The sequence below is a fragment of the Camellia sinensis genome, chromosome 6 (genome assembly GCF_055761805.1).
Source record: "Camellia sinensis isolate YWXY chromosome 6, ASM5576180v1, whole genome shotgun sequence".
Taxonomy (NCBI): domain Eukaryota; kingdom Viridiplantae; phylum Streptophyta; class Magnoliopsida; order Ericales; family Theaceae; genus Camellia; species Camellia sinensis.
In genome coordinates, this window is record NC_138966.1 from 179030587 (window position 1) to 179607302 (window position 576716).

Below are 576716 nucleotides of genomic sequence, written 5' to 3' on the forward strand. Positions count from 1 at the left end.
TGGGAAAAACTCTAGTAGTGTTATTGAATTAATTTGTATAAGTAATTCATGGAATTGGGAATTCATTGATTAAATAGCGTAATTGTGTAATTGGAATCATTTGTCTATTTAATTGTTGATATAGTTATTTTCAGTTTAGAAATAACTGTTTTGGGCTATCGGTGGAGGATAGTCGTGATTGTTGTAGACTTTGCATGTGGATTAGGAACAACTGAAACTAATCACTTTGGTTAAGTCATTGATTTTGACTATGGTATTGATACAGAAAATACGTGTATTGATTGAGCATTGCATTTGCATACATTGTTTTGTGTGTGGGAGGAGATAGGGGATATACTCCACGGTTTAGGGGAAGATAGGAGATGGACCTCTAAACCGGATTTTGTTTGGGAGGAGATAGGGGATGGACTCCATTAGCATCACTTTTATGTGTGCTTATTTATATAGAAGTGTTTTATTGATACAGCACTAAAATGTGTATCAATCTGGAAGTATGAAGTGTTTGATATGAGCTTGAGTCTCATTTGTTGTTGATATTGGAAGTAATGTGAATATGTTATATAGTTCACTGTTGTAAGGTTGGCCAGGTTCTGAGCCATATTGATAAATTGGAAAGTAAAACGTGTCTTAGACATTAGTGTCACGAGACTGTAAAATGATGTAATTGATTATCTTGGTTAACCATCTATTGAATGCTATTGCTTTATTCATTGCTTATATGTGGTTTAGTATATTTCTACTGGGCTGTGGCTCACCCTTTATGGGAACATCATTTTCAGGTTCAGGTGATAAACTACCTCCAAGGACTTAGCTTGGGAGGGTTTGGCTTCTGGTTTGAAGAAGACTACCTTTAGTTAATTGTCTTTATTTATTAGTACATGTAAACATTCAAGCCTAGGGCTTTTCTTGTTTTGAGTTAGAACTCATATTTTTGTATCCAAGTGTTGGCTTGGAAAGATGTAAGCCTGTAAGGCATTTTATTCAATGTTACATGTAATGCTTTATTTAGTAATACTCTGATGAATGAATTAACGTATTGTCTTCTTTAAGTAATGCTTGTCAATGATATATATAATGGGTTATTTTTGAGGGCGTTACATTTCTTGGGAGGTATTCTGTTAAGAACATAATTAGCAGACAATATTGCTTCCCCCCACAAGTTCTGTGGTAAGCCTCAACTTAGTAACATGGCATTTATCATTTCTTTTAGGGTTCTATTCTTTCTTTCAGCAATTCCATTTTGCTGTGGAGAATAAGGTGCTGTAGTTTGGTGAATAATGCCATGTTGTGTACAAAATTCATTTAGTGGTGCATCATATTCACCACCCCTATCACTTCTAACCATTTTAATGGTTTTACCAAGTTGATTTTCAACTTCTGTTTTGTAGACTTTAAACATTTTTAAGGCTTCATCTTTATTTCTAAGTAAATAAACATAACAATATCTTGTGCAATCATCGATAAATGTTATGAAATACTTTTTGCCTCCTCTAGTTTGAACAAATTTTAGATCACATACATCAGTATGAATTAATTCTAGAGGTTCGGTTTTACTTTTAACAGATTTAAATAGAGCCTTAGTTAGTTTCGCTTCTACACAAATTCCACATTTATGATTAGGATTAATTTCAAACTTTGGTATATAATCTAAACCAATTAATTTACGCAAAGCATCAAAATTCACATGTCCTAATCTATCATGCCATAAATTTAACTCAAGAATATAAGCAAAAGATGTGTTATTTTTATTCATAGCAACTTTCAGTACAACTGTCATTACATTCAATTTAAAGAGACCATCACTCATGTATCCCTTACCAACATACATACCAATCTTTGTTAATACAAATTTATCAGACTCAAAAAACAAGACTAAAACCATTTTTACTTAACAAAGAACCAGAAACTAAATTCTTCCGGATGTCAGGTACATGCAGTACGTTGTTGAGGGTCAGTTCTTTCCCTGATGTCATCTTCAAGATCACTTTCCCTTGTCTAGCCACAGTAGAAGTAAAATAATTTCCCATGAAAAGTTGTTCACCATTTGCAGCCTCATTGTAGGTAGTGAACATCTTCTTGTCCGCACAAATTTGACGAGTTGCTCCAGTGTCAACCCACCACTCCTTAGGATTTCCAACCAAATTAGCCTCAGATACCACAGCAGAGAGGTTGATGTCATTCACTCTGTCAGAGATGTAATCTAATTCAGTTACATTGGCTTGATTGGTGGTCTTCTTGCTTGTACTTCCATGATCCTTCTTAAGGCGGCGGCCGTCATAAGCTCTATGTCCAGTCTTGCCACAGTTATAGCATTTTCCTTTGAACTTCTTGTTGCTATCGCCTTGTTTAGGACCATCTCCAGTAAACTTCCTATTTATGTGGTTTATTAACTTGTTCAACCACATTAGCCTTGGACTCAATGGGATTTTTCCCATTCCTCTTTTCAGCCTTACGGTTATCTTCCTCAATTCTCAGTTTTACAATAAGTTCATCCATGGTCATCTCTTTGCGTTTATGTTTTAAATAATTTTTGAAATCTTTCCAAGCCGGTGGTAACTTTTCCACTAAAGCAGCGACTTGGAAAGACTCGCTTAGAGACATACCTTCAGAATGAATATCATGTAAAATTAATTGAAAACTTTGAACTTGAGAAATTACCATTTGGGAGTCTACCATAACGAAGTCCAGAAATTTACCGACAACAAATTTCTTCGTGCCGGCATCCTCTGTCTTGTATTTCTTCTCCAAAGAATCTCACAATTCTTTTGCTGACTTCAAAGGACTGTAAACATTATACAACATGTTGTCAAGGCCATTGAGGATGTAGTTTCTGCATAGGAAATCTGAATGTTTCCAAGCATCTACAGCGGCAACAACTTGCCGATCACTTTCACCCTCTTTAAGTGCTGGAACCTCTTTATGGAGAAACCGGGCCAAATTAAGAGTTTTAAGATAGAACAGCATCTTCTGCTGCCATCTCTTAAACTCAGTACCGTTAAATTTTTTTGATTTTTCTCCATGATTTATTGGTACATTAACATGGTTCTGGATAGGGACCGGTGTTGGTGTAACAATCGGAGTACCAGTTCCAGTTGTAGTTTCAGTAGCAGTAGCCATAATCTCTGATTAAAAAAATCAGAAAAAATTAAAACATAAATTAATTTTCTAATTACTAAAACCAGAAAATAAATTATAACACAAAATAATTTTATTTTCCTTGTTACTAAAACTAGAAAAATAAAATACCACAATAATTTTTTGTAACACAAATTAATATTCTGCAATTGTTAATGACACCAGTATATTACTACTAGTTGTCAAAGAAAAGAGACAGTATATTACTACTATCTGTCAAATAGCATAAATCACTATTTGGTTTTCTAACCAGAATATGTCTTTATGAAATCAGAAAATTAAATACAATGAAGATACCAAAAAATGGAATCTGTCTTAAGATTGTTGGACAATCTTCACTGTATTTAAATAGATTAAATTCTGTTGTATACTAAACAACAACAAGAATATAAAGAAAAAAAGGAAAGGGGAGAATTTGTTTGATTACAAAAATCAAACTAGAAATAAATAAATAAAAACAGATTTTATTTTGTTACAAAAACAAAATTAAAATTTGATTTAATAAACAAATAAAACAGAATAATATATTAAACAACTTACGTAATTAATTTCTTCTAATAAATATCTGATCAAATCCAGTGTTTGACATTGTGTCCTTAAGATAGATTCGTCCTCTCCTTGGTGCTTTCAGAATATGGACGTCTATCTCCCAGGATGAAATGATCAACTACAAAATAGCAGCACTACAAATTGTTTGCCTAACGAACACACTAAGTGTTTATACTATTTTTCACAAAAATTAAATACAGCAAAATGAAGAATAAATTTGCAGAGGTGAAGTACGAAATTTCTGAATGTGTTAAACATCAAATGAGGGTTGTCCTATTTATAGATGTAGTGGAGGCTGCAGGTTTTGAATTAAACAGGTGCAAACCTGTTTGAACAGGTATGAAACCTGTTTGGTTTTGAATTTAAACAGATTTGAATCTGTTGGGTTCAAAATTCCGAACCAGTTTATTTTCGGAATTAATTTGAATCCTGGATTTTATTTTACCAAAAAATAAAATTAAATTCAAATGTTTTTGGCCCAAAAAGATAGGTATTGGGCCGAACAAGCCCAACCCAACCACGCACCCACGCCCAGCCCAGCCGACCGAACGAACGGTGGCGGCACGCGCACGTGTGTGGTGATTTTTAGGTCCAATGGGTCTAGCTCATTTTGCCCATTACCTCCCTCTCTAAAACACTTGGGTACCCCTTGGGGCACACCCTAGTTCCAATCCCATGCCTTATAAACCCATTCAAAACTTCCCACCAAATCAATGTGGGACAAGCCTTATTCAAACCTTTAAGGATTTTCCACCAAAACTCCATTTCCATGGAGCATACTTTGGCTTCAATTTTCCATTCACTTGGTAATGGTTTTGAGCAACCAAATATACCACGTGAATCACAACGCGGCATAGAACGCGTTACCACTTTGACCCGCGAAAATCGATGCACGGGGCCCACCTAAAAAATAGACCAAACTTAGGGGGAAATATTCTATTATTAACCCAGAATTTCTAAACCATTTCCAATAGTTTAATGGCTGTTCCATTTGCAAGAAGCTCTGTTAAGCTGTCCATATGTCCTAATTGCTCTAGAAACGCCTCTAGTTTTGCACAACCAGTGAGATTTAGATGTTTAACACTTCAACTTGCAGATAATGCCTGAAAGATACATGAGGTTCATACAATCTTTCAAATTCAAGTGAACAAGTTTATCTAGAAGCCCAATTGATTCATGGAGCACCATTAAACCTGTACAACTTTCAAGCAGTAATTCCTCGAGCATTGGTAGTGCGCAGAAGATGGGGCTTTTTGTTAGGCATTTGGAATTACTGAGATTTAGAATTTTTAAGCTCTTGAAGTGCAATTAAACTAGAAAAATATACAAAATTATATATAAAAAAATTCCATCATGATCCACTACATAATTTATCCAAATCCCAAACAACAATGAATTTGCTAAGAATGTCATACCTTGCCATCTATCCAAAGTGTTTTAAATCTGCTGAACTGCATGTCTAAAACAAGAAGTTTCTTTGGATGAAAATTGGATGGTAAATACTCCAATGGGCAGTTATGCCAACAGAGCCACCTCAACTCTTCAAATAGATGGTCAAAATTTCCACAAGGTGCACATGATCTATTCGAAGCAGTCTTAACTTAGGCATCCCAGCAAATGCTTTATTACTCCATTGTATCTTCTTTAACATGGGTGGGATCAGGATCAAACCTTCGACTGCTTCCATTTCCTAAAATAGTAATATTTAATAACAAAATGGAAAATTAAAAGGAAGAAAGACTATAAACTAACCGAAATTAGCATTCCAAGCCTAAAACTTACCAACTCACCAGAAAGAACTAAGATTCGACTCTTACCTTGTTTTTTTCAAGTACGTAGTATACGTCTTTATGAAACCACAATCTACTGCCCTTTTCAGGCTCCTTGGGATATTTTTCGCGAATAATCTCCCTTCCAATATCCCTAAGTTGATCATGCATCATCAACCCATTGTTTGCACTGATTCTCAGTAAATATCTACTAATCAATCCACTAATTCCAATTTCTGCAAAGAAACCACAACCATTCAATATAGTAATGACATAGCCTCTGTCCATTCCAATGAAAAAGAATGCAATATCAAGGAAGATATCTTTTATGTTATCATCTAGTGCATCAAAACTTATCCTAAGTTTTTCCTGAATTTTCTCATGACGAATTTGTTATAACTTATCAAATGCACTTTTCCATTCTACCATGTTTCTTTCAGAAAAATAAGAACCCAAAACTTCAAGAGCTAGTGGCAGCCCACTAGTATAACTTACTATACCATTTGCAAGATCTGCATAATTTTCTAATGGATTGGTTTCACCAAAGGCATGCCAAGTGAAAAGCTGCAGAGACTCTTTGTGATTCAATTCCTCAGCCATGTATCTTTCATCAACTTTCAGTCCCTTGAACAAGTACTCATCTCTAGTTGTTATGATGATTCTACTTCCTGGACCAAACCAATCACGATTTCCTACCAAGGTATTTAATTGACTTAATTGATCCACATCATCAAGAACAATGAGAGCCCTTTTAGAGTGAAGCCTTTCTTTTATCAAATTCATTCCTCTATCAGCACTGTCAATCTTTAGATTCTTTATCCCTAATAATTCAAAGAGAAGTTGTTCTTGCAATTGACATAGACCATTGAATTGTCGTGCACATTCTCTAACATTTGCAAGAAAATAACTCCCTTCAAATTGGGGCAAATATGGTTGTACACAGCTTTTGCAATGGTCGTTTTGCCTATTCCACCCAAGTCGCATATCCCAATCATGCGAACATCATCTGATCAACGCTCAACAATGACTTTACTTGTTTAACACGAGAATCTATTCCAACTGGATGCACAACAACATTTAGGAATGTATGTTTCAGTTCACATAAAACCTCTTTAACAATTTTTCTGATGAACTTTGCTTCATGCCTGTCAATTTCGATCCAAATAAAAAGTGAAGCAAGTATACATTATGGAAATATGAGACCTTACAAACCCCACTCCCAGTATGAAGTTAAGAAATATAAAATTCAAAACATCTTGAAGTTATAAACTGAATTATTTATATTTAATATAGTGCAATGAAACAAATAAGTTGTATATGTATGCATATAGTCTAGTATACAAGTGTGTAGTATGCACTTTGGTAAAATTATTGACGAAAGGATTATAAGTCAGTTTTAATAAAAGATATACATGTATACGAATAAAAATTGATTTTTTTTAATCAAATCCATAAATAAAATTCTCAATAAATATTAAAATAGACAATTATAAAAACAACAAGGATCAACATGGTAGGATTTTCTAGTTAAAGATTAAAATTGATAGCAGCAGCATCAGCAAAATTGAAAGGATGTTAAAACATTACCCATCAGCAACATTTTGCAAATCCCGGCCTGAAAATTAGCAACTTCAGGGAGGGCAGCTCTCCTCACCTCCACCTTCTCCATCTCATCCGTAAAACGCTTTTCTTGTCTTCCAAATGCTTCTCCAAATTACCCTGTTTGTTTCCCTACATCAGATGGACAGACATCATAGAATATTGGGAGAACTAATTGTCCAAGTGTTTTCTTGCATTCAATGATCTTCATGAGCTCATCAAAGCACCATCTCGAAGAAGCATAGTTTCTTGAGAAAACAACGATAAAGATCCTTGATTCTTTGATTGATTTTAGCAGCTCCGAAGAAATTTCACGTCCTCTTGGAAGTTCATTATCATCCCTAAAGGTGTGAATTCCAACTAGAACCAAGGCCTTGTAGAGATGATCAGTAACTCTGAAACTCAAGAACACGTCATAGCTTCAACGAGGTTGTGTCGAATATGATGAAGAAGCAAAACAAGAAGAGACTTTTCTCTTTTTTGGGGCTGGAAAACAATGAGAATGATCTAAGGTTCTTTTAGAAGCCATGGATGATAAAATAAATTGTAGGCTGCAATACAGTGTGAGTGAATAGTGATTCGGCCATCTGATCAAAAATAAATAAATAGTGATTCAGCCAAAGGGAAGAAAGAGTTATTTGCAAATTGCAAGCTCCTCCATCTGATGGCTTTGGAGGGATTTGTGGAGTGGAGAGGCAACTGTTGGGTGTTTTGGAAGCAAGTGTGTGTTTAAACTACAAAGAAATCAATCTAAAAACACAAAAAATCAAAGCTAATTTTTCTTTGCAGAAAATAGAGAAGAAGAGGAGCAAAACAGGAGAGAAGAAGGGTCACAATTGAATAGTCCTTGAGCAGACTTTTCTATTGTCTTTCTAGCTTCCTTGTTTCTGAAATTATATCAACCAAGTACCAATAAAACATCTGGTCAAATTTCCTCCAAATACCAATTAGGATTGGGAGATATTGCTGCCCCTCAAGGCAGCAGGAACAGTTATGCCAACAAACGGCACAATTTTGATAATTTTTTTTTTCTTTACTTAGTCATACACCTACAAATCCTAGTAAGGCATCTCTTTGTTAATTACACACAAATATTAAAAAAAAATATTTACTCATAATTCTCAATATCAACAAGTGTTTCACAATTTACCCATTTACTAATATTAATATTATTTAATTACTTAATTCCAAATTTTCTAGATTTATTTTTAAAATTTTCCAACAGAGCCACCTTCAAATAGATGTTCAAATTTTCCACTAAGGTGCACATGATTTATTTGAAGCAGTCTTAGCTTATGCATCCCAACAAATGCTTTATTACTTCATTTTATCTTCTTTAACATGGGTAGGGTTAGGCTCACACCTTCGATTGCTTCTGTTCCCTAATATAGTAATATTTAAAAGCAAAATGGAAAATTAAAAGGAAGAAAGACTATTAAATAATTGAAATTAGCATTTCAAGCTAGAAACTTACTAACTCACTAGAAAGAATTAAGATTCGACTCTTACCTTGTTTTTTTTAAAGAACATAGCAAACATATTCATGAAACCACAATCCACTGCACTTTCCAAGCTCCTTTGGAAATTCTTCACGAATAATTTCCCTCCCCATATCCCAAAGTAGATCATGCATCGTCAGCTTATTTTGCACATTAATTCTTAGTAAACATCTACTAATCAAAACACTAATTCCAATTTCAGCGAAGAAACCACAACCATTCAATATAGTAATGACATAGTCTCTATCCATTCCAATGAAAAAGCATGCAATATCAAGGAGGATATCCTTCATGTTGTCATCATCTAGTGCATCAAAACTTATCCTATTTTTTTCCAGAATTTTCTCATGAGGAATTTGTTGTAATTTATCAAATGCACTTTTCCATTCCACCATGTCTCTTCCAAACAAATAAGAACCCAAAACTTCAAGAGCTAGTGGCAGGTTGGCAACCCACTAGCATAACTTACCATTTGCAAGATCTGCATAATTTTTTAATGGATTGGTTTTGCCAAAGGCATGCCAAGTGAAAAACTGTAGAGACTCTTTGTGATTCAATTCCTTAGCCATGTATCTGTCATCAACTTTCAATCCCTTCAACAAGTGATCATCTCTAGTTGTTATGATGATTCTACTTCCTGGACCAAACGAATCACGATTTCCTGCCAAGGTATTCAATTGACTTAATTAATCCACATCATCAAGAACAATGAGAACCTTTTTAGAATGGAGCCTTTCTTTCATCAAATTAATTCCTCTGTCAACATTGCCAATCTTTAGATTCTTTGTCCCTAATAATTCAAAACGAAGTTGTTCATGCAATTGAACTAGGCCATTGAGTTTGTTAGGATCAAACACACCCAGAAATATATCTCACACACACAGGGAACACAATATTTACGTGGTTCGGCCCAATGCCTACATCCACGGACAGAAATGAGAAGTTTTCACTAAAATGGAGCAAAATACAAAATACAGACGTGCAACAATAGTTGCAGAGGAGCATACTAAGCGCAGATGTACAATTGCAGACGTGCAACAGTGCAAGGGTACGCTAGAGTGTCGTACAGAAGCGCGAGAAGAGTGTGCAGCAGCGGGTTGTTGACAGTTCACAGGAACTTCCAGACAGAGAAATTGAGACAGGTAAAACGCAAGAGTGCGTGCCAAGGAGTGGCAAGTCTTATTTCTCTATGGTGGTTTCTTTAGTTCCATGGCAGCAGATGATAGAGTTGATGCAGATCTCTCAAGCAAGCTTGACGCAGGGAGACCAGAAGCCATGGGTGCGAGCACTATGCACGGAGTTGCATAGTGGTAACTTGTACAGACCGGTGGAAGTTGTCTTGACAGAAGGGCTAACTGTCAAACATCAGTACGGACAAGTGAGACAGAACCGAACATCAGGGATTGCAGCACAGACAACAAGCGTATGTGGAAACGCCAGGAGGTTGTTCAGAAGTGCAGAAGGGCAAAGGCTGATTGTTCAGAAATAAGCTCCGAGCAAGGAAACTTGAGGATGTTGATGTGTCAAACTCTGAAGTTTTCTAGTTGCTCCAGTGTTCATCATGCAAGGAGTTGCATGATAGTCAAGGGCATCCAAGCAGGGGGTGCAGGACATCCAATCAGGGGGTGTCGGATATCTTGGTTGCGCAAGTTCAAGCATAGCAGGTATAGACATCCGAGACAGAAGCATGGAAGAGATCTGTGAGAGATAGGAGCAGTGGCTCTCTCCAAATCAGAGAGTGGTGTGAGTTGAGTTGAGGATGTAGGATTCCCTCCTCCTCTTATATCTCTGGTGTATTATCTCTAGCTTCAGGGGGTGCAAGCATCTCAGTGAGGAGATGCAGACTATGCTGAAGACATCCGAGACAGAAAGTGTGGAAGAGATCTGTAGGAGATAGGAGCAGCGGTTCTCTCCAAATCAGAGAGTGGTGTGAGTTGAGTTGAGGATGTCGGATTCCCTCCTCCTCTTGTATCTCTGGTGTTTTATCTCTAGCTTCAGGGGATGCAGCGTCTCAGTGAAGAGATGCAGACTATGTTGAATTTGGGCGTGACAAGATTAGCAGCAGTGTGTGCAGTGGATCACCTCACATGGGTTGAGGGGGTGATTTGTTGAATTCACCCCATGTGAAGGAGGTGATGCTCTTCCATGGGAACACACCTTGGTCAACAATGGAAGGCCACCAACCATCTTGAAGAGTCAAGGATGGAGGCTGCCCAAAGGCTCTCCCACCTACTCCCTCACCTATAAATGGAGGTTGAGAGGAGAGAGCAAAATGTGAGCAAACCGTGAGACAACAAAGAGAGTGAGAGATGTGAGGCGGAGAGACCGTCTCCCTCGGTGTGAGCGAGGGAGACGGGTGAGTGGCTGAGTGAGGAGAGTGTGAGCTCCTCCTCTATTGTAATCTTTCTGTAATCTCCTCATTGGTATAGTGATAACCGGTTACTCTCCCGTGGACGTAGGCATTGGGCCGAACCACGTAAAATATTGTGTCTCCTTATGTGTGGGTGTGTTTTTCTGCTTGCAATGATTTCTATAAGGTCTTGGGCGGGATCCCAGATCCCAACAGAGTTGTCCTGCAACTTCTCTAACATTTGCAAGAAAATAACTTCCTTTAAATTGGAGGAAAATATGGTTATACACAGCTTTTGAAATGGTTATTTTGCTTATTCCACCCAAGCCATATATACCAATCATTCAAACATCATTTGATCTGATGATCAACATCAAATTTATGTTTTCAACATGAGAATCTATTCCAACTAGGATCACAGCAACATTTAGGAATATATGTTTCAGTTCACATAAAACCTTTTTAACAATTTTTCAGATGAACTTTGCTTCATGCTTGTCAATTTCAATCCAAATTAAAAGTAAACCATATTATGGAAATACAAAACCTTACAAACCCCACTCCAGAGTGAACTAACTATGACGAAACAAATAAGTTGTATATGCATAAAGTATAATATATGTGTGTAGTATGCTTTGGTACGTTCGCGTTATATTATATCAGGCCCTGAACATGATTGGAGGAGTAAACATTCCATATATGCATCAATCAAAGCATAGCACTCATTTCATTTTTTTAACTGTGACAGAGCTAAATTAAAAGCTATACATGTATAAGCATACAAATTGATTTTTTTTTATTATATTAAATCCATAAATAAAATTCTCAATAAATATTAAAATAGACAAATGCATTTTTTTTTAAATTGTAAAATCAACAAGGATCAACATGGTATTAAAAGGAAGTTCAGCACATATTATCCATTTTCAACATTTTGCAAATCCCAGCCTCATAAATTAGCAGCTTCAGAGAGGGTAGGTCTCCACCCCTCCCCCTTCTCCATCTCATCCACATTAAGCTTTTGTGTCTCGCAAATGCTTCTGAAAAACACACTGTTTGGTGCCGTACGTTGGATGGATCAACATCGTAGAAAATTGGTAGAATTAATTGCCCATTTGTTTTATTACATTCAATGATCTTCACAAGCTCATAAACGCACCATCTCGAAGAAACATAGTTTCTTGAGAAAACAACAATGGAGATCCACAATTCTTTGATTGATTTTAGCAGGGCCGAAGATATGCCATGTCCTCTTGGGAGTTCATCATCATCCCTGAAGTGTGAGTTCCACAGCTTGAACCAAAGCAGCATAGAGATGATCGGTAAAGTTTTTGTGGGTATCTTCACCTTTGAAACTCAAGAACATGTCATGGATCCAGCAAGGTTGTGCTGAAGATGATGAAGAAGCAGAGTCATCTTCGGATCTTTTAGCAGCCATGGATTAACTTAAGATTAGATATCAAAATCAATTGTAGGCAGGAGGGATTTGTGAGATTTATTACGAATTTTGTTTTAATTAACTGAGAGAGAAAAGTAAGAGAGAGGGTGAAGGAAACAGGAGAAAGTAGTGAGAGGGATAGTTTTGTATTAAAATTATGAGATTCCAATCACTTTTGTAATAAAGATTAACGTTTCCATGTCTAGTGTAATTTTAAATTTGTTACTGTTGAATTGTAATTAAAAGCCCCAAAATATCACAATCATAATATTTTCTTATTTTGTTTTAATGTTAGGGAAAGAAAAAAAAAAAACAAATGAGAACATTTAAGAGTAAGTGATAAAATTTAAAACTCGTAATTCCAAAACTCGTTATAAATATGTGAGAGTAGTTTGAATGGTAAGAGAATATATAAGGAGAACTTTTAACAAAATAAATATTAGAAGGGCCGAATTGTAAAACATTTATTGAAAAAAATAGAAGGGAAAGGGCTACAAAAGTTTAAGGGGTATATATGAAATATAAAAGGGAGAAAATGAAAAACTTCAACAAAATTGTTGGTAAAATTTTAATTTTCATTAACTTAAGGAGGTGTTTCTTACAATCCCAACATCAGAGCTTCTTGGAAGTTGGAACCCCAACTCAAATGGGATTATTATTGTTGCTTCTCGGAGGAATTCTTAAGTGTGATGTCACATAATATTTTTTGAAAAATGCTTGGGAGCACTAATTAGTGTTCCCACTAATTAGGTGGCAGTGAGTCCCGCCATTAATGATGTGATGTTTTGGCCTTGGAGTTGTATTTTTTTTTTTTTTTTTTACTTTTTTAATGCATTAGTACTATTAGTGATGATATTTTTAGTGGGATGAATCATTGTTGATATTTTTTTTACCAAACAAGTCGGGTTTGTATTCACGTTTTTAACTCCTTAACTCAAAATGACTCGACCTAACATGACATCATATCCAGCCTTGTGTTGATTGGTTGATTATCACATAATGAATGATGTTTGTAAAAAGTGAGATGTAAGACAGGGTGGTTTAGTAGTTTAATAGAAAAATATTTCATCAATTGTAATTCAATTGGGGGTGCTACATGTATTAATTAATGTACTAACACTAATTATGACATTATTATTGACCACACTCACATTACAAATACCAAAAACTTTTTAAATTATGCCACATCTTCAATTGGTACACTAGTTAGCGTACAAATTGGTACATATAGCATTATTCTAATTCAATTTCTTCTTTTTCGTTATTATTGCAATTAAAATAAATTTGGGTAAATTACACGTACCTCTCTTGAGATTTCTGACAATTACAGAGACTTCTCTTGAGATTTTGGAAATTACACTTACTTCTACAAATACATCCCTTCTAATAACTTTTTCCTTGATATCATTAATTTTTGTAATAAAATGTCAGAAATACCCTCCATTTGCTCTTTTCTTATCTCTTTTCCATCACTAACCATTACCTAAAGTGAAATTATTGTATTTTAAAAAAATTAATGATACAATTATATATTTTTATGATAATGTTATTCCTTTTTTATCAAAATATTTCTCAATAATTTAAAATATGATATAATCTATTATGATTGAGTAACATTTTGTTAAAAAAATAACAATATCATAAAAGTACATAACCATATAACAATTATTATAACAAACAATATCTAATAATAAATTATCATCGCACTATCAAAAAATTAGATTATATCATATTTCAAATTATTGAGCAACAGTTCAATATAAAAAGGTGTAATATTATCATAAAAATACATAAAAAATTAACATATTAATTTCACTTTAGAAATTGAACCACAAGCAGGAAGCAATGGATATGATGGCTGCAAACTAGAAGGAGGAATAATTAATGGTTGATGGACACTACTAAAAAAAATGACCTTTTGCTACCATATAATTTGCGACCACACGATTATCAGTCGCAAATAACCAATTTATTCTCTATTTTCTTTTCTTCTTTTTTTTTCCCTTTCTCTTTATATTTGCCATGGTACCTTCACAAATACTGACCGTTCTCTCTCTATCTCTCTCTCTCTCAATCTTGTGCTGTCTCCTTGATGTTCTTCTCAGATCAGCACCTCTGCTATGCAACACCCTTCATCCTCCTCGGTAAACACACATGTATATATATCTCTATATATTATGTATATGTGAATTTCAAAATTGAAATTGAATTTATTATGTTGAGGTCCAAGCAAGAATCGAAGTAACCGTTCTCAACTTCCTCAAGATCTTGAACTCTTCGACTCTGGCAATCTCATGTCTCTCTGGTTTGCAATTTTGCTTCAAATCTCTACTCTCAAAATGTGTGTGTGTGCATGTGTGTGTGTTTGTGTGTGTGTGTTGAGCATTGAATCACTGTTGATTTTAAGTAGATGAATTTGGGGATTTTTGAGTGTGTTACAAATTGATAGAAGATGGAGTAATAGCAAAGTGAGTTAGGGTTTGTTGATTGATGATTCGTGGAATTTTCTCTCACTTGTTTTGCACGAGGTCTTTGATGAGAGTTAACACTGCTCAATCCTTCATCAGAGGTAATAATAGGATCATCATCATCTCTCTTTCTCATTTGCCTTCTTAATCTTTTCTTTTTTTAAAAAAATTCCACTCACTAATATATAGATACAGATAATACAAACAAAGCCTCCCTTTTCTTCTCTCAAAAATGAGAATTTGTAATTTTTTACTCAGTCTAATTTGTAATTTTCATTTAATTTTATGTTCATTTAGTTCATTAATGCCTGAATCGTTCAATTTAATTTTGGCCATTCCATTTTTGTTTCTTTTCTTCAACTTAGTATAAATTAGGCCTCTGTGTGTGTTTGGTTATAATGAATTGTTTATTGTTTCTGTTGAATTAGTGCTTTGCTTTGTGTTTTGGATATCTAATTGTTAGAACCTACAAAGGTGTATGTGTGTAAATTAAATGTATAAATTAAATAAACAATAAAATAAAACAATTCAAAAAATAATTATATAAATTATTTCCCGAATTAAATGCTTATAGAAATTAATGTCGAGGTTTGTGTTGGACACAATCTCCTTAAAGTAGATTTCGCCCTCGCTCCGGTGCTTCAAGTTAAAATGGCGTCTACTTCCCAGGATGCAACGACTAACACTTGATTTTACAGCACTATAAAATCAAGTCTGGTGAACCAAAAAATGTTGTAACTTTTTCTCTTTATTTCCCTAAAAATAAATGCAGAAAAAAATGCAGAGAAACACAGAGAGGGAGGACGAATTTATGATAGAAAAATCTAATTGAAGAATGCTGGAATTGAAGGCTTTTTATAGAAGAAAAAATGGCTGTTTCGAACAGGTAGAAACCTATTCAGACAGATTGAATAGGCAGCAAACAGATTTGAATCTGTCCAAGCATATTTAGTTTGAAATGAACAGGTATGAACCTATTTTGAACCTTTCTTAACCTGTTCCATGAAGGGTAAAACAGTTTGGGACCTGTTTGGGTGAAGAAAAAAATTTTGGACCAATTTGTTTCGAATTTTGAAACCAAAATAAAAATAAAGAATAAATTACAAATGTTTTTGGCCCAAAAAGATAAGTATTGGGCCTGACAAGCCCAATCCAACCTCACACCACGCACCTGCGCCCAAGCCAAGGCCCAGCTCGCCCAGCACGCGCATGTGGTTTTAGTTTTGAGTCCAATGGTTCTAGCCTACTACACCTATAACCTCACCCTTCTACAAACTTGGGTACCCCTTGGGGCCCATCCCAAGTATTCAATGCTAAGGTTTATAAACCCAAACAATTCCTCAAGCCTTTCCAATGTGGGACAAGCACATTTCACAAATGTGTAGTAAACCCACCAAAATACATTTCCATGAACTCGAAAATGCGCGTTGAATTCTCATTCATCTAGAAATGGTTTTAACCAACCAAATACACAGTTTTATTCACTATGCGGCATTAAACATGAATCTAATAAAAAACGTTAAAAATAATGCTCGGGTCCCACCTTAATTAATGCTCAAAGTAAGCAAAAAATAAGGATTTTTCCAAAACTATTCCAAAGCCATTTTCTAACAATCCCCCACATGAATGGAATTCACGATAACGGACATGCAACAAGATGCAGACAAAGAAAGAGTACATTAAGAAGATGCACCTGTAGACACCCCATTTTTGACCGTCCTCAAGACTTGGACGTCATCGTTTGAACACTCGATGATCATCCATGCTCGTGTTCATTTTGAGTTCCCGAAGGTCTCGGTTGCGTGCCTTGCCTTAGGATCTCTCAACTTGTTTATTTTGTGCTTGGTTGTGGACCAAGGACTTGTGGTTTTGCTTCTGAGGGGGAGGGTGGCTTTTTGGCCATCCCTACAATCCATCGGCCAAGGCATGGTGCCATCGGCCTTGTCTTCTTGCCATCGGCCATAAGTGTTGGCCAATCGGCACTCGTTTTGGTCGATCTGCCATATTTTTGAGCTAAGACCTTTCCATCTGCTTTTTGCAAATACTTTGTGCCAGCTGTGACAGCTGGTGGGCACAATTGGCATCCTCCATACACGTGTATGGAGGGATTGCATTCAAGACTCAAGCTTGTTCAACAAGCTTGAGAATTGAAATTCTATAAGAAGGGAGGCCCTCTCCCTTTCAAGAGGTTCTGAGAATTTGATATACAAGTTCTATATCTCTCTCTATATATTTTACCTCTCTCTCTCCTTTTGCTCTTGTTTATGCCCGAAAGTATAAATCCTTCACACTATTGCACATAAACACCTACTAGAACACCATCCTTTGGTTGCTGAGGTCCTTAGGAGTTGGTTTTAGAGTTCTTGGAGTGGTTTAAGCTCCAAAAAGGTGCTGGAGTTGTGTTCTTGAAGGTGTTCTTCAAGGGTGAGTAAACTACATTTTAATCCCCCATTTTGGCTTAAGCTTTTAGACCTATTTGCATGCTGATTTAAGCTTAACTTTCTACTGTAAAAAGTTCTAATTTTTCATTCTTGTGATGATTGTTTAAGGTCACTTTTGTGTTGGGGGTAGTTTACCCCCTCTTAGGCCTTGTTTGGCCTTGTTTTGTGCCTTTCTTTTTGAGCTTTGGGACCACCTTGTTTTGACCTTCTCACCACTAAAATTTAGAGAATTTTTAGTGGTAGAAAGGTGGTTTTGGAGTCTTGAATAGGAGAGGGACACCCCGCTCTCCTTGTGTCTTGTATGCTAGTATAAATGGCTCACAATAGTAGTATGTTTGCGTAGCATGTTTTGGGCCCATTTCAGCAAGTATTTGGTGTTATTTTGTCATGCTATACCTCTGTCTAGGTTGGTTTAATAGTCTCTTGCATGCTCCATGCACTTGTCTTGCAATCCTCTCTATTGCCTTAACATGCATCATGTGTTTGGACCATCATTCTTGCATGTTTTGGTTCAACTCAAAGAAGCTTTTAGTCATGTTTTACCATGCTTGAGCTCTGTTTCATGTTGTTTTAGTCATGCATGCACTGTTTTGTATAGCCATGGTTCAATCTAGCTTGTTAGCTTTGAGTGTCCAAGTCATTCGTATGCATTGCTTAGACCATTTTCATGATTTGGCATCATTTCATATGTGATTTCAGTCCATGTAGTGTATCCATACACTTGCATTTGTCACCCTTTTGATGTTTTGGAGGTTTGGAGTTTTATATCTTAAGAATGGACCATTGTGCATGCCTCTATGCTTAGGCCTTTAGGATGCCATCTCAGTGGGTTTTTGGGCTTATTTTGACATGCCATAACTCTGATTTTTATTGGTTAAGTCATATCATGTTTGGTTGTAATAGGTGTAGTGTAATACCCCTTGTTAGCCTTGCATGCTTCATGCTTTTTGGACTTTTGTTCTAGCTTGTGTTGGCTAGGTTCGAGCATGCTTTTGGTCTTGTATTGACCTGCCTTGGGACTATTTTGGTTGCCCTTGGCCCTTTGGGGCTTTGTATGGCCATGGTGTAAATCCTTTTGTTAGCCTTGAGCTGTGAGCCTCATGTATGCTATGCTTGTGATTATGTGTTTGATTTGGCATCTTTCTTGACATCATTTCAGAGCATGTAGTATTGTCACTTGTCCACACTTTTCACTCTTTAAGTGCTCTTAAGAGTTGGTGTCTTCATGCCTTAATTCTTGGGCCAATTGGCATGCATGCTTATCTTACATTTCATGTCATCAATTCATCATTTTGGCCACTGATTTGGGCATGGCTGAGGTCTACCTATTTTGGTTTAAGTCCATCTTTGCATGTTGATGCATGCTTATCTGTCTTGCATGTTGTTGCATACTTGTTAGATTGCATGTTGTCACATGCTTATTGGTGGCATTATTGTTGCATGCTTATTACATTACATGTTTGCATGTTTAGGTTGCATTGCATTGTGTATGCTTGAGTCACATTGCATTTGGCATGCTTATGTTGTATTGCATAGCTTCTCCATGTGGCATGCATTGCATTGTGTTTGGTTTGGGGTGTCAAGCCACACACCAGGAACGAAGGACGTTTCATACTTGAAGTGATGAAACGTGCCTCAATCCTCGATCGCCGACACTCTTAATCCAACATGATAGAGTTTAAGGCATTATGTGTTTTGTGCATTTCATTCACATTGAATTGTGCAACTCGGCCTCTTTCGCCATCATGCATCGAAATGCGTGATTGATAGCTCGAGAGTCGAGCACTACACTCCTTTGAGTTTCAAACATGATAAAGGGTGTAGTCGCACAATATTTTCTTGCAAATGTATTGCCATGCCTCTGTTTGTACTCTGCTGCAGCAAAAAGAGCAGTCTGCAGAAAGAGATGGCCGATCGACTATCTAGTGTGACGATCGGCTAACAATGTTTGGCAGATATCCTCACAAGTGGTCGATGACACTTTTACTTTGGCCGATGGCCTCTCACATGTCCATGGGGTCGTTCAGAAGCATCACAGAGATTTTCACAGTTTTCAGTGGTGCAAAATAGTGCAAACAGAGGCAACATGAGGCATGGCAACAGATTTTTTAGCGAAGCCGACCGAGCATGCATATGTCCCTCTTCTCAAGGCTGCTTTAACTGTTTTGTAACTTAATTAATTTGTTTAAGTAGTTAAGAGTTTTGTAATAATTAATTAGCTTGTTAGTTAGTTAATTAGTTGGTTTGTATTATTCATTCGGACCCTCCATCGAGAGGGCGAATTTTGTAATAAGTGTGCGTGAGTGTATGAATGTCTTCCAACCCCACGTCTTTTTCCTTTTTACTTAACTGCTTACGATGGTTAGTTCTAGGTCATGTTTCAATTAGCATTCCTATGCTTGCATATTTATATTCATTTGTATTGCATGCACCGGGCTCGGCGTATCATACTAATAGCATTGTATTTCAACACCGATTTGAATACATGATTATCAAGTGTTGCATTTCATATGCCATCTTAGAATAGCCAAGCCTATTTCTAGTTGCATTTTGCATGTGTTGCATTAGCCATCTTAACATGAACTAGGATCATGCATTGATTACTAACTAGCAATTGTTTTGGCTCGGAGTACTAGGTAAGTGTTTATGCTTTAGCATCTTGCATGAGTGTGAGTGTTGCCATGATAGCATGCTTGCTATGAGGCTAACTGCTTATGTGTTCAACTGTCTGAATGCCTGTGGATGAAGGCTTCATTGCTTGAATTGGAACAATTCATCAAAATGTGCATTTTAAGGCCACTTGAGAGTAGCAAATCATGTTTTTCTAAGCCCACTTGAGGGTGGCAAATCCACGTCTTAGCCTACTTGCGGGTAGCACCTTCAAACCATTTTCAAACAAATATGAGATGTTTTGTTCCAACTTAGGCGATCTAGTCTATACTTGTATGCTGCGCACATCACATAGTAATTCTATCTAATAAACCGGAATAAGAACACATATGTTTTCAAAACAAAATATCATGCTTAGTAAAGGTCGATCCTTTGATCGGGCGAGCGAGGGTGCTCATTGCATGACCTTCCCCTCTCGTACCCAAGTTCTCGAGCCGAGGCAACTTTGGTGATGACGGACACGTGGCCTTAGACACGAGTCAGGGTTTCTTAAATTCCCCCAAAACAAAAATATTTAGGTGGTGACTCTGTATCTAGCAAAGCAGTCCAGGTTTGGCCCTTTTTTATTAAAATCAGTTTTCCAAAAACGATTTGCCGGATTTGGACTCTTTGGTAATTTATCGATCTTGCATTGCACTTTGCAAGATTAGATTCAGAACCGTGACATTGAGTCCAAACTATAGTAGCTAATGAACAAAATGATTTCGCGCCTTTGCGCGCAGAGCCGGAGAGTTCTCGGGCACGTCTACAACACCACATCGAGATAGGTAGCTTTTGGCTTTGAACCTTCTCTAGTGAAAGCCTATCGGACTTACTAGCTAACTAGTAGACGCGATGCCTTGAACTGTTTAGCTGTTTGTGTAAGCTAGGACAATAGACTACACATAGTGTAGTCGCAGACACAGTTTGGTTCTCACGGTTGTGTTCATTTTGGCCCTAAATAATGCCTGGTAATTTGTGAGTGCTCTGGAAAATTTAGCCTTCTCAATTCTCATAGAATCGGCCCAGTTCACACTCATATAGGTGATTTCTTATTAAGAGTATCCTACTATACCCCACTTGGATGTCCAAGCTATAAGAACCATTAAAAGCAAAGCTTATCCTACCAATGCTGTAGGTATCACTCTTCTTATCATAGAAATGGGTAGGAGTAAACCTCCTTAGTGGTACGTGAAATCATCCATAATTCGGTTGTTCCTTTGAACCTAGATCTTGGGATCTCCAGTCAACTACGTTGGGTTGCCATTATGGCAACTTTTAAGTAATAGGCTTTAATCCTATTCCCCTTGATAAATAGTACACTTTCTCTTTGGCTAGCCCTTTAGTCAATGGATCAGCAATATTCTCCTTTGACTTTACATATTATATGGAAATTATTCCATGTGAGAGCAAATGCCTAATGGTATTATGTCTTCAACGAATGTGTCGAGACTTACCGTTATACATATGATTTTGTGCCCGTTCTATTGCTGCTTCACTATCACAGTGAATGCATATAGCTGGCACAGGTTTAGGCCACATTGGAATGTCTTTTAAGAAATTACGAAGCCATTCTACTTCTTCTCCTGTTTTATCTAATGTGATAAATTCAAATTCCATTGTCGACCTTGCTATGCATGTCTGCTTGGAAGATTTCCAAGAGACTGCAGCACCTTCCAGGGTCAAGACGTATCCACTAGTGGATTTTGAGTCTTTAGTATCCGATATCCAATTTGCATCACTGTACCCCTCTAGTACTGTTGGATATTTGGTATTATGAAGGCCATAATTCTGGGTATGTCTTAGATACCTAAGTACCCTAATTATCGCTTTCTAATGATTGGACCCTAGATTACTTGTGTACTTACTCAATTTGCTTACAGCATAGGCTAAATCTGGCCTAGTGCAATTCATTAAGTACATCAAGCTTCCGATTATTCGAGAGTACTCTAATTGTGATCTGCTTACACCTGTATTTTTTGATAAATTAAGACTAATGTCAACAGGTGTTTTAGTAGGACGGTTGTCATGCTTTCCAAATTTCTTCAGAATCTTCTCAACATAGTAAGACTGAGATAAAGCATATCCTTCAGATGTTCTCGTAATTTTTATTCCTAGAATTACATCTGCTACTCCTAGATCTTTTATGTCAAACTTTTTGATCAACATTTTCTTTGTAGATTTGATCGTGTCATTATCGCTTCCAATAATGAGCATGTCATCCACATAAAGACAAACTATGGCATAACCTTTGTCTGTGCTTTTAACATAGACGCATTTGTTACATTCGTTTATCTTAAAACCATCCGAAAGCATAGCGGGATCAAATTTTTCATGCTATTGTTTCGGAGCTCATTTTAATCCATAAAGGGATTTGACAAGTTTACAAACCTTTTTCTCTTGGCCGGGAACTTGAAAACCTTCTGGTTGTTCCATATAGATTTCCTCATCTAACTCGCCATTCAAAAAAGCTTTTTTAACATCCATTTAATGTATTTCTAGATCATACAAAGTTGCAATCTCAATCAACATGCAAATAGATGTTATTCTTGTCACTGGTGAATAGGTGTCAAAATAATTAAGGCCTTCCTTCTGACTGTATCCTTTAACAACAAGCCTAGCATTGTATTTATCTATTAAGCCATATGCTTTCATTTTTCTCTTGAATATCCATTTACATCCAAGAGGTTTACATCTTGGTGGAAGATCCACCAGTTCCCAAGTATGATTTTGCAGTATTGATTCAATTTTCCTATTCACGGCCTCTCTCCACAATGGAGCTTCAGGACTTGACATTGCTTCCTTGAAGTTTTGAGGCTCATTTTCTAACAGATATGTTAGAAAATCTGGACCAAAAGATTTAGAGATCCTAGTCCTCTTGCTACGTCTAGGTTCATCTACTTCATTATCATTTTGGTCTTCACTACTACCCATAGCAGTATCAAAAGTTCTTTTATTTGAAATTTTATCTTCAATTTTCCTGCTAGGAAAAATGTGTTAAAAAAACGATACATTTCTTGACTCAATAATAGTGTTTACATGCATATCCGGATTTTTAGATCTATGAACTAAAAATCTATATACACTACTATCATTTGCATAACCAATGAACACACAATCAACGGTCTTTGGTCCTATCTTAGTCGTTTTGGGGCTAGGGACTGCAACCTTGGCCAAACACCCCTACACTTTGAGGTAATTATAAGTAGGTTGTCGACCTTTCCATAATTCATAAGGTGTTTGATTGAGTTTCTTGTGGGGTACCCTGTTAAAGATAATCAACATGGCATTCATCATCTCTTTAAAAGTTCGATTCTTTCTCTCAGCTACACCATTTGACTAAGGAGAATAGGGTACAGTGGTTTGGTGAATAATACCATGTTCAAAACAAAATTATTCAAATGGTGCATTATACTCACCACCTCTGTCACTTCTCACTATCTTAATAGTTTTGCCAAGTTGATTTTCAACTTCAAGTTTATATTGCCTAAAAGCTTCTACAGCTTCATCTTTACTTCTCAATAAGTAAACATAGCGATATCGAGTGCAATCATCAATAAAAGTAATAAAGTACTTCTTACCTCCTCTAGTTTGAACAAATTTTAAATCAAAGATATCTGTGTGAATTAAACTTAGAGGTTCAGTACTTCTTTCAACTTTATTAAATGATGCCTTAGTGAGTTTTGCCTCAACACAGATCTCACATTTATGATTATGATCAAATTTTAAATTTGGTAAACATTTTAAAGCAACAAGTCTACGCAAAGAATTAAAATTAACATGCCCTAATCTATCATGCCATAAAAAAGAAGACTTAGCAATATAAACAAAAGATGTTCTTATTATTAAAAACCAAATTAGGTACAACAGTTATTACATTAAGCTTAAAAAGCCCATCACTCATGTAACCTCGCCCCACATACATTCCACTCTTGGAGAGTACAACTTTATCAGATTCAAAGACTAATTTAAACCCATTCTTGATCAACAATGACCCAAAAATCAAATTCTTGCGAATTTCTGGCACATGGGGTACATTGTTAAAAGTGAGTTCTTTCCCCGAGGTCATTTTCAGCACAATCTTTCCTTATCCTTCTACAGTTGAAGTAGAGGAGTTTCCCATAAAAAATTATTCCCCACTTTCCACCACTTTATAGGTTGTGAACATCTTCTTATCTGTACAGATATGGCGGGTGTACGGCGGGTTGCTTCAGTATCCACCCACCATTTCTTGGGATTGCCCACCAAATTTGCTTCAGAGACTATTGCAGCAAGATTGATGCCAGCCACTCCATTGGAAAGATAAAAATCCTTGGCTATGTTGGCTTGTGCTGGCTTTTTTCTTGAACTTCCTCCGTCCTTGCGAACGTGACAATCCTTAACACAATGTCCATCTTTTCCTTACACAAAACATTTGCCTTTGAACCTCTTGTTGAACCCGTTGTTGATCCCTTTGTTGATCTTACTAGTGGATCCTTGTTTAGGACCATTGCCATTATGCTTCCGCTTCTTGTTGTTGAACTTTGACCTTTGTCCATGTTCCACAACATTTGCTTTAGCCTGCATGACATGGTTTCCTGACTTCTTGTCGGAACCACGGTTGTCTTCCTCAATTTGGAGCCGCACTATCAGTTCCTTCAATTTTATCTCTTTGCGCTTATGCTTCAGATAATTCTTGAATTCTTTCCAAGATGGTGGCAATTTTTCAATGATTGCCGCAACCTGAAAAGATTCACTGAGAACCATCCCTTCTGCATGTATGTCATGGAGATTTAATTGGAGATCTTGAACCTGGCTAATAACCGCCTTGGAATCCATCATTTTAAAATCCAGAAAACGGTCGACAACAAATTTCTTTGTACCGGCGTCCTCTGTCTTATACTTATGATCTAGAGATTCCCACAGTTTTTTAGCAGTGCTTTTAACACTATACACATTATACAATGCATTGTCCAACCCATTAAGGATATAGTTTCGATAAAGAAAATCACTATGTTTCGATGCATCGACTGCGACAACCACTTGCCGGTCAGTTTCTCCCTCGTTCAGTGCCGGTGACTTTTCATGAGTGAAGCGAGCCAAATTCAATGTGGTAAGATAAATCATTATATTTTGTTGCCATCTTTTAAAATCATTACCATTGAATTTTTCTAGCTTCTCCCTACGATTTACCGATACTGCCAGAGTCATCACTGGCACAACAAGTGTGGGGGTTTGAGTAATAACAGTCTAAGTACTATTAATTTCAGTTGTCATAATTCTGACAAAATAAAAATTGTACTAATCACAAATTTATACACAAAAAAAAAATTACACACAAAATAAACAGAATAATATTTTGTAATAAAATTCCAATGATAAACAGTATATTACTACTATGTTATCAAAGAAATCATTAAACAGTATATTACTACTATTTAAGAAATTAAATAGTATATTACTACCATTTAATTTCCCGAAACAAAATATTTGTTTGTTTATTGCAAAAATAAATAAAAATAACAATTCTACTTTAAGATTGTTAGAACCCACAAAAGTGTATGTGTGTAAATTAAATATATAAATTAAATAAACAATAAAATAAAATAATTCAAAAAATAATTATAGAAATTATTCCCCGAATTAAATGCTTACAGAAATTAATGTCGAGGCTTGTGTTGGACACAATCTCCTTAAAGTAGATTTCACCATCGCTCTGGTACTTCAAGTTAAAATGGCGTCTACTTCCCAGGATGCAACGACTAACACTTGATTTTACAGCACTATAAAATCAAGTCGGGTGAACCAAAAAATGTTGTAACTCTTTCTCTTTATTTCCCTATAAATAAATGTAGAAAAAATGCAGAGAAACACAGAGAGGGAGAACGAATTTTTGATAGAAAAATCTGATTGAAGAATGTTGGAATTGAAGGCTTTTTATAAAAGAAAAGATGGTTGTTCCGAACAGGTAGAAACCTATTCGGGCAGATTGAATAGGCAGCAAACAGATTTGAATCTGTCCAAACAAATTCAGTTTGAAATGAACTTATTTTGAACCTTCTCAACTTGTTTCGTGAAGGGTAAAATAGTTTGGGACCTGTTTGGTGAAGAAAAAAATTTTGGACCAATTTATTTTGAATTTTGAAACCAAAATAAAAAATAAAAAATAAATTACAAATGTTTTTGGCCTAAAAAGATAAGTATTGGGCCGGACAAGCCCAACCCAACCTCACACCACGCACCCGCACCCAAGCCCAGGCCAAGCTCGACCGGTGGTGGGCGTGTGGTTTTAGTTTTGGGTCCAATGGGTATAGCCCACTACACCCATAACCTCACCCTTCAACAAACTTGTGTACCCCTTGGGGCCCATCCCAAGTATCAAATGCTAAGGTCTATAAATCCAAACAATTCCTCAAGCCTTTCCAATGTGGGACAAGCACATTTCACAAATATGTTGTAAACCCACCAAAATACATTTCCACAAACCCGAAAATGCGCGTTGAATTCTCATTCATCTGGAAATGGTTTTGAGCAACCAATATACAGTTTTATTCACTACGCGGCATTAAACATGAATCTAATAAAAAAACGTTAAAAGTAACGCTCAGGTCCCACCTTAATTAATGTTCAAAGTTAGCAAAAAATAAGGATTTTTCCAAAACTATTCCAATGCCATTTTCCAACACTAATTAGGGTCTTTTATTTGTAATTTGAACATATTATAATTTTTTAAGTTCATGCTAGTGCACAATGAGAGCAACTTACATTCTTTTGAATGGGAAATAATATATCCTATAAAACATATAAAAAAAATAACTTCAAACCTTGACTTTGTTTGAATGAGAAATAATAATGTGTTATCTTTATCTGTTTTGATCTTTATAGTAAACTAAAAATCATTCAAAACATAATTTAGGAAGATGCATATACTGTAAATCTAATTGTGCCTTGTTAATGTTTTAGTTTTGAAAGTTTGTAAAATTAATCTAGACTTGATGGTTTTGTTCGGTTCTATACTATTGCGATCCATACTTAAGACTGCATTTCTTTGCTTGGTTACTGTAGACGTCCCCGAACGTCCCGGGAGGGAAATCCCGTTCTGTTCATATGGGCTCACTACAGTTCAGGACTCAAATGTCACGGTCCTGTATCTAATCTTGCAGAGTGCAATGCAAGACCGATGAATCATCAAAGAGTCCAAATCCGGCAAATCATTTTTAGAAACAGATTTTTTTTTAAAGAAGTGCCAAACATGGACTGCTTTGCCAGATACAGAGTCGCCACCTAAATATTTTATTTTGGGGAATTTAGGAAACCCTGACTTGTTTGCCTAAGGCCACGTGTCCGTTATCACCAAAGTTGTCTCGGCTCGGGAACTTAGGTACGATTGGGGAAGGTCACTTTGTGAGCACCCCCGCTCGTCCGATCAAAGATCGGTCTCTACTAACCATGATATCGAGTTTTGAAAACATTATGTGCTCTTATTCCGGTTATTAGCCTAGATTTACTACGTGATGCACACAGCATACAAGTATAGACTAGGTCGTCTAAGTTGCAACAAAACATCTCATGTTTATTTTTTAAAGCGGTTTGCTCCTCATAAGTAGGCTAAAATACAGATTTTGCCACCCTCAGGTGGGCTTGGAGAAAAGATGATTTTGCCACTCTCAAGTGGGCTTAAAACACACATTTCGATGAATTGTTCCAATTTAGATAATCCAACCTTCACCCACAGGTATTCAGGCAATTATATCACTTAAGCAGTTAGCCTCATAGTAAGCATGCTATTATGGCAATCACTCACACACATGCAAGGATGCTAAAGCAAAAACACTTACCGAGTACTCCGAGCCAAAGAAAGAAGCTGATTAGAAATCATGCATGAGTCCAAACTATGCTGAGATGCCTAATGCAACATATGCACAAATGCAGCTAAGAATAGGCTCGGCTAATCTAAGAATGGCATGTGTAGACGCGCCCGCGTGAGGGGCCCTCGCTACTACAGTTCGGACTCGATTTATGTCACGGTTCTTAATTTGAACCAAAGAGTCCAAATCCGGCAAATCGTTTTGAGAAACAGATTTTTGAAAAGAAGTGCCAAACATGGACTGCTTTGCCAGATACAGAGTCGCCACCTAAATATTTTTTATGGGGGAATTTAGGAAACCCTGACTCGGTGCCGAAGGCCACATGTCCGTCATCACCAGAGTTGCCTCGGCTCGGGAGCTAGGGTACGATTGGGGAAGGTCAGCTATGAGCACCCCCTCTCGCCCGATCCGAAGATCGGCCTCTACTAACCGTGATATCCGTTTTTGAAAACATTATGTGTTCTTGTTCCGGTTATTAGCCTAGAATTACTATGTTATGCGCACAGCAAACAAGTATAGACTAGATTGCCTAATTTGGAAACAAACATTGCATATCCGTTTGTTTTGGAAAAATGTTTTGGAATTTGCTATCCGCAAGTAGGCTAAAACACGGATTTCGACGAGTGTTTCCAACTCAGACAATCCAACCTTCACCCACAGGCATTCAAGCAGTTTATCACATAAGCATCTAGCCACATGGTAAGCATACTGTCATAATAGCATTCACACGCATGCGGTGTGCTAAAGCATAAAATACTTACATTGTACTTCGTGCCAAAACAATAAACTAGTTAGCTAACATGCATGGTCCTAGTTCATGTCGAATTGACTAATGCAACACATACAGGATGCAATTAGAGTGGGCTCGGCTAACCTAAACATGGCATGTGAAATGCAATCAGTTAATGCACGTATTTAATTTGGAATTGAAGTACAAATGCAGTTAGCATGATGTACCGAGCCTGGTGCATGCAAGACAAATGTATGGATGCACGCATGTGTAGCATAAGGTATGCTAAATTAAACATGTCCTATTACTAACCATCAAAGCAGGTAAGTAAAAGGGAGAAAGAAGTGGGGGTTGGGAAACATGCACACACTCACCCACACTTATTACAGATTCGCCCTCGCTCGGAGGGACCAAATAAATATTACAGATAATTAACCTACAAGCTAATTAATTATTACAAATCACCTAATTAATTAACAAATTAACTAAGCATAAGAAAAGCAATAATAGAGGCCTTGGGAAGAGGGTTCGATGCGCGCGTGCTCGGTCCTGCTCGAAAGTGCACTGCCATGCGTAAGCTGCCTCTGTTTTCCCTGCTATACTCCTCTGGAGGCTGCCAAAGTCTCAAGATTGCTTCCCTGGACATTGGGGGACACCACCGGCTGAGTAGAATGGCCACCGGCAGTGGTGTGTGATCATCGGCTGAGAATGCATCCATCGGCCATCGATGGGTTTCCGGTCGGCACTCCATGCAGTCGATCGGCAGAAAGTGCCTGCAGAACCTGTTTGACAGCAGCAGAGGGCAAGGCATAGCATGTCAATGCAATTCAAGCCATATATGCACCAATCATGTCCCTTATCCTGTTAGTGACTCAAAGGGACATGCTCCTTGGTTCTCGGACCATCAATCGCGCATTTCCATGCGTGATGGCCCAAGGGACCAAGTGTGCACATTTTGATGTCAAATGCAATGCAAACCAACAAACCAAAGCCCAATTCCTATCACTAGATCAAGGAACAAGACATGCATGCTAGATGTAATGCAACCTAGGCATGCAAGCTAAGGGTGCAACATGGGAATGCAAGATGTACATGCAAGCATGCAAACAACATGCAAGGTAAGCATGCAAGTAAGCAAAGGATGGACTTAAACATGATTTGGGCAGCTCTAATTAGGCCCAAAACAGTGGCCATAAGTGCTATGAAATGAAGACTAAACACACATACACACATACACATGTTAAAAGGCTAACACTCAAGCACAAAAGGGCGACTCTCAAGCACACTTGAAAGAGGCATAACATGGACTAATGGCATGCAAGGTAAGCATTGAAAATCATGTTACAAAAGGTGCTAAGCCAATTAAATAAGGTAAACAAGGCATGCAAACAAAGCCAAAAACCCAAGACAAGCCAAGAGGCTTAAACCAAGTCTAAATCAACCAAACCTCACAAGGCTAAGAGGACTTAAAATAGGTCTCAGACAGGCCTAAACAACACCCAAGGGACACCTAGATGGCATCTAAGTGGCTCAAACTCAAAAGCATGCACAATGACCAAAACATGGAGCATGCAAGACAAGCTTTCAAAGCTTCAAAGAGACATCCAAGGCAAGCATACAAGCATGTTAAAGGGACTGAAATAACATGGCAAATGGTCCCAACCCACTAAATTAAGGCAAGGATGCATGCTATACACTCACACACTTAAGGCCAACAAGCCAAAAATGCAAAGGGGCTATACAATGCATGCCATGGCCGACCCAAACAACTATGGACAGACCTCAAACATGGCAAAATAAGCATAAAAGCTTCACAAAGCTAGACCTAAAACATGCTCTAACAATGATTTACAACCTAAGGCATGTTAAGGCCTAAACATGGCATTACAAGGTAGGTATGCTAAACATGCATGGTGTACCAAAACCAACAAAAAACAGAGGCATATTATGACATAATAAGCACAAAAATCAACCTAGGCATGGTCAACAAGAAGCTTAGCTCGGTGCTCCCTCAAGAGGCCAAAAATGGTCCATTTCAAGGACAACAAGGAGAGGGGGTGGCCCTCTCCTCCCTAGGACCTCAAGGCACCATCCTCACCTCTGAAATCCCTCAAGATTTTAGTGGTGAGGAGGCCCAAATACCAAGGTCCCGGAGCTTACACAAAATAGCACAAAATGGAGCCTTACAAGGCTTAAGAGGGGTCAAACAACCTCAAACAACAAAACACCCTAAACAAACTATTTAGAGGGCCTAAAAATATAAATTTTTTATATTATACACCAAGCTCAAAAACAATTCTAAGATAGGCGAAAATAGAATGCAAAAATGAGGAATAAAGGAGTAAGATTGTTACCCTTGTTGACCCTCTTCAAAGATGAAGCTCCAGCTGGTTCTTCAAGCTCAAAACCACCCAAGAACCTCAAGAACAACCTCTTAGAACCTCAGTAGCCAAGGGAAGGTGTAACACTATGTGTTTGTGTGTAATAGTAAGACACAAACACACTTAAACACACACAAGAGGGAGATATAGAGATAGGATATGTATGAAACCCTAACCCTAGAACTCAAAACCCTAAAATGGCTGTCTAAAGTGTCTAATTCTCTAAAATGTCTAACCTAGAGCCAAGAGAGGAGGGCTCCTCTTATAGAGGAGCCAATCTTGTAAAGCTTACAAGGTAAGCTAACAAGGAAGCCATCCCTCCATACACATGTATAGAGGGGAACAAAATGCCATACAGCTGTTTTAAAATATATGAAAAAGCAGATGAACAGTAGTCGGCTGCTCAAAATTGCCATTTTGTCAAAATGGAGTGCCGACCGACAACAAAGAATGCCGACCGGCAATATACATTGCCGATGGCATCAAAACACCAGCCGGTGGCCTATGGCCATGGCCGGTGGTGTATGGGGATGCCTCACAAGGCATTCCCTACCCCCTCCAAGGCAAAGCACAAGTGCTTGGTGCAAAACCAGACACTAAACAATCGAGTTCGGAGATCCTGAGGCAAGGCACGTAGCCGAGACCTCCGGGAACTCCAAACGAACACAAACAAGGGTAATCACCAAGTGTTCCAATGGTGACGTCCAAGTCTTGAGGACGGTCAAAAATGGGGTGTCTACAGCATGCGAGATGCAACAGATAACATGTATTCAACTTGGAATTGAAATACAATGCAGTTAGTATGATGCGCTGAGCCCGGTGCTTGCAATACAGATGAATGGTGCACACATGCAAGCATAAGTATGCTAATTGAAACATGCCCTAATCTAACCATCATAAGTTGGTAAATAAAAGGGAGAAAGACGTGGGGTTGGAAGACATACATCACACACACGCACACTTATTACAATTGTGCCCTCGCTCAGAGGGTCCAAATAAATGATACAGTCCGAATAAATAATTAACTGCTCTAGCTAAGTAAATATTACAAAACCCTAATTAATCAACAAATTAACTAGGAAAGCAAATAAATTAGCATGCAAGCTAAATGGACCGCCTCAACTCTGTTCTGAATGATGAAAGATGCATGCATGCTCGAGCCGCCTCGTCGGGAAATTCCTCGCGATGCCCCGATTCGCCTCTGTTTGCAATTGATCCCAGAATGCTGTACAAAACTCCAAAAGGTTGTTGACTAGTTTTTGCGGTCGATTTTCGATTTGCTGCAACAGAGAGCAAGAACGGGGCATGGCAAAGTATTTTCACATATGTATGCACGACCACTCTCCCTGTCATTGCACAAGCTCTAAGGAGTGTAGACCTCGATCCTCGTGCCACCAATCACGCATCTCGATGCATGATGGCCGAGGAGTCGAATTGCATGACTCAATATGAAATGAATGCACATATAAACACAACAAGGCCTAAACTCCATCATGGGTAATCCGGAGTGTCAGCGACCGGGAATTGAGACACGTTTCATCACTTTGAGTATGAAATGTCCCTCGTTTCCCGTGTTTGGACTAACCCTACTCCAAACACAATGCAATGAGATGACATACACAATGCGGCTAACATGCAACCCTAAATGCAATGCAACCTAATCATGCTAGCATGCGAGGGATGATATGCACGCATGCAATTAGCATACGCAATGCTATGAACCTAGAATGGCATACTCAATACACATGAGCTATTGTAGACACCCCATTTTTGACCGTCCTCAAGACTTGGATGTCACAGTTTGAACACCCGGTGATTATCCATGTTTGTGTTCGTTTGGAGTTCCCGGAGGTCTCGGCTACGCGCCTTGCCTCAGGATCTCTGAACTTGACTGTTTAGTGTCTGGTTTTGCACCAAACACTTGTGTTTTGCCTTGGAGAGGCAGGGAATACCTTTTGAGGCATCCCCACACATCACCGGCCATGGCCAGAGGCCACCGGCTGGTGTTTTGATGCCATCAGCAATGTATATTGCCGGTCGACATTCTTTGTTGCCGGTCGGCACTCAATTTTGACAAAATGGAAATTTTGAACAGCCGACTACTGTTCATCTGCTTTTGCAGATATTTTAAGACAGCTGTATGTCATTTTGTTCCCCTCCATACACGTGTATGGAGGGATGGACTCCTTGTTAGCTTACCTTGTAAGCTTTACAAGATTGGCTCCTCTATAAGAGGAGCCCTCCTCTCTTGGCTCTAGGTTAGACACTTGAGAGAGAAAAACATTGTGAGAGCTCTGGTTTTAGGTTTAGGGTTTGATATATATTCTATCTCTATACCTCTCTCTCATTTAGCCTTAGTGTGTGTGTTTTGTCTTACTTTTGCTCACAAGCACCCACCATTACACCATCCCTTGGAGCTAAGACCTCTTGAGGGTTGTTTTTGAGGTTCTTGAGCTGTTTTGAGCTCAAAGAAGCTGCTGGAGCTTCATCTTTGAAAGAAGTCAACAAGGGTAAGAAACTAGTTCCTTTTTACCCCATTTTTGCATTCTATTTTTACCTATCTTGCAACTTTTTTTTGGCTTTGCATATAACATAAAAAAGTTCTGTTTTTAGGCCCTCTAAATAGTTTATTTAGGGTGTTTTGTAGTTTGAGGTTGTTTGACCCCTCCTAAGCCTTGTAAGGCTCCATTTTGTGCTATTTTGTGTAAGCTCCGAGACCTTGGTATTTGGGCCTCCTCACCACTGAAATCTTGAGGGATTTCAGAGGTGAGGATGGTGCCTTGAGGTCCCAAGAAGGAGAGGGCCACCCCCTCTCCTTGTTGTCCTTGAAAATGACCATTTTTGGCCTCTTGAGGGAGCACCTAGCTAGGCTTCTTGTTGACCATGCCTTGGCTGTTTTTTGTGCTTATTATGTCATAATATGCCTCTATTTTTTGTTGGTTTTGGTACACCATGCATGCTTAGCATACCTACCTTGTAATGCCACTTTGTTCCCTTAACATGCCTTAGGTTGTAAACCCTTGTTCTAGCATGTTTTAGGCTTAGCTCTGTGAAGCTTTTGTGCATATTTTGCCATGTTTAAGGTTTGTCATAGGTTGTTTGGGTCGGCTTTGGCATGCTTAGTATAGCCCCTTTGCATTCCGGCTTGTTGGCCTTAAGTGTGTGAATGTATAGCATGACATTCTTGCATTGATTTAGTGGTTTGGAACTATCCACCATGTCATTTCAGTCCCCTTCGCATGCTTGTATGCTTGCCTTGGATGTCTCTTTGATGCCTTATGAGCTTGTGTTATATGCTCCATGTTTTGGCCAATGTACATGCCTTTGAATTTGGGCCACATAGATGCCATCTAGGGGGTCCCCTTTGCATGGTCTAGGTCTGCCTTGGACCTGTTTTAAGCCCCCTAGGCCTTGTGAGGCTTGGTTGGCTTAGCCATGGTTCAAGTCCCTTTGACTTGCTTCAAGTACTTGGGCCATTTATTGCATGCTTAGCCTATCTTGTTTGCTTGGTTTAGCACCATATTCTTGCATAATTTTCAGAGCTTAATGCATGTCATTTATCCATGTTTGCATCCTCTTAAATGTGTTTGAGAATTGCTTTTAAATGCTTGAAGTATTGGACATCCTTTGCATGCATGTGTGTGTGTGTTTTAGTCCATCATTTTGGGCACTATGGCCACTGTTTTGGGCCTAATTAGAGCTGTTCAAATCATGTTTAAGTCCATTCCTTGCTTGCTTGCATGCTTACCTTGCATGTTGTTTGCATGCTCGCATATACATCTTGCATTTCCATGTTGCATCCTTAGCTTATATGCCTAGGTCGCATTGCATCTAGCATGCATGTCTTGTTCCTTGATCTAGTGATAGGAATTGGACTTTGGTTTGTTGGTTTGCATTGCATTTGACGTCAAAATGTGCACACTTGGTCCCTTGGGCCATCACGCATGAAATGCGCAATTGATGGTCCGAGAACCAAGGAGCATGTTCCTTTGAGTCATTAACATGATAAGGGACATGATTGGTGCATATATGGCTTGAATTGCATTGCCATGCTCTGCCTTGCCCTCTGTTGCTGTCAATTGCAGATTCTGCAGGAACTTTCTGCCGACCGGCAGTGCTAAGTGCCGACCGGCAAACTTTCTTTGGCCGATGGATTCATTCACAGCCGGTGATCACATGCCACTAACGGTGGCCATTCTATTCAGCCGGTGGTGTCTCCCAATGTCCAGGGAAGCAATCCTGAGACTTCGGCAGCCTTCAGAGGAGTATAGCAGGGAAAACAGAGGCAACCTATGCATGACAGTGCACTTCCGAGCAAGACCCGAGCACGCGTGCACCGAACTCTCTTCCCGAGGCGGTTTGCTGTTTTTCCTAGCTTAGTTAGTTTGTTAACTAATTAGGTGATTTGTAATAATTAATTAGCTAGGTTAGTTAATTCGTTATTTAATCTGTATTATTCTTTTGGTCCCTCCGAGTGAGGGTAAACTTGTAATAAGTGTGGGTGAGTGTGTGCATGTCTTCCAACCTCCACTTCTTTCTCCCTTTTACTTACCTGCTTTGATGGTTAGTAATAGGTCATGTTTAAATTAGCATACCTTATGCTATGCATGCGTGCATCCATTCATTCGTCTCGCATGCACCGGGCTCGGTACATCATGCTAACTGCATTTGTACTTCAATTCCAAATTGAATACGTGCATCAATTGATTGCATTTCACATGCCATGTTTAGGTTAGCCGAGCCTACTCTAATTGCATCCTGTATGTGTTGCATTAGACATCCAAACATGGACTTGGATCATGCATTGTTTACTGACGAGTTTATTGTTTTGGCGGGGAGTACGAAGTAAGTATTTTCATGTTTTAGCATATCGCATGTGTGTAAATGCTATCACGACAACATGTTTACCATGCGGCTAGATGCTTATGTGATAAACTGTTTGAATGCCTGTGGGTGAAGGTTGGATTGCCTGAGTTGGAAACACTCATTGAAATCCGTGTTTTTAACCTACTTGCGAGTAGCAAATTCCAAAACATTTTTCCAAGACAAACGGATATGCAATGCTTATTTCCAAATTAGGCAATCTAGTCTATACTTGTTTGCTATGCGCATAACATAGTAATTCTAGGCTAACAATTGGAATAAGAACACATAATGTTTTCAAAAACGGGTATCACGGTTAGTAGAGACCGATCTTCAGATCGGGCGAGAGGGGGTGCTCATAGCTGACCTTGCCCAATCGTACCCTAGCTCCCGAGCCGAGGCAACTCTGGTGATGACGGACATGTGGCCTTTGGCACCGAGTCAGGGTTTCCTAAATTCTCCCATTTTAAAATATTTAGGTGGCGACTCTGTATCTGGCAAAGCAGTCCATGTTTGGCACTTCTTTTCAAAAATCTGTTTTCTCAAAACGATTTGCCGGATTTGGACTCTTTGGTTCAAGATTAAGAACCGTGACACAAATCGAGTCCGAGCTGTAGCAGCGGGGCCCCCTTCGCGGGCGCGTGCTACAGTTTCTGGCGACTCTGCTGGGGATTTAGAGAGCTTGACTCGAACTCGTGATATCCTGTTTTGATTTCATTTATGTGTCTCTTTGCATTGCATGTGCATTGGTGCGCCTAGGACACCGTGTTTTCCATCTGCCATTCCTGAACGGTTTGCCGGAGGCTTGTCTTGTCAAGGCATGACCATAAGGCTGACCGGTTATGGGCTCTGACTGTATGGGAACACAAACCCCGATTTTACCGGGGCACCCTTTTCGACCATTCGACCTAGCGCATATTCGGATCTATAGTGACCATTCCAAGTTAGGACAGGTTGCTTACTCGATGTTAGGTTGTTTGAAAACTGCTGCGTGCATAGTGGAACCCTAGCTCCTGACAAAATAGGACAAGGAAATCCTACCCCAACATAGGGGTGTTTTGGCTCTCTTTACTTGCTATGTGCTTTTAGAGTGTATCTCTACAGGGAAAGTACATATCAGTCTGCAAGTTTGAGTATGAGACCTGAGGACATCAGTGTCAGTTATGAGAATCAGTTATCTGCGGGTATCAGGTTCAGTTTTGGGGACAGTGATTTCTGGGGAACAGTGATCAGTAGCAGAGTATAGTTATTCAGCTACACCCGTGTTTGATCTATTTGGGCTGAAATGCTGCTTGTTGTCTCTTTCAGGTTCGGACAGCTGGTACAGGATAGCTCGTGTTCCTCTTGCGGAGGCAGGACTTATGATGATGCAGAATTCAGAAGAGATCGTGGTTATGACAACTGCGTTAGAGCAAGGGATCACTCTGCAAGGTGAGACCAATATTGATATGCCACATCCACCCAGGTCGCCTGTTGCGCACCCGGTCTGGGCCCCCCAACTATACCAGGCTTGCGAGCCTACTACATTTGAACTAATGGGGATGATAGGTGATCTCCAGAGGTCTGTGGCGGATCTCGCCTACGGAATGTCAGCTTCACCTCCAGCCGCACCATATGCCGGGAGTTTTGTACCCCAGGAGCCCCCGCTGTTGGGGTGAATTGTGATCGAACTTAGCCAACCGAAGATGGCCGCCAGCTATGGCAATGACATGCCGACATCAACCCAAATCCTCGATCAAGCTGAGGCCAGAGGCAAGAACAAAATGAAGGCAGATGCCGACCCTAGTGAACAACTGTTGTGGGCAGTCGAGGCTTCGAAAGCCGCGGGGATGAACAAGCAACAGATATCCACAACTGTGGCAAGAGCTGTGGAGGATGCTTTCCCCACTCCACCTGAGGGGAGTTCGAGTCAGTCGGAAAATCGGGATAGGCCCCGTCATGCCAGAACAGTTTCTCCTATTCCCGCCCCTGCACCTGGGAAAGATTAAAAAGCCAAGGCAGCGCCTGCCGACCCTTTTGCTTGTGCGGCTAGTAAGAACACTCAGACTTCAAAGTACCTGCCCCGAGGGCGCAGGACCTTTCATGCTCTCTACATGCCTCTATCTAAGGCACTTTAGATCCTTGCCGAGAGGGGACACCTTAAACCCTTGGAGCCTCGGCCTCTCCCGAAGAATCTCCCTACTACGCATGATGCTGCTCAGTACTGCGCGTACCACCAGCAGACAGGCCATGCTACCGACAATTGTTTCCGCCTCCGTCATGAGGTGCAAGATTTGATTGACAACGAGGTTATCCTCCCGCCCACCTCAGCCAAGTCCGTTACCACCCAGTTATTGGATTTTGAGGACACAGATACTGCAAGTATGTAATCAGAAAGTGAACCACCTGCGGGCGGCATTCGTTATATTTTGGATGTGGCGTCTTGGCACGCATTTTTGAGCATCAGTGAAACCGAGTTTTATAAATTCTGGCTTGGGTATCGAGTCAGTCTTTTGTTTTGAGTCTGTCTCTTTGTCTCGAGTCAATCTTTTTTGCTTAAGGGTCTGTCTTGTTGTATCGAGTCAGTCCTCTTTTGTATAGAACACCAGGTGATTCCGGGGTTGTTACCCCGAACACCGTTTTGTCTTGTAATTACCCGTTTTTGTTTTTGAGTCTGTTTCTGCCTGGAGCCAGTTACACCAACAAATCTGAATGAAACAGCTGTGGTTATCTCATTTTCATGCTTGCTTCCAGTATAAGTTAGTTGTGCCAGAGGATTTGATTGGGCTGACAGTACATCTCGCCTGCTCTCCTGCGTGCCAAACTCATTGCATTAGCCTAAGTTTTTCAAAAAACCTTTTGAACACTGCGGTGATAAAAACGAAGAGGAAGGAATTCCTCGAGTTTTGCAAAACTTTGATCAAATTGAGAAAAGGAGAGGCATGCTAAGCCCTTAACGAATGAAATCATGCTTGTCGGCGTGAGTACTGAGAAGGACCCTAGCTTGATCCAGATTGGTCCCACACTATCTTCGGCACGAGCAATTTGTCGCTTTCTTAAAAACTTTCAAAAACAAATGTTTTACGCGGCCCTGCGAAGACCTGTGTGGGATCGCTCTTGAGATTGTGTAGCCTAGGATCGTTCTCAGCCTCAAGATTCGACCTGTTGTCTTGAACCTCGAACTCATTCGGAACATTCAACAGTCAACTGTCAGAGGAGGCCCGTGTGACCAGTTTTGAAGCAGCCCTCGAGCAAGAGGCACCGAAGGCAAGTCAAAAGGATTAGATCTCACCAAAAGAAGCTCGTGGAGCAACCATGATGGATTCTCCTACAAATCATTGCAACAGCCGTTCTCCAAATATAGAGAGGCTTCAACTTCAAAAACCATTTGGCATGGACTTGTTACACTTTTACCCTTTGAGAGGCTCGCTGGGCCGAAAATCCGGAAGGGCGACCCAAGCAAAAGTTAGAGCAAGAGAAAAATACAAAAAAAAAAAAACAAAAAGCAAAAAATACAAAAAAGAAAAGAAAAAAAAAGAAAGAAAAAAGAGAAAATGCAAAAAAAAAAAGAAAGAAAGAAAAGAAAAAGAAGTAAAGAAATGAACGAAAAAGGAATATGAAAAGAAGCTCGCAAGGTCGAAAACCCGCATCGGGCACCTTGGCAAAAGTTAAAGCCTGAAAAGTGAAGGTTAAAATACCCGAGTGTACCTTAACCAGAACTACGTGAGGCTTGATTCCCATGTTTGGGATACATAGGCAACTTCATTCTGAAGTCCAGCCCCCAACGCTTTCATAGCGTCTCAGTCCATACAATGGTTTCGATTTCATCCCAAAGTCTAGTCACCAACGCCTCCAAGGTGACTGTGTCCATATATTTGTTATAACCATCTTCGTCACCTCTGTGTCCAAGAGTTCGACCACCACCAATGAAGACTGTTTACGGACTGCTGCGGCCCCATCCAAACAAGGGGCAACTTTCCGTTGCCACGAGTCGTCGCAAGCCGCCATTCAAACCAGGGGCAACTTTCCGTTGCCATCCACCCCTTTCAATCCAGGGGCAATTTTCCATTGCCTCCGATCCGGGGTTGCGCATCTCAAAGAGTAAGTTCCATGCTCGTCGAGCATTGACTGTTTGCAAAATAGTTTTTGAAAATTTTTACTGAGGTTGACTATTTTCTCGAAAACTATTCCATTTTCCAAAACTGGACCATTTTCTTGGACCCAAAGAGGAAAATTTTCAGTGCTCATAGCCTGACTTGCATGGTTTCCAAATCAAAAATCGAACAAGTATGTTAATCTAACTCTCATTTTGATCAAAACTGTTTTAGTAGAAAGCAAAAGCAAAAAAATGGTCAAAGCAATAAGCTAGGGGCACAGTTGAGTCAGGTGTTCTGTCTTCCCCCCATCGTCAACATACTTACCAGGAGGGCACTGTAGACACCCCATTTTTGACCGACCTTGAGACTTAGACGTCACCAGTTGAGCACTTGGTGATATTGCGTAATGTGCTTGTTCAGAAGTTTCAGAGTCACGGCCGTGAGCCCTACCTCCGGACTTCCGAACCCTCTTCTGTGCCTTGTCTCGGTTTGCGAACCAAACTTGGTTTTCTCTGTTTCTTTTCCTAAGGGAAGGGAGAGGTCCCGTAGACCATCTCTCAATGTCCGTAGGCTACATTTGGTGGCCGTTGGCCATTTTTCCCATTTCGGAGTCCGGTTTCCGGTTTTCGGGGCCGTCAGGCCGTGTGCCTCGGTTCGGGACCGCTTAACCATCTCCTTTTGCTCCGGTTTTTGGCATACTTCCTATTTGCTCCCTTTTGAGGGACACTGGGGTCCCGAAAACCCACTTCGTGGCTGAACGCCATTTTCGGTGCTTAACAGCCCATTTTCGGGATCCCGAACTGCGTGTTTTGGCCCCCGAACATTCGTTTTGCATCGGTTTTTGCTCATTTTTGGCAGGTACCTCTGTTTCATCACTAGGAAGGTCATGGAAGGGTGGAAGGCTATTAATTGTTGCAGCAACCAGTTATCTCTCCTCCGGAGCCTCCCGGCGCCCGTTTTTCCAACTTCCGGGCTAATGTTGAACACCCTAGGGTTAGTGTTGCCAACTTTCAACCACATACCTGTGATCTACACACCTTGGAGAACCCAAAAAAGCCATGGCCGGCCACTAATTGTTCTTTCCATTTTTGCCCCTCCTCTTTGAGGCTAATGTTGAACACCCTAGGGTTAGTGTTGCCAACTTTCAACCACATACCTGTGATCTACACACCTTGGAGAACCCAAAAAAGTCATGGCCGGCCACTAATTGTTCAGGCCAATTTCTCACTTGGCCGGCCGGCTAGGGGGGGTGGCCGGCCGGCCACCTGCAGCAAAAGTACCTGGCCGGCCTGCTTCCTCACTGTGTGCACTTTACAGCTGTGTAGCCCTTTCCTCCAGATAATATCTGTATCCGGGGGATATTTTGTGGGGAAAGCTTGCCTCCTTTATGCCCCACCTTTACACCCTCCTTTTGGTCCTTATAACCAGCTGCCAACATGCATTATAGAGGTTAGAAAAATTCTCCTTCAAGCCTCCATACACAACTCCATCTCCATCCTTCTCAATTCTTTGAAAAACCTTAAGTCCTTAAGCACCATTCCTTCTACACCACCAAGCTCTACCACCACCACCTCATTTCCAGCAACAAGGAAGGTTTCTCAGAGGCAAAAGAAGCTGCAAATTGGTCCAAGAAGCAACAAAAGTCTTAGTCTTCAAGGGTGAGTAACCTTTTCTTCACTTTGACCCTTTTTCTTGATCCATTGGTAAGCCCCCTATGCTTTTTGTTTCAAGCTCCGGCCCCAACTGAGAAGGGCCCTCTTTTGATCTCATCTTCACTTTTCATTAAGAGCTCAACCCTGTTTGAGCCCTCCATGATACACTTGCTTCATTGATCCTCTTATATGTCATAATCTTGCATGCTATTTTTGGCCCATGAGCAATCTGTTTTTGAGCATGTTGTAAACTGATATAAGGCTTATTTTGAACCCCTCTTCAACATTGAAGAAGGGCTCAACATTGTTTAGTGCCTCCATGTGTCACTTGTAGTTATATCCCTTATTTGGCCCCATTTTTGCATAAATTGGCAGCCCTCTTTGCTTCTGTTTTTGGACCTTGGTCCGAACTAAAAGTGGCCTTATTTTGGCCTATACTTCATGTTTCATTAACATTTTTTTTCTGTTTGGTGATTATTTTGTATACTTCATGTTATAGCCATTTTTGAGCCTTATTTTGCATCACATTTCTATCATGTTTGTATACTGATTTTGAGGCTTCCATATACTGTAAATATTCATATTTTTGGTCCCTCATCAGTGTTGTAGAAGGAATTTTTTCAGTTTGGGTTTTGCTTATATCACTTGCTTCATTACCCCTCTTTTGGCCCCTATTCTTGCATGCCATTTTTGCCATACCTATGCTTGCTGTTTGGCCATGTTTATAACTGTGAAAATGCCTTTTTTGGGACTTTCTAGCTTCTGTCTTTGCATTGCATGTCCATATTGTGCATGTTTGGCATAGCTATAGGCCATTTCGGGTGCCTAAATTCGCATTTCGGGACAATTCCATGCATTTCGTGTCATTTCGCCTCATTTCGGAACTGTTTTCCCCCATATTTTAGTGCTGAAATTCCATTACCATGTTTGCATATCATTTCCCAAGCCATACCTCGCATTTTGTCATTGCCTCGATTTGCGTGCCCGTGTGCACGCATTTCGAGGCACTTCATTTTTATTCACCGGCATCCTATGTGAGTGTGGCTGAGGCTCACTCATGTTGGTATAAGCCAATATCATGTTTCCATGTCATTACATCACATTCCGTCATTGCCTCAATTTACGTGCCCGTGTGCACGCATTTCGAGGCACCTCATTTTCATCGCATTCCGTCATTGCCTCGGTTTGCGTGCCCGTGTGCACGCATTTTGAGACACCTCATTTTCATCGCATTCTGTCATTGCCTCGGTTTGCATGCCCGTGTGCACGCATTTCGAGGCACCTCATTTTCATAGCATTTTACCATCGCCTCGGTTTGCGTGCCCGTGTGCACGCATTTCGAGGCACCTCATTTTCATTGCGTATGCCATTGCCTCGGTTTGCGTGCCCACGTGCACGCACTTCGAGGCACCTCATTTTCATTGTGTATGCCATCGCCTCGGTTTGCGTGCCTGTGTGCACGCATTTCGAGGCATCTCATTTTTATCGTATTCTGCCATTTTCTCGATTTGCGTGCCCGTGTGCACGCATTTCGAGGCATCTCATTTTCATAGCATTATGCGTACTAGGTTGTATCTTAGATTGCATTCATGCATTTTCTCGGTTTGCGTGCCTGCGTGCACGCTTTTCGAGGTATTTCATTTCCATAACATTGAGTATGTTAGGATTATATCTTAGTTGCATTTCATGCATATCATGCATATTGCATCGTGTTCGGAATAGGAGTTAGCCCGGGCACGGGAAACGAGGTACATTTCGTACTCCGAGTGACGGAATGTGCCTCAATTCCCCAGTCGCCGACACTCCGGATTATCCATGATGGAGTTAGGTTTTAGCTGTAGTTTCATGTGCATTCATCCTATATTGAGTTGTGCATTTCAACTCCTCTGCCATCATGCCTCGGTATGCGTGATTGGTGGCACGAGGATCGAGACATGCATATATCTGTGCAAATACATTGCTATGCCCCTTTCCTGCTCTCTGTTGTAGCAAAATGAAGAATCAGCAACCTTTTGGGGCTTGGCACGCATTTCAAGAACAGGTGTAAACAGAGGCTAATTGGGGCATTCCGGTGGATTTCCGCGCAAGACAATCCGGACATGCATCATCCACCAGAAGCAAGGCAGTCCCTGGCTTGCATGCCAGTTTTATTTGCTTTCTTAGTTAATTCATTAATTAATTAGGATTTTGTAATATTTTGGACTGTAATATTCTTTTATTCGGGACTGTATTATTTATTCGGACCCTCCGAGTGAGGGCACAACTGTAATAAGTGTGCGTGAGTGTGATGTATGTCTTCCAACCCCACGTCTTTCTCCCTTTTATTTATCCGCTTATGATGGTTAGATTAGGGCATATTTAAATTAGCATACAGTATGACAGCATGTTTGCATTCATTCATCTGTATTGCATGCACCGGGCTCGGCGCATCATACTAACTGCATTGTACTTTCAATTTCAAAGTTGAATACATGATAGTTGTAACATTTCATATACCATCTTAGAATAGCCGAGCCTGCTATAATCGCATTTTGCATGTGTTGCATTAGGCATTTCTGTATAGTTAGGATCATGCATGATTTCTAATGTAGTTTCTATTTTGGCTTGGAGTACCCGGTAAGTTTTATGCTTTAGCATCCTTGCATGCGTGTGAGTGACTGCCATGAATAGCATGCTTACCATGAGGCTATGTGCTTACATGATATATCTGCTTGAATGCCTGTGGGTGAAGGTTGGGTTACTTAAATTGGAATAAATCATCAAATGTTTTAAAGCCTACCTGCGGGTAGCAAACCACTTTCAAAAGCAAGCATGAAATGTTTCGTTCCAATTCAGGCGACTCGGTCTATATTTACATGATGTGAGCATCACCTAGTAACCTAGGCTAATAACCGGAATAAGAACATACAATGTTTTCAAAAATTGATATCATGGTTAGTAGAGGCCGGTCTATGACCGGGCGAGCGGGGGTGCTCACGAAGTGACCTTCCCCAATCGTACCCAAGTTCCCGAGCCGAGGCAACTTTGGTGATGACGGACACGTGGCCTTTTGGCACCGAGTCAGGGTTTCCTAAATTTCCCAAAATAAAATATTTAGGTGGCGACTCTATATCTAGCAAGGCAGTCCATGTTTGGCACTACTTTTTCAAAAAATCAGTTTCTCAAAACGATTTGCCGGATTTGGACTCTTTGGTTCAGATTAGGAACCGTGACATTTAAGAGTCCGAGCTGTAGTGACCCCAAATGAACAGAACGGGACTTAACCCTCCTGAGACATTCGGGGACGTCTACAGGCACTCTACCCACTAGAAGAAATAGCTGTGAGCTAACGACGTCGGGCGTGAACCCGCAACTTCCTATTCATTCATTAATTACCCTGGGGAGGGATGAAAAATGAGAGAATAAAGAATAGAGAGGTGTAAGTTGATAGAAAATTGAGGAAAAGGGTTTTGAAAGAAAAACCGAGCCTGAGGGTCGAGTGATGTGAGAATCACAAATGAGAAAAGGATGGGAAATGATACCCAGAGAAACTGGCTCCTCGTGATCTGAGGTCCCCCATCTTCGTTAATGCGTCTGTATGTCGTGTCTTTTGTTTTGTTTGCCTCAATCTTTGTTTTGAGTCTTTCCAAGTGTTACTCAATGTGCTTAGGTCGTGTACCCTTTTGTTTGAGTCCTTCCCGCTGTGTTCAGTGGTAGGCTCGATACCCCGGTTTGAAAATCCATTTTATTTCGAAAATCGTTTATGCCCAGAGTGCTGTGTCATTCTCTACATCTGTGCGAAGTAAAAGAACAAAAAAATTGGGGCATCTGAGTGTGCTTCAACTTCAACTGGTCCCGTCTTTGTAGTCCGCCTTGTCAGATTGGGCTGTTTGTTCAGGATTTGTTGTGTGCAAAATGAACCAAATGTGGTGCCAAGTGTTGGGTTACGGGCTGTATGCAGATTAATCCCCAGTAGAGTAAGGGCTGTGTGTCCAGAATCAGGCAATGGGTTGCTTGGGTTATTTTTGCTTTTGGTTGTTTAGTTATCTGATTATTACAGTGCAAGTGTTCAGTTTTCAGACAACCAATCAATTTCATTTACATTGAGGTGTAACATCATGCAATGCAGTGAAATAAAGAAAAAAATGCGACGCTCTTTCAGATAAAAAGTTCGTTTCATTTCATCATCTTTTCAAGTACACAAGTTTTGGAAACAAAAATCTGCCTGCGGCAGTACAAAGTATCCTAACTACCAACAAAAGGAAAAAGTACAAGAAAGAAGAAAAACAACAAAAATCTGTATCCGTGTCAAGCGGCTCCGAGGGCTATCAGTCTGTCCTAGTCCTCTTCCTGGACGAAGGTCCAGGAGCATCGTCAACATCGTCATCAGGGCCCGAGCTAGAACCGCCTCCGGTCTCCTCCTCCGATGACTCCGCCTCCGACTCTGCCTCTGCCTCGGACTCGTCATCGTCATCATCATCATCATCATCATCATCAGGGGTCGGCGCCTGAGAACTACTCCCTACATGAGTACGCCTTCCCCTGGTACGGGGACGTGCAGTGTCTCCACGCCCTCCTCGAGCAGGAATAGAAGGCCCAGCTGAAGCACCGCCCACCGGGGGAATCTGGAAGGGAGGCTGAAAATCACAAAGGGCAAATACATCAGAATACTGTGAGCAGTGTATCAGTGCAGAATGCAGTATACAGTGTATGAATGCCATGGGCAGTTTATCAAGTACAGAACGCCGTGTATAAATACAGTGCATGCAGTGTATCAGATACTGTGAGACCAGTGTATCAGGTGTTGCGTCGTGCATCAGATAATGTGAAGCAGTGTATGAATGGTTTGAGACCATTGTCAGAAAAACATACCGGAATACTGTAGAGGGCCAGGAGGTCAAAGGTCCGCTGCAGCATCCCCATCATGGAGGCATTCAACTCCACGGACTGTCGGGTATACTCGGAGGACGCCTGCAAGAGTATAAGATACATCAGTATTCTGCAGAATATCAAATAAACTGAAATGAAATGCAGATGCAAGATGCAAAATGAAGTAATACATACCGGAGGCAAGTCGGGGATACCGGCTAACTCATGACCAGCTGGGGGAGGAGCAAAGGGGATCTGGTAGGTCGCCCCATCCTGCCCTCTATATGACAGTACAGTGGGCAAAGCAGGCCAACCGGTCCCCCGTCCCCCCTGAGCTCCGCTCCTGCCATGCACTCGGGCCCTCCTCGATGTGCTTGCTCCAGCCCCAGCTCCCGCTCCAGCTGTCGGCGCCGCTGGCCTCTCCCCCTCAGCTCGGCGACCACCGCTCAAGGGTCGCATAATATAGGTTCGGACGTACTCTGCGTAGTCGCCCTCGCCTCTATGATGCTCCTCACCACAGCCGACGGTGAAGTCCCTCATCTGCTGGAGAGAGAACCTCTCTGTATACCTCATATGCGTAGGAGGTGGACCCGGCACTATCTGCTCCGGTAAACCTAGGGTCTGACGCAAGAAGCGCTCGCCCAGGTACCAAGCCTGACAGACCGGGCCCTCCAACAGGATCAGGCAAGGGGCAGTCTCCTCCGCGCCCTCATAGTGATCCCTCACCACGGCCGGCAACGGAGCCCAGGGCTGCCAGGTGATCTGAAAATAATATGCAGTTTATTATCTACCGTTATTGAAAGTATACGGTGCGAAGCAAAGCAAATAATAATAAACTCTAAAGGTGAACATACCTCCGTTGTGGTGATGGTGTCGAAGTATCGGCGGAAGAAAATAAGAGACTCCCGTGGTCTCCGCACACATCGCACGTCGAAGCGATGAGAGAAGGGGATGCCAAGCGGGATCTCCTCATCGGGTACTGGGGCAAGCCTAGGAAAGTAGGCATACACCCACAACTACGAAACAGATATCAGTATGACTATCAGATAAGGCAGAATACAGAATAAAAGCACAAATAGCAGAACCGTGTGTTGTGCAGTGTACTGTGCGAAGTGTATAGTGTGTGCAGTATACAGTCAGTGTAAAGCAGAGTATATGTGTGCCGGGTGTGCAGTGTACAATCAGTGTGGGGCAGTGTACAGTATATGTGCAGTGTGCAGAATACAGAAAGCAGGAAGCAGAAATGTAAAATGGGAAGAGGACGTACCTCCCAGGCTCGCCAGTAGCCACCAAGGAGCTGTCCGCTGAGGCGGGAAGAAGAGCTCATATAACCGTACAAAGTGGCCAGAGCGGCGCCACCCCAAATCATAATGGCGGATCTGCCTGACGTCCACCAGTGCGCTCAACAAGCATAAGGGCACGGTGTTCGCCTGATCGGCGAAGAAAGTCATCCCAAAGAGGAACATGATGAAGCCCCGCGCGTACTGGTCCACCTCCTCCGGGGACATCTACGCCTCCTCTGCCAAGGCCGGCTGGACCCGAAAGTGGCTCTCAAACCACGAATACCTGACAAAACCCGCTCGAGCGAGGGAAGGCTAAGTACCAAGCAGGTACAGCTGGGCAGCGTCCCACTCGTCCATATCCGTGTCAAAGGGGATCGGATCACCCCCTACCCCAATGCCAGTAAGCATCGAGAAGTCATAAGGGGTCATCGTCATATCCCCTGCGACGGAGAAGTGGAAGGAGTCGGTGGTATCCCACCACCTCTCCGCCAGAGCAGCAAACAAGGGCCTGCAGGTAGTCAATCGAGAGAGCCCCCTGCAGAAGATGCCAAAGTCGGCCTCGTTGATGATGTCGCGAACCGCATCTGGCAGCTCGAGGTACCAGTCCCGAGCAACGGTGTTCCCATACCCGCAGATAGTATGGGAATCCCCCTGTAATCAAAAACAACAATTGCAAGGCAATATTCAAAATGCAATTCTAAGAAGCATACAATGAACTACAACGTGTGATGTGTCAGCATGTTTGGGTGGTTCAGGGTAGATGCAGCATGTGTGCAAGTTTTAACAGATTCAAACAAATACCGGGTGCTGGTGTGCTTACAGCGAAATACAACGTGTGATGTGTCAGCGTGTTTGGGTAGTTCAGTACAGTATAGCATGCATGCATATTTTCAGACTCAAGCAGATACCAGGCACCAGTGTGTATGCAGTAAAATACAGTGTGCGCCGTGTGTTTGGGTGATTTGAAGCCAGTGCAGTGTGTGTGCATGTGTCAGTTTCAAACAGATATCAGTTGCACGTATGTTTGCAATTAACTACAGTATACAGCATATCAGAACTAAGCAGTTAAAGAGCATAACCAGCTATGGCAGTTTTGCATCCTACATTGCAGAAAGTAAAGCAGAGAAGGAAAGTTACCTCGGAAGCGCCGAAGGATAGGTGGGAGGTAGGCTCGCGCAGTAGTAGCTCGCGTGGCACGTGCCTCTCGAAGCTCTGGAACTGGCGTAGTCCGTCGGGGATCATCTCATGAACTGCAGGCCTGCAGGTCTCCAGATCGAATGGCCGGATACGGAGTGGCAAGGGCTCGGCCCCAGGGTCCATCTCGTGCTCTAGAGGAGCCCCGCCCTGTGGAAGATCGTCCGCCATCTCAAAGAGAATGTGAAATGGCTGGAAGACGAAAAAACGGGCAAGAAGGCGAAAAGTCAACAAAAAGTCAAACCCCGAGAGGGTCGGAAAAGGTCGAAAAAGCCGGAGTGCGGAAAAGGCACGGGTATCGAGAAAAACTCGAGGGAAACAAGCCCCGAGTGGCAAAAATCAAGAAAGAAACACCGAAATGAAGTTTCGTTCGGTTGAAAATGTCCGAAACGTAAAGGATATCGCGAATCGAACGACGAAATGGGAGCTAGAATGCAAGAAAAGGAGAGAATCAAGGGAGGAAAACACTCTAAAGAGAGAGGGGGAGGATTTTCGACCAAGGAGGAGTAAGGAAAATAGGGTTAGAAACCCTATTTCAAATGACCTGTGCCGAAATGACAGTACTGCCCCGATACAGGAATTCTTTGCCGGTCGGCCACACTCTTTGCCGGTCGGCAAAATATTGTGCCGATGTAATTGTATGATGGCCGATGGACGGCCGGTGATGTATTTTGATGGCCGGTGGACATCCAGTGGTCTCCTACAGTGATTTTTGAGCCTCCTACACCCTTGTTTGAGTTATTTGTGGGGTTCAGGGCCTTCATTGCTCAAAATAGTGCAAAACAGTACATCCCCGACACTCAACCGGCCTCCGTTGTGACCTAGGGTCGTGTCTTTTGTGCGTGGGACTCGAATTCGTGCAAGGTGTATCCTTTCCGTATCCTTTTGGCTTTTATGAAACTCAAAAGTTGCCCCCATGTGCATCACATATCTATCGCACTGTCTTGTGCATTTCAAAATCGATCGCGCTGTTTAACGTATCGCACTGTCTTATGCATTTCAAAATCAATCGTGCTGTTTAGCGTATCGCACTGTCTTGTGCATTTCAAAATCAATCGCGCTATCTTGCGGATTGCACTGTCTTGTGCACTCGCGTTGTCTAAACGCATCGCGCGGTTTTGCACATCTCGTTGCATTTTGCATACATTCAATCAATTCATTGCTTGCGTAGGCCGCATAATTGTTCAATTTCATTACCTGCGTAGACCGCATGTTTTGCTTGCGTAGACCGCATAATTGTTCAATTTCATTACTTGCGTAGACCGCATGTTTTATTTGCGTAGACCGCATAATTGTTCAATTTCATTACTTGCGTAGACCGCATGTTTTATTTGCGTAGACCGCATAATTGTTCAATTCCATTACTTGCGTAGACCGCATGTTTTGCTTGCGTAGACCGCATAATTGTTCAATTCCATTACCTGCGTAGACCGTATGTTTTGCTTGCGTAGACCGTATAATTGTTCAATTTCATTACCTGCGTAGACCGCATGTTTTGCTTGCGTAGACCGCATGATTGTTCAATTTCATTACCTGCGTAGACCGCATGTTTTGTTTGCGTAGACCGCATGTTTGTTCAAATTTCATTACTTGCGTAGACCGCATTCTCTTGTTCAATTTCATTACTTGCGTGGACCGCATGTTTGTTCAAATTTCATTACTTGCGTAGACCGCATTCTCTTGTTCAATTTCATTACTTGCGTGGACCGCATGTTTTGCTTGCGTAGACCGCATATTTGTTCAAAATTCATTACCCGCGTAGACCGCATGTTTTTGCTTGCGTAGACCGCATGTTTGCAATTAATTCCATTACTTGCGTAGACCGCATGTTTTGCTTGCATAGACCGCATATCTGTAATCAATTCCATGACTTGCGTAGACTGCATGCTTATGTTCAATTTCATGGCTTGCGTAGACCGCATGCTTATGATCAATTTTGTTGCCTGCGTAGACCGCGTGCTCCACTTACATGTCTGTGCTTTCACAGCATCGTTATGCTTCCCGCTTGCTCTGCGTTGTCACACATTTTCAAATACATTGATATGCATTGCACCTGTTAAGTTTGTTTTCTTTTCAGGCACGATATTGTATGTACAGTTCATTTAAGGCTGGTGCAACCAGACGAGCCGCACAGGTATTACACGGTCTAGGAGACCCTAAATCCTCTGAAGGTGCAAGTCCTTCGGTGTTTGTCGTGCCCGAACGACTTTTGATAAGTTGCATCATACATGTATCTTAAAGCCGCGTGTTGTCGCGCATTTCATGCAACATGCATTTTATACATCATTTGCATTTCAAAAAAAAAAAAAAAAAACACATGCATTGTCATGCATCATCATAAATAGTTGCATTGTCATGCATCATTAGAACATAGCGCATATTGCATTGTAATTTGCATGCATTCATTGCATCGCCCCCGTTTATGGCTTGCGCTCTTCCATGTTGAGCTTGGTCTGGTATGTGCCCATACTTCTCGTGTCGAAGCATAGTTCGGTGGACCGTTCTATGTTAGACCTGGCTTGTATGCGTACATGCCTTGCCTAGGCAAGATTTGGTTTGGCCCGCAGGCCATATCCATTGTATCCATTTCCATTGCATATTTGTAGATATTGCATTGTAGCTTGCATGCATTCATTGCATCACCTTCCATCTATGGCTTGCGCCTTTCCATGATTGAGCTTGGTCTGGTATGTGCCCATACTTCTCGTGTCAAAGCATAGTTCAGTGGACCGTTCTATGTTAGCCGCGGCTTGTCTGAGTACATGCCTTTCCTAGGCAAGATTTGGTTTGGCCTGCGTGCCATATCCATTGCGTTATAGCTTGCATGCATTCACTACATCACCTCCGCCTATGGCTCGCGCCTTTCCATGTTGAGCTTGGTCTGGTATGTGCCCATACTTCTCGTGTCGAAACATAGTTCAGTGGACCATTCTATGTTAGACGCGGCTTGTACGCGTACATGCCTTGCCTAGGCAAGATTTGGTTTGGCCCGCGTGCCATATCCATTGCCATTTCCCCAGCATTATTTGTATATATTGCATTGTAGTATAATTTCTGCATCCAGCATTAGGATCGTAGCCCTTTCCCCAGTGGGTCGTTTCCCCACCTTTGTCAATCCCCCCAATACTTGTTCTTGCGTCCGTCTACATTACTCATAGTTCAGTAGACCGTTCTATGGTAGACGGACTTGTTACCTCCATCAATATATTTGACATAGGTGTGGTTTCGAACTGCTCATGATTGGATCATGATTCAATTGCTTTACATATAGTTTGCATTGTTTCAATTCCATTGCATCTTTATTTGCATTGTTTGTACATTGTTTTGTATATATTTTATATCATTTTGCATCCATTTTTGCATTGTCATGCATGTTGCTAACGATATCGTACCTGTTAAGTTTGCTTTCTTTTCAGGCACAATATTGTATGTACGGTTCATTTGAGGCTGGTGTAACTAGACGAGCCGCACAGGTATTGTATCCTCCGAGTGAGACGTATCGAGAATTGCATAATTCTCTTACATCCTTTCTACATTGTAGTGTAGTTTGGTGTATGCTAGCTTAAAACTGTCGCATGTTATGCTTCGTTACAGCTTTCTTTGCATGATCATAAGTTATGTCCGGCTCTGTGCATTGTCTTGCATTTTGCCCCTGCCATCGGGCGCATATCTTGTTTGTCTTTGCATGTTTGTCTAAGTCTTCGGCCTTGTCAAAAATGGGTCGTCTCTGGGCTTTGACATTCACTCCCGTCATTGTTATGACTTTCGAGTTCTGTCAAAGAAGGGCAACTGTAGACACCCCATTTTTGACCGTCCTCAAGACTTGGACGTCACCGTTTGAACATCCGGTGATTATCCATGTTTGTGTTCGTTTGGAGTTCCCGGAGGTCTCGGCTACGCGCCTTGCCTCAGGATCTCCGAACTCGACTGTTTAGTGTCTGGTTTTGCACCAAACACTTGTGTTTTGCCTTGGAGAGGCAGGGAATACCTTTTGAGGCATCCCCACACATCACCGGCCATGGCCAGAGGCCACCGGCTGGTGTTTTGATGCCATCGGCAATGTATATTGCCGGTCAGCATTCTTTGTTGCGGGTCGGCACTCAATTTTGACAAAATGACAATTTTGATCAGGCGACTACTGTTCATCTGCTTTTGCAGATATTTTAAGACAGCTGTATGTCATTTTGTTCCCCTCCATACATGTGCATGGAGGGATGGACTCCTTGTTAGCTTACCTTGTAAGCTTTACAAGATTGGCTCTTCTATAAAAGGATCCCTCCTCTCTTGGCTCTAGGTTAGACACTTGAGAGAGAAAAACATTATGAGAGCTCTGGTTTTAGGTTTAGGGTTTGATATATATTCTATCTCTATACCTCTCTCTCATTTAGCCTTAGTGTGTGTGTTTTGTCTTACTTTTGCTCACAAGCACCCACCATTACACCATCCTTTGGAGCTAAGACCTCTTGAGGGTTGTTTTTGAGGTTCTTGAGCTGTTTTGAGCTCAAAGAAGCTGCTGGAGCTTCATCTTTGAAAGAAGTCAACAAGGGTAAGAAACTAGTTCCTTTTTACCCCATTTTTGCATTCTATTTTTACCTATCTTGCAACTTTTTTTTGGCTTTGCATATAACATAAAAAAGTTCTGTTTTTAGGCCCTCTAAATAGTTTATTTAGGGTGTTTTGTTGTTTGAGGTTGTTTGACCCCTCCTAAGCCTTGTAAGGCTCCATTTTGTGCTATTTTGTATAAGTTTCGAGACCTTGGTGTTTGGGCCTCCTCACCACTGAAATCTTGAGGGATTTCAGAGGTGAGGATGGTGCCTTGAGGTCCCAAGAAGGAGAGGGCCACCCCCTCTCCTTGTTGTCCTTGAAAAGGACCATTTTTAGCCTCTTGAGGGAGCACCTAGCTAGGCTTCTTGTTGACCATGCCTTGGCTGTTTTTTGTGCTTATTATGTCATAATATGCCTCTGTTTTTTGTTGGTTTTGGTACACCATGCATGCTTAGCATACCTACCTTGTAATGCCACTTTGTTGCCTTAACATGCCTTAGTTTGTAAACCCTTGTTCTAGCATGTTTTAGGTTTAGCTTTGTGAAGCTTTTGTGCATATTTTGCCATGTTTAAGGTCTGTCCTAGGTTGTTTGGGTCAGCTTTGGCATGCTTAGTATAGCCCCTTTGCATTCCGGCTTGTTGGCCTTAAGTGTGTGAATGTATAGCATGACATTCTTGCATTAATTTAGTGGTTTGGAACTATCCACCATGTCATTTCAGTTCCCTTCGCATGCTTGTATGCTTGCCTTGGATGTCTCTTTGATGCCTTATGAGCTTGTGTTATATGCGCCATGTTTTGGCCATTGTACATGCCTTTGAATTTGGGCCACTTAGATGCCATCTAGGGGGTCCCCTTTGCATGGTCTAGGTCTGCCTTGGACCTGTTTTAAGCCCCCTAGGCCTTGTGAGGCTTGGTTGGCTTAGCCATGGTTCAAGTCCCTTTGACTTGCTTCAAGTACTTGGGCCATTTATTGCATGCTTAGCCTATCTTGTTTGCTTGGTTTAGCACCATATTCTTGCATAATTTTCAGAGCTTAATGCATGTCATTTATCCATGTTTGCATCCTCTTAAATGTGCTTGAGAATTGCTTGTAAATGCTTGAAGTATTGGACATCCTTTGCATGCATGTGTGTGTGTGTTTTAGTCCATCATTTTGGGCACTATGGCCACTGTTTTGGGCCTAATTAGAGCTGTCCAAATCATGTTTAAGTCCATTCCTTGCTTGCTTGCATGCTTACCTTGCATGTTGTTTGCATGCTCGCATGTACATCTTGCATTTCCATGTTGCATCCTTAGCTTGTATGCTTAGGTCGCATTACATCTAGCATGCATGTCTTGTTCCTTGATCTAGTGATAGGAATTGGACTTTGGTTTGTTGGTTTGCATTGCATTTGACATCAAAATGTGCACACTTGGTCCCTTGGGCCATCGCGCATGGAAATGCGCAATTGATGGTCCGAGAACCAAGGAGCATGTTCCTTTGAGTCATTAACATGATAAGGGACATGATTGGTGCATATATGGCTTGAATTGCATTGCCATGCTCTGCCTTGCCCTCTGTTGCTGTCAATTGCAGATTCTGCAGGAACTTTCTGCCGACCGGCAGTGCTAGGTGCCGACCGGCAAACTTTCTATGGCCGATGGATTCATTCACAGTCGGTGATCACATGCCACTGTCGGTGGCCATTCTATTCAGCCGGTGGTGTCTCCCAATGTCCAGGGAAGCCATCCTGAGACTTCGGCAGCCTTCAGAGGAGTATAGCAGGGAAAACAGAGGCAACCTATGCATGACAGTGCACTTCCGAGCAAGACCCGAGCACGCGTGCACCGAACTCTCTTCTCGAGGCGGTTTACTGTTTTTCCTAGCTTAGTTAGTTTGTTAACTAATTAGGTGATTTGTAATAATTAATTAGCTAGGTTAGTTAATTCGTTATTTAATCTGTATTATTCTTTTGGTCCCTCCGAGCGAGGGTAAACTTGTAATAAGTGTGGGTGAGTGTATGCATGTCTTCCAACCTCCACTTCTTTCTCCCTTTTACTTACCTGCTTTGATGGTTAGTAATAGGTCATGTTTAAATTAGCATACCTTATGCTATTCATGCGTGCATCCATTCATTCGTCTCGCATGCACCGGGCTCGGTACATCATGCTAACTGCATTTGTACTTCAATTCCAAATTGAATACGTGCATCAATTGATTGCATTTCACATGCCATGTTTAGGTTAGCCGAGCCTACTCTAATTGCATCCTGTATGTGTTGCATTAGACATCCAAATATGGACTTGGATCATGCATTGTTTACTGACGAGTTTATTGTTTTGGCGGGGAGTACGATGTAAGTATTTTCATGTTTTAGCATATCGCATGTGTGTAAATGCTATCACGACAACATGTTTACCATGAGGCTAGATGCCTATGTGATAAACTGTTTGAATGCCTGTGGGTGAAGGTTGGATTGCCTGAGTTGGAAACACTCGTTAAAATCCGTGTTTTTAACCTACTTGCGAGTAGCAAATTCCAAAACATTTTTTCAAGACAAACGGATATGCAATGCTTATTTCCAAATTAGGCAATCTAGTATATACTTGTTTGCTGTGCGCATAACATAATAAGAACACATAATGTTTTCAAAAACGGATATCACGGTTAGTAGAGGCCGATCTTCGGATCGGGCGAGAGGGGGTGCTCATAGCTGACCTTCCCCAATCGTACCCTAGCTCCCGAGCCGAGGCAACTCTGGTGATGACGGACATGTGGCCTTCGGCACCGAATCAGGGTTTCCTAAATTCTCCCATTTTAAAATATTTAGGTGGCGACTCTGTATTTGGCAAAGCAGTCCATGTTTGGCACTTCTTTTCAAAAATCTATTTTCTCAAAACGATTTGCCAGATTTGGACTCTTTGGTTCAAGATTAAAAACCGTGACACAAATTGAGTCCGAGCTGTAGCAGCGGGGCCCCCCTCGCGGGCGCGTGCTACAGCTATATGGCATACACAATGCACACATACGAAGATGGATATACACAAAAACGTAACCAAAGCATACACAATGCGATGGTCAAACGTGCAACAACATGAGCTAAACGGCATACACTATGCAAGATGGACTTAAACCAATATGAGTGGACCTCAGCCACAATCAAATCAGTGGCCATATGATGAAAATGAGACAACCGAAATACATGCAAACATGTACGAATGCAAAGAACTGATCCTATGGCACAACATGCAACTCTAACAAAGCATGGCAAAGGATGAAATATGGCATAGAATGGCACATGATCCAGCTCTGAATATGACGCACAATGGTCCCAAATCATGCAAACACTTCACACGATGCATGCTAGATAGCTCGAATACCGAAACTAGTGAAGTGCATTACACTAGAGGTACACAAAGCAATCCACAAATGGAAAAACCAACCCCAAATAGACCCTAGGTAGGTCCAAGATAGTGGGAAATTGGTCTAAAATGATGGCTCGGAATGCATTCAAATGAAGCTCATGCAATGGTTGGTAAATGAGACATACAAGTACAACTCTCAAATGCACTTAAAGAGTGAAAATCATGGGAATATGGCATACATATAAGCTCTGAAATATGATGTGCAATGGCCCCAAAACATGAAAACACCTCAGTATATGCATGCGATGGACCTCAAAACTCAAAGTTAAGCATGGATATTGAACTACAGGCATGCAAAACAAGCATCATTCGACCATGAGACCCAAAAACAGAGCTAAGGTAGTCCAAAACATGCACAAAATCAGTTTAAGGCAAGGCCAAAATATGCTAGGAAAGGCGGCCAAAACATCATGCAATACAAGCTAGTAAAGAGGGTTTACACTACAAGTATATAAGGTGATCAAGAGGCCACCAAACCAACAAAAGTCAGAGGTATGACATGCAAAATAAACCCAAAAACTCACTGGAACATGGTCTATGTATGCAAGAATGATAGGCTCATTTGATAGGCCGTGCAAGGGGTTGTTCTACACATACAAGATGGACATCCAATATGACAAAACCACCTCTGGACAGAGGTTATGAAGGCCCTAAAACTCACTGAAAAGGGCCTAAAATGAGGCTAGGAAACATGCAAGTAAAGGCTCCCTTGAAAGGCCATGAAGAGGGTTACTCTACACATGCAAGAGGGGCACCTAATATGGCAAAACCACCTTTGGACAGAGGTCATGCAGATCCTAAAACCTACCAAAAATGGCCTGAAACAAGCTCAAGAAGTGTGCAAACATGGGCTCCTTTGTTAGGCCAACAATGCTAGTAAACAAGACAAGGGGTGAGAGGGTCACCCCTCTCTGATTTTGGGGTTTAAAATAGTATGCTAGCCACTGAAAATCCACTGGATTTTAGTGGCTAGAAGGCCAAACAAAGCTCACTTCAAAGGCCTAGATGCATGGCTCAAAACAAGGTGAAAACAAGCATGCAAGGGGGTAGATGACCCCCAACAGAAAAATGACCTTAAACAAACTTCAAGAGGAGCTCAAAATAAGACTTTTTTCAGTTTATGACAAAGCTCGAAAATGCTTTCAAGTAAGGCTAAAATATGAAGCAAAATAAGGACCAAAAGAGGGAATAGGGTGTTACCCTTGAAGCTCAAGAAGACAGCCAACCTCTGGACCAAAAACACACCCTTTGACCTCTGAAAATGGCCTCCAAGAAGCTTAGACCAATGATGGAAGGGTTAGGCTATGGATTTGTATGCAAAAGGGTCAAGAACCACTCACTTTTTAAGGCTCAAAGTGTATGGATATATAGAGATATAAGTGTATGCCTTCACCAAAGTTCTGAACCTTTGCTAATGAGGGAGAACCCTCCTTTTGTAGAGAAGAGAGGCTAAAGCTTCTCTTAGAATCTTAGAACCTAGGTTAAACATTCTCCATACACGTGTATGGAGGATGCAGCAAATGCCTTCCAGCTGGCACAGCTGGAACACACTCACTGAGACAAACAAGGAGAGAGCAGGCCGACCAGTTCAAGTGGTCAGCCGTCCACTTGTCCTGGTCGGCCGACCAGGTCAAAAGGTCCAAGGTGGTTGGCCACCCCCTATGATGAAACCCCAGAAGTTAGCTTTCCAATGGCGCCAGCCTTGCATTAAAATTCCAACTGTGCAAAAAGTTATGCCTGTTTTGGTGAAGCCGCGTAGATTAGGTCCAACCGGATTGATGCCCTAATTCAACCAACCATATCTCCCCCATCCGGACTTGGCTTTAGGAGATTCTTGAGTGCAAAATGAAGTCCTGGAAGTCTTCTTTCCAATGGTGGTGGCCTCATAGCTTAAATCCAAGTGTATAGACAGATAAGCCTGATTTAGCGAGGACCGCTCGACTCTCTCTTAGCGATTTATGTCCACCTTCTTCAACTTGGTTTCTTCCCTATTCTCCAATTTTCCTCAACTCCAAACCACTAAGTAAGGTATTTTGAAAGATTTTTCAAAGATTTCATCTCTCTTTCATTCATTTTCACTTTGCCTTTGCTCGGTTTACCGAAAAGCGCAACATTTAACGACATGCGAGCGTCAGAACATCGTAGGAACTTTATTTTCAAAACATTTTGAAAGAGAGGGTTTCAAGGTCTAAAATATTTTGATCAAGATTGTTTTGGTCCAAAAGGGATATGAAGTTGAGGTTTGACTCTCTCCTTGCCGACGAAACTGAACCTTTCCCTTGCACATCTTTCTTCACCGAGTAAACCATCAGTAGTGCCCAAGTCTTAAGGGCGGTCAAAAATGGGGTGTCTACAGTTACCCATGTTGAAAAGTTTTTATGTTATTTTTCCCAATGGTGCATATAGTTGAGTGTTTTAGGGCCACTTTCATGGGTTTTAAATCACCCATAAAACTGCTATTGTCTATATAAAGTTTAATGAGATTTTCTTATGCAGAGAATGCCTTTCTTCTATGGCAAAACTTTTGTCTTGTTTGAACATTTGAACATGGCACCTATGTATAATGACATCCTATTCCTCCTAATGAGATTTCATTCTTGATTCTTCATTCTGCTGGTAGTTATGACAATCCTATCACCGAAATGAAATTTGTTTTGTCGCCGCTTCTCCATGTAGATGTATTAATTTGTATTAAATTTAATTGGTGGACATCTTATTTGGCCATAAAGTGAGACTATTATAGTGGATGTTACTAGACTTTTGTTGGCCACAGATTATTTTTATGTATTTCGTCAAACAATTAGAAATTAGAGCTGTAATACTTTTATCATCATTTTATACCATCATTGTCCAACTTGTTACTTCATTTCACTTCTTGATGCTATTAAGTTTCACTAAGTTTTGTGCTTATTTTGATTCTCTGTTTTTTCTCTTCTCTTTTTTACTAGAAAGGGAATGGAGTGATGAAAGCCTGCGGTATTCTTTTCAAATGGGTTTATCTATTTTCTTTCATAAACTTTGTTGCAAACACTTTTTGGGCTGATTTGACTTTTGTCTTTTAAAGGTCTCAAGGAACATTGATATAGTCTATGGAGGAGGTAAGGTAGGCCTCATGGGTTTGATTTCACAAGCTGTTATTGATGGTGGTTGGCATGTTATTGGGTGAGTCTTCTTTCACTTCCAATTCTTCAATTTGTGGCCTCACAATTTTCAAAAAAAAAAAAAAATTGATATAAACTTGTTCCTCCAATTACATTTGATTAACTTTTCCATATATGTTGATTGCAGTCCAACAACAGCACCAATTTCCATAATTTCTGTTGCATCAATTTTGTTTCTTTATGTTGCTTTCAATTTGGTGCAAATTTATCTTCAAGACTTTTGTGAGGTTTGGTCGGAAGTTGTCAAACTATGAAGAGAAAATCAAAAACTTCTTTGAAGAACATCTTCATATTGATGAAGAGATCCACTACTGTGTCGCAAGAAATGGTAAATTTAGTTGAGATTTGAATTGATTTTGTAATTTTTGTCTACCAAGTTGGGCCTTTTAATTTTTTACATTGCGGTGAAGGTTATTTTGATGTGAGGGATTGCAATGATACTTGGATCCATGTCTTGGTAAAGAAAGGTAGAATGGTTGTCCTGCCTGCTAGAATTTATCATCGGTGTACACTCGATTCCAACAATTATTTAAAGGTAATTTCATAACATATTGACAGCGATGTTGCTTGATCATACACGTACACACAAAGCAGTAGTCCCTTTTTGCCCTTGACCCTGTGTACCATAATCTTTATGGAAGAGCAAAAAATAAAGAATTTTTATAATAGTTTCTTGTAATTGTTGGATAGTCACTGAATTGCATGAATGATTCAGTCCCAAAATTATAGGATTAGAGCTTCTTGATTTCTATGCCAATACACCATAATTGAATACTTTCTAGCTACTGTAAAACTTTGTGAATCAACTGCATTCATGCTTTTTGCTTTTAAGTCATTGTTGCTGGACTTCTTTACATATCATCCCTACTAGCAAGTTATGAACTAAATGCCATTTGCAAAAGGCTACCCATGTTTAAAAAATGATTATTGTTATCAAGAAAAACATAAATTTGTTTTTGATGAAGAATTTAATTTTGTAGGCAACGACTTTTTATTGGTGATCCTAGTTGGACTCCTTTCCACCGTCCTCATGATCAGTTATCTACGAGGTTGGACTTGACTCTTCTTCTTTTTCATTTTTGGATAATTCTAAGATTTTGGAGCCTTCCTTTAATCTAAATAAGTTGGTTTGTTATTTGCAGAAAAGAGTATGTTGAGAACTTTGTGCAGAAGGAAGCTACCAATCATGCTGTTAATGCTGTTGTAGCTTGAAATATGGTTTTGCATTTAAAAGCTTGGAACTATTTTGTGGCTTCTTATTAAAAAGTGAAAAATAAAAAATAGAGAGAACTGTTGTGGTTCTATTAAACATAGATTTACCTATGGTTTGGTATCCTTGTGTGACTTGCTATCATAGAATAAGTTCGTGGAATGCAAGTTATAAACTTGATAGTCCTATATATGAAAGGCATATTATGTAAATCTTGTTACATGAGTTTTTAGAGGCAAGTGCTTGTATTATGGCTAATGAAAGGCATATTATGTAAATCTGGTTATATTTTCTAGATTTTTTAAAGAATTTTGTTAGGTGCTTGTACTTGTAAGAAATGATGTACGATGCTTATAATAAAAAATTATTTGCGACAACAAAAAATTCGTTGCTAAAAAACTATTATTGTACTATTTATAAAATGTCATTGTAAACTATTTGCGACGGTAGCAAGATTGTTGCCAAAAAACCTGTTAGTATTTTTTTCTTTGTTTTTTGTGACGGCAAAATAGCGGCCACTATAAATGGTTTAGGCAGTCGCAAATAATTTGTGACTGCTACTTTGCCGTCGCAAAAAGTGTTTGCCACCCTCACATTTGCGTCCCTCATTTGCGGTCACATAGGCCATCCCAAAAGGTCTTTTGCGACTGTATTTTTATTATTTGCGACGGCTTGTGACGGTCGCAAAAAGTACTTTTTCTAATAGTGTAGAGGAAAAGAGATTAAAAAAAAGAGTAAATAGAGGGTATTTTGGGCATTTCATTACAAAAATTAACGGTGTCTAAATAAAAGTTAACAAAAGGAGAGTATTTGTATATTGTCAACTAAAGTAAGAAAGATTAGTGTAATTTTTAAAACCTCACGAGGGGTCTATTTAATTGTTAAAAACCTTAGAGGAGGTAAGTGTAATTTACCCAATAACTTTTCACTAATTTATAATTATTTTTTCCTATGTACCAGTGTTACATATTTTCTTAAGATTTTTTTTTTTTTTTTTTTGATCGGCAAAGAAAAATTCCATTAAATATGAAATTTGAAGGTACAAGGAGATAAAACGCATTGAGAGAGATTCGAAGAGTAAAAATTCACTCTCCTACTACTGCTACTCCCGCTCTTACAACCAACCTCTTAGCCTGACGGTTTTAAATTTTAAAAAGCAACTAGAGAAAAAAAGAAAAGTGTAAAATAGAACACACTCTTGAGCCCCCACCTAACACACAGCTATACACCCCACATCTGACTAAGACACTTGATACACTCTTGAGCCACACGTTCTTACATCTTGCACCATTGTCGAACTGCCCCACGCCTGACTCTCTTGGGCACTCAACCTCCATAATTGCCGGACACACAGGCTCCATTGCCGTCGAGAACTACCCGTCTCGAACCACCATTGCCGGACACCCACGCCTTGCTCTCAAATGGGCTGCTGTAACTACGCCTTGCTCTCCACGCTTGAGTCTGTATCACTGCTGCCGGACACTCAGGTTGCTGCCGAGAACCACCTGTGACTTCAATACCTGCTGGTTTCTCCTTCTTGAGTCAACAAATTCCTTGCTCTCAACTTCGACCTTTGCCGGAACTGCTACCGGTGCCTCCTATTTTGCTGTTGCTGCCTCCTTCTTTGGTTCTTCTTCAGCAGCCACTGGTTCGGTTCTTTTTCACCACGCTTCTACCCTGAAAATCCAGTTTCCATCTTAAATTTCTCCCACGGTTTTCCTCTCCCAAACACCTCCCTCGGTTGATCCTCACCAACATGCTGAACAGACCCCTCTTTGTGGACCCGACTCCATTCTCCTCTTAACCGAACACAAGCTCCAACCACCATAGAGTTGAACAGAAATCACCCCTCAAACTCCCACTCACACGGAGCACTCGAATGAAGATCCTAAACAACTCTAGATCCTCCACCCCTCAAACTCCCGCTCACAGAGAAGTGCCCGAATGAAGTTCCTGAACCAACCCACCCATGGTCAACGCAACTCCCGTAAACTGAAATCCAAGGCCGAAACTGAACCCCATGGCCAAAGCACCACTACCACCGAACCTCTTCAATCCAAGAAAGAATCCACCAAACCCACCTAACAAAGCTATGAAAACAATCACCCAAAACAAAGAGCATCCTAAACAAATCTAGAGATTAGATCTGAAAATGACAAAAACGGAAAACAAATGGGGGCTCAAGATTATTAGGAGAAAAAAACACCAACACAAGAAGAAAAGCTAGGCCAACCAACCGCCATGGCCAAAGGCGACGGCTGGCTGGCCAGCGGTGAGGCCAGAGATGGAGGTTTTTTAGAGAGAGAATGTGGTAAGGCACATTTCAATTCTAAGTAAAAATCTAAAATGGAATTTACGTGTAAATCTTAATAGGTAGATTTATTATTCAATAGGCTTTGTGATAATTAACAGCGTTTTTTCATCAAATATTATTAAAAAAAAGTTACTAATTGTTAATTTTCAGTGACAATTTGAAAATTTTATCACAAAAAGTCATAAGTTTTAGCAACAAATTAAAAAAATATCACAAAAAAAGTCACTAATTTTAATTTTCAGTGACAGTTTAAAACATTCATCATAGAAAAATATCACTAATTGTAAGTTTAGTAACAATTTACAAAAATTGTGACAAAAGTCATTAATTGGCAATTTTTAGAGACATGCAAAAAATCGTCACAAACTATTATTTTTAGTAACGATTTTACTAGGACTAACTTTCAATAAGACTTAATAGGAATTAAATCCAACTATTAGAATCTATTGGTAATTTAAAACTACTTTTATAACTTTTTTTTTTTGGGGGGGGGGAAGAAATTAGAAACTTAGTTACCATGTCATGATAGGTTTTAAGAAAAAAAGCTATTCAGTGGGTTTGGTTTCAGTTTTCTGAATTCAGTTTTTTAAAAACTGGTTTTTTTATTTTTCGCGTTTTTTTGTTTTTAGTGAATATTTTTTCAATTTTAAGTAATTTTTTTTACTTTTTAGATACACTTTACTTAGACGTATCTAAATAGTAAAATATTTGTGAAAAAATATTTTAAAAAATTAATAAATACACAAAAATACGAAAATGTACTAAATTTTTGTTTTTTTTTTTTTTGTATTTTTTGGTATTTAGTGTATTTTTTAAAGATTTTTTTCACAAATAATGTACTTTTTAAGTGTGTTTATGTTAGGTGTGTATAAAAATTAAAAACAAATTGCTTAAAATATTAAAAAAATTCATTGAAAACATTAAAATACGAAAAATAAAAAAGTAGAATTATCTAAAAACTGTTTTCTGAAAACTACAAACATTAAACTAGAATTTTTTAAGTGTGTTTCGTATTTTTTGAATTATACTCTTCATTATTATTATTATTATTATTATTATTATTATTATTATTATTATTATTTTACTTATTTTTTTGTAACTTTCATCATTTTCGTACAAAATAAAATCAAGATTTAATTTTTTTTTTCCCCTCGCTTTGGGCTACTTTCATAAGATATATCTCTATATCTCCAATAGACTATTTAAATGATAGTTGTTGACTATTATAACTAGTATTATTATATTTCAATCGTTTCAATGGATTACTTATTACAATAGTTATTTTGATAAAAACTTTCAAGGCTAGTTACATTTGAAGTGCCTTGTGAGACCCTCTGTAAACAATTTGTGTGTATATCTAAGTAAAATAAAAAGTAGTGTTGGAAATAAAGATAAAAGAGAAATTAGATAAAGTAAAGGATTAAATTTTTTTATATTTTAATTAATAAAAAAAATGGAGGGTATGGTACCAAAAACAGCCATAAGACATATATTTCTTTTATTTTCTTTACTTCCACTTCAATTTTTTTACTAATTTAACTTTTCATTATTTATTCCTCTCTAATCCTATCTTGGAATGAATATAAAAAAAGAAGATGAGCCAACATAGGGGTTATATATAGTTGTTTCATCTTTTGTACTAGGGAAGGGTGAGTACTCAGGAGATTTTCCATTTACCCAATTCTGACTTGGTCCCTGCTAAATATGAAGGTCTGTAAGCAATTTCTTCTCTACATTTTCATCTCACATTATCCTTATTTGAATTTAAATTACTTTATTACGCATATGTATATATACGCAGGATTTATATTGAGGATTTGCGTAATGTAAGGGGACTAAAACTGTGAGAAGGTTCACTAGATTTGGTTAAAACTCTGCAATCAGAGGTGCAAGATGGTCGATTATTACTTACTGGAAAGCGGGTTTTAGAGGTGAGCTCCTATTACTAAAGTGACCTCTATTGTCTAACGCTATGATGCATAAATATGTTTGAAATTGGGATGAATTTGGCTATAATGAAACATTTCTATATTGTATGCCATATATATGCATTACATATGTTTTATCATTTCATGTCATTTTGTAGGTCTATCACATGACAATGTGGCTGTTTGTTATATTAGTTGGGGTTGTGATGAGTCTATCCTACGCGGGCATACAAACCATCAAGTATGTTAGCTTGGCTAGCTAACATGCTCAATGCCTTAACTTTTAGCCATGGCACCACAAGATGAGCCAACATAGGGCATCCCGAGGAGTGGCCAGAGCACCACTCAATTGTGTTGATTGTCCGAGGCATCCCTGCTCGACTAACTCTGCTCAGGGGCAACATGGCTCTGCATCTCATTTGGCTTGGCTGAGGGGTCCTTCACCAGACCATGACCCCACTATGTCTCGTCTTCTCTTTCTCCGTAAAGCTGTCTCCTACTGATCAAGACTTCTCCAATACCATCATCCAGTGATGACCTAGGTTGAGTGCTGGGCCTAGGAATCCTTGTCTGGGGGATCACTCTAGGTATGTGGGTTAGAGGCTAGAGTTAGGGATTCATTTTGGTGCCTTTCCATTCCCCTACCCTGATGGTGTCTGCACCTTGATCAGTCTGAGAGAGAGATGTGCTCTAATCAAGATTTGATATTTTGGAAATTGTATCATATGCAACACTGAAACCCCCCACAATGCCTACCATTGTTGCTCTTATGATACAAATCCCAAAGTACAATCTTAGGTAGTACAAGTGGATGGGATACCTCATTCTTGTCAAAACAAGGAGGGTTAGTTACCTCTCCAAGAGTGAGCTGGTCGCCATGGTTCGACCACCCTATATAAAAGGGTTCTATGCGGACGTTGAAGCATCCTCCATTATCAACCATCTTCTCCATCTCCGGTACACAGCAAGACCTCTCCACTGCCCTCTCTGTCTTTTAAGGCTTCTTGATCTCTCACCTCCTCACTCACTGGTGATTACCTTGATATCTCAGTACCCGTATTCTTCCCTGAAGGCCATCTGTAGGCCACCTGAACAAATACAACCCACAACATTATTGTTTATAAATGGGATGTTTGGGTTGGCAACAGGGGAAATGTTTGTGATAAGTTGGGATTTTAGTTTACCTGCTTTGTTTACATTCAAGGTGTATGACTGCATGTTTTGTTAATTCAAACTGTTTTTTTTTTTTTTTTTTTCGGGGTGTTTGATATGCGAAGACGCCGAACTAGTGAATACATGGATTGGTTTTTGTCAATTGTCCTCGTGCTATAGAACTAGAAGTAGCTGATGTTACTGAAATTTCTTACTAGAAACAGTGTATTTTTTAGCTTCTGTTTTTGTTTTTGTTTTTTTTTTTTTTTTTAAATTACATCGAAGCAGAAAACTTGTTTCAAGAAGCATGATATTGGAATCAGAGTACATCCATTTTTGTTTAACCTATGGTGGCAGCAATTCAAAGAATTTCCTTAGGCGGTATTTGAATAGCATTCATTTCAAGTGGGTTTAGAAATTACGTCAAATGATCCATATCCAATAGTGGTTAAGAATACATGCCCACAGCAACATATGTTCAGAAGCCTATGAACACTTCTTCAGACAAGTTTTAATTGATCAAATTTTCTGCTATTGAACTTTTAATATTTAGTCCATGTTGCCTATTGAGATTCAGGTACATGAAAGATCTTTTTCAAAAGATAGCTTAACGTGTTACTTCATAGACATGGCCAAATCTTAATTGAATTTTTTAGGATGCGATTTATGTCTAATATCCACGATGTTGCCTGTTCATCAGTTACACATGCTTTTGGGATAATTTGTGAGAAGTGCACTAAGTTGTCATGTTTTAGTGATACAAATTAATATCAAGAAACATGCATTTGCAAATGGAATTGCTGTTTAAGCTATGTACTGATCATTACCTAGCAACCAATTTGGTCCAAAATTGTTGGTAAAACATGCAGTTTTCTTGTACTTGTTTTAATTAGTCTCATGGTCTATCCTTGCAGCAACTGGCCTACATTTCCACAAATATTTATCAAGGGGGAGTTCATCAAAGGATCAGACATCATTCTTAACATGCACCAGATATTATCACATCAAAATTGCTCTTCTTCTTAAAACTGGGATTCATTGTTTTGATGGTTTGGTCTGTCATGTAAACTGGCGAGCTGAAGGAAATGCTTAAAGATATTGCTGCCAACCAGGAGAGATCAGAGTAATTTATGATTGTCGACCATGTATAGTATGAGTTTGGAGTTAGTCTTTTGATGTTCTAATTTCTTTTGAGCTAATATAAGCTTGTTAAATTTATGGCCTGTTAGCAGGAATCCGGATCCTCGGCCGCCCTACCCGGCAGCCCCCCAAAACGACGTCGTTTTGGGGGTTTTTTGGTTTTTTGGTTTTTTTTTTTTTCTTTTCTTCTTCTTCGTTCTTGCTTTCTCTCTCTTCGAACAGAAACCAGAGGGGAGGGGAGAGGGAGAAGAGGGAGGAAGGAGGAGGGAGGAGGCTGCGAGCTCACCATCGCAGCTCGTCGCCTCGCCGCCAGCCGTCGCAGCCGTCCGATCGTCGCCCGATCCAGCTCGTTGCAGCAGCTGCACCGCCGTCGCCTCCGCCTCCGGCCTCGCCTCCTCCTCCTCCCTCCTCCTTCCTCCCTCTTCCTCTCCTTCCTCCCTCTCTTCCTCTGCGTTTTTTTTTTTTTTTTGAAAATTTTCCCCCACAACGACGTCGTTTTGGGGGGCTGCCGGGTAGGGCGGCCGAGAATCTGAACTCCTATTAGCAGACCCTATTTTAGCGGGAAGCTCGTGCACTTAGTAGTTCGTTTTAAGTATGTTAAACTATGAATATTTGTTGATTTAATCCAACAATGGTTCGTGCGAGTATGGATTCCTCCATGAAAATTTACACTCAAAACTATATATGTTACTGCAGTCCACCCTTAACGAAACAACTCAAGCTTGTTCAATATTTAGCACAATGCAGAGTACAACAAAGAAAATTATGTCTCTCTCTCTCTCTCTCTCTCTCTCTCCAAATCTAGTAATACAAGAACACACTGCTGCTTCTTCAATTCAGAGGACTGCTAAAATTCTCTACTGGAAGAATCTATCTATCCACTAGTTGTCGCAATTTCAGGAGCACTGACATGCTCAACGATGACCACATGATGATAATGTCCCTTGCTGTGACCTCCACGTCCGCCATTGCAATGGTGCGTTTTGCCAGTGCTGCCACCACCATGACCATGATGCCTCGCACCATGGCTGTGACATCCTCCATGGTGACAACCACCATGGCCACCATGTCCGTGATGTTCACTGTGAACATGATGAATATGATGTCCCCAGCCATGACCGTGGTGTTGATAGATAAGATGTCCCCAGCCGTGACCAGATGTCCTCCACCATGACAGGCTGCACTGCTGTCGTGTTCGTTATGTCCACTGGGGCTGTGGTGTCCTAAGTTGTGATCACTGTGACCCAATGGATGATGATGTTCGCCACACCCAGACATCATTGTTGTTCAAGTGTTTGTCTAAATCTCTGAAGGTTGCTTGGTGAATGAATATTCTGTGAGGAGTGACAATGCAGGGAGCTTAAATAGTTACAGGCAAAATGGGATGAATGGTCGGTTATGCTTTTACTTGGAGACTTTTTTTTTTTCTTGGGGAAGAAGATAACGGAGGAAAGAGACTTGCCGATATGAACATGGGACTTTATTCATGTGTGTGTTGTCTTATTCGTGTTCTCCAAGAAATAATTATCAGATTGAATGGTGGTTGGGACTATCTCTCCTAACAGTTTTTTTCGTCAAATATGGATGATGAATGAATGATGGCCTAATTTTGTAGGAAGGATTCAGACTAGGTGTTTCGTGTGCTACATGCTAAGTCACGAACCTATTCAAATCTATAATCTACACAGAGTCTTAAAATGGATTAAAGAGATATGGGCAAATGAAGGAAAACTTACAGAATATTCTTATCCTTTAAACAAATAAAGAAAATATCACGATCACACCTTTTTTTTTTTTAGATAGTAGAAAAAACTGAACACAAAGAAAAGCAAACTAGCGAGCAACATCAATCAAAACCAGCGAGACCTCCTCCATCCACACTCTCTGGTGGTTCAAATCTCGAGCCATCCTAGCAAGTCCATGCGCCAACATATTACCCTGCCTCCTCACATGGATAGCTTGAAACTGCCGAAGCGATATACTGGCATCCACCACTTGTGATAGAATATGGCCATACTCCGATAATAATGGACTATATTTAAGGAATCCCCCTCTAGAATAATATCACAAAAACCCAGATCCCTCGCCAAAGCAATTGCCTTGGCTGCTGCAAATGCTTCGGCATAATTGGCATCCATCCAGAACGGAAGTTGCTCTGACATCGCAACCATCACTTCACCCATAGAATTTCAAATAACCACACCAACCCCGACAGTATGCAATTCTTTGAATCTTGCCCCATCGAACGTCTCTCTCCCGCTGCAATGCACCCTGAATTCTTTGCTGCACTTGACCAAAATCACTTACCAAGCAACAAACAATCCCAAACTTGACTCATCCCCATGGGTCATTACCTGTCAAAACCACTCTTTGAATTCCTGATTATGGGCCTATTGAATCAGATTCCTCAAAGGACTTGGCTCCTCACACCTGCATCGCCAAATCACAATAACAAAGACAATGCATCAACGATTCCCGATCTACACCACAGCCTAACCACGTCTCATCAATAGGAATTCTTCGACTTCGCAACAACGTTTCACTGGCTGAATATCATTACACGCCTTCCATACAAACACCTTAATTTTATTCGGAACTTTAAGCTGCCATACCTTCTTCCACAACTTGTCCCAACATGATCTACCAACAGAAGACTCCGACGATTGCGACCACACCTAATTTATGCAAAGGAAAATGTGTGATGAGATGACCCCATTAAAATTGATGTTTTAGTGACAATTTTGATGATCACCCTAGGTGATATGCAGACCAGTTTGGGGACTTGAATTTCTAATAAAAAAGTCATCATAAATTATCACACTTTCTTTATTTTTTATACGTCTTCTAAAAAAATAAAAAAAATCAACTAAAATAATCAATTCCCAAATGGAGTTGTAGAAAGCCGACTCAACCACCTCAAACCACAGTAGTTTTTCGTGGAGCCTCTGTCACACTGGATAATTAGATCGATCCCACACTTCTTCAGTTTGAAAGGTTGCGTCATAATGAAAGAAACCTCAAATTGCTCACCACCTTTAATTTGATACCCAAAATATTCTTCAATTTCTATATGGCTTATCCAAATATAATCTCCACAACTCCCAGGGATGCCGAAGAAGGTTGGGGTATAAGTCAAATCAACGCCATTAATTTTATCACTAATAATGGCGTATGGAAAATCATCTAATTCTATGGAGCATTCATCCCCAGCTGTACAATAAACAACCCCAAACTAAACCCTGCAACGAGGTCTTCCTCTGGCACCACTGGCATTTCTAAGGATATCGAAGAAGACCCTGTTATTTCATTGCTGAAGTAACCGTCAAAGTCACTACTGGGATAGAATAGGTTGCTGTTGGAAAAGATACTACTGTTGCGGTGGTGGTCGACACGTTGACACTGTCAAATGAATTTCTAATTAGTAGAGTGCTATGCGAACACAAAAAAATTACAATAAGTTTGCAGATACAAAATCAACTACAAAACCAATTACATAAAATATAGGTAGAATAATTTGAACGAAATTGTCTTTTGTGATAGGTCCCACTTTTTCCATTTAATATGTATGACGAAGATTGTTTTATGTGATTTGTTATATATTCCCGTAATCTTATTTGAAAAAACTATGCATCAAATTAATACAGTGGCAAGTATTGATTTTTATCATATAGAATTTAGTAGAAGAGAAATGTTATGTATCACACTTATATTTTTATCATCATTTTGTATTACTATCTATATGAATATTTATGATTGGCTCATCTGTTTTGAAATAATTATTAAGAAATTAATGAAAGTAGATAACATATTGCCGTGGAGAAATGCAATATATAATCATTATATGTCATCATTTTGTGTCCCCATCTACATGGATAACATGTGATATATAACCCTCTAATATATTGTCTTGTAGCTGGTAATAAAACAGTGAAAAAACAACTGATATATAACAATTCTATTTTTAAAATTGTTACTGCCACATTATTCAGGTCTAAAATTTTGAATAAATTTTTTTGTAAGATATTACTTTCCATTTCTAATATTTTGTATTGGAGAGAGCTCCTCTCCGATCCACAAAGTTGCCTACACAATGTTGTTTGCATCTGTGTGCTCACCACAGGTCCTATTTCAATAATCTAAATCATTCATTTTGCTGGGCACTTCATGTATTTCATCCACAAAAAAATTAAGTCGATCAAATAATCGTAACCTATTTAATTTATTGCATTGTCACCAAAAAAAATAGATGGTTTATTTTTAAAGACACAATTATCATATTTTTTTTAGTGACAAATGCGATAAATTGAATGGGTTATGATTATCGAATTGACTTAATTTTTTGTGTGGATGAAATACACGAAATGCTTGACACAATGAACAGTTCAAATCATCAAAATGAGGCCCGTGCATGACCCTATATTGCGCCATCTAGTCCATATTAGGGACAGAGCGAATCCTCCTCCTTTGGTATTAGATATGTCACAACTAAGATTCAGCACTTTGTAAAGAAAGCTATCTTCTTAGCACCTAAGAGTTATATCTTATACACTGAAGAAGGTAATATAATTAAGCACAAAGGTGCCTCCAGAGGTGATATCGAACAGTCTGCCTCTGACCGTACCACACCTTCTATTCAAGTACGCGGACGTCGAAAGAGGAATGTCTCAACCGGTACCGGTCACCCGCCTCTGTCTATGTTGCTGGTCTTTCAAAGTAATGAGGTATCTTCAGGGGACCAGAGACTAAATGACACAGGGAATCCTCCTTCTTTGGTATTAGATATGTCACAACTAAAATAAATTTGGTTTCATACATTTCACTGAATTTTCAAAGAGATTTTTTTTTTGCTAAATTGTTGCACTTGAGAGAGAGAGAGAGAGAAAGAGAGAGAGAGAGAGAGAGAGAGAGAGAGAGAGAGAGAGAGGTAGAGACCTGAGGGAGATTTGGTATATTGTTGAGCCTTTTGTTGAGTCTGTCCAAGGGAATGATTCGTGCACCTTGAAAACCAGGAAGTTCTTCCATTTGATTTTTACGATTTGAGAGTTTATGTTGAAATGGAGTGTTACCCAACCACATTTCTAGATTTGAGAGTTTATGCTCAAATGGATTGTTAGCCAACCACAGTTCTAGAGTCTTCAATTTTGATAGATCGGATATTTTTTCAAGTGATGCACAATCAGTAACATATACTTCCAATAAATTAAGAGGAAGATTTGAGATAGATTGAAGACTCGTGCAATAACTCAACCCAAGGACTTCTAGTTTGGATAGATGACTAAAGCCATATGGTAGGCTACGAAAATTGTTTCCCTCTAAATACAACACTCGCAATGACGATAAACTCTCAAGATTAACTGGAAAATCTCCTTCGGACAGATTGCGGTCACTGAGATCTAGCTTTGTTAAGTTACACAATCCTGAAATAGAGGATGGTAAAAATCTTATGGAATCGGGATTTTTTCGCAATAAAACCTGAAATGAAATGAGAGAAAGCCGTGATTTAGTTGTGAATTGCCTATTACATCCCTTCAACGATAAGCTCTTGAGATTCTTCAGTAGTCCAATAGAGAAAGGTAATTGTTTAATGGCTGTTCCATCTGTAAGAAGCTCTGTTAAGCTTTCCATATGTCCCAACCGCACTGGAAACTCCTCTAGTTTCGCACAACCAATGAGATTTAGATGTTTAACAGACTTTAACTTGCAGATACTGCTCGGAAGATACCTCAGGTTCAGGCAATCTTTCAAATTCAAGTAAACAAGTTTATCCAAAAGTCCAATTGATTCATGGAGCTCCATTAAACTTGTACAACTTTCAAGCAGTAATTCCTCGAGCATCGATAGTGCACAGAAGATGGGGCTTTTTGTTAGGCATTTAGAATTACTGAGATTTAGAATTTTCAAGCTCTTGAAGTGCTGTTGAAACCAAAATATATATATATAAGAAATTATATAATTTTTTTTTTCTTTCTTCATGATTCACTACTCATTTGATCCAAATTCCAAACAAGAATGAATTTGCTAAGAATGTCGTACCTTGCCATCTTTCCAAAGTGATTTAATTTTGCTGAACTGCATGTCTAAAATAACAAGTTTCTCTGGATGAAAATTGTATAGTAAATACTCCAATGGGCAGTAATGCCAACAAAGCCACCTTAGCTCTTCAAATAGATGTTCAAAATTTCCATTGAGGTGCATATTATTTATTTGAAGCAATCTTAACTTAGGCATCCCAACAAATGCTCTATTACTCCATTGTATCCTCTTTAACATGGGTAGGGTTAGGATCACACCTTCGACTGCTTCTGTTCCCTAATATTTAAAAACAAAATGAAAAATTAGAAGGAAGAATATTGGATATGTAAATAGTAGTATGTACAGATACCATGAACGTGTGTGTGTGTGTGTGTGTGTGTGTGAGAGAGAGAGAGAGAGTAAATAACTGAATTATTGTTCCAAGTTGAAAACTTACTCACTCACCAAAAGGAATTAAGATTAGACTCTTACCTTGTTTTTTTCAAGTACATAGCAAACATCTTCATGAAACCATAACCTACTGCGCTTTCCAATCTCCTTGGGAAATTCTTCACAAATAATTTCCCTCCTCATATCCCGAAGTAGATCATGCATCGTAAGCTCATTTTCTTCATTAATTCTCAGTAAACATCTACTAATCAAAACACTAATTTCAATTTCGGCATAGAAACCGCAGCCATTAAGTATAGTAATGACATAGTCTTTGTTTGTTCCAATGAAAAAGCATGCAATATCAAGGAAGATACCCTTCATTTTGTCATCATCTAGTGAATCAAAACTTATCCTAAGTTTTTTTCTGAATTTCGTTATGAGGAATTTGTTGCAATTTATCAAGTGCACTTATCCATTCTACCATGTTTCTTCCAGACAAATAAGAACCCAAAACTTCAAGAGCTAGTGGAAGTCCTCCAGCATAACGTACTATATCATTTGCAATATTTGTATAATTTTCTAATGGATTGGTTTTTCTGAGAGCATGCCAACTGAAAAGCTGCAGAGACTCTGTGTGATTTAATTCCTCAGCCATATATCTTTCACGAACTTTCAGTTCCATCAACAAGTGCTGATCTCTAGTTGTTATGATGATTCTACTTTGTGGACCAAACCAATCATGATTTCCTGCCAAGGAATTTAACTGACTTAATTGATCCAAATCATCAAGAACAATGAGAACCTTTTTAGAATGGAGCCTTTCTTTTATCAAGTTCATTCCTCTGTCAACACTGCCAATTTTTAGATTCTTTATCCCTAATAATTCAAAAAGAAGTTGTTCTTGCAATTGAACTAGGCCATTGAATTGTTCTGCAAATTCACTAACATTTGCAAGAAAACAACTCCCTTCAAATTGGAGGAAAATATGGTTATACACAGCTTTTGCAAGGGTTGTTTTGCCTATTCCACCCAAGCCATATATTCCAATCATGCGAATATCATCTGATCCAATGCTTAACATCAAATTTATGTGTTCAACACGAGAATCTATTCCAACTGGGTGCACAGCAACATTTAGGATTGCATATTTCAGTTTACATAAAACCTCTCTAACAATTTTTCGGATGAACTTTGCTTCATGCCTGTCAATTTTGATTCAAATAAAAAGTGAAGCAAGTATATATTCGTGTTATTAGAAAACACTAATACTCTAACAAATTACGTATTGATACGGACGTTCCAAAATATAGTACACTTTCGTTTCTAAAAAGTAAATTTACGCTGGATTTAGTTGGAGGATTTGGGAAAGGATTTGGAAATGAAAAGGGAAAACCTGTGTGAAATTTGGTGAAATGTAAGTATATTTTATTCACATTTCACATATCTTTTCTCTTTCCCTTTCCAAATCATCCAACCAACCACAACGTTAGTGATCCAAAATGATTTCAAAGTTTTTTCAAATATATTTCCTTAATGTTACCTTAGAAGGAAAAAAAAAATCAAATATAATGAACTAAAATCTAAGATTTGTTAAGTTTTGACAAGACAAAAACATCAAAAATAGGTCATAGTGCTCATAGAAATATTCTGTTACATGAAAAAAATAAATAAATAAAAATTACATTTTATTGAATGCTTAATAGTTAAAAAAAAAATTATTGTAGAAGTATGTTAAATTCTTAAATGTAATGTATACAAGTCTGCCCCAATCGTATCGTCTTTTAAATTGGTATATTACGTTCTCATTCCACGTACCTAAATAATAGACGTTCTATGTAATATAGGTATATATTACGGAAATACAAAACCTTACTAAACCGACTCCCAATATGCAGTTAAGAAATGTAAAATGCAAAACATCTTAAAGTTACAAAGTGAACTAACTATACTTAATAGTTAATATAGCGGTTTCAATGCATTTAAAATTGAGAATAAAATTTTAATATTATTGACAAATGAATCGTAAGTTTGTTTCAATAAAAAAATAGGCAATTTTTTTTTTATTTTTTATTTCTTCAAATTGTAAAAGCAATATGGTAGGATTTTCTAGATAAAGATGAAAATTGATAGCAGCAGAAGCAGCAAAATTAAAAGGATGTTGAACATTACCCATTGGCAGCTTCAGAGAGGGCAGCTCTCCACCCATCCACCTTCTCCATCTCATCCACATTACGCTTTTCGTGTCTTCCAAATGCTTCTCCAAAACACCCTGTTTGATGTCGTACGTCGGACGGATCAACATCGTAGAATATTGGGAGAAGTAATTGTCCTAGTGTTCTCTTGCATTCAATGATCTTCACGAGCTCATCAAGGCACCATCTCGAAGAAGCGTAGTTTCTGGAGAAAACAACCATGGAGATCCTCGATTCTTCGATTGATTTTAGCAACTCCGAAGAAATGACTTGTCCTCTTGGAAGTTCATCATCATCCCTGAAGGTGTGAATTCCAGCTTGAACCAAAGAGTGTAGAGATGATCGGTAAAGTTTTTGCGGGTATCTTCACCTCTGAAACTCAAGAACGCGTCATAGCTCCAGCGAGGTGGTGCTGAAGAAGATGATGAAGCAGAGTCATGTTGGGGTCTTTTAGCAGCCATGGATTAACAACCTAAGATTTGAGATCAAACGAATTGTAGGGAGGAATAGAGAAGTGAGAGAGTGACGAAGAAGCAGTTTTTTTTTTTTTTTTTTTTTTTTTTTGACTCTTTACGTAAAATGTGGGTTAATAAAAGGGAAAATCGGTCTAGGGTCCCTCTTCCACTTTTCGTAATGGAAGAGATCCACAAAATTATTTTTTGATGTCTAAGGTCCCTAAACATATATCAGATGAAAGTTTCACTGGCTCATCTCTTTCCACTCACTGAAAGACCTCTCGATCGTCTTCAACACTGGACAATTCGATTTACACAAACTCAATTTGACCGATTCAATGATCGGAAACTCCGAAACCAAACTTCAATTAGAAACCCTAGGTTTGTCCGGGATTCAACACTGCGATTACGGCCTCAGTTGGCTCTGGAGGAGTTGTAAACAGCTCAAGAAACTCCAATTGCGAAGCTGCTATGCAATCGGCGATGAATCATCACTCTCATCGTTCGTCGAATGCTTAATTGGTCTCCAAGAAGTGGAATTGTGGACATGTAGGGCGATAATCAACGAGGTTCCTCTTCCTCCTCCTCTTTCATACACTTTCTCATTCTAGGGTTTCAAGTTCTTGAACCCCTTCAATTTCATTTTAATTCATCATCCCCTGTTTTCCCTACTATTCCGTCAAGCTTTTACAGTCTATTTCATACACTTTCCCTACTCTTCTGTCCCTAATGCTTTAGATTTGCACCTTACAATGAACAAGTGTGATGATCAATCTGGGAAGCAAGATGCAAAAGAACAAGAAATGGAATGTCTGGTTGTAGGAGATGCAGCTGTTTCAGAGCCTGGGGAGACTAAGAGTTTTGGGGAGGAAAAAATTTCAACTTCTTCTATGTTTGAAACAGATGCTTTAGTTCCTGAAATTGAAAAGACTGAGAAGCAAGATGTAGAAGCACAAGCGAGCAATGATCTTATTTTGCAGGATGCTCTTTTGAAGCACTGGTGGACAGACATGGATGAAAGATTATGCATGGATGGAAGACTCTGGATGCTCTTTTGTATGTTTTATGGACAGAGAAAAAGTTCCTTTATCACATCATACATGGATGGAAGATTCTGCTTCTAGTGGACAGCCATCTACTTGTTGTGAACCAGAATTTCTCTGTGAAGTCCAGAGAAAATTCGATCAGAGAAATTCTCTGTGAAATGTGAAGTTCAGAGAAAATTGGACCAGAGAAAATCTCTGTAAACTAGAATTTCTCTGTGAAGTCCAGAGAAAATTCGTCTAGAGTCTCTAGATCGAATTTTCTCTGACTAGTTGAGTCTAACTGATTCAATTTCCCCTTCTACAGCTTGTATTATATCTGTCAACTACACAAATGATGTGTTCTTGTACATGTGTGCTTTTGGTATTGTTGTTGTTTCTTGGTAATAAAGTTTGTGCAGCATTTGTGCTGTTTAGTTACTGATATAGAGGTTGATGAAGATGTCGAACAAGAAGATAAACCTGGAGTTCAAAACCTCAGCATCTCTGTGTTCTACAAGAGGCAAAGTAGTCAAGTAAAAGTCTTTTTCATCTCATTATTGCTCCGAGCCTTCACTTCCAACTCGGCCGAATCCAGTGACCGTGACGATAATTCGGGCTTAAGCATTAGCGATTGTATGGAAAAGTGCTGGAACAATTGCAGTTGTGTTGGGTTCACCACAAGCAATAGCAATGCTAGTCCAGAGAAATTCTCTGGGTTTCAAATTAAGCATTCCAGGTTCCAAATTGTGAATTGAATTTTTTTTTTCATTTGAAGTTGAAACCAGAGAAATTCTCTGGTTTTTGAATTGAATTTTCTCTAGGTTGAAACCAGAGAAATTCTCTGATTTTTGAACTAAATTTTATCAGGGTTGGTCCAGAGAAATTCTTCCCAGAATTTCTCTGGACCAATTTTCTCTGTGACGTGAGATGATGACAATGGTCATGATTCGGCGTTGAAGAAGTTGTAGAACTCTCCCATTAATGGAAGACTGAAGCGGAAATATAAAGGCCACGAATTGTATACGAAACACAATGGTAGAAAGAATTTTGAATTTACAGCCAATACATTGTTTTTTCTTAGGAATTGGGAAGAACTTGCATCAAGTGATAAAAGGGAAGGGGAAAAAAAAAATCATTCGTAAACTTCTTCAAGATAAAAAAGACATTTCTTGATTATCAGTGCACAAACATTCACCAAAAATATGCATGGTGTATGTGTGGCTCCCTCTGCATAAAATTCTGAGAATAATTAGATTTTCCAGAGAAATTTGGACTGAAATTTCTCTGGACCAATTTTCTCTGGACTAAAATTTCTCTGCACGAATTTTCTCTGGACTGAAATTTCTCTGGACCAATTTTCTCGGGACTGAAATTTCTCTGGACCAATTTTCTCTGGACTGAAATTTCTCTGGATCAAGGTTGAGGGACCTTAGACATTATGAAAATATTGTTGATGGACTTTAGACATCATAAAAATATTTGATGTCATTTATGCTATAAAATCATAAGATCAAGGACCTTAAAAAAAAAACCCCTTAATAAAACGTACAAAAAATGATGTTTGACTTCTTACCCAAAAAACGTACAAATAATAATAATGATCGAAGGATTTTTTTGAATTTTTTGAACTATTTTGGAACTTGACTAAAAGTCTGACTTTTATATATTTTGAGTTATATTACTCCATTATTTTTTACATATTTGAAAAAAAAAAATTTAAAAGTAAAAAAAATTAATTTTTAACCAATTTTTCAAAATAAGTATTTGTATAAGTTAAAATTTTGTTAATTTTTTTGACTTTTGTAAGGAATTTTTGACTTTTTAATTAAAATATTAAATTGTCAAATGACCCTTTAATGTACAATAGTAAAATAATAATTAGTTATAATTAATGAAATGTCTAAATAATTCATCCTTAAAAAAATTATTTTTACTTCAATTTTTTTTTTTTTTTTCTAAAAGTAGTATTTTTCATGCCAAAGCCCAAACTTGACAATAAGTTTTCTAAATTCATATCTAAGGCTTCGCTTGAAAATATGTTATTTTAGTAATTTTTTAATTCTTTGATTAAAATATCAGATAAAAAAATTTAGGCCAAGTTTGGTATGTGTCCAAAAAGATAAAAAGTCAAAAAATTATTCAAAAAGTTATCACTATTCATCAAAATTTAAAAAGTACGGCTGCACAACTTTCAATCCTAATTTTTCCCTATACACTAATTTATACAATTTTGTAATACACATTTTTTCATAAAAAGTCAAAAAGTTAACTCAAACAATCATATTTTTTTCCTCAACTTTTTAGTCTAAAAAGTCAAAAAGTGCACTTATTTAGGATATCCCAAACAACCCCTTAGTATGTATGGAATGACTTTTGATTTTTTATAAAAAGATGTGCAAAAAATAGAAAGAAAATGGAATCTATGATTTTTTGATATAAGTTGTTAGTTTTTTAATTTTTTTTAATGATTTTTTAATTTTTAAACTAATATTAAATTGGCAAATGAGACCTAATAGTGTGTTGTGTTAAATTCCAAATTTTGTGATAAATTTGGCATCACGTTTAAAAAAATGTCAAAATATAGCAAGAGCACTTCTCTTCATTTCTCTTATGATGGGATTTATAAATGATATTTATATTTAAATTTTTGTTAAAAAATAGATGAAATTACATTTATTACATATTTAGATTTGTACTTAGAATTGAATGTGTGAACAATATTCATTTTGGATATGACCCACAATATATTAATTTAAAATTTATATCATATATTTTTTATTTTTTAAATAAACTTCTGGTTAAAATTTCTGGGTTGTACCACACCAATAGAGATTCCTGAATATGATAGAGTGTAATATAAAATTTCAACACAAGTGATCCAACTAATTTCAGTAATTTGTTAATTGGGGTTTTAGTCCCCTCTACATTTCTAAAGAAAATATTTATGTTTTTAAACTGGGTCTTTTTATTCCTTTAAATCCAAAACATTAACTTTATGCATCTTTATACGATTCTAAATCAAGGAAAATTATTCAATACTCTCGGATTACCATGTGTTCATACTCCAAGCCAATCACCAATTACTTAGCCCCATATTGTTCCCACATCCCCAACATAAATCGTGAGCCTTTGCGTCTCTCTCCACCAATCAAAACATCATAGAACACCACGTGTCCATATTCCGAGAATACTGAATAATCACCCCTAAATCAAAGCATTTGGGATAGTTGGCCAATTTGTTCAAGTAGTTGCGTCCTTTGGAATAGTGAGAATGCCAGATGTTTAGGATTTGAATTTGATGGAGCGACTGCAACCTTCTTGTTATAACATAATTTATTAACTCACTAACATCCTATCAATGCTAAAACAAAAAAATCAAAGCCCTTAACACTTTCAAATTAAAGGATTAATTTTTTTATTAAAAAAATATGTATATAATGGGTAGTGTACATATTGGGACACATTGTAAATATTCGTTATACCAATGTACTCTGCTATCCATTTTATCTATTGGCCAATTTTAGAGCTTGCTTCTTGGATGCTTGGAAATCCCAACTCAAGAGGAATTACAATTCCATACTCAAGACAGTTTGAACCAAGTGTTCCAATATGAATCCGGATCCTCGGCCGCCCTTCTCGGCGGCCGTTCCCAGCAGCCCCTTCTGTTTTTTTTTTTTCTTTTCTTTCTTCTTCCTTCTTCGCAGAACCAGAGGGGAGGGGAGGGGAAGAAAAGAGAGAGAAAGGGGAGGGGAGGGGAGGGGGTCTGGATTCGCCGAAGACTCGCCGTCGCAGGTCGTCTAATCGTCGCCTCGCCTCCGCCGTCGCAGGTCGTCCAGCTGTCCGATCGTCGCCTCACCTCCGCCTCCTTCTCCTCCTCCTCCTCCCCCGGTGATTATGGCCCCCTCCAGTCCGGCCCACCGGCGGCTCCCCTCCCCTCCCCCTCTCTCTCTTCTTCCCCTCCCCTCCCCTCTGGTTCGTTCGAACGAGGAAGAAGAAAGAAAAAAAAAATCAAAAAAACCCCCAAAACGACGTCGTTTTGGGGGGCTGCTGGAACGGCCGCCGAGAAGGGCGGCCGAGAATCCGGACTCTTTCAATATACCCTTGAAATTCATGAAGCTTTTCAATGCTCCCTTAACACTGATCAAAGAGGTCTGAAACTATTTAAATTTATGGTGGCCTCTTCAGAAAGGAAAAGAGCTCATGGGTCCTAGGCTACTCAGGAAAACTAGATGCTGCAACCAGTATTGAAGCAGAGATTTGGGCCATTTACCGTGGCACAACCATCATTGATGGGAAATGGTGGCAAGGGGTTGTGATAGAAACTGACCTCCTGGATGCGGTGCAATTAATCCATGATGGGATGGGACTCATCGAAACTGTCCATATAGAGCCTTAGTTGAAGACATCAAATTTCTGACTCAAAGAATAGGAAGCAGAGTGAAAAATCTAGAAATCTCCTAAATATTGATTTGTGATTATGTATCAATTTTAAACAATAAATAAAAATCTCAATCAAACAATCAAGACAAATTGATACAACGATTTTGACGTGAAAAAACTACAATTGGAGCGCCTCCAATTGTGATAAAAAAACCACGGGCAAAACTCACAAAACAATCCACTAAGAAGATAAAAGGAATTACACAAATGCACTTTCAATTACCTAGCAAATCCACGCCTGAATTGATCTTCAACCACGGTCTTTACCTCAGAATCGTCTTGCCTAATGTTGAGTCCACAAAACCGATGTCGAATCCACGATGATGAGCCACTCCACAATCCACCAAAGTTTCAGGCCCAAATTCCACGGAATCCACCGAAGAACAACTCTCTCTTTTGTATAGAATAAACAAACAATCTTTTAATGTATACTTCTTAAACCATGAGTTAAATACTCAATTAAACATCAAAGAAACTAGCAAAATAGCCCCAGATATAAACCTTAATAACCAAGAAGAAGATCTGAAAGCTGTAACCTTAAAATATGACTGAAACACATATTTATAGCAATCTGTTCTGCGATCTCCGCTGGAGCGCAAGAATAGCTGCTCAAGTGGGCTGACGCTCTAGCGTAGGAAATTCCGCTCGAGTGGAAAAATGCAACTCCCAGTACTTTTGCAGGCGATCAAACTTTTAGAGCTAAAGATTCTCCGCTCGAGCGCACAATGGCCGCACAAGTGGACAAGCAATTTCGACTGCAATTTTGCTTTTGGCTTTGGGGGCGCTGTCCCTCGACCCCACCTGGGCGCTGCCCCCTGGACCCTCGCGAGTTGACCAAGCAGCTCGATTCCCGACATAGTCAGCAAAGTGGCAAACATGAAAGAATTAACTTCTAAAACTTCTCTGAAAAGCACAATTCGGATTGTTTTCGCATCTAAATACTCACGGCCTCACTAAAATAAAAGAACAAATAAAAGTACAACTGAAAAAAAATTTGTCAAACGGAATTGTCAATATAAAACTTAACACAGAGTCTAACACATCTTCCATGAGACAAACAAGTGTGTAGATGCATTGGCTCACATTGGTGCTGATTGGCAAGAAGACCTGGAAATTTATGAGGACCCTTCTGACTCGATTAGGCTCATACTAGCGGCTGATATGGTCGGACTCGTGTATGAGAGGAACTAGCCCTCTCCTTTGCTTTTTCATGTAATGACTCCCTGTTTTAATTAAACTTCCTTTCTATCAAAAAAATTAGTTTTAGTCATTTAGATTGATTTAAAATTTTCCAAAAAAATTTATTTAAAATGAATGGTGGTTCTGAAACATAACAATATAGAGAAAAAAAAATATAATACTGTAGTATGTAGGGAAAGCAATTTAAAATTAGTGAAAATTTATTTTAATTGCAACACAAAATGGACAGAAGAAAATGGATACATAATGACGAAATATTTTCTCAGTAAATGACTGGGCTCCCTACTCTCATATCTCACACTTACCCGTGTCACTTTTTACAAATATCATTCTTTAAATTTTGGAAAATACTATGCATCTTATAATTTTTTTAAATTTTAAAAAAAGTAAAATTTTATACTTTTTGAGTTATAACTAAAAAAAATAGAACAAAACATAATATGAGACATAACTAAAAATCTTATGAGTCAAAAATAAAATAATATTATAACTAAAGAAAAAAATTTGCCATAATTAAAAAAAAATGACATAATTAAAGACACATAATACATCCGATTCAAAGATGTGTATATTAGAATTTCCCTATGAACTATGAATTTTAGCCAGAAATCATCCTAGATTTTTAGATGAATGGTGTAGTTTTGTTGTTGGAGTTTTTTTTTTTTTTTCAATATTCTAAAAAATAAACTATTTACGAGAATAATACACTTTTTAAACTATTTAGCATGAAGATGTGATTTCAACATAAGGTTGGTATTGCATTTAAAAAAGGAGATTTTAGTAAATTCAGATTTTAGGTGAATTTTCTAGAAATCAAAATGTAGGAAACACGATTTTTTGGAATCATAATTTCAAAATACAAAATAAAAATGATTGGTTTAATTTTAGAATATGTTTTTATTATTATTTTTTTAAGAAATAAAAATTAATTTGATAAAAATAAAAATTAAGAAATAATTTTTAAATTTTTTAAAATTGTTTGTGCTCTTAGAAAAGATAAAATCATGTCAAAGTAATGAGTGTTTTTATTTTTCATTTTTTTACTAAATTAGTTTCAAGGTTTTTTTTTTTTTTTAATTTTGTAGAAATCGAATTCTCAAAACAAAATCAAACAGAGTTAGTATATAGAGCTAGTATGCAATTCCATGTTAAAAAATATTTAAGATAGCAAAATTTTATTCAGTACATAAATGTGATTTCATTAAATAGTTAAGATAACAAATTTTTCTTTTTTTTTTTATTTTATGTAATGAAATCGTATGAATTTGGATTATGTACTAATACAAGTTTCCTATATTAACTATTTTTCAACATAGAATTACATTTTGAAATTGCAATTTCATTATTTTGCTTTTTCAGATTGTGATTTGGTAAAATCGTATTTCCTAAATTAAGGAGGTATTTGGAATGATCTAAATAAGTATACATTTTGATTTTTTAAGAAAAAAAAAACATTAAATATGGGTTGATTTTGAAGTGATATGCTAGAGAGGTGATGTGGCTCAAATAAGATGATTATAACCCAAATATAAAATGTGCTAAAATAACATGTGTTATTTTAGTGCATGCCAAACACCCCCTAAAATTTCTTGAAAATCGATTTAACTAAAATCTCATTTTCAAAATGTGATACCGAATATAATTTTTTTAATATTCAAAATGATATATCCAATCTTATGTTGAAATCACGACTCAAAATGAGTATTGAAACATCATTTTTGCATTAATGTTGAAATTGTGTTTTGAAAATGCAATTTTATGGTAGTGTTGAAATTACGTTTTGAAAATACAACTTTAAGGTAAACTTGCATTTTCAAAATGAGATTTCAATATAGTCACGTTGGCAATTTCATGTGGGCATGTCATCAAGAAAGTGTATTTCGAAGATGCGATTTTGTCATAAAATTATATTTTTGAAAAAAATAATTTCAAAAAGTAGGTTAATTTATTAAATAGTTTGAATATTATGTTATTTCTGTAAATAATTTAATTTCTTAGAATATTATGAAAAAAAAATCTTTGTTGCTGTGGACCGTCTCATGAATAAATCTCAGCCTATGATTCCAAATTTTTAAAAATTTCTGAGTTATGTAATCGTCAACCAAGTCAACACTCCATCTTTCTCTTCTTTCTCTCCCTCTTTCTTTCTCTCTCTCTCTCCTCGGAATTCAAAGATGGCGGAACCAATTATTGTGCGCGGTTGGATTCGAACCATTTCAGAATAAAATTATAAATTAAATGATAAATTGATAAATTGATAAATAATTACATTTTAGTTTGGACGATTTGAGGTAGATTGGCACTTTGAAAAATATTCTTATCCAACTATTAAGTATTTGTATAATACATAATATTAATTTATATAATATTTTTTATTTATATAATACAAATTAGTTTTACATAATATTTTTCATATATATATATATAACTATTAATGTATAATAAATTTCGCATTTTAAATCTATCTCACACTCATTTTTATTTTGATATTTCATTAGAGTTTAATATATATATATATTACCTATAGTATAGTGAAACGGGTTCGAAAATTGATTATAAATTTTAAAATTTAATTTGTAGTTAACATATAGAACGGTGCTAATCAATGCAATTTTAATAGATTGAATGATATTTTACACAGCCCTAATACCGACAACTCTCTCACGTCTGCGCGATTGTTTCCATGAAAAACATCAAAAAAAAATTAAAAATTAAAAAATTATATTTATATAAAAAAAATTGGATAAATTACGTACACTGACACCCTCTGAGATTTCTATTTCATACAGACCCACCTCACTTTTGAAAAATTATACTTGCCCCATTGTCAGATTTAAATAACATATTTATCCGTTAGCCTTTAAATATATAAAATAATAAAATAATGCAGATATTTTGTTCATATTATTTCAAGGGAAATAACAATGAATTTTTTTTGGTTTAACTCACACAAAAAATTAATTTTTTATTTTTCACATTTTTTTATTTTTAATTAATTTTTTTAATAATTTAAATAATTTTTATTTTATTTTTTAGATACACCTGATCTAGATATACTTAAGAAGTATAATATTTTGTGATTTTTTTTTAAATTCACCAAATAAAAAAATATATAAAAAATATAAAACATCAATATATTATCTTATTTTGTTGTATTCAATATTTTTTTTTTAATTTTTTGTACAAATTTATACTTTTTAAATATATCTAGATTAAATTGATCTAATCTCGATATTGTTAATCATATGATTTGATTTTAATGGTGTCTAAAATATTATGGAATAGATTGTGATTTTTTAATATACATATTTTATATTTTTTGACACAAAATATTATCTATTAAAATATATGTGGTATGATATATTTGTTATAAATATTATTTAAAGATTACACTATGCATACAAATATTTTAATAGAGAAGTTACTGTTTAATCAAACATTTTAATTGAAAAGTTACCATACAGTTACTCTGTAACATTTGAAATTCGTTAAGTTTGGAAGAAAAATTAGCAGAATACTATTCAGCGAAAGCGACCTTTGGCCTATTAATTCAAATCTTCGCTTGCCATTTCTGACAAAAGAATTGTGCCCGTGCTCCGTGCCGTGTACGTGATTCAAGTGTTAGAAAGTCAAAAGAGGAGCGTCTGTCTCCCAAACAGATATATTTTTGGATATATATAGAAATGTTTTGGTTGGAGAAAAATAAGAAGTGAAGAAGAGAAAATCTGTTATATTGAAATATTCTCAAATATTGTATTGTGCTTCATTAAATTATACTTTCGGGTAAATTACACTTTGTCCCCTGCACTTTACACAAAATCTCACTTTAGTCCCTATACATCAAATTGTGACACTTAACCCCTTGCACTTTTGGTCAAGTGTCACATTAGCCCTTCTGTTAATAGTGAGCCTAATAAAAGTTATCCTTTAGGGAGCTACGTGTCACAATTTTGATGTGTAGGGACTAAAATGAGATTTTGTGTAAAGTGCAGGGGTGCAAAGTGTAATTTATCCTCACATGTTTTTCATGTGACTAACCTCTGTTAACATTGAGGCTAACAGAAGGGCCAAAGGGACACTTGACCAAAAGTGTAGGGGGTTAAGTGTCACAATTTGATGTGTAGGGGTCAAAGTGAGATTTGATGTAAAGTGTAGGGGTGCAAAGTGTAATTTACCCTTATATTTTCCGTGAGAAAATTTATTGGGAGTATGAGCAAAATTGTAAAATGGTTTTCTATCCCTCATTCATATTATTCTTGTAAAAAGAGATTTTTTGGGATAAAATCACTTGGGTTAGGTGTGACTAGGCACTGGATTCAAAGCTAGTTGAGATATTTTTGTAAGTGATTTTTTAGATAAAATTACTGGTTAGGAATAATTAGGCACCAGATTCTAAACTAGTCGGAGTAATCAGGATTGGTTACTTGTTGTAAAGATTCACTTGCACTCGTATTTGAAGAATAGTGAAGAAATTTTTGAGGAGTTTACTTGGGGAGTAGGCGTAAGCCCGACATGCCCAACTACTATAAATCACTGTGTTTGATTTTTCTTTCCATATCTCTTTTACTTTTATATTGATTATTATTACTCTATTATTTTATATGTTGAAATTCGAATATTTTGATTATTATTTTTAATATTGTAAAATTATTTCTAATAATCCAATTCAACCCCTCTCTTGGGTTGTCCACTTGGGATAACAATTTGTATCAGAGTGAAGACTCGCATTTATTTTTTGACCTAACAATCTTAGAGTTGATCTATGGCAACCATTATAGGAACACAAATTATTGATGGCCACTCACTTCCAACCCACAATATTTCACTGGTAGCAATTATAATTATTGGAAAAATAAAAAAATGATATATATTTAAGAAATAGACTACAAAACATGAAATATTATTAAAAATGGTCCAATTATTCCCTCCAAAATCGTAGACACAAAAAAAGTCCCTAAAACAGAAGATGAATGGGATGTGAATGACCTTAGAAAAATTCAAGCAAATGCTAAAACAAAACATATATTATATTGTGCTATTGATTCTAATAAATTTAATAGAATTTCTACGTGTGAGACTGCTAAGGAAATTTGGGATAAATTAGAAGTCACGCATGAAGGCATAAATCAAGTTAAGGAATCACGTATTAGCATGCTTGTTCATACTTATGAATTGTTCAAAATAAAATCTGATGAATCTATTTTTGAAATGTTTACTAGATTTACTAATATGACAAATTCTTTGAAAAATCTTGGTAAAGTTTATACTAACAATAAAATGGTAAAGAAAATTCTTAGGTGCTTACCAAAGAATTGGGAACCGAAAGTGGCGGCAATCCAGGAAGCCAAGGATCTCAACATACTCAATTTAGATGAGCTTCTGGGGTCATTACTCATGAAATTTGATGAAGACCAACGATGATGACAATGGAAAGAAAAAGAAAGGCATTGCTTTCAAAACCTTGTTTGAAAAGAAAACCATGTATGATGAATCAAGTAATGAGGATGACATTGTTGTGGTTACAAGAAGGAAATTCAAAATATTACTGAAAAGAGATAAGCAATTTAAAAGAAGATTTCACAAAAAGGCATTCAACAACGATGAAGAAAAAGATGATCCGATAATTTGTTATGAATGCAAGAAATCAAGTCATATCAAACTTGAATGTCCTAATCTAAAGAATAAGAAGAAAAGCAAAAGGAGAGCTATGATGGCAGCATGGGAAGAAAGTGACTACAATAGTTCGGATAGTGAAGCTAGCAATTCAGAAGTGGCAAATCTTTGCTTCATGGGAATTGAAGATGATGAGGTAATCGAAAACTCTCTTTCCTATGAAGAATTACTAGATGTTGTTGAAGAACTTCATGAAGATTTTCAAAGGATAATTTCAAAAAATTCAACTCTTAAAAAAATCAAATATTTTGTTTGTCAACGAAAATGAAAGTTTGTAAAAGGAAAATTATTCTTTAAAAAATTCTTCAAATGATTTAAAAATTGAAAATAATTCTTTAAAAGAAAATATAGAAGATTTAAACAAAATAATTTTTAAATTCACACAAGCCAAAGAAAATTTAAATAAATTACTTGGAAATCAAAGATGTGTTTTTGACAAAGTATTGGGTTCAAACCCCACAAGAAACAATTTTTTTCTAAAAATTTCTTTGTTAAAGCATTATCATTTAGTAATCCCAATATTGTGTGTCATTATTGTAATAAGCATGGTCACTCATTTTCATTTTGTCCTTACAAGAAAATTTTATTAGGATCGAATATGAAATGGGTTCTAAAATCAAGTAATCTTGAAACTAGCATTCAGGGACCCAAAAAGATATGGGTACCAAAATCAAATACTTGATTTGTTTTGTAGGTACTTCAAGGTGAAATCCGATAGAGAAAATGGTAATTGGACAGTGGATGTTTAAAATGTATAACCGGAGGCAATATTCACATCTTCTCAAATGAACAGTAATCATGCAATATTCAACAACAACAATAAATAATTGGTATAGGTGGCATCGGTAAAACTTGATTTCCAAATTTGAAAATATCTCATTTGATGATAAACTTTCTACTTTCTTACATACATGAATATATCATTGCCATACATATATGTTTTCCATACGATACTTACATGATATCATTTAAGTCACGGGAATAATATAGATAATAATTTTTTTTTAAATGTGATTTCATTATATCTTAATTATCTACATTGAATTACTTTATTAAAGAATCCATTTTATTAATATAGCATGTGCTGAATTTGATTGATTAATTATGTATATTTACATGTGAATTGCTACAATCACTCAACATGAGACTATATAATCAAATATTAAAATATTTATTTAAGTCTCACATATATATTATGATATATGTTACATTGTGAAAAATCAAAAAAAATGATTGTACACTTCTTGACAAATGCATAACTTGATATGATTACATCATTTAAAATGTGTTTTTTATGATGACTTGTATTACAATTGGATATTTTTTGATGTCACAATAGAAATGAAGAGATAGCATAAACTTATTTTTTAAATCTTATGGTGCAATTTATATATTTGAAAATGCACCAGGGGGAAAATATTTTTTTTAAAAGGAAGCATTACCTCAGGGGGATTTTTTCTAAAAATATATTCTAAAATTACTCTAAATTTCTTTACTCCTAATCTGCACAAATGTTTTTATTATGTCAAAGGGAGAGGAGTTATAACAATGTCATATGATTTTGGTAAAGATGTTTTAAGGAGGGAGAAAATAAATGTGTGCCTAACTGTTGATAAATATTTTTGGTTGCATTTACTTCAAAAATTGATTCTCCTTATTTATATTAACCTTTTATTTTGATGATGTCAAATAGGGAGAAGAAATATGATTTTTATAGAAATTTATTTGACAAAGAATTTGTTAATAAATAGGGAAAAAATAGAATGCAAATAAATGCTAATATTATGATTGTTGAAAATTTTTATGTTGCATTTATTTATGTGAAATTTGTGTCAATTTCATGCTTGTATTGCCATAATCAAAAAGGGAGAGATCATTAATCATATGATTTGATTTTGATGATGTCTAAAATATTATGGGACAAATTATGATTTTTTAATATACATATTTTATATTCTTTGACACAAAATATTATCTATTAAAATATATGTGGTATGATGTATTTGTTATAAATGTTATTTAATGATTATACTATGCATACAAATATTTTAATAGAGAAGTTACTATGTAGTTAAATATTTTAATAGAAAAGTTACCATGCAGTTACTGTGTAACATTTGAAATTCGTTAAGTTTGGAAGAAAAATCAACAGAACACTATTCATCAAAAGCGACCTTAGGCCTGTTAATTCAAGTCTTCGCTTGCCATTTTTGACAAAAGAATTGTGCCTGTGCTCGGCGCCGTGTACGTGATTCAAGTGTTAGAAAGTCAGAAGATGAGCGTTTGCCTCCCAAACGGATATATTTTTGGGTACATATAGAAATGTTTTGGTTGGAGAAAAATAAGAAGTGAAGAAGACAAAATCTGTTATATTGAAATATTCTCAAATATTGTATTGTGCTTCATTGAATTATATTTTCTGTGAGAAAATTTATTGGGAGTATGAACAAAATTGTAAAAGGGTTTTCTATCCCTCATTCATATTATTCTTGTAAAAAGAGAGAGTTTTTGTGAGTGATTTTTTTGGATAAAATCACTTAGGTTAGGTGTGACTAGGCACCAGATTCAAAACTAGTTAAGATGTTTTTGTAAGTGATTTTTGAGATAAAATTACTTGGTTAGGTGTGACTAGGCACCTGATTCTGAACTAGTCGAAGTGATCGAGATTGGTCACTTGTTATAAAGATTCACTAGCACTTGTAAAGCTAGTGGTGTAATTACTATTTGAAAAATAGTGGATACTTGGGGAGCGGACGTAGGCCTGAAGTGGCGAATCTCTGTAAATCACTGTGTTTGATTTTCTTTTCTTATCTCTTTTACTTTTATATTGATTATTATTACTCTATTATTTTATTTGTTGAAATTCAAATATTTTGATTATTATTTTTAATATTGTGAAATTATTTTTAATAACCCAGTTTAACCCCCCCTCTTGGGTTGCCTACCTGAGATAACATATATAACGGTGGAAATAAAAATGAAAACTTATATTTATATATAAAAATTTATACAAAAAAATCATAAAAATGTCGTGATAGTGATGATGATATTGTTGTAAATATAAATCATGTTTATGGATGTTTTGTTTTAAAGTGAAAGGTTACCATTAAGTTACATCATTGTGTTTGAAAATTCTATATAAAATTTATATTTGTGTATCATCACTCAATAAGAATATGTTCATGTAAAATTTAATGATGGAAAGTTATGGAATGTAGTTATGATGATAGGAAGAAGAAATGGTAGGGAAAAAAGGCAAAATGATCATTTAAAAAATTTTAAGATATGACATCAACAATTCCGAGAGCAATTTGTAATGAGATTACAAATTTCAGGAAGAGAAATGTAATTTTTCAAATATAAGAGAAGGATCTGTGTTAAACAAAAATCTCAGAGGATATCAGTATAATTTACCCAAAAAATTTACAAGAACGATACGCAATATTGTTCTTCTAAATAAATTTATCTTTGTAAATATTATATTTTAAAAGAAAAAAATGTGGAATTTTTATTGATAAATCTCATTTAGAAGTGTTTTAACCCAAGAAGTCCATGAAAGAATTTTTTAATCCACTTAGTCCCATGTATTTATACTTTTATTCCATAAAGTCTTTTTTCTTGATTTACACTATTTTCTTAGACTCTTATGTCCATATATTTAATATTGATATTTAATGTTAGGGGAGGAGAGAGAAGGGAAAGGACCAAGGCATAAGAAATTTCATACACAAATTAAATAATATTGATATTATTATTTTATATTATTATATAATGTGAATATATCTTTAGTTGACAACACATTAAAAATAATGTGAACATTCTCTCTCATTTTATGTGAATATATTTTTAATTGACAACACATTAAAAATAATATGAACATTCTCTCTCATCTAATGTGAACGTTCACAACACCTTTCCAAAAAATTATCTCTCATCTAATGTAATGATGTGAATGTTCACAACATGTAAATCTTCTTATTTTTAATTGACAACACATTCTTATTCATAACATGTAGTGATGTGAACGTTCACAATATATGAACATTCTCTCTTATCTAATATAGTGATGTGAACGATCACATTCAGATGTTTTAGTGGCATTTATGAAGTTGTTAAAAATATCAATTGTGACATAACAAGCGCCATTAAAAATCCATATAGTGGCATTTTTTAGATTGTAAGGCTTCTTTGTTAGGTCCCTTAATTTTGTCAATCCCACGAACAAACATTGTTTATTGAGTTGTAAGTTTCCTAGTTGTTTTGCCTTGCTTGCTCGAGTGAAGGAGTCCTGGCTTGAGCGAAGAAGTTGTGCTCCCAAAAGTTTTCTTTGTCTGCAAATTTTTTGGGAAAAAAGATTGTGCACTCGAGTGAAGGAAGCTTGGCTCGAGCGACACCACTTAAGGAATACACGCGCATTTGGTTCCTCGTTCGAGCGAGAGAGTCTTCGCTCGAGTGACCTTCGCGGCCCCTGTTTTCTATAAGTATTTGTTTAAGTCAGTTTTAAGGTTAAGTTTTCCAGATCTATTTTGAGGGCTCTAGGGTTTTCTTTTGGGACTATTTTACTAGTTTTCCTTTGATGTTTACTTGAGTTTCAAACTCACATGGCTTGACAATTCACATCAAAGGGTTGTTTGAGTGATCATCTTCAAGAGTGTTATTCTTCGGTGGAATCTAGAGATTCAAGCATGGAGTGTTCGAAGGTGTTCGAAGCTATGCACATTCGTTGAGTCGATGTGGATGTTGTGGAATCAACATCAATCTAATCAATTCTGAGATGAAGGTTGTGGTGGAAGAGATACAAATCATTGAAGACAAATTAACAGAGTTTCGATAATTTGTTTGGTTGTTTCGTATTCTTTCTTTCCTTCATAGTGGATTGGTTTGTGGCGTTTCGCCCGTGGTTTTTTAATCACAATTAGAGGTGCTCCAATTGTGATTTTTCCACGTAAAAATCGTTTGTGTCGATTTTTTGTTTTTTGAAACAACAATCTAAATCACTTTCGTACGTGCTTGATGATTTAGATTGTTAGTTTTAATTGTTTGGGAACTGGTACAATTAATCTTGAGTCGAATTACAAATCACTTAGGTTTTTCATTCTTTAATGGCACTTGATAGCATCACAAATAGTGTCTACCATGACATTAAAGTGTCACTGAAAGTCTTTAGCCTCGATGGTGTAATGGCACTAGCAAGTGTCACTGAAGTGCGACTAAATCTTTTTTTAATGGCGCTTGATAGTGTCACAAATAGTGTCTATCATGACATCAAAGTGTCATTGAAAGTCTTTAGCCATGATAGTGTAATGGCACTTGCAAGTGTCACTGAGGTGCCAACTAGTATCTACCGTGGCACGGGTATAAATGGCACTTGTTTAAAATGCCACAAGACTAAAAAATGTCATTAGAATAATAGTTTTGTGGCACTTTCAAATGTCACCAAATTAAGAAAATGTTGTAGTGAGAACTCCATTAATGTATCTACCAGGATTGTATAGATCCAATTACCATTATTCTGAATCATTTCCCCAAAAATAACTATATGATACTATGACAAGAATAAAAACAACTGAACTCTAAAAATGGTGACGTAGGCCTAAGGCCTATTTGAGGCTCATATGGGTCACTTGGGCTTAAAATCATAAAAGAGCAGACTAAAGTGCGGATTTAAAATATGGGATCAACTTCTCTCCAGTTGACCCAATTGGAGTGTCTTGTTGTCCTCCTTGGGCCCATCATGGAGTTCACATTGATAATTTAAATCGTTCAATATGTAAAGTTTATTGAATATTTCATTTCTACAAAAAATTACATCGATCAGATATTAACAATTTATTTTTAAAATTATAGTTACTGTTGACACAAATTTGTTCTGTTCAACTATCTATCGATATTTGATCAAAGTGATTTTTTACAAGGATGAAATACTCGACAAGTCCTAAATATTGAATAATTCAGATCATCAATGTGAGTTTCGTAGAGGATCCATAGAGCCCGGCCTCAAAAATCTTAAGCAAGCTTTGATTGTTATCTATTTAATGGATAAATTATAAATACACATTTTGAAATTTAATTAAAATATTAATTGTCTTTTGTGATTTTGAATATTATATTCGGCCTTTCAAATTTTTAATCATATAACAAATTATCTATTTTATTAATAAATTATTAAATCAATTAACAGTTTTTAATCATGAATATATTTTATTTAAAATTTCAGGCAATTTTATTATTGTATATAAGAGCAGCTATAAATTATTTTTTTTTAATTTTTTTTTTGTTAACTACTCAAATAAAAAATTTTGACAATGGAGTTTTTATAATTTTTAAAATTACGAATTTTAAGCAAATCTCAAAAGAATGTATTTGTACTATCTAAAAAAAAAAGAGAATGTATTTGAAATTTATTCAAAGGAAAATGTGAGATGGCCCAATTACAATTGATGTTTTGGTGACAATTTTCATGATCATCCTTTGTCATCTATAGAAGGAGGGCTCAGTATATAATCCATTGTAGGTGGTGCCTATCTGGTGATGGGCAATCAGATCCATTGCACACTGCTTCACTTTAAAAGGTAACGGCATAACGAAAGAAACCTCGAATTGCTCACCACCTTTAATTCGATACCTAAAATATTCTTCAACTTTTATATAGCTTTCCTAAACATAATCTCCACAACTCCCAGGGATGCCAAAGAAGGTTGGGGTACAAGTAAAATTGATGCCATTAATTTTATCAGTAATAATGACGTATAGAGAATCATTTAATTCCATGGAGAAACTTTCTTCATCCCTAGCTCTATAATAAACAACTCTCAAAGTGAACCCTGCAATGTAGGCGTCTACAAAATCAACTATAAAATCAATAACATAAAATATAAGTAGAATACTTTGATAATGAAATTGTATCTGTTATGATAAGTCCCACTCTTTTCATGTGATATGCAAGATTAAGAATATATATGTCATGTTGGTATCCCCATAATCTTGTTGATTTTTTTTTTTTTTTTTTTTGGCATCAAATTAATACAGTGACAAGTTTTAATTGGGGTAAATTACACTTTGTAGCCCTGTACTTTGAACCAAATCTCACTTTGGTCCATACACATGAAATTGTGATAATCAATCCCCTGCACTTTTGGTCAAATCTCATTTTGGTTCTTATACATAAAATTGTGATAGTCAACCTACACTTCTAATCAAGTGTCAACTTGCCTATTCTATTACTCAATTTTTTAAGTTTTTAACAGAATCTAATCATGTGACAAACATGTAACTACAAAATAAGGGCAAGAGGGAAAAAAAAATCGTTCTTATTTCTCACCAATATACACTTTATCCTACGTGATAAACATGTACGAGTTATATAATATGTGTGTGTGTGCGCGCGTGTGTTTATATGCTGAAAATTAGGACGGAGAGGTTAGAAATAGAGTTTTTGAAATTATATTTTTTTTTTAAAGAAAAAAGGCAGCAGAGAAATCAAAAACTATTACTATAGAAAACAGAATTTCATTATTCTAATTTTAGCAAAACCCCAGTTCATCTCTTTAATCGTTCACAATTTGCATTTTGTTTTAACTGAATACAATCAAAAGTTGATGTAAATTTAGGGACGAAATATGTATAGATGGAAAATTTGTGTGATTTTCTTCGTTTGCCCTCATTTTGTAGTCATATGTTTGTCACATTACTGACTTCTATTAAAAAATTATACGATGGAGTAACATAAGGGAGACGTTGATTCTTGACTAGAAGTACAAAGAGTTGATTGTCACAATTTCATAAGTACAGGGAGTTAACTGTCATGATTTCATTTGTAAGGACAAAGTGGGATTTGACCAAAAGTGTAAGAGGTTGACTGTCACGATTTCATATGTAAAGACCAAAGTGATTTTATTTTATTTATTTATTGTGTCAAATTAATATAGTGACAAGTTTTAATTTTATCATTTAGAATTGAAAGACTCATCAAAGTTATTTATATTTGAAAAAAGAAATGTTATATATGTCACGTGTTTTTATCATTGTTTTGTATAATTGTCTACATGGATATTTATAATTGGCTCATTTGTTTAGACATAATTATTAAGAAGTCAATGAAAACAAATAACATATTGTCATAGAGAAATGCTATATATGACCAATTATTTATCATTATTTTGTGTCACCGTCTATATGGATACTTATGATTAATTCTCTTATTTGAAGATGATTATTAACAGATTAATGCAAACAAACGACATCTTTCCAAGTCGGTTGATGATATAAAAAGATAATATAAACATGTGATACATAATCGTCTAATATATTATCATGTAGCTGGTAATAAAATAGTGAAAAAACTAGTGAATCCAATTTTTGAAATTGTTGTTAGTGCCACATCATTCAAGTAAAAACTTTAGAATAAAAAATTCAATAAGAGTAAGATATTATTTTCCATCTCTAATAGGCAACTCCTCTCTAGTCCATTGGTGTTGTTTAGGTCCATGAGACCCACCACAAGTTTCGTTTACATAATTTAAACTATTCATTTTGTTAGTCACTTCATCTATTTCATTCATATAAAAATTAAGTCGATCTGACAATAATAGCCTATTTAATTTATTGCGTTTATCACCAAAAAATTTATGTTATTTATTTTTTAAAAACACAATTGTCATTCATTTTTTTTTTTGTGACATTTGATAAATTGAATATATTATGATTATCGGATCGATCTAATTTTTTTATAAATAAAATATATGAAATATTTGATAAAATGAAAGATTCAAATTATCAAAATGAAACCCAAACACCATAGTCAATTCCACACACCTACACAACGTCCTCCGGTCCATATCATCTGGACATGAGGGAATCCTTCTCATTTGGTATTATATAGGTCAGATCCAAAATAAATTTGGTTTCACACATTTCACCTTTTTCAGAGAGATTTTTTTTTGCAAAATTGTTGCACCTGTGAGAGAGAGAGAGAGAGAGAGAGAGAGAGAGAGAGAGAGAGAGAGAGAGAGACCTGAAGGAGACTATGTAAATTGTTGAGCCTGTCCAAGGGAATGATTTGTGCACAATGAAAACAGTGAGGTTCTTCCATTCCATCCTTGTTACGATTCGAAAGACTATGCCAACATTGGTGGTTACTCAACCACATTAATAGAGTCTTCAATTTTGACAAATCGAGTATTTTTTTCAAGTGATGCACAACCATAAGCTTGTACTTCCACTAAGTTCGGAGGAATGTCTAAGATAGATTGAAGACTTTTGCAGTTATTCAACTTAAGGTCTTCTAGCTTGGATAGATGACTGAAGCCATATGGTAGGTTACGAAAATTGTTTCCTCTTAAATCCAACACTCGCAATGAGGATAAACTCATAAGATCAAATGGAATATCTCATTCAAAAAAAAATGTGATCACTGCGATCTAGCTCTGTTAAGGAACACAAACCTGAAATAGATGATGGTAAAAATCTTATGGAGTCGGCATTTTTTTCTCGGTAAAACCCAAGATGAAATGCGAGAAAAACCAGGATTCAGTTGTCAATTGCCTATTACATCCCTTCAACGATAACCTCCTAAGATTATTCAGTAGTCCAATAGAGAAAGGTAGTTGTTTAATGGTTGTTCCATCTCCAAGAAGCTCTATTAAGCTTTCCATATGTCCCAAGTGCTCTGGAAACTCCTCAGGTTTTGCACAACCAGTGAGATTTAGATGTTTAATAGACTTTAACTCGCAGATACTACCTGGAAGATACTTGAGGTTCATGCAATATTTCAAATTCAAGTGAACAAGTTTATCTAGAAGCCCAATTGATTCATGGAGCTCCATTAAACCTGTACAACTTTCAAGCAGTAACTCCTCGAGCATCGGTAGTGTGTAGAAGATGGGGCTCTTTGTTAGGCATTTGGAATTACGGAGATTTAGAATGTTCAAGCTCTTGAACTGCTATTAAAACAAAAATCTATATATATATACACAAAATTATATAAAAAAAAATTCATCATGATCCACTACATAATTTATCCAAATCCCAAACAACAATGAATTTGCTAAGAATGTCATACCTCGTCATCTATCCGAAGTGTTTTAAATCTGCTGAATTGCATGTCTAAAATAACAAGTTTCTCTGGATGAAAATTGGATGGTAAATTCTCCAATGGGTAGTTATGCCAACAGAGCCACCTTAACTCTTCAAATGGATCTTCAAAATTTCCACTGAGGTGCACATGATTTATTTGAAGCAATCTTAGCTTATGCATCCCAACAAATGCTTTATTACTCCATTGTATCTTCTTTAACATGGGTAGGGTTAGGATCAAACCTTCAACTGCTTTTGTTCCCTAATATAGTAATATTTAAAAGACAAAATGGAAAATTAAAGAAAAAAAGACTATTAAATAACTGAAATTAGCATTTCAAGCCTAAAACTTACTAACTCATAAGAAAGAATTAAGATTCGACTCTTACCTTGTTTTTTTCAAGCACATAGAATACATCTTCATGTAACCACAATCTACTGCGCTTTGAAGGCTCCTTCGGATATTTTCACGAAGAATTTCCCTCCCCATATCCCTAAGTAAATCATGCATGAGCAACTCATTTCTTTCACTAATTCTCAGTAAACATCTACTAACCAAAACACTAATTCCATTTTAAGCAAAGAAACCACAACCATTCAATATAGTAATGGCATAGTCTTTGTCCAATCCAATGAAAAAGCATGCAATATCAAGGAAAATATCCTTCATTCTGTCATTATCTAGCAAGTCAAAACTTATCCTAAGTTTTTTTTTTGAATTTGATGATGAGGAATTTCTTGTAATTCATCAAGTGCACTTTTCCATTCTAGGATGTTTCTTCCAAACAAATAAGAACCCAAAATTTCAAGAGCTAATGGAAGCCCTCTAGCATAACTTACTATATCATTTGCAAGCTCTGCAAAATTTTCTAATGGATTGGTTTCTCTGAAAGCATGCCAACTGAAAAGCTACAGAGAGTCTGTGTGATTTAATTCCTCAGGCATATGTCTTTCATCAACTTTCAATCCCATCAACAAGTGCTCATCTCTAGTTGTTAAATTGATTCTATTTCCTGGACCAAACCAATCACAATTTCCTACCAAAGTATTTAATTGACTTGATTGATCCACATCATCAAGAACAATGAGAACCTTTTTAGAATGGAGCCTTTCTTTCATCAAATTAATTCCTCTGTCAACACTACCAATCTTTAGATTCTTTGTCCCTAATAATTCAAAAAGAAGTTCTTGCAATTGAACTAGGCCATTGAGTTTTCCTGCAACTTCTCTGACATTTGCAAGAAAACAACTTCCTTTAAATTGGAGGAAAATAGGGCTATACACAACTTTTGCAATGGTTGTTTTGCCTATTCCACCCAAGCCGTATAGCCCAATCATGCAAACATCATCTGAGCCAATGCACAACATCAAATTTATGTGTTCAACACGAGAATCTATTCCAATTGGGTGCACAACAACATTTAGGAATGTATGTTTTAGTTCACATAAAACATCTTTAATAATTTTTTGGATGAACTTTGCTTCATACCTGTCAATTTCGATCCAAATTAAAAGCAAAGCAAGTGTATATTCCAAAAATACAAAACCTTACAAACCCCACTTCCAATATGCAGTTAAGCAATGTCAAATTCAAAACATCTTGAACTTACAATGTGAACTAACTATACTTTATTTTTTTTAAAAAAAATATTAAGAACGGTAAGGATAGGATTTTCTAGTCAAAGATAAAAATTGATAGCAGCAGCGGTAGCAAAATTAAAAGGATGTTAAAAATTACCTATTAGCAACATTTTGCAAATCCCAGCCCAATAAATTAGCAGCTTCAGAGAGGGCAGCTTTCCTTACCTTCACCTTCTCCATCTCATCCACATAACGCTTTTCATGTCTTCCAAATGCTTCTCCAAAACACCATGTTTGGTGCCGTATATCAGATGGATCGACATCATAGAATAGTGGGAGAACTAATTGTCCAAGTGTTTTCTTGCATTTAATGATCTTCACGAGCTTATCAAGGCACCATCTGAAAGAAGCATAGTTTGTTAAGAAAACAACGACGGAGATCCTCGATTCTTCGATTGATTTTAGCAGTGCCGAAGAAATGTCATGTCGTCTTGGGAGTTCATCATCGTCCATGAAGGTGTGAATTCCAACTTGAAGCAAAGCTATGTAGAGGTGATCAGTAAAGTTTTTGCGGGTATCTTCACCTCTGAAACTCAAGAACACGTCATAGCTCCAACGAGGTTGTGTCGAAAATGATGAAGAAGCAAAACAAAAAGAGCCATATAGGGTTCTTGTAGCAGCCATGGATCAACCCAAGATTAGATATCAAATGAATTGTATGGAGGAATATGAGTGAGTGAGTGGTGACTCTACAAAAGGTAAGAAAACGCTATTTGTAAACACTCCGGGTGATTCGATTTGCACTCAAATAATAATTCAGTATATTCAATTAAAATTTTAAAATTTTTATTTTTATTATATCTTAATGTAAATTTATTAATAAAAATAATAGACATTAAGTCCTCAATAATTTTTTTCCTCATGATACACTCAAACTATTTCTACAAATTTTTTATATTCAACTCTCTTCATCGTCTTCCTAAGTTTCAATTATTTTTTTTTCATTTCAAAACTTCAATCCACCCTTCAAAACTCACCATTAAAACTTCAATTCACTCCACCAACACTCACAATTATCATTAATATCAATAATTTTGAAGTGGATGTTGACAGCAAAATACCACCATTTTGGTGAGTTTGATTTGTATATATAAATGTGGGGACATATTTTTCAAATAAACAACACGTGGCCAAGGTGGCACCGAAGTGCCAGCCGAGGTTCCATGTGTCCTTGACTTGATGCCGAGGTAATCTTGGTTAGGCCGAGGTTATCTGCGAGAATGCCGGAATTCGGGATAAGCAGATAAAGGACAAGAGTCCTAGAATTAGGGAGGACTTCAGTTTGGATAAAGATAAGACTCTTGGAGAATTTATCCCAATCTAACTAGGAGTCCAGGATTAGGATTGAGACAGAATCCATTGAAGCTAGGCTTCTACTGGGATTAGGTGAATGTTGGCTATAAAAGAGAGGCACCCTCATGGGTCTAAGGTACGCTTTTTGTATTCTGAATAGTGAGTTAAGCACTTTTTCTATCTTTGAGAGATAATTGACTTGATCATCGGAGTGCCCCCAGGTGGACGAACCACCGCCGGAATCTCTTCTTTTTGTGACAGGTCGTTTGGGCTTAATCTAACACCGGCAGAATAGATTAAGCCCGAACGACCTGTCACAAAAAGAAGAGATTCCGGCGGTGGTTTGTCCACCTGGGGGCACTCCGACGATCAAGTCAATTATCTCTCAAAGATAGAAAAAGTGCCTAACTCACTATTCAGAATACAAAAAGCATACCTTAGACCCATGAGGGTGCCTCTCTTTTATAGTCAACGTTCACCTAATCCCAGTAGAAGCCTAGCTCCAATGGATTCTGTCTCAATCCTAATCCTGGACTCCTAGTTAGATTAGGATAAACTCTCTAAGAGTCTTATCTTTATCCAAACTGAAGTCCTCCCTAATTCTAGGACTCTTGTCCCTTATCTACTTATCCCGAATTCCGGCATTCTCGCAGATAACCTCGGCCTAACCGAGATTACCTTGGCATCAAGTCAAGGACACGTGGAACCTCGGCTGGCACTTCGGTGCCACCTTGGCCACGTGTTGTTTATCCGAAAAATATGTCCCCACAACTGCCCCCTATGTTCTATTACCTCGGCATCCTGAGGTGATGGAACCTTATCATTTGAACCCATAGCACGTCGGCTAAACTTGCTCTATTTTTCATTACCGAGGTTGTCACACATCGGCTTCCATATGATAAACACTTCAGTGTGTTTGTATCAACGCTTTAGAACCAATAACTAAGTCTGTTCAAGTTCATTGAGCCGAGATCGCCCCCGTAGCCGAGGTCTTTGCTTCATTAAATCAAGAACTCTAATAGTTTCATCACGTGTATGAGCTGTCACGCACAGTATTTCAATAGTTTCTGCCACGCGTCCTTCCCCTACTGTGCTGTACCTGACACGCGCCATTAAGTCGCATCGCGCTTGCATGCGCCATCTGGCAAGCACGTCGTCCTAGGCACATTGATTGTATTTTGCCGCCATTCTCCACGTTTGATCAAAATCACCTCTCTCTCTCTCCGTGTTTCCACTTTTTCACCATCATTTTCGTGCAAACTCTCTCTCTCTCTCTCTCTCTACTCTCCCAAATCCGCCATTGTTTCAAGCTCTCAAGCTCTGCAACCACTTTCGTTCTTCCCCTCTAGCAAAGCTTTTGTTGACCTTTTCTGATTGCTATCATCACCTGACTCCGGCGTACCCAACACCAGCTTCACTCTTCTAGTAAGTCACTGCTTCCTTTCATTTCAGTTTCTTGTTTCTCCTCAAACTGTTACGTTTGTATACTGCTACTATGACTTTATTCATGTTCTTGAATCTTCGTTTATGTTGTAAATTTTCCCTTGCTTGCAATTTGTTTATGGATATATACACGTATTCACACACTTTGTTCACTTTGCCACTGTTTTTGGCCTCGCACCCTTGAACACACTCTGTCACAGTGTTCTTGATAATTCATCACTTTTCTTGATTCTAAATCATTGTTCTTGTTTCTGTTTTCTATGCCTTTTCCAGATTCTTGTCTTCAATTTTTGTTTCCATAGACTTAGGTTTTGGGATTCGTTGTAGAACCATAATCTTTAGGAAAACCAAACCTAAACCCTTTAGATCTTTCAGAAAAAATTTACCCCAGCACACTTGCAGTTTTTAGCCGAGGTTCCTCAAACCTTCACAAAACACTTCCTTCTGAAATTCAACACCTTTCCCTAAAGCCGACATCATGGGTATGTGGAGGTATAGGGTAGACACCCCAACCAAGTCAGAATATTGTAGGCAGGAGTTTTCCATCCTGGCCGACGTTCATCTCAGGTTGGCTGGAGAGGAAGACTCCATTATGCCCAAGGACGACTCTATGCCCTTCCCAATAGTAGCCTTCGTTGAGTGTGGTCTTAGGCTTCCCCTTGACATCCTCTTTCGCGAGGTCCTTCACTATTATAAACTGAACCTAATGCAGCTAGCCATTAACTCTTACCAAGTTATCAACGGTATAATTGCCTTAGCCAAAAGAGAGAAAGCTAGGGTTACCCTTGCCGACATCCAATATTGTTACACCATGTGTGGCCTAAAGTTGGAAAAGGGTTATGTCTATTACCTTAAGCTGAGTTCTATGGAATACAAACTTGTTGCTGACCTCCCTGACTCCAACAAGGGTGGTGGGGACAATTACTTCATCGTCTCGGGCAACTGGGAATTTCAACCAAATGATGACCTTCACCTCTATCCCCTAAGTCAAACAATTTTTAGAGAGGGAGATGGTAAGAGCCAAGTGTCACTTTCATTTGCTTTCTAGTTTTTTCTTACTTTGATTATCTCTGTATGCTCTAACCTCTTTTTGCTTTTACTTTGCAGTTCTTCCTCAGCCCCCAAAGGACTTCCGCAAAAACTTCTACCCCAGTAAAGATTTTAATAAGCTGCTGGACCTGCCTGTTAATCAACGCAAGGCTCCTATGCTTCTGAATTTCATTCCGACCTACAGATCGACTTTGCCCGACGTTGCCAAAAAGAGCAAGAGCAAGTCCCCTCCATCAGATACAACTCCACATGCTGAATCATCAAGGCATGACCAAGGATTAACATCCGGTCCAGCAAAACAACCATCTACCTCAGCTCCACAACTAATCCCGCCTTCCCAACGCAAATGCCGACGTTGAACCGTTACTGCCACTGAGATGGGTCGCAAGAAGGCTGTAGCAGACGACCTTCTAGCCGACATCCCCACCACTGCCACCGCATAACCATCTCAGCCAAAGCCAAAGCCTAAAAGGCTAAAGAAAGCCCAACCTAAGGCAACGATGACTCAGATCGACTTTGAAGACACCTTGCCGATCTCAAAATTGGCCGAGGGCAAGAAAAGCTCTTCGCTGCCGACAAGAGCTCTTTTGCTGCCGACAAGAGGCCCGCCGAGGCCACACTCTCCGAATCAACTAGGTCAAGAAGCTGAGGTCCGAGTCGACAATAACCTCGGGCTCTCTGAAGTCTGATGCCCCTTGGGCACCTCCAATTATGATTGAGGACAAGCCGGTCAAGGCTGGCAACAGCGCCGACGCCATTGAAGTCGGCGTTACCCTCTCTACCGCCTTGCTCTTTCCCAAAGATCTCAATCACAACGTCGAGATGAGCAAGTACGAAAACTTCACTATAATGTTACAGCATTCCGTACAAGTAAGCCCCTAACACTTGGTACTTTACATTCTCTATTTCTCTTACTTGGAAAGTTTTGCTAACTTTTGTTCTGTCCATTTCTTCTAGGCAATCCAGCATGGCCACTCTTTCACAATGCAAGCCTTCAACATTAAGGAGTTGGCAAATAAGACCAAGGAGACTGTAGGCTTGCAGAGGACCATTAACAAGGCTGAGAGCAAAATGAAGGCCTTGATAGATCAGGCTGAGGCAGCCAAAAAAGCTCAGGACGAGGCCGAGAAAAAGGCAGATGCTGCTGAGGCCATTGCCAAGGTCCTTGAGGCCAAAAAAAAAGAGGCCCAAATGAAAAATGCCGAAGCCCAGGCCGAGCTCTGGGCTGCCCTGGCCACAAAAGAAGCCGAGATCAAGGCAACTGATGAGATGGCGTACGCCGAGGGGGTAGCCGACGTCAAGGAAGATTAAAAGAGACAAGTCAAGCAGGCATGCAACAATGGTTTTACCCTTGGTTGGATGGCTGCTCTAAAGAAGTTGGCTATCCTTGAGGATTCTCCCCTAAAAAATGCCAACAACCTTATCCTGCCATTCCCTCCTACTCCAAGCCAATCCGAGAACGAGGCTGAGTCTGAGGAGGAAGCTAAGGCTGAGAAGAAAAAAGAAATTGCCGAGGCCAAGTGCCCTACTCTGAATGAGCAAGACGTGGACTTGTCTCAAGATGAGAGGGATGAGGTCTCCAAAGATGCTACCCTTGAGAAGACAACATCTGACACACCTATCACCGAGAAGCGCATCGACCAGGCTCTTCAAGAGATCGATGCTGAGCTCGCGGCTGAGAAGGCTGCCGAGAAGTCTTCCCAATTGTCTTCTGGGGCCGAGACACAACCCGCCGCCAACGCCAAGTAATTTATTTTGACACTTTTCTCTATTTTTTGTACCTTGTACTTTTTTCTTACTTTTGAAACAATGTAAGCTTTAATTTGGCCGACGTGCCACTTTTGTAGTTTGAACAATTACTCTTCAATGTCAAGCCAAAGTGCCTTCTTTCCTTATTTGAATGCAGCTTTACATTTCTTCTTTCAATGTGATTGCATGTTTGTCTTCTTTTTATTCTTGTATGATTCTATACTTTATATGTCTTCAATGTACACGGTGTGGAATACTTCTGCTATACCCACTAAGAGTTTATCTCGGCTTTGATCTAACACTTGAAAATATTCATAATATTTTCACAAGTGTTATTTACAACTTGCCACTTCACTTTTTACTTATCAGAACCTCTGCTTCTATTATTTCAACATAACCTGGGTTAATTTCAACTTGTAAACTTTTCTTAGAATTTCAACTAGTGTTAAACCAACTTCTTTTAACATAACCTCAGCTTAACTTCAACTTGTAAATTTTTCTTAAAATTTCAACAAGTGTCAAACCAACTTCCTTTAACATAACCTCGGCTTAACTTCAACTTGTAAATTCCAACTCCCAAACATCATTCTCTAGCCCTCTGCCCCCTAATGTGAAATTAAGTTCCACTTGGGTTCTCATTAAACATGTGGCTTTGACCTTGTCGCCGAGGTCAGATTCAAACAAAGACTGGCCGAGGTTACCAACCTTGGTCTCTTTGTTAATCTGATATGCACTCAGAAACATTGTCAAATTAGTTCAACTCTATTATATGCAAGTATAATTCAACTCTGCCATATAATAAGTCTAAGTTATTCGTCATGTTTCACTAAGAAACATCGCCAACTTAGTTCAACTCTATTATATGCAAGCATAATTCAACTCTGCCATATAATAAGTCTAAGTAATTTGTCATGTTTCACTAAGAAACATCGCCAACTTAATTCAACTCTATTATATGCAAGTATAATTTAACTCTGCCATATAATAAGTCTAAGTCATTCGTCACGTTTCAATCAGAAATATCGTCAAGTATCTAGTCAGTCATACTACACAAGTTTTAAAAATCAAACTAAAACTTTATTATTACTTCGGCTAATAAAAAACTTAAAAAAACAAGAAAATCTAATGATAAAAAAACTTCAGATTGCAAGTATTCCAGGGTCTTGGCAACTCTTTGCCTTCACAGTCCTCAAGTCGATATGCCCCATTGCCCAAGACCGAGATGATTCTATAGGGTCCCTCCCAATTCGGGCCAAGCTTGCCCTCTCTGGGATTTTTCTTGTTGCCAACAACCTTTCTCAAGACGGGGTCACCAACTTGGAACTCTCGTGGGTTGACCTTCTTATTATAAGCCCTGGCAAGCTGCTATTGGTATGCTCCTAGCTGAATTGCTGCTTTCTCCCTTCTTTCTTCTAGCAGATCCAAATCTCGGGCCAGGAATGCCTCATTGGTCCCATTTTCTACTCCCTGGGTTCTGATCCCTGGGATGCCGACCTCCAGTGGGATAACTGCTTCAGTGCCACAAGCCATGGCAAATGGGGACTCCCCAGTTGATCTTTTCGACGTAGTCTGATATGCCCAGAGTACATTGGGCAACTCTTCCACCCATTTTCCCTTTGCTGCTTCCAGCCTCTTCTTGATCCCATCCAAGATGACTTTATTGGAGGCTTCTGCTTGTCCATTACTTTGAGAAAGCTTGAAGTAGAGTAATAGTTTTTGATTTTGTACTTTGCACAAAAGCTCTTGATTAGCTTACTGTCAAACTGTGTACCATTGTCAGCTATTATTGCTCTTGGGATCCCAAACCTAGTGATGATGTTCTTCCATATGAAGTTCTTTACATCCACGTCCCGAATTTTTGCAAGGGGTTCAGCTTCTACCCACTTGGTAAAGTAATCTGTTGTCACCAGCAGGTACTTCCTTTGTCCAGTTGCTTGAGGCAATTGTCCAACAAGATCCATGCACCATTGGGCAAATGGCCAAGGGCTGGACATTGGGTTCAAGTCTGCTGCTGGTTGATGTATCAAAGGTGCAAACCTTTGGCACTTCTCACATTTCTTAACATAGGTTTCGGTGTCTTTCTGCATGTAGGGCCACCAGCACCCCTGAGTAATGGCCCTATGAGCAAGTGACCTGCCCCCAGCGTGGCTTCCACATACTCCTTCATGTATCTCATATAGAAAGTTTTCAACCTGTGAAGGATGCACACACCTCAGAAGGGGTCCAGTAAAAGATCTTCTGTAGAGATGTCCTTCTGCTGTCAAACTGAACCTTGCCGACTTCAGTCTGATCTTGGGCACCTCTTTATGATCGTCTGGTAGTTTCCCATCTCTAAGGAATACTATTATTGCATCCATCTAACTTGGTCCCATCTCCAGACACATTGCTTCACGCTCTATGTTCAGTGGTTCTATGCTTGGACCTGACAAGTAGTCAACCATTATCGTCCTTGCCTCTCCACCCTTCATTGCACTAGCCAGGTTGGCCAGAGCATCAGCACGGCTGTTGTCATCTCGGCTAACCTGCTGTAGTCGGCAATTTTGAAATAAGGCTACCAGTTTTCCCACCTCATTTACATAGGCCGACATCCTTCCATCTCGGGCTGCATATTCGCCTGTTGCCTGGTTAACTATAAGCTGGGAGTCACAGAAGACTATTACCTCGTCAGCTTCCATTGCTACTACCAGCTTTAATCCTGTGATTTGTGCTTCATACTCTGCTTCATTGTTTGAGACCTTAAACCCCAAACGAATGGATTGTTCCAGTATCTGCCCATCTGGAGATACTAGCACTACTCCTGTCCCCGCTCCTTGTCGGTTTGAACTCTCATCAACAAACAGCTGGAAGGAGTCGCCGATATAAATACTGCAAGGCTTGAGTTTCTCTTCCTTCTTTTGTTCTGATGTCCCCCACTGGGTTTTTTCTTGCTCAATTGGACGTCGTATACCTCGGCTTAACGGAGCCCGATGTATGATGGCGTCTAGTGTGAATTCGGCCACGAAGTCGGCTAAGACTTGGCCTTTGATTGCTGTCCTGGGTCAGAATTCCAGGTCATATTGGCCTAGGGCCACTGCCCATCTGGCTATTCTGCCTGTCAGATCTCCTTGCTGCAACAGGGACCTCAAAGGATGTTTAGTTAACACCATAATTTTGTGGGCTTGAAAGTAATGACTCAGCTTCTTGGAAACCATTACTAAAGCCAGTGTTAACTTCTCCAAGGGTAGGTTTCTGGTCTCTACATCTGCCAGGGTTTTACTCACGTAGTAAACTGTCATTTGCTCTCCCTTTTCTTCTCTGACTACTACTGCACTCATTGCATGCTCTGAAACTGCCAAGTATAAGAACAGCTCCTCTCCAGGTACTGGGTTTGAGAGAATTGGAGCTGTGGTCAAATACTTCTTCAAGTCGGCTAAGGCGACTTCGCACTCTTCGGTCCATAAGAAGTCTGTGGCTTTCTTCACTAAGCTGAAGAAAGGCTTACATTTATCAAAGCTTCTGCTTATGAATCTATTCAGGGCTGTAGCCCTTCCAGTTAACATCTGCACTTGTTTTGCCGATGTTGAGCTTTTTAGTTCTAAGATGGCTTTGAGCTGATCCAGGCTTGCCTCAATGCCTCTTCTGGTTACCAAGTATCCCAAGAACTTACCAGACCCAACTCTAAATGCGCACTTTGATGCATTGAGTCGGAGCCGATATCTTTTAAGGATGTCAAAAACTGCTTTTAAGTCTTCCAGATGATCCTTAGGTTCCTTGGTCTTCACGACCATGTCATTTATGTATACCTCCACTGTTCTGCCAATTAGATGTCCGAACATCTTAGTCACCAATCTCTGGTAAGTTGCTCCTGTATTTTTCAACCCAAAAGGAAGCAATATAACCCTTTTGGGGTGATAAATGTAGTCTTTTCTTCATCTGGGGGGTACATGGCTATCTGATGGTACCCTCTGTAGGTATCCAGGAAGCTCATCTTTCCATGCCCTAAAGTGACATCCACCAATTGGTCAATCTTGGGTAATGGGAAACTGTCTTTGGGACAAGCCTTGTTCAGGCTGGTGAAGTCCACACAGACCCTCCACTTTCCATTCTTTTTCTTCATGACGACTGTGTTTGATAACCATGTTGGGTAATTTACCTCTCGGATGGTTGTGGCCTCCAGAAGTTTGCCCACTTCCTCTTCTGCTGCCTCAACATGCATTAAAGTCGGCCTCTTTGCTCGCTGGATTACAGGTTTGGCCGACCTGTCCACATTTAGTCTATGGCAAGTGATCTCGGGGTCAATGCCAGGCATCTCATAAGGTGTCCAGGCAAACACCTCAATGTTTGCTCTCAAGAATGCCTCTAGCTCTTTTTCCCCTTCCTTGGCCAAGCTCGAGCCAAGAAGGAAGAAGGGTTCTTCATCCCCTTTCTGGACAAGGATTTTATTCAGGGCTTCCTCACTCTTCTCGGCTGGCTCTTTGCCGACGTCCTCCAGGACTTCCACGTTCTCGTCCTCTATCTCTACTTTTTCTGCTTCTCGTATGTTGCAAGTAGATTTCATCGCTGCCATGGAGCAATTCTTTGCCTGCACCTGATCCCCTCTAACCTCCTCTATTCCATGCTCTATTGGGAACCGCAACGGCTAATGCAATGTTGAGGGAACAGCTCCCATTGCATGCAGCCATGGCCTTCCCAGGATAGCATTGTAATGGGAGGGGGTGTCGATTATGGTGAACTTTGTTTTTATCTTCTTGGTGCCAGCCTGCACCTCCAAACTCGCTACTCCCAGGGGTCACGTCGGCGCTCCATTGAACCCAATCATTGGGTCATTGGGCCATTAGACTGCTCCAAGTCATCTTGGTGAAGGCCAAGCTCCTTGTAACACCTGACATACATGATGTCACAAGAGCTGCCCTGGTCAATTAAGATGCGCTTCACTTGGCACTCTTCAATTTGGATGGATATTACCGAGGCATCGCTGTGTGGATGCTGCACCATCTCTAAGTCATCTTCAGTAAAGGACACCACTGGTCCCTAGCACTCGTCTGCCCTAGGTCTTTTCTGACGGACCTGGTACGCATGTTATAAGTGCTTTACCTTCTGAGTCTCCCCACGTATTCCGTTCTCATTGACCCTCAAATGAATCAAATTAATCACTTGAGGTCTGCCTGCCTGTGGTTGCAGTGCTGGGGTGGCGATGCTGCCGGTGCCTAGGGCAATCTTGCCTGCTCTTCCCTTGTCTTGGCTTCGTCTACTAGGTCCCTTAAATAGCCCTGTCTTACCAGGTCTTCCAGATGTGCCTTTAGGGCTTTGCACTCCTGAGTCAGATGTCTAGCTTCATTGTGGTAAGCACAACTTGCCAAGGCTTCTTCCCATAAATTTGCCATGTATCCTTGCTGGTGCTTTGTAATAGGGCTGATTTCGAATTTTCTCCAAGACTTTGTAAACCAGGATTCGGAATACGGTTGTGATTGCCTGTGCAGCCCTTAATTCTGTCTCTTGCTTATTGTATCCACCATCACCTTGGCCTCGCTTCGGTGAGCCGCTTTTCTTCTCTTGTTTTGACGCCTTTGTCCCCAGCGTGTCCTCCTCGACCTTGGCATACTTTTTCTATCCTGGCCATGAGCTCCTCTATGCTTTTCGGCAATGTCTTTGCCAGTGATTTTCAAAGCAGGCAGTCATCTTTTAGGCCGTTCTTACACGACACAACCGCCACCTCTTGGTTGCATCCTGGTATTCAGTTGAATACCTCATAATACCTTCTGGCATAGACCCTAAGGCTTTCATCCTCGCCGATTTTCAGGGCCATCAGGTCGTCCACCCTTAATGGCTGTAGTTTGTTTGCCACGAACCTGGTCACAAACATCTCGGCTAGGCCTTCCCAGGTTTTCACAGTTCCTTTCGGCAACTTGTGAAACCACTCCGATGCAATTACCCCGAAGGATGAAGGGAACACCTTGCAAAGCAACGACTCGTTCCCAGTGTACAATGCCGTCGAGTTTAGGTACAAACCGAAGTGAAAGTTGGGGCCCAACTTACTGTCGTATATCTGGAATCTCAGCATGTTAAACCTCTTTGGGGCTTCAAATTTGTCCAATTCTACCAAGAACGACATTCTCTGCATGACCGGGGAAGTTACCTTGGCATCTTGTTGCGTCCTCTGGAGGTAATCCCTCAAATCCTCCTTGGTCCATCCGGGAGCTCGGCTATCGATGGATTTCAGCCTTTTTGGTGCGCTACTCCTAGTATCATTATGAGTCCTTTTGGACCTTTCTCCATTAGTTGCGTTGAAACACAACTCCTGCCCTGAACATGCCGATGTTCTTTGGGGTCAACTTCCTTGGTACGATGCGTCCTCCAAGAATCTCCCCTTCTTGACTCTCCTCGCCCAACCTCCCTTGAAGGCCGGTGAGAGTGTTTCTCGGTCCTGGTGTGCTGGGGGACTATAGGGACTGTTTTCTATCCATCTTTTCAGGCATCTTTCTTGGCAGCTGGAATCGGCGTATCTTGTAACGGGAATGGTGGCAGCATGACATTGTTCTACATCATGAAGTTGACGACCGTTTGTAGGTCCAATTTGTTTGCCATTCCCTTCATCTCGTCATCCCTCCGCAGGCATCTTTCTTTCCACACTTGGAGGTCGTCCTTGTTATAATACTTGCTTCGGTCTGATTTCTTTGGTACGTCACCCTCCTGGCCGACGACCTTTTCTCCATGATTCTTATCACGAGTCTCTTTGTTGTAGTTGTCTTCTTCGTCGTTAAGGTCAATATGTTTCCCACTCCCAGTAGGAGTGTCGTTCCCAACCTTCTCTTTCTGTCCGTTATTGACCATCTATTCTTCTTTCTTTCCCACAGACGACGCCAAATTGTGTGAGTCAATTTCTGACCACACTGCCAAACTGGTACTCAGCTGGAGAACACCGGCAAAATAGATTAAGCCCGAACGACCTGTCACAAAAAGAAGAGATTCCGGCGGTGGTTCGTACACCCGGGGGCACTCCGACGATCAAGTCAGTTATCTCTCAAAGATAGCAAAAGTGCTTAACTCACTATTCAGAATACAAAAAGCATACCTTAGACCCATGAGGATGCCTCTCTTTTATAGCCAACACTGACCTAATCCCAGTAGAAGCCTAGCTCCAATGGATTCTATCTCAATGCTAATCCTGGACTCCTAGTTAGATTGCGATAAACTCTCTAAGAGTCTTATCTTTATCCAAACTGAAATCTTCCCCAATTCGAGGACTCTTGTCCCTTATCCGCTTATCCCGAATTCTGACATTCTCGCAGATAACCTCGGCCTAACCGAGATTACCTTAGCGTCAAGTCAAGGACACGTGGAACCTCGGCTGGCACTTCGGTCCCACATTGGCCACGTGTTGTTTATCCAAAAAATATGTCCCCACAATAAATAATAATAATAATAATAATAATCAATGGAAGCAATGGCTGCATTCACTGCATCATTTTTCAATCTTAACCCATTTTGTTTCTCAAACTTTCAATCACGACATCCATGGAAAAATTATCGTAAGGTGAGTTGCCATTATTACCTTGTAATCATCAGTGGAGAAGTCATAACAAAGTCTACATATAATCTCATTGATGTAATCCTTCACATCATAGCAATAACCTGCTGTAGGACCTAATTGATAGAAAAATTCCACTCCTACATATATGAGCGGCAACCGATTATAGGAATCCTGATTTTGATCTCACAAATTGAGTTTGTGTAAAATTAGAGTTTTGATTTGTTTATTATTTGGATATACTTTGAATGGTAAATTGGGGAAAAATGTGTATTGAAAGTAAATTACAATCCTAAATAATTTAATAAGATCTACTGAGAAATTATGCATACTTAATGATTTTTTTAGGTGCAAACAGAATTCCCCAAACAAAATATTTTTTTTTTCCAAATAATTTCATTTTTATAAATGTTTTATTTTAAAATAAAAAATACATATTAAAGCACAACATTATATATATTAATTTTGGGCAAATTATGCAAGTGATCCCTGTAATTTACAGTTTTATCATTTTGGCTCCTATTGTTTCAATTTGTTCAATTTCACCCCTGAATTTTCTGGATTGTCACATTAGTCCAATAAATAATGGAAGTCAAGTTTGATGGACGGAAAATCAAATGATGTGTCAATTTAGTCCCTGTAATTTATAGGATGCGTCAATTTAGTCCTTGTAGTTTATAAGAAAGTCAAAACAACAGGGACTAAATTGACACATCTTGTAAACTATAGGGACCAAATTGACACACCATTTGATTTTCCATCCATCAAACTTAACCGCCGTTATTTATTAGACTAATATAACACAATCCATAAAATTCAGGAACAAAATTAAACAAATTAAAACAACAGGAACCAAAATGATAATACGGGTAAACTACAAGGACTACCGTTGTAATTTGCCGATTAACTTTATATGAATCTTTTAGAGCGCATCCATAAATAAAATTTTGGATTTGTTTCCTCTAATTGTCCACGTGCTAAACTTTTAAGTCCATAAGGACACGGTTTTGATATCATAATCATTTATCTATCTGCACAATATAAAACACCATTGTTGAGGTGGGTTCTATCTCCTCTCACTTTCTCTCTCTATTTTTGAATCTCATCATTTTTGTTCATCATCATCTCTTCATCCTCCTCCTCCACTTTCATCTCCTCCATTACTATTGTTTCCTTCAGATATGTTACAGAAGTGGGATTTTGTTGGAATAGGAGTAAGAGAAAGAGGCAATGGAGATTAGTATAAGTGAAGAGGGTGACACCATTGAGGGAGATCTAGTGTGTGAAGGAGGAGATCTTAGAGGAGACCATGCCCATTTGGTGTTTCCCGATGAGGGTGTTGCTGTTGACAAAGTCAAGGTAATCCATCATCGCTTCGACGGTAGAGAGTTTCAGTAGAGGGATAAATGAGTCACCATCGCCACCATCACCACCACCCATTAGAGGCTACTGGCTATGAAGGATCTCGAAGCCCCTTTTGATTCATGTAAAGTGGCAGACTTTGACGCTAGCTTCAATAAATCGATGATCTCTTCTTCTTCGTTAAACTATGCTTCTCATGAGCTCGCCAAACTCTGTGCTTTAGAGAACGACCCCATTTGCAATGATAGAAATAAGCCCAAATGTATGAGATTGCCATGGGTTTGTATATAGAAACTCTATTTTATTTTGGGTTTTTTCTGAATTTTTTTTTTCAATCTCATTTATATTAGTGGTGGTGGTGGTGGTGGTGGTGGTAATGGAAGAGAATGAAAAGTGAAAGATTTTTAGGGAAAATAGGCTCGGTGAATTTCAACAGAAAGGAAAAATAGACTTGGTGAATTTCAATGCATAGGAAAAATAGGCTTGGTGAATTTCAACAGATAGATTAAAAATATTAAAATAATTTTGAAAGATAGATAAAAATTAAGACATATTTTAACAGATAGATTTTTTCAACAGATAGTTTATTTATAAAAATTTCAACAGATAGGTTTTAATAGACTTTTGACAAATAAATATTCTTATCACCAAATAAGATTTCATTGAATCTAATCCCTATATAGGGTGGAAGGAAGTGGTGGTGGAGATGGGGAAATGGAAGGGACGGGAAAGTGAAAACACGATTGGAAAAATGAAGGGTATAGATAGCATGAAAGGAGAATAAAAGTAAAAGTATAACGCTGCATTTAGTTGGAGGATTTGGGAAGGAATTTAAAAAAGAAAATGAAAAAGGTGTAAAATTAGTAGAAATGTAGGTATATTGTGGGTGTTTGGGAAGTGACTATTTTTTAGGCTTTTTGGCTATTTGACTATTTTAGTAGGCTATTTTAGTTTTTGTGTTTGGGAAGATATGATGGATTTTTATTTGAGTGGTTGTATTGAAAATTGTGTTTGAAATGATAGTGGAATGTAAAATGAAAAAACTACCCATACAAAAAATAATAAAATACAAAAGGCAGCAATACACGTGGTAGCAATACAACTGCACAACCTGTGTCTCTATTCATACTTTTCGCTTTACACAAAGGACAAAAAAATTCTAGTCCTTATCCTTTTCTTTTTTTTTTATTGCCAAAACCCCATTCGCAGCCCACTCTCTCTAACAAAGAGACTCAGACTTCATCTTCTTCAACGAAGCTCTGCTTCGCCGTTTGCTCACTGCCCACTGCTGTAACTCCGGGTACTGTCATCGTCGAGGATCACCGTGGTTTGCACGCCACCTACTGTAATAACTCCAAACACGCCGACACTGCGACCCAAGTCACCGGAGTGAGATTCGCCGGAGAGTGGTTTAATGGTGTTCTTCAAACTCTCCGTTCAGACCCAAATAACAGATGATAGAGATGAGAGAGATGAAAGCCCCTTCATCAGTTGTTACTTTTTGATTTTTGGATATGAGCTACACAAAGGGTAAAAATGTTTTTTTACCCACATAATGACATCCAGCTGGATAGAAGCTTGGTACCTCAGCCACAGTCAGGCTACATAGTTTTTTTTTTTTTTTGTAAAAGAGGCTAAAATAGCCTGACCAACAGGTTGCCAAACACCGACATTTTATTTACATTTTACCTATCTTTTCTCTTTCTTTTTTCAAATCACTTCTCAAATCTTCTAACCAAATACAGCATAAAAGATAGTTGAAGGGAAATGAAAGCATAGTGGAGAGGAAGAGCAGTGGGTTTTGTGCTTTAAGTTCATGGTTGATCATATTAGATGACTCTAATTTAATGGATAGTTAATAAATAGTAATGATAATATTGCGTGATCAAGTTTAAATTTTCCTTTTGGTAACTAGCTTAAAAGTCAAATTTTTTTTTTTTGTCTTTAGTTTTTTTTTTTAAATTATGTCAATTTTTTTTTTCTAGTCCGTTTTGTCAAAATGAATCTAAAAAGTATATATATATTTAAAAAATTCCAAAAAAAAATTGAAAAAGCCAAAATAAACAAACAAAAAAAATCATTATTTTTTACTTTTTTTGGGTCTTTTTTGGACCTTTTTTTTTGTTTGAAATTTTTAAAACAATTATAATTTTTCGATTCTTCTTGACGAACTAAATTTAGAAGTTTAAAAATTTTTGAATTTTTGTTAAAAAAAAAAGTTTACTAAAGAGGAAAATAAGTTTTAAAAAAAGTCAAAAAATAAGCAAACCCCAAAACTTATATTAAGTAAAAAAAAAGCAAATGTGAAATTATTACATATATGTTAAAAAATTTATTAAAATCAGTGCTCGTTTGGGAAGATGGGTTGGGTTGGGTTTGGGGCTATTTTAGTCACAAAAAGATAAAATAGGCTTTTTAGCTCAATAAGACAAAATGTCACATCTAACCCATAATCATTACATTCTTTCTCTCACAAAAAGTCAAAAAAGTAAAAAGCTTATCCCAAACGAGACTTTTTAGCCCTAGACTAAAATAGCAAAAAAGCTAAAAAACCAAAAAGTTAACCCACTTCCCAAACAAACCCTCAATTAGAAAACGGAGAATGGAAAACGGAAATGAGTGGAATGTGGAAATTAATTATTTAAAATGGAAATGAGTAGAAGGTTGAAATTAATGTTAATTTAAATTTTGTAGTTTAAGTTGAAATTAAAAATTTTAATTTATTAAGTGACAACTCAAACTTTAATATATTTTCAGGGAAATTCTAATCTACACACTTTTAAAAAATGTGCACCATATGCATTTTTAATTATGTCAATTTTTTTAGTTATGACATTATTTTAGTTATAACTGATAAATTTTTTAATTATATAACATATTATGTTTAGTTATGAATTTATTTTTTTAATAATGATTAAAAAAGTGAATATAGTGTTTTCCATATATATATATATATATATTCACCCACCCCCCCCCCCCCAAAAAAAAAAACTCCAATACTCGATATTGGAGGGGGCCGGCGGGCGAGGCATGACTAGGACACCGTAAATACTCATTCACACGAGCGGGGCGAGTTGACACAATACCACCTTCAGCAGAAACCAGACAGACAGATAGACAAATAGACAGAGCATTAAGAGCCTCCTGCTCATATATAAGGCACACACCCATTGGCACTTCATAGTAACACATGATGTACTCAAATTACAGTGATAATTAACATTTGTTGTACCTGAATACCCTTCACCTTGTGGTTGGCCTTACTGGCACCATATCATTTCCAACTCATACAAGGGATTGTCAAGTGGCAACCCATACCGGCACATGTCATCTTTCAAAATAAGCTATTGGGGTTGTGAGTCTAGCCTAAGCAGGGGCATAGAAACCAAGTATGTTATCTTGGCTAGCTGACATGCTCAATGCCTTAGCTTTTAGCCATGTCACCGCAAGATGAACCAACATAGGGCATCCCAAGGCGTGGCCAGAGCACCATGTAATTGTGTCGAGGTTTCGAGGCATCTCTGCTCGACTAACTATGCTCGGTAGCAACATGGCTTTGTATCCCATTTTCCTTGGCTGAGTGGTCCTCTGCCAAATCATGACCCTACTGTGTCTTGTCTCCTCTTTCTCCATAAAGATGTCTCCTATTGATCAAGACATCTCCAACACCATCATCCAATACCTTGATGACCTAGGTTCGGTGTTAGGCCTTGGAATCTTTGCTCAGCGCATCATTAGAGGTATGTGGCTTAGAAACTAGAGTTAGGGATTCATTTTAGTGCCTTTCTATCCCCCTACCTCGAGGGTGTCTGCACTTTGATCAGTATTAGAGAGACAGGTGCTCTAATCAAGAAATGATATTTTGGAAATTGTATCATATGCAACACTGAAGCCCCCCGTGATACCTACATTGTTGCTCTTATGATACAAATCCCAAGATTTGATCTTTGGATGTAGAGGGGTTGGGATTGTGAGAATATGCCTATATTCAGTGTTCTCTTTTTCCTTTTAGGATTAGGACTTGGTGTTCTATATCTATTAGAATTATATTCAGTGTTGTATTAGTTTAGGATTAGGAATTAGTGTTCTATATGAGTGATGTATTCTTTGTCCAATTAATTCCATCTAATACATAATTTCGTTCAGAAAACTTACATGGTATCAGAGCTTGGTTCTAAACCCTAGCTGCTTCGCTTGTTGCCATCGTGGTTAGCTAGTCGAAAGGTCATCAATCTTGACCCCTCCTTGGTTCTTCTGGTTCGTGATCAGCCCTAAGTGGTGACATTCTAGTTTGTCTGGGTCATCACCATCAGCCCTCTCTGGTTTGACTAGTTTGTCACCATCGGAGTTGCGACTTTTCTCTCTCCAAACTCACAAAGGTTCGAAACCCTAGCCCTCTCTAGTTCATCTGGTTTGTCTTGCAAAGGCCCCTCTATTCCTCATGATCTCTGTCTGATTCGATTCGCAGCTATCTACTTCAACTCTCTGGTTAGTCTGGTTCATCTGACTCTCTCTTCCTCGCGATCTTTGTCTGATTTGATTTTCAGCTTTAGTCTCTCTCTCGCTCTCTGTGCTTCAACTTAGGATATTTCTATTTAAAACCCTATTTTAGGATTATTGCATACCTTCAGCATATCCTCTCTACCTCTCAACCATCCCCATCTACTTTCGCTCTTACCTCTCTTCATTCAGGTTTGCTTAAGTCGTCTTCAGGTATCCTTTCTTTAATCTGGCTTTTTTATTCTAGTGCCTCTCATCATATGACTCCTCATATTTCCTTACTTCAAAACTATATTCCCCCACCCGTTCCTATTATTATTAATACTGCTAATGGGTCTAGCATGTCTATTCTATCTATTGGGTCTGTTTTACCCTCTGCCATGTCTGCTATTATTATCCTTTTGTTCTTTATTTCCCTCAGTTATCTGTCAGTATATTATCTATCAGTCAACTTGATGCCTCTGGTTTTTATGTTATCTTTTCCTCTTCTATCTGTTATGTACAGGATCGGGTGTCCAAGAAGCAGATTAGGACCGGCCGTAGAGTTAGTGATCTTTATACGGTCGAAAGTTTGCATCTCCCCTTATCCACCTCTCCAGCTGCACTTTCCTCATTTCAGTTAGATTCTCAATCGAGTCAGTTTTACTTATGGCATTCTCCCATCGGTCATTTGTTTGTTGACTGCTTACGGTCTTCAGCTTAGTCAGGGTTGTTGGGTAAAGTTTCTCCTAGTCAAATTGATGAATGTCGGGGGTATAAACTTGCTAAAATGTCAGCTTTACCATTTAATAAAAGTACATCTATTTCTGTTTCTCCTTTTTCTCTTGTGCATACTGATGTCTGGGAACCCTCTCATATTCTAACTAAAGGGGGTTCTGCATACTATGTGTCTTTTATTGATAATTGCACCCGTTACACGTGAGTTTATCTTATGACTCACAACTCTGACTTCTACTAGATATACCATACTTTTCAATATATGGTCATTACACAGTTTGGGTCTACTATTAAATTGTTGCAGTCAGACTTGGATGGGGAATACTTTAAAACTAAATTCTGTGAATATTTGGCCAAATTGGGTACCATTCACCAAACGTTTTGTACTGATACACCTGCCCAAAATGGTCGAGCTGAGCGTAAACATCATCATCTTCTTAAGACAGCTAGGTCTCTCCTTCTCTCTGTCTCCATTCCGGCTCCGTTTTGGGGTGAGGCAGTTCTCACTGTTACTTTTCTTCTCAACCGTATGCCTACCCCCCTTCTTTCTGGTTGGTCTCCTTATGAGGCTCTGTTTTTGCAACTTCCTAATTACTCCCCCCCCTTGTGTGTTTGGGTCTGCTTGTTTTGTCCTTTTACCCCATAAAGATAAGACCAAACTTAGTGCCCAATCTATCATATGTGTCTTTTTGGATTATAGTCTCACTCAGAAAGGTTATCGCTGTTATGACCTTGTTTCCCGTCGCCTTTATGTCTCCCCGCCATGTTGCCTTTCTCAAACGTTTACCTTACTTTCAGCTTCCTCCTCTCACCGCCCTAGTTTCCAAAGAGGATTTGGTTTATATTGATCAATTTCCTTCTGAGGTCCTATCTGATGAGTACATCTCTATAGTTCCTCCTACATTTGTTCCACCTTCTCCTCCTGCTTTACCTCTAGCTGCTTCTCCTTTGGCTTCTTCTCCACCTTCGACTTCTTCTCCTCATCCATTGTTAGTTTATTCTCGTCGTAAGGCTCCTCCTCCACCAGTTGTCTCTGTTCCTACTGCTGATCCTCCTATTTCTAACAACTCTGATCCTGCTGCACACCGATATCCTCCTCGAGCGCGTCGTCCTTCAAACAGGTTAGGTTGGTTTAATACTTGTTTTTCTGCTTCCTATCGTACCTTTCTGTTTTCTATTCACTCTTTTGTAGAACCTCAATCTTACAAGGAGGCTTGTTAGGATCCTCATTGGGTTCACGCCATGGAGGATGAGTTGTTTGCTCTACAGAAAACTAGTACTTGAGAGTTAGTTCCTTTGCCTGCTGGTAAGAATCTGGTTGGTTACAAATAGATCTACAAAGTTAAGACTCGTTCTGATGGTTCTCTTGAGTGCTACAAAGCTCGTATGGTTGCCAAAGGTTTCTCCCAGGAGCATGGCATTGATTATGAGGAGACGTTTGCTCTTGTTGCCAAGATAACTATTGTCCGTACTTTGATCTCTGTCGTTGCTATTCGTTATTGGCTTCTTTATCAAATGGATGTTATGAATGCTTTTCTTAATGGCCATCTCACTAAGGAGGTTTACATATATCCTCCCCCTGATCTTCACCATTCCTCTTGCCAGGTTTGTCATCTTCGACATGCTTCATATGGTCTGAAGTAGTTTCTTCGTGCTTGGTATGATCATTTTTAGACTGCTGTTACCGAGCTTGGGTTTCAGCCTTCTTCTTCCGACTCTGCTTTATTTTTGAGACATAACTTGGTTGGTTTTGTTGCTCTTTTACTATATGTGGATGATATGATCATTACTAGCTCTAACATATCTACTATCTCTGAGGTCAAGCAGCAACTCTTTCGCACCTTCGAAATGAAAGATCTAGGACCATTGCAGTATTTTCTGGGCATTGAGGTGGCTTCTTGTCCCAAGGGTTACTTTCTGTCCCAGGCTAAGTATGCCAACAAGGTTATCCATCGTGTCGGACTTACTGACACTAAGCTTTTTGATACCCCCATTGAGCTTAATGTGAAGCTCAACACTACTGATGGTGTTCCTCTAGACGATCCTACGTTATATCATGAGCTTGTGGGTTGCTTAGTCTATTTGACAGTTACTCGCCCTGATCTTGCCTATACTGTCCATGTGGTTAGTCAGTTTGTTTCTGCTCCTCGCTCTACACATTGGGCTGTTTTGCTTCAGATTCTTTATTATCTTCGTAGTACTATCTTTCAGGGCTTACTATTCTCTTCTACTTCTTCCTTAGATTTGGCGGCCTATGCTGATGCTGTTTGGGCTGGTGATGTTAACGATCGTAAATCTACTTCTAGTTTCTGTATGTTTCTTGGTGATTCCCTAATTTCTTGGAAAATCAAGAAACAAAATATTATTGCCCGTTCTACTGCCGAAGCTGAGTATCGTGCTATAGCTTATGCTACTGCTGAAATTGTTTGGCTTCGTGGTCCCTTATCTGACTTGGGCGTCCCTCAATCTTCTCCAACCTCTCTCTATTATGACAACCAAAGTGCTATTCAAATTCCTCATAACACTGTCTTTCATGAATGGACAAAACACAATGAGATTGATTGTCACTTCATCCGTCAGCATCTACAGTCTAGCTTTATATCGCTTCCTTTTGTCTCTTCGACTCTGTAACTTGTTGACTTCTTCACCAAGACTCACACCACTGCTCAGATTTGGTTTTTTCTTGACAAACTCTCCGTATTTTTTGCTAAAACACCTTGAGTTTGAGCAGGGATGTGAGAATATGCCTATATTCGCATGCCTATATTCAGTGTTCTCTTTTTCCTTTTAAGATTTGGACTTGGTGTTTTATTTCTATTAGAATCATATTCAGAGTTGTATTAGTTTAGGATTAGGAATTAGTGTTCTATATAAGTGATGTATTCTTTGTTCAATTAATTCAATCTAATATACAGTTTCGTTCAAAAAACTTACAAGGATACCTCATTCTTGTTGAAACAAGGGTCAACTACCTCTCCTAGAGTGAGCTGGCCTCCATGGTTTGACCATCCTAAATAAGAAGGCCTCTATGAAAATGTTGAAGCATCACTACCATTATTAAACATTTTTACCATATCTGGTATACAGCAAGACCTCTGCACCGTCCTTTTTCGCTCTTCTAAGGCTTCTTGATCTCTCACCTCCTGCCCAACTGGTGATTACCTTAAGATCTTAGTACCTGCATTCTTCCCAAAAGGCCATCTGTAGGCCACCTTAACAAATACCACCTACAACATTATTGTTTATAATTGGGATGTTTGGGTTTGCACTAGGGGTAATGTTTGTAATAAGTTGGGATCTTAGTTTACGTGTTTTGTTTACATTCAAGGTGTATGAGTGCATTTTTTGTTAATTCAAACAGTGTTTTTTTTTTTTGGGGGGGGGGTTTGATTTGCTAAGAAACCGAGCCAGTGAATACATGGAGTGCTTTTTGCCAATTGTCCTTGTGCTATAGATATGACAACCCTCACTTTACTCTAGTCATGCTTGCATATATTACATGATCTTGTCTTGATATGTTGCATTTGCAAAAACCTTGATTTGTCTTGCATAAGTGTTACTTGCATGCTTTGTTCCTTGTTTGGTGTGTGTGTTTAGCCTAGGTTAATCCAAGCCGAGGTCACCTTAAGCTTAGAACCATCTTGGAACCACTTTGGTTGACCTCCACCTTCACCAAGGCATGTTGGTCGAGATGTCATCATCTGGGCTGAGTGTTCATCACCAAGGCCGAGATGTGTATTATCTAGGCCGAGATGTTACCTTTACGCCTAAGTGATCTTGTTCCTGGATTGGTGCGACCTAGACCGAGGTGTGGCACATCTAGGCCGAGATGTGGCACAGCTAGGCCAAGTGTTGTCCTTCCTAGCCGAGATCATTGTTCCCTTACTTGCCGATGCCTTGTTCTTAGCCAAGATCATTACCTGCCGGAGTGCCTATTTCATCTTGCTTGTTGAACACACTTTGTCATAGTCTTGTCTTTTCACTCAGTCACTTTTTTTAGAAGAACCAACCAACCGTTGCCACGTGTCCGAGCCGAGTGTTAAATTAGCCGGTAGAGAGAGAAATGCATCATTTTGTATCATATCTTGTTCTTGAGGAGAGAGAAGTTCTTAGAGGAGGAATAGATTTCCAAGCTTGATCCTTAGAATTCAAACCGTTTGATTCGTGTTTTGAGGTTAGAATCTTAATCTACTCTTGTTGTTCTTATTGATCATCTAACTGCATTGCATGATCGAACCTGATTTGCAAGCCATGCATCGATTTAAAGTTGGGTTTAGAAAGAGAAAGTGTTATTCATGTGTTCTTGGAGAGAAAGCCTTGTTTGATCTGAAAGTTTGCATTAAGATTCATGTTTTGTGGTTGTTTTCATAAAATCTTCGAGTAGGGGTACCCAAGTCCATGTTTTTGAATTCATAGCATGAAATCTCAGATTTTACAATGATAAGTTATGATCTTTGCATCCATGTTCTTCATGTTCTTCAAGAAAGGGAAACCTAGATTTTCCCGACTTCATTTCCTTGAATGTGGCCATCGGGGCCACACCTCGGCAAGGAGGTGTGGGACCCCGGCCAAGACCTGGTTGGTGCCCAACAAGTTTTCCTGAGATGAGAAACAGTGTTTTGTTTCGGTTCGACTTAGTTTTGAAGGAATGCCGAGATCATTTGCATTCATGTAAAGCTTGTTTGAAAGTGCATTCAATAGATGTTGCCATGTGTTTGTAGGACTTGGACTCTTGCTTGACCCCGACATTTGAAGAACTATGTAAGTGGTATTTTTAATAAAGTTATGTTATAAAGTTTTGATAAAGCCTTGCTTTGCTTTGTTTTGAAAAAGTATTTGTTAAGCATGGATGATTGTCCCTATTTTGTGTATCAAGTGTTAGCCTTGTTTTGGATCACAACCTTTAAAAGTTCGTACGTGCTAGAGGACTATAAGCATTTGTAGCACAACCTTTGAAAGTCCGTACGTGCTAGGGGACTATAAGCATTTGTAGCACAACCTTTGAAAATCCGTACGTGCTAGGGGACTATAAGCATTTGTAGTACAACCTTTGAAAGTCCATACGTGCTAAGGGACTATAAGCATTTGTAGCACAACCTTTGAAAATCCGTACGTGCTAGGGGACTATAAGCATTTGTAGCATAACCTTTGTAAATGTCACCCCTTGAAACTTGAAAACCTTGAAGGACTTTGATTGATGAAGCTTGAAAGACTTGTTAGATGAACTTGTTTTGTCCTTGATTTTGTGCAAGATATAATGTGTATCGCTTTGATAAAGATTTCGGATATTATTCATGCAAACCCTTTATTACTTGTACCATTCACTGAGTATCCAAGCTCACCCTCTCTATATATATGTAGGTGATGAGCAGGACGGCGATGACGCCTAGATGTGCTTTGCAACTTGTTGTGGACTCACATTTTGTAGCATCTTGAAGATCATGCTTCTTAGCTTGTAATTCATTGTGTTTTGTATATGACGGCTTGAGAAGCCTTTTGGTCAAGATGTATTTTGTATTTCATTTTATTGTATCCAAGTTGTAAGACCTTGATAAGATGTATGACATTCCATTCGATCTATGCACAGCTCTTATGGACTAATTAGATTTAAATTTATTGTTTCCGCACATGTTAGCCCCATATGTATACTTTGATTGTGTGTGAATCCTTGTAAGTTGGCCTTTGGTAATCTCGGATTACTGGCCATCATGGCACCATTCTACTAGGGGCGGAATGGAGTCGTGACAATAGAACTAAAAGTAGCTAGAAATAAAGTATTTTTTGTTTTTGTTTTTGTTCTTGTTTTATTTTGATTTTGTTTTGTTTTCTAAATTGCATTGAGGCAGAAAATTTGTTTCAAGAAGCATGATATTGGAATTGGAAAGTAAATCCATTTAGGTTAACATACCGTGGCAGCAATTCAAAGAATTGCCTTAGGCGGCATTTGAATAGCATTCATTTCAAGTGGATTTAGAAATTACTTAATTGAATGATCCATATCCAGCAGTGGCTAAGAATACATGGACACAACAGCATATGTTCAGAAGCCCGTTAACACTTCTTTAGACAAGTTTTAATTGATCAAATTTCTTGCTGTTTTAACTTTTAATATTTAGGCCCTGTTTGGGAATTAGCTATTTTAGTTGATTTTTTGACTTTTTACGAAAAGACGTGTAAAAAAGTAGAAAGAATTATGTGGTTGGGTGTTTTGTTCTATTGGCTGTTTTTAGCCCAAATGATTGAGATTCAGGTATATGAAATATTTTTTTCGAAAGATAGCTAAGCTTGATAGACATGGCCAAATCTTGAATGAATTTTTTAGGATGCTGTTTATGTCCATGATGTTGCATGTGTATCAGTTACACATGTTTTTGGGATTATTTGTGAAAAGTGGGCTCAGTTGTCATATTTTAGTGATACAAATTAATATCAAGAAGCAAACATTTGCAAATGGAATTGCTGTAATCCATGTACTGATCATTACCTAGCAACCCATTTGGCCCAAAGTCGTTGATAAAACATGTAGTTCGTTTGTACTTGTTTCAATTAGTCTCATGGTCTATCCTTACCGCAACCATAGTTCTAACGTACCGGAAAATCATAGCACCGATTCGGATACTCACCGGTATACCGGTGAGAATGAAATTCACGACCGTAACGTCCGAGTACCGGTATGTAACGGCGTGAATCCGATATATGCGCCGATACGGGCCGATACAATCTCTGTTTCTGTTGTTGTGCCACGGCTCTGTTTTTCTTCTTGATGTGCTCTGTTTCTGTTTCTGGTTTTTTTTTTTTTTTTGGTCGATCTAAAGCTGAAGTTGGAGAGGGCCTTGATCTGAGCTAAAACACACCCAGCAGACACAGGCAGATGCATACACATGCACACACGGCACACAGACACACACTGAGATACACACAAGTTCTCTCTCTCAGCGGGGATGGTTGAGGAGGATCTGCTAAAAAACCCACACACACAGAATAGGTGCATTGGGAGTCTGAGTTGAGATGGGTAAAGAAGAGAGTTACTTGGCTACATGGAGGTGCATGGGTTTATGGTGGATTTGTAGATTCAAATGTTTAGTTTTTTTTTTTTTTTTTCCTTCTATTTATTTGTTTATAGTATGATATAAAAGAGAGAGTTACTTGGATATTACTTGCAGTGAAGAAGCCAGGGACAAGGTTTTATTTTATTTTTTTTCTTCTATTTATTTGTTTTGGAGGTGGTGTGGCTACACCTGTTTATACACCAGCACCTCTATTTATATTAATATATATATATATATATTTTTTTTTCTCAGTGCAAGAAAAAATAAATATTCAAATCAATTTTTTTATTAAAAGTTTAACATATTTAAAAAATAAATACAAATCATTTAGTTAAAAATGACTCAAAAATGTTCCTACATAACGAAATTTTGATTGAAATGCAACAAATTAAAGTTAAAAGAGTAAAAAAAAAATGCATAAAATTTGGTTTTAGAGGGATTGTTGATGATTTTTAAAATTTCACGGTTGCGGCATCCGATTCCTGATACGTACCGGCCGATACTACCGATACCGATACCGATACTCCGCGATCGATACCGTTACATTAGCCGATACCGCGATTTAGAACTATGACCGCAACTGGCCCACATTTCCACAAATATTTTATCAAGGGGGAGTTCATCAGAGGATCAGACATCATTCTCAACATGCACCAGGTATTATCATATCAAATTTGTTCTTCTTCTTAAGCCTGGGATACATCATACATTGTTTTTATGGCTTGGTCTGTCATGTAGACTGGTGAGCTGAAGGAAATGCTTAAAGATATTGCTGCCAACTAGGAGAGATCGGAGTAACTCATGATTGCTGGCCATGTATAATTACGTAAGAATTTGGAGTTGTCTTTGATGTTTTAATTTCTTTTGAGGTAATATAAGCATGTTAAATTTATGTCCGGTTAAAAGGCCCTCTTTAGCGGGAAGTTCATGCACTGAGTTGCTCCTTTTAAGTATGTTAAACTACGAATAATTGTTGACTTATTCCAATAATGGTTTGTGCAAGTATGGATTCAAAAATTGTATATGTATAGCATTACTCCATGAAAATTTACACACAATTATATATATTACTGCAGTCCACCTTTTATTTTGGTGTGTGGTACAATGAAACAACTCAAGCTGGTACAATATTTAGCACAATACACACAGAACAACTGTGACACCCCTGTTCCGTAGTATGTTAATTAGTCCTTAACATGATGTGATTATGTATTTTGATATGATTTTGTGTTCCACTATGTGAAAATATGTGGTTTGAAATTTTATCTGTTCATCGTAGGAATATCTGTTTGAGTAGTCTGTTTTGGAAATTTAATTGAGGGCCTTATCGGCCACGGAACCCGAAATTGATTACGCCATTGTGGTTGGCATAATTTTAGGGCCTACGGTGAAATTTAATTGAAATTTGATTCTGGTCAATTTAAACTGATTAAATTGAGAAATTAAGTACCCCTTTATTTTATATTAAAATATTTGTTAGTGGGGCTTGTTGTATATTTGTATTGCACTCTCCTTTAGCTCTCTTAAAACTCAAAATCTGAGTTAGACAATTGAGAGTGAGAGAGAGGCCGGCCATGGAGAGAGAAAGGGAGAGATTTGTGTAATTTGGGCTCAAGACTTGGGAATTTGAAGATCTAGCTCAAGATTTGGCTAGGGCTTGAGTGTTGAAGCTCTTAGGTAAGTGATTTCATGAAATCTTACTTGTAATTTGTAAGTTCAAGGGTTGTTTGTGATCAAGAACATGTAATGAGTTGATTTTTATTGAGATTGAAGTCTTAGAACTCATGCATGTAAGAAATTACTTTGAATTTGCATGTTTGAGCTTGAAACACATGATTCATGTGGAGTTTTGGGTAAAGCTCATATTGTAGTCACCATTTGTACCATCTAAGTTGAGAATGATGAGCATCTCCCACATGCATGTACAAATCATGGGAGCATAAGTCTTGAATGTTGAATTTGAGCATGTTGATGATGGGTTTGAGACAATTTGGGACATGCATGTAGATAATTCATGTAATTGAGCTTCCTAATGTTGTAATCTGCATTAGTAGCATGTTAGCATGTGTAAATGTGTAATTTGAACCATTGCATGCAAGAAATGTAGATGGAAAACTGATTTGGAGCTCAAGAACACGATCTGGGAAACCCAGATTTTTGAGGTCCGCTCGAGCGGGGTAATGGCCGCTCGAGCGGGAAAATCGTGCTCCCAGCATTTTTGCAGAGTTGGATGCCCGCTCGAGCGGGACATTTCACGCTCGAGCGTGGATTTTTGTAGACGGACCTTCAGCTCGAGCGCATCTTTTGTGCAACCAGTACCTTGCAGGCCTTAAGGGTCCGCTCGAGCGGAGAATCTTACGCTCGAGCGGGGACCCTGTTTCCTGGAATTTTGTTCATGCATTTTGTGATTCGTTTTCCGTTCTCTTTCACTTGTAAGCACTCCTAGGCATGTGTTAAGCATTGTAAATGAGTTAATGAGATAAGAACAAAGCCTAAAGAGGAATATGTGAATTAAAGAACGGATTGAACTGTTAGTGACCCTTTTGTATTCATGAAATGTGTAGGGTCAAGCTCCAGGGCGCATCCACAAGCCGATCACTGTGAGTAACATCAATATTTGAAAACTTGTCAATGTCCAATTGTTATTCCCCTATAAATATTATGAGTTGTTAATTGGGATTGTGGACAAAAGTTTGACATGAATGAATGGGCCAAAGGCCGTTTGACATAAATGAATGGGCCAAAGGCCGTTTGACATAAATGAATGGGCCAAAGGCCGTTTGACATGAATGAATGGGCCAAAGGCCGTTTGACATGAATGAATGGGCCAAAGGCCGTTTGACGTGAATGAATGGGCCAAAGGCCGTTTGACGTGAATGAATGGGCCAAAGGCCGTTTGACATGAATGAATGGGCCGAAGGCCGTTTGACATGAATGAATGGGCCAAAGGCCGTTTGACATGAATGAATGGGCCAAAGGCCGTTTGACATAAATGAATGGGCCAAAGGCCGTTTGACATGAATGAATGGGCCAAAGGCCGTTTGACATGAATGAATGGGCCAAAGGCCGTTTGACATGAACGAATGGGCCGAAGGCCGTTTTGCCATGAATGGAAACCCGGATGGGCCAAAGGCCAGAATGTTTGGAACTACAGTTACTTGACTTGCATTTCGTATAGTTATATATATATTTTGCTGTTAAACAGAAGTATGAATTGGGCCCAAGGCCGTTTGGAGCATGTTGATCTACATATTGTTATGTAACTGTTATATTTGATATTATTCACTGGGCTATCGCTCACGCTCATTCATGTATTTGTAGGTGAGCCAAGGGAAGTCCAAACCCAGCCCCAGTGAAGTCTGCTAGGAACAACAGGAGTTTTGGGAGAGTCAGCCTTGTGCCTCGCGCATGAGACCATCCTTGCCCTTTTATTATGTACCTATGTTTTGTCTTGTTGGCAAGGACCCAGTGCATGTCTGTACATAGTCTGTTATAGGTTGACTCGTTTTGGACGATCCTGTCTGTAATGAATTTTGTGAAGCTGTACTTTTGATGTGAGTTATTAACGTATCTGAGTATGGTTTGTTTGATGTGCATATAAGCACGGCTCTATGGACAAAGTTTTTAATTTTGCTTCCGTTTGGCCCCCATTAACTCTGTTAAAATACGTTTAGAACAGTTTGAGGCCGTAGGTAATCCCATGATTACTGGCCGGTTACGTCCTTAACCCACGGGGGCGGGTTCGGGTCGTGACAACAACCAAAGGAAAATCTCTCTCTGTCTCTCTTCAAATCTAATAATACATGACCACACTGCTGCTTCTTATTTCTTCAATTCAGAGGACTGCTAAAATTCACGACTGACAGAGGAAGAATCTATCTATCCACTAGTGGTAGCAATTTCAGGGGAATTGACATGCTCAACAATGACCACATGATGATAATGTTCTTTGCCGTGACCTCCACGTTTGCCATGGCAATGGTGCCTTTTCCCAGGACTGCCACCACCGTGACCATGATGTATCCCACCATGACCGTGATGTCCTTCACGGTGACAACCACCGCGGCCACCATGTCCGTGATCACCATGACTATGTTGATGAATATGATGTCCCCAGCCATGACCGTGGTGTTGGTAAATAAGATGTCCCCAGCCGTGACCGTGATGCCCTCTGACATGACAAGCTGCACCTCCGTGATGTCCGCCGGGGCTGTGGTGTCCTAAGTTGTGAACACCGTGATAGAATGGATGATGACGTTCGCCGCACCCAGACATCTTTGTTGTTCCAGTGTTTGTCTAAATCTCTGAAGATTGCTTGGTGAATGAATATTGTGTGAGGAGTGACAATGCTGGGAGCTCAAATATTTATAGGCAAAATGGGATGAGTGGTCGGTTATGCTTTTACTTGGAGCCTACTTTTTTTTTTTTTTCTTATGGAAGAAGATAACGGAGGAGAGAGGCTTATCGATATGAACATGTGACCTTTATTCATGTGTATGTCATGAGTTTATTCGTGTTCTCCAAAAATAATTATCGGATTGAATGACGGTTGGGACTCTCTCTCCTAACAGTCTTTTTCTTCAAATATTGATGAATTCAAACCAGGGGCTAACGTGTGCTATGTAGCTAAGTCACCGACATAGACATAGACATAGACATTAGACATTAACATGTCTGGGCGGTTTGTTTGTTTGTATTTTATGTGGATCCTATTTGGTCGATTATGTATCGGATTGATTAATCCTTAAGTTATCTATAGGCAGTGTTTGAATCAATTTTTCAGTTAAATCTATACTCAAATTTATAATTTAAACAAAGTCTTAAGATGGATTAGCAAGATATAGGAAAGTGAAGGAAAACGTGTTACTTCTTCTCTCTCTAGTCTAAATTTAAATTAGATGGTGTTTTTTAGACATGGGTTCATTAAGGGATTTTTTTTTCAATGATTTAAATTGTTTATTTTGTAAGATCTTTCACGTATTCATGAACAAAATTAGGTTAATTTGATAAGTGCAATTTATTTATTTTTGGACGAATTGCACTAACAGTTTCTATAGTTTGGGCCTTGTGTCACTTTGGTCCTTAACTTTTCAATTGTGACACATTTGATCTTGAATTTTGAATCTTATTCTAAATAAGGACAATTGAAGATATCATTACTTAATTTCAAGGGCAAAGTCGTCAATTTAATAAAATATAAACTAATTTGACAAAAATAAATGTCAAAAAAATAATTTTAAATTTTTAAAAATTATTTCTACCCACTAAAAATAAAATTATGTAAAATTGATAAATCTTTTAGGCATTTATTTATTTATTTATTTAAAGCTTAACAACCATCCATTACATGATTATCATCCAAACACAATAAAAATTAGAGTTAATTACCTAAAAGTCCTATTTACAAATGTTATGGTAACTTAGGTCCTATTTAAAAAATTTTGAACCAATAAGTCTTGCTTAGTAAAACTGAGAATATTATCAGTCTTTCCCAATTTTTAAAACTAAGAACATTATCAATTTTGCATAGTAATGTTTCAAATAATTATTTCACAAACTGATGGAAAAAAAAAATAGAGCATGATATGAAACATTTTTTTCTTTCTACTTATTGGTTTGATTCAACTATCCAATAAAACCAAGAACATTAACAGTTTTTTTCAGTTTTAAAACTGAGTGCATTATCAGATTTTTCATTTTTAATTTTTTTTTCCAATTTTGCACATCAATATCCCATCATCATGCTCCTTTATAGTCACAAAATTTTTAATTTTGGACAAAAAAATAATTAAGGCTTTTCAATTTTTTCAAAAATTAAAAAAATTAGTTTTTTTTTTACACATAATTTTTTAAGTTTTTTCAATTTGAAAATTGATTTTTAAAGTTTCGAAACTCAAAATAAATGTCAGATCATTATGTTCTTTTATAGATAATCATAATAATGAATAATCATTATTTGAAGAGCAATTCAGATTATTAAAAATTTAATGGGATTTGAAGGTCCAAAAAATCTTAGTTAGGACTTAATGGTATATAAGTTTATCCTAAAAATTAATTTGATAGAATAAATAAATAAATAAATGTCTAAAAGATTTATCAATTTTACATAATTTTATTTTTGGTAGGTAGAAATTATTTTTTTAAATTCAAAAATATTTTGTTCATATTTATTTTTGTCAAATTAGTTTATATATTATGAAATTGATGACTTTGCCCTTGAAATTGAGCAATTGTATTTTTAATTGTCCTTATTTGAAACAAGATTCAAAATTTAAGGTCAAATATGTCACAATTGAAAAGTTGGACCAAAGTGACACGAGCCCAAAACTATAGGGACTGTTAGTATAATTCGCCTTTTTTTTTTTGTCTCAAAGAAAATAAATGGTCTATTTTGACAAAAAAGATGATGTATTCATTAAGTTAATTAACAGTTTTTAATAATATTATAAATATATTTCAATTAACAATTTTTGTAATTTTATTATTATATAAGAGAGAACTTAGAAATTTAATTCCTTTTTTCTATAATTCTGTTAGAATCTCGGTTGGAAGAGCTTAGCAACTCTACTAACTTGTTCCATTAACCCGGTTTGCTCCTCGCGGTGTATAGCTCACATTAAAACATCTCATTGGGGAACGGGGCAAGAACCATGAAGCTCCGGTAGAAAGAGAAGGCTGAATTAAAGCAGAAGCAAGGGCATGTCTCACCCTGAGGTGAACAAAGTCGGTAGCCTTTGGTTGGAAAGGAAAGCGACTCAAGAAAAAAAGAAGAAAGAACTTAAAAACCAATCAAACTAAACAAACCAAACAAGTAGCCATTTTATTAGCAAAGAATATATAATCAGACTGCTTTGTATAACTAATATTTGACCAAGTCTCCCATCTTGAGTATTGCAGCCCGCCTAACTCTAACAACTTGTAGAGGATCATAAATTAAATGCAAAATTAAGTGTGGACCTAAGTGCGGCAGTCGCCCTTGTTAGGCAACCAAGAATGATTAAAAAAGCATGCACTAAAGCCCAAGGGAAGTGGGTCAATAATGGGTGGAAACAAGTCTAACCCGCCAAGGGTCCGAACATACTCCATGAGGGAAAATGCCTATGTCAAGTTGTAGAGGTAGTACTTGTAGCGGTCAAGTTGCTGAGGCACTTTGTTTTAGCGGCGCTATTCCTAGTATTGTCGGTGTCGTCATTTGAACTTGCCGAGGGAAATGGTCACCGTAGCAACTATAGCCACCGTCGCAACTACTGCCGCTGCAATAACTGCAACTGTCACAACTAACTTGCGAAAGGAACACCTCACCAAGGTGACAGTAGCCTTTGGGAGAGGATTTCCTCCACAAGTAGAGACTAATACTTGGCGCTGATAGCAAGCCCCAAGGCATTATTAGCCTAGGGCTAATAGCAGCCCCCAAAGCTTACTGGTTGGAGTTGATAACAGGTACAAACATACCAGTATACCAAGGTGATTCCGTGAAGAGGAGAGTAAGGTAGCCTGAGTGCAAGGTACTCTCTTTTCATTTACTCAGGTCATGGGCTTGCCTTGGTCGCATAGGCAGGACCAAGGAAGCCCCCTTGGACTTGGTACTAAGGCACAACATGACTGATAACAAGCTTAGTTGTGGCCTTCGCCCTGGGAAGCTGAGGAGTTTGTAATTAGGTGGCTAGGGATGGAGGCTTCGCTGAAGTGAACATGAAACATCACTGATAGCAATCTATAAAATCCTGAGAATGCATGTCTTTGCTAAACCGAACTGAAAAGGCAAGTGCAGTGGCAAACATTACCGCTGCAAGTGCACTTGTTGAGGTTCAAGCTAAGGAGGGAAGTTGCATCGGCAAACACTCTCACTGCAAGTGCACTTGCTAAGGCATCTGTGCCAAACAGATAGTACACAGTATATGTAAAGGGACACGTGACACCTTCAGCCTATTGGCTCAAGGCAGAATATTCCATGTGATTCTTGGGGACACATGTCCTCACTTTATTTGGCCACTTGCTTTGGTACTAAGGAAAAACTTAAAAATAAGACCCATTTCCCAAGGTCCAAGGAGAGAAATTTTGGGAATTTGGAGAGATACTGCCGATTTGTGCACTGTCATTCCTTGCTTCTTGAGTCACTTGCTTTACCCTTACCTAGCTATTCACCCTCAAATCATTCCACTATTATTGGACCATTAACATAGTTTTGCCTCTCTAGTTACTCTCTTAATCACTATTCACTTTGAACCCCTTTACACATCTAAACCTACCTATTAAGAGGCTTGGATATGATTAGATACTTGTTCGAGAACAAATAGAAATATGAAAATCAATCCGAACTCGTGAATTCCTCAATCCCTTGACTCTTTTGTTTGAAACATAATCTTGTTCAATCTTCTCTTTTGTGTCCTTATACTATTAAGAAGCTTTAGTGAGGGAGTTGGATAAAAAAATCTATTTTATTATTATATAGAAAAGTAGTTAAGAATTTTATATTTTCAATTAATTCTATTAAATAAAAAATTTTGACAAACAAATATATGTAATTTTTTAAATTATAAGAGACAATTTATATTTTGAACAAATTTTAAAAGATATATTTATAAATTATCCTAAATTTTATAAAAGAATAGATGTATAAAGTGCAAATTATAACATCTTAAAGTTTTGATTGCCCTATCTAACAAAAAAAAAAAGATTAATTACAAAAAACAAAATGAAATATAACGTAAACTGGAACATGTGTTCCACCACACGCAAATCAACGTATCTAATGTGCGCACCTTGCGCACAACCTGATGGACGAACTTCATAGGGTAAATGCCTCTGCAAAATGAAAACACTTGAAAAGTATGACTTTGTCGATTCAAAATTAGAGTTTTGTTATGTTTTCTCATTTCATCATCTTTAATTATATTTTTAATGATACAGTAAAAAAGTAAAGTCTCAAATAATTAAATATATGACAAATCAAAAGTTAAAACCTATTATTTTACATGGGGTGAAATTGTGAAGATTTATTAGGAGTCTCAAATATTTTCCAAACTAAATGGATACTATGACTAGAAGCGAAATCTTGTGGTGTGCATCTCTTTAGGGGTGCATACCATATATTCCTTATCACAAAAATGTGCAACTTTATCACAAAAATTTTATAACATCAATCATAAAATGCGTAAACTCATCATAAATTGACATAATAAAATGTCTAAAATTTTGTACATGATGTTAGAAAAACTTATGACTTGGTTATGATATTTTTTGTTACACTAATTTGTGCTAAGATTACGCATTTGTAGTTGATATTATAAAATTTTGTAATAAAATTACATATTTTATGATAAGGTGTGTAGAGGGTCAGAAATTAAAGTCTGAATTAAGTATGGGTCTAAGTATTGAGGTCGTCCCTTCAAGATGACGAAGAAAGTCTAAAGGAGTATGGGCTAAAACCCAAGGGAAATGGACCAACAAGTGGGTCAAAGCAAGTTTGACCCACCAAAGATCCGAACAAACTCCATGAAGGAAAATGTCTAAAGTCAAATTGCAGAGGTACTACTTACAGCGGTCAAACTTGCTAAGGTACATTGCCTCAGTGCTGCCATCCCCAATATCATCGGTTTCACTGCCATTTGAAGTTGTTGAAAGAAGGAGGAAACCGAAGCAACTAAGTTACAGAGACAACACTTGCAATAACCAAGTTGCGGAGGTATTTTGTCGGTTTTGCCATTTGGACTAGCAACAGGAAATGACCACTGAGGTAACTATGTTCCCGCAACAACCATGTTCCTGCAACGACTATGTTCCCGCAACAATTGCATTTTCGCCTCAACTACGACAATCATCACAACTAACTTGCGAAGGGAGACACCCTACGAAGGTGATAGCAGCCTTTGGAGGGAGTTTCGCCTCCATAAATAAAGGCCGATAGCAGGCCTAAGACTAATAGCAAGTCTTATATCTCACTGGTTGGAGCTAATAGCAGGCCCAAAGGTAAACCAGTATACCGCGGCAACCCCATGAAGATGGGAGCAGGGTAGCCCAAGTGTAAGAGACTCCCTTTCCATTACCCAGGTCGTGGGCCTGCCTTAGTCGCACAGGTAGGACTAAGGAAGCCCCCTTGGGCTTGGTACTAAGGCACGGTAAGGCTGATAGCAGGCTTGACTGTGGACCTCGCCCTGGAAAGCTGGGGAGTTTGTGGTTAGGTGGCTAAAGGTGAAAGTTTCGCTGAGGTAAGCACGAACATGGCTGCTAGCAGGCTATAAAGTCCTAAGAACGCAGGTATTAGCCAAACTAAGCTGAGAAGACAAGTGCAGCGGCAAGGTTTTATCTCCGCAAGTGCACTTGTAGAAGTTCACGCTGAGAAGGCGAATTGCAACGAAAAACACTCCCGTCGCAAGTGCACTCGCTGAGACGTCTGTAAGGTTCATGCTGAGAAGGCAAGTTGCAGTGGAAAACACTCCCACCGCAAGTGCACTTGTAAAAGTTCACGCTGAGAAGGTGAATTGCAATGAAAAACACTCTCGTTGCAAGTGCACTCGCTTAGGTGTCGGTAAAGTTCATGCTGAGAAAGCAAGTTGCAATGGCAAACACTCCCACCGCAAGTGCACTTGCTGAGGCAGTTATGCCAAATAGATAGTACACAGTATATGCAGAGGGGCGCATGTCACTTCTAGCCTAGTAGCTCAAGGCAGAATATTCCATATGATCTTTTAGGACACATGTCTTCTTTTTATTTGGCCACTTGGTGTCCTCTTGGTACCAAGAAAAAACCTATAAATAGGACCCATTTCCCATGGTTTATGAGATAGAGTTTTGGGAGATTTGGGGGAGATACTGCCCATTTCGGCACTGCCATAGTCTTCTCTTTGAGCTACTTGTTTCACCCTCACCTAGCTATTCACTCTTCAACCTCTCAGACAGTTGTCGCTACTCATCCTCCAACCACTTCCATCATTGTTGGACTATTAGCATGGTTTTTCCTCTCTAATCACCTTCCTAATCTTGAACCCCTTACATTTTTGGTGACTCTGCTAGGAAGGTTGCTTTGTTGATGGTTCATACCCGCAATGGATTATACACTTTACTGGACAAAATGGCAGAGGATGAAGTTTAGTAACCCCCATGGCAACAAGGCTCTTCCAATGGCAGAGCAGTACATGCTGAGGACCATGACCACAGAGTTGTGGTTGAGGCAGTCCAGTCACTTCAGGATATGCTGAGGGAGATCCTATGTGACACTTGAGTTTTTTGCCCCACTCAAGCGTGGCTTTTCCCACTCGAGCGTAGATCTTCAACTCCTAGTAATTGGCATTTTTTGCAGGCGGGCCGCTCGAGCGAAGGAATTGTCACTCGAGCATAAAATGCATGCTCCTAGTAATTCCTCTGTAGCTCTGTAAAAGTTCTGCGACATGTTCCTTTCCGCTCAAGCGAGGGAATCTACGCTCGAGTAGGACCACTTATTCATGCCTTATGCTCAAGCGGCAGAACTCGCGCTCGAGCGGCCTATCGAGGACAACAGATTTTAAAATAGCGATCCCAAGTCTTTTTCTAGCCACTTTTCCATCATCTCTCTCTAACTCTAATTTTTCTCAAACCCTAGCTCACAAGGCCATAGATTTCCCCAATCTTAACTCAAGATCTACCTAAGATCTTCCAAGATTAGTTGTAAGAGAAGATAGATCAACGCCCTCACTGGTTGTTTCGCTAAATCAACGAAGTGCAAGCGTGTGTAGCCACTCTAGCATCTTAACTCGAGGTAGGGGTGTCTTTAACTCTTTATATCTTCAAATTTGAGTAGTTTGTGTGGTATTTTCTCAACCTATTCATGTAGATAGATGTGTATACATATATATATATATATATATATTGGCTTGAGCTTGATGACTATAAATTGAGAATGATGATGGTGAAATATTGTGATTGTTGAAAGATTTGCACTTATCATGGATGAAAATCATTGTTTATGATGGATAATTAACTCAATTTCATAAGAGAGAGAAAAACCTTAATTTTACTCAAACCCTAGTTTTCAAATTTACGTTATAAAAGGGCGTTTTGCTCAATTGATTTCTAAAACATGAAATTGAGTGTAAATACTTGATTTTGAGATTGAAATATAAAATTGGAGATTCTTCTTAATGTAAACCTTGAGAAGAGGGTGATGATTGCTTGATGATAGATCCTTGGATTATGAAATGTGAAGAGGTGGATTTATTATGAATTAACATCATATTAGGAAAGTAATGCATTGCATATAAATTCATACAACATATGCATTATTTATTTCTTCTTGGTCCCACCTTTGTATAAACGATTGAAAGTTAGAAGTAGGTAAATAGTCTATGAGTCCAGTTAGTGAGTTGGGTTAGAATTGAGTTTTGTATTGTATTTGGTACCCGCGCAAGGAGTCAAGGTACCCAATTGCCCTGTCTGCGTTTATCGCTGAACGTGGGAAAGCATTTTGAGGTGTCCACGAGCCCGCCGTTTCTGGAGTTGGCGAATGTGAAAACACGGATGGTCTTGGGTGTCCATGTTCCCGCCGTTTATGGAGCTGGCAAATGTGGAAGATTGTGATGTTTTGGGTACCCATTGCCCTGCTATTTCTAGAGCCGAAAAATGTGGGATTAGTTTCTATATATACCTATAATTATCTATGTATGTTTGATTTTGAACGTTTAATGCATTTGCATCCTATCAATGGCATACTCTAACAATGTTTTATAACCTTGTCATACACACCCACACATTGCATTGCATAAGCATAAGCTTTTCAAATGATTATATAACTTGTTAAATGCATCACCTACTGAACTTATGCTCACCCCAAAAGCTAACAATTTTTCAGGGAATAAGGACAAGATACCTCTCAAGCGATGATGCCTATATAGCTAGCATCTTTTTTGTTGGAGTTTTTTTAAGGGCGTTGTACTGATGATTGTAATTGTTTTGGGAATTGATGTTTATGACTTAGTGAAAGGTAGAGCATCATGATAAGGAAGATGTCCTTATGAATCTCTTATGTTAACTTCTCCCTCTTTTGTTTTGAACTGTTTTCCTTCTTTTGTATTCCTGTTTTAAGGAGTGTAATAGAATACATATGTAAAACTCCATTTTGGGAATAGTTCAAAAGGAAAGAAAGCTATGTGTAATTGATTATATTGTTCTATTTGTTTGGATTATGTGTGTTGACAATCCTGGTAGTATGGTTGCATGAGTCGAACTTTTCAAGCCGTGACAAATTGGTATAAGAGCGAACCGGGTCGAATACCTGAAGCTCGTGGGAAGCGGTCCTGTCGCATAAGGTTGTCACATTAGATGAGGGAAAATAGTAGATTGTTTTGTGTGTCTATTTCTCTAGTCGTGTGAAGTATGGAGTTAAAACTCTCAAGACACGACTTGTGTCCATTGCAATCATTGAAATCCTTTTGGAAAGGCATCTGATCAATGCTATTTCCACTAGGAAATCTTTGAGTGCCATGGGACTAGTCAGAGTCCTGAAAGGGTAACTCAGGTGTGCTTTATGTGTTTATGTGGGTATGTGGTGTGTCTTATGTGGTTTAATTGTTTAATGATGCATTTACCTGGTGTGTGTAATATGATAATTTGCATATATCGTGTGTGGGTTGAGAGTTAAATTCTTCTCTTTGTTCTCATATAGGATGTCAGGGCGAGGAAGAGGAGGTCGAGGTAGACCCCGTAGAGGTCGCCAGGCCTCGCCGGCACCATAAGATCATCCTCCCCAAGAAGCAGGGATAGGACAAAATGACGCGGTCGTTCTTCCAGCTCAAGATGCCATGGGGGCACTAGCTCGAGAGATGGCGGGCGCCCTTCGTGAATCTGCGAATCCGTGGAAATCCTTCGAGCCGAGCAAGTGGCAAGGACAATTGAAGGGGAAACTCAAGTTTCTTTCTTGAAGAAGGAATTCTTTTGCTCTAACCCTGTGGAGTACAGTGGCGAGCCTGATCCTATGAAGGCAGATGAATGGTTGGAGTAGATTGTTAAATCATTTGAGATTTTAGACATCAATGATGGAGAGCTTAGGGTGGTCGTGTATCAATTGAAAAGAGAGGCCGGTCAATGGTGGAAGACGATTAAGCTTAGAGTGGAGCATACTTGGAAGGCGTTTGTTCATGCCTTTCAAGAGAAGTTTTTGCCCCTTACGGCTAGGAAAAAGTTGAGGAAGCAATTTGAAGAGTTACGGTAACTAGACACACCTGTGGCAGAATTTGAAGCCATGTTCACCAGTTTGGCACGTTTTGCACCTGAACTAGTGGCTATTGAAAAACGTCGATGTTTCGAGTTCGAGAAAAAGTTAAGGCCAAAAATATTCATGAAAGTGATAGGTTATGTGTATCGAGAATATGATAAGTTAGTGGAAGCCGCGACGCATGTGAAGATTATAATGGAGGCTAAAAAAGCAAGGCAAAAGCACAAGTGGCCGAACTACGTCGAGTCAAAAGGCAATTCAGGATCTTCCAAGAAATCTAAGAGTTCTTTTTCCTCATCTTCTCAGTCTATGCCCCAACCAACCAAGTCATTAGGATCTGTTTCTATGAGAAGTTCAGGAAGTGCGGGCCCTAATCGTGTTACTTGTTTTAGATGTGGTCAGCAGGGCCACAAGGCTTCAGATTGTAACCGAAATCTTAGTCGTCAACAACATGCTCAATCTCAAAGTCCAGCCCAAAGAAAGGGCCAATCCCTTGCATACTACTATTGTGGGCAATCGAGTCACATTAAAAGATCCTGCCCACAATTGATTAAAAAGGGGAACACTTCGAGGTCCCAAAATTCGGGAGGTTATCAGTCAGGCCAAGGTCAGAGACAGGGGTATCAGCCAGTTCAATCAAGGCAGACATCTCGAGCAGTATAAGAGACCATGTCTGTACAGTCAACACAACTAGTCAATGCGGAGAGAGGTGAATGGGATGACTAAAGGGTCCAATGATGAGTATATGCAGTTGTTGCTTCCGAATAGTCGTCAGGACCAGGAGTGATAGAGGTACTTATCTTGTCTTGTTTATAACACATGGGCCAACGTGTTACTAGATACTGGGCATTGCATTCATTCATAGCATCAACATTTACATTTGCACTGGGCCACTCTTGGTTGAGTCTCCTCTTAAGGGTCAAGTTGCATTGGATAGGGGACATCGCAGGTGTCTAAACGAGTTAGCTGAACACCAACTCCTTTTTCATCTCATGTTGATAGAAATGTTAGCTTTCAGCAAATCATCCATGTCAAAGGGAAAGCCAGGAGCTAATGGATCTTGGTATGATCAATGTTGAGCCATGGCAAATGTGGTTCGACAGGTCAAAGGCCAATGGTCTGATTGGGATTGGTGTTGTAATTAAGTCACCACAGAGGGTAGAAACCACACACGATTTCAAAGTGGATGAAATTACTTGTTCCAATAATCAAGCTGAATATGAAGCTTTAATAATGGGACTGGAAATGCTTATTGGATTATAAGCTCATGCAGTTGATATATTTGGAGATTCTCAATTGTTAGTCAACCAAGTGAAAAGAATTTTCAAATGTCAAAGTGCAAGCATGTTGCCATACTATGTTGTTGTATTACATTTGCTTTCTCAGTTTCAGATGGCAAATGTGACTTATATCCCAACGTTCATGAATAAAAAAGCCAATGATGTAGCTCAGAAAGTTTCGAATTTCAGAAAAAAGGATAACAATCAAATGAACATAAGTCAAGCAACATATCAAAAATTAATACCACCTTTAGCTCAAAGGAATGTGGTGTTAGAAGTCAATCATAATGACTTACAAGATCAAGATTGGAGACATCCAATAATGCAGTACCTAACTGGTCCATCTTCGAAAGCCAGCAGAAAGATCAAATTACAATCTATGCAATACATAGTGTATGGTAATGCTCTTTACAAAAGGGGAGCAGATGGATTGTTATTGGAATGTCTAGGGTCAAAGGAAGCATTGACAGTCATGGCTGAAGTTCATGAAGGCATTTGTGGTGCCCATCAGCCTGGTGTGAAGATGAGATGGTTGCTTCAAAAGCATTCCTACTATTGGCCAACCATCCTTAAAGATTGTATAGAGTATGCTAGAGGTTGCCAGGCATGCCAAAACATGGCATGATAAGACATGTACCAATAACTGATTTACATGCAGTTGTGAAGCCTTGGCCATTTAGAGGTTGGGCTATGGATATGATAGGAAAAATACATCCACCCTCCTCGAAGCACTATTGTTTCATCTTAGCAGCTGCAGATTACTTCATTAAGTGGGTTGAAGCTAAACCATATAAAGTTGTGGATCAAGCTGAGGTTATTGGATTTATCAAAGATTTGATCCACAGATTTGGCATCTCACAGACCATAACTATAGATAATGGGACTGTATTTGATGGAAAGATGGTAAAATCTTTCACAGCAGAATTTGAAATTAGTCTTGTTAATTTCATCCCTTATTATGTACAAGAAAATGGTCAAGCAGAATCATCCAACAAGTCCTTGAAAAAATGAATACAAAGAGTTGTGGAAGACAATCCTAAGGATTGGCATAATTTGTTGTTGGATGTAATATGGGCTTATAAGACTTCTTCAAGATCAAGTACTGGAGTAACTCCTTATGCTTTAGTATATGGACATGATGCAGTGTTGCCTGTAGAAATTAACATTAAGTCTTTGAGGGTGAAATACCAGGACCAGTTAGCTTCTGAGCAATACCATCAAAGCATGTTTTTGGAATTAGAGAGTATAGATGAAGATCGAATTCTTGCATTAAATAATATTTTGTTCCAAAAAAAAAAGGCAGCCAAAAGCTACAATAAGAAGGCTAAGCACATTAGTTTTGATGAAGGTGATTTGGTATGGAAGGCAATACTTCCAATAGGAATTAAAAGCCATAAGTTTAGCAAATGGTCACCTAATTGGAAAGGTCCATATCAAATTCATAGAGTCTTGCCTGGGGGAGCATACCATTTGAGAAATCTGAATGGATATGTCCATCCTAAAAAAATTAACAGCGGGTACTTGAAACCTTTTTATCCAACTGTGTAGGAAACACAAGGAGTGTAGAAAATGCTAAACAAAAAACATCAAAACACTTGAACAATAAATAAGGATTTCATTTCATATAGAATTGAATACATGCAGCCATAAGTTGGCCCAAAAATCAATACAATGTTTCAGTTGTTCCCTTACAATTAATTCTCTATGCCAAAGGGATGGGAACAACTGAATAGTTGTAGCCATGTCCTGCCTTCGATCAGCCAGCCCTTGATTGGTGATCTGTAGCTTTGTAGCAATTCGATCCAAGGCTAGATTAACTGTCGCTAACTCTTTCTCTAATTGAGTCTTCGTCTCCAAGAGCTGGGTTCGAAATTGAGAAGCAGATGAATGTTATCCTTTCAATTCAGACACCTCAGCATGTATATAAGAAATAAATTCCTCATCTTTTGATAGCTTCTCCTCTGCAGCTTTGGCAATACGGCAAATGTTGACATAAAAATCTATGGTAGCTGCTGCTTGAGACAAGTGACTTGAAATAGCCAGGTTGGATTGCTCAATGACCTTGTAGCACTAGAGGAAACCATTTTTGATGATTGGTCTTCGTAAGGCTACGAATGGGATCCTTGAGAATGATGTCAGCAATTCTAAACAGGTACCCAAGTCCAATGGGGGTAAAGAAGCCCTACTGATGGTTGAAGAGCTCTCAAAAATTTCCAATAAAGAGTCAACCAGAACCAATGGCTCAGTTTCATTACTAGCTAATGGAATGATAGAAGGTATGTCAAAAAGGCTAGCCAGCCTAGCTTCAAAAATGTCCATCTCTTCCATTGACATTAGAGGTGCAGAAAGGTCTCCAGTGGAAGGAAGAGATGGTTGCATAGGGATAGGAGAGGGGGATGAAATGTCCCTAGCAGTGTCTATAGTCCTAGCCACCAGTAAGTCAAGAGAAGAAAGACTGGAGCTGGGTAGTGATGATGGACAAAGAATTGATGAGCTACCAGTATCTTCTCTAGGAGTATCAACTATCACTGAAGATGAAGTGATAATTGAGATCTCCTTAGGTGGGAAAGGAGCAACCAAGATTGTAGGGAGAGTAAATTGGGCTGAAGTAAAGGTTAGATAAGGAAAATATTAAGCAAAAGGATAAAGATATAAGAATGCTTTGCCTCAAAAAAGGTATGAAAAGTGTAGAACCAGGAAGTGGAAGTATTGTCTGGATTGGCTTTACACTTAAAGGCACTTTAGTGTCTATTTTCTTTCTCCTTTTCGAGGGTGCTTCTAATGGTCATTCAATTTTAGATAAAACTGAAGAAATCCTTATCGAAGGAGGAGGTAGAATAGTTGTTGTTGCAAAATAAGAAATATGAAGCAATGTTAAGTTTCATTACTGAAACTTGGGAAGGGAAGTTACTAGAGACATAAAAGGAAATTAAAAGTTTCAAAAATGGTAGCAATGGCTGGAAAACTGCGAAGGGCATAATGTTTAGTAGTTTGTTGCCTCCTTGCAACTTCTCTTTGGAGTGCATCAGTAGCAGCAACTTCATCCCTTAGTACTTGCTACTGTCTCCTTGTCACAACCCAAACCCACCCCTATAAGTTTAGCATCATAACCGGCCAGTAATCCTTGGGTTACCAAAGGCCTCTGAACATAATAATATATAATCAAAGGGCTACAGAAGCACATACAGAAACATACATAGTCCAATGAGCTGTGGAGACATATATGAGACAAAAATTTAAAAATTTATGCACATATACGTGACATCATAAATACATTAGTCTTACGTCACCCAAGCCACTTATACAAAACTTCCAAAACATGTTCAGACCAGACATAAACATTTAGAAGGTACAAAAGTCCCAAGGACACAAAAACTAGAGCAGATTTTAAAAGGGAACATGCACGGGAGGCACGATGGCTAGCTGACACCAAACCTCCAGGTGGCAACTTAGGCCTGGTCACACGCCTGCTCACCTACATACATAATATAAATAATGAGTGAAAGTCCAGTGAATAATAATAGAGTAAAGATTTTACTGAATGATGTCCATAAGGAAACAATGTCTCATATAATTAGTCGTCAAGCAAAAACAGATTCATAGACATAGTTACATTCATATTCGAGGTTCGTATATTTCACATCATGGTACGTGGCACATCCGTTAGTATTAACAAATCTGATGACCCTTGAAGGGACGGCCGTAAAGGCATTCCAATGACTCCTATGCATAGAGACGTTTCCAATGACCCATAAAGGGACAACCATAAACTTGTTCTGATGGCCCATAAAGGGATAGCCATAAGGCATTCCGATGACTCATATGCACAAAGACGTTTCCGATGACCCATAAAGGGATGCATATCGCATGTCGCTGAGGATGTCACAAATACATTTCGGAAATTAGGACAATTATTCATTCTTTCAAAACATAGCATTTCAGGAAACTGACCATTTCATATCATCATAATATAATTAAAGTTAAACATAACTTTATAGAGTTATTACTCATAGATAACTGGTGGCTCCAAATAAAAAGGCAAAGTGGGCAATTCACTTAACTTGAGGCGCGCGACCTACATAACATGGCAGATTCATACATTGAAACACACGCTTGGATTGTACATAACTTATTTCATTTGCTCTTAGTGCGTTTCCAGCCTTTAATCCTCATTATGGATTCTTAATCTTGGCCTAGGAATGCCTAGGATGGAATGAGAATGCAAAAATGTACTTGATTTCCAAAACTTGTTGAAAACAAGATCCACGCTCAAGTGTGGCTTTCCTAGCTCGAGCAGGCATACAGAATCTGAGGGTCCACTCAAGCGTAACTTCCTTTGCTCGAGCGGTCTGTAAATTTTGAAAAAGCACTAGTTGCTTGCTTTTCACGCTCGACGGGCGCTCGATCCACGCTCAAACGTGAGACTCAGACCCTCGCTTGAGCGTGACTTTTGTCGCTCGAGTGTGCTGCAAAACACAAGAACTTCTAAGGGCTTGCATTTCACACTCGAGCATACTTCAGGTCACTCGAGCGGAAGTGCATGCACTCCGAGTGGTCTCTTGAGCTTGGATTCCTACACTCGAGCGTAGATGCAAATTCTGAAATTTCCAAATTTGATCTCCAAGTTCAAAACTTAATTTTTAAGCACCAAAACTTGATTTTTCTAGGCCAAAACTTGAGAAAATACATGGAAACTCTTAAAATAACATGAATTAAAGATCATTACAAGAAATCATGGCCCAATGGCTTGCTAATTGAGCAAAATTAAACTTGAAGTGTAGGAACATACTATAAATATGACATGCATGCATAATTTGAGTTCATAGCCTCCCAAAACATGACCAAATGAAATATTCAACTCAAAAACATGGTGAATTCTTAGATTACAACCAAAATATGAACATGCATGTGAGATTTCTCATGAAAAGAACTTCAAAACTTCATGATATGGACATACCTGCATGGAATGACTTACAATTCCCAAGTTCTAACTCAATTCTTGTATAAATCAACATAATTCTCTTGAGTTCATGCATTATAGTCTAGATTTCAAGGTTCAAGGATAAAATTCTTACCTAGAGGCTTGAGTTCACAAGTGTTGAAGTTGTAACTCTTAAATTCTCTTCAATTCCTCTAATTCTTGCTAGTTTGGCTTCAAATTGACTCCAATCTGTCCCCTTCTCTCACTCTCATGTGTGTATAGGCTCAAGAGTGTGTTGAATGAAGGAAAGAAAGATGAGTGGAGGCAATAGGTGCCTTATATAGGCTTGCCTATTGATAATTAATTAAGGCTAATCACATGGGCATCAAATTAATCTATTTAAATTGTTCCAAATCGAATTTCAATTGAACCTACCATAATGTTCTAAAAATTCCAAATAGCACATATATCAAGCCAATTTCGTGATTGGATGCCGATATGGCCTTCAATTCACAAACCAAAATGAAAACATAAACAAATCTTCTTACGTTAAACAGATATGAACACAAAATAGTGCAATGCACATGTGATTAATTCAGGACTTCTTCTTAATTACTTGTTAAGTATACTTAAGCATGAATTAGCGCTAATTATGGGTCGGGGTTGTTACACTCCTTCTCTCAGACCTCTGAAATACAATGATTTCTTTGGAGTGTTCCTCTTCCACTACTTTGGCAGCTGCTTCCTGAGTAGAGTCCCCCATAAGATCAGAGGGAGAAACTGTCATTTTCTTCTTTCTTTTCATTGTTATCTCTTTCTCTTTTTTTGTTTCTTCATCTTCCAAGTTTCAGGTGTCTCCTCGTCAAGTTCAAGCAAAAGTCTTCTTTTCTTCTGTTGTTGTTGCTTGCCTTTGAGGACATTCAAAGCCTGAACTCTCTGAGGAGATTCTACTTGTGAAGTTCCTGCATTAAAAAAGAAAGCCATAAAGTAGATGAATAAAGCATTATAAACATCATAGAGAGAAGAGAAGGAAAAAATGAAAATATGTGCCTCTCTTCGAAGTAGCCCTGGTGACTCTAGAAGAAAGAGGAGAGGTAGCAAGAGTAGTCTCTGTGACAGCAAGAGCAAGAGCTGGGATAGCAGGGGTAATAGAGACTGTAATAGTGGTCCCATCCTTTTTGGGTTTGGTTTTAGTGGGCACATCTAGTCCCACTAGCAGATCTTTGGGAGGTATTGCCAGGAGCACCTCCATATTGGCTATCTACCAATTTTGAAATCTTTTCAAAGCTGTGCCATGTGGGGTAAAAGGGGTGAATCGAAACTCACTCAACTCTTGTAGTAATTTGAATGTTGTTTCTTCCAATTTGTTTTTGGATACCTTCAAGTCTTTGACTGTGAGATTGGTATTGGAGAGGCTACAGAGAAGGACAGGGATTCCTTGAGTAAGCCCAAATTGTCTAACAAATTGGGAAAGACAGTAAACTTCATATATACATTTGTAAGCTCGAAGATTCAAAGTACCAATGAAGAGCTCCCTTGGTAACAAGATAGAAGCCCATATATCCTTGTCTCATGAATTAGAGCACTGAGCTAGGCTGGTCCTGTATTAGTTTTGAAGGGGCAAAAGAAGGAAGGAAATGGAAAAATTGGGAGTTGATAAAAGAAAGTAAAATAGTAGGCAAAGCTGGAGGGATATAAAGACATCCTGGCAAATTTCTCTCCATAAGTAGTGGGTTCTTGCACTGAAAATCTCAAGCACTTGGAATATAGACCAGTGAAATATGCGAAGAGCCAGAGTTGTAATACCCACAGAGGGCCTCCTTGGTTAACATCTAGAGGTTTCTTGTAAAATTAGGAGCAAGCCCTATAAAGATGGCCTAAAACATAAGGAGCCAATGCTATCCTCTTCTTCGAGGCAAGATCCTTGACAAGTGGGACAAACTCAAGCATAATCCGCTAAAATAAAATGCAAAAGAGAAATTTGCATAACCAGTACAGAATGAAGGAAAAGAATTCTCGATCGCTTATAGGACCTATTTTCTTGTTCTCAATTTTTACAAAATCACTGCAGGAAGAGTTCAAGGATGGAATGGTGAAGTTGACCAGAGTGTCTGGGTAACTAGGCGAAAAGAGAGCACCAAATGGTGAGAGCCCTAAGAGATGGAAAATATCAAGAATGGTAAGGGCCATCATACCACACCGAAACTGAAAAAAAATAAAAGCTGAATTCCAGAAACAAAGACCTGCAGGAATCAAAAAAGGGTCCTCGGGAATAGTGAACCTGGAAAGGCAAAGGGCATTAAGGATACAGAGCTCTTGTAGATCCAATTCTTTGGTTGGCACAATCCTGTCATGCCACTCCTCCCATTCAACCCTCAATGTGCGCCAGCAGCGATAGGGACAGTTTAACCTCCAGTTTTCCCAATCAAAACCCCTTTCATAGAACAAGCAGTGATCCTCTAAACGAGGACACAAAGCAGGAAATTAAGCTGGAGCTTCTCTGAAGATAGGTCCCAAGACGTATTCTTGTTATTCATTATGAAGAGGAATAAAGAGGCAACTATCTATGGCACTTGGTTCACCAGATCTAAGCTTGGATATCTCTTTGTCAATATACCTCTTTAAAGCCAAAGATAGACTCACGCGCTCCACAACTGGTACTTTTAGGGAGGAAGAAGCCATTAGCAAGAGTTTTCGGAGGATGAAGCTAAGAGAAGAGTAAAGAAGAGGATAGAGCAGTAGAAATGAAAGGGTTTGTGTTTTCGGCAAACGAGTAAGATAAAAGCGCGAAGGGAGAGGGTTTTAAACCTTTCTATTCGAAAGATGCCCCATCTGTCTAAATAGGTAAAAAGACCCAAGATAGATTGTTTGGCTGATGTTGGAACCCGTATAAGTTTAAGACTTTGTCCTAAAATTTGTGAGGGTCTTGAAAGTACGATGTGAAAAGTCTCTCTCAAGGTTGATTGTTTGGGTAGGAGACACATCTCAAACAATCAAAGTGGCTTTGAAGACAAGTATTTTTCTTCGAAAGTCAAGATTTGGCTCCAAAGCCAAATGTCAAACGATCATCTAAGGCTTCGAGAGCAGGTAATTGATTTCGAAGAACATTTTATGCTTAAAAATGCAAGAACGCTTAGGTTTTGTCTGTTTCAAAGGGATTGGTGACTTGCTATCAGGTTTCTTGTAAAGATAAAATCCTTCGAAGTGAACTTTAAAGTGCTCTGCAGTTAGAATTTGTTTTTTTTAGACTTCAAAGTTGCAAAACTAGTATTTGGTTAAATAATAAAGAAACCCAAAAGGGCTCACTCTTTAAGAAGTAAACAGTATAATTCCTAAGGGAAGTTTCCATACTTCGAAGCACATAGATTGTGTTTCGAAGCAAAGTTGGTTAATTTGAAGCTGTTAGTTAAACAAGAACAGACTATGTTAACCATATAATTGGAATGTAAAGCAAAGGTTTCCCTTTTAAAGAGAAAATTCCACACTTAGAAGTTTTTGAGTTAGGCTTCAAAGCAAAATTGGTTGATTCAAAACTTCTTTGAACATAATAAGGAGTTAGGTCACAATGACAATACAATTAAGCATACAATTATAGTATAAAATCAAATCATGATAGATGAAATTTGAGAAGCCCAATTTTATTGATAAGTAATATTTACATTGGGAAGACTCATTTGGCTACATTCTCAATTTCGTAAAAATGGATGGACAAAGTTACGAGATCATGAAACTTACTCCAGCAAAACTCAAACTCTTTTATTAATATATCTTCTATTCTCTCCAAATTTGGTTTATCTAATTGATGAGCCCTTAGTTGGAAGAAGAGTTGTTGGGCTTTCATTTCAAAATCTATTTGCTTAAGAGCCTTCTCTGTCTCATCCATCTCATCTTCCTCACGTGCTTTGTCCATAATGGCATCTTTTCCATACTCTAAGTCTAGGTTTTTGAAGGTCTCATATTCTTCGAGGAGATTTTCTACGTCATATTGAATTTAGATTCGAGCAGCAGCGGTTTCATTAAATACTTCATTGGTAATAGAAGCATTGATGTGCCAATTGAGTAGAAAGGGAAGTTGGTCCAAGAAAGCATAGAGCTCCACATGGGCTACAGGGTTGAGAAGATGGCTACGAGAAATAATGTCACAAGTCCATAATAGGTTCTTGTGAGGAATATCATATCACAAGACTTCGAAGGACAAATGGGAAAAAACGGGAAACAGGGTCTGAGCCCTATATTGCTGGTAAGCATTTGGAGGAACTAGAGCTTGATAAGGAGCAAAGTGTTGACTCTCGAAGAGGGTGAGCCTCAATTCCTCAATCCAATTTGGGCAGCAAAGGAGCAGTAGAAGCCTCTCTGAATGAAGATGAGAATTCAGGTTTGTTCACACACTCAAGCCAATCAGAGGAGCAAATTTTTACTTTTTTGGCTAAGAGTGCAGGACTGATTCCTAAGGCTTCATCAGGGTGTGGAGCCCTTCGCACCATTCGAGACGACAAAGTAGAAGTGTACCATACTGAAAGCAAGTTGTCCTCAAGGCTACGTAGATGGTTGAAAGGCACGTATGGGTACACTACAGAGCTATGCTTGGAAGGATGGACTACAAGAGGGTTATCAAATTTAGGAAATTGATGATGGATGCGCTCCCCCATTTGAGGTTGAGTAGGAGTAGGCCAAACTCCCCAGTCAAAATCTTTAAAAGAATAAGAGAAAGCAGAAACCTCATCCCACGCAGAAGGTTTTATGGCAGAAGAAGAGCGTCCAATATCCATTGTTGCAAAGTCTTGGTCTAAAGAATTGTGAACAATAGATTCTTAATCCAAAGGTCGATGATTTGCAAAAGCTTCCATGACTTGAATAAATTGAGGTGGATAGGTATGGCTAATAAATGAATGAAAGTTCTTTCGAGGACGAACATTATCATCTAACAACTCTTCGTATGCTTGATCTATATAAGAAAAGGTTTGCCTGGCCATGAGAACTATATCAGCCTTTTCGAATGCTCAGATAGTAGGAAATGTTCAAGGCATAGAAGAGAATTTAATGCAGTACAAATACTGCAATGATGGACGTCGGTTGCATTTCTAAGAAGATGCAAAGCCCATGCGTGTCCTAGGACGTGGGTAAAATGCCTTGATCTACTAATATCACCAAGTATTGGGTATATTAGTGCAAGGGGTAATGTTGGCTGTATAATTTGTAAACGCCAATCGCAATTCAACACGTGGCATGAAAAGGGGCAATTTAGGAAATTAATACAAGTTTCCAACCAAAGTCAGACACATGTCAGCTAGTATTGCTAATAATGGATCTGCGTAGCACTGGAACAATCGAGGGATACAAGGTGATGTAGCCTAACGGTTATTCACAAAGTTCAAATTCAAAATCATGAGGGAAGCCTAACTGCAAGAGTGGCGTAGTGGGACTGATTGTGAGAGAGTATGTTCAGTAATCATGAGAGGACATTTCGACAGTTGAAAGCCCACCTCGACGGTTATCATTGGAAAGTATAAATAGCAGAAAAGGCCCCGGAATGAAGGATCAAGACGCAGATCAAAAAACTAGTTTATTTACTTCGTTTTCCTTCCAATTTTTATAGTTCTTTACATTTCCGCACTTCAATTCATATACTACACTTCATTCCTAGGAGTAGTTTCAAATAGCTTGTTGTTGTAAACCTCTACGAGGCTGGGTCACATCATTGTAAGTTTTTCATTTTACGTAATGAAATTCAGATTCTGAAATTATTCTTCACTTGTTGTTATTTACGAAATTCTCCTAAAACAAGTCACCAGTAAAAGTCCTCTTCATTGAGACTGAGAAAACTAAAACACAATCGTCTGATAATTGGTTGGCAATTAATATTCTGTAAGGACTGATTGATTCTTACTGACACACTTAAAATTACATTATTAACCTTCGAAAGCCAAAAAAGCCAACACTATTACTTGATAACCGTTCAAAAATATCAATAAAAACAACCATCCATTACTTGATCATCATTCAACACATACTAAAAATTAATCTGGTAAAAAAATATAAAAGATTTATCATTTTTATATAATTTTATTTTTGGTGAGTAGAAATAATTTTTAAAAATTTAAAAGTAATTTTTTGAAAATTATTTTTTCAAGCTAGTTTATATTTTATTAAATTGAAGACTTTACCTTTGAAATGGAGCAACAATATCTTCAATTGCTCTTATTTGGAACGAGATTCAAAATTCACGGTCAAATGTATCACAATTGGAAAGTCATGGACTAAAATAACACAAACCCAAATTACATAGACCATTAGAGTGTGTTTGTTTGGACAAACTGGTTAAGGGGGGATTGAAATCCAGCGGACTGTTAGTCTTGGGATACATTGTCCCTGAATAATTTGGTTGGACTTGATTTATATCTTATATTTATTTAGTAATGGGATTAGATGTCTGGATTTGACTATTCTATTGAATCCTATGTTTGTTCGAAATATTATGGAGAATGATAAATACTCAAATGACTATCTTATCTTTTTCAATTATTTACTAAGTAATAGCAATATTAAACATATTTTTAATATTTTAATTATTTTTAGCTAGATTAAATAAAAAATTATTTTATTTTATTTTTTGCAGAAATAAATAAATTTATTTTTAAAAAATTAAATATCTTAATTAAAATTTTAAATAAATTTATTTTAAAAAATAATAATAATGAAATTAAATAAAACATCTATTAAAATTTAAATAATGAAATTAAATAAAATATAAACAAAATTTTAAAATAAAATATCTATAAAAAATTATTTTAAAAAATTAAATAAATAAAACATCAATAAAAATTAAATAAAATTATTTTATTTTTAAATTAAGATATTTAAATTTTATTAAATTTTTCTAAATATTATAATTAAATAGTAGATGGTCAAAATGGTCATTTTACCACCTAATCTCATATACCCTTTATCCCTCCATTTGTGTCCCCCCCTCTCATCGGACAATAATCCAACATATTTGAAACTAATAGTCCAGAGAGACCAATAGTCTAGAGCAACAATTTTGAACCAAACAATAGACTATTAATCTGGAAGAACTATTAGTCCATTCCCGTGCCTCAATCCCTCAAAACAAACACCACCTTAGTGTAATTCGCCCTACCTATTATTGATACTACCAAAATATATTATTTTCAAAATTCAATATATGTCACTAAACAATTATTCATTTACTGATGTTTTATTTGGTTACACAATTGATGTGATCATGTCATCCAATTTGATTAATGGGAATTAAGATATTTACGAAATTTTACATGAAACTTAAACAAAATATGAAAGATCAAAAGTAATCAAATCAAACAAATTTTTTCAAAAAAAAATTTCAAAACTTGTTTGGTTTACAAATTTTCCAAACAAATCTCTCTCTCATACACATCAAATCAATCACTTTTTTCAAAACTCTCTTTCAAAATAATTTTTCAAAACATCTTTTGAAAAAAAACCAAACCAAACAAATTTTCGTACTTTTTATCTCAAAACATGTTTCTCAAATACAAACCAAACAAGGCCATGATCTCTAAAATATATTTATTAGTTTTGTCTCCTAAGTACATTTTTATTTTGTTGCATTTTGATTCTCAATTTTTTAAGTTTATTTACATTTATGTTTTTGTTGTAAAGTTGGAAAATACCTAAGGTTTCCTTAATTTAGAGGACGTGAGCTTTGAGAAGTATTTAAACACACTTTGTAGTTTGGGAATTTAATTGATAAAATTAAAAGATTTTATATAAATATAGAAAAGTGTACAAATTTAAATAAAATATAAATATATTTTATTTATATTTTACCTACCTTTTCTCTTTCCGTCTTCAAACCCTTTTTCCAAATTTACCAACCAAATGCAGCGTTAAAATTTTATAGTGCAAAAAAATGTATACTTTAAAAATCATAAGCCCAATTAATCTTGGATTTATTAACATTAGACAAAATATAAATATAGTTATGTAACACTTTGGTCCAACTTTTGATCTTGTCAAATTCATCTCTAAAGTTTCAAATTTGAATAAAAAATTACAGATTGTCATCCAAATCGTACAAAATTTGTTGGACAATCTTCACTGTATTTAAAAGGATTTAATTCTGTTGTGTACAAAACAACAACAAGAATAAAAGAAATAGATAAAAGGAGAGAATATGTTTGATTACAAAAATCAAACTCGAAATAAAAAAATAAATCTGAAGCCCAACCCAACCACACACCCAAGCCAGCCCGCCCGACCGGACGGACGGTGGCGCGCGCGTGTGGTGATTTTTGGGTCCAATGGGTCTAGCCCATAACCTCTCCCTCTAAAACACTTGGGTACCCCTTGGGGCACACCCCAAGTATCTCACCCTAAGCCTTATAAACCCTTTCAAAACCTCCCACCAAATCAATGTGGGACAAGCCAATTTACAACCTTAAGGAATTTCCACCAAAACTCCATTTCCATGGAGCACACTTTGGCTTCAATTTCCCATTCACTCGGTAATGGTTTTGAGCAACCAAATATACCACGTGAATCACAACGCGGCATAGAACGCGTTACCACTTTGACCCGAGTAAAACGACACTCGGGGCCCACCTAAAAAATAGACCGAACTTAGGAAACCAGAATTTTATAACCATTCCAACAAAATTCACATATGGTTCTTATAAAATTCCATTTTTCATATAAAGTACCAAAAAGAAAAGATAATGATAATTATTATACGTACCAGGAAATTACAGACTGGAGGTAACAATTTAAAAGAACATATACCCATGAACTTAATTAATTTATTTATTTTTTACAAATATGAAAAGAATTACATTAACCTACATAATTAAAATCCAACAATAATTAGAAAGTAACAGTCAACAAGCCCAACAATTACCACAAAAAAAATATCCCAAACTTGAGAAGAAATAAACTACTTACAGCTAGCCCAACAATTACCACAAGAAAATATCTCAAATTTGAGAAGAAATAAACTACGTACAACTCTCATAATAGGTGGAAAAAATAAACACGAAAGACATCATCTGAAAAGAAAAACAATATTTCAATATGTTCACAAGTAAATATTGTTCGCACTGGTGCTAGCTAGTCATATTCATATCTCTGTCACTACTTCTCAATCACAATGATAAAACTATTAAGATCACTACAACAATTCATCACACTGATCATAATTCACGAGATAAGAAGGTCTGAAAAGGATACAAGCGAAATATCAGTAAATTGAATAGTATATCCAGAGATGAAACAGAGCAGATACTGAAAGCACTACATTAACCCATCCAAAGTGTACCACATTTCTGTTGTGGCACATTTGAAGGTTCATGAACATCAAATTATTCCACTGAGGTGATATAGAATTTCAAATGTGTTTGCCAATCTATCGCTCTTCGCATAAAATACAAAAGCCGAACAATTGTGCTTTACATGCTATTGATTAGAATATCAAATTTGAACAAGACATTCAAATGTAACTCAACATATAGTAAAAACAAGGTTTACTAGAAGTAATGAGAAAAGAGATGTATAAATCTTAGGAGGACGAATTCCGAAGTGGGCATCCTCTAAGGACACCCAATATTGCGTAAAATAAATTACTGTATATCCAAAAAGCATATTAAATTCTAATCTAAACCTCGAAATTGTTAGCTTTTCAAATGATTATATAACTTGTTAAATGCATTACCTACTGAGCTTATGCTCACCCCAAAAGCTAACAATTTTTCAATAGGTAACGGGTCAAAACCAGAATCGCTATAGTCAACACACATAATCCAAACAAATAGAACAATAGAATCAATTACACATAACTTTCTTTCCTCTTGAACTATTCCCAAAATAGAGTTTTACATATGTATTCTATTGCACTCCTCAAAATAGGAATACAAAAGAAAGAAAACAGTTCAAAAGAAAAGAGGGAGAAGTTAACACAAGAGATTCATAAGGACATCTTCCTTATCATGATGCTCTACCTTTCACTAATTCATAAACATCCATTCCCAAAACAATTACAATCATCAATACAATGCCCCCAACAAAACTCCAACAAAAAAGATGCTAGCTGTATAGGCATCATCGCTTGAGAGGTATCTCGTCCTCATTCCCTGCATTCTGCACTCGAGTTGGTATGGTTTAAATAGTTATTCTTATCTCTTTCCCTTGTCTTCCCTATTATTTTGGTTATCGAGTTATAGTTGTGTGTTTGGGATAGGTTGGTTACTTGTTTTTCCAAGCCTTTGTTGCCCAGATTTTGGCCCCTCCGCTCGAGCGGCCATTCTTGCGCTCGAGCGGGCTTCACAAATTTTCTCTTACGCTCAAACGTGAGCGGTCATTCTCGTGCTCAAGCGAGATTCGTCAACCTATAGTATATTTTGCAGTTCTAAAAATACTGGGAAAGTGCATTGGATGCTCGAGTGTCCATTTTCACTCTCAAATGGAACCTTGTGTCTGACGCTCGAGCAGGGCTTTCCACGCTCGAGTGGACTACGTGTATTTCAGTCCGAGAAGATGACATTTTAAATCACTTTTTCTTCTCTCTCTCTCTCTCTCTCTCTCTCTCTCTCTCTAAAACTTTCCAAAAAGTTTGTTCTTGAGCTTCTCTCTCTATAATTCATATTCTCTCTTAGATTTCATCTAGATCCATTGAGATTGCCACCCTAGTGCATTTGAGAAAAAGGTAGAGCTCGTCAAGATCTTCATTTTGAACAGAATAGAAGTGGCTTTCGGCATTCTTGGGGTTTCACTCTTGCTTGGCTCGTCTTCTCTTTTGAGGTAGGGATCTTTCTACACCTTCATATGATATTTAGCTTAGTTATTTGTCACTTGTGTAACAATGGTGTAAACAAACTTAGGATTTAGGCACAAAATGGAAAGAGGGGTTTTGGGTGAAGATGGAATAAATGCTTGTGGGGTTTTAACAATGATGTTGTGTTATATCTAATTTGATGATTTTGGTACTTGTTTAATATTTGGAAAAAATAAGAGAAGTTTCCCTAATTAGGTCAAACTATTTATTTGTATAAATAATTGGAATTAACATTGAAAATGTGAAATCGAGAGGGCCTTGATATAAATGATAGAATTGGTTATGTATTAACTCATTCTTTTGGAAGTTTTGAATAAACTATCTGTTAAAATTGAATATCTGTCTAGAGATAACTGTATTGGGCTATCGGTGGAGAATAACTTTGACTATTGTAGAAATTACATGTGGATTAGGTGAATTGAAACTAATCTTCTGATGATTGTCATTGAATATGACCGTGTTTATATACATCGCATATGTATGTTTGTTTTGGAAGTGGAAATGGGATATGCTTCATGTTTGATCATATGTTTAAATACATTGCATATGTATGGATGTTTGTTTAGGAGGAGAACGGGGATGGACTCCATTATAATTAAGTTGGCAGGAGTGTCCTAGGTGAAAGTCCCGAAATTATACACGGGTACCTAGCCCGCGAACGAAATATCCGTAAAATGGCAATTGTAGTGCTTGTATAGCCTACGTTTACATGGGTCCCGTTTGACGGCTGCCCGCGGATAAAATATCCGTGAAAAGAAAGTTTGAAGTGTTTGTACATATGTATTGTGTGATTTGAAAATTATTGAGTTATAGCCTCAGTTCGGTTGTTAAGAAATAATGAAATTGACTCATGAATTGAGCAAGTTAGGTAATTGAAATGTGAATTGAATGTAAGTAGATTAAGACTTGAAGTTGATATCTCATGAGTATAAAGTTGTGAAAAGTTTTAATCACATGCATTGTTTATGCACTTGTACTTATACCTTTGCTAAGTTTCATATATTGTGCTAGATGATTTCTATTGGGCTGTGGCTCACCTTATTTGGAAATAACATTTTCAAGTGGTAGTGACTTACCTCCACCAAGGCAATAGCTTGGAGGGACATTTTGGGAGCAAGTGCTTCTTTATTTGAATTGTATATTTTTGTAAAGCCTAGGGCAAAATGTGTATGAGCTAGTCTCCTTTTGTGTAACCAAGTTAAGGCTTGGGAAGATGTAAGCCAATAGGACGTTTAATTATGTCAAACTCTTGTATTATTAACTTCATGTAATGAAAAGACTATTTACTTTGATTTATGCTATCATTTATATATATGTTTGTGGATGTATTTATGTTATTATTTTGGAGACGTTACATTGACAATCCTGGTAGTATGGTTGCATGAGTTGAACTTTTCAGTCTGTGACAAATTGGTATCAAAGCGAACCGGGTCGAATACCTGAAGCTCGTGGGAAGCGGTCCTGTCGCATAGGGTTGTCATGTTAGATGAGGGAAAATAGTAGATTGTTTTGTGTGTCTATTTCTCTGGTTGTGTGAAGTATGGAGTTAAAACTCTCAGGACACGACTTGTGTCCATTGCAATCGTTGAAATCCTTTTGGAAAGGCACCTAATCAATGCTATTTCCACTAGGAAATCTTTGAGTGCCATGGGACTAGTCAGAGTCCTGAAAGGGTAACTCGTGTGTGCTTTATGTGTTTATGTGGGGTATGTGGTGTGTCTTATGTGGTTTAATTGTGTAATGATGCATTTACCCAGTGTGTGTAATATGATAATTTGCATATATCGTGTATGGGTTGAGAGTTAAATTCTTCTCCTTGTTCTCATATAAGATGTCAGGACGAGGAAGCGGAGGTCGAGGTAGACCCCGTAAAGGTCACCGGGCCTCGCCAGCACCACAAGATCATCCTCCCCAAGAAGAAGGGGTAGGACAAAATAACGCGGCCGTTCCTCCGGCTCAAGATGCCATAGGGGCACTAGCCCGAGAGATGGCGGGTGCCTTCCCTGAATCCATGGAAATCCTTCGAGCTGAACAAGCGGCAAGGACAATCGAAGAGGAAACCCAAGTTTCTTTCTTGAAGAAGGAATTCTTTCGCTCTAACCCTACGGAGTACAGTGGAGAGCTTAGGGTGGCCTTAGTGGCGTACCAATTGAAAGGGGAGGCCGATCAATGGTGGAAAACGATTAAGCTTTAGAGTGGAGCATACTTGGGAGGCGTTTGTTCATGCCTTTCAAGAGAAGTTTTTGCCCCTTGCGGCTAGGAAAAAGTTGAGGAAGCAATTCGAAGAGTTACGGCAACTAGACACACCTGTGGCGGAATTTGAAGCCATGTTCACCAATTTGGCACGTTTTGCACCTGAACTAGTGGCTACTGAAGAACGTCAGTGTTTCGAGTTCGAGAAAAGGTTAAGGCCAAAAATATTAATGAAAGTGATGGGTCATGTGTATCAGGAATATGATAAGTTGGTGGAAGCCGCGGCACATGTGGAGATTATGATGGAGGCTGAAGAAGCAAAACAAAAGCATAAGAGGCCGAACTACGTTGACTCAAAAGGAAATTCAGGATCTTCCAAGAAATCTAAGAGTTCTTTTTCCTCATCTTCTCAGTCTATGCCCCAACCAACCAAGTCATCAGGATCTGTTTCTATGAGAAGTTTAGGAAATACGGGCCCTAATCTTGTTACTTGTTTTAGATATGGTCAGCAGGGCCACAAGGCTTCAGATTGTAACCGAAATCTTAGTCACCAACAACAAGCTCAATCTCAAAGTCCAGCCCAAGGAAGGGGCCAGTCGCCTGCATGCTACTATTGTGGGCAATTGGGTCACATTAAAAGATCCTGCCCTGATTGGAAAGGGGAACACTTCGAGGTCCCAAAATTTCGGAGGTTATCAGTCAAGCCAAGGTCAGAGACAAGGGTATCAGCCAGTTCAGTCAGGGCAGACATCTTAAGCAGTACAAGGGACCACATCTGCACAGTCAACACAACTAATCAATACGGGAAGAGGTGAATGGGATGACCAGAGGGTCTAAGGATGAGTATATGCAGTTGTTGCTTCCGAACAGTCATCAGGACCAGCAGTGATGAGAGGTACTTATCTTGTTTATAACACATGGGTCAACGTATTGTTAGATACTGGGGCATTGCATTCATTCATAGCATCAACATTTACATTTGCACTGGGCCTAAAAGTAGAACGATTAGAGTCACCACTCTTGGTTGAGTCTTCCCTTGGGGGTCAAGTTGCATTGGATAGGGGATGTCATAGGTGTCTAATTGAGTTAGCTAGACGCCAACTCCTTTTTCATCCTATGTTGATAAAAATGTCAACTTTCAGAAAATCATCCATATCAAACAGAAAGCCATGAGATAATGGATCTTGGTATGATCAATGTTGAGCCATGGCAGATGTGGTTCAACAGGTCAAAGGCCAATGGTATGATTGGGATTGGTGTTGTAATTAAGTCACTACAGGGGGTAGAAACCACACACGATTTCAAAGTGGATGAAACTATTTGTTCCAATAATCAAGCTAAATACGAAGCTTTAATAATGGGACTGGAAATGCTAATTGGATTATAAGCTCATGCAGTTGATATATTTAGAGATTCTCAATTGGTGGTCAACCAACTGAAAAGACTTTTCAAATGTCAAAGTGTAAGCATGTTGTCATACTATATTGTTGCATTATATTTGTCTTCTCAGTTTCAAATGGCAAATGTGACTTATATCTCAAGGTTCATGAATAACAAAGTCAATGATGTAGCTCAGAAAGTTTCGAATTTCAGAAAAAGCGATGACAATCAAATGAACATAAGTCAAGTAACATATCAAAAATTAATACCACATTTAGCTCAAAGGAATGTGGTGTTAGAAGTCAATCATAATGATTACAAGATCAAGATTAGAGGCATCCAATAATGCAGTACCTAACTGGTCTATCTTCGAAAGCCAGCAGAAAGATCAAATTACAATCTATGCAATACATAGTGTATGGTAATGCTCTTTACAAAAGGGGAGCAGATAGATTGTTATTGGAATGTCTAGGGTCGAAGGAAGCATTGACAACCATGCCTGAAGTTCATGAAGGCATTTGTGGTGCCCATCAGCCTGGTGTGAAGATGAGATGGTTGCTTCGAAGGCATTCCTACTATTGGCCAACCATTCTCAAAGATTATATAGAGTATGCTAGAGGTTGTCAGGCATGCCAAAAACATGGCATGATAAGACATGTACAAATAATTGATTTACATGCAGTTGTGAAACCTTGGCCATTTAGAGGTTGGGCTATGGATATGATAGGGAAAATACATCCACCCTCCTCGAAGCAGCATCGTTTCATCTTAGTGGCTACAGATTACTTCACTAAGTGGGTTGAAGCTAAACCATATAAAGCTGTGGATCAAACTGAGGTTATTGGATTTATTAAAGATCTGATCCACAGATTTGGCATCCCACAGACCATAACTATAGATAATGGGACTGTATTTGATAGAAAGATGGTAAAATCTTTCACAGCAAATTTTGGAATTAGTCTTGTTAATTCCACCCCTTATTATGCACAAGCAAATGGTCAAGCAGAATCATCTAACAAATCCTTAAAAAAGGAATACAAAGAGTTGTGGAAGACAATCTTAGGGATTGGCATAATTTGTTGTTGGATGTATTATGGGTTTATAGGACTTCTCCAAGATCAAATACAGGAGTAACTCCTTATACTTTAGTATATGGACATGATGCAGTATTGCCTGTAGAAATTAACATTAAGTCTTTGAGGGTGAAATGCCAGGACCAATTAGCTTCTAAGCAATACCATCAAAGCATATTTTTGGAATTAGAGAGTATAGATGAAGCTCGAATTCTTGCATTAAATAATATTTTGTTCTAAAAGAAAAGGCAGCTAAGGGCTACAATAAGAAGGTTAAGCACATTAGTTTTGATTAAGGTGATTTGGTATGGAAGACAATACTTCCAATAGGAATTAAAAGCCATAAGTTTGGCAAATAGTCATCTAATTGGGAAGGTCCATATCAAATTCGTAGAGTCTTGCCTGGGGGAGCATACCATTTGAGAAATCTGAATGGATATGTGTACCCTAAAAAAATTAACGACAGGTACTTGAAACCTTATTATCCAACTGTGTGGGAAACACAAGTAGTGTAAAAAATGCTAAACAAAAACATCAAAACACTTAAACAATAAATAAGGATTTCATTTCATATAGAATTGTATACATGCAGCCATAAGTTGGCCCAAAAATCAGTACAATGTTTCAGTTGTTCCCTTACTATTGATTCTCTACTCCTAAAGGATGGGAACAACTAAATGGTTGTAACCATATCCTTCCTTTGATCAGCCAGCCTTTGATTGGTGATCTGTATCTTTGTAGCAGTTCGATCCAAGGCTAGATTAGCTGTTGATAACTCTTCCTCTAATTGAGCCTTCTTCTCTAAGAGCTGGGTTCAAAATTGAGACGCAAAGGAATGTTGTCCTTTCAATTCACACACCTCAGCATGTATATAAGAAATAAATTCCTTGTCTTTTGATAGCTTCTCCTCTATAGCTTTGGCAATAAGGCAAATGTTGACATAAAAATCTATGGTAGCTGTTGCCTGAGACAAGTGACTTGAAATAGCCAGATTGGATTGCTCAATGACCTTACAGCAGCAGAGGTAACCATTCTTGATAATAGGTCATTGTATGACTACGAATGGAATCCTTGAGAATGATGTTAGCAATTTCAAATAGGTACCCAAGTCCAGTGGAGGTAAAGAAGCTCTACTGATGGTTGAAGAGCTCTCAAGAATTTTCAACAAAAAGTCAGCCAGAACCAATGGCTCAGCTTCATTACTAGCTGATGGAATGGCAGACGGTATGTCAAAAAGGCTAGCCAGCCTAGCTTCAAAAATGTTCATCTCTTCTATTGACATTGGAGGTGCAGAAAGGTCTCTAGTGGAAGGAAAGGATGGCTGCATAGGGATAAGAGAGGATGATGAAGTGTCCCTAGCAGTGTCTACAGTCTTGGCCACCAGTAAGTCAAGAGAAGAAGGACTGGAGCTAGGTAATGATGATGGACAAAGAATTGGTGAGCTACTAGTATCTTCTTTGGGAGTATCAGCTATCATTGAAGATAAAGTGATAACTAAGATCTCCTTAGATGGGGAAGGAGCAGCCAAGATTGTAGAGAGAGCAAATTGGGCTAAGGTAAAGGTTAGATGAGGAAGATATGGAGTTAAGCCAAAGGATAAAGATATAGGAATGCTTTGCCTCAAAAAAAGGTATGAAAAGTGTAGAACCAGGAAGTAGAAGTATTGTTTGGATTGGCTTTACACTTAAAGCCACTTTAGTGTCGATTTTCTTCCTCCTTTTTTAGGGTGCTTCTAATGGTCTTTCAACTTCAGATAAAACTGAAGAAATCCTTATCGAAGGAGGAGATAGAATAGCTATTGTTGTACAATAAGAAATATGAAGCAATGTTCGGTTTCATTACTGAAAACTTGGGAAGGGAAGTTACTAGAGACATAAAAGGAAATTACAAGTTTCAAAAGTGGTAACAATGGCTGGAGAACTGCGATGGGCATAATGTTCAGCAGTTTGTTGCATCATTGCAACTTCTGTTTGGAGTGCATCAGCAGCAGCAGCTTTATCCCTTAGTACTTGTTACTGTCTCCTTTTCTCAGACCTCTAAAATGCAATGATTTCTTTGGAGTGCTCCTCTTCCACTACTATGGTAGTTGCTTCATGAGTGGAGTCCCCAATAAGATTAGAGGGAGAAACTGTCATTTTCTTCCTTCTTTTCAATGGTATCTCTTTCTCTTTTTCTATTTCTTCTTCTTCCAAGTGAGTTTCAGGTGTCTCCTCCCCAGGATCAAGCAAAAGTCTTCTTTTCCTCTGTTGTTGTTACTTGCCTTTGAAGACATTCAAAGCCTGAACTCTGTAAGGAGATTCTATCTGTAAAGCTCCTGCATTAAAAAAAAAAACCATAAAGTAGACGAATAAGGCATTATAAACATCATAGAGAGAAGAGAAGGGGAAAAAATGGAAATATGTGCCTCTCTTCGAAGTAGCCCTGGTGACTTTAGGAGAAGGAGAAGAGGCAGCAAGAGTAGTCTCTGTGACAGCAGGAGCAAGAGCTGGGATAGCAGGAGCAGTAGAGACTATAATACTGGTCCCAGTCTTTTTGGGTTTGGCTTGAGTGGGCACATCTAGTCCCACTAGAAGATCTTTGGGAGGTATTACAAAGAGCACCTCTATATTGGTTGTTTACCAATTTTGAAATCTTTTCAAAGCTGTGCCATGTAGGGTAAAGAGGGTGAATTGAAACTCGCTCAACTCTTGTAGCAATTTGAATGTTGCTTCTTCTAATTTGTTTTTGGATACCTTCAAGTCTCTGACTGTGAGATTGGTATTGGAGAGGCTACAGAAAGGGACAGGGATTCTTTGAGTGAGCCCAAATTGTCTGGCAAATTGGGAAGGACAGTAAACTTCAAATATACATTTGTAAGCTCGAAGATTCAAAGTACCAATGAAGAGCTCCCTTGGCAATAGGATAGAAGCCCATATATCCTTGTGTAATGAATTAGAGCACTCCCTATTAGCCAAAAATGCCCTGAGCCAGGCTGGTCCTGTATTAGTTTCGAAGGGGCAAAAGAATGAAGGAAGTGGAGAAATTGGGAGTTGATGAAAAAAAGTAAAATAGTAGACAAAGCTGGAGGGATATAAAGAAATCTTGGCAAATTTCTCTCCATAAGTAGTGGGTTCTTGCACTAAAAATCTCAAGCACTTGGAATGTAGACCAGTGAAATATGCGAAGAGCTAGAGTTATAATACTCATAGAGGGCCTCCTTGGTTAACATCTAGAGGTTTCTCGTAAAATTAAGAGCAAGCTTTAAAAACATGGCCTAAAACATAAGGAGCCAAGGCTATTCTCTTCTTCGAGGCAAGAGCCTTGGTAAGTGGGGCAAACTCATGCATAATCAACTAAAATGAAGTGCAAAAGAGAAATTTGCATAACCATTACAGAATGAAACAAAAGAATTCTTGATCACTTACAGAACCTATTTTCTTGTTCTCAATTTTTACAAAATCACTGAAGGAAGAGTTCAATGATGGGATGGTAAAGTTGACTAGAGTGTCTGGGTAACTGGGAGAAAAGGGAGCACCAAATGGTGCGAGCCCTAAGAGATGGAAAATATCAAGAACGGTGGGGGTCATCATACCACACCGAAACTGAAAAAAATTAAAAGCCGAATTCCAGAAACAAAGAGCTATAGGAATCAAAAAAGGATCCTCAGGTATAATGAACTTAGAAAGGCGAAGGGTATCAAGGATACAATGCTCTTGTAGATCCAATTCTCTGGCTGGCACAACTCTATCATACCACTCCTCTCATTCAACCCTCAATGTGGGCCAGCAACGGTAGGGACGATTTAATCTCTAGTTTCCCCAATCAAAACCCCATTTCGTAGAGTAAGCAATGATTCTCTATACGAGGATACAAAATAGGAAGTTGAGTTGGGGCTTCTCTGAAGATGGGTTCTAAGACGTATTCCTGTTGTTCATTATGGCGAGGAATAAAGAGGCAACCATCTATGGCACTCGGTTTACCGACTCTGAGCTTGGATATCTTTTCGTCGATACACCTCTTTAAAGCCAATGATGGACTCACGCGCTCCACAACTGGTACTTTTAGGGAGGAAGAAGCCATTAGCAAGAGTTTTCAGAGGATGAAGCTGAAAAAAGAGTAAAAAAGAGGAGAGAACAGTAGAAATGAAATGGTTTGTGTTTTCGGTAAACGAGCAAGATAAAAGCGTGAAGGGAGAAGGTTTTAAACCTTTTTGTTCGAAAGATGCCCCATCTGTCTAAATGTGTAAAAAGACCCAAGATAGATTGGTTGGCTGATGTTGGAACCCGTATAAGTTTAAGACTTTGTCCTAAAATTTGTGAGGGTCCTGAAAGTGCGATGTGAAAAGTCTCTCTCAAGGTTGATTGTTTGGGCGAGAGACACATCTCAAACAATCAAATTGGCTTCGAAGACAAGTATTTTTCTTCGAAAGTCAAGATTTGGCTCCAAAGCCGAATGTCAAACGATCAACTAAGGCTTCGAGAGCAGGTAATTGATTTCGAAGAACATTTTATGCTTAAAAATGCAAGAACGCTTAGGTTTTGTCTGCTTCAAAGGGATTGGTGACTTGCTACTAGGTTTCTTGTAAAGATAAAATCCTTCAAAGTGAACTTTGAAGTGCTCTGCAGCTAGAATTTGTTTGTTTTAAACTTCAAAGTTGCAAAACCAGTATTTGGTTAAATAGTGAAGAAACTCAAAAGGGCTCACTCTTTAAGAAGTAAGCAGTATAATTCCTAAGGGAAGTTTCCATACTTCGAAGCACATAGATTGTGTTTCGAAGCAAAGTTGGTTAATTCGAAACTGTTAGTTAAACAAGAACAGACTATGTTAACCATATAATTGGAACGTAAAGCAAAGGTTGCCCTTTTAAAGAGAAAATTCCACACTTTGGAAGTTTTTGAGTTAGGTTTCAGAGCAAAATTGGTTGATTCAAAGCTTCTTTGAACATAATAAGGAGTTAGGTCACAACAGCCATACAATTAAGCATACAATTATAATATAAAAACAGATCATGATAGATGAAATTTGAGAAGCCCAATTTCATTGATAAGCAATATTTACATTAGGAAAACTCATTTGGCTACATTCTCAATTTGTAAAAATCAGGGATGGACAAAGTTACAAGATCATGAAACTTAATCCAGTAAAACTCAATAAACAATACTCTTTTATTAATCTATCTTCTATCTTATCCAAATTTAGTTTATCTAATCGATAAGCCCTTAGTTGGAAGAAGAGTTGTTGGGCTTTCATTTCAAATTCTATTTTCTTAAGAGCCTTCTCTGTCTCATCCATCTCATCTTCCTCATGTGCTTCGCCCATAATGGCATCTTCTCCATACTCTAAGTCTGGGTTTTTGAAGATCTTATATTCTTCGAGGAGATTTTCTACCTTATATTGAATTTGGATTCGAGCAGAAACGGTTTCATTAAATACTTCATTGGTAATAGAAGCATTGATGTGCCAATTGAGTAGGAGAAGAAGTTGGTCCAGGAAAGCATAGAGCTCTACATGGGCTACAAGGTTGAGAAGATGGCTACGAGAAATAATGTCACAAGCCCATAATAGGTTCTTGTGAGGAATATCATCTTGCAGGACTTCGAAGGACAAATGGGAAAAACAGCAAGCAGGGTCTAAGCCTTATATTGCTAGTAAGTAGTTGGAGGAACTGGAGCTTGATAAGGAGCAAAGTGTTTACTCTCGAAGAGGGTGAGCCTCAATTCCTCAATCCAATTTGGGTTGAAGGGCAGCAAAGGAGCAATGGGAGCCTCTCTGAATAAAGATGGGAATTCAGGTTTGTTCACACACTCAAGCCAATCAAAGGAGCAAAGTTTTGCTTTTTTGGCTTGGAGTGCAGGCTTTATTCCTAAGGCTTCATCAGGGTGTGGAGCCCTTCGCACCATTCGAGACGACAAAGTAGAAGTGTACCATACTGAAAGCAAGTTGTCCTCAAGGCTGCGTAGACGGTTGAAAGGCACATATGGGTACACTACAGAGTTGCGCTTAGAAGGATGGACTACAAGAGGGTTATCGAATTCAGGAAATCGATGATGGATGTGCTCCCTCATCTGAGGTTGAGTAGGAGTAGGCCAAACTACCCAACTAGAAGCTTTAGAAGAAAAATAGGAAGCAGCAGCCTCATCCCACGCAGAAGGTTTTGTAGCAGAAGAAGAGCTTCCAATATCCATTGTTGCAAAGTCTTGGTCTAAAGAATTGTGAACAATAGGTTCTTGATCCAAAGGTCAATGATTTGCAAAAGCTTCCATGACTTGAATAAATTGAGGTGGATAGGTGTGGCTAATAAATGTATGAAAGTTCTTTCCAAGACGAACACCATTGTCTAATAACTTTTCGTATGCTTGATCTATGTAAGAAAAGGTTTGCTTGGCCATGAGAACTGTATCATCCTTTTCAAATGCTCAGATAGTGGGAAATGTTCGAGGCATAAAAGAGAATTTAATGCAGTACAAACACTGCAATGATGGATGTCGGTTGCATTTCTAAGAAGATGCAAAACCCATGCACGTCCTAGGACGTGGGTAAAATGCCTTGATCCACTAATATCACCAAGTATTGGATATATTAGTGCGGGGGATAATGTTGGCTATATAATTTGTAAAAGCCAATCACAATTCAACACGTGACATGAAGGGGGCAATTTAGGGAATTAATACAAGTTGCCAACCAAAGTCAGACACATGTCAGCTCGTATTGCTAATAATGGATCTGCGTAGCACTAGAACAATCGAGGGATACAAGGTGATGTAGTTTAATGGTTACTCACAAAGTTTAAATTCAAAATTAGGAGGGAAGCCTAACTGCTATAGTGGCATAGTAGGACTGACTGTGAGAGAGTATGTTCAGCAATCATGGGAGGACATCTCGACGGTTGAAAGCCCATTTCGATGATTATCATTGGAAAGTATAAATAGCAAAAAAAGGCCCCAGAATGAAGGATCCAGACTCAGATCAAAAAATCAGTTTATTTACTTCGTTTTTCCTTCCAATTTTTATAGTTATTTACATTTCTGCACTTCAATTCTTGTACTGCACTTCATTCCTAGGAGTAGTTTCAAATAGCTTGTTGTTGTAAACCTTTATGAGGCTAGGTCAGATCATTGTAAGTTTTTCATTTTACTTAATGAAATTCAGATTCTGAAATTATTCTTCACTTGTTGTTATTTACTAAATTCTCCTAAAACAAGCCACCGGTAAAAGTCATCTTCATTGAGGTTGAGAGAACTAAAACACAATCGTCTGATAATTGGTTAGCAATTAATATTCTGTAAGGACTGATTGATCCTTGCTGGCACGCTTAAAATTACATTATTAACTTTCAAAAGCCAAAAAAGCCAACACTATTACATGATAACCGTTCAAAAATATCAATAAAAACAACCACCCATTACTTGATCATCATTCAAACACATACTAAAAAATAATTTGGTAAAAAAATAAAAATATAAAAATATAAAATATTTATCATTTTTATATAATTTTATTTTTGGTGAGTAGAAATAATTTTTAAAAATTTAAAAGTAATTTTTTGAAAATTATTTTTTCAAACTAGTTTATATTTTATCAAATTGATGACTTTACCCTTGAAATGAAACAACAATATCTTTAATTGTTCTTATTTGAAACAAGGTTCAAAATTCACGGTCAAATGTATCACAATTAAAAGGTCATGGACTAAAATAACACAAACCCAAATTACAAAAGGCCATTAGGGTGTGTTTGTTTGGACGAACTAGTTAAGGGGGGATTGAAATCCATCAGATTGTTAGTCCGGGATACATTGTCCTCGAATTATTTGGTTGGACTAGATTTGTATTCTATATTTATTTAGTCATGGAATTAGATGTCTGGATTGAACTATTCCATTGAATCCTATGTTTATTTGGGATATTATGGAGAATGATAAATGTGCAAATAACTATTTTATCATTTTCAATTATTTACTAAATAATAGCAATATTAAACATATCTTTAATATTTTAATTATTTTTAGCTAGATTAAATAAAAATTTATTTTATTTTATTTTTTGCACAATTAAATAAATTTATTTTTAAAAAATTAAATATCAATAAAAATATATGTTATTTTTTAATTAAAATTTTAAATAAATTTATTTTAAAAAATAATAATAATTAAATAATGAAATTAAATAAAACATCTATTAAAATTTAAATAATGAAATTAAATAAAATAGAAACAAAATTTTAAAATAAAATATAAATAAAACATCAATAAAACTTAAATAAAATTATTTTATTTTCAAATTGAGAAATTTAAATTTTATTAAATTTTTCTAAATATAATACATAATTAAATAGTAGAGGGTCAAAATTGTTATTTCATCACGTAATCTCATATCTCCCTTATCTCTCTATTTATGTCCCCCCATCGGACACAGTAGTCCAACATATTTGGGACTAATAGTCCGCAGAGACTAATAGTTCGGAGCAACAATTTTGAACCAAACAATGGACTATTAGTCTAGAGGAACTATTAGTCCAATCACATGTCTCAATCCCTCAAAACAAACACCACCTTAATGTAATTCAGCCTACTTATTATTGATACTACCAAAATGTATTATTTTCAAAATTCAATGTATGTCACTAAACAATTATTGATGTTTTATTTGGTTACACAATTGATGTGATCATGTCATTCAATTTGATTAACGAGAATTAAGATATTTACGAAATTTTATATGAAACTTAAACAAAATATGAAAGATCAAATAAACATATGATTTCTAAAATATATTTATTGGATTTTGTCTCCAAAGTACATTTTTATTTTGTTGCATTTTGATTCTCAATTTTTTAAGTTTATTTACATTTATGTTTTTGTTGTAAAGTTGGAAAATACCTAAGGTTTCCTTACTCAATTTAGAGGACGTGAGCTTTGAGAAGTATTTAAACACACTTTGTAGTTTGGGAATTTAATTGATAAAATTAAAAGATTTATGCGATATTTGATTGAGAGATTTGAAAATAAATTTGAAAAAGAAAAAGGAAAAAATGTGTAAATCTAAATAAAATATAAATATATTTTATTTATATTTCACTTACCTTTTCTCTTTCCGTCTTCAAACCCTTTTCCAAATTTTCCAACCAAATGCAGCGTTAAAATTTTAAAGTGCAAAAAAATGTATACTTTAAAAATCATAAGCCCAATTAATCTTGGATTTATTAACATTAGACAAAATATAAATATAGTTATGTATCACTTTGGTCCAACTTTTGATCTTGTCAAATTCATCTCTAAAGTTCCAAATTTGAATAAAAAATTACAGATTGTCATCCAAATCGTACAAAATTCACATATGGTTCTTATAAAATTCCATTTTTCATATAAAGTACCAAAAAGAAAAGATAATGATAATTATTACAGACTGGAGGTAACAATTTAAAAGAACATATGCCCATGAACTTAATTAATTTATTTATTTTTTACAAATATGAAAAGAATTACATTAACCTACATAATTAAAATCCAACAATAATTAGAAAGTAACAGTCAACAAGCCCAACAATTACCACAAAAAAAATATCCCAAACTTGAGAAGAAATAAACTACTTACAGCTAGCCCAACAATTACCACAAGAAAATATCTCAAATTTGAGAAGAAATAAACTACGTACAACTCTCATAATAGGTGGAAAAAATAAACACGAAAGATATCATACTCTTCTCCATATGTAATAACATTTTTTTAAAAAAAAAAAAAAACTTTTTACCATTTAAAAAGCAAGATCACTGAGAAACTAGAACCAACAATTGGCTTTTCATATCTGAAAAGAAAAACAATATTGCAATATGTTCACAAGTAAATATTGTTCGCACTGGTGCTAGCTAGTTATATTCATATCTCTGTCACTACTTCTCAATCACAATGATAAAAATATTAAGATCACTACAACAATTCATCACACTGATCATAATTCACGAGATAAGAAGGTCTGAAAAGGATACAAGCGAAATATCAGTAAATTGAATAGTATATCCAGAGATGAAACAGAGCAGATACTGAAAGCACTACATTAACCCATCCAAAGTGTACCACACTTCTGTTGTGGCACATTTGAAGGTTCATGAACATCAAATTATTCCACTGAGGTGATATAGAATTTCAAATGTGTTTGCCAATCTATCGTTCTTCACATAAAATACAAAAGCCGAACAATTGTGCTTTGCATGCTATTGATTAGAATATCAAATTTGAACAAGACATTCAAATGTAACTCAACATATAGTAAAAACAAGGTTTACTAGAAGTAATGAGAAAAAAGATGTATAAATCTTAGGAGGACGAATTCCGAAGTGGGCATCCTCTAAGGACACCCAATATTGCGTAAAATAAATTACTATATATCCAAAAGGCATATTTAATTCTAATCTAAACCTCGAAATGGCCTGGGACCCTCACAACTTGAAATATGTAAGAGCAGAGTTCCCATCAAGCCCTTTAGAATCATAGTATGCAATGAAGTCTTTCACCGTTGTTTCTCGATATACAGGCGGATTATGTTCTGACAACAAGTCCTTGACTGGACCATACATCCTTGTTGATGGGTAAAGGTGTGGGGTGAAAAAGCATGCTACAGACACTCTTGGCCCCACATGGTTCGCCAAAGCTCTATGCTCAACACTTTTGAATCTGTCATTAGATATAAGCTGAAAAAACAAAACAAACACAAGAACACTCCTTAAATAATATTTCAAACAAAACTGACCCAGCCATTAAAATGGCAGCCATCATGAGGAAAAATTGCAAGCAGAATGTGGAAAGTTTTGGCATCAAAGAAAAGACACCAAACATGTTACAACAACTTGCTTTAAGCACACAGCAAATTTTATTTTATTTTTACTGTTACTTTTTTAATCAAACATTGAAACAGGGACAGGTTACATTTTTTTTTTTTTTGTTTAGGTTTTGTTTGGATCAAGGATTTGAGTGAGGATTTGTAAATGGAAAGGAAAAGTAAATGGAAAAGTGAATGAAATATAAGCATAGTTGTTAAATCGGATTCGACTCCTAAATCAAAATGGCCTCATACCGAATCGCGAATCGAATCGTAAAGGTTCAATCACTTTTTCTAAATTACTTAGAAAATATAACTATACACTTGAATGTTAAATATATCTTATGAATATGAAACATTTAGACTTAAATCAACGAAAATATTGTTTTGAATGATAATCACATAGTTTAATAAGTAAGAAATTATCAAAATTTCCTATGTAAGATCACCATCTTACCTTCTCTTTTTTAGATATTTCTTATCAACCATTCTTAATAAAGACAGTAAATAAAAATAAACCCTCAATTTCCAAAGTAACAATAATTTAACAATATTGATATCTGGATAATAAGCATACATACTTTTCCGAGTAACGACGACCAAATAATAAGAAAAAATTATTCAGGATATTTTATTTAAAGCCTAAAACATCATAAAAAATAGGGCAAATTACATATACCTCCCTCGAGGTTTAGCTAAATTACAGATAGCCCCCTGAGGTTTCAGAAATTACAGATATCCCGATGAGGTTTATATTTTCATAACAAATTGCCCTCTAATTTGTTATGAAAATATAACTTTCAGGGGGGTATCTGTAATTTCTCAAACCTCAGGGGGGTATTTGTAATTTTTCTAAACCTCAAGGGGGATATATGTAATTTGCCCTAAAAAATATAACTAACCTCACCCATATAATATTCAACTAATTTAATTTAATAAAATAGTAATAGATAATTCATAGTGTAAATTATTTTAATCTTAAACATCTTTAGAAGATATATTATCATTTTTTAAAAGGAAAAATTGAGAATAAAGGTTAAAAACATGTTGGGTCTGATTGGATCCTATTAGAAACTCCGTGATCAATAAAATAACAACAATCATGTATTTATAGTAGTTATTTTGGTATAAAACGCTATTAAAAGTCGTATTATGTCATTTTCACTAAAAAGATGGAGAAAAAATAAGAAAAAAATATGTCAGATACAATGGTTTTAAGAATTTCATGAAACGTAAAAAGTGAATCGAATCGCAAATCGATTGTGAATCGTGCGATTCACTAGAAATTCACTTCCAAAATAGATTCACCCATAGATTCTAATTGATTTTGCAAAAATTGCAAATCAAATTGTGAATCGAATCGCGAATCATAAGATTCTGACAACAGAGAATATAAGTCAATTTTTTTTTTCTTCACTTTTTCCTTCTCTTTCCCTTTTCCTCCACAAAACCCCACCTCAAATCGTTGATCCAAACACTGCAGAAAGGAGACAGATGATAACAAATATGATATTCAATTCATTATTGTAAACATAACTATGTGTTATGATTATGAGCTTGCCAATACCTCACGTTTTCCTCCATGTTACGGTAAATAAATGACAGATGCGAGAAAAACAATTAAATCGATGAATAGAGAGAGAAAAGAGGAAAATCACGAATACATCACCTGTAAGAGATCTCTAATATTTACAACTAAAGCTCCAGGAACAGGAGGAACATTGACCCACTGGTTTTGATGAAGTACTTGGAGTCCCCCAATATCTGTAGGAGATCAACCCAAATTGAGTTGGCAGCCACATGGAAGGGTAGCCAACCCACATGGTAAAAGGAAGGCAAAAGAGGTTGGCATGAGTTGGCAAGCCATGAGGCTTGAGTTGGCAGCCATGAGGCTTGCCATGCGCCAGCAACAAAGGAGAAAGCATGGCGTTGGCCATGTGAAGTCTTCACATGGTGGGACAAAGCTTTCAACTGGACAGCAACTCAAAGGAGAATATTGGGCTGGCAGCCAACACACCCATGAGGCCTCCTCCACCTTCTGGTTTGGTGTATAAAATGGAATGGTGATGGTGAGTTGAATACACGGCAAACATAGCAAGCAAGAGAGAAACACACTGCTGAGAGAGAGGCACAAAACAGAGAGAGCTAGTGAGAGCTATATTCTGTTTGTGTATCAGAGAGTGTGAGAGAGTGTGTTATATAGAGAGACAGTGAGTTGAGAGTGTGTAATCTCCTCCATTTGTTGATATATAACAACATCGCTCCCGTGGACGTAGGCCGGTTTGCCGAACCACGTTAAAAGTCTTGTGTTTTTGCTTGTGAGTGTCCCCTGGTGTGCCCAAGATCCGCAACAATTGGTATCAGAGCCCGGGTGGAGAAAAATCGAGTTTTTTCCGAAAGTGTCCAGATTTTGAAGTGGTCGAAATCCACTTTTGAGCATACCAGGAGGAAGGTCAGGAGGAGAGGAGTCCAAAACTTCAAACCACAGGCCAATCGGAGCTCTAACGCGCCGCCACGCGCCACCTGAATATCGAGAGTGAAGGCCACTCGCACCCACGCGCCCCACGCGCCGACGAAGGAAGAAGACGAGTGGGGGCGCGCGTGAAGCTGACGTCAGGCTGACGTCATCCTGAGCCGAGCCGAGCCGTCGGGCCGTTGACCGCGCCGCTGACCAGGCCGAGCCGCGCCGCCAGCCAAGCCGCGCCGCTGAGCCGTCGTTGACCGCGCCCCTGCGCCGTTGACCGAGCCGCTGACTGCACCGTTGACCAGCCGATCCGAAGGAATTATCTGGTGCTTCTCAGGCGCACCAGATTCAGCAGATCTGAACCGTTGAAACTGTTTTTGGCTAGATCTAGGCCATTCGGAGTCCGTTTTTGGCGATCCAATAGTGAGTTCCAACTATTTGGAATATTCCGGACACATCCGTACGGTTAGTTTTTGAATTGGAGGCATTCAAACTCTTTTGGCTAGATCTAGGCCATTCGGAGTCCGTTTTTGGCGATCCAATAGTGCGTTCCAACTATTTGGAATATTCCGGACCCATCCGTACGGTCAGATTCTTAAATCGGAATTTCTTTAAAAAGGGAAGAAATTTACAATGGCAGGAAAAGGCGCAAGTTTCATGATTGAGCCTTTTAATGGCAGTAATGACTTTACCCTGTGGCAGCAAAGGGTGAAAAACATTTTAACACGAGAAGGTCTGGTGAAGGCTCTTCTCAAAAAGTCCAACAAACCGGAAGACATGAAGGATGACAAGTGGGAGGAGTTGAGGGAATTGGCAAACAGTACAATTCAGTTGTATCTCGGGAACAACACACTCCGGGAAGTCATCAGTGAAGTAGATCCGGCGGAGCTATGGGCAAAGTTAGAGATGAGATACAAGTCAAAGTCTTTGACAAACCGGTTATCTCTGAAGAGGCAGCTATATACACTTAGAATGCCAGAAGGTGCGAACCTCACAGAACATCTGGACGAGTTCAATAGGATCACAATGGAATTGGACACCATTGGAGACAAGACCCAGGAGGAAGATAGGGCTATGATCTTGCTGGTCTCTCTACCTGCAGCATATGAGCATCTCAGGACAACTCTATTGTACGGGAAGGATGCTCTTGGACTGGATGAGATGATTGCTACGCTCATTTCTCATGAGTCGATGAAGAAACAGGAAGGTAGCAGTAGCAAACACCCAGAAGGAAATGCCATGGTTGCCTCAGAAAATGAGCAAGGCAGAGGTAGGTCCAATGATAGACGGGTTAGATCCAAATCAAGAGGACGTTCGCAATCAAGGTCAGGCTTCAGGAGAAAGTGCTATTACTGTGATCAGGAGGATCACCTCATAAAAGACTGTGCAAAGCTCAAGGAGGACAAGGCACACAAGGAACAGGCGAGCTCATTAAATGTCGCTGCTGCAGTAAATGCTAAGGATGAGTATGCATTTACAGTTTCGTCGAGTATGACGAAACCTGACTGGATCTTAGATTCCGGAAGCACATATCATATATGCATGGATAAGAAACTTTTTTCTACCTACCAAGCCAAGGATGGAGGTATTGTTCGAGTGGCTAACAACATTGTGAGTAAGATTGTTGGCATGGGAACAGTACGGCTGAGAATGGAAGATGGAAAAATTTTCACGTTGGATGGAGTCCGACACGTGCCAAGACTGAAGAAGAATCTAATTTCCTTAAGTATGCTAGACATGAAGGGTTATAGCTTCACATCTAGCAAAGGAAATCTCAAAGTCATCCATGGAGATACGGTGATGCTACATGGACGACTGGAGGGGAATCTGTACAGGCTTGTGGAGAAGGTTGTGACAGACGGAGCTACTGTCACTTACCGGGCAAGACGTACAAGACATGCACAGAAGAGACATAGGGCCCAGCAGACATGGCAACCAAAGTGTACAAGAACGCATGGAGGCAGTTCGGAGGTGCACAAGACGGAGCCATTGCGGCCAATTTTAAAGACAGCTCAGAGCAAAGAGACCAAGACAGCAAAGCATGTCCTAGGGAAGAAAGTTTCTTTTGCTCCTGAATTAGAGACATATTGGGATCTCTCCAAGACTGGATGGAAGGGAGAGATGCCATCTCAAAGAGTTGCAAAGTAAGCTTTGCATGGCACCCCAGTGAGGGAGTGCCGGGCACTCCAGGCAGGGGGTGCTATTATGGATCACCTCATATGGGTTGAGGGGGTGATTTGTAGGAGATCAACCCAAATTGAGTTGGCAGCCACATGGAAGGGTGGCCAACCCACATAGTAAAAGGAAGGCAAAAGAGGTTGGCATGAGTTGGCAAGCCATGAGGCTTGAGTTGGCAGCCATGAGGCTTGCCATGCGCCAGCAACAAAGGAGAAAGCATGGAGTTGGCCATGTGAAGTCTTCACATGGTGGGACAAAGCTTTCAACTGGATAGCAACTCAAAGGAGAATATTGGGCTGGCAGCCAACACACCCATGAGGCCTCCTCCACCTTCTGTTTTGGTGTATAAAATGGAATGGTGATGGTGAGTTGAATACACGGCAAACATAGCAAGCAAGAGAGAAACACACTGCTGAGAGAGAGGCACAAAACAGAGAGAGCTAGTGAGAGCTATATTCTGTTTGTGTATCAGAGAGTGTGAGAGAGTGTGTTATATAGAGAGACAGTGAGTTGAGAGTGTGTAATCTCCTCCATTTGTTGATATATAACAACATCGCTCCCGTGGACGTAGGCCGGTTTGCCGAACCACGTTAAAAGTCTTGTGTTTTTGCTTGTGAGTGTCCCCTGGTGTGCCCAAGATCCGCAACAATATCATCTTGAAGTAAGATAGTGAGAAAATCAGGATCAGAATGTTTGGATGTTCCCATAGTCAGTTCAGGCTCTGGGCATGCCGGGTAATAGTTAGTCAGGATTGCATGCCCCTTTGCACAATCCAAGCCAATAAGGTGATCAGATTTGAGCCGAAGTGCCTCCGATAATAATTCAAACAAAGTAGTCCCCAATTGCTTTGTTTGCTTTGAATACTCCATTGTTAAATCTCTACATGCCAACAACATACTATATTATGAAGCCTTAGTTCAAATAAATATATTTCTAACTTCAGAATGAGTATATCCTAAAAACAGAAGAAAGATTACAAATTTTCTTTTCATGTACTTCACTATTCCAAATCTAGCCACACCATATTCAACAGCTCTACATTTGCATCAGTTTTTTGTAAATTATATAAGCATTATAAAGAACATGGTTTAGAAATTCGCCAACTTTAGCTAATAATTCAGATTAACTTTGATTTGCATCTGTGCCCATATCTGAGTTGTGAAAGAATTTAAATTCTGTTCAGTCTATCAACCGGAATTTGGGCAAAAAAAAAAACAGAGAAATTTCAGACCAAATTTGGGGAGAAAAAAGAGGAAGAAACAAGAAAAACTGTGACTATGTAAATTGGGTTAAGAGAAAATACTCAATAGCTAAATTCAATCTTTCTGTTTTTCTTTTGGCCTCAGTTTGTTTAGGATAAAATTGTAGAGAGTGAGGGAAAGAGAAAAAAAAATTTATGAGTTTGTTTAGCTTGAAAGTGGTGGCAAGAAGAAGAAAACCCATATTAACATTGTAGCTAATTTTCAATTTCTTGCTAAAAAAATATATAAGAAAAATTAAACATGTGAGTTATCCATAACTAAATTTTAATTTTTTTTTTATCTTTTTCTTATAAAACTTTCATCTTAATCAAATGCTTGCAAGAAAATCTATTTCTTTTCTTTCACTTTCACTTTCTACCAAATTTTGGGGACGAAAATTAAAAGGTTTTTTGGGTTTAAAAAATGGGGAAATTGTGGACACCTGGGTATTGACTCCAATCAATATTCTGATTGATTAACAAGAATTGTAGTTAAACAATGAGCATCCAACATACAAATTCAATTATATATAAAACAAACACATACAAATATATATATATATATATATGCAGACTCATATCTTTGTGGGTGGATAGAGATGATCTACCTGCAAACCTCAGGCAACTCTTGTGGGTCGAGAGGGTCAGGACCCATAGCACAGAACAAGGTGTCTCTCAAATTAGCAGATCTTGACTGATACAAATCGAAGTTACTCCCAAACTTCACTCTCCTCTCGAGCTCACGCGAGTAAAACCCCATCTTCACCTCCTTGTTCTGCTCGTTGAACCCACGCGCCGCCCTCAACATCTCCTCCAACACGCTCCTGGGTAGGAGTGTTCGCGGATCGGTTTTGTTCGGTTTGCGGTTCGGTTTTGACCCGCCCGCATCTATGCGGTTTGGGAAAAAGTTAACCCGCAACCGCGCCGCAGTGTGGTTTGCGGTTTGTGCGGATAGGGTTTGCAAATGTACGGGCGGCTACTTGCGGTTTGCGGTTTACACTTTTTTCTTTAAAAATTAATTTTTGAGTTTTTTTTTCCCATCAAATTTAGGCATCAAATTCATTTTATATATTTGTGATAACAATTTTCTGATGAGTTTACAAATAAAAATTGAATATCAATGCATTAAATGAAAGTACCCAAAACAAAAAGACCCTACACTAGCATTTTTGCCATAAAAAAATATATATCAATGCATTAAAGGTTGTACTCAATTAGAATTGTCAGTTCAGTAATCAATAATCAAACTAGAAGTTTCGTCGACCACCAAAAGGAAATTTTTATTAGAAAAAAGTGGATGAATCACCAATGAAAATCATATAAGAAACCAAGTTTATGACTTAATAATTTTACGGCATTAAGAAAGTTGAGAAATACTTAAAAATAAGGATCCTAGTGTCATAGAGAATATAATTGTGTTCCTGTAAAAGTTACAAAGTTGGTATATAAAAAATAATAATAATAATAATAATTAAAGTGCGGGCGGTTTTTGCGAGTTACGGGTTTAAACCACGACCTGCCCGCAACCCGCAAATTTGTCATATTTCAAACTGCATCCGCCCGTATTATGTTTGCGAAACCGTCCATTTATATGCGGGTTGAGCGGTTCGGATAAACCGTTGCCCATCCCTACTCCTGGGTATCCCGTGGTTCACCACCTGGAAGAACCCCAGAGTCTCCGAAGCCCTTCAGACTCCGTCAACGATCATAGATCGACGGTTGGAGTCGAATCCTAGGTCTGTGACAAGGATTGAAAGATGGGTGTCCGAAATTAGGTAGTCTCCGGCGAGTTCGTCGATGGGTCGGACGAAAGTTCAGGGAATCTTTTCTATTCCGGTGTCGACGAGGCCTTTGACTCTAGCTTTTGATTCGTCAAAGGTTTTTAGGTCTTGGAAGCGGTCGTAGGGAGGTGAAGTTTCCGGCGCCGAATTCGCTACTGTTAAGTTGGGTTCTCCGGCACCGGCCATTTGAGAACTCTTTGCTGAAAGAGACGCACACAATACGTCCTAGCTGCTTTTTTCACAATAATGTAGGGGAAACGCTGCAAGTGTTTTTGTTTCGAGGGATTATTCCATGGGATTAGATTATTACATCTAGATTAATAATTTATTGTTTAATTTAATTTTTTTTGTTTTAGATTAATAATTTTTTCGGACTATTAGTCTCTTATACGAGGGATTATTGAATCCTAGAGGGAAGGATGGGGTTATTTTTATGGGATTGGTATCTCATGATACTAATGTGTGAAATGTCTATTTTACCCTTATGTTGTTTCTTAATAAACAATTGAAAAATGATAAAATAGTCTTTTGAACATTTATAAATTATTTTTTTAGTGTTGTTAATTTAAAATTATATATTAAATAAAAATATAAATTATAAATTAAATTTAATTAAAAATAATAAATTAAAAATTATGACCTTATAAATTAAATTTTTTTAGTGTTGTTAAAAAATTAAATTTATATATTAAATAAAATTATTTTTTTAGTGTTGTTAATTTAAAATTATATATTAAATAAAAAATATAAATTATAAATTTAATTTAATTGAAAATAATAAATTAAAAATTATGGCTTTATAAATTAAAATTTTTTAGTGTTGTTAAATTATAAATTATAGATTACAAATTTAAAATTATATATTAAATAAAAATTATGAATTATAAGGGTAAAATAATTTTTTGAACATTTATCATTATCCAGTCCGTCCAACTAAAATCTAGATATCTAATCTCATGACTAAACAAACATAGGACACAAATCCAATCCAACTAAATAGTCCAGGAACAATGTATCCTAGGACTAACAGTCCGATGGATTACAATCTCCCCTTATCCAACATGTCCAAACAAACACACCCTATGGCATATGCACCTTCTAAGAGGATCTCTAATGTTTTCTTTAAAAAATTTCATTAAATTTTATTTAAATTTGATAAAAAAAAAAATTGATCTCATATTGTACATTTCAACGGAATGATATGAAATTTCATCAAATTATTAGTCGACCGGAAGGACTACCGGAGGACAACCTTTCCAAAAAAATTTGTAAACAGGTGGTCGAATGAGGGACATTCGGCTAATTGTGCGATACTCAAGAGCTAATGACTCTCTACAATAATTTGATGATAAGTTTCAACATTCTCAATTTAATGAAAATTCTGAGATGTCCTCAATTTGATAAAACAAAAGATGAAGCGTTGAAGCATTATTTTTGTTCGATTTTTCATCAAATTTATTTAAATTTGATTAAACAAAAGATGAAGGATTGAAGATGATCTAACTTCAATTTTATGGGCTATAACTAAAAGAATAAATAAAATTATCATAATTAAACATAATATGAGTCATAATTAAAAAATTCATATGTCATAATTAAAATAATATCGTAACTAAAGAAGAAAATTAGTCATAATTAAAAAAAAATGGCATAACTAATGGTACATATGTTTCTCTCTTTTTAAAAATGTGTATATTAGAATTTCCTGTATAAGACATCATAAAAGAATTATCATAAAAAGCTTTACGATAGTATTCCTAAATTAATTTGTAATATTTTATTATATGTTATACAATCACTCTTAAATTAATTTTATAAAAAAATTTATGATATTTATTTTATATTGGAAATCAAGCAAGCTATTTGTTAATGTAATAAAACCAACTGCATGCTTATATCATTAATATATATTTAATAGGTAGTGCTTCTCCATCAGATGATTTATTGTAGTGCTTTAGGTAGTGCCTTCAACTTTCGGCTAGTGCCTTCAACTTTCGGCTACTTTGTATTTTTATATGTTTGCTTTCATAATGTAGTATCATAATGATGTTGTATTAGCTCTCCTATATAATGGAGCCTTCTCTTCATGTTTAATACACAATTGAATCACAGAGTGTATTAGCTCTTTCAATCACTCTCTCTCTCAATATTTATTTCATGGTATCAGAGCAGGTGTAATCCTGTCTCATCATCAATATTTTTTTTTGTTGTCTCTCTCTTCTACTCAAATCTATTCTTCTATTTCATGCCTAAATACGGTCCAGCTTTTGGAATGGCTATCGACTCATCCTCCTCTTCTTCTGATATTATCATTTCATCATCTTTATCCTCTCATCAAATGGAAACCTCTCATCTTCCGATCACCGCCCATAAACTGAATGGGCAAAATTATTTGCAATGGTCTCAATCCATATTAATGTTTATACGGGGAAAGGAGAAAGACGACTACATCACCGGAGCCTCAGCACTACCAGAAACCACAGCATCAACCTACAAAAGGTGGATAGCTGAAAATAACATGGTCATGTCGTGGCTCGTCAACTCTATGACCACTGACATTGGCGAAAATTTTCTGTCATTTGATACTGCCAAAGAGATCTGGGACATGGCAAAAGAAACGTTTTCAGACAAGGAAAACACATCTGAAATCATCCAGCTTGAAAGCTCCCTCCACGATTTACGTCAAGACAATCTTACGGTAACTGAATATTTCAATACCCTTACTCGTCTATGGCGTCAACTTGATACGTTTGAGGTTCATAACTGGCAGTGTGTTGCTGATGGTTTGTTGTATAAAAAGATTGTCGAAGGGAAGCGTGTGTTTACATTCTTGTTAGGATTAAACACAAATCTTGATGAAATCAGAGGAAGAATTATGGGAGTAAAACCGCTACCTAGCCTTAGAGAGGCATTCTCTGAAGTCCGTCGCGAAGAAAGCCGGAAAAAACTCATGATGGGATCCCATCAACAACTGAATATGGCAGAAAGCTCGGCTCTTAAGACTCAATTCGCTCCTATTGACAACCGTCAGAAAAATAAAGGAGGTAGGCCTTGGTGTGATCATTGCAGAAAGCCGGGTCACTCGAGAGAAACTTGCTGGAAGATTCATGGAAAGCCAGCAGATTGGAAGCCACGTCAGCCTCTTGAGAAAGAAGGACGAGGTAATCATGTAGGTACAAATGAACGATCACCACAACCTGAAGCAAGCCCTTTCACCAAGGAGCAAATGGAGATGCTCCAGAAACTACTACAGTCACAATCTGGTTCGTCTTCCAACCACATCATTGGATCCGGAACCTTGGCTCACAAAGGTAATTCTTTGAACGCCTTTACTGTTGGTAAGAAACGTAAAAAACCTTGGATTGTGGACTCAGGAGCATCTGATCATATGACGGGAGATGCAACAATTTTTGATACATATAGCTCATGTCAAAATAATTTAACGGTCCGAATAGCAGATGGTTCACTATCAAAGGTTGCTGGTATAGGTTCAGTTGTGCTGTCTAGGAATCTTATTCTCAACTCTGTTCTCCTTGTTCCTGACTTGGACTGTAATTTATTGTCAATTAGTAAACTCACTAAGGAAAAGAGGTGTGTTACTAATTTTTTCTCCACTCATTGTGAATTTCAGGATTTGGATTCGGGGAAGACGATTGGCAATGCTGAGGAATGCTCTGGACTCTACATCCTTAAGGAACGCCACTATCCACAGGAACAACCTCAAACGGCAATTCGTGGTAGTTCTTTTTCGGTTTCGTGTCAAAATAACGATAGAGCAATTATGTTGTGGCACTATCGCTTAGGTCATCCGAATGTTATGTATCTCAAGCATTTATTTCCTTCATTATTTAAAACTCCAAAACCTTTTGATTGTGAAATCTGTCAATTGTCTAAGCATGTACGGTCCCATTTTCCCATTCAATCCTATAAAGCGTCTCGTCCATTCTCACTAATTCATAGTGATATCTGGGGTCCATCAAGAATAAAAAATGTAACTGGTACTAGGTGGTTTGTCTCATTCATAGATGATCATACTAGATTAACTTGGGTCTTCCTCATGAAAGACAAATCTGAAACAAGCCAAATTTTCAAAAATTTTCAAATTATGATTCAGACACAATTCCAGTCAAAAATCCAAATTCTAAAATCTGATAATGCTCGGGACTATTTCAACTCCATTCTAGGAGAATTTTTAGCCAAAGAAGGGATAGTTCACTTAAGTTCATGTGTTGACACCCCACAACAAAATGGCATCGCTGAACGGAAAAATAGACATTTGTTAGATGTTGCTAGATCGCTAATGTTTTCCACAAATGTTCCACAATTCTTCTGGGGGGAAGCTGTTCTTACAGCAGCCTACCTTATCAATAGGATGCCATCTAGGGTACTACAATTCCAAACTCCTTGTCAACTTCTCCTAAAATCCTTTCCAACTACTCGCCTCATCTCCACTATCCCACCAAAAATTTTCGGGTGTTCTGTCTTTGTTCATATCCATCAACAGTATCGAAGTAAACTTGATCCTAGGTCGCTCAAGTGTATCTTCATTGGGTATTCGTCACATCAAAAAGGGTATAAGTGTTACTCTCCGGTCACAAGGAAATTCTACAATTCCATGGATGTCACATTTTTTGAAACCCAGTCTTACTACCCTAAAATCGTTCTTCAGGGGGAGACTCCACCCCAGGAAAATCAATTTTGGACCCTTGAGTCATTTAGTGAGCCATCCATCACCACCAAGAATCCCACACCTCCTGAGTCATTGAATCAATCTTTACCTGCCGAAAATTCTGAGTTCATTGTTGACTTGCGGGATAATGAGCACATCCAAAAGGAAACGGAGGAAGGAGCAATTTCTCAACAATCCCATGAGGCTGAACCGGGTTCTAATCCAAGCAACATTCCAGGTGACAATCTTCCTCCCACAGATAGTACTGATAATTCTGAGTTAGAAAATAGTATTCTTAATATGCCCATAGCTTGGAGAAAAGGAGTTAGATCATGTACTCAGCATCCCATTGGGAACTTTATTTCTTATGATAAGCTATCACCTTCGTTTCGTGCCTTCACGTCTAGCATCACGGAGATACCCATTCCTCGGAATATTCAGGAAGCTTTCAAGTATCCGAAGTGGAAGGCGGCAGTCAATGAGGAAGTTCGGGCTCTGGAAAAGAATGGTACTTGGGCAATTACTGATCTTCCAAGAGGAAAGAAACCAGTTGGGTGTAAGTGGATTTTCACAGTAAAACACAAGGCAGATGGTAATGTAGAACGTTATAAAGCTCGGTTGGTCGCCAAAGGATTCTCCCAATCCTATGGCATTGACTATCAAGAAACCTTTGCTCCAGTTGCCAAGCTCAACACTGTTCGTGTACTTTTATCCTTGGCAGCTAATCTCGATTGGACACTTCACCAACTTGATGTGAAAAATGCCTTTCTCAATGGTGACTTAGAGGAAGAAGTTTACATGGACATTCCTGCTGGACTTGAGACAACATTAAATTCCAACAAAGTTTGCAGACTCCAAAAATCCTTGTATGGTCTCAAACAATCTCCCAGGGCCTGGTTTGAACGGTTCACTAAGGCAGTGAAAGGGTACGGTTTTGTTCAATGTCAATCCGATCATACATTATTTGTGAAGCACTCCCTAGGAGGGAAATTGGCAATTATCATTGTTTATGTGGATGACATAATTCTAACAGGTGATCATGAAGAGGAAATTGGCTTACTTAAAAAATTCCTCACAAAGGAATTTGAGATTAAAGATCTTGGAAACCTTAAGTACTTTCTTGGAATGGAGATTGCTAGGTCAAAGAAAGGTATAGCAGTCTCACAACGTAAATACGTTCTAGACTTACTGAATGAAACAGGGATGCTAGGATGCAAGCCGGCAGACACACCTATGGACACAACTATCAAACTGGAAGAAAGTGACGGTAGTGCACCAAGTGATAAAGGGAGATATCAACGTCTTGTGGGAAAACTCATTTATCTTTCTCATACAAGGCCAGACATCGGCTTCTCTGTTAGTGTGGTCAGTCAATTCATGAATAATCCAACCGAAAAACACATGACTGCTGTGATCAGAATATTGAGGTACCTAAAAAGGACACCGGGAAAGGGTCTCTTCTTCCAAAGAACAACAAATAGAAAAATTGAGATTTTTTCAGATGCAGATTGGGCCGGTTCATTGACTGATCGAAGATCAACTTCTGGCTATTGTTCGTTTGTTTGGGGGAACGCGGTTACATGGCGAAGCAAGAAACAGTCAGTGGTAGCCCGTAGTAGTGCTGAGGCAGAATTTCGTGCTATGGCACTAGGTATCTGTGAGGGAATCTGGTTGAACAGGATGTTAGAAGAATTACGGGTTCCATCTGAGCATCCCATGGTTTTATACTGCGACAACCAAGCCGCCATCAGTATAGCTAAGAATCCGGTTCATCATGATCGAACGAAACACGTGGAGATAGATCGACACTTTATCAAGGAAAAGATTGAAGAAGGCGTTTTTCAAGTCAGCTACACTCCAACAAACTATCAAAAGGCTGACATTCTCACAAAAGCTCTTGCCCGCGTTCACTTCGAAGATCTGACGGAAAAATTGGGAATGATTAATATCTACAACGTAGCTTGAGGGGGAGTATTGGAAATCAAGCAAGCTATTTGTTAATGTAATAAAACCAACTGCATGCTTATATCATTAATATATATTTAATAGGTAGTGCTTCTCCATCAGATGATTTATTGTAGTGCTTTAGGTAGTGCCTTCAACTTTCGGCTAGTGCCTTCAACTTTCGGCTACTTTGTATTTTTATATGTTTGCTTTCATAATGTAGTATCATAATGATGTTGTATTAGCTCTCCTATATAATGGAGCCTTCTCTTCATGTTTAATACACAATTGAATCACAGAGTGTATTAGCTCTTTCAATCACTCTCTCTCTCAATATTTATTTCATTTTATAATGCGTAACATTATTCGTTTGTTTGGATCACTCATATTGGAAGTCAACTAAATATTAAGGTCTTTATAATAATAATAATAATAATAATAATAATAATAATAATAATAAGACCATTTCCAATTATTCACAAGTTTGATATAAATTATTCTAATTTTTTCATCAAATAAAAATAAAATAACATATATTGATTTTTGCTTTATATTTCAATCAAAAAAATAACATTCCAAACAGGGTCTTAAACTAGGCCAAAGGCACTGATTATATTATTTTCAAATTTTTCGTTTGAGAACCGACTAATTTAATAACTTTTTTAATTTTTTAACAAAAGATATATAGAAAAATAAACATAATGATATAATTTATAGTAATTTTTTAACTTTTTAACTAAAATATTTAGTCCCCAAACCAGCAGTCATATTAATTTGATAAAAGTTTCAAAAACACAATTTTCAATGTAAAATTATATTTCAAACATGACTTAAATCAAGTTGAATGAGTTTTTATTTATTTATGAAATTCATTGAAGTTGAAGGCATGAATTTAGGTCGAAACAAAACTCTGACCAGGTATTTAAAATTGATATAAAAAAAAAAAAACAAAACAAAACAAAACAAAAAAGAAACAAAAAAAAAATTGAAAACTACTGGAGTTTTTTGTGTTAATTTTGTAAACTACTCAAATATGATAGAAATTAAATATAAATATCAATCATAACTTTGCAGAATAAATAATCTGAAATAAATCTTAATTATAGGTTGAGCAACAAAAAAATGCATGTGAACACACAAAAATACTTTTCCCAAGTTTATAAAACCATATAAAAATTATAATCAAATGTTAATAGCGGTTTTGTCGCTATACAAAAACTTTCCGATCAAATGTTAATGTCAGGAAAATTATGGGAATTGGCTAAACTTGACAGTCTTTTATCAGCATTTATTAAATTAGAAAAAAAGGATTAGTTTCCACTCATGTAATTACATAAATGTCAGAAATAATATAAAAATATAAATAAAAGTAAAAAATTATAAACACACTTATCCATAAATACCAAACAACCTTGTGATTTCTCTAATACAAAATCGGTCTTACTAACAAATGTCCTAGGAATAAGAAAATGACAAAAGATACATCAATCTCCATGCCTTTATTATTAAATTTAATACACTTTTTATAAATTTTAAAATATTTTATAATGTTTTTACACTTTTTCAAGACTTTTTTTCTCAATTCTTATTAGCATTTGTCATACAAAATCTAGCATTTGTTCAAAAAAAAAAAAAAAAAAAAAAAAATTATTGTAGCATAACTCAACCAATAACAACATTTTCTGAATTTCATTAAATGCACATATGCTGTGTTGGAGCATATCAAAATGGTGAATGGAAAGTCATATTAATGGATCGTGGAAACTTCGATTCGGAATGGAGGAAGTTATGAGTAATTTTATAGTGAATATTAACTAAATAATTCAAATATCTCAATCTCTATTCAATATTTAATTTCCTCCAATAATTCAAGAACTTTGCCATGATTGAACAGAAATGTCACTATTTTTTTTCTTTTCTTTTTTTTTTTTTTTTTACTTTATTTGAAAAGCAACAAAACATGATCAGTTATATATGTGGGTAATATTCATCCCTATAGCATGTTATATGCATCTGCTTAAAAGTATGAGCCTTCACACAATGCAAAAGATGTGCAAAAAATCACCTGATTTGCATCCAATCCTATTAACACAGTTTTCTTGTTTCAGCATCAGCAATATTGTTGAACTATTAAGTCCTAGAAAGATTTTTAAATTGTATAATTTATATATGGATTTTGTTCATGAGTACCCAAAAAAACACTGGTTATAAAAAGCTTAAAATAGCTATATACAGTATGTGCTTTGAAAAATATATAAATATTGAAAACATGAATATTGTTAATAAGTACACTAAAGAACTTTAAATAGTTGTACATTCTCTATAAAAATGTGTGTCTTACAAAATGTACAACTATTTGAAGCAATAAGATATTCATTAACAAGAACCTTAGAACATTGTCAACCAATACTTTTAAGTCATGTTTAATTGTTTGATTAGGTTGGGTTGAATTATAAGTACAGAGTGACTAAATAGATAAACCATCAAAGAGTATTTTTGTTGTAGGCAATATTACCTATAATCAATGATTAAAAAATTCAAATATGACAAGGCCTATCCAGTATTTATTTAGCTCTTGAAAAACAAAATCAAAAAACAAAAATCAGATGCATGCTACTATAAAAGTCAGATTTCTAAACTCTTTTTTTAATCAAGTACAAAATACTCCACTTTATTTGAAAAAACAAAACATGATCCTACATTGTTGGTAATATTCATCCCAGTAGGATGTTACATTCATTTTCTAAAAAGCAGAGTCTTACATCATGAAATGTATATGCAGAAAACCACTGAACTTGCAAAATGCACAAGCCATTAGTTTTGTAGTTGTTTAACTGGGAAACTTATTCCAATCATATTATCAATGTTTCCTTGTTTCAGCATCAAGTAAAACCCTATGGATTAATTAATACCTGTTCACAACAAACTAATGATTAACCAAGACCAAACCAAAGTTGAACCCAAATCTACATAGCCTACTTACACAACTTGAAATGCGATAGCGAAGAGGTTCCATCGAGCCCTTTCTGGTAATAGTGCGTGATGAATTCTTTAATCGTGGTGTCCTGGTAGATTGGAGGATTTTCTTCGGATAACAGTTCTTTGATTGGCCCATACACTCTTGATGTAACCCCTTCGCGAAAATGTGTTCTGAAAAAACTCGCAACAGATATTCTTGGACCAACATTTTTTGTGAGTACTCTGTGATTGATGCTTTTGAACTTGTCATTTGTGATGAGCTGCATAATGGAAAACATGATAAACTAAAATAAATGTGTGCTCTATGTTCAAATAAAGAATTAAAAACAATAAAATAATGCATATACTTGGGATGTGAAAATTTTCATTTTTCATACATAGGCTTCCACTATCAATGTTCATTGCTCCAGTTACTATGTCAAAGCTATCAAAAATGAGTTATTTCAATAGAAAGCATGGACATACTTGACTGCTTATGCATCCTATCCATACATGCACAAATTAAACAATTTTAACTTGAGGCATCTATATCAGGAAAAATTGCAAATGAAGACTTGACATCACTGGTTATTCTGTCCCCATTATACATTTTCCACCTTTCATTGTTGTCACCGGCACCACCACAACCACAAGCACATCAGTTTCAAGGTTGCAATGAAAAGTTTTCTAATATTTTCCGCCAAAACAAACCTAGTGTAAGCCACACCCTAAGAGCCACAATTATGAAGAGACAGTAGATTCAAGTCATCAGCAGACAAGGGATACCCTCTCTTAAAACTTTTAAAGAGACCTATGTGTGAATATGCTATTGAAACAGAGAAAGAAAAACCAAAACAGCTAGGCAAATAAATCATCAAGTTCAGTGTGTTATATGTATAGACTTGCCTGCAATAGATCTGCAATGTTTACTACCAGAGCTCCAGGCTGAGGGGGAACATCAACCCATTGATTTTCATGAAGGATTTGGAGGCCACCCATATTGTCTTGTAGAAGTACAGTAAAGAAGCCACTGTCAGCATGGTCTCCAGTACCCAAAGTCAATTCTGGTTCTGGGCATGCAGGATAGTAATGGCCCAGAACGAAAAGCCCCTCAGCACAATCCATGTCTTTCAGGTGATCTGAGTTAAGGCCAAGGGCCTCTGAGAGCAATTCTAACAAAGTGAACCCCAATCTCAACATGTACTTTGAGTACTCTATCATTATATCTCTGCAAATTGAGCAGACAAATAAGTCACAGCAATTCTTGTTAGGTTTTAATTCTTGACAATCCCGTTTGACAAAACTCCTTTTAGTTGTACTTGTTTTCGCATTTATATTTCAGTGAGGCTATGTGTTTTAGATGCGAATCCAACCCGAATTTTGCCTTACAGAGAAGTTTGTGACGTTAATGGTTTCAAGATTGCCACTTCGCTGATTATGACGGGGATCAAGCTGCCCGGTCAGCTCGTGGGGGTCTAGGGGGCAGCGCCTCTTGGCGGGTCTGGGGCAGTGCCCAGGCGGGGTCGAGGGGCAACCCCCCCGAAGCAAAATGCAAAATTGCATTCGAAGTTGCATGTCCGCCCTTGCTCGCTTGAGTGAAGGAGTTCTCGCTCGAGCGAAGGCTGCGTCTGGCAAAAAACCTAAGAATGATGAATGTACACTCGAGCAAAGGTTGTTTGGCTCGAGCGAAGCCACTTATGGAAAACACGCGTTTTTTGTTCCTCGCTCGAGCAAGATAGCCTTCGCTCAAGCGAGCTTCGCAGCCCCAGATTTCTATAAGTACGTGTTTTTGTCAGATTTTAGGATTATTGCTAAGGTTTATATCTGTGGATATTTTGCTAGTTTTCTTTGATGTTTAATTGAGTATTCAACTCATGGGTTAAGAAAAATACATCAAAGGTTCGTTTGTTCATTCTATACAAAAGAGAGAGTTATTCTTCGGTAGATTCTGAAGAATTTGAACCTAAAGCTTTGGTGGATTCTGGAGTGGCTCATCGTCAAGACAATTCCAAGGTGAAAACAGGGCTGGAAGAGACACATAGAGGTTGGTTCAATTTGGGCATGGATTCATTTGGTAATTGAGAGCATACCAGTGTAATTCCGTTATGTCTTTTTAGTGGATTGTTTTGTGACTTTTACAGCTTTTGCCCGTGATTTTTTATCACAATTGGAAGTGTCCAATTGTGGTTTTTCCACGTAAAATCGTTGTATCGATTTGTCTTGATTGTTTGATTGGGATTGTTGTTTACTGCTTAAAATTGATATATAATCACAAATCAACATCTAGGGGGTTTCTAATTTTTTCAATTCTAACAGAGTGAACCCCAAATATTTCAGCTCATCTAGTATTATTAGGAAAAATAAAATTTTACCAACAAAAAAATAAAAAATAAAAAATCAATTGAAGTGGTGAGTTATTAATAAGTAATGGATGGGTATTTTTCAAATGCATGGCTTGTTTGGAAATAAGGATTAGCAAGAATAAATTCCTGGAAACACATTCAGAATAGTCACTGACAATTGGCAGTTGTGTTCGTCTTGGAAAATCTCTACAAAAATAGTGAAGAAATATTTGGATAATATGTTTTACTGCAATTAAGTTTTAGTTAGTCTGTCTATGGTTGCAGAAAGAAGTCTATGTTAGAAGCAGGTTGTGCTCCTTTAGAGGTAGGTTGGTTAATTTTCTGATCTGGGGCAGATGCTTTCAGTAAGCCAGGTTATGTATGAGCAGTTGATATTGCAGAGAAAAAAAAAAAACACAAATTGGGCAAAAATATCTGATACAAATCAGAACTTTCTTTTTTTGTATTATGGTAATTTCCCTTTGTCCCTAAACATGTCCAAATTTGTCTCGCAAAACTACAATTTCTACTCATTTTGACATATTTTTTTCTCTTCGAAGTATCAATGGCAAACACATAAATATTAGACTAATCAGATACCTGCACACCACAGGCAGTTCTTCAGGATCAGGAGGCTGGGGAGCCATAACACAAGAAATGGTATCCCTCCAATTAGATACTGGTGCTTGATACAGATCAAAGTTGCTATTATATATAAATTTTTTGGTAACATCACGTGAATAGAATTGTTTCTTCACCTCAGTATCTTGCTCATGAAATCTCCGAACGCCATCAATCATATCATCCATTATACTTACTGGGATTCCATGATTAACCACCTGAAAGAATCCCCATTTTTCACAGGCATCTGTAACTTTGTCAATGATTTCACCGTGTTGAGCTGCGCCTTTGTTGATGCCTTCAAAGTCTATGATTGGAACACTGAACTGGGAGATAACAGAGCCGGACTTATGAATATCAGGAAGCATGCTTTTGTCATGGATGAAAATGCGTGGGATTTTTGTCACCCCAGCATCTAGGAGTCCCTTTACACCGGCTTTAGAATCATCAAAAGCCTTTAATTCACTTCTCCAATCGTATTCAGGCTTGATTTGTGTCTGAATTGCTCCCCTGTTGCTTGTGACTACCATTTTCTTCTTACCGGGAGGACAATAGTGCACTGCCAATCGAAGTTATAAATTTATTTTCCAAAGATTATAAAAAAAATTAACATAATGTTTTCTTAATTAATAACATTGACCGAAGGGACAAATAGTAATAAATAAAATGGGCTTTCGTGTCATATGAATATGCAAAGGAACATCTTCTTCAAAGTTATTTTTTTATATTGAGCAATATCTTTGACCATTAAGAAACTATTCAGTGTTTGTGAAGGTTAAGAGCAGTCCTTGTTAACCTCAAGTGGTTGGCCTAGTGGAGGCTTGAGGTGTGCTCCCTCCATGTCTCAGGTTCAAATCTCATTAGGTGCTATCAACTCTTTGGGGTCACGCTTCTAGGCTTTGCCCGAGATTTGCCTAATCTACGTGAGGGGTCACTTTGCGTAGATATTGGGATTAGTCAAGGTGCGCATAAGCTAATCTCGATACCCGGTCATAAAATAAAATAAAAAAGTGGTCCATGTTCAAGACAGTGACAAGCCAATTTTGAGGACTATGCCAGGGAAAACGGATCAATTTGATATGTAAGTCTGCTAATGGAGACATGAATTGAAAAATCTTACAAAAGCACAGCTCAAAGTTCTGCAGGTTTTAAATGCCGTTAATGGTTGTATAGGCCAAAGAATTCCTTCCATCCATGGTCATGATTTTGAAAAAGAACACGCAAATTTGTGTAAATAACATGGTTGAAAAGCAGCTTCATAGCCCATTAATGGGTATAAAAAACAACGCCCCATTATTGGGTATAAACCAAAAAATAAATAAAAACAGGTTGGGTGATGAAATCTCCATCCACAGCCAACCAACCACGGTTTCAAAATCAACGGAACACGTCAATCTGTTTTGGGGGCATTTTTTCCTTTTTTTGTTTTTGTTTTTGTTTTTGTTTTTTCTGGTTGGATTACCCACTTAAACTTGGCCATATGGAGCTGGAAGTTACGATGATGGTTCGAGTCATAAGATAACTTCTATATGTGAATACAAGGTTGATATTTGGTATCACCATCCAATCATTTTTTGTCTTTTACCCTGTATATATATGGCACCTGAAAATTAGGATTTATCTTCAATCATAGTGATATCACTGTTAAAAATTATGATTAGCATAGTCAGTTTGTATTTGAATCCAAGTGCCTAGTCTAATTTTGAATTAACCAATGTTTTAGCTGTTTTCGAATTTTGATCAAGTATAAAGATTCAGAATATAATATATATATATATATATATACTTTGATTGGTTCAATAAGAAATTGAGGGTTTTCAAATAATAAAATCTTGGATTAAAACCAGATTTATGCCTGTAATGTACCATCCATCTCATATAACATGTGATGTATATGCATAATTGGGCTCTTTGCTCAGAATTAGCAAATACTTGAAAGTGACAAACAAAACAAGTATGAAAATCAATTATTTTACACAACAACAACACCAAAAAAACACTTTTTCTTTTTCTTTTTTTTTTTCTATTTGAACAAACCTTATTCAGTAGAAGAATTTACCTAGGGTTCGAACTAAGAGTGCTCCACAAACAAGATGGAGATGGAGATGGAGATGTTGGATCGATCGATCGAGCTCTCGAAGAGAGAAGAGATGGAGTGGAGCTGCTACCACCACCACCGCATGTTTTAAGAACAGCCTGGCCTGATCTCCATTTGTGGCACCACCATTGTCGAAAAGTAGTAGTACTTTCACTGACAAAGACGCCAAGATCTAGGATAAGTTTTAGGATAAGTGGTTGACAAAGAACCCAACAGTTGCGTGCATGTATCAATTACTATTAATATTATGGGTAAATTACATTTATTTCATTTCCGGTTTCTGACAAATATAAAAACTTTTCTCTTAGTGTGAATAATTACAATAATTTTTTTTATTTTATTTGATAATGTCAAAATCATTTTAAAATTTGACTGTAGTTTATACATCTAATCGATTATGCTGATGTCACCAAATGTAAATACTAAAATATTTATAATGCCTTCAAGTGTCTATAATGCCTATAATATAAACACTAAAGTGCCCAATGTAAAAACTAAATTTTATTTTTTTATTTTAAATACATAATTTTTATTTAAATATTTTATTTTATTTTGTAAATATTTTAATTTTTTTATTTTAATATTTTAAACTCAAAACACAATTTTACACTCAAATTGTAACCAAATACATAACTCAAAACTCAATTCAAAAATTATTTTCAAACTTCATAACCAAACACATAACTCGAAACTCCACACTATTTTCCAAACTCTACACTCAAATCATAACAAAACACATAAAAAAATTTAAATATTTAAAAATATATTTATAAGATAAAATAAAAAATTTAAAATAAAAACTATATATTTAAAATAAAAAAATTAAATTTTTAAATTTTTTTAATATTTAAAAAATATATTTAACATAAGTTTGTATTTTTTTTTAAGTTTGTATTGATTATAAGTTTTGAAAATAATTTTTGAATTGACCAACACAACCATAAAACTCAATTCAAAAATTATTTTCAAACGTCATAATCAAACACATAACTCGAAACTCCACACTATTTTCAAAACTCTATATTTGGTTAAGACTCAATGAGTTTTGGAAAGATTTTTGAAAATTTATAATTGGAATTATGATTCTAAAAGAAAGCCAAACATGTTTCTAAAAAAAATATTTTTTTCCGAACATGTTTTTACTCAAAACTCAATTCAAAAATTATTTTCAAAAGCTCATAACCAAACACAAACTTAAAACGCAATTCAAAACTATTTTCAAAACATAAAACTAAACTTTTTTCGAAACTTTATTTTAAAAAAAAAAAAATTAAAAAAAATTGTTTTTTAAAATTATTTTTAGAATAATGATTTGAGTGTGGAGTCGTATTTTGAGTTATAAGTTTTGAAAAAAAAAAATTATTTGGTTATAAGTTTTGAAATTTTTCGAATTTATTTTTTTAGGGTAAATATTTTATATTTTAAATATTTATTTTAATGTGCATTTTATTTCATACATTTATGTCTTGTATTTTTTAATATTTTTAATATATTTTTTAAATATTAAAAAATTATTTTTTATTTTAAATGTACAATTTTTATTATAAATATTTTTAAATTATTTTATTTTATGGTTGTGTTGGTCAAAGCAAATGGTTTTTTGGTCTTTTATTTTATGGCAATGATGTTAGTCTTGAAGAAAGGGTTTTTCGTCTTTTTGTAGGTAAAAGCAAGAGTAATATGGTCATTTTATATACGGTACTAACGTCGTTTGTATAAAATAGACAGAATGGGGGAAATCTTGACATTTTCAGAGAAAATAAGGGAGGTTACTGTAATTATTCAAACCACAGGGGAGGTCGCAGTATTTGTCAGAAATCTCAAGGGAGGTAAATGTAATTTATCCTAATATTATTTATGATATTATTATTAACCTTACTCCTTATATAAATTATAAATATTAAAAAAAATTGAAATTACGTCATATTACTAATTGATACATTAATTAATATTTTAATTGATACATATAGTATTATCTAACAATATTGTATTTGATAAAAAAAAAAATTATATATTTTTGTTAAGTGATAAATTGTAATTGGTAGAATATATATGACGACCAACTAGTAATTTTTCGAAGATCTAGTGGAATTTTATAGACATTGAACAGATTGACATTGAATGGATTTTCTAATCAATTCAACCATTAACAATGTCCCTTTTCTAATCAATCCAAATGCTAAAATTTGTCATTTTTTATTTCATTTTGTTAACTAACCAATTATGTCATTAACCATACTAGATAATTTAAAATTCGTTTTGTAATGACTTTTTTAGTTTTTTTTTTTAATTTTTTTTGACTTTTTAAACCTAAAATTATTTTGATTGTTTGGTTTTCTTATTTGACTTTTTTGGCTTTATGCCTTGTGAATGACAAACCTTTTTGTTGATTTTTTTATTTTTTAACTTTTTAATTTTTTTGACTTTTTTTTATTCATATGTGATTATTTAGCCCAATGAGAAAATCAAACCGGGGCTTAATAATTTTAAATTGAAATAGAAAATGTAACAATAGTTTAAGAAATAAATATAAAATTAATCTTCTTTCTTTTTTTTACTCTCCAAGCGTGAATCAAAGTGTCCAATCTAAAATTGCAAAATTGAAAAAGACCCCAACATCAATTAAACTTCATGAAATTGCACAAGAAAAATAACACATAATGACAAAAAAAAAAAAAAAAAAAAAAGAAGGTAAATTATACTTCATTCTTTTTATGTTGGGTCACTTTTTCACTTTGACTTTTAAATTATATATTTTCTCACTTTAATCTTTTATGTTTCAATTTTTTTTTTCTATTTACTCTTAAAATTAATTTTTGTTAATGATTAGACAAAAAAATTACAAATTAACAATCACATAATATAAAAATATTTTATTATATATAACTTACATCTCTAATATAAACTTAAACTCTAATATAATAATATACTTTTTATATTATGTGGCAGTTATTATAATACTGATGCCATTTGGTAACACATACATTTTCAGTTTTCTGTTTATGTTTACAAAAATTTAAAAAACTCAAATAAAAACTTGTTTGGTAAAATTTTTAATTTATAAATCAGTGATCTCAGTTTATAAATTTGGCCAAAAAATAAAAACACAAAAAATGTGTTTCCGTTTTGAATTTTCATTTTTTTTTTTACCACCCAACACTAGCCACCACCTGCCACCATTTTCCACCACCATCTTCCGCCACCCACCACTCACCAGCCACCTACCACCACTACACACCACCCGTCACCACCACCCGCCAGCCACCCACCTGCCACCCACTCGCCACCACCACCACCACCACCACCACCACCCACTTGCCATTTACTCGCCACCACCCATCACCCGCCACTACCATCCATCGCCCGCTACCACCACCTGCCACTACTACTCGCCACCCACGTGCCACTACCTGCCGCCACCAGCCACCCACCACCACCAGCCATCTTCCACCCACCCGCCATCACCACCACCCACTCGCTACCACCTACCACTCGCCATCGTCACCCACCAGCCCACCACCCTCACCACCCGCCATCAGCCACCCACCTACCACCACTACCCACCACCCGCCACCATCACCACCTACCACCTACCCGCCACCACCCACCACCACCACCCACATCCGCCACCCACCTGTCACCACCACCCACCACCCGCTACCACCATCACTCACTCATTACCACCTACTACCCACCACCGTCACCCACCCACCCACCCACCACCCGCCATCCGCCACCCACCTACCACCACCACCCACCACCTGCCACCACCACCACCACCACCACCCACTCATTACCACCCGCCACCGTCACCAATCCACCCACCACCGCCACCGCCACCCACCCGCCACCACCAGCTACCCACCACCCACCGTCACCACTTTCCACCAACATCTTCCGCCGTCACTTGCCACCACTTGTCATTTCTCACTCTTTTTTATATTTTTAAATTTTTTTAAACATTTTGTCAATTACCAAACGCGTTTGTAGTTTATGTTTTTCTAAAAATAAATAAAAAATAAACAAAAACCAGTTTATAAAGTTTTTGTAAATATAAACTGAAAACGTAAACGTTACCAAACACATTATGTCTAATTTTCAACAAAAATTAACTTTAGGAGTAAAATAAAAAAACCTTGAAAACATAAAGGGTTAAAGTAAGGAAAAAAAAAAACTTTAAGGACCAAAGTAGAAAAGTGATCAAATATAAAGAGGATAAAGTATAATTTACCCAAAAAAAAAAAATAATACATCTGCACAGTATAAAGAATGAATGAACAAAGAACGTAACCTCAACTAACAATATATGAATAAGAATCCATCCGAAAGTCTGAAATCCTTATATTCAAGATTAAATTTTAAAATTTGATGCAAATACAGTCCGATCTTCAAAAACTTTTCGGACAAATACAAGCTTAACATACATAAGCAATTTTATTGATTTTCAAATTGTTCACATGATACATAAGACACCAATAATCATCACAAGGATCTCACAACTTGAAATGTGCAAGTGGAGGAACTCCGTCAAGCCCTTTGGCATAGAAGTGTTTCATGTAGTTTTTCAAAGTGGTTTCTCTGTATATTGGAGGGTTTTCCTCTGATAACAACTCTTTGATTGGTTCATAAAGTCTTGAAGTAGTCTTTGTATCACCTCTTGTGTTGAAAAAAGATGCCACTAAAACTCTTGGCACAACATGCTTAGCCAACACTTTGTGTTCGACACTTTTAAACTTGTCGTTGGAGATGAGTTGCCCCATAATTGACATTGAAGCAAATAAGACAGGTTATTAGTTCCAATTCCATTTCTGTCCAAACCAAAACCCATTGTTCAGAAACAGTAATATGATTCTTGACATGGTTGGTGTTTGGTTAAGATAGGCATTTGTGAGGAGTTTGATAAGCTCAATATGCTAATCCAAACTCTCATAAAAAAAGTTATTTTGGTATTCTCGATTTCAAGCCTACTTTTAATTGGGGGCCTGTGGTGAGTGTATTCAAATGTGCCCAAAAGACATATGGTTTCCCAAATGCTTGTAGTTTTTTTTCTTTGGCTTTTTTCGTTGGCTTTTCTTAAAAGCCAAAAGGAAACTTTTAAGTTAGTGCCAAACATGGTAGATCCAATCAATACCTTCTGTACATTGCAATATATTTTTATCATTTTTTTTAGTGAACCAAGCATGAAGATCAACATTATGATGGAAGGAAAGTAATTTGGGTGCTGTTTAAGTGTGCAACCCTCTTAAGGTTACACACCATATGCAACCCAATTGTTAGCCGTTAGATTACAATAATTGATCAAGACCATTGAATTGTTTAATCGTAAAAAAGTTGAAACCGGGGCAATCGGTTAATGCTTGTATTTGCATGATTGTATCCCACTCATTCTCTGTATTTCGTCTCTATCTCTCTCTGTTCTCCTCTTTGTGTAAGGTTGAGTCAGTGTAACCCTTGATTTCCGTTAACAGCGAGAAGTCCCTACTGGGTTGGTTCCATTGACGAAGCTCTGTAGGGAACAGTATAACGGGCGATTTCCAACAACAACAGAACTACAAGGCTGTGTTGGTTCCATTGCTGAAGTGAAGCCCTTCTCTCCAACTAGATATGAGGTATGGAGCTGTCTCCCTCTCTCTGTCTCCCTCTCTATCTCTTTGGCCTCTTCACTTCAGCTATTTTCCTTCAACTAAACCGCCATCCTAACTTCAACCGCTCTACGCTTCGCTCAAACGGAAACCCCTCCATTGGCAACTAACATTTCTCTTTCTCAAGCGAGTGTTTGTGTTTGCACAAACAACTAAACCGTGTGAAAAATGTCATGTTTGTGTTTGTGTTAACATTTTTCGGCCATGAAGTAATTGTTTGTACTAATGTCATGTGCAGTATGGCCCCAACGGAAGTTAAAAAGGAAGGTGATGATTATGACATTGTAAATGAAGCAGATGACATTCGTTTGATGAATGAAAGTCGGGCGGAACCTTATCATGGTTGCGAAGCTAGTCCGAGCAATAAAGAAGCAACCAACATGAACGTTGAAGATGGTGAAGCCAACGTGAAAAAGGAAATGGTTGACAATGCTCATTGCAATGACATGGTTAGTGATGTTGAACGTGCTATTCTGGAACAGAAGTTTAATTCGATCGAAGAGAGAGAAGCTTTCTACAATGCGTATGCTAAAGCCAAGGGATTTAGTATAAGAAAATTCAGATTTAACACAAATAAAGAAGGAAAGGTCGTTAGTAGACTGTGGTTGTGTTCAAGGGAAGGTCAGAGATTACCAAAATACTCGGACCATGTTGTTGAGAAGAGTAAAGCTCCCAAGGCACTAACAAGAGTAGATTGCAAAGCCCAATTTTGCATACGGTACGATGCAGATGCTAGTGAAGGAGGAAAATATGTTGTGACTCACTTCGTCGCAGACCACAACCATGAATTGGCAGAACAACACTGTGTGATGTATTTGAGGTCACACCGCAGTTTAAACAGCGCTGACAAAGCTCAAGCAATGGCTATGCGCAACGTCGGTGTGAAGACTAGCCAAATCATGGACTATATGGTAAATCAATTTGGGTCTTATGAGATTGTTGGTTTCATCCGTACGGATCTACACAACCATATTCAAGCCGAACATAGAGCAGAAGTTTAGAATGGTGATGCACGGGTGCGTTGGTTTACCTATGTGCAAAACTTGATGTTGATGCACATTTTTTTACAAGTATGATGTGTGTAACGATAACAAGTAACAAAATCTATTCTGGGCAGATTCGAAATCGCGGGTCGACTACGCAAAGTTTGGTGATGTGTTGATATTTGACTCACCTTACAAAACCAATGCATACAAGAAACCTTTTGTCATGTTGGCTGGTGTAACTAGCCACTTTAGGACCACGATATTTGCATGTGTTTTGCTAGCTAATGAGACAATTGAGACATGCACATGGGTTTTGGAAACATTTATGGAGGCGATGGGCAATAAAGCACCTATGTCCGTACTGACAGATGGGGATATGGCGATGCGAGAGGCAATCAGAAGAGTATTTCCAGACGCAAGACATCGATTATGTAATTGGCATCTTGGAAAAATATTGTTTCAAATGTTCACATAAGTGGCTTTGCACATGCTTTCAAGCAGTGCATGGACATAGAAACGGATGAGACAAAGTTTGAGCATGGCTGGATGACAATGGTCAAAAAATTTGGACTTCAAACCAACAGTTGGGTGTTGGAGACACATGAGAAGCGTCATATATGGGCTGAGGCATATATGCGTGGACATTTCTTTGTTGGGATGAAGAGCACTTAGCGCTCAGAGTATATGAATGCTTATTTCAATCCCTCCCACCAACACAAATTGAAGCTATATGAATTTGTTAGGCATTATGATCGGGCTCTTGCAAGGATAAGGTATAACGAGGCTGGAGATGATGCTGAAACAAATAACATTTTTCCGGTATTGATTACTCCATTGCGAGATATAGAGAGACATGAAGCTGAGCTATTCACCTGAAATATATTTAGAATGTTCCGTGATGAAATCTTAGAAGAGGGGAAGTTGAATGTCAAGGACGTGTTCCCTTTGCCGGATGGTCAGAAATGCTACTATATTCATAAGTACAAAGTGAAGGATAGATCATGGATAGTAACACACAGTCCAGTGGATGCTGCAATGAGATGTTCTTGCATGAAGTTTGAGTCGTTGGGGCAACCTTGCTGTCACATGATATGTGTTATGAAAGTCGAAAATTTAACGCAAATTCCCCCAACTTGTGTGCTGCATAGATGGACAAGGGCTGCAAGCAAGGATGGCCAGCATTGGCCTCAACCCTTAATTGATAGCATTACAACACAGACGGCCTGGTATGGGATATTGAGTTCTTCGTACAATGAAATGTGTTTCTATGCCTCGCAATCAATGGAAGGTTTTAAAGAGGCTAGGGATGCATGTCTTCCGATGACGAGCCGAATAAAGGAGTTATATGAGAGGAATCTGAACGATGGGAATGGAGACAAAGGGAAACATTCATTCCCTCGACAATTTGGAGTAGAAGATCCTGATGTTATGAAGACAAAAGAGAACCCGGGACGGGCCTCGTCCAACTGTCGAAGACCAAGAAAATGTGGGAATTTCAAATGCATTGGGCACACAAAGCGAACGTGTCCTAAGGTTCGGTTTAGCCGAACAGTGGGTAGTAACTCAGATGCAGATACAACCCACATAACTAATCGTGAGTACAATGCGGAGTCATTGCCCGTTCGTTGCAAAACTGGGTTGGTGGATCCAAGTACACCGTACATTAAGCAACGGCAATTATTTTTCGATGCTTCTCCTGATTCCAAGCAGCCTGTGGGCCAATACGGTAGTGTTGAAGTAGCAGTGTGCAAAAATGATTCGACCACAATTGATGAGGTGAATCAGGTAATTGTATAATTTGTATGATTTACTTATTCCCTTAATTTATTAGGTAGACAGTACTAGCTATTGAAAACACATGTAAATAATGTATGTAGTTTTCATTTTGCACGGATTGTTGTACGTAACGTGTAAATATTTGATTACGTACAATGCTAGTAAATGGCACAACGTTACTTATGTACAAGGCCACAAGTTGTAAATTTCCCATATTGTTTAAAGTGATGTTGTCATTTCTGTTTGCAGTGACTTGTCATTTTGAAAACTAATTGAAGGTGAGATATATATGGGTTGTCTGTGTATTGTTTTGGGTGGGAAATTGGCTTATGTCTGTATTCCAAGATTCTTATTGCTAGTTGCTTATTTCTATTCCATATTTGGTTGGATCTAACTGAAGGGTTTTTTGCGGTGTGGTTTATCAACTGACGATGTGCTTGGCTTCGTATTGATTTGTTATGACTTGTTTTGGTAAATTAGTATTATATTTCGAGTGAAATACAAATTTTGTCCATGTGGGTTTGCAAAATTACATACCAACACATGCATTTTGTATATAATCCAAGTGGCAGTTAATTTTGGGTGTTACTTGGAGAAAGTAACCCAACGAACTCGTTACTTTATCTTCATGCCGATTGCTATATGAATTACGAGTTACGAACAGGAGTTATGAAATTATTTCATGTTAACTATGAAAGTGATGGGTTTATTGTTAGTAAAATTATGGTGGGCCTATATTGACAGCAACGAAGCAGTAATTTAAAGTTGACAAGTTAAAGAAGAAAATCAAGCAATTGTGGTATTGGTTCGAATGCCTGAAAAGGATGAAGACTTATTTCAATGAACTGATGGTAACAAAGTAGAAAGTAACAAAGTACAAAGTAGAAAGTAAGTTGTTGTGTTGTTGTGTTGTTTGTAACAAAGTAGAAAGTAGAAGGGAAAAAACTACTCAGAAGTTACAATGTAGAAAGTAAGTTGTTGTGTTGTTGTTCATGTCCTCTCTCTCTGCAAACATTCTGCCCTTTATAGCTATTATTTCCCACGACCCCATGATCTGCCGATTCTGCAATTGCTTTTGTGCAACTTTTGTAACTGCACGGTCATTTTCGTGTCTTGAAACCACATAAAACCTTCACTTGTACCTGTCGAAGTGCATATAATTGAAGTTGCCACCTGTGCATATAATTGAAGTTGCCGCCTGTGCCCAAGTCCTTTTAGCCTTTCCTCGACAGATACAGACTCCTAATTCGTTCATGTTTCCTCTTGGAGGCTGGCCACTAAATCCATGAGCACTGCCAGTAACTGCTCCAACGTGTAAGTCAGGTGGCATGCAAGATTCAATGTTAGTTGATAACCCTTGTCTTCAGGTGGACTTACCATGTGTCCTCGATTGAATGGAGCAGCCGTTGGCAGGATGTGGGAAAAATAGGTGCAAAGAGGAATTTTTTAAAAATAACCAATCATAATTTAGCTGAAAATATGAGTGAACTTTTTTTTTAAAAAAAGTAGTTTCCATTTTTTTGATTATAAACCCGAGATGTATATATTGTTTTTCATATAAATAAGTTGTGTATTTTGGTTACGTAAAATGTAGGACAACAGTTGTGTTTAAGTCATTACAATACAAAAAAAAGGTTATTTCAAACATATTTTCAAGTTTACCGACATTGAATATATTTTGATTAAATTACAGGGAAAATTCAATATTTGGCAGAATTTGATGGTTCAAAGTCAGGGGCAGTACCAGTGAATGGCCAAGTGTTGTGGTTCAGTGGCCCAGTTTGCAAGGATTGTGGTTGTGTTTAGTGAACAATATTCTGTCGATTTTTGTCTCATAATGATGAGGGACATGCCCCACAATGGTGAAAAGGAAGCTCGACAGGGAAGAGACAATATTTGGCAGAGTGGACTTGAAGATTCGAAGTCAGGGGGCAGTTACAGGGGCAGTTATGGTGTAGACGTGTGGGATCATGCAATGATGGGCCACAAAAACAGTATACGGATATAGAAACCAACGATCTCCCTTCTAGGCTTTCCAAGCATACTAAACCTCTACTTCTATCTGTCGATCTCCCTTTCTTGTGTTTATTTCATGGCCACCAACTGTTTGAAACTTCTGTCGACAGAGCAAGGCTCTTGCTTTGTCTCATGCTTCCTCCTGAAAGTGTGCCCACTAACTCATAATGATAAGGGAAATGCCCCACAATGGTGAAAAGGAAGGTCGACAGGGAAGAGTCAATATTTGGCAGAGGGGACTTGAAGATTCGAAGTCACGAGTCAGTTACAGTGGCAGTTATGGTGTAGACGTGTGGGATCATGCAATGATGGGCCACAAAAACAGTATACGGATATCGAAACCAACGATCTCCCTTCTAGGCTTTCCAAGTATGCTAAACCTCCACTTCTATCTATCGATCTCCCTTTCCTTGTGTTTATTTCATGGCCACCAACTGTTTGAAACTTCTGTCGACAGAGCGAGGCTCCTGCTTTGTCTCATGCTTCCTCTTGAAAGTGTGCCCACTAACTCCATGACTGGTGCTAAAAACTTCCTCCATCACTTCTAGGTGACCCACATGCAGAGAGCCCACTTTCAAGTGATGGACATTCCTTTAGACTTGGTCACGTGTCCTCGATTAAGTGGACCATCTGCCGACAGAGATTGGCAAAACTTGGTGCAAACAATGGCCCCCTTGTTCAAGTTAAATATCATATGAATTAACCTTGCGGAAGTGATTGAGACCCCCTCCAATCACCACCTGCACCACCACCCCACCCCCTCCACACACACACGTGGAGGCTGGTGATTGGTGGAGAAGGAAAAAAAAAAGAAAAAAAAATTTAAAAACTGGCCAATCAGAGAGAGAGGGGGTCATGGGGGTGCTCCCCTTGTGGGGGTCCAAGTCAAATGATATTCTACTTCAACAAGGGGGCCATTGTTTGGGCCCAATAGAAAATTTCTTAATACGGGCCCAAAACAAACATAAACTACAGCCCAATATAAGAGCATTTAAATATACTGGCCCTATCATAAGCTATAAAAGACCCACCTTTTCAACTTCAAACCACTTCATTTCCCTCTGATTCGAACTCCCCAGACTGTACTGCTTCTTCTCAAGTATTGCCGTTCAAAACCAGAGCACCACAAAACCCTAAGCCATGGCGCCGAAAAAATCTCAACCATCTCCATCTGAGGAGAACAATGAAGACCTACTCCGCTTCCCAGACCCTATCAGAGCACATATCGCTCCTCTAAAATTTGGTGCAACCCTATTGCCCAGCACAAGCTCTGTCGCTAAGGCTACTCTAGGCCCTACCTTCATGGCTTACTTCCCAGACAAGCTAGCTCTATACTATCCCCTTGGTAATGGTGAGAACCTTCTACTCAACCAACCTGGACTTAAGTGGATTAACTAGAATGTTAGCAAAAACCCACTCAGATCGTGGAGGTCACTAGACTCTGTTTGGCGAAGCTGGGCCAGGAGAATTGAAGGTCACGACGCTGAAGTATGGAAGCACCAAGGCATTAGTGAAGCAATTAGACTGTCGACTAAAAATTATGACATGGACAAAGGGCTGATTGCTGCTGCTGCTGCTGCTGCTGCTGCTGCATGCTTTTGGTCACAATCTTGTAACTCCTTACTCCTCAATTTTGGCATGATTTCCCCTACCATCTTAGATGTAGCTCACTTGATTGGTCTCCCAATCTTGGGCAATCCAATTCATGCTTTCCTTCAGCCTCCAAAAGTGACCTTTACTTTAAACACTGACATGTGCTATACAGATTTTGCCCAAAAATACAAAGGCAAGCCTGGTTCCCCCGTCCAGGACAAAGAAAGAACAGCTTTTTACTTACTCTGGCTTTGTGAGTTTCTTTTTTGTGTCCATGGGTACAAGATCACGAAGGAATACCTCCCCCTTGCCTTGTGTATGCAAGATGGCCAACTTATGGCTTTAGCCCCTTATCTTCTTGCCACCCTTTACATGGCCCTATTTTCCTTTGTCGACAAGAAGATTTCTAGTAACTGTGGTGGCCCCTTCTGGCTCTTCCAGGCCTGGTTGAATGCATATTTCCCTGAGGCACAACCCCCACAAGCTAACACCTTGAAACCAGTTTTCCACTCCTATGCTGAGCAATTGCTCACTTATAACAGCCAACCTATCCTCACTTTCAGAAATCATCTTACCATGTTTTACAACCTTCCTTCAAAGAGACCTTCCAACTTGTACATGCCATTTCAAAACTTTCAATTCTCCTCTAGTAGACTTCGCTTCCTCTTCACAGACCCTTCTGATTTACACAATGAGCAAGTCCAAGAACAAAATGAGACTTGGAGACACATTCTCACCTCTAGACATGTCTTGGTTGGCTGTTCCATATCCTCCACCAAGATGTCCAACTGTAGTTTTGAGACATACTGTCCCAATCAATGGTCCAGGCAATTAGGTCTTTCCTAGGGTATCCCTTATCCTTATTTCTACCCAACCATCCATGAGGAGATTGGGTCCAGAATCTACTTCAAAGATCCTAGGCAAGCTGAATCCATTCTGACAGAGAAGACCAAACTTTTCCAAGATTTTGGCCCCTTCTTCTTCAAACCTGCTTCGGACTGTTCCAATGCTTTTGACCATCGGTGGGGACTTATGAATGCCATTATTTTCTGTAAACCACTTGAAACCTGCCTTCACGATACTTGTGTTCATAATTAGGGCCCCATATCCTCGCCTTCCAAGCTTAAGGCTACAGGTATCCTTCCTTCATATACTTCATATCCCTGACTGTGTCATGCATTTTTTTTTTCTCTACAACACTAACTTGCTTGACCTTTGACAGCCAAAATTGGGCCTGCAGCTGAACCATTGGTTAGGGAACAATATAAACGCAAGGCTCCAATGGATCCAACTACTCAGACAAACACCCCCTCAGTTTCGAAATTAATGGCAGACTCTTTCGCAGCCTTGCAGACACAAGCACAGAGAGTAACTACCACCCGTACCCCTGCCGAGATAGAGGTCACGGCGAAGAAGAGAGAAGAACCTTCCACTGCTCCTGCTCTAAGTACAGACCTAAGTGATTGGGATATCCCTCTCAGTCAAATGGTTAGCCAAACAACATAAAATCCTTCAGGGCAGCTCTACCAAGTATGCCTTCACTTTACATATTTACATCATCTCAATTTCCATTCACGCTAGACTGATCACTTACTTTTGTGCAGAGAAAAAGAAAGAGATTACTCCTTACTGCTGTTGATGATGAGGATCCTTCCACTTCTCCTCAACACATTCATCCAATTCCCAGTCCCATCAGCAATGTACCCAGAGAACCCACTGTACAACCAACTCCACCACCACCTGAAGTATCTCAACAAACTTCCTTATAACCTGCTTCACAGTCTTCGCCACAGCAATCTACACAATCTGCATCACAACATCCTTCCACTTCTCTTCAACACATTGATCCAATTCCTAGTCCCATCACCAATGTACCCAGAGAACCCACTGTAGAACCAACTCCACCACCACCTCAAGCATCTCAACAAACTTCCTTACAACCTCTTTCACAGTCTTCACCACAACAATTTACACAATCTGCATCACACAATCCTTCACAGCTAGAACCTCCTCCTATTGCTCTCAGGGATGTCACAGTTGGGGCTGTCCCAATGGAGGTTGATTACCCAGGGGGCACTGAGCCTATTATTGTCCCTTCTGTCTTTAGCCCTCAACCATCACCATCCAACCCCTCCAATTCCCAAACTTCAAACAAAGAATCAAAGAGGATTGATTTTGACATTTCAATCAACAACCAATCCTCTCCAACAGATGACAATACAAAATCCCCTCAACCAGAAGTTCACAACAACCAAGGTAAATAGAAATACAAATGTGACTGTTCGTTTGAAAAAAAAACTTCTCTTTAAGTAATTGGTATTGTTCTCCAATTTACAAGGATGGACATAATACACGACTCATCTCCATGACCAATGTCTGCGAAAGAACTTGAAGGTCTTCATGACTTTCCCCTGTTAGCAGAACCAGAAAAAGAGCCTGAAGGCATTGATGCTGCCATTTCATCAGTACCTGAAACAACTCCTCCTACTGCCACAACCATAGTCAAACAAGGCCAACCGTCTGCGCGCACGTTATCAGGACATGTACTACCATTTCCAACCTCATCCTATTTACTCTTTATTACTTGCAAGCATATATTCTCACCAAACTATTAATGTTCACAGGCCATCGTTCCATGTCAGGATATTTGGGCCGAACTTTCTATTCTTCAACAACATCTAGACGAAATATCCCCATTGCCTCAAAGGCTACATCTCTTTCATGCTGAAACTCAACAAACCTTAACCACCTTCATCAACCTCATTAACACCCCAGTTGAAGAAATCATTCTCCACAAACCTGATGAAACCTTGGCCTGTCTTTCTGCTGTTCTAAACCTCTCCCCTAATCCTTTCAACCCCATTCAACTAAAGCAATTGGCCAAGATCATCACGGAATGGCCAACCCTTTCAGAGATGGTTCAGACTTGCTCGAAGGATATTCAAACCAAAAAAGATTTCCTAAACGAAGCCTACACCATATCTACTTCACTCAAACTCAGCCAGCAAACCTCTGTAACCATTCTTGAGCAACACTCAGCACTTGAACTTAAGGAAACCAAACTCATGGCAGAACTTGCCTCTGTCCGACAAAGAAAGGCTCATCTGCAGCAGCAACATGACCAGCTTAATCACGAAGCAAGGATGATGCTCTCCTAAATTACACATCGTTCTGCATCAATTCAGACAACTAAAGCTGAGTTGGACCAAGCCCAAGCCATGCTGGCAGATGCTCAATCAGAATGGGGTGCTCTAGCCATTCTCTTCCCCAAATCCTAAAATAGTTTATATATGTATTCTTTTGTATTGTACAGAATGCGTGCTATCTTTTAGACCATTGTGCAGACTTGTTCATGAATGAATATCAATACTTTCTATTTTCTATCAATTTCCAAAATACCTGTGGGAGTGGCTAAGCAAATTGAGATTGTCTATCAGTGGAGGACATTGTCAATAATCTAGATAAGATCAAAGTCTGATTAAGGGGGTGGTGTTTGGTGTTTTTTACTGCAAGGGTGCAGGATTTTGGTCAATCTATGGTATGCTGATGGAAGCAAGGGGAAGTGGGTGTATACCTGGTATTAGTAGATCTTCTTGGTGGCTAATTTTGCTATGTTGTGCTTCCATTTGCTATCCTTTGCCTTATTTTTGGGTTGTTGCTCTGCCTTAGTTTATGCTGTCAAGCATGCTCATTTCTGGTTGCTGCTCTGCTGTGCTTCAACTCTGCTCTGCTATATATGTACTCTGCTGCTGCTATATGGGATCAAGGAATAGGCTTAAGTCTGCTGCTGCATATTGGCCTTTTTACAATTGTTAGAATGATGTTTTGGTGTGCTGTATTGGAAGTCTACTGGTGGATTGGGAAAGTTATTGGAGGTTTGCTACTAGCCTTGTTCCAATTGTTGGTCTGCTGTTATAGTTTTTTATTAGTTTTAGAGGTTGAAGGATCAGGCTCAAGTCTGAATGGTGGCTAGTGCTGTGAGGTTTGGATCAGGTCTAATGGATCAGGCTCCTGGCTGGTGTCTGCTGTGATCTGTGTGAATTCAAAGTCAAATGGGGTGATACTTGGTAGTGTGATGCAGCAGTATGTTTTTAGGTGATTTCCTGGTTTGGTTATATCCATTCAGTGCAGAAGTGTAGGATCTGGGTTGTGTAGCTTGAGTTATAGGGCTGCAGTGCATGTCATGGTTCTTCTCTGCTACAGCTCTGGTGTTGCTGGGCTAGTGTTTGGAGGTCAAACAACAGTTCACTAATCTGGAGCTGCTATCAATGGTTCAAACTGCTGCTGTAAACTGCAGATTTGTGATGTTAACTGCAAATTAAAATCCAAACTGCTACTGTATGTCTTTTGGTGGTTGCTGCTAAGTAGCATATTTGGTCTGCTGTTTCACCTCTGTGTGCTTGTTTTGGTTGTGTGGCTGGTGGTATCTTGTTCATGGTCTGAAGTTGGGCATGGTTTTTGTGGCTGCATTGTGCTCACTACAACAAAAAAGGCCTTTGGTGACAGACTGATTTTGTCTCCAAATATCAAAATTTCGTCACTAAAGTGATCTGCGACGAAAAAAATTTGTCACCATGTTCGTGGCCTATACGTCGTCACAGAAAGTACCTGGTTTCGTCACCTATTTTTCATTTTTGGCGACGAAATGTTTCGTCTCCAATTGTTGAATTTTTCGTCCTCTAAAACATCAATTTCGTCACCAAAACTAAATAATATTTTATTTTAATTATTTTTGGCGACGAAATATTTCGTCACCAATGATATGGATTAAGGTGACAAAAAAATTCGTCACTAAAATGAGCAAAAAAGAAAATTATTCAATGACAAAACATATTTTGTCACCAAATATTTCAATTTAACGACAAAATATTCAGCAAATGTGACGAAATTATTTGTTTTGTACTATATCTTTAGTGACAAAATTATTCGTCATGTTTTTTGAAAACTAGTAGCGACATTTTGTAGTTCGTCACTAATAAAAATTAAAAAATTTGAAATTGGGGGTACTATGTTCTTCTAATTTTTTTTCTTTTCAGTAACAATTCCCTGCGCATTTCAATAACCTGTTCAATAAAATATCTATTACAAATCAATACAAAAATCTGTTCATTTTCATAAACATCACAATCGAAATTCAGCACTATCCACAAAAATACAATATGAGCTGCATGCAGATTATAAACATGTCTCCTAATATCCACAAAAAAACGTCTACTAATATCCATAAAAATATAATATCAACCGCATGTAGATTACAAAACACATCTCCTAATATTCAACAAAAAACATGTCTACCAATATCAACAAAAATAAAATATCAAGGGCGGATTACCAAACATGCCCCGTAATACCAACAAAAATATAAAATTTACAACACAACCAAAATACATGTAAGGTAATATGAACAAAAACTCAAAATGAGCTACCATCTGCCCTCCAAATTACCAAACATGTCCATATCAAATCTCGAATCTGCAAAAAAATGAAACACAAAAAAAAAAAAAAAAAAAATGCAAGTTAGACAATTATTATCTTATCCATAAAATATACAATTTAACATACATTTTTCAAATTAGTTTTTAAACTGGGAGTCCCATGCTAATTCCGTAAGTTTCCACAACTCACATTGGTCCCTCCCGAGGTGTTTGAGGTGTTCCTCGGGCCGTCTCGTGGCTGTTGCACGATTTTGGCCTCCAATAGCCTATTTTCAAGCTTAAGTTTGAAAAAGTGCATTTTTTGACTTAGTTTTCAAACCAGGAATCCCGTGCTAGTTCCGTAAGTTTCCACAACTCACATTGGTCCCTTCCGAGGTGTTTGACATGTTCCCCGGGCCGTCTCGTGGTTGTTGCACGATTTTAACCTCCGATGGCTTACTTTTCAAGCTTAAGTGTGAAAAATTCTATTTTTTGACTTAGTTTTCAAACCGGGAGTTCCGTACTAGTTTCGAAAGTTTTCACAACTCACATTGGTCCCTCCTGAGGTGTTTGAGGTGTTCCTTGGGCCGTCTCGTGGCTGTTGCACGATTTTGGCCTCTGGTGGCCTATTTTGAAGTTCAAGTGTGAAAAAGTGAAATTTTGGACTTAGTTTTCAAATCGGGAATCCCGTGCTAGTTTCGTAAGTTTTCACAACTCACATTGGTCCATCCCGAGGTGTTTGAGGTGTTCCCCAGGCCGTCTCGTGGCTGTTGCACGATTTTGGCCTCTGATGGCCTATTTTTGAAGTTTAAGTGTGAAAAAGTGCATTTTTGGACTTAGTTTTCAAATCAAGAATCCCGTGCTACTTCCGTAAGTTTTTAAAACTCACATTGGTCCCTCCCGAGGTGTTTGAGGTGTTACCCAGGCCGTCTCGTGATTGTTACACGATTTTGGCCTCCGATGGCCTACTTTTCAAGCTTAATTGTCGCTGAAAGTGTATTTTTGGACTTAGTTTTCGAACCGGGAGTCCCGTGCTAGTTCTGTAAGTTTCCACAACTCACATTTGTCTTTCCTGAGGTGTTTGAGGTGTTTCCCAGGCCATCTCGCAGCTGTTGCACGATTTTGGCCTCCGATGGCCTATTTTTCAAGATTAAGTGTGAAAAAGTGTATTTTTGGACTTAGTTTTCAATCCGGGAGTCCCATGCTAGTTCCGCAAGTTTCCACAACTCACATTGGTCTGTCCCGAGGTGTTTGAAGTGTTTCCTGGGCAGCCTCGTGGCTGTTGCACGATTTTGGCCACTGAAGGCCTATTTTCAAGCTGAAATGTGAAAAAGTACATTTTTGGACTTAGTTATCAAACTGGGAGTCCCGTGCCAGTTCCATAAGTTTCCACAGCTCACATTGATCCCTCCCGAGGTGTTTGTGGTGTTCCCGGGCCGTCTCGTGGCTGTTGCACGATTTTGGCCTCCAATGGCCTATTTTCAAGCTTAAGTGTGAAAAAGTGCATTTTTTGGCTTAGTTTTGAAACCGGGAGTCCCGTGTTAGTTCCGTAAGTTTTCACAACTCACATTGTTCCCTCCCGAGGTGTTTGACGTGTTTCCCGGGCCGTCTCGTGGTTGTCGCACGATTTTAACCTCCGATGGCTTAGTTTTCAAGCTTAAGTGTGAAAAATTAGATTTTTTGACTTAGTTTTCAAACCGGGAGTTCCGTACTAGTTCTGAAAGTTTCCACAACTCACATTGGTCCCTCCTGAGGTATTTGAGGTGTTCCCCGGGCCATCTCGTGGCTGTTGCACAATTTTGGCCTTCGGTGGCCTATTTTGAAGCTCAAGTGTGAAAAAGTGCAATTTGGACTTAGTTTTCAAACCGGGAGTCCCGTGCTAGTTCCGTAAGTTTTCAGAACTCACATTGGTCCATCCCGAGGTGTTTGAGGTGTTCCCCAGGCCATCACATGGTTGTTGCATGATTTTGGCCTCCGATGGTCATATTTTGAAATTTAAGTGTGAAAAAGTGCATTTTTGGACTTAGTTTTCAAACCGAGAATCTCGTGCTACTATAACAACCCCAACCTCTGATTAATGTTAATCCGTACTCAATTATGTCTGATGGTAATTTAGGAAGGATTTGGGATTAATTTGCATTTGTATTGCATTATCTTTGTGTTTTTATCTATTTGCCATAAAATGATTTGTTCATGTGTTGTGTTTTAAATTGCGAATTGAAAGCCTTATCGGCGTCCGAGTCAGAAATTGACTTGATATATGTGCTAGTTAGGATTTATAAAATTTTATGGTAGGTTTAATTAAAATTCGGTTCGGTACAATTAAATTAAATAAAATAATGCTAGGTTAAACATAGGTTAGTTGAATGCAAGTAATTACATTTTTGCTCCTAAGTGGGCCACTTTGTTCAATCTTGATTAGGAGCTTTTGATACATATCTCAGCCATTCTTTCTTAGACTCAAAACTGTGAGAAAGAGGGAGAGTGAGAGAAGCTTGGTTTCATCAAGAATTTGGCTTGGAAATCTGAGGATTTGTAGAAGAACTACACAATTGAGTTAGCACACCTTGAACTCAAAACTTAAGGTAGGAGATTCCCCTTTCAATTATGAATTTAAGATTAATTCTTACATGGTTCATGGAAGATTGGAGTTTAAAGTCTAGAATTGGTTTTAAGAGTTGGATTTGAGAGTGAATTCATGCATGCATGCACATATTCTTGGATTTTGGAGTTGTTCTTCATGAATTTCCACATGCATGTCCACATTTTTGTTATAGTCCATGAATTCATCCTATTCTTGAGCTTAATCTTGCTTTGGATCATGTTTTGGAGCATTAGAAGTCATGAGAATTCATGCATGTTACATTTAAGTTATGTTCTTGAAGTTTTATTTGAAATTGTGTTTAATTGACTCATCTTTGGGCTTTGATTTTACAAATTGATCTTTGAAACATCTTATACTATGAGTTTACAAGTGTTTTTCAGAAAATGAGCCCAAAGGGTTGAGATTTGAGGTGTTGAATGCTTGATTTGAGCTTGGTGATCAAATTTGGAATTTCCAGAAATTTGATCCACGCTCGAGTGTGGGACTTTATGCTCGAGCGTGAACTCTGAGTACGTGCACTCCGTTCGAGCGTGGAAGTATATGCTCGAGCGTGAAATGCATATACCCAGAAGTTTGTGGGTTTTACAGTCCGCTCGAGTGGGGGAATATACGCTCGAGCGAGGGTCTGAGTCTCACGCTCGAGCGTTGGTCGAGCGCCCGTCCAGCGTGAAAATCATGCATCCAGCATTTTTTTTCATGAGTTTACAGTACGCTCGAGCGAGGATATTCACGCTCGACCGAAGCTTCATTGTTTGCATGTCCGCTCGAGCGAGGGAAGCCACGCTCGAGCGTGGACCTTATTTTCAGCAAATCTTGAGAAATGTTTTTCAACGCATTCTTGCATCCTCATTCCATCCTAGGCATTTCTAAGCCATGTTTAAGACTCCATAATGAGGATTAAGGGTTAGAAACACACTAAGAGCAAACGACATAAGTTATGTACAATTCGAACGTGTATTTCAAGTGTGTGTTCGTATGTGTGTTCATGTAGGTCACGCGCCTCAGAACAAGTGAAGGGCCGCCTTACCATCTAGTTAGGGTTACCAATCATCTGTGAGTAATAACTTTGTAAAATTATGTTTAATGTTAAGTATTTTCTGAATATTATGATACGAAATAATTAGTTCTCTAAAATGCCATGCTACGTTTGAAATGAATGAATAGTTGTCCAAAATTCTGAAAGTTATTCGTGGCATCCTTAGCATCATCTGATATGCGTCCCTTTATGGGTCATCAGGTCCCTTTATGGGTCATCAGAAACGTCTCTGTGCACATAAGTTATCAGAATGCCTTCAAGGCCGTCCCTTTATGGGCCATCGGATTTGTTAACGCTAAGGGATGTACCATATATGATTGATTATATGCAAAATCTGAATATGGAAATGATTATGAATATGTATATGAATCTGTTTCTGATAAGAATTTGATTTCTAACTCTGTGATGGATATCATTCATTAAATCCTTTACTCTGTTATTATTCGCTGGGCTTTAGCTCACAGTTTATATTATGTATGTAGGTGAGCCGGCGTGTGACCAGGGCCAGAGCTGACGGCCTTTTGTTCTGTTTTGTCAACCAACCGTTGTGCCTCTCGAGAAGGTTCCGAACGAAGCCTAAAGCCATGGCTGTTTTTTGTATTCATGCTAGTCTTTGTGTATGCTCTGTAAAGTCAGGTCTTGGGAAGTACATTCTGTGAATACCTTGTAAATATTGTGTATCTGGACTGGCATGTTTATGTATATATAAATAAGTTTTGAAATATTCTATCCCATGTACGTTATTACAGCTCATTGGACCTTGTCTATTTTGTATTAATGCTTCCGCAGCCCCTTATTATTTGTTAATCTGTTCAGAGGCCTTTGGTAATCCACGGATTACTGGCCGGTTACGGTGCTAAACCTACAGGGGCGAGTTTGGGTCATGACAGCTATTTTCGTAAGTTTCCACAACTCACATTGGTCCCTCCTGAGGTGTTTGAAGTGTTACCCAGGCCGTCTCGTGGTTGTTACACGATTTTGGCCTCCGATGGCCTATTTTTCAAGCTTAATTGTCGTTGAAAGTGCATTTTTGGGCTTAGTTTTCGAACCGAGAGTCCTGTGCTAATTTTATAAGTTTTCACAACTCACATTAGTCCATCCCGAGGTGTTTGAGGTGTTTCCCAGGCTGTCTCGCTGCTGTTGCACGATTTTGGCCTCCGATGGCCTATTTTTCAAGCTTAAGTGTGAAAAAGTGCATTTTTGGACTTAGTTTTCAATCTGGGAGTCCCGTGCTGGTTCCGCAAGTTTCCACAACTCACATTGGTCCGTCCTGAGGTGTTTGAGGTGTTTCCCGAGCCGCCTCATGGCTGTTGCACGATTTTGGCCCCCGAAGGCCTATTTTCAAGCTTAAGTGTGAAAAAGTGCATTTTTAGACTTAGTTATCAAACCGGGAGTCCCGTGCCAGTTCCGTAAGTTTCCAAAACTCACATTGGTCCCTCCCAAATTTTTTGAGGTGTTCCCCCTTCCGTCTCATGGATGTTGCACGATTTTGGCCTCCAATGACCTATTTTCAAGCTTAAGTGTGAAAAAGTGTATTTTTTGACTTAGTTTTCAAACCGGGAGTCCTGTGCTAGTTCTGTAAGTTTCCACAACTCACATTGGTCCCTCCCGAGGTGTTTGACGTGTTCCCCAGGCCGTCTCGTGGTTGTTGCACAATTTTAACCTCCGATGGCTTAGTTTTCAAGCTTAAGTGTGAAAAATTATATTTTTGACTTAGTTTTCAAACCGGGAGTTCCGTGCTAGTTCCGAAAGTTTCCACAATTCACATTGGTCCCTCCCGAGGTGTTTGAGGTGTTCCCTAGGCCGTCTTGTGGCTGTTGCACGATTTTGGCCTCCGGTGCTAATTTTCAAACCGAGAGCCCCGTGCTAGTTCCGTAAGTTTTCACAACTCACATTGGTCCATCTCGAGGTGTTTGAGGTGTTTCCTGGGCCGTCTTGTGGCTGTTGCATGATTTTGGCCTTCGATGGCCTATTTTTGAAGTTTAAGTGTGAAAAAGTGCATTTTTGGACTTAGTTTTCAAGCCGGGAATCCCGTGCTACTTTCGTAAGTTTCCACAACTCACATTGGTCCCTCCTGAGGTGTTACCCAGGCCGTCTCGTGGCTGTTACTCGATTTTGGCCTCCGATGGCCTATTTTTTAAGCTTAATTGTCACTGAAAGTGTATTTTTGAACTTAGTTTTCGAACCGGGAGTCCTGTGCTAGTTCTGTAAGTTTTCACAACTCACATTTTTCCATCCCGAGATGTTTCCCAGGCTGTCTCGTGGCTATTGCACGATTTTGGCCTCCGATGGCCTATTTTTGAAGCTTAAGTGTGAAAAAGTGCATTTTTGGACTTCGTTTTCAAACCGGGAGTCTCATGTTAGTTCCGTAAGTTTTCACAACTCACATTGGTCCGTCCCGAGGTGTTTAAGGTGTTTCCCAGGCCGTCTTGTGGTTGTTGCACGATTTTGGCCCCTGAAAGCCTATTTTCAAGCTTAAGTGTGAAAAAGTGCATTTTTGGATTTAGTTTTCAAACCGGGAGTCCCGTGCTAGTTCCGTAAGTTTTCACAACTCACATTGGTCCCTCCCGAGCTGTTTGAGGTATTTCCCAGGCCATCTCGTCCCTGTTACACGATTTTGGCCTCCGATGGCCTATTTTTCAAGCTTAATTGTCGTTGAAAGTGCATTTTTGGACTTAGATTTCAATCCAGGAGTCCCGTGCCAGTTCCGTAAGTTTCCACAACTCACATTGGTCCATACCAAGGTGTTTGAGGTGTTTCCCGGGCTGTCTCGTGGCTGTTGCACGATTTTGGCCTCCAATGGCCTATTTTCAAGCTTAAGTGTGAAAAAGTGCATTTTTAGACTTAGTTTTCAAACCGGGAGTCCCGTGCTAGTAAGTTTCCACAACTCACATTGGTCCCTCCCGAGGTGTTTGAGGTATTTCCCGGGCCATCTCGTGGCTGTTACACGATTTTGGCCTCCGATGGCCTATTTTTCAAGCTTAAGTGTGAAAAAGTACATTTTTGGACTTAATTTTCAATCCGGGAGTCCCGTGCTAGTTTCGTAAGTTTTCACAACTCACATTGGTCTATCCCGAGGTGTTTCTCGGGCCGTCTCGTGGCTGTTACATGATTTTGGCCTCCGATGGCCTATTTTTCAAGCTTAAGTATGAAAAAGTGCATTTTTGGACTTAGATTTCAATCCAGGAGTCTCGTTCTAGTTCCATAAGTTTTCAAAACTCACATTGGTCCGTCTCGAGGTGTTTGAGGTGTTTCTCGGGCCGTCTCGTGGCTGTTACACGATTTTGGCCTCCGATAGCCTATTTTTCAAGCTTAAGTGTGAAAAAGTGCATTTTTGGACTTAGATTTCAATCCAGGAGTCCCGTGCTAGTTCTGTAAATTTTCACAACTCACATTGGTCCGTCCCGAGGTGTTTGAGGTGTTTCCCAGGCCGTCTCATGGCTGTTGCACGATTTTGGCCTCCAATGGCCTATTTTTAAGCTTAAGTGTGAAAAAGTACATTTTTAGAATTAGTTTTCAAACTGGGAGTCCCGTGCTAGTTTCATAAGTTTTCACAACTTACATTTGTCCCTCCTAAGGAGTTTGAGGTGTTCCCCAGGCCGTCTCGTGGCTGTTGCACGATTTTGGCCCCCGATTGCCTATTTTGAAGCTTAAGTGCAAAAAAGTGCTTTTTTCGACTTAGTTTTCAAATCGGAAGTCCTGTGCTAGTTCCGCAAGTTTTCTTAACTTGCGTTGGTCCCTCCCGAGGTTTTTGAGGTGTTACCCGGGCCGTCTCGTGGCTGTTGCATGATTTTGACCCTCGATGGCCTATTTTCAAGCTTAAGTGTGAAAAGTATTCTTCGTTATTATGAACTATGAATCACATGTTAGCCTTGTGTCCTAAAAGCCAATCTAAAAACCATTTGTAATTTCTACCTGGTAATATTGCTGATTTCGAAATAGTATATTTCAAAATGATTATAAAATATCTAAAAAATAATAGCAATTAATAATATAATGGTACAGAAGACGCATTTCATATAATTGAACCTTGTAATGATTTTGGTTTCCAAGGATGCTAAAAGAGGAGTTGAGCTCGCATCGGATTATCCTCAAATATAGAACGATTAACTTAATCTTCTACACAACTGGAACCATACATAGCCCATAAGAGAGTGAAATTTGATATCATCAAAACACAATAATGGACCTAAAAAGGAAATTAGTATGAAAATTGAAGAATAGTATTCCACAACCATTTTCTCAAAGAAAAAAATGACATGTGTACATGTACGATTTACCAACCTACAAAATAATGAAACGTGTGTAGTAGGCCCTATATGTATACATGGTGCTTGTGTGGATCCACAATGAGAGATGAAGAAAACCAGTGCAATTCTCTGCTATGTCACTAGCACCACCAACCTATTAAAAGGATAACAATGCTACAATTGAACAAACACCTTAATAAAAATTTATTTCTGCAGCCAAATAGAGCAAATAAATCAATAGACCGGACTCAATTTATGTCAATAAATTAATTAATTGTGAAAAATAAGACCGAAATTGCAGGTTCTAGAGGATCAAGAGATTCATCATAAAAACATAGAACAATTGAGTGAGCATTACCAAGAGCATTAAATGAAGGAAAGGTAATTATGAGACCAGTTAAATAATTCAATGAAGAAAAAAATTGAGTGAACATTACCCCGAGCATTAAATGCATGGACTCAACTATTTACGAAGAACAATTGCCAAATGACTTTGGATCTCATCATGTTCACTTGAGACCTTGGAATCCAAGACCGTGGAGCCAAACACCTGACAAAAGATCAAAAAGATCCAAATGAGCTGCAGAGACATGGTAATGTTGGAAAAATGTATAACCAATACATTTAAACTGGTCTAGAGCATTAGTACCAACAGTATGTGCCAATCCTATTTGGTATTTAATCCTCTCTATTCATGACCTACATACAAAGAATTCAGATAATCTCTAGAGGACTATATGGCAACAAAGAAAGAAAACAGAGAATGTTGGTGAGGGGACCGCAACAATGCAGACAATATTATGCATAATTGAATCAATGTATATTAATAAAATTTGACACATTAGATGCTATAATCTCTCACAAGATAGAGCAAAATGGATTGTTGTCATAGGGAACAACATAGCTGACAGCTACACGCTAGCATTCATTACAATGGTTAGGTATACATTTAGCGGGTTCAAACTTAGGGGGGTCGGGCCTTTTCTCTTTAGCCTTCGGTGGACCAACACCAATGAGATCTGCTACCTTTCTGGTCTTCCTCACTTGGGTTGCAACTAAAACAGGATCAACATTCCCAATAACGGTTAGTATCCCCTTCTCACTATCCACCGATTTCTGATCAATGCATGTTCATTCAAAATATATATAGCATCATTTTACACATGTCATAGTTCAAAACATAGTAAATTTCGACAAACTTGTCAACCCATTCTTCATACCTTGAAGTTTAGTGACGACTTTAATATATTGCTTTTGCACTTATGGCAGTGAATGTTGACTTTCACCTCTATTTTCTGCATAGAAATGCAAAGAACAAGAGCCGTGAATTTGAAAGAACTAGAATGAATAACAGCAAAATTTCATTAAAAACTAGGCCTTACCTTCACCTCCATGGCAGTGAAAATTATCAAATTGAACTATATGTTCCCTCAACCTAGGATTAATGTTGGAAACCTATTTGTAGGAGTAGGACTGTAAATAATAATAATAATAATTAAATAAAAAATGTCAACTTAGTAAAGAAAGACTTTGACTTTGTTTTTATGATTTTGAATGGTCGAAACCAGAATATAAGGTGGTTGCACATTTAGTTTTTTATTCTTTCATTTTTCCTTTGATACAGGGAAACATGAAGTCTATGATGACATGGAGCAAGTAATAATGTGATGTAAATGTCAAAACCGAGTGGTATGTTTGTGGAATTTTAATAGCTTAGAAAATTCTTGACAGTGATTGTTTCCTTAGAAAATTGTTTGACGGTGATTATTTTCTTGAAGAAGGGTTCAAATCCTCCTCCCGAACAGCTCATGGTATTTTAGTGATGTAGACAAAGAAGTGAATTCCACAGGCCAATTCTTCCTAGGATATGTACTCAAACAACAAAATTAAGGTCACTAATGTCAATGGAGAGAGAGAGAGAGAGAGAGAGAGAGAGAGAGAGAGAGAGAGGGGGATTTTGACAATTCCATTGTATGTATTTTATACCTTTTTACAACAAAAAAAGGGGGGATAGGATTGAATCTGATATGAAAGATTGGCATCTGCTAACAAACCACCACAAATCAGTACTTCAAAAAATTCCATCACTAAATTATAATCTCTCTGTGATATTTGCATAAGCAGATACTATCTTTTGGATTAGTTAAATAATGTTATTATAGTTTCAAATGGATGGATTTGAATGGAATAACTCCGCAATTATAGCTATTTGAAATCATCAAGATATATATAAAGCTAAACATTTTCCCAAACATTTGCAAAAATTTGTCGCCTAAATGAGTTTTTATGATAGACCAAAATGCACAAACCATTCAGACTAAATTAAAGACAAGCTTTGGTATAATCATTATAAACAAATTGCAGACAATAATACCATGCTTAATTGAAGCAATATATATACTAGTACACAAAATTATTAAAATTTGAACACATTAGATGCCATATTCTAGAGACCACACACAAATATGTGTATGGGCAAAAATCTCATGACCGAATGCCTCAAAGAAACCTCATCAAGAATGGACAACAAGAACGCTAACTCATTTGCCTCTCTGTCATTAAGATTTCTAAAGAAATTCAAATTCCAACAGAGACATATAGGATGAAACCATAGAAGCAAATAGACACCTGATGAGACAGAGACAAGCAATGCAAACCAGAGAACAATGAACAAAATAATCCTTGCCCCTTCCAATATCCTCCCAGAAATGCACATGCTCCCCATTACCCACATTGACACCAACAATATGATAAAATTAGACAAGAAATATGCAATTATCCACTGAGACCATTTGTTGTTGTTCTGGTGAATAGATACTCAATTTAAGAAACAACAGATTAGAAAGAAACATGTAGCAGCTTGATACACCCACCAAATCCTAAATACCATATTTTATACTTTTTATTGATATTATTGCCCGTACTGATGTGATACATCAAGTTTCTATTATAAAATATAGATTTATACACACACACATATATATATATATATATATATATAGATTTCTACCAAAGAAAGGGCATACAAATTGACAAACCAAAACAATGAGAACACATATATATGTACATATATATATATAGAAAAGAAGATACCTGGTGCGAAATGGACGGAGATTAGGGCTTCTGGTGGTGCTGCATCAGTGAAGCAAAACGAACAGAGAATAGGGCTTCCGGTGGTGCGATTCGAAAGGAGAGAGAGGGCTTCCGGTGGTGTGATTCGAACGGAGAGAGGGGGTTTCCGGTAGTGCTTGTGTGCATGTGAAAGAGCAAGGAAGAAATCAGTGAGAGGGTTTCACGAGTTCAGACCAGAGAGAGAGAGAGACGAGACTGGGTGAGAGTGAGAGAAAGAGCGCGAGAGAGGAGTGATTTGGGAAGACAAAACAACGTCGTTTTGTCCCCTTAAATTATAAGTGACGAACTTCTATTTGTCTCTGAATTTTTTTTACAATGGTGACGAAATTTTTCATCTCTAATATGGCGCCCAAATTTTCTACCAAAATTTCCAAGGGCGGGAATCTATTCTGCGATGAAAAATAAAATTTAGAGTCGAAAAAAAAATTTGTCACCTATTATTTTATTTATTTTAAACATTTGGTGATGAAATTTTGTTTTTGTCTCCAAAAATAGTACAATTGGAGACAAAATCTTATTTTCATCACTAAAACATGCATATTTGGAGACGAAATATTTTTTCGTCATGTGTCTTCGTCATCATAGACCTTTTTTGTTGTAGTGGCTCTTGGTCTGAAGCCTGGCTGTATGGTCGGAAGTTTGTTCATGCTGCTTTGGAGTTTCATCTGGTTGCCCTGATATGCGTTTTTGTGAGGATGGGCTTGGAGTTACATTCTTATTGTTTTCCTTCTGGTTTTGTTTCTCTCGTTGGTCTCTCACCAATTAGGAGGTTGGAGCTTTTTTAACTCCAAGCTCCTCTTTATTGATGTATCATTCACACCTTGTATGTGTTTTTTCATCAATAAAGTTTTTTCTTTTGTCGATCAAAAAAATAAATAAATATCAATACTCTATTTTTTAATGGTCTGTTGTATGGTTTTTTCTTTTTTGTGCAATTTTTCTCCGTTTGTGCATTGTTATGAAGTAATCAACTCCCCTTCAAAGTTTCCCACATGATTGGATAATACTTCTTCACATATCTTCCGTTTATATATCTCCTATGTGGTTGCCCTTCCAAGGATTCGTTTATGTAAAGGATGTCATATTTCTTCACACCAGTATATCTGTCATGTACAGATGTTTAGTAGTTTTTATTTAGTATCAAAGTCTACATGTTTAGTGTGTAAAGTCAGTCAGCCAAATATTTCTGAAAATATGTCATCTACAATACACAACTGACGTAAAACACTTACTTACCGACCGATATACTGGAAACAACCAGAAAAAGATGCAACATGACATTGTTTGCAGTTTAAAATTTGTGGCACGTTTGCAATTTAAAATTTGTACTTCTTTGTGCCTGTTCACACGTGGATCAACCACAACATGACATGTGCGAAAGTCAACGTCAGAGTCCATCAGTTACACATATGAAAGGGGTTTAGTTTAACTGCACGTGAGGGCCCACATGGTGCAGAAGTTACGAGGATATTGCATGGACTAACTGGGTGGATTGCAGAAATGGTCATTGGCAGAATACAGAGCTTGACCTGAAGATGTGAAGTCTACAATGTGCAGGGACAGTTGGAAACATAATAGTAAGGTGGTTCGACAGGAGAATTACAGCAGTTTGTTTACCACATGAATTCCTGTGGACATGTGGACCCCCCTGTTGGTGCATTATAGTCACTGCTATTTGTTTGTTCTGTCGGAATTTTTTTGATTTATTTTGGACAAAATTATGGCATTCAAAAAAAGTGAACAAACATAATTCATGTGGTAAAAGCGAACAAACATTACTACTTTCAACTTGCATTGTTTGTTCGACAAATATCACATTGCATTGGACAAACATTACTATATTCATTTGGACAAATATCACATTGCATTGTTTGTTCTGTACCCATAACATTGGAATTATGTGTATCACATTACGTACAGGCCACGATAAAAGCAAACAAACATTACTACTTTTTGTCGTTTGTTCCAGTCCGAAACATTGGAATTATGTGTGCAATCAATACGTGTGGGAAATTAGTATTATCACAGCTGCGACCTAAAAAGTTATCACGACAAGCTGATGCAGTAATCCAGTTGTGGTTAGGCATCGAAATTACTCTCGTACTAGCAGGCCATGATAAAATCGCTGCCCTATTTGTTGTAATTGCAATCAATCGCATGCACGAAGAATACTCGCCGATCTTTGAATTATTCACATCCATAACAAAGTCAAGCACCAACTTTCGATTCACAGAATGATGAAACTATGTAAAGAAAGTGAATAACACAAATCAAGTACAGTTACAGTGGTAGAAAATAAACGAATTTATTTCACAATTGGAAATGAAGCGGTAGAATGTACCTTGTGTGGACCGCTGGGTATATCAGGCCGCTGCATGTACTTGATCACAAACATTCCACAGTCGAAAGTGCTACAAATGAAATGTAACATTCAGTTTCTCGTAAATATAAGCAGGTTCATTAAATGAGTCATTCAAGAGTCAAGTCAATATGATGCAGGGTTTGTGGATTACTCGTCCAGCTGTTGTAATGGCCTTTTTTCTAACATGCGGACGTCAAAGGCACGCACGCCTACAGCATATTCATTTCCAAACTGTAGTTGCAGTAAGGCATGCATTGTTTAAACCTGTTGCAAAATGAGACAGTCAGTTTATGTGAAGGATGTGACAGTGTGGAAGTATATTTGTGAAATTCAGCACGACATACCAACATTTTTGCTGCGTTCAGCTTGTTGGTGTCTAGTGTGGCGGGTGCCAATGAGTCAAATAGGTACGCCACACGGTCTACCATATCTATTTTTAGGCACAACCAATGTACTCCTCTATAATTGAAAGGCATGTAAATCTACACAAACACGAGTGAAGACATTGTTTAGAGGGCATGCGAACATGTACGCACTTTCATATTTACATTGACATTCATGTAAATGGGATCGACATTTATATTACCGACATTCATATTAAATCTACTCGCTTCAATGGGATGGACATTCATATTACCTTCTGACATGCATCAAGCACCCCAGTATATTTGTCATGTCTAAAATATGATTTGACGATATTTTCATGGTTCAGAGGTTGAGTTTTTGATTTAGTATCAAAGTCTGCATGTTTGGTGTGTAAAGTTCAGTCAGCCAAAGTTTTCTGAAAATATGTCTTCTACAATACACAACCGACCTAAAACACTTACTTACCGACAGATATACTGGAAAGAACCACGCAGTATGCCTCCCGTCTTTGTGTACTTGCCGCTGTTCGTTAGTCAATTGAACTGTGACCAAGTTGATTGGCTGGAACATTGTAACAGGCAAGGCAACTTGCGAAATAAGGTTTGCAATTTGTTTAAATGTAATACGAAATAACAATGTCCCTACATGGAAATGTCCATCATGCAAATATAGTGGAAATAACATTGTCAGATGCCACGATTTGCAGTGTCGGATAGCCATGCCCCTGGTTTAAGCGTGCGCATGTCACGTCGCGTAGCACATTTGCAAGGCATTTCATGAAGATTCATAGACACGACAATGTCCATACATTAAACGTATACATGAACCAATACGAAGCAACCCACAGCCTAGTAAAACTTAAACGTATTTGGCTTAACTCTACAACATAAGATTAGTTTTTTCTGTTGTAGAACTATGGCAGGTATTCCTGATTCTACTACTCTCCAATCCAATTAAGATTAGTATTAAGTTTTTAAAAAAAAATTAAAAGCAAAAGTTTTAGATATTACAACGTATGACATGTCCAATAGTATTTGCTAAAATAATATGTGAAAATTTAAATGCTCATTTACAGGTGAGCAAGTTAAAAAAAAAAAAAACCACATGTATTTTACAAACTGGAGCCAACAATATCCCAAAATGATCAAAATGGCAAATGTAAGCAGAGTAGAAGAAAATAGGTAGGGAAAATTGCACTTCAGTATAAGTTTTCAAAAAAAATTGCAAATCATTGGTAAACTTTATTAAGTTTCATAATTAAAATTATAAAGTTTTCCATAAATTTGTAAATATTTTGGAAAATATCAGTGATTTGCAATTTTCCCAATAGCTACATGTGTGCAGGATAAGACCAAGAGAAGAAAACTTCAGACAGGAAATTTAGCCAGTGATCTTTCCCTAGGCCACTGCATTAAATTCAAAGAAAATCCTACATACGACATGGATAAACCCATCAAAATCATACAGAATGAAAAATTAAAGAACTGATAGCTACAAAAATCAAATAAACATAACACGACAAATGAAAATTGTGGAATTCAAACTTATTCCACAAATACTACGGAACAGGTTAATTGCGAGTACTAAACTCATCTGTACCGTTCATCTTTTTTGTCGTCAAGTACAGAGTCAACATCTTTGTTTTCGGCCGCTGATAAAACCTCTCTGCTCTCCAGTGTCAACAAGTCCTTCTATCAATATAAACAATCAAGTAACATCAACTCCTCCTATTAATATAAATAATTAACTAACTGAACACTGTTCAAAAAATAAATTTACAAAATACATAACACATCCTTATGCATCTAAAATTGGTGAAGCGATGTCTAACCTCTGAACGGAACCGCTTCTCCAACCTGTGCAGTTTGGACAGGACTTTGTCCGAAATCTGTAAGACAATTGTACAACATTTGTTAGTGCAAACTTGCACTAGAATGACAACTATTAAAATACAACACAAATAATGGTTTCAATTATGATCAGTAATGCTGTCGGCATCAATTGGTAATGAAACATACAAAAGGTGAAGTGATGTGGCGACTTGAGAATTTTTCTGCAGTAAGTCGAGTACTTATTTTGCTATTGTTGCACGAATGCATATCCCCTACGCCTGTGGCTTCAACACCTCTTCCTCTTCCTCTTCCCGTTCGTCTGCCTGTTACAATTTGTCCCGCTCCCAATGTTTGGGCAAGCTTACTAGCAGAAGGATGCACATTGTCTGCTTCTCCTCGCATTGGTGGCAAGGTTTGCAAATCATCAAAGGAAGATAAACTCTCTTTTAAAACGTTCTTGATGGCCAGAAACTGAACTGAAAGAGATTTGCTTTCTTCGCTTGCGTATGTTTCCTCCAAGGCAAGGCCGCGGTTGTTGTGCGTGTCCCCAACTTTTTGGACGGTACGCAACTGTCCAATGTGCATATCAATTATCTCATTGGACAACATTTCATTCACATTATTGTCCTCTCAATCCACCCCCTGTAAATCTTGAAGATTACCCTCATTTGGGCTACCATAATAATTTGGGAAGACCACACCTCCGTCAGGCAACTCAACTCCCACGCTAGGGTCAACACCCTTTTCCTCTGCGCGAGGCAATTGTGCTGTTTCCGATAAACCTTCTAGCACTTGCTGCATCATTTGCTTCATTTCAGCAATATGTGTCTATTCATTAAAAGGTAGTTTCCCAGACAATATAACTGCAACCAGTTCGTTCAGCATTCCTTTGAGTTCACCAATGCTGGAGGATATGTTAATGTTATAATTTCTTTTAGTCGACTCCACCTAATCACACAAAGACATACATTAACTTACTAAGATACTTCATCTTCAAGTAACCTCTGTGAACTGTGTGAAGCATGTGTACTGATTGCTTTTGCTTACCTTTGCATTGTCAACAACTTCCTTCCCTCAAAAATTGAGCAACAAGTCCCTTATTTCCACATTGCTGTGAAGCACTTGCTTCATGGTTTTGCTTCAGTTCACCAATGTCGGACTCAACCTTGCTCAAACGAACTTCATCAATCTGTGCTTTCTGCTTGTTATTGACATGGTGTGCGTCAATTGCGTCATCAATGTCGTGGCTTTCCTTTATTGTTGGATGAAACTCCATCTAACATAGTTGTCAAATCGGGATTCAAATCATGAATGAAAATGGTAATGTACTGAATCGTTAATCGATCTCAACTGTGAATCGCAAAGTTTCGGTCTACTTTCTTAAGTTGCATACAACGTATGTGAACACTTACATATTAAATATATCTAATAAAAATTAATTACTCCATTTGTCTGAAATGAACAAAGAATTTGTTGTAAATGATGCTCATCTGGTGTGGATAAAAACTTCACAATCGATCCCATGTTTACCACTTGACCTTTTCCCATTTAGATAAACAAAGACAAACTTTCAATTACAAACTAACTAACAATAACTCAACGACAATGTTTTGACCTTTTTACAAGGTTAAAAAACCCAAAATCTTCAAGCTTTTCCAAAACTCTGACCTTAGGGCTTAACCAAAATTCATTTGATAACGGAAGTAGTACATAAAATTGAATTTGTAAGGCTACAATATTGTCCAGATGGAAACTTCATGTTTTTCCTGCAAAACTTTGAGTATTTGAGAGTAAATAGGGAGGGACAAAGTGAAAATATGGCATAGGCTAAGGAATGGGTCACTGTTTGTCACTACTTGTCACCTAGTCATAGGAACATAAATTCAGTCTATCACTGTTTCCATAACACAGGTGGGGCAATGCTGTCAAATGTGCACAACGAATGGGTTGATTACCTTATGTTGCTCCAACATTTGCTTCCTTCCCATACGTCGCCGCGTCTCCCATATTTTGGCATCACCCCAATCACTTAGCCGAGGGATGGAGCATGTAGTAGCCGACGTACTCTTACAGAGAGGGGCAAAATGATCCAAGTAAAATAGCTGCATTATAAGGAGGAAAAGATATTTAGTATACAGTTTCGAGCAAAATAATTCGTATTCGTTAACAATGCGGCAAAATGATCCGAGTAAAATAGCTGCATTATAAGGAGGAAAAGATATTTAGTATACAGTTTCGAGCAAAATAATCCGTATTCATTAACAATGCATACAACTTACAACACAATCATATCATGTGTTTATGTGTCTCGATGGTAGAATTCCCATGAAGGTTTCCGGTTAAAAAGATAAGCTCTTTCTGGTTACAAAAATGTGGCCCGTACAAGTATATTTGTTATGTTGTTCAATAACAGGCAAGTTCCTATTTCGCAACGACTGCCATTTTATTAAACCATATGCATAGCAATGGATGAAATATGTAATTAGCATAGTACAAACAAACAACAGTCGATTACGTTATCATTAGAAGGAAAACACATCCAGTTGCCTCACGCTAACCTTTCATCTTATACTTCCGAACACCTTTGACAAGGAATTGCAGTGTCAACTTTGCCCAATTACATGCCCGCATACTAGTCACGTCCTTCACGGCATAAACGAACGACAGGCTTAAGGCGGTCATTGTGGTAGGACACAACATGGCCCCCAACACGTACAGCGCAAACTTCTGCCGAAACTCGTCCTCCGCACCATCACTCTCAGTCAGATAAACTCTTAACTGGTTCAAAGGAATGACTCCCTTAACAGCTCCAACCTCTTTGTAGATATTGGGTTATGCGTCTATTGAACCAGTGAACTGCACGTCATTGCCTTCTGACCGTATACCCAATAAGACATGCACTTCCTCACAGGTGAGCCTCAGGTGACGGCCATGAACAGTCAATGAACACGTGTCGGGATCGAAGTTCTGTACCAACCATTGGCACAAGTTGTGATCTATACGGGTACACTTTAACCTGAGGAGGCCACCGAACCCAATATCAATGACTGCCTACTTTTGTGCTTCGTTACACCGGTTCACGATATCAACAATTGCCTTAAATGATATGCGGACTTGCATTTTACTCTGTAATGTTATTAACGTGAACATTAATACAAAAATTTAACCAATATTGTGTCGATAGCAGGTCCTCCCCAAATGCAGTTATGAAAACATTAAGTACGTAAGTACCTTTGCAGATTTCTTTGTAACTTCTTCGCCCAGTTCCTAGGCATTTGCCTTAGCCATGTCTTGAAACCTCTTCTTCTCATCACAGGGGAGTTCCTTCCACCTTTCCCCAATATCCTTTTGACTCTGTAAGTGTTACACCAACGTGACGCACATACAGGACAAATAAGAACTGTAAGTCCAAAATAATTGTCACTACAAGTTGTATCACTTACAATGTGTGCACATTTTGTGGTATTTACATATGATTACACATACAAATTACTATTTCGCACACATTTGAAATAAAAATGGACATGGACTTTTCCAAATAATCGGAGTTTATAAGAACATGCAATATGGCGTGTATGACTGCTGAGAATCGCTGAATGCAACACAATAGAAGCACATGACTGGCGTGCGCATGGAATAGAAGTCCATACTTTGCTATCACAACAGTCACGTGTTTCCATCAATGTACTCTACATGTCTGCACACTAACCATTTTCGGTCTGGGGTTGTCTGCTTCTTGTCTTTCCTTGAATTGTTGCTGGCTGCAACCGTTGTGAATTTCGGCGTAAGTATATGTTAGATATGGATGGATATATATACATTTATGTACACATATCGCAACCATTGACATTTACGGACCAACTTGTGACACAAACAAATTTGGTCCCAACTACATAATAATGTATCAGTAATGTCCAATTTTCGTTGCTAAAAATATAATAACCATATGATTTCTGCAACAACAATTCGGCTTGTAAGAAATTATTTTGGCCCTTATTTTTGGTCTCTAAAATCTTAATTTCTTGTGAGTACAAAGTGAAATTTGCACAGGCGCAAACTATGAGTACAAAATATGTAATGCACAATTGTGCAAAAATACTATCAGCCATTTTTGACGAGAGGGATTCATACAGTGAGCTGCTTTGAAGGACACGAATCGAACCTGTAAAAAATAAATGGTCCAACTAGCCGCTTTTGACGAGGGGGCTCGGTAATGTCAACCGTTTTGATTCGTGAACCTTCGTCACTTGGCTTCAATGTTTTCCTTTGCCTGTAACAAATATTGACGTAAATGAAATTTTATTGAAGGCCAAATTACATCGGTGGTATGTACGTTTGTGTATTCTATCATCTTCGTCAGTTAACTTTAAAGGCAGTCAATCTTGCCTTGTCATTTCAAAAGTTGTGCCATTTTTGTGAAATTGGTAATGTCATTTTCCGTTGTCACCGAAAATTATTAACTGAAGTGGTTTAGTATAACTCAGTCACTTATGGATTTCACAATTTCTCTCCGCAGAATACGCGACATGTGCCGTATGTGCACATATTCTGCTAAGAAATGGACAGAGTTTTAATCCATTACACGAAAGTCATGGTGCAATTTGAGGCTATCGCAAATGTGTGAAACTCAAATCGCACAACCTCCTAATGACAGTTCATACCACCATAATATGTCCTACACGAACAGACCGTGGAATTTAGTACGTACAGGAAACATATCCTTGCAAACCTAATTGTATGAAATAGTGAACGACATAAACTCACTGTTGCTTCGCATTGTCTAACATATCGCCCATATCTAATTACGATAATTCCTACAAAGAATTTCATGCAATATTGATAAGGATGCAGAAAAAACGTTACGCCCAAATTGTAACAAAACGAAATTCACTGTTAATAACTTACAATGAACGGACCATTCAGTCGTACGTACATTGTATGAGTGGTACTTTTCATTTATTGTTCAAGTATGATATGTTGTCGTTAATTTATGCACCTATGGCATGCCACTGTTTTACGAAAATTAATTGGCCATATGTTGTACTCGGTTTATAGTATTGACGACTTCAAGCCAGAAACAACAACCAATACGCACACTTCAAGCAGGGCCACACCGGACATTCAACCCAAGAGCACCCATACGCAACTTACATTCATGCAAATAAATAAAAAAATCGGCTACACTGCTCAACCAAAACCGTTTGTCACTATGGAACTCCTCAATGGCAATATCAGTTTGTCACCCGTGTAGTTTGTATACCTAATCACACGTATGGTTTCAATGACCTAATGCGGAACAGTTTAATAGTTGAGAAATGGTAATGTCATGCGAGTGGAATGCAGGTCATAATAATAATGTGCTCCGAAAGAAAAAATAGACAAAATCACACATACCCGAGAAAATGGTAAGTGTTACCGTCGGCGAGCTGGCGCAGTCGAAATGGAGAGACAGAGAGACAGACACACAGAGAGTGTGTTACTGGAGATGGACAGCAAAACCGAAATGGAGAGAGAAGGAGGGACAGCAAAGTTGCCGAAATTATATGTGGGAAATGGAAATGAGTTGGTGACATTAGAAAGGCTACGGCATGTGGGTCATCATGAAAAGTACTGCCTCTGTGGGATTTCATACGCTTTGTCTGCCAACTTTGGTTTTTGTTCCAAATTTGGGAGGGAAAAGGAAACGTATGTGACACTACAGATTATAAAGCCAAGTTTGGCATGTGCCCAAAAAGTCAAAAAGTCAAAAAGTTACTCAAAAAGTTAAAAAGTTATTACTATTCACCAAAAGTCAAAAAGTATGGTTACACAACTCCCAATCCTAATTTTTCTCTACACACTAATTTATACAATTTTTTAATACACACGTTTTCATAAAAAGTCAAAAAGTTAACCCAAACAACCATATTTGTTTTCTCAACTTTTTAGTCCAAAAAGTCAAAAAGTACACTTATTTACTTTTTGACTTTTTGTGAAATATGGGTTCTGTTTGGGTTGGGGTTGAATTGATGTGTTAGAGAGGTGATGTGACTTAGGCTTGGTTTGGCATAACCTAAAAAAGTCAAAAAGTCACTATCTTATCACATCATCTTATTTACGTCATATCACCTCTCTACCACATCACTTCAAACCCAATCCATACACAACCCATATTTCATGAAAACTCAAAAAGTGCACTTATTTAGTTTATCCCAAACAACCTCTTAAATAAGATGATGTGATTTAACTAAAAATAGTGATTTTTTTGACTATTTGACTTTTTTAAACATGCCAAACCAGCCCTAAGGTGGTTAGGAAGTTGCTATTTTTATGTTATTTTAGTATTTTCATATTTTTAAATTTATTTTTTTGTGTTTTGAAAGTAATAGATTTTGTTGTAGTTGGATAAGATGTTTGTCACAGGAAATTTGCACTGATTATAGGTTTGACGTGCCATTTTATCTTATTAATTATTCTTGCTGATTTTTTTTTGTTTTTATTTATTTTTCACAAGCGAGGCATAGCGTAAGGTAGGGTAATGTTAAAATTTAAATTTCGTATGGCCCTATGAATTAAATTTTTTTTGTGTTGTTCAGTTATGAATTATAAATTACAAATTTAGTATTATAAATTAAATATAAATTGGTAATTTATCCTTATCCAGTCCGTCGAACCAAACATTTGATTCATTACAAATACTCCAATTTTCACATCGAAGGACAATGTATCGCACGACTAACAGTCTGGTGGATTACAATCCCCGTTTATGTAGTCCAAACAAAGAGGGTAAACTGTGCGAATGATGATACAATGGATGGATTAAATGGTGTATTAAGATCCGTGCCTGACATAAATTGTAAATATATACATATATATGCATATAAATACATATATATGTAATAACCAAATGGAGATAATTAATTTCAATTAAAAAAAATTGCAGGCGACAAAAATTTGCGAACAAGTACAAAAACCCCCAAAAAAAAAGAAATTGTAGTTCAGCGACCGGTACAGAAATTGTCGTAGTGCACGTCCGGTGGGACTCTCGGCTAGATGTCCGAGAGGGCTTTCGCCCAACATTTCCCTGCCTCCCCCCCCCCCCACGGTTAAAACGGTAGCTACTGTTAATAAGCAATTTAACATTGCACAGTAACTATGGTTAGTAACGTTGCCCTTAGCCGCTACACTGCATCACCAAACAAGAAACTTCGTTGGCCAAAAATTAACAGTTGACAGTAACAAATACAGTAATACATTCATTGTGGATATCGATATCGATAGCTATCTGATCGGAGTAGTTTTCTGTCAACCGTTAACTATAACACCATCCCTTATTTTATACAAAATTGATTTGATCATATAGTTAGCGATATCCGATGAACATGATTTTAAATAGACATATAGTACTCGACGAGTTCTACACATTGAACAGTTAAGATTATCAAAACGGAACCTGTGATAAGCTCCCACGGACTGAACAACACTATCCTATGTAATTTTGTTTGCACCCATGTGTAATTTGTACCGAGACAGACCAATCACTGTGTCATACATTATTACTTGTAATTTGCATCAAGCAATTTAAGTTTTTAAAATTTTTAATTTGTGTCTAGTGGTAACTTTTTAGCTTGTTCAGTAACTTTTTTTACTTTTTGTCTTATTAAAGACATGTCAAAACAGCCCTAAACCAAGACAATATTACTTGTAGTCCCATCACTGTCAGTCCCCTGACTAATAATTCCCTTAGTAACAATCCCACCCCTTATAGTTACCTGTACTAATATTGCCCTCTCGCTACAACATTTGTTGTCGGTTCAATGTTCTCTCGCTGCATGCGTCATGACAAAAGTGAAGACTGGCCTCGTTTGGGAACAGGTTGATTTAGAAATTTTTTGGCTATTTGGCTAAAATATGAGATAGAAAAAACTAGTATGTTTGGGGCGATTTTTTTATTTTTTACGAAAAGATGTGCAAAAAGTAGAGAGAAAAGAAAAAAAATAGATAAGAGAAAAGAAAAAAAATAGATAAGAAAAACTGGCAAATAGGAAGGAAAAGGGGTCAAAGGGGGTGGGAGGGAAAGGGAGTCTCAAACATTTTTTAAAATTAAAATAAAGAAATACAAATTTTCCTTTTCCCGCTCTGCTACACATGTTATACAAAGTATACACCTCAATCTCACTCTCACTCCCCCTCACTCTCATACTCACTCCTCCTCCACCGAACCCAGCCTAACCGGCGACCACTCCCAACGGCGACCCACTCGTAAACCCAACCCACCGTTGTAGCCCTAATTTTCTTTGCTTCGCAAACCATAGCTCCACCGCGACCACCATCGGTTGTAGTGAAGGAATTTGTTGAGGAGAACGTGGGCTTTCAGGCCATAGATAAACCAGGTTCGTCCTCCAAACACTGAAATCAAAAAGTTAGGGTTGTGATTGACAAAATAGATTTGAAATTTGGAAATTAGGGCTTCCAAAATTAGGGATTTCAAATTTACTCATTCAAAATTAGGGCTTTGAAAATTAGGGCTTTCAAAATTACTGTTATGCAGATAGATAAATGGTATGATTGATAAATGTGGAACATATTGTGAGGAACATATATGCATTTACCTTTTCCAGTTAAAGTATAAATTTTGCAAAACGTAGTATGATTATGCAGAAAGTGATCGAATATAAAATGAAAGGATCACATCTTTGCAGAACATAGTATGATTATGCAGATTGATAATTAGTTGAACAAATGCATATAGTTGAGTAATTTCAATGTGTGATTGATAATTGAATTTTGGTGTATTTGTTGTCAATCACGCATGATTTGTTGTAATGAGCTACTATCAACTAATATGTTAGCTGCGTGAATTGAATTAACTATTATCAACATTGATAACTATTATCAAACTGAACTGAAATGTTCATAACTATTACTGATTTATTGATAAGTATTTCAGTGTGCTTTGTTGAAAATCACATGTGTGATTTATAGATAACTATCTCAATTTGATAACTATTAGTTGAATCACACTCTCCAACAATCTTCCCATAATCATTTCACTTCAGTATGATTTGTTGATAATAGTTGTGTAACATGTGTGATTGATAATTAAATTGACATTGAACTGAAATGTTTGTAAAAATGCCATGTTTGTGAAGTTTGAAAATGCTGTGTGTAACATGTGTGTAATTAATCACAAATGTTATGTTTGAAACTGAAGAAAATGACTGACATTGAACTGCCATGTTTGTTCAAATGCTATTAACAGTTTAGTCTGTGTAACCTCTATTCAAATGCTATTAAACATGGCAGTTTGAACAAATAGATGTTTTCAGTAAAGACACACTATGTCCCTCAAATTCAAATAGAACTACTACTAATCCCATCAAACACAAGCATAGCAGAGCACTACAAATTTCTCATGTATGTAGATTTAAAAAATGGCTTCTTCTAACAATAGCAACATAAGATTACTACCGAGGCTGTGCAATTGTGGAAGAACTGCTGCCATACATATTGTAAGAACGAATGAGAATGACTAAAATGAAGGGCGTTTGTTCTTTGTTTGCCCATCAAAATATGTAAAATCCTTTAGTAGTCACATTAATATTTGTCGTATTCTACTAACTGATTGTCATGCATTGTAGAGTACCACTCTCACTCCCCATTGCAATTACTTCAAGTTCGTGGATGAAGATGATGAAGACGTTACGTCCAAAATCCATTTCAACACTAGAGCTTATGATGCTATAACAGTAGTAGACTTTGACGATGTAAAGACAAGGCTTGATGACTTGGAAAATGACCATGGTCGAAGGCTTGAAATGATAGAAAATAATATAAAGCGATGGTGTATTTCATTATACTTCCTATCATTTTGTACTTGATCATGTAACTTTCGTACTTTATTGTATTTTGGGAAATTGAATTTAAGTTTGTACCAGTTTTGGTTGTATTGTACTTCATGATGTAACTAATGTTCATGGAATAAATATTATTATGATGTAACTTATGTAACTTACTTAATAGCTTTGTGGAATGAATTTTATTATGGAATGAATGTACGGAATAAATTTTATAAATTATTATGATGTAACTTATAATTTTATTATGGAATGAATTTTGGGAAACATTGGTCTCATTGTTAGAGCTTTGTGGATGCTATTTGGCAGATCTGTGGATGAATTTTGTGGATGCTTTGTGGACGACTGAATTTTCACTTATCTATGGCCTGTTATCTGTTGCAGGTTCTGTTATCTGGGTTCATGAATTTTGGTTGTAATGAACAACTTCTGTTATCTGTTGCAGGTTTGTTTGTAATGAACAGATTTGGCAGATCTATTATCTATCAACTAGTATCTGTTTGTCACTTATCTGTGGCCTCAACTATTATCTGTTAGCAAGTTTAAAGAAGATTTCGCAGATCTGGTTTTTCATGCTTTGGTTCTATAGCTGCTCAAGCCAAAGCCATGCTCACAGCTGCTTAATCAGAATGGGGTCCTCTAGCTTCTAGCCATTCTCTTCTTCATATCTTAAACTTGTGTATTTTGTAATTATTTTTGTATTGCACAGAATGCGTGGTACATTTCTTCACCGTTGTGCTGATTTCTTCATTAATGAATATCAATACTCTATTTCTGAATGGTCTATTGTATATTGTTTTTGTTTGACGGGGAGTTGATTAGTTCATAACAATGCACAATGGGAGAAAAATTGCTAATGCACAGGTTGACCCCGTGGGGTATGCTTCCATACAACTGTTGTGTTTGAAAAAACAAAACATTTGTGCCCATGTTGATGTTAGAGTGTATGAGACCATTGGCCGGTCGTGCACAATTTTTTTTTGCAATTGCAACTTGTGATTCCATTAAATGATTCTGACACTTACACGTTATTGTCCATATTCAACGATTCACAAAACATGAAGTAATCAACAAAACATAGGTTAATGATAGCTTTTGATATCGGTCAATGACATTGCAAAAAAATTACCTTGTCATCGTACCAACAAAAATCATAAGACAGCTTTCAGTCGATGACGGTGACCCAAAAAAATACCTTCAACAAAGCAGAAATGATGAAGACATTAACGCATGCACCGTTGAAATGGTTAGCAGAGTTTTACGGTTTGTTAGTTTGTGAGTCGTATTTTTTCGCACCACGATGGCATCTTACAACACTACGCTTACTATGTCATACACATGTCGAGGTCTCCTAATCCTCGCTCAAATCAACAACCTCGGAGTCTAAGTAATCTAAAAGGTCAGGGTCCAACACCAATGCAGGATCATCCATTATAGCCATGATCGCAGATGCCGGGTTCGATCCATGTATCTTCAACTCTGTCTTTGCGTCCTCTATGCGTGAGTGCCTAATGAGTCGACGAGTCATTTGTTCAATCTCACTTTGCAAACGATGCCTAACTTGGGACTCGCTGACATGAGGGAATTACCTCTGCATTTCAACCGATCGGGCTTTAGTAACCTTGACAAAAACACATCGACAGTGGTGTTCACACTGAACTCATTTGGCAAACAGTGAAACTAGAATTCCAAAATACTTCCCCAAGCTAGCATCTTGTATTAGGGTGCAATTGTAATCCCGTAGAGGTTCAAAACTCCACAGTGGGAACCCTATTTCAAAGAAACGTCGATCACCAAAGGAATCGATATACCCACCTGCATAATCCAATTCTGGTGACTTCGGTCGGGAGCTGTCAGCCCTTGCAAGTGATTGTCCACGACCGCGTTTACCGTGGTGTGCATGCATAGGTGTGACGGTTCTTGATTGAGTCCAACTTTGTTTTCACAGGTTGACGAAGAATATATAGATGCAAAAACAAACCCAAATGCAAAGGAAACAACACTGGTTGCAAACTTTTTTGTGGTTGGTTGTAAATGTTAAATTACCTTAAACCCGTAGTCATTAATACGTTGGTGGTAGGTTTAAAGATGTGAACACAGTTATTGTTGTTTGGTGGCAACACCTATCCAAACTAAGTAAAAGTAAATTAATTCTTTTGAATATTTCATTTAATAGGTTCGGTGTAGTTGGAAAGGCATATGTATCTAATTAGAAGAATTTTACTAAGTTTTATGGATGAGTAGACATGTAATTGGATTGGGGTAGACCAAAAGTTTGGTTAGGGCACAAATACAAATAACCAATGTGAATCTATGAAAAATTGTGGGTGTGGAAGTCAATAACAGTGGGATACTACTGATAGAAGGTACAATGCATGTGTGTTGGAAATGCCAAATAATGGACAACCAAGGGTACTGAACGGATGACTTGGTGTATGTAAGAAGGAACGAATTTGTGCAAGATGAATTCAGCCAGTTAGAGAAATTAATACAATGTATGTCACAATGCATGAGGTCTTCTGAAAACATACAAGTCATGTACCATATCTTACAAATACTTACAGCATAGTGTTGTGTAATATTATGAATCTGTACATTTCTTTAAAAAAGTAGTAAGTAAAATAAACCATACACATATTCCTACAAAATGTCTGATTCGAACAAGATTGAAGCTATTGTTGAAGCTCATGTTGCTCCTATATTGCAGCAGTTGCAAGATTCTACGAAAAGCTGAATGAAGTGGACACACGGTTGTCAAGTTTGGAACGGCAAATCAATGCTATGAAGTAGAACGATGATTGGCTAACCGATGAGAAATTGGCGGTGGACGAAACAAAGTCTGATAAGACAATGGATGAGGACAATCAATCAGACAGTACGGACAACTCTTCAGAAGACGCTACTGATGATGCAGCAGATATGTAGATTTGTTTTTTTTTTTTAACCTTTCCTGTAAGATGTTGCATTTTTTGTTTTGGCTGGAGTCATATGCGCTAATGGGCTGATATATAACTTACCTACAAAGAGTTGAGTTTTCATTCATAATGTGGTTGGTTTCATTTCTGAAAATTAATTTTTTCTTTTTTGTAATTAAATTATAAATTCATTTCGGTAACAAATAAAAAATACAACTAAGACAGCAGCCAGTAAAAAAATTTCATTATAAATTCATTTTGTAATTATATTAGTTTTTATTTATTTTTAAAAATTTGAAATTGTTTTTTTATTACAGTTGCGACATCAAAGTTATGATAACAAATTGGGCAGCAAGTGCATTACTCCAAATATGAGTAAAAAAAACAGCCATAAATTATATTTGTCTCAGTCGCATTCATCCGAACAAGAAACATACGTAAACAAAATAGTACTAAGACAGCAGCCACATCGACATGTTTGATCCATGTTTACATTTGACTTGCACTTTGCAGCTAGTCCATCTTTACATCGTCCAACAAAAACAATACTGGGGAGCCATAATTAACATCCATATTGAAATCAAAGAATAAAAAATTAGTGAAGTCCTGTTGCCACCCAAATTACTGGTGTACTGGCAGCACATTCCTATCGCTGGCCTAGCTTGCGGCATTGCTCATATAAAGGCACTCTCGGTACTCTGCGATCTTTGCATTATTGGCATCCATAACGATGTCAACCAACAACTTATGACACACAGAGGGATGGAACTTTGTACAGAAAGATCATAAGACAAATCAGTTAAAATTACAGGATATACAAGGAAGGATTTGATTGACAAATGGAAATGAAGCGGTAGAATGTACCTTGTATGGACCGGGGCTTAAATCAGGTTGCTGCATGAATTTGATGACGAACATCCCACAGTCAAACGTGCTACAAAAATTATTTCACATTAAATTTGTCATGAATGTCAGTAGGTTCGTTAAGTCAGTCATGCAGCATACACATTAATGTGAGGGAGGGTTGTGGATTACTCGTCCAGTTGTTGTACTGGCCTCTCATATAACATGCGAAGGTGGAAGCTACGCACGTCTGTAACATAATCATTTCCAAAGTGTAATTACAGCAACTCGTGCATAGTTTGAACCTGTTCCAGAAGGTTGAAGTTGGTTCATGTAAAGGATGTTCAAGTTTGTTGTAGTGTTGAGAAATGCACCAGGACATACCAAATTTTTTGCCGCATTTAGCTTCTTTTTGTTCGGTCGGTTGGATAGGAACGAGTCAAATAGGTAGGCTACACGGTCCACCATATCAATTTTAACACACAACCAAAGCACTCCTCTGTAATTGAAAGGCATGTAAATCTACACGCAAACACAAGGGCAGACCTTGTTTAGAGGCCATGTAAACATGTAATGGCTTTCATATTTTCGTTTTAATATAACGGGATGAACATTGATATTACCCTCTAGCATGCATCAATCGCACCAGTGTATCTGTCATGTCCGAAAAATGATGTGACGATATTTTCATGGTGTAGAGGTTGTGTATCTTTATTTAGAATCAAAGTCTACATTTGTAATGCATAAAGGTCATTGACGGAAACATTTGTCAAAATATGTCATACACAAAACACAACGTAGCTTTAAACACTTACTTACCGACAGATATACGGGAAAGAACCAATCAGTATGCCTCCCATCATTGTGTAAATCCCTCTGTCGATTAGTCAATTGCACCACCACCAAGTTGATTGGTTGGAACATTGTATGTAAGACACAAGGCAAGTTAATTAGAAAGGTTTCTGAGTTCAGGGGTACTGAAAAACGCAGATTCATATGTGCGCAGCAAACACTTACAGTGTCCGATAGCCACGACCCTGGTTTGAGCATGCACATGTCACGCCGGGTACCAACTTCACATGCCCGTCCATGAAGATTCATGGAAACAACAATATCCCTACAAGCAATAATGATCCTTAGAACGATAGTTATTTCATAGTGGACTGTCATTTAAAATTTGCAAGTACTAAGTAAAACAATGTATTTCATTTTTGCTATCGTCAAATACATAGTCGAGAACTTTTTGTTCCTCCGCCGATAACAACCCTTCGCTGTCCAACATCCTCAACGAGTCCTACAAAAATAAACAGCCAACTAACGCTACACATTTCATAAAAAAAATTGAAGCTTACATTACAAGGTCAGTAGTTATAAAAAAGAACGTGAAATGATGTATAAACTATGAACCTCAGAGTTTTCCCAACTTGTGATGTTTGGTGCGAAGTTTGTTACAAATGTGTACAAACATATGCCAGTAGTCATAACTGCAAACATGCAATTGTTTGACAACTAGTACAATACAACACAGATGATTGCAAAATTAGTGATTCACATTATTGATGTGGGCATGAATTGGGTATTCAGAACTTGTTGTGGGGCATTAAAGGCAGTATTTGTACCGTGTTCACCTTATTCACACCATCAACATCCACAGGTGAACTGATGTCGTCAACTCCACTATTTGTTTTGCTATCGATGCACAATTGCATATCCCTGACCTCAGTGGCTTGAACTCCACTTCCACACATTTTTCCTTTTCCTTTTCCTCTTCCTCTTCCTCTTCCCTTTGCACTTCCTCTAACGATTCCAATTGCTCCCAATGGTTGGCCAAGCTTAGTAGGAGAAGTATGCACATTGCACGCCACGTTCTTGACGCCCACTGACTGAAGGTCAGGACTGTGTTTATCTTCAGTTTTGTATGTTTCCCCAGCCTCCCTTCTTCTGGTTGTCCCCACCTTCTTCGATGTTCAGCTTCTGCCCATCATGGAAATGACTTTTGTCCCTTGCCAAGGTTCCCTTCAAATTTTGTTGTTCGTGATCCACCCCTTGTACATCTGAAATATTACACTCCATTGGGTTAACTTCGTCAGATGGTTTGACCACGCCATCGTCATGCACCTCGACTCCAACAGTAGGGTCCACACCCTGTTTGTCCACACCTGCTGGTTGTGGTGTAGAGAATATACCTTCAATGAGGTGGTGTAGCATTTGCTTCAGTTCACCTAAATTGGTTTGTTCAGTGAATGATTCGCTGCAGCCCAAACTGAAACGTTGAAGCAGTTGCTTCATCATTTCCTTTAGTTTAACAACATTGGAGGAGAGGTTAATGATACAAACTTCATTGCCTTCCACCTAATCATACATACACATTCATGAACTTAGTCTTATAAATCATCTTCAAATGATGTGGCTCAACTGTGTCAAAATTGCATAATGATTGGATAGATTACCTTGTCATTGTCAACAACTTACTTGCCTTGGAAATGTCACAACATCTCCATTAAATCTGTTTGGTTGTGGAGAACTTGCTTTATCATTTCCTTCAGTTCGCGAAAGTCGGACTCTAAATTGCTCATACGGACGTCATCGTACTGTCCTTTTTGTTGGTTCTCGACATGGCATGCATCCATGTCAGCATCATCGGCATCGCTTTCATCGTCACTGTAATCAAACTTTACCTAATCATAGAAACGCATAAATGAAGTCTAACATTGTATGTTGAAGACAAGTGGGTCGATGGTGTGAAATGCGCACAGTGGTTGGAATGCTTACCGCAATTGTTGGGAAATTTTGCTTCCTTCTGATACGTCGCAGCGTCTCCCGTATTTGGGTATCACCCCAATCATGAAGCCGAGGCGTGGTCCGCATTGTAGCCGACGTACTTGTCGAGCTCAGACAAACACAATCAAGGTACAATAGCTGTGGACATTAAGGGGCACACCATAATTAATTTATTCTTCCCACAAAAATCAACTATATTCAGTAACAATGACATTCATTCTTCTAAATTTTGCAGCGGAACATACATAGAATACCAATTTTGTTTACGATGCCGTCAACTTTATAGGCACATATCATGCAATGTTTTTTGGGAAAAACAAATGTACAGCAAACCAAGGACTTTATTGATGAAACCAAGAAAAAAAGTTATGTACATGTTTGTATATATAAATGGCTGCAACCCAAAAGACCTTTTCCAGAATCAATACGTTTGGTTTGGTAATGGTCCTATCAAGGTTTTTTCTATATATTCTTCTTCAACTCTACCTACAAATGTGTATAATATTTCCTGTGTCATTCTGTATCTGATTGATTATGCCAAACCGATGAAGATCAATCAATTATGTTCCCCTCTTCGCAACGTAGGCAAATTGGTTCCTCCATTGAGGTCCGTCATACTTTTTGCCCTGTACTCTTTGTTCTTAAATTCATGACGGTAGTCGCAGAAAATATATTTCTGCAAGTACCATACTTGGTCAGGAAGAGTGTTATTTGTCGTACTCACAAAGCAGGTAACATTGTATGTCCCAATCAAGGCCAATTTGTTGAACCATGACAGAACAATGCATGAAACATATGAACGGGGGAATGGAAAAAACAATCGAGTTATTGGCATACCATTAGCAGGAAAACACATCCAGTTGCACCGCGATGACGTTTATACTTGCGAACACCGTTGTGAAGGAATTGTCGTGTCAACTTTGCCCAATTAAAAGCTCGCATGCCGTTCACGTCCTTCACGGCATGAATGAACGATGTCTTCAAGGCGGTCATTGTGGTAGGACACAACATGGCCCCCAAGACGTACAACGCAAATTTCCTCTGAAACTTGTCCTCCGCACCATCAGTCTCGGCTAGATAAAGTCTCAACTTGTTCAAAGGAATGACTCCGTTAACAACTTCAACCTTATCGTAGATATTGGGATATGCTCTAATGACCCAGCCAACTGCACGTCATCACCTTCACACTGTACTCCCAATAAAACATTAACTGCCTTACAGGTGAGCCTGAGTTGACGACCATAAACATTCAATAAACTACTATCAGGATCAAAGTTCTGTACCAACCATGCGCACAAGTCGTGATCTATACGTGTACACTTCATCCCCAGGAGGCCAGTAAACCCAATGTCAATGACTGCCTGCTTGTGTGCTTCGTTGAACCGATTAACTAGCTCAACAATTGACTTCAATGATATGCGGAGTTGCCTTTTACCCTGCACATTTTTACCCTTAAATTAATACAAAAATACAACCAACAATGTCAGAAAATCAGGACCTAGCCAAATGCATTTACGAAAACATGAAGTACGTTGAAGACACCCCATTTTTTATCGCCCTTAAGACTTGGGCACTACTGATGGTTTACTTGGTGGAGAAAAGTGTACAGGGCAAAAGTTCAATTTCCTCTTCAATGAGAGAGTCAAATCTCAACTTCATACCCCTTTTAGACCAAAACAATCTTGATCAAAAGATTTTAGACCTTCAAACCCTCTCTTCCAAATGTTTTGAAAATAAAGTTCCTACGATGTTCCGACGCTCGCATTTCGTTAAATGTTGCGCTTTTCGGTAAACCGAGCAAGGACGAAGTGGAAATGAATGAAAGAGAGTTAAAATCTTTGAAAAATCTTTCAAAACACCTTGTTTAGGGGTTTGGAGTTGAGGAAAATTGGAGAAGAGGGAAGAAACCAAGTTGAAGAAGAAGGTGGGTATGAATCGCTAAGAGAGAGAGCCGAGCAGTCCTCGCTAAATCACGCCTATCTATCTATACACTTAGATTTTAGCTATGAGGCCACCACCGTTGGAAATATTACTTCCGGGGCTTCATTTTTCACTTAAGAATCTCCTAAAACCAAATCCGGACGGGGGAGATATGGTTGGTTGAAGTAGGGCATCAATCCGGTTGGACCGAAACTGCGCGACATCACCAAAACAGGCATAACTTTTTGTACAGTTGGAATTTTGATGCAAGGCTGGTTCCATTGGAAAGCTAACTTCTCGGGCTTCATTTTGGACACTGGTTGACCACTTTGTGGCCTTGGCAGCCACTGGCTGACCACTTTCTCTTCCGAAAAACCAAAAAAAGTGGCTGGCCGACCACTTTCTCCTGAAAAAGTGTTTGGCCGACCAATAAAAGTAGCTGGCCGACCACTTCAACTGGTTGGCAGCTTTCCTGCATATTCTACAGGTGTTATGGATGCCAGCTGTGCCAGTTGGAGTGCACAGATTGCATCCTCCATACATCCATACACGTGTATGGAGGGATTGCATATAGCTTCAAACTTCTTCAACAAGCTAGGTGCTTGGTTTTCTATAAGAGGGAACCTCCTTCCTCTTATCTGAGGTTGAAAAAATTTGTTGGGGGCTATAGATATATCATTCTATTTCTATGTTGCTTCTTCTCTCTATATTTGCATTGTTTTGTGCCCTAAAGTGCCATTTTCTTCACACTTTTGCACATAAACACATAGTGAAACACCTTCATTCTTGAGTTAAGGTTCTTGGGGGTTTGTTTGAAGCTCAAGGCTTGGTTTTTTCCTCAGGAGTTGCTGATTTGCTGTGCTTCTTCAAGGGTCAGGCTCAAATCCTTTTTTAAGCTTTGTTTTGCTTAAGTACTTAGCCTTATTTGCATGCTTCTTATGGCTTAACTTTCAACTGCAAAAAGCTTTATTTTGAGTACTTAACATGTTTGTTTAAGGCCCTTTTGGTGCTGAGGGTCATCTTCCCTCTTGCATGCCCTATTTGGCCTTGTTTTGTGTCATGCCATAAGGCCTTTGAGTTAAACCTTGCATGGCCTTTTAGCCACTGAAATCCAGTGGATCTTCAGTGGTTGGAATGTGGTTTTAAGGCCCTAAATCAGAGAGGGGTGACCCTCTCTCTTTTGGTCTTGTTTGCTTGCATTGTTGGCCTACCAAAGGAGCATGTGTTTTCATACTTTCAAGGCTTAGTTCAGGCACTTTTTTGGTGACTTTTAGGGCCTGCCTAGACTCTTTCTATGGCCGGTTTGGTCACCTTGGGTTTGCCTCTTGCATGTGTAGAGTAATCCCTTTTGTGGCTTATCAAAGTAACATGTCATTCTTGCATGTATTGGTCATATTTCAGTGGGTTTTTGGTCATCATTTGGCATGCCATGACTCTATTTTCTGCTGGTTTGGTAGCCTCTCACATGCTTCATATGCTTGTAGTATAAATCATGTTTACTAGTTTAGAATGCATGATGTTTTGGCCCTCTATTCTAGCATATTTTGGTCATGCTCCAACCTGATTTTGTTTATATTTTGGGCTACCTTAGCTATGTTTTAAGGCCTCTTGGTCGAAAGATGCTTGCCATGCATGCTTATAGTGTAATAGCCTTGACTAGTTTTGAGTTTTGAAGTCCCTTACATGCTTAACTTGAGGTATTTTCATGTTTTGGCATCATTGAGCATGATATTTCAAAGCATATAGGGCTGTCATACTTCCATGTTTTCCACTCTTTAAGTGCCCTTGAGAATTGTGCTTTTATACCCTATTTTGTGAGCCATTGCATGAGCTTCATTTTTGTGCCTTTCAAGCCATCATCCCAACTCATTTTGCTACTGCTTTAGGCCTACATAGGGTCTGTTTGGAGTTGGTTTGGCCATTTCAGCATTGCCTTGCATGCCTATAGTGTAATACACTTCACTAGTTTCGATGCTTGAGCCATTCAACATGCATTACATGAGTTGTTTCCATAATTTGAAGTCATTTTGTATGCCATTTCAGAGCTGAAACATGTGTCATTGCACTCCATATTCCATCCTTTCAATGTGTTTGGAAAGTTGTGTTTTGTGCCTTAGACTTGGGGCCGTTGCATTGTGCATGATCGTATATGTTTTGATGCCTTATTTCCATCATCTATTGGCCACTGATTTGGGTGTGGCTAAGGCCCATCCATTTTGGTTTAAGTCCATTTTGCATTGAGTATGCCATTGTAGTTCATAGCATTGAGTATGCCATGTTGTCGCATGATTGATCATTGCATTGTGCATGCCTTGTTCATCTCATTGTGTATGTTAGTTTCTATGTGCATTGTGTATGCTAAGTGTCATGTGCATTGAGTATGCCATTGTTAGTTCATAGCATTGTGTATGCTAGTTGCATGTTTGCATGTTATCCCTTGCATGTTTGCATGACTTAGTTGCATTGCGTTGAGATTGCATGCTAGAGTTGCATTGGTGCTTGCCTTGTTTGTTGCATTGTGTTTGGAATAGGGGTTAGTCCAAACACGGGGAACGAGGGACGTTTCATGCTTGAAATGATGAAACGTGCCTTGATTCCCGGTCGCCGACACTCTTGACTACCCATGACGGAGTTGTTGGCTTTAGGTGCTTGTATGTGCATTCATTTCACATTGAGTCGTGCAATTCGACTCCTCGGCCATCATGCATCGAAATGCGTGATTGGTGGCCCGAGGGTTAAGGACTACACTCCTTTGAGCTTATGCAATGATGGGGAGAGTGGTCGTGCACACATGTGTTGCGAATACTTTGCCATCTCTCTCTCTTGCCTTCTGTTACAGAAAATCGGAAACCAGGGGCAGAAACTGGTCGGCCGACCAGATTTAGTGGCTGGCCAACCATTTTTTCTAGTTTTTCACCACAAAAGTGGTCGGCAGGTGGTCTCCAAGGCCAATAGCTGGTCGGCAACCTTCCCACAGATTCCCAGGGTGGAGTTTCAGCCTTCTGGAGCTTTGTGCAATGTTCTGAGGTCAATTGCAAACAGAGGCAAGTCGGGGCATCGCGAGGGATTTCCGAACAAGGCAATTCAAGCATGCATGCATCCTTTTTCATTCAAAGTAGAGCTAGGGCAACCCACATTCATTTAGTTTGCATGCTCATTTAGATTGCTTACTTAGTGAATGTTGTGTAATAAGTAGTTGTAACTTGTTATTCATTTCGTCGTGTAATAACTAGTTTAATTAGATTAGCTTCGATTAGCTAGCTGGTTCTGTATTATTTATTCGAACCCTCCGTCAAGAGGGCAAATTTTGTAATAAGTGTGCATGTGTGTGATGCATGTCTTCTGACCCCCACTTCTTTCTCTTTTTTTATTTACCAGCTTACGATGGTTAGTTTTAGGGCATGTTTCAATTAGCATCCTTATGCTCGCATGTTTGCATCCATTCATCTGTCTTGCATGCACCAGGCTCAGCGCATCATACTAACTGCATCGTATTTCAATTCCAAGTTGAATGCATGTTATCTGTAGCATCTCATATGCTATCTTAGAATAGCCGAGCCTATCTTAGTTGCATTTTGCATATGTTGCATTAGCCATCTTAAATATGAACTAGGATCATGCATTGATTTCTAACATAGCTTTTGTTTTGGCTCGGAGTACTCGGTAAGTGTTTATGCTTTAGCATCCTTGCATGTGTGTGAGTGACTGCCATGATAGCATGCTTACCATGAGGCTATTTGCTTATGTGATATAACTGCCTGATTACTTGTGGGTGAAGGTTGGATTACTTGAATTGGAACAATTCACTGATTGCGAGTTTTAAGCCCACTTGAGAGTGGCAAATCACCATATTTTCTAAGCTCACTTGAGGGTGGCAAAATCCGCATTTTAGCCTACTTGCGAGTAGCAAACTGCTTTCAAAAACAAACATGAGCTATTTTGTTCCAAATTAGGCGATCCAGTCTATACTTGTATGTTGTGCGCATCACATAGTAATTCTAGGCTAATAAACCGGAATAAGAGCGCATGTGTTTTCAAAAACAAGATATCATGTTTAGTAGTGGCCAATCTTTGATCGGGCAAGCGGGAGTGCTCATTGCATGACCTTCCCCTCTCGTACCCAAGTTCCCGAGCCAAGGCAACTTTGGTGATGACGGACATGTGGCTTTAGGCGCGAGTCAGGATTTCCTAAATTTTTCAAAATAAAAACATTTAAGTGGCGACTCTCTATCTGGCAAAGCAGTCCATGTTTGGCACTTCTTTCTAAAAATCAATTTTTCAAAACAATTTTTTGGATTTGGACTCTTTGGTGATTTATCGATCTTGCATTGCACTTTGTGAGATTAGATTCAGAACTATGACATTGAGTCGGAACTGTAGTGAGCCCAATGAACAAAACGGGATTTTCCCGGGACATTCGGGCGCGTCTACATACGTAATTACCTTTTTAGACTTCGGTACACATGGTACTGCTTTGGCGTGTTCCTCGGCACTCGCCTTAGCCATTTCCGCAAACGTCTTTTTCTCATCAGAGGGGAGTGCCTTCCAACTTTTCCCAATCTCCTTTCTACTCTTTAACCATGAAAGTGACAGACGTACAAGACAAGTAACAACTATGAGTCCAAAATAACTGTAAGTATAACTTTATGCCAAACGCAATCCACGTGCATTGTTGGTAATTAAATAAGATTGCAAATACAAATAACAGTTGCAGGAAAAATGTCACGACCCCAAACCGCCCCTAGTAGTTTGGTGCCGTGATGGCCAGTAATCCGAGATTACTGAAGGCCATCTTTCAAAATCCACACATAACAGAGTATAAATATATGGGGCTCACAAGTACGGAAGCGATACATACAAATCAGATTAGTCCATAAGAGCAGTGCATAAGTTAGATGGAATGGCATACAACTTTACATAGCTTTACAACTTAAATACAAATAAAATGGAGTACCAAAAATACATATTACAAAATGGCTTCACAAGCCGACATAAACAAAATACATGAAATACAGCTAAAAGCAAAATCTTCAGGATTGCCGACATTCTCACTGCCGACATAACATGCATACAAAACACACATCTTGATCAAAAGGCTTCTCAAGCCAACGTATGCAACATACAAGTATTACAAATCGAGAAGCATAATTTTCAAGACTGCTGACGTAATTACAGGTTAAGCCGACTTAATCAAAATCCAAAATAAGCTCCAAAATCACATCTAGGCGTCACCGCCTTCTTGCTCATCACCTACATATATAGAGAGAGGGTGAGCTTAGATACTCAGTGAATGGTATAAATAATAAAGGGGTTTGCATGAATAATAGCCGAAGTCCTTTCAAAACAATACAAGTCAAAACTTTAGATAACAAGGGATGGACCTCGTCCATCTAACAAATCTTCAAAGTTTCAAGGGATGCTTACTAGCATCAACATATTACAATTATAACATTCCGGCAAACATATCCACGCGGTAAACCGTCAGTGGCAAAACAAGACAAAACAAGAGAGACATCTCAAACAAGGATGCTACAAAAGTTTAGAGTCCTCTAGCACAAGAGACCTATGTTACAAAGGCCCGTAGCCTTTTGACACGAGAGTGCTGCGAAAGTTTAGAGTCCTCCAGCACAAGGGACTTTTCAAGACAAGATGTGCTACGAAAGTTTAGAGTCCTCCAGCACAAGGGACTTTCCGAGAAAGTCATCCAAAGCAAGTATAATACGAGACACAAAACTAAGGACAATCATTCATGCTTAACAAATACCTTTCAAAACAAAGCAAAGCAAAACTCATCAAAACATTGATAACATAGCTTTATTAAAAAATACCACTCACAGAGTTCTTCAAACGTCGGGGTCAAGGCAAGTCCAAGTCCTACAAACACATGGCAAAGTCTATTGAATGCACTACTCAAAACAAGTCTAGCATACATGCAAATGACCTCGGCATTCTTCAAAAACAAAGTCAAATCAAATCAAAACACAGTTTCTTATCTTTGGAAAAATATGCTGGGCAACTACCAGGTCTAAGCCGAGGTCCCACACTTCCTTGCCGAGGTGTGGCCTCGATGGCCACATTCAAAAGCGAAGTCAGGAAAATCTGGGTTTCCCTCTTGATAAACACGAAGAACATAAGCACGAAGAACATGAGCATGAGGAAGATGAATGCAAAGATCAAAACTTGCTATTACAAAAGCTGAGATTTCATGCTATGAATTCAAAAACATGGACCTAGGTACCCATACGCAAGGATCTTATCAAAACAAACACAACGACATGAGCCTTAATGCAAATTTTCGGATCAAACGAGGCTTTTCTTCAAGAACACATGAAAACCATCTTCTCTTTCTAAAACCAACTTTAAATCAATGTATGACGTGCAGAACAGGTTTGATCGTGCAATGCAGCTAGATGTTCAATAAGAACAACAAGAGTAGGTTAAGATTCTAACCTCAAAACTCGAATCTAACGGTTCAAGCTCCAACGATCAAGCTTGGAAGTTCACTCTCTCTTGCTCAAACTTCTCCTTCTTCTTCCTAGAGTTTCTCTCTCTAAAAGGCAAGATTTGATACAAAATGATATGTTTCTCCTGACAGTCACTGACTTAATCCCTCTGCTGGGACACGTGGCATCGGCTGATTGGCTCTACTCAAAAAGGTGACTGACTTGACAGGACAAGACCAAGGCAAAGTGTATTCAACAAGCTAGACGGCAAGAACACACCGGCAAGTAACGACATCGGCTAACAACAAGACTCCGGCAATCAAGGGACAAGGACATCGGCTTGGAAGGACAACACTTGACTAAGCTGTGCCACACCTTGGCCTAGATGTGCCACACCTCGGTCTAGGTCATACCATTCCAGGAACAAAATCACTAATGCAAGGATCAAGGATCTAGAATGCCTAGATATTAACATCTCGGCATAGATGATGCACATCTCGGCCTAGGGGACACGCACCTCGGCCTAGATGGTGACATCTCGGCCAATATGCTAGGGTAGAGATGGAGGTCAACCGATGGGGTTCTGTGGACACCCCATTTTTGACCGACCTTGAGACTTAGACGTCACCAGTTGAGCGCTTGGTGATGTTTCATATCGCGCTCATTCAGAAGTCACAGAGTCGCGACCATGAGCCCTGCCTCCGGATTTCTGAACCCTCTTCTGTGCCTTACCTCGGTTTGCGAACCAGGCTCGATTTTCTCTGTTTCTTTTCCTGAGGGGAGGGACAGGTCCTGTAGACCATCTCTTAGTGGCCGTGGGCTACATTTTATGGTCATAGGCCATTTTGCCCATTTCGGAGCCCGGTTTCCGGTTTTTCGGGACTGTTGCCCGTGTACCTCGGTTCAGGACCGCCTAACCATCTCCGTTTGCTCTAAATTTTGGCATACATCGTATTTTCTCCCTTTTGAGGGACACTGGGGTCAGAGAAACCCACTTCGTGGCCGAACGCCACTTTCGGTGCTTGGCAGCCCATTTTCGGGACCCCAAACTGCGTGTTTTGGCCCCCGAGGGTTCGTTTTGCATCGGTTTTTGTTCATTTTTGGCAAGTGCCTCTGTTTTATCACCAGGGAGGTCACTGGAGGGTGGGAGGCCAGCAATTATCTTGGAAACCAGTTATATTTCATTTTCGCCCTCCGACACCCGTTTTTCGCACTTCCGAGCCAATGTTGAACACCTTGGGGCCACTTTCTTCAACCTCAAACCACATATTTGTGTTGTACACACATGGGAGGACCCTAAAAGTTTATGGCCGGCCACTAATTCCATTTGACCCTTTTGAACCCCTCTTGAAATTGGCTTGTTCTCTCTCCTGTTTTAGAATTTCCAAATTCGAACCACAGGGTTGTGATGAGGAGACCTGGGAGGCCACCTTTTTATGGTGGCCGGCCACTAATTATTCTTGACCTTTTTGACCCCTAGCCGGCTGGCTAGGGGGGGTGGCCGGCCGGCCACCTGCAACAAAAATAGGTGGCCGGCCATGTTCCTCTCTCCTTCCACTTTACAGCTGCATAGTTGTTTCCCCCAAAACATATCTATATCCGGGGGATATTTTGTGGGGGAACAAAGAGCTTGATTTTCCCCTACACTTTGCTAGAATCTTATCTCCCTCTCTCTTGGATATTGCTGGCCTCCCAACTCTAGAAAGAGGGTTACAAGAGTTGCTTGGAGCATATACATACATATCACCCCATTTCCTTCAAATTTTGGGCTCCATTTCTTCATCATCTTCAAGCTCTACCATCACCACTCCATTCCAGCAGCAAAGGAGGGGATTCCAGCAGCTTAGAGTCACCAAATCTGGTCCCATAAGCAACAAAAGTGTTGGTCTTCAAAGGTAAGTCCAATTGCCCTATTTTCTAGCTCATTTTTGCACCATCTCTAAGCCATATATGCTTATTGATTTGAGCTCCGACCAAAACTGAAAAGGTCATTTTTTTGAGCTTATTTTCTTGTTTCATTAAGGGCTCAACCCTGTTTGAGGCCCCCATATTGCACTTGCTTCAATATCCCCTTGAATGTCAATTTTCTTGCATGCTTTGGCAACCCATTATGCTTCCATTTTTGGGCATTTTACAGTTCTGTAAATAGGCTTATTTTGAGCCCCTCTTCAACATTGAAGAAGGGCTCATCACTGTTTGGGACCTCCATATGTCACTTCATGTTATATCTCTCTTTTGGTCCCCATTTTTGCTTGCTTTGGCAGCCTATCATGCTTCTGTTTTTGGTCTTTTTACAGGCCTAGATATGGCCTTATTTTGACCTTCTTAACATGTTTCATTAAGGGTCTTTGGCCGTTTGTGGAATATTTTGCATACTTCATGTTATAGCCTCTTTTGAGCCTCATTTTGCATTGCATTTCTAGCATGTTTGTATACTGTTTTTGGGTTTTTACAGTTCTGTAAATATGCTTATTTTTGGTCCCTCTTCAATGTTTTAGAAGGGAATTTTTTAGTTTGGGCTGTGCATATACCACTTGCCTCTTTAGCCACCTTTTGGCCCTTTTTCTTGCATAAGAACTTAGCCTTATCTATGTTTGTTTTTGAGGTTTTTACAGTTCTGTGAAAGTGCTTATTTTTGGTCCCTCTTCAATGTTGTATAAGGCTCCTAACCTGTTTGGGGTCAGCAGCTGTGAGTTGCTTCATAACCTCATGTTTAGGGCCATTTTCGCATGCCATTGTTGCCCTATCTTTGCTTGCTGTTTGGCCATGATTTGTACTAGAAAAATACTGATTTTGAGGCTGCCTTGCTTCTATATTTTCATTCCATGTACCAATTATGCTTGCTTTGTATAGCTGTAAGCCATTTCGTGTGCCTAATTTTGCATTTCGGGAGAGATTCCATGCATCGGGTGTACTTTCGCCTCATTTCGGGACTGTTTTCCCCCACATTTCAGTTCTGAAATTCCATTAGCATGTTTGCATACCATTCCATGTCATTTGCATTGCGTATGTCATTGCCTCGGTTTGCGTGCATATGTGCACGCATTTCGAGGCACTTCATTTTCATCCATCGGCCTCTTATGTGAGTGTGGCTGAGGCTCTCTCATGTTAGTGTAAGTCCATGTTGCATTCTATATGCCATTTTAGCCATATTGCATTGCATATGCCATTGCCTCGGTTTGCATGCCCGTGTGCACGCATTTCGAGGCACTTCATTTTCATTCATCGGCCTCTTATGTGAGTGTGGCTGAGGCTCTCTCATGTTAGTATAAGTCCATGTTGCATTCTATATGCCATTCCATGTCATTTACATTGCGCATGTCATTTTCTCGATTTGCGTGCCCGGGTGCACGCATTTCGAGACATCTCTTTTTCACAGCATAGTGCATACTAGGTTGTATCTTAGATCGCATTCATGCATTTCCTCAGTTTGCGTGCCCGGGTGCACGCATTTCGAGACATCTCTTTTTCATAACATTGTGCATACTAGGATGTATCTTAATTGCATTCATGCATATCATGCATATTGCATCGTGTTCGGAATAGGAGTTAGCCCGGGCACGGGAAACGAGGTGCGTTCCGTACTCCGAGTGACGGAACGCGTCTCAATTCCCTAGTCACCGACACTCCGGATCATCCATGATGGAGTTAGGTTCTTGTTGTGTTTCTACGTGCATTCATTCTATATTGAGCTGCACATTTCGACTCCTCTGCCATCATGCATCGATATGCGTGATTGGTGGCACGAGGATCGAGGCGTGCATATATCTGTGAAAATACATTGCCATGCCCCTTTCCTGCTCTCTGTTGCAGCAAAATGAAGAATCAGCAACTTCTTGGAGTTTGGCGCGCATTTCAGGAAAAGGTGTAAACAGAGGCTAATTGGGGCATCCCAGTGGATTTCCGCGCAAGGCGGCCCAGACATGCATCATTCATCAGGAGCAAGGCAGTCCCTGGCTTGCACGCCAGTTTTATAGCTTTCTTAGTTAATTTGATTAATTAATTAGGAATTTGTATATTATTCAGACTGTAATATTTGGACTGTATTATTCTTTCATTTGGGATTGTATATTTATTTGGACCCTCTGCGCGAGGGCATAACTGTAATAAGTGTGCGTGTGTGTGTGTTGTATGTCTTCCAACCCCACGTCTTTCTCCCTTTTATTTATCCGCTTATGATGTTTAAATTAGGGCATATTTCAATTAGCATACAGTATGATAGCATGTTTGCATTCATTCATCTGTATTGCATGCACCGGGCTCGGCGCATCATACTAACTGCATCGTACTTTCAATTCCAAATTGAATACATGTTAGTTGTAGCATTTCATATGCCATGTTTAGAATAGCCGAGCCTGCTATAGTTTGCATTCTTGTATGTGTTGCATTAGGCATTTTTGTATACTTAGGATCATGCATGATTTCTAAAATAGTTTCTATTTCGGCTTGGAGTACTCGGTAAGTTCTATGCTTTAGCATCCTTGCATGCGTGTGAGTGAATGCCATGAATAGCATGCTTACCATGAGGATAATTGCTTATGTGATATAACTGCCTGAATGCCTGTGGGTGAAGGTTGGGTTATTTGGATTGGAACAAATCACCAAATGTTTTAAGCCCACTAGATAGTGGCAAAACCATCTTTTCCTAAGCCCACCTGCAGGTTGCAAAATCTGCGTTTTAAGCCTACTTGCGAGTAGCAAACCATCTTTCAAAAACAAACATGAAATGTTTTGTTCCAATTTAGGCGACCCAGTCTATACTTATATGCTGTGTGCATCACATAGTAACCTAGGCTAATAACCGGATTAAGAACACACAATGTTTTCAAAATTTGATATCATGGTTAGTAGAGGCCGATCTTTGATCGAGCGAGCGGGGGTGCTCACGAAGTGACCTTCCCCAATCGTACCCAAGTTCCCGAGCCGAGGCAACTTTGGTGATGACGGACACGTGGCCTTTGGCACCGAGTCAGGGTTTCCTAAATTTCCCATTAAAAAACATTTAGGTGGCGACTCTGTATCTGGCAAAGCAGTCCATGTTTGGCACTTCTTTCAAAATCTGTTTTCTCAAAATGATTTGCCAGATTTGGACTCTTTGGTTCAGACTTAGAACCGTGACAAATTTGAGAGTCCGAGCTGTAGTGACCCCAAATGAACAGAACGGGACTTCACCCTCCCGGGGCGTTCAGGGACGTCTACAGTTTCTGGCGACTCTGCTAGGGATTTAGAGAACTTGACTCGAACTCTTGATATCTGTTTTTTACTACACTTGTGTGTTTCTTTGCATTGCATTTGCATTGGTGCGCCTAGGACACCGTGTTTGCCATCTGCTATTCCTGAACGGTTTGCTGGAGGCTTGTCTTGTCAAGGCATGACCATAAGGCTGACCGGTTGTGGGCTCTGCCAGTATGGGAACACAAACCTCGGTTTTACCGGGGCACCCTTTTTGACCATTCAACCTAGTGCATATTCGGATCCATAGTGACCATTCCAAACTAGGACAGGTTGCTTACCCGTTTATAGGTTGTTTGAAGCCGCCTCGTGCGTAGTGAAACCCTAGCTCCTGACAAAATAGGACAGGGAAACCCTGCCCCTTCATAGGGGTGTTTTGGCTCTCACTTATCTGTTATGTGCTTTAGAGTGCGTCTCTACAGGAATGCATGTATCAGTGTATGAGTTTGGGCATCCGGCCTGCGGGCACCAGTTTGCGGATTTGGGCATCCGGCCTGCAGGCATTACTAACAGTGTTTGGGAGTCAGCTTTACCTGTAGGTATCAGACTCAGATTTTGAGGCCAAATTTTGGGGCAGAATTCAGTAGAGGGCACACTCATTCAACTATGCTCGTATCTGTTCAGATGGAATCAGGCTAAGATGCTGTCTGTTTTCTCTTTTGCTAGGTAGTCTGGGAACCATAGCTTCATCCCCCGAGGTTCATCGAACTTGTGCTGATAGACTTTGTCAGGTCAGAGATTCAGTTCAAGGGCAATCAGTGTTCTTTCGCTGAGGTAAGGCAAAGGAGGGCCAGTTAGGGTTCATTTTGTTCATCTGATCCGACAGTCACCAGTCACATCATCAGCAGACCCGTGATGGCACAGGGTTCGGAAGAATTTGTGGCCGTGATAGCAGCGCTAAATCAGGGAACTGCAATGCAGGACAAGACCAGTGCTGAAACGCAACGCCCATCTGGGGTATCTGTTTTGTATCCAGCTTCGGGACCCCAGCCGAACTTTGACCCACTTCTACCAGCTGAAGATTTGCAGGGTCCAGATCCCCGAGAAAGGTTGACTCAAGCTCGAGTTTCCACAACCCCGGTGCAGCCTACTGAGAGGCTTCCTTTTTCTGATGTTAATGAATTCAATCCGACTGCAGTGAAAATTGTGAACCTTGAGAAGCAATTCAAGAGGGCACAGGGCCTTAACTCCATTCACGACATTGAGGATTGGTCCACCGAGGTTGCCGTAAGGCTCCCAGCCGAGAGTACCAATGCTGGTAGTAGCACTATTTCCAAACCTGCTAAAGTTAATACAGTCACCATAGCCGACCCTTTTGCCAAGGCCAGCCTACAAATAGCTAACTCAGCCCGAGCTCAGGGTAGATTTTTCACCCCCCTCCATATGAGCCTAACCGGGGCATTCAAAGTTCTGATGGAAAGAGGGCACCTCAAACCCCTTAATCCTCAACCTTCGCCCAATCCACTCCCTGCCAGACATAACCCCAGCAAATACTGTGTATATCATCAACAGCGCGGCCATGGCACCGATGGTTGCTACCGCCTTCGTCATGAGATCCAGAATCTCATTGACAACTAGGCAATAGTTCCACCTCAAAACCCCAAGGACCAAGTACCTCATCCACATCTCAACCTCAGCCAAACACTGCCACCCACCAACAACCCCAGTATATACACCCCGACCCATATACTCAAACCCGAGATGTTTATCCCGGAAAGCATGGGCTTAAGCACGATGGATGCACTTGAACCCCAATCATCTCAAACCCGTGAGCCCACGACTTCTGAGCTGAAGAGAATGATCGAAGATCTTCAAAGAACTGTGATAGGTTTGGCCTCCGGGACGTCGGCTCCATTATCGACCACACTACATACCGGGAACTTCATGTCAAGAGACTCCCCGATGTTGGGATGGGCTGCATTTGAGGAAAGCCAATCCCTTGGCGGAGTGGAGGTGAGTGGGAGGAACAAGATAGGGGCGGACATGGATCCCAATGAACATCTTCTGTTGGCTGTTGAGGCTTTGAAAGCCGAGGGACTGAACAAGGAGCAAGTGTTCGCGGTCATTGCAAAAACTGTGGACGACATTTTCGCCACTCAAGTTGGGGGCAGTTTGAATCAAGGGGCAAGCCAGGAAAAGGGTCGTTGTATCAGAAACGTTCCTTTCGGCTATAATCCTGCACTCGGAAAAGATCAACAAACCAGGCCAGCACCTGCTAATCCCCCTGCTGGTGCGTCCAACAAAAATCCACAAACCTTGAAGTACCAACCCCGAGGTCGGAGAGTCTTCCATGCCCTCTATATGCCTTTGTCAAAGGCTCTAGAGGTTTTGATCAAGAAAAGGCATTTGAAGCCCCTGGAGCCGCAGCCATTACCAAAGAACCTCCCTCTCTCGCACAACTCAGCCGACTACTGTGCCTTCCATCAGCGAGCTGGTCATGACACTGACAGTTGCTTTCGTCTGCGCCATGATGTACAAGATTTGTTTGACAACGGGGTCATCCCCGCACCAAGTCCTGCAAAGCCTATCGGTACTTGATCAGTGAATTTGTGGGGAGATAATGTGATCTGATCAGAGATTGAACCAGCTGCGGGTGGCACTCGATTTACTCCAGATGTGGGAAGGACAGGCATTATTCTGAGCATTTGCGAATGCCAATTTCTGACTTAGGTATTGGGTCAGTCTTGTTGTTTTGTTTTGAGTCTGCCTTTTTGTTTTGAGTCAATCTCTTTTGTTTTGGGTCTATCTTGTTGTATCGAGTCAGTCCTGTTGTATAGGAGTCGGGTGATTCTGGGGGGTGTTACCTCGGGCATCACCATTTTGTTTTGTGTTTGTCTTTTCGTTTTGTTTTGAGTCTGTTTCTACCAAGGAGCCAGTAACACCAAAAGATTTGAATGAAACAGCAGTAATTTTTGCACTTCTGTGTTCGCTTCTGCCGTGTGCTAGTTGTGACGGAATCTGAATGAAATGGCAGTGCATTCCACCTGCTCTCTTGTGCCCCAAAAATCATAAGTGCAAAAATTATTCTGAGCATTTGCGAATGCCAATTTCTGATGTGGGAAGGACAGGCATTATTCTGAGCATTTGCGAATGCCAATTTCTGACTTACTCCAGATGTGGGAAGGACAGGCATTATTCTGAGCATTTGCGAATGCCAATTTCTGACTTAGGTATTGGGTCAGTCTTGTTGTTTTGTTTTGAGTCTGCCTTTTTGTTTTGAGTCAATCTCTTTTGTTTTGGGTCTATCTTGTTGTATCGAGTCAGTCCTGTTGTATAGGAGTCGGGTGATTCTGGGGGGTGTTACCTCGGGCATCACCATTTTGTTTTGTGTTTGTCTTTTCGTTTTGTTTTGAGTCTGTTTCTACCAAGGAGCCAGTAACACCAAAAGATTTGAATGAAACAGCAGTAATTTTTGCACTTCTGTGTTCGCTTCTGCCGTGTGCTAGTTGTGACGGAATCTGAATGAAATGGCAGTGCATTCCACCTGCTCTCTTGTGCCCCAAAAATCATTACATTGACCTGAGTTTTTTAAAAAACTTTTTGAACTCTGCGATGAAAATGAAGAGGAAGGAATTCCTCGGGATTTGCAAAACTTGATCAATTGAGAGAAAGAGAGACATGCTAAGCCCTTAATGATTGGAATCATGCTTGTTAGTGTGAGTACTGAGAAGGACCCTGGCTTGATCCAGACTGGTTTCACACTATCTTCAGCGCGGGCGATTTGTCGCTTTCTTGAAAACTTTCAAAAACAAAATATTTTGCGCGGTCCTGTGAAGACCTGTGTGGAATCGCTCCTGAGATCGTGCAGCCTAGGGTCGCTCTCAGCCTCGAGACTCAACCCCTTTGCTTCCAAACCTTGAACTTGAATTCAGAAGGTTCAACGGTCAACCGCCATGTGAGGTCTGTGTGGCCGGATTTGAAGCAGCCCCCGAACAAGAGGCAAGAAAGTCAGATCCAGAAGATCAGATGTCATCAAAAAAAGCTTGCAAAGCAAAACAGCAGCCATTCTCCTGGATTCAGATGACTTCAGGATCTCAAAACCATTTGACATGGACAAAGCTACACTTTTACCCTTGAGAGGCTCGCTGGGCCGAAAACCCGGAAGGGCGACCCAGGCAAAAGTTAGAGCAAGAGAAAAATACAAAAAAGAAGCAAAAAAATGCAAAAGAAAAGAAAAAAAAGAAGAACAAAAAAGAAATATGCAAAGAAAAGAACAAAAAAGAAAATGCAAAGAAAAGAAATGAAAAGAAAAGAAGAACAAAGCTCGCAAGGTCGAAAACCCGCAACGGGCGCCTTGGCAAAAGTTAGAGCCTGAAAATGAGAGGTTAATACCCGAGTGTACCTTAACCCCGAACTACGTGAGGCTTGATTCCCATCCTTGGGATACGTAGGCAACTTCATTCTGAAGTCCAGCCCTAAAACACTTCAAATTCGATCATGTCCATGTAATGGTTCTGATAATCTTTGCTTTCTCTGTATCCGAGAGTTCGGTTGCAATCATCGTTTCGAGGACTGATTATAATGCGCTGCGGTGCCATTCACACAAGGGGTAACTTTCCGTTGCCATTCAATGCACTGCGGTGCCATTCACACAAGGGGTAACTTTCCGTTGCCATTCAATGCGCTGCGGTGCCGTCCAAACAAGGGGCAACTTTCCGTTGCCATTCAATGCGCCGCGGCGCCGTTCAAACAAGGGGCAACTTTTCGTTGCCATGCAGTGTCCTTCAGACAAGGGGCAATTTTCCATTGCTATGGATCCGAGGTTGTGCATCTCGAGAGTAGGTTCCGTACTCGTTGAGCAGTGGTCGTTTGCAAAAATAGTTTTTGAGAATTTTTACGGAGGTTGACTAATCTTCTCGAAAAGTATTCCATTTTTAAAACTGGACCATTTCTTGGACCCAAAAGGGGGAAAATTTTCAGTGCTCATGGCCTGACTTGCATGATTTTAAATCAGAAAATTGAACAAGCATGTTAATCTAACTCTCATTTTGGTCAAAATTTTTTAGGAGAAAGCTAAAACAAAAAAAATGGTCAAAATGATGAACTAGGGGCACAGTTGAGTCAGGCTTCCTGTCTTTCCCATTGTCAACATACTTGCCAAGAAAGGCACTCTACTTGCCAGAAAGGCACCGTATTCGCCAGAAAAGATCACAAAAGGGCTGAAAGCTCTCTCATCCTCCAAGCAGCGAGGTATCAAGCCGAGTGCGAGGCACGAATTGGAATGGATCGAGATGCTCCATTCCCTCATCCGGCGCATCGACAGATGTCACCGAAGGAAATAGCCACGAGCTGATTATGTTGGGTGTGGGCCCGTAACTTCCTGTTCATCCATCAACCACCCGGGGGAGGGATGAAAAAATGAGAGATTGAAGAATAGAGAGATGTGCGATGAGAGAAAGAGTGAGAAAAGGGCTTTTTCAGAAAAATAGAGTTTGAGGGCCGAGTGATGTGAGGATCACAAATGAGAAAATGGTGGGAAACAATACCCGATGAAACAGGCTCCCTGTGCACGTCTGTGTGTCGTGTCTTTTGTTTTGTCTCAAATCTTGTTTTGAGTCGTCTGAGTGTTACTCGATGTGTTTAGGTTGTTTATCTTTGTTTTTCCTTTGTCGAGTCGTTTCGGCTGTATTCAGTCATAGGCCCGATACCCGGTCAAGAGCTCATTTATCAATTCAAAATAAAATCATTTCGCGTTCCGAGGGCCGTGTCGTTCTCCACATCTGTGCAAAATAAGATTTGTTCTTTCATAAAACCGCAGGGTTCAACCCAGGTCATGCGAGAACAGTAAAACCAGGACCTATTTGAAGCTATATGGGTTCCAGACTACAGAGCAAAAGAGGAAATGTCGAGCATCTGAGTTTGTTTCAACTTCAGTAAGTTCCGAGACTACATTCCGTGTGTACCTCTTCAGGTCTTGCCAATGCTCCGAAATATGAATGTGTCTCTACCTCAAGCTCAAGATCAAGTCTGCTTCAAGCCAGAATGGCGATCAAAAGTGCTCTCCCTGAGTACTATTCCCTGTCAGAGGCATCTTGGCTATATTCGCAATGAGTTCCTAGGAGACCCACTGCGACGGTGGAAACTAGAGTTCGAATGGCTGATGCCTAGAACGTAAAGGTTCGGGATTTCCGGGACTAAAGTCTGGTTTAAATACCCAGAGGCGTGTCCTCGGCTTGAAGTCTGTATGGAAGCCCCATAGGTTGAGATAGTGTGTATGCACCTCAATTCTGGATACTGAACCAACCTAGTCTGTCACCCCGTTGGAGAATGGGGAAAGTTGTGAATGTGATCAGAAAGAAAAGCGGCATCCGTGGCCTTTACATGTAGAGATTACCCTTTGTCAGCAAGAAATCATTTTACCATTCTTCCATTCGCGTGAGGCGCATTTGGATTTCGAAATCCACCTTTCCTCCTTTCACGTGAAACATATTAGGATGTGACGTTCTCCTCGGTTAAAACCTTCCCTCTCTCCGTATGAAATACGTTGAGATACGCCTGTTGGTTACACCATTGTCGTTCTCCTCGGTTAAAACCTTCCCTCTCTCCGTATGAAATACGTTGAGATACACCTGTTGGTTACACCATTGTCGTTCTCCTCGGTTAAAACCTTCCCTCTCTCCGTATGAAATACGTTGAGATACGCCTGTTGGTTACACCATTGTTATTATCCTCGATTAAAACCTTCCCTCTCTCCGTATGAAATACGTTGAGATACGCCTGTTGGTTACACCATTGTTATTCTCCTCGGTTAAAACCTTCCCTCTCTCCGTATGGAATACGTTGAGATACGCCTGTTGGTTACACCATTGTTATTCTCCTCGATTAAAACCTTCCCTCTCTCCGTATGAAATACGTTGAGATACGCCTGTTGGTTACACCAATGTTATTCTCTTCGGTTAAAACCTTCTCTTTCTCCGTATGAAATACGTTGAGATACACCTGTTGGTTACACCATTGTTTTTTTTCGAGGTTAAAACCTTCTCCCTCTCCGTATGAGATACGGTTAGGTATGCTTGCTGGTTACACCACCTTCACACCTTTCACGTGAAACGTGTTAGGATTTTGTGTTCACTTTTAGTATATCCATCATACTTGCTCACATTGTGCATCTATCACACTTTGTGTTCATTTTTAGTATATCCATCATACTTGTTCACTTTGTGTATCTATCATACTTGTTCACTTAGTGCATCTATCACACTTTGTGTTCACCCTTTTTGTGTATCAATCACACACTCTCGCTTTGTGTATCTATCATACTTGTTCACTTAGTGCATCTATCACACTTTGTGTTCACTTTTTTTGTGTATCAATCACATGTTCGCTCAGTGTATCTATCACACATGCACACTGTATTTGCAGTGAGAATTCCATAATTTTCTTACATCCTTTCTGCACGAGGTGTAGTTTGGCTCGAGTTTACTTGCTTGCCTAGCATTCGCTTAAAATGTTGCATTTATTTCGCTTAATTGCTTCATTACAGCTCTCTTTGCATGATCATGAGTCATAACCGGCTTCGCGTAGCGTATAAGTCCAACTTTCAAAACCAGCTTCGCGTAGCGTATAAGTCCAACTTTCAAAACCGGCTTCGCGTAGCGTATAAGTCCAATCTTTAAAATCTTCTTGCATACCATTTTGCATTTTGCCCCCTTTTGCCTGCGGGCACGCCTGCGGGTATATCTCTGTCTATCTTGTATGTTTGTCTAAGTCTTCGGCCTTGTCAAAAATGGGTCGTCTCTGGGCTTTGACATTCACTCCCGTCACTTGTGACTTCCGAGTTCAGTCAAAGAGGGGCAACTGTGGACACCCCATTTTTGACCGACCTTGAGACTTAGACGTCACCAGTTGAGCGCTTGGTGATGTTGCATATCGCGCTCGTTCAGAAGTCTCAGAGTCGCGGCCATGAGCCCTGCCTCCGGATTTTCGAACCCTCTTTTGTGCCTTACCTCGGTTTGCGAACCAGGCTCAGTTTTCTCTGTTTCTTTTCTTTAGGGGAGGGAGAGGTCCTGTAGACCATCTCTTAGTGGCCGTGGGCTACATTTTATGGTCATAGGCCATTTTGCCCATTTCGGAGCCCGGTTTCCGATTTTTCGGGACTGTTGGCCGTGTACCTCAGTTCGGGACCGCCTAACCATCTCCGTTTGCTCTAAATTTTGGCATACATCGTATTTGCTCCCTTTTGAGGGACACTGGGGTCAGAGAAACCCACTTCGTGGCCGAACGCCACTTTCAGTGCTTGGCAGCCCATTTTCGGGACCCCGAACTGCGTGTTTTGGCCCCCGAGGGTTCGTTTTGCATCGGTTTTCGTTCATTTTTGGCAGGTGCCTCTGTTTTATCACCAGGGAGGTCACTGGAGGGTGGGAGGCCAGCAATTATCTTGGCAACCAGTTATATTCCATTTTCGCCCTCCGACACCCGTTTTTCGCACTTCCGAGCCAATGTTGAACACCTTGGGGCCACTTTCTTCAACCCCAAACCACATATTTGTGTTGTACACACATGGGAGGACCCTAAAGGTTTATGGCCGGCCACTAATTCCATTTGACCCTTTTGAACCCCTCTTGAAATTGGCTTGTTCTCTCTCCTGTTTTAGAATTTCCAAATTCGAACCACAGGGTTGTGATGAGGAGACCTGGGAGGCCACCTTTTTATGGTGGCCAGCCACTAATTATTCTTGACCTTTTTGACCCCTAGCCGGCCGGCTAGGGGGGGTGGCCGGCCGGCCACCTGCAACAAAAATAGGTGGCCGGCCATGTTCCTCTCTCCTTCCACTTTACAGCTGTATAGCTGTTTCCCCCAAAAAATATCTATATCCGGGGGATGTTTTGTGGGGGAACAAAGAGCTTGATTTTCCCCTACACTTTGCTAGACTCTTCTCTCCCTCTCTCTTGGATATTGCTGGCCTCCCAACTCTAGAAAGAGGGTTACAAGAGTTGCTTGGAGCATATACATACATATCACCCCATTTCCTTCAAGTTTTGGGCTCCATTTCTTCATCATCTTCAAGCTCTACCATCACCACTCCATTCCAGCAGCAAAGGAGGGGATTCCAGCAGCTTAGAGTCACCAAATCTGGTCCAAGAAGCAACAAAAGTGTTGGTCTTCGAAGGTAAGTCCAATTGCCCTCTTTTCTAGCTCATTTTTGCACCATCTCTAAGCCATATATGCTTATTGATTTGAGCTCCGACCAAAACTGAAAAGGTCATTTTTTTGAGTTCATTTTCTTGTTTCATTAAGGGCTCAACCCTGTTTGAGGCACCCATATTGCACTTGCTTCAATATCCCCTTGAATGTCAATTTTCTTGCATGCTTTGGCAACCCATTATGCTTCCATTTTTGGGCGTTTTACAGTTCTGTAAATAGGCTTATTTTGAGCCCCTCTTCAATATTGAAGAAGGGCTCATCACTTTTTGGGACCTCCATATGTCACTTCATGTTATATCTCTCTTTTGGTCCCCATTTTTGCATGCTTTGGCAGCCTATCATGCTTCTGTTTTTGGTCTTTTTACAGGCCTAGAGATAGCATTATTTTGACCTTATTAACATGTTTCATTAAGGGTCTTTGGCAATTTGTGGAATATTTTGCATACTTCATGTTATAGCCTCTTTTGAGCCTCATTTTGCATTGCATTTCTAGCATGTTTGTATACTGTTTTTGGGTTTTTACAGTTCTGTAAATATGCTTATTTTTGGTCCCTCTTCAATGTTTTAGAAGGGAATTTTTCAGTTTGGGCTGTGCATATACCACTTGCCTCTTTAGCCACCTTTTGGCCCTTTTTCTTGCATAAGAACTTAGCCTTATCTATGTTTGTTTTTGAGGTTTTTACAGTTCTGTGAAAGTGCTTATTTTTGGTCCCTCTTCAATGTTGTAGAAGGTCCCTAACCTGTTTGGGGTCAGGAGCTGTGAGTTGCTTCATAACCTCATGTTTAGGGCCATTTTCGCATGCCATTGTTGCCCTATCTTTGCTTGCTGTTTGGCCATGATTTGTACTAGAAAAATACTGATTTTGAGGCTGCCTTGCTTCTGTCTTTTCATTCCATGTACCAATTATGCTTGCTTTGTATAGCTGTAAGCCATTTCATGTGCCTAATTTTGCATTTCAGGAGAGATTCCATGCATCGGGTGTACTTTCGCCTCATTTCGGGACTGTTTTCCCCCACATTTCAGTTCTGAAATTCCATTAGCATGTTTGCATACCATTCCATGTCATTTGCATTGCGCATGTCATTGCCTCGGTTTGCGTGCCTATGTGCACGCATTTCGAGGCACTTCATTTTCATCCATCGACCTCTTATGTGAGTGTGGCTGAGGCTCTCTCATGTTAGTGTAAGTCCATGTTGCATTCTATATGCCATTTTAGCCATATTGCATTGCATATGCCATTGTCTCGGTTTGCGTACCCGTGTGCACGCATTTCGAGGCACTTCATTTTCATTCATCGGCCTCTTATGTGAGTGTGGCTGAGGCTCTCTCATGTTAGTATAAGTCCATGTTGCATTCTATATTCCATTCCATGTCATTTACAATGCGCATGTCATTTTCTCGATTTGCGTGCCCGGGTGCATGCATTTCGAGACATCTCTTTTTCACAGCATAGTGCATACTAGGTTGTATCTTAGATCGCATTCATGCATTTCCTCGGTTTGCGTGCCCGGGTGCACGCATTTCGAGGCATCTCTTTTTCATAACATTGTGCATACTAGGCTGTATCTTAATTGCATTCATGCATATCATGCATATTGCATCGTGTTCGGGATAGGAGTTAGCCCAGGCACGGGAAACGAGGTACGTTCTGTACTCCGAGTGGCGGAACGCGTCTCAATTCCCTAGTCACCGACACTCCGGATCATCCATGATGGAGTTGGGTTTTTGTTGTGTTTCTACGTGCATTCATTCTATATTGAGCTGCACATTTCGACTCCTCTGCCATCATGCATTGATATGCGTGATTGGTGGCACGAGGATCGAGGCATGCATATATCTGTGAAAATACATTGCCATGCCCCTTTCCTGCTCTCTGTTGCAGCAAAATGAAGAATCAGCAACTTCTTGGAGTTTGGCGCGCATTTCAAGAACAGGTGTAAACAGAGGCTAATTGGGGCATCCCAGTGGATTTCCGCGCAAGGCGGCCCAGACATGCATCATTCATCAGGAGCAAGGCAATCCCTGGCTTGCACGCCACACTACAACAAAAATAGTCTTTAGAGACGAAAACTAATGACGAATTTTTTTTTGGTCACGAAATATGTATCTTTTAATGATGAAAATCATATTTCGTCTCCAAATATATCATTTTTAGAGACAAAAATAAAATTTCGTCACCAATCTAAATCATAATAAAAAAAATAGGTGACGAAATTATATTTCGTCATTATTTATATTTTTTTTGTAACCAAATATCTTCCCGCTAATATTTTCGGTGGGCGCCAAAATTAATAGACTTTTGATGACGAAAAAATTTGTCACAAATTATAAAATTATTAATGACAAATATATTTTTGTCACCAATAATTTGGTGATATTTTAATATCATTTAGTGACAAAACTATTTTTGTGGCCAATATTTTTATCTTTGGTGAAGAAATAATTTTGTCACCAAAATATAATTTAGTCACTAAATATTTTAGGGGAAATAAAAATGTTTTGTTACAATCGGTTCCTTTTCTCAATCACACACAATCATTTCTCGGTTCAAACCTATTTCTCACACACACACACACACACACACACACACACACACACACACACACACACACGTTATACACAGGGCCCTCACCGCCGCTGCTCACATTGGATCAACCCACCGCCGCTCTACCATTTCCGACAGCCCTCACCGCCGACAGCCCTCACCGCCGACAGCCCTCACTACCGCCGCTGTTAGCCCCCTCCTTTCCTCACCGCCGCTGCTGTGCCGATCGGAGAACACCGTTGTTAGTCTCTCTCTCTCTCTCTCTCTCTCTCTCTCTCTCTCTCTCTCTCTCTATGCTTAAAGGCTGTGGGTGATTTTGGTTGTTGATTACTTTTTAATTTACTCAAAATGAAAATTTTATGAGTGTTTTGATCAATTCGATGTAAAAAGAAAATGAAATTTTGGTTGATTTTTTGTGTTAGTTTTGATTTGATCCCTTCTGGCATTAGGGTTTAGTTGGAATGTCATCAATTTTTTGCAAATTTATTTACTTTAGAGGTTATCTCTACTGATATCTGAGGCTGTGGGTGATTTTGGTTGTTAATTACAATTTAATTTATAGGAAATTGGGGTTATGATTATGGGTGCTTCGATGGATTTGACGGGACTGATCAGTGTAAAAGAAAATGAAAAATTGGTTTAATTATGTGTTAGTTTTGATTTTATCCCCCTTCTGGCATTAGGGTTTAATTGGAATGTACTCAGATTTTTGTAAATTTATTTACTTGAGATTTTGTTATATTGATGGGACTTTAGTTTTGATTTAATGGTTTATCTCTTTATTTAGAGTTTGTAAGTTTTAGAATTTTATAGGATATGAATCATAAAATGAAAAGAATGTTGTTACGGATCTATAGTCCTGCCCTATATATTATAGGTTGTTTGTCGCACTCCATTTTTTGACTTAAAATGATGTTCTTTTGCCCTAGAAGTCTCATCTCGGCAGACCTTGTGGTTAACTTTGCCTTCTCTCATCATATAACTCAAATCACCTTAGTTTGCATACATTCATACATATATACATGCCCTTGGTGGTTGCACTGTAGCTTCAAAAGTTTGATACTGATAGACATATCTCATGTCCCAGCTCTATAGGACTTGAATGGAAAATTTAATACCCAGAATAGAGGGAAAACAATGCAGCTGTTATGATCTGCTGTTCTATTCCAAGAATCAAAATGTTATGTTGTCATCTGTTGAGCAAAGTAATGACAGTTTTATGTTTGCTTTTGCACAAAATTGTATGCTGTGTATCTTTTTCCATACGATGCAATATGAATTTATGAACAAATCATACAATTTTCACAACACTTGCACAATGAACTAGATTAAAACAACATTTTGACTACTTTTTTGTTCTTTCTATCACTTTATTTGGCTATTGGCTATTGGCTATTGGCTATGTCACCATATGGATAAGGCTTAGTGAGTTTATGAAGTTTGGTTCCAGGGATATGGTGTTGTTCTTGTTAATACTGATGAAGCAGGTACCTTGTTTGTGACAAATTATCGTCTTCTTTTTCTGGTAAGTGATGCGCATTATATTTTCTATTACAAATTGTTGTCTTCTTTTTCTTTTTAATTTGTTATAAGCAGTTGTTTAACTCCAATAGTTGAATAACATTTTTCCTTACTTTTCAAGAGTGAGGGATCCAGAAATATTATTGTTGTTGGCACTATTCCGCTAGCTGCAATTGAGAAGTTCAACAAAATTGTGAGTCTGATCCCTATTTCCTTTTTAATGAACTTTTGTCTTCTTCTTCTTCTTCTTCTTCTTCTTCTTCTTCTTCTTCTTCTCTTCGTGTTCATGATGCATGATCTTCATTCGCTTATAAAAAGAAAAAGAAAAAAACAGGATCTTTATTCTTCAAATCTGTCACTCTGTCAGAGAACCAGAGTTGGTTTTGCAGTGCTAGGGAGTTAGTATGAGAGTGTTTTGAGGAATGAAATTAGGGTTCATGAGGAGCTATTTAATTTATTTATTGAAAACATAGTTGTTAAAACCAGGCCAGGATGGTAGTCTGATTCTCTGATCGGGTAAATGGGGTCCAACAGTCTTAGCATACGATTGACTTGGATATAATATATATATATATATATATTTTATTGCTTATTTATTTATTTAAATTATAGATACATTGAGTGAGTATTAAGATTGAGGGTAATGCTGGGAAAATGGAGACCAAATTTTACGTTAGTTATTGCATTTGATAGATAATGCTGAATTAGGACTCATTTAACCAACCTTAAATAGATGAGTGGAGGCTTTGCTGAGTTGAATTATGTGTGTTTACTCTAATAAAACTTGGCAATTATGCTTTGCACCTTGTACCTGCATTTTTGTAATTGTTGGCCAACTTCAAATTCTTCTCATTGTTCAAAATTGGGCAAGCCTTAATTATTTATCTTTCTTTGAGTATAAAATGATTAAATCTTCATATTTGTTGCTTTGTTGGGAGGTAGGCTATGAAGCTTCCATCAGCACCTCGGCAGTCTGACAGGACTCCATCACGGCGACTTCTCCAGGTCATAGGTACATTATTTTACAAATTGCTCGTTTGATTTCTTTGTCTTTAGTTCACTTTTTTTGGAGGTCAAGGTTTAACACATATGATTTCAATAATGTTTGTATTTGTTGGATTGAGATTGAATAGAAATGCTAGACTGAATGATGTTTGGAAACTTTTGGAATAGAAGCGTCTATTGTATGTAGGCATATTGATTGTTGGAATGGTGAAGGTTCTGGAAGTGATTTCAGTATTGGAGGCGGTTTAAGTGACAAGAGTGGAAATCAGTTTTCCTTTTTTTTTTTTTCAAAATAAAAAAATCTGTGTTCCCCTCTCCTTGTTACTTGTAAGCAAGAATTAGTTGATGCTGTGAAGGTTCACGGTTGTGGTTGGGGTGGTTGATGGTATTAAAGGTAGTTCTGGTTGCAATGGGTGGATTTTGATGCGGTCTGGTAATGGGAAAGTGGTGGTGTTATGGTAAAGATGGTTTTGGTATTTAAAGCTAATATGTAGTGGAAGGAAGTTTTGATAGTTCATAGTCTTGGCCAAGAATTGTGATTGGATTTTTAAGAACATGCTTTGGGAAATCTCATCAGCTGTAGTAGGTCCAAAATTTTGTGTACAATGGAGTAAGGGTCCTTGAACTTGGAATGATTAAACAAACTTATTTACGCCATGTGCGTAAATGTAATAACTCAAAGATAATAACTAGTTGATTATGTGATTCATATTCCTAGTTAGCTTGGCAAGCCATGTGCGTCAATTTAAAAAGACTATTAAGTTTCGCCATCGTATGCAAAATTGTATGTTATGTTGTCATCGTATGCAAAATCGTGCAACAGCCACGAGATGGCCCAGGAAGCACCTCAAACACCTCGGGACAGACCAATGTGAGTTGTGAAAACTTACGGAACTAGCACGGGACTCCCGGTTTGAAAACTAAGTCCAAAAATGCACTTTTCCACACTTAAGCTTGAAAATGGGCCTTCGGGGGCCAAAATCGTGCAACAGCCACGAGACGGCCCAGGGAACACCTCAAACACCTCGGGAGGGACCAATGTGAGTTATGGAAACTAACGGAACTAGCATGGGACTCTCGGTTTGAAAAGTAAGTCCAAAATTGTACTTTTTTACACTTAAGCTTGAAAATAGGTCTTCGAGGGCCAAAATCGTGCAACAGCCACGAGACGGCCTGGGAAACACCTCAAACACCTCGGGATGAACCAATATGAGCTGTGAAAACTTACGGAACTAGCACGGGACTCCCGGTTTGAAAACTAAGTCCAAAAATGCACTTTTTCACACTTAAGCTTGAAAATAGACCTTCGGGGGCCAAAATCGTGCAACAGCCACGAGACGACCTGGGAAACACCTCAAACACCTCGGGATGGACCAATGCGAGTTGTGAAAACTTACGGAACTAACACGAGACTCCCGGTTTGAAAACTAAGTCCAAAAATGCACTTTTCCACACTTAAGCTTGAAAATAGGCTTCGGGAGCCAAAATCGTGCAAAAGCCACGAGATGGCCCGTGAAACACCTCAAACACCTCGGGACGGACCAATGTGAGTTGTGAAAACTTACGGAACTAGCACGGGACTCCCAGTTTGAAAACTAAGTCCAAAAATGCACTTTTCCACACTTAAGATTGAAAATAGGCCTTCGGGGGCCAAACTCGTGCAACAGCCACGAGACGGCCCAGGGAACACCTCAAACACCTCGGGAGGGACCAATGTGAGTTATGGAAACTAATGGAACTAGCATGGGACTCTCGGTTTGAAAAGTAAGTCCAAAAATGTACTTTTTTACACTTAAGCTTGAAAATAGGCCTTCGGGGGCCAAAATCGTGCAACAGCCATGAGACGGCCTGGGAAACACCTCAAACACCTCGGCATGAACCAATGTGAGTTGTGAAAACTTACGGAACTAGCACGGGACTCCCGGTTTGAAAACTAAGTCCAAAAATGCACTTTTTCACACTTAAGCTTGAAAATAGACCTTCGGGGGCCAAAATCGTGCAACAGCCACGAGACGACCCGGGAAACACCTCAAACACCTCGGGATGGACCAATGCGAGTTGTGAAAACTTACAGAACTAACACGAGACTCCCGGTTTGAAAACTAAGTCCAAAAATGCACTTTTCCACACTTAAGCTTGAAAATAGGCCTTCGGGATCCAAAATCGTGCAAAAGCCACGAGATGGCCCGTGAAACACCTCAAACACCTCGGGACGGACCAATGTGAGTTGTGAAAACTTACGGAACTAGCACGGGACTCCCAGTTTGAAAACTAAGTCCAAAAATGCACTTTTCCACACTTAAGTTTGAAAATAGGCCTTCGGGGGCCAAAATCGTGCAACAGCCACGAGACGGCCTGGGAAACACCTCAAACACCTTGGGATGAACCAATGTGAGTTGTGAAAACTTACGGAACTAGCACGGGACTCCCGGTTTGAAAACTAAGTCCAAAAATGCACTTTTTCACACTTAAGCTTGAAAATAGACCTTCGGGGGCCAAAATCGTGCAACAGCCACGAGACGACCCGGGAAACACCTCAAACACCTCGGGATGGACCAATGCGAGTTGTGAAAACTTACGGAACTAACACGAGACTCCCGGTTTGAAAACTAAGTCCAAAAATGCACTTTTCCACACTTAAGCTTGAAAATTGGCCTTCGGGATCCAAAATCGTGCAAAAGCCACGAGATGGCCCGTGAAACACCTCAAACACCTCGGGACGGACCAATGTGAGTTGTGAAAACTTACGGAACTAGCACGGGACTCCCAGTTTGAAAACTAAGTCCAAAAATGCACTTTTCCACACTTAAGTTTGAAAATAGGCCTTCGGGGGCCAAACTCGTGCAACAGCCACGAGACGGCCCAGGGAACACCTCAAACACCTCGGGAGGGACCAATGTGAGTTATGGAAACTAACGGAACTAGCATGGGACTCTCGGTTTGAAAAGTAAGTCCAAAAATGTACTTTTTTACACTTAAGCTTGAAAATAGGCCTTCGGGGGCCAAAATCATGCAACAGCCACGAGACGGCCTGGGAAACACCTCAAACACCTCGGGATGAACCAATGTGAGTTGTGAAAACTTACGGAATTAGCACGGGACTCCCGGTTTGAAAACTAAGTCCAAAAATGCACTTTTTCACACTTAAGCTTGAAAATAGACCTTCGGGGGCCAAAATCGTGCAACAGCCACGAGACGACCCGGGAAACACCTCAAACACCTCAGGATGGACCAATGCGAGTTGTGAAAACTTACGGAACTAGCACGGGACTCCCGGTTTGAAAACTAAGTCCAAAAATGCACTTTTTCACACTTAAGCTTGAAAATAGACCTTCGGGGGCCAAAATCGTGCAACAGCCACGAGACGGCCCAGGGAACACCTCAAACACCTCGGGAGGGACCAATGTGAGTTATGGAAACTAACGGAACTAGCACAGGACTCGCAGCTTGAAAAGTAAGTCCAAAAATGCACGTTTTTACACTTAAGCTTGAAAATAGGCCTTCGGAGGCCAAAATCGTGCAACAGCCACGAGACGGCCCGGGAAACACCTCAAACACATCGGGATGGACCAATGTAAGTTGTGAAAACTTACGGAACTAGCATGGGACTCCTGGTTTGAAAACTAAGCCCAAAAATGCACTTTTTCACACTTGAGCTTGAGACCTTCGGGGGCCAAAATCGTGCAACAGCCACGAGACGGCCCGGGAAACACCTCAAACACCTCGGGATGGACCAATGTGAGTTGTGGAAACTTATGGAACTAGCACGGGACTCTCGGTTTGAAAACTAAGTCCAAAAATGCATGTTAAATTGTATATGTTATGGATAAGATAATAATTGTCTAACTGACATTTTTTTTTTTTTTTGTGTTTCATTTTTTTGCAGATTCGAGATTTGATATGGACGTGTTTGGTAATTTGGAGGGCCGATGGTAGCTCATTTTGTGTTTTTGTTCATATTACCTTACATGTATTTTGGTTGTGTTGTAAATTTTATATTTTTGTTAGTATTACGGGGCATGTTTGGTAATCCGCCCTTGATATTTTATTTTTGTTGATATTAGTAGACATGTTTTTTGTTGGATATTAGGAGATATGTTTGGTAATCTGCATACGGTTGATATTATATTTTTGTGGATATTAGTAGACATTTTTTGTGGATATTTGGAGACATGTTTATAATCTGAATGCAGTTCATATTGTATTTTTGTGGATAGTGCTAAAATTCGATTGTGATGATTATGAAAATGAACAGATTTTTGTATTGATTTGTAATAGATATTTTATTGAACAGGTTATTGAAATGCGCAGGGAATTGTTACTGAAAAGAAAAAATTTCGGAAGAAAATAGTACCTCCATTTTCAAAATTTTTAATTTTTATTAGTGACGAAATAAAAAATGTCGCTATTAGTTTTAAAAAAACATGACGAATAATTTTGTCACTAATGATATAGTACGAAATCAAAAATTTCATCATATTTGCTGAATATTTCGTCGCTAAATTGAAATATTTGGTGACAAAATATTTTTTGTCATTGAATAAATTTTTTTTTTGCTCATTTTAGTGACGAATTTTTTTATCACCTTAATCCATATCATTGGTGAGGAAAACTTTCGTCACTAAAATATATTTGGTGACGAAATATTTCGTCGCAAAAAATAATTAAAATAAAATATTATTTAGTTTTGGTGACAAAATTGGTGCCTTAGAGGACGAAAAATTCAACATTTGGAGACGAAACATTTTGTCGCCAAAAATGAAAAATAGGTGACGAAACTGTTTTTCGTCACCAGGTACTTTTTGTGACGACGTATAGGCCACGAACGTGGTGACAAATTTTTTTCGTCACAGATCACTTTAGTGACGAAATTTTGATGTTTGGAGACAAAATCAATCTGTCACCAAAGACCTTTTTTGTTGTAGTGCCAGTTTTACAGTTTTCTTAGTTAATTTGATTAATTAATTAGGAATTTGTATATTATTCAGACTGTAATATTTGGACTGTATTATTCTTTCATTTGGGACTGTATATTTATTTGGACCCTCTGCGCGAGGGCATAACTGTAATAAGTGTGCGTGTGTGTGTATTGTATGTCTTCCAACCCCACGTCTTTCTCCCTTTTATTTATCCGCTTATGATGTTTAAATTAGGGCATATTTCAATTAGCATACAGTATGATAGCATGTTTGCATTCATTCATCTGTATTGCATGCACCGGGCTCGGCGCATCATACTAACTGCATCGTACTTTCAATTCCAAATTGAATACATGTTAGTTGTAGCATTTCATATGCCATGTTTAGAATAGCCGAGCCTGCTATAGTTTGCATTCTTGTATGTGTTGCATTAGGCATTTTTGTATACTTAGGATCATGCATGATTTCTAAAATAGTTTCTATTTCGGCTTGGAGTACTCGGTAAGTTATATGTTTTAGCATCCTTGCATGCGTGTGAGTGAATGCCATGAATAGCATGCTTACCATGAGGATAATTGCTTATGTGATATAACTGCCTGAATGCCTGTGGGTGAAGGTTGGGTTATTTGGATTGGAACAAATCACCAAATGTTTTAAGCCCACTAGATAGTGGCAAAACCATCTTTTCCTAAGCCCACCTGCAGGTGGCAAAATCTGCGTTTTAAGCCTACTTGCGAGTAGCAAACCATCTTTCAAAAACAAACATGAAATGTTTTGTTCCAATTCAGGCGACCCAGTCTATACTTATATGCTGTGTGCATCACATAGTAACCTAGGCTAATAACCGGATTAAGAACACACAATGTTTTCAAAATTTGATATCATGGTTAGTAGAGGCCGATCTTTGATCGGGCGAGCGGGGGTGCTCACGAAGTGACCTTCTCCAATCGTACCCAAGTTCCCGAGCCGAGGCAACTTTGGTGATGACGGACACGTGGCCTTTGGCACCGAGTCAGGGTTTCCTAAATTTCCCATTAAAAAACATTTAGGTGGCGACTCTGTATCTGGCAAAGCAGTCCATGTTTGGCACTTCTTTCAAAATCTGTTTTCTCAAAACGATTTGTCGGATTTGGACTCTTTGGTTCAAACTTAGAACCGTGACAAATTTGAGAGTCCGAGCTGTAGTGACCCCAAATGAACAGCACGGGACTTCACCCTCCCGGGGCGTTCGGGGACGTCTATAGGTTCCAAGACAATTCTAAGTGTGGAAAGGTTCCAAGGTGTCTAGGCTCAAGATAATCTCGGCAATACACCAGGCAAGAACAAAGCATGCAAGCAACATTCGAGCAAAACAAGATCATACATAAATGTATGCAAGCATGACTAAGTTAAAATGAGGGTTGTTACAAAAAAGTCATCGACAAAACGTAGCTGGACTTTTACAACGAATTGAAATTTATGAAAACAATAGGAAAGTGACATTATTACATGCTACAATCCTACAAACGTGAAACAATCACAAGCCCACTACGACTATTCAATACAACGTGTGGATAGCAACCCAGCCATGTGTTTCCATTATAGCATATTATAGAGAATACAGATTTCGACACTCACCATTTTTCGTCAACTGTTGTCTGGCCCTTGCATTTCCTTGAATTGTTGCCGGCTGCATGCAAGCATCGTGAAGCTTATCATCACTGAATCTTAAATATGAATACATATATATATATATATATATGCAAGTATTTATGTGTCAAGTTGGCCCTGAAATCTGCATAAGACACCTTCCGTACATCCGGGACTGAATCGACACCAATTTAAACATTTTCAGACATACGGAACGAAACCAATTTCAAACATCAGAAACTGAACTTCGACAAGGCATGTAGTTTCACTACAAAAAATGTAATTCCAGATTGTCAAAATGAACAACCAGTACCTATAACAAATGAATGGTGCAACTGGCCGCTTTCGACAAGAGCCAGCAATAGTGTCAGACATTTGGATATATTGTTCGGCAATTGTCTTCAATCTTTTCCTTCCCCTTTTATGAAAGAGCAAATCATACAAATTAGATTGAAGGATAAATTACAGGGGTGGTGTACACATTTTGTCCATTGTCTAATTTGAATTGATGCACTTTAAACTCCCTCAATTCTGACACTCCATTTCAAATTTCCTGGACAATTTTGATCAAATTGCTAATGTTGTTTGTGATTTTTATAACAAATATTGTAATGTCAATTGATTGAGATTATGTAAGTTTAGTAAAGTTATAAGTTGACTACAACAAAAAGTACAGTTGCCACGTATATGCATATTTTCTGATAGAAAATAGTGAAGAGTTGTAATCAAATGGACGTAATTGAAACAAAAGTTCACAATTGATGATGCAAAGCGAGGCCATTAAAAATTTGTGCAAAACAAATAACACAAACACAAAAGTACATGGGTTACTGTAAGAATTGATCCCAAAAAAAAATTCAGCGTATTCCTTGGTGATGGATTTCGTTTATTTACAAAATATGTACGAAACCAACTGGTGGCAAGTCTTAAAGGAGAAAACTAACATTGTTGGTGCGAGGTGACCAATATCCATCAGATGCAATGATGACAATTCCTGCAAAGTATTCCAATCAATATTTACAAGAACACAAACAAACGGCTACAACATGTGGCTGTTAACTTGAAAATTTTGCGTAAACACAGACAACAAAACGCAAAATTTCCCAACACATATATAGATTTTGAAATGGACAAAAGAAAGGACACACATCAAAATTTTGCATTTAGTTCACATAGCTTACAATTCAAATAATTGTGTGTACAAGTAATAAACGCATAATTTCCCAAAAATTGAAGAGGAAGGACTACATTTTGTTTTTCATTTAGGGCTAAAGGACTACACGCACATACTTTTATGAAGGCCCGACTACAAAGGACAAAGAAGCAACTAAACTATTTCATGACGGGGTTAAACAATCTGGACAGGATTCTGCTGTCACAGAAATTGGTTCTCATCCCAGGCACAAAAACCAGATGAAACCCCATCAAGTTGAGGGCTTCAATTTCCTACTAAGCAACTTGGTTGCAGAGAATCGAGGTGGCTACATCCTCGCCCATGCTCCATTACCTTCAGGTGCTCAGACAGTGGGCAGATCAGAGAAGAATACTTTTCCAGGCATACAAGCAAGTTTCTTCAATTGTATATGACAATGAAACAAGCAAGACTGCCGCTGCCTGCCAACAAATATTACTAACGTACCTATCCATTCTCATTCTGGACGAAGGTCATACTCCCACAAATGAAAGTACGCATTTCATGAACTCGCTCAATAAAGTCGAGACAACCCGCACCTCATGAATGACAGCTACCTTTCTCTTGAAATGTAACTGCTATTCAACAAAAAGATGATAACTTCAAGAGAAAGGTAACCGTCATTCAAGAGTTGCATGCAATGACAGGCAAGGCTGTCCATTTCTACAAATGAGATTTTCTTCATGAATTGCCTGGGCTTGTTGACTTTTCTGCATTTCTTCACCTCAGCCCTACAACAGTTCGTGAAGTTGAAGAACTGAACAACTTAGTTAAGAAGTTGAACATCACCTGGGATGGGAGCACACTCTATGTGCACGCACAGTTGAGATCTCTCCTAAAGAGTTCACCTACAGACACATCAACCACAGAAACAGAGGGCATTGACGATGCCTGAATGGACTATATCTTAGAAAAGTTGGATATTAGAGAACGACTGAAGGCAAACTTCTTCCCTAATCTGTTAGGCTTGTCCGAATCAGGTGGGGAGAAAGTATTGGTTTTCAGCCATCGTCTCCAGCCGCTTAAGTTGTTGGTAAGGCTAGCCATGAAAGTGAAGGGTTCGACTCTCGAAAAAGAATTGGGTGTGGGGAACGAATAGCTCTCTACAAAATTTGAAAATCGCCATCCTCATTTCAACTGTTTTAATTGGCTTTCCTATGTTTTAAGTTCAATACCGTCAACTATGCATGAACTTCAACACTGAAGCAAACAGTTGTTTCCTGTGTTACACGGACTCGGGTACGGGTGCCAGGTGCGGGTATGTATGTACAGGTTCGACTCATTAAATCTTATATTCAACGGTACGCGGTCTGGGGAAAAAATATCATATTTTTAATCTAATATGTGACATAAAATGGTACTATATGTAACTTACAATGTCAAAATGACATTTATAGTAATTTTACAATAATTTGCACATATAATAATTGTGTTATATACAATTATATAAGAAGTGTCTGTTGAAAAGTATCCGACACATATTCCATACCCTTGTCCGACTCTCAAGTGTCCAACACGGGTATTTGATCTATTTTGAAGAGTCTGTATAACACAGATTGTTTCTAAACTTAAGTTCCGGCAATATAAAATCACCGAGTACTACAAAATTGAAAGCAGAATTCAACTGAGTGTGCTAGCCATTGCAGAATCAAGATTAGTCATTGTTTGTTTATCGAGTTTCTTATTTTTGCTTTTTTCGGTACTCCAAAAAAAAAATTTGTTTTTCCCGTGCCAACATTACACAAAAAAAAATTTAAGTCTTCTTTGGTTACATATAACCTAACCTAAGAAGTTTGCCATGTAAATGCAGAACACCTTTTATGCTTGTTGCTAACTACTATGATACCTATGTTCAACCTGCAGCACTGATAGCAGAGGGAAGACTTCCTATTCGAGTACAGAACAGTTCCTATTGGGTCGATTTCGGGTAACAGAGAGAATAGTTCCTATTCAAATAGCAGAAAATACGAAAATGGAGTATAGAACATTTCCTATTGGGTCGATTTCGGGTTGGGTGTGAAGGTATATGCGAATGAAAGAAGACAAACAAGGAGACAAAGAATGTACCAGCACGAAATAAAAGAAATACCAACCGAAGCAGACAAACCGACGGTGGTGCTCAATTAACCCTTGCGGTTGTGCTCTAACGACAAAAATCAACTTCAAACAAGAATTTATGCATCCACTTCCATGGATAGCCTTCCCAAGAACTTAAATGATTGATGTTCGCCAAACTCAAGTAAATAAGCTTTGTTCTTTCAATATGATTTTTGCCCTTAAATATTTTTCTCTGTAAAACCCTACAGCTACAGGGAAATGGAACAACGGAGAGATGGGGAGAGAGAAAGACAAACAGAGAGAGGGTCCGAGATGGAAGAGAGACGGACGGGCTGAGGGAACTTACACCTTTTTTGAACACTACGGCATTTTTGAAAATTTTATACTTCTTCTAACAACTTACACCTTTTTATGAAAAGTTACGTCATTTATAAATTAATTTTGTTCATAAAAGTTACACCTTGGAACTTACACTTTCTGTAAAAACAAAACTTACACATTTTCCGATGTCCCTTAAAGCTTTTGTGGAAAAACATACCCCTTTCGTGAAAACTTGAATTACACGTTTTGTGAAGTGACTTACACCTTTTATGAAAAAACATACATCTTTCAGAAAAGTTACACCTTTTGTGAAAGAAATTTTTTCATACAATTTATACATTTTTAAAACATTCACCTTTTCTGAAAACTTATATGTTGTAGTAAAATTACTTAAACCATTCCGCAAAAGTTATACCTTCTCTAAAATATTTTTATTCCAAAAATTTACACCTTTTGTTCAAACTTACACATTTTCTGAAAACGAATTTTACACCTTTTGCCAATTTAGTTACATCTTTTGTGAAAAAACTTACACCATTTCTCAAAAATTATACCTTCTGTGAAATACTTTCTTTCCAAAAATATACATCTTTTGTTCAAAGTTACACCTTTTCTTCAATCTTACACCTTTTGTTGAAAATAGTTACACCATCTCTGAAAAGTTACTTCTTTTGTGAAATAAACTTTGCATAAAATTTACCCATAGCCTGCTGGCCTACTGGCTCAGCCACATTGGCCTGGCCAATTCCCTCCTGAACTGCTGGAATCTCCTCTGGCACAGGCACCTCCTGCCTACCCGGCCTACCACGCCTACCGCGTCCTCGTCCTCGTCCTGACATCCTAATAAAGGAAACAAAGACGTTAGCACATTAATAAATGTGCTGAAGCTAAACACTCGCGTCCTAATGCATTGGACAACAATAATCCATTCCATGTAAGCACATAATCACATAAGCACCTACGAATTTCATTCCCGGATAATGATAGTCCCAATGTGTTACTATAGTTCCGGTTGGAAGCAGCAGTGATCAAGTGCCTTTCCAACAAGACTACTAGAAACTCAAGGGTCCAATCAACATCCTAGAAACTACATTCCATACCCACATAATCACATAAACATGTTATCACATAAGCATATAACATTACACTAAGTCTCTGTCAAACGAGACGAACCCAATGTGATACTAATCACTTCCCACGTACCCAAAGTATTCAAACCCGGCACGCTCTGATACCAAGTTGTAACGCCCTCAAAATAAACCCATTATATATATATCATTGGCATGCAATATAAAAAGAAAACAATTCATTATCTCATTCATCAGAGTATTACTAAATGTAAACATTACATGTAATATCAAATTAAATGCCCTATGGGCTTACATCTTTCCAAGCCAACACTTGGACACAAAAATATGAGTTCTAACTCGAATACAAATAAAGCCCTAGGCTTGAATGTTTATCAAATAAAAAAAAATAACTAGAGATAGTCTTCAAAATCCAAATCCTTCCAAGCTAAGACCTTGGAGGTAGCTTATCACCTGGACCTGAAAATGATGTTCCCATAAAGGGTGAGCCACAGCCCAGTAGAAATATACTAAACCACATATAAGCATTGAATAAAGCAAAAGCATTCAATAGATGGTTAACCAAGATAATCAATTACATCATTATACAGTTTCATGACACTAATGTCTAAGACACGTTTTACTTTCCAACATTATCAATATGGCTCAGAACCTGGCCAAACTTACAACAGTGAACTATATATATATATCATATTCACATTCTTCCAATGTCAACAAACAAATGAGACTTAGGCTCAAATCAATACACTTCATACTTCCAGTTTGATACACATTTTAGTGCTGCATCAATAAAAACACTTCAATATAAATAAGCACACATAAAAGTGATGCTAATGGAGTCCATCCCCTATCTCCTCCCAAACAAAATCCGGTTTAGAGGTCCATCCCCTATCTTCCCCTAAACCGTGGAGTACATCCCCTATTTCCTCCCACACAAAACAATGTATGTAAACACATAACATATACACACACAATCAATACACATAATGTCTGTATTAATTCAACAGTCAAAATTAATGACTCAACCAATGTGATTAGTTTCAGTTATCCCTAATCCATATGCAATGTCTACAACAATCACGACTATCCTCCACCGATAGCCCAAAACAGTTATTTCTAAACTTGGAAATAAATATATCAACAATTCAATAGGCGAGTGATTTAAATTATCCAACTACACCATTTAATCAATGAATTCTTCAATTTCATGAATTTAACCAAATTCCCCAATTCCCTTAAATTAATTATACAAATTAATTAATTAATACAACTAGGGTTTTTTTCAAAATTATCAAAGTAACCCCAACATATCAAAATACCAAAACTTAGAACAAAACTTATAAAATGGAGTAGGAAATCCCTACCTTGAAGAAGATAACCCGAATGGAGAAGACGGAGATGATGACCCAAAAACCCAAGTGCTCCAAAAATACAAACTCTCAGATTAAAACGAAGCTCTCGACTCACTCTATCTTTTTAATAAAGCAACTAGGGTAGAAACACCCAAAAAGGTGATGAAACCTAAGAGAGAAGGTGAATAGAGGGAGAGAGAACTCGGAACTAGGGTTTTTGGATCAAAAGAATGTGAAAAAACGTTTTAAAAACCGCTGCTGCGTATATAAACCCGACAGGCTCGCTCGAGCGAAGACTTGGTCGCTCGAGCGACCAGACACACGAAACCCTCGCTCGAGCGAATAAACGCTCGCTCGAGCCAAGAATGCAATGCGTCAGGTCTGCAACCCAGGAGCACGCTCGAGCGACAGAATGCTAGCTCGAGCGAGGAACTCGAAAACATACACCTTGCTCGCTCGAGCGAAGGAAATCTCATTCGAGCGAATAAGCACTGCCCTCAGGTCTATACCAGACGCAATCGCTCGCTCGAGCGAAGCAAATCTAGATCGAGCCAGAAGACACAACATACAAACCTCGCTCGAGTGACCAAACCCTGGCTCGAGCGACCAACCCAAAAACTGGACAGCAACACTTGGTTTACGAACCCAACCAACCTGAAACAAACCTGCCCAACACATCCTATAACTCCAAATGAGAAAATAAAGGACGACAACAACAATTATTCAATGACAGAATAAACGGAACCTAAGTCCGGATACAATAATCAAGTGGGAAAAGACCGGGGTCGCTATAGACAGAGAAGAGCCTGAGATGGACAAAGAGAGACCAAGATCGATACAGACAGAAAAATCCTTTGATTTGCACCAGCGGCGGTGCCGGTGACAATGTCAGTCGGCGGTGGGCAACAGTGGCCCGTGACGGTTGCGTGGTCGGTGGTGATAAAATTTTCAACGTATAAGTCATCAATAAAAGTTAGAGCTTCTTTGGGAACTTATATCTTTTGTAAAAACGAAACATTCAGCTTGATTGTCTCACAAAGTTTACACCTATTCCTAAGTTTTTCACCTTTTTTAAAAATTTACACATTTTCATGGAAATATCTACAACTTCTTTGAAAAATTACACATTTTGAGGACAAACCTTTTTCATAAAATTTAAACTTATTATTTGAAGTTACACCTTTAGTGAAAAACAAAACTTACATCTTTTCTAAGGTCATTTACACCTTCTTTGGAAAAACATACACCATATTTCAAAAGGTTATGCCTTTTGTCAAATAATTTCTTTTAACAAACTTTATCAAAGCATATTTTCCATCAAACGTGTAAATTTTTAAAAAAGGTGTAATTGTCTTCACCGAAGATGTAACTCCTATTAAAAGGGGTAAATGGTTTAAAAAAATTTGTTTCACAAAAGGAGTGAGTACCTTTTCAGAAGAGGTGTAAATTTTTAAAATAAGGTATAAACTTGATGTAAATTTTACAAAATAAATTATCCAACAAATGCGTAACCTTCAGCAAATAGTGTAAGTGTTTTCACAAAAAAGTGTAACCATTCAGAAAAGGTTTATGTTTTCAACAAAAGGTATAAATTTTATGCAAATATTTTTTCCATGAAAGGTGTAAATTTTTTTAATAACATTCTTTACAAAAGTAATAACTTCTCACAAAGGGTGTAAGTATTTCAACGAAAAGGTATAAATTTTACAAAATAAATTATCCAACAAATGTGTAACCTTCCACAAATAGTGTAAGCGTTTCAAAAAAAGGTGTAACCATTGAGAAAAGATTTATGTTTTTAACAAAAGGTATAAATTTTATGCAAATATTTATTCCATGAAAGGTGTAATTTTTTTTAATAACATTCTTTACAAAAGTAGTAACTTCTCACAAAAGGTTTATGTTTTTAACAAAAGATATAAATTTTATGCAAATATTTTTTTCCATGAAAGCTGTAAATTTTTTTAAAAACATTCTTTACAAAAGTAGTAACTTCTCAGAAATGGTGTAAGTATTTCAACGAAAAGGTGTAAATTTCACAAAATAAATTATCCAACAAATGTCTAACCTTCCACAAATAGTGTAAGTGTTTTCACAAAAAATGTGTAACCATTAAGAAAAGGTTTATGTTTTTAACAAAAGGTATAAATTTTATGTAAATATTTTTTCCATGAAATGTGTAAATTTTTTTAATAACATTCTTTACAAAAGTAGTAACTTCTCGCAAAGGGTGTAAATATTTCAACGAAAATGTGTAAATTTTACAAAATAAATTATCCAACAAATGTGTAACCTTCCGCAAATAGTGTAAGTGCTTTCACAAAAAGGTGTAAGCATTCACAAAAGGTTTATGTTTTTAACAAAAGGTATAAATTTTATGCAAATATTTTTTCCATGAAATGTGTAAATTTTTTTAATAACATTCTTTACAAAAGTAGTAACTTCTCCCAAAAGGTGTAAGTATTTCAACGAAAATGTGTAAATTTTACAAAATAAATTATCCAACAAATGTGTAACCTTCCACAAATAGTGTAAGTGTTTTCACAAAAAGGTGTAACCATTCAGAAAAGGTTTATGTTTTTAACAAAAGGTATAAATTTTATACAAATATTTATTCCATGAAAGGTGTAAATTTTTTTAATAACATTCTTTACAAAAGTAGTAACTTCTCACAAAAGGTTTATGTTTTTAACAAAAGGTATAAATTTTATGCAAATATTTTTTTCCTGAAAGGTGTAAGTTTTTTTAATAGCATTCTTTCTTCTCACAAAGGGTGTAAGTATTTCAATGAAAAGATGTAAATTTTAGAAAATAAATTATCCAACAAATGTGTAACCTTCCACAAATAGTGTAAGTGTTTTCACAAAAAGGTGTAACCATTCAAAAACGGTTTATATTTTTAACAAAATGTATAAATTTTATGCAAATATTTTTTCCATGAAATGTGTAAATTTTTTTAATAACATTTTTTACAAAAGTAGTATCTTCTCGCAAAGGGTGTATAGCGACCCCGGTCTTTTCCCATTTGATTATTGTATCCGGACTTAGGTTCCGTATATTCTGTCATTGTATAATTGTTGTTGTCGTCCTTTATTTTCTCATTTGGAGTTATAGGATGTGTTGGGCAGGTTTGTTTCAGGTTGGTTGGATTCGTAAACCAAGTGTTGCTGTCCAGTTTTTGGGTGTTCGCTCGAGCCAGGGATTGGTCGCTCGAGCGAGGGTTGTATTTTGTGTCTTTTGGCTCGATCCAGCTTTGCTTCGCTCGAGCGAGCGACTGCGTCTGGTATAGACCCGAGGGCAGTGCTTATTCGCTCGAGCGAGATTTTCTTCGCTCGAGCGAGAGAGGTGTATGTTTTCGAGTTCCTTGCTCGAGCGAGCATTCTGTCGCTCGAGCGTGCTCCAGGGTTGCAGACCTGAAGCATTGCATTCTTGGCTCGAGCGAGCTTTTCTTCGCTCGAGCGAGCCTGTCCAGTTTATATAAGCAGCAGCGGGTTTTGATCAGTCTTTTTCATCTTCTTTTTATTCCAAACCCTAGGTCCGACTTCTCTCTCTCCCTACTCACCTTCTCTCTTAGGTTTGATTTATTTAGAGTGTATTACTACCCTAGATCCTTTGTTGAAAAGATAGTGTGAGTCGAGGGCTCCGTTTTAATCTGAACTTTTCGCGATTTGGAGCACTTTGGATTTTGGGTATTCGTCTTTGTCTTCTCCATTCGGGTTATTTTCTTCGAGGTAGGGATTTCCTACTCCATTTTATAAGTTTTGTTCTAAGTTTTGGTATTTTGATATGTTGGGGTTACTTTGATAATTTTGGGAAAAACCCTATTTGTAATAATTAATTAATTTGTATAATTGATTTAAGGGAATTGAGGAATTTGGTTAAATTCATGAAATTGGGGAATTTATTGATTAAATGGTGTAGTTGGATAATTTAAATCACTCGCCTATTGAATTGTTGATATATTTATTTCCAAGTCTAGAAATAACTGTTTTGGGCTATCGGTGGAGGATAGTCGTGATTGTTGTAGACAATGCATGTGGATTAGGTATAACTGAAACTAATCACATTGGTTGAGTCATTAATTTTGATTGTTGAATTAATACAGACATTATGTGTATTGATTGTGTGGTGTATATGTTATGTGTTTACATACTTTGTTTTGTGTGGGAGGAGATAGGGGATGTACTCCACGGTTTAGGGGAAGATAGGGGATGGACCTCTAAACCGGATTTTGTTTGGGAGGAGATAGGGGATGGACTCCATTAGCATCACTTTTATGTGTGCTTATTTATATTGAAGTGTTTTTATTGATACAGCACTAAAATGTGCATCAAATTGGAAGTATGAAGTGTTTTGATTTAAGCCTGAGTCTCATCTGTTTGTTGACATTGGAAGAATGTGAATATTATATATATATATATAAAGTTCACTGTTGTAAGTTTGGCCAGGTTCTGAGCCATATTGATAATGTTGGAAAGTAAAAAGTGTCTTAGACATTAATGTCATGAAACTGTATAATGATGTAATTGATTATCTTGGTTAACCATTTATTGAATGCTATTGCTTTATTGAATGCTATTGCTTTATTCAATGCTTATATTTGGTTTAGTATATTTCTACTGGGCTGTGGCTCACCCTATATGGGAACATCATTTTCAGGTTCAGGTGATAAGCTACCTCCAAGGACTTAGCTTGGAAGGACTTGGATTCTGAAGACTATTTTCAGTTGTTTGCTTTTATTTGTTAGTACATGTAAACACTCTCGCCTAGGGCTTTATTTCTATTTGAGTTAGAACTCATACTTTTGTGTCCAAGTGTTGGCTTGGAAAGATGTAAGCCTATATGGCATTTAATTTGATGTTACATGTAATGCTTTTAATTAGTAAGACTCTGATGAATTGTTTCCTTTTTAACATTGCATGTTGATGATATATATATTTAATGGGTTTATTTTTGAGGGCGTTACAGGGTGTAAGTATTTCAACGAAAAAGTGTAAATTTTACAAAATAAATTATCCAACAAATGTGTAACCTTCCGCAAATAGTGTAAGTATTTTCACAAAAAAGTGTAAGCATTCACAAAAGGTTTATGTTTTTAACAAAAGGTATAAATTTTATGCAAATATTTTTTCCATGAAAGGTGTAAATTTTTTTAATAACATTCTTTACAAAAGTAGTAACTTCTCCCAAATGGTGTAAGTATTTCAACGAACAAAATAAATTATCCAACAAATGTGTAACCTTCCACAAATAGTGTAAGTGTTTTCACAAAAAGATGTAACCATTCAAAAAAGGTTTATGTTTTTAATAAAAGGTATAAATTTTATGCAAATATTTTTTCCATGAAAGGTGTATATTTTTTTAATAACATTCTTTACAAAAGTAGTAACTTCTCACAAAAGGTGTAAGTATTTCAACGAAAATGTGTAAATTTTACAAAATAAATTATCCAACAAATGTGTAACCTTCCACAAATCGTGTAAATGTTTTCAAAAAACGGTGTAAGCATTCAGAAAATGTTTATGTTTTTAACAAAAGGTATAAAAATTATGCAAATATTTTTTCCATGAAAGGTGTAAGTTTTTTTAATAACATTCTTTACAAAAGTAGTAACTTCTCACAAAAGGTTTATGTTTTTGACAAAAGGTATAAATTTTATGCAAATATTTTTTCCATGAAAGATGTAAATTTTTTTACTAACATTCTTTACAAAAGTAGTAACTTCTCACAAAGGGTGTAAGTATTTCAACGAAAATGTGTAAATTTTACAAAATAAATTATCCAACAAATGTGTAACCTTCCCTAAATAGTGTAAGTGTTTTCACAAAAATGTGTAACCATTCAGAAAAAAGTTTATGTTTTTATCAAAAGGTATAAATTTTATGCAAATATTTTTTCCATGAAAGGTGTAAATTTTTTTAATAACATTCTTTACAAAAGTAGTAACTTTTCACAAAGGGGGTAAGTATTTCAACGAAAATGTGTAACTTTTACAAAATAAATTATCTAACAAATGTGTAACATTTTGCAAATAGTGTAAGTGTTTTCATAAGAGATGTAAGTAACTTCACAAAATGTGTAAGTTCCGTTTTTTCACAAACCGTGTAAGTTCCTAAAATCCAATCTAATTGCATTTGTCTTCTTCAAATAATGGCAATGTGAGAGAGAAGGGCGTTTCGGAGGGCTTGGTCTTTCTCTCAGTACAAGTCCGTTTCAGAGAAGACGAGTTTGGGAGGGCATGGAATGGCAACTCCAAGTCCAAATCCAACCAAGTATGTCAATGTAAAAGAGAACTGTTTTTAATATAGAGCAAGGGACAGACAGAGAGAGAGAGATAGCTGAGATCGACAGACATAGAGACCTTGATGGACAGTGATTGATAGAGACAACTAGACCGAGATCGACAGAGAGGGACCGAAATCGACAGAGATCGACAGAGAAGAGACCGACATGGACACAAACAGACCAAGATCGCTGGAGACTGACCGAGATAGATAGGGATCGACAGAGAGAGACCGACATCAACGGAGAATAGGCCGACGGGGATCAACAGAGAGAGACCAAGATCGATAGCGAGAGAGAAAAAAACTTTGATTTGCGGCAGCGGCGGTGGCAATGGCCGTAGCGGTCGCCGTGGAGGTGGTGATGTCAGACAGCAGTGAGCACCGGAGGCCACCGATGCTTGGGTGGTCAGTGAGGGTCAGGATTGGTGGTGACTATTCTGTGTGCGTGTGAGAGAGAACAGAGAAAGTGTTGGTGGGAAACAGAGAAGAGGGGGGCCGATGGTAATAAAATTTCAAGCCTTTAGCGACTAAACTATTATTTGTCGATAAAATTTACACTAAACTAAATTTTACACTTTTTCTGAAACATTACACCTTTTTTGAAATTTTTTCTAAACTTATACCTTTTCATCAAAATATTTACACCATTTTGTGAAAGTTTACACTGATTTCTGAAAGTTAAACCTTTTCGTCAAAATCCTTGCACCATTTTCTAAAGGTTTACACTTTTTCCTGAAAGTTTATACCTTACACCATTTTGTGAAAGTTTACACCCATTTCTGAAAGTTTATACCTTTTCGTCAAAACCATTGCACCATTTTCTGAAGGTTTACACATTTTCCTGAAAATTTATACCTTACACCATTTTGTGAAAGTTTACACCCATTTCTGAAAGTTTCTGAAAGTTTATACCTTTTGGTCAAAACCATTGCACCATTTTCTGAAGGTTTACACATTTTCCTGAAAATTTATACCTTACACCATTTTGTGAAAGTTTACACCCATTTCTAAAAGTTTATAACTTTTCGTCAAAACCATTGCACCATTTTCTGAAGGTTTACACCTTTTCCTGAAAGTTTATATCTTACACCATTTAGTGAAAGATTACACGCATTTCTGAAAGTTTATATGTTTTCGTCAAAACACTTGCACCATTTTTGTGAAAGTTTACACCCTTTTTGTGAAATTATTAACATATTATATTATTTAATTAATTTACCTGCAACGGATCCGTTTAGCAAATCACCAACGTGTAAACTTTCAAAAAATGTCGTCAAACCCAATACATAAAAGGTGTAAATGTGAAAATCCTAAGTGATTCGTGATTAGATCAAGATTAAAATATTCCAAATCCCAAGTATCCAAAACACACAATCTAAACCAACAAGCACTTACGAAAGTGATTTAGATTGTTTGTTTTTCAGAATAAATAATAAATCGACACAAACGATTTTTACGTGAAAAAAACCACAATTGAAGAACCTTCAATTGTAATCAAAAACCACGAGCGAAACGCCACTAATCAATCCACTATTGAAGAAAGAAAGATTAGAAAGATAACACACAAATTACCCCACTCAGTCAATTTGCCTTTGAATCTTCTGTAACTCTTTCACCACGCCTTCGTCTCAGAACTGATCAATCCTGAAGTTGAATCCACAACTTCACTTGTCGAATGAACGACTACGTACAGAATCAAACTCCTTTTGATACTCTACGCTTGAATCTTCGGAATCCACCGAAGAGATCTCTCTTGAATTTAAAGTAACCAACTCCTTGATGTATGTATCTTAGATCATAATTGAACAACTCTTCTCAAAACATCAAGGAAAACTCATAAAAAACCTCAGAAGAAAACTTCCAACAAAACCCTAGGACTCTTGAATCAGATCTTGGAAAAGTAGTCCTAAAAACAACCTAAACAGATATAAATAGGATTCCTGAGTCCGCGATCTCCGCTCGAGCGGGAGCGTCCAACATCCCGCTCGAGCGGCTTCAGCAAAAACTGCGTGCAACAAAACAGAGTTCCGCTCGAGCGCGAAATCATACCTTCCAGTATTTTTACAGACCTGACAAAATACTGAGAGACAACAATCTACGCTCGACCGCCAATAGTCCCACTCGAGCGGGGAGAACAAAAAACACAGGAAAATTACAACTTGTTCAACACAGAGTTTTGTACCCGAATTTGACAATCAAGGGACCTAACAATCTCCCCCTTTGTCAATTCCCAGACAAAACCTTTCTAAACAAATGTCCTTAAACACACGCACTAGACAAGATTAAAAACAAAATAAAAAAAACTCAAAACAACTCTATAAACAACCAATCTTGCCAATATTGCCATGTATCAGTCCATCAATCCAATCAATCCAATTCTTCATCCAACATTCACCTGAGAAAAGGCTAGCAACATACCAAAAAAACCAAAACTTGTGGAACTGTATAAGAATATATCAAAACATATCCATCCGACAGAACCAAAGGAACAAAATATCCATATGAACAAAATATCCATGTGACATAACCAAATGAACAAAATATCCATATGAACAAAACAAAATAACCATCTTACAAAAAAAATGTACCATCAATATCACCAATGAAGGATGAGCACCATACACCAATACACCAATACACCACAGCAAGACCAAACTCTCCCCCTTTTTGACCGGGAAACAAGGAAGCAATCAATCATGCACCAGGTGGAGGGGGTGGTGGCTGAAGCGTCAGTAAGGAAATGATGTGGTCCAGCTGAGAAGTAGTGTGAGCGACAGTCTGCTCTAACTGACCAAGACGACCATCAAAGGCATCAAAACGGGCATCGAGAAAGTCCAGCCTCCAGGTCATAGCCTCCTCAAAATGCTGAAGCTGATCATGAAAAGTGTGAGGTGGAACAGGTGGAGTAGTATCCTCCTCACCCCCGGCTGCTGCAGCATCAAACTCAGCCTCCTCAGCGAGGCCAGCAGTGGTACCTGCAGAAGGATCAGCCCGAGAAAACTCCCCCTTAACATGAGCCCGACTCTGAGAAATAGTTTTCTTTGTGAAAGGTCGGGAGGGGAAGGCAAACTCATCATCCTCGAACACGCGAACCCCAAGTTCAAATAAAAGACGGTTGATCAAACACCCATAAGGAAGGCCTAACTGTTTATTCCCAGAAACTCCTATCATTTTCCTAATAATCAGGGTAGCTAGATCAATAGACATGTGACGAGCGATACAAAACAAAACAAAACCTTGGTCTTGATTAATTTCGGAGGAGTGAGTGGTCACAAGGATGTTTGCACAAACAATCAGATTAAGCAGTCTAAACTCCGGAAGAAGTTCAAACTGTTTAATCAAAGCGCCCGTAGGCCAAGGACGGGAAGAACCACATAACACCTCAGTCACAGTATTGAAATCACAGGTAGGACGGCCTGGGATAGGAAAAGGATAGTGTTGGGGGTACACTTGTTCAATCTGAAGAAGATGGCGAATGAGAGCAGGTGTGACTGAAATGGATTTGGACCGAACCCAAGTAGTGAATGAAGGCTCAAAATCACTAATTTGCTCAATATTGCAGTAAAATTCTCAGACCCAGTCGAGATTTTGACGCCCAGAAAAAGATAACACCAAATCACCACCTAGAGGATCAAACAATGGACGGATAGGGATGGACTCGAAAGTGGTAGGCTGGACATTCCGTTCTAGGTGAACAGTGCGAGGCTCAAAAGATTTATGGAACAACTTGTCTTGCTTAGTAGTCTTAAACCGCTCAGAATTAAAGGTAGGGCGAGACACTGTCGCCTTTCGGCGTTTAGGGGCGGACATGATGAGATGAGAGATGACTAAAACCCGAAAACCCAACAAAGCCAAAAAGAAACCAACCCCAAAGAGCAAAACAGGCACAAAACAGAGAACATTAGTAACATTAAACAAGGAGGACAAATATCAATGCATAATGCATAATCATAAAGGACAAATATCAATGATATTATTTTATAAACATGGAGGCCAAAATCAATGATAACATGGCATAAACATGGAGGATAAATATCAATGAAATGCAGAATGCAAAAAATGGGCATAATGGCAATGGGAGAAGAGCAATGACCTAGTGAAGCTAATCACTGATATAAAAACCAAGAGAACTCCTAGGGCAACACTATTCTATTATGTGGTCAAAATAGTTGCTCAAACCTGTAACACAAACACAAATACCTCAAGCATGTGGAACTCACAACCCTAGGGCGAATGGACAACACTGACTTCATACACACAAACATGAAATGCAACAAGAGGAAAACAGGACGATGCAGTGATAGTGTGTGAGAGAAAGGGGAAAAAAATGAAGCACAAAAGAAACCAAAAAACCCGAAAGACAACCCCCAAATGTGCCCAAATTACAGAGAAAAACAGAGGAGAAGAGAGGGTAAAACCTACCAAAGGTGAAATCAGCAAGGAGGAGGAAGAAGGAAGGTGAAATCGACCACGCGAAACCCACGAGCCAAACCCTAGGTCTGAGAAACTGAAGAGGAGAGAAAAAAATGACCTGAAGAGTCGAGGGAGGGAGTTTTATACAAAATAAGTCCGCTCGAGCGTAGGTATGAACGCTCGAGCATGCATCAGGGCAAGCTGACACCCGCTCGAGCTCGAAGAAGGACGCTCGAGCGCAAAAATACCTCTCTCAGAACTGTAAAGCAAAGAGCAAACTGCTGCAAGGAAAAAAAACACGCTCGAGCGTGGAGATATCCGCTCAAGCGGGGAAAAAAACAATTATTTTTTTTTTATTTAAAACAAGAAACTCAATATCTAGAAGAAACCTGGGACAAAAGTAGATGATCACATTTAGCCAAAATTGACGACGAAGATGAAATAATCCGCAATTCATGAATTCCGTAAACTTGCAAATTTTTGAAAAAAAAATGACACTGGAAATCATGAGCAAGGCAGATAAAATATAATCAATGATCATAAGCTACATGAGAATGTACAACTCAAAATCCAACATGAGAGCTCACAAAAGAAAGTTTGCGTGTGCAATCCATGAGAGGTCACTGAGCTAGAGTTAATCCTAGTAGTGATCGGATGGCTGGACCTCCATCAAGAGTAACTCAACAATACAGAGAAAAGTCAAATCACTAGGAATCACGGGGTATTTGTTGAGTAAATGCGGAGGCTCCCCCTCAATCAATGAGTCCTTCCTTTTTTTTCTTTTTCTTTTTTTTAACATTTTCTTTCTTGTGGGCACTCACTGGTGGCATTCACTCTCAAGAGTATGGAAACCAAACCAGAGAAGAATGAAATCATAAAGGATGGCCAGGTTGGTGCCTCTGAGGTAGCCTTTTCCTAATGCCCGGACTTCAAAGAACTGAGGGAGAAACCGTGGAAGTGAAAAACAGATGGTAGATGGTTAAGAGACTCAACATCACCCATGATATGCTAGTATCGGTCAATTCCACTATAAAAGTACAAGAAACACTGTTAGTGGTCCATAGAGAACTTTGATCACATGTGCGGAAACCCCTGCAACAATTAATCTCAAGGATGTGTACAGAATGAGATCATGAGGTTAATGAGTATAGGCATTCAAAATGAGCTATGACCAATGAACAATGAGATCTTGTAAGCAGCATGAGTAGTGTACATAAAAAATTGGATGCAAGTAAAACAGATATCAATGACAATGAGATTATCACATCCAAGCATACATAAGGCAAAACACTTACACCTACTCAAGAAACAAGTAACACTCTAGTGATCGAGCATGACACCCAAAGTCTTTCTAAGGAACTCAAACCGAAGAAGATCAAGGGGTTTTGTAAAAATATCAGCATTTTGATGCTCAGTGGGAATATGCTCAAGAACAACAAGGCCCTCTTCCACTAACTCTCGAATAAAATGATGACGTATGTCAATGTGTTTGGTGCGAGAGTGTTGGACAGGATTTTTTGAAATGTTTATGGCACTTGTGTTATCACAGAAAAGAGTGAGAGTGTTTTGTTCTATCCCATAATCATGAAGCATTTGCTTCATCCACAGCATTTGTGCACAACAACTCCTTGCAGCAATGTACTCAGCCACAGCAGTCGAGAGAGAGATGGCATTTTGCTTTTTACTATGCCAGGAAACCAGATTATTCCCAAGGTAAAAACACCCCCCGGATGTACTTTTCCTATTATCAGCACACCCAGCCCAATCGGCATCAGAAAAACCAGTAATCTCAGCTGTAGTATCAGCAGAAAACCAAACCCCATACCCCAATGTCCCATTAACATATTTAATGATGCGTTTGACAGCAAGAAGATGAGACTCTTTAGGACTAGCTTGGTAACGGGCACAAACACCTACACTGAAAGCGATATCAGGACGACTGGTTGTGAGGTACAAAAGACTCCCTATCATACTCCTATAGAGGGTAGGATCAACATCAATACCAGAGGAATCTTTGGAGAGGTGAAGGCTGGTGCTCATGGGAGTGCGTGCATGTTTGGCAGACTCAAGACCAAACTTAGACACAAGATTTTTCGCATACTTAGACTGAGACACATATATACCTGAGGGAGACTGTTTAATTTGAAGACCCTAAAAATAAGACAACTCTCCCATCATGCTCATCTCAAACTCATGTGTCATGCAATCCGAAAAATATTTCACAAGATGTTCAGCAGTGGATCCAAACACAATATCATCAACATAAATCTGAGCAACAAGAATATGAGACTTAGTATGTTTCACAAATAAAGTCTTATCCACACTACCCCTTTGAAAATCATTATCAAGAAGAAATGTAGTAAGTCTATCATACCAAGCTCGAGGGGCCTGTTTCAATCCATACAAAGCCTTGTCTAACTTGTAGACATGATTAGGGCATTTAGGGTCCTCAAACCCTTTTGGTTGCTCAACATATGCCTCTTCTCTCAAGTACCCATTCAAAAAGGCACTTTTCACATCCATTTGAAACAATTTAAAGCCAAGAAAACATGCAACACCAAGCAAAATACGAATAGATTCGAGACGTGCAACTGGGGCGAACGTCTCATTATAGTCAACACCCTCTACTTGTGTGTAGCCTTGAGCAACCAACCTAGCTTTATTCCTAACAACTGTACCATTCTCATCAGATTTATTTTTAAAGATCCACTTGGTACCTATCACATTCATGTCTCTAGGTCTGGGAACTAGAGTCCAAACTTTGTTACGTTCAAATTGACCTAATTCTTCATGCATAGCATTGACCCAACTATCATCTAGCAAGGCCTCTTTAAAATTCTTAGGTTCAATTAATGAAACATAACACATATGTGATACCTCATCCCGAATCTGTCTTCAAGTTTTCATTCGATCTGAAACACTTCCAATGACCTGTTGAGCTGGATGATTCAGTTTCACCCTAGCTGATGGTTTTAGCTCAGGACTTGCGGTGACAGGTGCAACAGGAGAGATGTCCTTTGGAGCACTCTTTGGATTTGAACTTACCTGTGAGGATGGAGCTGTAACACTTTCTTGTGATTGGTCCACAGCTTCTCCTTGATTTTGTGGTTCAGTATCCAAGATTGGAGACTCATCATTGTCATCCTCATATGTTGCTGGAGTAGGTGCACCTGTATCATCTATAACCACATTGATAGATTCCATTAAAGATGAAGTTCGCAGGTTATAGACTCGAAAAGCCCTACTAGTGGTTGAATACCCTAGAAAAATACATTCATCACTTCGGGAGTCAAATTTGCCCAAAGGCTCTCTATCTTTGAAAATGTAGCACTTACTCCCAAAAGTTTTGAAGTATTTTACATTAGGTTTCAATCCCTTCCACAATTCATATGGAGTTTGTAAAGTGCCAGGCCTTAAATACACGCGATTTATGACATAAACAGCAGTATTTAGGGCTTCGGCCCAAAACTTTGGAGGAAGTTTCTTACTAAGGAGCATGACCCTAGCCATTTCTTGAACAACCCTGTTCTTCCTCTCAACAACTCCATTTTGTTGTGGAGTAATGGGTGCAGAAAATTCATGCTTAATTCCATGTGTATCACAAAAATCCGAAAACGAACTATTTTCAAATTCACGACCATGATCGGTTCGGATTCTTATGATACGACCAATGGAAACACCTTGTTCATTTTGGATTTTAAAGACTAAGGCCTGGAAAGCATCAAACATATCAGATTTTTCCTTTAAAAAATTTACCCATGAAAATCGAGTAAAATCATCAACAGTTAAAAAAATGTATCTTTTACCTCCGATGCTTTCAGTGCGAGTAGGACCCATTAAATCCATGTGAACCAATTCAAGAGGACGTTTGGTTGTAAAGCTGTTCACCTTTTTATGAGGGGCACGGGTTTGCTTTCCAAGTTGACATGGTCCACACACATGGCTCAAATTCTTACCCAATTTAGGTACTCCTCTCACAAGCTCTTTGTTGGCTATCTTAGTTAGGTCTTTGAAATTCATGTGACCTAATCTTTGATGCCACAGGTCAATGTTACTAATGATGGCAGAGTGACACGTGAGATCATTAGTAGTAACAATCCCATAGCAGTTATCAGATGTGCGAACCCCATGTAAGATAGTATTTCCCTTTTTATCCAAAATTTCACATTTATTTTTTGAAAACAATACTTCATGATGGGAATCACACATTTGACTAATGCTCAAAAAAATTGCTTTAAGACCATCAACAAGAAGAACATTTTCGAGCTTAGGAAGACCAGCAACACTTATAGAGCCCTTACCAATGACTCTAGAAGTGCCGCCATCTCCAAAAGTAACAATTCCTCCATCATATTTTTCAAGGGAGGTGAAGTAAGATTTGTTACCGGACATATGACGAGAGCACCCACTGTCAAGATACCACATGTGGAAATCACGTGCTTTTAGAGCAGTGTGAACAACTAAACAAGTCAAATCATCTTTTCTCACCCAAATCTTTTTAGTCTTGGTATTTTTCCTAGACATATAAGGTTGTCTCCTAACCCAAAAAGTTTTCGAATTTCTACCCTTTTGAGACACCTTACCAAACAATTCAAAACTATAAGGACAAATGTGGCCATACCTACCACAGTGATGACAAATGAAAACAGGTTTTACCTCCCTTTTGTTGATCTTACCAACTTTAGGTGGATGAAGAGAAAGATCAGCCTGGTCTACCTTCAACTTTCCCTTTGCTTGAGTCTTCATGTCATAAGAAGTGGAGGCCTGTCCCTTGTGAGCTGTTGCACCATAACCTAGCCCGCTTTTGTCACAACCCATTTGTTGAGACCCGAGGATGTCCTCTAAAGATTTGGAACCTTTGTTCCACATGGCAATAGTGGCTCTAGCAACACGGAGTTCTTCATCTTTTTGACAGACTCTCTCTTCCAATGTAACTTGTGACATCTCAAGACTTTCAAACTTTTCTTCATATGTGGAATACACCTTTAGGAGTTCATTCCTTTCAGTTTCACAGGATAGAAGTTTTCCACATAATTCTTGCCTATCACTAGAGATCTTGATGATATTCTGCTTTGCTGTTGCAAGTTCTCCTTTGAGCCTGACATTCTCACTCTCACATGTTTTGAGCTTGAGAGAGAGTTTGCCGTTGATTTTGGACAAATTCAGAGATTCCTCATACAGCTTTTCGTAGGCTTGTTGTAGTTCATCGCCATTGATCTCATCATTATCTTCAGATGTTTCATCATCCTCTTTTTGCTCTTCATTCTCCTTGACCTCATCCAGTCTAGCAACTAAGACAGGAAGGTTGCTGGATGGTAGTGAAGGTGAATTTCCTCTTTCATGGAATTGGCTCAAAATTTCCCATGCCTCTTTAGCCTTTGTGCAATGAACAACCCGTTGCTGTTCTTCAGTAGAAATTGCTCCACGAATAGTGATCAGGGCTCTCTGACTGCTCGGATTGTCAGCCCTGTCTGTATCTTCTTCAAAAAAAATTTAAATTGTTTAGTAAACATAGCCGTCATCTCAAACTCTAAATCAAATTCAACCTCCGGAGTTTTTGTAGACTCATGAGCACTAGTGAAAGCCACACTTTCTTTTTGTTTTTTTCTTTGAAATCTGGTGGGCTTCATAAGTCTGCAAGTTTCCAACCAATTGATCAAGCTTGAGGGTATCAACATTCTGAGCCTCCTCAATGGCTGTCACTTTTGGTTGGAACCTCTCGGGTAAAGACCTCAAAATTTTTCCAACAATTTTAGCTTCCGGGATTTTTTCCTCGAGTGTGAAACAGGAATTCACGATATCACTAAGTTTTGCATAGAAATCATCAAACGTCTCCTCATCGCTCATAAAAAGGGTTTCAAAGGATGAGGTGAGACGTTGAAGTTTTGACCTTTTGACAGAAGTAGTACCTTCGTGAATTGTTTCAAGAATGTCCCAAGCCTCTTTTGCTACCTCACACGTGCAGATACGACGAAATTCTTCAGGTGTGACAGAGCAAAACAGGGAATTGAGAGCCTTACTGTTCCAACTCGAGTTTTGGTAATCAGTAGTGTCCCATTTATCAAGGGGTTTAGGAATATCAACACCATCAATGGTGATAGTAGGTTCACTCCACCCATAGATTACGCTGTGCCAAACTTTCTCATCGATGGATTTTAAAAACGCTCTCATACGAGCTTTCCAATAAGAATAGTTTGTACCATTGAGTAAAGGAGGTCTATGGGTCGAGTTACCTTCACGAATAGAATCCATATCACTAATCACACAAAATCACACTCCTATATTTTTTTTAAAAATGAGTGACCCGCTCTGATACCAATTGAAAATCCTAAGTGATTCGTGATTAGATCAAGATTAAAATATTCCAAATCCCAAGTATCCAAAACACACAATCTAAACCAACAAGCACTTACGAAAGTGATTTAGATTGTTTGTTTTTCGGAATAAATAATAAATCGACACAAACGATTTTTACGTGGAAAAAATCACAATTGAAGAACCTTCATTTGTAATCAAAAACCACGGGCGAAACGCCACTAATCAATCCACTACTGAAGAAAGAAAGATTACAAAGATAACACACAAATTACCCCACTCAATCAATTTGCCTTTGAATCTTCTGTAACTCTTTCACCACGCCTTCGTCTCAGAACTGATCAATCCTGAAGTTGAATCCACAACTTCACTTGTCGAATGAACGACTACGTACAGAATCAAACTCCTTTTGATACTCTACGCTTGAATCTTCGGAATCCACCGAAGAGATCTCTCTTGAATTTAAAGTAACCAACTCCTTGATGTATGTATCTTAGATCATAATTGAACAACTCTTCTCAAAACATCAAGGAAAACTCATAAAAAACCTCAGAAGAAAACTTCCAACAAAACCCTAGGACTCTTGAATCAGATCTTGGAAAAGTAGTCCTAAAAACAACCTAAATAGATATAAATAGGATTCCTAAGTCCGCGATCTCCGCTCGAGCGTCCAACATCCCGCTCGAGCGGTTTCAGCAAAAACTGCGTACAATAAAACAGAGTTCCGCTCGAGCGCTCGATGACCCGCTCGAGCGCGAAATCATACCTTCCAGTATTTTTACAGACCTGACAAAATACTGAGAGACAACAATCTACGCTCGAGCGCCAATAGTCCCGCTCGAGCGGGAAGAACAAAAAACACAGGAAAATTACAACTTGTTCAACATAGAGTTTTATACCCGGATTTGACAATCAAGGGACCTAACAAAATGCAAAATAGAAAGGGGATAAATGCCTTGCATACCATATGCAAGGCACACCTAAGAAAAGTCCAAGTAATTTATAAATGCCTACAGAAGATCTCCAATGTTGACCACAAGAGCACTAGGGGTGGGGGGCAAATCAACCCACTGATTCTGGTGAAGAACTTGGAGGCCACCTATTTGGTCTTGTAAAAGGATGGTCACGAAGGCAGAATCAGTGTGGCTACTAGCTCCCGAAGTCAAATTTGGTTCGGGAGTAAAATATATCGTAACTTTTCACACAAAAAAGGTTCATAATATTGCTCACTGCAAATGATTCGTAGCATTTTTGCTACACCTTTCATAACATAACCATAATCTTTATAAGATAATCACATTAGTTCGTAACTTTCAATAAAAGGAAATTACCAATCAGTAAGAACTAGGGCAATTATTTGCTAAAGAATGAGAATCTTCTTAAGGTGCCACTTTTACAATCCTCCATGTGTTTGTGATTATTTGTGGTCATGTGCACTGATTTATAATTTTCCCTTACAATAATTCTTGAAGACAATTGAAGAAGTAAATTAAAAAAATTATTATCATGGTATGTATTTTGATGCAAAAACTGGTTTACTGTAATCACCAAACCTAACATAATTTAGGTAAGGAGATCATAAACAAGGTGGTGATCCCACATAACATCCTGCAAGGGATACATGCTATCCCCTGTCCCATATCATGGATTCAAACTCGTGACATTCGCTTCATGCGACGCTTAATAATGTTAACTTTCACTATATCTTTGGCAGATACCAAAAATATATAAAAAGGGGATTCAATTTTATAGAAATGCAAGTGTCATGTTGTGCCAAGATGGTAAATTCATATCAAGAATCCACAAACAGCTAACATATCTTGCTTCTATTAAGTACTGATAAATCTAATCAGGATCAGTGAGATATGAAATACCAAAAAACAAAAAAGACAAGAATCTGAAATTAAAAACATAAGAATACAAAGATTTATGTGGTTCAGCCTTTCTGTGTAGGATTTCCATCTTAGTTGTCAGACGCTATCTTTGCCTATCAGACTACCTGGATACGTCCAAGTCCACAATTGTTATTCACTACCATCTAAAAGAGTTAAAAATTACAATACAATACAAAGAGATGCAAGACTTTAACTATAACTACATAGTATAGCTATGAAATATCATCAATAAATAGTTCCCGTTCTAGTGGTTAGTGTGTAGTACATATTAGGATCCACACTAACCAACAACTTCAACATCCTCATACAATTTTTTTATTTTTAAACAAACTGTTGAAATTGTTAGAAGTACATGTGGAAGACAATAATTTCAAACGGCTAATCCTTCAAAGATGTACAATACAATATATAGAAGCAAATAGTAGAAGCTTTCTTCATTTGTTACAGATACGATGTATGAGAACTTGTATTACCTGTTTAAATTACAGCTTATAAGAATCAAGAATAGATTGATCAAGTGCCCCAGAAAAAAACTTGCCAAAGTGTTCACTTAATGTGAATTCTCTGTACAAAGGGGGATTTTTTTCTGATACTAACTCTTTGATAGGACCATAAAGCTTTGGTGGCACTGAAACACCTGAGAGAAAAAAAGCGACACTCATTCTTGGTCCAACGCGGTTAGACACCACTCTGTGGTCGACACTTTTGAACTTGTCATTTGATACAATCTGCATCAATTGTAAAAGTTACCTTGAGAAATTTTGAACAAATTCGAGCAAATTATCAGAAAACGAACTAAGTAGTCATAGTACAAGCAAACCTGGAGAAAGTCGCCAACATTAATAATCAACCCTCCTTCAATAGGTTCAACATCAACCCATTGATTTTGGTGCAGGACTTGAAGGCCTCCAATTTGGTTTGTTAAAAGAAGAGTGAGGAATGCAGGGTCCGAATGTTGGCTATTTCCCAAAGTTAGTTCCGGCTCGGGGCATGCTGGATAGTAATGACAGACTAAGCTGCACACTTTGCCACAATCCATTAAACTTAGGTGATCTGGTTTCAGGCCAAGAGCTTCTGATAATAACTCTAAAAAAGTCTCTCCCAACTTTGTAATATGGCTCATATATTCTAGTGTTGTATCTCTGCAAATTTAAAACAAAAGAAGCTCATATTAGGTTGTATTGTGTTGTGTTTTGAAAGAGTTGATGTATTGGTCCTATTTGAAAATTTGACACCATGGACTACATATGGAAGCAGTATATATGTAAATTAGCCCAAAAGATGCATAGAATGTCACAGCAAAATGATTAGAACTGAAAAGAAATAAGAAATCCATCTAAAACAATCACAAAATGAGTAGTACTAGAAAATACATGCTGAACCCTTTCATGTTTGGACTAGTAGGTAGGTTTCTAACCCTAAGCTTCCAACAACAGTTGTGGCATGTTTGGTTTTGTTTTTGTTTTATGTTTTCGTTTTCCATAGAACATGCCAAAAACTGCTCTGAAAAATTTTATGAGAACAACTATCTTTTTAGGAAATACCAAATTGTTTTTCAAAATTTTGAATAAAAATGAAAATGATATGTAAGAGCATCTCCAATCCTATCTCAAACCTATGTCAAATTTAAATTTGGGTACTCAAAAACCTCTCCACTCCTTGACTCAAACTTAGATCAAATTGAGTTTTATTCATTTTTTTTAATAACCCAAACCAAGAGAGACTCAAATGTCTTACTTAAAATTTTTCAACCATTTTGTAGGTTCCAAATAAATCATTATCCATTGAAGCACTTTATATCAAATAAATCATTTACACAAATTTTTACTTAAATTTGAATAAGGGCGGGAGATGGCCTAAGTGGTAGATATTTTCAAAATCGTTCATTCTTTTTATTTCAAAAGACAAAATAAAATAAAATATCTAACAATTAAAAAAAAAAAAAGACAAAAACACAAGGCCTATTTTGGAAAGAAAGAAAAAAAAATTTGCTAACAAAAAAGCATTTGGGAAGTTAGAAATAAGCCAACAAGTGAAGTTACCAAAATACCCTCGTGTGCGAATAAGCCCAAAAAAAAAACAAAATTACATAGAGAGTAATATGGTCAATTTACAGTTTTGCAAGTGATGTGATACCATATTAGAATAATTTTTAAAAAAGCAAAAATTTGATTATTTTTATCTTTCCAAATGATTTTGTAAATAAGTCAAAAAGTGTTTATTTCAATTACCTTGTTTGGCAGTTTACAAAATTACAATTTTAGCCTAAAGTCACTAAAAAGTCAAAAAAACTGATAAATTATACAAATAAAATAAAATAAATTCCCTTTCCTCTATATTTTTTTACACATTTTTTTTTTTGTAAAAATCTAAAAAATATTTTTCCTCATATTTTAGTCAAAAAAAATTATGAAAATAGCATGTTTTCAAACAAAACTCTGCCGGGGTTGTTTAACAACTCTGCCCGCCAGTCCCAAGCTCGGGTAAAGGAAGAGGGTTGTGTGTTAGGTAGCCGACAGCCAACACATAAAAAAATCGCTTGGATCCCTTATGACAATGAATACTACTTACAATCGATTAAATGCTAGGTCGTTCCCCTCAAGTGACGCGTTGTGCCTGCCTCCGAGTGTTTCGAAAAGTGAGCAAAGGGCGCCACATCGATGCTTGGGTGCGGTGAAAAATGGGCATAAGTTTTTGCATTTTTCTAAATGAGCACGGCTAAAGAAGCTAGTCCAAGACTATAAATTTACGGTAGCCACATGGAATATAAGAACTTTAACTGGTAAGATTACATAATTGGTAGATGTTATAATTAGGATGAGAGTTAGTATAGCATACGTACAAGAAACTAAATGGACGAGTGAGAAAGCTAGGGAAATTGAGGACACCAAGTTTAAACTGTATTATAGCGTCAAGAATAGACACAAGAATGGATAGGAATAATAGTTGACAAAGGTCTTGTAGAAAATGTAATGGCGGTCATTAGGAAAGGTGATGGGATTATGTTAGTTAAACTAGCTATTTGAGGGAATATAGTGAACGTTATTAGTGCATACGCCCCCCAAGTAAGATTAGATGATTAGACTAAGAGGGATTTTGGGGAGCAAATGGATGAGATCTTACAGGAGATACCCGTAGAAGAGAACCTAGCTATAGGTGGAGATTTCAACGACCATGTAGGAATAGATAAACTAAGCTATGAAAGGGTGCATGGTGGATGTGACAACCCCGTTACATGATATATTATATATGCTTAATTTTGAATGATTAATTATGTGTTTCATGTGTAATTGTAGGAATATCAATTCATTGATAAAATATATGCTGTGATTTCTGCCCGAAACTGAAATTAAGGGCCTTAGTGACTTCAGAAACCGAAATTGATTGGTTCAATTAAGATGGCATAATTTTTAGAGTCATTTGAGAAGCTTTATCAAAAATTAATTCAATTTAGTAAAATTGCCTGTGATTAAATTGAGCCTCAATTAGAACTATTTCGGGTTAATTAAGTTCTGCTTTAACCTTGCTCAATTAAGATTAACTGTGTCTAATTAAGAATGATACATAAATTGTACCTAATCAAATCCTACTCACGATTCAAGATGTGATTAAGTGTAGTTTGTGGTAGAACATTTGATGGCGCTGAGTGTAGATGACCAATTATTATGGGTGTGTTTGAGTAGTGCATGTGCGCGCACGTGTTGCTCATTCAAATGTGAGTGTGTTTGTTGTGTATATTCTGATGAGTTGAAGGAATGTTGTATTATTCCTTTGGCTTCATTGAGTTCATCTTTGTCTTAAGAGAGAGAGAATTGAAGGTTTGCTCTAGAGGGAGAGACCCATTTTGTGCTAGAGATTGAAGAAACTAGGGAAGACCATCTAATCTCTTTGAAATCAAAGCTCTAGGTAAGAATCTTGAACCTATTTTCTGTAGCTAACCTTCCATGCATCATGATTTCAACATGCCTTTGAACTAATTTCATGGAAATTGTAAGAAAAGTGAGTCTTTAAACAAGTTGATGAATTGCATGCACACCATTGGAAATTTACCTTTGGTTTCATCATTTTGGTTTAAGCTTTTGAAACCCTTACTTGTATGTGAGTTCATAGCTTGCATATTATTCCAGAAATTCATGGGTTTGGAGTCTCCATTGCATGTTTTTGAAAAACAAGAGAAAGAGTTGAAAAATCTTGCATGCACAAAGTTTTGGTTCAATCTTTGTTAAATTAAAGAGATTTTGAGCAAATGAATTACCATGGATCATGAATTTATGTTTTGTTTAACATTTCTAAGTGTTTAAGCAAGCCATGCATGAGTTTTTGCCTTTGGAAACCACTTGAAGAACCATTTCTGCAGATTTTAGAACCCAGAAATTCGACAGACTGCTCGAATGACCAATTGGTGGCTCGAGCGCACATTGCGAGCTCTCAATACTTTTGCAGACCTTACAGACCGCTCGATCGACCACTTGGTGGCTCGGGCGAACTCTTTGTATACTGAGAGACCACTCGAGAGACAAAGTATTGGCTCAAGCCAACTTCAAACCTTCCCAGTACTTTTGCAGGCCACGCAGTCCGCTCGAGTGCCATTTGGTGGCTCGAGCAGTCAAGCCAAAATCAACATACTTCGACATGTTGTTCTTTGTTCGCATCTTCGTTCCCATCTTCTTCTAAGCATTCCTAGGCATGATTTGTGACTCATTAAGAAACTAATAAGTAAGAGACCAACATGAATAATTGGATTAGAAAAGAGAAGATTACTTGTTCGGCTTGAACAATGTGTTCCAATGGGTATGGTTGTATGTAATGTGTAGGTTCAAACATTGTGGAAGGACCTTGACCTACTCAAAGTGAGTAATATCTTAGTAAAAATATTTTCTCATATGTTATTTTCTGACTGCAACATTTTGAAAGTATAAATGAGCCTTTTATTTGTCTAATCCATGTATCATCTGTAATGCATCTGTTGGATCCAAGGTCGTTTTGTTTCTCTATTTATGATGGGCCTGAGATCGTTCCAAGATGTATGTTATGTGTTGACTAGATGGTCATTATACAGCTGTATTGTATTGGATTGGAACCTAAGTTGTTTCGTTATATTATGTTCTGTTCGACTCCATTCTGCTCTATTTTCTGCTCTACCTTCTGTTGTACGTTGGACCCCAGGTCGTTCTGTCATGTATTGGACCCAAGGTCATTCTGCTATGTAATGATGTCACTCTATGATTTTAATTATGTGTATTGACCTTATTCATATAACCTCTTTATTCTGATGTCATTCACTGGTTTTAGCTCACTCTGTTATATATATATATATATACATGTTGGTGAGCAGCGGGACGTCCAGTCCTAATGAACCTGTGAAAGAATTACCCTAAGTTTTGTGGAGTCAGCTTTGGAACGCCTCACAGACGAGGCTTTTATTTGTGATCATATATGATATCTATGTGTTTGTATCTTACACGTGAGTTATTAATGCATAAATGTTTCTGTTCATGCCATATATGCACAACTCAATGGACAAAGTCTTATAATTCTGCTTCCGCTTGTAGCCCCCTATACTTAATTCTAAGGGTGGGCGTGGATCGGTTGTGGCTACGGAACCTCCAATCCGCCACCCGTCCACCAGATTGGCGGATTGGAGAAAATCAATCGGCATTTGTCCGCCAATCCGGCAGATGTGGATTGAGCGAATTGGCGGTTTGGCGGATGGATGCGAATCGGTTTGACGGTTTAAAATTTTATAAATTTTCAACATAATTCAACTTGTGCACTTCCTCAAAAAAAAGAAAAGAAAATATTACAGTCAATGACTTAAAAAAATATTACAATCACTGCATGCCTCATCCAAAGTAAGAAAGTTTAAAACCTTAGAATATCACAATCACTGCATGCCTTATTCACATACTGCAATCACAGTATGCATCATCCACATAAAGTATTACAATCTGTGGTTCTTAAAATATAAAAACAATTCAAACCACCAAAACCATGAACAGAGCAGTAGAAGAGATTGTAGTCTCTGTATTGTTATATCTATATCTGTTTTTTAAAACAAAAATCAGCCAACATATATCATGTTTTCTGTTTTTTACTTTTAGAGATAGATTTAAAAATCAAAAAATATAGACACATAATACGTTTATTTTTTTCAATTCAAAAAAGATATTCAAATTGAAAACTTTTTTTCAACAAAATATTTAAACTCTTTTTTAATTGAAAACACAAACAGAATATTTAAACAAACTGAAAACACAAAGTCTTATAAATTACTAGGGGTGCTCGCTGTTTGGCGGTTCGGTTGCGACCAAAGGAGTCTCAAATCCGCCATCCGTCCGCCAGATTGGTGGATTGGAGAAAATCAATTCACAACCGTCCGCTCATCATCACGCATCCGTCCAAAATGGTGCGGATCGTTCAGTTCGGTCGATTTTGGCGGATCGGCATATCCGCTGCTCACCCTACTTAATTCCATTTTGCAATTATATCTGTGAGGCCATGTAATCTAGGATTACTAGCCGGTTACGGTCTGAACCTTTAGGAGCGAGTTCGAGTCGTGACAATGGATATGGTTTTGGTGATAGAAATGAAGCTGGAGAAAGTATTTTAATTTTTGCGTTGGCGTCTGACTTGGTGGTGGCCAATACTATGTATAAGAAGTGGGAGGAGCATTTGATAACCTTTAAGAATGGGTCAGTTAAGAGTCAAATAGATTACTTTTTAGTGAGGAAAGTGGACAATCTAAAATGCAATGACTGTAAGGTGATTCCTAAAGAAAGCCTGACGTCTCAACACAAGATTTTGGTACTATATTTATGTATTAAAGAGCAATACCAAGCTAGGAAGGATAGTGGGCATCGTAGGACGAGATAGTGGGACCTAAAAAGGGATAAATTAGAAATATTTAAGAATAGAATGAATAAGAAAGGTATTTGGGACTTGGAAGATAATGCTACCATTATGTGACACTCGATGACCAATTGTATGAGGAAAATCTCAAGGGAAGTGCTTGGAAAGTCAAAAGGGACCCAACTCTAGGGAAGCTTGGTGGTGGAGGGAAGAGGTTCAAACGGTAGTTAAAGAGAAAAAATAGCGCTTTAAAAAGTAGTAAAAGGATAGAATTAAGGAAAACTTTAAGGGCTATAGATTAGCTAATAAGGAGGTCAAGAAAGAAATGAGAGAGGCTAAGTTGAAAGCTTATGATGACCTATACACTAGACTAGATAGTAAGAAAGGGAAAAAGAGGGTATACAAACTTGCTAAGTTAAGGGATAGGAAAACAAGAAATTTTCATCAAGTTAGGTGCATCAAGAGTAAGGATTCTAAGGTATTAGTGAAGGATGAAGAGATTAAGGAGAGGTGGAAGAACTATTTTAGGAAATTATTAAATAAGAAACATGGGGTACGTTAATAAATGAGGAAATAGCCAGTAATAAGAAAAACCAAGACTATAGATTCTATCGCAGAATTGGGAACTTTGAAGTGGAGATTACACTTAAGAAGATAAAATCGAATAACACTTTAGGACCTGATAATATCCCTGTTGAAGCTTGGAAGTATTTGGGTAAGAAGGGGGTTGCTTGGTTGACTAAGTTGTTTAGCAAGATTTTGTTGACTAGGAACATGCCAGATGAGTGGAGGAACAGTATTTTAGTGCCAATCTATAAGAATAAAGCAGATGTCCAAAATTGCAACAACTATAGAGGAATCAAGCTAATGTGTCATATAATGAAAGTGTGGGAGAGGGTGATGGAACGTCGATTGCGAGATATAACAGAGGTGTTAGAGAATCAATTTGGGTTTGTGCTTGGTAAGTCAACAATGGGAGCAATCTATCTTTTGAGGAGAGTAATAGAAAAGCATAGAGAAAAGAAAAAAAGACATTCATATGGTGTTTATCGATCTTGAGAAAGCATAAAATAGAGTGCCTCGGGATATAATCTGGTAGGTGTTAGAGAAGAAAGGGGTAACAAAAGGTTACATTGATGTGATTAGAGACAAGTATAAAGGGGTGGTGACCACTATTAGATCGCCTGCTAGAGAGAGAAATGAATTTTCAATTACTGTAGGATTACACCAAAGATCTACCTTAAGTCCCTATATTTTTACTTTAGTTACGAATAAGTTGACGAGAAATATTCAAGATGATATGTCATGGTGTATACTTTTTACAGATGATATCATGTTAGTGGATGAAACTCGAGAAGGAGTTAACATAACGTTGGAGATTTGGAGTGAAGCACTTGAATCTAAATGTTCTCGGATAAGTAGAACTAAGACAGAGTATATAGAATATAAATTTAGTAACAGTAACAATAAAAGTAAAGGAGAAGTGAAGATTGAGAATCGGAACTACTTAAGACTGAACATTTTTGTTATTTAGGGTTGATTATCACAATAACAGGGGAGATTGATGCGGATGTGGTCCATAGAATTAAGATGGGGTGGCTTAAGTGCAGAAGTGCATCTGGGGTACTGTGTGATAAACGAGTACCCACTAGACTAAAAGGAAAGTTCTATAGAACGACTTTTAGACCAGTGATGTTGTATGGGACAGAGTGTTGAACAACCAAGAAACAACATGTAGATAAGATAAGTGTTGCTAAAATGAGGATGCTAAGGTGGATATGTGGCAAGACTAGAAAAGACGAGATTATGAATGAGTATATTCGTGAATGGATAGCACTAGCACCGATAGAAGACAAATTAAGAGAAAATAGATTGAGATGGTTTGGTCATATTCAACTGAAACTAACAGAGGTAATAGTGAATAGATGCGATGCAGTGACAATCAGTGGCGAAAGGAGTATAGGACCAGGGGGGTCACGTGCCCCCCTGGATTTTGGATTTTTTTTTTTTTTTTTTTTTTGCAAACATAAAGAAAATATTTTAAATAAAAAATTACAAAAATATTATTAGAGTGAAATGTCAATGACATTTTAAAAATTATGAGAACAATAATGGTTGTTTTGATTGAAAATAAAGAGACTACTATAAACCATATTATCTATGAAAATTTTATAAAAAAATTTGAATGTAATTATTAGTGACATGCAAGTATAATTAATCTCATTATAAAGATATGAAATTTATTGGATTGTTAGTTACATTTGACATGTGAGGTTCACTCTCTATGTGTTTATTTATTATTAGTAGGTGATATCACATACCAATGATGACGTGGTATTACCATTATATTGAATTTTTAATCAGACTTTATATAAAAAATAATTTATCATTATATAATTTATTTTAAGATTTATATCCTTTTTTATTATTATTATTCATGATATACTAGTTACAAATAACATTACTTTTTTTTTATGTTTTTCGAAATCAATTGTAAAAACTTGCGTAAAATATTTTTGTAAAAATTTTCGATATTGTAATTAATAAATATCCCCTCTAATTTAATTTTCTAGTTCCGTCACTGGTGACAATAGATGGAAGTGCTAAGAGACAAGGTAGACCTAGATTAACGTTAACTAGTGTAATAAATAAATCAGTTCTGATTCATAGCTCGAAATTAGCGTGACTCGAATGGCCCGATATCAAAACGACGTCGTTTTGATGTTTTTTTTTCTGCTTTTTTTTTTTTGCGTTTTCTGTAGATTTTTCTGATGAAGAAGAAGAAAAGGAAGAAGAAGAAGAAGATGAAGAAGAAAAAAAATGCAGAGAAAACAGAGTATCTTCATCAACACATCATCAACAACATCATCATCATCAACAAATCTTTTTTTTTTTTTTGATGAACTAATCTTTAGATCCAGATCAAATCCAGATCAACTAAAAAAAAAAAATGTAGAGAAAACAGAGTATCTTCATCAACACGTCATCAACAACATCTTCATCAACACATCATCAACAACATCTTCATCAACATCAACATCATCATCAACAACATTTTTTTTTCCCCTCATCTTCAGATCCAGATCCAAAAAAAAAAGTACAGTTTGAAAGAGGCGATACCCACCGGCGCCGCCACCGGTAGAGAGAGAGAGACGCCACCTTCTCTTTATCCTCTCTTCCTTCTCTTCCTCCTCTCTTCTCTCTTCTCTTCGCTCTCTCGCCTTGTCTCTCCTCTGTATGTGAAAGCAACTGAAGCAAGAAAATTATCCACCCAAAAAAACTGAAGCAAGAAAAAAACCAAAACAACGTCGTTTTGGCTATTCGAGCCACATATCTCGAGCTACAAAATATTATTGTAAATAGATATGTGAATTTATTAATTTGACAAACCAAATATTTTTAATAGAGTTGAGTGAAAAAAAATAATTTATATAGCCGATCCCATTTAATGAGAGTTAAAGATTTGGTTTGGTTTATTTTAGTATGTTTTCAAGCAAGGCCCAGCAACGGAATGTTGAACGTGCTTGGATGATGCGGTATTACATATTTTCTACCCAGGAAAAAAAAAAAATACTGTAGAAATACATATACCTGCAAGCTGAGGGCAGTTCCTCAGGGACAAGTTCAGGAACCGCCATAGAAATTGTCAATGTGTCTCTCCAATTCGCAGCTTTTGCATGATACAGATCAAAATTGCTATTGAATCTCACTTTTCTATTCCGATCACGCGTGTAGAACTCTTTCTTCGCCTCCAAATCTTGTTCGTTAAATTCACGAACGCCATCAATCATTCCACTTAACACACCGAAAGGGATTCCGTGATTCACCACTTGGAAAAAGCCCCATTCCTCAGACGCTCTGCGGATTTCATCCACAATCTCATCGCGCCGATCACGGCCGTCGATGCCCCCCAGATCTATTATCGGAACTTGCAAATTCGTAAGGCGAGAGTTCGGTGTCTCGGGAGGATCGTTGGATGGTCTGATGAAGATTTTGGGAATTTTGACTACTCCCGCATCTACGAGTCCTTTAACACCGGCTTTCGTTTCATCGAAAGCTTTTAGGTCTGTTTTGGGATCATATTCGAATCTGGTTTCAGTGAAGGAATTGTTGGTTCTTGAGAGAGAATCCATGATGAAAGAGAAGATGGTGAGTGAGTGAGTGAGTGAACAAGGTTGCTTATCCGGAACGAGGGTAAACGTCAGTTATTTAGTTTTGAATAATGCTTGGGACCCCTTTTTGGGTCACCCCCTTACCCCTTTGCCACGTGGCATGGGGTGATTGGAGGAGCAGGAAAAAAAAGAAAAAAAAAAAAGAAAAGGTAACCAATGAGAGAGAGAGTGAATCAAAGGAGGTGGGAGAAAAGGGGAATGAATCATTACTCTTTAATTTTTTTGTACTTGTTTTTAGTGGACAGGGTTGCTTATCTTTTTTGAGTGAACAAGGTTGCTTATCGGGAACGAGGGTAAACGACAATTTTTTAGTCAGTTTTTTTTTTTTTTTTTCCCTTTTTTGATTATACTGTTTTTCTTTATTTTTTTTACAAAAATGATTTGGAGGTTTAAAAACTACGTAGCTCGAAATCAACCCCTGAATCCCCCTAATTTAAAAAACGGCATCGTTTTTTCCTTTTTTTTGGGGGGGGTTGAATCAGAAACGAAGAAGAAGAAAGGAGAAGAAGAAGAAGAAGAGAAGGGAGAAAAAGAAGGGAAGGGAGAAGGGAGAACTGGACAGGAGGGGGCATAAACTCGGGCGAAGGCGAGGCGGCGCAGAGCTGCTGCGACGATCGGCGAGCTGTTACGACGATCAGTCGAGCTTCTCTTCCTCTCTCTCTCTCTCTGTTTCCCTCTCTCCTCTCCTCTCTCTCTTTCTCCCTCTCTCTCTCTCTCCCTCACCCTCTTTTCCCTCTGTTTCCCTCTATTTCCATTTTCGGGGGATTCAGGGAGAGCTCATTCGAGCTCCCAAGCTTTATCCTCAAAAGAGAGCTCTAGAAGAGTTCTGATAAAATGGATTCAATTTGTGATGTGATATGTACATCTTTTTTTTTTTTTTTTTGCCTTGCCAGCTCAAATTAGAGCTATATTTTTAAAATTTTGTATCATCACTCTTCTTTTATACGTTTTTTAAAAAAAACAAAATTATATCAAAAAAAAAAAATGGTTAAAAAAAAGGCCAACATAAGCAAGTGATTGGCAGAGGTTTGAATGGTTAGAATGTAAGGAGAGGAGTAATGATAAGGATGAGGGTAAAATTAATATTATGAAAATTATAATAAAATAAATAAATGAAAATTTAATATTTTAAGGACACAAGGAGATAATTTTGTGGAATAAGTAGAATTACACAATAAAAAAAAAAAAAAGGAGGTTCAAAGTAAAAAGGCTGGGACATTTACCAACCCTCATATATTATGAATAATGTTATATATACTAATTGGTATGTTAATTAATATACTAACGGATGATGTAACATAATTTTAGATATTTTAAATTTTTATAGTTTGTATAATAGATAGAGTCATAATTTTAAAATGACAATATTATAATATATGTTAATACACTAATTAATATATTAATTGGTACGTATAACACCCCTATTTATGACTATTTTAATTTATTTTGTATTTATTTATTATTTTAGCCAAATAATTGCTAGCAAACATTATTTATTACAAATAAGTTTTGGAATTACCGACATTGACTAGGATTAGGAAAAAAATTACTTGACGCGTTAGAAAACGAAGCGCAACCTATACATACAGACCCCTAAATCCCCTTCCATCTCATCTCATTCATCATCAATCTTCAAACATAGCATCTGAATTCCCCAATCATCTCTCTCTGTGTGTGTATGTCTCTACAATAATATTCATATCTTCTATTCTATCACACACTCTCTCTCTCTCTCTCTCAATCGTCAACCATGGTGGCTGCAGCAGCATCAAAAGGTTCAGAGACACTATTGTTAGGTTACCTTTCTTACAAAGATACCACCTTTAAGCTCCCTCGACAGACTAGGGTTAAGAACAAGACCCCCGCCGCCATCCAAATCACCGCCGACCAAATCCTCCGCTAAGTCCAAGAAATCCAACAGCTGGAAGAGTCCCTATTTCGACCCCCCAAACACCAAATCATTGATTCCACTAAGCTCATCATATACCGTAAACGAAAGCGCAAGCACTTCGAAGTCCTCATCTCCCGACGCGGACGCAACAACCCTAGCGTCTTCGTTAACTACGCCCTCTGGAAAGAGTCCCAAACCCAATTCAATCATGTCCGGTCTGTTTGGGAACGAGCCATAGACGCACATCGACGAGACCACACTCTATATCTCAAGTATGCTAAGATGGAGATAAAGAACAAATTCATCAATCGGGCGCGAAATGTTTTCGACGGAGCAGTCACTCTATTTCCTAGGGTTGATCAGTTGTGGTACAAATACATTCCTATAGTGGAGATTGTAGCGATCTTAATTTTTCTTAAGTCATTATTTATTATTATTATTTTTTATTTTATTTTATTAATTATGTGGGTATATGAGAATTTAATGTAATAGTTAATTATATATAATTAATCCGAATATTTATATATGTTATATATAAAAAAAAATGTTTTATATATTGATAAAATATATATCATATTTATGTATATTGTATTTATGTTGTATTTGTATAATGTAATATAATGGTTATTAGGTTATATTCATAGCAGCTGCCATTAGGAAAAGATAAAAGAAAGAAAACAAGGGCTATGCGCAGAGAGAGAGAGAGAGAGAGAGAGAGAGAGAGAGAGAGAGAGAGAGAGAGAGAGAGAGAGAGAGAGAGAGAGAGAGAGAGAGAGAGAGAGAGAGAGAGAGAGAGAGAGAGAGAGAGAGAGAGAGAGAGAGAGAGAGAGAGCCGGGAAAAAAATGGTTAGGGTTTTATTTTGGTGGCTTCATTAATTTTTCAAGTTATTCTTTGATCTTCAAAAAATAATTGTGAGTGCGAAACTCACTTTCTTTGATTTTTGTTTATTTTGTTGTTTTTATTTATTTATTTGATGTTGGTTTGATATTGTACTTGTATGTAGGTGGTGGATTGATTTCAATTATTTTGGTTATATGTGTATGCAAGGTTTAAGGTTTCTGTATAAATTTATTTTATGGATGTAGTCACACTCATGAATATATGAAATTAATATAAACTAGAAACTCATAGATAAATTTTTTATACTCCACTATGACTCTATGAATTGTTATTTTATTTGAGTGTTAGTGAGAAAAAGTGTATGAAAAAATGTAAGGATTATGAGATTTATTTAGATGCCTTAGGCTCGACATTGTTATGTTTATTCTCATGAGTAGATGAGAAGTTGTGTGACACCCGAATCTTTAATTTAATTCAATACCGTGTTAATATCAATTAATTATGAGTAGGAAAAAAAAAACATATATGTATATGTAATAATTAATAAATAAATTGAATTCCTTATTATATTAAAAAAAAAGTGCATAGTGAAAGCGCTTTTTTTTTTAATATAATAAGAAATTCAATTTATTTACTATATTAAAAAAAAGTGCATAGTGAAAGCTTGTGGTTTACTGATTTCTCACTTTACCATTGGTAAGTATACTTATGGAGTTGAATATGAACAGCTCCACTCACTTTGCTTCTCTTGTGGCAGGGTAGGGCATCGCCAAGAAAGTTGTAGTGATCGTTAACTACCGGCGTTAGCAACCCAGCCCCAACATTGCACCAGCAACACAATAGAGAAGACAATGGACCAAACGGGCAAAAGCCCAAACCCAGACCAAGAAATGGCAGATTCTGAATTGGGCCGACCCACGTATGGGCCTTGGATGACAGTCACAAACCAAAAAAGAAAAGCCAAAGGGTCGTTGCCTAATAGAGGAAACAAAGCCCAAATGGGCAACAAATTTCATGATCTGAGAGAGAAAGGTGGGCCAGTCAAAGATCAAGGTCAAACTAGTAGAACTAATGAGGAGTTGGGTTTTCATTATAAGACCAGCAATAGCCCAATTGTGGAAAATATATCACATAGCCCCCTAACTACTGCTAAAGCCAACAATGGAGAGGACATTAGACTGGGATCAGAGTTTCAAAACCTACAGACACGCCATCAGAACTCCAACAGTAATACCATGGCTCAGATGTCAAATTCTATCCCATCTACTCATAGTGGTAATCCCCCACCCACCACCACTGAAGCCACTCTTCTGCAACAAGCCAACCTTCAAGTTCAAGTTCAACCCCAAGCTAAGACTAGAAAGCCACTGGACAAGAATGGAGGCCGAATGAGAGAACTACCCCGTGGAACAACTCACAGTGAGTCAAAACAGAGTGATGGTGTTTCTCACACCAGAGAAAGAAGCATTTCACCGCATTGCCTCATAAGGGTGGATAGAGGAAGTAAAAATCAGGATTCAACCATGGAGGCAGATCGAAGTGGGTCAAGAGCGTCACATGATATCGGTAGTGGCATTGAAATCCATGGAGGACAACCTAAAGAAAGCAAAGGAACTTATGGGCTTTTTTGACCAGATGTCACCACCCAAATTTAACAGATCATCCATGACTTTGCTAATTTGGAATTGTAGGGGTGCGGGAAACAAAAAGTTCAAAAGAAATTTGCGTGAATTAGTGCAGATCCACAAGCCAGATTTGTTAGTTCTTATGGAAACAAAAGTGGAGTTGGCTGCCATGGGAATGTTTTTCAACTAGATGGGATTTACTACTTCAGCTCATGTTGATCTTGTAGGTCGAAGTGGGGGAATATGGATGCTTTGGAACCCCAGTCTAGTTAATGTTAGAGTCACTGAAGCCAGCTCTCAACTCATCACAGCCAGGATTGCTAAGCAGGATTACCCTGAGTGGCTGCTCACAGCAGTGTATGCAAGTCCTATCAGCAACAAAATAGAAGATTTATGGGATAGCTTGGAAAACACTGCCTAAACTAATTCTGCACCTTGGATGATAACTGGAGACTTTAATGATTTTGCTAGCCATTCAGAAAAGAGACAATCTACAGGGAGCTCAAGTCTTTCTAGCAGCCAAGATCAACGAAGAATAAACAAGTTCTCAGAAAGAATGAACAACTGCCAGTTAATTGACTTGGGTTGCTCTGGTCCGAGGCTGACCTGGACAAATAATAGACAAGGTTGGGCTAATACAATGGTTCGTTTGGATAAAACTATGTGCAACAGTGAGTGGAGAACTAGCTTCCCTGAAGGTCTGGTTCGAAACCTCCCACGAACTTACTCTGACCATTCCCCAATGATGATATTCACTCAAGGTACATCTCCTTTTAAACCCTCTTGTAAGCTTTTCAAATTTGAGGCTGCCTGGATCTCTCATGAAGAGTTCCACACAGTGATGGATGAAAGTTGGTCTAACAAACAAACTTCCGTTATGACTAAACTTGATACTCTAGCTCACAAGGCTAGTAATTGGAATAAAGATGTGTTTAGTAACATATTTAGGAGGAAAAAATGGTTACTTGGGCGGATTGAAGGAATTCAGAGAACCCAGGCAACTTTATATTCCCATAACCTTCATGTGTTAGAACTTGATTTGATTGTTCAATATAATAAAGTCCTCTTCCAAGAGGAATTGTTGTGGTTTTAGAAATCCAGATCGAAATGGATCACCCAAGGTGACAGAAACACAAAATTCTTTCATCTCACCACTATTATTAAAAGGAGGAGAAAGAAAATTGATGTTCTGAAGGGTGCTAATGGTGGTTGGATTGATAATCCTGATGAGCTTAAGCTGTATGTGCTCAATTATTTTACTACTCTGTTTGCTCATAATCCTTCTATTTCTTTGAGACATTGGAACAACTTGGTTAGTCATGTTGTTAATGTTGAGGAGAATTGTGAGCTCATGAAAGTAGTTACTAATGATGAGATTTAGAAGGCTGTGAAAAATATTAAAGCCTTTAAAGCCCCTAGAAGAGATGGCTTCCAAGCCATCTTTTATCATACCTATTGGAATGTGATTGGCCCATCAGTGTGTGATTTTATCAAAAACTATTTTGCTACCCATTCTATTCCCTCAACCATCAACCGTACCCTGGTGTCTCTTATCCCTAAACTGGATAACCCTGTGAATATTAAATAGTTTAGACCCATTAGTCTGTGTAATGTGACCTACAAAATCATTGCAAAAATTTTGGTTAGTAAAATTAGACCTTTGCTCTGTAAGCTTGTGAGGCCTAACCAAAGTAGCTTTGTGCCTGGTCGTTCTACTAGTGATAATATTATTATCTCACAGGAAATTATTCATACCTTAAGTTCTAAGAAAGGGAAAGTTGGTGGAATGATCCTCAAGGTTGACTTGGAAAAGGCCTATGATAATATATCTTAGGAGTTTTTGAAACTGACTCTAGAAGAGTTTGGTTTAGATAACAACCATATTGATATGATTATGTGTTGTGTTACTTCTGTCAGCACTGCCATTCTTTGGAATGGTGAACCATTGCAAGAGTTTAAACCTGAAAGAGGGCTGAGACAGGGAGACCCTTTATCTCCCTACTTGTTTGTGTTGTGTATGGAAAAATTATCTAACATGATTACCAAGCAAGCTGAAAACAATAAATGGAAAGGCATCAAGACCTTCCATAGGGGCCCTTGTCTGACACATTTATTTTTTGTTGATGATTTAATGTTATTTGGCAAAGCAGATGTAAGAACTTGTAACACAATTATGACCACCATGACTAAGTTCTGTGAGATTTCTAGACTGAAAGTTAATGCCCAAAAATCCAAAATCTTTGTTTCTGCTAACATTGACAGGAGAGTGGCTAGAGATTTGAGCCTTATATGTGGTATTCCCCTCACTTCTGAGTTAGGGAAATATCTGGGTATTCCCCTTTTACATGGGAGAGTCAACAGAGGGCACTTTAACACTATTCTTGAGAAAATACAACATAAGCTGGCTAGTTGGAAAACCAGTGTTCTGTCCTTGGCTGGCAGAAATACCCTTATTCAAGCTGTTAGCTCTGCTATCCCAGCTTATACCATGCAGACTACTGTGTTTCCTATGAAAGTGTGTGATGTTATTGATAGACTTAATCGAAATTTCTTGTGGGGTGATACCCCTAAATGGAAAAAAGTCCACTTAATAAAGTGGGACACTGTTTGCGCTTTGAAAAAACATGGTGGACTTGGTTTAAAGAAGGCTAGAGACCAAAATCTGGCTTTACTTTCTAAATTTGGCTGGAAACTTTTAAATAATAAGGAAGGTTTGTGGCTTGATGTGCTGAGAAGAAAATATTTGAATAGAACTACCTTTTATAATTGGCCTAAGAAGAAACTTGCTTCCTATGTGTGGAGAGGCATTCTCCAAACTAGACATATTCTCAAAAAAGGAGTGAAATGGAAAGTTGGAAGTGGTAAATTGGTAGATATATGGAAGGATTGGTGGTGTGGTGATAAATCCTTCGAGGAGTTAATGACTATTAACCACCAATCCAACCATATACCTGCTGATGGTTTTGGTACTGTGAATGCTTTCTTGAATGAGCATGGACGTTGGAATGTGGATCTTGTGTCCACTTTAATGCCTTCGTGCATTGCTGTTATCATTTTGGCTGCACCTCCTCCTCCTCCTTCTTCTACTGTCACAGATAGTTTTATCTGGAATAGCACCCTTTGTGGAGGTTTTTCTACTGCCTCTGCCTATGATGTTATCATGGGCCATCATAGTTGTGTAGATAACTGGAGCTGGATTTGGAAAGTAAGGCTACCTCAAAAACTTAGAGGTTTTTTGTGGCTTCTTTTTCATGGAAAGCTGCTAACTAACCTTATGAGATTAAGGAGGGGCTTACAATCTGCCCATACATGCCCTAGCTGCTGTGGGGTGGAAGACATGGATCACCTATTCAGACATTGCTTCAAAGCCAAAGAAGTGTGGCTGGCCTTATGTGGCCGAACCTGGTGCAGAAACATGTTTAGCTTATCTTGGAAGGATTGGCTTTTGTCTAATTCCAAGAATAAAAAGCCTTTTAATGAGCAAGCTACTTGGTCTTCTGTCTTCATTATCACTTTATGGAAATTTTGGAAAAATAGAAATGTTTTTGTTTTTGAAAAAAAGTTGTGTAATGGCATGGATAGTGTTAAATTCATTCTTGACTACTCAAGAGATGTTGATTTGGCTTTCAATTTGTCCATTATTAATCCCAGGCTTGCTTTTAGATTGATACAGTGGATGTTACCTCCCGCAGGTAAAATAAAACTAAATGTTGATGGCAGTAGGAAGCTGGGAGGTGGAGGCGGTTTTGGTGGAGTTTTCAGAGATGAACATGGCGCTTGGGTGTGTGGCTACTATGGAAGGCTGGACAGTGGAACAAGCTTGGAGGCGGAACTGTGGGCTCTCTACAAAGGACTGGCAGTGATGCTCCAGAAGGATATGCACGAGGTGATCATTGAGACTGATGCTAAACAAGTTGTGCAGCTGATGGAGGATGTCATAGACGATAAATTCCCTTTTAAAGGACTGTTGGAGGATGCAAAAATAATTTTCAAAGGATGTGAATGCACCATCCACCACATCTATAAAGAAGGGAACTTATGTGCGGATCCGTTGGCCAAATTTGGAGCGGAGCAACCTAAAGATATCTTGGTGGTTAATGATCCACCACAGGAAATTCAATGTTATCTTGTTGCTGATATGATCAGCCTCTCTAGGGAGAGGAACTAGTTTGTTTGTATTTTCTGTTGTACCTAAAAAAAAGAAAGCTTGTGGTTTAAAAACTTAGAAATTAAAAGATTACATTGTTTAAAAGGATAGATTGTGGGACAGTGCACTTTTAGAATATTAAATATTTTCATAAACAGCAAGTGATGTTTTATAGTTTGGTGGTGAGGTTTTCAAATACGAACTAAACTTATAATCATATGTAACTTTAGGCATCATTGTAAATTACCAAAAGGGTAATAACCATAAAAATTGTGAGAAGCCAAATCAGTTTTCTTGAGCCAAAGAGTTAGGTGACTCTTAGGAGTTAGGTGACTCATAGGAAATTCTAAAGGTTAGAACCAACGGGGTAAAACAGGTGGCAAGAGGGGAAGTTCCTACGTGTATGATCCTTTTGCTTGGGCCTCACGCTTGGTTATGTATAAATAGTGAGGGTTGGTGCTATAGTAGAAGGTATTCGAGCCGAAAACACAAATATGAATGAGTAAGCAAATCTAGGTTGTAAGGGGAGCCTCAGAAACGAGGAAGTGAGTCATGGATAATTTAGAAGTAATTTTAAGGTGAGATATATTATATTTTGAGTTACAATAATATATTTTACGTATGTTTTGAATTACCATAATTTATTTTATACAAGTTATATTTTATAACTTATATTTAGATTTCAAGTATATTAATTATTTTTTGAACTCCATTTGCTTAAATTGAAACCCATGAATATGTTTGTTTAGATTTTAGAAACTATTTGACAAAGATTGTATAACTATTCGACCGGGGTACATTCGGCTAGTTGTCCGATGCTCAAGAGCTCACAGCTCCCTACAGTAATTTGATAAAAAGTTTCAGCATTCTCAATTTAATAAAAATTTGATATATCCTTAATTTGATGAAACAAAAGATGAAGCTTTGAAGCACTACTTTTGTACGGTTTGTCATCAAATTTAAATTTAATGAAACAAAAGATGAAGAATTAGAGATGGTCTAACTTCAATTTTATGGGTTATAACAAAAAGAAAAAATAAAATTGTCATATTAAACATAATATGAGTCATAATTAAAAAAATCCATATGTTGTAATTAAAGCAATATCATAACCAAAGAAATAAAAATAAAAAATAAAATAATAAGACCATTTCCAATTATTCACAAGCTTGATTTGATAAAAATTATTCTAATTCTTTCATCAAATAAAAAATAAAATAACATATATCGATTTTTACTTTATATTTTAGTCAAAAAAATAACATTCAAAAAGGGTCTTAAACTAGGCCAAAGGCACTGATTATATTATTTTCAAATTTCTGATTTGAGAACAGACTATTTTAGTAATTTTTTGATTTTTAAAAAAATATATATAGAAAAATAGGTAGAGTAATTTAACAATTTATAATAATTTTTTAATTTTTTAACTAAAATATTAAGTCCTTCAACCAGCAGTAATATTTGTTTGATAAAAGGGTTTCAAAAACACAATTTTCAATGTAAAATTATATTTCAAACATGACTTAAATCAAGTTGAATGAGTTTTTATTTATTTATGAAATTCATTGAAGTTGAAGGCATGAATTTAGGTCCAAACAAAACTCTGACTAGGTATTTAAATTTGGTATAAAAAAAAAATTTGAAAACTACGGAGTTCTTGATATTAATTTTGTAAACTACTCATCAAATATGATAAAAATATAAACAACAATGTCAATCATAAACTTTGCAGAATAAATAATCTGAAATAAGTCTTAATTATAGGTTACACAACAAAAAAAATGCATGTGAGCATTTTGACACACAAAAAATATTTTTTCCAAGTTTATAAAATCATATAAAAATTATAATCAAATGTTAATAGCAGTCTTATCGCTATACAAAAAATTTCTGATCAATTGTTAATGTCAAGAAAATTATTGAATTGGCTAAACTTGACAGTCTTTTATCAGCATTTATTAACTTAGGAAAAAAGAACTAGTTTCCACTCATGTAATTACATAAATGTCAGGAATAATATAAAGATATAAATAAAAGTAAAAAATTATAAACACACTTATCCATAAATACCAAACAAACTTGTGATTTCTCTAATACAAAATCCGTCTTACTAACAAGTGTTCTAGGGAATAAGAAAATGACAAAAGATATATCAATCTCATGCATTTATTATTAAATTTGATACATTTTTTATAAATTTTAAAATATTTTATAATTTTTTTTACACTTTTTCCAGACATTTTTTCTCAATTCTTATTAGCATTTGTCATACAAAATCTAACATCTGTTCAAAAAAAAAAAAAAATCTAGCATAACTCAACAATAACAATATTTTCTGAATTTCACTAAATGCACATGTGCTATGTGTTGGAGCATATCAAATTGGTGAATGAAAAGTGATATTAATGGATCGCGCAAACTTCTATTCGGAATGGAGGGAGTTACAAGTAATTTTATAGTGAATATTAACTAAATAATTCAAATATCTCAATCTCTATTCAATATTTAATTTCCTCCAATATTTCAAGAACTTTGCCATGATTGAACAGAAATTTCAATATTTCTTTTCTTTTCTTTCCTTTTTTGTTACTTTATTTGAAAAGCAACAAAACATTATCAGTTATATGTGTTGGTAATATTCATCCCTATAGCATGTTTTGTGCATCTGCTCAAAAGTATGAGCTTTCACATAATGCAAAAGATGTGCAAAAAATCACTTGATTTGCATCCAATCTTATTTAACACAGTTTTCTTGTTTCAGCATAAGTAAAATTGTTCTTGTTTTCCTTCTAGAGCATAAGAATAAATATTGAACTATTAAGTGTTAGATTTTTTAAATTGTATAATTTATATGGATTTTGTTCATGAGTACCCAAAAAACCACCGGTTAAAAAGTTTAAAATAGCTATATACAGTATGTGCTTTGAAAAATATATAAATATTGAAAACATGAATATTGTTAATAAGTACACTTAAGAAACTTAAGATAGTTGTACATTCTCTATAAAAATGTATGTCTTACAAAATGTACAACTATTTGAAGCACTAAGATATTCATTAACAAGAACCTTAGAACTTTGTTAACCAATACTTTTAAGTCATGTTTAATTGTTCAATTAGGTTGGATTGAATTATAATTACGGAGTGACTAAATAGATAAATCATCAAAGTATTTTTGTTGTAGTCAATATTATCTATAATCAATGACTAAAAAATTCAAATATATGACAAGGCCTATCCAATATTTATTTCCCCCAATGACTAGGGATGGCAATGGATAACCTACCCTGTGGGTATCCATGGAGACCCAACCCAAATACATGGGTTTTCCCTTTTTTTTTATCCATTAGGTAGGGTAGGTGATATTCTTTAAATATCCACAGGGGATGGGTTGGGGATGGGTACCCACTAATTTCCCCATATGGTTTTTTTTTTTTTTTTTTTTTTTAAGATTCACAACCAAAACTAAATATACATTCAATCTTTTTTCTTTTTATTTATTTATTTATTTATTCAGGTTCACAACCAATTTTATTTTTTTATTTTTTTATTTTTTTTAAGATCCACAACCAAAGCTAAATATACCTCCAATCTTTTTTTATTTTTATTTTTAAGGTTCACAACCATTTTTTTTTAATTTTTAAGATTCACAACCAAAGCTAAATATACATTTAATCTTTTTTCTTTTTTTAATTTTTTTTAAGGTTCACAACCAATTTTTTTTTTTTTTTTTAAGATTTACAACCAAAGCTAAATATATATTTAATTTAATTTTTTTTAAAATTTTTTTTTTTGGGTAAGTAATAAAAAAAAATTTTAAGGTTCACAACCATTTTTTTTTTTTTTTTTTTTTAAGATTCACAACCAAAGCTATACATTCAATCTTATTTTATTTTATTTGGCTCAACAATAAAATCAAATACACATTAATTAACATTGTCACATTATTCTTGTCAAATTTTATGCATATCTAGAATTTTTTAAATTTATTTAAAAAAAATTAAGGACACTGTCTAGTGTAGGTTTCGGTTTGCTTTTCTATGTTATTTTATTTTGTTGTGTATTGTAATTTTCACAATGGTTTGATTGTTCTGAAATTTCAATTAACGAGTATGAATCTATTTGTTTTATGTTATCACACAATTTATACAACATATATATATATATATATATATGAATGTATTTGAAAATAAGGAAATTGTAGAGAATCAAAACAAGCATGAGTTGTGATTGGTTAGAAATGATGGGTACAAAGATTTATTTGCTAGAAAAATAAAAAAGGGGATACAAAGTCATACTAAATAGTTTTTTTTTAAAATTAAAAGAATTTTTCTTAGTTATGAACAGATTTAACTGAAATCAACTTGTTTCCCAATGTTATGCTTCATTTATTTAGATAGAAAATATTTTTTAATGAAAAAAAATTTTTATAAAAAAAATTCAAAATATATTTTTTTATATTTGGTGGTGGTGGTGATGGAACGAAGGTGAAAGTAGAAATTGTTACATTGTGGTGGGGTGATGGCGGCAGTGATGATGGTAGTGGCTATGGTGATGGTAGTGTGACAGTGAAAGTGAGAATAGTGGTGACGGTGTTTTGAAATTAGTAAAAATTTAATTGAAAAAATATTTTTTGTTTTTTAAAAGTAACAAACAACAAAATTCGTGGGGGACTAAAGGAAGAAGATGGAGGATGGATTGGGTGTGGTAATACATAGATATCTTAAAATGAGTGGTTCAGATTTGTTAAAGGTATAATTAGATTTTGGATAAATTAAAATGAATGGTTCAAATTTGCTAAGAGAAAGATGATTTAATGTCTAAATTGTCCGTGGCTAACAATTCCTTACTTATGCCCTGATGCAATTTAATATGAGTCTTATAACACTTTCTTCAAACAAACTTTTTGATTGTCTCAAAATTATATATTTGATTATTATAAAACAAACTTTTTAATTAATTAATTAATGTGTAGTTGATTTTGTTGTTGAACCAAATAAAATAAAATAAGATTGAATGTATATTTAGCTTTTGTTGTGAACCTTAAAAAAATAAAAAAATAAATAAATAAATAAGTTGTTAACATTAAATATATTAAAAAAGAAAGAAAAAAGATTGAAGGTATATTTAGCTAAAACCTTTATAAAAAAAAGACAAAAGAAAAACAAGAAGGTTGTTAACATGAAATATATTAAAAAAGAAAGAAAAAAGATTGAAGGTATATTTAACTTTTGTTGTGAACCTTTAAAAAAAAAAAAATTGTTAACATTAAATATATTAAAAAAGAAAGAAAAAAGATTGAAGGTAATTTAACTTTTGTTGTGAACCTTAAAAAAAATTAAAAAAAAAAAAAAAAAATTGTTAACATTAAATATATTAAAAAAGAAAGAAAAAAGATTGAAGGTATATTTAACTTTTGTTGTGAACCTTAAAAATAAATAAATAAATAAAAAATAAATAAATAAATAAAAATAAATTGTTAACATTAAATATATTAAAAAAGAAAGAAAAAAGATTGAAGGTATATTTAGTTTTTGTTGTGAACTTAAAAAAAAAAAAAAAAAAGTGGTTGTTAACATTAAATATAAAAAATAAAAAAAGGAGATTAAAGTGGGTTGGGGAAAATCCATACCCATTAAAAAATGGGGAGGGTGGTACCCATGGGGTATGGGAAATGGGGAATGGGGAATGGGGAAAATTTATTATAGGGGAATGGGGATGGGGAATTAATATCCACCCTATTGCCCCCCATTGCCATTCCTACCAATGACTTAGCTCTTGAAAAACAAAATCAAAAACAAAAATCAGATGCATGCTACTATAAAAGTCAGATTTCTAAACTCTTTTTTTAATTAAGTAAAAAATACTCCACTTTATTTGAAAAAACAAAACATGATCCTACATTGTTGGTAATATTCATCCCAGTAGGATGTTATATTCATTTTCTAAAAAGCATAGAGTCTTGACATCATGAAATGTATGCAGAAAACCACTGGACTTGCAAAATGCACAAGCCATTAGTTTTGTAGTTGTTTAACTTTGAAACTTATTCCAATCATATTATCAATGTTTCCTTGTTTCAGCATCAAGTAAAACCCTATGGATTAATTAATACCTCTGGTCAACAATCACATGTTCACAACGAAATAATGATTAACCAAGACCAAACCAAAGTTGATCCCAAATCTCCATAGCCTACTTACACAACTTGAAATGCGACAGCAAAGAGGTTCCATCGAGCCCTCTCTGGTAATAGTGCATGATGAATGCTTTAATCGTGGTGTCCCGGTAGATTGGAGGATTCTCTTTGGATGACAGTTCTTTGATTGGCCCATACACTCTTGATGTAACCCCTTCGCAAAAATGTGTTCTGAAAAAACTCGCAACAGATATTCTTGGACCAACATTTTTTGTGAGTACTCTGTGGTTGATGCTTTTGAACTTGTCATTTGTAATGAGCTGCATAATGGAAAACATGATAAACTAAAATAAATGAGTGCTCTATGTTCAAATAAAGAATTAAAAACAATAAAATAATGCATATACTTGGGATGTGAAAATTTTCATTTTTCATACATAGGCTTCCACTATCAATGTTCATTGCTCCAGTTACAATGTCAAAGCTATCAAAAATGAGTTATTTCAATAGAAAGCATGGACATACTTGATTGCTTATGCATCCTATCCATACATGCACAAATTAAACAATTTTAACTTGAGGCATCAATATCAGGAAAAATCGCAAAGGAAGACTTGACATAACTGGTTATTCTGTCCCCATTATACATTTTCCACCTTTCGTTGTTGTCACCGGCACCACTGCAACCAGCACTACTGCACCACAACCACAAGCACATCAGTTTCAAGGTTGCAACAAAAAGTTTTATAATATTTTCCACCAAAACAAACCTAGTGTAAGCCACACCCTCAGAGCCACAATTATAAAGAGACAGTAGATTCAAGTCATCAGCAGACAAGGGATACCCTCTCTTAAATTTTTTAATGAGACCTCATGTGTGAATATGCTATTGAAACAGAGAAAGAAAAACCAAAACAGCAAGGCAAACAAATCATCAAGTTCAGTGTGTTATATGTACAGACTTGCCTGCAATAGATCTGCAATGTTTACTAACAGAACCCCAGGCCGAGGGGGAACATCAACCCATTGATTTTCGTGAAGGATTTGGAGGCCACCCATATTGTCTTGTAGAAGTACAGTAAAGAAGCCACTGTCAGCATGGTCTCCAGTACCCAAAGTCAATTCTGGTTCTGGGCATGCAGGATAGTAATGGCCCAGAACGAAAAGCCCCTCAGTGCAATCCATGTCTTTCAGGTGATCTAAGGCCAAGGGCCTCTGAGAGCAATTCTAACAAAGTGAGCCCCAATCTCATCATGTACTTTGAGTATTCTATCATTGTATCTCTGCAAGTTGAGCAGTCAAATAACTCACAGCAATTCTAACAGAGTGAGCCCCAAATATTTTAGCGCATTTAGTATTATTAGGATAAATAAAATTTTACCAACAAAAAAAAATGCCGATTGAAGTGGAAAGTTATTAATAAGTCATGGACAATCTTCACTCTTCACTGTATTTGAAAAATAAATTTTGTTTGTGTACTTAACAACAAATAGAGTACAGAAGAAATGAAAGAAAATGAGAGAATTTGTTTGATTACAAAAATCAAACTAGATAAATAAAGTAAAATAAATAAAAACATATTTTTATTTTGTTACAAAAATAAAATCAAAATCTGATTTAAATAAAAAATAAATCAGAAAATAAATTAACAACTTACTTGATTAATTTCTTGAACAATATTCTGATCAAGTCCAATGTTAGACACTGTGTCCGAAAGACAGATTCGTCCTCTCCACGGTGCTTTTAGATTTTGGGACGTTTATCTCCCAGGATAAAATGATCAACAACGAATAAATGCAGTACTATAATTTATTCGCACAACGAACACACTAAGTGTATACACTCTTTCTCACAGAAATTGAATGCAGCAAAATGTAGAGATTATTTGCAGAAGAGAAGTATGAAAATTGTGAATGAAAACATCAAATGAGGGCTGCCTATTTATAGATGGAGTGGTGGCTGTACAAATTTGAATGAACAGGTACGAAACCTGTTTGAACAGGTGCAAGACCTGTTTGGCACTGTTTGAACAGATAACCGAATCTGTTTGGTTTAATTTGCACAGATGTGAATTTATTTCGGACAAATAAAATTTGTATAGAAAAATTGAAGAAGTGTAAGCAAAGTTTTGAGTTTCCAATTGAAAATTTGAATTCAAAATTGCCAGAATTTATTTTTCCAAAACATAAAAAATAAATTCAAATGTTTTTTGCCCAAAAAAATAGGTATTAAGCTAGACAAGCCCAATCTAACCTCACACCCGCACTTGATTGGTGGTGGGCATGTGGTAATTTTTGGATCCAATGGGTCTAACCCATAACCTCCCTCTCTACAAAACTTGGGCACCCCTTGGGGCCTACCCCAAGTTCCAATTCCAAGCCTTGTAAACTCACTCAAAATTTCCCACCAAATCAATGTGAGATAAGCCATTACTCAAACCTTCAGGAAATTTCACCAAAAACACCATTTCCATGGAGCTCTCTTTGCCTTTAATTTCTCATTCACCCGATAATGGTTTTGAGCAACCAAATATACCATGTGAATCACAACACGGTATAGAACATGTTACCACATAGACCCGCCAACCTTGGGGCATGGGTCCCACCTAAAAATTAGACCGAAATTGAGGAAAAAAATCTGTTTTTCCAGATTTTTCCAAAACCATATTTCTAACAATAAGTAATCGATGGGTATTTTTCAAATGCATGGCTTGTTTGGAAATAAGGATTAGCAAGAATAAATTCCTGGAAATACATCCAGAATAGTCACTGACAATTGGCAGTCGTGTTCGTCTTGGAAAATCTCTACAAAAATATTGAAGAAATATTTGGGTAATATGTTTTACTGAAATTCAGTTGTAATTAGTCTGTCTATGGTTGCAGAAAGAAGTCTATATTAGAAGCAGGTTGTGCTCCTTTAGAGGTAGGTTGGTTAATATTCTGATCTGGGGTAGATGCTTTCAGTAAGCCACGTTCTGTATGAGCAGTTGATATTGCCGCGGGGGGGGGGGGGGGTTAAGAAAATTCACAAATTGCACAAAAATATCAATACAAATTAGAACTTTCTTTTTTTGTATTACTGTAATGTCCCTTTATCCCTAAACATGTCCAAATTTGTCTCGCAAAACTACAATTTCCACTCGTTTTGACATATTTTTTTTGATTCAATGTATCAATGGTAAACGTATAATTATTAGACTAATCACATACCTGCACACTACAGGCAGTTCTTCAGTTCAGGAGGCTGAGGAGCCATAACACAAGAAATGGTATCCCTCCAATTAGATGCCCGTGCTTGATACAGATCAAAGTTGATATTATATATAAATTTTTTAGTAACATAACGCGAATAAAATTGTTTCTTCACCTCAGTATCTTGCTCATGAAATCTCCGAACTCCATCAATCATATGGTTAATGTATTATATTAATGTATCATAATACTGTATATATTATATTAACATATCATATATATAGTTGTATCATACTAATGCATATATTATATTAATGTATCATATATAGCTATAGGATGCCAGAGCATTGCCTTCGCTTTCGGCTGCTTTCGGCTGCTTTCTATTATTTTATGTTCTGCTTTCATCATGATGTTGTATAACACAGCTCCTATATATGGAGTCTCTTCTTACACTTTCATATATATTGAATACAAGAGTTTTCTTACTCTCTCAATATCACTCTCTTATTTCTTTCATGGTATCAGAGCACAGGTGTATTGCCTAGTCTCTTCTTCTGCTGCATCACATTTTTATTTTGAGCAGATTGTTGCATATCTCGTCCTTATCTAAATTACAGATTGGACCACACCAGAACCTTCGTCTCCTCACGACGAATCCAACGCCACCAGATTCATCATCATCCGACGTTCCACGCGCCGCCACGCGCTGCTAGAAGTTTCATCCACGCGCTTCCTCGCTTCTCAGACGCGCTCTACGCGCCTCACATTTGCCCCGTGCGCCGCGGCCTCATCTACTAACGTGAGCCGCGTGTTTTTTACGTCAGCTGACGTCAGCCCTGGCTGCTTCCGTGCGCCGCTTGTTTCCTCTGCTATCGTGCGCCGCGCCTGTCTGTGCTAACGTGCGCCGCGCTTGTGACACAGCAGTGACGTCATCTTTGACCCGAATGTGACGTCATCTTTGACCAGAATTGTTGACCAACTTTGACAAGCCAATTTAGTGCCTTCGGGTCATCTTTTTTTTGGTCCGTTCACTCATTTCCCACTGATTTCGACCCTCTGAATTCACTGGTAACCTCAGATTTTTAAGATTCGGCTTCGATAGTACTGCTTTTTCCTCATGGATCGCCTGGACTCCTCTAACCACCCTATTTCCGTTGTTCTTGACAGGACTAACTATGTCTTATGGGCACAAGCTATGTCTGGGTTCCTCAAAGGAAAGAAACTTTGGCGCATCATCACTGGGGATGTGTGCAAACCCATCCCAGCCACCACAGAATCCGCTGCCACCACGGACTCCGCTACCAAATATGTTGACCGTCTAGAGGATTGGGATAGCAAAAACTATCAGATCATCACTTGGCTCCGTAATACTTCTATTACTTCTATCAGCCTTCAGTTTGGTCGGTTCCAACTTGACTCTACTTCCTCTCCAGCCAAAGCCATCTGGGATTTTTTACAAGAACGCTACCAGACTACTGGCCTTGCTCACCAATATCAGCTTCTGAGTCATCTTCACCTTATGCGCCAAGACACAACTCAAACCATTAATGATTTCCTCTCACAAATGTATTATGTTTGGGATCAGCTCGCTCTCTCTGAACCTCCATGGGATTGTACTAAGGATGCTGCCTTGTTTACTACTTACCGTGACCAAAAACGCTTGGTTCAGTTTCTCATGACTCTCACTCCCCGTTTTGAGCCAGTCCGTGCATCTCTCCTTCATCGCACTCCTTTACTCACTCTTGAGCAAGCAATTTCTGAACTACTGTCAGAGGAAACCAGGTTTGGTACTCTCCATCCACACCCTGTGGACTCTGTTCTTGCTACTCCCCAGATTCGAAGTTCTCCTTCACCATCTTCCCCACAGAAGACACCTATCTGCAACTATTGTCAAAACCGCAGTCTTCCGTCGACTCATCTTCTGGTTAATTGTCCAGTTCGTCTTTGTCGGTTTTGCAACAAGACTGGTCCTGGTCATCTCCAGCACGATTGCTTCCGCAACCCTGCCCGTACCTCTCGCAATGGTCCCTCCCCCGGGCATTTTTCCCATAACAACTCTCACTATTCTGGGACTCCGTCTAAACCAATGCCTGCTCCACGCACTGCTGCTGCTGCCTCAGAGGATTTACCTGCCTCTGTCCCTATAGATCCTTCCACTCCAGTCTTCTCTCACACAGATGTTGAAGCCATGTTTCACCATTTTTGGCAGAATTCCGGTACTCCTCCATCTACTGCTTTGTCTGTCACCGCAGGTAACACTTCCTGGTACTTTGACTCTGCTTGTTGTAATCACATGACCTTTGACCCTACTATTTTTACTCCTCTCTCTTCTACTTCTCCTGTTCCTTCTATCCATACTGCTGATGGGTCTCTTCTATCTGTAAGTCATGTAGGTTCTGTTTCCACCTCTCACTTATCTTTATCTCATGTCTATCTTATGCTTGCTCTCACTTTAAATCTTATATCCATTAGTCAATTATGTGAGCATGGTCTAACTATTACCTTTTCCCCTACTGGTTGTTTGGTGCAGGACCCTCGGACGGGGCAAACTCTTGGGATCGGCCGTAAGCATGGACGTCTCTACAAACTTATCCATCTTCATGTTCCGGATTCCTCTCAGATCACAGCTCCTACCACTGCTACCACTGCTCCTCTTTTATCTCCTTTTCAGCTTTGGCACTGTCGTTTAGGCCATCTTTCTGTTAGTCGTTTAAAATCTTTAATTTCTCGTGGTCAGTTAGGTCCTGTAAGTTCTGATGCTTTAGATTGTGTGTCCTGTCAACTTGCCAAACAACCTGCTTTGTCGTTTAATAAAAGTGACTCTGTTTCTCTTGCACCATTTGATCTCATCCATTCTAATATTTGGGAACCCTCTCCTACTCCCACTATGGGCGGCGCCCGCTATTTTGTTATTTTTGTAGATGATTTTTCTCGTTTTACATGGTTGTTTCTTATGAAAAATCGATCTGAGCTCAAACAACTTTATTACAATTTTGCTGCAATGGTTAAAACACAATTTTCTAAAACTATTAAACTTTTTCGTTCCGACAATGCCATGGAATATAAAGATTTTGACTTTCTTTCCTTCCTTCAGAGTCATGGTACTCAACCTCATCAATCCTGTCCCGGCACGTCTCAACAAAATGGACATGCTGAACGGAAACATCGGCATATTCTTGACACTACTCGCGCTCTTCTTTTGTCTTTCTCTTGTCCAGAACATTTTTGGGGAGAGGCAGCTCTCACTGCTGCTTACACTATCAATTGTATCCCTACACATGTCATTCATAATCACACTCCTTATGAGCGTCTGCATGGCACCCGTCCCCCCTACACCAACCTTAGAGTCTTTGGCTCTGCCTGTTTTGTTCTTCTCCAACCTCATGAACGTACCAAACTTGAACCTCGTTCCCGCCTTTGTTGCTTCTTGGGGTATGGTATTGAACATAAGGGGTATCGTTGTTGGGATCCTCTCTCCCAACGACTTCGTATCTCTCGTCATGTGGTCTTTTGGGAACACAAAATGTTTTCCTCTCTCTCTCCCTTCCGTTTGTCCGTTCCCTCACCCTCTCTTTTTTTTACTGACCCTTCCACAGATCTATTTTTTGATGACCTTACTCCACCACCCTTGCCAGCCTCTCTCGAGTTTTCTGATACGTTTGCTCCACCGCCCCTGCCAACCTCTCTCGAGATCGCCTTGCCTACCGGTTTGTCCCACGCACCTACTCCCTCTGATGGTCCTGCTCTTGCTCCCTCGGGATCCTCCCCTCCTGCTGAGTCTCTTCCTCTGGCTCCTCCTCCCTCTGCTCGACCACATCGGGTAACCCAACCTTTTACTCGTCTTCGTGACTTTATTGTTGGTTCTACTGCTTTTTCTACTTATGAACCGACCTCCTATCGTGAGGCTCGCTCTAATCCTCTTTGGCAGCAAGCTATGACTGATGAATTGCAGGCTTTAGACAAAACTCATACTTGGGACATTGTTGATCTTCCTCCTGGAAAGACTGCCATTGGCTGCAAATGGGTATACAAAATCAAGACTTGTTCTGATGGATCTATTGAGCGCTACAAAGCCCGCCTTGTTGCAAAAGGCTTCACTCAAGAATATGGTATTGATTATGAGGAGACCTTTGCTCCTGTTGCTCGTCTCACCTCTGTTCGCAGCTTGATCGTTGTTGCTACCGCTCGACAATGGGATCTTTATCAACTGGACGTGAAAAATGCTTTTCTTAATGGTGTTCTTCTCGAGGAGGTCTACATGCAACCTCCCCCTGGGTCTGCTTATCTCCCGCATCAAGTCTGCAAACTTCAACGTGCTTTATATGGTCTCAAACAAGCTCCCCGTGCTTGGTTTGCCAAGTTCAGCTCCACTATTCAGAAATGTGGTTTCACCTCCAGCTCTTATGATACTGCTCTTTTTATCCGAAAAACAGCTCAAAGGACCACCCTGCTTTTACTTTATGTAGATGACATGATTATCACCGGTGATGATATCGATGGTATTCTTCGCCTTAAACAGTTTCTTAGCCATCATTTCGAGATGACAGATCTTGGTCCTCTCAGCTATTTCTTGGGTCTTGAAATCTTCCATGATTCTACGGGTTCTTTTCTCTCTCAGGCTAAGTATACCTCTGATCTTCTCATACGTGCTGGTCTTACGGATTGCAAGACTGCCTCTACTCCCCTGGAACCTCAGAGTCGTCTTACACCTCTTGATGGCACTCTTCTCTCTGATGCTACACTATATCGTCAGCTGGTTGGCAGTCTTGTCTATCTCACAGTTACTCGTCCTGATATTGCCTATGCCGTTCATATTGTCAGCCAGTTTATGTCGGCTCCTCGTACCCCTCATTATGCTGCCTTGCTTCGTATCCTTCGATATCTCAAAGGCACCCTGTTTCATGGTCTTCATTATTCCGCCCGCTCATCTCTTCAGCTTCGTGCTTTCTCAAATGCTGATTGGGCTGGCGATCCTACTGACCGGCGCTCTACTACTGGGTTCTACTTTTTTCTGGGTGATTCTCTTATTTCTTGGCGCAGCAAGAAACAATCTCTTACTGCTCGTTCCAGTATCGAGGCCGAATACCGTGCTCTTGCTGATACTACTCAAGAACTTCTCTGGCTTCGTTGGCTCCTTGCTGACATGGGTGTTACCCCCTCTGGTGCTACTGACCTCTTTTGTGACAATCACAGTGCTCTTTAAATTGCTCACAATGATGTTTTTCATGATCGCACCAAGCACATTGAGATTGACTGCCATTTTATTCATCAACACGTCACTCGTGGTACTGTCCATCTCCATCCGATCTCTTCTGTTGATCAACCTGCTGATATCTTCACCAAAGCTCATTCTCCTGGCCGCTTCATTGAACTTGTCTCCAAACTCCAGTTGGCTGATGTTTGTCCTCCTTGAGTTTGAGGGGGGCTGTTAATGTATTATATTAATGTATCATAATACTGTATATATTATATTAACATATCATATATATAGTTGTATCATACTAATGCATATATTATATTAATGTATCATATATAGCTATAGGATGCCAGAGCATTGCCTTCGCTTTCGGCTGCTTTCGGCTGCTTTCTATTATTTTATGTTCTGCTTTCATCATGATGTTGTATAACACAGCTCCTATATATGGAGTCTCTTCTTAAGCTTTCAGATATATTGAATACAAGAGTTTTCTTACTCTCTCAATATCACTCTCTTATTTCTTTCACATATCATCCATTATACTTATTGGGATTCCATGATTAACCACCTGAAAGAATCCCCATTTTTCACAGGCATCTCTAACTTTGTCAATGATTTCACCGTGTTGAGCTACGCCTTTATTGATGCCTTCAAAGTCGATGATTGGAACACTGAACTGGGAGATAACAGAGCCGGACTTATGAATATCAGGAAGCATGCTTTTCTCATGGATGAATATGTGTGGGATTTTTGTCACCCCGGCATCTAGGAGACCCTTTACACCAACTTTAGAATCATCAAAACCCTTTAATTCACCTCTCCAATCATATTCAGGCTCAATTTGTGTCTGAATTGCTTCCCTGTTACTTGTGACCACCATTTTCTTCTTACCAGGAGGACAATAGTGCACTGCCAATCCAAGTTATAAATTTATTTTCCAAATATTAAAAAAAAATTTACATAATGTTTTCTTAATTGCTAATAACATTGACTGAAGGGAAAAATAGTAATAAATAAAATGGTTTTCGTGTCATATGAATATTCAAAGGAACATCTTCTTCAAAGTTATTTTTTTTATATTGAGCAATATCTTTGACCATTAAGAAACTATTCAGTGTTTGTGAAGGTTAAGAAGAGTTGTCCTCATTAACCCCAAGTGCAACTAGTGGGGGCCTGGGGTGTGCTCCCTCCATATCGCAGGTTCAACTCCCATTAAGTGCTATCAACTCTTTGGGGCCACGTCTGTAGGCTTTGCTCGAGATTTGCCTAATCTATGTGGAGGGTGCGCTTTACGTGAGTATTGGGATTAGTCAAGATGCGCGTAAACTGATCTCAACACTCGGTCATAAAAAAATAAAAAATAAATAAAAAGTGGTCCTTGTTCAAGATAGTGACTAGCCAATTTTGAGGACTATGCCAGGGAAAACAGATCAATTTGATATGTAAGTCTACCAATGGTGACATGAATTGAAAAATCTTACAAAAGCACAGCTCAAAGTTTGTGGATTTTAAATGCCGTTAATGGTTGTATAGGCCAAAAGAATTCCTTCCATCCATGGTCATGATTTTGAAAAAGAACACTCAAATTTGTGTAAATAACATGGATAAAAAGCAGCTTCATAGGCCATTAATGGGTATAAATTCACTACCAAAAATTTGATTTTTTGCGACGGTAAAACGCCGTCGCAAATACTCATTATGCCGTCTCAAAAAACTTTTAGCGACGGTAAATGACTTTTAGCGACGGCAAACGGGGGGTCACAATAGAGGGCGTTGCAAAAACTTTTTAGCGACGGCATGCCGTCGCCTTTTTTTTGCGACGGCATATGTTACTATTTGCGACGGTATTTTACTGTCGCAAATAATGTGTAAAAATACAAATCTTTTTGCGATGGCACTATTTTACCGTCGCTAAAAGTATTATTTGAGACGGTAAAAATTGCTGTCACAAATTGTTTTTTTTTTTTGCGACGACATATTTCTTTTTGCGACAGTATTGATTATGTCACAAAAAAAGGTTTTTGATTTTTTGCGACGGTGTGGTGCCGTCGCAAAAAATGCAATATTTATTAAAAACTATAAAATACCTGTTTTTTGCGACGGTTTGGTACCGTCGCAAAAAAAAAAACTAAAAACCTCCTATAAATTAATTAAAAATATTAAAATTACCCATATTCAATGAAAAAGAATTTTTTTAAAAAAAACCAAAAATTGCATAATAATATAAACATTCCTCTATAGAAATAATAATTTCTCCATAATAAACATATTCTTAAATTCATAACCATACATTAACAAAATTAACCCAGTACATAATGTTCCATAATACATATAATGTTTAAATACATAATGTTCTTCATAATTCAAAATAACATAAATCAAAATGAAAAATTTTCCTCAACATTCTCCGTGGTAACAAAACAAAAATTAATAGCATTCTTCACAAGCATGAAATCCACAAGAAGCAAACTCTTACTCCGGAAATATTTGGAAAAAAAATAAAAATAATTAATGACAATATAATTATGTGTTAAAAAGAAATTGGACTTCTTCCCTATAAATGTTTCAACAGCAAGTAATCAAAGACAACAGTGTTGAGATGATCGCAGTATTGCTACCGGAGAGTTGAGCAACTCCAAATCGGTCTTCTTTGTGCGAATGAACAGTCAGCGAGGAGACAATCCGGGCACACCATGCACATAACTGCATAACAGTGAGCAATCACTATAAGCTCTTTTAACCAAACATTTACAAGAGATGGCTTGAAAATAGATATTACAAACACATACTTATATAGCAGCTAATCAAGTATATGTGTCCCTTCCCAGAGAAACAATGTCATAGAAGTATATGAACAAAAGTAATTAAGAGTTGGAACACACTGGAATCTGAGGATACACGTAACTTTGGAAGATCACAAACTAAAACTAAAGTCCAAAAAATAAGTACCTACATCAGATATTGAATCCACACCAAGGTCTACAACTCAAAAGATAAGTACCTATAGCAGATATTGAAATTCAAAGTAGTTTTTAATTAAAAAGCTAAAAAATCTAATTACTATTTTTCTTGTAGTGTTTTTTCTTTTCTTCTTTTGTTTTATTTTATTTTATTTTTTCGATAGGAGGTGTGGGGAGAGAGGGTTGAGGGAACAACAGGTCAAAACCTCTATTTATCCATATGCAAAGTGGAGTATCCCATCAGATCTGGACAGACTTAACATGTTAATTGCTTAAAGGCCTGTATTTTTGCATCAAAATTTCAGGGGTTTACTAGCCCATTCCCCTCTCCCATCTGGACTCATCAAGGGAACATGAGGTCCATAGAAGAGCAATACTGAATCCAATCCAAGTAGGTACACATTCAAGACCCAAACACCATTGCATTTCCAAAGTAAATAATTCTATTTAGTTGTAACCAAAGTACGAACGCATCACTTCTTTCAGTAAGGTGGTCTCCACTTCCCCACCATCACTAACCTAAAGAAAAGAGCAGTGACTATCTGTCTACCGACCCATCAATTAGCAAAATGCATGTGTGCAGACACACACATGGAGGAAGAGTGAGAATAGAGAAACCTCTGGGACTGAGTTCTTGTAAATCATGTGAATGTTCCACGTGAAATAGCACATTCAATAATGTGTAGCAAACAAGAAATATTGCATCCATTGACACAAGATTTCACAAATTTATTAGTTATTATTTTCTTCATTATTTTAGCCTACACGCTTCTTGCACATGTAAACTAGGATGTCGATTTTTATTTTTATTTTTATTTTGATAGGTAATTACAGTAGACTCGAACTTTAGTCTCTTTAGAATGAAGTATTAAGCCATTGGGGTTTATCTTGGGGGACAAAACTAGGATGGAGATATGGTACACAAATTCATAACTAGAGATGTATAAGTATAACCATATCCCCCAGACTGAAGGTAGGAAAAGTTACCAAGTTCAACTTCTAGTGCCTATGTTGGAAAAAGCACACTTAGCCTACTAGCAGTTTTTTAAGTGAGGTTTAGGAATTCAAGTGCTAGATCTTGAGTTCTAGTTTTCTAGATTGTTATTCTAAATAACCACACTCACTCATGCACATAAACACATTACTGTTGTTGTTTGGTCCAGCAATTAGTTGTAGTAGCCTCAAGACTCGCAATATGGAACAAAAGAATTGTCTCATTGATCTAATATCATAATACGAACAGGACCTGATCATTTCCAATAACTAGCAAGGAAACAAAATAATAATATACTCTGGTAATTAAAGGTCTTGGCCATCAGGCCCATCTCATATGACTTTACCACAACTGGACCAGCAACTTATAAAAATCAGTACAGTTTAACTCCTGGACCACCTCATACTATACACAACCCCACCAAGAGAAGATATAAACACATACAAAAATGGTAATATAAACCCTTATTTTCAACCCATTCTTGACTTGTATTCACAGCTAACAACATAAAAGCACTTTACAGTTACAAATTCATCTTCCTATATATATTCAGCAAAAGAAAAAACTCATTTTCTGAAAAATTATGGAAGGAAAAAAAAAACATGAATGGTATATAATTCTTACAAAGAACACATATGAAGAAGAATTATACATATATATATATATATATAGAGAGAGAGAGAGAGAAGGTGCTGCAAGAAAACACACTGCCCATTTAGTCCAATTCTAAACATCCCAAAACATCCCAATCCTCCATTGGGTCTACTCTACTCTACTCTACAAAGTCCCTGCAAGAAAATCATTTGTTTGTGTATGTATTTAGTACAAATCATTTTGAAAATTGATGTAATTTATTCAAATTAGGACCTAAACTAGATGGAATTGTAATTTGAAGTCAATTTTTTGTTTTTTACTACGTGCAAATTGATGCATCAAATTGACAGTGTTGTTTATTTTAAATCTTTTATATGATCAAAATTTCTAAAAGAACATCAATTGTAGTGCAAGATTCATCTTCTACCCAAGAAATGTGGGGTGATAGTCGCATAGAAAATTATTTTCAGCTAAGTTGTGTTGACATGAACAATCTTCTATGAGATCCAAGGAAAGCATGCCTAGTTTAGTCCTCACTGAATAAGGGTTTAAAAGGAGTAGATTGAGTCCAAGGCTACAATAAAAAAATCTCATCTTATCAATTCTAAAACTTCATCTACTTGAGTGGCTTTTTTGTTAAAACAATTTATTTATGATTTGAGACATTAAAGTTTCTCGACTTCTTGGAAATAGGTGATAGATATTTATAGGTGTGAATTTCTATAGTACTGGTAAAATTCAGGGTGTGTTTGGTATCATTTTTGTTTTCATATTCTATTCTCAAAAATTGGGAAAATGAAAATTTTGTTTGACAAATTGATTTGCTGAAACACTTCTATTGGAAACACTTTATTATTTTTTCTGATAAGCAACAAAGAAGATTGTAATAGATAAAGTAGAGAGGGGGCACAACCTGAGTACAATCACACAAGAAAATCAAAAGAAGGAAAAAGAAGGAAAAAAAAGTATTGAGGAAACTCCAAAATCCTACAGAAAACCGTAAAATAAAAAAGATAAGTTGATGAATGGGTGTTTTTTTATTGTTTTTGTTTCTGAAAATATCGAAGATAAAAACGAATTTTGAATTCCTACTGTAAAGAAATAAAATGCCTGGGGATTCAAAAGCACAAAATTTATTAGTTGTGATCCATAATATAACAATACAATAAAAAAGAGTAAAAATAAACGAAAGAATAAATTACCAGCAATAGTAGCATTATCCCATCCTTGTAGTAAGTTACCCATTGCTGCAGCAACAGCCACCAGAACTGCTCCACTCATCTTGCTCTCTCTCTCTCTCTCTTTCTCTCTCTCACAAAACTGCATGATATTTGAACAGTGCAATGTAAGAATAACATAAAGCAACTTCTTCCGTTTGGTGAATAGACTCTGCAGTTGACAAGATGTGAAATGAAGATGGCAACTGAGTTTTGATCTATGCATACTACTACATCAAGCTAACACCTAAAAGAAACTCCTTTGAAAACCATTAAAAACATGAGAATGATTAAAAGCAACTTTCGAGGAAAGGAGTATTCATATTCACTCAATGTAGCTAACACCTCATTTGGGGATCCTCTTTTTTGAAGCTACATTTGTCTTCCTCAAAACCAACTAATTTATTTGACACTCTACATTCTTTCCATCTACTAGGGAAATATGGTGGAATTTCGTAATTTTATCAAGGCATTGTTTGGAACTTGAAATTAGTAAGGTAAAAGGAAAGGAAAATCTTTATCCTTCGTGTTTTCCCTCCTACTTAAAGCAAAGTTAGATTGACATTTTTCATGTAATAATAAAAATTCGTGCAATGAGGAGAAGAAGAAATTATACTTGGAACAAAAAATTCCTCACATACTTTCAAACAAGGAACAATAATTTCCTTAGCATTATCTTTTACTTTTCCCTTTACCAAATTCATGAACCAAATGGATCATAAAAGAATTTTAATTTGAATACACACTTTTTTGTGGAATTACAAGAGGGTGGAGTATAACTAAAAGAGAGGTTGATGGCAAGTTTAAAATAGTGAGAATAACTACTCATACAATGCAAAGAGAAGTGGCAACTTTAAAAGAAAATCATTTAAATGGAAAAGAAATTATTGGACAATGTTAAATTAAAGTGAGTGGTGCATGACACTGTTCTATGAAGGTAGACTCATATTCCAAAATCTGTTATTCAAAAAATATGGAAAAACAAGAGACTTATGAAACCTGAAAGGCAATGCCATATAAACAGATTTCCAAATGGGAGTGAGATCAAAATCATTTAACCATCAATTTCACAATTAAACAATTGATGTTGTCTCCATAGTTCAAAAGTAAATGGAAGTAGCATTTTTCTTCTAATATAACAAGCTATCAGACATTACAGACATCACTGAATAAGGGAGACATTACACACACAGATTCGATCGGTGCAGTGCAGAGATGAGAGATCAGGGAGAGAGAGAGAGAGAGAGAGAAATAGAGAGAAAGGCTTACCTGTGAGACAGTGTGAGTCTATCGGGGCGAGAGAGGGAGGGACAGAGATGAGACTGATCTGATGAGATGAGAGAGTGAGGGAGACAGATTAGATCAGAGATATATCTGATATATATATATATATCAGATATATATATATATAAAACAACCATCGGGCCGAGAGAGAGAGAGACAGAGATTGAGAGAGAGAGTTTACCTGTGAGTAGATCGGCGGTGCGATGATCAGTGCGAATCGATGAGATGAGCAACGAGAGAGTAGGAGAGTGATCGGTGCAGCGATGAACGAGATCGGTGCAGAGATAAACGAGAGGGTGAGAGAGAGAGAGAGACGACTGAGAGAGTGATGTGAGGGAGACGATTAGATTTAGGGTTTTTTTCGGTTCTAAAGAGATTGGGGATTTTGGGGCGCGGGAATGGAAAAAATGGGGGGACCGAGCGGGCGGGATGAAAAAAAAAATATAAAATAAAATAAAATAAAATAAATCATAAATAAATATTTAAATAATAAAAATAAATAAATAATATTTTTTTTTCTTTCCGTTATTAAGGTTGATTTGTTTCGTATATATTTTAATGAAAAATATCTTCACTAAAATAAAAGTTAATTTTCTATAGTCAATGAAAAATATTTTTCTGCGGTCAATTTTTTTTTATTACTAAAAATCATGAACTAATTTTTTGTAGTAGAGGAAAATGAGCGGCAGCAGTAGTGAAGGTGGTGGATAAGAGATGATGGTGGTGGCGGTGGTGATGGTGATGGCGAAACAGATTAGTGGTGAAGTTGTGGTAGTGGTAGTGTAAATGGAGTGGCAGGGGTGAAAGAGATGTAATGGTAGTAGTAGTGGTAGTGGTGGTGGTAGTGGAGTGGTGGCGATAGTAGTAGTAATGGTAGTCGTAGAGGTGAAGTGGCTACAGTAGAAGTAATGGTGGTGGTGGAATGGTGTTTGCAGTAGTGGTGAAGGTGGTAGAGGAGATGGGTGGTGAGAGAGAGAAATGAGTGAGAGACAGATAGAAAAGAGAGAAAAAGACAGAGTAATGAGCGAGAGAAAGATAAAGAGAGAAAGAGATATAGAGAGAGACAGAGAGGCAGAGAGAGAAATCGATAGAGAGAGATATATAGAAAAATAGAGATAAACAAGAGATGAGAGAGACATATAGAAAGAGAGCGAAAAGAAATGAACGATAGAGAGAATAGAAAAATAGAGAGATAGAGAGAAAAGAGATGAGCGAGAGAGACAGAGAGAGAAAAGAGATGAGAAAGATAGAGAGAAGAGAGATGAGCGAGGGAGACATAGAGAGAAGACAAATGAGAGAGATAGAGAGAAGAAAGATGAACGAAAGACACACAGACAAACAAATAGATAGACAAACAGACAGAGAAATAAGAGTGATGAGTGAAAGAGAGAAAGAGAAGAGTGGTGGAAGTTGAATGGCATTTGCAGTAGTGGTAAATGTGGTAGAGAAGATGGGTAGTGAGAGAGAAAGATGAGTGAGAGACGAATAGAGAAAAGAGATAGAGAGACAGAGTGATGAGCGAGAAAGAGACAAAGTGGTCGCTAAAAGTGCATTTTCTCGTAGTGGATCGATAAATCGATAGGGAGCTCAATAAATAAAGAAGACAGATAATTCAAAACTCTGTTCAAAACTTAATTCAAATCAATTTTTTAAATATTTTAAATATTTAAATATTTTAAAAATATTTTAATTTTGTGAGAGACAGATAAAGAAGAGAGATAGAGAGAGAGAGAGACACAGAGATAGAGTGATGAGTGAGAGAGAGAGATAGACAAAGTGGTTGCTAAAAGTGTATTTTCTTATAGTGGATCGATAAATCGAGAAGGAGCTCGATAAATAGAGAAGATGGGAGTAAGAGAGTGAGCAAGTCGAACATAGTGAGGGAGAAATAGACAAATAGACAAATAGACACAAAGAGAGAAAAGAGTGATGAGTGAGAGAGAGATAGGGAGAGAGAGATAGACAGAAAAAGAGATAGAGAGAGAAAGAAAGAGAGAGATGGAAAGATAGAAAAAGAGAGAGAAACAAGAGATGAGCGAGAGATAGACAAAAAAAGAGAGAAATAGAGTGAAAAGAGATGAGCGAGAGAGAGACACAGAAAAAGAGAGAGACGGAAGGAGAAGAGAAATGAGCGAGAGAGATAGAGAGAGATAGAAAGATAAGAGAGAGAGAGAGAAAAAAAGAAATGAGAGAGATAGAGATAAGAGAGATGAGCGAGAGAGACAGAGAGAGAAAACAGATGAGAGAGATAGAGAGAAGAGAGATAGGCGAGAGACACAGATAGAAAATGAGAGAGAGATAGAGATAGAGAGAAATGAATGAAAAGAGATAAAGAGAAGAGAGAGAGATAGAGACAGAGAGACAGGAAAATGAAAAAATGAATGAAAAGAGAAATGTTATATCAAAAGAGTAAAATGACATTGTTTTTTTTAATTTTTTTGCGACACAAAAATACCGTTGAATTTATTCAAATCATTTTGTGACTGTATATATATGAAGCTATCTCAAAACCACAATCACAAAAATCTTTTAAAAATTCACTAAATACCAAAAATACAAAAAAAATACCATAATTCAATACATTTTTTTTTTTTTTGGTATTTTTATGTATTTATTAATTTTTAAAAATATTTTTTCATAAATTTTTTATTTTTTAGATACATCTAAGTAAGGTACATCTAAAAAAAAATATTTAAAATTTTAAAATTATTCATTAAAAAAAACACGAAAGTCACTTTTTGTGACGGCAGAAATTGCCGTCTCAAAAAAGCAGAGTATTTGCGACGGCACCATTTGCCGTCTCAAAAAAGCAGAGCATTTGCGACGGCACTATTTGCCGTCTCAAAAAATGAGAGTATTTGCGACGGCAGAAAATACCATCGCAAATACTCTCATTTTTTGAGACGGCAAATAGTGCCGTCGCAAATGCTCTGCTTTTTTGAGACGGCAAATGGTGCCGTTGCAAATACTCTGTTTTTTTGAGACGGCATTTTCTGCCGTCACAAAGAGTGACTTTTTGAGACGGCAAGTGTGCCGTCGCAAATAGTTCTGTCTCATATACCCATTATTGGGTATAAACCAAAAAATAAAATTGGGTGATGAAATCTCCATCCGCAGCCGACCAACCATGGTTTCAAAATCAACAGAACACGTCAATCCGTTTTGGGGGCATTTTTTCCTTTTTTTTTTTTTTGCTTTTTTGGTTTTTTTTTTTTTGGTTGGGTTACCCACTTTAAACTTGGCCATATGGAGCTGGAAGTTACGATGATGATTCGAGTCAAAAGATAACTTCTATATTTGAATACAAGGTTGATATTTGATATCACCATCCAATCACATTTTTGTCTTTTACCCAGTATATATATGGCACATGAAAATTAGGATTTATCTTCAATCAGATAGTTTTATTGTGGGTTGGTGATAAAATTTTAGCTATATCACTGTTAAAAATTATGATTAGCATAGCCAGTTTGTATTTGAATCCAAGTGCCTAGTCTAATTTTGAATTAATCCATGTTTTAGTTGTTTTTGAATTTTGATCAAGTACAAAGATTAAGAATATAAAATATATATACTTTGATTGGTTCAAGAAGAAATTGAGGGTTTTCATATAATAAAATCTTGGATTAAAACCAGATTTATGCCTGTCATGTACCATCCATTTCATATTAACATGTGATGTATATGCATAATTGGGCTCTTTGCTCAGAATTAGCAAATACTTGAAAGTGACAAACAAAACAAGAATGAAAATCAATTTTTCAACACAACAACAACAACAACAAAAAAACACTTTTTTTCTATTTAAACAAACCTTATTCAGTAGAAGAATTTACCTAGGGTTCGAACTAGAAGTGCTCCGCAAACAAGATGGAGATGGAGATGGGGATGTTGGATCGATTGATCGAGCTTTCAAAGAGAGAATATGATGTAGGACAAGATTTTAAGAACTTTTATATTTTTAGTTTTAATCTTCTTGATATATTATTTATTATTTTTATTATTTTGGAATTAGATTTTGACTAGGATTTTATATAGTTTAGAATTTTAGTTTCCTATTCTCTTAGGTTTCCTAATTTGTGTTGATTTACCTTTCCTAGTTTATTTTAGAATTACTTTTCCTACAAATATTAGGTTTAGTTTATTATAAATAGCTATTAAGTCTCATGGCAAAGACAACTTTTATTCATTCAATCAATAATATTAAGATATTTTTCCTTCCTTATGGATTCAAGGTTCTATTTTTCTCGTGGATTCGAGAATCCCTTTCGTCCACTAGAACAATATCTAGTCCCCGTATATTCCGCTGCGTCAAGTGGTATTAGAAGAAGGTTTCTTCTTACTCGATGTCATTCATCGAAAGAGAAAGCACAATCTCTATTGACAATGATCGTAGAGAAAGTTCTAATAGGATTCGAGTCAAGAGACTTGCCCAAGGCCAACTTGTTAGTCACAACGTTAATAGGAACCGCGCTATGGGATTTGCCCAAGGCCAGCCTATTAACCACAACGTCTTAAGACGATCTTCTTGTTATCAATACAATAGTGAGGACAAATCTGAAGATGAGTTATTCGAGGATTATGGTGAATATCAGTCGGAAAGGCAACAATGAAGATTCAGTGATGTATTCAATAACAATAATTGCATCAATCATGACTTTTCAAATTATCAAGTACCACTAGAAATTTCCTATTTTAATGCTTCTTGTCATGCCAAGGATTTTATTTATTAGTTTTGCAAAGTTGACAGAATCCTTGAATGTATGGAAATCTCTGAAGAAAATGTCACAGCCCAAACCTGCCCCTATGGGTTTAGCACTATAACCGGCCAGTAATCCGTGATTACCGAAGGCCTGCTTAACAGTAATAACAGTAATACAGAGTACAGGGGCTGGCGGAAGCCAAAACAGTAATAAAAGATGTCCAATGAACTGTGACAGTTTGTATGCAAAAAAAGACTTTTCATAACATATTTACATTCTGAACCAAAACAGTATATACATACATATGCAATCATCCAGGGCAGGGTCCTAATCCCTATTAGAACAATACAGTACGGTACAGTCAGTCTATTCAAAAACAGAGACAGAAATGATGAATCTAAACACCCCAAAAGCCCTAGCTTGAAGGACTTGGAACCTCACAGTGAGGCACAGTGGTTGGCTTGACAAAAGGGAGTTAAACCCAACGCTCCTAGCTCCGATCCGGTGTCTGGACACCTACATATATATATAAACAGTGAGCTAAAACCCAGTGAATAACATATGCGTAAAGAGGTTAGGAATGAATGTCCTTTCAGTATTTAAAATAGTCATTTGAACCAGTTATTCGATCATAGCAGTCATAAGTGGTACATCCAATAGCAAACAGTACAGTAGGTCTTAACAGACTGAACAGTCAGTTGATGGCCATCATATCAGTAAACAGTAATGGTTCCAAACATGGGAACCGACAGAGATATCTGTGACAGTAGCAGTACAGTACAGTAGCAATAAATTGCTATGGATGCCACGAATACAGTTCGCAAATAGGACATGCATTCATTCAGTAAGAAATATCATTTCAGAAAGCAGTACGGTGATCATTCAGAAAATATTCATGATTGAATATATCTTTGCAACATTGTTACTTACAGAGTTCTGGGCTACAGAAAGGCTAGTGAGCATCCTCGAATGCCAACCCTACACAGTTACAGAATGAACACACACTAAGTTACACACTTGGAAATCAATGACTTAGTCCCTATCTTGACTCGGTATGGTTCTATAGCATTATCCTCATTAAGATGCCTTAAACTAGGCCTAGGAATGCCTAGGATGGAATGAGGATGCAAAGATGCACTTTAAAACACTTTTCAGAATTTTCAGAAAACAGGGGTCTCGCTCGAGCATGTATTTCTATGCTCGAGCGGACATGCAGACAAAGGAGCTCCGCTCGAGCGTGACTTTCCTCGCTTGAGCAGACTACAAAAGTACTGGATGCAAGAAATTCACGCTCGACGGGCGCTCGACCCCCGCTCGAGCGTGAGACACAAGTCCTCGCTCGAGCGTGCATTCCCTCGCTCAAGCGGACTGTAATCACATGCAAAGTACTGGATACACGCATTTCACGCTCGAGAGTTACTTTTCCCGCTCGAGCGGACTGCATGAACTCAGAGTGTACACTCGAGCATGAAGTTCCTCGCTCGAGCGTGGATCCAAAATCTGGAATTCTCAGATTTGTCTCCAAGCATGAAACTCAACATTAAAAGCATCAAATTCAATCCTTTTAGGCTAATTTTCTGGAAAACACTTTAAAACTCATAATATGACATGTTTCAAAGATTAATTTGCAAAATCAAAGCCCAAAGGTAGTTCAATTGAACACCATTTTTAAATAAACTTCAAGAACAAGCTCAAACATAACATGCATGTATTCAATTGAATTCAAAGCTTCCAATACATAACCAAATGTGTCAAAACTTTCAAAAACATGCTAAATTCATGGACCAAAGCTAGAATATGGACATGTATGTGAGGATTTCCATGAAATCAACCTCAAAACTCAACAATGTATACATGCATGCATGAATTCCTACTCAATTCAACATATTAAGCTAATTCATGCCTTAAATCACTAATGGCTCATGGATCATGCAAGATACAACTACAATTCAAGTTCAAGAAGATGGTTCTCCTACCTTAGGTCCTCAATTTCAAGAATGGAAGCTCAATTATGCAATCTACTCTTCAATTCTTCAAGTTCTCCAAGTAATTCTCTAGATGAAACCAAACTCTCCTCTCTCACTCTCTCCTACGGTTTTGTCTCTAAAGATTGAACAAGAATGATGTATCAAAGGCTCCAAACAACGTTGTAGGTAATGGCCCACTAATGGCAAAAGGGTAAATAAGCCAACTAATGTAATTCAACATTATTTAATCCAATTTAATCATACCAAATCAAATTTCAATTAAACATACCATAAAATCACATAAATTCTAATTAGCATAAAACACTAATTAATTTCATATTCGGCCGCCGATAAGGCCTTCAATTTACAGTTAAAATTTAAAACGTGAACAGATAAATCAATAACAGACAGATAGAAATGCATTTAACATAACACATTCATGCAATCAGTTTAGGATTTCATCCTAATCAGTTACTTATCATGTTCAGTCACAGTTTAGTAGTAATCAGTGGTGAGGGTTATCACAGAAAAGCAAGCCAAATATATCGCGCGTAAGTTATAAGGTTATATTTTTACACGGTGGAAACAATTGCAGTGTGATCGAAGTCGACAACACAAACAACCCATTAGGACGTGGCATAAGATGAAAAAGTTGATGAGTTCTAGATCCCTTCAATCAAATCATGGCCAAATGTTGTATTAACAATATCAAGGAAAGCTTGAATCGAAACAATTGTTCCAAGGTCAACAAATTTGTCATGCTCCACCATACATTGAAGAAGAAAAGATTTTGAGTATCACAATGTTTCAAAATTTTGAAGACCCAAAGAGACATTCAATTGAAGTAGAAAATCAAGTTGATTTCAACAAAGGTGAGAACGTTGAAATTGATGAAAAAGTGGTCACTGAAATTACTTTGATCAAGAAATTTGAAGAAGATGATGAAGAGGTGAAGCAAGAGAAAAACGTTAAAGTTAGCCAAGAGCTTCTAATGACGGAACTATTATCTTTTGATTATTATGATGGTTATGAGATTGCAAAAGAAGGAGATCCAGTTGAACTCAATGAAAGAGAAAAAATAAAAGATGATGAAATAAAGTTGACATATGCACCAGAGAAGTTGATTGAGGATGCAATTGATAGTCCAAGATTGATAAATGAAAATCTAAATGAATCTAAGACAGAGCAGAGTCCAGAGAGTATCCAACATCAACATAAAATACACTTCATTGATTTTCTTGGTGTGGAGCAATTTAATTTAATTTTCAATGTGTCTAATTAACCTTGTCAACCAGTTGAAGCATATAGATAAGAACTTTCAGAAAGAAAACTTTCCTATATACAACTTTTGGAAGAGGGACAAGCAACTGAAATATTTAAAATATCTCTTTATTTGGCATGGAAGATGGCAGATCTCTAATATGAACTTGAGGACCAGTTCTTTCAAAGAAGAGGAGTCTGATGTAGGACAAGATTTTAAAAAATTTTATATTTTAGTTTTAATATTTTTGATATATTATTTATTAATTTTATTATTTTGGAATTAGATTTTGACTAGGATTTTAAATAGTTTAGAATTTTAGTTTTCTGTTCTCTTAGCTATCCTAATTTGTATTGATTTAAGTTTCCTAATTTATTTTAGAATTATTTTTCCTACAAGTATTAGATTTAGTTTATTATAAATAACTATATAAGATTCATGGCAAAGACAACTTTTATTCATTCAATCAGTAATATTAAGATATTTTTCCTTCCTTATGAATTAAAGGTTCTATTTTTCTCGTGCCCCTTTCGTCTATTAGAATGATATATAGTTCCCGTGTATTCCGCTGCGTCAGAAGAGATGCGGTGGAGTTGCTGCTACCACCACCGCATGTTTTAAGAACAGCCTGATCTCCATTTGTGGCACCATCATTGTCGAAAAGTAGTAGTATTTCTACTGACAAAGACGCCAAGATGTGGGAGAAGTTATTGGCTAGTCTTGGGTACAGTTCATATGCCCAACAGTATTGTGTTTGATGAAGGAATGAAATTCATAAATTTATGTTAAGTGATAAATTGTAATTGGTGACATATATATGACGACCAACTAATAATTTTCCAAGATCTAGTGGAATTATGTAGACATTTAACAGATTGACATTGAATAGATTTTCTAATCAATCCAACCATTAACAATATGCTTTTTCTAATCAATCCAAATGCTAAAATTTTTGTCATTTTTTTAACTAACCATGTCATTAATCACGCTAGATAATTTAATAATTTTAAATTGAAATAGAAAAAGTAACAATAGTTTAAGAAATAAATATAAAATTAATCTTCTTGCTTTTTCTTTTTCCTTTTTTTTTTTTTTTCCTTCAAGTGAATCAAAGCGTCCACTCTAAAGTTGCAAAATTGAAAAAGACCCCAACATCAATTAAACTTCATGAATTTGCACAAGAAAAAGAACACATAATGACAACCAAAAAAAAAAAAAAAAGGATAAATTACATTTTATTCTTTTTATGTTTGGTCACTTTTCTACTTTGACTCTAAAAGTATGTAATGTATTTTCTTACTTTAGTCCTTACATAAACTTAAACTCTAATATAACAATATATTTTTAATATTATGTGACAGTTATTATGATACTTTATTTCTAATTTTGAACAAAAATTAACTTTAGGGGCAAAATGGAAAAAATTTGAAAACATGAAGGGTAAGAAAAAATAAACTTTAGGGATTAAAGTGAGAAAGTGATCAAATATAAAGGGAATAAAATGTAATTTACCCTAAAAAATAATACATCTGCACAGTATAAAGAATGAATGAACAATGAACATAACCTCAACTAACAATATATGAAAAAAAAACCCATCAGAAAGTCTGAAATTGGATACAATTACAGTTTGATCTTCAGATACTTTATAGACAAATACAAACTTATCATATATAAGCAATATTATTCACCATGTTTGTTTCTAATTTTTCGAAAACACTTTTTAAGAAATTCTACTTTCTTGTTTTCCATATTTTTTTGTTTTTACTGAATTTTTTTAATAGTTTAAGCAATTGTTTTAATTTTTAGACACACCTAATATAAATACACTTAAAAAATATAATTTTTGTAAAAAAAAAAAAATCTTTAAAAAATTCACTAAATATAAAAAATACAAAAAAAAAATACGAAAATTCAGTATGTTTTTCATATTTTTGTATATTTATTAATTTTTTAAAATATTATTTCACAAATATTTTACTTTTTAAATATATCTAAGTAAGGTGCATCAAAAAAGTTTTTTAAAAAATGCTTAAAATTTAAAAATATTCACTAAAAACAAAACAAAAAAACACGAAAAACAAAAACTTAATTTTCAGAAAACTAAATTCAAAAAACTGAAACCAAACATACTGATTGATTTTTAAATTGTTCACATGATACATGAGACACCAATCATCATCACAATGATCTCACTACTTGGAATGTGGAAGTGAAGGAACTCCATCAAGCCCTTTGGCATAGAAGTGTTTCATGTAGTCTTCCAAAGTGGTTTCTCTGTATATTGGAGGGTTTTCCTCTAATAACAACTCTTTGATTGGTCCATAAAGTCTTGAAGTAGTCTTTGTATCACCTCCTGTTCTGAAAAAACAAGCCACTGAAACTCTTGGTCCAACATGCAACACTCTGTGTTCGACACTTTTAAACTTGTCGTTTGAGATGAGCTGCCCAAATACAGACATTGAAGCAAATACGACGGGTTATCTTTTCGAATTCCATTTCTGTCCAAACCAAAACCCAGTGTTCACAAACAGTAATATGATTCTTGACATGGTGTTTGGTTAAGATAGGCATTTGTGAGGAGTTTAATAAGCTCAATATGCTAATCCACACTCACATAAAAAAAGTTATTTTGGTATTCTCGATTTCAAGCCTGCTTTTAATTAGGGCCTGTGGTGAGTGTATTTAGATGTGCTCAAAAGACAAATGGTTTCCCAAATGCTTGTAGTGTTTTTTTACTTCAGCCTTTTTTGTTGGCTTTTTTTAAAAGCCAAGAGGAAGCTTTTAAGTCAGTGCCAAACATAGTAGATCCAATCAACACCTTCTATACATTGCAATATATTTTTATCATTTTTTTTTTTAGTGAACCAAGCATGAAAATCGACATTATGATGGAATGAAAGTAATTTATACATGCCTGCAGAAGATCTCCAATGTTGACCACAAGAGCACCAGGGGTGGGGGGCAAATCAACCCACGGATTCTGGTGAAAAACTTGGAGGCCACCTATTTGGTCTTTTAGAAGGATGGTCATGAAGGCAGAATCAGTGTGGCTGCTAGCTCCCAAAGTCAAATCCGATTCGGGGCAAGCAGGGTAGTAATGACCGACATGGAGAATCCCCTCAACACAACCCATCTCTTTTAAATGGTTCGGGTTTAACCCAAGAGCCTCAGATAATAATTCAGAAAGACCACATCCCAATCTCATTGCTTGCCTTGTGTACTCAAACATTATGTCTCTGTAGGTTGATGGGAAATCATCTTATAGCAGAGATGCTAAGGCAAATTGTGAATAAAACTTAGTGGATCATTTGGCATTAATACAAACAGGGGAAAAAAGAAAAAGAAAAACCTTGAAATGGACATAACTGTTATGGGTGATATTTTAAGGTCTCATGTTCAACTCTGATAGAACACAAACATTCAGGCTTAACCGATACACGTAATTTGTAAGTGGTTGTACATATCTAAAATGTATTCATAAAGCCTAGCTTTTAATAATTGAGATAATTTTCTTGGAAGTGGCTGATTGCAAGGTTGTACTGGCCTCCCTTTGCAAACCTAGATAATATATTGTATTCATATAGATGGATAACAATCACTCCACCAACTGGTCTCCCTAACCTTTTTGCTTTCTCACCAAATTTTTGTCCAAAATTTTAGAACAACACTGATAATAGATCAACATTAAATTCCAAAAGTTAAATTCATTTTGAAAGCTGTGGCCTTAGATTAATTTCGCACTCTATATACCAATATCAAAGGGAAAAAAAAATAAAAAAGATTAATTTCATGTAATGATCATGATCTAAGTTTTTTTTTTTTTTTGGTGGTAATTTATTGAATTTCACATCACATACCTGCAAACAGCAGGCAATTCCTCAGGATCAGGTAGATGAGAAGCCATAAAACAAGACATGGTATCCCTCCAATTAGCCATTGGCGCTTCGAACAGATCAAAGTTGCTGTAACACAAAAACCTCCTGGCATTGCAATCCCGGGAATAGTATTTCCTCACCTCATGTCTTGTTCATGAAACCTCCGTACCCCATCAATCATCCCATCCATGACACTAACCGGAATTCCATTATTGATCACTTGAAAGAATCCCCAGTTCATGCACAAGTCTAGAATTTTCTCAACAATCTCACGTCACAGACCTGTATCTGTGTTAATGCCTTCAAAATCAATCACCGGAATGCTAAACTTGGAATTGCCAGAACCCAACTGATCATCAGAGCCAGGGATGGGCCGAGGGGAAGGGGGGGCTGACAGGGGCAACTGCCCCCCCAAGTTTTGAAAACCCCCCCTAGATATAGTACTAAAATTACAAATATTTTTTAATTATATAGGTTCGCCACTTCAAAGTTTTTCCAAAAAATTTAAGAACCGCCACCCCCTAAATTTTCTACTTTAAAATTTAAATATTTAATTATTTTTTTGATAAATACTAAAAATAATAATAATAATAATTTATTTTTTAAGTATAATTACTTTTTATTTTAAATTTAGTAATGTTAAAATAATTGAGAATTTATTTGTTAATATGTTAAAGTCTTTTTTTTTCTAATTAGGGCCCAAATTTTTTAATTGTTTGGTTATAACTAAATAAAAATACTACTCACGTGTAACCTGCCCCACGCTTGAAAATATCCCCAAATTCTTATTAACATAATTGTTTAAGCCCCTTCTCCACTTTACACTCTCTCTCTCTCTCTGTGTGTAAATGATATGAAAGCTTGGAAAAGAACTCGCAGAACGTACAAAATATTCATGGTTAAGGGTGCATTTTCTTCAGTTTATACGGCGACAGCAGAACGTGCATTTTCAGCCATGAAAATTATAAAGACTAGATTGCACAACAGGATGGAGATATGTTGACAATGACATTGCTCGAGATTTTGATGTAGATTCCATCATAGATGCTTTTTATATTATGAAAGAACGTCAAGCACAACTTTATGTAAAGCAAATAGTTACTTTTTTGAAAATTAATATGGATTTATTAGAACATATCCAATTATATTTTGATAATATTTTGTAATTATATACGATGAATGGAAACATCTAATTATATATTTTTGTGATATTTGGTTAGAAATTGATATTGTATATCACATGTTCATTAAAAACATTTTGATTGCATATACACTCGCTCCCGTGATATTAGAATCCTACGTCCATCCCTGATCAGAACGAAGCTGGTTGTGGCCATTGACCAAGATTTTTGGTATCTTTGTCACCACGGCATCAAGGAGGCCCTTAGATCCAGCTTGAGAGTCATCGAAGGCTTTTAGTTCACTCTTTCTATCATAATCAGTTTCTGTTACTGCCTGAACTAAACCAGTGCTTGTGACTACCATTTTTCTTAAATTTCTCTAGTGATACAATGACCAGTGTTACAATGAAAAGACCAGAAGTGTCCAAAGTAAAATGGACTTTCTGTCATTTGAAACTTTAAAATTGAAATGTCGTTATTACCAGCTTTCTTCCAATAATGCCTCCATGAATATTTAGAAAATTTTCACAGTAATACTGACATCACTGCTTTCGTCTTTGTTTGTGTGTGGGCCATCCAAGATTAATGTTGTGTGTGAACTTTCGAGTAAAAAGAAAAGAAATTATGTGAACTAAATGCGTTTTCGTGTTACTTTTGAGTTCAAATAGACACAAATCATCTCTCTTTTTTTTTTTTCTTTTTTTTAAAGGGCCATATATCTTCGCAACTGGAAAGAAGGTATATGGGTCAGAGCAACTGTCTTTCCAACCTCTCACATTTAATTCACTGAGAAAACTTTGTTTCGGAAAATGTTTTCTGCCTCCTAAAAGTGGAAAACATTTTTCACCCAAATAGACTTATTTTTCATTGACTATAGAAAATGTTTTCCGTTCACTTTTGTTTTCCATTGTATCAAATGGTAGAAACTGCTGAAAATATTTTGCGGAAAATGTTTTCCGCCCAAACAAGGAGCGTAAATTTTAAAATTTGATGCAAATTCAGTTTGATCTCCAGAAACTTTCCTGACAAATACAAACTTATTATACATAAGAGTATTGATTTTCAAATTGTTCACAAGATACAGGAGAAACCAATCATCACCACAAAATTTCACAAGTGACCTGAAGATCTCACAACTTGAAATGTGGAAGTGAAGGAACTCCATCAAGCCCTTTGGCATAGTAGTGTTTGAGGTAGTCTTTCAAAGTGGTTTCTCTGTATATTGGAGGGTTTTCCTCTGATAACAACTCTTTGATGGGTCCATAAAGTCTTGAAGTAATCTTTGTATCACCATTTGTTCTGAAAAAACATGCCACTGAAACTCTTGGCCCAACATGCTTTGCCAATACTCTGTGTTCAACACTTTTAAACTTATCGTTTGAGATGAGCTGCTCAAATACAGACATTGAAACAAATAAGACAGGTTGTCAGTTCCAAACCAAAATCCGTTGTTCAGAGACAATAATATGATTTTTGGCGTGGTTGGTTTTTTGTTGGGAGAATTGACCAAATGGAATAGATTAACCATTTCCTATGAAGTTGAAGCATAATTCTTATTCTATCTCGTTCTAAAGATTGGAATCATGAGGATCTGGAATCATATTTTCATTATTTAAATATTGCCTTCATTATCAGTGCAATGAGACCATTGAAATACATAATCAAGTTCAAAAGGAATGGACACGTGCCTGAAGAAGATCTCCAATGTTGACCATAAGAGCACCAGGGGTGAAGGTCACATCAACCCACTGATTCTGATGAAGAACTTGGAGGCCACCTATTTGGTTCTGTAGAAGGATGGTCATGAAGGTAGAATCAGTGTGGCTGCTAGATCCCAAAGTCAAATCTGGTTCGGGGCAGGCAGGGTAGTAATGGCCCAGGTGGAGAATCCCCTCAACACAACCCATCTCTTTTAAATGGTTCGAGTTTAACCCAAGAGCCTCGGATAATAATTCAGAAATAGTACATCCCAATCTCATTGCTTGCCTTGTGTACTCAAACATTATGTCTCTGCAGGTTGATGGGAAATCATCATATAGCATAGTCACAAGTTTCTTAGCTGGGAGATGGTGAGGCAAATTGTGAATAAAATGGTCTCATGTTCGACTCTCATAGGACACAAACATTCAAGTTTAACCGATACACGTAATTTGTGAGTGATTGTGCATATCCAAAATTTATTCATTAAGGCCTAGTAATGAATGAGAAGGCGAGGTTGTCAGTCATATTAAATAATTAAAAAATAAAATAGTTTCAGGTCCACAAACATGGCATTGTTAATAGCTTTTAATAACTGATATAATTTTCTTGGAAGTTGCTGCTTGCAAGGTTGTACTGGCCTCCCTAACCATTTTGCTTTCTTACCTAATTTTTGTCCAAAATTTTAGAACACTGATAATAGATCAACATTAAATTCCACAAGTTAAATTCATTTTGAAAGTTGTGACCTTAGATTAATTTCACATCACATACCTGCAAACAGCAGGCAATTCCTCAGGATCAGGTGGATGAGGAGCCATAAAACAAGACATGGAATCCCTCCAATTAGCCATTGGCGCTTCGAACAGATCAAAATTGCTGTAATGCAAAAACCTCCTGACTTTGCCATCACGAAAATAGTACTGTTTCCTCACCTCAATGTCTTGTTCATGAAACCTCCGTACCCCATCGATCATCCCATCCATGACACTAACCGGAATTCCATGATTGATCACTTGAAAGAATCCCCAGTCTGCGCAGGAGTCTAGAATTTTCTCAACAATCTCACGACGCAGACCTGAATCTGTGTCAATACCTTCAAAATCAATCACTGGAATGCTAAACTTGGAATTGCCAGAACCCAACTGATCATCAGAGCGAAGCTGGTTGTGGCCATTGACAAAGATTTTTGGTATATTTGTCACCCCGGCATCAAGAAGGCCCTTGACTCCAGCTTTAGAGTCATCGAAGGCTTTTAGTTCACTCTTCCGATCATAGTCAGGTCTAGTTACTGACTGAACTCCACCATCACCAGTACTTGTGACTACCATTTTTCTTAAATTTCTCTAGTGATAGAATGACCAGTGTTTCAATTAAAAGACCAGAAGAGTCCAAAGTGGAATGGACTTCCTGTCATTTGAAACTCTAAAATCAAGATGTCGTTATTACCAGCTCTCTTCCAATAATTGCTATATCAATATTTAGAATTTTTTTGGAGTAATACTGACATCACTGCATTCGTCTTTGTTTGTGTGGGCCATGCAAGATTAATGTAGTGCCGTTGTGAACTTTCGAGGAAAAAAAAATTGTCTATACTTGCTGTGAATTAGATGCGCTTTCGTGTTACTTTTGAGTACAGATTTCGCTTGGGAGGTACTTATGAAGGGAAAATGATACAGTCAGTAATATGTCACAATTAAAATGTCTTTCCAACCTCACAATTAATTCACTGACTAGATCAAGAAGTTATTGGTTGGTTCAGAACAACGTCATATGGCGCTCCACATATATTGTGATTGGTGGAGGGAATGAAGTTCACGATTTTGTATTGAATAATTGGAGAATATGAGTAGACATAATGATTTGTGATTGGTGAAGAATATCATCACATGACATGCCAAGACTAACCAATAATTTTTCACCAATCATTCCAACCTTTTCTGTGGATAATGTTTTAAAAGAAGGTATGAGAGCAGCTGTCCTTTACAACCTCACAATTACGGAAAATGCTATGAACCCCAAATAAATTACTAAATTTTCTACCAAACCTCTCACATGGGTGTGAGATCCACACAAATCAAATGTGTGTGGGTCCCACACCCATGTGAGAGATTTGGTAGAAAATTTGATAATTTGTTTTGGGTCCCTAGCATAACTCCACAATTAGTTCACTGACAAGATCATTCCAAACTTTTTCTATGGATAATGTTTTTTCTGAAATTTTTTTTAAGTACTGCTATTCAAGTCTAAAAATTAAATCTATTTTTTTAGACTCAATGATGTAACACTCTATTAAATATTTAAGTTAATTCCCTCTCATTTATTCTCTAATTACCAACCAATTATCTTACTGAATCTAAAAAATAAATTTAAAAAATGAGTTTGTATATTATTTTCTTTTCTTTTTTTTATGCAAAAGTCATGAACTAATTTACAAGTAGGAAACCACACTTTGTAGCTTTAATTTATTTTCGTTGCTATTTGCACAACATATGTAACTTGCTGCAATCTTGCTAATTCACATCTCTCACATGTATTTGAAATAGATTGAGTCTCGACCTCTATGGATACTGTATTTTCAGGTGCTTTGAAAGAACCATACATGTCAAATTTGAAGAATGATGCATATTAGAAGTGCTCACATACCAGATTGATTCGATTTTAAAAAATGAAAATGGAACAGTAACTTAATCAGCACACTTAATAGCAAAAATTTAGAAAAAAAACCATGTTAAATAAAATTGAAAACAAACAACAAAAAATAATTTGCTTTCAGTTATGTTCCATAATTCTAGATTAGTCTCTCAAAACAATCTCACCATTTTTTATGTCTAGCAAAAAAAGGGGAAATAAAAATGAGAGAAAAGATACCTTCACAGCAATAAAATTCAGAAACTTTTACACTGTTTAGTTGGGAAAGATAAAGGAAAAAAGTGCGTGAAATTAAATAAATTGTAAATATATTTTATTCACATTTCGCATACATTTTTCCTTTTCATTTTCTTTTCGTTTTCTTTCCAAATTCTCTCACCAAACATAGCGCTAAGAAAACGTTTGACCAACGAGCCACGTCTTTGATCCAAATCCCACCTCTTTTAATTGGGTAATTATTCATGAGTATGTGGCATGCCACACATTGCATACACACCCTCCATTGGTGTGGTCCTTGAATCCGTTAATTATTCATCACTTGCATTCACTGAGCCCCGGTCATCTGCTCAGCTGAACAAACAATTGAAAGGGTGCACGTGCAAATGTGAGCGCAAAGAACCCTGAATTTCTTCAGCAAAAACATCAATTGGCAGAACAGGCAGCCCACATCAAACCGTCAAAGCAGGAATTTGTTTTCAATGGCCCAAGACAATCGATCTTGATTGGCCAAATCTGTTTTAATACCAGTCATGGTTGACACCAAATTTGACCCAAACCACAATTATCTCCCATAGTAGAATGCTTGTATTAAACCACAAACAATCGGGCTAGAGCAAGAAGCAGATCAAACGTTAAACAAAAAGAAACTGGAGTAAAACCTGGATAGAGGACAGAATTTTACCTTTTCTCATGAATTATATATTTCCAAAACTCGATTCAAAATTTCCATAAATCTCAATGAGAACATCACACCATAAATGTTAAAAAGAGAGAATAAACCCAAAAAAGAAGAATACAGATAACAAGAAACTGTCTCGTCAACACTACAAGCATCCAAAATGCGGTCCTTAGTGATTTCCAGACACATTGGCACTGTTAATATGATGTAACATGAGGTGAACACATGATATTCTTTCTCAACCCGTCTTAGTTTTGGGAGCCTTCTTCTTGAGTCTCCTTGGCATTGAGTTTTTCATGCCAATAAAGAAGAGCAATGCCCCCAACAATGACAAGCTCTGCAAAAGAAAACATAAAATTAATCAATTCTGATTCTATCATTTTCAGCTGATACGTAGATATAATAATAATAATAATAATAATAATAATAATAATAATAATAATAATAATAATAAAGAGTTGATCCTCTTTGGTAGAGAATCCCATTGGCTAACCTGTGAAAACTTGACGAAAAGTTGAGCATATTCTTTCTTGTCAACATCATAGTTGTAGAAGTCATAGAAGATTGGAGTAGCAATTGCCTGGTGTAAAAGCTGCACAAGAGACAAAAGGGAATAAATAAATTTTTAGTGAGATTCAATGAAACTGATTTGATAGGCCAAAGAAATTAAAACAAGGATGAATTAGTTGAGACTACATACCAGTAGAAAAGCTCCAAGAGAGCTGCCAAAAATGAAAAGAAGGCTTCCAAGACCCTTCATAGCTATGGCTGCAACAACTAGAAATTTGATCTGTGAATAAAACGACTGGATGTTAGTTTGTGACATTGTAGAAAAACAGGTATGTTCATTCCAATCATGGAACCTAATAGGGAAAAAAAAATTCTCACTTCTATATCTGGCACTTGCAGCCCAGTTTGAACTGACAAATGTTTTGAGAATACATTGAACTTTGGTGTAAGGGACTCCGCAGCTGGCCCACCATCAACACCAAATTCATTGAACCTACAAGCAGGAACAGTTAACAAATAATTCAACAAAGAGGGGAAAAATTAAGAGACAAAGTACACAATTTTCAAGCAACACATCACTGTGCCTCTGTGCCTCAAGAAGAAAATTCCTTTCGATAAGGTTTCTTTTCAGGAAAACGAGAGATTGAAATCTTTCTTTATCACCATGTTAACTTCTAAGGTCCTATGGCCCTGTTTCGTAGAGCTTTTTTTAAGTTAAAAGCTGATAATCAGAAAGCAGAATCTAAAAGCACCCCTACCCCAACTTTTAAATAATCAGCTTTTTTCAGCTTATTTAAGTTATTTCTACCTAATAAGCTATAAGCAGAGAATGCACCAAACAATCTGGCACAGGCTCCCAAATTAAAATAAGCTATAATCACCCCCCAAAAACTGTAACAAACAGTCCCATAGTGTCAAAAATGCATAATAACTAACAGTCTACAATTTTTAAATACAGCACTCTTAAATTTTTGTTTCTTCTTTGCCTTTGCATTAACAAGGTACATCATCTATATTTGTGGGAATAAACCAGAACTTGTAAGCAATTGACAATTTGACATTATTAGGCTTCTCAAAAACTTTTCTACCAATCTTTAGCACATGCCAAGATGGATACCAGCACATGTTACAACTCAAAACAGAGTGATTGTATCCAAAATCACATCACATCAGTCGTGTAAGAAAGTACACGCTCTAGTTTACTTCTTAAATGTCCCTTTTCCCCCTATATGCACACCATTAGACTAAAGTTGCCCCAAACACTTAAGTTGTTTAGCATGGTTGCCAGAACTTTGGTTCTAAAAGGTTCCAGGCTGAAGCCTATCCATTCTAAATCCAATCTATAAGTATATCAAAAGATCAAACATCAACCAGATCATTTTCAATGAGAAAAAACAAGCCTCAAATGATTGTCTTGAATTTCATACAGTAAATTTTACAGGTCATTCCAAATTTAGAACAAAACCACGACATTTACTCCAACCTATATCGGACATCAGGGCTTTTGGCATGTTGGCTTTTTGGCTAAACACCCAATCACATCATTCTCTCTATTTTTTTTGCATGTCTTTTCGTAAAAAACCAAAAGGCCAACTAAAATAGTCAATTCTTAAACGATCTATGGAGAGTCCATGTTTCATTCACTACACATATTTGAACCCAACATCTCCCATAGCCAAAACCCTGATGTCCTTTTGGGAGAAACTTGTTGTACAGAAGATTCCATTCACAGGCCTACTTTTGGATCATCTTATATTTTTTTCATTGATCAAGCTAACATATTTACACCTTCATCCCATCCCTTTTGGATCATCTTAACTTACTCCCGAAAACCTAAATTACCAAAGTTCTATTTCTGGTTAGAATCTCCACATAGCCATCTTTACCACAAGCCTTGGACACAACAGTTTAAAACAGAAACACTATAAAAATTAAGCCGCAATGCTTCTATGTGTTGCATTAGTAAGCAACAAAAGCTTATTAACAAATAGTAACAATTTGCATTAAATAAACAACCACTTGTATCCGATGCCAAAATTACTAACTGATGCATGACTGCCCACATTTTGCAAACCATATTTCAAACATTAATTGAAAGCACGACCACTACAACACAGAATCTGGGTCAAAAGATAGTAAAATCATTTATATATATAATGGGAGAACCCCATTTTGGTGTTTCCGGCTTTCTGAAGGTGTGCTAACGCTCTTGTTTCCTAAAGAATCAATGATGTATATAGTAAGACGCTTGTTCATGCAATTCAAATTCAAATATTCACAATTTGATTTGGTGGGTAGAGAGACGAGATCTTCTTTTACTGATGTGTAGAGAGACAATATTTTTATTTTTATTTATTTTTTGATAAATAAGCAAATATTATTGAGAAAGGATCAAGATGATACAACAAATACAGGGAGGCCACCCCAGATTGGGGAGACCAAAATAAAAAGTGTAGAGAGACAATATTTGAAAATTAGTTTCCGGAAATCAGTTAATTTAGGGTATATGACAGTGGCAGTAATATTTAGGCATAACTACAATTCAAATTTTATTCAAATTTCCGTTCTTGTATGTCTTTGTTTTAAGCCAATCACAATATACAAAAACCAAAAACCAAAGGAGACTCAGAGAGCTAGCTAGAAACAGTTGGCCAAAACAGTAACAAAATTACTTAGTCGTGCTAAAAAACTGCGAATAAAGTTAAAGTTAAAGCAAAAGCAAATTTTCAGCCAAAATAGCGAGATCCAGCGTGTACTAGAGTGTTTAGTTCCAAATCTACCACAAAATCAAGGCAAATCTCAAACTTTTAAGATCCAAGGCCACAAGCACTGCAACCAAAAATTCACTAAAAGCAGCAACAAAACCCTAACATCTCCTTACCAACAAGTCCATATCAATGAAGTACATAAAACGAATCACTCACTCATACATGACAAGAGAAGATTTAGAACATAGCAGATCTGACAAAACAGAGCGAAGAAGAAGAAGAGCAAAAAAAAAAGCTTACTCTTGCCATGCAGAGAGTATGAAAACAGAGGCAAACAGGACTCTCCCAAGGAACGATACGAACGCCATTGATGTCCGAACACGGCCGCCTGACTCTCTCTCTATATATATCAATCGATCTTCTCTCTCTAGAAATCGAGACAGAGGACAGACGCGAGGAGTGAAATGAGGGACAGTGTATGAGAGAGAAAGAGAGAGAGAGATAGGTGGTGTTTGGTGTAGCTGTTAAAACAGCTTATAGATTATAGCTTAACAGATTATAGATTATGACTTTAATCAGAAGCTGTTAATCTGTTTGGTATAGCTGTTGGATTATAGATTTAAGTTGCTGAGTAGTGTTTGTTAAATAAGTTGTGAAGTAGCTTTTTCAATTAATTTTTATTTTTTATTATTCACTATTTATCTACATTTTTCATAAAAAATAATAATAATATTTAATAGTCCATTTGAGTCTTTTTCTATTTTTAAAAAAATAAAAAATAAAAAAATCTAAGAGTATAACCGTGAATTAACATGTCCACAGCAGAAGCTGATAATCAGAAGCAAGGGGTGAGCAGCTTCTCAGAATCAGCTTTTTTGACTTAAAATAAGTTGTTAGAATCAGAAGCTGTTTGAAATAAGTTTAACCAAACAGTCAAAAATAACTTTTTAAAAGCCAGAAGCCATAAGTTGGCTTAAAAAAGCTGCACCAAACACCCCCATAAGGAGAGAGAGAGCTTATGAAGGCTCTGTTTTGTTAAAATTTTAGTGAGCCCCCTCCAATACGATACTGCCTTTGTGTAAAAACCGGGGGTCTTTTTGAGTACGAGGTTGCTGTACGCGCTGATTTGTTGACAATCTCTGTACTCGCTTTTATGAAGTGACACGTAATGAGATGATGATTTGGATCTGATTACACGTCCAACTAGCCAATAGTGTTGGGTCCGGCTGAGTACGGCACGGTAACGTGGCCAGCGGAGACAGCGAGTTTACATGTTTTGTACTCAGAGAGTACGATAAGTTTTTTTTGTATTGTCCTTTATATTCTCGTTTTTTGCACTCAAACCCCCAATATGTAATTGTTATTTTTTTTTTTTAACCTAGTCCAATTGTGAAAAACATTGACGATGATTCCCGTTCAACACGCAATTAGACATTTTTGAATGTTTTTTTTTTTTTTTTTTTTTTTGGGTGAATAACATATTTGAATGTTAATCATGAGTAAAATCTATTTTTTGAGGCTTCTAACAAATTTAATAAATAAAAAGTTTGAGCCAAAAAAAGTTATTTGTTTGACATATCTTAAAATATAAAAAAAAAAATAAGATATTGTTTAGTCCACTTTATTTGTTAACAATTTGGTAATTATTATTTATTGTACAATTAGTTACTTTTTTTTTTTTTGTAGAATTTATAGTTTTTCATTTTTCATATAAATGAAATTTTTATACGCAGAAAAACAAAATGGTAAAGGCCAATTATATTACTATACTGCTAGCAAAAGCACCAAAAAATTCATTTTAGGTAGCTTTTGGTTTAATTAGGAAACTTGGTCAAAGGTTAATTTTTAACTTTTAACTTATTTTAAGTTTATATTATTTCTTTATTTTTTTATACGCTTTTTAAAAAAAATTAAAAAAAAAAACTAAAAAATCAATTTTTAATCAAATTTTCAAAACAAACTTTGTAATGTTTAAAAATGCTCATGTTGCACAAAGAAATAATATAATTTTTTTAACCAACCTAAAACAACGCTGCTACTGGATCCAAACAAGGTTTTGTTTAAAGAAAAGAAGGCTTCGTTTGACTATTTTAGTTGGGACTAAAAAAGTACAAAAGATAAAATATGTTAAATAAGTTAACAAGATAAAATGTCATATTTAATCATAATCAATTCATTTTTTCTCTCACAAAAAATAAAAAATAAAAAAAATTTGCCAAATAAACTTTTTAATCCTAAATTTAAAAAGTCCTAATTCCAAAAAGCCAATGAAATTTTTTTTTTGCCGACAACTAACAAAAGCAACTGCTAGACGACACAAAGCAAAGCTAAAGTTGTTAGTTGAAGTGACTAAGATCAAAGATCTTGTTTGGCCAAATAGTATGTAAAAAAAAAAAAAAAAATTGTAATAATTAAGATAAATAATTGGATTTATTAATGATTGTTAATTTATGAAATTAACCAAATTGGCTAGTCTTTATTGCAATCAATGATTTACTACTATAGGTTCTAACCTTATGTTACCGTTTAATAAGAGATGAATGACCATGAAAGTTAATATATATTAAATGCTATAACAACTCCAATCTGCACAAGTTGAATATTCACTTTTTCAGTCATATGGCATTTTAAGAGATGCTTATGTATAACAAGCCAAATGATTTCTTAGCTCTAATATGATATGTACCTAAAAAGAATTTATTTTTATTTTTATTTTTTGAAAAATGCTAGAAAATTTGTTTAACAAACTGTTTTTCCAAATTTTAATCCTTTTTTAGTTAACAAAAGTGAAAACAAATGAAAACATAATCAAACAGATAAAAAAAAATTGTCTCAGCCAAAGTCAACATGTATATCTTATGTTCATTGTGTGTGATCAATTGGGTTTTCAATGGTATTTTTTTTTTACCATAAATACAATTGTGCTCTGCATTCTGGGTGTTAGTTCGTCATTGTCAACAATAGGTGTCTAACCATGCTGGGTTGAGTTGAATGTTCTTTATTCAAACAATAAGAAATATAAATCAAATGTTTAAGCAAAATACAAGCACTTGCAAAGAAACACAAGATTCAAAAAAGTACAACCTTCCCTCAAATCACTACAATAATAAACAATGTGTAAATTTGGTGAAAAACTAAAAGCACAAGCACTTGTAAGGAATATATACATATAAAGCAAAGTATGAGATTTTTCATCCTTAATTTTTTCTATTTTTTATCTAAATATATTTTTAACAGTTGAATTATACCTTGAGATTTATACGTTTTGAAATTTTCACATGATCCAATAATTAAAAATATATCGAGACGAAAGAATTAAAAGTAAAACTTAATGATTAAAAATCTATTGGGATGAAAAAATAAAGAGATTTAAAAATAAAAAACCATTGGGTAATACAAGTCAGCCACTAATGCATGTTCTTATTGGATCCTGATTATTCAATAAAAGTTGGCTGACTGACATGCCTTCCAATTGTTCCCGGTTGGATCTGGTTATTCAATAATAGACTTTATTTTAATGGTTGGCTAGTCTTTTTCTCTCTCACATCTGAGTTATAGCAAGTTAGACATATATAGATGTTTGTTATGTATGTGTGTATATGCGAAAACAAAATGCAAAGCAAGAGTATGATCACCTTTTAAAGCAGTTGATGCATAGATGAGATGCAGCCTTGTTTAACCTGTTTTTATAGTTCATCTAAAACTTTAAGAGCATAAGTTTTGTGGTGTAATTTCAGAAAAAAACACTTTACAAATCAATAAATTTTATCAACCTTTTTTTTTTTTACTCACATTTGTAAGCATGTAGTCAAGATTTTGATTGCAGAGGGCAAATACTAAGACTGCTTATTGAGTTAGGTTGGTTTGGAACACAAAATTCAGTTTGGTTAAAAGAATTACTTATCAATATTTTACAAATATCTAAAATCATACATATCACTACAACAAAATCATCTTTACATTCAAATTAATAGAACTTTCAACTAGTATGAAATGAAAAGAAAAGGAAGAAAAAAAAAAAGTACATAATAATAATAATAAATCTTAGATTTATTTGTAAATTAAACAAAGAGTGAATTTACGTTCACTTTTAATGATGCATCAAGTTTGTTGGAAGATAAATAATAAAAATTTGAAGAGCATGTATAAAATTTTAAAAAGAAAAATTAGAAAACATTTCAAAATTTTAGATTTTTTTTTCCTGTAAAAATTGACGAGGCCCCTCATGATTTCTTGATGGCTAATCTCTTCATGTAATAACGAAATTTAGTATTTGAAACGGGGTCTACAAAAATAATATTATAAGGACAATTAAACTGTCAGATCTATAAATAAATAAAAAAGATTGTCAAATTTATTTATTTGTATAACATTATTTGTTAATCCCACTTATGTAAAATCTTAAAAATTTGAAGGGGAAAATTATTTAACAGGTCCTTTGATACAATATGTCCATATGTATGCCATGTGTTTATACTTTAATGTGACGCATTATGAAGTGATGCAAACGCGTGAAGAAGATGGCATAGACTTGATCAACATCTTTGTCCTTCAAGTAGAATACACTCCACCACTCTCTCCCCTCCTTTGTTGGTGAGGACTTTAATACCTTGCTAATTAGAGATTATCTCACAATTCAATCCCCGTCCCCATCAATGGTAAAAACCTTGACTAAAATCTTTGGAAAGAGATATAAAAAAAAAATTTAAAAAGGTGAAGATTTTGATATTGGATTTGTCAAGAAAGAAAATTGTAAAAAAAAATGAAATCATATATACATATTTATTTTTATTGGTAATTGTAAAAAAAGTTAACTTGAGCCCACTAATTAATTGGGCCTAATCGAAAAGCCCAAAAATTGGTGAGCTTAGAGAAATTATTGTCAAATAGGCCAAGTGAATTCTATAGAACGGGCCCGCAAGAAAGTCAACAAATTGCGTTGATAAGGATACATTTCAAGCATATATTTCTAAAAAAAGCTCAACCAGCCCATTCTAGGAGGTCCAGATCATACGGGTGTCCGAGGAGGTTAACTGTTATTTTTGGAAGAGATGAAACCCTCAGAGGAGATCCATTTTTCGAAATATTTGCTTAGTCTTGAAAGGGTTCGGAATCACGAACCTGGAGACCTATTTGAGCTTAGACTTGAAAGGGTTCGGATCTACAAACCTAGAGATCTGAAGCGTTTGGCTTTAAACAGATACGAACGCAATCTAGAAGCCACTCCATTAATGAGTCCCAGAACACTTGCGGGTTTAGAGCTTTCCGAGATCTATGCACTAGAACCATAGGCGTAACGGAGTCCGAATAAAGGACCTGATCTCGAGGACGGTGAGGAGAGATAGATTAACTCTCCGGTTAAACTAGCCTATATCTAAGTTGATGTGGCATAATCTAGGGGGTCCCTAAGACTCGGCAATATTTGCGGCAGGGCATTCTCTTGAACTACCCCTGACCCTTCTGCTACAGGGTGTCCTCTGGGACTACCTCTGACCCTTTGGGATGATTGAGGATCATTGGTTAGACGTGGCTAAAAAGAAGGGTTTGTCGAAAGATTGATCTCCTCTTCGGGGTTTTCCTTATCCTCGGAGAGGTCACCTCTTTGGACAATTAGTTAAAGGGAATATTTCCTATGTACTTTGTACATAGACTTCATCCTACATCATGATGTGCCTATAAATAACACCCACCCATAGTTTTACAGTGGATGGATTTGAGAGAGATGATTCTTGGGAAAGAACTTATTTCCCTTCTCTATTATCTACCTTGAGAGTGAAAGTGAGAAATCCATAGAAGAGTCTTGTCATTGTTCTCTCTCTAACTATTTTGTCCTTTTCTTCACCCAATCTCTTATTTCTATCATCTCTTTACTATTGTGTTTTCTAGTTGCGACCGTTAAAGCATCTAAGCCTCTCACCATTTCTTAAGAATTCGAGTTTTCCGACAATCTTCAAAAATCTTTGAATTTCCTGGTGAGCATTCAAATTTTCCGAAAACATACAGTAACTAAACCATTTATTTATTAATATTGTGGGGATATATTTTTTGAGTACTAACACATGGCCAAGGTGACGCCCACGTGTCAACCGAGGTGCCACGTGTCCTGGTTATAACGCCGAGGTTATCTCGGCAAGGCCGAGGTTATCTCCGAAGATATCAGAATCCGAGATAAGCGGATAAGGCACAAGAGTCCTAGAATGATGAGGGGACTCAGCCTGGATAAAGATAAAACTCTTAGGGAGTTTATCTCTATCTATTGAAAAATCTAGGATAAGCACTGAACAGAAGTCCATTGAAGCTAGGCTTCTATGGGGACTAGGATTGAGTTAACTATAAAAGAAAGGCACCCCCGATAGGTCTAAGGTACGCAATTTATATTCTGAACAGTGAGTTTAGCACTATTGATTATCTTTGAGAGATATACTGACTTGATCGTCGGAGTGCCCCCGGGTGGATGAACCACTGCCGGAATCTTCTCTTTCTGTTGCAGGTCAGCCAGGTGTCATCTATTCTACCAGTACTCTCCAGCTGAATACTAAGTTGGCAGTGTGATCGGAAATTCACTCACACAATTTGGCGCCGTCTGTGGAAAAGAAAAAAAGAATAGATGGCCAGTGACGGACAGAAGGATAAGGTTGGGGACGAAATCCCTGCTGGGAGTGGTAAACACGTTGACCCAAACGTGGAGGAAAATGGTCACAATGAGGAGACTCAAAACCAGAATCACAGCAAGAAAGACGTCGGCCAGGATGACGACGTGCCAAAGAAACTAGATCGAAGTGGATACTACAACGAGGACGACCTCTAGGTATGGAAGGATAGATGCCTGCGGAGAGATGAAAAGGTGAAAGAGATGGCAAACAAATTGGCAGACCTGCAACCAGTCGTCAATTTTATGATGCAAAATAACGTCATGCAGCCACCATTCCCGCAGCAGGACACGCCGATTCCAGCGGCCAATGCCCAGAAGGGAGGGCAGAAACTAATCCCAATAGCTCCTTAGCACACCAAAAGCGAAAAACACTCTCACCGACCTTCCAAGGAGGTCGAGTGAGAAGAGTTGAGGAGAGAAGAGTCACAAAGGACACATCGCACTAAAGAAGCAGGCCCCAGAGAACATCGGCATGTTCAAAGGCAGGAGTTGTGCTTCGACACAACTCATGGAGAAAGGTCGAAAAGGGCTTACAACGAAACTGAGAGTAGTATGCCGAAAAGACTAAAGTCGGGAGATAGCCGAGCTCCTGGGCGAACAAATGAGGACTTGAGGGATTACCTCAAAAGGAAACAATAAAATGCCGATGCCAAGGTAACCTCCCCAGATAAGCCGAGAACACCATTCTCAGTGGAGTTGGACAAATTTGAGGCGCCGAAGAGATTCAGTATGCCGAGGTTTCAAATATACGATGATAAGTCAAACCTCAACTTCCACGTTGGATCATACTTGAACTCAATGGCATTGTATAGTGGGAACGAGCCGTTGCTCTGCAAAGTGTTCCCCTCATCCTTCGGGGAGATTGCATCAGATTGGTTTCACAAACTACCAAGGAGAAGTGTAAAGACCTGGGAAGGCCTGGCCAAGATGTTTGTGGCCAGGTTCGTGACAAATAAATTACAGCCATTAAGGGTGGACGCATTGATGGCTCTGAGAATCAGTAAGGATGAAGGCCTTAGGGCCTATGCAAAAAGATACTACGAGGTGTTCAACTGAATACCCGAGTGCAATCAAGAGGTGGTAGTTGTATCTTTCAAGAACGGCCTAAAAGACGACTGTCCACTACGAAAATCTTTGGCACAGACATTGCCAAAAAGCATGGAAGAGCTTATGGCTAGAATCGAGAAGTATGCCAGAGCTGAGGAAGATATATCGGGGACTAAGGAGACAAAGCAAGAAAAAGGAAACGGCTCACCGAAGCGAGGCCGAGGTAACAATGGATCCAGCAAGCAAGAGATAGGACTAAGGGCTACTCAGGTAGTTATGACTGTGTTCTGAATCCCAATTCACAAAGTCCTGGATAAAATTCGGAACCAACCCTATTTCAGAGCGCCAGCAAGGGCACTAGGAGAGTTTATGGGAAGAAACCTTGGCAGACATTGTGCTTACCACAATGAAGATAAGCACATGATTCAGGGTTGTAGAGCCCTGAAAACACACTTAGAAGACCTGGTGAGGCAAGGCCATCTAAGAGACCTTGTCGATGAGGCCAGGACAAGAGAAGAACAGGCAAGACTGCCTCAAGCACCAGCAGCCCCGCCTCCCCCAGCACAGCAACCTCAGACAGGAGGACCTCGGGTAATTAATGTAATTCACTCAAAGGTCAACGAGAACTAAATTAGGGGGGAGACTCAGAAGGTAAAGCACTTGCAGCATGTTTACCAAGTCGGGGAGAAGAGACATCGAGCAGAGGAGTGCCAGGGACCAATTGTATCTTTTACAGAAGCCGACCTTAAAATGCTGCAGCATCCACATAACGATGCCTTGGTAGTATCCCTCCAGGTTGGGAAATGCCAAGTGAAGCGCATCTTGATTGACCAAGGCAGTTCTTGTGACATCATGTATGTCAGGTGTTACAAAGAGCTTGGCCTTCACCTAGACGATATAGAGCAATTCAACGGCCCAATGGTCGGGTTCAATAGAACGCCGACATGGTCACTAGGAGCAGTAAGCTTAGATATGCAGGCTGGCACGAAGAAGATAAAAACGGAGTTCACCGTAATCGACGCACCATCCCCTTACAATATCATCTTGGGAAGGCCATGGTTGCATGCAATGGGGGCTATTTCCTTAATATTGCATCAACTATTATGGTTCCCAACAAAGTATTGGATTGAGGAGGTCAGAGGAGATCAGCTGCAGGCAAATAATTGCTCCATGGTAGCAATGAAATCCACCTACAGCATAAGAGAACCAGAGAAGACAGAGATCGAAGACGAGGATGTGGAGGTCCTAGAGGACGTCGGTAAGGAGCCAGCCGAGAAGAATGAAGAAGCACTGAAGAAAATCCTCGTCCAGGAAGGGAATAAAGAACTCTTCTTCCTTCTCGGCTCGGGCTTAGCCGAAGAAGAGGAAAAAGAGTTGGAAGCTTTCCTGAGAACAAACATCGAAGTGTTTGCCTGGACGCCTTATGAAATGCTTGGCATTGACCCCGAGGTCACTTGGCATAAACTGACTGTTGACAGGTTGGCCAAACCTGTAATCCAACGAGCAAGAAGACTGACGTTGATGCACGTCGAGGCATTGGAAGAGGAAGTAGACAGACTTCTAGAGGCCAGGGCCATTCGAGAGGTAAACTACCCGATATGGCTATCGAACACAGTAGTGGTGAAGAAAAAGAATGGTAAATGGAGGGTCAGCGTTGACTTTACCAGCCTAAACAAGGCCTGTTCGAAAGACAACTTTCCTTTACCTAAGATTGACCAGCTAGTGGATGTCATTTCAGGGCATGGAAAGATGAGTTTCCTGGATGCCTACAAGGGGTATCACCAGATAGCCATGTACCCCTTAGATGAAGAGAAAACCGCGTTTATCACCCCAAAAGGGCTGTATTGTTATAGAGTGATGCCCTTTGGGTTAAAAAATGCAGGAACAACTTAACAAAGATTGGTAACCGAGATGTTCAGACACCTAATTGGCCGAATGGTGGAAGTTTACATCGATGACATGGTCGTGAAGACCAAAGAACCGGAGGGACATCTGGCCGACCTAAAAAAAGTCTTTGAAATCCTTAAAACATATCGGCTCCAACTCAATGCAACGAAGTGTGCATTTGGAGTTGGATCTGGTAAGTTCTTAGGGTACTTGGTGACCAGAAGGGGCATTGAGGCCAGCCCAGATCAGATCAAGGCCATCCTGGAATTGAAGAGCCCGATGTCGGCAAAATAGGTACAAATACTGACTGGAAGGGCTGCAGCCCTGAATAGGTTCATAAGCAGAAGCTCAGACAAGTGCAAATCTTTCTTCAACTTAGTGAAGAAAGCCACAGACTTCTTATGGACCGAGGAGTGCGAAGCCACCTTGGCCGACTTGAAAAAGTATCTGACCACAGCTCCAGTTCTTTCAAATCCAGAACCTGGAGAGGAGTTGTTCCTATACTTGGCAGTTTCAGAATATGCGATAAGTGCAGTGGTAATCTGAGAAGAAAAAGATGAACAAATGGCTGTTTACTATGTAAGCAAAACCCTGGCCAATGCAGAAACTAGGCATTTACCCCTAGAGAAGTTGGCGCTGGCACTAGTAATGGCTTCAAAGAAGCTGAACCATTACTTTCAAGCCCACAAGATTGTGGTATTAACTGAACATCCATTGAAGTCTCTATCGCAGCAGGAAGACCTAACAGGAAGAATAGCCAGATGGGCAGTGGCCTTGGGACAGTATGACTTGGAGTACAGACCCAGAACAGTAATCAAAGGCCAAGTTCTGGCCGACTTCGTGGCCGTGTTCACACCAGAATCCATCGTACATCGAGCTCCGTTGAGCCAAGGTGAACGATGTCCAAGCAAGCAAGGAGAAGCCCAGCCGAATGCAATAGAACAAAGGAAGAGGAAAAAACTCAGACCCTGTAGCATTTACATCGGCGACTCCTTTTGACTGTTTGTCGATGGGAGCTCAAACCGACAAGGAGCGGGGCAGGAGTAGTTCTAGTATCTCCAGATGAACAAATATTAGAACAATCCATTCGTTTGGGGTTTAAGGCCTCAAACAATGAAGCAGAGTATGAAGCATTGATTGCAGGACTGAAGCTGGCAGTAGCAGCAGAAGCAGATGAGATAATAGTCTTCTGTGATTCGCAGCTCATAGTCAACCAGACAATGGGCGAGTTCGTAACCCGAGATGAAAGGATGTCGGCCTACGCAAAGGAAGTCAACAGGTTGGTAGCCCTATTTCAGAATTGCCAACTGCATCAGGTAAGCCAAGATGATAACAGTCACGCCGAAGCACTGGCCAACTTGGGAAATCAAGAACAATTATAGTTGACTACTTATCGGGCGCCAGCATCGAACCATTGACTACAAAGCGTGAAGCAATGTGTGTAGATATGGGACCAAACTGGATGGATGCAATTGTAGCATTCTTAAAGGAAGGGAAGCTGCCAGATAACCACAAAGAGGCACACAAGATCAGATTGAAGTCGACAAGATTCAGTCTAACAGCGGAAGGACATCTCTACAGAAAATCCTTCACTGGACCCCTTTTGAGGTGTGTACATCATTCATAAGTTGAAGATTTTTTTATATGAAATACATGAAGGAATTTGTGGAAGCCACGTTGGAGGTAGATCACTAGCTCATAGGGCCATCACCCAGGGATATTGGGGGCCCTACATGTAGAAGGATGCAGAGGCCTACGTCAAGAAGTGTGAAAAGTGCCAAAGGTTTGCGCCCTTGATACACCAACCAGCAGTAGACCTAAACCCAGTATCCAGTCCTTGGCCGTTTGCCCAATGGGGCATGGATCTCGTTGGGCAACTGCCCCAAGCAATTAGACAAATGAAGTACCTGCTAGTAGCAATAGATTACTTCACCAAGTGGATAGAAGCTGAGCCCCTAGCCAAGATCCGAGATGTGGACGTGAAGAACTTCATACGGAGGAACATCATCACCAGATTGGGGATTGCAAGAGCAATAGTTGCCGACAATGGAACACAATTTGACAATAAGCTAATCAAGAGCTTATGTGCAAAATTCAAGATCAAAAATTATTTTTCAACCCCAAGCTTTCCTCAAAGCAATGGACAAGCAGAAGCATCCAACAAACTTATCCTGAATGAGATAAAAAAGAGGCTGCAGGCAGCGAAAGGAAAGTGGGTAGATGAACTGCCAAGTGTACTTTGGGCATATCGGACTACGCTGAGAAGATCAACTGGGGAATCTCCATTTGCCATGGCTTATGGCACAGAAGCTGTCATTCCGCTGGAGGTCGGCATACCAAGGATCAGAATCCAGGGAGTAGAGAACGGGACTAATAATGTACTGTTAGCCCGAGATCTGGATCTACTAGAAGAAAAAAGGGAGAGAGCTACAATTCAGCTAGCAGTATACCAGCAGCAGCTTGCCAGGGCTTACAATAAAAAGATTAACCCAAAGGAGTTCCAAGTCGGCGACCTAGTCTTGAGAAAAGTCGTCGGCAACAAGAAGGATCCCAGGGAAGGCAAGTTTGGCCCAAATTGGGAAGGACCCTACAGAATCACTTCGATATTGAGCAATGGGGAATATCAGCTTGAAGATAATGAGGGCAAAGAGTTGCCAAAACCCTGAAATACTTGTAATCTAAAATTTTTCTATCATTAGATTTTCCTTGTTTTTTGCCGACGTAATGAATAAAATTTTAGTAGAATTCTTCTACATTTATGACTGATAAGATACTTGCTAATGTTTCTAGAATACATGCGTAATAAGAACCCAAGTGGAACTTAAGTTCACATTAGGGGGCAGAGAGTTGGAAAACGGTTCTAACACTTGTTGAAACTTAAGAAAAGTTTACAAGTTAAAATTAAACCGAGATCATGTTTAACACTTGTTGAAACTTGACAAAAGTTTACAAGTTGAAGTTAAACCGAGATTATATTTAACACTTGTTAAAACTTAAAAAGTTTACAGTTGAAGTTAAACCGAGATCATGTTTAACACTTGTTGAAACTTGAGAAAAGTTTACAAGTTGAAGTTAAACCGAGATTATGTTTAACACTTGTTGAAACTTAAAACCGAGATTATGTTTAACACTTGTTGAAACTTAAAAAATTTACAAGTTGAAGTTAAACCGAGATCATGTTTAACACTTGTTGAAACTCAAGAAAAGTTTACAAGTTGAAGTTAAACCGAGATTATGTTTAACACTTGTCGAAACTTGAGAAAAGTTTAAAAGTTGAAGTTAAACCGAGATCATGTTTAACACTTGTCGAAACTTAAGAAAAGTTTACAAGTTGAAGTTAAACCGAGATCATGTTTAACACTTGTTGAAACTTGAGAAAAGTTTACAAGTTAAAGTTAAACCGAGATTATGTTTAACACTCGTTGAAACTTAAAAAGTTTACAAGTTGAAGTTAAACCGAGATCATGTTTAACACTTGTTGAAACTTGAGAAAAGTTTACAAGTTGAAGTTAAGCCGAGATTATGTTTAACACTTGTTGAAACTTAAAAAGTTTACAAGTTGAAGTTAGACTAAGGTTAAACACTTGTTGAAATTTTATGAAAAAATTTACAAGCTAAAACCAAAGTTATGATAAAAAGGGTACTTGGGTACTTGCCGAGGTAAATCATCAGTTTGTATAACCGAGGTGTGCCACCCCGAGAAGGTTACACAAAGATTGAAGTATATATTAAAGATATGCAAAATATTCTAAGTATGGAATCATACAAGAATAGTAAAGAGAATGCAAACATACAAACGTTCAAAATAAAGAAGTTGCATTTATAAGAAAGCACTTCGGCAATATGAAGAGCTTACACTGTTTCAATAGAAAAACGAAAGTACAGAACACAGAAGAAAGAGAAAAACATGAAATTAAGATTCTTCAGCATCATTAGCAGGCTAGGTTTGGACCTCGGAAGACTGCTGAGAAGACATCTCGGCGGCCTTCTTAGCCGCAAGCTCAGCGTCAATTTCTTGAAGGGTTAGATCGAGGCTCTTATCGGTAAGAGGCATGTCCGATGACGGCTTCTCAGGAGTGGCATCCTTGGGAACTTCCTCACCCTCCTCATCTTGAGTCAAGTCTAGGGCTTGCTCATTTAGAGAGAGGGACTTGGTCCCAGCAGCCTCCTTTGATTTCCTCACCATGGTCTCCTCATCGGACTCAAATTCGTCGTTGGATTGAGTTAAAATTGGAAGGAATGGAAGAGGAATGACGTCGGCATTCCTAAAGGGCGAGTCCTCGGGGACTTCAAGCTTTTTTAGAAGAGACATCCAACCCAAGGTGAAACCCTTGTTGCATGCCCGCTTCACTTGCTTTTCATAGTCAACCGTGACATCAGCCACCCTCTCATTGTAACCCTTCTCATCGGTTGCCTTGATCTCGACATCCTTCGTGGCCAAGGCTTCTTGCAGTTCTTTTTGGGCCTGGGCCGTCTTTTCCTCGGCCTCTCTCTTTTCAGCTTCAAAAACCTTCTTGATGGCCTCAGCGGAATCCGTCTTTTCTTCGACATCATTTTGAGCTTTAATAGCAGCCTCGGTTTGATCTTCCAAAGTCTTCATCTTTGATTGCAAGTTTTTATTAGTCTTTTGTAGACTGGAGACCTTCCTCTTCGTGTCAGCCAGCTCCTTCCGATTCTCAAAAGATTGTACTGAGAAGGAATGGGCATACTGGATTGCCTAAGAACAAATAAAACAGAGCAGAAGTTATTACAAAAATTTTCTAAAGTATAAAAGAGAGAAAGAAAGAAAAATTGCCAAAAAAAGGCACTTACTTGAACAGAGCACTGAAGTATCAGAGCATAGTTTTCATATTCACTTAATTCGGCGTTTCGGTTGAGATCGCTGGGAAGAAACAGAGCGGTACTAAAGACAACGCCGACATTAATGTCATCAGCGCTATAGTTAGCCCTAACTGGCTTATTCTCCAGTGTGATCTGGGGGACCCAGAGGGAATCGTGCTTTCGAGACCCCAAGGTAGTTGTAGCGGATGACCTCGGCCTCTTTGATCGGGTAGACTCGGATGGTTGGGCCTTGGCAGGCCTCTTCTCAACGGCAAAATGGGACTTATCACTCTCAGCCAATTTGGAGATTGGCAAGGTGTCCTCAGTATCAATCTGAGTCACCGTTGCCTTTGGCTGAGCCTTCTTGATCCTTTTTGTCTTCGGCTTTGGCTGGGTTGGCGCTGGTTGGGCATCAACTGAATTAGGAATATTGGCCAAAAGATCCGTAGCGACTGTTTTTGGCGGCCCATTTCAGCAGCAAAAACAATTTGTCACCGACGTTGGCGTTGAGATGGCGGGATCAGATATGGAGCCGAAGTTGACAGCTGCTCTGCTGGATCAGAAGTTGATCCTTGATCTGGCTGAGATGTGGAGGCAGCTTGAGGAGTTGTGGCAGAATGGGGAGATAGACTCTTTTTCTTCCTTTTTGGAACGTCGAGGAGTATTGATTTGTAGGTGGAAATGAAATTGAGTACCAGAGGAGCTCTACGCTTGTGGACTGGTAGGTCCAATAGCTTCTTTAGACCCTTGCTGGGGTAAAAACACTTGCGGAAGCCTTTTTCTGGTAGTGGAAGAGCTGCAAGAAAAAACAGACATAAGAAACAAATAAAGTATTGAAGAGTTTAAAAACAGGTTAGTATGAACACAGGGCTCTTACCATTGCCCTCTACAAAAACTGATTGAGGAAGAGGGTAGAGATGAAGGTCCTCGTTTGGAGCAAACTCCCAGTTTCCCAAGGTAATGAAATAGCCATTCCCAGCTCCCTTATTGGAGTTAGGGAGGTCGGCAACAATTTTGTATTCTGTGGACCTCGGCTTAAGGTAGTAAATGTAGCCCGTATCTTTTTTGAGGCCACACATGGTGTAGCAGTATTAGATATCAGCTAAGGTAATCCTAGCGTTTTCTTGTCTGGCTAAGGCTATGATACCATTGATGACTCGATAGGAATTGATGGCGAGTTGCATTGGGTTCAACTTATAATAATGAAGTATCTCACAGAAAAGGATATTTAGTGGGAGCCGAAGTCCGCACTCGATAAAAGCTACCACAGGAAAGGGCATAGAATCAGTTATAGGCATAATGGAGTCATCTTCCCCAGCCAACCTCAGATGGACGTCGGCAGAGATGTCAAACTCACGCCTAAAGTGATATAACTTGGTCGGGGTGTCTACCCTATATTTCCACATACCCATGATATCAACCTAACTAGGAGGAACTTGGTTTCAGAAAGAAGGTGTTTTAAAAGGGTTATTGAGACCTCGGCAAAAACCTAAAAATTTGTGGGGTAAGAAATTGTGGGGATCGTTTCAATTTTTCCTAAGAATTTGTGAGTTCTACAAACAATCCCAAACCTAGATCTATGGAAACGAAGATTGAAGGCACGAATCTGGAAAACAGAAAAGCAAGAATGCACTTCAGAATCAAGAACAAAGATGGACTATCAAGAACATTGTAAGTACAAAGGGTATAAGGTCAAGAACAGTGGCAAAAGTGCAGAAAAGTTGTGAGCAGTGCGTGTATTCAAGACATGGGCAAAGAGCAAAGTCGTGAAATAAACACACACAGATACATAACTCATAAATCAAATACTTGAGTAAAACAGCAATGGCGATTAATAATGAAACAAAACTTCTTGGAGAGCAACAAGAAATAAAACCAAGAGGAACAGTGGCTTACCAGAAAGAGGGAAGCCGGAATGGGGATTGCCGAAGTTTGACGACGGTTGCAAAGGCGGAAGATCGGTGAAAATTACGCCGGAAGGGGTAAACGGAGCAAGTTGCAGAGCTATGGAAGTTTGAACAATGGAGGATTTGAGAAAGCTAAAGAGAGAGAGAGCTTTAGAAACAATGTAAAGTGAAGAGACGGAAGGAGAAAGAGGTTTTGTTAAAACTTGAAACGGCGGCAAAAAAAAGCAATTAATGCTCCTAAAATGATGTATGCGTCAAACGGCGCACGCAGGCGCGAGATGACTTACAAGCGCATACGGAGTACGATCCAATAAGGGGAAAACGCGTGGTTAAGACGGTTGATGTATTATGCTTGACAACTCATACGCATGAGGGAGCTCTTGAAATTTTTTATCTTTAAAGAGACATGTCGGCTGGGAATCTCTAAGCCGATGTACTGGCAGGAAGTACCGATATAGGTCCCATTACCTCAGAATGCCTAATAGAACCTAGGGTGCAGTTGTGGGGATATATTTTTTGAGTACCAATACGTGGCCAAAGTGACGCCGACGTGTCAGCTGAGGTGCCACGTGTCCTGGTCATGACGCCGAAGTTATCTCGGCAAGGCCGAGGTTGTCTCCGAAGATATCGGAATCCGAGATAAGCGGATAAGGCACAAGAGTCCTAGAATGATGAAGGGACTCAGCCTGGATAAAGATAAAGCTCTTAGGGAGTTTATCTCTATCTATTAAAGAATCCAAGATAAGCACTGAGCAGAAGTCCATTGAAGCTAGGCTTCCATGGGGACTAAGATTGAGTTAACTATAAAAGAAAGGCACCCCCAATGGGTCTAAGGTACGCAATTTATATTCTAAACAATGAGTTTAGCACTATTGATTATCTTTGAGAGATATACTGACTTGATTGTTGGAGTGCCCCCGGGTGGACGAACCACCGCCGGAATCTTCTCTTTCTGTTGCAGGTCAGCCAGGTGTCATTTATTCTGTCAGTACTCTCCAGCTGAATACTAAGTTGACAGTGTGATCGGAAATTCACTCACACAAATATCTATACATTTTCGTTTCACTTTCCAAACCAAAAATAATAATAACTGTGTGAGTGATTTTTCGATCACACTGCCCAACTCAGTATTCAGCTGGAGAACACTGGCAGAATAGATGACACCTGGCTAACCTGTAACAGAAAGAGAAGATTCTGGCGGTGGTTCGTCCACCCGGGGGCACTCCGATGATCAAGTCAGTATATCTCTCAAAGATAATCAATAGTGCTAATCTCACTATTCAGAATATAAATTGCGTACCTTAGACCTACGGAGGTGCCTCTCTTTTATAGCTAACTCAATTCTTGTCCCAACAAGAGCCTAGCTCTAATGGACTTAGGATTACCATCAATCTTGGACTTCTAGTAGGATTGGGATAAACTCCCTAAGAGTCTTATCCTTTCCCAACTGTAGTCTTTCCCTTTTCTAGGACTCTTGTGCCTTATCCACTTTTCTTGGATTCCGATATCTTCGGAGGTACCTCGGCCTCGCCGAGATAACCTCGGCGTCATGTCCAGAACACGTGGCACCTCAGCTGACATGTCGGCATCACCTTAGCCACATGTTGGTACTTAGAAAATATATCCCCACAACTGCCCCCTAGGTCCTATTACCTTGACATTCTGAGGTGATGGAACCTATATCAATACCTCATACTAGTACATCGATTTAATCCGAGATCATCATCGTAGACCGACATGTCTTCTTAAGAATTCCAATAAACTCCTTTATGTGTATGAGCTGTCAAACATCACTTTCCAACCGTTTCATTCATGCGTTTTACCTTATTGGATCGTGCTTGTGACGTGCCAGTAAATCGTCTTGTCTGCGTGCGCAGTGTGACACATTCGCTGCTCTAGGTGCATTAATTTGATTTCGCTGCCTTTTCAAGTTTTAACAAAACTTTTCCCTCTTCTTTCATTCCTTCACTTTTCATACGATTCCTTTGCTTTTTCTCTCTCTAGCACTTGAATACGCCATTATTCCAGACCTCAAGCTCTGCAACTGCCTTCATTCCTCCTTCTAGTGAAGCTTCCGCCGTTCTTTTACTTCTGTAACCATTGTCTGACATCGGCGATCCTTACACCGGCTTCTTTTCTTCGGTGAGTTTACTGTTCCTTTTGTTTTCAATTCTTTGATGCTTTCTATTACTTGCTGCCATTACTGCATTTGTTCAAACTTTTAATTTGTGAATCATACATCTGAATGTGTTTTTTTCCACGATTTTGCCCTTGCCCATATCTTGAACACACGCACTGTTTCACCACTTCCCTGTACTTTTGCCATTTTTCTTGGCCCTATACTTCTTGTATTCTTTATGCTCTTGATAAACCATCTCTGTTCTTGATTCTGAAACTCGTTCTTGTTTCTGTTTTTTCCAGATTCGTGCCTTCAATCTTCGTTTCCATAGACTTAGGTTTGGGATTTGTCTGTAGAACCCACAATTTAGGAAAAACTAAAACGAACTTACTCTAGTTCAATACAAACTCTTACTAAAGTGTACTTTTAGGTTTTTGGCCGAGGTCCTTTAAACCTTCCAAAAATACTTCTTCCTGAAATTCGATATCTCCATTTAAGCCGACATCATGGGTATGTGGAAACATAGAGTAAACACCCCATCCAAACTAGAATTCTTTAGACAAGAGTTTGAAATCCCAACCGACATCCATCTGAGGTTGGCTGGGGATGATGACTCCCTCATGCCTATTGATGACTCCATGCCTTTCCCTGTGGTAGCCTTCATTGAGTGTGGACTTCAGCTCCCACTCAACATCCTTTTCCGTGAAATACTTCATTATTACAAGTTGAACCCAATGCAACTTTCCATCAATTCCTATCGAACCATCAATGGAATTATAGCCTTAGCCAAATAAGAAAATGCTAGGACACATTAGCCGACGTCCAATATTGCTACACTATGTATGGCCTTAAAAAAGACACTGGCTACGTTTACTACCTCAAGCCGAGGTCCACTGAATACAAAATCGTTGCCGACCTCCCTAACTCCAACAAGGGAGCTGGGGATGATTATTTCATTATTTCGGGGAACTAGGAGTTTGCCCCAAATGAAGACCTCCATCTCTTCCCTTTCCTTCGATCAGTCTTTGTAGAGGGCAATGGTAAGAGCCCTGCATTCATACCTATTTATTTTTTAAAATCTTTCATACTTTATCTATTTTTTAATGTTTATTTTTCTTGTAGCTGTTCCTAAGCCACCAAAAAACTTTCACCAATCCTTCATTCCCAGCAAGGATTTGAAGAAACTCTTGGACCTGTCAGTCCATAAACGAACAGTGCCTCTACTTCTCAATTTTATTCCAACATACAAGTCAACTCTGCCCGACGTCCCTAGGAGGAAGAAGAAAAGCCTTTCTCCACTATCTACCACAACTCCACAAATCGCATCCATATCTCGGACAGACCAAGGGTCAACCTCTGATCCAACTGAGCAACTGTCAACCTCGGCTCCATACTTGATTCTAATATCCCAACGTCGCCGTCGACGCCAAACAGTTTCTACTGCCGAGATGGGTCGCCCAAAACCAGTTGCAAAATATCTCCTGGCTAACATTCTAACTGATGTTGACGCTCAGCCAACACAAGCCCAGCCTCCTCCAAAACCAAAACGAATCAAAAAGGCTCAGCCAAAGGCAAAGGTGCCTCAAATCGATTCTGAGGATACCTTGCCTATTTCCAAACCGACTCCGAGTGAGAAAACTGCCTCTGTCCCTGCGAAGAGGTACGCCGAAACACTTCCATCTGAATCCACCAAATCCAAAAGGTTGTGGTCGTCTTTTGCAACAATCTTGGGGTCTAAAAAGCCTGATGCCCCCTGGGCCCCCGAAATCACTTTGAAAGATAAGCCTGTTATGGCTAGTGATAGCGCCGATGATATCAATGTCAGCGTTGCCCTCAGTACTGCTCTGCTTCTTCCAGGCAATCTGGAACGAAATGCCGAGTTCAGCGAGTACGAGAACTATGCCTTGATGCTTCAGCGTTCTGTTCAAGTAAGTGTCTTTCATCTGGCACTTTTTTCCTTCTTTCTCATACTTAGAAATTTTCTAATAACTTTTGTTTTGTTCAATTTCAGGCCATTCAGCATGCTCATTCATTCTCAATTCAGTCTTTCGAGAACCGGGAGAAGCTGGCCGAAATGAAAAAGGAGGTCTCCAGTCTTTAAAAGGCCAACAAGAGTTTACAATCAAAGATGAAGAAATTGGAGGACCAAGCCGAGGCTGCAATCAAAGCCCAAACCGATGCCGAAGAAAAGGCTGAATCTGCCGAGGCCATCAGGAAGGTTTCTGAGGCCCAAAAAAGAGAGGCCGAGGAAAAGATGGATCAGGCCCAAAAAGAGCTTCAAGAGGCCTTGGCCACGAAAGAAGCCGAAATCAAGGATGCCGATGAGAAAGCATATGCTCAGGGCATAGCCGATGTCTCGGAGGCCTACGAAAGGCAGGTGAAGCAGGCATGCAACAGGGGTTTCACCCTTGGTTGGATGTCTCTTCTGAAAAGGCTTAAGGTCCCCGAGGACTCACCTCTTCGGAAAGCCGACGCCATTCATCTTCCATTCCCCCCACCTCCTCCACCAACTCAATCCGATGATGACTCTAAATCTGAAGAGGAGGAGACCTTGGTCAGGAAATCCAAGGAGGCTGATGGGGCCAAGTCCCCTTTTCTGAATGAGCAAGTCCTAGAATTGACTCAAGATGAGGAGGGTGATGAGGTCCTCAAAAATGCTGCTCCTGAGAGGGTTTCAGCCGACGTCCCCCTCGCCAACAAGAGCATTGATGAAACCTTACAAGAGATTGATGCTGAGCTTGCAGCGGAGAAGGCGGTCAAGGTGGCTTCTCAACAGTCTTCCGAGGTCCCAACCCAGCTTACTGCCGATGCTGAGGAATCTTAACTTTGATGTCTTTTTCTTCTGTCTTTTGTACTTTTGTTTTTCTTCTTTTGGGAACAATTGTAAGCTTTTGGCCGACGTGCCTTTCCTGAATATTAATACAACTTCCCTTCTTTGATTGCTTGTATCTTTGCCTTCTCTTTACTGCTTTTGCACGATTCTATACTTAGAAATTTTTGCATGTCTTCAATATACACTTTAATCCTTGTGTAACCTTCTCGGGGTGATACACCTCGGTTGTACAAACTGATGATTTATCTCGGCAAGTACCTAACTACCTTTCTCGGCGTAATCTTGGTTTCACCTTGTAAATATAAAATTTTCAACAAGTGTTTAATCTTAGTCTTCAATCTTCTAATTTGCCCACAATTTTCAACAAGTGTTTAAACAATGATCTCGGTTTAACTTCAACTTGTAAATTGTCCACAAATTTCAACAAGTGTTAAATAATGATCTCGGTTTAACTTCAACTTGTAAATTGTCCACAAATTTCAACAAGTGTTAAACAATGATTTTGGTTTAACTTTAACTTGTAAATTATCCACAAATTTCAACAAGTGTTAAACAATGTTTTCGGTTTAACCTCAACTTGTAAATTGTCCACAAATTTCAACAAGTGTTTAACAATGATTTCAGTTTAACTTTAACTTGTAAATTGTCCACAAATTTCAACAAGTGTTAAATAATGTTTTCGGTTTAACCTCAACTTGTAAATTGTCCACAAATTTCAACAAGTGTTAAACAATGTTTTCGGTTTAACTTCAACTTGTAAATTATCCACAAATTTCTACAAGTGTTAAACAATGATTTCGGTTTAACTTTAACTTGTAAATTGTCCACAAATTTCAACAAGTGTTAAACATATTCTTCTTCTCTCTGCCCCTAATGTGAACCTGAGTTCCACTTGGGTTCTCATTATGCATGTATTCTAGAGACAATGTCAAGTATCTTGAAAAGAGAACTAGCTGAATCTTTATTTATTTTCTTTGGCAAATGACAAAGGAACAATGAAATTCTAATGATAGAAAAATTTCAAATTGCAAGTGTTCCAAAGCCTTGGCAACTCTTTGCCCTCATTATCTTCAAGCCGATACACCCCATTGCGCAGCACCGAGATGATTCTGTATGGTCCTTCCTAATTTGGGCCAAGCTTGCCCTCTCTGGGATCCTTCTTGTTGCCGACGACTTTTCTTAAGACGAGGTCACCAATCTGAAATTCCCTTGGGTTAACCTTTTTGTTATAAGCTTTGGCAAGCTGTTGGTGGTATGCTGCGAGCTGAATTGCAGCTTTCTTCCTTCGTTCTTCTAGAAGATCTAGATCTCGGGTTAAGAGTACATTAGTTCCATTCTCTACCCCCTGGGTTCTGATCCCAGGGATACCGACCTCCAGCAGAATGACCACTTCTGTGCCATAAGCTATGGCAAAGGGGGATTCCTCTGTTGATCTTCTCGGCGTAGTCCGATATGCCCAGAGTACATTGGGTAATTCGTCTACCCACTTTCCTTTTGTTGCCTGCAGCCTCTTCTTTATCCCATCCAGAATTACTTTGTTAGAGGCTTCTACTTGTCCATTGCTTTGTGGAAAGCTTGGGGTTGAAAAGTAGTTCTTGATCTTGAACTTTGCACAAAAGTTCTTGATTAGTTTACTGTCAAATTGAGTTTCATTGTCTGCAACAATTGCTCTTGGAATCCCAAACCTGGTGATAATGTTCTTCCAAATGAAGTTCTTTACGTCCACATCTCGGATCTTGGCAAGAGGTTCAGCTTCTATCCATTTAGTGAAGTAATCTGTTATTACCAACAAGTACTTCCTTTGTCCAGTTGCTTGGGACAGTTGCCTGACGAGATCCATGCCCCATTGGGCAAATGGCCAAGGACTGGATACAAGATTTAGGTCTGCTGCTGGCTGGTGTATCAGAGGTGCAAACCTTTTGGCATTGTTCACACTTCTTTACATAGGCTTCTGCATCTTTCTGCATGTAAGGCCACCAATACCCTTGGGTGATGGCTCTATGAGCAAGTGATCTGCCCCCAGCGTGGCTTCCACAGATTCCTTCATGTACTTCATATAAAAAATCTTCGACTTGTAAAGGGTGTACGCACCTTAAAAGGGGTCTAGTGAAGGATCTTCTGTAGATATGTCCTTCTGCTGTCAGACTGAATCTTGCCGATTTTAATCTGATCTTGTATGCCTCCTTGCGGTCATCTGGCAACTTTCCTTCTTTTAGGAATGCAATAATTGCATCCATCCAGCTTGGTCCCATGTCTACACACATCGCTTCACGCTCTCTGGTTACTGGTTCAATGCTCGGGCCCGACAGGTAGTCAATCATTATTGTCCTTGCTTTTCCAAGTTGTACTGCACTAGCTAGGTTGGCCAACACATCGGCGTGGCTGTTATCATCTCGACTTACCTGAAGTAGTCGGCAGTTCTGAAACAAGGCTGACAGGCTGATGACCTCCTTTGCGTAGGCTGACATTCGTTCATCTCGGGCTGCAAACTCACCTGTTGTCTGGTTAACTATCAGTTGTGAATCACAAAAAACTATTACCTCATCTACTTACACTGCTGCTGCCAGCTTCAGTCTTGCAATGAGTGCTTCATACTCTGCTTCATTATTTGAGGCCTTGAACTCCAAACGAATTGATTGTTCTAGTACCTGCCAATCTGGGGATATCAATACTACTCCTGCCCCCGCTCCCTGTCGGTTTAAACTCCCATCAACGAACAGTCGAAAGAAGTCGCCGATGTAAATGCTGCAGGGTCTGAGTTTTTCTTCTTTCTTTTGTTCTTTCGCCTTTGCCTAGGCTTCTCCTTGTTTGTCTGGACATCGTTCATCTTGGCTCAACGGAGCCTGATGTACAATGGAATCTGGCGTGAACTCGACCACGAAGTCGGCCAGAAACTTGGCCTTTGATTGCTGTTCTGGGCTTGTACTCCAGATCATACTGGCCTAGGGCAACTGCCCATCTGGCTATTCTTCTTGTTAAGTCTCCCTACTGTAATAGGGACTTTAATGGATGTTCTGTCAGTACCATAATTTTGTGGGCCTAGAAGTAATGGTTCAACTTCTTTGAAGTCATTACTAAAGCCAGTGCCAATTTCTCTAAGGGTAGATACCTCGTTTCTGCGTCGGCTAGGGTTTTGCTTTCATAGTAAACAGCCCTTTGCTTCCCTTTTTCTTCTCGGATTAGTACTGCACTTATCGCATGTTCTGAAACTGCCAAGTATAGAAACAGCTCCTCCCCAGGTTCTGGATTCAAAAGAACTGGAGCTGTGGTCAGGTACTTCTTCAGATCGACTAATGCTTCTTCGCACTCCTCTGTCCAAAGAAAGTCTATGGCTTTTTTCACTAAGTTAAAGAAAGGTTTGCACTTGTCTGAGCTTCTGCTTATGAATCTGTTCAGGGCTGCGGCCCTTCCAGTTAGCATCTGCACTTATTTTGCCGACGTCGAGCTCTTCAACTCTAGGATGGCCTTGATCTGATCTGGGCTGGCCTCAATGCCCTTTCTAGTCACCAGGTATCCTAAAAACTTACCAGATCCAACTCCAAATGCACACTTCGATGCATTGAGTCGGAGCCGATATGTTTTAAGGATTTCAAAGACTGCTTTTAGATTGGCGAGATGACCCTCAGGCTCCTTAGTCTTAACGACCATGTCGTCGATGTAGACTTCAACTGTTCGGCCAATCAGGTGTTTGAACATTTTGGTTACCAACCTTTGGTAAGTTGCTCCTGCATTTTTCAACCCGAAAGGCACTACTCTGTAACAGTACAGGCCTTTTAGGGTGATGAACGCGGTCTTCTCTTCGTCTGGAGGGTACATGGCTATCTGGTGGTACCCCATGTAGGCATCTAGGAAGCTCATTCTTCCATGCCCTGAAGTGGCATCTACTAGCTGGTTAATCTTGGGTAGAGGAAAGCTGTCTTTAGGACAGGCTTTGTTGAGGCTGGTAAAGTCTACGCAAACCCTCCATTTACCGTTCTTTTTCTTTACCACCACTGTATTGGATAGCCATGTCGGGTAGTGAACTTCTCTAATGGCCCTGGCTTCTAGAAGTCTGTTTACTTCTTCCTCGACTACTTCGACGTGCATCAACGTCGGTCTTCTGGCTCACTGAATTATAGGTTTGGCCGACCTGTCAAAATTCAGTTGGTGGCAAGTGACCTCGGGGTCAATGCCAGGCATTTCGTAAGGTGTCCAAGTAAACACCTCAATATTTGTTCTCAGAAAAGCTTCCAACTCTTTTTCCTCTTCTTCGGTTAAGCCCGAGCCGAGAAGAAAAAAGCGTTCTTCATCCCCATCCTGGACGAGGATTTTCTTCAGTGCCTCTTTTTTTTTTGGGCTAGCTCCTTGCCGATGTCTTCTAGGACTTCTACGTCTTCATCTTCAATTTCTGCCTTTTCTGGCTCTCGTATGCTGCAGGTAGATTTCATTGCTGCCATGGAGCAATTCTTTACCTGCAGCTGATCGCCTTTGACTTCCTCTATCCCATGCTCTGTTGGGAATCGTAATAGTTGGTGCAATGTTGAGGAAACTGCCCCCACCGTATGCAGCCATGGCCTTCTCAAGATGATGTTGTAAGGGGACGGTGTGTCGATGATGGTGAATTCTGTCTTGATCTTCCTGGTGCCAGCCTGCACCTCCAAGCTTATTATTCTCAGTGGCCATGTCGGCGTTCCATTGAACCCAACCATTGGGCCATTGGATTGTTCCATATCATCTGGGTGAAGGCCGAGCTCTTTGGAACATTGGACGTACATGATGTCACAAGAGCTGCCTTGGTCAATCAGGATGCGTTTCACTTGGCACTTTCCAACCTGGAGGGATACTACCAAGGCATCATTATGTGGATGCTGGACCATCTCTAGGTCGGCTTCAGTAAAGGTTATCATTGGTCCTTGGCACTCTTTTGCCTAATGTCTTTTCTTCCCGACTTGGTAGACATGTTGTAGGTGTTTTACCTTCTGGGTCTCTCCTCGAATTTCGTTTTCGTTGACCTTTGAGTAGATTACGTTGATTACCCGAGGTCCTCCTGCTTGCAGTTGCTGTGCTGGGGGAGGTGGGGCTGCTGGTGCCTGAGGCAACCTTGCCCGTTCTTCCCTTGTGCTGGTCTCATCGACAAGGTCTCTCTCACCAGGTCTTCCAAATGTGTTTTGAGGGCTCTACAACCCTGAGTTGTATGCCCATCTTCATTGTGGTAGGCACAATGCCTGCCAATGTTTCTTCCCATGAACTCTCTTGGAGTCCTCTCTGGCATTCTAAAATAGGGCTGGTTCCGAATTTGATCAAGGACTTTGTAAATTGGGATTCGGAACACAGTTGTTACTGCCTGTGTGGCCCTCAGTTTTGCTTCTTGTTTGCTCGATCCTTTGTTACCTCGGCCTCGCTTCGGCGAGCCGTTTCCTTTCTTTTGTTTTATCTCCTTAGCCCCTGACGTGTCTTCTTCGGCTCTAGCATACTTCTCGATTCTTGCTATGAGCTCTTCCATTCTTTTTGGCAATGTCTTTGCGAAAGACTTTCGTAGTGGACAGTTGTCTTTCAGGTCGTTCTTGAAAGATACGACCGCCACCTCTTGATTACATTCGGGTATTCGATTGAACACCTCATAGTATCTTTTTGCATAGGCCCTAAGGCCTTCATCCTTGCTGATCTTCAGAGCCATCAATGCGTCCACCTTTAATGGCTACAGCTTGTTTGTCACGAACCTAGCCACAAATATCTCGGCCAGGCCTTCCCAAGTCTTCACACTTCCCTTCGGTAATTTGTGGAACCAATCTGATGTAATCTCCCCGAAGGATGAGGGGAACACTTTGCAGAGCAACGGCTCGTTCCCACTATACAATGCCATTGAGTTCAAATATAGTCCAACATGGAAGTTGGGGTCTGACTTACCATCGTATATTTGAAACCTCGGTATACTGAATCGCTTCGGTGCCTCAAATTTGTCCAATTCCACCGACAATGGTGTCCTCGGCTTATCTGGGGAGGTTACCTCGGCCTCGGCATTCTGTTACTTCCTCTTGAGGTAATCTCTTAAGTCCTCCTTCGTCCGCCTAGGAGCTCGGCTATCTCTTGTTTTCAGTCTTTTTAGTGCGCTACTTTCAGCTTCGTGGTGAGTTCTTTTCGACCATTCTACATGAGTTGTGTCAAAGCACAATGTCTGCCCCTGAACATGCCGATGTCCTTTGGGGTCTACCTCTTTTGTGCGATGCGTCCTCCGTGATTCTTCTCTTCTCGACTCTCGTCGTCCGACTTCCCTAGAAGGTCGGTGAGAGTATCTTTCGCTCCCGTTATGCTGAGGAGCTACGGGGATTATTTTCTGCCCTCCCTTCTGGGCATTGGCGGCTGGAATCGGTGTGTCCTACAGCGGGAACGGTGGCTGCATGACATTATTTTGCATCATGAAATTGACGAGCGACTGCAGGTCTGCCAATTTGTTTGCCATCTCTTTTACCTCTTCGTCCCTCCGTAGGCACCTATCCTTCCAAACCTGGAGGTCGTCCTCGTTGTAGTACCTACTTCGATCAGGTTTCTTTGGTACGTCGCCAGTCTGGTCAACGTCTTTTACTCTGTGAGCTTGCTCATGAGTTTCTGCGTTGGACCTGTCTCCTTCGCCATCAAGGTCAATAGGTCTCCCACTCCCAGTAGGAGTGTCATCCCCAATCTTTTCCTTCTGTCCGTTACTGGTCATCTATTCTACTTTCTTTCCCACAGACGGCGCCAAATTGTGTGAGTGATTTTCTGATCACACTGCCCAACTCAGTATTCAGCTGGAGAACACTGACAGAATAGATGACACCTGGCTAACCTATAACAGAAAGAGAAGATTCCGGCGGTGGTTCGTCCACCCGGGGGCACTCCGACGATCAAGTTAGTATATCTCTCAAAGATAACCAATAGTGCTAATCTCATTGTTTAGAATATAAATTGCGTACCTTAGACCCACGGGGGTGCCTCTCTTTTATAGCTAACTCAATCCTTGTCCCAACAGGAGCCTAGCTCTAATGGACTTAGGATTACCATGAATCTTAAACTCCTAGTAGGATTGGGATACACTCCCTAAGAGTCTTATCCTTTTCCAACTGTAGTCTTCCCCTTTTCTAGGACTCTTGTGCCTTATCCGCTTATCTTGGATTTCGATATCTTTGGAGGTAACCTCAGCGTCATGTTCAGAACACGTGGCACCTCGGTTGACACGTCGGCGTCACCTTAACCACGTGTGGTACTTAGAAAATATATCCCCACAATAACTTATTAATAAGTTTATGGTCAAAACACGATATAAATATTGATGTGTAGTAGCCAACTATCAAATTAATCAATAGTTACTCATAATCCAAGTAACTACACGCCACACCTTCATATGTATTTTATTTTTAATTCAAGTATATTTCAACACAAATTTTCAATTGTCAACCAGGCTTGCCTTGTATCATATGTAACTTTGTAAAACATGTCAATTGAAATGCTAGTTCACATGATGTGAGAACTATATTTAAACTGAGCAAGTACCATAACTTTAATTTAAGTGACAGTTAGTAAATAGTGATTTATAGGTAATAGCATAGCATAACTTTAATTTAAATTGCACATTAGCAGAACAACTTATAAGCTACCCTTTTACCATGTTAAACTAAAAAAATAATGAGTAATTTATAAATACACTTCTTTAGATTTATTTAAAATACAAATTATTTATTATGATTTTTGAAATTATATATCATCTTTTTAAGTTTATAATTGCATAACAAATTACCTCTTTTATTAATAAATTATCAAATCAATTGATAATTTTTAATAATATGAAAATTATGTTTTAATTAATAACTTATTTAATTTTATTATTGTAAGGAGTGTAGTTAGAATATTTTTTTTTAGTTAATTCTGTTAAATAAAAAAATTATAATAAAGAGATATTTATAATTTTTAAAGCTATAAGAACAATTCTTATTTTAAGAAAATATCAGATGGTATACTTATAATTTGTTAAAAAATAATTCACCAATGAAGATGTGCTTAGCAAAAATGAATATTGTTAGATAATGTCTCAATGGGACCACATAATTAAATGTGGTGTTATCATTTATAAGAAGCCTACAATTTAAGTGATTCAATTTAGTTAATAGGCTTAAGGGTATATGTGTTATGGACCTAATGTGTAGATACTAGTTGTATAATTTCTATTTCTATGAGGGGCAGAAATAGAAATTAAAACATATTGGTTAAAGTTGGTTTTCATTACCTTTCAGTTTTAAAACCAATAATAATAATGGTTAATTTATTAGTTTTTATTACCTTTCAGTTATGAAACTAATGGTTAATTTATTGTTTTTTATTACCTTTCAGTTATGAAACTAATGGTTAATTTATTGGTTTTTATTACCTTTCAGTTATGAAACCAATAATGGTTAATTTATTGGTTTTCATTACCTTTCAGTTATGAAAACCAATTACAACCTTTAAAAGGTTATGGTCCCTATTCCTTCCCAAGAGTGAAAAAACAAGAATACTGTTTTGTTTTCTAAATCCTCTCAAGGAGAAACATAAGGCACATAAGGGAAAGGATTAGAAGGCTCTAACAACGTCAATATTAAGGTTTTATTGACAATCAGACGCTTCCGTTTAACCGTTCATCAATGGATTCAGGTATGTCATTTTGTCTTGATCTCTTGATAATACACATGGTAAATGATCCAAAGTGTAAGGTTTATGTTCTGAAATTTTATGTTTACAAGTGGTATCAGAGCTAACATATCATGTGTCTTATCAGAATTGATATGCTTTATTCATTCTATTTAGTTTCCTGGAATCAGATTCTGAATTTTATTATGGATGTAAATTCTGTTTTTTCTTGTTTTGTTCTGTGAAAATGGCAATCTATTTTCTGGCATTGTAAAATGATTCGGTGGATTCAGTTTTTTTTTGGACCCGTCAATTCTATTTATATATGTATATATATAATTGGAATTGCTTCAGATTATATAACATATACGGGGTCACAAATTTAGAAATCTTTAAATTTAATGTAATTTCATACAACGTCTACAGAAATTTAATTTTCTAACATTCTCAATATAAGTCAATTCAAACAAGATGTCACAAAAGTGATCTCTCTTGTCTAGATTGTTTTATATGGAATGTTTTGAAGTTCATGTCTGTGTATCTCATGCGGGTATTTATCGGTCCAAAGACATGATTAAAACTTGGCAGAATTACACACACATTTTGTGGTGATAAACATGTGCCAATTGTCAAGAAAACCTAATGTGAATAATAAATCCATCAAAAGATAGATTTGTTATTTGACATAACTTATTGTCAATGTTTGATCATTACAACAAGAATACCACTTACAGTTAATATCACTACCCAAAGGTTTGGTATTAATGTTGTGCTAGGTATCTTGAGATGTTGTCATTTTTTTTATTTAGAGATTATCTGTTTGGTAACTTAATGTGAGCATTCCTTTTATTTTCTTGTCTATTCAGCTTTAATGTCGACTACTTCAATCTCTGCCAACATGAACAATGTTCCAATGTTAAATGGAACAAACTTTAAGGACTGGAAAGAGAACATATTGATTGTTCTCGGCTGCATGGACATAGACTTGGCATTAAGAATGCCAAAACCGAATGCTCTCACTGCACAAAGTACTCTTGAGGAAACTGTGTACTTTGAAAAGTGGGATCGTTCTAACAGGCTAAGTCTTATGATCATGAAGCGTGGGATTCTAGAAGTTTTTCGGGGTGCAATAACAGAGGATGTTACCGTTGCCGGTGAATTTCTTTCAGAAATTCAAAAGCGTTTTGCTAAAAACGATAAGGCTGAAACAAGCACGCTTTTAGCAAGCTTGATTTCAATAAAGTATAAAGGCAAGGGTAATGTTCGCGAGTACATCATGGAAATGTCTCATCTGGCTTCAAAACTTAAGGCACTAAAGCTCGACTTATCTGATGATTTGCTCGTGCATTTAGTTCTCATCTCTCTTCCTGCACAATTTAACCAATTTAAGGTCAGTTATAACTGCCAGAAGGAGAAATGGACTCTCAATGAGCTCATTTCATTTTGTGTGCAAGAGGAAGAGAGATTGAAGCAAGAAAGGACTGAAAGTGCTCATCTGGCAAGCACCTCCAAGCATACGGGCAAAAGAACGCATAAGGGAAAGGAAGTTGCTATTCCTCAGGGTCCGGAACCAAAGAAACAGAAAGTGCAGGATGGTTGTTTCTTTTGTGGCAAGCCCGGACACAGAAAGAAGGATTGTGCCAAATACGTCGCCTGGCGTGTAAAGAAAGGTACATTTCATGTTTTGGTCTGTTCTGAAATAAATTTAGCTTCAGTACCAAGAAACACTTGGTGGGTAGATTCTGGTGCTACTACTCACATATGTGTTTCTATGCAGGGTTGCCTGAACTACCGAAAGCCAACTGATGCTGAAAGATACATCTTTGTGGGTGATGGCAAGTCGATAGAAGTGCAGGCAATAGCGCACTTTAGATTATTACTGAAAACTGGTTATTATTTGGATTTATTAGACACTTTTGTTGTACCGTCCTTTAGACGGAATTTAATTTCTGTTTCTGTATTGGACAAATTGGGATATTATTGTTCTTTTGGAAATATGAAGTTTAGTATGTCTATTAATTCCAATGTTGTTGGTACTGGTTTACTTAATGTGTTTGATAATCTATATTTGCTCGAAACTATTGCATCTTATAATGCAACCTTGCACGTGGAATCACGAGGTACAAAGCGTAAATTAACTAAGGAAAATTCAGCCTCATTATGGCCTAGGTCACATCTCTAAATCTAGAGTTGAGCGCCTTGTGTCTGATGGAATTTTGGACTCTCTTGATTTTTCAGATTTTGATGTCTGTGTTACCAAAATAAAGAAATATGGTGCCCATAGGACTACAGATGTCTTAGAATTAATTCATACGGACATTTGTGGCCCATTCCCTATGGCGTCTTGGAATGGTCAACATTATTTTATCACATTCATAGACGACTATTCCAGATATGGGTATCTATTTCTTATCCATGAGAAATCACAGTCTTTGGACGTATTCAAAAAATTTAAGGCCGAAGTTGAGTTACAACTCAACAAACGGATTAAAAGTGTCAGGTCTGACCGTGGTGGTGAATACTATGGCAGATATGATGGATCAGGTGAACAACGTCCAGGACCGTTTGCAAAATACCTGGAGGAATGTGGAATCGTCCCACAATACACCATGCCAGGATCACCTAGCATAAATGGTGTATCTGAGAGACGAAACCGGACTCTTAAGGATATGGTAAGAAGTATGATCAGTCATTCTACTTTACCAGAGTCCCTCTGGGGTGAGGCTCTAAAGACAGCAACTTATATCTTAAATCGGGTGCCAACTAAAGCAGCTGCAAAAACACCTTATGAGCTTTGGGTTGGGCGAAAGCCTAGTCTAAAACATTTGCATGTGTGGGGGTGTCCTGCTGAGGCGAGGCCTTATAAACCTCATGAACGAAAATTGGACTCTAAAACCATTAGCAGCTACTTTATTGGCTATGCCGAACGATCACGGGGTTACAAGTTTTACGATCCCACAAATAGGTCAATATTTGAGACGGGAATTGCAACATTTTTTGAGGATGTTGAGTTTGGGGGGAGAAATCCAGTTAGAGACATTGTCTTTGAGGAGGAAGCAGGAGTAATCCCACTTCCTACTACTACTTTTGACCAATCACAGGTTCCTATACCTGTCATTGCTCGAGAAGTAATTTCGAATCCTCAACCAGACAATGTTGTTCAAGATAATATAGTTCAAACCCCCATTCAAGATGAGGTAATTGTTCCTGAAGAACAAACTCTACAACCTCAACCTCAAGAATCTGTGCCATTAAGGCGATCCACCAGAGAAAGGAGATTTGCATTTTCAGATGATTATATTGTATATGTCCAGGAACATGAGGTAGAAAATGGAATGTCGAAAGATGATCCAATCAACTTTCGTCAAGCCATGGAAAGTTCCAACTCTCATAAGTGGATAGAAGCCATGAATGAAGAATATAAGTCTATGCAAGACAATAAAGTTTGGGAACTTGTCTCATTACCAGTTGGTGCGAAGCCCGTAGGTTGTAAATGGATATTTAAAACCAAAAGGGATTCAAATGGTAATGTGGAGAGGTATAAGGCACGTCTTGTAGCCAAAGGCTTTACTCAAAAAGAAGGAATTGACTTTAAAGAAACTTTCTCTCCAGTTTCTTCGAAAGATTCTTTTAGGACAATTATGGCGCTTGTTGCATATTTTGATCTTGAGTTGCATCAGATGGATGTCAAAACAGCTTTTCTTAATGGTGACATTAAAGAAACAATTTATATGGTGCAGCCAGAAAACTTTGTGTCAGGAGACCCAAAGAATATGGTTTGCAAATTGACTAAATCCATCTATGAACTCAAACAAGCTTCTCGTCAGTGGTACTTCAAATTTCATCAAGTTCTCACTTCGTATGGTTTTGAAACTAACGTTGTTGATGAATGTGTGTATCACAAGTTCAGTGGGAGTAAACACATATTTTTGGTTTTATATATTGACGACATATTGCTTGCCACAAACGATATAAACTTATTGCATGACACCAAGAGATTTCTATCTAAGAATTTTGAAATGAAAGATCTTGGTGATGCTTCCTTTGTATTAGGAATCGAAATACTCCGAGATCGTTCTCGGGGTATTCTGGGATTATCACAAAGGAGCTATATCGAAAAAATACTCATTAGATTTGGCATGCAAAATTGTAAATCAGGTGAAACCCCGGTTGCTAAGGGAGACAAGTTTAGTCTCAGCCAATGCCCGAAGAACAGTCTTGAAATTCAAGAAATGCAGAAGATTCCTTATGCCTCGGCTGTAGGGAGTCTAATGTATGCTCAAGTATGTACGCGTCCGGATATTGCGTTTATAGTTGGCATGTTAGGCAGATATTTAAGTAATCCTGGCATGGATCATTGGAAAGCAGTCAAGCGTGTTATGCGATATTTACAGAGAACAAAGGAATATATGCTCACATATAGGAGATCGGATAAGTTAGAGGTCATTGGATATTCCGACTCCGATTTTGCTGGATGCCAAGACAGTAGGAAATCCACATCAGGCTATATTTATCTGTTAGCTGGCGGAGCAATTTCTTAGAGGTCTGCAAAGCAGACACTCATAGCTTCATCCACCATGGCTGCAGAATTTGTAGCATGTTATGAGGCATCAAACCAAGGGATATGGCTGCGGAATTTTGTCACTGGGTTGCGTATTTTGGAAGGCACTGAAAGACCACTTAAGATATATTGTGACAATAAGTCTGCAGTTTTATATTCCAATAACAACAGGAGCTCGACAAAATCAAAGCATATTGATATCAAGTTCCTAGTTGTAAAAGAAAGAGTGCAAAGTGGACAGATTTCCATAGAGCACATTGGGACAAACTCCATGATAGCGGATCCACTTACGAAGGGACTACCACCCAAGGTCTTTCATGAGCACACTGCTCAGATGGGTGTTGTTCTATTTGAGAACATTCTGGTTTAGTGGGAGTTTGTATTTATATTACTGCTTTATGTCAGTCTTGAGTTTTATCTATGTAATTAGATTAATTTCTGCAGAAATGAAGTATTCAGTTTATTACGCTCTGTTACGTATTGTGAAGTATTGATCTCAATAAAGTTAAGTAGGACCAGTTGGAAATAGGCATGTATGGATCACATCACATGTAATTTCCATGCTACGCATCCATGATTGATCTATGTCATTTAGCTGTATTAGTATACGTGACCATTGGTGGGTCGAGTTACGATTGATGTAACGAAGACCGCTTTGATCCTATATTAATATAGTTAATGGACAAGATTGTTTGGATACCCTCAAGTTATGATAACAAATTTCTGAGCTCACTAAAGTTAAGCACATTTTTCAGGATACATATGTGGTCCAGTGGGAGATTGTTAGATAATGTCTCAATGGGACCACATAATTAAATGTGGTGTTATTATTTATAAGAAGCCTACAATTTAAGTGATTCAATTTAGTTAATAGGCTTAAGGGTATATGTGTTATGGACCTAATGTGTAGATACTAGTTGTATAATTTCTATTTCTATGAGGGGCAGAAATAGAAATTAAAACATATTGGTTAAAGTTGGTTTTCATTACCTTTCAGTTTTAAAACCAATAATAATAATGGTTAATTTATTAGTTTTTATTACCTTTCAGTTATGAAATTAATGGTTAATTTATTGGTTTTTATTACCTTTCAGTTATGAAACTAATGGTTAATTTATTGGTTTTTATTACCTTTCAGTTATGAAACCAATAATGGTTAATTTATTGGTTTTCATTACCTTTCAGTTATGAAAACCAATTACAACCTTTAAAAGGTTATGGTCCCTATTCCTTCCCAAGAGTGAAAAAACAAGAATACTGTTTTGTTTTCTAAATCCTCTCAAGGAGAAACATAAGGCACATAAGGGAAAGGATTAGAAGGCTCTAACAACGTCAATATTAAGGTTTTATTGACAATCAGACGCTTCCGTTTAACCGTTCATCAATGGATTCAGATATGTCATTGTGTCTTGATCTCTTGATAATACACATGGTAAATGATCCAAAGTGTAAGGTTTATGTTCTGAAATTTTATGTTTACAAATTATAGTAAAATAACAATAATAAGTTAACAAAAATTATTCGAAAAATAAATAATAAAACAATTTTTTTTTTAAGAATCCAGTCCTTTATTGAGAATCAGCCACGTGACTCACGATTGTCGTGCGTGGGTAGGGTCTGCGGTAAATAATTGAAAGTAGAAGCCCTTAAATTGTAATTTCAAAAGGCAAAGAGGAATCAATCCATTTGCGTGTGTAGACGAACCTCCAAATATTCTGATTTGATCGCTTATAGACATCATTAAGACCCAAACGCAACACAATCATACAATTTTTTATTCACAGTTCGAGTGCTCGGAGGCAAGGAGGCCCCGAGATTTGCTCTCTCTCTCTCTCTCTCTCTCTCTGTCTCTCAAAAAACCAGTAATGGGCTTCCTCTCGTTCCTCGGAAGGGTCTTCTTCGCCTCGCTCTTCATCCTCTCCGCTTGGCAAATGTAAGCTCTATCCCTATCTCTGTATAGTAGATCTGCTGTATAATGCATTGTGTGTATATGAATTGTTGTCAGATCTAGTTTTTTTTCCAGCTCTATATTCATTTTTTGCTTTTGTATCGTTCGTGCCTCTGATTTGTTGGAATATTAATGAAATTGAATTTTTTTTGAGAATCCTCACGGTTTGTATTGTTTTGTGCTTCAAAATGAGGAAATATTGCCCTGAAACGAGCCCAAATACCTCTATTGGGTTCGGTTAGGCGGAGGATTTCGATTTTTAGGTCTCCCGGTTGGCAAGTAGTGAAAATTCCCCCCCTCTCTCTCTCTCTTTCTTTTTTTTTTTTTTTTTTTTTTTTTTCTTTTTAAATTTCTTAGATTTGATCAGTGACGGAACACTTGTGACTGGTTTCTTGTGCTATTTTACTTGAAAAAGAAGTGTGACTTTGCTGCCTTTACTTCCAAATTCCGGTGCCAGTAGTGCCCAGCTTTTTTTGAATAATTTTTCATTCAGCCTAGTTTCATTCGCTTGAATATTTGAAACTAATCACTCTAGTTCTATGAAGATAAGGAAAATGCATTCATAAGAAGAAAAAAAATTTATTGAAGCACAAATTTCATTTCACCTCCTTGTAGGCCATTTTCATGAAACACTATGTTATTTGGAAATAACCACTTAACTCCTGTGGTTTGTGGACTAACTTTTGTCACTTGTAAATTAATCTAAATACCCTCTTCTAAACTAAACCAATATATATATATATATATATATAATCATGTACATATAGATATATTTATGTATATAAATCAATAAACGATCACCTCCAATACCCTTTCCCAGTGCCCCTCCCTTCCTCTATCGAAACTCCAATTAGTGGAGACTAAAGAGGATTGCATTCAGTTTTAGCTAGCTTACCATAGTTGACTTTCCCTACAGTCATAGACTCATGATGAGGAAGAAGTTCTAGTAGGGATTGAAAAAAAGTGATTTAAGTTCTTGAGGTTTCCACTAACGTTGTGTTTGGTTGGGGGATTTGGAAATTGAAAAGGAAAGGGAAAGGGAAAAGATGTGTGAAATCAGGTGAAATGTAAGTATATTTTTACATTTTATCTACATTTTCCTTTTCTTTTTCTAAATCCCTTCCCAAATCTCCCAAACAAACACAACGTAAAGCAAAGTGTAGGAAAGGCAAGATGGAGAAAATTATTTGAGGATAGTGGAGGAGCAATTAGGTAGGATTGAAAAACTCTAGGTGATGTTGAATTGGTGGGGTTAGAGATTGAGATTGGTGATGGTAGGGAGGGGTGCGGGTTGGGAGTAATAGGGAGAAGGTGGGGCAGTGGGGGTGGAAGGGTGGGGGTGGGGAAGTGGGAGTGCGAGAGAGAGATAGTTGAGGCAGAGAGGAAGTGGGAGTGGGAGTGGCCCTAAACATGGCTATAGATTACCAAAACAGCGCATTAAATTGTATCAAGTGAACAGAATCCGGTAGCATGCATGCTCATCACTATGATCATTCTTTAGGTGAACTATACTTGGAGATTTCAGAGGTTTGGCAACAAAAGGTTACCTTAGCTTAGCAAAATCCTAAGGGATTTGCTTTTTGCATGGGAGGGAAGGAAAGAAGATAAAGAATTGTGCCACCTTACTTCTTGGATGCTTAGTTTTTGAATTTTTGGTATTTTTATTTATTACAAGTTGAATGTTGTTGAAACTTATCAAAAAAATAAAAATGTTGAATGCCATTTGAAAAATATACCTTGGCCAATGTATGACGCAAAAACTTGAGTTGCTCTGTTAGGGAATATGTGACAAATACGTTATGGTGGTTCAATTTAATGTAACTTAACATATTAAAATTCCCCCTCTTACTTTATTCCATTTTCTTTTATTTCTTAGGGTTGTATAAGAGGAATTAATCCTTCATTTGAGCTTAGAGCTTATTTTTTGTTGAATTCCGTTTATCAACTTTCATAACAATGTATTTTACATGGCATTTTTAATCTTTGGCCTTTCATGATTGAATTGAATCAAAAGGAGTTTTGCATGTTTACATTTTTAAAAAAGAACAAGGGTTTGTTATCTGTGCAAAATGAAGCTGATTTGATGAATTGAAACTTGTGTGAATGATATTGACATTCATCTCAATTATTTTTTTTTAATCAAATCATTCCACAATTTTTTAAGTCGTATCAGTATTTGTTTTTCGCTATGCCCTTCTATTACACAATTACACTGTTGAATTGCCATAATAACTTGTGTATCATGAGGAGCAAATTAAAGTGTACATATTTTCATAGAATTTGTTATTTTTCATACTTGGAATCTTTTATTGAGATGATAAATTATTCAGTGGAATCAGTGAACGTAATCATGCAAATATGTTTCTTCAACTTATTGCCCGGGTAGTGGACTATAGTCTGAAACAGGAAACCTTTTCATCAATGTCTCTAAAGGTTTCTACTTCCATATAAGGAGACCATTCAGATTTAATACGTTTTTATCAATGTCTAAAGGTTTCTACTTCCATATAAGGAGACCATTCAGATTTAGTATTAAATAAAGTAGATGAGTGCACACATTGATGGACACAGCCATTTTGTCAAATCACGATTTATTTGATTTATTAACTGCCATATAAATCTTCAATTCCTTGTCGGCTTAAAGTTGATTCATATATTATTCACATATAAAGCATTATGTGAAATATATTATCTACAGCATTTTTTTTATTTTTATCTATCAATGTAATTCAAATTCCTACATATATTAACTTTGGATGTATATCCACCTTTGCGGTGCTTGGTATGTTCACTTTGTAATTTCTATTATCAGAATCTTACGATTCGCGATTCGATCCGCGATTAAAATCGATACGAATCTAGTGAATCGCATGATTCACAATCGATTCATAATTCGATTCGTTTTTTACGATTCATGCAATTTTTGAAACTATCGTATCCAATATATTTTCGACTCTTTTTTTCTCTATCTTTTTAGTAAAAATGATAATATACAACTTCTAATAGCATTTGATACTAAAATAACTGTAAAAATAGATGTATTTATTGATTGATGTATTACAAGATTTATTAATTACAATTCCTATACAATCTATATATAGAAGAAAATGTGGTAGTAGGTGTAGTGGAGGTGTGGTAGTAGGTGTAGTGGAGGTGATAGTGGTGTATTTATTGATTGATGTATTACAAGATTTATTAATTACAATTCCTATACAATCTATATATAGAAGAAAATGTGGTAGTAGGTGTAGTGGAGGTGTGGTAGTAGGTGTAGTGGAGGTGATAGTGGGTTAGGTGAAGTGGAGTGTGTGGTGAAGTGGAGGTAGGTGAAGTGGAGTGTGTAGTGGAGTAGGTGAAGGTAAAGATGGGAAATTCTAACAGCCCCCCGCAAACTCAAGGAGGAGAGAAACTAACCAACTTGAGTTTGGAGAGAGTAACAAAACAAGGAAATACATAAAAATAAAAAAGGATAGGAGACACTGTATGGTCGTGTCAGACCGTTGGTGAAGACACTGTATGGGGTGTCATAACGTTGTAGAGGACACTGTATGGTGGTGTCAGACCGATGTAGAAGACAGTTTATGGGGTCATGTCGGACCGTTGTAGAAGACAGTTTATGGGGTCATGTCGGACCGTTGTAGAAGACAGTTTATGGGGTCATGTCGGACCGTTATAGAAGACAATGTTGTGACAGTTTACGGAGTCTTGCTGGACCCTTGTAGAAACTAACCGGAATCAATGTCGGGACAGTTTACAGAGTCTTGTCGGACCCTTGTAGAAACTAACCGGAATCTATATCGGGACAGTTTACAGAGTCTTGTCGGACCCTTGAAAAAGTGGCACCCTCAAAAGGTGTGCCCAATTTTGTCAAAAGGCGTGCCATCAAAAGGCGTGCCCAATTCATCAAAAGGTGTGCCATCAAAAGGCGTGTCCATTTTATCAAAAGATGTGCCATGAAAAGGCGTGCCAGTGTGTCGGGCGGCAAGAGGCGCGCGATGCGCGTGGCTGCCTCGGCTATTTAACCATGACAGAGCTTGAGGCCGAGGCAGAAGCAAAAAAACTGCGAAATCCTCTGTAAAACTCTTCGTTGTGCTGAGAGAGAGAGGCTGTAACACTGTTGTGCTGAGAGAGAAACTCTGTAATACGCTGTAACACTCTGTTGCCCAGAAAAATGGCCTCGTCCTCGTCTTCCCGTGGACTGCTCACCCTCTTTCCCGACCTCAACGAGTCAACGAGAGAGAGAACTGGGGCGGTGGCACTGGAACCTCAACCAAACACCGCTGGGTATACTCCGTTGAACTTTCCGATGCGGTCTGTGGAGCAAAGAATGGCAGTGCTGTCGGATGTGGAGGCCAATCAGTATACTTTGAAGGTATGTGTGGAAAGCATGACGGCGGTCACAAACCTGTCAAACCGGCTGCAGAGTAGGACAAATGAGGTGCAGCAGTTAAACTTCCAACTGGCTCTGCTCCAACGCATGTATAAGGATGCGCGAGCAGAGATAAGCGTGCTAAGGGCAGAAAACAAGGAGCTGAAGCGGAAAGGCACCGTGATGTTCCGATTTGGAGGGCCACCAGATGCGGGAGTGGAGGAGCAGGGAGGAGGCAACTGGCTTGGTGGTCGAGGAAGCACGGAGGCAGTACCGTCAAGGGTCGCCCAGGACGGAGGCAAAAAGAAGAGACCTGCAGCAGAGTAGAGAAGAAAAAATCCCACTGGGGATGTGGGTGTGTTGTTGGTGTTTGTTTGTTTTTTTTTTTTTTTTTTTTTTTTTTTTGTGTAAAATGTGGATCAGGGTTGATCCCGATATGAATAAAATGAGTGTAGTGGGCAAATCTATATTTTTATTTATTTATTTATTTATTTATTTATGTTTTTTTTTTTTATTTATTTATTTATTTATCACCATTTTTTTTTTTTTTTTAAAATAAAAAAAGAAAGAAAAAATAAATAAATAAAGAAACGGTGGTGGTGTGATATAGTTTTAATATTGCAATGAGTGGAATGCATGATGGGTTATATGAAAAGATGGGAACAAGGTTAGGAAATGGTGATGATTATGTTTGGTGGGAGTGGAAAAAGTAAAGGGAGAGAGAGAAAATGGTTTTGATTGGACCCTTCTGCCGACCTCGCCTCTTGGTCCCCCGCCTACTGGTGCCAACCTCTCGGATTGGCTGCCTTACTGGGAAAGGAGGAGCTATAATTTCTGAGATGAGGAGAATCACTAAAGCTAATAGGCGCATTCTTTCAAAGGAAAGTTGCAGCCGAAGATGATGAGATGGTGCAGATTTCTGGAGAACGTGATGTTGCTAAGGACGATCTCACACAAGTAACTTCGCGGTGGAGGGCAAATCGTTTTGATAGGGAGGGTGCTGTGCCAGAGTGCACAAAGAGTGCACGGGGTCGGACTGATATTTGCAAGGCACATGAGTGACAAATATTGGAGAACACTTTGGGTACACCCATCTGAGTGCTGGTGATCTTCTCCGAGCAGAAATAAAAACTGGTTCTGAAAATGGGACCATGATTCAGAACATGAAGAAGGAAGGAAAAATTGTACCTTCTGCGAGTCCTTCGATCTGACTCGGTTCCAGAACAGTGAGTCGGCTGCGAATTACGCGTTCGAATCGGAGGACGATGAAGAAGACGAGGACGGTGAAATGATCGGCGAGGAAAATCAGATCTCAGTGTACTGCTGTGAACCTGTTTACACGGTGGAAATGTGTATGACTGGTTTGGATGAAGTCACTAGTGGAGCAGACGTGTTTGCTTGGTGTGAAGGGCTATTGCCTCGAAGATGTGAGCTACGAAGAGCTTGGAATGGGTGGTTCAATTGTGTATCAGAAGTTTGTCAAGATTGTTGGCTGTGGATCTCCCAGATCTATTCTGAAGGGTGGTTGGAAAGAGGACGATCAGCGATCTGACAATTAGGTATGTATATTTATGTATTGATAGAGATGTCAGCGGAATAGGTTGAGGTCCGGCGGGCGGCTAAGGCGAGGTTGCCGCCCGCCGGTGAAGCGAAAAATATTAAGTGCTTAACCTCGCTCTGATACCATGTAAAAATAGATGTATTTATTGATTGATGTATTACAAGATTTATTAATTACAATTCCTATACAATCTATATATAGAAGAAAATGTGGTAGTAGGTGTAGTGGAGGTGTGGTAGTAGGTGTAGTGGAGGTGATAGTGGTGTATTTATTGATTGATGTATTACAAGATTTATTAATTACAATTCCTATACAATCTATATATAGAAGAAAATGTGGTAGTAGGTGTAGTGGAGGTGTGGTAGTAGGTGTAGTGGAGGTGATAGTGGGTTAGGTGAAGTGGAGGTAGGTGAAGTGGAGTGTGTAGTGGAGTAGGTGAAGGTAAAGATGGGAAATTCTAACAATAACCAATATATACATGATTTGTTGTTATTTTAGTGATCATGGAGTTTTTAATAGGATATGATCAGATTCTGTCAAACCCAATATGTTTTTTTTAACCTTTTTTTCTCATTTTTTCCCTTTAAAAAATCATAATATATCTTTTAAAAATATTTAAGATTAAAGTAACTTACATAATGAATTATCTATTGCTATTTTATTAAATTAAATAGAGTTGAATATTTCATAAATGAGGTCAGTTATACCTTTTAAAATGTTCTAGGCTTTAAAATAAAATATTTCAGATAATTCTTCGTTATTATTTGGTTATTGTTACTTGAAAAGTATGTATGCTTGTTGTCTAAATTTCAATATGGTTAAATTATTGTTACTTTGAAAAATGAGAGTTTGTTTTTGTTTACTGCCTTTATTAAGAATAGTTAATAAGAAATATCTAAAAAAAGAACCGGGTAAGATGGTGATCTTACATAAGAACTTTTGTTTATTTCTTATTTATTAAACTATATGATCATCATTTAGAATAATAATTTCATTGATTTAAGTCTAAATGCTTCATATTCATGAGATATATTTAACATCCAAGTGTGTAGATATATTTTTCTAAGTAATTTAGAATAAGTGACTGAAATTTTATAATTCAAGATTCGATAAGATTCGATTCATGATTCGGTACGAGACCATTTCGATTCACGATTCAAATTCCGATTTGACTACTATGCTTGTAATGATGAATATCGTAATGATTGGAGTGCACAAATAACTAGCAAATTTGCATATAGAAAGTAGTTAAGGAAACAACTGAATTCATTAGAGAGAGATTAATGATTTGAATCTTAATGAATTTGACCTTTTTATGGGTATTCTATGGACATAAATGTATGACGGAATTAATGGTTGGTGCTTTTATTATGGGATTAAATAGGTGGGTTTGGATTGTTAATACTTGGGCCCATTTATCCTGTGTATATGTTGGCGAAGGTAATAGATGAATTGTTCAATTTCAATATATTATCACATGTACGAGGGATAAAACAACCCTTGTCGGGTGGGGTTGCTATTGTTAATCCTAGGATTAGGTTGATGGCAAGATACAGCTAGTACAGAATCCATTGGCATTAAATGCATTGGAACCCGTTTTATCCCTGACCAGGCATTGTATTAGACCAGATTAAAGTGTAAACTAGACTTAGGTTTGGTTGTCTCGTATACAATTTGTCGTAGCACAGTCAATCCTGCTTGATCATATCCGTGGAACAAACACGACCAATTGAGCATTAAGTATATTGTGAATATTTCAAGTGATAATGTCAATCTCACCAAAACTCGACATGATGCCTATTGTGGATTTAAAACTGCAAGATGTTAAGGATATATTCACTTTTATTGAATGCAAACTTATCCACCAATATATTGAGAACACAATGATTCTCATCAATCTTATTGAAAATTCTCATTTTACACAAATCTTTGGATTATCTATGATGAAATAACCATATATGCAGACATTTTAGAGTGTTGAGCTGTTTGCATATATTTGTTACCTCCTACATCCCTCCACTCCTTGGTTCCCCGTTTGAGCATGACCACTTTGTGCCATGTGATGCATTTAAATTTAATAGTGGGACAATTTTGTAAGGAGGCAAAGACGGTTAATAAAAATAGTTTTGGAACACATTGAGTAGTTTCTTTTTTTTAATATTGGATTTCTTGTGATTAGCACCAATTGAAGTAGTAGGTGTAGCACCAATCAGAGTAGAGGCTAGCATTCCTTGAAGGCTTTTATGAAGCAGTCAAAATGGGATGAATTGATTGATTGACCAGAGAGTAGAGAGTGTCTAGCATTTTGGGTTTGTGTCTAGTTTGTGTGGTGTTAATGTGTCATGTCAAAAAATTTCACCCTTAATTAAACATACCAAGTGTATAGAGACATTAAAAAAATCCCACAAATTAAGTTTTATGAAACTAATTTCTACTGGATGAAATTCTTCGTATAAAGTGTTTAATTTCAACTCTATTGCATTTCCTCAAAATAAAAAAACTAAACCTTATTATATTATATTATCTCAAATGGAGAACAAAAAGATTATATTGACCCCAAAATCCTATTTTACATATATTTTTGCAATCAGTTGGATAGGATTACACAAGGGGATTGAAACATGTCATGGCACCCATTAGTGGAAATAATATTGAAATTTATGCATGTTTGACACTAACCCAACTTGTTTATTTTTGTGTTATCGTGTTGTGTCACTTTTGGGTTTGTGTTGACTATCGAGAACTAACTAACCCTAGCTAATTAACTTTTTGTCTGGCTCATGTCGTGCCAAAAATGACCCCACTTATAATGGAGAAACAAAGTAGCTCTTCTTAGGGCCTTTTTTCATTTTTTTTAATCTTCTACCTTTTCTTAATCATTTTCTTTAATTTTGTTATATATTTTAGCTTGTTGTTACTGCTTGTTCTCAAGCTTTAGATCAATTAATGGCCTTCCTTGATATTGCTTATCCTCTTGGCTTGTGTCGGAAGATTATTTTCATTTTTTAATGTGGTACGCATCTGCACAGGTTCAATGATTTTGGTACTGATGGTGGGCCTGCAGCAAAGGAATTAGCTCCCAAGTTAGCTGTTCTCCAGAAATTTCTAACTTCTAAGTTGGGGCAAAGTGCGTTGAAGATTGATGTGAGACTCTTGTTTTACTTTCTCTGCTTTCTATTTTCCTCGAAAAACTGGAGTCAGCTTTCATCTAGCTTTAAATGTATCTAATTTGGAGATATTGTATTCAGGTTAGGCATTTTGTTGCAGCCTCTATTTTTCTAAAAGGGTTTGGTGGCTTTCTTTTTATATTTGGCAGTTCCCTTGGTGCTTACCTACTGGTTAGTACTATCTTACTCCCCAAATTTTCATCTTTCAACAATATATTAGTACCAAATTGTGTAACTAGATTGTCCTTGAGTTGCTTCTTATTTTATTACCGCTAATTATAGTTATTTTTCTTTCTTTAGCTGTACCACTTGGCATATACCACTCCACTTCTGTATGACTTCTACAACTATAATTATGGCGGACCAGAATTTTTTTCACTCCTAGAGGAGTTCTTGCAGGTTGGCTTTGTATCTGGTTTGTTTGTCAACTTATATTTATGCACTGCAAGTGAACTTGGTTTTAACTTGATTTGCATTTCTTGGCAGTGCATAGCACTTTTTGGTGCATTGCTCTTTTTCCTTGGGATGAAGAACTCAATTCCAAGGAAACAGCTCAAAAAGAAGACCCCCAAAACCAAGACAGTTTAGATATATGGAAGAAACGATAGTTGAAGGTTGGTTTGTTAGGGTAGCGTTTAAATTTCGGGATGCGAAGTGGCTGCCATGCAGCTTCAGCTTTGCATTGTAGAGACCTCTTTCTGAAGTTATTTAGCCCAGGATTTATTGCTGTAATTGTCTTTTGTTTTCCTTCATTTTTTGACCAGACGAATTGTTAATGGTTCTGCCCTTGTTCCAGGGTGAGTTATTGCTACTTCAGCAGGAACATAGATTTTCAAATTTATTTCCTCTTTTTCGCTTTCCCAAATATGACTTTTGTGTTAAAAGAGAACTCTAGTAGCTAACCAGTCTAAGCCAAAAAAATATTGGAAAAAGGTTGTTGAGTAACAAAAAAATATTTCTTGTGAAAAAAAGAAAGAAAGCAAGAGAAGTATGCACTGTTCTGTTTGGCTAATTGCTAGGCCATGGATGTTGTGTTTCATGCATATGAAGACTGATTTCTTTTTGGATTCTTCAGCTTCCAAGCACTTCATTACATGCCACTTAAGTTTGATCCAACTGTTTTTCTTAATGTTGGTGCAAATTACCATTGGATGTGTCATCAACGTATTGTTTAATGAGCTTCATCTTTCGTTTCTTATGGTATTACTGGTTTTTTAATTGCGAATCAATGTGGGAGATAATCTGATAGTTATGTATTGCTTGCTTGTTCATGGCACGAGTATTTTGCACAGGTTCCTCAAGAATTAGATTTCTTTGCGGGGTTGAGTTGAATAATATAAGGGTTGCATTCAACCCGCCATCTTCTCTTGCTGGTTTTCACTGAGAAACAGAAGCCATGTGTTCTAAACTAGCAGACTTATCTGGGTTTTTAATGTTTCTTTTTGTTACAACGATAATATTAGTGCAATCTTTCCTTTTCATTTTCATTTTGCTTGGTGCACATTTGGTTTGAGGCATATGTACAATTCAGGGGAGCTAAACTGGTTTACGAGGAAGGGGAAGGAATAGGAGAAGTACAGTTTTATTATTATTATTATTATTATTATTATTATTATTATTATTATTATTATCGGAATGGGAAAAAGCAAGTTACATTTTATAGAGCAGTGAAACTCGAATCAGTCATCACGTTGAGAATAAATATTCTGAAAATAAATATTTTGATAGGAATAAAAAATAATCACAGGTAAAATGAGGAGTAAGATTCACATCACATGATTATTTTTAGCCCTACCTGTGAAAACAAAGGGTCAATGGTCAAATGCCCATTCCAGTTCCAGACAAATACACGTCCAACAATGGAGGCATTACTTGGAATTTTTAAAAAAATAGCAAAAGAGTAAGGCCAAGGTAATATTGATATGAGAGAGCATGCGAAATATTTTAACTTATCCCAACGAAGGTCGACAGAGAGGTTGAGGGTTATCAACTTTTTAATTATTATTATTATTATTTTGGGGGGAAAGCAATAAGTTGAAAAGGAAGGAAAAATTACATGAGTGGTAAAAAGGGAGATAAATTATAAATCTATTTTAATTGAAATAGAAGTAGAAAAAAAAAAAAAATAATCAAATTACCTATTTAAAGCTATATAATGGGACTGTTTGTTGCAGTTAACGAAAGTTAATTATAACTTATTTTAATGTGAGAGTTTATGTCAAGTTGTTTGGTGCAGCTCCTCTTATAGCTAATTAGACAATTTTCAATGTATTACATATTGTTTTATTAAGCCTTCTTTTGAGATGTGGGTTGACTTTTTAGTTTTTTGGTTATTTTAGTCTGGAGTTAAAAAGCCTCGTTCGATTTTTTGATTTTTGTAAGAAAAAAAAATGAAATGATTATAGTTTAGATGTGACATTTTGTCTTATTGACTTTTTAGCCTGTTTTGTCTTTTTGTATCTATTTTAGCCCAAAACCAACATGCCAAACATAGCCTAAATTTAAATTTGATGAAAAAATGTCATTTTTGTTACTCCAATCTTTTTCATTAGATGAGTATCAAATTGAGAATTTGATAAATTTTTTACCAAATTGAGGACGGCTGTGACCTTTCATCGTTTCACTGTTCATAACTGTTGGAGTTACAGATCATTTTTACCACAGGACGAACCTCGGATGACCACCTCCTTGCAAAAATTTGTGAAAAAAATTACACTGGCCGATCAATCGGATGGACATTCACCAGGTCATCAGCTCGATCGACCGATACTTTGACAAAAGTTTAAAATCTTCCGTTGGAGCACGTAATATCAGATAGAGTTTTTACTCAAATTTGGTAAAAAAAAATTAAAAAGTTAAAGATACTCTTGAGTAGAAATAACTTAAATAAGTTAAAAAATATTAATTTTTTAAAAGTTGGGAAGGAATGTTTTTAGTTTCTATTTTCTAGTTATCAAGTTTAAAAAAACTCTATCAAACAGAGTCAATATAAGTATGATATCAATTGGTCAAAAGTTAATGATGAAAAAATTACGTTCAATTGAATTAATGTATAAAGTTTGAAAATATTATTGACTCAAATTAAAGATTAAAGATTAACAAAATAAGTGTATAATTTACCCTAGGAGAAGCGCTACAAACTTGGAAGAAATTGAGCATCTGTTATGAGTTGGAATTGTAGGGAAGAGCTATGGTTAAGGCGGTTTAAAAATTCATTCAAATCGATAATTTGGATCGAATCAGATTGAACCATATAATTTGGTTTGATTTTACTAAGAATTAGTTTGGTATCGGTTCAAGAAATATTAAAAATCGTAAAAACGGTTCGATTAATGAATTTTATGAAAAAATTACGGTTCAAACTGAACCGAACCAAATTTTAAAAAATATATATAATAGTTAATAAACAGCAGCAGTCCTTGAACCATGCGTAAATGTTATTTAATAAGATATATATAGATATAATATTTAATATTATCATATCAAGTTTTATTTTTATTAATTATTTTTTTTATAATTTTAATGATATTAGAATGAGTAATACCTTTATTAATTTTTATCATAAATTAAATGTAATCAATTTAAATAATTATTTTGTTAATATTAATAATTTATTTTTATAAATAAAAAATTTTGGAATCGTAATCCAAATCGCAACTCAATCGTCCTGATCCAATTTTACAAGTATAATGGCTTGGCTGATTCTCAAAATCACAAAATTAAAATCGATTTAATTCTTAAATTTTCTCAAAATCAAATCAATCCGGACCGTGTACACCTAAGTCCGGATCCTCGGCCGCCCATTCCTCCAGCCCATCCTACGGCGCCCTGAATATCACGTCGTATTGGAAAAAATTTCAATTAAAAAAGAAAAAGAAAAAAGGGACAGAACAGAGGCAAACCAGGAAAAGAAGAAGGAAGGAAGAATGGAGAAGAATAAAGAAGGGAGAACCAACATCTACACACCCAATTTGGAGAGATCAATAATCTTCTCATTCATGGCCAAAAAATTAAATTGAATATCTTCATTTTGATGTTTCCCAATCTCTATGTAATAAACAACAGTTTTTTGAACAAAGAAAAATAGAATAAAATAAAAGATTAAAAATAAAACAAAATGAAGAAACCAAACCTATGAACAATGAATGAGAAAACATGCAGAAATCATTAAGGAGCTATTTGAATTGATCATCGATTTCAATATTGTGGAAGTTCCTTGATAGCTTCAAAAACAGAACCCATATTTGGTGATGGAAACAAAGGCAAACCATAAAAAGGATATATATATATATATATATATTTAAATCAAAACACACTAATATACAAACGATTTTATAAAAAAAAAATAAATTGAAATCACAGATGTGGGTTGCTTGAATGAGTATTTTGTTCCTTCTGGAGTGCTCTGTTTGCTTAAATGAATTTCGGTGCGAAGACCACCACTCGATTTGGTGACATACTCTCTCTCTTTTCGATTGATCGGAACGATTTGGTTTTCACTTTCGACTTCGTTCGATCTATAGCAGGCAAACACAAATCTGTTTCATCAAATTTGTTCCATGAATATGTTGTTCCTTCCTTCTTCTCCCTTTGGTTTGCCTCTGCTCTGTCCCTTTTCTTTTTCCTTTTTTTTCAATTGAAATTTTCTCAAAACGACATCGTTTTGGAGGCGACGCAGTACGGCGGAGGATCCGGACTCGTATACACCTGGGCCCGTTTGTTTTAGGAGATAGAACGGAGGGGATTGATAGTGAGGAAATTGTTAGTGAGGAGATTGATAGGAGATAATAGTAAGGAATTGTTAAATTATTTTTATATAAAACAATAAAACAAATAAAAAATATAAAAATTAAACATTAATATTTTTAAAAAAAATTCTCAACATATAAAAAATAAAAAAATTTATAACCCCTCACTATTTTTCTAATATCATCTCTACCTCCTCCGTACCGATCCCCCACCCTCCTCCTTACTAATTCCAAAAAACTACTAATACTTTTCCTACCTCTCAAACCAAACGCCCCATTTTCAATCCCCTCCTCGTTATCAAACTCAATGACCTTCCTATAAGCCGAACAAACGGGCCTAGCTATGGTAAGCTAACATTACTCTGATTATACTTCCGATCCAAACGAAAAGCAAGTTTCGTTTTTTTATACTACTACCCTCACCAGTCATCACTCTCTTGCATCCCTGCAATTCGATTCTCCACCATGGTTACTCTCTCTCTCTCTCTCTCTCTCTCATCACCAATCTGAAAATGTTTTCCCTAATTGCTCATCTATACTCGCAGGATTACCTCAAGACAGTGGTTCCTTCTCAACTCCTCGCCGAAAGAGGCTCCAATCTTGTCGTCATCAATCCAGGTCCCCCCAAAAAACCCTAATTCCCCCTTATACATATGCATGTATATTCATATCTTCATCATGCAAGTTTTTCCATCATATCTGTTTATGATGCTTAGGTTCCGCGAACATTCGGATGGGACTAGCTCAACAAGAAACTCCTTTCAACATCCCTCACTGCATTTCTCGACGCACCACTGGTGCCAACCAAGCCCCTAAAAGAAATGTTCAAGATCAAGTTTAGTAGTTTTACTCCCAAATTCAAACCCTTCTATTCTCAATTGCTTTAATTTATCCATCTTTTTAAATTTTTGAACGTTTATTTGGTACATTTTTAGTTGACAATTCTTGGTTTTTTTTTTTTGGTGGTTTTTCAGTTGCTTAATTCTCAGGTTACGACTGCTCAACACATGGAGCGTGAGAAGTCCTATGATATTGTATGTTTTGGTTTCATTTGCTGAGTTTATATGGAAAATGCTATACTTGCTGCTAACAAATTTTATAGTTTTTTTTACTGTCATATATATTAAGTATGTAGAATTTGTTAGCTGGTTTAGCGCTACGCTTGCACATGATTAGAGCATATAAATTTGTTTGTTTTTGCATTTTATTTCTCAGATTGCGTCACTGTTGAAGATTCCTTTTCTAGATGAAGAGGTTGCAAACAACTCATTCCCGCGGAAGGTACATGAAGTGTTTTCGTTTAGTCTATTATTAGCTGTATGAATTTGAACTTATTATTGGTTTTTCAGTTAAGAAATAAATAGTGCTGCCTGTGTCCAATAAAAAGAACATTTTTACAACTGTTAGATTTTTACTATCTAATATGGCTTGGCAAATTTTTATTTTTATTTGTATTTTGGAAAAAAGAAGGAAAGAGAAGAGCAGAGGGTGATGCACTAGGTAAAACAACTGCTGTAGGTTACATTTCGATGGGTGTTCTAATGTTGTGGTTATCTTTGTGATATCCATTAAGCAATTTTTTTTAAAAAAATTATTTCTTATTCCTTTAACATTGTTAGTTGTTAAAGTGAGTTTAGGGATGTAAATTCACATTGACATCTGCATGTTGGAAGGCAATTTTATGTGACACTCCATTTTTTTTTTTTTTTGGATAGGCAAATAAAATGTTATAAACTATGAAAAACACCTTAAGGGGGTGAACCCTGTTCACTAAAAAAACCAAACCTAGGACATTACATGTCCACTTCCATGTACATATCATTTATGAAATTCACAAAAGTTGCAATCCTTTCTCAACTTAAAAAATAGAGGAAAGAGTAGTGATCATTTTAGTCAATACAAAGACAGTTCCGTGCCTTAGAAGACCTTCGATGCTTGCCCCTCATTACAAGGCAAAATCCTCTGCCACCTATACGAAGTCCTTACTACAACAGAAAGATACTTCCTCTTTTATTTTTGGTCTTTTAACTGATTCAGCAGAAGCATAAATTTCATAGTTGAGACTGTGTAATGGAAGAAGAGTCTATAGCATTGAAAAATTTCAGGCCATAAAAATTCCTACGTTTATAAAAATCTGATAGTAAGTGGTTATAAAGAATAAGAATGAAGTTACATATGCAAAATGCTGTTTATATTTTTTTGGGTGGATAAATATAAATGAAATTTATCGGTTAAAGGGAAGAGGATGAAAGATCCAGCAAAATGATACAAATGAAAAAAGAAAAGAAATTACAAATCACAAAATACTCACCAACCGCTACAAATAAAAAACAAAGGAATCTCCTTAAAAGAGGCGAGACTGACACCCAAGCCAAAATGAAGATAGATAACGAACCCTATCCCATTACTCTCCCAATTCATCGAACTTATCGTAGACAATCTTTGCATTTCTTTCCTACCAAAGTACCCAAAGAATTGCACAGTTTTAGAAAGCCCTAGTTTTTGAGGTGGAACCCAAACCCTTGAAAAAAAATGTGGAGCACCCAATCCATGCCCACAAGAAAAAACAATCAACTCCATAACAACAAAGCAACTCAATACTCTCCTCAGCCCTCCTGCATGTGATACACCATTGAGGTAGCAAGATGATACACATGCAGAATGCTCTGATTGCACGCAAACTAATGAATCTGTTTTGCAGATGGGACGTGTTGATGGATATACTAATACTCCACAGAGCAACAGGAAGGAGACAGCATTCACTTGGACCAATGTTTTTGATAAAAAATCTGATTCGTCTTCAGCATTAGGTAATGGATTTTGTCCCTTGGCCTGCCCCATGTGCGTGCTTGTTCCTTTTTGTCTGCGTATCTTGCAGAACTAGTAATGATTACCACTTTGGAGTTCCTTATGTGATTTGTTGAACTTTCTTGTATTCAGTTACACGTGTCAAATCAAAGTGCATTTTTAATTGAACTTTTATCTATGCTTTTGCTCAGCACCTTACCTGAGACAGTTGTTGGTTACTCTAATACAATATAAACACAGTTAATAGATTGTATGTAGAAAATAAGACATATTGCCCATGTGAATCATACCTTGACTACAGTAGTTTGGTAGGTTTACAATTCCTTGCCTTCCTACTAAGGCAGCCATTACTTGAGTTATGCATTTCCTTAAACATTTGAGTTGGATAAATTATTCTTGACTTTCTGCAGAAAGTTCCCCAAACAATGGTGAGATTAGTGAGCCCCCAGACCAGGGGGAAGGTACTGCCAGCAAGGAGCTTACTTCAAGTGCATGCAAGTTCAGAGAATATATCTGTGGTGAGGAAGCTCTAAGAATATCCCCTACTGAGCCATATTGCTTACGGCGTCCTATTCGCAGAGGTCACTTTAATATTTCTCAACACTATCCTATGCAGCAGGTACTAATTTTAACACCACCGTTTAACTTCTTCAAGTATGGGACAGAGATTTTCAATGAATATGTATGTTAGCTTATCTACTTCTCTTCACCAAAAGGAAGAGTGTTGCTTCGTCTTGAGTTTATGTCTTACTGTTTGTAGTAGCCATATCATCAGCCATATAAATCCTGAAAATATGGCTTACATTCAGTACTGCATTGTTGAAGTAAATAAACTTGATATTTATATTTTGTTATAGCCCAATAACTCTTTCAAAAAAAGAAAAAAAAAAGTCATTATTTTGACTGACAAAAAGAATGGTATTCTGTAAAAATTCTATGCTTTGATAGGAAAGTGATTCCTTTTAAGTACATTTTGACTTTCCCTGCAGGTGTTTGAAGATATGCAAGTCATCTGGGACTGGATTTTGATTGAGAAACTGCATATCCCTCACAGTGAAAGAAACATGTTTTCTGCTATTCTGGTAGTGCCAGAAACATTTGATAATCGTGGTATGCGTATGGTTTTATTTCTGCCTCTTCATTTTCCTTTGTTGTTTAGTGATGGGAATAATTAGTTTGAAGTTTGTTAATTATTTTCCCTGATGAAGCTTATATATTGCTATTTGACTTTCCTTTTCTGATATTATATATAGGGGATCCAAATCTGGCGGGGTTGGTTAGTCTTGGCACCTGTCCTGTTAATTGTTTTCTCTGATACAGTCAATAGTCCTATTTGACTATAGCTTTCTCGTATGTATGGGGCTCCAACTCAGGTGGTTTTGGTTGAGCTGAGGTCCTTTTCAGGCCCAGCCAGAGTTGCACTGGTGCTTTCATAGGCTCAACCTCCCAGCCTGAGCTACGTGGCCCAAGCCCAGCCCTAGGTCAACTTAATGTGCCCAAGTTAGGTTTGTTTGCCCACAAATAGATGGGCTAACTTGTTTTATTTTTTCACTCTTAGGGCTCTTCCAAATTTTAATTTTAATGCTCTAACAAAGCCCAATCTCCCAAAATGAAGTAAATAGCAGTATTTGACCAGAATAAATTCTTTTGTAGCATAATCTGTCATATTAGCAAGGAAGAACTTTGTTACTTGATTTCATTTGATATTTGAGAGGTAATATACAATACTTTACAAGTTGCAGAGGCACTTACATGCCTTGTATACACACAAGTTCATATTGTTGTAATAGTTGTCATATACTGCACATATTTGACCATGGAATAATAGATTGCAAAGTAACGGTTTTGCAATACAACTTGAAGATGCCTTATATTCTATCTAGAAACTGGGTTTGTTGCATTGATATGAGAATAATGGTCGTATCTTCTTCAAAACAAGCAATTGTCATTTCGATCAACCGTAAGTATACTTCTTGTTGCCTCTCTCTCCTTTTTTTTTTTTTTTTCGTTGTTGATCGGCATCCTTCTTGTACCCTGTTACTCGTGTTAAACTTGAATGTCTTTGTTTAATACCTTCCATTTGATTAGTTGATTATTATTACTTAAAGGAACCAACTAAAACTACAATGCTGTTAATAGAGGAAAACATATAGACGAAGAGAAGGAAGAGTCATATATTCATCTTTATGATATTAAAAAATGTGTAGATGTTTAAGAAAGTTACTTAGTGCAGCATTTGTGTTATTGTTATGAGCAGAAATAAAGGAGATGCTGTCTATCGTATTGCGAGACTTGCACTTCAGCTCAGCAGTGGTCCACCAGGTGGGAAAATTTTCTTTGATTGCATTTTTCAAGGTGGCCTATATGTTAGTTTTTTATACTGGCTTCAAACTAATATTTAACCAAGTAATTATGCAGACCCTTGTTGCAACTAGTTTAGATTTTATGACTTATATTCACTTTGCTTGTTTTTGGTTTTCCAAAAACACTTTTCAAAAAATTCTACATTTTTGTTTTTTGTGTTTTTTTGTTTTTACTGAATTTTTTCAATATTTTAAGCATTTTTTTTAAAATTTTTAGACACACCTAACATAAATACACATAAAAAGTATAATTTTTTGAAAAAAATCTTTTAAAAATTCACTAAATACCAAAAATACAAAAAAAAATACGAGAATTCAATATATTTTTCGTATTTTTATGTATTTATTAATTTTTTTAAAAAAATTTTCACAATTTTTTTACTTTTTAGATATATCTAAGTAAGGTGCATCTAAAAAAAAAAATATGCTTAAAATTTTAAAAATATTCACTAAAAACAAAAAAACACGAAAAACAAAAAACTTAGTTTTCAAAAAACTTAATCCAAAAAACTCAAACAAAACACACACATTAGTTTTTGAGTTGTTTGTGTGTGGTGTTGGATGACTTTACGAAAGTTAAGTTAAAGATGCTTATGTCTATTTTCATGGTGGGTTTAGACCAAGGAAAGATTGTAGATTCAGGGTAACATAAGGTAAAAGAAAGATTATTGGATTTGGGGATTTAGTGGTATTAGCGGCAGCATTGCTTTCAGGATTGCTGTGCTTTATATATATGCATATATATATTGTATATTTTGCTTTTCCTGTATATTAAACATCTTTTTTAGGCTCTAATTAGCACTCTATGGAGATCCTTCTTCAGTGTGTGATGTCCCTAATTTCTAAACATGTAATGGTTTTGATCAGGAAGGTCTAGCTGCAGTTTTTGGAAATGGGTTATCAACAGCATGTGTGGTAAATATGGGTGCCCAGGTGACATCTGTAATCTGCATTGAGGTAATATTTTTGTTTACCTACTTCTTGTGGACAATTCTAACATTATTTTTTGTGCAGTTCAATAAGCTACTAAAAGCATTGATTCAGTTGCATGTTCTGTGTGCCGTTTTATCATATAGGAGCAACTGAGCACAAAGTAGTTATGCTTGGTAATTGAACTTAAAATATAATTGTCTGTATAAAAATAATCTTGTATTGCTTTTCAAAAGCAGTAGTATTTAATTTTTGCTTGTGCCCCACCGTCAGCATAGTTAACAGATTACACTACAATTAAAATCACCGCCAACACTGCCCTGAGCACTATTGAATGTTGGTTATTTGTCACTGTTACCAACTTCATGGTGTTGATTATGCAACCATACACATCATTACCAGGGTCAATGTTGTCAGTACTGTGTCATCAGTATGAATTTAAGTGATTGTTGCAGCCACCTGTTGTTTCAGTTGTCGCAACAAGTGCCACAACCTTCATGGTGCCATTCTCTCTCTAGCACTAATATCATTTCGATAATCACCATTACTTCTATGCTCAACTACCGAACATATATTTCTAGTGTTTTCAGTAAATGTTGCCTTTGATTGCCAACTTGCATAACTCGTGGGAAGGAGCAAAGCAATGAGAAAAAAAGGCAAATGCATCCTTCTCTGCTTCTCAGATGGTGCCCAAATCATTGAATTTATGCTTTCACTTTCGCTTCGACCATCTATGTTTTTCAGTTAATTGTCTGTCTCTGTTTAAAATCATGTAGGCAGAATAATTTCTAATTATATTTGTTTCAGGATGGAGTTGCTCTACCAACTACACAGATGACTTTACGTTTTGGCGGAGAGGTTTAGATTCTGATTTCAGATTTCAACTTGTTTTTGTTTTACATGTTAACTGTGAGGAAATTGCTGGATGTATAATTCTACTTCATTTTGATCTTTCAGCTATGACTTCATATTGATGATTTTCTTGTTACCTTTTCTTAAACTGCATAATTGTTGATTTCTCTTCTAGGATATATCAAGATGCCTTCTCTGGACACAGAGGCATCATCAGACATGGCCACCAATTCGTACTGATGCTTTGACAAAGCCTGTGGATTTATTGATGCTCAACAGACTTAAAGAGATGTATTGTCAGATTAAAGTGAGTTCACTAATAATTCTTCTTCTTTCTTTCTTCTTTTCTGAGCGATATGATAGGGCTGGTTGGTTCTTCCGACACAGCTGTACTGTTTGAATATGTATTAGACTAGCACAATATTTAGAATGTATGGAAATATTTGGGCATTCAATATGGTGTCATCATTTACTACACTTGAAAGCTAGTTTAATGGGTATGTGAGGGTGTCATATTGTACTAGAAGCTTCCTTCATGAGATGGCAATGATGCTTGTATTGAGAGTATGCATTTGGTTTACCCAAGTTCTCTTATGAATTTCACATTTGTCTATTAATTATGCTATCCAATGGGACTAAGCATATGGTGTTCCGATATTGCCCAGTTCCACTCACTGTTTATCAATCAAAACTAGGATTTTAAATGCACTGTCCAATTTCGACATATATTTTCACATTCTTATGATCTATGAAGCACGGACACGGACACGGACACGGACACGCATACGGACACGGACACGGACACGGGACACAGCAATTTCTAAAAAATGGGGACACGGACACGGCAGGGGACACGGCAAATTTTTTAATTTTTTTATAAATATTTTTATTTTAATACATATTAATTATTTTATTTATTTATTATATTTTTAAATAATGTGTTGTAATTAATTATTTTATTTTACATACATGTATTTATTTTTTTATTTATTAATATGTATAAGTATATATTATCTTATAATATGTATTATCCATTATCTAATGAGTATATTTATGTTATATAATAACTATTATATAATATATAATAAAATAATAATAGTTATTAGTTATATATATTATATATAGTTATTATATAATAAAATAATAATAGGTATGAGTTATATATATTATATATGAATATATAATAATTATAATAGTTATAATATCAAGAGATGAAGACAGACGGGAGAGAACCGAGAGAGAGGGAGACAGAAGCAAGGAGACGATCGCGATCAGAAGCGAGAGAGAGGGAGACGATCGCGATCGCGATCGCGATTAGGATCAGAAGCGAGGGAGAGAGAGAAGGCGAGAGAGAGAGTGAGCTCTGCGAAGGCAAAGGCGAGACAGAGAGAGAGCTCTGCGAAGGCGAAGGGGCTGGATCGTCGAAGTAGAATGGGGCTGTGGATCGTTGATCGAAGTCGAAGGGCTCTGGATCGTCGCCGACCAGGTTTGTTCTCGTTTTCCCCCTTTCAGTTACTCTTCTTGCCGTGTCCATGGCGTGTCCAGATTCGGACACGCGTGTCCCCTGCAAAAAAATAAATTAAATTAAGGGGACACGCCAGATGCCGTGTCCCGTACGTGTCCCCGACGTGTCCCCGTGTCCCCGGCGTGTCCCCGTATCCGACACCGCCACGGCTTCCATTTTGCCGTGTCTATGCTTCATAGCTTATGATTGAATGACATCCAAGTATAAGAAACGTACAACACAAAATTGAGGATTCATGCATTGAAAGCTGTGTTAGAAGTTGCATTTTGAGACATTCAAAACTTTTAGGACAATGCTCGTTACCTCTATTATGTGGTCATAGTTTATGATGAATATTTTGCTTATGGATCAAGCTATTGGAGTACAGGTTGTATGCTTTATTAGTGGTTTAGCGGTTGCTTCTTTTCCCATTACATATTCAATTTGGGGTTGAAATCATTTCTACCTACCTTTTCACCTCATACTCAATATCTGCTATTGGTTTTGCAAGCCAGGACTACGCTGTAGAAATAAGTTTGTTAATTCTGTATGCTGATGTAATTTGTGATACTTGTCACATTCTGACATAGACAGAAGGTATGGAATGTGGCAACTCCTACAATAATATAGACGTAGGAATTTATTTTTCTTTTGTTGAAGTAAATTATTTATCTTTGTGTATTTGCATCAACAAACCATGGAAAAATGATGTTCTAAAGAAGTTAATAGAATAGGTTCTTGAACAAAAAGGCAAAATCAACTCATTCTTCCAAATTATTTGTCAAGTTAACAAGGCGGCATCTTAGACAGGTGGTTATTGGTGTCTTATCAATTAGTAATGGTAAGAAATTCCTTAGATATCTTAGCTATCACTTGAGGTTCTCTAGAAAAAAAGCATTGCTTTATCTTAACTTGGTTATGCTCTCTGCTAATTTTGTTTAGTTTTTTCTTTATCCAGGAAGGGGAAGTTGAAGCTGTTGCTGTAGTTCATTCATATGAAGATGGCATGCCTGCTGGATCTCATAAGACCAGACTAACAGCTCTGAATGTATATCTGTTTGGACCTTAATATTGTTGCATTTGTCTCCTTGATAAATGTTCAGCTTGGCTGTCTTTCTGTAGTAGGAAGAATATAATGCAGTTTTTTTGATAATGCAATTATTTTCTGATAGTTTGTTAAAATAGGTTCCCCCTATGGGTCTGTTCTACCCTATGCTTTTGGTTCCAGATGTGCATCCTCCTCCACCCCGTTTTTGGTGTGTAACTTTCAAGATTTATGGCTTTACATTGTTAAGTTACTTGTGCTGAATTACTTTTTTTCCTTTTTCTTTCTCCTACCTTCTAACATACTGATTTTACTTCACTAGGTTTAATGACTATGAAGATATGCTGGAAGATGCATGGCATATGGAATTTCCAAGAAGAAGTGATATGTCAGATGGTTTGTATTCCAGCCTTAATGGTGGGTTCCCAATGTGGGACAGCTACTCATTTTTTCAAACTAAACCAAAGAAAGAAGATTGCATTGGCCTTGCAGAAGCTATCACAAAGAGCATTCTTTCAACAGGTAGATTGCTTTCAAAAGTGATATGCTCTGATAGGGGAAGATTTACATCAAGACTTATCTGTTTGGTTCTCTATTGACAGGGCGTATAGACCTCCAAAGAAAATTATTTTGTAGCATACAACTGGTTAGTTTCGGAGTTTGTGTAAATTGCAGAGAGTACTACTTTACATATACTATTTTTAGCATAGAATTAATGATACTGTTATTTGTTTTAGTTTGGAGGTGTTGCTTTGACAGCTGGTCTCATTTCTGCTGCAGAAGAGAGGTTTGTTTAACTCTTGCTTATGTAGTATTAAAGAAAGTACTCGCTTAAATATAATCTATTATGATGCTTTATACATTACACAATTTGAAGAGATTCGTAATTTGAGTCTGAACAAGCAGAAACACATTACAATAAGCTCTCATCCTGTTCAATTCAAGAGTTGCCTCTTGGATTGAGAATTGAAATTTAACATCAGTTGACTTTTAATGGAAATGTGTACTCTCGTGTATATAGGCGAAATTGTTGGTTGACTGTCTCTGATTGTTGTGGCAAGCAGGTTACAAAAGCCTGCCTGGTTTATAAGGCTTCTACTTTCATGGAGTACAGGCTTATCATTTAATGTCTTGTATTGCTACAAATACATTGGAAGAGTGCATGTTGAAATTATAAATACAAAATGTCTCACTAAGAAAATTTCCAATAGTTGATTTGAGCATATCCATATTAAGGTATGGACAATAAGGTTTACAGCTCATCCTATATCTAACCTATCTGTTAACTCTATTGATTGACAAAAATCAAAATATCATTGAATTATCTAGGCCTTAGGCACCAACATTAACAGTGGCAATAAAGCCATGATTGTCAGAGTATATTACACTTGGAAGCCAACAATAGCAATATTAAATAACTTTTTGTTGTTGTTGATAAATATGCAAATATTAAATAACTCTTATATATTCCATAAGATTATCAGATTTCTTAGGAGCCTTTGCCTTCGAAAAAATGACTTAATGCAATATTCTAGGATTTTCATGACTTCTTATGTAATACGTGACAAAATTGCCATGATTATGAAAGTGTATTACATAAAAAGTCTTTGGAAGCCTAGAATGACAATATTGGAAGCAACTCTTGAGAAAATTGGAATGAAAAGCACTCACTCAACCTACATATATTTTTATAGACTGATTCAACTTCCACAGAAAATTTAAATGTGCCATTGATCATTTTTCTTGTTTCAGAGTATTACATGCGATTCCTTCAAATGAAGCAATTGACACTGTAGAGGTTAGTTGACACTTCTAACTCGTTATTCATAATGATGTCATGAGTTCTACTCGTGGTTCTCTTTCTATTCTGCTTATCAGTAGGTAAAGATCTGCTTCATTTTCTGAGTCTTGTGGAGGCCGGTGGCCACAGTTTCTTACTTTAGTAAAATAAACTGTACTGCACCTTTTGCAGGTACCACTTTGTGATGGACATGTTGCATTCTATTTATTTAATGGAAATAAATTTTTGTTAATACCCTTTTTCTCCCTTCTGTGGGATTGCGTGGCAACCACTTTAGGACTTGCAGACGTTGATCTTGTATCTCACCACTTTATGATTTTGAATTAAATTCTTAGGCTGTGTTTGGATCATGGATTTAAGTAGGAATTTGGAAAGTAAAAAGTGAGTGAAATATAAGCTAATTTAGTAATGACACACTTGCACATGAGTGCACAAAGAAATTCACATTGGTTGGTTCTAAATTCTTCTGTAGTCCTCGTGCTTTCTAACCTTGGTAGTGTGCACAGAACATGTTCTTGATTTGATATAGAGTTGGTTTCTTAAACTAAATGTGTCGAGGCAATTCTGCCTGCCTGATCCCACGTTTCTTGTATTTATATATTGTCTTGTGCTCATCTCAGTTTTTTTTTTGTTTTTTTGGGTGTGGAATTGTTGACCTCTATTTTTATTGGTATGATTTCTATAGGTCTTACAATCAAGAACAAATCCAACCTTTGTGTCGTGGAAAGGTGGAGCTGTAAGTGATTCTTTTCAGTTGATTCAATTCAGAGAAGTGTAGTGCAAATTGATTGCATTCAGAGTTTTTCAATGACGAGTTATTTAAAATACATTACCTCTCTAATGACATGATTAATTCAAATGTGCTTTGGCTGAAGACATTAAACCATAGGAATCGAGAAATATTGTGGATATATCATTGGAATTTAATGCGGATGAGTTCTATTTTAACCCAAAAAGTGAATGAAAGACCTATCTAAAAAAATTTCAGTAAAATGACGACATTATGAGTAGTATTTTGAAATGATGATCTGAACATTAGGGGGGTAATATTGCTCTGAATATATAATAATATGTAGAAGGTTGGTGAGTAATATTTTTGGCATATACAATGATTAACAGACCCTTTATTTTTATTTTTATGAACAGATCAACAAACCAGTTAGAGCCATGGTGTAACTCTTTGCATTATTAGAGCCATGGTGCAGCTACCCAGCCCCCACCCACCAAAACCAATTTTGTAGTGCAAGAACTGGATCAGTCGAGTTGCCTAAGTTATCCATTTTCCAAAATTAATGTAAAATTCAATTTCTTCATCAAGGACTACAAATAATCCAAGCTTATGAACGAGTAAATCGAGCTAATTAAATGAAAATGTGTATTGTTTAGTTAGGTTTGGATATAGTAGTTGTTCGTTAAAAGCTAATGCTGAGATCAGGAAATGACTTGATATCTGTCCATTATTGACTACCTCTCAAAAACCGCCACTGACATCTGCACATGAAGATCTTCACTGACTAAATTAACATCGCAGTCTGTTTTTTTACTGTCCATTTTTTCTTCATACAGTTACGTTACTTGTTCCTGCAGATTCTTGGTGTGCTTGATTTCGGTCGTGATGCCTGGATACATCGTGAGGACTGGATTCGCAGTGGGATTCACATTGGAAGTGGCAGAAAATACAAGGATTCTTACTTTCTGCAAGCGCAAGCAATGTGCTACATGAATTCTTAGGAGGTAATGGACACTGTTACCTCAAATCTTGTGAAGAATTCAAGATTGAAATAGACAGACATTGAGGGATGTATCAGAAGCAACATAAAGCAGCATTCGTCTACACTGTTGATGACTCTTTCAAATTTTAATTAATCCTGGCAGACTTTACTGGTATAGTGAATTGTAAAGAAATCATGCATCACCTGCTTTCTTGTGTAGAAGTTTCTAACTGGCCTTGAACTTGAGGCATTGTTGATGGTCTTTTCCTTGTTTTCCCATTCTAGACCAGAATTAAGTGACGAGCTGATTGCATGCCTGGGGGAATGATAGGGCAGTGTTGCCCTTTTCTTTTTGTTTTCTTATTTTTGTTTTTCCTGATTTGTACAGCTTTCCGATGGAATTCTGCTTTTTGTACACATAAATGTAACATCTTGGCATATGCTTTCTGTTAAGGGTTGAACGCCTGAGTTTTCATTTTGTTTTGTTTTAATTCCAAGTATATCATTAGAAATGTCAAGCTAAAGCTAATGCTAATGTATGATGTGTTCGATGCTGGAAGTAATTTTTATTTATTTTATTTTAGGAAAGTGGGTTAATGTATTTTTGGCAAGAAAGAAGAGTTTCATTTCATAAGGGGATATATTACAATGGAAAGTTGCTAGTTTTATAGAGTGAGTAGAATAGAAGAAATACATAATAGAAAACCAGAAATATATAAAACAGAAAACAAAACATTCTCCAGAAAAGGTATATATAACTTCTATACCCATTATCTCTATGCATGTTTGGTGATTGTTCAGAAGCATTGAATAGTTTTTAAGTCTATAGCCACCCCCTATTACCTACTACTTTTCTTTCTAGACATAAAATGTTCATATTTATCAATTCTAGAAAATTTAATTGTACATTATTCCTTATTTCAAAATTCTTTTACCATATTTCAGAAGAATAATACTAAGAATCATAAAATAAAATATCATAAAATGCTTTATGAAGATTTCTCATCATTCGATTAGTGTGTGGTGTTTCTTGTATGTGTAATCTAATGGTGAAAAATCTTTCATGATCATTTTTATGATTTTTTTTCATGATACCTAGCATTACTCTTTGAGGAAAGACGGTCTATCTTAAAATTGGCTGTTGAATTTATCATTATTTTTTTAAAACAATTATTATTATATTCGTTTTAAATTTTTTTTATTATATTCATTAAAATAGTTTTGTCACACCCATTGAATAATGTCATAGAGATAGAGCATCATAGTCAATTTAAACACGCATTACAAAAAAAATCTAAGACACTTAGAACATGCCATAAAGGCAGAACCCAAGGGATTGTGGCACTTTGATAAGACTTTGGAGCATAAGCTTTGAAATCCTAGGTTCTACACAACCCAAGGCCAACTCCAAGGAGTTTGGTGCAGTGGTTCTAGGACCTCCCTCTAAGTGCTAGTGCTGGACGAATCATATCTAGGGCTTGGGTGTGGATGCGTTGTAGAGTCAGTGCACACACCCAATGTTTGCTCCTTGTTCTACTCTGATTAGATTATAAAATCGGCAGAGACCCGAGATTTGCCCCTTGTCCTACTCCGATTAGATTTCGAAATCAGCGAAGGACAGACTTGAAAGTTTACTTGTTAAACCAAAAAAAAAAAAAAAAAAAAATGCCATAGCGGCAGAGTTTCAGGCTCATGTACATATGCCCTTAGACTAACTGCCCCATGTAACTATTGGAATCCAAAGTTGACTATACAGAATAATTTTGAACCATAAAGTATTGTGATTTATGACCAAATTCATATTTTTATGACAACTTGATTAATTAAGCAATAGCAAATGTTGTTTAAAATTTGGTAGACTTCATTAAAGTAGTTTTAAAAAAAATTATTATATTCACTAAAGTAGTTTTGTTACAACCATTGAATGATGTTATAGAGTTAAGAGTATCATGGTCAACTCAAACAGGCATTACAAAAAAAATTTAAGACACTTTGAACATGCCATAGAGGCAAAACCCAAGGGGTTGTGGCACTTTTGCAAGATTTTGGAGCATAAGTCCTGCGATCACAGGTTCTACACTCCTCATGGCCAACTCCCAAAGGTTTGCTGTAGTGGTCCTAGGACGATCTTCTAATTGCTAGACAAATCGTATCTAGGGTTTGGATGTGGGACCTTGTCCTACTCCGATTAAATTGACATTGATCTTCTAAGTGCCGGACAAATTGTATCTAGGGTTTGGATGTGGGACCTTGTCCTACTCCGATTAAATTGACATTGATCTTCTAAGTGCCGGACAAATTGTATCTAGGGCTTGGGTGTGGGACCTCGTCCTACTCCGATTACACTGACATTAGGTAGTTGATTCTGAAATTGACAGAGGACAAACTTAGAGAGTTTACTTGTTAAACCCCACCCCCCCCCCCCCAAAAAAAAAAAAAATGCCATAGAAGCAGAGCTTCAGGTTCATGTACATATGCCCTTAGACTAGCTGTCCCATGTACCTATTGGAGTCCAAAGTTGACTTTACAAAATAATTTTGAACCATAAAGTACTGTGATATACGACCAAATTCATATTTTTATGACAACTTGATTGATTAAGCAATAGCAAATGCTGTTTAAAATCTGGTGTACTTCAACTAATTCTCCTCAAAATTGTTCCCTTTGCATGAAACAAAGAATGGATTATGATAGGGAAAAAGAGCTGAAGGCCTTTGATGATTCAAAAGCCGGTGTCAAAGGGCTAATAGATGCTGGGGTGGACAAAGTCCCAAAAATTTTCATTCGACCACCGGATGAGCTTGCCGAGGAGTTGAACCGTTGCCAGGCTGGCTTACAAGTTCCAATCATTAATCTCAGTGGTATTGAAATAGGAAATAGGCGTGAGGAAGTTGTCCATCAAGTCCGAGCTGCATCAGAGAAGTGGGGATTTTTTCAAGTGGTGAATCATGGAATCCCCCAAAGTGTGTTGGATGAAATGATTGAGGGAATACGCATGTTTCATGAACAAGATCCTGAGGTAAAGAAAGCGATTTATACGCGTGATCGGATAAAAAGAGTGAGATTCGAGAGCAATTATGATTTGTATCGGTCAAGATCTGCGAATTGGAGGGACACCTTGACCATCTCCATGTTGGTTTCTGATCATCTTGAGCCTGATGAATTTCCCACATCATGCAGGTGTGCAGTTTCTTTTACATGCTTGAATCCTGATTGATAATCAACCGTCATCATTGTTGATAAATTTGGAAAGACTTGAGCAATTGCTCTTGTGAATAACATTACGTAACTTTGTAACTATTTGACCTTGACACTTCAATCAATCAATCATATGGTTGATTGATCTGAAATTAGAGACCAAACTTATAAGTGATGCTAGTGACCCCAAATATTCTACTACCATACCCATGTGAGATATTTGGTAAAACTTTTGGTAGAATTTTTGGGACCTCTAGCTTTTTTGCAAACTTATACCTAAGTTATCCACTTTTGATGATAATTAGGATGTGGGGGCACTTCAATCATTGAATAGCTAGAGTTATTGCTTATGCGATATGGACTACCCCATCATTAGGAACGGAGAAATCTATATTGTGATTTCGTTGTTTTCTTCCTACCCCCCTCTCTCTCATCAATAAATTAAAGAATCGCTCGTGGGCTAAGTTCAATGGGCATTTTGTTCTGAAAGGCTAGCCTAGCCCGAGGCAAAACCTTAGGCATAACATCAGTCTTGCCCAATGGATTTTGCCTAAATGGGCTAGCGGCCTAAGTCCAATGGGCCAATATTTGGATCTACTTTTGAGCTTATCATTTTTTGCTTTTACTTTTTTTTGTTATTTATTTATTTATTTCTTTAGTTTTTTGCGAGTTGGTGAACCGCCTCTCACGGGTCAACAAGTGGGTGGGGGTAAAATGCCCGACGTGCTAGGAAAACATAAGGCCATGCCATGGGCTTATGATTGCCCACCCTTAAAAGAGTTTGCTGTCGGATTCAACCAATTCACCTCCAAGATACAACAAATTATATATGACAAACAGAAAATGAGAGAATTTTTTTTTTGGAAGTATGCAATCTGTATTTGATGCCCCTCTATTTATTGGTAATTAAAGCGGCATGAATTGCATCTTTTATTTTGAATTTTAAAATGAAAAATCACCAAGGTGTATCGTGTCTTGTACTTTCATGTCTATGCTACTTCACTTGGTGTAACAACTTGTACAACCATTAGGAGTCTGTTTTATGCGTAATCCAGAATTTAGGTTGAAATCCTGATATGGCGGTTTAAATGTAGTTCTTCCAAGATTTTCCGGCAATTTCAAAATGTTATATCATTACGCATGTAAAAAATTTGAAATGATCAGAACCATAGTTCATCGCTACCTAATTTGCTCTGTAAATTTGCAGAGCTACAACAATTGAGTACATTAAGAATGTTACTAGGTTGGGAGATATTCTCTTTGAGTTATTATCAGAGGCACTTGGCCTCAAACGCAACCACTTAACAGCAATTGAATGTGGTCGAGGGCGCACCTTTGTGTGTCATTACTATCCAACATGCCCAGAGCCAGAGCTGACTTTGGGAGCTAGCAAGCACTCTGATCCTGCATTCCTCACTGTACTCCTACAAGACCAGCTTGGAGGCCTCCAAGTCATGCACCAAAATCAATGGGTTGATGTTCAACCAATTCATGGAGGTTTGGTAGTCAACATTGGTGATCTTCTTCAGGTTTGTTCCAATTTAAATTATTTGTCATTTGTCACCATTTAACAAAAATACTATGTATCTAGAAAAATACTCAGAAAAAATTTAAATTTATGGTGGTGGAAAATGTTTGGAACCTCCTTTGAAGATGATTCCCACACCCCCAAAGTGATCCTAGCCCTCCATGTACATGTGAGGCCCACTCTTGTATATGTAGGATCCACATCATGAGTAGTTCAAATTTGTGGGGGTCTATTCTCAATCATTGCTCATAAGCACATAGCTCCCTGTTATTCGATGGGCACATAGCCAATGCGGTGTTCCAAGAAGACATGATAATTACTCCAATCAAAGTGCATTTTGAGTATTTTTTCTAGGTATGCGGCATTGCTACATTTTAAAACTTTCTAACGTTCTTTTTATTATTTTGATTCAGATAATATCAAATGACAAGTTTAGGAGTGTGGATCATAGAGTGCTTGCCAACAATGTTGGACCAAGAATTTCTGTGGCATCCTTTTTCAATGGTGTTTTTGGAACTCCAAAGCTGTATGGTCCAATCAAAGAATTGATAACAGAAGAAAATCCTCCTCTGTATAAGGATTTTCTGGTAAGTGATTATATTGGCAAGTTTATGTCTAGGGCACTTGACGAGTCTGGGCTCGACCATTTCAAGTTATGAAGCTATTCAGAACCACAAGGACACATTTTCATAAAACTATATCATGTAATAAAGGAACAAAGTTTGTGGGTATCAGTGTCTTCCCAACTGTTTCCTTCAATTTGTAATTTCTTGAACTATATACATCATCATTATCATTATCTTTATCTTTTTTTTATACTTTACCAATGGAATTGATGTCAACAATGTCTTCCTTGAACCAAATTGAGGACAAATTATGAGTAATTAGTACGAAAAATGAGTTGAAAATGTGAAACTTTGGATCCATTTAATATGAGGTGGACGATTATGAGTGGTTAACACAAAAATTATGTGATATTCCAGGACCATCGAATAATTCCTCAAAAGATGTGCTGTTCAAACATCAGTGATTCACAGACTTCATGGTTACACCCTCTTGAAATTGGACCATTGCCTTTTGGGAAGGGAATGGAATGGTGAAGTTGTGTTTGAAGATTGATGGTGAATGAGGGGCTCAGCTCTGTATTTATAGGTTGCGCTTGTTTCCTAAAGGGTCAAGTTATCCTTTTCCTAATCCTAATCAAAGTAGGTAAACTTTAATCCTATTTGTTAACAAAAACAGTTTCGGAAAGTGTTGAGTTGTTTACAACTTTTAAACTTTGTTCAACAATACTAGTGTTGAGTTGTTTACTTTAATCTTTTTTTTCCTTTTATTTTTTTCTTTTTCTTGGTGAGGGAAAGAGAAACACAATCACCAAGTTTGGTTCCACTTTTTGAACTAAATTTTTAAGAAAAATAAGAGTTTTTGTTTGGTTAAGTCCAAAAATCCAAAAAAAAAAAAAAAATTTAAAAATCCAATTTTCCAAACCATTTGGAAAAAACAAAAATTCTGATTTCTTTCTGTCAAGTGATTAGATATTTCAGCAGGCATCTAATTGCTCATACTTGTGTCAAAAATTGCCTATTACTTTCTTTATTATATCTCACCAAACCAACTTCTTCCTCTTCGATAGCTATGATTTTATGTAACTTGTTCTTAGATGTAAGTTGAATCAAAATTCAAACAGAATAGAGAAACTTTTGAATTTAACTTAGATTTTGAATTTAACTCCAACAACCAAACATTGATAATTTTTTTAAAAACAAATTCAGAAAATTAATTCAAAAAATGATTGGTGAATATGCCTCTAATATTATAGGAGGAGACTGAATCTTGTTGGCTAGTAGTATCCCACATCGAAAGTGAGAGCAAAAGGATTTGGTAGTGAGCTGTACAAGAAATGGGTAGGGCTTTGGGTGAAAATTTAAAAAGGGTCGGTTGGCTAAATATGCCACGCCCGCCCTCGTTAGGCGAGTGCTGTATGGCTATCAAGACATATGGCTGACATAATTTGTGGAAACTTCATGGGTTGGCCCGCTTTGGCCGATCCACCATTTTCATTATGTGAAGTTTTCTTTTTGGTGATGGAGATGATGAAGATTGTGCAAGGATTAGATATAATATTTATAAAAAAATTAATTTATAATTTTGTATAAAAATATAGCATTTGGATTTTGTTAGATGTACAAAACATTTGTAGAATAAAGTATTTTTTATTTAATTTTAATTTTAATGTATTTTTATTGAGATTAATATATTTTTTACTATTTGTATATATTAAAAGAGTTTATATATTTTTCAACATGAAATAATGTTTTATAAAACATTTGTCATAATATTAATAATAATTGTTAATAATAATTAAAAAAAAAAATTTTGAGTTAAACTTTAATTGGTTGGCAGTTTTTGAGTTGAACTTTAATTGGTCACTTATAAAACTTAGCTTGATTTATGGGCTTTATATTTTTAAATGAATGAGTTACAATAAGCCCATATTTCTCGAGGTTGATAAAACTTTGCTTGACTTATTTATGGGCATTATGTTATTAAATAAATGAATTACAATAAGTCCGTAATTAGCCCATAATTTTATATAAAAATTTAGACAAGTTACAAATTGCACTCTCTAAGATTTGTTTAAAATATAATCACTTACGGTGCTAAATTACATCTTTATCTCTTAGAATTTTTAATTGTAAAACAAATTACCTCATTTATTAATTAGTCATTATTTCATTAACAGTTTTTGATAATATCATTTTGTATAGAAGGGAAGTTAAGGAATTTTATTTTTTATGTTAACTAAAGTTAAATGACTAATTCTCATTAAAAAAAAAAGTAATTGTAATTTTCAAACCCATGGGAGTAATTTGTATTTTAAATGATTTTATTGAAACAAAGACTTCAACTCTTAAGTTTTTTAAATATGAAATTCATGAAATCTTGAATTTGAAAATTAAGTTTAAAACTAAATCTAAATTTAAGAATTTTGTTTAAAACAACTTGTGTTAGATAAAAAAAAATTAAAAATTAAAAATAAAACTATGTTGGAATGCCCTGTGCCCCCTTCAATGATTGTAATTCAATGTCGTGGATAATAATATTGGTCATGCTAAATATTCCTAAAATTTTACCAGAATATTACTCATAATCATCAATAAGGGATTCAAATTCTATCACTACAGGAAAATATAGCAAAAAAGACGGGGTTTTTAGCGACGCCGCGCCCCCCGTCGCAAAAAACCGTTTTTTGCGACGGTAACTTCTACTGTCGCAAATAATAGCCTTTAGCGACGGTACTGACCCGTCGGTAATGAAACTAAGCGGAGGCGTCGGAAATGGGGAAGTATTAGCGACGGTACATAAAACCGTCGCAAAAAACCTTTTTTTTGAGACGGCATATGTCATTTGCGACGGCAAATTTCCGTCGCAAAAAAGGATTAATGCAAACGGCACCGTTTTTCGTTCTATTTGCGACGGTGTACATCATACCGTCGCAAAAAGTCCAAAAAAAAAAACCCTCCCTTTTTCCTTCTGCCTCCCGCTCGATCCTCCTCACCAAATCCCTAACTTCACCCCCAAATTTCCCAAACGGCCTACGAGGAAGACAACGGTGGTGCGGCGGCGACGGCTCCGGCGACAAGAGTGGTGCTCCGGCGACGACCCTCTCTCCCTCTGCGTATGCTCTCTCTCTCTCTCTCTCTCTCTCTCTCTCGGTCTGTGTATATATATATATGAATCTGTCTATATATATATATATGCAATGTATATAAATCTATATAAATCTATATATATATATATATATATATCTGAAATGTATATAAATCTATATATATATATATATAAATCTGAAATGTATATAAATCTATATATATATATAAATCTGAAATCTGTCTATATATATATAAATCTGTTTATCTGAAATCTATATATATAAATCTGTTATATATATATATATATATAAATCTGTCTATATATATATATAAATCTGTCTATATATATGTATATAAATCTGTTTATTAATAACATACTTTAATTAAGAACATACTTTAATTAATAAATCTGTCTATATATATGTATATAAATCTGAAATCTGTCTATATATAACAGATTTGTCTCATGGTTATTAATAAATCTGTCTATATATATATATATATATATATATATAAAACTGTTTATTTTTTAATTATTATCAACATTTATCAATTATTATCAATTATTATCAATTAGTGTTTTTAAGTTTTTTTAATTATTTTTATGGTTGTTTTCATTTATATCTCTTCAACTATTATCATTTTTTTTTTCTATTTCATCCATAAATTATCAATTTTACCATTCAATCCTTCAAGTTTTTTATTTTTTTATTTTTTCCAAATCATATGCTCTAATTAGAAATAGTTTGTCAAAATCAGTAAAAATTATATGCATATATATATAGTTTGTCTAATTAGAAATAGTTTGTCAAAATCATATGCTCTAATTAGAAATAGTTTGTCAAAATCATATGCTCTAATCATATGCTCTAATCCTTTAAGTTTAAATTATCATTTTTTTTTTCTATTTCATCCATAAATTATCAATTTTACCATTCAATCCTTCAAGTTTTTTATTTTTTTATTTTTTCCAAATCATATGCTCTAATTAGAAATAGTTTGTCAAAATCAGTAAAAATTATATGCATATATATATATAGTTTGTCTAATTAGAAATAGTTTGTCAAAATCATATGCTCTAATTAGAAATAGTTTGTCAAAATCATATGCTCTAATCATATGCTCTAATCCTTTAAGTTTAAATTATCATTTTTTTTTTCTATTTCATCCATAAATTATCAATTTTACCATTCAATCCTTCAAGTTTTTTATTTTTTTATTTTTTCCAAATCATATGCTCTAATTAGAAATAGTTTGTCAAAATCAGTAAAAATTATATGCATATATATATAGTTTGTCTAATTAGAAATAGTTTGTCAAAATCATATGCTCTAATTAGAAATAGTTTGTCAAAATCATATGCTCTAATCATATGCTCTAATCCTTTAAGTTTAAATTATCAATTTTTTTTTTCTATTTCATCCATAAATTATCAATTTTACCATTCAATCCTTCAAGTTTTTTATTTTTTTATTTTTTCCAAATCATATGCTCTTAAATAGGAATTTTAGACATTTCGTTAATTTGCCAAATAGGATGTCGAGTGAATATTTATGTGTAGGTATTATATTTAGAGTTACTTTGGTGAGATATTCTTGTGGATGTGTACAGATGATGGATAAGAGTTGGATTGATTTGCCAAATAGGATGTCGAGTGAATACATTAATGGGATTGATGAATTCCTTGTGTTTGCCTACACCAATAGGGTTGAAGGTTCGATGATCAGTTGTCCGTGTAGGAAGTGTGAGAATCGATACTATTTTGTACGAGATGGTGTACGGGAGCATCTGATTTTGAATGGTTTTTTTAAAACATACAAACATTGGATTAATCATGGGGAATCTTACATATCTCTGCATAGTAATCGAGAGAATGAAACATTAGCTAATTTAGACATTGGAGATGATATGATTGGAATGATACAAGGGGCTATGGGAAATCCACATGTCGGTACAAGTGTTGAGGGTGATGAACCACAGGGGCCTGATCCCCGTGCATCTGAACCCCAGCTCGGTCCAAATGCAGAGACTGCAAAGTATTTCAAACTTCTTCAAGATGCACAAAGTGAATTGTATCCGGGTTGTCAGAAGTTCACATCTTTGTCATTCATTGTTCGACTTCTACATTTGAAGGTGCTTAATCAGTGGACGGACAAGTCTGTTGACATGTTGCTTGAGTTATTGAATGAGGCGTTTCCGTTGGGTGTGAAACTCCCGGACTCATATTATAAAGCTCAAAAGGTCACAACAGATTTGGGCTTCACGTATGAGACGTGGGATGCATGTCCCAACAGTTGCATGTTGTTTCGAAACGAGGACGCCAATCTTGATAAATGTGTCATATGCAACAGTTCTAGATGGAAATCAAATGGTGATGGTGGTTCAAATGGTCCTAACACAGGTGGCAAACAAGTAGCTGCAAAACAGATGAGGTATTTTCCTTTAAAGTCAAGGTTGCAGAGGTTGTTTATGTCATCCAAGACGGCCAAGTTAATGAGATGGCATGCAGAGGAACGAACTGATGATGGTGTCTTCAGGCATCCTGCTGACTCCCTTGCATGGAAAGATTTTGACCGTCGGAATATTGACTTTAGTAATGATGAGGTATTACCAATGAACCTTTCATCTTGGCGTCCCAAGCAGAGCAAGTTTGGTATGTTGCAGACCCGTTACAACCAGACTGGCAAGTCGTGGTGAAGATGTCTCAAAGAGGTTTATTTGATATGAGTTCAACTGATCCACAAATCGAGCCATACATGAGCCAACAATTGGAAGAAAATATAATGCTTCGTGATGAAGAAGTTGGTTGGGTGAGGGAAGCCGCAGAAGGGGAAACAGTTGATGTTCAAATAGGCTGATATGTAATCAACATTAGTAATTCAATTAAGGCCAAGGTTGTAGTTAATCATCAATTTCTTAATTTACTTTGTCTTTGTAATTGTATTAGTTCAAATCATGTCATATTATAGTTGATGACAAACCATTGTCTATGTTTCTAATGTCAATTAATGTTATATTGCTTGAAGATTATTATGGGAAGGAAGAGGAAGCCTGATCATCCCCGGCGCATGATGTCTGATGTGCTACATAACAGGACATCAGTAGCACCACCATTAGAGGAGGCATCACATCGGCCAGCATCGGAGGGGCCATTAGTGCCACCAGCATCTGAGGGGCCATTACCACCGTATCGACCACCATCAGTGGCACCACAGCAGCTACCATGTACTCGGCCTCCACGCCTACCATCGGTGCGTCCACCATTAATGGCACCACAGCAGCTATCATCATCAGCTTATGAGCCATCCGCAGGTATTTAAATTTGCTTTGAGTTGCATGAAAATTATTTACACATACATTTATTTATGCTCATTATATATAACTTGTTTATTCTCATTGTATTTTGCAGACCCTTCGACTTCTTCACAGCCCACATCAGGTTTATTTGATATGATTTGTATTCACATTATTTAAATTTGTATTTGGTTGTTACCATTGCATATTGTTTATTATTATTGTATATCGCAGGTCATGTTAGTTCTTCATCGACCTCGACTAGGCGTGGTAGAGGATGTGCCAAGGGCATTAAAGAGTGGGGTACTGGTAAAAAGCTGCACATACAATTTGATGGAAATTACTGCCCAATAGGAGATAACGTGGCCAAGTTAACTACTCAACTTGGCATTATTGTTCGGAATGGTAACATTGTTCCTCTTACTTTTGTTGACTGGAACAGTGTGCCTGATGATATTGTTGATGCTATCTGGAAGGATGTGAAGGTAAAAGTATATTTTTGTCCACAAATTCGAATTCCAAATTTGTGTTATACTTAGCCTTAAACTTTGTGTTTTATAGGACAATTTGAATATATGTCCAGAGGAGTACAAGCCAATCTGCATGAAAAACTGCAACAGCATATGGAAGGATCACAAGAACAAGCTTAAGGCTAAGTATTTCAAGCCTAGAAGCTCTGATCCTAATCTGAAGGATGATGTTCCTATGAACGTTGTGCCAAGCCAGTGGGAACAACTTGTAGAGTATTGGCGTACTTCCGATGCTGAGGTATACAATTACGTTATATTTATGATATGTAAACATACAAATCATATTTACATACTTACATTTGTTGAACTTGTTATAGAAAATTGCAAGTAGGAACGCTAAAAATCGGCGAGCTCACGGCATAGCTCATACCACAGGGCGTACTACTTTCTCTCAGATACGGCATGAGGTTTACATTTTATTGTTTTATTTTTCTATATAAATAAACATTGTATATTTGCAAATTATTTGGATTCTAATTTTCATATTTCTAAAAAAAAATTTAGATGACCAGTAAGGGGGAGTCTACTGATAAGATGAATGTTTGGCTTATGACACGTAGAGTAGATGACCCAGAGGTTATCCAGACCTTGGTAGTTTCCAAACACCTTTGATTGTATTTAAAGTTTATTTTTTGTGTGTCAACCATCTTAATTTCGCGTATACTTGTGTGTCTTATTCAATACAGGATGAGTTTAAGCGTCAACTCTCTATGCTACCTGAGGATGGTCGGACTTTGGAGGCTAGGAATGCCATTTTCCATGAGTTGATAGGTCATGACAGACATGGATATTGTCGCACATACGGGAGAATCGTGCCTCGCAGAGTGGTGTATAAGGATGGTGCTGGGCCATCACAGTCAACACCCCATCCATCGACTATTGATCAGATCACGCAGCAGGTTCGTGCTGAGCTAAGGGATGAGTTGAGGGAGGAGCTGCGAGCAGAGTTCTCTACACATTTGCAGCAGATGAGAGCTGAGATGATGGCCCTTGTGTCACAGGGGGCGAGTGTGGATCCCAACAGACAGGTTCCATATAAACATCACAATTGTTTGATAGTTCAATTTTCACTCAAGATTATGTATGAAATTCGAATATGATTAACACATTATGCACTGACTAACATAGGTTCCTGATGCATCGAGTGGCCACCGGGCATTTAGGGAATCTGCAGAAGACGAGAATCCATATACACCACCACCAGAAGATCAGGTATACAATTTATCTTTGCATTCTAAGCTAAAATACATCTTTGTGTTTCAGAAACTTGAATTCGAGGCGTTAACGCCCCAAAATCAGCAAACGGCGTCGGTTTAGGACAAAACTTGGCACACACGACCGCCTAGGCACGAGAGACTTGTGGGAGAAGACGGGGCTCGAATCGGGTTCCCGGTTTGGGAGTTAGAGCCGGATTTTACTTTAGGTAAACAACTTCCTTAAGAAACTTGAATTCGAGGCGTTAACGCCCCAAAATCAGCAAACGGCGTCGGTTTAGCACGAAACTTGGCACACACGACCGCCTAGGCACGAGAGACTTGTGGGAGAAGACGGGGCTCGAATCGGCTTCCCGGTTTGGGAGTTAGAGCCGGATTTCACTTTAGGTAAACAACTTCCTTAAGAAACTTGAATTCGAGGCGTTAACGCCCCAAAATCAGCAAACGGCGTCGGTTTAGCACGAAACTTGGCACACACGACCGCCTAGGCACGAGAGACTTGTGGGAGAAGACGGGGCTCGAATCGGGTTCCCGGCTTGGGAGTTAGAGCCGGATTTCACTTTAGGCAAACAACTTCCTTAAGAAACTTGAATTCGAGGCGTTAACGCCCCAAAATCACCAAACGGCGTCGGTTTAGCACGAAACTTGGCACACACGACCGCCTAGGCACGAGAGACTTGTGGGAGAAGACGGGGCTCGAATCGGGTTCCCGGCTTGGGAGTTAGAGCCGGATTTCACTTTAGGCAAACAACTTCCTTAAGAAACTTGAATTCGAGGCGTTAACGCCCCAAAATCACCAAACGGCGTCGGTTTAGCACGAAACTTGGCACACACGACCGCCTAGGCACGAGAGACTTGTGGGAGAAGACGGGGCTCGAATCGGGTTCCCGGTTTGGGAGTTAGAGCCGGATTTCACTTTAGGCAAACAACTTCCTTAAGAAACTTGAATTCGAGGCGTTAAAGCCCCAAAATCACCAAACGGCGTCGGTTTAGCACGAAACTTGGCACACACGACCGCCTAGGCACGAGAGACTTGTGGGAGAAGACGGGGCTCGAATCGGCTTCCCGGTTTGGGAGTTAGAGCCGGATTTCACTTTAGGCAAACAACTTCCTTAAGAAACTTGAATTCGAGGCGTTAACGCCCCAAAATCACCAAACGGCGTCGGTTTAGCACGAAACTTGGCACACACGACCGCCTAGGCACGAGAGACTTGTGGGAGAAGACGGGGCTCGAATCGGGTTCCCGGCTTGGGAGTTAGAGCCGGATTTCACTTTAGGCAAACAACTTCCTTAAGAAACTTGAATTCGAGGCGTTAACGCCCCAAAATCACCAAACGGCGTCGGTTTAGCACGAAACTTGGCACACACGACCGCCTAGGCACGAGAGACTTGTGGGAGAAGACGGGGCTCGAATCGGGTTCCCGGCTTGGGAGTTAGAGCCGGATTTCACTTTAGGCAAACAACTTCCTTAAGAAACTTGAATTCGAGGCGTTAACGCCCCAAAATCACCAAACGGCGTCGGTTTAGCACGAAACTTGGCACACACGACCGCCTAGGCACGAGAGACTTGTGGGAGAAGACGGGGCTCGAATCGGGTTCCCGGTTTGGGAGTTAGAGCCGGATTTCACTTTAGGTAAACAACTTCCTTAAGAAACTTGAATTCGAGGCGTTAACGCCCCAAAATCACCAAACGGCGTCGGTTTAGCACGAAACTTGGCATACCGTCGCAGAAACTTGGCATACCATCTTTTGCAACCCCGTCTGTCGCGACCCCCCCTTACCGTCGCAAAAAGCCAAATTACCGTCGCAAAAGACATTAGCGACGGGCTTCTGGGCATTTGCGACGGCCTTTTACCGTCGCAAAAAACAAGTTTTTTTGTAGTGTATGCTAGTTTAATCTTAGCAACATTTCACTTTTTGATTCAAAATTTTAACTTCTTTTTTTTCCAGAGTCTAAATTCACTGTAATAATATATTGTGATGTTCTTTTATTAAATCCCAGTCTTCACTTGATTCTAATTATCATCATAGGTTAGGGCAATGCTTGCATGAAATCAAACAAACAATGTCCGTCTAATGTATGTGACAAACTACTCAAATTTGTTCCCTGATCTAACAATACAAATCATGGGTTGATACTCAAATTTGTTCCCTGATCAAACAATACGAATCATGGGTTGTTATATATCCCTCGCCCAAAATGGGCCTTTTATTTTTGAGTGGTACTACATACATTAATTAGTGCACTAACTAATGTATTAATACTAGTTATGATATTATTATTATACAAATTATAAATATTAGAAATATCTTAAATTATGTCACATCATCAATTAATATACTAATAAATAAATTAATTGATACAAATAGCCTTACTCTTTTTTGTCACTTGATTGTAATACACCACTTCCAAAATTGGGTCCCAATCAAACTTTGTAACAAAATTTCCCGAAAGCAATTTCATAAACAGCAATGTTAGGTATCATAAAAATTTTGTCATGAAAATAATCATGAAAGTTTTGTGACCCTTGAATTACACTTAGAATAAAGCACCACACACTAATCAAGGTAATCCAAGGATCATAAATTTTTCATAATCATTTTCATGACAAAATTTTCATAATCCCTGACTTTTCCCTTCCATAAATCATAGAAAACAATTTTCATACTTCAAAGCTTTGAAGAAGCTGTTACAACTTTATCAGCCAATCCAAGGATGCCACATAGCTCTGGATATAGTGATTTCCTTATTTCCCCATACACCTCTCCATCCCATTTCCTCTTGGTCAACTCCTCCCCCAGCCGCACCGCAGCCTCCACCACCCCCTCCGCGCTATCGTGCGCCGAGTCAACGATCCCCATCGCCACCGCCTCCGCCGCCCTCACCTTTGACGCCTTCAACAACAAATCCCTACGCGCTGCCGCAGATCCCACCTTCGACCTCACCACCGCCATGGCGTTTTCCGGAAGAGTCATCCCTATGTCCAGCTCGCTCATGTACAGCACACCTCTATCACTCCTCATGAGCACGTAGTCGTGGCTCATCGCGAGCAACATCCCCGCGGCGGCGGCGTGGCCTGTCACGGCGGCGATCGTCGGCATCGGGAGGGAGATCAAGTCCGCCACCAACGGCCTGAATGAAACGAACATGTGATGGAGCCGATCACGGGCGGCGGAAGGGGAGCCGCCGGATTGGGCCCAGGCGAGGTCGAAACCGTTGGAGAAGAACTTGCCGTGAGCGGTGGTGATGAGAGCCGAGCCGCGAGTCGATTGCTCCTGTGCTTCGCGCAGAGCCGATCGGAGCGAGCCGATGAGGGTCGGGTTCAGGCGATGCTCATCGTCGCCGGTGAGAGTCAAGAAGAAGATGTTGCCGCGCTTCTCTAACGTGCACATGGTGGTACAATGTTCCGTCGCTTTTTGGTTGGTGCGCAGTGTTATCAGAAGATAAAGAATTGGGATTTGGATACCCTGCGGCGAGCTCACATGAGACATCAGTTGATAACACCAATGAGGTTGAGATGGGATATATGTGGCCGATACGGGGCGGATTTGTTGAGAAAATTATTAGGGGTTGTCGCTTTATAATGAATTTATTTATCCACCAACAATTTTAGCCTTCGTTTGAGAGAATGATCTTTTTAGTTAATTTTTTGATTTTTCAATTTTTTGAATTTGAAACTTTTTTATTCGTTTGATATTTTTTATTGACTTTTTTAACTTTTTAACTTTGGAATGATGAATTTTTTTGTCTTTTTGTGATTTTTGTCATTTATAATTTTTTGATTTTTTTTTTATCCTTTTGTAATTATTTAGCCAAAAATAAAAACCAAACACCACCTTAGGTATTATAAAAATTTGTTAAAAATATAAAAATAAACTTTTAGGTTTGATGTCAATAACAAATTAAATATATACATATATATTTGAAATTATTTTAATTTTAATTCTTAATTTTTAAAATAATATCAATTTTAACTATTCATAAGTTATAATTAACAAAATATAAATAATTTAAATAATTGAATAATGACGGTGCTTATAGACAGTGATAATGAATATGAATTTTGTGATCAAATGGCATTAAAAAATATTGCTCAATATGAAGAACCATTTTAAGTAATGTAAAATGATGATGATACTACTGGTCTTTGAGGAACGTGTAACGATCCCAACACTTATAATAATGAGTGCTTGATTAATTAACAGGATTTGAAATTTAATTGTCGAGTATTATAATTTAATTTGAAATTTATGAGAATTGTGGAATTTGATTCGTATATGATTCTATTAAATATTTGTTTTGGAATTAGGAATTAAGGGTCCAAATAGCTTAAGGAGATGAAGTTAAGAAGTTGAATCAATTTAATCTTAATTATGGACTCATTTGGGGGTTTAATTAAATATTCGTTTTAGTTTAGTAAAATTGAGATTTGATTAATTAGGTCCTAATTGGAGCTGATTAAGTCATGAGGATTGAGAATTGTGGTTATTATAAATTAAATTTAATTATGATTTGTCCAATTTGAATATGTAATTTATTGATGGAAATTTGAATCTGATCAGGAATTGAATACCTAAATGATTTGGGAAATCAAAACTGATAATGATAATAAATTTAATTTAAAATTTGGAGTCTTTTGGGAGTCTGACTAAAAATTCGATTCGGATTGATAAATTTAAATATAGTTAATTGGGCTCTAATGGAAGTCAATTAGACTAATTAAATTATGTGAGATTGGTGATTAATCATGATTAATTTAATTATGTGTTAATCAATAATTATTTGGATCAAGTGTTGTTTAATTAAGTTAAGTTTAATCATAAATTGAGTAGTCTAATTTGGAGGGTGCATATGGGTGTGGGTGTGGGTGTGCAAAGAAGTCTAAGTGTGTGTATGAGTGATGTGCTGGAGGCTTCAGGGCTGTGCACGTGTGCTTGTGCAAGGCCATGGAGTGAACATGTGTGTGTAATGTGGTGATATTCCTTCGGGCAATAAATCTTTAAGTAGTCAACCATTTGTTTTGCCTTCGCTAAAAAAGGGAGTGAAGAGAATATGAGTTCAAAAGAGGGAGAAAGAGCCGAGAGAGAGGAAGCCACTGTTTTGTATGCTGGTGCTAGAGTTAAAGAAAGAAATTGGAAACAAAGAAGAAAGTAAAGAGTGACAAAGAGAAGACTCAAGAAATTCAACCATTAAAGAAAAAGGGTAAGGATTTCAAGCTTGATTTTTTTTTTTTAGATTCATTTTCTAGCAACTAAAATCAAGAAGTGAATGGGATTAATTCCATGAAAAGAGAAGGAAACTAAATGTAAACATAAATTTCAGAACATAAACCTTACACTTTGGATCATTTACCATGTGTATTATCAAGAAATCAAGACAAAATAACATACCTGAATCCATTGATGAACGGTTAAACGGAAGCGTGATTATCAATGAACTCTTTGTTATTGATTATGTTATTGGCTTCTAATCCTTTCCCCTTTGATGCCTTATGTTTCTCCTTGAGAGGATTTAGGAAAAAAATGGCAGTGTTCTTATTTCCACATGGGAAGGAATAGGGACCATGACCTTTTAAAGGTTGTAATTGGTTTTCAAAACTGAAAGGTTGTGGAAGTTCAAAAGGAATGAAAACCAACTTTAACCATTATTGGTTTTAATTTCTATTTATTGGTTTTCAAAACTGAAAAGTTGTGGAAGTTCAAAAGGAATGAAAATCAACTTTAACCATTATTTTTTAATTTCTATTTCTGCCCCTCATAGAAATAGAAATTATACAACTAGTATCTACACATTAGGTCCATAACACGTATACCCTTAAGCCTATTAACTAAATTGAATCACTTAAATTGTAGGTTTCTTATAAATGATAACACCACATTTAATTATGTGGTCTCATTGAGACATTATCTAACAATCTCCCACTGGACCACATATGTATCCTGAAAAATGTGCTTAACTTTAGTGAGCTCAGAAATTTGTTATCATAACTTGAGGGTATCCAAACAATCTTGTCCATTAACTATATTAATATAGGATCAAAGCGGTCTTCGTTACATCAATCGTAACTCGACCCACCAATGGTCACGTATACTAATACAGCTAAATGACATAGATCAATCATGGATGCGTAGCATGGAAATTACATGTGATGTGATCCATACATGCCTATTTCCAACTGGTCCTACTTAACTTTATTGAGATCAATACTTCACAATACGTAACAGAGCGTAATAAACTGAATATTTCATTTCTGTAGAAATTAATCTAATTACATAGATAAAACTCAAGGCTGACATAAAGCAGTAATATAAATACAAACTCCCACTAAACCAGAATGTTCTCAAATAGAACAACACCCATCTGAGCAGTGTGCTCATGAAAGACCTTGTGTGGTAGTCCCTTCGTAAGTGGATCCACTATCATGGAGTTTGTTCCAATGTGCTTTATGGAAATCTGTCCACTTTGCACTCTTTCTTTTACAACTAGGAACTTGATATCAATATGCTTTGATTTTGTCGAGCTCCTGTTGTTATTGGAATATAAAACTGCAGACTTATTGTCACAATATAACTTAAGTGGTCTTGCAGTGCCTTCCAAAATACGCAACCTAGTGACAAAATTTCGCAGCCATATCCCTTGGTTTGATGCCTCATAACATGCTACAAATTCTGGATTTCCTACTGTCTTGGCATCCAGCAAAATCGGAGTCGGAATATCCAATGACCTCTAACTTATCCGATCTCACACTTATGCTCACATTAAGTTACCAAACAGATAATCTCTAAATAAATTAATTTAATGACAACATCTCAAGATACCTAGCACAACATTAATACCAAGCCTTTGGGTAGTGATATTAACTGTAAGTGGTATTCTTGTTGTAATGATCAAACATTGACAATAAGTTATGTCAAATAACAAATCTATCTTTTGATGGATTTATTATTCACATTAGGTTTTCTTGACAATTGGCACATGTTTATCACCACAAAATGTGTGTGTAATTCTGCCAAGTCTTAATCATGTCTTTGGACCGATAAATACCCGCATGAGATACACAGACATGAACTTCAAAACATTCCATATAAAACAATCTAGACAAGAGAGATCACTTTTGTGACATCTTGTTTGAATTGACTTATATTGAGAATGTTAGAAAATTAAATTTCTGTAGACGTTGTATGAAATTACATTAAATTTAAAGATTTCTAAATTTGTGACCCCGTATATGTTATATAATCTGCAGCAATTCCAATTATATATATACATATATAAATAGAATTGACGGGTCCAAAAACAAATAGTTTTTTTTTTATGATGTTCAAAATTAAACCGATCAAATCGCAAGATATATCTATATATATATATAAATACATGATGTTCATCCATTTGAGAGAAAAAAAAAAAAAAAAAAAAAACTGCCCACCGAATCATTTTACAATTCCAGAAAACAGATTGCCATTTTCACAGAACAAAACAGGAAAAAATAGAATTTACATCCATAAGAAAATTCAGAATCTGATTCCAGGAAACTAAATAGAATGAATAAAGCATATCAATTATGATAAGACACATGATATGCATGCTCTGATACCAATTGTAAACATAAATTTCAGAACATAAACCTTACACTTTGGATCATTTACCATGTGTATTATCAAGAAATCAAGACAAAATGACATACCTGAATCCATTGATGAACGGTTAAACGGAAGCGTGATTATCAATGAACTCTTTGTTATTGATTATGTTATTGCCTTCTAATCCTTTCCCCTTTGGTGCCTTATGTTTCTCCTTGAGAGGATTTAGGAAAAAAATGGCAGTGTTCTTATTTCCACCTGGGAAGGAATAGGGACCATAACCTTTTAAAGGTTGTAATTGGTTTTCAAACTGAAAGGTTGTGGAAGTTCAAAAGGAATGAAAACCAACTTTAACCATTATTGGTTTTAATTTCTATTTATTGGTTTTCAAAACTGAAAGGTTGTGGAAGTCCAAAAGGAATGAAAACCAACTTTAACCATTATTTTTTAATTTCTATTTCTGCCCCTCATAGAAATAGAAATTATACAACTAGTATCTACACATTAGGTTCATAACACATATACCCTTAAGCCTATTAACTAAATTGAATTACTTAAATTGTAGGTTTCTTATAAATGATAACACCACATTTAATTATGTGGTCCCATTGAGACATTATCTAACACTAGGGAGAAGAATAAAGAAATGGAATTAAGTTTATGAGGAATGAAATTGATTTAGAAACTCATCATTTGAGAATAATTTTAATTATCTTTGATGAATTTGAGCTCTAATTTTACATGCACCATTATTTTCCAAAGGTTTGATACTTCAACTTCATATAATTAGAAAGAATTACCAACAAAATTAAAGTAAGTTCATGATTATGGAAATTAGTTATTTTGCATTTAATTTTTGTAATCTTGCATGAATTGGGCCTTATTTCTACATGCATGTAATTTGGAAGAATTAAAGAATAAATATGGGTTTTGACCTTAAGTATTGACCCATGCATGTAATGTAATCTAAGAGTTTAACTCAAATTAAACATATTTTAGAACATCTATGACTATGGATTAAATTGAGGTTAAAATAAATTGAGTCAAGCTTGAGATTAAGGAAACGGGTTTGGGAAAATTTATCAAGTAAGTTTAAATTCTATTATTCCTCATGAATTTGGACTTCATCTTTACATACATCAATGAAATTTTAAGAGATTTGAAGAATTAATTTCATGTTTGGATATAAGAAGAACAAGTTGTGGTAAATTACAAATTCATGAACATTTTGAGTTTAATTTTGAATTAAAGGGATTTTGATGTAGATGATTTGATTTTGGTTATAATTTCACACATGCAAATGCTTTTCTAAGAGTTTTATAATTTCAATTTCATAATTTAAGGAGACAGAAAAGAGTTAGAAATCAATTTTATGAGATTAGAAGGAAATTGATAAGAAAATGATGAATTGGAGTCAAGATCAAGTTTATGAAGTTACATTAGAAATTAATTATTTTGGGTTTGAATTTAATTATCCTAACATGAAATTAAGTTCAATTGTTCATGCACCATGAATTTGTAAGAGTTTTGGAAGATCAATTTATGTTTTAAAAATAGTGGGTTTGAAATCGGGTTTGATATGGAGGAAATAAATTAAAACTAAAATTGGACAATTGGAGCATGATTTTGAATGAATGATTTCTAATTGAAAATGTTTACTAAATTATAAATGGTTCTCCATTTTTGTGCACTAAAAGTATATGTTTTGAGGCTTTGAATACCAAATTTGAACTTCAATTGCAATTTTGGAATTTCAGAATTTGCGTTGTCCGCTCGAGCGAGGAAAGTCTCGCTCGAGCGTGAAAATCGAGCTCCCAGAAGTTTTTCAAATTTTATAGTCTGCTCGAGCGACCAAAGTGGCGCTCGAGCGGAGACTTATTTTCAGCATATTTTGAAAAATTGCATTTAGTTCACATTTTTATTCTCATCTCTTTCCAAGGCATTCTAGACATGATTTATGACTCAATAAAGATTAATAAGTTAATGATCAACATTAATTAGCTGATTAAAGAATAAGTCATTAACTTAGTGATAATTGTTTAAGAAGCCAAGAAAAAGATCAATCTATTTGGAAAAGAAGGGCCTAGTAATGGAAGAATATGTTAAATAAGAACCGGTTTATTTGAAGGAGACAGAATAAGCATAGTAGAACTTCGGACTGTTTAGACAGAAAAAGACTAGGAAAGTCAAGTTTGATCAAGGGAGTAATATTGTATTTCAATGTGTATATGTTATGTGCTTGTGTAGGTCACGCGCCATTGTCTGCCTGATTTGTCTGATATGTCCAGTTCGTCTGACTTGCTTCTGCGGCTCTGTGAGTAATAACTTTGTAAAGTTATGTTTAACTGAAGTATTTTCTGACTGGTATGGTATGATCTATTTTCTGAAATGCTATCTTACGAATTATGAATGAATGTCCAATTTTCTGAAAAGTATTTGTGGCACCTTTAGTTCACGTGGCCCTCGCCCGGGGGTAATAATACTGCGGCCAATCTGCACGTGGCCCTCGCCCGGGGGTAACAATACCACGGCCAATCTGCACGTGGCCTTTGCTTGGAGGTAACAATACCATGACTACTTGCGCGCAAGATATGAACCTTTATGGTCGTTGGTACCAACTATGCATGTGGGTCTCTGGACCAAATTGATCTGATAGCTAATGGGTGTACCACGTATAATCTTATGCAAAATCTGAATATGAACATGAGTGTGTATCTAAATCTATTTCTGTTTTGAAGTCTGAATATGTTCTGATTTAAATACTGGATCCTAACTTGTGCTGGACATCATTCATAAAACCCCTTTACTCTGTTATTATTCACTGGGCTTTAACTCACTGTATTATTTATGTATGTAGGTGATCAGGCACATGACCAGGCTTAGAGGCATCTGCCTAAAATCTGTTTTGTCAGCCAACCTATGTGCCTCCCGTGGAGGTTCCGGATATATCAAGTGATTATCAATATGTGATTTAAAGTTTAAGTCCTTTTTGTCTGATTTGTATATATATTATGACTTGAAGATAATGTGTATATGTGTATATAAAAATTTTAAAATTTTTCTGCCTCATATAAGTCTGCAGAGCTCAATGGACGTTGTATATTGTTATTTGCTTCCGCTAGCCCCTAATATTATGGTAATCTGTCTCAGAGGCCTTCGATAATCCTAGGATTACTGGTCGGTTACGATGCTAAACCTATAGGGGCAGGTTTTGGTCGTGACAAAACAGGTCGGGCTGATCCACGCCTTCCACACCGTCGTTCGATCTCTGGGCCCACTGAGAAACCTGCACAAGTGTCCAACGGGGAACGGGAGTCCTCCAGCAAACCCTCAGACGAGCAAGTTAGAAAGAGAGACTAATGGAATGTAGAGATAGGATAGTGATAAAAGAACTTAACCTTCTTCTTGTCTTAGAAACCTGCTTATATCCTTTGTTCATCATTTCCTTGTCCACTCCAACATGTCATGTTGGCCGAAAGTCTATGTTCTAACTTGCTTTGTTCATGGTGAGGCCGTTCTGTTCCGACGTGAATGGGTTATCGTATTAGATGCTGTAAGGAACCTCATTAACGGCTGATGTGTGGTGCAATAATTCTACAGGATCTTTGTCTGCTTATGTGGCTGGTTCTTCTCTTGACAAGTGTTTAGAAATCATTGGTTCTTGGTGCAACATTGGGTTTCAATGATGTTGGGCTTTAGTGTTTGAATCATGCATTGGGCTTTAAGTGGTGGGCTAAAAGCCCCTATGGGCCTACCTATGTCAGTAGTCCCACATTTTCAAGTGCAGTTTCAGTCCAATGAAGGGAATAAGGAAGAAGACGGGGGTTGTTGGTGGTCGAGTGAGAGAAGATCGACTGGAAGAAGGGCGGACCGCAAAGGGTGATCGAGAGGGAAGGTCGATCAGAAGGTGGGCCGATCGCGAAGGGTGATCGAGAGGGGGGTTGATTGCGAAATGGGCCGATCGCGAAGGGTAACCGAGAGGGAGGCCAACTGCGAAATGGGCCAACCGCGAAGGGTGACCGGGGGGCGACCTCGAACGGTGACCGATAGGGGGGTCGACCGCAAAGTGGGCCGACCGCGAAGGGTGAACGAGTCATAAGAGGGAATGGCGGCGCGCAGGGCTCGAGGGGTAACGGGGCACGTGGTGATGTGAAGTGGAATAGACAGGGAAGGGGAAGAGAGTAGTGGATCTTAGTCGTACACATGGCATAATCCCGTAATAAGGGAGGTGATGGGTTAGCAGGAAGCGAAGGGATAGGCTAACATAGGGCGTTGAAAAGGCGAGGGCGGAAGTTTTCGAAAATTTTCAAACTGGCGAAATTTAATCTCGACCCTTGGAATATAGGCAAATCATGGGCATTTGGAGTTATTCGCTTTACTTACCTTATCGTAAAAAACCAACTAATCCCAGAAGTGAACTCATTTGTTTCTTGTGACACGCCTCTGCAACACTTTGCAAACTTCCTTATGCTAGCATCCGAAGCGATACGCAGGCACATAGGAGGAATGGCTCGAGATGAAGTGCCAACCATGAGGCTAGACTCATTGGGAGAAGACGACGCAGTGGAGTTGGCAGAACAGTACCGAGCAGAGCAAAGAGAGGAGAGAGGAGCAGGGCAAGCGGTGCGGGCTCGCCCGGCGACGATGATCGTAGCTGCTAGGCCAATTAGCCAAGTGGATCTGAATCACTAGCATACCAAGGCCGACAAGTCTACTATTACGGAGGAAAAGTTGGAAGAGATACGAAAGAAGTACCAAATCCCGGCGGAGGTAGAGCTGAGACTACCCACTTCTAAGGAGAGGGCGTCGGACGCACGGCCGACAGAATTCACGTTGTATGAGGAGGCATTGCGAGGGGCTTGAGGTTATTACTCCCCCAAATAGTAGTGGACGTACTTAAGAAGCTAGAAGTGGTGCTAGGGTAGCTGATGCCCAATGCATGGAAGATACTGATGACTTGCGTGGTTTCATGGCCACGAGCGACTGGGGGGATGGCTATGACGGTGAAGGAATTCTTCTCCTGCTACAAAGCCTCTGGTCAACAAGAAACGTGGGTGACTTTGCAGGCAGTGGCGGACCGGTGTCTAGTGGCAGGCTTGCCATCTTCGGTGAAGAGGTGGAGGCCAAGATGGTTTTATGTATCAGCGAACGGTGGGGGAGGAGTTTGCACAATGTGGAAAGTCCCCACAAAGTTGGTGGAGCCAAGGCTGGATGAGGAGGCTGAGAACAGAGTGAAGAGGTTGAAAGAGTGGAGGGAGAATGAGTGGAGGGAGGAGGAGGAGATGAGGTGGGATGACCTGATCCTACCTTCAACCCTGTTTGCCTTGAGACTACGGCCGCAGCCGACAGAAGAGGATCCGGTGAAGGAGGAGCGAGAGGCGCAGAGGAAGGCGGAAGAGACAGAAGAGCAGAGGGTGTTCGCTAAGGCGGACAAGTATAAGGAGACACAGTTGGGGCTTGCATTGAAACTGGTAATGAAGGAGCGGGTCCGACCGCATTCCAAACCGCTGGGAGACAAAGACATAATGAACTTTGCCCTACTGCCGCCCCCAGTGGACCCACTAAAGGAGAAGGGCAAACAGGAAGTGAAGACAGTGTTGAAGAAAACGAAAAAGAAGAGGGTGGCGGCAGAGGAGAGTAAACACGCCCCTGTTGAAAAGAAGATGAATGGTGGAAGGGCGGAGAAGGCTCTCGAGAGGGAGACTGCCCAAGTGGGGAAAGAAGATATGGGTGCGAGTGTCCAAATGGTAAAAGAAGACATAGGCGCAAGCGCCCAAACGGTGGCAATAGCAGGGCCTGTGGTAGAAGTGTTGCCCAGTCCTGGTGAAGGGAAGTTTGGGGTTAGCAAACCGGAGACAAGCATCGCATTAAAGACCGCCATGTACCATGCGTATGCTCTGGCAGGCCGTTCGGCAGAAAAAGGGGAGTAAGCCAGGGTCGCAGCCGACCGCCTCGTTGGAGTGGTAAAGGATGAGGTAGTGCGACCGATGGCGCGGTTGACGGAGGCCGACCTCCTAAGAGGATTTTTCTCAGCCCAGATGGAGGCAGCGACCCTGGCGACTACCTTGATGAATAAATCAGCACGCGCGAAGGTGGAGGTAGAGTTGCTGAGGACCCAGCTGGAAAATGCGAAGACGCAGCTGCAGAACCTAAGGGTTAAGATAGCGGGCTGGAGGAGGGCCACTCGAAGTGCATGCGCAAAGGGGCTAGAGTAAGAGCAAAGGCGAAGAACATGGAAGTATTGGCGTTGGTGTAGAGCTACTCAGCAGAGCGAGCTAGTGCCGAGCTCCTCGCAACCAAATCAGAGCTGGAAGCGGAGCGCCATGAGGCGGTATCGCTAGAGTTTAAAGTTGGCGGGCGAGAAGAGGAAGCTAGAGCAGGTCTAGCAAGCCTGCACCACCGCCAATGAGAGGTGGGATGAGGTCATGACCAACAACGAAAAACTACGTGACCAGACGATCAAAGACAGAGAAGAGGCAGATGGTCGAATCATAGAGTTGGAGAAGGCCCTAGCAAAGGAGAGGGCCAAATTGGCATCTAAGAGGGCGGCGTACCCCGACTTGTGTATGGCGGCCGTAGAGCAATTTAAGGGGTTTGCCGACTTCCATATGGCCATTGATGTCGCTGTCGCCTATAGCTTGGCGAAGAAGAGGGATGGGGGGGCTGGGCCGTCGGGAGTGGCCGCTGGAGATAGTAGTGAAGAGGAAGTGATCCAAAGCTTCCAGCGGTCTGACTTCTACAAGCACGAGATGAGCCAGTTCTGGGACAACAGCTAGATGACTTTCAAGTATAAGGTGCATGAGCTGTTCCCAGATGTGGACTTCAGCCTCGTGAGGATAGGAAAAGATGACGTCGTCCAGACCCCTTTGGACGAGGGGATTGAAGAGGAAGATCTTGCCTCTAGTGAGGAAGAGTGATCTTTGTAACTAAGTGTAAAAATTTTGTTTTTGCTGGTTTTGTTTTTGTTTTTCTTGTTTTATATATATATATATATATATATATATGTAATTTCTGCAACGAATTGTATGAAAGCGTAAGTTTATGAATAAAACAACGAGTTTTCTTTTGTACTATTGTTGTCGTTATGCTTCTGAGTTGTAAATTTGGAATAATGAAAATGGCTGAGCAAAATTCAATAAAAAATGGTTGTAAAAATGAAACTTGTGCGTGAATTGTGAAACTTGTAAGTAAATTGTGATGTAAAAATAGTAAAAATGGGCAAACAAGTTAACTTGTAAGTAAACCATGATGTAAAAAAGTTTTAAAATGGGCAAACAAGCTAACTTGTATGATTAGTGAAAATGAATGGGCATGGACTTGGATTTGAACTAAGTATGGCAACAGCTGAGACCAGCTTTGATTTAGACCGGCGGAATTCTTCTTGCTATTTCTGACTAAGACTGGAAGGGCTCTGTCGGGCTGAGGCTTTAATTAGCTCAATCTGGTTGAACTCTTCATGCTCAGTTTGGCTGAGACTTAAGTGAACTCAGTCTGGTTGAGCTCTTCGTGCTCAGTCTGGTTGAGACTTAAGTTAACTCAGTCTAGCTGAGCTCTTCGTGCTAAGTCTGGCTGAGGCTTTAGCTAATTTAGTCAGGCTGAGCTCTTCGTGCTTAGTCTGGCTGAGGCTTTAGCTAACTCAGTCTGGCTGAGCTCTTCTTATTCAGTCTAGCTGAGGCTTTAATTAACTAGTCATTATTGAAACACAACGCAGATAATAGAGATATAAAGTCATTGTCATTTAAGGCGCAACCTATTGATCACAAGTTTACACCATGTATGGAAAGGGCAAAAACGAACAAATGTGCAGATCGTCAAAAAGAACATACAACAATCGATCAATAAAAAAATAGGAGATCCCATTTTATTGGAAATAACGCTTCAAGTGCTCGACGTTCCATGGATGGGGGAAGTCTCTCCCTTCCATGTCCTGGAGTCAGTAAGTGCCTGGGCGAGGTCTGGCCTTAACAATGTAAGGTCCTTCCCATTTGGCTGCTAGCTTGCCCTCGGCGGGATTTTTGGTGACAAAAGTTGCTTCACGTAAGACTAGGTCCCCCACGACGAACTCTCTCGGTTGGACATTGCAGTTGTAGTGTGTTCTCATTTTCTGCTGATATAAGGCCCGTTTGACAGCAATAGTCTCTCAGAGCTCTTTAATCAGGTCCAGGTCAGCCCGACGTAATTCTTCGGTTAGTTCTGGATCTGGGTGCAAAACCCTCGGGGTTAGCAGGCCGATTTCCACTGGGATGACTGCTTCAGCGCCGTATGTTAAGCCAAAGCAGGTCTCCCCAGTAGGGGTTCAGGCGGTAGTTCGATAAGCCTAGAGTACATTTGGTAGTTCGTTAGCCCAGAATCCCTTAGCAGCTTCCAACTTAGTTTTGATGATCTTCAAGAAAGAGCGATTGGTGACTTCGACTTGCCCATTGGCTTGGGGATGACCTGAGGAGGAGAAACATGGCTTAATGTGGAGCACTGCACAGAATTTCCTGAACTTGGCGTTGTCTAATTGTTTGTCGTTGTCTGAGACGATGGCTTGAGGGATTCCAAATCAGCATACGATTTACTGCCAGATAAATCTGGTTGTATTTTGTTCAGTGTTTGTGGCGAGGGGTTCCGCTTCCACCCATTTGGTGAAGTAATCAATGCCAACTATAGCGAACTTGGTTTGGCCTCTATCGGTGGGCAATGGACCAACTAAGTCAATGCCCCACTTGGCGAATAGGTAAGGACTGCAGAATGTAATCAATTCTATCGGTGGAGCATGGGGGATGTTGGCAAAGCACTGGCATTTATCACACTTGAGCACAAATTCGGTGGCATCTTGGTTGAGAGTAGGCCAACAGTAGCCGGTACAAAGGATTTTATGGGCCAATAACCTGGCGCCCAAATGATTACCACATATGCCATCGTGGACTTCCCTCATCACATAGGTCGCTTGAGCAGGACTAAGACACCTGAGGTATGGGCATGAAAATCCACGTTTGTACAGTAGGCCACTGATGAGGATGTAATTAGACGACCAGGCTCTGACTTTGGCGGCCTGCTGTTTTTCGTGTGGCAACTCCCCACTTGTCAAAAACAGAAGGATGTCCGCAGCCCATGGGATAGGTTCGTTTTGGAGGAAGTGAACCTCCTGCTAGATTGGTGAAGTAGCAGGATGGGCCAAGTATTCAAGACGGACGCCATGACTGAGGTTTGACTGGTCGGCCGAGGCTAATTGGGTCATTTCATCTGCCTTGGAGTTTTCTGACCTAGGGATGTATTAGATATGGAAAGTATTGAAAAAGAGAACAAGGGGGAGTGCAATATCCCTATAGGCTCATATCGTGTCTTCATTTGCGTCGAATTCTCCCGTAATCTGCCTAACGATCAATTGGGAATCACTAACACTTGGATATGGCTTACACTAATGTCTCTTGCTAGGTGAAAACCTGCTATTAAAGCCTCATATTCGGCTTTATTATTGCTTGCGTCGAACAGGAAATTGAGATACTCGAAATAACCGCCCTTGAGGGTGGTGAGGATGAGACCAGCGCCACTGCCTTCTTTGCGGGATGACCCATCGACATTGAGGGTCCAGGAGTGGGAATTTTCTGACTCAGTGTTGAATTGCCTGGGCGGAGGGGGCGTGGTTGAAGTGGGATTGGTGAATTCCAAGATAAAATCGGCGACAGCCTGTCCTTTGATCGCTATTCAAGGTCGGTAAGAGATTTCAAATTGGCTGAGCTCGACAGACCAGTGCATAAGTCTGCCGGACAGCTCTGGTTGTTGCATTACCTTCTTCAAAGGTTGATCAGTGAGGACCACTATGGAGTGAACTTGGAACTAAGGTCGGAGTCATCTTGAGGCTATGACCAAAGCAAGGGCCATTTTTTCCAGCAGAGGGTAGTTCTGTTTTGCCCCCCTGAGAGCTCGGTTAATGTAGTAAACCAGACGTTGTACTGAACGGTCCTCTCTGATGAGGGCCGCACTGACTGTGGTGTTTGATACGGCTAAGTAGAGAAAGAGGGTCTCGCTTGAGAGCGCCTGTAAGAGTAGGGGAGGGTTGGCCTTGCACTGCTTTAATTGTTGAAAGGCCTCTTCGGATTCAGTGGTCCACTCAAAGGCCTGTCGAAGGACTTTGAAAAAGGGAAGGCACTTGTCTGTTGTGCGGGAAATAAAACGGTTGAGGGCGGCGACTCTGCCGGTAAGCCGTTGAACCTCTTTAACCGTTCTGGGAGACTACATTTCTATTAGGGCCTTGATGTTTTAGGGATTGGCCTCGATGTTCCGCTGACTGACCATAAAACCCAAGAACTTCCAAGATCCTATGCCGAAGGCACATTTTTCCGGATTCAGCTTCGTTTGATACTTACGTAGGGTTTCGAAAGTCTCTCGCAGGTCTGTCAGATAATCAGAGGAGAGTTTGCTCTTGACAAGCATGTCATCGACGTAGACTTCCATGTTTCGACCTATCTGGTAGTGAAAGATGGCATTGACCAATCGTTGGTAAGTTGTTCCGGTATTTTTCAATCCGAATGGCATAACACGATAGTGGTAAGTTCCTCTGTCTATGATGAAGGAGGTGTGTTCCTGGTCAGCTGAGTGCATCAGAATTTGATTGTAGTCGGAGAAGGCGTCCATGAAACTGAGCATCTGATGTCCGGCAGTGGTATCGACAAGCAGATCTATGTAGAGGAGGGGATAACTATCTTTGGGGCAAGCTCGATTAAGGTCGGAGTAGTCGACGTAGAGTCGCCATTTACCGTTGTTTTTACGGACCAGGACCACATTTGACAGCCATCTGGGATAGTCTACGTTCTTGACGAATCGTGCCTCCAGTAGTTTGTCTACCTCAGAAGCAATAAGGGCATTGCGTTCCAGATGAAAGACACGCTACTTCTGGCAGAAGGATCGGAAGTGGGGCTCGATGTTGAGATGTTGAATGATGAAAGAGGGATCAATTCCCGGCATGTCGGAATGGGTCTAGGCAAATACATCATTGTGCTTGGTTAGGAGGGCTGTAAGGTCGGCCTTGGCTTGGGAGGAAAGTTGGCTGCCGATCTTGGTTGTTTTTGTTGGGATGACAGGGTTGATGGGGACTTCAACAAGTTCTTCCACTGATTCCTTTTTGACTAACTCGTCTTCGTCTCTGACATCAAGTCCTTCGATGATCATGGCCTCCTTCAGCTTGACCTCTTTGAGTGAAGCGACGTAGCATTCTTTGGCCACCGTCTGCTTTCCCCTCACGGTGCCAACCCCGAGGTCTGTAGGAAATTTCACGGCCAGATGGTATGTGGATGTGACAGCTTAAAAAGCATTAAGGGCTATGCGGCCGAGGATGATATTATAAGCATAGGGACAGTCGATGACAAGAAAAGTGAGTAACTTGGTGGTCTGCCGTGAATATTCTCCTATGGTGATGGGAAGATCGATAGAGCCTATGGAGGTCATCCGATCCTCCATAAAGCCGACCAGTGGGGTTTGGAGAAGGGACAAACTTTCTTTCCCGACCTTGAGTTGGCGATAGGCGTTCAGGAAGATGATGTCTGAATAGTTGCCGTTGTCGACATGCACTCGTCTGACTTTGTAATTGGACAGGAGAGCAGAGATGACGAGGGGGTTATCGTGAGGGTAACGGATGCCTGTGCAATTGGCTTCCGTAAAGGTGATGGGCTCTATCCACTGTTTGGGGTGTTTGAAGGGGCGATCCAATATTGCGACTTCTTTGTCGGAGCCCTGTCTAATTTTTCTGAGTTCGACTCGCTAGGCCGAACGGGATGGTCCTCCATATACAAGTCCGCCAGCAATGAATTTGATCTCTCCGACGAGGGGAGCAAGGTTACCTTGTGCTCGGGGTTGTGGTGGGGGTCGATCATTGCCTTGAATAGGTTGTGCGGGTTGTCGGGGAGGGGTGTGTCGGCGGTTACCCCTAGCAGGTTCGGTCCTTGGCCGTTGCTGGGGACGAGCTGCCGTGAACTGACTGAGGCGCCCCTGGCGTATCAAGCTCTCTACCTGGTCTTTAAGGGTAACACATTCAACGGTGTTGTGGCCGTGGTCTTGATGGAAGCGACTGTATTTGGATTGGTCTCGCCGGTTGGAAGGAGACTACGAGGGTTGTGGCCATTTCAAGTTGTAATCTCGTTGGATCTAGTTCAAGACTTGTTCCATAGGAAAATTGAGGGGTGTGTACCGTTTGAACTGACCGTGCGGTCGGGTAGGGGCCGATCGGTCAGCTTGAGTAGTTTGGTCGGTATACTGAGGTGTTTATTGTGTGTATTGGGTGGTTTGGGTTTTAGATTCCTTTCTCTTCTCTCTGAGGGTTGGGTTTTTGGTTGTGGAATCTTGGCGAGCGGCCAGAGAATCTTCGGCGTTCATGTATTTTTGGGCTTTGGAAATGAGGGTTGCCATGGAGGTTTGAGGGTTTTTGAAGAGGAAGAAAAGGAAGTCGGATGATCGTAAACCAGCCATGAAAGCCGTAAGAATGACTTTGTCGTCGTTTTCCACCACCTGCAAGGCTTCAGTGTTGAAACGGGTGACGAAGCTCCGTAGCGACTGATAATGATGATACTACTGGTCTTTGAGAAACGGGTCGGGCTGATCTACGCCTCCCACACCGTCGTCTGATCGCTGGGCCCACTGAGAAACTTGCACAAGAGTCCAACGGAGAACGGGAGTCCCCCAACGAACCCTCCGACGAGCAAGTTAGAAAGAGAGACCAATGGAATGTAGAGATAGGATGGTGATAAAAGAACTTAATATTCACTTTGTCTTAGAAACCTGCTTATATCCTTTGTTCATCATTTCCTTGTCCACTCTAACCTGTTATGTTGGCCGAAAGTCTATGTTCTAGCTTGTCTTGTTCATGGTGAGGCCGTTCTGTTCCGACGTGAAGGGGTTATCGTATTAAATGCTACAGGGAACCTCATTAATAGCTGATGTGTAATGCGATAACTCTATAGGATCTTTGTCTATTTATGTGGTTGGTTCTTCTCTTGACAAGTGTTTAGAAGTCATTGGTTCTTAGTGTAACAACCCTCATACTGTTTACCGATTAATGACTGATTGATTACCGATAACCATCGATTACCGTTAAATTGAATTGATTATGACTGAAAACTGGAACTGAATTGACTGAGTATGTACGTTTGAATTGCATTCTATCTGTTGATTGTTTATTTGATCTGTTCGTGTTTTAGTGTTTAAACTGCTAATTGAAGGCCTTATCGGCGGCCGAATCCGGAATTGATTAATGTTTTATGATCGTCATAATTAATGTGATTTTATGGTATAATTATTTGAAAACTGATTAGGTATGATTAAATTAGATTAAAACGAGTTAATTACAAAGTTTGCCGTAATTACCAAATTGCCACTAAGTGGGCCACTATCTCACACACCTTTGAGCCTTGTATACACTCATACACTTGAATCAAAAACCATTTCCTCAGCCCTTTTCCTTACACTAGCCGACCAAGAGAGGAGATAGGAGAGAATTGAGCTCAACTTGAGAATTGCTTGCTAATTGAAGTGTGGATTACTAGTTTGAACCTCAAGACTAGTAATTAAGGACCTTAGGTATGAATTTCACCTTCTCATTCTTGTGTTTGAACTAATTCTTGCATGGTCCATGTTAAATTGTAGAGCTAAGTCATGTTTTAGTTCATACATGTTGATATAGAGCATAATTCATGCTTGCATGTGTTCTTGGTTGCAGTCGGAGTTGAGTTCATGGCAAAATGGTGCATGCATGTCCATAATTTTGTAATGGTCCATGTTTTCAACTTGTTCTTGGATCAATTGGCTCCTTAGAGCATCAAATTGGAGCTTCAAAATGGTTTGAATTCATGCATGTTTGCATGTTCATCTTGTGCTTGAAAAATGGTGTAGATTGAGTTTGAATTAAACACCCTTGGGCTTTGATTTCTTAAAATTGAGCTTTGAAACATGTTATTCTATGTGTTTATAAATGTTTTCCAGAAAATGGGCCCTAGAGGATTGGTTTTGATGCATTTGAATGTGAGTTTGAGCTTGGAGGTGCAATCTGGAATTCCCAGATTCTGCACTTCCGCTCGAGCGGGGGAAGTGCCGCTCGAGCGTGGAATCCGAGCATCCAGTATCTCTACACTGTTTTACAGTCCGCTCGAGCGGAGGATTGGGCACTCGAGCGGAGTCATGTCTCAAGCTCGAGCGGGCGTCGAGCGGAGATTTCACCAATCCAGTACTTTTACAGTACGCTCGAGCGGGAAAGTTTACGCTCGAGCGTGTACCTTTGTTGCATGTCCGCTCGAGCGGGGGAAACATGCGCTCGAGCGGGACTCTGTTTTTCTGAAATTTCGAGACTGTTTTTTTGATCACATCTTTGCATCCTCATCCCATTCTAGGCATTCTTAGGCCTAGTTTAAGACATTTTATTGAGGATATAGATGTAGAACATATCGAGGCAACTTAGGGATTAAGTTGTTATCTTTCCCAGCTGTGTAGCTTAGTGCGTTCAATCTGTTAACTGTGTAGGGTTGGCGACTGGGGAGACACGCTCTAGCATACTGTAGCCCGAACTCTGTGAGTAACGATTGTGTAAAGATATGTTCACAAATGATTATTTTATGAACAACTGAACTGTACTGTTTCTGAACTGATTACTGTTAACTGAATGAATGTATGTCCTATATTCTGAACTGTATTGTGGCATCCTTAGCACCTACTGTTACTGTTACTGTTACAGAGATCTCTGTCGGTTCCCTTGTTGGAACCACTACTGTTTACTGACTGATGGCCATCATTACTGTTCGGTCTTCTAGACCTACTGTTTACTGTTATGCTAACGGATGTACCACATATGACTGTTTACTGTACTGAACAACTGAAAGACTGATTGAAATGAACTGTTTTCGTACTGTAAGGATATTCATTCTTAACCTCTTTACGCACTATGTTATTCACTGGGCTTTAGCTCACTGCTCATATATATATGTAGGTGTTCAGGCACCGGACCGCGGCTAGGAACGCCAGGGTTACTCCAGTTTTGTCAAGCCAGCCTATGTGCCTCACTGCGAGGTTCCGAGCCTATTTATTAAGGCTTAGGGGTGTTTTAGAATTTTTCCCCTTCTGTACTGTCTTACTGCTTTTGTATAGACTGAATGTTACTGTACTGTTATGCGGGGATTAAGTCCCTAGTCTGAATGATTGTAAATATTGTGCATACTGTTCTGTACCGTTTATGCATGAATGTATGAAAAGTCTTTTTGCATACAGACTGTCACAGCTCATTGGGCATTGTTTCTTTACTGTATTGGCTTCCGCTAGGCCCTGTACTCTGTTTTACTGTACTACTGTTCTGCAGGCCTTCGGTAATCTCGGATTACTGGCCGGTTACGGTGCTAAACCCATAGGGCCGGGTTTGGGTCGTGACACTTAGTGCAACGTTGGGTTCCAATGATGTTAGGTTTTAGTGTTTGAATCAGGCATTGGGCTTTTAAGTGGTGGGCCAAAAGGCCCTATGGGCCTACCTATGTCATAAAATAATAATTATTATAGGTAATTTATTTAGATTTCTCTTTCTTGAAGATAAAGATTGAAATGACTTTATAATTTGGAGATTCAAAATTAAAATATTAAATTTGTTTAGTATTAGGAAAATGAGTCGGGAGCTCTAATTAGAGCTACCATTAATGATGTGGCAGTGGGCATTTCAAGTTGTAATCTCGTTGGATCTAGTTCAAGACTTGTACCATAGGGAAATTGAGGGGTGTGTACCGTTTGAACTGACCGTGCGGTCGGGTAGGGGCCGATCAGTCAGCTTGAGTAGTTTGGTCGGTATACTGAGGTGTTTACTGTGTGTATTGGGTGGTTTGGGTTTTAGATTCCTTTCTCTTCTCGCTGAGGGTTGGGTTTTTGGTTGTGGAATCTTGGCGAGCGACCAGAGAATCTTCGGCGTTCATGTATTTTTGGGCTTCGGAAATGAGGGTTGCCATGGAGGTTTGAGGGTTTTTGGAGAGAGAGAAAAGGAAGTCGGATGATCGTAAACCAGCCATGAAAGCCGTGAGAATGACTTTGTCGTCGTTTTTCACCACCTGCAAGGCTTCAGTGTTGAAACGGGTGACGAAGCTCCGTAGCAACTGATAATGATGATACTACTGGTCTTTGAGAAACGGGTCGGGCTGATCTACGCCTCCCACACCGTCGTCTGATCGCTGGGCCCACTGAGAAACTTGCACAAGAGTCCAACGGAGAACAGGAGTCCCCCAGCGAACCCTCCGACGAGAAAGTTAAAAAGAGAGACCAATGGAATGTAGAGATAGGATGGTGATAAAAGAACTTAATCTTCTCTTTGTCTTAGAAACCTGCTTATATCCTTTGTTCATCATTTCCTTGTCCACTCTAACCTGTTATGTTGGCCGAAAGTCTATGTTCTAGCTTGTCTTGTTCATGGTGAGGCCGTTCTGTTCCGACGTGAAAGGGTTATCGTATTAAATGCTGCAGGGAACCTCATTAATGGCTGATGTGTGATGCGATAACTCTGTAGGATCTTTGTCTATTTATGTGGCTGGTTCTTCTCTTGACAAGTGTTTAGAAGTCATTGGTTCTTAGTGCAACGTTGGGTTCCAATGATGTTAGGTTTTAGTGTTTGAATCAGGCATTGGGCTTTTAAGTGGTGGGCCAAAAGGCCCTATGGGCCTACCTATGTCATAAAATAATAATTATTATAGTTAATTTATTTAGATTTCTCTTTCTTGAAGATAAAGATTGAAATGACTTTATAATTTGTAGATTCAAAATTAAAATATTAAGTTTGTTTAGTATTAGGAAAATGAGTCGGGAGCTCTAATTAGAGCTACCATTAATGATGTGGCAGTGGGTCACAGTTTGTATTGTGTCTTTTTTTTTTTAACTTTGCCACCTCATTAATGGTGAGTTTAGAGCCACTAAATTAGTGGTCTTTAGCACCACCGTTAGTATTATTGAGGATAAAGAAATAAAATTTGATTGAAAGCAAAGGAAGTTAGGTGCAGATGTTGATCAATCAAAAGGAGGAGAAAAGATTACAAACACCTATTTTGGGAAATAAAAAAAATTAATTTTTTTTATATTTTAAATTATTTTTTCAAAAGAATATAAAAGAAATAAAAAAATAATATGGCATAAATATATTAATAAATTAATTTTTTTTAATTGTCAAAATAGGCCAAAGTATTACGGTAGACTATAACTTCGTCAACAGGTTTTTGAAGTTGTCGCATATGGCCCCGTTTGGTAGAGTTGTGGGAAAGTGATTATAACTTATACCTTAACAGCTTATAGTTTATAACTGTGAACATAAGCTGATTTTTGACTTATAAATTAAGTTTCTCCTCTCCCACTCAAAGAATAAGTTGATTTTTGACTTACAAAAAGCTATAAGCTGTATTGTTAAGCTGAACCAAACATATCAAAATAGCTTAAATTAAGCTAAAAGCTGAAATAAGTTGGAAATAAGCCCTACTTATAAGCCCAATGTGATGAGATCGCTTGGATTAAAGCCAAGTTTGACAAGTTGTTAAAAAGTCAAAAAATTAAAAAATTATTCAAAAAGTTAAAAAGTTATCACTATTCATTAAAAGTCAAAAATTACGACTGCATAACTCGCGATCCTAATTTTCCCCTACACACTAATTTATATAATTTTTTAATACACATTTTTTTCATAAAAAGTCAAAAAGTTAACCCAAATATCCATATTTTTTTTTCTCAATTTTTTAGTCTAAAAAGATAAAAAATACACTTATTTAGAACACTTCAAACAATCCCTAAATTTATTCTAACAAACATTAATGCCTTTCACTATTTTAACTGACAATAAATTAAATAACAATAGAAAAGTCTTATAAATCTTAAATTTTTTATTAAATAAATAATTAAATATTTTATATAAAATTTATATCTAATTATTTATTTAATAAAAAATTAATATTTCTACATTAATCGTTGCAATATTCACACTACTCCTTGCTTTTCCTAAACCAAAATACTCACACTACTCCACCCGTTCCTTAACCAACGGTCCCTTTTAAAAGATAAAATATCAAGTTTGTCCTTTGTGCAAAATAGATTATTTTTTCATTCCAATTTTGTCCTTTACATAGTCAATTAAAATTAGACACATCATATTATCACCAAACACACCCACACACCTAATTATTTTTAGGTTCTACTCCTACCGTTGCTTAACCAACCGTCCATTTTAAAAGGTAAAATATCAAGTTTGTACTTTGTGCAAAAATAGATTATTTTTTCATTTCAATTTTGTCCTTTACACAGTCAATTAAAATTAGACACGTCATATTATCACCAAACACACCCACACCCCTAATAATTTTTAGGTTCAAATATTTTTAGGGAGGTATTCGATTCGGCACAATGAATATTAAGTAAATTTTTTTATCCAATTAATAATGTAAATTTTATTATTTTAAATACTTATATTTTATGCGATTTAATCGGTTTGAATCTTTTAAATTTATGCCATTTTTTTAATATAGTCACTCATTTATATAAAAATATTAAATTAATTATTTATCAACTATTTCAAACATATTAAATCCATTAATTTAATAAATACTTTATAATTTATAGATTAACAAAAATAAAAATAAAGATAATAATAAATATTAAGGTTTCAAAAATAGTGTGCCAAAGTTAAAGATTATATAGTAAGGGTATCCTAACTTAGATTATAGGGATGATAATGTTATCTTATTGAGATTAATAATTTGTTATACTTATTATTACCATTATATTATTAAATTATATATTATAAATACAATATATATTGAAACAGTCGATTTCGGTTTAGTTCGGTCGATTTCGATTTAGTTCGGTGCATAAGATGTTTAAACCAATATCAAATTGAAAATAAAAAAAAATTAAATTAAAAAACTGAACAGACCGATTCTTGTTAAAAAACAAACCAAATACGGTTAATTTGGTCCGGTTCAATCGGTAGTCGATTTTTTTCGAATTTTCTTACTTCTCTAATTAAAACGAACCCCCTCAAGTAAATCTCATAAATTTAACATATTTATTATAATCTTACTTTTGATAAAGTTAAATGAACAAAAATAAATTCAAATGATGCGAAAACATAAAAATAAATAATATAAAATGTATATTTTCGTATAAAAAAAATGACAATATTACTATTTTTTTACCTATATAACTACTAAAGTATTGATGAAAATTGGATTACATATTCTATAAATTAATTTTTTTAAAAAAAATATTAATATATATATATATATATATCAAAATTGCGAAATTTATTATATTCTTTTTCTAAACTTGAATGCAAGTCAATATAATTTAACGTAAATTTTACCAATCATCTATCCATTTACCCAAACAGCCCATCATTATTAGGCCATGTTTGTTTGAACGGACTGGATTAGGTTGGATTAGTATTCCCATAACTAATAGTCCTAGGACTACGAATCCCTTTGAATTGTGTATCTTATCTTATATTTGGATTGAATTAGGATTATAAGAAAATACTAATAGTACAGACTTTGGCTTAGTCCTCCAATTTATATATCATCCCCCTTTGTGGGATTGAATAGTCTATTATATGTGAGATACCATATCTGGATGGATTGTTAGTCCGTACTTCAATTGTTTAACCAAATATCGGATTAATAATTTTATTGGACTATTAGTCCAATCTCAAACTCATGTCCACCCAAACAAATATGGCCTCAGTGTTGCCTTTATCCTTCTTCACCTTCTCTTTTGGCAGCCATCATCTGCATACCACCAAATTGCTACCCTCTTTTCTCTTTTCCCCTTTTCCAACCCAACACCATCCAGTTGGCAGCCATGACATGTTGGATTTATTTTTTGGTGTGGCCTAATAGCTTATATATCTTTTATATGCTTTATTTTATTTGGATTCCACAATTAGATAAAAGTCAATATTTGAGAAAAAATTCTGTAATTAGAATTTTAATATAATTACTCTTCTAAGATAAGAAGGAAATCTTGATGGATAGGAATTCTTCTAATAGAGTTTATCTGACCATCTTTTCTCCTTTATATAAGGATGGGTGACTCCCTTTACATAATATGAGTATTTTCCTATCACTCTAAGATATATAATCATCCTAATTAAGAGAGACAGAGAGAAGAAGGTGTGATAAGTGCACTTATTTAGGATATCCCAAACAAAATAAGTGCACTTTTTGTCTTTTTGAACTAAAAAATTGAGGAAAAAAATATGAATGCTTGGATTAACTTTTTGATTTTTTATGAAAAAATGTGTATTAAAAAATTGTATAGAGAAGTGTGTAGGAAAATATTAGAGATGTGTGCGATACAGCCGTACAATCTGCACAGTCGAATTGATGGTAAGAAATTATTGGCTACCTTTCGGGCATTGCATTGGACGATTTTGTTCGGCCCGTGGGGGCCATCACGGGTCTCATTTTGATAATCTGAACAGTTCAATGTGTAAAACTCGTCGAGTACTATATGCCTATAAAAAATCACGTTGATCAGATATCGATAGCTATTTGAACAGATTTGTTTTTTTTTTCAATCGTTAATTATAACATCATCAATTTTTTTATACAAAACTAATTTGATTATGTAGTTATCGATATCCGATCAATGTGATTTTTTACAGACATATAGCACTCGACGAGTTATACACATTGAACGGTTCAGATTATCAAAACGGGACCCGTGATGGGCTCTTACGGGCCGAACAACAGTGTGTGAAAATTACACCAAAACTGTGCAATTTTTCTTAACAAACGCTGCACAGCGCTAAACATACATGATTGTTGAGTTGTATGGATGTGTGAAAAATTAATTTTTTAATATTTTTTTTGGTGAACAGTGATAATTTTTTAACTTTTTGACTTTTTGGGGAGATGCCAAACTTGGCCTAAGATTCTCTTCTTTATATGAGTAAAACAACTCATTTTTTGTTTTCTTTTTCCGATGTGAGATTTTCAAATAAAAATAATTATTTAAAATTAAGAAAATCAAGAAAATTATAATGAGAATTTGGAGCTCCTAGAAGGCTTCTCACTAAAAAGTCCATTTTCCTTATATATATAGATTAGTGTATTAATTGATGATGCGATATAATTTAAGAGATTTTCGGTATTTATAATTTGTATAATGGGTGGGTCAATAATAATGTCATAATTAGTGTTGATATACTAGTTAGTATACTAATTGGTGTATCTAGCACCACCAAATTAGGCAAGAATAGATATAATATTTATATAAAAAAATAACTTATAATTTTGCATAAATAGCTTCGTTTGGGAAGTTGCTATTTTAGTAGGCTATTGTAGTTTTTGACTATTTTAGTAGGCTAAAATTTTTGTGTTTGGGAAGATGATTGGATTTTTTGTGGTTGGATGTGATGTTTGTGAGAGAAAAAGTGAAATGATTATGGGTTTGATGTGATATTTTGTCTTATTAGCTAGTTTAGCCTATTTTGTCTTTTTGTGAATTTTAGCCTAAACTAAGCTATTTTTTTTCTTGCCAAACATTTGGGTTTGGTAACTTGTTCAAAATATTTGTAGAACAAAATATATATCTGTTTGATATTAATTTTAATATATTTTTATTGAGATTAATATATTTTTTCAATATTTTTATATATTTAAGAATATATATATATATATATATATATTTTTCAACATTAAATAATAAAGTTATTAACATTTATCATAATATTAATAATAATTAAAAAAATTATTTTTAAGTGTCAAGTGTTTTGAGTTGAACTTTAATTGGTCGAGAAACTTGCAAAACTTAGCTTGATTTATAGGCTTTATGTTTTTACATGAATGCATTACAACAAGCCCATATTTCTCGAGGCTTATAAAACTTAGCTTGACTTATTTATGGGCATTATGTTATTAAATAAATGAATTACAATAAGCCCATAATTAGCCCATAATTTTATATAAAAATTTAGATAAGTTACAAATATGTATTCTCTAAGATTTGTTTAAAATTTGGTCACTTATGGTTACTAAATTACACCTCATCTCTTAATTTTAATTGTAAAACAAATTACCTCATTTATTAATTGGTCATTATTTCATTAACAATTTTAATGATGTCAACAATATATTTTAATTAATAGTTTTTGATAATATCATTTTGTATAGAAGGGAAGTTAAGGAATTTCATTTTTTATGTTAACTAAGTTAAATGACAAATTCTCATAAAAAAAAAATATTCGTAATTTTCAAAACCATATGAGTAGTTTGTATTTTAAATGATTTTATTGAAACAAGACTTCAACTCTTGAGTGTTTTAAATACGAATTCATGAAATCTTGAATTTGAAAATAAGGTTTAAAACTAAATCTAAATTTAGGAATTTTGTTTAAAACAACTTGTGTTAGATAAAAAAAAATTAAAAATAAAAGTATGTTGGAATGCCCCGTGCCCCCTTCAATGATTGTAATTCAATGTCATGGATAATAATATTAGTCATGCTAAAGATTCCTAGAATTTTGTCAGAATATTAACCATAATCATCAATAAGTGATTCAAAATTCTACACTAGTTTAATTTTAGCTACATTAGTTTTCACTTTCTGATTCAAAATTTGAACTTTTTTCTGTCCGGAGTCTCTAAATTCACTCTAATAACATACTGTGATGTTCTTTTATTAAAATCCAGTCTTCACTTGATTCTAATTATCATCATAGGTTAGGGCAATGCGTGCATGAAATCAAACAAACGAAGAATGTCAATCTAATGCATGTGACAAACTCAAATTTGTTCCCTGATCTAACAATACAAATCATGGGTTGTTATACATCCCTTGCCCAAAGTTGATCTTTTATTTTGGAGTGGTATTACATACACTAATTAATGTACTAACATTAATTATGACGTTATTATTATATAAATTACAAATACTAAAAATATTTTAAATTATGTCACATCATCTATTGATATAATAATAAATGCACTAATTGATACATATAGCATTAATTTTTATTTTCACTTCATTGTAATACACCACTTCCAAAATTAGGTCACAATCAAACTTTGTAACCAAATTTCCCGAAAGCAATTTCATAAATCATAGAAAACAATTTTCATACTTCAAAGCTTTGAAGAAGCTGTTACAACTTTATCAGCCAATCCTAGGATGCCACATAGCTCTGGATATAGTGATTTTCCTTATTTCCCCATACACCTCTCCATCCCATTTCTTCTTGGTCAACTCCTCCCCCAGCCGCACCGCAGCCTCCACCACCCCCTCCGCGCTATCGTGCGCCGAGTCAACGATCCCCATCGCCACCGCCTCCGCCGCTCTCACCTTCGACGCCTTCAACAACACATCCCTACGCGCCGCCGAAGATCCCACCTTCGACCTCACCATCGCCGTGAAGTAGTCCGGAAAAGTTATCCCTATGTCCAGCTCGCTCATGTACAGCACGCCTCTATCACTCCTCATGAGCACGTAGTCGTGGCTCATCGCGAGCAACATCCCCGCGGCGGCGGCGTGGCCCGTCACGGCGGCGATCGTCGGCATCGGGAGGGAGATCAAGTCCGCCACCACCGGCTTGAATAGAACGACCATGTGGTGAAGCCGACCACGGGCTGCGGAAGGGGAGCCGCCGGATTGGGCCCAGGCGAGGTTGAAACCGTTGGAGAAGAACTTGCCGCTAGCGGTGGTGATGAGAGCCGAGCCGCTAGTCGATTGCTCCCGTGCTTCGCGCAGAGCCGATCGGAGCGAGCCGATGAGGGTAGGGTTCAGGCGATGCTCATCGTCGCCTGTGAGAGTCAAGAAGAAGATGTTGCCGCGCTTCTCTAACGTGCACATGGTGGTACAATGTTCCGTCGCTTTTTAGTTGGTGCGCAGTGTTGTCAGAACATAAAGGATTGGGATTTGGATACCCTGCGGCGAGCTCACATGAGACATCAGTTGATAACACCAATGACGTTCGGATGGGATATGCATGGCCCATACGGGCGGATTTGTTGAGAAAATTGTTGGGGGTTGTCGCTTTATCATGAATTTATTTATCCAACAACAATTTTAGGTACTATGAAAATTTGGTAAAAATATAAAAATAAACCTTTAGGTTTGATGTCAGTAACAAATTAAATATATATATTTTAAAAATTAATTTAATTTAAATTCTTAATTTTTAAAATAACATTAATTTTAACTATTCGTTAATTATAATTAACAAAATTTAAATAATTGAATAATGACAGTGTTTATAGACAGTGATAATGAATATGAATTTTGTGATCAAAAGACATTAAAAAATATTGCTCAATATGAAGAACCAATTTAAGTAATGTAAAATTATAATTATTATAGCCAATTTATTTAGATTTCTCTTTCTTGAAGATAAAGATTGAAATCACTTTATAATTTGGAGATTCAAAATTAAAAAATTAAGTTTGTTTCGTATTATTGAACATAGAAAAATAAAATTTGATTGAAAGCGAATGAAGTTAAACGAAGATGTTGATCAATTACAAGGAGGAGAAAAGATTACAAATGTCTATTTAGAAAAGTAAAAAAAAAAAAAAAAAAAAATTAATTTTTATATTTTTTAATTATTTTTTAAAAAAATATAAAAAAATAATATGACATAAATCAATTAATAAATTATTATTTTTTTAATTGTCATAATGGGCCAAAGTATCACAGCAGACTATAACTTCCTCAACAGGCTCTTGAAGTTGTCGCATATGAGCCCAACGTGATGAGATCAAATGGATTGGGCTTACTCTGACAAACATCACTGTGTTCCTGTACTTTAACTGACAAAAAGTTAAGTGACAATTAAAAATTGTATAAATTTTAAATATTTTATTAAATAAATAATAAAATATTTTATAAAAACATGTGATTTATACAAATATAAATTTTATATTTATATAAAATATTTAATTATTTCTTTAATAAAAAATTTAATAACGTGACAATATTCATACTATTCCTTCCCTTTCCTTAACCAACCATCCGTTTTAAAAGATAAAATATCAAGTTTGTCCTTTGTGCAAAAATAGATTATTTTTTCATTCAAAGTTATTCTTTACATAGTCAATTGAAATTAGACACATTATATTATCACCAAACACACCCACACACGTAATAATTTTTAGGTTCAATTACTATAAAGGATGTAACGGTATTAAGTAAAATTTTTTACCCAATTAATAATGTAGACTTTATTATTTTGAGTATTGATATAAATTATTTTTCTAATCAAATAACATCAAATTGTACCAATTAAAATGGTTCTATTTAGCATGATTTAATCTGTTTGAATCTTTGAAATTTATGCCATTTTTTAATAGTCACTTATTCATATAAAAATATTAAATTAGTCATTTGTCAACTATTCCAATCCTATCAAATCCATAAATTTAACAAATACATTACAGCTTATAAATTAACAAAAACAAAAATAAAAATAACGATAAATATTAAGATTTTAAAAATATCGCGTTAGAGTTAAAGATTATATAATAAGGGTATCCTAACATAAGTTATAGGGATGATAATGTTTTCTAATTGAGATTAATAATTATTATACTTATTATTATCATTATATTATTAAATTATATATTATAAATACAATATAGGTTGAAAAGGTCGGTTTTGAATTAATTCGGTGTATAAAGTGTTTAAACCAATATCGAACAGAAAATCAAAAAAAAATAAATTAAAAAACTAAACAGACCAATACTTGTTAAAAAACATGCCAAATATAATTGGTTCGGTTCGATTCAATCGGTTTAGTCAATTTTTTAAATTTTCTTAACTTTCTAATTAAAATGAACTCCCTCATAATTTTAACCAAACAGCCCATCACTATTACTGTTGCCTTCCTCCTCCTTGACCTCCTCTTTTGGCCGCCACCATCAGTGCATACCACCAGATTGCTACCCTCTTTCCTCTTTTCCCCTTTTCCAACCCAACACCATCCAGTTGGCAGCCATGAAAATCACAAGCTCAACACCAAATCCCATCAACCCCCAAGAACTCATTAAACCGATGATCCAAGAACTTGGAGTCGACAATCCAAGGACAACACGAGCGAATTTTCCAGCGCACTTCTTGTTGTTGAGATCTGTAAAAAGTTACGTGAACATAACACCAGATTCACCACCATCAAATCAACTATGCATTGAGTTTACTCTCACGTCATGAGGTCACATACTTTAGGAGGAGGAGGTCTCTTTTCAGAAATTTTTTAATAGCTATTTAAACGCTTTGAGAATAACTCGAACTCGATATTTTAAATTTTATGTTAATTTTTTTTAAAAAAATTACGTTATGTTTAATTGAAAGGTTTGAAATTTTTTTTAAAATATATATATATATATATATAATTAAATAAAATTTAAATATATTTTATTTATATTTCAATTATCTTTCCTATTTCTCTTTTCAAAACTATCCCCAAACTTTCTAACCAAAAACATTAAGAGATACGTAACACTAATCTCTGCACTACCTAAGCCAACCAACGAAGTGCTTATCCGACAAACACAAATTCTTTGATTCTTGTGCAAAACAAGGCTTCAGTGCATAGAAAAATCTCACCACAACTACAACTTTGACATGGGAGGACAGTGAAGGAGTGGCTGTAATTGTAAGTAATTTCAATCAAAGAAGTGATCCGTGTTATTAGCTCTTCTAATTTCCTTAAATTTAAAAAAAAAAAATAAATAAAATGTTTCAGGAACATGATATCCGAATATTCTAGAGAAAATGACACTAAAATCTTTGACTACGTATGCTTGTTTCTATTTTTTAAAAAACACTTTTCAGAAAATTTTTACTTTTTTATTTTTTATATTTTTCTATTTTTACTGAATTTTTTTAATATTTTAAGCAATTTTTTTACTTTTAAGACACACCTAACATAAATACACCTAAAAAATAAAAAAATTGTAAAAAAAATCTTTTAAAAATTCACTAAATACCAAAAATATAAAAAGAATACAACAATTCAGTACATTTTTTGTATTTTTATGTATTTATTAATTTTTTAAAATATTTTTTCACAAATTTTTTATTTTTTAGATACATCTAAATAAGGTGAATCTAAAAAAGTAAAAAAAATATTTAAAATTTAAAAAATATTCACTAAAAACAAAAAAATACGAAAATTAAAAAAGTTAATTTTTAAAAAATTTTAATCCAAAAAATTCAAACCAAACACACTGTATTTTATTTTGAAAAATCTTATATATCGTAAAAAGTCAGAAGCAGACAACAGAGATCTACAAATGCCATCCTAATTTGCGTCCACCTCATTTCTCCTCTTGTTGGTTCATGGACTCTAATCGACCACGTTACTGAATCTGATCCGTCCATCACACTAGAATGGTTGGTCACTGGATACCACGTGGGCAGAGTCAGAATTATATATAACGGCGGAGTAAACGTCTGTTTGAAGCATCCGTGTGCTTTCGGTCAAAACCCAGGGGTACGAAAGAAAAGGTCGGTTACGGAAGCGTCAAAATGCACCGAACTTTGGGCTACGATTGGTTTTGACGGAGCGGTGTAGTTGGCTGGGATTATGGCTCGGCTCTAGATTTTTTTTTGTTTTTTTGTTGGATTAATTCCCTATCTTAAAAAAAAAAAATTCATAACGATTAGTTTTTAACTTTTTGAGCTGAAGAAGTTAATAAACTATAATATGAAAAAAATTACCAAACAACAAATTACAATTATTTAATTCTATGAATTTAAAATCTAAGTAAAAAAGTTACAAATCAATTTTGTTAGATAGGTGTTCATTTAGCTTCAAATTTAAAATATATTAAGTAATTATACTTTGAAAAAGATAGATCGTTTGGTAAAATTGATTGGTAGACTACATATATATATATATATATATATATTTTTACCATAATCACCCTTGCAATAGCCTTGTAATGGTTAATTAGGTGAGTAGTTTAAGCCCAAAACATATTAGTGGTAATGTAAGTAGATGCTTTATGCCCAAAATACTATCATCAAATTATTGCAGAAAAAATATTGCTCAGAATCATATCCCTTTTATTTGCTTTTAACCTCAAGATAAACTCTAAAGAATTTTTTTTTTAAAAGTTGGGATTTAAATATTTTTTTGGATAAATTACACTAATCTCCTTTAAAGTTTGAAGAAAAATATAGTAAGCTCTATAAATTTGACATAATTATATTAGATTTTTTAAAAGTTTAATTCACATAATATTTAATTTATTTCATCAATAATTCATTAGTCAATATAATTTTTTTTTTTTAAATCTTGGAGGAGGTCAACATAATTTACTTTACATTTTTTAAGTTAATATTTTTACTACACAGGTCCAAACTTTTGATAATACCAGGGGACTTTTTAAAAAAATTTGAAAATGAAAAAAATTTGTATATTTTCATTTGGCCGGGCTTCCCTCCAGTATTGAAGGGTGCTGTTGCGCCTGTGGGAGCCCATCATGAGTCTTGTTTCGATAATCCAAACAATTTAATATGTAGAATTCGTCGAGTATTATATGCTTGTAAAAAATCACATTGATCGGATATCAATAGTTATGTGATCAAATCAGTTTTGTAAAAAAAAATAGAGGGTTGACAGAAAATTAATCCGATGAGATAGCTATCGATATTCGATCTATAGCGATCCCGGTTGTCCCTTTACTGTTTTGTTGTATTCCAGACTCGGTTCCGTGATGTTGGTAGTGGTACACCTTGTTGTCATCCTTTAATTCCACTTGATTGAGTTTTAGGATGTATTGGGCAGAGTTGTTACAGGTTGGTTTGGTTTTGGTTTCAATTCTTTGTTGTCCAGGTTTTAGGAGGTCCGCTCGAGCGGGTCTTCTTGCGCTCGAGCGGAGATTGCACACTCCCAGTTTTTCGTGTCCCTGCAAAACTTCTGTAGGTGTGTTTTTCACGCTCGAGCGGGTTTCTTTGCGCTAGAGCGGTGGCGCTCGAGCGGGTACTTTGGCGCTCGAGCGGGTAGTACCTTTGGGTATAAGTTCTGGGAGGGGGAAATCTACGCTCGAGCGGACTGGTCTTCGTGCTCGAGCAGATTTACTTTATTCTTGTGTCTTAGCGCTCGAGCGGGCCTTTTTGCGCTCGAGCGGACCTAGTTTTTGTTCTTGACGCTCGAGCGTTGTGTTTTTCGCTCAAGCGGGAATGTCGTATATCAGTTGACTGTGGGGCAGTTTTAAATCACTTTTTCTCACCCTTTCTCTCTCTTACTTTTTCGAAAAGGCCATTTGAGAGCCTCTCTCTCTAAAACCTTGCCTTCTCTCTAGATATTGATCTAGTTAGGGTGTTTTCCTCACCATTGGTCTTTACAAAAAGGTTGTTGATCGTCGAGGGCTATCTTTTAATCCGAGGAACTCGTGGTTTGGAGCAACTTCGTTTTCACCATCTTCTTCTTTGGGTCTCATCTTTGAGGTAGGGGTTCCTACTCACTCTTATGGTCATTGACCTAGATTTTTAGTTGTTTTGATAAAGTGTTGAATTTAGGAAATTTTGGAACTTAGGGTTTCAAAATGTGTTAAAGAGGGTTTTGTGATTTTGGGCTCATAATATGTATTTTGGGTTTCAAATGGTGTTATTAATGTTGGTTGTTGATATTTAGACCATTGGGTCAATATTGAGAAATGGGGTAGAAAACCCTAATTTGTTTGAATAAATTAATTGGTATAATTAATTTGGGAAAATTTGTGGACTCACGGAATTGAGTTGGAAATAATGAAATTGGCTCATTATGTTGTGAAATGATGGAGTTGGATTTATAAATCGCTCACTTTTGAAAACATTGATATTTTTATCTGTTGAAGCTTTTATTATCTGTTTAGAAATAATTGCTTGGGCTACCGGTAGAGGGTAGTTTTGATTGTTGTAGACAATGCATGATGATTAGGCAAACTAAAACTAATCACTTGGTTATGTCATAGAGTATGACGGTTGATAGAATACATTAACGTTATGTATTGATTGATTGTGCATATGACCTTTGTGTATATACATTGTGTGTGTAGGAGGAGATAGGGGATGTACTCCACGGTTTAGGGGAAGATAGGGGATGGACCTCTAAACCGGATGTTGTTTGGGAGGAGACAGGGGATGGACTCCACTGATACAGCTCATATGCTTGTCAGATAATGTGTTGATACAGCTCATATGCTTGTCATTGGAAGTGTTGATACAGCTCATATGCTTGTCATTGGAAGTGTTGATATAGCTAATATGCATATCTGTTGAAATATAGATACAGCTTGTATGCTTATCTGTTGAAATGTTGATACAACTAATATGTTCATCTATTGAAAAATGGGAAATGTTTAATATGAGTCATTGTCTCATATAAAGGATTGGCCAGGTTCTGAGCCGTTGATGTGAATTGTGAAATTGATAAGAAATGAAAACTGAAATGAAATGAGACTGAGTTATGAATTGGTTTATGGAAACTGAACATTTATCAATTGCTAATGTCTTAGTTATTGCTCATACTGTGTTTAGCATATCTCTACTGGGCGTTGGCTCACCCTTTATGGGACATTATTTTCAGGTACAGGTAGTATGCCACCTCCAAGGACATAGCTTGGATGTTGATGAGAGTTGAAGACTCTTCTTTTGTTTATTTTGATGTATTACATGTAAATTCAAGCCAAGGGCTTAATATGTATTGAGTTAGTACTCTTCTTTTTGTATCCAAGTGTTAACTTGGAAAGCTGTAAGCCCTCAGGGCATTTGCTTTTGTTGTTAACATGTAATACAGTTGTAGAATTACTCTGATAAATAGAAATGGTTAGCTTATTTTATATCAATGCATGTCTAATGAGATGGGTTTTATCTATTATTTTGAGGGCGTTACATTTGTGATTTTTTGTAGCCATATATAGTACTCAACGAGTTCTATATATTGAACGGTTCGGATTATCCCAACGGGATCCGTGGTGAGTTCTCACAGGTCCAATAATACTCTCCAGTCTCATAGAATTGAATGGAAGCCACTTCCATTTTTATTTGTTTATAAAATAAAATTTCACTTTCCTCCCTTCCTACTCCACATGCTACCAGTGGCAGAGCTACATGGAGCCTCGGCGGTCACGCGCCCCCTTAGATTTTTTTTATTTTTTTTACATATGTATTAAAATTTTAAACAAAAATAATATTTAGAATAAAATGTCAATGACATTTTTAAATTTATAAAAACAATAGTGATTGTTTTATTGAAAATGAAGTGACTACAACAAATTATATTTTTATGTATGAAAATTTTATGAAAAAATCTCAATATGAAAATAATATCCATCATTATTGATATACAATATAATTTATCTCACTATATATATGTAAAAATTACTAAGAGTGTTAGTTATATTTACATATGGAGTTTACCCTTCATATGTTACTTTATTATTAGTTGGTAATATCATATGCCAATAACGACGTGATATCACTATTATATGAAATTTTTATTAAAATTTTGTAAAAATTTGATTTATCTTACCATTATATAATTTATTTTAAGACTTAAATATATGACTGTTTTTACATTGTTCATGATACACTAGTTATACGTAATATTTTTTTTTTTTGATTTTACTCGAAATTAATTATAAAAATTTATATGAAATACCGTTGTAATAATTTATTTAAGTTTTTATACTTAATATTAATTCAAAATTTGTTATTATCTTTTTATTTTTGGTTATGAAAAAAATAAAAATTAAAGTTATAATCAAGAATTATCTCTTTTAGTTTTCTAACTCCGCCACTATATGCCACCACCATTTATTGCCTTTGACCACTGGCCCCTACCACCCCTTGTTAACTACTAGCAACCTCTTGGTGAGGTCCGACCACCTTCTAGCCACTTTGGTGATTGGATTCACTATTGGTAACTTTTGGCCATATTTTAACGAGCATTCAATCATCATGTGACCTTTGTTAACATTTCGTTAACTAACTCTATTGGCCTTCGCCCGTTAAAAATGCTGAAAATTTCATATGATATGGATCTTCACCTATGTAAATATTTAATAATATTTGAATAAATTATAAATACAAGTCTTGAGATTTGTTTAAAATACAATTTGTATTCTGTGATTTAAAAATTATATCTCACCTTTAAAGTTTGTAATTTTATATCAAATGACCCATTTCGTTAATAAATTATTAAGTCAATTAATAATTTTTAATGATGTCATAAATTTGTTTTAATTAATAATTTAAATAATTTTATTATTATATAGAAGAGCATTTGCGAATTTTATTTTTTTTAAGTAATTCTGTTAAATAAAAAATTTTAATAAAAAAATATTTATAATTTTTTAAATTATATTGAACAATTTATATTTTAAAAAAATCTCAAAAAATATGTTTATAATTACCGTAATTTTATTTAACATCTCGAACAAAATAGAAAAACTGATAGCCTTATCAAACGGGATTACTAATAATATTTATTGGCAATTTTTACCGAGTTTGTTTCATCAGTCAACAATCAGCTTCCTAAAAAGGCCGAGCCGTGTAACCCCTCATCTGTTGACCGCTTCCCTAATACCTTCCTAAACGTGTTCCCCACACGCCCACTATATATACATCATCATAGCCCTCTGTTTCATCTGCAGCACACAATTTCCTCTAAATATCTCTCTCTCTACAATTCATCTGAACTCTCTCCTCCAGACTCCGACGATCTATCTATCCATTTGAATATATGGCGGAAACACAGATGAGGAGTTCAGGCAACCGGAAGCAGTCGAGCAGGCTTCAACGGCGGGCACCGGCGTCGATACAGATCAGACCGGCAGATTGGAAGGCTGCGATTCCCCTCTTGTCACCGTTGATCACGTCGCCGACTTCGCATGATCTGACGGTGGAGATGAAATCTTGTAATAATCAACAGGAGCCTGCGAAGCCGATAGTGTTCAAGAAGTGGCAGCACCCGGCGGCGCCCTTCTCCTACGAGCCGGCTCCGTTTGTACCTTTCGGTCGTACTGGGGCCGGAGATAGATAAAAAGCAGTGTACTTATATATATATATATATATATACATCTAACGGTGTATGTTTTTTTGATCAAGATTTTTTTTGGTTTTGGAAATGGGTTTGTGTAAATGCAATGCAATGGAAGTAGTATATTTTATTTTGGATATACATTTCCTTTTTTTGTTATTATTTTATTTTATTTATTTATTTATTTTGTCTTGCTGGTTGGACAAATTGTTCGTAGAATAGTCAATTCAACAAATGTTCGGTAATGTACTTTCTCACAGCGCGCAATGCGCTCCTTGTTAAGAGCACTGACAATAGGTAAACTATAAACCAAAAAAAGAAATAGAAAAAAAATATTAAATATAAAGAGGGTGTCTTTGGTTTGGTTCTAGGAGATAAAATTTTTTTAAAAAAAATTTGAAAAGAGAGTTTAAATTTTTTTTTTTGATTTGTTTGATTGTATATTTTAAAAATAGTTTTGGAGTATGGGAGTTTGGAATGATTTGATATTTTGTTATAATTGACTAGATATGTGTGAGAGAAAAAGTGATTGAGAATGAGAGAGGATAGAGAAAAAATAATTGATTGATGCGTAGGTGAGAAAAAGTGATTTTGTAATTTTTTTTCTAAAACTACTAAATCAAATAAAATTTTGAAATTCTTTTTCTAAAATTACCCTTTCAAAAGTAAACCAAACGAGGCGGATATCTGGCGACATTAATGTGTTCATCAGGATTGCACAAAATCTCAAATTAATCAGTAAATGCCATTCATAATATTATTAAAAATCTATTAGATGCTATTTTGGTGTATCATGACAAATCAACAATTGCAAAATGATTATATGTTATTCATTTTCTTAATTATTATTTAACAAAAGTCTATCAATATAATTTTAGTAATCAAATTTTTAGGCTACATCACTAATCGCGAGTATTAAATGAATAATGTTATATAATTTTTTGAAATTATCAAATAATTACTCTATGTTGTTTGATAAAATATTAGGATAAACATCATTTCATCTATTCAACATTGAGAAAGATACCACATAGGAATGGATAAGATTCTCTTAGAATTAGGATTTAACTGCTTGTGGTGTGTAATTTTTTAAAAATTATATGATATAACATATAATTTTGCAGTACTTGAGCATTACTCTAAGTAGTTTACCTCTAAATATTTAGAAGTGAGTTTGGGATTTCAACTTATAAAAATATTCATTTATTGACACATTTTATTGTATAAAAAATAAATAAATAAACCATTGTAAAAAAGCATTGACACAATCCTTATTTGATAGGAATACCAACAGGTACCTAATAATTAGAAGATATTACAAATAGGTGGGATAGTCTTAAAAAAAATATATTATGGTTGTGCTTGGTTCAACAATTTGAGAAGGAATTTAAAAAGGAAAATAAAAAAAGACAGTGAAATTTTAATAAAATATACTTACATTATACTTAATTTCATAAATTTTTTTCATTTCTTTTATCAAATTATTTTCTAAATTTCTAAATTTTTTTCATTTCTTTTGTCAAATTATTTTCTAAATTTATAAATTAAACACTGTCTATAAGTACAAACATTTACATCAAATCAAACATAAGAAAAACTTGCATAATTAAAGTGCCATTTTGGAAACAAAATAAAAGATCACGTTTTTAGATAAAATGTTCAAAAACGCAAGTGTCAAAAACGTAACAAATGTGGTTTGGAAAGTGCCAAAAACGCAAGTGTAAAATTACAAATTAGGGCCTATGAAAAAAAAATAAAAAAAATAAAATTCTTATTTTGGATAAGGATATTTTGGTCATTTTAATTTGATTTGACACCATAAATAAATCTTAAACTAAAAAATAAAAAGTCAACTTTTTACCAACTTCCTAAACCACTTTCAAAAAAGTTAAAAAACTTAATAAAAAATTAAAAATTAATTTTTTACCAACTTTCCAAAACACCCCTAAATTATTTTCACATTGTCCAACTAAAATGCGATGACCCATCTATACTATATATTAAGCAAAATGGGGTTTTTAACCCCTAACCCTTGTGAGAGCTCCAATATCCCAATCTAAATTTCTTGATTTTTTGATTTAAAAAAAAAAACCTTAGCATTTATTAACTTCTCTCAACCCCCAAGCATTACCCTCATAATAACATTTTAATGCATTAAGAACAAGTATAAAAAAAATTCCTTGAAAAGTCCAACAGATATGAATTTCTTGAAAAGTTTCAACACATATGATTATTATCCCTAATAATAACACTTTAATGCATTAAGAACAAACATAAAAAAAATTCTTAAATATCTATACTATATATTAAGCAAAAATGGGTTTTTAACCTCCAAGGCCTATGTGACATTCAATATCCCAATATGAATTTTCTAAATTTTTTATTTTAAAAAAAAAACCTCAGCATTTATTGATTTGGTCAAAATTCTCTGATCAACATTTATTAATTTTTTTTCAATCCACATGTCTTTTCATATACCTGCATTTATTGATTTGGTCAAAATCCCCTGATTAGCATTTAAAATCCCCTCATACAAATAATTATAGATACAATCTGTGTATAGTTACTGCAGTACCCTTTTCAACTTCTCTCATATACTATGGTTAGTGATAAGATTGTTAAATTATTTTTATAAAAAATCTTAAAAAACATAATTTATATATTAAAAAAAATTTAAAATAAATATAAATATTTATAATTATTCCATGCATAGCAGGGTGATAGGCTAATTAAATATTACTGCAATAGCGTAGGATTTCACCAAAATAGTAATGCGGGTAGTGGGTACTCTGTGTAACACCATATATCCCCTTCTTGATTAGTTTTTTGACCAACTAATAAAAATGATCAATCAAAGAGCAGAATCATGGAATACTGTCACAAGTAATGACAAACCATTTTCACAATCAAAGATCACTTTATTGCCTTATTGATCTTGAGAACATTCCATTTGAATGGTCAGGTTTGATTGGACTTGAATGGTCATAAAAGGATACAACCATGATTAGTATTACATTCATTGGTTGTATGTAACCTAAATTAATTGATACTAAGATCTCGTTTGATAAGTGATTTTTTTAATTAAAAAATTATTAAAAAAATTAAAAAATTAATAATTCATACTAAAAAATTAAAGATTCTATTTTTTCTTCACTTTTTGTACATCTTTTCGTAAAAAACCAAAAAGTCATCCAAAAAATACTAGTTTTTTTAAACTCATATTTTAGCCAAACAACCAAAAAGTTACTAAATTAGCATGTTCCCAAACGAGGCCTAAGATATCTTAGAGCATTTTTATCAAATTAATTATTTTTATTGTTTAGTTAAAATAGTGAGTAAATCACTAAATTTCACTCTCATCAAATTAGTTATCAAGTTTGTCATTTTAGTTTTAGTGATTTGGACTCAACAAATGTAAGTAGTGATTTTACTTAGTCAAACATTAAATGAATAAAAATAATATTTGAATGATATAGAAAAAGAATAGAGAGTTTATTGGATAATGTCAAAATAGAAAATGTAACTTTTAATTTAAAATATAACAAAATTTTAAGAGAAAATTAGTCTAGGGTCCCTCTCCCACTTTTCGTAATGGAAGAGATCCATAAAATTATTTTTTGATATCTAAGGTCCCTAAACATATCACAGAGAAATTTGACATTAACAAATCAAAACTCATCTCTCTCTCTCTCTCTAAACTTTTCGATTCTCATACTTCTCTTGTTCTTCACCCTGCGAAGAGTTTCGATTTCTGCGAAGAGTATGTTGAGAACAGTTTGAAGAATCAGATCGATCATGGAGTCGAGGTCGAGTATCGGAGGAGAGAAAGTCAGTGTGAGAATTTGAAGAGAGAAAGTGGTGGTGAAGAACGATACAGTGGAGTAAAGCGGAGGAGTGCGACGGCGGTGGGCTTGGCAGTGATCAAGAAGTGGCTAATGTTTTCAAAGAGATCACCATTTTTGGAACTTATGTCATATTATATAATGGTATCAAGCAGAGGGGTGGTGGTTGGCGAGTCCGATTCCGGCGGCCGCCTCTGCCGCCGTGGTCCCATTTGTGGTTGCCTTTCAAATTGGTCCTTCATTTGCAGTTGTACAGCTTCTTTAGATAAGGGCTTTGGCTCTGGAACTTGGTCTTCTTCACTACCTTCTACAACTTTTCTTGCCTTTTCTTTTACAATTCTTGTCATCTCTTGTTGCCCAACGGAGGGAAAAACGACATTAAGCATGATACATAATAATCTCTCATCTTCTTCTTCAATAGGATCTTTGCCGAAGCAGCAAACATAAATAGCTTCAAGGGCTTTCTCAGCTCGAACCTCCATTGAAACAGTAGGGGCAGGTACGTTCAGCTTTGCTCGCTTCTAAAGTTGGCCAATTAAATACATAATTGACCACACAATACAGACAAGACTATGTTAGAGTTTGGGCTTTTCAACAGTTTTTTATGCTTTACATGTTGCGAATTTTAGTTTATGCATTTCTAACAATTTGGGAGCAAAAGCCAAGTACTTCAAATTTATTTCTACATTGTAGCATAGTAGTCAGTACTTCCTAATGAGGGAAATGGTTATAAATAACACTGCTCACATTTTTGAATCATTAAGATAATAACACAAATTCTTTTGGGGTATTTCTTGGGGTTTTGTAGATTTTGTATCTACAATAGCTAGAGCAGATTAGAACTAATCAACTCCTGCAAATCCAACAACATATATATATATACACATGAGAGACCGTGAGAAGAAGCTTGCTGGAGGATTTGTCTAGGCAGCTTGGATTGGAGAAAGATTCAGCAAAAATAGTATGTAATGAAGATTTGGGTCTACCTGAGAAATTCTTTGTTTTTTAAACTGAATTTTCTCTAGGTTGAAACTAGAGAAATTTTCTGGTTTTTAAACTGAATTTTCGCTTCTGCAACTTGTCTCCTTGTCTTGGCTTTTCTCCAAACTTACTACACTATCGTCTCCTCAACCAAACCATAAATAAAGTAAGATCATTTGTTTTCCTAAGTGCTATTTGCTTTCATGTCTCCAAGTTAGTTGGGTCTTTTCTATTTGTTCTCTAGGTATCAACATTTGTTTAACCCTTCTCTCTTTTTCTCAGGTTGAAGCCCTTGGTCATTTTTCACCTTAAGAACACGTTTTTGGTGAAAACTGTAAGGGACAGAGAGAGGGCAATGAACCCTGGGAGTGTGGATTTTCCAGAGACTCTTCCAAGCCTTCAACTTTACTTCCTTCTAGGAATTGTATATGATGTGGTTACTCCCATCCTTCAAACAGCTCCCATTGTGCTTAGATTATCCAGAGAAATTACGAATTTCTCTGGAGAGAAATTCGGAAGTCCAGAGAAATTTGGTGGACGAATCTGCAAACATCAATATCAGTTATAGAGAAATTCAAAATTTCTCTGGAGATAAATTCGGAAGTCAGAGAAATTTGGTTAAAACACATTATGAAAACACATTTGATAATGGGGAGAGTTGTTGCTGATCTCTGTGCCTTACCTTGAACCACAATGGGTGTAAGTGCAGGTATTTGAAACTTTATCTGGATCAATTTTCTAATTTTCCCTTCCTTTCTCAAATCAGAGAAATTTGTAACATTTCTTTGGAAAGTCCTCAGAATTTCTCTGAACCAAATTTCTCTGTGATGTGAATTTTCTCTGAACTAATTTTCTCTGGACCAATTTTCTCTGGACTAATTTTCTCTAGACCAATTTTCTCTGGATCAACTTAAGGGATCTTAGACATTATGAAAATATTTGGTGTCCTTTATGCTATAAAATATTAATACCAGGGACCTTAAAAAAAACACCCCAAATTTTAACTAGTTTCATGGAGATACTCTTAGAGAAATAATATGAGACAAATATCTACTATATTCTCATGTATATACGGCTCCTATCATATGTGGAGGTGACAAAAACCAAAAAATAAAAAATAAAAAAAAGCTCCGAACTAAGACTTAGCTCATTGTAAATCACCTAAAATTGAGTTTTAATATCATATTAAATTTATTAGAGACATATAACTCAAAATTAATTGTTAATGAGTAGAATAAATTATATGAATCGAATCCGAAAGACTTAGAAAACAATGTGAAAATACAAATAAAACATGTACGGGAAAGAAATAAACCTTCTTGTATAATCCTGTTGACCAAGTCTACTCTCCTTCATACGTCGTTGCTTTATCAGCTAAAAACACAAACGTGAGCTAGCCGGCGGGTATGTGCCGGAAACCTCTCCGATGCCTAAGTCAGCAAGCTTGACAAATAGACGAAGCTCTGTGTATTCAGAAAGCAAAGTTGTGTGTTACCTCTCCAAATGTGATGTTTGTGAGCTTTTATAGGTTTCGTGTAGCACAATCCTAGTAGGACTTCTACTCCTCCATGTAGAGTCCTCCTAGGATTCATACTCCTGAGAGATAATGCTTATCCTTTAACACCCCCCTCACTGCTTAAACCAAGTGAGATGGTTTTTACCATGGCCGAACTCCAACATGACCGAAGTAATCATGGCTATGCTGAGCCGTAGAGTAGGCCGAACTATCCTTAGTTCGGTTCTTCCTTTTACTCCTCCTTATCTCGGTGCTCTCATGAACAAACCATGGTGTGTTTAGTCCGAGCTACCGAGTAGTAAGGTTCTGACCGTTCTAACCACAATACGTCATGACCGGACTAACTCTGAGACTGGCCTAACTCCAAGTCGTTTCCGGACCGGACTAACTTTACATTTCTCTCGGGCCGGAGTAATTTTTTTACCTCTCTTGGGCCGGAGTAACTTTACGGCCTTTTTACCCAGCCCTTCGTACTTTGGGCCATAATGACAATCTCATAGCTCGGCCCAATTTTCTCAAAAATTACCCTCTCAATTGCCCCTTAATTCCATCTGCACAGCATGATTGGGATTACCTGTCTATTAGCCAAGCTGAAGTTTTTAAGCCTTTCCAACCGAGCTAAAAAAACCTTTAGCCTTTCCAGCCGAGCTAAAACTCTTAAGCCTTTCAGCCGAGTTAATTTTACACCGGGCTCTGCTTGTTCGGTCAAAACGTCTCTTCAATCACAACAACTGAATCGTTCCTCCTTCCCAGGACACGTGGCACGCACTGATTGACTGAGGACAGCTGTCATGCCGTCTTCGTACTTTGTGAAATTTAAACAGTCCCGCCCTTTTCCCTTTACCTAAAACGAGCCTCTTCATTTTGGTACACTTTACAACTTCTTTCTCTTTGAGCCTCCATTGCTTCCCAACTTTTGCAACTGTGAAGCTTGCTTTGCGTTCGTCTTTTATTGCTGTTGCATCCATTTCCAGGTCTTCTACTTCAACTTGGTTAGTAAATCCATCTTTCTTGCTCTGTTTGTTTTCGTATTTGTTCTATGAGTTTTGTTTTCTGTGTTTTTTGCAAAACGTTTTTCCGTTTCGCTTTGCATTGTATGTTTCTGGAAAAACTTAACAATAGAACACATGCGTACATGTAATATCCTGTAGAAGACTAGTTTTTTGATCCAAAATCACGATGCAACCGAACTAGGATACTGTTTAAGCTAGGTAAATGTCTAGTCAGCTTATAACCGGACTAACACTTCATATTTGCACCAGTAGCTTTGAATAAGTCAAACCATTTCTTAATAGACCTTAGCCGAGGTAACCAACCGAACTAAGTTTGCACTTAATCATACTGAGATACCTGAACTCCAACCGATCTAGGCCTTTGGGGCTAAACCAGCTTTCTTAGTTTTTTAGATGGAACTCAGAAAGCTGCCCCTAGACGATCAACCGGTCAAACAGAACCGTTTCCACAACCGAGATATCTAGACGCTTGCCAAGCCCGAACTAACAAAGCCCTGCTCAAACTGAGCTACCAATCACCTTGCAGAAACCGAGATAAGACCTGTAGCATCCACATAGCCGAAGTAGGGCTCCTATTTTTTACTTTTATTTTGTAGCACGGTCCAATGATCTGTGCTTAACCCCTTTGTTTTCTGCTTTGCAGACTTAGGTTGCCCAGGCACTCCTCTGCGCGCTCAACCGAGCTACTGAGCACAATTTTTGGACCGAACTAATTTATTCGTAAATTATGCAATAAATGGGGAAGTATAGGTATCTAGTTGAGATGCCAGGTGGTCTAGCTGAATTCCGAAGGGATTATGGCATACCTGACGATGTACACCTTACCCTGGCAGAAAAAGATGTCATACCCTGGGGGAATGAAGGCTTTGTCCCCTTCACCCTCTTGTCCATAATTGAGACCGGACTACGATTTCCAGTCCAACCCTTGATTTGTGAGTTTCTTAGGCAAACCAGACTATGTCCAACCCAACTGTCCACCAATTCATACCGTATAATAATGGGAATAGCCGAACTAAACCGCCAAGCCGGTCTCAACCTCGGTCTGGCCGAAATCTTCCACCAATACTCTATTGGTTCAAAAGAAGATGGGTGGGTCTACTATTTAAGAATATGTCGTCGCCGAGAGAAGATAATAAAATATACACCGGATAAAGACTTGAATGACGACGATTTTTTTTGGGTGTTTGGGAACTTTGATGATCATCAAGCCCAGATTCCTGGCCGACGTATAAACTGGAAAAAAGGAGAACCCGGTATATTTACTTCGGTTTTCTTGCGTGCTTTACTATATTTCGGTTTTTCAATCTTTCAGCCGAACTAACAGCTGTCTTCTTTCGCAGATTCTGCCCACCTCCATTCTCTATACAGCTACCCAGATCTAGCGACCTTACGCACCGCACTACGGTATCCAGAATGTAGTTGGGCCAAGCTGCTAAAGTTCGAGCCAACCTATCGATACAGCGGCCACCTAAAAGCGAGGGTGACCGACTTTCTGCTAGAGGAGGCCCCAGAACCGGACCCAACCTTGCCAGAAATCAGATTAATCCTACTGACCGCTGAATAAGAAATGGCTAGAAGGAACAGAGTAAGGGCGCTTCTAACCGAAACTAACAGACCCGAGGTACTACAAACCGGTCAGACGACTGAGACCGTGGTAGCCCTTCCATCCCAGCAGCCATCCTCATCTCGGGCGAACAAGCGTGCCCGGACAAGCCAAACCGAGCAACGCCTAGTCGACGAAGACGAGTCCATCCTTCCACAAGGCCCTCAACCCAGCCTTCAACCGGAGCAATCTGACCGAGCTGACTCCTCCAAATGGGCTCCAATTCTCAACATTCAAAACCGAGATATCCAGGAAACTGACTCGGTTGTTGCTGAGAAGGATCACTTGATGGCTTTCAATCTAGCCAAGAGTGTTTGCCTTACAAAAGATATGGAGCACCACAACAAGCAACTAAACACCGAGCTGAAGGCCATCCGGTCGTCAACAAAATCAATGATCCTGGTAGGTGGCTCTCTGTTTTCTTTGTCTAACTTTTTCCCAACTGTTAGTTCGGCTAAAGAGAGTTATTATTTTGCAGGCCATTCAGAAGAACAACATTGCACATAGGAAAGTGCTGGAGCTCCAGAAAACAACGAGACAAGCAATGGCTGAAGCCGAAGCCAAGACTGCCGAACTAACACGTTCTCAAAAAAGGATGGCCGAGGTAACTCGTCTAACCGGACTAGTTGCCTCGGCTGACAGTGATAAACGGCGAGCTGTTACCGAAGTGAAGGACAAATATTTGTGGGAGATGGCACAGCTTGAGGGTGCTAAAGACGCCGAAATAACAGTTCTGAAGAAGAAGGCTGAGGACGCCGAAATGAAGGGTTTCAAGGATGGCGAGGCTGCGTACATCCAACAGTGTGAAGCTGCGAAGGACTTGTTCTTCAAATGCGGCTGGAGGGGTGCTGTGGAGCAGCTTGGTTGTGGGCCTGACACCGATGTCTACAATGCTTCGCAGTATTTCATTCCAGTCTCACTGGCAGAGTATGCTGCCGACCTCCAGAAACAATTTCTTGAGGCGTTTGACGATGAAGAAGAAGATGAGCAAACTGAGACTCCGGTTGTCAACACGGCTGTCAACGATCAATTAGCTCGGTTGGAGCCAGTAGTCGAAGACTTGACGACCGAAAATGTGCTTCCAACAGAGACCGTGCTTCCAACTGAGACTGTTCGTCCCACTGAAACTGGAGTCGGTGTTGAAATTGAAGCCGATCTCGATGATCTTTTTGACTAATTTTTTATTTTTCTTTTTCTTGGACTTGTAACCGGGCTAAGGACCCCCCTTTGTATTTGCTCTTTGATGAATGAAAATTTTCTCGAACTCTTACTTCGGCTGATCTGTATGTTTGTGCTTGTGATGATTTTTCCATGATCTTTTTACTTCCAACTGTTATCTCGGTTTTAGTTGGTCAATCTAACTACGTTTACTAGCCAACCACTCTTTAGCCGACATAATTACTTCGGCTGAGGAGTACAAAGAGTTAAAAGCCAGCCAACCACTCTTCAGCCATACCCTTACTTCGGCTGAAGAGTACAAAGAGTTGGTTTAATCCAGCCAACCACTCTTCAGCCATACCCTTACTTTGGCTGATGAGTACAAAGAGTTGGTTTAATCCAGCCAACCTCTAAGTTAGTTTTTCCAGCCAACTTAGAATAATGTTTGGTTATTCCGACCAAACGTTCTGCAGCCTGGATCCTTATCTTGGGCTTAGGAACGGTGTTGGTTTAATCCAACCAACCTCTAAGTTAGTTTTTCCAGCCAACTTAGAATAATGTTTGGTTATTCGACCAAACGTCCTGCAGCCTGGATCCTTATCCTGGGCTTAGGAGGGGTGTTGGTTTAATCTAGCCAACCTCTAAGTTAGTTTTTCCAGCCAACTTAGAATAATGTTTGGTTATTTCGACCAAACGTCCTGCAGCCTGAATCCTTATCCTGGGCTTAGGAGGGGTGTTGGTTTAATCCAGCCAACCTCTAAGTTAGTTTTTCCAGCCAACTTAGAATAATGCTTGCAATATTCCTAACTTCACTAAAGCTAACTTTTACAGAGAACAACTCATGCTGAAAAGAATCGATTTATTTTATTGAGGAAAAAAAAATTACACGTGTTTGAAAGAGGAAAGCTAAAAATAAAATAACTTGAGATTGGCAGTGTTCCATGGTCTAGGGATTGCTTTGCCATCCTTGTCTTCTAGGTGGTATGCCCCTTTGCCTGCTAACCCAACCACTTTGTAAGGACCTTCCCAATTAGGCCCTAGCTTGCCATCTCCTGGTATCAAGGTGTTTCCCATCACTTTGCGCAGTACCCAATCTCCGATCTTGAATTGTCTTGGATGTACCGTTTTGTTGTATTTCCTGGATAACTCTTGTTGGTATGAGGCAATGTGAACCAGTGCTCTTTCTCTTCTTTCTTCCGCAAGGTCGAGCTCCAATGTTATGGCTTCTCCATTCAAGTCGGGATCAAAATTTTCGCTTCGAATTGTGGGGAGGCCAACTTCCAGTGGGATTACTGCTTCCATTCCGTAGGCTAAGGAGAATGGTGTTTCTCCTGTTGATCGTCGAGGTGTGGTGCGGTAAGCCCATAAAACATGAGGAAGTTCTTCCGCCCACTTGCCTTTTGCCTTCTCTAACCTTTTCTTCAGTCCATCCAAGACTACCTTGTTTGAAGCTTCTGCCTGTCTATTTGCTTGGGGATATGCCGGTGTAGAATTATAGAACTCTATCTTGTATTCTTCACAAAAGCCTCTGAAGATTCTGCCGTCGAACTGAGTGCCATTGTCGGAGATTAGGGCTTTTGGTATGCCAAACCGAGTGATAATGTTTTGCCAGACGAACTTCTTCACATCTCTTTCCTTGATTGATGCCAATGCTTCTACTTCCACCCACGTTGTGAAGTAGTCTGTTGCTGCGAGAAAGAACTTTCTGTTGCCGGGTGCTATTGGAAGTGGTCCTACTATGTCCAAGCCCCACATTGCGAAAGGCCATGGGCTAGTTAATGGTAGGAGTTCTCTTGCTGATTGATGTATTTGGTGTGCGAATTTTTGGCATTTCTCACACTTCTTCACATATTTCTCTGAGTCTGCCTGCATGTATGGCCACTAGTATCCTTGTGAAATGACCCTGTAAGCTAGCGATCTTCCTCCTTGATGGCTTCCGCACACCCCTTCGTGTATCTCGTATAAGAATGCTTCCACTTTGCTGGGGTGGACACATTTTAGATAGGGTTCTGAGAACGACTTTTTGTATAATGCCAAAGATGGGGAGAGCCAAAATCGCTGTGACTTTGCTTTAATTTTGTTGGCTTCTTTCTTTTCTTCTGGTAGGACGCCATCTTTCAAGAATAGTATGATGGGATCCATCCATGAGGGGTCTAGTTCTGTGCAACATACCTTTTCTATTTCGGGGTCCTCAATGCTTAGTCTAGGTAAGTAGTCGATCAGTAGTGGATGAGGGATGGAGGTGTCTGCCATTGAGGCGAAGCCTGCTAGTTCGCCTGCTCTACTGTTCTCCTCCCTGCCTATCTGTTCTATCCTCACTACTTCAAATTTCTTAATTTCTGTTCTGACCAATTCTTGGTACTTGGCCATCCTATCATCCTTTGCTTCATAGTTGCCCGAAATTTGGTTTACCACCAACTGTGAGTCGCTGTAGACCATTAATTCGGTGGCCTTTATGTGGTATGCTGATTTGAGTCCTGCAAGCAGTGCTTCGTATTCCGCTTCGTTGTTTGATGCTGGGAAGCCAAGGTTGATTGCTTGCTCCACAACCAGGCCATCTGGTGAGATGAGGACTATGCCAAGTCCTGCACCATGCCGGTTGGATGCTCCATCCACAAAGAGCTTCCACATCTCACCAACGAACAACTTCCAGCAAGTGGAGGGGTCGGATGATGTCGTGGGGTCAAGAATGTTGCTGGCGTTTTCTTCAAGGTCCATACTTGCTGTCTGCCCCTTGCTATCTGATTGAACCAAGTCTTTATTTATTGGTGAGTCTTGGTTTGTTGTAGCTTGATTTGCTTCTTCCTTGCTGTCTATAGTCTGGTCTGCCTTGGAGTCTGACTGAGTACCTTCTGCTAGGGGTTGCGCTATTTCGGCGTCAACTTCCATCCTTAGTTCGGTTATGTCAGTTAGGTCGATTGGGCAGATATGATGACTTCTAGGAGTAAACTCTATGACGAAGTCTGCCAAAAATTAGGCCTTTACTGCGGTCTTGGGTTGGAACTTGATGTCGAATTGTCCCAACTCTACTGCCTACTTCAAGATTCGCCTAGAAAAGTTCGCCCTCTCAAACAAATCTTTTAGTGGAAAAGCTGTGAGGACAACTATAGTGTAGGCGTGAAAGTAATGTGCCAATTTCCTGGAGGTTATCATTAAGGCCAATGCAAGTTTTTCCAGTGGCAAATACCTTATTTCGGCTCCCAGCAATGTCTTGCTGACATAATAGGTGAGCAGATGTTGAATTCTTTCTGCACGGACCAACACTGCGTTAGTTGCGTGCTGAGAGACTGCAAGGTATAGGAAAAGTTCTTCTCCTGGTATTGGGGTGACCAGCAATGGTGGAAAGGTCATGTATTCTTTCAGGTTTTCCAGAGCTTGGTCGCATTCTTCGTCCCATTCAAATTTGGCTTTTAAAGCTTGAAAGAATGGTCGTAGTCTGTCTGACGATCGGCTGATGAATCGGTTGAGTGCAGCCGCCATGCCGGTGAGATGCTGCACTTCTTTTACTGTGTTTGGTCTCTCCAAGTCCTGGATTGCTTTGATTTGGGAGGGGTCTGCTTCTATTCCCCGGTTGGTCATAAGGAAGCCCAGGAATTTGCCAGATCCTACTCCGAATGCACACTTAGATGCATTGAGGCGCAACTTGTGCTTCTTTAGGATTTCAAACATTTCTCCTAGGTCCTTGAGATGGTCATTCTCATCCTTGCTTTTGACTACCATGTCGTCGATGTAAGCCTCCATCGTTCTTCCTAACAGTGGTTCAAACATCTTGGTGACCATTCGTTGGAATGTTGCCCCTGCGTTCTTCAGGTCAAAGGGCATGACCTTGTAACAGTATAGCCCTCTTGGAATTGTAAAGGATGTGACCTCCTGGTCTGGTTCATGCATAGCGATTTGGTGGTAGCCTCTGTATGCATCTAGAAAGCTAAGTCGGTTGTACCCCGCTGTTAGGTCTACCAGTTGATCTATCCGTGGAAGAGGAAAGCTGTCTTTTGGGCACGCTTTGTTGACTGTTTTATAGTCCACGCAGACACGCCATTTGCCATTCTTTTTTGGTACTACGACTGTGTTGGAGATCCATCTTGGGTAGTGCACTTCTCTAATTGCTTCTGCCTCCAGCAGGTTACCTACTTCTTCCGCCACTATTTCGGTATGGTGAAGTGCCGATCTGCGAGTGCGCTGAATGACTGGTCTGGCGGATGGGTGGACATTGAGTTGGTGACAGATGAAGTTTGGATTAATGCCTGGCATGTCGTAGGGTGTCCAGGCGAACACTTCGATGTTAGAGGTTAAGAATTCCAAGACCTCTAATCTCTCAGTGCTGGACAGCGACGAACCGAGCAAAAAGAACTTATCCGGGTTCTTTTCATCTGTTTTTACCTCTACCAAGTCCTCCACTGCTTTCTGATCCGCCGCTTTGCCGACATCTGCGAATAGCTCATTACTCTCAAGTTCTTCCACCGAATGAACATATACTTTGGCAGCGCGGCTGCCATTTACCGTGACAAAGCATTGCTTCGACATGATCTGATCTCCATAGACTTCTTCAATTATACCGGTGTCGTTGGGGAACCGCATTACTTGGTGGTAGGATGACGCCACCGATCGCATGGCATGCAGCCATGTTCTGCCCAGGATGATGGTGTAAGTAGAGGGGACCTTCAATACCCAGAACTCCACTTGTTTCGTCACGCTTCCTGCTCTAACTGGAAGAATTATTTTGCCGACGGGCCATTCTGGCATGGAGTTGAATCCAATTAGGGGAGATACAATGGGCGCCAAGTCTTTGTCTTGTAGCTTCAGTTGTTTAAATGTTTCGTAGTACATGATTTCACATGAACTACCCTGGTCAATCAGAATCCGCTTGACGTCAAAATCCTTGACTCGGAGAGTGACGACCAGGGCATCATTGTGAGGGCAATATATCCGTTCTAAGTCTTTATCCGAAAAAGATATGACGTTTGTTGCCTCTGTCTTCCCCTTCTTGGTGGCAGGTTGGGCACTTAGCACCTCTCTTAAGTGTTCATCCTTTTTGATTGATCCTCTGAGCTCGCATACAGGCTCAGGCTCAAAGACTCCATGAATCACATTGATAATGCCTTGAGGCGGGGCGTCGATTGGCATCCCATTGGGGTTATTATGGTCCTGGGGGGCTGGTTGCGTTCCTCCTTCAATGTACTTATCCAAGTGTCCTGCTGCCACCAACTCCTCCAGGTGTTGTCTTAATGGCGTGCAATTCTCAGTGCGGTGTCCCTTTTCTTTATGGAAGGTGCACCGTGATCTTTCGTCATAGTCCTTTTGTGCTTCCCCTAATTTGGCTGGTTATCTGATGAAAGGCTCATCTCTTATTTCACTTAGAATCCGATATATCAGTTTCTTGAACACCGTGGTTATGGCAGTGCGGATTCTCAACCATCTTTTATTCGGGTCTTCTCCGTTATCTCGTCTGCCACGTCCGTTTCAGTTCGGTCGATCTATTGTATTAACCTTCGCTGAAGTTTTCTTTTCTGGTACTGTGGTTGCCCCAGATTTTGCTTTGGCACGTGCGCCATCCTCTTCTACCCTGATGTGCTGATGCACTCTTTCCATCAAGGCTTCCATGGTGAGTGGTGGCGTCATGGTGATCGAGTCCCTTAGTCTGTTCCCGACTGGAAGGCCTCTTTTATACTGTGCAATGGCAAGATTGGTGGGGCAGTCCCCAATTTGATTGAATGTCTCCCAGTAGCGACTATTGTAGGATCTTAGGGTCTCTTTATCGCCCATGTCGATGGAGAGCAATTGGTCAATCTCCACCGGGGTTTTAGTGTTCGTTCGGAACCACGTTACGAACGCCTCTGCCAATTGCGCCCAAGAGGCTATGCTGCCCTCTGGAAGTTTCTCGAACCAGGTCAAGCCTAGGTCGCCAAGGCTAGATGGGAAGAGTATGCGCATTAAGACCTCGTTTCGCCAGTATACAGCCATGACCTGGCAAAAGTGGCTCAAGTGTGAGTAGGGGTCCGTCTTCCCTTCATATGTAGTGAATTTGGGTTGAAGGAAGCCTGATGGTAGGGGCGCGTTTTCAATCGCCGGAACAAACGGCGAAGTCTGTAGCCTTGCTAATGCTTTGTCCGTTGGTTCGTAGGCAGGGCACGGTATTGGCATTCTAACCTCGACGCTCTCATGCGTCCGAGGAGCTAACCGCTGTAAGGCAGAAACTCTGTGTGGATCCCGTGCCCTGGCATCCTCCTTGCATCGTGCTTTTTCTTCGAGCACGGTTCGTAAGTCGGATGATCTGGGTAACTCCGTCTGTCTAGATCTGGTTTGGTGCGTATGTGAGGGCCAATACGTGCTTCCTTCAGTGTATGATCTTTCAGATCTCGTCCTCTCAGACCTGGAGTGACGAGTTCTGGAAGACCTGGATTGAGTATCGCCTGTCCTGAGGCTTCTACTCTCTCCTTGCGAGGGTGTGGTATTCCTACTACGATTTTCTGAGTGGCGATGGGGCGTCTTGTTTTTGCGCCCCTCTCCTGTCGCCACTTCTTTTTTCTTCATCTGGCGCTTTAGGGCCTCCATGTCCGCCACCATCTTCTTTATCAATTTGTCTTGCTCCTTCACGCGGTCCTCTAGAACTTGAGGATCAATCTTCCGCCTTTGCCTGTCAGGACTTTGTGAACAAGAGTGACGGGGGCTGTGAGTCCGTCTCCCCCTAGTATCCCTCCTGGTGTTATGTCGTTGGGACTCCAAGTCCGCCATGGGAGGGATAGAAGGCAATCCCTCACGCCTTGCATCCCCATCTGGAGTTTGCCCGTCGATGGTGGACTGTGGCAATTCTTCAATGTGTGCCATTGTTTCTAAAGAGGTAAAGTTTGATCAAGAGGTTTTGTTCTGTCTGTTACTTCCCACAGACGGCGCCAATTGTACGGGAAAGAAATAAACCTTCTCGTATAATCCTGTTGACCAAGTCTACTCTCCTTCGTATGTCGTCGCTTTATCACTTGAAAACACAAACGTGAGCTAGCCGACGGGTGTGTGCCGGAAACCTCTCCGATGCCTAAGTCAGCAAGCTTGACAAATAGACGAAGCTCTGTGTATTCAGAAAGCAAAGTTGTGTGTTACCTCTCCAAAGGTGATGTTTGCGAACTTTTATAGGTTTCGTGTAGCACAATCCTAGTAGGACTTCTACTCCTCCATGCAGAGTCCTCCTAGGATTCATACTCCTGAGAGATAATGCTTATACTTTAACACCCCCCTCACTGCTTAAACCAAGTGAGATGGTTTTTACCATGGCCGAACTCCAACATGACCGAAGTAATCATGGCTATGCTGAGCCGTAGAGTAGGCCGAACTATCCTTAATTCGGTTCTTCCCTTTACTCCTCCTCATCTCGGTGCTCTCATGAACAAACCATGGTGTGTTTAGTCCGAGCTACTGAGTAGCAAGGTTCTGACCGTTCTAACCACAATACGTCATGACTGGACTAACTCTGAGACCGGCCTAACTCCAAGTCGCTTCCGGACCGGACTAACTTTACATTTCTCTCGGGCCGGAGTAATTTTTTTACCTCTCTTGGGCCGGAGTAACTTTACGGCCTTTTTACCCAGCCCTTCGTACTTTGGGCCATAATGACAATCTCATAACTCAGCCCAATTTTCTCAAAAATTACTCTCTCAAAACATATATTATATAGTATTCATAAAAAGTATATATAAAGAGTTGGATGCTTACATTAGAAAATATTTGGAAGCTAACTTTTAAATGTGGTCCTCACTCTAACATATTCTTTATTCTTAATGGTCTTTTTTTATTATTACAATTAATTAATATATTATTATTATTATTATTATCACTACTATTAGTGATGGAGTGAAATCTCGTCTCAACTAATAGGATTAGTTGATACGGTGAGTTTTTTTATGTTGGAACAATCTTCTGAGTAAATAAAATAAACTGAAACTTATTCAAACAAAATAAATAAATAACATACCGAATTTATTTATCAAACCGAATTAAAAACTCAAAAGACCAAGTCGAGTGTGTGACACTCTGTCCTTAAGACAGATTCGCCCCGCTACGGTGCTTACGGTTGAGTGGCGTCTATCTCCCAGGATACAATGATCTTAACCAATTTGTAGTAGCACTCCAAAATAAATTGTTCGGCGAACCAAACCTGTGTTCTAACTTTCTGATTATTTAATCTAAAACTAAAATGAAGAAATAATGCAAAAGTAGAAAAGTCTGGACAACAAAAGAGACAATATCAGACTGATTTTCGGACTTCTCTCAGCATGTAGACTGCTGGAATAGATTCTCTATTTATAGGCAACATAGTGACAGTTAATAGCCCGAACAGGTACAACCATTGAATGAACAGATGCACTTTTTTTAATTCAAACAAATTTGACCGTTTGAACAGGAACACTAAAATTCAAACATTTGAAAAAGTGGTATGTTAGTAGAACTGTTTCAAACTGTTGGAACTTTATTAATTAAACTATTTTAAATATATATATATATATATTAAACTATTGAAATAGTTTAATAAATAAAGGAAGAGGTACAAACTTTAGGAACCTACTTAGGAACCCAAAATTTGAATTTAGAATTAAATTAAATTCCCACAATTAGAAACTTTAGGAAACCAAAATTTGAATTTAGAATTAAATTAAATTCCTACAATAATTTTTTATTAAAAAAATTCAAATGAATTTTATCTAAATAAAAATTAATGTTAGACCCGAAAACGACGTCAACTTCCCATTCACTCATAAATGGTTTTGACGTTCCGTCTTCCCCGTGTGACTTGCCCCGCGACAAGGAACACGTCACCTCTTCGGACCCACCCCAAAAGATGTTTGGGGCCCACTCAATTTTGGTCTCAAAGTCTGCCCAAAATATGCCATAATGAACCAATTTTTCCAACAATCCCCCACATGAATGGAATTTGACGGTGAGAAAATGCAACAACATGATCTAAATTACAGAGAGTACAGAAATTGGAAATATTCTGCAAAGGATAGGTAGCTTTTGGCTTTGAACCTTCCCTTGTGAGACACTATCGGATTTACTAGCTAACCAGTGAACATGATGTCTTGAACTGTTCAGCCGTTTGTGTAAACCAAGACAATAGAACTCACACAGTATATCCCCAGACACAGTTTAGTTCTCACTATTGTGTTCATTTTGGCCCTGAATAACCTAGTCTTTCATGAGTGCTCTAAAGACTTGTAGCCCTTCACAAATCTTATAGAACCGGCCCAGTTCACACTCACATAGGTGATTCTTATGAAGAGTATCCTGCCATACTCCACTAGGTTTACCTAGAGATAAAAATCATTAAAATTTTACTTAACCTAAAACGCTGTAGACATCACTTATTTCATCATTGAAACGGGTAGGAGTTGGACTCCCCAGTGATCCTTCTGAGTCATTCACAACTCGGTTGTCCCTTTGAACCTAAATCTTGGGATCTCCAGTCAACTAGGTTGGGTTGCCGTTGTGGTAACTCTTATTTAATAAGTTTTAGTCCCATTCCTCTCGATGGATTCTCAATGAGCTCTTTTGCTAACTCTTTGGTTAGTGGATCCGCTATGTTGTCTTTAAACTTCACATAATCAATGGAAATAATTCCATTAGAGAGTAGTTGTCTCACGGTGTTACGTCGACGACGAATGTGTCGTGACTTACCGTTATACATACGACTCTGTGCTCTATCTATAGCTGATTGACTATCATAATGTATGCATATAGCAGGTACCGGTTTTGGCCATATTGGAATATCTTCAAGGAAGTGGCGAAGCCATTCTGCCTCTTCCCCTGCTTTGTCTAAAGTTATGAATTCTGATTCCATAGTAGACCTAGCAATGCAAGTCTGTTTGGAAGATTTCCAAGATACAGTCGCCCCACCAAGAGTAAAAACATACCCACTGGTGGATTTTGAGTCTCTAGTATCCGATATCCAATTTGCATCACAGTATCCTTCAAGTACTGTTGGATATCTAGTATAATTAAGCCCAATGTTACGAGTAAATCGGAGATATCTAAGAACCCTTATAATTGCTTTCCAATGTTCTACTCCCGGATTACTCGTATATCTACGTAATTTACTTACTGCATAAGTTATATCTGGGCGAGTGCAGCTTATCAAGTACATTAAGCTTTCAATAATTTGGGCATACTCTAATTGAGAAATACTTTCTTGTACATTCTTAGAAAGATACAAATTAACATCTACAAGTGTTCTAGCAAGATGATCATCATCTTTACTGAATTTATTAAGTATTTTCTCAATGTAATGAGATTGTGACAAAGCAAAACCTTCTGATGTTTTGGTAATTTTCATACCAAGAATTACATCAGCAATGCTCATGTCCTTCATGTCAAAATGTTTATTCAACATTTTCTTAGTAGTTTTAATCATATCATTATTACTACCTATGATGAGTATATCATCTACATAAAGACATACAATGACATAACCTTTGTCTGTATTTTTAATATAAACACATTTGTCACACTCATTAATTTTAAATCCATTTAACATCATTGCCTTGTCAAATTTCGCATGTCATTGCTTTGGCGCTTGTTTTAAACCATATAATGATTTAACCAATTTACACACTTTCTTTTCTTTCCTTGGAACAGAAAACCCTTTTGGTTGTTCCATGTAAATTTCTTCCTCTAACTCACCATTTAAGAAAACGGTTTTCACATCCATTTGATGAATTTCTAGATTGTATAGAGATGCAATGGCAATTAGCATTCTAATGGATGTTATTCTAGTAACCGGTGAGTATGTGTCAAACTAATCAAGACTTTCTTTTTATCTAAAACCTTTGACCACAAGTCTTGCCTTGTATTTATCAATTGATCCATCCGCTTTCAATTTCCTTTTGAAAATCCACTTGTACCCAAGAGGTTTACAACCTGGTGGCAAGTCCACTAATTACCAAGTGTGATTTTACAAGATGGATTCAACTTCACTGTTGACAGCTTCTTTCCATAAAGGAGCTTCAGGACTGGACATAGCCTCTTTAAAAGTTAAAGGCTCATTTTCTAACAAATATGTTAGAAAATCTGGACCAAAAAATTTTGAGGTTCTAGCACGTTTACTACGCCTAAGTTTCTCTTCCTCATTTTGATCTAACTCTTGTTCTTGATCATGTTCTTGATCCTGACTAGTAATAGCATTATGAGATCTTTTATTGTTACTAGTCTCTTGTCCAGTCTTATTTGGAAATACATGTTCAAAGAAAGATGCATTCCGAGATTCAATAATAGTATTTACATGCATTTCGGAATGTTCTGATTTATGAATCAAAAACTGATATGCACTACTATTTTTGGCATAACCAATGAAAATGCAATCAATGGTCTTGGGACCTATCTTAGTCTTTTTAGGACTAGGAATAGCCACTTTAGCCAAACACCTCCACACTTTTAAGTATTTGTAGGATGGTATTCTTCCATGCCACAATTCATAAGGTGTTTGATTCACTTTCTTTCGGGGTATTTTATTAAGTATATAATTTGCAGAAAGTATTGCTTCCCCCTACAAGTTCTGAGGTAATCTAGAACTTATTAACATGACATTCATCATTTCTTTTAAAGCCCTATTTTTCCTTTCAGCAATTCCATTTTGCTGAGGTGAGTAAGGAGCAGTAGTTTGATGAATTATTCCATGTTCTTTACAAAACTCACCAAAAGGTGATTCATATTCACCACCTCTCTCACTTCTAATTTTCTTGATTTTCTTACCAAGTTGATTTTCAAATTCATTCTTATATTGAATGAAAGTTTCCAAAGTTTCATCACTGGTTCGAATTAAATAAACATAACCATATCTAGTATAGTCATCTATAAAAGTGATAAAATATTTTTTCCCACCTCTAGTTTGAATTGATTTAAAATCACAAATGTCATTATGAATTAATTCTAGTGGTTCTGTACTTCTTTCAATTGAATGAAAATGAGTTTTAGATAATTTTGCCTCAATATAAATTTCACATTTATGATTTGAATCAATGTCAAATTTAGGTAAACATTCCATATTAATTAATCTATGCAAAGATCTATAATTAACATGTCCTAGTCTACCATGCCATAAATTTGAAGACTTAAGCAAGTAAGAAGAAGATGTAGCATTATTAATAACTGAGGGTACAACGGTCATTACATTTAATTTGAAAAGGCCATCAAACATGTAACATTTTCCAACATACATCCCATTCTTTGTAAGTACAAATTTATCACTCTCAAATACTAGCCTAAACCCATTCATACTCAACAAAGATCCGGAAACAAGATTCTTGCGAATGTCCGGTACATGCATCACATTGTTGAGAGTGAGTTCCTTTCCTGATGTCATTTTGAGAACAATCTTTCCTTGTCCTTTAACTTTGGAAGTTGAGGAGCTGCTCATAAAAAGTTGTTCACCATTGTCCATTGTAGAATAAGATGTGAACATTTTTTTGTCGGCACAAATATGACGAGTAGCACCAGTGCCCACCCACCATTCTTTAGGATTTCTGACAAGATTTGCCTCGGAAACAATTGCAGAAAGATTGATGTCATCGACACCATTGGAAATATTGTCCACTTCGGTCATATGGGCTTGAGCAGGCTTCTTGCTTGTTCTCCTTTTGCTTTTGCCTTTGCTACGGCAATCTTTGGCCCGATGTCCCTCTTTGTCACAATGTAACATTTGCCATTAAACTTGTACTTTTTATTTTCTCCCCCTTTAGAGCCTTGTGTTGAACTTTCTCCAGAAGACTTTCGTTTCTTGATTTTTGAAGCAGGTTCCACCATATTTGCCTTAGACTCCATATGATGCTTACCAGCCCGCTTTTCAGAATTGCGGTTGTCCTCCTCAATTCTTAAACGCACAATTAACTCGTCCATAGAAATTTCTTTGCGCTTGTGTTTGAGGTAGTTATTGAATTCCTTCCAGCCTTTTGATAATTTTTCAATTAAGGCTGCAACTTGGAAGAATTCACTGAGTGACATGCCTTCTGCGTGAATGTCATGCAGAATGAGTTGGAAATCTTGAGCTTGGCTGATCACAGTTTTTGAATCAACCATTACAAAATCTAAGAATCTACCAACCACAAATTTCTTTGAGCCGGCATCTTCCGTTTTGTACTTTTTCTCCAACGATTCCCAAAGTTCCTTTGCTGTCTTGATTGGACTGTAGACGTTGTATAATGTGTTGTCAAGTCCGTTCAAGATGTAATTCCGGCAGAGGAAATCGGCATGTTTCCAAGCATCAACCGCAGCAACCACTTGCCGGTCGGTTTCATCCTCTTTCAGGATAGGAGCCTTTTCACGGAGGAAACGAGTCAGGTTTAGACTTGTAAGATAGAACAACATTTTCTGTTGCCATATTTTAAAGTCAGTTCCTGAAAACTTCTCTGGCTTCTCTCCATGATTTATTGGTACTGTCACTACAGGAGAGGGGGTTGGTGCAATTGCAACCACCACAGTAGTACTTGTTTGAGCATTTGTTTTAGTAGCCATCAATTCTAATTTATAAAACAAAATTATAATTAAAATTTACACTATACAGAAAATTAAACCAAATTCACAGAATTAAATTCTGTAAAAAATAAAAGAAATAAGAATGTAAGTTTTATTTTCCAATTAATTTGGAAATAAAATAAAATTTTATTCAACCAAATTAATTTCACACAAGAAATTAAATTCTGTAAAATGAAAGAAATAAGAATATAACTTTTATTTTTTCAATTAATTTTGAAATAAAATAAATTTTATTCAACCAAATTAATCCCACACAGGAAATTAAATTCTGTAAAATAAAAAAAATAAAAATAAAAATTTTATTTTTCAATTAATTTGAAAATAAAATTTTATTTTATTCAACCAAATTAATTCCACACAGAAAATTAATTTCTGTAACACTTCAATAATTAAAAAACTAAAACAGAATTTTAAGTAATGAAAACTCAGAAAATAATTTCTAAAACCCAAAATTAATTTCTGAAAAAATTCCACAAAAATATATTCTGAATTGTTAATGACACCAGTATCGTACTACTAGTTGTCAAAGAAAATAGACAGTATATTACTACTATCTGTCAAATAGCATATAATCATTATTTGTTTTTCCAACCAGAATATTATTTTGTAAATTAACAAAAAATAATTTTCTTAAAAGAAGAAAGAGAAAAGGAAACAAACGAAAAAATTCTGTAAACAGAACAAATTCGAATCTGTCTTAAGATTGTTGGAACAATCTTCTGAGTAAATAAAATAAACTGAAACTAATTCAAACAAAAATAAATAAATAACATAGCGAATTTATTTATCGAACCGAATTAAAAATTCAAAAGACCAAGTCGAGTGTGTGACACTCTGTCCTTAAGACAGATTCGCCCCGCTACGGTGCTTACGGTTGAGTGGCGTCTATCTCCCAGGATACAATGATTTTAACCAATTTGTAGTAGCACTCCAAAATAAATTGTTCGACGAACCAAACCTGTGTTCTAACTCTCTGATTATTTAATCTAAAACTAAAATGAAGAAATAATGCAAAAGTAGAAAAATCTGGACAGCAAAAGAGACAATATCAGACTGATTTTCGGACTTCTCTCAGTATGTAGACTGCTAGAATAGATTCTCTATTTATAGGCAACATAGTGACAGTTAATAGCTCGAACAGGTACAACACATCGAATGAACAGATGCACTTTTTTTAATTCAAACAAATTTGACCGTTTGAACAGGAACACTAAAATTCAAACATTTAAAAAAGTTGTCCGTTAGTGGAACTGTTTCAAACTGTTGGAACTTTATTTATTTGAATATATATATATATATATATTAAACTATTGAAATAATTTAATAAATAAAGGAAGAGGCACAAACTTTAGGAACCCACTTAGGAACCTAAAATTTGAATTTAGAATTAAATTAAATTCCCACAATTACAAACTTTAGGAAACCACTTAGGAACCCAAATTTTGAATTTAGAATTAAATTAAATTCCCACAATAATTTTTTATTGAAAAAATTCAAATGAATTTTATCTAAATAAAAATTAATGTTAGACACGAAAACAACATCAACTTCCCATTCACTCATAAATGGTTTTGACGTTCCGTCTTCACCGTGTGGCTTGCCACGCGGCAAGGAATACGTCACCTCTTCGGACCCATCCCAAAAGATGTTTGGGGTCCACTCAATTTTGGCCTCAAAGTCTGCCCAAAATATGCCATAATGAACCAATTTTTCCAACAATTTATACTCTTAATTCAATATGGTTGAGAGGGATAATTTTATAATATTTTTTCATCTCAAACAAACCTTTATTTGATTTTCGTTCCAGTATTTGAAATAAGAAACACTCTAGTTGGGAGTGTCAGAATTAGTACTCCAACAGTTAAATTAGTCACTGGTTGAGAGAGTTGTTTTTATCTTCAAAAAAGTAGAGAAAACTTAGGTGATCTACTATACCTTTCTTCTTCTAGTTCCCTTCATTATATAGAGAGCTTCTGTAGATATTTCTTTACGTGAATTTAGTTGCTTTCATCATTACTACAATGTCAGGACCCATGTCCCTATTACACCTTCGGAAGGGATAGCTTGGGCCCGCTTTGATTGGGACAGTCTAATGATTGATCTTTGTAGTTAGCACGAATACTCTCTAACTGTCGGTAATTGATTATCGGCATGTCATCTAATCAACATACGGATTACTTGGCGTTGTATCCCTAACCAAGTGTGGGCCTGATTGGATCATCGACGATGGGCTTAAGCTCTGTTTGCCGAATGTATAATTTTCATACTCGACTCCCTTAATGGTTAAAGATAAAGATTAATTATTTTTCTCTTACTAGTATATATTTTTTTAGTTGTTCATTTCTTTTTTTATTATGAAATATACAATTTTCATACTCGGCTCCCATAATAGTTAAAGAGAAAGATTAATTATTTTTCTCTTATTAGTATATATTTTTTTTATTTGTTCATTTCTTTTTTATTATGGAACTTCTTCTTGAATTAATAGTGATAGTGTTGGAATTGAGAATATATATTGTTGAATTTTCTTAAATAGTTGATTGTCCAATTTAATTTAGTTCTGTTACTTAAAAGCATGCTCCTTCAGTGGACTGGTTGCCTGACCAAGGAGTTCCACAAATGGCGCCAAATGAAGTAGAGTGGTGCCAAATGAAGTAGCTAACTTTCCCAACTAGCATGATATTGTCTGCTTTGGAGTTAGGCGAAAACCAGCAACTAACCTCTCACGGCTTTAAAAAGTCTCATATTAGTCTAAGAGAGTTAGTCCACTTATGTAATGAAATTGTGATATCTCACAGAGCGATATGGGATAGTACATCCGGCATTACAATTAAAAATATTATCTACCAATGATTAAAAGAAAAATATTCCCACTTTGACCGAGGTTGATCACTTGTATGGACACATGAACTTTTAGAAAACTCCTTTTGAAGATCAAGTTTGATATATATGTGATTCAAAGGGAAAGAATTCTCATTTTTATACTTTTCATCCCTTCTTGTGAATCTAAATATACTTTGAAATTGTTCCATCCCTAATCAAGAGAAAATTATACAGCCCTGCATGGGCACCACATAATCATGTCATAAACTAATAACAAAATGTTATTCTTAAGCCCAGAGGCGGAGCGACGTGGGGCTCAGGGGGGTCACGTGCCCCCCCTGACTTTTGAATTTTTTTTTTTTTTTTTTTTTTTAAGTGGGATCTGGCTTTTACACTCTGCAGTTAATACATAGCCCTCCCCAATAGGGAAGTGGATCCCCTCCTGCACTCTTCCCTCCACCCATCTTCCTGCACTTTCATCATACTCTGCCACCTCATCTAGTAATACAATCCAAGGGTCTTAATTAATCATAATTATATAAATTGCATCACAAGCTCTTTCACAAAACTTTTGTTCGTATTCTCTTCATACCACTACAAAGCTGTTGTTACAAACCTTCAATCACAATTAATTAAACTTAATATTATAAAATAATAATAATAATAATAATGAAAATTTGAATACTTAATTAATAATTATATTTGTATAATTACAACAGTTAGAGTTGAAATAAAAGATAGTTTAGATTATATTTCTAAATTATAAAGTAAGTTAAATAGATTAAATTCTTTTTTGGTTATTGCTTCTGAATAATCTATAATAAATTATAACCAGTGAATTGTCGGGATTAAAAATAAAATATCCTTAGAAAAGGCAAGTATCGATTACCAACAATTTTTTTTGAAAGAGTTAATATTAAATTAAATTCTCAAAATTTGCAATTGAAATTGATACCAGAGCCTGATTTCTTGGCCTTGCTAATAACATTTGTATGAGTGTTAAATATAGTGAAGAAATAGAATCTGATAACTTAAATAGTAATATTTCTTTACAAATAATAATAGAACAAAATAATACCTTGATTAAACTATTAATAGAAATTAGCAAAAAATCAGTTAAAAATAAAAACCCTCAGTTCCCCATTTATTCACGAATTAACCCTAGGACTGAATGGGTGATGAATGGATGAATGATAGCTTGGTTGTTTACATTGAGAGAGATATTTTTTATGGCATTAACAATGATACTATTATGGAAAGATTTCAAAAGATAAAAACTCGTCGGGGTCAATTGTAAAAGTTTAAAATTAATTTTTTTTGTAATGAATATTAATTTTTAATGTTTAACATTAGCTCGAAAATTATTATTATGTTATCGTTATTGATTGGGGGAAAAAAATTTGAGATTGTAATTAATAAGTGCTCCCTATATTAAATTTCGAGTGGTGATTCATCCCACTAATTTTTGGACCACTAATAGCTCTAATGAGCTTAAAAAAAAAAAAAAAACAAAATCAAGCCAAAACACCACATCACTTTGGTGGGGGTCACTGTGCCACATCATTAGTGATGCTCTAGAGCTCCCAATTTAGTGTTCTAAAACATTATTCTTAAATTTCTGACTCCGCCACTGCTTAAGCCATTCTCTAATCATCATTTTATACACTAATCACAACCATCTAGTTACACTATTTGATCACGCCCATATGAGCACCAAATTGCTTCTTCCGATCAAGGTAATATGATGGTCGGAGTTTTATTCACATACTTTAAAGTAAAGTGCATGAGTAAAATACATTTTTTGATTGAGGAAGAGTGGTGGGATCCATGGGATCAATTCCTTTTTTGATAGGAATGACTTACATTCTCCACCAATCAAAAAGTGTGTTTTGTTTACACGTGAACAAATTTATTTTCTAAAATGATCCTTTGATTTTTGCAATATAGTAATGTGAGTAATATAGTAAGGTGCCTTAGAGCATTTTTATCAAACTAATTATTTTTATTGTTTAGCTAAAATAGTGAGTAAATCACTAAATTTCACTTTCATCAAACTAGTTATCAAGGTTGTCATTTTAGTTTTAGTGGTTTTAATTCAACAAATGTAGATAGTGGTTTTACCTAGTCAAACATTAAATGAATAAAAATACTATAGAAAAAGAATAGAGAGTTTGTTGGATAATGTTAAAATAGAAAATATAACTTTTAAGTTAAAATATAATAAAATTTTAACTAGTTTAATGAAGATACTCGTAGAGAAGTGATATGAGACAAATATCTACTATATTCTCATGTATATATGGCTCCTATCATATGTGGAGGTGACAAAAACCAAAAAATAAAAAATAAAAAAAAGCCTAGAACTAAGACTTAGCTCATTGTAAATCACCTAAAATTGAGTTTTAATATTATATTAAATTTATTAGAGATATGTAACTCAAAATTAATTGTTAATAAGGATAATCTCTAAATTATATGAATCGAATTCGAATGACTTAGAAAACAATGAAAAAAATATATATTATATAGTATTCATAAAAAAAAGTATATATAAAGAGTTGGATGCTTGCATTAGCAAATGTTTGAAAGCTCTCTTTTAAATGTGGTCCTCAGTCTTACATATTCTTTATTCTTAATGGTCTTTTTTATTATTACAATTGATTAATATATTATTATTATTATCACTACTATTATTGATGGAGTGAAATCTCATCTCAACTAGTAGGATTAGTTGATACGGTGAGTCTTTTATACTCTTAATTCAATGATGGTTGTGAGGTGTAATTTTATAATATTTTTCGTCTCAAACAGACTTTTATTTGATTTTCGTTCTAGTGTTTGAAACAAGAAACACTACGGTTAGAAGTGTCAGAATTAGCACTCCGATGGTCAAATTAATCACTAGTTGAGAGAGAGTAGTTTTTATCTTAAAAAAAGTAAAGAAAACTTAGGTGATCTTGCATATATTTCTTCTTCCAGCTCCCTTCCTTATATAGAGAGCTTGTGTAGATATTTCTTTACGTGAATTGAGTTGTTTTCATCATTACTACAATATCAGGACCCATGTCCCTATTATACTTTCGGAAAGGGATAGCTTGGGCCCACTTTGATTGGGATAGTCTAATGAATTGACCTTTGTAGTCGGCACGAATACTCTTTAACTATTGACAATTGATTATCGGCATGTCATCTAATCGGCGCATGGATTACTTGGCGTTGTATCCCTAATCCCGTGGGCCTGGTCAAGTATGGGCCTGATTGGATCATCGACGATGGGCTTAAGCTCTGTTTGCCGAATGTACAATTTTCATACTCAACTCCCATAATGATTAAAGATAAAGATTAATTATTTTTCTCTAATTAGTTTATATTTTTTTAGTTGTTCATTTCTTTTTTATTATGAAACTTCTTCTTGAATTAATAGTGATAGTGTTGGAATTGAGAATATATATTGTTGAATTTTCTTAAATAGTTGATTGTCGAATTTAATTTAGTTCTATTACTGAAGCATATTCCCCAGTGGATTGGTTGCCTGAGTAGACTAGCACGATATTGTCCGTTTTGGAGTTAGACGAAAACTACCAACTAACCCCTCACAGTTTTAAAAGACCTTATACTAGTCTAAGGGAGTTAGTCCACTTATATAGTGAAGTTGTGATCTCTCACAGAGCGATATGAGATAGTGCATCCGCAATTACAATTAAAAATATTATCTACCGATGATTAAAAGAAAAATGTTCCTACTTTGACCGAGGTTGATCCCTTGTGTGGACACCTGAACTTTTAGAAAATTCCTTATGAAGATCAAGTTTGATATATATATGTGATTCAAAGGGAAGAATTCTCATTTTTATACTTTTCATACCTTCTTGTGAATCTAATGGTTGGTTTGGGATGTTCTAAAAAAGTGTACTTTTTTACTTATTGACTTATATGGGTTGGGTTTGGGTTAGGTTTGATGTGATGTGTTAGAAAGGTGATGTGATTTAAAAAAGATGATGGGACTTAAATAGGATAGTGACTTTTTGACTTTTTGTATTATTTAGGTCATGCCAAACTTGACCTAAATATACTTTGAAATTGTTCCATCCCTAATCAAGAGAAAATTATAAGGCCCTGCATGGGCACCACATAATCATATCACAAACTAATAACAAAATGTTATTCTTAAATTATTCTCTAATCATCATTTTATACACTAATTACAACCATCTAGTTACACTACTTGATCAGGCGCATATGAGCACTAAATTGCTTCTTCCGATCAAGGTAATATGATGGTCCGATTTTTATTCACATACTTTAAAGTAAAGTGTATGAGTAAAACACATTTTTTTGATTGAGGAAGAGTGGTGGGATCCATGGGATCAATTCGTTTTTTTGATAGGAATGACTCACATTTACCACCAATCAAAAAGTGTGTTTTGTTCACGTGTGAATAAATTTATTTTCTAGAATGATCCTTTGATTTTTGCAATACCAGGTGAGATTTGGATTTGGAGCATGGATTTCAAATCAAAGGATTTTGTAATCCATCAAGTTAAGATTTAGTTGTTATTGGATCCCTAATAAGAACAAACTGATTTGATTCAATTAATTAGTCTAAATTTTGGTGATTGAATTAGTCATGAACACTATTACAAAGCTGAGAGAATAATTACGAATAAGTTGAATCAAGAAATGACTCTTTCAAATATGGGTGGAATCTTTCTATAAACGCTAAAAACTTTTACAATAAAAAATTATAATTTTTTTCAAGAAAAAAACCCAGACGTAATGGCCATTATAATAAATGACTAAAAAAACGGAGCAAATTTTCAACCAAATAAAAAGAATAAGAAATCAAAATAAAATATAATAGTGACACGTCAAACTTGACTATATTCCATTCTCTCCCTTTTATCTTTCAAAGGAACATGGTTTAGTTTTAGACTGATTCACCAAGCAATGGTCCTTATTTTCCTACCTATCTTTCTCCATTTCCTTACTTGCTTGGTTGATGAATAAAGATGCAGACAAATGACGTCGTATAGAATCAAATCAACTTTCCAATTGATGGGTTACCAAAAAAACCAGGTTAATTTCTAATCATTTAATTGTTGCCTTTCTTTTGAAGCTAGTACTAATCTATGTGAATTAAATAAAAGAATCTTGACGAAATTTAGAAAAATAAAAAATAAAGGGTTTGATTAGGATTCGAGATGAGATAGAAGATGATTATTTCTGGCTTTTGAAAAAGAAGTGAATCTTAATCATTTAATAGTAACCACTTACTGAACGAAAACATTATCCAAGGACAATCACTTTTTAGGATTCGAAATGAGATGGAAGATGATTATTTCTGGCCTTTGAAAAAGAATTGAATCTTAATCATTTAATATTAACCACTTGCTGAATAAAAACAACATCTGAGGACGATCACAAAAGATGAATCTAGGTTTGAGATTGTTTTGTTGGGCCGGAGAAAAGCCCTGTCGCTGACATTCAAATCGACAGTGAGAGAGAAATCGTAGATGGTGGAAAAATTATTTCATGCCCCACATGACATTGCCACTGCCACAAATTAATCTACCACAAATGAATAGCTTAAATTGATTTGTGGCATTGCTACATCAATGTTTTTGGGACCATGAATAATTGCTCCAGATGGTGATTGTTCAGATCTAGCATGTAAAAAAATTCAAATCCAATCTGAATTCATTTTAGTTTATAAATTCGGGCTATGCTGAATTAAAATCGGAAATTGGATTCGGGTTTACATAGAGAGATCGGGTTATTTGGATCGAATTATGGTGAAACCCATTCATTGACTGCCCTACTCCGAACCCATCTGTAAACTAAGACAACCCAGTTCAGGCCTCAGGTAATATCGTAAGCGGGCTACATGGTTCAACTCTATTTATCATCAGCCCACTCAAATTAGGCCCATTTTCGGCCCAAAGACTATGTAGCCTCACAGCTTTTTTGTTTTTGAAAAAAAAAAAAACCTCTTCTGCTCAACTCAATGGATCCTTATTTAGTAAAACTGTATTTGGTTCATAAATTTCAATAGAGATTTGAAAAAGAAAAGGCAAAAAAATAAATGAAATATAGTTATATTTCATATATTTTTTTTTCTTTTTCTTTATCTTTTTAAATTTCTTCTCAAATTCATAAATTAAGACACGCAAAATTGAAGTGAAATTTAGTATATCTTGACATAGATAAAAACCCACCCAAAAAAAAAACAATGGGCTCAAATTGAGCCCAAAAGTACATTGTATTTTTACATAATTGAACGGTGGTGCTTTATAGTCCAAATTGAAGTCAAATGAATGAACCTAGGCTTGACTGTCCGTGGGCTATTATGGCCTCAGCAGCTTTATGTGCAATGCCCTGGGCTTCTTCGGCCAATCTGGGCCTTGAGTTGACATGTACAATGCATGACACGTACATTAATACTTCTCTTTCTGTAAAAATAAACCATGGAATGGGATATGTTACTTTTGTTTGTTAAAACATAAGATTTATATATTTTTAAGTTGATAGTCGCCTCGTGGTCGGGTAAATCTCGAGTTATATAAGCGGTGTGTTCTCAAAGAAATGAATAAAACTTAAAACGCTTTGTACGTAATATTTCATGAGTCATCTACAATCAAATGACTGATTATCAAGTAAATCTCTTTACAGTTTCTGAATCTTTCTTTTACTATCAAAAGCAACAAAAGTATATTCAAAACACTCAATAATTGATGATAATAATATAATTTTTTCTTCTTCTCTTTTCGCCTAATCTCACTTAAAGTTTGTTAATTTACAAAGCTTTCTGCTAAAGGTGGACATGATCAGTCCCATGTCTCCAAAAAGTAACACTAAATTGCTTGATTGGCTGCATTGTTATTTGTTAATAGATATAGATGGCTTTGGTAATCAACCCAATTGAGTGAATTGTCAAAAAAGCTAAACCTAAAACAACAAAAGCAGAGAAAACAAAAGTACCCTCCCTCTCCAGGATGAAAGTGACAAAATCAATTAGAGAATTGTTTTGTTTTCTTTTATTATAAAGTGAGGCCAATTGGGTCCCTATTATTCTCCACATAAAAATGACCCCAAACACAAACTTCCATGCATATATGGTGTGGAAATTGGTTGAAATATCAACCAAATACAACATGGGTTTTTTCTTCCCTGCACACATCTAACATGTATTGTTTTATTTTATTTCACGGAGGGATAATTTTAGGGGGCCACATTGGTGCTAAATGCCAATTGTCATGTGGATGCAATTTGATAATTGGCATACCACTATTTGTGATTACACGGATTTATATCAAATGGTTATAATTTTTTGTGATTATAAGGTCTAGATTTATCCACTCACTCACAAAATATGTTGACAAACTTAATATTGAATTGGATTTTTTGATTAAATTTAAATTTGAATTTGATTGTGGTAATTAAATTGATGACTTTAATTTGTGAAAAAAATTTAGTATGACACTATCTAATCGTTAAATTAGACTCTTCAATTTGAATTTCAAACTTAGGAGAGAGCAAATAGAAATAGGCTTTGATTTTCTATTCCTAATCTTTATTCCATGTCTCTATCTTATCATTGTAGCACACTAACAGAGACAATTTTAAATTCAAATTATGATGAAAAATGGAGATAGAATCTTTAGCTTAGGAAGTGCACCTACTACTCCTTTGGATTTTTCAACCAAAAAAGTGAAGCACCTTTAACTCTGTTGATCTCCCAACATTGGGGGACAAAGTACCCAATCTGTACCTTAAAATTCCAATGTAAAGTTGGTTGAGATTACCTTTTATTGGGAAACCATTCTATTTGGTATTCTTTTCTTGATAGTAAGTTTATAGATAGAGAGTCAATACAAAACTACTTATGTAAAATAAATTTTAATTATACATTTCAGATAGTGAGGTCTGTTATAAAAATTTCTTTGGACTTTTTTGTCTGTAAACTTATTGTTCCTAACCTACCAACCACTTAAGCTCTATAGAGTGGTTGATTCCATTTGATCAATTTATTTGTTTTTTAATAATAATATTGACATAGTAATATATGGACCATGTTTTGGAGTTCTCTTATCAACAGTTGAGCCAAATCCACATTGAAATGATAGCTAAAGTGGCAAGTTTTGTGAGTCCTTCCTTTTTTGTCATTGTGTTCTCTGTCTTTGGATCTCTTTTAGGTGGATGTGTCTAAAGAAAGCCATTCTCTTTATGAAAAACAAAATTACCAACTCCAACTAAGGTCACTTTTTTGACAAAATGTTCCTCATAATTTGGTCATGTTTCCAATCTCTAACGTTGTGTTTTGGTTGGGGAATTTGAGGAAGAATTTGGAAAGGGAAAGGAAAAAATTGTGTGAAACTATGTGAAATGTAAGTATATTTTTTTCACATTTCACTTACTTTTTCCATTTCTATTTTCAAATCCCTCAACCAAATACAGTATAAATGTCTTTTTCTTATTATACATAACAATTAACCAATCATTTCAAATTCACCCATTACAAGTTAAAACTTTGGAAAGTGATATAATTAGATCAACATAGATTAATTTTTTTATTTTATTGTGAGATTCTCTTCTTTTTTTTAAAAAAAGTTAAATATAATAAAATTATTATCAATATGGTTTGAACTCCGAAGCAAAAATTGATCTGTTGTTGAATTTTTTGGCAAAAAAAAGTCTAACAAATTAATGGAGCCTGACAATAGCTAAAATTCTACATAGTTGGTGTCCACTTGTATGTTTTTTTGACTTTCTAAATTTCTAATATATTTTCTTACCAATTTGGTTCCTTGTTCAAACTATCTGTATTAAATTTGACTTTAGAAATCACATAGTGCAGGCATCTTAGCTGCCAAAACAGTATCATAATTGTTTAAGGGTTGCAAATATAGAATTCTCTCTTAGCCTCCGTTTGGGAAGTAGATTGGCTTTTTGACTTTTTAACTTTTTTAATTATTTTAGCCTCAGTTAAAAAGTTTGGTTTGAAAAGGACTTTTTGACTTTTTTGACTTTTTTTTTGTGAGAGAAGAGTGTGATGATTATGGATTGGATGCGATGTTTTGTTTGTTGTGACTAAAATAGCCTATTTTGTCTTTTGTGGCTATTTTAGCCACAAACTAACTTGCCAAACAATGCCTTAGGCTGTATATTTGAATTGTTAAATATAAAGAGAAATTTATGAATAAAAAAGAAAAAAAGAAATAAAAGTAAATCAAACATAAGTTAAATTTCTATTCACAAATTTCTTTCATTTTATTTTCTCTCTTTAAATCCTTTCACAATTTCAATATCTAAACACAACATCAGTATAGTCACTATGGTCCACATACACATGCATGACTGCTGGATTGTGGAGTAGGTTTGGCAACTTTTTTTTACTTTATTATTTTTTAAACATTTTTAAAGGATAATTTTAGAAACAAAAAGGTAAAATAATTACCAGTCAAATGCAGTGCCCCTCCCAATTTTCAAAGTAAAATGATTTACAAATTGTATTTGTCATTGTATTAATAACCATGTAATTTTAAGTCACAAAAATAAATATTTTGACTTGAAATAAAATATCCATATAAGGTCTGTGTAGCATGGAGAAACACTGTTACAAGTTAATTTAACAATTAATAACTTATTTTCGTTAATTAAAATAAAAATAATAAAATAAAAAATCATAAAAACAATTATATCATTCTATATAGAGTTTTTATATAAAATTTTGTTTGCCATTATTCAATTTGAAATTCTAATCAAATCTTCCATTTATAGTTGATGCAGTTCTCATAAATATGAGTCCAAATCTGGAATTATATGAACTCAGAAAAAATCACTATGATGAACCATCATCTCCTTCCATGTCATGCCATGAAGTTCCAAGGGACACATGGTTGTCGCATACAAAATTCAGGACGTGACAATAAATGAATAAATTTTATTTAACGGTGATGTTACATGTATTAATTAGTATATTAACACTAATTATGATATTATTATTGACCTCACTCATTAACCACATTACAATTATCAAAAATATTTTTAAATTATATTACATTATCAATTAACATATTAATTAGTACATTAATTAGTGTATATAACATTATTCTTTATCTAAACCCAACATTTTAAATGATCTGCCACTATCCGGAATTAATTACAATATGAGTTATTGCTCCACAATTTAAAAATAATCAGATGGTATATGATTCCCACCTTTTGGACTCACGGTAAAACAGAACCAACAAGCCGTGATACCCTTTTTTTTTTTTTTTTTTTTTCTTTTTCTTTTTTGGGTGTTGGAATTATAAATAAATAAATAATAAAAAAATGAATAATATTTTGTATCTCGAAACTTTTCTTCCCGAATGTCCAAAACGACGTCGTTTTGGACATTTTCCTTTTTTTTTTCTTTTTTTTTCTCCTTCCATTTTCCAGTCTGAAACACAGAGAGGAAGAGGGAGAGAAAGAGAGAGAAAGAGAAGAAAGGTTCGTCGATCGCCGATCGTCGCCCAGCCAGGTCATCGTCGCAGCCCAGCCCGGTTTTCGTCGTCGCAACCCAGCCCCGTCGCAGCCCAGCCCCGCCGTCGCCTCCGCCCCCCGCCCCCCTCCTCTGCCTCCGCCTCTGCCTAAGCCCCCCTCTGGTTGATGTTGACCCTTCCTTTCCTTCTTCTTCCTTCTTCTTCTTTCTTTTTCTTTTCAAATTCGGGGGGATTCGAGGGAGGGCTTTTTCAAGCTACCAATCAAGATTCAAAAAAAATACAAATCTTGAGTTTTTTATTTTTTCAATTTAAATTTTAAAATTTTAAATTGGTCTAAATTATTTGTCATTAAGTTCAAAACATAGGGAAAGTTAACCATTAACCCCAATTTTGAAGGAAATGTTGGTAATACCAAATCAAGATGTCATCAATCCAAGAGACAAAAAAAAATTATATGAAAATTGTATTGGAGCATTTTGGCAATAAGCTAAAAAAGTTAGCTTTTTAATTTTTTAATTTTTTTAGTCAAAAAAGCTAGCTTTTTTATTCAAAAGAATCCAATATTTTTTTTTTATCAAAAAAGCCACCAAAAAAATTAAAAAATCAAAAAATTAACTTTTTACCAACTTCTCAAAATACTCCATTATGTATCACTAAGGTTTGCTTCAATTAATTTTAGCATAAGTTTTAGAAAAACTCAACCGTAAGAGACTTAAAACTTGTTTTATCTTTCTTTTTACGCATTGTACATATTAACCCGTTAACCAAAAGAATAATCAACAATGATTTAGAGTTCTAAATCCACCACTAGTGAGTTGGAAATTGAAAAAAAAAAAAAAAAAAAAAAAAAAAAAACACAACATACACTGTGGCAGTGGGTGGGACCCACTGCCACATCATTAGTGGTGGCTTTAATTAGAACTCCCAAGTATTTTTTGAAGAATAATATCAAAGATCAAAAATGTTTGGGAACTCTAAACTATAAGCTCAAAAGGAGCTTTAGGGGGTGAGCCCCGCTCATTGGTGTGATTTTTTTTATTATTTATTATTTATTTATAATTTTCACCGCATTAGTGTTCAATTAGAGCTCTCAAATTAGAGGAATAAATCATTGTTGATCAAAGATTTGCCTATTAGAAAGAAAAGCACTTTGACAAGGAGAATAAATTATGGTGCGTTAGAGATATGATGCTAGAATACAATAATAGTGTGAAGAATTGAGGAGTTCAACTCTTCCTATTTATATGTGAGCCTTTTTTTTATTTTTTTTATTTTTTTGATAACTTAGGGTGTCTGGGTCAGTTTGTGCACATCTCGACTAATCTTTGGGAGACCAATCCCACATCCACTAGTGGGGGGCTCATTTTAAGGCAGAGCAGAGCTCCGTATGGACTGGCCCAACACAAGAGTTGATAGCACCTAAGATTTTGAAGACTTAAAGAGGAGCAAACTCCTAAGCCCCAAGCCTTCACCACTAGGCCAACCCTTGGGGGCTGTGAGTCTTTTTTCTATGTATTTATACTAGCCTATCACCCGTGCTATGCACATGATAATTATAGATATTTTATATTTGTTTTAGATTTTTTTAATATATAAATTATATTTTTTAAGATTTTTTATAAAAATAATTTAATAATCTTATCACTAGCCATAGTGTATGAGAGAAGTTGAAAAAGGTACTGCAGTAACTATACATGGATTATATCTATAATTATTTGTATGATGGGATTTTAAATGCTAATTACGAGATTTTGACCAAATCAATAAATGCATGCATGTGGAAAGATACGTGGATTAAAAAAATTTAATAAATGCTGATCAGGGGATTTTGATCAAATCAATAAATGCTGAGATTTTTTTTAAATAAAAAATAAAAAATTTAGAAAATTCAGATTGAAATATTGAAACTCTCACAGGCATTGGGGGTTAAAAACTCCCTTTTGCTTAATATATAGTATAGATAATATATAATATATATATATATATATAGATTATAAGATGAGAGAAATAAAGTGCTATCTTATTATAATGGAGGAGATCTTATAAAAAAAACGTGTAGACATGAATGTCTTCCTATTTTATTGTGTTTACAATTATCTATATATGTGAATTGTGATTTTAAATTTTTTTTTTTACATGTCTTCTTTTTTTCCTTTTTTTATATTATATTAAAATTTAATATTTTGATAATAATCATATGTGTTGGACTTTTCAAGGAATTAAATGTCTTTTTTTTATTATATCATATTAAAGTTTAATATTTTGATAATAATCATATGTGTTGAACTTTTCAAGAATTTTTTTTTTATGTTTGTTCTTAATGCATTAAAGTGTTATTATGAGGGATAATAATCATATGTGTTGGGACTTTTCAAGGAATTCATATGTGTTGGATTTCAAAGAAATTTTTTTATGCTTATTCTTAATGCATTAAAGTGTTATTATAAGGGTAAGACTTGGGAGTTGGGAGATGTTAATAAATGCTAAGAATTTTTTTTAAAAAAAATAAAAAAATCAAAAAATTTAGATTGGGAGATTGGAGCTCCCACAAGGCTTGGGGTTAAAAACCCCCCTTTTGCTTAATATATAGTATAGATGTTTGTGTTTGTGATCATATATTGCACTTTCTTAAAGTTTAGTTTAATGAAATTATGAAATATTGAATATTTATTTCTTATTGCTAAAAAAAATAAATAAATAAACGTATAAAAATGAAATGTGTAAACTACTTCACATTAGCTTACTTGCACTATGCTTGGCACAAAAAATGATATTACTAACTCCACTAATATATAAAAATTAGACATTAAATAAGTAATTTATTACTTATTTATTTTAGTACAATATAGGTGGATGGCAAAAACAATAACACTTTTGATTGATTATAATTTTTAATCTTAAAACTAAAATAATTTTAAAAAAAATTTGCTTGGTATAAATTTTCAATTTTAAGTCTCGTTTGAGAACATATTATTTTAGTAATTTTTTGACTTTTTACGAAAAGATATGCAGAAAAATAGAGAGAGTGATATGATAACTTGTAGTGACTTTTTAACTAAAATGTACAATTGACAAATGAGACTTTAATCTATTATAACTGGTTATAATATTTAACAATAAGTTTTAAAAAATTAAAATATTTTTTTAAAAAAATAAAGCACTCTTTTTGATTATTTTTAAAGAAAATATCGCATCGGTAGAATTTTAAAATAATAATTATAAATTAGTAAAATTTTTGTGGGTGTAAAGTGTTGTTTGGGATATAAATTTTAATTTTGTACGAAAAGATATAAAAAAAATATTAAAAAAATGATATAATGCAAAAAGAGTAAAAAGCTAAGAGCATTTCTGTGGGGATATATTTTCTGAGTACCAACACGTGGCATGGTGACGGCGACGTGTCAGCCGAGGTGCCACGTGTCGTGGTAGTTATGCCGAGGTTATCTTGGCAAGGCCGAGGTGATCTCCAAAGATATCGGAATCCGAGATAAGCGGATAAGGGACAAGAGTCCTAGAGTAAAGAGAAGACTTATCCAAGATAAGGATAAAACTCTTAGGGAGTTTATCTTTATCTCTTGACGAGTCCAAAGTCAGTATTGAATTGGAGTCCATAGAAGTCAGGCTTCTAGTGGGACTTGGATTGAGTAAACTATAAAAGAGAGGCACTCCCATGGGTCTAAGGTACGTAGTTTTATGCTTTAAGTAGTGAGTTTAGCACTTGATTATCTTTGAGAGATATATTGACTTGATCGTCGGAGTGCCCCTGGGTGGAAGAGCCACCGCCGGAGCCTTTTTCTTTCTATTACAGGTTTGCTAAAGCCATCTATTATGCCGGTGCTCTCCAGCTGATTACTAGGCGGGCAGTATGGTCAGAAAATTATCCACACAATTTGGCGCCGTCTGTGGGAAACTTAGAAGAATAGATGGCCAGTAACGGACAGAGGGAAAACATTGGGGGTGACACTCCTGCTGGGAGTGACAGACCAATTGATCTTGACGTTGAAGGAGACAATCACAATACAGAAACTCATGACCAGGGCCACGGAGAGAAAGACGTCGGCCAGGAGGGCGACGCTTCAAAGAGGACAGACCAAAGCAAGTATTATAACGAAGATAACCTTCAGGTATGAAGGGATAGGTGCCTACGGAGGGATGAGGAAGTAAAAGACTTGGCAAACAAGTTGGCAGACCTACAGTCAGTGGTCAACTTCATGATGCAAAACAATGTCATGCAACCACCATACCCGCTGCAGGATACGCCGATGCCAGCAACTAACACCTAGAAGGGAGGAAGAAGAACAATTCCCGAAGTCCCTCAGCACACCAGGAGCGGAAGGCACTCTCACCGACCTTCCAGGGAAGGCGGACGAGAGGAGTCGAAACGAGAGGAGTCCCGAAGAACGTATCACACGAAGAACCAAGAACCCAAAGAACATCGACATGTTCAATGGCAGGCGCTTTGCTTTGACACAACACATGGAGAGAGATCAAAACGAGCCCACCACGAGGCCGAAAGTAGTGTACCAAAGAGATTGAAATCCAGAGATAGCCGAGCTCCAGGAAGGAGTAAAGAAGATTTGAGAGATTACCTCAAGAGGAGGCAACAGAATGCTGAAGCCGAGGTAACTTCCCTGGTTAAGCCGAGGACACCATTCTCGGTGGAACTGGACAAATTTCAAGCACCAAAGCGATTCAGTATGCCGAGGTTCCAAATATATGATGGTAAGACAGATCCCAACTTCCACGTCGGTCTATATCTGAATTCGATGGCATTATATAGTGGGAACGAGCCGTTGCTCTGCAAAGTGTTCCCTTCGTCCTTTGGGGAAATTGCATCAGATTGGTTCCATAAACTACCGAAGGGAAGCATAAAGACTTGGGAAGGCTTGGCCGAGATGTTTGTGGCCAGGTTTGTAACAAATAAATTACAACCCTTGAGGGTCGACGCACTAATTGCTTTAAAGATCGCCAAGGATAAAGGCCTTAGGGCCTATGCAAAAAGGTACTACGAGGTGTTCAATCGAATACCTGATTGCAACCAAGAGGTGGCGGTCGTGTCCTTCAAGAACGGCCTGAAAGATGACTGCCCACTACGGAAATCTTTGGCAAAAACATTGCCAAAAAGCATGGAAGAACTCATGGCGAGAATAGAGAAGTACGCCAGAGCCGAGGAGGATACGTCGGGAAAAAAAGAAACAAGGCAGGAGAAAGGAAACGGCTCGCCGAAGCGAAGCCAAAGCAACAATGGACCAACCAAATAAGAAATGGAATTGAAGGGTAAACAGGCAGTAACAACTATATTCCGAGTCCCGATCCACAAAGTCTTGGATTAAATACGAAACCAACCCTATTTCAGAGCTCCAGCAAGAGCACCAGGGGAATTCATGGGAAGAAACGTTGGTAGGCGTTGTGCTTACCACAATGAAGAAGGGCACCCAACTCAGGGTTGCAGAGCCCTGAAAGCACACTTAGAAGACTTGGTAAGGCAAGGCCATCTGAGGGACCTTGTTGATGAGGCCAAGACAAAAGAAGAACAGGCAAGATTGCCTCAAGCACCAGCAGCTCCGCCTCCCCCAGCACAGCAACCACAGGCAGGAGGACCATGGGTGGTTAATGTAATTCACTCAAAGGTAAACGAAAGCGACATTCGGAGAGAAACCCAAAGAGTAAAACACCTGCAGCACGTGAACCAGGTCGGACATAAAAGACCTCGGCCTGAAGATTGCCGAGGACCGATGATAGCCTTCACTGAAGCTGACCTAGAGATGGTCCAGCATCCGCATAATGATGCCTTGGTAGTATCCCTCCAGGTTGGGGAATGCCAAGTGAAACGCATCCTAATAGATCAAGGCAGCTCTTGTGACATCATGTACGTTAGATGTTACAAAGAGCTAGGTCTTCACCCAGACGACATGGAGCAATCGAATGGCCCGATGGTCGGCTTCAATGGAACGCCGACGTGGCCACTAGGCGCAACAAGCTTGGAAGTACAAGTTGGTACTAAGAAGATCAGGACAGAATTCATGGTGATTGACACACCTTCACCATATAACATCATCTTGAGAAGACCATGGTTGCATGCAATGGGGGCAGTTCCCTCAACATTGCATCAACTACTGCGGTTCCCAACAAAGCATAGGATTGAAGAAGTCAGAGGAGATCAACTGCAGGCAAAAAGTTGTTCCATGGCAGCAATGAAGTCTACTTGCAGTGTTTGAGAGCCAAAAGAGGTAGAAATTGAAGATGAGGACATGGAAGTACTAGAAGACGTCGGCAAAGAACCAGCTGAGAAGAGCGAAGAGACACTGAAGAAAATCCTCGTCCAGGAAGGCGACGAAGAGCGCTTCTTTCTTCTCGGCTCAAGTTTAGCCGAAGAAGAGGAAAGAGAACTGGAAGATTTTTTGAGAACAAACATAGAGGTGTTCTCCTGGACACCTTACGAAATGCCTGGCATTGACCCCGAGGTCACTTGCCACAGACTGAATGTCGACAGGTCAGCAAAACCTGTGATTCAACGAGCCAGAAAACCGACGTTGATGCACGTCGAAGCAGTAGAAGAAGAAGTAAACAGACTTCTGGAGGCCAGGGCCATCCGAGAAGTTCACTACCCGACATGGCTGTCCAACACAGTAGTGGTGAAGAAGAAGAACAGCAAATGGAGGGTCTGTGTAGACTTTACCAGCGTTAACAAAGCCTACCCCAAAGACAGCTTTCCTCTACCCAAGATTGACCAGCTAGTAGATGCTACTTCAGGGCATGAAAGGATGAATTTTTTGGATGCATACAGGGGGTACCACCAGATTGCCATGTACCCTCCAGACGAGGACAAGACCGCGTTCATCACCCCTAAAGGCCTGTACTGTTACAAGATAATGCGTTTTGGGTTGAAAAACGCAAGAGCAACTTACCAAAGGTTAGTAACAAAGATGTTCAAGCACCTGATTGGCAAAACGGTAGAAGTCTACATCGATGACATGGTCGTGAAGACCAAGGAATCTAAGGGTCATCTTACCGACCTAAAAGAGGTCTTTGATATACTCAAAACATACCGGCTCCGACTCAACGTATCAAAGTGTGCGTTTGGAGTTGGATCAGGTAAGTTTTTAGGGTATCTAGTAACAAGAAAGGGCATTGAGGCCAGCCCAGACCAAATCAAGGCCATCCTAGAGCTGAAGAGCCCGACGTCGGCAAAACAAGTTCAGATGCTTACTGGAAGGGCCGCAGCCCTAAACAGATTCATCAGCAGAAGCTCAGATAAGTGCAGACCCTTCTTCAACCTGGTGAAAAAAGCCACAGACTTCCTGTGGACAGAAGAATGCGAAGCCGCTTTGATCGACCTGAAGAAGTACTTGACCACAACTCCGGTTCTTTCCAAACCAGAACCAGGGGAAGAACTGTTTTTGTACTTGGCAGTTTCCGAACACGCAGTCAGTGCAGTACTAATCCGAGAAGAAAAATGGGAGCAAAAGGCTGTTTACTATGTAAGCAAAACCTTGGCCAACGCAGAAACAAGGTATCTACCACTAGAGAAATTAATGCTAGCCTTAGTAATGGCTTCAAAGAAGTTGAACCATTACTTTCAGGCGCACAAGATTGTGGTCCTAACAGAGCACCCACTGAAGTCCTTTGTTATCCCAGATAGGCAACCCAAGAGGGGGGGTGAATTGGGTTATTAAAAATTTCACAATATTAAAAATAACACAATATTCAGAATTTTAATAAATAAAAAAAACAGAATAATAATTATCAATATAAAAGTAGAAGAGATAGAGAGAGAAAATCAAACACTGCGATTTATAGTGGTTCGGCACGCCAGGCCTACGTCCACTCCCCAAGGAACCTCCTTGAGAATTTCTTTACTATCAATTGAATAAATACACCACCAAGCTTGTGGATTTGGCACAGGACTTACTCTTATCTATTGAGCCTCATTCAACAATAAATGCCTTACCCTTACAAAATCTCTCACAAAAATAAGGAATAAGAATAAGTGGTAATTGAACCAACTTTTACAATAATTCTCTCACAAAGAGTAGATATGAAAGTGTAAGAACAAAAGCTAGACTTAGATCTGAAAGTGAAATAGCAGAATACTCAGAATTTTGGAGCTCACAGAAATATTTTCTCTTCAAGTTCTTGGTTATTCTCCACATCCAACACTTCTATTTATACACAAAAATATACCCATTGGACACTCCTTGCTGACGTCATGGCTTACATAAGCACGCTCCTGACGTCATGGCTTACATAAGCACGCTCCTGATGTCATGGCTTACATAAGCACACTCTTGATGTCATCGCTTACATAAGCACAGCACACTCCTTGATTTTGAATAGTCAGCAAAAGATAAAAAATAAGACTTATTTTTTCTTTTTGTTATTTCAAACATGGAGCCACCATTTTTGTAGACAATTTAATACAAAGTTCACAACTTTCAAACAAACAAATAATTTTCTCCATCTAGTTTATAATATATATATATATATATACACATATATATATATAACTCCATCTTTTTCTTCTTGTTTAATTATAATATGATATAATCAATGTAGTGTAGTGTGATATGATATAATCAATGTAATGTAAAAAATTTAATAGCGCACGTGATGTATTCTGCATATAATGTTATATAAGTTCTGATCAAAATTTTGCATACAGAAAAATCTCTATAAATTATATTTATGATGGATCTGAAAATATATGTCCTCTTTAAAATATTGTATATGTTGTAGAGATTTTAAACTAAATATATTTTACCACTCCATATTAATTTTGTCAAAATAAGACAATCCATAAATATCAAATTTGTCAAAATAATACAACCAATCAATCATTTTTGTCAAAATAATATAATTAATCGATTTGTCAAAAGATGAATAGTAATTAACCCTATTTTTCAAAAAGTGAATAGTAAAGTTTTTGAAAATATTTAAAATAATATTTAACATAGATATTTTAAAAAGATAATATTATTTTATTTAAATAATATTTAACAAATATATATATATATTTTAAAAAGATAATAATTTGTGTCAAATAATATGTATATTAACTAATATATTTTAGACATCATCAAAATTAAATAATATGATTAACATCCTTGTTGCAACAAGGAGACTTAATAAGAAGGATAGCAAGATGGGCAGTAGCCCTGGGCCAATATGACCTGGAGTTCAGGCCGAGAACAGCAATTAAAGGCCAAGTTTTGGCTGACTTCGTGGCCAAATTCATGCCAGAATCCGTCGAACATCAGGCTCCGTTGAGCCAAGATGAACGATGTTCAAGCAAACAAGGAGAAGCCCAGCCTAAGGCAAAAGAGCAAAGGAAGGAAAAACTCAGACCCTACAACATCTACATCGGCGACTCATTCAGACTATTTGTCGATGGAAGTTCGAACCGACAAGGAGCGGGAGCAGGAATACTGCTGATATCACCAGATGGCGAAATAATAGAACAGTCCATCCGTTTGGGGTTCAAGGCCTCAAACAACGAAGCGGAATACGAAACATTAATTACAAGGCTAAAACTGGCAGCAACAGCAGAAGCAGATGAGGTAATAATTTTTTGTGATTCACAGCTTATTGTTAACCAGTCAACAGGAAAATTTGCAGCTAGAGACGAAAGGATATCGGCATATGCAAAAGAGGTCATCAGATTGGCAGCCCTATTTCAGAACTGCCGACTACTCCAAGTTAGCCGAGATGACAACACCCACGCCGACGCGTTGGCTAACCTGGCAAGTTCAATGCAGACTGGAAAAACAAGAACAATTATGATCGACTATATGTCGGGCCCGAGCATAGAACCAGAGAGCACAGAGCAGGAATCAATGTGTGTGGACATGGGGCCAAGCTGGATTGATGCAATTGTTGCATTCCTGAAAGAAGGAAAGCTGCCAGAAGACAGTTATGAGGCACACAAAGTCAGATTGAAATCAACAAGATTTAGTCTGACTGAAGATGGACACCTCTACAGAAGATCCTTCACTGGACCCTTTTTAAGGTGCGTACACCCTTTGCAGGTTGAGGATTTCCTATATGAAATTCATGAAGGAATTTGTGGAAGCCATGCTGGGGGCAGATTTTTAGCCCACAGGGCCATTACCCAGGGGTATTGGTGGCCCTATATGCAAAAAGGATGCTGAAGCCTACGTGAAGAAGTGTGAACAATGCCAAAAGTTTGCACCTTTGATACATCAGCCAGCTGCTGACCTAAACCCAGTATCCAGCCCTTGGCCGTTTGCCCAATAGGGCATGGATCTTGTTGGGCAACTTTCCCAGGCAACTGGGTAGAGAAAATACTTGCTGGTAGCAGCAGATTACTTTACGAAGTGGATAGAGGCAGAACATCTTGCCAAAATTCGAGATGTGGACGTCAAGAACTTTATATAGAGAAACATCATCACTAGATTTGGGATTCCAAGAGCAATAGTCGCCGGCAACGGAACACAGTTTGACAGCAAACTCATCAAGAACTCTTGTGCGAAATTCAAGATCAAGAATTACTTTTCAACACCAAGTTTTCCCCAAAGTAATGGGCAAGCAGAAGCATCCAACAAAGTAATTTTGGATGGAATAAAGAAGAGGCTGCAGGCAGCAAAAGGAAAGTGGATAGACAAATTACCCAACGTGCTTTGGGTATATCGGACTACGCCGAGAAGATCAACAGGGGAATCCCCCTTTGCCATGGCTTATGGCACAGAAGCAGTCATTCCACTGGAAGTCGGCATCCCAAGGATCCGAACCCAGGGAGTTGAGAATGGGACAAATGACATACTCTTAGCCCGAGATCTGGATCTTTTGGAAGAACGAAGAGAGAAAACTGTAATTTAGCTCGCAGTATACCAGCAACAACTTGCCAGAGCTTACAACAAAAAGGTCAATCCAAGAGATTTTCAAGTCGGCGACCTGGTCCTGAGAAATGTCGTCGGCAACAAGAAGGATCCCAGAGAGGGCAAGCTTGGCCCAAACTGGGAAGGACCCTATAGAATTACTTCGGTATTAGGCAATGGAGCTTATCGGCTTGAAGATAACGAGGGCAAAACACTGCCAAGACCTTGGAACACTTGTAATTTGAAATTCTTCTATCATTAGATGTGCATTATTTTTGGCCGATGTCATCAATAAAATCTTTTCCCTTTTCTTTAAACACACATGATTGATAAAGTTACATATTGGTGTTTTTGGAGACATGAATAATGAGAACCCAAGTAGAACTCAGGTTCACATTGGGGGCAGAGAGAAGACAGAGACACTTAATTCACTTGTTGAAATTTGTAGTAATTTACAAGTTGAAGCTAAGCCGAGATGGTTCCTTATCTTCACTTGTTGAAATTTGTAGCAATTTACAAGTTGAAGCTAAGCTGAAATGGTTCCTTATCTTCACTTGTTGAAATTTGTAGCAATTTACAAGTTGAAGCTAAGCTGAGATGGTTCCTTATCTTCACTTGTTGAAATTTGTAGCAATTTACAAGTTGAAGCTAAGCTGAGATGGTTCCTTATCTTCACTTGTTGAAATTTGTAGCAATTTACAAGTTGAAACTAAGCTGAGATGGTTCCTTATCTTCACTTGTTGAAATTTGTAGCAATTTACAAGTTGAAGCTAAGCTGAAATGGTTTCTTATCTTCACTTGTTGAAATTTGTAGCAATTTACAAGTTGAAGTTAAGCTGAGATTCTTCCTTATCTTCACTTGTTGAAATTTGTAGCAATTTACAAGTTGTAGTTAAGCCGATATTACTGTTTCTCTTCACTTGTTGAAATTTGTAGCAATTTACAAGTTGAAGTAAAGCCGAGGTCATTGCTTAAACCCTTATAGCAATCTACCGGTTGGTTAAACCTAAAGAAGATGCTTAATACTTGTTCAAATTTATAGTAATTTACAAGATGACGTTAAGCCGACATATGATCATCTGTTGAAATTTGCAGCAATTTACAGGTTGAAATAAAAGCTAAGTATATTGTTTAAACACTTGTTGAAATTTGTAGCAATTTACAAATAGATCATTGTTTAGCACTTGTTATAACATGAGAAATGTTTGCAAAGATAGCATTGAATAGTATATACTTGTTGAAAATCATGAAAAGTTTGCAGATCAGTATCTTGCCGAAGTAAAGCTTGTAGTTACTATACCCGAGGTCTTTAACCCCGAGAAGATTGCACAAAGAAGGCAAAGTATGAAAGGCATGCCAAATATTCTAAGTATAGAACCATACAAAAGCAATCAAGAGAAAATAAAGACTAAAGCATTCAGAGAAAAACAGTTGCAGTTGTGTACAAAGAAGGCACTACGGCCTAACCAAAAGCAAATTGCTCGGTAGTAACAAAGATAGGCACATCGGCCACAAAAGAAAGCTTATATTGTCCAGAAAACAGAAAAGTAAAAAAGTTCAAACAAAGAAAGACATCGGAGTCAGGCTCCTTTAGCATCAACAGCTGGATGGGCTGGGACCTCGGAGGATTCTGGTGGAACCACCTCGGCAATCTTTTCTGCCGCCAACTCGGCGTCAATTTCGGCAAGTGTTTGATCAAGACTTCTATCGACTGGAGGAACATCAGATGATGCTTGCTCAGGAGTGGTCTCTTTGATAACCTCCTCATCCTCCGCATGAGTCAAGTCTAGGACTTGATCATCTTGAGCAGGGGACTTGGTCTCACTAGCATATTTGGGCTTCCTTACCAAAGCCTCATCATCATCACTAGCATCTTTGGGCTTTCTTACCAAAGCCTCATCATCATCCTTATCCTCATCCTCAGATTCAGATTCAGATTCATCTTCAGCTTGGCTTGGCGGTGGAGGTGGAGGAAATGGAAGAGAAATAACGTTGGCTTGGCACAGTGGTGAATTATCAGGAAGATTAAGTTTCTTTGCAAGGGCCATCCAACCAAGGGAGAAGCCCCTATTGCACACCTGCTTAACTTGTAGTTTGTATTCCTCTGTAACGTCGGCCATTCCTTGAGCATAGGCCTTTTCGTCGGCCTCTTTGATTTTGGCATCTTTAGTAGATAAGGCCTCTTGAAGTTCCTTTTTGGCTTGGGCCTTTTTGTCCTCGGCCTCTCTCTTTTCGGCCTCGGCGACCTTCTTAATAGCCTCGGCGGATTCGGCCTTTTCTTCGGCTAGGGTTTGGGCTTTGGTGGCAGCCTCAGCCTGGTCTTCAAGCTTCTTCATCTTTGTTAGAAAAGTTTTGTTTTCCTTTTTTAGGACAGAAACCTCCCGCCTCATATCGGCCAACTTCTCCCTTGCTTCAAAAGCTTGCATGGAGAGAGAATGAACATGTTGAATGGCCTGAAAGAACCCAAGGGAAAATTTATTACACAAACTTTACAAATATAGAAAAAGAGGCAGAAAGACAAGTTGCCAAATGGGGGAACTTACTTGTACAGAACGTTGGAGCATGAGGGCGTAGTTCTCGTACTCGCTCATCTTGGCATTCCGCTCAAGATCGCCAGGAAGGAGAACAGCAGTACTGAGTGCCACGCCGACATTGATGTCATCGGCACTGTCACAGGCTAGAACAGGCTTATCTTCCAGGGTGATTTCAGGCACCCAGGGGACTCTTGGTATTTTGGAACCCGAGGTCGTCGCAGACGATGACCTCGGCTTCTTTGATTGAGTGGACTCTGATGGCTGTGTTTCAGCAGACCTTTTTGTGGGAACGGAAGCGGTCTTCCCACTCTCAGCCAGTTTGGATATAGGTAAAGTGTCCTCAGATTCAACCTGAGTCACTTTAGCCTTTGGTTGGGCCTTCTTGGTTTTCTTCGGCTTTGGTGGGGGCATGGTTTGCGTCGGCTGAGCGTCAACATCCGTAGGAAGGTCGGCTAGGAGATCTTGGGCAACAGGCTTCGGGCGACCCATCTCAGCAGTTTTTACGAGTCGTCGCCGACGTTTTCTTTCTGGTATTGGGATTAAGTATGGGGCTGAAGTTGATGGTTGATCGGCTGGATCAGAGGTTGACCCTTGATCAGCCCGAGATGTTGATGTGGTTTGTAGAGTGGTAGCAGAGGGAGGAGATAAGCTCTTCTTCTTTCTTTTCGGGACATCGGGCAGTGTAGACTTGTACGTCGGAATAAAATTCAGTACCAGTGGAGCCTTGCGCTTTTGAATTGGCAGATCTAGGAGCCTCTTTAAGTCTTTGCTGGGAACGTAGGATTGGCGAAAGTCTTTTGGTGGCTTACGAACGTCTGCAAAAAGAAACAGACATTAGAAACAAATAAAATATTGAAGACTTGAACAGAAACAACTAAGTATTAACGCTGGGCTCTTACCCTTGCCCTCTTTAACTGATCGGGGAAGAGGGTAGAGATGGGTGTCCTCGTCTGCGCCAAACTCCCAATTTCCCGAAGTAATAACATAATCATCTCCAGCCCCCTTGTTGGAGTCTGGAAGGTCGACTACGATTTTGAATTCAGTGGACCTCGGCTTGAGGTAATAGACGTAGCCTTTTTCCTTTAGGTTAAGGGGGCACATGGTATAACAGTACTGGATGTCGGCAAGGGTGATCCTAGCATTCTTCTTGCCTAGCTAAAACTATGATGCCATTGATCACTCGATAAGAGTTTACGACAAGTTGCATAGGGTTCAACTTGTAAAAATGAAGAATTTCGCAAAAGAGAATGTTAAGTGGGAGCCGGAGTCCGCACTCAGTAAAAGCTACTATGGGAAAGGGCATTGAATCATCTGTGGGCATGATGGAGTCGTTATCTCCAACCAGCCTCAGATGGACATCGACAGGAATAGAGAACTCTTGCTTAAAGTACTCAAGTTTGGTCGGGGTGTCTACCCTATGTCTCCACATACCCATAACGTCGTCCTAAAATCAGAGGGCTAGGCTTCAGAAAGAAGATGCTCTTAAGGGGTTGTCGGGACCTCGGCGAAACCCTAGGTATATGCTGGTAAAGATTGTTTCAATTTTTTCCAAAGAATTGATAGGTTCTATAAACAAATCCCAAACCTAAATCTATGAAGGCAAAGATTGAAAGCAAAAATTGAAGGTAGGGATCTGGCAAAGACACAAAAAATAGAAAACAATGGCGAAGTTTCAGAAACAAAAATAGGGATGGGCTATCAAGAACATGAAGAATACGAGAAATAAAGGACCAAGATCAGTGGCAAAAATACAGCGAGGTGGTGCAACGGTGCGTGTGTTCAAGATATAGGCAAGGGCCAAATCAAGGAGTAAACACATTCAGATGTATGATTCACAAAATAGATATTTGAGCAAGGCAGTAATAATAGGAGATTCCAGAAATGGACAAGAATTGAAATCAGAAGGAACAGTTGCTTACCAGGAAAAAAGAAGCCGATGTGAGGACTGCCGAAGTCAGTCGGTAGTTACAGATGTGGCAGAACGACGAAAGTTCCACCAGGAAGACAAATACAGAGCTTGGAGCTTCAGGAATGGCGGATTCGAAAAAACGAGTTTAGAGAGAGAAACAACAAATACAATAGCGAAGAAATGAAAGAAGAAGGAAGAGTTTTTGTCAAAAACCAAAAACGGCGGCAAAAGGTAATCAATGCGCCTGGAGCAACGCATACGTCAAGCGGCGTGCGCAGAAAAAACGTGGTTTATAAGCGCGTCACAAACACGGACCAATAAGGTAAAGACGCGTGAGATAAAACGGTTGAGTAAATGATGCGTGACAGCTCACACATATGAAAAAGATCACTAGAATTCTTATTCTCCGAAGAGAACGTGTCGACTTGAAATAAATGATCGCGGCTGAAGAGTTTGTAAGCCAGTGTACAGAAAGAGATATCGATATAGGTTCCATCACCTTAGAATGCCGAGGTAATAGAACCTAGGGGCAGCTGTGGGGATATATTTTCTGAGTACCAACACGTGGCATGGTGACGCCGACGTGTCAGCCGAGGTGCCACGTGTCGTGGTAGTTATGCCGAGGTTATCTTGGCGAGGCTGATGTGATCTCCGAAGATATCGGAATCTGAGATAAGCGGATAAGGGACAAGAGTCCTAGAGTAAAGAGAAGACTTAGCCAAGATAATGATAAAACTCTTAGGAAGTTTATCTTTATCTCTTGAAGAGTCCAAAGTCAGTATTGAATTGGAGTCCATAAAAGTCAGTATTGAATTGGAGTCCATAGAAGTCAGGCTTCTAGTGGGACTTGGATTGAGTAAACTATAAAAGAGAGGCCCCCCATGGGTCTAAGGTACGCAGTTTTATGCTTTAAGTAGTGAGTTTAGCACTTGATTATCTTTGAGAGATATACTGACTTGATCGTCGGAGTGCCCCGGGTGGAAGAGCCACCGCCGGAGCCTTTTTCTTTCTGTTACAGGTTTGCTAAAATCATCTATTCTGCCGGTACTCTCTAGCTGATTACTAGGCGGGCAGTGTGGTTAGAAAATTACCCACACAATTTCTAATGATTTGTCATTGGAGCTACTACTTTGACAGCCGAAAAAGAAAAATGGTGCTCTAACGTGCTAATAGTGCCATATGACATTACCAAATTATAATAATAACAATATTATTATAATATTTACCATTAAAATTATTCTAAAAAATATATTTTCTTTTAATGTTTGCCAAACAACCTCTAATTGCCCCTTATTTTTACCACCAATTAGTCCTTAAAAATGGTTTTGTTAGGATGCTGACCAAAAATGGATTCAAAAGAAAAGAAAAAACTTATTCAATTCCCACTTCCCTCTGGTCATCTGCTCCTCTTTTCAAACTGCTTCTGTTTCTCTCTCTCTTTTCAAAAAAAGACTACAAATGGTAGAGAGAGAATAGTCTCGGCCACTGCTCACCCTTTCCCTCCATTCTCAACGTCTCTGTCTCTCATATCTTCCTCAATCGCTTTTTACCTCTCCATACGACGCGCATTCAAGCACTACTCCAACTTTCCTCACCACAGAATCGATTACCACTCCACAATCTTCATTCGCCACTTGGGTTGTTCTTTCCATCCCATCCCTCCATACACACTGCACCCTTAAAGTTCTAACCTTCAAGCTCTCCTTATCTATGCTGAAACTTGGACAAAACTTCGATTTAGATCTGTAGCAAAGTCCAAGATTTCGAGAGCTTGCTGCAACAGCAATGGTGGCGGCGCAGCCTTGGATTCTGAAAATGGGTAACCAAGTAAGTTCAAATCTCAAGCACGCTCTTCTCCTCGAACAATCTTCCAAGAAAACAACCACAAAAAACCACCAAACCCACAAGCAAACAATCGGAATCCTCTCTTTCGAAGTCGCCAATGTCATGTCCAAAACCCTTCACCTCCACAAATCCCTGACCACTCGCGAGATCTCTAGACTTAAAAACGAGATCTTGAAATCCGAGGGCGTAAAAACCCTAGTTTCCTCTGACGAGACCTATCTCCTCGAGCTCGCCCTTTCGGAGAAGCTCGAAGACCTGAACAGGGTCGCCGGAGTCGTGTCGAGGTTGGGGAAGAAGTGTTCGGTTCCTGCGCTTCAAGGGTTCGAGCATGTGTATGGGGATATAGTGAGGGGAGCAATAGATGTGAAGGAATTAGGGTTTTTGGTGAAGGATATGGATGGGATGGTGAGGAAGATGGAGAGGTATGTGAATTCCACTGCAAATCTCTACAGTGAAATGGAGGTTTTGAATGAATTGGAGATTGCTACCAAAAAGTTTCAGCAGAACCAGCACGAGGAGAGCCGGAAGGCTTTCGAGCAGAAATTGATGTGGCAGAAGCAGGATGTGAGGCATCTCAAGGATGTTTCGCTTTGGAACCAAACCTATGATAAGGTTGTGGAGTTGTTGGCGAGGACCGCCTGTACGATTTACGCGAGGATTTGTATGGTGTTTGGTGATGCTGTTTTGAGGGGAGAGTTAATGGGTGATTCTGTTTCTGTTTCGGGTGCGCAATTTGGTTTTGAAGGCGGTTTGGCTCCTTCAAAGGATGAATGTGGGCAGAAATCTGGTCAAATTGATATGCATCACAATTTTCGGATGAGTTCTGATCAATTAAGGCCTGTTTTGCGCAAGAGTAATGCTAATAATCACTCTCACTCAGGACCAATTGAGAGAGCTGTGGTAGAGAAAAGAAGGGCAGATGTTAGTCCTCAGCTTGCATCGCATAGAGCTGAAGTGCTGGCATTCCGTCCACAAGACTTTAATTTTGCGTGTGGGACTGGCCCGGGGAGGCTTTTCATGGAATGCCTTAGTTTGAGCAGTTCGGCTTCTAAAGTGGATGATGATGATGATGGTGAAGGTGTTGGTCATGATGATCGAAGTAGTCAAACTTCGGCTTCTTGTAGTGTGGCTAGTGCAATGAAAAGAGAACTCCCAAATCATTCAGGGTGGATTACTCGGGCTCAAAGTGGAGTTCTTTTCAGTGGAGACCAATGGCAAGCTAAGTGTAGTGCAATAAATGGCTCTCGTTTTGGCCTCAAAAGTAGGTTAGCATTATATGCTCCTCCTTCCACTATTGGAGGCTCTGCTCTTGCCTTGCATTATGCGAATGTTATAATTGTCATAGAAAAGTTGCTTCGATACCCACATTTGGTTGGGGAAGAAGCTAGGGACGATCTATATCAGATGTTACCAACAAGCTTAAAAATGACTTTGAAGACTAGTCTAAAGTCTTATGTCAAAGACTTGGCAATATATGATGCTCCTCTTGCCCAAGATTGGAAAGAGAGGCTTGATGGGATACTCAAATGGCTTGCCCCATTAGCACATAACATGATCAGATGGCAAAGTGAGCGTAATTTTGAACAACAGCAGATTGTTACACGGACAAATGTCCTTCTGTTGCAGACTATATATTTTGCTGATAGGGAAAAGACTGAGACAGCTGTCTGTGAACTTCTAGTTGGGCTAAATTATATATGTCGGTATGAGCAGCAGCAAAATGCATTGTTGGACTGTGCAAGCAGTTTCGACTTTGATGACTGCGTGGATTGGCAAATGCATTACTAAGCTTCTTTCATTGATTACGTTGGTAGAGTATACCTGAAGATTTCAGTAGTTTTCTTAGCTCCTGGTACTTGTATGAAGACAAGCAGATCATAGTTCAATATTTTGTGAATATCAGAGCTTTTGCATAGTGAGATTCCAATTGTTATCAAATGGTGTTGATTTGTGTATTTTATTGCAAGGTATGGAGAGTTGACTCCTAAAGTATATAATTCCACTTCTTTCAGTGCAAAACAAAATATCTTTCTGTTTTTTAGAATGTCATATATTGTTAGTGTAAAGTTAAATTTCTTCCAAACTCTATGTGCATAAATGTATTGTATGATGCTTGAACACCAAGAATTAGATTGTCCCTGATACAGTTGTAGGCTTCAGGTTCTTGCCTTATTTCAGCTCCCAATGATTAGAAGAACTAAAATCCTAATCCGGCAAAACAAGGGGAAAAAGCAGGGGTGAGGGGGACTGAACCTGAATAGTTCAATTTATGTGTATAATTGACTCACTCACTCTGTTCATGACTGGTAGTTTTATGAATGAGTATTTCTTTAAAGTGAAAGTTGATGCCAACATATACATAGCCTTGTATCCTTGTGGGTCATAAGATGTGCCAAGGGGTAGCACTAGGTGTTTGAGTATGAGTATGAGTTCAGCTGACCCCATCAAATTGAAAAAAAGAAAACTAACTTTATTTGTAATGTATTTGTTAGTTTTGAGTGGGTTTTTCATGTGAACTCATTGATCTGAATGAACACTTACGTAAAAATAGAATCTTAGTCATCCTAGTACACAAAAAAAAAAAAAAAATACAATTAGGATTTAATTTTTAATTTTTTTAAAATGAGCTAAATTGAATTGGGTTGAAATTAAACATTTTTTAATGAATAATTTCATTTGGTCTGATGTAATTCAACTTGTGGGTAAATAAAACTAAACTGACCCCATTGGACAAAATTCTCAGATATGCCATTGGGTGTGCCATGAATTCCGAGTTGTAAGATATGTGAAGAATTGATGGGGAGATCATTTTATGTAGACTTTTTAGGCACTGCAGTGGATCGAGAGATTTCCAAAGTGGTGCTGCGAAGAAGAAACATAACGTGAGCTTGGTATCTACATCCTGTATTTCTATTAAATGTGGAATTTTTGGTTGCCTAATAAATCCAGATTGAATGGAAATCTTGGTTCATGGAGAGATCCTGTCTCCTGATTACAATTATTCTGCTTGTTGAAGATCTCCAGCATAATGATTGTAATCTCATGAGCAGGATTAATATAGGACTTACCAGATATGTTATTGTAATTTTTTAATGGACTTTCTCGTGATAATGATAGCTAAAGATGTTGGTAGTTTTCTCAATTCCTAATACTTCTACAGAGACAAATGATAGTTCAACATATTGCGAAAATCAGAATTTGCATGTGGATTGAATTCTTTACTTTTTTTCGAGGTATGTGAAATTTGGACTTCTGAAGTACATTTTCCATCTCTTGTGAAAATTAGCAATCTTTCCATTCTGTATAATTTGCATATATATAATGTGTATACAATATCTGTTTTCATTATCAAGTTATCTGTGCATTATTGTATTAGTTGATAAACAAAGCCTTCTATTTAGGTCATTGGTAGTATAAAATGTGGAAGTTGTTATTTGAAGTTTGCAATTTACTCAAGAACTCACTGGCGTTACTGGTAGTTTTGTGATCTATGTCTTTAACTTTGATTTAAATTTTAGAATTTGCTCATGCACTCACAGATCATGACTGGTAGTTTTATGACTGAATTATTTCTCCAAGCTGGATGTTGATGCCAACTTATATGTATTCCTTGTGGATTATACGATCCATGGGAAGGGTTTTATTCATTGGTTAACGTAGGTACTTTTCTGGATTGAGGGAATTCCCAGGGTGGTGCTGAAGACCTCCTTTTGTTAGATCAGCACTCTTTTCCTTCTTCCAAACAGCCTGCATTGACTTCTCTCAGGTAATAATTCTAAGACCTAGTGTGTGTTGGCTAAGGCTTTTTTTTGGCTTTTTGAGCTAAAATCCACAAAATGACAAAACAAGTTAAAATAGCCAATAAGACAAGATGTCACATCAAACCCATAATCATTTTGCTTTTTCTCTCACAAACATCACATTTAACTACAAAAAAATCTAATTATCTTCCCAAACACAGAGTGTGTTTGGTTTGGTTTTGGGAGATAAATTTTCAAAAAAAATTTTGGGGAGAGAGTTTAGAAATTTTTTTGGTTTGTTTGGTTGTATACTTTGGAAATTGTTTTGGAGTATGGGAGTTTGGGATGATTTGATATTTTATTGTAGTTGAGTAGAAATGTGTGAGAGAAAAAGTGATTGAGAAGGAGAGAGGAGAGAGAAAAGTTATTGATTTGTGTGTAGGAGAGAGAGTGATTTTAGAATTTTTTTCCAAAATCACTAATCCAAAAAAAATTTTGAATTTTTTTTTCCAAAATTACTCTCAAAAGCAAACCAAACAAGGCCAACATTTTAGCATACCAAAATAGTCAAAAACTAAAATAGCCTACTAAAATAGTAACTTCCCAAACACCCACAAGTATACATGATTGTGGACCGTAAATTCCCTTTTGGTCTTATTGGAACTATTGGTCGGTCTTCCATATTTATGTCTGTTTCAATTTAAAATCCCTGTACAGTTAAAGTTTTACTTAGCATCTATCTTGACTATCTGTCCCACTTATATGGCCTTCATCCAATACTGGTACTATTGCAAGTTGCAAGGGAATAAAAAATGTACTAAAATCAAGCAACATGCACAATATTGCGACCCATGAGGGCTAGCTCAAATGGTATGTCCTTAGGTAAACAACAAGGAGGTCTTAGCTTTGAGTCTCTACTTTGCCTGATATGTGAGACTAGCGGGTGGCTGCATATATCTGGGGTTTTACTCCGTGGCTCACCAAAGGTGGGGTCAGGGGTTCCTTGTTATATATAAAAAAGACTGTACTACATTGCAAACCTAACTTTTAAATTGTTGCTAACATTGAAAATTTTGAGTATTCATTTAACTTCTACCTCATTCTTCTGATTTATATTCTATGTCGCCGTACAAGTTAGATAACTGAGTTAATTGAATTATAAATTATTGCTTACCAAAAGATGTGTTGTTACTTTTGGCTGTTAGAGGTTACAATAATACATTTCTGCTTGTGCTTTCAGGTGGACTGGATTTGTAGAAACCTTATGTGCTAGGAAAGAAAATTGCCAATGAGCTCATACAAAAGAAGTATAGCGAGCCATGAAAATGAAACCTTTTTTTTTTCCTGAGTTTCTTCCCAGCTTCCATTATGTTGATGAAATTTAGCATCAACTCAGAGAATTATGCTATAGGGAACTACATTTCAAACTCGTATTACTATCAAATCCATAAAGTTTAGGGGACTTCTCAAAATTTCTGAGGTGGTTGGAATTTTTTGTTGATCATGCTCATAAAATAATTGTTGATGAATCTTTTCACAGTTTCCTCAAATGTGAAAAATATTTTTGACTAGATTCAACAGTTGATATAATTCAGTCACTTGTGAGCTTAGATAGTGTATCATTATCAAGCATTTATATACTTTATCAGCAATTAAATTGTTTATACTAAATCGGATTCCTTCCAAATAGCTAGATATAGATTTCTTGGCTTCATAATTGGTCCTCTAGGAAAGTAGACTCTCCCTTGGAAGCTTAACAGCAAACCAATAGTCAAACTGTTGTATTTGTTCTTGGTATTCCAAAGGTGTATAAATCTTTTGTCCTGTGATCATGAAGCAGCTGCTATATTGTGGCATAAATACTTGTTTTGAGTTTGATAATAAAAAGAAATTGATTAAATAATGTAGGCAATCATGAATTGAGTAGAGACAGATGTCAAAACCTCTGTTTCTGACTAAATTACTGGCAGACACTTGTGAAATTCCAAGGCTTTCATTATGGATATGTAGTCTGTGAATTATCATACTATATTGTTGATCAGATATTTACATTGGAAACCAATTTGGGTTTGTCTAATCTTTAGTATTTTGTTCTTTTAGTCCCTGCTATGGTTGTCCAATTAAGATTTTATGACTTGGCTATGCTATTCATACTTCTCTTTATTGACCACTCCAATGAGTTTGTGCAGGACAATTGACAATGCCTGTATATTGACATGTGTAAAGAGAGTGGAATCAGATGATTGTATAACCTGACTACTGAGACCAGGTATGATTCATGATTCTTTAATCTCTGAATATGCATAATCTGTCAATATATAAGTAGAACTGAGGGTACTTACGTGTGAATCTTAATAAGTGGACTTACTATCAAATAGGTCCTATGATAATTAATGACGTTTTTCATCAAAGACTATTAAAAAAATGTCACTAATTGTTAATTTTCTTGTCACAAAAAATATTACTAATTATAAGCTTTAGCAACTTTTTAAAAAAATCGTTTTAACTTTTTGCGATAGTTAAATTGTGATAAAAAAAAATCACTAATTGTCAATTTTTGCGACATATGTAAAAAATTGTCACAATTATTTTTAACGACGATTTTACTAGGACTAATTTTCAATAGGACTTAATAAGAATTAAGTCCAACTATTAGGACCTATTGGTAGTTTATCCTAAGACTAATTACACCGATGTCTCTAAAGTATACACTTTGTTGCACTTTAATCTCCAATTTTTTATGCTTGTCAACTTGATCTCCAAACTACAAAATGCAAGTTTAAATGGTTTCCAATGTTCACGCCGTCTAAATTGATTAATTGGAGCCGAGTATTTTCAGAACAATACATATCAAATATAATAAAATTAAAAGATTGGGGACTTTGCAAAGAAGTGTACACTTTTGAGACGTTTGTATCTTTGGTCATTTTAATTTTGTTGAGATTTCATGTCAAATTTCAAATATTCTTATTCCTGTTAATCAATTTGGATGGTTGGAGCACCATAGACAAACTTCAGTATAGCTCAAATGGTTGTGCCTCTAGATTTTTATAAAGAAATTCGGGGTTTGAGTTTATGAAGAAGTGTTGAATGTATGGTTGCGATAATTTAACTTACTAACATACTAACATCTTACTTAATGGGAAGAAGAAAAAAAGCACTAGGAGCCATTTTAAACTCACATTTTATACTTTGAAAACTAAATTGACAAAATTCAAAAAATTAAGCTATGTTATATGGATTGCTTAAAATGAATCAACTACTCGTGTGAGATACACCTTACACTTGGACAGGAGTATGAGATATGCATCCAATACTTTTTATTAGATACTTTTTAAAAAAAATATATTTTTGTATTTGACAATATTATTATGTGTGTAAATTATTGTATAATTGTTTTATAATAAGTAAAATGCCTTGTTAAGAGAAACTTTCCTATCAAGCCCAATAAGGAAGTAATTTCCCGTAAGGAGGATAAGAAATTCAGAAGTTATCATAAACTAAAAAAATGGCCAAACAAACAATGGAGTAGGACAACTATGGCCTACATATTTTTCTCTCCTAATTTCCTTCTATTGCAGGAATTATTTAGTAGGTCTCGAATATTACGTGTTGGTGTGCCCGTCTAATAACATTTTATAACTTATCTACTATTTTCTTATTTTTAGGGTCATGTATTCATATAATTTATGTTATTCGTCAAAGCATATTACCAATACAAAATTTTTGGAAGACAGTAACTGATTCTTCTAATGTCTCGTCCTCTAAGCAAGTACTAATTCATCCTTCTAATGTGTCTTCTAAAATAAGTGCACAAATATTTTTCTGTATTTTTATGTTATCATATATATTTTTTTTAATTAAAAAGTTATAAATACATATAATGGGTATAAAAAGAATTTAAAGTGAATATTCACAACCTCATTTTAATTTGGTTATCAAACATGATCATAGAGCACACTTATCGTGATTAAGACTTGTTTGCCAATTATTTTTCTAGTAATGATTTTGTTGATTTTTTTTTTTCTTTTTTTGGGGTAAACTTTTTTTTAAAAAAAATTCCAAATTTTTTTTTCACTTGTATGTCTTACTAGACTAAAAGGTCCTAAATAAATAGATAAATAAATAAATTTGAAAAAAGTCTACTAAATGGAAAAAAAAAGGAATTTTATTTTATTTATTAATTTTTTATTAAAAAATTTACTTTTTAAATTCTTTTAAACTAGAAGGATTTGAAAGAAAAAAAGTATACAAATTTTTTTAAGAAAAACTGGACTTAAAAATGTTAGGAAAAGATAATTTTTTAAAATTTTATTAATTAAATACACATAAGTGTGTCATGCAAATGATGAATAAAATTAATAAAAAATGGGTTGAATTTTTCTTGAAGTTCAAATATGAACTTGGGAGAATTTGATGGGTTTGTGGGATCTAATACAGTATTTGAAGCATGTGTTTTATAAGACCATTAATATATATTATTCATAAAAAATAAAAATAAAAATCAATTGGATAATCATTATATTTTCATTTTATCATATTTGTTTATAAAAAAAATAGACAACGTCTATATTATTAAAAATAAAAAATAAAAAATTTGAAGGACAAATGTGATGGGATGAATATGTTATGAATTATGAATATTTAACTTTTTCCATAAATAGTATACACACAAAACATCTTATAAAATGAAACGCAATATGTATGTAGTGTCTCATGGATCATTAAAATTCTGTCAAGGTGTAAATGATAAAGGATTGTGGTGAGGTTTTTCAACCCTCTCAATCTTGTAATGCGTCAGCTCTTCGTTTGATTATTGAGGCCACGAGACAGCGATGTTCTTCCTACCTTCCCGAGTGGACGCGACCTGGCAAAGAAAACCCTAATTCCCAACAAACCTCCTCCCAGTTTGATTTCCATGCATTGCAACACGAGAAAAGAAACAGAAGTGAAGGCTTATATGAAAAGATGTGACTTTCGTGAATTTATTTATTTATTTTTTCATTTTAAATCGAAATACCTGTTATTGTAGATTACAATTTCAATTTTGCACGGCTCTTGTCTCTGAAGAAGCTTTTAATTCCAAGTTCCAACCCACAGTTGTTTTTTTTTGCCCTTCTTTTTTAGTTACGAAGAGATTCTAAATTGCTTTCTCTGTGTAAGTAGTGTGTCGGTTTTCATACAAATGGCTTTCAATGCAGCAGTCCTTACTGTCCTCAAAACCGTTGTTTGGTTGTCACTTATGAACAACTTTCGCATAGTATTATCCAATGAAATTGAGATTGAAGAGAGTAATATTTACGGCTTGAAATCAATAAAGGATTCCTTGGAAGACCCTTTCAATTACTTAGGCTCTTCATGGAATTTCAGCGACACGAGTAAGGGCTTCATCTGTAAATTTAAGGGAATAGAGTGCTGGAAGAATGATGAGAACAAGGTGTTAAATATCCGACTCTCAGGCTTGGGACTCAAGGGTCAATTTCCTCGAGGGTTCTCAAGCTGCACCGCCTTGACCGGTTTAGATCTTTCAGGGAACAATCTTTTCGGAATCATCCCAAGGTTGAACATCTCTCTCTCTCTCTCTTCATACATTTTGCATCATTTCCCCCTCCATGTTCAGTTGTTCCTTGTTTGTTGTCAGTTATCCCTCTAATTAGAATTTTTGCTCTTTCTCAATTTCAAGTGGTGTAAGAAAGGCAAATGCAATTACAACATACCAAAGCCGCTGTATCTTATGTTCTTAATTATAATCTGAATAGGTATAATATATAACCTCCTATTATGGGTAACAAACAATGTTTGTCTACAACATATTGTTTATAAACAGGGTGATGGCATCTTCTTCTAGACTCAATTTCAAACATTTGGATTAATATATTTTTATTGTTTGCAGATCCAAATTAGAGTCTGTGTTCTTTCTCTCTGGACTCATTTTTAGACTATTCAGCCAATTACTTTTTGTTTTCCCTTGTAGTTGATACTATAATTTGGTTTACAGATTTCTAAATTAGAGAAGTTGGTTACTAGAATAAGCGTCATAGAACTCGTGAATGCTACTGAAAATTTTAGAGAAGACAACATCCTCAGGTTGGGAAAGACAGGGACAATGTACAAGGCAGTTTTCTCAAATGGTTCGTTCCTTGCCATCAAGAGGTTCTTCGACTCACAATTCTCTGAAGGACACTTTGTGTTCGAGGTAATGACTCTAGGTAGATTGAGACACATTAATTTAGTACCTCTGTTTGGTTTCTGTTATGAAGGAAAGGAAAAACTGTTGGTTTACAAATATATGCCAAATGGTAACCTCTATGATTGGCTACACCCTACGGAATGCGAGCTCATGACCATGAAATGGCCTGTGAGGGTTAAAATTGCTGTTGGGTTAGTAAGAGGATTGGCATGGCTTCACCATCACGATAGAAAATTCCGGGTATTCAATCAAAACATAAGCTCAAAATGTGTATTACTAGATAAGAATTTTGAGCCCAAGATCTGTAATTTTGGGGAGGCAAAGTTCATGAACTCGAATGATGTTGCTTTGGGTGGGAGTCCTTTCACGAATGAGGAATTGTTGGAGCTGGGTTTTGATAAGAAAGATGTATATAGCTTTGGAATTGTGCTTCTTGAGCTGCTTACAAGGAAGGAACATCGTATGGCAACCATTGCTGAAGCTTCTGCAAATTCTGATAGCAATTTGGTTGAATGTGTTGGAAATGGTTATAAAATTTTGGGTAAAATCAGAATTTTTTTCTAAGTTTGGTCTATCTTTTAGGTGGGCCTCGTGCGTCGATTTTCACGGGTCAAAGTGGTAACGCGTTCTATGCCGCGTTTTGATTCACGTGGTATATTTGGTTGCTCAAAATCATTACCGAGTGAATGAAAAATTGAAGCCAAAGTGTGCTCCATGGAAATGGAGTTTTGGTGGAAATTCCTTAAGGTTGCAAATTGGTTTGTCCCACATTGATTTGGTGGGAAGTTTTGAATGGATTTATAAGGCTTGGGTTTGATACTTGGGGTGTGCTCCAAGGGGTACCCAAGTGTTTTAGAGGGAGAGATTATGGGCAAAATGGGTTAGACTCATTGGACCAAAAAATTACCACACACGCGCGCGTCACCCGTCCGGTCGGGCGGGCCGGGCTGGGCCTGGGCGCGGGTGCGTGGTGTGAGGTTGGGTTGGGCTTGTTCGGCCCAATACCAACCTTTTTTGGGTCAAAAACTTTTGATTTTAATTTTGGTAAAATAAAATCCATAATTTAAAATTAAACTGGTTTGCTTTTTATGTACATCCAAACAGGGTCCTTCCCGAAATAAATCAGTTTGGTATTATTGCACACCCAAACAGAGCCCTTCCCGTTTTTGTATCTGTTTAAATTTGAACCCAACAGATTCAAATCTGTTTGAATTCAAAACCAACAGGTTTCATACCTGTTCAATTCAAAACCAAGAGCCACCTTTACATCTATAAATAGACTAGCCTCCCATTTGAATTTTAACTCAATTTTTGTACTCCATCCTCTGCTATAAATCTCTGCATTTTGCTGCATTTATTTTCTAAAAGAAAAAGTGTAAACACTTAGTATGTTCGTAAGAGAAACAATTTGTAGTGCTGCTATTGTTTGTAGTAGATCATTTCATCTTGGGAGATAGACGTCCAAATTCTGAAAGCACCGTGGAGAGGACGAATCTGTCTTAAGGACACAGTGTCAAACACTGGACTTGATCAGATTATAATTCGAAGAAATTAAATCAAGTAAGTTATTTAATTTATTTTCAGTGTTATTATTATTTATTAAATCAGATTTTTTAATTTTGTTTTTGTAACAAAATAAAATCTATTTTTATTTATTTATTTTTATTTCGAGTTTGATTTTTGTAATCAAACAAATTCTCTCATTTCCTTTATTTCTTTTTATTTTGATTGTTGTTTAGTACACAACAGAATTTAATTTATTTAAATACAGTGAAGATTGCCCAACAATCTTAAGACAGACTCTTTTTGGTATCTTCATTGTATTTAATTTTCAGTGTTTTCAAAGTAATATTCTGGTTGGAAAAATAAATAGTGATTTATGCTATTTGACAGATAGTAGTAATATACTATCTCTTTTCTTTGACAACTAGTAGTAATATACTGGTGTCATTAACAATTGCAAAATATTATTTGTTGCTACAGAAAATTATTTTAGTATTTTGTTTTTCTAGTTTTAGTAACAAGGAAAATAAAATTATATTATTTTCTAGTTTTAGTAACAAAGAAAATAAAATTATTTTGTGTTTTAATTTATTTTCTGGTTTTGGTAACTAGAAAATTATTTTGTGTTTTTTCTGATTTTTGTAATCAAATAGTTTTGTCTAACATGGAAAATAAAATTACAGTATTTTCTAGTTTTAGTAACGAGAAAAATAAAATTATTTTATGTTATAATTTATTTTCTGGTTTTAGTAACTAGAAAATTAATTTTGTTAATTTATCATAGTTCTTTTAACTTTATCGTAGTGCATGGGAGAATTTGTTTCTGGAGTAAAATATTAATTTACAAACAAATTTCATTTTTATTACAAAGAAACTTTTGTGGCAAGTTTAGTTTCTTTATTAGTTTTTTGAATCATTTTTAAATTTCTGTGTGTGGATCTCTAGTTGTGAATAGTTTCTGCATATGAGTCGGAATAATATATATATATATATATATATTCACAAGGACTTTTGCATGCATATTTAATTAGTTTATTTATGCATAAATCAAACTTATTAAATGAAGGTATATTTCGTCATTTTGGAGTTTAAAATTCAAAACACATTGAATTTTATTTATGAGTTGAGAATCTTTTTATTTCATGATGCAAATTTTGGGATCATGCATGATTAATTTATTTTGTTAATTTATTATTTTTAGTTGATGCGTTTGATATGCATGTATGATGTCAACTCAAGTTATTTCTTAACAAAAATTTCATGTGATTTGGAATGTTAAATTGATATGTTGATTAATTTGAGTTTTTTCCAATCAATTTTGAATGGGTATTTAAATACCAGAGAAATTTAAACATGAAGATGTATGTAGTTATATCGTTCCATTTAATTGGAAAGTAAATTTAAGAAATCTTTTATGTTAATTTTTAGTTTATTTTGAATTATGTGACATGAGATGTTATTAATAATTATTTTACTTGCGTAGTAGAATTTGTTAAACCATGAACCATTTTATTAATATGGGGGTGTATCTCTTGCATTAGTTGAGATAATTTAATTTTCTTCTGTCACAAATATTTTTATGACAGTGACATTTATTTGTTATTGAGTTGCAAGAATGTATACAATCAAATGAGTTTTTGAATTGTTTGATTCTTAGGCAAAATTTTTTTATGAGGATATGATTTTGTCAAAACATTAATTCTGACTTGAGTAGTCATAATTATTTTGGTTTTTTCTTGAATTTGTTTTGAAATTCACTGATTTATATTAGAAGTGATAGGGGTGGTGAATATGATGCACCATTAAATGAATTTTGTGCACAACATGACATTATTCACCAAACTACAACACCTTATTCTCTACAGCAAAATGGAATTGCTGAAAGGAAGAATAGAATCCTAAAAGAAATGATGAATGCCATGTTACTAAGTTCAAGCTTACCACAAAACTTGTGGGAGGAAGCAATATTGTCTGCTAATTATGTTCTTAATAAAATATCCCACAAGAAGACCAAAAACATTCCTTATGAATTGTGGAAATGTCGACCACCTTCCTACAAATACTTAAAAGTGTGGGGGTGTTTGGCAAAAGTTGAAGTTCCTGTTCTTAAAAAGACTAAGATTGGACCAAAAATAATAGACTGTGTGTTTATTAGTTATGCTGAAAATAGTAGTGCATATCGGTTTCTGACTTATAAATCAGAAATACCTGATATAAATGTGAACACTATTATAGAGTCAAGGAATGCTGTGTTTTTTGAACATGTCTTTCCTTACAAGAAAGGACATGAATTAAGTTCACAGAAAAGAACTTATGATTGTACACAAAGTCAAGAGACTAATGACAATCAAACACAAGAGACTAGTAATGGTCTCGACCAACAGGATTTAACTGATGATGAACCAAGACGAAGTAAGAGAGCGAGAACATCAAAATCCTTTGGTCCAGATTTTCTGAAATACCTGTTAGAAAATGAACCTTAAAGCTTTAAGGCAGCAATGACGGGTCCTGAAGCACCTTTGTGGAAAGAGGCTGTTAATAATGAAATTGAATTCATTATGCAAAATTATACTTGGGAATTGGTGGATCTTCCACCAGGTTCTAAACCTCTTGGATATAAATGGATATTCAAGAGAAAAATGAATGCAGATGGTTCAATAGACAAGTATAAAGCAAGACTTGTAGTAAAAGGTTACAGGCAAAAGGAAGGTCTGGACTATTTTGACACATATTCCCCTGTGACAAGAATAACATCCATTCGCATGCTTATTTCTATAGCGGCATTGTTTAATTTAGAAATACATCAAATGGATGTTAAGACAGCTTTCTTGAACGGTGATATAAATGAAGAGATCTATATGGAGCAACCCGAAGGGTTTGTAGTGTCGGGGCAAGAAAAGAAAGTTTGTCGACTTGTAAAGTCTCTTTATGGATTAAAACAAGCACCTAAGCAATGGCATGAAAAATTTGATCATGCAATGCTTACTAATAGGTTTAAGATAAACGAATGTGACAAATGCGTCTATGTTAAAAATACTGACCAAGGATATGTCATAGTTTGTCTTTATGTGGATGACATGCTTATCATTGGAAGCAGTCAAAACATGATCAAATCAACTAAGCAAATTCTTAACAAAAGATTTGATATGAAAGATATGGGGGTCGCAGATGTTATATTAGGAATGAAAATTACTAAAACATCTGACGAATATGCATTATCTCAATCACATTATATTGAGAAAATTCTTGGTAAATTTATCAAGGATGATTTGAATTTAGCTAGAACACCTATAGACATCAGTCTTTATTTATCAAAAAATAAAGGTGACGCAGTGTCTCAGTTAAAATACTCCCAAATCATTGGAAGCCTAATGTACCTAATGAATTATACTCGTCCTGATATAGCTTATGCTATCAGTAAATTGAGTAGGTACACTAGTAACCCCGGAGAAGACCATTGGAAAGCGATCATTCGGGTTCTTAGATATCTAAGATTCACCTGTGATCATGGTTTGAACTTTATTCGATATCCACCAGTACTTGAAGGTTATTGTGATGCAAATTGGATATCAGATACTAAAGATTCAAAATCCACAAGTGGATATGTCTTTACTCTAGGAGGCGCTGCTGTTTCTTGGAAATCCACGAAACAAACATGCATCGCACGATCCACAATGGAATATGAGTTCATTGCTTTAGACAAAGCAGGGGAAGAAGCCGAATGGCTTCGTCACTTCTTAGAAGACATTCCAATGTGGCCAAAACCTGTGCCAGGTATTTGCATTCATTGTGATAGTCAATCTGCAATAGGCAGGGCTCAGAATCATATGTATAACGGTAAGTCATGACATATTCGTCGTCGACATAATACCGTTAAGTAGTTGTTGTCAAATGGAATAATCTCTATAGATTATATAAAATCTAAAGAGAATATTGCGGATCCGTTAACAAAAGGTTTGACAAAAGAGCTAGTGTATAGTTCATCGAAGGGGATGGGATTAAAGCCTATTACATAAGAGTCGTCATAATGGTAACCCTACTTATATGACTGGAGATCCCAAGAACTAAATTCAAAGGGACAACTAAGTTATGTATGGCTCGCCAGAAATCATTAAGGGATTAAAATTCCCTACCCATTCCTATGGTGAGAGTGATATTTGCAACATATGTTATATGCAGGGGTATAAGGATAAGCTTTGCTTTTAATGATTACTTATATCTTGATTGAGGTATAAAATCAAGACGAGTATAAGGAGATACTTACAATAAGAATCACCTATATGAGTGTTGAACTGGGGCCGGTTCTATGAGAATGAAAAGGCTAAATTCTCTAGAAACATTCATGAAAACCAGGAGCGTTCAAAGCCAAAATGAACACAACAGTGAGAACCACGATGTGTTAGAAGATATTTTGTGTGAAATCTATTGTCTTGGCTTACACAAACGGCTGAACAATTCAAGGCATCGCGTCCATTGGTTAGCCAGTAAGTCCGATAGGTTATCACTAGGGAAGGTTCAAGGCCGAAAACTACCTATCCTGATGCAAGATATTTTCGACTTATACTCTTTCGTTAAAGTCTGCATATTGTTGCATTTCCGTTGTCATCAAATTCCATTCATGTGGGGGATTGTTGGAAATGGTTATAAAATTCTGGGTAAAACCAGAATTTTTTCCTAAGTTTGGTCTATTTTTTAGGTGGGTCCCGTGCGTCGATTTTCATGGGTCAATGTGGTAACGCGTTCTATGCGGCGCTGTGATTCACGTAGTATATTTGGTTGCTCAAAACCATTATCGAGTGAATGAAAAATTGAAGCCAAAGTGTGTTCCATGGAAATGGAGTTTTGGTGGAAATTCCTTAAGGTTGCAAATTGGCTTGTCTCACATTGATTTGGTGGGAAGTTTTGAATGGTTTTATAAGGCTTGGGTTTGATACTTGGGGTGTGCCCCAAGGGGTACCCAAGTGTTTTAGAGGGAAAGGTTATGGGCAAAATGAGCTAGACTCATTGGACCCAAAAATCACCACACACGCGCGCGCCACCCGTCCGGTCGGGCGGGCTGGGCGGGGCTTGGGCTTGGGCGCGGGTGCGTGGTGTGAGGTTGGGTTGGGCTTGTTCGGCCCAATACTAATATTTTTTGGGTCAAAAACTTTTGAATTTAATTTTAATTTTGGTAAAATAAAATCCATAATTCAAAATTAAACTGGTTTGATTTTTCTGTACATCCAAACAGGGCCCTTCCCGAAATAAACCAGTTTGGTATTATTGCACACCCAAACAGAGCTCTTCCCGTTTTTGTATCTGTTTAAATTTGAACCCAACAGATTCAAATATGTTTGAATTCAAAACCAACAGGTTTCATACCTGTTCAATTCAAAACCAAGAGCTACCTTTACATCTATAAATAGACTAGCCTCCCATTTGGATTTTAACTCAATTTTTGTACTCCATCATTTGCTATAAATCTCTGCATTTTGTTGCATTTATTTTCTGAAAGAAAGAGTGTAAACACTTAGTGTGTTCGTAAGGCAAACAATTTGTAGTGCTGCTATTGTTTGTAGTAGATCATTTTATCATGAGAGATAGACGTCCAAATTCTGAAAGCACCGTGGAGAGGACGAATCTGTCTTAAGGACACCGTGTCAAACACTGGACTTGATCAGATTATAATTCGAAAAAATTAAATCAAGTAAGTTATTTAATTTATTTTGAGTGTTATTATTATTTATTAAACCAGATTTTTTAATTTTGTTTTTGTAACAAAATAAAATCTGTTTTTATTTATTTATTTTTATTTCGAGTTTGATTTTTGTAATCAAACAAATTCTCTCATTTCCTTTATTTCTTTTTATTCTGATTGTTGTTTAGTACACAACAAAATTTAATTTATTTAAATACAGTGAAGATTGCCGAACAGAATGGATCATCAATCTTGTAAGTACCTCTTTTAGTCCGCAAGATGTAGTTGATGACTCTCTGATCGGGTTGGGATTCGATGGTGAGATCTTTGAATTCATCAATATTGCATGCAAATGCGTTCAGTCAGTGCCAGAGCAGAGGCCAACAATGCTGGAAGTGTACCAAACAATGAGGGCCATTGGGGAGAAACATGGCATTGTGGACGAGTCTGAGATGTGGCAAGAAACAGAAATTACTATTGCCAGTGCTAGTGAAGGAGATGTTGAAATAATATGGTAGACGAAATATGCTAAACAAGCCAAATTTAATGGGAAATATTATTTTGATTTACTTAATTTTTAATGCAATATTATCATTATTATTAGGAGCACAACTTGATCACGTGTGAAGGAATCAGTAAAACTCATATCAGCATTGTAGTTTTGAATTTTTTTTTTTTCCTTTTGTTAATTTGGTTCCCAAATTACACAATATGAATTTAAATGGTCCTAATAACACTGCTATCAAAGGCTGCATTTAGAAATTGACCTTTCAGTGGGTTTTATTTATTATTATTCTTTATTAGGTAAAACATTAATGTGTTACTTTTGTAGTTGTATAAAAAAATTGTGAATTACTAGGATGTTTAACGTTTTTTTAGTATTGTCTTGACTTTTTTGATTCTTTTTGATTTGTTTATGTTTTTTTTTAAAATTATTTTAACTAAAAAATTAAATTGCCAAATGGGTCCTAAATTAATTAGGGGAGCTGAGGTATTTTCAGAACTTCACAAAAAAATAAATAAATAACTGAATTAATTTAAAATATTAGAAATCGAAATGTAACAAAGTGCATATGTTGAGAATCAAAATACTGTTGGGACATATTTCTTTATTGGAGTGTGAGACTCAATTGGTTTATCAAAAGAGTTTAGCTTGATTTAGGTATAATATGTTTTAATATATTATATCTAATTTTTAGAAATCCAATCCAATTTGATTGCAACTAAGTTTTGATAAAAAAAATTCTAGATTCACAATATATGATTGGTATTATTTTTCCAAGAAAAAAGGGATGTATGGCTGCAACAAATTTGTTCAACCTTTTTTTTTCCGAAGTGGTGCGGCTGCTATAACATCAATTCAGTGGCTGTGCTTTGTTTCATGTGTTGCTTGGAATATTTCATTGGTAGCATTGTGTTAGTGGATCTTCGGTTGGCTGTTTTGGATTCTGCTGATTTGGTTTACTTATTTTGGATCTTTTATAATTTTATTTCGAAGATTTTAGTTCATTTATTTGGTGAGATCTTTTCCCTTATTTATTTGTGATTATTTGAAATTTACCTAAGGGTGGTTTTGTGAGACTATTCGTGTCTCGTTTGTAATCGTTTGGAAACTTTTTGGTTGATAGTGAATATCCCGTGGACGTACCCTCGAGGGAATCACGTAAAATTTTTTGTGTTGCTGTTGATTTAATTTTCCACATTAGCTTTTATTCCCATTGTTTAATTTACTTGTGGGAATCACATATTTTCCTTAATAAATACAACAAAGTATGTATTTTGAAAATCAATGTGTATTTGATCATTTCAATTTTGTTGAGATCACTATTCTACATCATTTAAAAATTGACACATGTTTTATTATCTCCTACAATTCAAAAAATAAAATAAAATAATAAATAATAATAATAATATGGTGAATTCACTACTTTAGCTAATAAAAGTGAATTTGGCGAGTCAAAGAGCAAGCCCATTGTTTTTGCTCAGCATCATTCTCCAGCTCAACCCAAGTAGAACTTGTAAGCATCTCGGAAGTATCGACAGAGAGACCCAGAGCTTATTCCTGGTCCTGGAACCCCCCCTTGCTCAGCATCATTCTCCAGCTCAACCCAAGTAGAACTTGTAAGCATCTCGAAAGTATCGACAGAGAGACCCAGAGCTTATTCTTGGTCCTGGAACCCCCCTCCCCCCCAAAAAAAAATTCTCCTGCTTGACCCGCTCAAGTCTTCTTGGTCTAAGCAAATTTTAGACTCAGATTTCCATGCATTGAAAGCTGAAAGATCTACTAATGTCAATGGGTCTTGAGTCTTGACAAAAAGAAACAAAAGTGATGATATACAATACATAAGTTTCGTACACAAAGATACAACTTTTTTTTTCTTTTTTTTTTTTCATTTTAAATCAAAATACATATTATTGTAAACTGTAATTTCACAAGCGCATCGGTCACATTGGATGAATTTTTTATTGGTTTCAAACAATTTTGCATAGCATAGCAAACAACACGTTTTCTGTACATGTGTTCCAAACAACGTTTGTTGTTATAAGTCTGTGTCTCTAAAGCTTTGGTTGAATATAGAAACCAAAATATTATGTTTGAATATGAAAATTAGAATAGTAATTATTTTAATTATAGGAATCTTACCTTTTGTATATTGTTTTCTTATAAGAATCTTATCTTGTGTATATTGTTTCCTAAAATGTATCATGAATATATTATATATACATGATCTCTACCTCATTGATTGGTAAGCCAAATAATTCTTTTCATTTTTTTGGTATCAAAGCCTCCCTAACCATCTCTCTCTCTACCACTCACCACTAGTTGCCTTTTATTTTTTTGGGCTATCGAGTTTATTCGATAGTATTTATTTAGATAAGTTGTTGAGTTTTTTTTTCAGCTTCTTATTTTTTCTTAGACTGAGTTGCTATCTTTGTGTGTTTCTTAGCCCCTTTTTTTCCACCATGACCGATTCATCCTTTGCAGATATACCCACCTAAATAGAGGCCAAGGGAAAAGTTCATTGACTTTTATCTTCCACTACCCACAGTGGCGGAGTAAAGAAATTAAATCAGAGGGGACACTTATTAATTATAATAGTGAAATTTTTTACAAAAATATTTTACATAAATTTTTTCGATTGACTTTGAGAAAGATCAAAAACATAATGTTATTTATAATTAATGTATAATGGACAATACAAAAAAAAAAGGTTATGAATATAAGTCTTAAAATAAATTATATAATGATAAAGTAATTTTTTTTTATACAAAATTTGAGTAAAAATTTAATATAATGGTAATATCACGTCATCATTGACATATGATATCATCAACCAATAATAAAGAATCACATAAAAGGTGAACCTCACATGTCAAATGTAACTAATAATCCAATAAATTATATATCTTCATAGTAAAATTAATTATGCTTGAATACCAATAATAATAGACATCACCATTTCATTAATTTTTTTTTTTAAAAAAAATTCATAGATAATAATATGACTTATCGTAATTTTTTAATTTTCAATCAAAATAACCATTATTGTTCTCATAATTTTAAAAATGTCAATGACATTTCACTCTAAATAATATTTTTATAATTAAAAAATATTTTCTTTATATTTGGTATAAAAAAAAAAAACAAAAACAAAACACAAAAAAAGAAACCCAAAACCCAGGAGGAGGCACGTGACCCCCCTGGCTCCTCTCTCTATCTCTACCCCTGACTACACAGCCTGCTGCAACAGATTCTACCCGTACATAATGGGATATTGATAACTATACTATTTTGGGATGAATGTTCAACTCCATGGAAGATTGTATTTATCACATGCTGCTTTATTGTGACATAGTTTCCGATCTATGGCATGCATTGTCACAGATGTATGCTCTTGCTCATAGCGATGCTCGCATCTTTGAGCTCTATCAGGATATTGCTTGTGCTTCCTAGTCTGCCTTGGGTCTTTCTGTGTCAGAATTCTTTGGATACCTTCAGGCCCGTTGGAAAGAATTGGCTCAATATGAGCCCTTGACTAAGTTACCAGCAGATGCTGCCTTTCTTGTGTCCAAATGCCTTGTTGCTAGCATATTTACCAGTTTCTGATGGCTTTAAACTCTGAGTTTGAATCATTTCGAACTCAGATTTTAAACACATCACCTATACTCTCTCTCTCTCTCTCTCTCTCTCTCTCTCTCTCTCTCTCTATGAGGCCTTTGCCGTCATTGATAGTGATTAGCATTATAGGCGTCTGGTTTAGCTGAATCCTTCTCTTTTGTTTCCAGTTTCATCTAATCAGATGGCTCTTGCCGCAAAGTTTAGTTCTCGGGGTTCTACTGGTCTAGTTACTTGTCATCATTGTGGCGTTTCTAGTCATGTTAAGGCTCGTTACTTTAAACTTTATCTTGAGTTGATGCAACGTTCCTCTCGCCCTTGTGATGTTAGCACCCCTCGCACTGCGGCTTTAGTGGATTTTGCAACTCCTGCTCCTGGGTCTCCTCATCTCCCTAATTTATAAGAGTTACAGACCTAGATTGGTCAGTTTCAAACTCAGCTTCGATCTCTTACTACCAGTTCTCCTAGCCTATCATCTACTATTGCTGTCACACTTACAACATGTACTTCTACTGCTTTCCATGTTCTGTCTGCTAGTCCCTTATGGGTTCTGGATTCTGGGGCTAATGATCATATGACGGTTGTGTTTTCTTTTCTTTCTTTGCCAGTTCCTACTACTATTGCCTAATCTGTGTGTTTTGCTGATGGTTCGTTATCCTCTATTTGTCATAAGAGTGTAGTGTCTTTATCTCCTACCATTACTTTATCATTTGTTTTACATGTTCCAAATTTTGTATATAATTTCTTATTTGTTAGTCGTTTTGCCAAACAATTTAATTGTGCTGTCATCTTCTTATCCTAATCTTGCCTTTTATAAGACCTGAGTTTGAAGAGGATTTTTGGCAAGGGCTATGAGCATGATGGGCTGTACTACTTTGGGGATCCATTGGACGAGCCTTCATCTTCTTCCTTAGTTAGTTTTCGGGCCTCTATTTTGCTTGATTCCATGTCTTGTGTTTTTAATATTCAAACTTTAGAATTATGGCACGCTCGTATGAGTCATGTTAATTTTCAGTATTTATGTCAACTTTTTCCTTCATTTAATAAAGCTTGCAAAGATTCTAAATTTCATTGTGTGGTTTGAGTTATCTAAGCATACCCGTACTGGCTATATCCTTCATATGACTCATGCTCCTAATGTTTTTGATATTATACATTCTAATGTCTGGGGCCCTTCCCCTGCCACTGCTTTTTCTGGTCATAGATATTATGTGACTTTTATTGATGATTACACTAGGTGCACTTGGGTTTATCTAATTCGTCGTAAGTCTGACGTCTTTCCCATTTTTGTCCAATTTTTACAGATGGTTAAAATTCAGTTTCATGCAGTTGTCAGGACTATCCGTTCTGATAATGGTGGAGAATATATTTCGAATGCATTTCGTTCCCATCTTAATCAAATCGATATTCTTCGACAACTTGCTTGTCCTCAGACCCCTAAACAAAATGGTGTCGCAGAACATAAAAACCGTCATTTTATGTCTGTTGTTTGGTGTCTTTTTCGAGGTATGGGTGTTCCCAAGTCTTATTGGCATATGGCTGTCCTTACTGATGTTTACCTCATTAATAGAAACCCTAGTCGTGTGTTGCATGGACTCACTCCGTTTCATACCCTTATGCCCAACACCCCTCTGTTTCCACTCTTACCTCGTGTCTTTGGGTGTACTTGTTTTGTTCAAAATCAGAGTCCCACTCGCACAAAGTTAGAGGACAAATTTATTCATTGTATCTTCTTAGGGTACTATTCCATGTGCAAAGGGTATAGGTGTAATGACCTTGTGTCTCATCACTTTCACCACATTTTGGATATTACGTTTTGTGAGGATCTTCCTTTCTTTGGTACTAATCCTTCTTTGCATGTTCATACAGTGACCATTTTAGACGAGGTTAGGAATGAGGCTATCCCCCCTCTTTCTTTTCAACCTTCACCTCCTTCTCCATTGCAAGTAAACTCTCGTTATCCATGCACTCAGCCCCCTCTTGGGTCAAGTAACTCTTTTCCTTTAGCTTCTTCTTTAACTCCTCGTCATAACCCACATCGGGATCGATATCCTCCAAATCATTTGAGTTATTTGAGTAATATTTATCATCCTATTTCCCAGTATCTTTCCTATGACAGGATTTTCCTTTCTTACTGTTCTTTTCAGATGTTACCAACAAGCTTAAAAATGACTTTGAAGACTAGTCTAAAGTCTTATATCAAAGACTTGGCAACATGTGATGCTCCTCTTGCCCATGATTGGAAAGAGAGGCTTGATGGGATACTGAAATGGCTTGCCCTATTAGCGCATAACATGATCAGATGACAAAGTGAGCTTAATTTTGAACAACAACAGATTGTTACTCGGACAAATGTCCTTCTGTTGCAGACTATATATTTTACCGATAGGGAAAAGACTAAGACAACTGTTTGCGAACTTCTAGTTAGGCTAAATTATATATGTCGGTATGAGCAGCAGCAAATGCATTGTTAGACTGTGCAAGCAGTTTCGACTTTGATGACTGCGTGGATTGGCAAATGCATTACTAAGTTTCTTATCTTCATTGATTACATTGGTAGAGTATACCTGAAGATTTCAATATAGTTTTCTTAGCTGTTGGTACTTGTACGAAGACAAGCAGATTATAGTTCAATATTTTGTAAATATCAGAGCTTTTGCCTAGTGAGATTCCTATTGTTATCAAATGTTGTTGATTTGTGTATTTTATTGCAAGGTATGGAGAGTTGACTCCTAAAGTATATAATTCCACTTCTTTTAGTGCGAAACAAAATATCTTCCTATTTTTTGGAATGTCATATATTGTTAGTGTAAAGTTAAATTTCTTCCAAATTCTATGTGCATAAATGTATTGTATGATGCTTGAACACCAAGAATTTGTTGGAAATTTGGTTTTTATAAGCTTATTTTAGGCCAACTTTGAGCCCAAAATAGAATGGGTTCCACACGTCTTTTGGGGTGGGTCGAAAGAGGTGACGTGTTTTTTGCCGCATGGCAAGTCACATGGTGAAGACGGTTCGTCAAAACCATTTATGAGTGAATGGGAACTTGACGCCATTTTCGGGTTCGTGGAATGGACAATTAAAGAATTAAACGTGGGTTTACTTGTATGGCTTGTCCCATACTGAAACTTTAAGTGAGCTTTTGTAAGTATATAAGCTCTAGGTGTCAACACTTGGGTTGGGCCCCAAGGGGCACCCCAAGTTTGTAGAAGGAAGAAGTTATGGACAAATTGAACCTTGGCTCAAACCATCACAAACGTGCGCCGCCGCCCACCCGTCCGGCCAAGCCAAACGTGGGTTGTGGGTTAGGTCGGTTCTAACATCAATTTTTTTTTGAATTTTTTTCAAATTCTTGCAGGAAATTATTTGAATTTCAAAATGAAATTAATTCAAATTTGAATTCAATTTTTTTGTCCAAAAATTGTGCCTCTTCTAAGTCCAAATTCCACAACAAATTAAACTGTCCAAACATTTTTCTCAAACTGTTTTGCACTGGACAAATTCTGTTTTTCCTAAATAGATTTAAATCTGCCCAAGTAGATTTGAACAAATTCAAATTGGGTTTCAATAGATCTAAGTTTGTATTGTACCTATTCATTTGAAACCACATTTGTAATGTACCTGTTCAGATCTGTCCAACAGTCACATGTGTGCCTATAAATTCAGAATTGCTTCAACAGAATTCTACATTCCAAAAATTCATTTTTGTTGCATTCCTTTTGCGCTTTGCATTATTTATTCTTCATGTGGGGATATATTTTCTGAGTACCAACACGTGTCCAAGGTGACGCCGACGTGTCAGCCGAGGTGCCACGTGTCCTGGTTGTTATGCCGAGGTCATCTCGGATAGGCCGAGGTTACCTCCGAAGATATCAAAATCCGAGATAAGCGGATGAGGGGCAAGAGTCCTAGAATGAGAGAAGACTTCAGTTTGTATTAAGATAAGACTCTTAGAGAGTTTATCCTAATCTTACTGGGAGTCCAAGATTAATAGTAATCCTGAGTCCATAGAAGTTAGGCTTCTATTGGGACTAGGTTTATGTTGGCTATAAAAGAGAGGCACCCCCATGGGTCTAAGATATGCTTTTGATACTCAAGTTTGTAAGTTTAACACTTGATTTATCTTTGAGAGATATACTGACTTGATCGTCGGAGTGCCCCCGGGTGGACGAACCACCGTCAGAATCTTCTCTTTCTGTTGCAGGTCAGCCAGGTGCCATCTATTCTGTCGGTGCTCTCCAGCTGGTTACTAAGTGGGCAGTGTGGTCAGAAAATCACCCACACAATTTGGCGCCGTCTGTGGGAAAAAAAAAAGAATAGATGGCCAATGACGGACACCAGGATCAGATTGGAGACAACGCTCCTACTGGAGTGGGAAACCTATCAACCTCGACGTTGAAGGGGACGACTGCAACACAGAAACTCGTGACCAGAGTCACGGAGTGAAAGACGTCGGCATGAAAGGTGACGCACCAAAGACAACAGATCGAAACGGATACTACAACGAAGATGACCTCCAGGTATGGAAGGATAGATACCTGCGGTGGAACGAAGACCCTTCCAGAAGGGATGCAAAGACAGGGGGCATGAGCGCTCCCAAGGAGATAACATTCAAGTATAAAAGAACTCATCCTAAGTGAGCAGATCTCGGATTCCAGATCCTGGATCCCGAATCCTAGAAGACATGACCTCGGCCTAGATGAGTAGGTCCGAGAAGAGAAGAGCTCAACCTGAGTGTGCAGATCCAAGATTCTAGTAAACAAGATCTCGGCACTTAAGTCCGAGAAGAGAAGAGCTCAGTGAGCAGACCTCAGATCCCAAAAGATAAAAAAAGAAAACATACAAGGTTGGACTGCAGTTAGCCAGGTTGAAGACCTTTTATAAGGTTCGTAAAGAAGTATGTGGAAGCCATGCAGGGGGCAGAGAGAAGAAGAATATATTTAACACTTGTTGAAATTTGTGGACAATTTACAAGTTAAGTTAAACCGAGATCATTGTTTAACACTTGTTGAAATTTGTGGACAATTTACAAGTTGAAGTTAAACCGAAATCATTGTTTAACACTTGTTGAAATTTGTGAACAATTTACAAGTTAAGTTAAACCGAGATCATTGTTTAACACTTGTTGAAATTTGTGGACAATTTACAAGTTAAGTTAAACCGAAATCATTGTTTAACACTTGTTGAAATTTGTGGACAATTTACAAGTTAAGTTAAACCGAGATCATTGTTTAACACTTGTTGAAATTTGTAGACAATTACAAGTTAATGTTAAACCGAAATCATTGTTTAACACTTGTTGAAATTTGTGGACAATTTACAAGTTAAAGTTAAACCGAAATCATTGTTTAAAACTTGTTGAAATTTGTGGACAATTTACAAGTTTAAGTTAAACCGAAATCATTGTGTAACACTTGTTGAAATTTGTAGACAATTTACAAGTTAAGTTAAATCGAAATCATTGTTAAACACTTGTTGAAATTTGTGGACAATTTACAAGTTGAAGTTAAACCGAAATCATTGTTTAACACTTGTTGAAATTTGTGGACAATTTACAAGTTAAGTTAAACCGAAATCATTGTTAAACACTTGTTAAAATTTGTGGACAACTTACAAGTTGAAGTTAAACCGAAATCATTGTTTAACACTTGTTGAAATTCTGTGTGAATTTACAAGTTGAAGTTAAACCGAGATGATCTTTACCACTTGTTGAAATTCTGTGTAAATTTACAAGTTGAAGTTAAACCGATGTGATATTTAACACTTGTTGAAATTCTGTGTGAATTTACAAGTTGAAGTTAAACCGATATGATATTTAACACCTGTTGAAATTCTGTGTGAATTTACAAGTTGAAGTTAAACCGAGATGATGTTTAACACTTGTTGAAATTCTGTGTGAATTTACAAGTTGAAGTTAAACCGATGTGACATTTAAACACTTGTTGAAATTCTGTGTGAATTTACAAGTTGAAATTAAATCGAGGTCGTATCGGAAGAAGATTAGTTTAAACACTTGTTGAAATTCTGTGTGAATTTACAAGTTATAGTTAAATCGAGTTCGTATCAAAAGGAAGATGGTTTAATACTTGTTGAAATTTTTGAGAAAAATTTACAAACTAAAGTTAAGCCGAGATTATGATAAAGGAAGATGGTTTAACACTTGTTGAAATTTTTGAGAAAAATTTACAAGCTGAAGTTAAGCCGAGGTTATGATAAAGGATGATGGTTAAAACACTTGTTGAAATTTTTGAGAAACATTTACAAGTTAAAGTCAAGCTCAAGCAATATCTGCGTACTTGCCGAGACTACCAGGTTGTCAAAACTTGAAATATGGAAAACTGAAGTCTTGATAGAAGGCATTGAGAAAGTGACAAGTCCTAAGCAACACTTGTGAAAATATTTGTTACAATATTTTCAAGTGTTAGGACAAGGCCGAGATGAGCAAGATTAGAAGTTGTGACAGAGGTATTTTACCCGAAGAGATTGCACAGTCAAGGTGTACTTTGAAGACATACAAATTATTCTAAGTGTAGAACCATACAAGAGCAGAAAAAAGAAGACATTCATTCAAAGAAGAAATTAGAGAAATGCATTTAAAGAAGAAAGAAGGCACTTCGGCTTGAATATTGAAAAATAAATTATTCAGACTACAAAAATGGCACGTCGGCCGGATTAAAAGCATACAAAGAAGGACAAAGTACAAGGTACTAGGTACAAGGAGTAAAAGAAGGAAACAAAACTACTCGGTATCAATGACAGGATATAGAAGACAGTTGGGAAGACTTCTCAGCAGCCTTCTCGGCCTCGAGCTCAGCATCGATCTCCCGAAGAGTTTGATCAAAGCTCTTCTCGGCGATTGGCACCTCGGAGTTTGAAGGCAAGGATTGAAAACAAGAATCTGGAAAAAGACACAGAAAACAGAAACAAGAATGTAATTAGTAATGAAGAATAGTGATGAAGCTATCAGGAAATCAAGACAAAAAGATTGCACAGGTGTGTCAAGCCAAGAACAGTGGCATAAATCAACAGATGTGTGAGCAGTGTGTATTCAAGAAGATGATTTGGAAACAACGGGTAAAACAGCAATGGTGATTAACAATGAAGCAGAGCTTCTTGGAAAACAACAAGAAATAAAATCAGGAGGAACAGTAGCTTACCAGAAAGAGGGAAGCCGGAATGAGAATTGCCGAAGTCTGACGACGAATGCGAAAATGACAGAATGACGTAAGCTTCACCAGAGGAGAGGAACGAAAACAGTTGCAGAGCTTGAAAGCTTGGAACAATGACAGATTTAAGCAAAAGAGTTAGAAAGAGAAAAAGCCAGAGGATTGAATGAAAAAAGAGAAAAATCAGAGTCAAGAAGACGACAAAGTTCAAGAATAAAGCCAAGTGCACAGGCACTAAGTAAGTATGTGAAGAACAAGAAAGTAATGACCTAGACACGATGCCAGCAACAGAAAGCGGATATGGCAAGAACAGTGCCAGGCGTTCAAACAATTCAAAACTTGAAAACAGACGAAAATAGAAGACAACAGAGGGCAAGTAAACGGATTCAGAAGAGTTATGAAAGATTGAGCTTAATAAAAGAGTTTATGAACCTACCAAGAGAAATGAACGCCGATATGAAGATCGCTGGAGTCAAATAGATGACTGGAAGTTGAGAACCCACCGAAGAACGTGAGTGGAGCAGTTGCAAAGCTCTTGGAGTTTACGAATTAATGGAACAAGAACCTCGGCTAGGAGGTGTGATCTCGAGCAGCTTGGAAAGCATGAAGCTTGATACTTGACAGAAGTGGACAGTAAAGTCCAGGGAACTTTGAGGTCGGTGAGTTTGATCTCGGACAGAGGGGCACAGATGAACGAACAGTGTAGGTTCCATCACCTCAGAATGCTGAGGTAATAGAACCTAGGGGACAGTTGTGGGGATATATTTTCTGAGTACCAACACGTGGCCAAGGTGACGCCGATGTGTCAACCGAGGTGCCACATGTCCTGGTTATTATGCCGAGGTCATCTCGGATAGGCCAAGGTTACCTCCAAAGATATCGAAATCCGAGATAAGCGGATGAGGGGCAAGAGTCCTAAAATGAGAGAAGACTTCAGTTTGTATTAAGATAAGACTCTTAGAGAGTTTATCCTAATCTTACTGAGAGTCCAAGATTAACAGTAATCTTGAGTCCATAGAAGTTAGGCTTCTATTGGGACTAGGTTTATATTGGCTATAAAAGAGAGGCACCTCCATGGGTCTAAGATATGCTTTTGATACTCAAGCTTGTAAGTTTATCACTTGATTTATCTTTGAGAGATATACTGACTTGATCATCGGAGCGCCCCCAGGTAGACGAACTACCGTCGGAATCTTCTCTTTCTGTTGCAGGTCAGCCAGGTGCCATCTATTCTGCCGGTGCTCTCCAGCTGGTTACTAAGTGGGCAGTGTGGTCAGAAAATCACCCACACACTTCATATTATTTTTAGGAGAAATATTTGAGAGTATAAGAACACAGGTTTTGTTCGCCATACAAATTGTTTGGAGTGCTACTACAATTTGTGAAGATCATTATATCCTAGGAGATAGACGCCTTTTATCCGTAAGCACCGAAGCGGCGCGAATCTGTCTTAAGGACGGAGTGTCACACACTCGACTTGATCTTTTTGTACTTTTACATTTCGGTAAAATAAATTCTGTAAGTAACTTATTTTTTGTTTGATTTGTTTCAAGTTTTTTAATTTACACATAAGATTGTTTCAACAATCTTAAGATAGATTTGAATTATTCTGTTTATACATAATTTTTCGTTTGTTTCCTATTCTCTTTCTTCTTCTTACAGAAATTATTTTCTGTGGTTTTACAAAATAATATTTTGGCTGGAAAAACAAATAGTAGTAATATACTGTTTTTTTTCTTTGACAACTAGTAGTAATATACTGCTGTCATTAACAATTCAGAACATTTATTTGTGAAGTTTGTCAGAAATTAATTTTGATTTTCAGAAATAATTTCTGAGTGTTCATTAATTAAAATTCTGTTTCAGTATTTTAATTATTGAAGTGTGATAGAAATTTAATTTTCTGTGTGTAATTAATTTGTTTAAATAAAATTTTATTTTATTTTCAAATTAATTGAAAAATAAAAGTTACAATTCTTGTTTCTTTTATTTTTACAGAATTTAATTTTGTGGTTTTGGTTTAAATTTTCTGTGTAGTATAAAGTGCTAATTCTAATTTTGTTTTATAATTTAAAATTCATGGCTACTGAAACTGGATAAACTAATGCTCAAATAAGTAGGAGTATGGTGGCTGCAATTGGGCCAACCCCTCCTCATATTGTGACTGTGCCAGTGAATCATGGTAAAAAGCCAAAGAAGTTCTTAGGAACTGATTTTCACAAAGTCAAAGGAAGATCAAGCAAGAAGACTACTCAAGCCAATATGACCGAAGTGGATAAAATTTCCAATGGTGTAGATGACATAAATCTTTCTGCAGTTGTTTCCGAGGCAAACCTTGTCGAAAATACTAAAGAATGGTAGGTGGACATTGGTGCTACTCGTCACATCTCTACTGACAAAAATATGTTCACATCTTATTCTATAGTGGACAATGGTGAACAACTTTTTATGGGGAACTCTTCAACTTTCAAAGTTGAAGGACAATGAAAGATTATTCTCAACAATGTGCTACATGTACCGGACATTCGCAAGGACCTTGTTTCCGGATCTTTGTTGAGTAAAAATGGATTTAGGTTAGTTTTTGAAAGTGACAAGTTTGTACTTACCAAAAACGGAATGTATGTAGGAAAAAGTTACATGTCTGATGGTCTTTTCAAAATGAATGTAATGACTGTTGTACCCTTTGTTATTAATAAAAATATATATTCTTCTTACTTGCTTGAGTCTTCAAATTTATGACATAGTTGACTTGGACATGCTAATTATGAATCTATGCGTAGAATAATTAATCTGGAATGTTTATCTAAATTTGACATTGATTTAAATCGTAAATGTGAAATTTGTGTTAAGGCAAAATTATCCAAAACTCATTTTTATTCAATTGAGAGAAGTACAGAAATACTTGAATTAATTCATAGTGACATTTGTGATTTTAAATCAATTCAAACTAGAAGTGAGAAAAAAATATTTTATCATTTTCATAGATAACTATACTAGATATAGTTATGTTTATTTAATTCGAACCAAGGATGAAACTTTGAAAATTTTCATTCAATATAAGAATGAAGTTGAAAATCAACTTGGTAAGAAAATTAAAAAACTTAGAAGTGATAGAGATGGTGAATATGAATCACCTTTTGGTGAGTTTTGTAAAGAATATGGAATAATTCATCAAACCACCGCTCCTTACTCACTTCAGCAAAATGGAATTATTGAAAGGAAAAATAGGACTTTAAAAGAAATGACGAATGCAATGTTAATAAGTTCTGAATTATTAAAATTAATTCAAATTTGAATTCACATTTTTGAATTTATAAGCACACATGTTAATTTCAAAATAAAATTAATTCAAATTTGAATTCAAATTTTTTGTCCAAAAATTGTGCCTCTTCCAAATCCAAATTCCACAACAGATTAAATTGTCCAAACAGTTTTCTCAAATTGTTTTGCACCGGACAAATTCTGTTTTTCCCAAACAGATTAAAATCTGCCCAGGCAGATTTGAACAGATTCAAATTGGGTTTTAACAGATCTGAGTTTGAATTGTACCTATTTATTTGAAACCACATATGTTCACTTCAAAAATGTACCTATTCGGATCTGTCCAACAGTCACATTTGTGCCTATAAATTCAGAATTGCTCTAGCATAATTCTACATTCCAAAAATTCATTTTTGTTGCCTTCCTTTTGCTCTTTGCATTATTTATTCTTCATATTATTTTTAGAAGAAATATTTGAGAGTATAAGAACACAAGTTTTCTTCGCCGTACAAATTGTTTGGAGTGCTACTACAATTTGTGAAGATCATTATATCCTGGGAGATAGACGCCTTTTATCCATAAGCACCGAAGCGGGGCGAATCTGTCTTAAGGACAGAGTGTCACACATTCGTACTTTTATATTTCGGTACTTTTACATTTCTGGATTAGGGCGAATCTGTACTTTTACATTTCGGTAAAATAAATTTTATAAGTAATTTATTTTTTGTTTGATTTGTTTCAAGTTATTTAATTTACACAGAAGATTGTTCCAACAAAATTCGATTGTCCTTGATACAGTTGTAGGCTTCAGGTTCTTGCCTTATTTCAGCTCCCGATGATTAGAAGAACTAAAACCCTAATCCAGCAAAACAAGGGAAAAAAGCAACGGTGAGGGGGACTGTGTAATACCCCTGTTCCGTAATGTCCTAATTGGTCCTTAATATGAATGTGATTATGTGTTTTGACATGATTGTGTGCCCCATTATGTGAAAATATGTGGTTTTGAATTTCTATCTGTTCACCGTAGGAATATCTGTTTGATTATCTGCTTTGGAAATTAAATTGAGGGTCTTATCGGCCACAGAACCCGAAATTGATTACGCCATTGAGTTTGGAATAATTTTTAGAACCTACGGTGAAATTTAATTGAAAACTGATTCGGGTCAAATTAATCAGATTTAATTAATGATTTAATGCTCAACTATTTTATGTTAAAATAATGTATGTGAGTGGGGCTATACTATAAGCCTTATATAGTTCAATTCCCTCATTTTACATGATTTTGGCTGATCAACTCTAAGAAAAAAAGGAGGGGGCCGGCTGTTAGAGAGAGGAAGGGAGAGAATTGTGTAAATTTTGACTCAAGCTTGGAGATTTGAAGTCTAGTTCAAGAATTAACCATAGATTGGGCTTGTAGGTAAGCATTGATTCTTGAATTCATGAATTTAATGTGTGATCTTGTGTGTTCAAGGGTTGTTTGTAACCAAGAGCATGAGTTAAGTTGGTTTTGTTGGAATTAAAGCTTGATATATACATGCATGTAAGAAATTGTTTTGAAATAGCATGTATGGGCTTGAAATACATGATTCATGTAGAGTTTTGGGTTAGAACTCATGTTTTGATCACTATTTGTGTTATCTAAGTTGAGAGTGTGGCTAATTCATCACATGCATGTACAATTTATGACAATAGGAGCTTTGAATGCATGAAGGTGTATGTTGGAGTTGAGTTTAGTGTCAATTTGGGACATACATGTGGTTAATTCATGAAATTGGGCTCTATGATGATGTGTTTTGGTGTTTATATCATGTTAGTACAAATATATGTGAAATTGGAGCCATGTTATGCAAGAAATGTTGGTTGAGAGTCGAATTTGAACTCAAGAACACGATCTGGGAAACCCATAATTTTGATGTCCGCTCGAGCGGGAAATACGTGCTCCCAGTACTTTTTGCAGACTTGGTGTCCGCTCGAGCGGGATATTTCACGCTCGAGCGGGGAGCTTTTGTAGACAGGCCTTCCGCTCGAGCGCCCTATTTCACGCTCGAGCTTATTTTTCATGCAACCAGTACTTTTGCAGGCCTCTTGGGTCCGCTCGAGCGGGGATCCTATTTTCTGAAATCTTGTTTTCGCATCTTGTGTTTCGTTTTCCGTTCTCTTTCACTTGTAAGCACTCTTAGGCATGTGTTAAACATTGTAAATGAGTTAAAGAGATAAGAATGAAGCCTAAAGAGGAAAATGTGAATTTAAGAACGGATTGAATTGTTGGTGACCCTTTTGTGCTTATGAAATGTGTAGGGTCGAGCTACAGAGCAAACCAACCAACCGATTACTATGAGTAATATCGATATTTGAAACTTGTTGTTTGTCCAATTGCTTACTTCTTTTTGAATTATGGGCAAATGTTTTGACATAAACGAATGGGCCGAAGGTCGTTTTGATATGAACGAATAGGCCGAAGGCCGTTTTGATATGAATGAATGGGCCGAAGGCCGTTTTGTCATGAATGGGTGGGCCAAAGGCCGTTTTGCCATGAATGGATGGGCCAGAGGCCGTTTTGACATGAATAGATGGGCCCAAGGCCGTTTTGACATAAATGAGTGGGCTAGAGGCTGTTTTGAATGGAATGAAAGATAAATGGGCCAAGGGCCAGTTTGTTTGGAACCGCAGTCACTTGACTTAAATTGTGTATATAAATACTAATCTAAAATGTGAATTGGGCCCAAGGCCGTTCGAAGTAGGTTGTTCTACATATCGTTTGTATCTTTTCATTTGATATTATTCACTGGGCTATTGCTCATGCTCATTCATGTGTTTGTAGGTAAGCTAAGAGAGGTCCAGACCCAGCCCCAGTGAAGTCCGTGTGGAACAACTGAGTTTTGGAGAGTCAGCCCATGTGTCTCACGCATGAGACTCACCTTCGCCTTTTGTCATTTGGTTTTATGTTGTTATACTGGCGAAGTCTTTGTATATGTCTGTATATAGTTCATGGGTTGACTTAGTTTTGGATGATCCTGTCTGCACATAACTTTTTGATACTTTAATGCTGTTGTGAGTTATTAATGTTTATATGTATGACTTGTTTGATGTGCCATGTAAGCACCGTTTGGCCCCTATTAACTCTGTTAAAATATGTTTGTTTTGGTTTGAGGCCGTAGGTAATCTCATGATTACTGGCTGGTTATGTCCTTAACCCACAGGGGCGGGTTCGGGTCATGACAGATGAACCTGAATAGTTCAATTTATGTATATAATTGACTCACTCACCCTGTTCATGACTGGTAGTTTTATGAATGAGTCTTTCTTCGAAGTGAAAGTTGATGCTAACATATACATAGCCTTGCATCCTTGTGGATCATAAGATGTGCCAAGGGGTAGCACTAGGTGTATGAGTATGAGGTCAGCTGACCCCATCAAATTGAAAAAAAGAAAACTAAAACTAATTTTATTTGTAATGTATTTGTGAACTTTGAGTGGGTTTTTCATGTGATCCCATTGATCTGATTGAAAACTTACGTAAAAATAGAATCTTAGAGTCATCCTAGTAGACAAAAAAAAAAAAAAAAATACAAATTAGGATTTAATTTTTTTAAAATTGAGAATAATTGAACTGGGTTGAAATTAAACGTTTTTTAATGAATAATTTCATTTGGTCTGATGTACTTCAACTTATGGGTAAATAAAACTAAATTGACCCCACTGGACAAAATTCCTAGAGATGCCATTGGGTGTGCCATGAATTGCAAGTTGTAAGAAATGTGAAGAATTGATGGGGGGAGATCATTTTATGTAGACTTTTTAGGCACTGCAATGGATTGAGAGTTTTCCAAAATGGTGCTTCTAAGAAGAAACATAACGTAAGCTTGACATCCACATCCCATATTTCTATTATATATGGAATTTTTGGTTGCCTAATAGATACAGATTCAATGGAAATCATGGTTCACTGGGGAGATCCTGTCTCCTGATTTCAATTATTTTTCTTGTTGAAGATCTCCTACATATGATTGTAGTCTCATGAGCAGGATTAATATAGGACTAACTAGATATGATATATCAAGTTTTTAAAGGACTTTCTTTTAATAATGATACCTTACAATGTTGGTAATTTCCTGAACTCCTAATTCTTGTACAGAGACAGATGATAGTTCCACATATTGTGACACTCAGAATTTGCATGGTGGAGATGTCTATTGTTGTAAATTGGCATTGATTTTTGTACTTTATTGCAAGGTATGTGAAATTTGAACTTCTGAAGTATATTTTCCATCTCTATATGAAAATTATCTTTCCATTCTGTATAATTTGCATATATCATTTATGTTACAGTATCTGTTTTCATTATTGAGTCATCTGTGCATTATTCTATTAGCTGATAAACAAAGACTTGAAGTTAGGTCATTGGTAGTACAACATGTGGAAGTTGTTATCCAGAAACTCTAATCCCATATAGAGAGAGAGCTAAACTTTGATTTGAAGTTTGCAATTTACTCAAGCACTCAGTGGCATTACTAGTAGTTTTGTGATTGAAGTCTTTAACTTTGATTTAAATTTTAGAATTTTCTAATGCAGTCACTGGCCATGACTGGTAGTTTTATGACTGAATTATTTCTCCAAGTCGGATGTTGATGCCAACTTATATGTATTCCTTGTGGATTATAAGATCCATGGGAAGGGGTTTATTCATTGGTAGACATACATACTATTCTGTGTTGAGGGAATTCCCATGGCGGTGCTAAAGACCTCATTTTCTTAGATCAGCACTCTCTTCCTTCTTCCTCCAGCTTGCATTGCCTCCTTTCAGGTAACAATTCTAAGACCTACTGTGTGTAACAAATATACATGAATGCAGACCGTAAAATTTTCCATTTTGGTCTTATTTGAACTATTGGTTGGTCTTCCATATTTGTGTCTGTTTCAATTTAAAATCTCTGAACAATTAAAGTTTCTCTTAGCATCTATCTTGATTATATTGTTCCATTTATGTGGCTTTCATCCAATAGTGGTACTATTGCAAGTTGCAAGGGAATCATAAAATGTACTAAAATCAAGCAACATGCACTATATTGCGACCCGTGAGGGCTAGCTTGAATAGTGTCCTTAGGTAAACAACAAGGAGGTCCTATATTTGAGTCTCTACTTAGCCTGATATGTGAGACTAGCGGGTGGCACTCTGGAGATCACCAAAGGTGGGGTGAGGGGTACCTTGTTATTAAAAAAAAATGCACTACATTGCAAACTTGCCTTTCAATTGTTACTGAAATTGAAAGATTTAGTTTTCATTTAACTTCTACCTCATTATTCTGATTGTACAATTTAGATGACTGAGTTAATTGGAATATAAATTATTGCTTACCAAAAGATCCATTATTACTTTTGGTTGTTAGAAGTTACAATAATACATTTTTGCTTGTGGTTTCAGGTGGGACTGAATTTGTAGAAACCTTACGTGCTAGGAAAATTGCAAATGGGCTCATACAAAAGAAGTATAGTGAGCCATGAAAATGAAACTCTTTTTCGAGTTTCTTCCCAGCATCCATCATGTTGATGGAATTTAGCATCAACTCAGAGAATTATGGGATAGGTAACAATATTTCAAACTCTAATTACTATCAAATCCGTGAAATTTAAGGGAATTCTCAAAATTTCAGGGGTGGTTGAAATTTTTTGTTGATCATGCTCACAAAATAATTATTGATGAACCTTTTCACAGTTTTCTCAAATGTGTAAATTATATTTGACTAGATTTAACAGTCGATATAATTCAAGCCCTTGTGAGGTTAAATAGTGTATCATTGTCAAGCCTTTATATATTTTGTCAGCAATTAAATTGTTTATGCTGAATCAGATTCCTTCCAAATAGCTAGCTAGATTTCTTGGCTTCATAATTGGTCCTCTAGGAAAGTAAACTTTCCCTTGGAAGCTTAACAGCCAAAAAAAAAAAAAAAAAAAAATAGTAAAACTGGTGTATTTGTTCTTGGTGTTCCAAAGGTGTATAAATCTTGTGTCCTGTGATCATGAAGCAGGTGCTATATTGTGGCATAAATATTTGTTTTGAGTTTGATAATAAAGAGAAATTGATTAAATAATGTAAGTCATCATGAATTGAGTAGAGAGATGGATACCAAAACCTCTATTTCTGACTAAATTACTAGTTGGCACTTGTGAAATTCCAAGGCTTTCATTATGGAACTTTAGTCTGTGAAATTATCATACTATATTGTCGATCAGATATTTACATTGGAAACCAATTAGGGTTAGTCTAAT

The 576716-nt window shown here is 37.4% G+C and overlaps 15 protein-coding genes, 3 long non-coding RNA genes, 2 other non-coding genes and 5 pseudogenes across 28 annotated transcripts; 11 read left to right on the forward strand and 14 right to left on the reverse strand.

The window, feature by feature from the left end:
• Positions 1–5218: 5218 nt before the first annotated feature.
• LOC145793863 (disease resistance protein RUN1-like) lies at positions 5219–8946 on the reverse strand. Its single transcript, XM_082876745.1, has 6 exons — positions 8590–8946; positions 7108–7184; positions 6455–6598; positions 5949–6339; positions 5502–5822; positions 5219–5374 (listed from the first exon to the last, which is right to left on the reverse strand). Exons 1-6 carry the CDS (start codon positions 8944–8946, stop codon positions 5219–5221), a joined length of 1446 nt encoding a protein of 481 aa, XP_082732871.1.
• A 63508-nt stretch (positions 8947–72454) lies between these two features.
• On the reverse strand, positions 72455–76776 carry LOC114312124 (disease resistance protein RPV1-like; annotated as a pseudogene).
• A 21708-nt stretch (positions 76777–98484) lies between these two features.
• On the reverse strand, positions 98485–101356 carry LOC145793864 (disease resistance protein RPV1-like). Its single transcript, XM_082876746.1, has 4 exons — positions 100830–101356; positions 100133–100580; positions 99078–99353; positions 98485–98955 (listed from the first exon to the last, which is right to left on the reverse strand). Exons 1-4 carry the CDS (start codon positions 101354–101356, stop codon positions 98485–98487), a joined length of 1722 nt encoding a protein of 573 aa, XP_082732872.1.
• Positions 101357–173539: 72183 nt separating this feature from the next.
• On the reverse strand, positions 173540–181899 carry LOC145793865 (1-aminocyclopropane-1-carboxylate oxidase homolog 1-like; annotated as a pseudogene). Its single transcript, XR_014333934.1, has 5 exons — positions 181550–181899; positions 180541–180753; positions 179346–179571; positions 175720–175815; positions 173540–173922 (listed from the first exon to the last, which is right to left on the reverse strand). The product of XR_014333934.1 is annotated as a 1-aminocyclopropane-1-carboxylate oxidase homolog 1-like (transcript).
• A 9068-nt stretch (positions 181900–190967) lies between these two features.
• Positions 190968–349989, reverse strand: LOC114308592 (1-aminocyclopropane-1-carboxylate oxidase homolog 1). 2 transcript variants are annotated; one of them, XM_082875535.1, is made up of 4 exons: positions 349945–349989; positions 194227–194806; positions 192191–192512; positions 190968–191565 (listed from the first exon to the last, which is right to left on the reverse strand). In XM_082875535.1, the coding sequence occupies exons 2-4, from the start codon at positions 194775–194777 to the stop codon at positions 191302–191304; spliced, it is 1137 nt and encodes a 378-aa protein (XP_082731661.1). In that variant the 5' UTR covers positions 194778–194806; positions 349945–349989; the 3' UTR covers positions 190968–191301. The 2 variants fall into 2 exon arrangements, with proteins under 2 accessions (XP_082731661.1, XP_082731660.1); XM_082875534.1 differs by lacking the exon at positions 349945–349989 and adding an exon at positions 196307–196588.
• On the forward strand, positions 195156–413857 carry LOC114311358 (uncharacterized). Of its 2 annotated transcripts, XM_082875538.1 has the most exons (6): positions 195156–195160; positions 403778–403880; positions 412855–412969; positions 413074–413163; positions 413293–413391; positions 413479–413857. In XM_082875538.1, the coding sequence occupies exons 2-6, from the start codon at positions 403813–403815 to the stop codon at positions 413578–413580; spliced, it is 474 nt and encodes a 157-aa protein (XP_082731664.1). In that variant the 5' UTR covers positions 195156–195160; positions 403778–403812; the 3' UTR covers positions 413581–413857. The 2 variants fall into 2 exon arrangements, with proteins under 2 accessions (XP_082731664.1, XP_028113303.1); XM_028257502.2 differs by lacking the exon at positions 195156–195160 and having other exon boundaries at positions 403547–403880.
• Positions 213555–224977, reverse strand: LOC114269453 (uncharacterized). 2 transcript variants are annotated; one of them, XR_014333582.1, is made up of 5 exons: positions 224757–224977; positions 222101–222213; positions 221698–221817; positions 221443–221540; positions 213555–213830 (listed from the first exon to the last, which is right to left on the reverse strand). It is a non-coding gene; the product is annotated as an uncharacterized LOC114269453 (long non-coding RNA). The 2 variants fall into 2 exon arrangements; XR_014333581.1 differs by lacking the exon at positions 224757–224977 and adding an exon at positions 224292–224743.
• LOC145793082 (uncharacterized) lies at positions 222321–223104 on the reverse strand. Its single transcript, XR_014333583.1, has 3 exons — positions 223046–223104; positions 222884–222958; positions 222321–222362 (listed from the first exon to the last, which is right to left on the reverse strand). It is a non-coding gene; the product is annotated as an uncharacterized LOC145793082 (long non-coding RNA).
• LOC145793866 (phosphatidylinositol-3-phosphatase myotubularin-1-like) lies at positions 271596–277700 on the forward strand. Its single transcript, XM_082876748.1, has 5 exons — positions 271596–271631; positions 272466–272540; positions 272658–272729; positions 273479–273548; positions 277428–277700. Exons 1-5 carry the CDS (start codon positions 271596–271598, stop codon positions 277475–277477), a joined length of 303 nt encoding a protein of 100 aa, XP_082732874.1. The 3' UTR covers positions 277478–277700.
• Positions 305289–316068, reverse strand: LOC114263883 (1-aminocyclopropane-1-carboxylate oxidase homolog 12-like). The gene is made up of 3 exons (XM_082875536.1): positions 315448–316068; positions 305828–306149; positions 305289–305735 (listed from the first exon to the last, which is right to left on the reverse strand). Exons 1-3 carry the CDS (start codon positions 315987–315989, stop codon positions 305490–305492), a joined length of 1110 nt encoding a protein of 369 aa, XP_082731662.1. The 5' UTR covers positions 315990–316068; the 3' UTR covers positions 305289–305489.
• LOC114263884 (1-aminocyclopropane-1-carboxylate oxidase homolog 1-like) lies at positions 330517–339939 on the reverse strand (annotated as a pseudogene).
• Positions 356232–358244, reverse strand: LOC114263885 (1-aminocyclopropane-1-carboxylate oxidase homolog 1-like; annotated as a pseudogene).
• LOC114311370 (1-aminocyclopropane-1-carboxylate oxidase homolog 1) lies at positions 360041–362186 on the reverse strand. The gene is made up of 3 exons (XM_028257514.2): positions 361511–362186; positions 360727–361048; positions 360041–360426 (listed from the first exon to the last, which is right to left on the reverse strand). The coding sequence occupies exons 1-3, from the start codon at positions 362065–362067 to the stop codon at positions 360169–360171; spliced, it is 1137 nt and encodes a 378-aa protein (XP_028113315.2). The 5' UTR covers positions 362068–362186; the 3' UTR covers positions 360041–360168.
• Positions 364274–368062, reverse strand: LOC114311359 (uncharacterized). Of its 2 annotated transcripts, none has more exons than XM_028257505.2 (5): positions 367805–368062; positions 365175–365289; positions 364987–365076; positions 364780–364878; positions 364274–364623 (listed from the first exon to the last, which is right to left on the reverse strand). In XM_028257505.2, exons 1-5 carry the CDS (start codon positions 367870–367872, stop codon positions 364525–364527), a joined length of 471 nt encoding a protein of 156 aa, XP_028113306.2. In that variant the 5' UTR covers positions 367873–368062; the 3' UTR covers positions 364274–364524. The 2 variants fall into 2 exon arrangements, with proteins under 2 accessions (XP_028113306.2, XP_028113304.2); XM_028257503.2 differs by having other exon boundaries at positions 364987–365091; positions 367805–368019.
• Positions 398225–399411, forward strand: LOC145792476 (uncharacterized). Its single transcript, XM_082873158.1, has 2 exons — positions 398225–399056; positions 399164–399411. Exons 1-2 carry the CDS (start codon positions 398258–398260, stop codon positions 399190–399192), a joined length of 828 nt encoding a protein of 275 aa, XP_082729284.1. The 5' UTR covers positions 398225–398257; the 3' UTR covers positions 399193–399411.
• A 4140-nt stretch (positions 413858–417997) lies between the features above and the next one.
• ARP9 (actin-related protein 9) lies at positions 417998–431208 on the forward strand. 2 transcript variants are annotated; one of them, XM_082875532.1, is made up of 20 exons: positions 417998–418208; positions 418286–418358; positions 418457–418575; positions 418715–418774; positions 418956–419021; positions 420442–420550; positions 420959–421167; positions 421538–421658; positions 422806–422870; positions 423779–423868; positions 424649–424699; positions 424869–425000; positions 427156–427245; positions 427383–427453; positions 427565–427764; positions 427845–427888; positions 427980–428029; positions 428995–429040; positions 429729–429779; positions 430631–431208. In XM_082875532.1, the coding sequence occupies exons 1-20, from the start codon at positions 418206–418208 to the stop codon at positions 430772–430774; spliced, it is 1794 nt and encodes a 597-aa protein (XP_082731658.1). In that variant the 5' UTR covers positions 417998–418205; the 3' UTR covers positions 430775–431208. The 2 variants fall into 2 exon arrangements, with proteins under 2 accessions (XP_082731658.1, XP_082731659.1); XM_082875533.1 differs by having other exon boundaries at positions 418023–418086.
• Positions 431209–432684: 1476 nt separating this feature from the next.
• Positions 432685–436797, forward strand: LOC114311356 (1-aminocyclopropane-1-carboxylate oxidase homolog 1). Of its 2 annotated transcripts, XM_082875539.1 has the most exons (4): positions 432685–433935; positions 435161–435482; positions 435895–436068; positions 436465–436797. In XM_082875539.1, the coding sequence occupies exons 1-4, from the start codon at positions 433367–433369 to the stop codon at positions 436579–436581; spliced, it is 1182 nt and encodes a 393-aa protein (XP_082731665.1). In that variant the 5' UTR covers positions 432685–433366; the 3' UTR covers positions 436582–436797. The 2 variants fall into 2 exon arrangements, with proteins under 2 accessions (XP_082731665.1, XP_082731666.1); XM_082875540.1 differs by lacking the exon at positions 436465–436797 and having other exon boundaries at positions 433216–433935; positions 435895–436280.
• Positions 436798–437407: 610 nt separating this feature from the next.
• LOC114311374 (U11 spliceosomal RNA) lies at positions 437408–437535 on the forward strand. The gene has a single exon (XR_003646469.2). It is a non-coding gene; the product is annotated as a U11 spliceosomal RNA (small nuclear RNA).
• A 4865-nt stretch (positions 437536–442400) lies between these two features.
• Positions 442401–444290, forward strand: LOC145793867 (uncharacterized). Its single transcript, XM_082876749.1, has 8 exons — positions 442401–442446; positions 442544–442573; positions 442663–442913; positions 442990–443196; positions 443276–443365; positions 443463–443549; positions 443645–443986; positions 444087–444290. The coding sequence occupies exons 1-8, from the start codon at positions 442401–442403 to the stop codon at positions 444273–444275; spliced, it is 1242 nt and encodes a 413-aa protein (XP_082732875.1). The 3' UTR covers positions 444276–444290.
• Positions 444291–446813: 2523 nt separating this feature from the next.
• LOC114311355 (enoyl-CoA delta isomerase 2, peroxisomal) lies at positions 446814–448020 on the reverse strand. The gene has a single exon (XM_028257496.2). It carries the CDS (start codon positions 447662–447664, stop codon positions 446843–446845), a length of 822 nt encoding a protein of 273 aa, XP_028113297.2. The 5' UTR covers positions 447665–448020; the 3' UTR covers positions 446814–446842.
• A 1175-nt stretch (positions 448021–449195) lies between these two features.
• Positions 449196–454574, forward strand: LOC114311353 (uncharacterized). Its single transcript, XR_014333584.1, has 2 exons — positions 449196–449375; positions 454001–454574. It is a non-coding gene; the product is annotated as an uncharacterized LOC114311353 (long non-coding RNA).
• A 20136-nt stretch (positions 454575–474710) lies between these two features.
• Positions 474711–476057, reverse strand: LOC145793084 (enoyl-CoA delta isomerase 2, peroxisomal pseudogene; annotated as a pseudogene). The gene has a single exon (XR_014333586.1). The product of XR_014333586.1 is annotated as an enoyl-CoA delta isomerase 2, peroxisomal pseudogene (transcript).
• Positions 476058–538264: 62207 nt separating this feature from the next.
• Positions 538265–540818, forward strand: LOC114311349 (plant/protein (DUF668)). The gene has a single exon (XM_028257491.2). It carries the CDS (start codon positions 538735–538737, stop codon positions 540580–540582), a length of 1848 nt encoding a protein of 615 aa, XP_028113292.2. The 5' UTR covers positions 538265–538734; the 3' UTR covers positions 540583–540818.
• Positions 540819–541546: 728 nt separating this feature from the next.
• LOC114311350 (uncharacterized) lies at positions 541547–547646 on the forward strand. Its single transcript, XR_014333587.1, has 5 exons — positions 541547–541685; positions 541955–542027; positions 542431–542560; positions 544724–544803; positions 547275–547646. It is a non-coding gene; the product is annotated as an uncharacterized LOC114311350 (transcript).
• Positions 547647–547719: 73 nt separating this feature from the next.
• LOC145788892 (probably inactive leucine-rich repeat receptor-like protein kinase At5g48380) lies at positions 547720–549393 on the forward strand. Its single transcript, XM_082876750.1, has 2 exons — positions 547720–548093; positions 548520–549393. Exons 1-2 carry the CDS (start codon positions 547720–547722, stop codon positions 549286–549288), a joined length of 1143 nt encoding a protein of 380 aa, XP_082732876.1. The 3' UTR covers positions 549289–549393.
• The last annotated feature ends 27323 nt before the right edge of the window (positions 549394–576716 follow it).

What these genes read in the sequence shown, in the direction of transcription:
- LOC145793864 (XM_082876746.1), bottom strand. Translation starts at nt 101,356, where the DNA reads ATGGCTGCTACAAGAACCCTATATGGCTCTTTTTGTTTTGCTTCTTCA. An exon ending in CAAGTCAATTAAATACTTTG is followed by an intron (nt 99,354 to 100,132) that starts GTAGGAAATTGT and finishes TTACTATATTAG; the next exon opens with GGAACAAAAGCAGTTGAAGG. An exon ending in CACTTCGGATAGATGACGAG is followed by an intron (nt 98,956 to 99,077) that starts GTATGACATTCT and finishes TTTTAATAGCAG; the next exon opens with TTCAAGAGCTTGAACATTCT.
- ARP9 (XM_082875532.1), top strand. An exon ending in AACACTATCCTATGCAGCAG is followed by an intron (nt 421,168 to 421,537) that starts GTACTAATTTTA and finishes CTTTCCCTGCAG; the next exon opens with GTGTTTGAAGATATGCAAGT. An exon ending in CTTTACGTTTTGGCGGAGAG is followed by an intron (nt 424,700 to 424,868) that starts GTTTAGATTCTG and finishes TTTCTCTTCTAG; the next exon opens with GATATATCAAGATGCCTTCT.
- LOC145793866 (XM_082876748.1), top strand. Translation starts at nt 271,596, where the DNA reads ATGGGTGCTTCGATGGATTTGACGGGACTGATCAGT. An exon ending in ATTATCGTCTTCTTTTTCTG is followed by an intron (nt 272,541 to 272,657) that starts GTAAGTGATGCG and finishes TTACTTTTCAAG; the next exon opens with AGTGAGGGATCCAGAAATAT. An exon ending in GCGACTTCTCCAGGTCATAG is followed by an intron (nt 273,549 to 277,427) that starts GTACATTATTTT and finishes ATTTTTTTGCAG; the next exon opens with ATTCGAGATTTGATATGGAC.
- LOC145793863 (XM_082876745.1), bottom strand. Translation starts at nt 8,946, where the DNA reads ATGGTGGAATGGAAAAGTGCATTTGATAAATTACAACAAATTCCTCAT. An exon ending in GATTGTGGTTTCATGAATAT is followed by an intron (nt 7,185 to 8,589) that starts GTTTGCTATGTT and finishes CATCTGATGTAG; the next exon opens with GGAAACAAACAGGGTAATTT. An exon ending in TTGAGCGTTGATCAGATGAT is followed by an intron (nt 6,340 to 6,454) that starts GTTCGCATGATT and finishes TGCAAATGTTAG; the next exon opens with AGAATGTGCACGACAATTCA.
- LOC145788892 (XM_082876750.1), top strand. Translation starts at nt 547,720, where the DNA reads ATGGCTTTCAATGCAGCAGTCCTTACTGTCCTCAAAACCGTTGTTTGG. An exon ending in CTTTTCGGAATCATCCCAAG is followed by an intron (nt 548,094 to 548,519) that starts GTTGAACATCTC and finishes GTTGATACTATA; the next exon opens with ATTTGGTTTACAGATTTCTA.
- LOC114263883 (XM_082875536.1), bottom strand. Translation starts at nt 315,989, where the DNA reads ATGGATTCTCTCTCAAGAACCAACAATTCCTTCACTGAAACCAGATTC. An exon ending in GAACTGCCCTCAGCTTGCAG is followed by an intron (nt 306,150 to 315,447) that starts GTATATGTATTT and finishes TTAAATTTGCAG; the next exon opens with AGATACAACACTAGAATATA. An exon ending in ATGTTGGCGACTTTCTCCAG is followed by an intron (nt 305,736 to 305,827) that starts GTTTGCTTGTAC and finishes CAATTGATGCAG; the next exon opens with ATTGTATCAAATGACAAGTT.
- LOC114308592 (XM_082875535.1), bottom strand. Translation starts at nt 194,777, where the DNA reads ATGGTAGTCACAAGCAACAGGGGAGCAATTCAGACACAAATCAAGCCT. An exon ending in GAACTGCCTGTGGTGTGCAG is followed by an intron (nt 192,513 to 194,226) that starts GTATCTGATTAG and finishes CTCAATTTGCAG; the next exon opens with AGATATAATGATAGAGTACT. An exon ending in ACATTGCAGATCTATTGCAG is followed by an intron (nt 191,566 to 192,190) that starts GCAAGTCTATAC and finishes TCCATTATGCAG; the next exon opens with CTCATCACAAATGACAAGTT.
- LOC114311359 (XM_028257503.2), bottom strand. Translation starts at nt 367,872, where the DNA reads ATGGCGTTCGTATCGTTCCTTGGGAGAGTCCTGTTTGCCTCTGTTTTC. An exon ending in TGCAAGTGCCAGATATAGAA is followed by an intron (nt 365,092 to 365,174) that starts GTGAGAATTTTT and finishes ACTAACATCCAG; the next exon opens with TCGTTTTATTCACAGATCAA. An exon ending in CTCTTGGAGCTTTTCTACTG is followed by an intron (nt 364,879 to 364,986) that starts GTATGTAGTCTC and finishes TCTCTTGTGCAG; the next exon opens with CTTTTACACCAGGCAATTGC.
- LOC114311349 (XM_028257491.2), top strand. Translation starts at nt 538,735, where the DNA reads ATGGTGGCGGCGCAGCCTTGGATTCTGAAAATGGGTAACCAAGTAAGT.
- LOC145793867 (XM_082876749.1), top strand. Translation starts at nt 442,401, where the DNA reads ATGGCACCACAGCAGCTATCATCATCAGCTTATGAGCCATCCGCAG. An exon ending in CTATCTGGAAGGATGTGAAG is followed by an intron (nt 442,914 to 442,989) that starts GTAAAAGTATAT and finishes TGTGTTTTATAG; the next exon opens with GACAATTTGAATATATGTCC. An exon ending in TCTCTCAGATACGGCATGAG is followed by an intron (nt 443,366 to 443,462) that starts GTTTACATTTTA and finishes AAAAAAATTTAG; the next exon opens with ATGACCAGTAAGGGGGAGTC.
- LOC114311355 (XM_028257496.2), bottom strand. Translation starts at nt 447,664, where the DNA reads ATGTCTCATGTGAGCTCGCCGCAGGGTATCCAAATCCCAATTCTTTAT.
- LOC145792476 (XM_082873158.1), top strand. Translation starts at nt 398,258, where the DNA reads ATGTCGACTACTTCAATCTCTGCCAACATGAACAATGTTCCAATGTTA. An exon ending in CGCCTGGCGTGTAAAGAAAG is followed by an intron (nt 399,057 to 399,163) that starts GTACATTTCATG and finishes GTTTCTATGCAG; the next exon opens with GGTTGCCTGAACTACCGAAA.
- LOC114311370 (XM_028257514.2), bottom strand. Translation starts at nt 362,067, where the DNA reads ATGGTAGTCACAAGTACTGGTGATGGTGGAGTTCAGTCAGTAACTAGA. An exon ending in GAATTGCCTGCTGTTTGCAG is followed by an intron (nt 361,049 to 361,510) that starts GTATGTGATGTG and finishes ATCAACCTGCAG; the next exon opens with AGACATAATGTTTGAGTACA. An exon ending in ACATTGGAGATCTTCTTCAG is followed by an intron (nt 360,427 to 360,726) that starts GCACGTGTCCAT and finishes GTATTTGAGCAG; the next exon opens with CTCATCTCAAACGATAAGTT.
- LOC114311358 (XM_082875538.1), top strand. Translation starts at nt 403,813, where the DNA reads ATGGGCTTCCTCTCGTTCCTCGGAAGGGTCTTCTTCGCCTCGCTCTTC. An exon ending in AAAGTGCGTTGAAGATTGAT is followed by an intron (nt 412,970 to 413,073) that starts GTGAGACTCTTG and finishes TATTGTATTCAG; the next exon opens with GTTAGGCATTTTGTTGCAGC. An exon ending in TCCTAGAGGAGTTCTTGCAG is followed by an intron (nt 413,392 to 413,478) that starts GTTGGCTTTGTA and finishes ATTTCTTGGCAG; the next exon opens with TGCATAGCACTTTTTGGTGC.
- LOC114311356 (XM_082875539.1), top strand. Translation starts at nt 433,367, where the DNA reads ATGCTGTTTAAAATCTGGTGTACTTCAACTAATTCTCCTCAAAATTGT. An exon ending in ACATTGGTGATCTTCTTCAG is followed by an intron (nt 435,483 to 435,894) that starts GTTTGTTCCAAT and finishes ATTTTGATTCAG; the next exon opens with ATAATATCAAATGACAAGTT. An exon ending in CTCTGTATAAGGATTTTCTG is followed by an intron (nt 436,069 to 436,464) that starts GTAAGTGATTAT and finishes GTGATATTCCAG; the next exon opens with GACCATCGAATAATTCCTCA.